Source organism: Ranitomeya variabilis, chromosome 3, assembly GCF_051348905.1.
Source record: "Ranitomeya variabilis isolate aRanVar5 chromosome 3, aRanVar5.hap1, whole genome shotgun sequence".
NCBI lineage: Eukaryota > Metazoa > Chordata > Amphibia > Anura > Dendrobatidae > Ranitomeya > Ranitomeya variabilis.
The window spans coordinates 668,739,561-669,212,934 of record NC_135234.1 but is presented as its reverse complement, the minus strand read 5'-3'; the positions used below and the strand labels follow the sequence as shown (position 1 = coordinate 669,212,934).

Below are 473,374 nucleotides of genomic sequence, written 5' to 3'. Positions count from 1 at the left end.
TATCGCCTTCCCAGGTCCAGGAGTATCTAGGTCTCACCCTAGACTCCATAAAAATGGAATGTCGGCTTCCGGGGGACAAAATACAAAAAGTAAAAAGTCTAGTATCAAAAATTCAATCTCTACCATCCATAACTCTCCGACAGGCCATGTCCCTCTTAGGCTCCATGACTTCATGCATCCCCGCAGTCCAGTGGGCTCAGCTCCATTCAAGAGACCTCCAATGGCAAATCTTATCAGAACAGGTCTCTCTAGGGGGGCATTTAGAAGGGCGGTTAACATTATCTCCTCGCACAAATCACTCACTAATCTGGTGGACATCACAGAAAAATCTTTCCCGGGGAGTCCCGTGGGTGTTCCCAGTTTCATAGGTCCTGACCACGGACGCGAGTCCCACGGGGTGGGGAGCTCATCTCGGCGATCTAGTAGCCCAGGGCACTTGGTCGTCAGCACTAGCAAACAAATCTTCCAATATGAAGGAACTTCTAGCGGTCAAGTTTGCCCTGCGGGAATTCTTGGGGGCCCTTCACTCTCACCATGTCAGGGTGATGTCAGACAACCAGGTGGTGGTATCATACCTAAATCACCAAGGGGGTACTCGTTCCAAAAATCTAATGGAGGTGACCAAGTCAATCCTACAAATAGCCGAGAGCAACCTTCTATCCCTGACAAGCCTACATATAAAGGGAGTGGACAATTACAAAGCAGACTTCCTCAGTCGTTCCAGTCTAAAACAAGGGGAATGGGAGCTAAATCAGGCAGTCTTTACCCAGATCACAGAAAAATGGGGGGTATCCAAGATAGACCTCTTCGCAAACCACCTAAACAAAAAAGTAGACTTTTGCTCCATAGCTCCCCTGGGGAACCCAGTAGTAGTGGACGCATTCCTGATCCCTTGGCGACATCAGCTGGCTTATGCTTTTCCTCCTCTCGCTCTGATTCCGGCAGTGCTGAGGAAGATTCGGGAGGACGGGGGTCTTGTGATCTTAATAGCCCCGTTCTGGCCGAAGAGGCCTTGGTTTTCTTGGATGAGGAAAATGTCAATATCCGACCCATGGGTATTACCAGACCTCCCAAGCCTACTATCCCAGGGCCCGGTTCATCATCCACAAGTCAAGAGCTTACACTTGACAGCATGGCTTTTGAGAGGAAGCTATTAGAAGGCAGAGGGTTCTCTCCGGGGCTAATTTCAACTCTATTACAAAGTAGAAAACCTGTCACAACAAAACAGTATGGGAAGAAATGGAAAAAATTCCTTTCATCATCAGGTGTGAAAATAGGGGAAGAAATCCCCCTTAAATCCATATTAGAATTTTTGCAAAAGGGGTTGGAGATTGGGTTAGCCACGAGCACCCTAAAAGTTCATGTGGCAGCATTGGGAGCCCTATTCAATTTTGATTTAGCTTCAAATAGATGGGTCTCTAGGTTTATCAGAGCAGCTGCGAGATCAAGACCTCTTCCAGTAAGGGTTATCCCCCAATGGGATTTAAATTTGGTCCTTAAAGCCCTGACTAAACCTCCCTTTGAACCATTAGATGAAATCTCATTGAAAAACCTATCTCTCAAAACTTCCCTGTTGGTCGCCCTCACATCTGCCCGTAGGGTTAGTGACATACAGGCACTTTCAGCTAACCCCCCTTACACACAGTTCTTAGAGGATAGGGTCATTTTAAAGATAGACCCAGCATACCTCCCGAAGGTGGCTTCCAGGTATCACAGATCTCAAGAGATATCGCTCCCCTCCTTCTGTCCCAACCCTAAAAATAGGGAGGAACAAATATTACATACATTAGATGTCAGAAGATGCCTCTTGCATCCCAGAGAGGGTAGGGAGGATGCCTCTCTTTTTATGTGTTTCCAGGGTCCCCGAAAGGGGAAAAAAGCCTCCAAAGCCACTCTAGCGAGATGGATCACGGACGCCATCAGCCTGTCATACTCGGCAAGTGGAGTGTCCACTCCAGGGGACGTCAAGGCTCACTCAACGAGAGCAGTGGCAGCCTCTTGAGCGGAGAAGGCCGGAGCTTCAATTGACCAGATATGTAGAGCTGCTACCTGGTCCTCACCATCTACATTCTATAGGCACTATAGATTGGATCTTATCTCCTCTTCAGACCTTACCTTCGGGAAAAGGGTTCTGGAAGCGGTGGTCCCTCCCTGAATGTACAATCTATGCAAATCTCTCCGTGGTGCCGTCATGGGCGACAGAGAAAAATATAGTTCTTACCGATAACGGTATTTCTCTGAGCCCATGACGGCACCCGTACATTCCCTCCCTTCACTCATGGGTGTACACATCAACATAGTGTCATAGATTATTTGATATTAGGTCACGCGGTATCTTGATTATGCTAAATAATGTTAAAACTAACAAGCTTTTTCGTAGTCTCCCATTATTTTCTATGTAAACAAACTGATGTGGGAGAGTGGTACCGCCTTTTTATCTGTAGGTTTCCTGTCCTTGGTGGGCGGATCCCCTCTCTCCGTGGTGCCGTCATGGGCTCAGAGAAATACCGTTATCGGTAAGAACTATATTTTTTCCCCGCAGATTCGCTGCAGAGCCGCAAGTGATTTACAGTACAATGTAAATCAAAGGGGAAAAAAATGCTGTGCTAATGGTGCGGAAAAAAAACGCACGGAAATCACAGCAGATTAAAAAAAGGACCATGTCAATTATTTTTGCGGATCTGCAGCGTTTCTGCACCCATTCCATAATAGAAATCCGCAGGGGTAAAAAATGTATGAAATCCGCACAGAATCCGCAAAAAAAACGCACAAAATCCACCAAAAAAAGCACGGATTTTGACCTGCGTTTTCTGCCAAGAAATGCAGAATCTGCACTGAAAATTCCAAAGTCTAGTCTGCAAAGTGTGCATATAGCCTGAGGGGTGCAGTTGTTAGAATGGTGTCACTTTTGGGTATTTCCTGTCATATAGACCCCTAAGGGTATGTGTCCACTTTCAGGATGGCCGGCGGTTTGGACGGAGCGGCAAACCCGCTCCGCCCTAAGCCCCGCCCCCTTCTGTGACACGATGATGCCAGATGTGTTCATTGCACACATCCGGCATCATCGCACCCCACACATAGGGCCCTGTGATATACCTTGCGGCGGCGCAGCGTCGCCGCAAGGTACACGGACATGCTGCGATCTTAAAAGACGCGCCGCATGTCCGGAATCGCAGGGCCGACGGATGCGTGTTACCACGCATAGTGGAGACGGGATTTCATAAAATCCCCTCCACTATGCTGTAACATCTGGACGCTGCGTGTTTGACGCTGCGGCTCTGCGCAGCGTCAAACACGCAGCGTTTCTTGAACGTGGACACATACCCTAAGGGTATGTGCACACGTCAGGATTTCTTGCAGAAAATTCCTGAAGAAAACGAAATTTTCTGCAAGAAATCCGCATGCGTTTTTAAACGCGTTTTTGACGCGTTTTTTCCCAATGCATTAATAGCGGCAAAAACGCAAAAAATCCGCAAAATTTATGAACATGCTGCGTTTTTTACCGCATGATGTGCACAAAAATTGCAGAATGCATTATAATTGATGGGATGCATATGTATGCGTTTTTGTCGTGTTTTTGTCGCGTTTTTATAGCGAAAACATGCAAAAGAAACGCAACGTGTGCACACAGCCTTAAAGTGACTTTAAATGTGATGTGTGGTCCATCCTACACAACACTGCAGCCAACAACTCCGCTCTTGGGTCTGCCCGAGTAGACCGCTGCAGTGTTGTTGATGTAATCTCAACACTGCAGACAATATCTGCCCCACTCTGTAGCACAAGCGATCAGAGTTTCTAGTTTCCCATGGAGACTATTGAAGCAAGTGTAAAGTACGGTAAATACAAAATGTTTTTAAAAATATAAAAAAAAAAACAACTTCATATCACCCCCAAAAGTACACATATTTGGTATCACTCAATCGCCCAATCAATGTATAAAAAGAATTAAAGGGAACCTGTCACCCCCCCCCCCCCCAGTCGTTTCAAGCTAAAAGAGCCACCTTGTGCATTCTGACAAGGTGGCTCTTTTAGTTCTGGGTGCTGTAACTAGAGAAATAATCCGTTTTTTAATTTGTCAGAAATACCTGGTCTTCAGTCAAGGGCTGCATATGAGGAAAGACGGGCAGCGCTCACTGCGCCTGCACCAGGCAGGGGAAAAGAGCGCAGGCGCCGGCTATTTTGAAAACAGCGGTGAGGAGGAGGCGGCGCCAAGAAGATGTTAGTGACAGCAGTGTGCTGTCTGAAGCAGGGGGGAAACGCCGGCCTCCTTGACTGAAGACCAGGTATTTCTGACAAATTAAAAAATGGATTATTCCTCTAGTTACAGCACCCAGAACTAAAAGAGCCACCTTGTCAGAATGCAGCATTACTGCTGCACAAGGTGGCTCTTTTAGTTTGAAATGACTGGGGGGGGGGTGACAGGTTCCCTTCAATCCGATCGGTAAACTGTGTAACGGGAAAAAAATCAAAACGCCAGAATTATGCTTTTCTATGCTTTAGGGCCCCTTTCCACTTGCGAGGAAAACGGACGAGTGCAATCCGATAAAAAATCGGATTGCACTCGGACCAATGTTATTTAATAGGTGTCTTTTCATTTGCGATTTTTTTCTCAGCCGAAATCGGACTGAGAAAAATCTGGATCGGCTGAGAAAAAATTCGCAGCATGCTGCGTATTGCTGCGATTCTCGGACGAGACTCGCCAATGCAAGTCAATGGGTGCGAGAAAAAAATCGCACAGCACTCGCACCATGCGAGTTCTGTCCGATTTTTACGCACCGGTGTCCTTTGAAAAGCCGGCAATTCAGTGCGGTGTACAGTAAAATCACACTGACAGGTTAGAATAGAGAAGATATATACACATAGAATAGGTATATATACATATATATATGTCAGTGAGACACCTATATATGTATATTTATATTTAATGCAGCGCTAGATAGCTTAAAAGCCGCTAATTCAATTGCCGGCTTTTTCCTTCTTCACAAACCCGACAGGATATGAGACATGGTTTACACACAGTAAACCATCTCATATCCCTTTTTTTATTACATATTCCTCTTCACTAATGTAACAAGTGTCTGTGTGCACAATTTGGGGGCTCTAGCTATTAAATTAAAGGGTTATATGGCGGAAAAAATTGGCGTGGGCTCCCGCGCAATTTTCTCCACCAGAGTGGTAAAGCCAGTGACTGAGGGCAGATATTAATAGCCAGGAGAGGGTCCATGGTTATTGGCCCCCCCTGGCTACAAACATCTGCCCCCAGCCACCCCAGAAAAGGGACATCTGGAAGATGCGCCTTTTCTGGCACTTGGCCACTCTCTTCCCACTCCCTGTAGCGGTGGGATATGGGGTAATGAAGGGTTAATGCCACCTTGCTATTGTAAGGTGACATTAAGCCAGATTAATAATGGTGAGGCGTCAATTATGACACCTATCCATTATTAATCCAATTGTATGAAAGGGTTAAAAAACACACACACATGATTAAAAAGTATTTTAATGAAATAAACACACAGGTTGTTTTAGTATTTTATTGCTCTCTCAATCCATCCGGAACACCCTCGCTTGGCAAAATAATGAACCCACAAGATACATACCCTCGGATGAACCGTCACGTCCCACGAAGTAAATCCATCTGAAGGGGTTAACTCAATTTACAGGCAGGAGCTGTGCTAAAGCACTTGCTCGTGCCTGTAACCCCGTGGAATGAAGGAAAGCTGGGTGATCTGTACTCACATTGAGTTGCGGTGAGGCGCCCTCTGGTGGATGAACTCATATGAACTCGAGCGTGGGAACTTTTCCAAGGCTCCAGTTCATGAGTTCATCCACCAGAGGGCGCCTCACCGCAACTCAATGTGAGTACAGATCACCGCGGGAGCCCATGCCAATTTTTTCCGCGATTTAACCCTTTATTTTAGCAGCTACAGCGCCCAAATTTTGCACATACACACTACTAACATTAGTAGTGTGGAATATGCAAAAAAAAAGGGGATATGAGATGGTTTACTGTATGTAAACCATGTCTCATATCCTGTCGGGTTTGTGAAGGAGAAATAAAAAGCCGGCAATTGAATTAGCGGCTTTTAAGCTATCTAGCGCTGCATTAAATGTAAATATACATATATAGGTGTCTCACTGACATGTATATATGTATATATACCTATTCTATGTGTATATATCTACTCTATTCTAACCTGTCAGTGTGATTTTACTGTACACGGCGCTGAATTGCCGGCTTTTCAAAGGACACTGGTGCGTAAAAATCGGACAGCAATACGGATGTCATGCTGATGTCATACAGATGGTGCGATTAAAAAATCGCATGGCACTCGCATAACACTCGCATGACACTCGCATGACAATCGCATACGTTCCATCCGTTTTTTCGGTCCAGATTACGGACCGTTTTTTATCTCGCAAGTGGAAAGGGGCCCTTAAAAAGATCATATCTACACCAAAACGGTGTCAATAAAGGCGTCAGCTTGGTACGGAAAAACTAAGGTCTCACCCAGCCCCAGATCCTGAAAATTGTAAAAAAAAAATTTCTTAGAATCTTTGGAATTTTTTTCACCGCTTAAATAATAAAGAACCTATACATGTTTGGTATCTACAAACTCGTAATGGCCTGGAGAATCATATTGGCAGGTCAATTTTAGCATTTAGTGAACATGGTAAAAAGGCAAAACAAAAAAGTGTTATGGAATTGCACTTTTTTTCATTGCAATTTCACCGCACTTTGAAATTTTTTCCCGTTTTCCAGTACATCATATGGCAAAACCAATGGTGATGTTCAAAAGTACAATTCGTCCCACAAAAAACAAGCCCTCCCGTATTGACAGAAAAATAAAGTTATGACTCTGGGAAGAAGGGAAGCATAAAAAATAAACTCAAAAATGGAAAAACCCAAAGTTGGGAAGGGGTTAACTGAAACTTTAACCTCCCCACTTATTTTTATGACTGTAATCCTTTAAAACATAAGCCAGTCAATCCCTTTATAAGTTCTGTTTCATTTCCCACCTAGCAGCACCTTCCCCGTGCTGATTGACCGGTCATTGACCAATGTACCAATGAAAAACATCCACCAGCCAGTGTAGGGTGAGACCAAGAGGCTACAAGTGCATCATCACGCCCAGTATACTTACAGACACAAGTTCAAAACAAGTCTTCTCACTCCGGAAGAAACACACTAGGGGGTTCCCTTTAAGTAGTTTCAGGCTGTAGTTTAGCAACAGAAACCCAATGGCCAAATTGAGCAGCCAGGATATCGCAGGTTTTGATTTGCTTGTTCATTTTGCTGGGAAAGCGCTATCTGACCACAAACATCAAATGATTGCCTGCTAAGCAATCACAAAATCACAAGACCTAGGGGACATATTACTGCCTCAACCTGGCTGCTCCACTTGGCCTTCCTCAAAAGGCTGAACTGCACAAATTTGCTGTGGGACCTCACATTAGTACAAGTGTATTCACATATGGCAAATGATGTGCTGCAGCAAAGGGAGATGCTCCTACCACCAAGGAGATGGAAAGCAGGAGCTCAAAGGGGACTAGGATAGCACCGTTTCAGTGATCGGCAGCACCACTACGCTAAAACCGTGCAACAAGTGTAGCTTCTTCACATGGAGTGCCGTTAACTAGTAGCTGATGTCTGCCCCATGAAAGTGGCATGCCAGGGTAAGGAGGTTTATTGTCATGGTTCCCAATGGCAAGGGAACGTAAGAAACATATAAGTAACGAACGAGCTCTCGGGTGATGGAAACTCGAGTTGACCGTGAGCTAAATCTACCACACAACTAACAGTAGCCAGGGAGCATACCTACGGCTTCCTATATGTCACGCGCCAGCCGGAGGACTAACTACGCCTGGTAGAGGAAGAAACAGACCTGGCTTACCTCTAGGGAAATACCCCAAAAGATGATAGCAGCCCCCCACATGTAATAACGGTGAATTAAGAGGAAAAGACATACACAGTATGAAAGTAGATTTAGCAAAGAGAGGTCCACTTACTAGATAGCAGAAGGATACAAAAGAGGACTTCACGGTCAACTGAAAACCCTTTCAAAAACCATCCTGAAATTACTTTAAGACTCCTGTGTCAACTCATGACACAGGAGTGGCAATTTCAGCCCGCAAGAGCTTCCAGCTACAGAGAATTACAAAAACTGCAAACTGGACAAAAGGTACAAAACAAAAGGACAAAGTCCACTTAGCTGATCAGCAGACTAGTAGCAGGAACATGCAACCGAAGGCTCTGGTTACAATGATGACCGGCAAGGAAATGACTGGAGAGCAAGGATAAATAGGAAACTCCCAAACACTGATGGAAGCAGGTGAACAGAAGAAGCAAAGTGCAAACAAGTCACCAGTACCACCAGCAACCACCAGGGGAGCCCAAAAAGCGGATACACAACAGGACCCAGAACGGCTGTGCTGGGTACTGGTCCAGCAGGGTTTACTGAAAGTGTGGCCTAGGGACCGACAGTTGGTGGTACCCTATCCGTTAAGGGCAAAGTTGTTGCAGATTGCACATGGGATTCCGATGGCCAAATATCTATGGATCACTAAGACAAAGGCCAGGCTAGCCCAGCATTTCTACTGGCCCAGGATGGGGGCCAATGTGACTGCCTACTGCTGTTCTTGCGACACCTATCAGATGGTGGGGAAAGCGGGGCAGCGCCTCTAAGCCCCACTGGTAACTCTGCCCATTATTGAAGAGCCCTTCAGAAGGGTGGCAGTAAATTTGGTATGCCTGATGTCCACTCCCAGCAGCTCCAGGAAATGCTACGCACTGAAGGTAGTAGACTATGCCATCAGCCCTAGACAGTCAGTGTGCAAATACTGTAAGGTGTGTGGGTGCATCAGGTTGCAGCTCTGTGTCAGTGAAGATTGCAAGGATGGCAAGTGGCACCAGGGGTAAAACCAGAGAGATAGCCAATGCTACCTACAGTGGGGAGGAGGTGGAAGGCAATGTTGTTCAAGCAAAGGGGGAGTCCAGCCCTGTAGCGTTGTCGTCTATTCGGGCCGACAAGGTGGCCAGTACCATTCTGGAGTGCCTTTCCCAGTTGAGTTCTTCCCGGGAAATGCTCACCAACCAGGGGACCCAGTTCATGTCGCAGTTTATAGAGTCCCTCTGAGAGGAAATACAGGTGCAACATCTGGTGACCAGCCCGTACCACCCACAGACCAATAGCCTGTGCGAATGGTTCAAGGCACCCTGAAGCAGATGCTTAAGATGTCGGTTGACTCCCACGGGTGCGACTGAAAGTGGTACCTCCCACATCTGCTATTTTCCTACTGGGAAGTCCAACAGGTCTCAACGAGGTTCTCCGCCTTTGAACTCCTGTACGGGTGATGTTTGTGGAGGCCTCTGGCTCTGGTGAAAGAGGTCTGGAAAGGAGACTAAACCACTGTTGGAGTGTTAGTCATTGAGTATGTCGTGCGCTTCTGTGACAAGATGCTGGCCTTGAAGCAGCTGGTTTACAATAATATGATGCAAGCCCAGGCTAACCAGAAGCAATTGTACGACCAAAATGCTTGTCAGAGGACCTACCAGGTGGGTCAAAAGGTGTGGTTACTAGTCACTGTACTCCTTGACAAGCTTTAGGCACCCTTGGAGGGCCCGTATCTCGTGCACCAGCAGCTCAATACTGTAATATACCTCGTCACCCTGGATCACGCTCAGGGAAGTCGGAAAGCCTTCCATGTGAACATGATGAGGGCACATCATAAGCGAGGGGCCTGTACTCTACCTATATGCAACCTGCCAGAAGAGGGAGAGGCAGAGAGCATCTCGGATATGCTCGCCCAGCCTAGGGCAACTGGGACGATCGAGGATATGGAAGTTTTTATCACCAGCTCTTGTCAGACCAACAGTTCCAGCGGTGGGCAACACTACACCACTTCCGGAATTTGTTCAGCAACAAGCCCGGAAAGACAGACTCGGCTGTTCATCACATGGACACTGGGGGAGCACCCCCCCAACTTGGTGTTCAGCTTATCAGGTCTCCCTGAAGGTGCAGCAGCAAATTTGCCAAGAAATTGATGAGATGCTGAAGCTCGGGGTCATCCAACAGCGCTTAGGCCCCACCTGTAGTCCTTGTCACCGATACAAACCCAATGCTGCCCATCGATGACCTGCTCAACCAGTTGGCCGTGGCTAAGTACCTGAAGATCATGAATTGGAGCCAGAGATGTTGACAGAGTCCCCTGATGCACGAGGCATGTGAACGCTCTTCCTTTATAATCCCTATTTGGACTGTATGAGTCTACAGTGATGCCATTTGGCATGAAGAATGCTTCTGCCACTTTTCAGTGGATGGTCAACAGGCTGCTCAAGGGACTTGAAGGTTACGCGACAGCATACCTGGACAACATTGCCATCTTCAGTCCTATCTGCGGAGATCACCTAGAGCATGTGGTGCAGGTGCTCAGACAGATCTGCAGGGCAGGTGTGAAGAAACCAGATTGTATCTACATTTCCCAGACAACCATGTTTTTGCAAATCCAAAAGAACTGGCTTTTTATCTCTATATTGGCTTGTGAATTTAAGTGTTTATGTCTGGTGGGTCAAGAAGACAGACTTGCCAACTGATATACTATCTAACATACTGTGTAAGGGTACCGTCACACAGTGGCACTTTTGTCGCTACGACGGTACGATCCGTGACGTTCCAGCGATATCCATACGATATCGCTGTGTCTGACACGCAGCAGCGATCAGGGACCCTGCTGAGAATCGTACGTCGTAGCAGATCGTTTGGAACTTTCTTTCGTCGCTGGATCTCCCGCTGTCATCGCTGGATCGTTGTGTGTGACAGCGATCCAGCGATGCGTTCGCTTGTAACCAGGGTAAACATCGGGTTACTAAGCGCAGGGTCGCGCTTAGTAACCCGATGTTTACCGTGGTTACCAGCGTAAAAGTAAAAAAAAACAAACAGTACATACTTACATTCCGGTGTCTGTCCCCCGGCGTTCTGCTTCTCTGCACTGTGAGCGCCGGCCGGCCGGAAAGCGAGCACAGCGGTGACGTCACCGCTGTGCTTTCCGGCTGGCACAGACACAGTGGAGAGAAGCAGAACGCCGGGGGACAGACACCGGAATGTGAGTATGTACGGATTGTTTTTTTTTACTTTTACGCTGGTAACCACGGTAAACATCGGGTTACTAAGCGCGGCCCTGCGCTTAGTAACCCGATGTTTACCCTGGTTACCCGGGGACTTAGGCATCGTTGGTCGCTGGAGAGCGGTCTGTGTGACAGCTCCCCAGCGACCACACAACCACTTACCAACGATCACGGCCAGGTCATATCGCTGGTCGTGATCGTTGGTAAATCGTTATGTGAGACGGTACCCTAAGTCTGTAATAGTGACTGTACATTGAGTGTGTTAAGCTTTGTTTTTTGATGTGTGCTTATATGCTAATAGTGCTACTTAATCCCATCACCATTGTTTACCTTATCTTGATGTTGAACTGAAAAGGTACCTTCAAACGAAACGACTTTACAACGAGAACGACAACGATCCGTGACGTTGCAGCGTCCTGGATAGCAATATCGTTGTGTTTGACACGCAGCAGCGATCTGGATCCTGCTGTGATATCGCTGGTCGTTGAATAAAGTTCAGAACTTTATTTGGTCGTCAGACCGGCGTGTATCGTCGTGTTTGACACCAAAAGCAACGATACCAGCGATGTTTTACGCTGGTAACCAGGGTAAATATCGGGTTACTAAGCGCAGGGCCGCGCTTAGTAACCCGATGTTTACCCTGGTTACCAGCGTAAAAGTAAAAAAAAACAAACAGTACATACTCACCTGCGCGTCCCCTGCCGTCTGCTTCCTGCTCTGACTGAGCGCCGGCCCTAAAGTGAAAGTAAAAGCACAGCAGTGACGTCACCGCTCTGCTGTTAGGGCCGGCGCTCACACAGTACAGGAAGCGGACGCCGGGGGACGCGCAGGTGAGCATGTACTGTTTGTTATTTTTACTTTTACGCTGGTAACCAGGGTAAACATTGGGTTACTAAGCGCGGCCCTGCGCTTAGCAACCCGATGTTTACCCTGGTTACCCGGGGACCTCGGCATCGTTGGTCGCTGGAGAGCGGCCTGTGTGACAGCTCTCCAGCGACCAAACAGCGACGCTGCAGCGATCGGCATCGTTGTCGCTATCGCTGCAGCGTCGCTTCGTGTGAAGGTACCTAAAGACCCTGGGTAATTCTAAAAATAGCTTACATGCCTTGGGTGTCAAAAGACTCAGTGATCACATCCTGGGAGACTGAAGTAACACAGAGCTATCAGCCAGACATTCTGCAAACCACCTAACAGACAAGAGAAAGGACTGCAGCCAATTCATCATAGCACCATCACGAGGGACACTGATCTATGATTCTATAGGAAACAACCCAGGGGTTTTCGGCTCCAGTTGGAAGGACACAGATCTGATCCAGTGACCATCTCTGAACCATGGATCTGTTTAGAGAAAGCCAGGGTTGGGACCCGCTGGTCGCCTGGTTCCATGGAGATGGTCAGATAAGCCAGGTGGTGACTCTCGTGTCAATTGGCTTTGGACCTTGTATGTACTCTATGGACAGTTCTTGGTCATCTCCCTATGCTTGTCGTTACCCCTTCTCTGTGCGTTCATCCACAGATGGAGTAGCGACCCTGGGAGCTCTGACATCGTGTCAACTGGCTTTGTTCCTTGTATGGACTCTATGGACAGTTCTTGGTCATCTCCCTATGCTTGTCGTCACCCCTTCTCTGTGCGTTCATCCACAGATGGAGTAGCGACCCTGGGAGCTCTGACATCATGTCATACTGGAAATACGTGGAGACGCAGTGACCTTTTATATGTGCCCACTGCCCATGTAACCAAACAATTCCAGCCATGGTGGGATTGTTCTGTTTGCTATTGTGTGTTGTGGTTCAATAAAGTATTGCCACACTGTTTTACCTTAACCCTGTGTTGTCTGTGTAGTGTATTGCCCACGGGGAGATAGAGCGAGTGTTCAGAGGTATGAGCCATGGTCCATGCAGTCTTGCTAAAGACAGCCGGGCCAGCGGACGAGAGCACCCACTGACCCCGTTTCTCCACAGCAGGGTTAACCATTAAGCCAGAAAAGTGCCTACTGGATATGAGCGAGGTCCACTACCCAGGACTCCTGGTTTAAGGGGGGGCTCTAAAGCTGGAGCCCAGGTACCGCAGGGTACTATAGGAAGTTCATCCCTCACTATAGTAGCCTGGCGAGCCCCCTGACGCACCTCACCGATAAGAAGCTGCCCTCTGCAGTCGATTGGACTAACGATTGTGAGATGGCCTTCGAGGCGCTGCAGACTGCCTTTTCTAGCTTCCTGGAACTACAAGCTGTCAACTTTACATGGCCGTTTGTAGTGCAGACCGCCGCCGCCAATGACTTTGGCCTCTGTGCTGTGCTCAGCCAGGTCGACTCTATGGCCAAGAGCACCCCATTTTGTACCTGAGCTGGAAGCTCTTACCGAGGAAAGTGGCCTACTCCACGATGGAAAAGGAATGTCTAGCAATTCTGTGGGCTCGGCAGCATCTGCAGCCATACTTGTACAGACTCCAATTCACCGTGGAAATGGACCACAACCACCCACAGCTGCTTACACTCCATATCCAGAATGAATAGGAGGGTGTTATGCTGGAGCCTTGCGCTCCAGCAGTACCACTTTGCCATCCGCCTCACGAAGGGGCATAAGCATGGTAATGCCCATGGGTTATCCTGATGAGGGGAGGTTGTGGACGGGCACTCAGGGAAACAATGGAAAGTGTTGCCCCCCAGTGCCCTCTAAAGGGGGAGGTGTGAAGAATATTGGAGATATAATTTCATGCCAATCATTTGTACCCTATCTGGCCTGGTATTTTAAAACCCTCTTTTCTTTGTCCAGCAGGGACTCAGCAGGAGGTCCAATATTCTCCCAAGCCTCAAGGAGAAAGTTGGCACCTAGCTCAGCATTGGGGGGGTTAAGCCTCCAAAGGCTGTGAGTGACAGATCTCACACCCTGAGCCCGCTCAGAGCAGGTCAAAGGTTTGTTTGCAATATAGAGAGTCATGCTGAAGCTGCCAAAGAACATTCCAGAAACATGATTCCATAAGAAGTTACAGAGATACTATATGTCCTATCCATACATCATGTCTCTTTCCGAGATCCCTAGAAAATGGCGAATGCTTTCCAGGGGCTTGATCTGTTCTAACACCCCAGGGAGCGAAGATATGTAGAATGGTTAATAGGAACCAGATAGCCAAGATGTGTTTAGTCTCAACGTGTAGCAGGGGTCCGGCCTGATCCGATGGCACCAAAACCGCTGCACTAAGACATCCATTAAAGAGTTATGACATCTTCGGTTTTGGAGTTTTTAATTTCTAGAGGCAAGGGGAGGAGATTTAGGTTCAGCCTAGAGGGCAAAAGGGGAGTAACCCAAAGGGGGATAAAGACTAGTGTAAAGCCATGTAGTTTCTCTCTCTCTGTTATGCATGCGGTCCTCTTCTAAAGGGGATGGGGGGCGTCACGTCGAGTAATGTGCTGTAAAGGATCTGGAAGCCAGCTGGCAGCCCATGCCCTCATGACTCAGCTCACACAGTCTAACATTACACCAGTAATTTACATGACCCATCTGCTTATATCGTTTGTCCTACCACTATTGCATTTGCATATCTGACCATTGTATATGGAGCGCCCCCACTGCCGCAGGGCCGAGGGGTACCTGGTACCGGGCCTCTGAGTCTCTGCTCTGGGGTTGTCACGGTGGCTAGACCCGGTCCGTGACCCTGCTGAGGGGCGTCCAGTGAAAGGTGGTGGTAAATGGTGGTGTTGCGGTGCAGTGTAGGTTGTAGTAAATAACGAGGACACCAGGTTGCACTCTCTTTACCTCTTTACTGAAGATCTCTGGGTCCTCAGTCCGGAATCCGGATAACCAGGCTGCGCAAGTCCGGCCGGTCCAATGGCACCTCCAGAGTTCTCTTAGCAGGTGAAAATCTGTGCCTTCCTTCTAGCGCTAGGTGTTGCGGTCCTTCCCTGCTGTGCTTACGGAAAGTCCCCACAACTGTTGTGTCTGTTTCTAAAGTTCCCTCACAACTCGATTAGATGATGTTCTGCTAATCCTCCGTCCCTCCCTGATGTTACGGTTAGGACGGCACCCGTATGACGGGTAGGCTCGGAGCTCTTCCGGGACCCTAGAGTCGCCCCTCTCCACAAGTTGCCCCCCAAGACTGCATAGGTGATTTAGGTGAGACAGCCCGCCTTAGACTGACTGTCCTGCCGTTGGTTTAGAGTATTGCCTGAAGCTGAATATTGTAATACTCCCTCGGCGTTCCGGCCGCCGGTTGTGCGCCTCAGTAGGATGTTGCCTCGGTCTCACAGCACGACTCCTACTGGTATTCTCCTTCTTGCTTTGATCTCGTTTCTCACTCAGCACAATCTATCTCGCCTCCAATCCCTTCTTGGGCACCGCCGCTATGCTGAGCAGGCACGGTCCCGTTACATTCGCTCAAGTTGCCAGGCCTCTGTCAGGATCCCACCCCTGACAGGGACCCTACCGAATCTTCTCCCGCAACACCCTCTGCCACAAGGTGTTGCCTGGTTCCAACCCAGTCAGCTTTCTGTCCTAACTTCCTGCCTGACCCCCAGTTTTACCAGTATGTGAGGAGTGGTCTGTGATACCTGGTCAGATGAACTCCTTCAGTGCCATCAGATGTACCATAGCTCCCCTTAGTGGCGGAGCCACAGTACTGCAACGACCAGGACTCTGGGGCGCTGCACTCCCCCCCGGTTAAATCCAGTACTCCTGGACTGGGAAGAAAACAACAATACAGGTTAGCAAAAAGACATACAATTTTGAAAATGCAATAACAATAAGTAAGCTTGAACAGAGCTTCCCTTTATGGGAGGTGAGGACACTTGAACGTTACAAACAAGGTTAAACATTATAAATTACAGGCTATAAATAACTCCTGTTACCCAACCGGGTATTCTACTTAGTGCAAACTTTGGAATAACAAGTTGACATTGCCTTTAAGGACGTATACTCCCTATCCACTAAAGACTTTACTTATAAAACATTATAATATTAATTAACTCTTTCTCTTTCATTCTCCTTCGTTAAATCTGCAGGACCGCCTGTCCTAACTGCTCCAGGCCTACTGCCTCTCCTTTCTTTACAGGACTGCCCCTTTCAGCCCGGGCCTTCTGCCTTTTCAACTACTATACATAGTATAGAACATAACATTTACTTTCAGTTTGAAATCACTGAGCCATCCTTACATAGCTCCCAGGAGGACTCACTGACTAACCTGTTGTGAATTTGGATTCTGGGCTCCCCCGGTGGCTACTGGTGGAATTGAACTGGTGTCTTCATCTTCTCTGTTCACCTGTTCCCATCAAGATGTGGGAGTCGCTATATAACCTTGCTGCTTTGTAGTTGCTTGCCGGTCAACAATGTTATCAGAAGCCTCTCTGTGCTTGTTCCTGCTCCTAGACAACTACTAGATAAGTTGGACTCTTGTCCATGTTTGTTTTTGCATTTTTGTTCCAGTTCACAGCTGTAGTTTCGTTGCTGTGTCTGGAAGGCTCTTGTGAACAGGAATTGCCACTCTGGTGTTATGAGTTAATGCCAGAGTTTTGGAGTAATTTCTGGATGGTGTTTTGATAGGGTTTTCAGCTGACCATGAAAGTGTTCTTTCTGTCTTCTGCTATGTAGTAAGTGGACCTCAAATTTGCTAAACCTATTTTCATACTACGTTTTGTTATTTCATCTTTATTCACCGCCAATACATGTGGGGGGCCTCTGTCTCCTTTCGGGGTATTTCTCTAGAGGTGAGCTAGGACTAATATTTTCCTCTGCTAGCATTATTTAGTCCTCCGGCTGGTGCTGGGCATCTAGAATCAACGTAGGCATGCTACCCGGCCACTGCTAGTTGTGTGTTAGGTTTAGTTCATGGTCAGCTCAGTTCCCATCTTCCAAGAGCTAGTTCCTATATATGCTGATGCTATGTTCTCTTGCCATTGAGATCATGACAGTTTGACCGGCCAACAAAGTGTTAATTGTTTGGGCTGAAGCAGGAGATAGAGAAGTGTTTAAGGGAAAATTTATTTTTTTTTTTTCCCTTCAGAGTTTTGCTGCCTAGCCCTTAATTGCTGTCTAGCTGCTTCTTACCTCCTCTTAACCCTTGAATGGCTCTGTGTCCACCTGTTTGTAATGGATCTTCAGAGTGTAACTGCAGGTTTGAATAATCTCGCCACGAAGGTACAAAATTTGCAAGATTTTGTTTGTTATGCACCTGTATCTGAGCCGAGAATTCCTTTGCCGGAATTTTTCTCGGGGAATAGATCTGGGTTTCAGAATTTTCGAAATAATTGCAAATTATTTTTGTCCCTGAAATCTCGCTCTGCCGGAGACCCTGCACAGCAGGTCAGGATTGTGATTTCCTTGCTCCGGGGCGACCCTCAAGACTGGGCTTTTTCATTGACACCAGGGGATCCTGCGTTGCTCAATGTGGATGCGTTTTTTCTGGCCTTGGGGTTGCTTTATGACGAACCTCATTTGGAGCTTCAGGCAGAAAAAACTTTGATGTCCCTATCTCAGGGGCAAGATGAAGCGGAAATTTACTGCCAAAGATTCCGTAAATGGTCCGTGCTTACTCAGTGGAATGAGTGCGCCCTGGCGGCGACTTTCAGAGAGGGTCTCTCTGATGCCATTAAGGATGTTATGGTGGGGTTCCCTGTGCCTGCGGGTCTGAATGAGTCCATGACAATGGCTATTCAGATCGATAGGCGTTTGCGGGAGCGCAAACCAGTGCACCATCTGGCGGTGTCCACTGAGAAGTCGCCAGAGAGTATGCAGTGTGATAGAATTCTGTCCCGAAGCGAGCGGCAGAATTTTAGACGGAAAAATGGGTTGTGTTTCTATTGTGGTGATTCTACTCATGTTATATCAGCATGCTCTAAACGCACTAAAAAGCTTGGTAAATCTGTTTCCATTTGCACCTCACCGTCTAAGTTTATTCTATCTGTGACCCTGATTTGCTCTTTGTCATCTATTACCACGGACGCCTATGTCGACTCTGGCGCCGCTTTGAGTCTTATGGATTGGTCCTTTGCCAAACGCTGTGGGTATGATTTAGAGCCTTTGGAGACTCCTATTCCTCTGAAGGGGATTGACTCCACCCCATTGGCTAATAATAAACCACAATACTGGACACAAGTAACTATGCGTACTAATCCGGATCACCAGGAGATTATTCGCTTTCTGGTGCTGTATAATCTACATGATGATTTGGTGCTAGGATTGCCTTGGCTGCAATCTCACAACCCAGTCCTCGACTGGAGAGCTATGTCTGTGTTGAGCTGGGGATGTAAGGGGGCTCATGGGGATGTACCTGTGGTTTCCATTTCATCATCTATTCCCTCTGAAATTCCTGAGTTCCTGTCTGACTATCGTGACGTCTTTGAAGAATCCAAGCTTGGTTCGTTACCTCCGCACCGAGAGTGCGATTGTGCCATAGATTTAATCCCGGGTAGTAAATACCCAAAGGGTCGTTTATTTAATCTGTCTGTGCCTGAACATGCTGCTATGCGAGAATATATAAAGGAGTCCTTGGAAAAGGGACATATTCGTCCATCGTCATCTCCCTTAGGAGCCGGTTTTTTCTTTGTGTCAAAAAAAGACGGCTCTTTGAGACCATGTATTGATTATCGGCTTTTGAATAAAATCACTGTTAAATATCAATACCCATTGCCGTTGCTGACTGATTTGTTTGCTCGCATAAAGGGGGCCAAGTGGTTCTCTAAGATTGACCTTCGTGGGGCGTATAATTTGGTGCGAATCAGGCAGGGGGATGAGTGGAAAACCGCATTTAATACGCCCGAGGGCCACTTTGAGTATTTAGTGATGCCTTTTGGTCTTTCAAATGCTCCGTCAGTTTTCCAGTCCTTTATGCATGATATTTTTCGCGATTATTTGGATAAATTTATGATTGTGTATCTGGATGATATTCTGATTTTTTCGGATGACTGGGACTCTCATGTCCAGCAAGTCAGGAGGGTTTTTCAGGTTTTGCGGTCTAATTCTTTGTGTGTGAAGGGTTCTAAGTGTGTTTTTGGGGTACAGAGGATTTCCTTTTTGGGATATATTTTTTCCCCCTCTTCCATTGAAATGGATCCTGTCAAGGTTCAAGCTATTTGTGATTGGACGCAGCCCTCTTCTCTTAAGAGTCTTCAGAAATTTTTGGGCTTTGCTAACTTTTATCGTCGATTTATTGCTGGTTTTTCGGATATTGCTAAGCCATTGACCGATTTGACTAAGAAGGGTGCTGATGTTGCTGATTGGTCCCCTGATGCTGTGGAGGCCTTTCGGGAGCTTAAGCGCCGTTTTTCCTCTGCCCCTGTGTTGCGTCAGCCTGATGTTGCTCTACCTTTTCAGGTTGAGGTCGACGCTTCTGAGATCGGAGCTGGGGCAGTGTTGTCGCAGAAAAGTTCTGACTGCTCCGTGATGAGGCCTTGTGCCTTCTTTTCCCGTAAATTTTCGCCCGCTGAGCGGAATTATGATGTTGGGAATCGGGAGCTTTTGGCCATGAAGTGGGCTTTTGAGGAGTGGCGCCATTGGCTTGAGGGGGCCAGACATCAGGTGGTGGTATTGACGGACCACAAAAATTTGATTTATCTTGAGACCGCCAGGCGCCTGAATCCTAGACAGGCGCGCTGGTCATTATTTTTCTCTCGGTTTAATTTTGTGGTGTCATACCTACCGGGTTCTAAGAATGTTAAGGCGGATGCCCTTTCTAGGAGTTTTGAGCCTGACTCGCCTGGTAACTCTGAGCCCACAGGTATCCTTAAGGATGGAGTGGTATTGTCAGCCGTTTCTCCAGACCTGCGGCGGGCCTTGCAGGAGTTTCAGGCGGATAGACCTGATCGTTGCCCACCTGGTAGACTGTTTGTTCCTGATGATTGGACCAGTAGAGTAATCTCTGAGGTTCATTCTTCTGCGTTGGCAGGTCATCCTGGCATTTTTGGTACCAGGGATTTGGTGGCAAGGTCCTTCTGGTGGCCTTCCCTGTCACGAGATGTGCGAGGCTTTGTGCAGTCTTGTGACGTTTGTGCTCGGGCTAAGCCTTGTTGTTCTCGGGCTAGTGGATTATTGTTGCCCTTGCCTATTCCTAAGAGGCAGTGGCGTACACACCATGTATGCGACGGGTGCCGCCGCATCCGGGCCCCACGGCCGGGGGGGCCCGGTGCTGCCCGGCCCCATGGTGTGTACGCCACCTATTTTTTTTTTTTTTTTTTTTTTGTGTTAATTTTTTTTTTTGCTCGGGTCGGGGAGGGCGCGCGCGCGGCGAGGCGACAGGGCTTTGCTGTCGGGCCCTGTCGGAGATGAGCGTGTGGGGAAGCAGGAAGCTTCCCCACGGTGCTGCGCTGCAGTTGGAGGGGGAAGGTCACATAGGGGGCGCGGTGATCTCATTTCCGAGCGACCGGAAGTGACGTCACCGTGCACCCTTTGCGACCGACGGCTGCTCGCTCCTGGAGAGTGTCAGCGGGGCGGCTCTGCGTGTCTGGGTCCACGGCCTGGTGTCCGTGCAGCGGAGCACAGTGGGTGAGTAGCGGCTCCGCTCTCTGCTGATTATCCTCCCCTCTCCCAGCGCATTCTCCTCCCTCTGATCCTGCCTGGACCTCTCTTCCTGGATCCCTCTTCCTCCCTGTGGGATCTGCTGGGATCCCTCCTTGCGCCATCTCTGGCAGTGACCTCTGATCTCTCCGCTGCGCCGGTGGGAACACTTAGGAAGTTGTGACTTGTTGTAAAGATGAGCAAACTATGTCCCAGTATGTAGCAGAGCTGGGAGTGCTGGGATCACTGGGAGCTCGGTGCATCAGGAGAACTGTGCTGCATTACCGGGGGAGAAGTGTGGGAAGCATGAGTCTGCACAACCAGTCTGCTCCAATGGATGATTGTACTACGCCACAGCAGCTGAGAGAGACATTGTACTCTGCATTATCCTAGCTCCTAGTTGGCTGACAAGTAGGTGCTATAAGAGGTTATAAGGGGTCCCCTCTAGGACCCTCGCCCACATGTACATGCCATAAGAGAGAATATAAGGGGTCCTATAAGGCAGGCAGCCCCTCTGGGACCCTCACCTACATGTACATGCCATAAGAGAGAATATAAGGGGTCCTATAAGGCAGACAGCCCCTCTAGGACCCTCACCCACATGTACATGCCATAAGAGAGAATATAAGGGGGTCCTATAAAGCCCCTCTAGGACCCTCACCTACATGTAGATGCCCTAAGAGAGAATATAAGGGGGTCCTATAAGACAGGCAGCCCCTCTGGGACCCTCACCTACATGTAGATGCCCTAAGAGAACATATAAGGGGTCCTATAAAGCCCCTCTAGGACCCTCACCTACATGTACATGCCCTAAGAGAACATATTAGGGGTCCTATAAAGCCCCTCTAGGACCCTCACCTACATGTAGATGCCCTAAGAGAACATATTAGGGGTTCTATAAAGCCCCTCTAGGACCCTCACCTACATGTACATGCCATAAGAGAGAATATAAGGGGGTCCTATAAGGCAGGCAGCCCCTCTGGGACCCTCACCTACATGTAGATGCCCTAAGAGAACATATAAGGGGTCCTATAAAGCCCCTCTAGGACCCTCACCTACATGAGTTGTGCGACCTTACAGTCTCAGCTCAGCTGCATCGTCCGGTCTTCCAGCTCTGCTACATAGGGACATGAATAGTGCACTTTTTACCAATGACATTTTCACTGGAAAACACAAATAACTGAGATGGAAATGGCGGACTGTGATTAACCCCGTGGGTGATCTTAGTCCTGTCACCATGGATGACCACGTCTTCCCATCTCCTGGCTTGTCTGTGGACGCCATTTGTTGCAGATGTGACTCGGAGGCATCAATGATTGACCAGAGGTGCAGCCAATGCTTGCGGGAGCTCAAGGGTGACGGTGGTGTCACTTATTCTACAGGTGTCTACTAATTAACAGCCCCTCGGCCCGCCGCGCAATGAATTGCGACAGGGCAGAGCCTGACACAGGATTTTAATTGACTGCCTCCTGGCAGCTCGGAGAGTGGTGATCCCGGCGATATGGGTAACAGTGCTTCCCAGCCAGCGAGTGGTGCAGGGCAGTATAAAAAAAAGATGTTCAGCTAGGGGTCCTGAATCTACCATCAGACCTAGACCATTCAGTGTATTTATGTTATGCCAGGGAGGAAACGTGAGCAATGCTTTTGCAGTTCAGTAGTGGTTATACTAAGTTGTTCTGCAGCTAGAAGGTCACACTGAGTTACACGGAACTAGAGGTAGTCTGCAAGAACCCCTTGATGGGAGATGTGATGTATTTCCAGGAGACATAGCAATTGATGCCCTACAGTCAGACAGACCAGATCAGGTGTTTAATCTAAAGTTAAGGTTTTACTGAATTTAGCTCTTCAGTTCAAGTGGTTTCCAGGTTATGAAGCTCTGCTGTGGAGGGGGATATAAGGTTGAATGTGCTTTGTTTCTACAGAAAGAAGCTTTACCATTATGTCAAGCTACAAGCATCTGAGCGGTGCTCAGAAGCGTAAAAAAAAGAGAGAGGAAAGCCAGAAACATGCCAAAATGCCCAAAATCAGTAGTTTCTTCAATGCCCCTTCTTCTGCAGAGAGCTCTGTTACTATTTCACATACAGAAGATTTAGAAGCAAGGGCTGAAAGTCTTTGCTCCTCAGAGAATTCAATACAGGAACTGGCGCAATCCAGAGATCATCCTGCAGCAAGTACAGTTGAGCAAATGGCACGTGTTACTGAAGCTAGCACGGAAGATATTTGTGAAAAACAGGCAGACCAGCCAGGCACTTCTGGATTGGCTAGCGAAGAATTCGTTATGCCATTTGATAGCAGTACGAGTCCTATCAACCTTGCTTGTGAAAAATACATAACAGACAGAGCAAATTTCCCAGTTACTATAACAGACTCGTCTGTTAAGATGTTTATAATTACGCATGGCCCTTGCAGACCACCAGGACCATTTCCTAGAGATAATGACGACAATAAAAGATGCTTTTCTGCGAAGTATTATGAGAAAATAACGAAAACAGGTCAAAAATTTCCAGTTTCTTGGCTTTGTTACTCGCCAAAATTAAATGCAGCATACTGTGAGCCATGCTGGCTGTTTGGTGATCGAAGAAAATTAGGATTTTCCCCAGCTTGGGCCAGAGGACTTAAAAACTGGAGAGGCTTATCGCACAAAATACAACGCCATGAATGTTCACAATCTCATCTAGAAGCTTGTGTAGTTTATGATCAGTGGCGAAGAAAGGGATCAATTGACCTGCAAACTGAAAATCAGTTAAGAAATCAACATAATTTCTGGAGGCAAATTTTAAAAAGAATAGTGAATGTTACCCTAACAATGGCCATGGCTAACATGCCATTTCGGGGTCACAGAGAAAAAATTGGCAAAATCAATAGTGGTAATTTCCTGGCAATTATAGAGTTACTAGCACTCTATGATCCCCTGCTTAAGGAACTGCTGGAACTGCCAGAGGGCACAGCAAAATACCTTAGTCCCAGAATTCAAAACGAATTAATAGAAATTTTGTCAACCAAAGTAAAATCTGAGATTTTATCTCAAGTGAATGAAGCTCACTTCTATTCGCTGATCATGGATACAACGCAAGATGTATCAAAAACTGATCAGATGAGCCAAGTAATTAGATACGTGTCTGTTGAAAGGAATGCAAATATGAGAGCCACGAAAGTTCGCATCCATGAAGCCTTTCTTGGATTTCAAGCCATTCATGACCAGCGTGCTGCTGGTATAGAGAAAGAGATCCTGGAATGCATTGACAGCAATGGCCTTTCCATTCATAAGTGCCGTGGTCAGGGCTATGATGGAGCTGCCACAATGAGTGGCATCTATTCTGGTGTGCAGGCCCGAATTTTAGAAAAAGAACACAATGCTATGTATGTTCACTGTGCAGCACATAATTTGAATCTTGTTCTTCAAGATGCTGTTTCAGAAATTACAGAAATTTCAAACTTTTCTGATATATTGCAACATGTCTATACATTTTTTGGGGAAAGCATACGACGTTGGGAGCTTTTGTCATCATTTACAAGCAGTTCATCGGTCACACTAAAAAAATTATGTCCCACACGCTGGTCTTCCCGTCATGAGTCGCTGCTTGCCCTAAGATTTCGTTTTTCTGATGTAATGATGGCATTGTCAAAAATCATCCTTATTTCATCCAAAAAAACTGAAATAAATGAGGCAATGGCTCTTAAAAAGAAAATGGATTCATTTCAGTTTGTTTTTTTGGTTGTCCTTCAGACAAAAGTATTACAGACTGTTAATGCACTGTCAACCATGCTGCAGGCAGAAAGCATGGATTTATCTAAGGCAACTAATTTAATAAAGAATGCAGCTGAAGAACTTTCACAATTCAGAAATCATTTTGATGAAGCGAAAGAGAGCGCTATCTTGTTGGCACGCAGCTGGGGCATCTCCCCAGCTTTTGAAAGTAAGCGATTATCAAAAGTTAAAAAGCATTTTGATGAACTGAGTACGGATGAGAGATTGCACATTCCGGAGGACCGATTTAAAGTCACCGTGTTCTATGAGTATTTAGACATCATTGTAGGTCAGCTGTCAAACCGATTTAATGGAATGAATCGGGTTGTGCAGTATTTTAGGATACTTCAGCCTGCAGATCTGGCATCTTCCTCAGATGAGGAATTATATGAGGCTGCATTACAGCTGCAGAAAAAGTACAACCAAGATCTTTCACCAGCATTTCCAGCCCAGCTTCTGAGTTTTAGATGTGCTCTAAAGAATGACATTCAAAAATTGACATCTGTCAAGGACCTTGCACATTTACTGTTAGTCGAAAATAGCCTGCTATCGTCAAATCTACCGGATGTGTGCATAGTCTTACTTTTATTCCTAACCTTGCCAGTAACGGTAGCATCAGCAGAAAGATCCTTCTCAAAATTAAAACAAATTAAAAACTATCTAAGAAGTACAATGTCTGAACACAGACTCTCTGGTCTTGCCATTCTAAGCATTGAAAATGCAAGAGCCAACCAACTTGACATAGATGGCATTGTTGACCAATTTGCTGAAGCAAAAGCACGTAGGCGCCAGTTCTAACCTTCCTAACGTTTGTTATACTCCGTGAGTATGCAAGTTGAAGTTGAAGTTTTATTTTTTTTTTATAGAGATGGGTGGATTTTCCATACTTATTTCCAGATTCCCCTGGAATGTAATTTTTTTCGTAAATGCCAGTTTTGTTAATGTTTTAATCTAGGATTTTAATTGGCTATCAAAACACCTCTTTTTACAATGAGACTTAATCTTCTCTTAAAAAAAAAATTCACCCATCTCTATTTCAGAGTTCTGGTTTCAAAGTTCCATTTGTTGCATCTGCATGAATGCATCAGTTCTTTATGTTGTTTAAAAACGTTTTCTAAGCCTTTTGCTGACCTGTATACAGCTGTATCATACACCATTCACATGTCTTTGCAGGTGTTGTAAGGGGTTAGAAGCTACTTTGCCCTGTCCATATTTTGCAGAGGGCAAGTGGCAACTATTTCCTTTACAGTAGTTAACTGACAATTTTATTGGCCATTTTAATACTGAAAATATATCTACGTCAGTCACTAAAATGTATTTTGCTATATCTGTTTAAATATATACCATTATGGTATATTCTAGTTTAAAAAACAAGCACGTTATGGTGAATGGCAGCTGTATGCACACATGGTAAAAGGCATTCAAAGTCTCACTCAACTAATTTGTGTTATTTACATTATAGGTTGCCACATCTCAATATTTGCGGAATGTTTGGCCACAGTTTTGGTTTTGAGTTCAAGTTTCAGAAGTTTAGAATGTTTCCAAGTTTTTCTGTTATTTTCAAGTTTGGGAGTTTTTGCTGGGAACACCACCATTCTCTGTTGTTCAAAGTTCCAGGTAATGTTTATCATACTAAAGTGAATAAATGTTTAGGATCACACTGTATTGGGGATGGCAAATAATAATAGTTTCACTTTTTTAGGTTGAATTCATTTTATCTATTACTGCAATGCAATGCTGCTTTCTCCTGCAATGCTGCTTTCTGGTAAGTCTATTTTTTATTGCCTTCGCCATATAAATTAGTAATTGGGGGGTGTGGCTGTGGAGAGGGTGTGGCTGTGGAGGGGGTGTGGCTGTGGAGGGGGCGTGGTTTAACATGCAAATTTTCGGCGCGCTACGCGCGCCACCTATTCCCCTCCCTTCTTCGGGGGGGGGGGCCCTTTGCTCAATTTTGCTATGGGGCCCTGTGAAATCTATGTACGCCCCTGCTAAGAGGCCTTGGACGCACATCTCGATGGATTTTATTTCAGATCTGCCTGTTTCTCAGAAGATGTCTGTCATCTGGGTGGTGTGTGACCGTTTCTCTAAGATGGTCCATTTGGTTCCTCTGCCCAAGTTGCCTTCTTCTTCCGAGTTGGTTCCTCTGTTTTTTCAAAATGTTGTTCGTTTGCATGGTATTCCAGAGAATATCGTTTCTGACAGAGGGACTCAATTCGTGTCTAGATTTTGGCGGGCATTCTGTGCTAGGATGGGCATAGATTTATCTTTTTCGTCCGCTTTCCATCCTCAGACGAATGGCCAGACCGAGCGGATTAATCAGACCCTGGAGACATATCTGAGGTGTTTTGTGTCTGCTGACCAGGATGATTGGGTTGCTTTTTTGCCATTGGCGGAGTTCGCTCTCAATAATCGGGCCAGCTCTGCCACTTTGGTGTCCCCGTTTTTCTGTAATTCGGGGTTTCATCCTCGATTTTCCTCTGGTCAGGTGGAATCTTCGGATTGTCCTGGAGTGGATGCTGTGGTGGAGAGATTGCATCAGATCTGGGGGCAGGTGGTGGACAATTTGAGGTTGTCCCAGGAGAAGACTCAGCTTTTTGCCAACCGCCACCGTCGTGTTGGTCCTCGGCTTTATGTTGGTTGAGGGTGAGTTGGAGTACGTTGTGGAGAAAATCTTAGACTCTCGTGTTTCCAGACGGAGACTCCAGTATCTGGTCAAGTGGAAGGGATACGGCCAGGAGGATAATTCTTGGGTGAATGCATCTGATGTTCATGCCTCTGATCTGGTTCGTGCCTTTCATAGGGCCCATCCTGATCGCCCTGGTGGTTCTGGTGAGGGTTCGGTGCCCCCTCCTTGAGGGGGGGTACTGTTGTGAATTTGGATTCTGGGCTCCCCCGGTGGCTACTGGTGGAATTGAACTGGTGTCTTCATCTTCTCTGTTCACCTGTTCCCATCAAGATGTGGGAGTCGCTATATAACCTTGCTGCTTTGTTAGTTGCTTGCCGGTCAACAATGTTATCAGAAGCCTCTCTGTGCTTGTTCCTGCTCCTAGACAACTACTAGATAAGTTGGACTCTTGTCCATGTTTGTTTTTGCATTTTTGTTCCAGTTCACAGCTGTAGTTTCGTTGCTGTGTCTGGAAGGCTCTTGTGAACAGGAATTGCCACTCTGGTGTTATGAGTTAATGCCAGAGTTTTGGAGTAATTTCTGGATGGTGTTTTGATAGGGTTTTCAGCTGACCATGAAAGTGTTCTTTCTGTCTTCTGCTATGTAGTAAGTGGACCTCAAATTTGCTAAACCTATTTTCATACTACGTTTTGTTATTTCATCTTTATTCACCGCCAATACATGTGGGGGGCCTCTGTCTCCTTTCGGGGTATTTCTCTAGAGGTGAGCTAGGACTAATATTTTCCTCTGCTAGCATTATTTAGTCCTCCGGCTGGTGCTGGGCATCTAGAATCAACGTAGGCATGCTACCCGGCCACTGCTAGTTGTGTGTTAGGTTTAGTTCATGGTCAGCTCAGTTCCCATCTTCCAAGAGCTAGTTCCTATATATGCTGATGCTATGTTCTCTTGCCATTGAGATCATGACACTAACCCCGTACGGGTTCACTCTCTGTCCTCATTTTTCTATCAACATTATCAATTATTTCTTACAATCAACTGGCTGAATACATATAACTTTTACATGTAGACATCATCATCACTTTCTTTTTGTCACGACATTATTGCTATCTATCTGTCTTAAAGCAATACCATTCTTTAAGTGCAACAAGTGAACATCTGTCATGGTTCTCAATGGCAAGAGAACGTAATAAGCATACAAATGGACTAGCTCTTGGAAGATGGGAACTCAAGCTGACCATGAGCTAAACCTACCGCACAACTAACAGTGGCCGGGTAGCGTGCCTACGTTTTATCCCTAGACGCCCAGCGCCAGCCGGAGAACTGACTGACCCTAGCAGAGGAAAATACAGACCTGGCTTACCTCTAGAGAAATTTTCCCCAAAAGGCAGACAGTAGCCCCCACATATATTGGCGGTGATTTTAGAGGAAATAGACATACGAAGTATGAAGATAGGTTTAGCAAATTGAGGTCCGCTTACTAGATAGTAGGAAGACAGAAAAGGGAACTTCACGGTCAGCTGAAAACCCTTTCAAAATACCATCCTGAAATTACTTTAAGACTCTAATATCAACTCATGACACCAGAGTGGCAATTTCAGCTCACAAGAGCTTCCAGCCTCAGAAATATTCAATCACAGAGAACTGGAACAAAAATGCAAAACAAACTTAGGACAACAAGTCCAACTTAGCTGATAGTTGTCTAGGAGCAGGAACATGCAACAGAAAGGCTTCTGGTAACATTGTTGGCCGGCATAGAAATGACTGAGGAGCAAGGCTAAATAGAAAACTCCCACATCCAGATGGAAAACAGGTGAACAGAGGAGATGAAGCACACAAGTGCAGTACCACCAGAAACCACCGGGGGAGCCCAGAAACCAAAATCACAACAGTACCCCCCCCTCAAGGAGGGAGCACCGAACCCTCACCAGAACCACCAGGGCGATCAGGATGAGCCCTATGAAAGGCACGGACCAAATCGGAGGCATGAACATCAGAGGCTGTCACCCAAGAGTTATCCTCCTGACCGTAGCCCTTCCACTTGACCAGATACTGAAGTCTCCGTCTGGAAACACGGGAGTCCAAGATCTTCTCGACAACGTACTCCAACTCACCCTCAACCAACACCGGAGCAGGAGGCTCAACGGAAGGCACAACCGGTACCTCATACCTGCGCAACAATGACCGATGGAAGACATTATGAATAGAAAAAGATGCAGGGAGGTCCAAACGAAAGGACACAGGGTTAAGAATCTCCAATATCTTGTACGGGCCGATGAACCGAGGCTTAAACTTAGGAGAAGAAACCTTCATAGGGACAAAACGAGAAGATAACCACACCAAGTCCCCAACACAAAGACGAGGACCAACACGACGACGGCGGTTGGCAAAATGTTGAGTCTTCTCCTGGGACAACTTCAAATTGTCCACCACATGCCCCCAAATCTGATGCAACCTCTCCACCACAGCATCCACTCCAGGACAATCCGAAGACTCCACCTGACCGGAAGAGAAACGAGGATGAAACCCCGAATTACAGAAGAAAGGAGAAACCAAGGTGGCAGAACTAGCCCGATTATTGAGGGCAAACTCCGCCAAGGGCAAAAAGGCAACCCAATCATCCTGATCCGCAGACACAAAACACCTCAAATAAGTCTCCAAGGTCTGATTAGTTCGCTCGGTCTGGCCATTAGTCTGAGGATGGAAAGCAGACGAAAAAGACAAATCAATGCCCATCCTAGCACAGAACGCTCGCCAAAATCTAGACACGAATTGGGTTCCCCTGTCAGAAACGATATTCTCCGGAATACCATGCAAGCGCACCACATTTTGAAAAAACAGAGGAACCAGCTCGGATGAGGAAGGCAATTTGGGCAAGGGAACCAAATGGACCATCTTAGAGAAACGGTCACACACCACCCAGATGACAGACATCTTCTGAGAAACAGGGAGATCAGAAATAAAATCCATGGAGATGTGAGTCCAAGGCCTCTTCGGAATAGGCAAGGATAACAACAATCCACTAGCCCGAGAACAACAAGGCTTGGCCCGAGCACAAACATCACAAGACTGCACAAAACCTCGCACATCTCGCGACAGGGAAGGCCACCAGAAGGACCTAGCCACCAAATCCCTGGTACCAAAGATTCCAGGATGACCTGCTAACGCAGAAGAATGGACCTCCGAGATGACTCTACTGGTCCAATCATCAGGAACAAACATTCTACCAGGCGGGCAACGATCAGGTCTATTCGCCTGAAACTCCTGCAAGACCCGTCGCAAGTCTGGGGAAACAGCAGATAATATCACTCCATCCTTAAGGATACCTGTAGGTTCAGAATTACCAGGGGAATCAGGCTCAAAACTCCTAGAAAGGGCATCTGCCTTCACATTTTTAGAACCTGGTAGGTAAGAAACCACAAAATTAAACCGAGAGAAAAATAACGACCAGCGCGCCTGTCTAGGATTCAGGCGCCTGGCAGACTCAAGATAAATCAAATTCTTGTGGTCGGTCAATACCACCACCTGATGTCTAGCCCCCTCAAGCCAATGACGCCACTCCTCAAAAGCCCACTTCATGGCCAAGAGCTCCCGATTACCAATATCATAATTTCGCTCAGCGGGCGAAAATTTACGAGAAAAGAACGCACAAGGTCTCATCACGGAGCAGTCGGAACTTTTCTGCGACAAAACCGCCCCAGCTCCGATTTCTGAAGCGTCAACCTCAACCTGAAAAGGAAGAGTAACATCAGGCTGACGCAATACAGGGGCGGAAGAAAAGCGGCGCTTAAGCTCCCGAAAGGCCTCCACAGCAGCAGGGGACCAATCAGCAACATCAGCACCCTTCTTAGTCAAATCAGTCAACGGTTTAGCAACATCAGAAAAACCAGTTATAAATCGACGATAAAAATTAGCAAAGCCCAAAAACTTCTGAAGGCTCTTAAGAGAAGAGGGTTGCGTCCAATCACAAATAGCCTGAACCTTGACAGGGTCCATCTCAATGGAAGAGGGGGAAAAAATGTACCCCAAAAACGAAATCTTTTGAACCCCAAAAACGCACTTAGAACCCTTTACACACAAGGAATTAGAGCGCAAAACCTGAAAAACCCTCCTGACCTGTTGGACATGAGAGGCCCAGTCATCCGAAAAAATCAAAATATCATCAAGATACACAATCAAAAATTTATCCAAATAATCACGGAAAATGTCATGCATAAAGGACTGAAAGACTGAAGGGGCATTTGAAAGACCAAAAGGCATTACTAAATACTCAAAATGGCCCTCAGGCGTATTAAATGCGGTTTTCCACTCATCCCCCTGCTTAATTCGCACCAAATTATACGCCCCACGAAGATCAATCTTAGAGAACCACTTGGCCCCCTTTATTCGAGCAAACAAATCAGTAAGCAGTGGCAAAGGATACTGATATTTAACCGTGATTTTATTCAAAAGCCGATAATCAATACACGGCCTCAAAGAGCCATCTTTTTTAGATACAAAGAAAAAACCGGCTCCTAAGGGAGATGACGAAGGACGAATATGTCCCTTTTCCAAGGACTCCTTAATATATTCCCGCATAGCAGCATGTTCAGGCACAGATAGATTAAATAAACGACCCTTTGGAAACTTACTGCCCGGAATCAGATCTATAGTACAATCGCAATCTCTGTGCGGAGGTAGTGAACCAAGTTTAGGCTCCTCAAAAACGTCACGATAATCAGATAAAAATTCCGGAATCTCAGAGGGAATAGATGACGAAATGGAAACCAAAGGTACGTCCCCATGAGTCCCCTGACATCCCCAGCTTAACACAGACATTGCTTTCCAGTCGAGGACTGGGTTATGAGATTGCAGCCATGGCAATCCAAGCACCAACACATCATGTAGATTATACAACACAAGGAAGCGAATAATCTCCTGGTGATCCGGATTAATACGCATAGTTACTTGTGTCCAGTATTGTGGTTTGTTACTAGCCAATGGCGTGGAGTCAATACCCTTCAGAGGTATAGGAACTTCCAGAGGCTCTAAATCAAACCCACAGCGTTTGGCAAAGGACCAATCCATAAGACTCAAAGCGGCGCCAGAGTCGACATAGGCGTCCGCGGTAATAGACGATAAAGAGCAAATCAGGGTCACAGATAGAATAAACTTAGACTGTAAAGTGCCAATTGAAACAGACTTATCAACCTTCTTAGTACGTTTAGAGCATGCTGATATAACATGAGTTGAATCACCACAATAGAAGCATAACCCATTTTTTCGCCTAAAATTCTGTCGTTCGCTTCTGGACAGAATTCTATCACATTGCATAATCTCTGGCGTCTCCTCAGTAGACACCGCCAAATGGTGCACAGGTTTGCGCTCCCGCAAACGCCGATCAATCTGAATAGCCATTGTCATGGACTCATTCAGACCTGTAGGCACAGGGAACCCCACCATAACATCTTTAATGGCATCAGAGAGACCCTCTCTGAATTTCGCCGCCAGGGCGCACTCATTCCACTGAGTAAGCACAGACCACTTACGAAATTTTTGGCAGTATATTTCAGCCTCATCTTGCCCTTGAGACAGGGCCATTAAGGCTTTTTCAGCCTGAATTTCTAAATGAGGTTCCTCATAAAGCAACCCCAAAGCCAGGAAAAACGCATCCACATTGAGCAACGCAGGATCCCCTGGTGCCAAAGCAAATGCCCAATCCTGAGGGTCGCCCCGGAGCAAGGAAATTACAATCCTGACCTGCTGTGCAGGATCTCCAGCGGAGCGAGATCTCAGAGACAAAAATAATTTACAATTATGTTTGAAATTCTGGAAGCGAGATCTATCCCCAGAGAAAAATTCAGGTAAAGGAATTCTAGGTTCAGATGTAGGAGCATGAATAACGAAATCCTGTAAGCTTTGAACCTTCATAGCGAGATTATTCAAACCTGTAGCTAAACTCTGAGGATCCATATTAATCAGGTGAAATCAGAACCATTCAAGGATTAGAAGGAGAGAGAGACGAAGGCTGCAGTAAGCAGAGATGCTAGTGAATCAACTAATGAGCAAACTCAGGGGAAAAAAAAAAAAAAAAATCTCTGCAGACTTCTTTTCTCTCCTTTCTTCTGCCAATTATTTTAACCCTTGGCCGGCCAAACTGTCATGGTTCTCAATGGCAAGAGAACGTAATAAGCATACAAATGGACTAGCTCTTGGAAGATGGGAACTCAAGCTGACCATGAGCTAAACCTACCGCACAACTAACAGTGGCCGGGTAGCGTGCCTACGTTTTATCCCTAGACGCCCAGCGCCAGCCGGAGAACTGACTGACCCTAGCAGAGGAAAATACAGACCTGGCTTACCTCTAGAGAAATTTTCCCCAAAAGGCAGACAGTAGCCCCCACATATATTGGCGGTGATTTTAGAGGAAATAGACATACGAAGTATGAAGATAGGTTTAGCAAATTGAGGTCCGCTTACTAGATAGTAGGAAGACAGAAAAGGGAACTTCACGGTCAGCTGAAAACCCTTTCAAAATACCATCCTGAAATTACTTTAAGACTCTAATATCAACTCATGACACCAGAGTGGCAATTTCAGCTCACAAGAGCTTCCAGCCTCAGAAATATTCAATCACAGAGAACTGGAACAAAAATGCAAAACAAACTTAGGACAACAAGTCCAACTTAGCTGATAGTTGTCTAGGAGCAGGAACATGCAACAGAAAGGCTTCTGGTAACATTGTTGGCCGGCATAGAAATGACTGAGGAGTAGTGTTGAGCGATACCGTCCGATACTTGAAAGTATCGGTATCGGAAAGTATCGGCCGATACCGGCAAAGTATCGGATCCAATCCGATACCGATACCCGATACCAATACAAGTCAATGGGACTCAAGTATCGGACGGTATCCTGTATGGTTCCCAGGGTCTGAAGGAGAGGAAACTCTCCTTCAGGCCCTGGGAACCATATTAATGTGTAAAATAAAGAATTAAAATAAAAAATATCGCTATACTCACCTGTCCGACGCAGCCGGGACCTCAGCGAGGGAACCGGCAGCGTTGTTTGTTTAAAATTCGCGCTTTTACTTGGTTACGTGAAGTCCCGGCTTGTGATTGGTCAGGGCGGCCATGTTGCCGGGACGCGGACCAATCACAGCAAGCCGTGACGAAATTACGTCACGGCTTGCTGTGATTGGTCCGCGTCCCGGCAACATGGCCGCCATTAACCAATCACAAGCCGTGACGTCACGGGAGGCTGGACATGCGCGTATTTTGAAAAGCGCGCGTGTCCAGCCTCCAGTGACGTCCCGGCTTGTGATTGGTTAATGGCGGCCATGTTGCCGGGACGTCACTGGAGGCTGGACACGTGCGCTTTTCAAAATACGCGCATGTCCAGCCTCCCGTGACGTCCCGGCTTGTGATTGGTTAATGGCGGCCATGTTGCCGGGACGTCACTGGAGGCTGGACACGCGCGCTTTTCAAAATACGCGCATGTCCAGCCTCCCGTGACGTCCCGGCTTGTGATTGGTTAATGGCGGCCATGTTGCCGGGACGTCACTGGAGGCTGGACACGCGCGCTTTTCAAAATACGCGCATGTCCAGCCTCCCGTGACGTCCCGGCTTGTGATTGGTTAATGGCGGCCATGTTGCCGGGACGTCACTGGAGGCTGGACACGCGCGCTTTTCAAAATACGCGCATGTCCAGCCTCCCGTGACGTCCCGGCTTGTGATTGGTTAATGGCGGCCATGTTGCCGGGACGTCACTGGAGGCTGGACATGCGCGCTTTTCAAAATACGCGCATGTCCAGCCTCCCGTGACGTCACGGCTTGTGATTGGTTAATGGCGGCCATGTTGCCGGGACGCGGACCAATCACAGCAAGCCGTGACGTAATTTCGTCACGGCTTGCTGTGATTGGTCCGCGTCCCGGCAACATGGCCGCCCTGACCAATCACAAGCCGGGACTTCACGTAACCAAGTAAAAGCGCGAAATTTAAACAAACAACGCTGCCGGTTCCCTCGCTGAGGTCCCGGCTGCGTCGGACAGGTGAGTATAGCGATATTTTTTATTTTAATTCTCTCTTTTACACATTATTACATTAATGTTGTTGCGATACCCGATACCCGATACCACAAAAGTATCGGATCTCGGTATCGGAAATTCCGATACAGCAAGTATCGGCCGATACCCGATACTTGCAGTATCGGAATGCTCAACACTACTGAGGAGCAAGGCTAAATAGAAAACTCCCACATCCAGATGGAAAACAGGTGAACAGAGGAGATGAAGCACACAAGTGCAGTACCACCAGAAACCACCGGGGGAGCCCAGAAACCAAAATCACAACAAACATCCCCTTTAAGAGGGGACCAAGTCTTTATGAGGTAGCACATCTTCTCAAGCTACCAGTCCATACTCAGCAAAGGCTCCGGTGCGGTATCTTCACAAAGAGTCCTTCTTTAAGTAAAACCAGTAGGGAGCACCTTTAAGAAGGTGCAAACTATTTACAAGCAGTTTGTATCATGCACTGTTCATGATTGCGGCAGTTCTTGATAACAAAGAAGAAAATAGAAAATAGTCAAAAAGCGGTAAGGATCCCGGGTCAACAAAGGGATCCCTTTAAGAGTTAACCCTAGACGGGTTTAGCAGCAAAATCAGGAAACAACAGTTTAACTATTTACATTCTCGTGGTATCGAGGTTTATCCTCATAGTAAGTTGCAAGACATCAGCCGAAAGTGGACACCTTCTGACTGTGCAGGCTTCGATCCTTGGGCGACGGCTGATGCCGCACCAGTGTCACTGGTGGATTTCCCGGGTGCAGTCAGACCACCTGATGTCTGAATCTGAAGGCGGACTCTAGCCGCCAGCTCAGTTGCTGCAATGAGACGTACGGCGGAAATAGTGGTAAGATCTGTCACATCTGGTTCCATCATGGTTGAAGTAACAGATGACGCTTCCCCAAGCTCACAGCGGCGAACGTTCCGAGCGTACCATCCGTATGCATTCCGATGACGGGTGTAGGTCACCTGATCCCCCTTTTGCAATGGATCACCATCTCGGCTGCAGCAGGGAGTCTTCACGTTGCAACTAGTAACGAAGACGTCCGTTGGTAGCCCCGGTTCCTGTATGGAGCCCCATCCCCTCTTCGGGTGGAAGGCCAACACAGTTCCCCGCTTTACCACGTCCTTCTTACCGCACACAAGAGGTGGTGGTTGTACTCTCGGTGGGTCAGTCAGTTCTGCCTCTTTTTGTCTTTTCCAATGTAGGATCAGGCATTGTTTGTATTGTTCCCAGGTAAGCACAGCAAGGGTGAACCCTTCCTCCCGAGCTCCATCTGGCCCGACCCGGGGGGTGTCCCACCGGAGAATCACCCCGTCTGGGCCCACGTCTATGGGTTCTCCCATCCTGGTCGGCAGCGGTGGTACCAGCTTCCCCATTGCGTCGGGGGGTAACACCACTAGCTCTGCCGAGAGGAGGCGGCTTTTACTGGGGTGAGGGCCGGTCGCGGGAGTGGGATCGAGCGGGGGAGCAGGGGCGTCTTCCATACCTGCGCCTGATGTGATTCCACCGATGTCGATCCGGTCCGTTGACGAGGACACTGGAATCGGCTGCAGCCCGGACCGCGGCTCTTCCTCTGCGGCCTCCGGATGTGACTCCGCTCCCCATGGCTCCTCCTCGGCTGGCTCCGATGTCGGGATAGGTGGGTTCAGCTCCCCTGTCGCCGGCTCCAAGGAGTTGAGATTCTCCCGCTGCGGTGGTTGAGGGTAAGTCGGGATTGCCCCTTCCTCTTTCAGGCACTTGCTGTTCATCATCGCTGTCTGATAGTCGGTGGCAATGCATGCACCTGGCTCCGCCATTTCTCCGGGGTTGAGCTTCTCCGTCACCCGATTCCCGCCGTTGCAAATCAAGGGGTGGTCCTCTGCTTTGAGGCAGGTCTTCGCTTTGCAGCAAGAGGCGCAGGGGGCGGTCGCCGCTTTTGGCGCCACTTTGGTAGTCTCCTCCCATGGCACGCCCTCCTTCTTCTTTGGTGTAGCAATGGCAGCGGTTTTTGGCGGGAACTTCTGGCGGCAAGCAGTAGTACACAGTCTCTCAATAAAGCACAGTAAATCACAGTTCTAAGGCACACATGACCTGATTCTTCAGGCTTAAGTAGATCCTGTTCGTGACGCCAAAATGGAGCGCCCCCACTGCCGCAGGGCCGAGGAGTACCCGGTACCGGGCCTCTGAGTCTCTGCTCTGGGGTTGTCACGGTGGCTAGACCCGGTCCGTGACCCTGCTGAGGGGCGTCCAGTGAAAGGTGGTGGTAAATGGTGGTGTTGCGGTGCAGTGTAGGTTGTAGTAAATAACGAGGACACCAGGTTGCACTCTCTTTACCTCTTTACTGAAGATCTCTGGGTCCTCAGTCCGGAATCCGGATAACCAGGCTGCGCAAGTCCGGCCAGTCCAATGGCACCTCCAGAGTTCTCTTAGCAGGTGGAAATCTGTGCCTTCCTTCTAGCGCTAGGTGTTGCGGTCCTTCCCTGCTGTGCTTACGGAAAGTCCCCACAACTGTTGTGTCTGTTTCTAAAGTTCCCTCACAACTCGATTAGATGATGTTCTGCTAATCCTCCGTCCCTCCCTGATGTTACGGTTAGGACGGCACCCGTATGACGGGTAGGCTCGGAGCTCTTCCGGGACCCTAGAGTCGCCCCTCTCCACAAGTTGCCCCCCAAGACTGCATAGGTGATTTAGGTGAGACAGCCCGCCTTAGACTGACTGTCCTGCCGTTGGCTTAGAGTATTGCCTGAAGCTGAATATTGTAATACTCCCTCGGCGTTCCGGCCGCCGGTTGTGCGCCTCAGTAGGATGTTGCCTCGGTCTCACAGCACGACTCCTACTGGTATTCTCCTTCTTGCTTTGATCTCGTTTCTCACTCCGCACAATCTATCTCGCCTCCAATCCCTTCTTGGGCACCGCCGCTATGCTGAGCAGGCACGGTCCCGTTACATTCGCTCAAGTTGCCAGGCCTCTGTCAGGATCCCACCCCTGACAGGGACCCTACCGAATCTTCTCCCGCAACACCCTCTGCCACAAGGTGTTGCCTGGTTCCAACCCAGTCAGCTTTCTGTCCTAACTTCCTGCCTGACCCCCAGTTTTACCAGTATGTGAGGAGTGGCCTAATGAATAGAACCCTTAGCTCCCCCTGGTGGCCCGGCTGTGAAATGTATTGGTGTCTGTGATACCTGGTCAGATGAACTCCTTCAGTGCCATCAGACGTACCATAGCTCCCCTTAGTGGCGGAGCCACAGTACTGCAACGACCAGGACTCTGGGGCGCTGCATATATGTATAACCATCATGTATCTAGTGTATTGTCTAGTGTGCCCTTAAGGCAATTAAAGGGAACCTGTCAGCAGGATTGTGCACAGTAACCTATAGACAATGTCCGGTTAGTGCAGTTATACTGATTATAACGATACCTTGATTGATGACATCAGTCTTGTTTGTTTAACTAAAAACTGAAAAAAAATGATATGCTCGTGCCCCGGGGTGAGCCTGGAGGGAGGTTCTTTATGTGGTGATCTGATTAGGTATTCCTAATGCAGACTGCTGACAGGTATTCATTGTGCAAACTAGGGTGCAGGTCAGTGAGGGATCAGTGACCTGTCAGCAGTCTGCATTATTAATACCTAAGCAAAGCACCAAATGCAGACCCTCACTCCTACAGGCCCACCCTGCAGCACAGGCATATAATTAATCTTTATTTTCAGTTTTTAGTTAAAAAAACAGTCACAAGATGAATTTCTTCAACCAAGGTATCATTTTAATCAGTATAACTGCGCTGACCTGTCTGTTTGTTACTCTGCACAATCCTGCTAACAGGTTCCTTTTAAATATATAATTTAACCTTGTGCTGCTCTTACCTTGATCCACACTTCAGTTTCTCGGTTCAACTTTCCATGCTACCATGGCTAGTTTTTGACCTGATATAATCCGTCCGTTAATGGGATTATATCTACCGAGAAACTAGTGGCAGCCCCAACGGGCTGGCAGCGCTCTGTTTCACTGGTGCTTGTGAAAGGGACATCTCAGCCTGTCAGGGTTGTGAACGAGAGTGGTACCATATCAGTGACTGAGTGGGTCACATCCTCTTGCTCCCTGTGTCTCCTTGAGCCCATATGGACATGTGGCATGTGTACAATTATACCAAGCGGACCTTGTTGTCCCCAGGGGGTGTGGAATGTCATGTTGGTGAAAGTGTGGAGACCACATTGCATGATCCGTCTGATGTAATAGTGGTCACTCAGGGTGGCAAGGTGTGGGTTCATCACACCATCTTTCGAAAAAAAACAACCAAAAACCTAACTTTGAAAAGAGAACGGCTTCAACAAATGGATAGTGGATCCTAAACACAATAGGACTATCTTAAAAGGTGCAAGCTGAAGATTTTACAATGGCTCAGTTCCTTGATCTGAAAATCTTTTAAAATAGGCCTATGCAAAAGTTTGGGCACCCTGCATGGTTAGTACACCCTTTTGAAAGTAACAGCTTCTAAATGCTTTTGCAGCCAGCCAAAAGTCTCACATCTTGTTTCAATTCTTCCAGTTCTGTGAGATTCCTGGGTAGTCTTGCATACACCGTTTTGAGATCTAGCCACAAATTTTCAATGTTCAGATTAGGGGACTGAGGGCCATTGTAAAACCTTCAGCTTGTGCCTTTTGGAGATAATTGTGGCATTTGTTGTTAGGATAATTATCTATTTGTAGAAGCCATCTTTTTTCAACTAAAATATATAAATATATATTTTTTGTTTGGGCAAACCTGTCACCAGGTTTGACCAATATAAGGTACAGCAACCACCTTTCAGGGCTTATCTACAGCATTCTATAATGCTGTAAATAAGAAAAATAAGTTTATCCACCCCCCCCCTCCCAAGGTCCAGTGGGTGTTGCTGGTCCGGAACCTCCCATCTTATGATTGCCACCCTCCTGCTTGCTTCATGGCTCTCTGGCATCACGCTCCTGCACAGGCATACTTATCTATCCTGTTGAGGGCAGAAGTACTGCAGTGCACAGGGAAAGGTCAGGGAGGCCCAGCCATCAACTTTTTGTTGTCATTTTTTTTTCATTTAAATTTATTAAAAAAAAATTTTTTAACCCCTTAAGCCCCGAGGGTGGTTTGCACGTTAATGACCAGTCCAATTTTTACAATTCTGACCACTGCACTGTCCCTTTATGAGGTTATAACTCTGGGACGCTTCAATGGATCCTGGTGATTGACATTTTCTCGAGACATTGTACTTCATGATAGTGGTAAAATTTCTTTGATATTACCTGCGTTTGTAAAAAAAAAAAAAAAAAAAGAAATTTGGCAAAAATTTCACAATTTTCCAACTATGAATTTTTATGCCCTTAAAATCACAGAGACATATCACACAAAATACTTAAGTAACATTTCCCACATGTCTACTTCACATCAGCACAATTTTGGAAACAATTTTTTTGTTAGGGAGTTATAAGGGTTAAAAGTTGACCAGCAATTTCTCATTTTTACAACATCATTTTTTTGGGGACCACATCACATTTGAAGTCATTTTGAGGGGTCTATATGATGGGTATTTTCTAAGTGTGACACCATTCTAAAAACTACACCCCTCAAGGTGCTCAAAACCACATTCAAGAAGTTTATTAACCCTTCAGGTGTTCACAGGAATATTTGGAATGTTTAAATAAAAATGAACATTTAATTTTTTTTTTATCCCCCTTCACAAATTTTTTTTTACTTCAGCTCCAATTTGTTTTATTTTACCAAGGGTAACAGGAGAAATTGGACCCCAAAAGTTGTTGTACAATTTGTCCTGAGTGCCCCGATACCCCATATGTGGGGGTAAACTACTGTTTGGGCACATGGCAGAGCTCGGAAGGCAAGGAGCGCCGTTTGACTTTAATGCAAAATTGGCTGGAATTGAGATGGGACGCCATGTTGCGTTTGGAGAGTCACTAATGTGCCTAAACATTGAAACCCCCCACAAGTGACAATTTTGGAAAGTAGACCACCTAAGGATCTTATCTAGATGTGTTGTGAGCTTTGAACCCCCAAGTGTTTCACTACAGGGCTGTGAAAACAAATGTTTTTTTTTGCCACCCACAAAAAAAAAATTTTTTTAGCCCGCAGTTTTGTATTTTCCCCCAAGGGTAACAGGAGAAATTGCACAACAACTTTTGGGGGTCCAATTTCTCCTGAGTACGCCGATACCCCATACGTGGGGGGAACCACCGTTTGGGCACATGGCAGAGCTCGGAAGCGAAGGAGCACCATTTGGAATGCAGACTTAGATGGATTGGTCTGCAGGCGTCACGTTGCATTTGCAGAGCTCCTGATGTACCCAAACCGTAGAAACCCCCCACAAGTGACCCCATATAGGAACTTAGACCCCCAAGGAACTTATCTAGATGGGGATTGAAAGGTCTCACAACACAAGTATTTCACTACAGTTTGTAACGCAGAACCGTGAAAATAAAAAATCATTTTTCCCCTCAAATGATTTAGCCCCCCAAATTTTTATTTTTCCAAAGGTTACAAGAGAAAATGGACCCCAAAATTTGTTGTCCAATTTGTCCCGAGTAAGCTGATACCCCATATGCTGGGGTAAACCTCTGTTTGGGCGCACGGGAGAGCTTGGAAGGGAAGGAGCACTGTTTTACTTTTTCAACGCAGAATTGACTGGAATTGAGATCGGACGCCATGTCGCGTTTGGAGAGCCCCTGATGTGCCTAAACAATGGAAACCCCCCAATTCTAACTGAAACCCTAACACACCCCTAACCCTAATCGCAATGATAACCCTAACCACACCCCTGACACACCCCTAATCCCAACCGTAAATGTAATCCAAACCCTAACCCTAGCGGGAAATATGGAAATACATTTTATTTTTTATTTTTATTTTTCCCCCCCTTACTAAGGCGGTGATGAAGGGAGGTTTGATTTACTTTTATAGTGGGTTTTAGTGGATTTTTGATTGGCTGCTGTCACACTAAAAACAGTAATTAGACTTACTGGTAATTGTATTTCCAGGAATCCATCCTGACAGCACACTGGAGGACGTCCTTCTTATCCATGATGGGACAGGAAACACGAGAGGTTAAAAGGACCCTCCCCCTACCACCCTTCAGTGTTTTTCCAAAGTAACACATCTGGATGGATGCAAAAACAAGTTTTATTACAACAAAATAATCAATCATACAAATGTTACATCACATAAGTATAAAGATCAAACAATAGGGAGGGAACTAACAGTGCTGTCAGGATGGATTCCTGGAAATACAATTACCAGTAAGTCTAATTACTGTTTTCCAGGTCACCACCTGACAGCACACTGGAGAAATACCAAAGGAGAATGGTATTTAGGGTGGGACCACTGCTTGAAGTACCTTTCTACCAAAGGCCAACTGAGGCGAAACTACATCTAACTTATAGTGTTTAGAAAAGGTACTAAGATTAGACCATGATGCAGCTCTACAGATCTGGTCTGCCGTAGCCCCCCCTTTCTCCGCCCATGATGTGGCCATGGCCCTAGATGAGTGGGCTTTAAGATTAACCGGGGAATTTAGACCTTTAGCTTTGTAGGCTAAATCAATTGTAGATTTTATCCACCGTGCAATAGTCGCTTTAGACGCTTTTTTCCCCTTATTTGAACCCCTGAACTGAACGAACAAGTTATTGTCCTGTCTCCAGGGTCTAGATAAATCAAGGTACCTGAGTACTGACTCTCTTACATCAAGGTTATGAAAAAATCTTTCTTTTTGATTTTTAGGGAATTGGCAAAAAGACGGTAAAATAATCTCCTGATTCATATTAGTATCAGAAACGACCTTAGGGAGAAAGGCCGGATCAAGCCTTAGTACTATTTTATCATCAAAGATCTGTAAATACGGGTTCTGTACCGAAAGAGCCTGTAGTTCCCCCAATCTTTTTGCCGATGTGATCGCAACTAAAAATGCGGTTTTAAGAGAGAGTTTGTTAATGTCTATGTCTCCCGTTATATCCCAGGACTGATCACACAGAAAATTCAGGACCAGATTAAGATCCCACGGCGGGACTGATTTCCTAATGAATGGCCTTAGCCTCTGGACTGCTCTAGAGAATCGACTAATCCAGGGGTGGGTAGATAGAGAAAAATCAAAAAATACACTTAGGGCCGCTATTTGGACTCTTAATGTACTTGGTCTAAGACCTTTTTGAAATCCTGACTGCAAGAAGTCAAGAATTTTTGGGATATCTGGATGGTCAGTATCAACTGTCATCTTCCCACAGAATCCACAGAATGTTTTCCATATTTTTGTGTAGATGGCAGATGTCACCGGCTTTCTGCTGGCTTGAAGGGTAGAAATGACGTCATCTGAAAGACCTTTTGCCCTCAAGACCTTCCGTTCAGGATCCAGGCTGCCAACTGAAGCGCTCCTGGGTTCTGGTGTAGAACTGGACCTTGTAGAAGAAGATCCTCTCTCTCTGGTAACAGGAGGGGTTCTTCCACCGATAGTTTTTTTAACAATGGAAACCAACTTCGTTTCGGCCAGTGAGGAGCTATGAGGATGACTTTAGCTCCGTCCTCGCAGATTTTCCTGAGTGTTCTTGGAATCAATGCCAGAGGTGGAAACGCATACAGAAGACCGTCGTTCCAGGGTTGTGACAGGGCATCGATCGCAGCTGGGCTTTCCCAGGGGTTTAGGGAGTAAAAGGTTTTGACTTTTGCGTTTTGCTTTGTAGCAAATAGATCCACAGTCGGCTTCCCCCAACGATGACAAAGATCTCTGAACACTTCGCTGTTTAGTTCCCACTCTGTAGGGGATACACTTTTCCTGCTCAAGAAATCCGCCAACTGGTTCTTGGATCCCTCCAGATGTACAGCCGAGATTGACCGCACCGACTTCTCTGCCCACTTGAAGATCTGTTCCGCCAGATCCTGTAATGCCAGATGTCTTGGGCCCCCCTGATGTCGAAGGAAGGCTACGGTCGTCGTATTGTCCGAGAAGATTTTTACATGCTTGTTCTTCAGCAAATGTTGTGCCGCCGTTAAGACCTTCCAAACCGCATGCAACTCCCTGTGGTTTGATGACTTCTTGCTGTCCTTTCTTTCCCAACGACCTTGGAAATATCTTCCCAGGACATGACCTCCCCAACCTTCCTGACTTGCATCTGTCGTGACTGACACACTCGGGGTTTGAAGCCATGGTACTCCCAGCCGGAGATTCCTGGAGAGAGTCCACCACACCAGAGATCTCTTGATCTGAAAAGAAAGATTCAGTCTTTGATTTAGAGAGTTTTGTCTTCTGTTCCAGCTCCTCAGAACTCCCTGCTGAAGCTGTCGGGAATGAAACTGGCTCCATCTCACGCAAGGGATGCAAGCCGTCATTAGCCCCAGTATTATCATCCTGTCTCTGATCGTATTTCGGCCCCGGGAGAAATGATGGACCTTTTTTTACTATACCCTTTAGCCTGTCTTCCGGAAGGTAGGACATTCTTGTTTCTGAGTCGAGCATGACTCCTAGGAATTTTATTCTGGATTTCGGTATTAGATCTGATTTCTTCCAATTTATGATCCATCCGAGACTCTCTAGTGTGGAGATGAGGAACTGACAGTTGATCCTGAGCTGGTTTACTGACTCTGCCGCTACCAAAAAGTCGTCTAGATAAGGGATTACCATCAAATCCTGATTTCTCAGATATGCGACTACCTCTACCATAAGTTTTGTAAAAACCCTGGGAGCCGACGCCAGGCCGAAGGGGAGACAGCGAAATTGAAAGTGATAGATCTTCCCTTCCATGTTTACCGCGAACCGCAGGAACTTTTGGTGGTTTAAGTAAATGGGAACATGGTAATATGCACTCTTTAGATCTAGAGTGCACATCACCATACCCCTTCCCAACAGAGGAATGGTCGATCGAATTGACTCCATTTTGAATCTTTTGTATACCACCCAGTTGTTTAGGTGCTTCAGATTTATTATCGTTCTCGACTCTCCCGATGGTTTTGTTATCGAGAAGAGATTCGAGTAATGACCTCTGTACTCTTCTTGAGAGGGGACCGGAACAATTGCCGCCATTTTTAGGAGGTCCTGTATATCCGACCACATGGGGGAAGATGATTTTAGATGTGTGCTGGACACCAGAAATCTTTCGGGCGGAAGGGAGGAAAATTCGATTTTGTACCCCTGGGACACCACCTGTAACACCCAAGGACTCGTTGTTATTTCCCTCCAACCTTCTAGGAATCTGGCTAGATGACCCCCTACTCTGATGGCGTCATTTTCTATGGTAGCTAGACCTCTGACCTGAGTAACTCGAGTCTTTGGTTTTGGGTCTACTGTCTCCCCCTTTCTGGTAGCTCCATCTACCTTGCTTCCCTTTACCCCTGTAATCCTGTTTCTGATTATAGCGGGGTCTCCGAAAGGGCTGGAATCTTTTAGGCTTTTCTTCGGGGAACCCCTTTTTTACATCTGAGGCTTTCTCTAAGATATCGTCGAGGACCGGTCCGAAGACCCTGCCCCCAGAGAAGGGTATGGAACATAGTTTATTTTTGGAGTGCATATCACCCGACCAGCTTTTGAGCCAGATAGCTCTTCGGGCTGCATTAGAGATTGACCTCTAGCCGCAAATCTAACAGTCTCCGCGGACGCGTCTGCCAAAAAGGTGGTTGCCAATTTTAACAGAGGCAGAGATTTCAGGATAGTATCTCTAGGAGTTTTGGCTATTAATTGATCCTGAAGATCATTTAGCCACAGGTCCATGGAGCGAGCCACTGATGTTGCTGCAATATTAGCTCCGATAACCGCCGAAGAACTCTCCCAGGCCCGTTTTAAAAGTCCATCTGCCTTTGTCCATGGGCTCTTTTAAATTGGAAGAGTCCTCAAAAGGGATTGAGGTTCTTTTGGACACTTTAGCCAATGGAATGTCTATTTTAGGAATATCGACCCATTCTTTAACTTCATCCGGGTCAAACGGCAAGCGGAGTCGGAAATCTTTAGGGATAGTCACTCTTCTCCGCCTCTTCCCATTCCTCCAAAATCATGGATCTGATATGGGAATTTACTGGAAACACCTGCTCCTCTCCTATGATTTTGCAGGTGCACGCTTCACATAGGGGTTTCTGCCAGGTATCTTTCAGCTTGGCTGCACAAATAGGACACTTTTTGCTTTTGCCCAGCTTCTTTAGCGATTTTTCTGGCAATGAGGCCGCCTATAGAAAAAAACAAACTCTAGGATAATGCCCCATTTTTTTTTTTTTTTTAGTATCCATGGTACCGGCCCCCTGCCTACTTACTAGCGCCGTGGACTCCTGCCCTTCTCTAGCTGCGTCCTCCATGATGCACCGGAGATCGCTTACTGCACATACCTTATATTTCTGCTCGTCTGTTCATCTGTACAGCGCTCACTACCGCTTCCTGTTTCGGAGACGCCGCCCGCCCCCCTCAGCCGCAAACCGGAAGTGACGTGCGGCCGGAAAGAGAGGATGGTGCAGCGCGGATTTCCTTCCCCATGCCGGCCGCATGGAGACGCCGACATCTGCAGAGGCCACCGGCGGGATCGCATGCACCAGGGGGCGTGACGGAAGGATCGAGAGCCCCCGGCAGGGGGAAGCGATCCTCATACCAGGAGCAGCGCTACACTGGTAGGCAGAGGGACCCTCGGGCGGGTGTCAGCCAGCGGGTGCCTCATGGAGGGAAGGGTGAGGCAAAGCCCCCCCGATCCACAACCCCCCCGCACAGAACGGTAGCTTCCTCTCGCCGTTCCTATCCATAATGGGACAGGAAAAACACTGAAGGGTGGTAGGGGGAGGGTCCTTTTAACCTCTCGTGTTTCCTGTCCCATCATGGATAAGAAGGACGTCCTCCAGTGTGCTGTCAGGTGGTGACCTGGAAAGACGCTTTTTATTGCAAAAAATATTTTTTTGCGTCTCCACATTTTGAGAGCTATAATTTCCATATTTTGGTCCACAGAGTCATGTGAGGTCTTGTTTTTTTTTTTGCGGGATGAGTTGACATTTATTGGTACCATTTTCGGGAACGTCACGTTTTTTGATCACTTCTTATTCTGATTTTTGTGAGGCAGTATGACCAAAAACCAGCTATTCATGAATTTCTTTGGGGGCGTTTATACCGTTCCGCGTTTGGTAAAATGGATAAAAGCAGTTTTATTCTTTGGGTCAGTACGATTACAGTGATACCTCATTTATATCATTTTTTTATGTTATGGCGCTTTTATACGATAAAAGTGTTTTAGAATAAAGATTTGTTTTTGCATCGCTTTACTCTGAGGACTTTATTCTTATTTTTACATTCAGCTACTGATTGACCAGCTGGATCCTGCTCCCTAGGGCCTGGTGAGGAGGGCCCAGACTGATTGCCTTGTTCACAACAGCAGTATCTTTGACCAAGGATGCTCAAAATTTTACATGTCACTGTATGTACTGTTACCAACTTTTGCTTCCAGGGCCCAATATAGACATTTACCCCTGCACTGCCCTAGAACACCAAGGCTGCAGACATTTAGGGCATGTGCACTGCACACGTTGCAGATTTGGCTGCGGATGCGCAGCAGTTTTCCATGTGGTGTACAGTACCAGGTAAACCTATGGAAAACCAAATCCACTGTGCCCATGCTGCGGTTTATTTTCTACAGCATGTCAATTCTTTGTTCGGTGTAAAACTCTGCCGAATCCTATTCCATAATAGGAATCTGCAGAAAATCCACAGGGAATCTGCAGGTAACATGCAGATCATTTTACTTGTGGATTCTGCAGAATCCACATGGAAAAAAAATCTGCAACGTATGCACATACCCTAACTGATACAGCCTTAGACTGCCAGTCCAATGCCCTTTGCCTGCATCTTTATAGCCACTTGGTCACTATCTATTGATTCAGTGCTAAATTACGTGAATTAATCCTAAAACTGGCAAGGAGAATTGATTGATTCCCTACCAGTTGTGTTTGATTTTTTTTTTATCCATTTCAGTTTTTACAATATTGTTAGTTCAGGGAGGGGAATAGGAGTGGTCATGAAAAACATTAGGATGTCAGTACTGTAATTAATAGGCAATTTACAAATTAGATGAGAAATATAAATGGTCTCTGGACAAACAAATTGAAAGTAATGCAGTGTCCAAAGATTTAAAAAACAAAAAAAATACAACCACAAAGCACTGCAACACATCTCATTCATGTGTGAATGAATGATGTGGAGACCGTGCATTTTCCATTGTGTATGCCTGTGTTGAAGATCTACTGCACAAGACTGGAATTTCAGGCTTTGAGAACTAAAACGCCGACATGCTGCGAGTTTGAAATCCACAGCATGTCAATTTGTGCTGCCAATATAAGGAAGAGTTTCCCTTTGCCATGGAGTGCGAGATGTGAGGCTTCCTTGCATCTTGGTACCCCACCACCCCCCAAAAAAAAACAAAAAAAAAAAACCACACCATTTGTTTTAAAAAAATGTGTTTATTAGTTCACAAAATGTATTGATATCAAAATATCATGGTCACTAGTAAAATTGGATTTTAAAAAGTTTAAAACAAGTTAAAAGGCTGGTTAAAAAGTTGCTCATGTCCTCATGTGTCTTAAAACCTAAAAGAAAGAAGAAGAGAATCATCAATACAAAGTAAAATGCCACATCTGATCTCATGCAAGTTTATGGCGAGGGAAAAAAAAAAAAAGTTACAGACTTACAGTATAAGGAAGATGTGACATAACATCCTACTGATGTGGAAGCAGGACCTACAAAGTGCCTCTTTTAAGCCTTAGGCTAGGTTCACATTGCGTTAGGGCAATCTGTTAAGCGCATAGCGCTAGCAGATTGCGCTAACGCAATGTATCTATAGGGATAGTGTTTGCCGATCCCGCTAGCGCAGATCCCCGATCTGCGCTAGCGAGGAATGGACCTCGGGCGCACCTCGAACGCTGCAAGCAGTGTCCAAGGTCCGTCAGAAAATAATGGCACATCGCTAGCGCGTGCCAAAAATGGCATGCGCTAGCGATGCATTGGCAACCCGTTAGCACATTGCTGTCAATGGGTGCGCTAACGGACCCGTTACATGGCATTAATTGCGACAATTTCGCCATGTAACGGAGTCCGCTAGCGGACACCAATTAACGCAATGTGAACCTAGCCTTAGACATCTTGAATTTGTCTCAAGTAGGAAGAGATTCAAGTGTTTGAAAGCTGAATGTCTACAATGGAAGTGCATCTGATGGTTCCAAGTCCATGTTGAATTTTAAGTTGTGCTATTGTCCAATTATCTGAAGGCTGTACCCTTCTGCAGATCCTCCTCATTACCCAAGCCCAACTGGAGTAGGGTTTAGGCAGTCTAGCTACTGTGAGGTTGCCATACAAACCAGATTTTCTTTGAGCTCACACCCTCAAAGTAATTCTATAAAGCAGTTTAGCTCTGGTGAGCTACACGTTTCACTTTGGTGTTTAATCTGTTGCTGCAGTTTTCTTCACCTTCCTAAAGTTTAAGACAGCAGCTGTAATCTGCTCAAATCACTAGTAACATCTACCATGATTGATTAGTGTGAGGGGGGAAGAGAAGAGTCTGATAAGTGGAGAAAGGCCCCCCACAAGAAAACACCTAGCAATGTTGCCAATGGCAGAGTCCAGGCTCCCATTTCATGAAGTGAAAACCCGATTTTACAAGTGTTCTTAAGTATGATTAAAGTGCACCATCACTATATCCTACTTGAAGTGAACCTGTCATCAGGATTGTCAAGTAAAATACAGCCATTTGTCAGGTTGGTGATTCAACCCAGGTATGATTTTAGTCAGATGGTCAGGTTGGTGCTGTTGCACTAGTTTACTTAGCAAAATCCTGATGACAGGTTCGCTATAATCCACACATGTTGCTTGTGTGCACTTGGCTTGTTGTAGGGCATGATCCATTGTAGTGATTAATAGAAAGGTAGTATGTTACTTTGGTGTTCTGCAGTAAGATTACAGATTGATGCTAGTTACAGACTTGCCTTTTAAAGCTTCATAAGGGGAAAGTGGGAGGGGAAAAACCATGCCTTACAAGTCTGAAAAGCTAGCCATGGTATAGAGAAGTAGACTGACCATACACATCATGCAGTTAAATGTAACCTGTCCTCTTAGTCACATGAATCAGACATTGGCTCTATTGCCACCATGTAGACTTTACTCTGAAACTTCAGAGCAAACCCACTTTATAAAGCCAGATGGCACCTATAGGAAGAGATTGGTTAGGCTAGGGGAGCATGTCTGGGCCTAGTGATCTGAAACATTCATTCCCATCCAGTTTTTCAGAGTGCATTTTCTCCGACATGCTGCAGTGTTTCAGTAGAGCAGTCATCCTGTGCCTGCCAGAATGCCAATAACTTATAGGACATTCAACCAACAGATTTAATTAAATTACATTGCCTGATTGGTCAATATTTGGCAGTGTATGACTACAGCCAACACGACTAAACCCTTTAAGGCTGTCGATAATGACTATGGCATCTAGATGGTTAACAACAATTTTGAATATATTGAGAGAATGTTGGTGTTCTGTTTTAAAATGGTATCACTTTGGGTTTTTACAATATAGGTCCCTTAACCCCTTCAAGACGTGACATTACTACATCATGTTAGTCTTCCCTTTAATGCAGGCTCGGCACTGAGCCCATATTTCTGACAGGTGTGTTTCATCAGCTCAGCAGGTTTGATTGATCTGCTGTGTAGCACAATGGATCAGATCGCAGCTTTAGGGCTGTCCCACACGTCCAGATAATTCCGGTTCCGGAATAAATCGGTACCGGAGTTATCCGTGTCCGTGTGCCTGGGAACTCACGTAGGCCATACGTGCAGCACACGTGTGCCGCCTGTATGGCGAGTGGGTACCACACGGAGCGTGTGTTACCCACGCGTGTGGTACCCTGCATCGCGCTGAAGCCGCGATTCATATGTTCCCTGCAGCAGCGTTTGCTGCAGAGAAAATATGAAGAATAGTGTTTAAAATAAAGATCTATTGTGTCTGCCCCCCCCCCCCCGCTGCTCTGAAAATACTTACCCGCCTCCCTCGCTGCTTCCTGCTCTGGCCGCGGCTTCTAGTGTATGCGGTCACGTGGGGCCGATCATTTACAGTCATGAATATGTGGCTCCACCTCCCATAGGGGCGGAGCCGACTATTCATGATTGTAAATGATCGGCCCCACGTGACCGCATACAGTGGAAGCCGCGGCCAGACCAGGAAGGAGCAACAGCCAACGAGGGACCGGGTGAGTATTTTCAGGACAGCGGGGGGGGGGCGCACAGGGGGTGGGGGGGCGGCGGACACATAGATCTTTATTTTAAACACTATTCTTCATATTTTCTCTGCAGCAAATGCTGCTGCAGGGAACATATGAATCGTGGCTTCAGCACCAGTGGGGGGGGGGGGGGGGGGGACAGCGCTTACTGTAGCGCTGTCTCCGGCACGCCACACGGACCCCAGACGGAGAATGTCCGTGTTTTACACGGACCCATTGACTATTGGGTCCGTGTAATCCGTGCGCTCCCACGAACACTGACATGTCTCCGTGTTTGGCACACGGAGACACGGTCCGCAAAAAATCAATGACATCTGAACAGATGCATTGATTTTTATGGGTCTACGTGGGTCAGTGTCTCCGGTACGTGAGGAAACTGTCACCTCACGTACCGGAGCCACTGACGTGTGAAACCGGCCTTAAGGGCATGTTTCCACATTCAGCATTTGCAGCGCTTTGGATGCAGCTCTGTCCAAAGTGCTGCTGGCTTTTGTATGCACTGTGATTCTGCCTGTGTTCATTGAACACATGCTGAACCACCGCATCCTATACATAGGACGGTGCTACTTATCTTGGAGACTGAGCATCTCCACAAGATAAACAGACATGCTGCAGTCTATAGAGATGCACCGCATGTGTGTTCATGCAGGTCTGCCACCTGCATCTTTAGATGCATAGTGGAGATGGGATTTCATAAAATCCCCTTCACTATACTGCAACATCTGGGTGCTGTGGCTGTATGCAGTGTCCAATCCACCGTGTTTACTGATTGTGGAACCATACCCTTAAGGCCCCGTCTCACATAGTGAGATCGCTAGCGAGATCGCTGCTGAGTCACAAGTTTTGTGACGCAACAGCGACCTCAGTAGCGATCTCGCTATGTGTGACACGTACCAGCGATCAGGCCCCTGCTGTGAGATCGCTGGTCGTGTCGGAATGGCCTGGACCGTTTTTTGGTCGTTGAGGTCCCGCTGACATCGCTGAATCGGTGTGTGTGACACCGATCCAGCGATGTCTTCACTGGTAACCAGGGTAAACATCGGGTTACTAAGCGCAGGGCCGAGCTTAGTAACCCGATGTTTACCCTGGTTACCAGCGTAAATGTAAAAAAAAAAAAACCGTACATACTCACCATCTGATGTCCGTCAGGTCCCTTGCCGTCTGCTTCCTGCTCTGACTGTCTGCCGGCTGTACAGTGAGAGCAGAGCACAGCGGTGACGTCACCGCTGCGCTCTGCTCTCACTGTACGGCGGCACTCAGTCAGAGCAGGAAGCAGACGGCAAGGGATCTGACGGACATCAGATGGTGAGTATGTAGTGTTTGTTTTTTGGTAACCAGGGTAAACATCGAGTTACTAAGTGCGGCCCTGTTTGTATGTTTACCCTGGTTACCCGGGTGCTGCAGGGGGACTTCGGCATCGTTGAAAACAGTTTCAACGATGCCGAAGTTGTTCCCCTGATCGTTGGTCGCTGGAGAGAGCTGTCTGTGTGACAGCTCCCCAGCGACCACACAACGCCTTACCAACGATCACGGCCAGGTCGTATCGCTGGTCGTGATCGTTGGTAAATCGCTATGTGAGACGGGGCCTTAAGTCTCCAATGGAAGCTGTTGGGGCAAGTATAAAGTAAAATATTAAAATCTAAAAGTTCAAGTTGGCCTGTTCAAAATAATAACACATTTGATATTGATGTATTCAGAAACAAATGCTTAAAAGTTAATCAGTAAAAGGTGTAATGAGAAAAAAAAATAAAAGATACTGGAAAAACCAAAGTTATGTAAAAAACCTAACGTTGTCATATTGAAAAAAAAAAAAAAAAAAAAATTTACCTTGAAAAGAATTATGCCTACAGTTTTAAAACTTCGAGCATCCCAACAATAAAACATTTTTTCAGCTGGTGCTCCTATAAAGCAGGCATAAGGAAATGTATTTCTAATTATGTAATTTTATTTATTACGTAGATCTGGGGATTTATTCTGACAGAATATAGGCTAAACTGAATGGACAAATGTCTTTTCGGCCTTGCCAAGTATGCTACCCATTGTGTGGTATGACTATCAGGATTAAAGGGATAATTTTCAGAGTTTGAAAACTTCAGAAGAAGTTTTTATATTTTGCATTTTTAAAAATTTTACAAAGTTATAGGTATAAAAAAAAAAAAAAAAGTCAGGGACAGCAAGTGGAAGAATCTTCATAAGCAAGATGGTTGTCTGGCTAACTGCACTTACCTCCTCTCCATGACCACATGTTTTAAGGGACAACTTTATATGGCAAGTGCAACTTGTCAATTTTCTTTCCCCACAGGGGGAACCTTGAGCAGTGCACCCCATTTTTACATGGTTTGTGGGGTGTTCAGCCATCTCCATACATGTACCATGGTTAGTGCCGAGAATTTCTTACTCTGGTCCAACTGGAGTAGTTTCTGGTAGTTTAAGAAGTGCACTTAATGAAGTAAGCACTGGAGTAAGATATGCCTACACTGTGTTCCAAATTATGCAAATTGGATTTAAGTGTCATAAAGATTTAATTGTTTTGTTTTTCAATTAAACTCGTGGATGGTATTGTGTCTCAGGGCTCACTGAAATCAATCTTAAACACATGTGATAATTAGTTTTCCAGGTGATTCTAGTTAAAGGAAAACTACTCAAAAATGATGTGCCACATTATGCAGGTCACTGGTTTCAAGCAATAAAGGAAATAAAAAGGATCTCTCTGCTGCTGAAAAGCGTTAAATAGTGCAATGCCTTGGACAAGGTATGAAAAAATTAGATATTTCACGAAAACTTAAGAGTGATCATCATACTGTGATGAGATTTGTGACTGAAACAGAGCACAAACAGAGTTCATGCAAAGAAAGGCATAATGAGGAAGTTTTCTGGCAGATAAATTCATTGGATTAAGAGCAGCTGCCAAAATACCATTACAAAGCAGCAAACAGTTATTTGAAGTTGCTGGTGCGTCTGGAGTCCATCGAACCTGGATCGAAGTGGATGGTTGGTGGATGGCCACCATGTCCCAACAAGGCTGCGACGTCAGCAAGGAGGTGGAGGAGTCATGTTTTGGGCTGGAATCATAGGGAACAAGCTGGTGGGGCCCTTTAAGGTTCCTGAAGGTGTGAAAATGACCTCTGCAAAGTATATAGAGTTTCTGACTGACAACTTTCTTCCATGGTCTAAAAAGCAGAAACGTGCCTTCAGGAACAAAATCATCTTCATGCATGAGAATGAATACCTCTGAGTAATTGGCTGCTATGAGCATAAAAGGAGATAAACTCATTGTGTGACCACCATCTTCCCCTGACCTCAACCCTATAGAGAACCTTTGGAGTATCAAACAAAAGATCTATGAGGGTGGGAGGCTGTTCACATCAAAACAGCAGCTCTGGGAGGCTATTCTGACTTCATGCAAAGAAATACAAGCAGAAACTCCATAAACTCACAAGTTCAATGGATGCAAGAATTGTGAAGGTGATATCAAAGAAGGGGTCCTATGTTAACATAACTTGGCCTGTTAGGATGTTTTGGAGTTAAATAGCTTTTTTGTTCAGTGAATGTGACCTCCTAATGCTGCAAATTCCACAAATGAGCATTTTCAGTTCTTTAAAACATATCAAATGTTTAGAAATTCTACTGTGCATAATAATTTGGAACAGTGCATTTTGAGTTTTTATTCATTTTGGAGATTATACTGTTATCATTGGGAGGTTTCTTCAATAAAATTCGATGTATAATCTAACAGGTGATTACTTATTTGACTGTCATTTGCACCGACCATTTAGGAAAATCCGAGAAAAATGTCATTTGCATAATAATTTGGAACATATTGTAGTTAATGCTGGCGTATAAAACGCCAATTGTAATTCATCCCTTTGCACGTTAGATACTATGGGTTAAGTGTCATGTTCCTTTTAAAATTTGACCAAGCATATATTACTTTAAAACTTACTTCTTACCAGTGCCCATAACTACTTCTTCCAGTGACGATTAGCCTTCCCATGAGCACCGAGGCTGCAAGATAAAAGGCAATTATGGAATACATGTAGGGCCAGTGTCTAAGAATAAGCCACTTTTGCTGGTCTGATACCAGCAGCCACGCAGGATCTGAAACCGGGGGAAGGCTGCGATAAATATGAGTAGGTAGAGTATAGATAATCCCAATGCTATGCTGCATTGATACAATGGAATAGCATTCTGTGACACCTCATAGTAGAGAGACTATTGTTAGGGTAAGTTCACACAGGGCGTTTTTGCTGCGTTTATGCTAATTTTCATCTTTTTTTTTTTTTTAACAATACCAGCAAAGCCTATGAGATTTCAGAAGTCTCATCCACACATTGGTTTTTTGTTTGATCAGTAGTTTGTGCTTTGCTGTGATTTTTTCTGACATAGGGCATGTCACTTTCAGCGTTTTTGCTGCGTTTTCACCCATTGACTTGAATGGGTGTTGAAAAAAAAAAAAAAATGCAGGTATAATTTTCTGCTGAAAATCCAAGGACATTAGTATGGACAAAAAAAACCCCAAAAAACCACACCCCAAAACTTGTGTTTGCCGCAGCTTCTTTCCTGCCAAGATCAGGTTTTGCTGCAGAAAAAAAAAAAAAAAGCAGCAGAAAATGCCCAGTGTGAAGTTAACCTCACACCTCAATGTTGTGCTGTAATATACAATTGGGCAACACTGAGAAGTTACATATTGTTAGTATGTATTTAAGGGTTAGCATTACCAGATGTTCCTGGAGTTTGTGCCATTTGAGGGCTGAGGTTTAGGCAATGTCTGAAGCTTGAGAAGTTGACCTGTACTATACATTCGGATTTAGTGGGCAGGGGTGATCAGATTAATATTTTAGTTTTACCAAGTGTCCAGCGTTTGTGCGAACTCAAACAGACAGTCCTGATGAGTCACCAAATAAAGGAGCAATGAAATGCACAGGGACTATATGAGCTATAACCACCATGATCAAGTTACATGTTCCATTTTAAGATGTCAATAAATGTTTTAATTTATCATACAGCAAGATGTGCATTCTAGTAGTCCATTTGTGTTTATATTCCCATATACTTGGCTTTTACTAGAAGTTTAGTGAATTTTAGGTCAAACCTGTGATATGAAATGAGGTAGTGTGTATTTTCATGCAAATATAATAAAACGCTTCAGTAGACCAGTGCTTCACAATCCGAGGCTGGCATCTGAGGTGCTAGCTAGTTGTGGTGTAGCAGGAGGTAGTTCTCCTAGTGAAGATGAGAATTGATATTACTGGGTTCAGAAGATTACAATTTTAAAGGGAACCCAACAACAGATGCATACTAACCAATGCATGGGCAGCATGTATCAGACATGGCTACATGATGTCAGCCAGGCATGTTTAACTGAAATGTTGTGGTGTTTTGGATGCAGAGGTGGGGGGGGGGTAAGCAAACCTCTGCCCATATGCACATGTAGGCAGAGACCTGTCAGTCACTCCCAGCGGGAAGAGAAGCTGCCGAGGACCATCTGTCTGATTAGTCTATAGTGCTGCTCGGTCCCCAGCAGCCATCAACTCCTTCACCACTTGATGTACATGTAAGTCAAGAGTAGTGTGAATCTTGACTGATGCGGGCTTGCATCTTTCTATACACATGATTGCTTATTTAATCAGCTATCATGTGCCTTGAAGAGCTATGGGTGTAGCGGAGTTCAGGCTGTGGCTGTTAACCTGTTAAATCCTGTGGGGGGCACATCATTCCATAGACCTATTGGTGTGCCTGTGACTTGATCGTGGGGTGTGGTCTACTGAAGACCCCTGTGCCTGTCATTATGTTCCTCCTGTGATTGTGAGCCCATGGCTGGCATTTATAGGAAATAGTGATTTCCACTATACATAGCAGTACTAATGCACCATGTATAGCACAAGCAATCAGATGATCGTAGGCTCAAGTCCTTTAAGGACAACTATTAAATACAGTTAAAAAGTTTATGATTTAAGATAAGTTCGAATAAACATGTTTGATGTGTCAAAAGAAGGTTTAAGAGTCCCTGCTTTAGAGGGTAGCACAGACTATAGGGGGCATTCTCTGTCTAGACTCCAGGGTAGTTCATAACAGGAGGGCTAGGGAAGTAATGTGGACTGTTGTAGTGCAGCTTCTCTACTGAGCTTTCCCTTCAAAGCGCATTAAAAAGTCAGTACTTTACCTAGGCCATTCTTCCTCGTTTGGATACACACGTTCTTGGTTTTTTACAGCTCCAGATCCACCTTAAAAAAAAAAACAAAAACAAAAAAACAGAAGTAGGTACCTTTAAGAACCCATCTATCTAAAGCCTCCAGACCTCCCTGTCAACATCCTTCCCCCAATCAGTTGCCTCAATTTATACTGACCCACCTAACTATAGACAGCCATTTCATAGCTTCAACACCTCGCTCCCACACCCCCATAACAAGTTTACACCTGGATTAAATAGTATAAAGTACATTTTGATGTGCTGAGAGACTTTGGTTTTGCATTGAGGTCAGAGTTGTAATGCATTATGGTTTCCCCATTGCTGGTCTCATACTATTCTGAAGAGGACAACCTTGTCCCTAGAGGACAATTTTATGGCAAGGTTTCACTGTATAGGTCCAAGTATTTTATGATGTAGGCCCCTATTAAACTAGGAAAGATCTAATACCTGGACACATACCTGCATAGGAGGGTGACACAGGGCTACTTGGCACTGTAGGTTTCCAGGTATTTTGGGGGCTATTGGGACAAAACAGATTAATTAGGGAATGAGAGAAAAGATAGAATTCCACCACCCCATAGACAAGTTCTACTGACCTGGTTGGAGACCGCATAGCTTCCTGTGCCATGTAAGGCTGATAGTTGCCAAATTCATATAAAACAAATGGAGTAGATGACTCTTCTGTTATAGATGCAAAAGAAGATTATCTTATGATAAAGTGCTGCACCCTCTGGACCGCTTGTCCTAGTGCATGCTTACCTTCATCCCAGTTCTCCTCACATGGAGGGCTCTGCCAGTTAGAGATGGGCTCTGCTTTCTGCATCACTGCATCATCTGTCAAGAAAAGACAATTTTGTTTAGAACTGAAGATGCATGGTTACATTAAAACAAGTTTTAAAGAATAGAAAAGGGGAGGGAACAAAAAAAGTGTATCCGATTTTATTTTACAAGATAAACATTGAATCTATCTTTAACATGGATATTAGTGTCTGAGGTCAGTTTCCAAGTAGTACCAATGCTACTGTGTCTCCCCTTGGACAGCAAAAGTTCAATTCACAACTTTTTAGTGGCCTCTTGAGAAATGCAGATACAGGATTATTAATTTTGTACTAGGGGCTCATTAACAGGTAGCTAGCTGCTTACTACCTACCACTGGTGTCATGTTGCCAGCAGTGGAAGTCACAGAAGCGGGCTGACCACTTTGTGCCAGCAGAGATTTGCACTGGCCTGAACAGGTAGCTAGTAAGCAGCTAGTTACCAGTTAGTTAGTGGCCCCTAGTACAAAATTAATAGTCCTATATAACTACTTGTCAATACAGAAGGCCACACTATCAATAAGAATTACTGTATATAATATTGGACAACCCCTTTAAAAATGTATGCAGGACACATACTGGCCAGTGGCCACATTGATTCCAATGAAACTTTTAGCCTCAGTCTGCTGAATGGTTGCCTAAGGAGAACTTGCACTATGCATCTGGGAAAAGCTTCCAGACATACTGTGGCTAGAGGTACAGGCATAGTGGCCACCTAGCCTAAGGAACTAATAAGAAAAGACAACATGAGAAGCAATGGAATGAAAGTGAAAGAAGATAAAGATTAGAAAAAAAACAAACAAAAACTTGACAGTGAGTGGAACAGGCTGCTTCAAGAGATAGCGAGTTCTCCTTCAATGGAAGTCTTGAGACAGAGGCTGGACAGACCTGTCAGATGGGTTAGTGATTCCTTCATTGAGCAGGGGGCTGGACAGAATGACCATGGAGGTCTCTTCTAGCTAGGATTTTATGATAGAGTATTTACCAGGGATAGGTGCCAGATTACATTTACTCTCACAGCTTTCCATGTGCAAGTCAAGCTCTGGCTTGGGCATCCTATGACGAGCATTAAATGGACAGATAGCCAGCACCTTCGCTATGGCTTTGTTATTCTGCAAAGAAATAAAAAGAAAATAAATAAATATGGGATTAAGGCAGGGAAACCCTCCAGGAAGTATCCAAGTACATAGTTATTTGCCAATAATGAACAAAGTTGAAATTAGCCTCCACATATTGTGCAAGGCCAAAGGCATCAGCCATTCTAGTTATGAGGAAGCACTTGTGCATAGCAGTTTAGCTTATTATCTACTCGAATAAAGCTCCAAAAAGAAAACTCATTAAATACAGCCAAACAGACATGGGTACACCCAGAAATAAAAAAAAAAAAAAAAAAAAAAAACCCACACAACACAAACATCCAATAGAACCTCTGTCACAGATCCAAGGGGAGATACCTCAATCATCCCCACCACTCACACCAATTTGTCATTAACTGGGGTTGTTTGGTTGCCCCTGGTTCCTTTCTGAAGGAGATCCATCTATATCCCACTTCTGGTTTGGAACTTGCAGCTCTGGGCCCCCTACCCTCAGGATAGACAGGGTACGGTGCCTAGGATGGCTTAGAATGTGTTTCTCTTGCCAAGATATGCAGACATTTCTACACCAAATACTTAAATGTCTGCACATACCCTTATGCGGCATATAGTGAGGGGGCATCACCTTGAACAGCCTTTTGCTTTTCTGACAGCGACCACTAGGACTAATATCTAGAGATCTTTACTGGTTCTTTCGAGCAAAAGAATGCTGAAAGGATTGACATGCTGCTGATTTGAAGAAGAGAGTGGGCATGAGAGGTTGCAACAAGACAGCAACATATGACCCCAATAGTGATATGATAAGACCATTAGCACGGAACATGAAATATTGGTGACAGCAGGCATCCAGAGTTTTGTTCTTTGTTCTGAAAGTATTAAGAGTTTGCTCACTCTTACATCTAAATATTTGGTCCCATTCTCATCCAGTGGGACAATTTCTCACTGGCCATCTGTTTACACTTTTTTTTTTTTTTTTTACAGTTTATGCTACAGAATTATAATGCATCTATAAGACTTAAATGCCATACTGATGGTCCATATGACGTGTGATTTTCTTTCATGCCAAATAAAGCACAATTTTTCTAACTTTATTATATCTGCACTGCCCCATTGAACAACATTGGTCAGAGTGCAATCAGATTGCATTCATCTGTTGTATTCACAAGTGTGAGTGAGGCCTAACAGCATTACCACTACTGGCCCTTAGGGTACCGTCACACATTGAAATTTTCATCGCTGCGACGGCACGATCCGTGACGTCGCAGCGATCGTATGATCGTCGCTCCAGCGTCGTAGACTGCGGTCACACGTTGCAATCACGGCGCTGGAGCGATGCCGAAGTCCCCGGGTAACCAGGGTAAACATCGGGTAACTAAGCGCAGGGCCGCGCTTAGTAACCCGATGTTTACCCTGGTTACAAGCGTAAACGTAAAACAAACCGTACATACTCACCCGTCGGTGTCCTTCAGGTCCCTTGCAGTCTGCTTCCTGCTCTGAGTGCAGCCGTACAGTGAGAGCAGAGCGCAGCACCGCTGTGATCTGCTCTCTCACTTTCCGGCCGGCACTCAGAGCAGGAAGCAGACTGCAAGGGACCTGAAGGACACCGACGGGTGAGTGTGTACGGTTTGTTTTTTTACGTTTACGCTTGTAACCAGGGTAAACATCGGGTTACTAAGCGCGGCCCTGCGCTTAGTTACCCGATGTTTACCCTGGTTACAAGCGAAGACATCGCTGGATCGCTGTCACACACAACGATCCAGCGATGTCAGCGGGTGATCAAGCGACGAAAGAAAGTTCCAAACGATCTGCTACGACGTACGATTCTCAGCAGGATCCCTGATCGCTGCTGCGTGTCAGACACTGCGATATCGTAACGATATCGCTAGAACGTCACGAATTGTAACGTTGTAGCGATGGAAATTTCAATGTGTGACGGTACCCTTAGAGATTCCTGTGTGAAAATTGAGGCATTGCAGTAGGGATTAGCTACTAGTACACAAGTTACAGCTAGGTGGTTTATTACAGTATATAACACTGGACATCACCCAACATGGGACCTTACAAAGACAGTTAGGGTATGTGCAAACGTCGGGATTTCTTGCAGAAATTTCCTGAAGAAAACTGGAAATTTTCTGCAAGAAATCCGCATTTTTTCGCGGTTTTTTTTTTGCATTTTGCAAGCGAAATCAGCTTGAAGAATGCTAACGTTTTCCAAGCGATCTGTAGCATCGCTTGGAAAACTGACTGACAGGTTGGTCACACTTGTCAGACATAGTGTTTGACAAGTGTGACCAACTTTTTACTATAGATGCAGCATCAATAGTAAAAGATATAATGTTAAAAATAATAATAAAAAAAAGGGTTATACTCACCTTCTGCAGACAGCCGATCTCCTCAGCGGCGTCCGTTCCTATAGATGGTGTGGTGCAGGACCTTCGATGACGTTGCGGTCACGTGACGTCATCGCAGGTCCTACACACACACCATCTATAGGAACGGAAGCATGCACCTGAGAGGCGGGAAGACTGCGGGGGCCATCGAAGGTGAGTATATGACTTTATTTTAATTCTTTTTTTTACCAATTATATGGTGCCCAGTCCGTGGAGGAGAGTCTCCTCTCCTCCACCCTGGGTACCAACCGCACATAATCTGCTTACTTCCCGCATGGTGGGCACAGCCCCATGCGGGAAGTAAGCAGATCAATGCATTCCTAGGTGTGCGGAATCCCCGCAATTTTAATGAACATGTTGCTTTTTTTTTCCCCCGCGATGCGATTTTTTCGCGGAAAAAAAATGCAACACTTGCACAAGAAATGCGGAATACACTGTAAATAATAGGAGGCATATGTAAGTAAGTGTTTTCACGTTTTTATAGCAAAAAAAAAAAAAAGAAAAATACTGAACGTGTGCACATGGCCACACAAGGCCCATTCATACAATAAAAGACACCAGAGACAGTAGGTGGAAGTAAAGGCCGTGTCATTTATTTTAGAGTAACTTTAAGAACCATAAAACACATATCAATTTCTTTAAATTAATAACTCATAAATAACCGTAAGTTTAACCACCATACCACCAATCCACCCAAAGGGCGATTTTCCTCACAAAATAAATGAACACGACAGGGTAGCAATTAAAATAAGGGAGGGTGGGCGGGATCTTCGGTTTCTTCAGAATAACCGTTGACTGAAGAGAATTCAAACTGCGGGGCTTTTTATATCAGCAGAAAAAGCCCGCCAAGACCACATTAACCAATCAAATTCTTTAAATTTAACCGCCAAAAGTAAGGCAAAAACCAGATGAAAACCAGATAAAACCTGCTCTTGGCTAACAGCCAAAGCATTACCTCGACCACAGATTTAGCTAATATATTTCATTCAGGGCCTGTGAGGCCATGAGACCCCCCCTATAATGTGGAATTATGGACGGGGGAGGGCTAACATGGCCACACAAGGCCCATTCATACAATAAAAGACACCAGAGACAGTAGGTGGAAGTAAAGGCCGTGTCATTTATTTTAGAGTAACTTTAAGAACCATAAAACACATATCAATTTCTTTAAATTAATAACTCATAAATAACCGTAAGTTTAACCACCATACCACCAATCCACCCAAAGGGCGATTTTCCAAAAGCCGGGGCTCAGAGAGACCTGGCCCCCCCACTACAACACAGCCATTGCTCCACCATTGTCTGCAGGTCTAAATTGAAAATGTCCAAACCTATGTCTGAAAGATGAACCAAGTCAGTACGGAATAAGCCGGGTAAAAAACCCTCGAGTTCAATGTGTCTAAAAGAAAACCCATTAATCATTGGCAGAAATCTGCACAAACCTCTGTTGACTCGTTTCCGAATTTTCTCAAAAAAAGATAGCTCTTTCGTAAACCAAATTAACCTAGGAATGATCTCGGAGAATGCAAAACAAGTGAAAGGAAAAGATTGTTTAAAAGAAACAAAATCAGATCTTAATCGAGATAAAAGATCTAGGGTTTTGGATCTCCCGAGATCATTCCCACACAGATGGAAAATAACCAAATCGGGAGGAGGAAATTTAACGAAGCATCTATTAACTTCAGGAAATAAATTAAACCAGGATAAGCCTTTAACGCTGTGCCAAAAAATTAAAACTGAATCTTGGCTGAAAGAAAGGTTCTCAGAATAAAAGCGTTGGTTGGCTCTCTTCTGCGCCCAGAACACATAAGAGTGTCCTATGATCCATACAACTCTGGCACCTGAAATGAAATCAAAGTCAGTCATCATAAAGATCGTGCCTAACATACAGCTTAAATCTACCTGACTCCCATCTACCCAGTTGCATTATCTGAGAGTTCTGCAGACCAGCTCTCGCAGCCTCTGTTGCCGCACCTATTCGGAAGGAATGAGAGGTAAATTTTAAATGATCTTTTTTAAAAAAACGCAAACACTTCTTCAAAACCGAGTTGAATTGGAAAATCGTCGCGGGAGAACCATCTGAATGGATAAACAAAGGACCAGGAAGAGAAGGTCTAACACGAAGCCAATTTGAGGTATTAAATAACGGGCAGGAGATTTCATCAAGTTTCGCCTCGATTCTTAGTCTAACACCTCTGCCCAACTGGTCAGTTTTAGAGCGCCTAACAAATAAAATTAAATGTGAGTCCAAAATTGACACATCTGAAACCATCAAACCCGAAGGGTTGCATTTTTTCTCTGAAACCAATTCCCCGATCCGCAAAGCACCAAAATATGCTAACGAAAAAGCAGAAGAAAATAAAGTGGTTTCAAAAGAATCTGTACAAACTTCACGGAGGGATAAACAAAGGTCTTTCAAAAAGGAAAGGGAAATCGGACGTCTATTATCTGGTTTAAAACTAGACCTTTTAAAACCTTTCAAAAATTGTTTAATAGGGAATAAACCCGTCAAAGGAGTTTTGCCGAGCAATTTCAGAAAAAACGAGATCCCAGCTAGGGATTTAGATACCGCCGAAAAAGAAAGACCTTTATTACATAAAAACTCGAGAAATTTCAAACCCGAAATAGGACTGGACATGCTGAAATTAAAATTGTTAAGATTGCAAAAGTTAATCCAATCTTGCCATGCGGCTGAGTAATCAGCCCATGTTCTGGCTGATAATGAATTAGCGATAAAGCGAGGAATCAATTCAGAATTATTTCCCAAATCTGACGAGGGCAAGCCGCGGAATCCAGATCTGCAGAGGGAACCTGTTGGCGAAAGATTTGCCATTGTTGACAGCAAATAGAATCGGTGATTACAGATAATTTACTTGTTCCACTTTTAGCTTTTAGCCAAATATTCAGCTTTAAACAAAGGAGTACCAACTGTCTCAGGATTCTCAAAGCCCAGCGATTCTTGGATGAAAGTGTTAATTCCAAGAATAACACCGGGATCGTTAGACAAAAATAAAATCCTATTATCCTTTAGTAAGTGCCCCCACAGAGACAGGCCAATGAAGATAGAAAAGAGTTCCAGAACCATAGCATTCTCTACTATCCTGTTCCGGACCCAAGAATCTGGCCATTTGTGGAAAAACCAGTGAGGAGAAAAAAGGATACCACAACCTAACTCCCCTTTACAGGAAAAAGCAAAATTGAAATTGTCAGCAAGGGTGAAAGCCGATTGCCAACAGCTTTTACCGTTGTAGGTGGTCAAAAATGTACGCCAAATCACCAAATCCTCCCTCAATTCAGATGATATTCTGATATGAGATTCCGGAGAAGAGACTCCAATCGTCGAGTCATAAAGACGCCTGGAAAAACTCCTACCCATCGGGATAACGCGTAAGGCGAAGTTCAACAGACCCAAAAGAGACTGCATTTCCTTTAGAGTAACCTTCTTACGCTGCAAGAATTTGTCGAGGGTGGAGCATAATTTAGAAATTTTTTCATCCGGAAGTCTACATTCCATATGCATTGAATCCAAGGTAATACCTAAGAATTCAATCACATTGGTGGGTTGGCATGTTTTATCATGCGCTAAAGGAACACCGAATAAGTCACACATTGCTGAAAAGCTGTTCAGTGCTGATAGGCAAGCATCCGAAAAAGGGGGGCCGACAAAAAGGAAATCATCCAAGTAATGTAGGATTCCAGCATCCTGAATGCTTGTTCCCAATACCCAGTGAAGAAAACACGAAAAACTCTCAAAATAAAAACAGGATAACGCAAAACCCATGGGCAAACACTTATCAAAGAAAAATTGATTATCAAAATGAAAACCCAGAGAATTGAAGCCAGAAGGTTTAATAGGAAGTAATCTAAAAGCAGATTTTATGTCTGCTTTAGACATCAAACAGAATCTGCCAAATTTCCGAAGAAGATCAATGGCAGAATCGAATGATGAATAAGAAACGGAACATTTAGACTTGTCCACCTCATCATTCAAGGAGGAGCCAAAAGGGAAGGAGAGATGGTGAATTAAACGATAACTTCCAGTTTCTTTTTTGGGAACAATCCCAAGGGGGGGGGGGGGGGGGGGACACCCGAAAATTCGAAAACGGGGGACGGGAAAATGGGCCAGCAACCCTGCCTAAATCCAGTTCTTCAAAAATCTTCTTCCTTGCCACCTCAGGATGGTGGTTCAGAGTAGGTAAATTCCTAACCACTTTACATCCGGAACCTTTAAACTGGGGAACATCAAATCCAAAACAGAAGCCATTAAACAAAAGCCTACTAGTCTCCTGATTTGGGTAGATGCTTAGCCACCACAGCATTTCTACCAGCTTCACAGGCGTCTGCGCCTTTAGGAATGGATTCTTTCGAAGCTGAGTAGGATGACTGTTTTCTGAAACATTTGAACAAGGGGTGAGGATTAGCGCAGAAGGAGCACTCGTGCCGAAACCTGCACGAATTACCCCATTTGCAAGAAGTTTCATTGAATGCGAAACATACACCTTTTTTTTGAAAGCTGGGAACCGTTTGTTTGGCAGCAAAGTGCCTCTGAGGGAGCATCAAATTAAACCACAGCCCGACATCTTTTACCCCCCAATTAATATCCGGGTGGACAGCCAATTTTTGTCTGAAAGCCTCGTCGTAATGGAGCCAGGCGACACCTCCAAAATTACGATAGGCCTCTAAAATAATATCCAAATGCTGGAATAATTTGGAACAAAGATTGGGAAACTTCCCTCCTAGTACAGCTGAATAGATCGAGAATGCCTGTAACCAATTGTTAAAGGACTTAACTGAACCCCGCTTGGAATCATCACTATCCTGTTTAATATCCTTCTCAGGTCTATTCAGCTGATCCCTACGAGGAAGCAAAGAAAATAGGTCCACATAGCTATTGTTCCAAATGAGATCTTTGACAGATGAGCTCAGGTGAAAACCAAGTGGTGAGAGCTCACAAGTCAAAGCCTCCTTGAAAGTGTTCTGAGGTAACAGGTTACAGACAGGAATAGGGGATGATGGAGGAATAGAGGGTATGCTAAAAACATCCCCTAAGGACTCTGACAAAACACCCCTTATCATTTCTTTCAGTTGGTCAGGATAAACAGACAGGGGTACATTAATTGTCTCACCCCTATTAGAAGCACTTCCTCTGGATAGCTGGTCAGGATGGCAGCCGTCACTCGAGCTTTGTAAGGAAAGCGAGGGCGGCTGAAGGTTTCTTGAGGGAGGAGATGACCGAGGGCCGACCTGGACATCAGGCTGTAATCTGCTGGACGACCCCGGAGTCTGCTGGCTGGAATCCTGAGGTAAGAACTCCGCCTGTGTAAAAGACGCCGCTGCAGCGCTTTTACGGCTGCCAGCGGCGAGGAGGAAGGCGGCGCTCAGCGATGAGGTAACAGGCGCTTCCTGATGCTGGGCAGAAGGCTCCCGAGAGGCACTGCAGGAAACACTTGATGGACGTCGTCGCTTCTTACTTACATCCGGTCTTCGGTCGGCGGGGCTTGTCGGCGGAAGTGACGGGGACTGCGATCTCCGAGGAGTCTTTCTCCGGGAACGACCTGAAGTGCGGGCTGAAGCCGCCGCTGGTAACTCCTGCACCGGGGGGTGAAATTCGGCGTTCGGGTCATGAGAGGAAGGACCGGGAACTTCAGTCGCAGGTAAAGGCTCAGAAGCCAGGCAACTTCTTAACCAGCTTTCACCGTCTTCTTTACCGGCTCTCAGCAACAGTTGTTGCATAAGGTCCTCCATACTTCTATCTTCGGTTTCTTCAGAATAACCGTTGACTGAAGAGAATTCAAACTGCGGGGCTTTTTATATCAGCAGAAAAAGCCCGCCAAGACCACATTAACCAATCAAATTCTTTAAATTTAACCGCCAAAAGTAAGGCAAAAACCAGATGAAAACCAGATAAAACCTGCTCTTGGCTAACAGCCAAAGCATTACCTCGACCACAGATTTAGCTAATATATTTCATTCAGGGCCTGTGAGGCCATGAGACCCCCCCTATAATGTGGAATTATGGACGGGGGAGGGCTAACATTCACAAAACCTTCAGTAGACATGTTTATATGAGTTAGTTAACATTACCTCTCTGCATTTCACAAGATGATATGGAAATCTGCTTTTACGAATCATATGATTCTTGTCGTATGGGCACTGGAGAAGATTTTCTGAAGCCATGAGAACTAAAGGAATATAGAGTCATTAATCTGAATTCAAAATATAATATGTGAGTACAACCACAGCACAATTCAGTTTAATCGGGTATTCCACTCCACCTGTTTAGTGCACTGATGAACATGAGGCCTTAGGGTACGTGCACACGCTGCGGAATGGTGTGCAGATTTTTCCACACCGATTTTCGTAAATCTGCACGGTGGATTTACCACGGTTTTTGTGCGGATTCCGCCTGCAGTTTTACACCTGTGGATTCCTATTGAAGAGCAGGTGTAAACTGCTGCGGAATCAGCACAAAGAATTAACATGCTGTGGAATATTAACGGCTGCGTTTCCGTGAGTTTTTCCCGCAGCATGTGCACTGCAGATTTTGTCTCCCATGGTACTGTAAACTCATGGAAAACTGCTGCAGATCTGCAGCATCAAATCCACTGAGGATCTGCAGCAAAATCCACAGTGTGTGCATATGGCGTTAGCGGTCTCATGACTCCATACACCCTTTGTGTGGCCAAGAGGCTCAGTGCATTGTTCTGCACGTCCGTGCCTCCCTCATTGACAGCACTGGATCATGTACCGTTAGGGTACCGTCACACTCTGCAACTTTCCAACGATCACAACCAGCGATACGACCTGGCCGTGATCGTTGGCAAGTCGTTGTGTGGTCGCTGGGGAGCTGTCACACAGACAGCTCTCCAGCGACCAATGATGCCGAGGTCCCTGGGTAACCATCGGGTTACTAAGCGCAGGGCTGCGCTTAGTAACCCGATATTTACCCTTGTTACAAGCGAACGCATCGCTGGATCGGTGTCACACACGCCGATGCAGCGATGACAGCGGGAGATCCAGCGACCAAATAAAGTTTCAAACGATCTGCTATGACGTACGATTCTCAGTGGGGTCCCTGATCGCAGTAGCGTGTCAGACACAGCGAGATCGTAACTATATCGCTGGAACGTCACGGATCGTGACGTCGTAGCGACCAAAGTGCCACTGTGAGACGGTACCTTAAGGCAAGCCAGCACCGTCAGTCACCAATGAGGACATACAAGACCAGTGAGCACGACTGTGTATGGCCAAAAGGGTTATCAAGGTGTATGGAGCAGCTTTCCCTAAACAAAATGGAGGGATCAACTAGAACACTAAGGCCCTAGCTTAATTAAGGTGAGACTTGTCCATGCCAGTCTTAAGGGGCAGGTTTGAGTCAGAGGTGCCTTATTCATTAGAAGTCTGAATACAGCAAATTGTCTCTTCAGAGGGGAAGAGGACTAGAACTCTAGTGCCACCTATTGGAAGTAGCAATCCTAACAGTCAATGTCAACCCGTTAATAAGTATTGTAACATACAAAAATGCATACACAACACAAACTAGGTAAATAAAAAAAATTCAGTATTCACACCTACTGATGTCCCACGCAGCGATGCTCCCGGCAGCTAGCGTTCCTAGTAATACATTGCGAAATCTCACAAGAAGTCGCAGTCTCATGAGACCACGACTTCTTGCAAGATTTCGCGATGTATTACTAGGAATGCTAGCTGGGGAAGCGTAGCATCGGTGACGCTGCGTGGGAACGCCGGTAGGAGAGAATACTGCGATTTAAAAAAAAAAATTAGTTTTAACATTATGTCTTATTACTGTTGATGCTGCATAGGCAGCATCAATAGTAAAAAGATGAGAGCGAGCATTTCCCTGATGGGAAATTCTCTCGCATGCTCGGTTTGAATAGATGGGACCCGTTGCTGGATTCCTGCTTTTCACAGTCAGCGACCAATTTTCCGACATGCAGAAAAAAACGTTCCTCTGAATTTTCTCTGCCCGGACAGACTTTTTTTTTTTTTTTTTTTTTTTTACACGCAGGATCTAGTGCACGACGGATGAAATGGAAGGCTATCCGTCACTAATACAAGTCTGCATTCTCAAAAAAGAAAAAAAAAAAAAAAAAAAAAAAATGAATATATATATTATATTATATCCCGATTGTGACGGGAGCTGAAGGACGGAAGTGTGAAAGAGGCCTTAGGGTATGTTTCCACGGTCAGGAAACGCTGCTTGTTTGACGCTGCGCAGAGCTGCAGCGTCAAACAAGCAGCGTCCAGATGTTCCAGCATAGTGGAGGGGATTTTATGAAATCCCGTCTCCACCATGCGTGGAAACCCGCACGCGGCGGCCCTGCGACTCCGGACATGCTGCGCGTCTTTTCAGATCGCAGCATGTCCGTACACCTTGCGGGGACGCAGCGTCCCCGCAAGGCATATCACAGGGCACTATGGGAGAGAGCGATCATCCCGGATGTGAAGAGTTAACACATCCGGCATGATCGCGTCCCAGAAAGGGGGCGGGGCTTAGCGCCGAGCGGCTTCGCCGCTGCGGCGATACCGCCGGCCATCCTGAACGTGGAGACATAGCCTTAGGATAAAAGCCAAACCAGAATCTCAATTTGCAGACATTAATTTATTTTTTGTTATATAAACCATTCAGGTTAGTTGTAAACTACTCAACATAAGCCCATCAACTTAAACGTTTTGTTTCAAACTCTCACCATGGTTTATATTTATTTTAGTATAACAAACCAGAGGTATAAACAAAAGACATCCTAAAACCTTGCAGCTAATAAATTAAAACTGATGAGCTTTTCATCAGTTTTTTTTCTCTTCTTTTGAGTTAAGGTGTGGCATCAGACATGTTTATCCCCTAAATTACAATTTGTAGGCTTAAAAATTCATGCGAATCAAGAGCCAATAAGGCCACGTTCATACAGTCAGTACTTGTGCTCTAACATAAGGAGTGGGTGAATACAGAAGTGGTGATATGTTTTTATTATACTTTCTTGGATTCCCAGAGGGGGAACAAATACAGAGGTAAAATACTGACCAAAAAAACGGAACATGTGACTGCAGACTTATGAACACCCACTCCCCTCCCCCAACACATGCACTGTAGGGATTTAACAGTTTCAGACCCAAGAATGGAGCGCATGTGAGTTATACATGGGCTCTGCCTCACTCTCCATACACTGGTACAGAGCGGGGTCGTGCCCCCAATTTGGCCTGGGTCTGAAACCAGCAATTGCCCACAGTGCATGCACTGGGGACGTGGATTCATAAGTCTGCAGTCACAGAGGAAGGGGAATTTCTGTAATGTTAGATCCAAAAGGAGAAAAACCTCGAATTCACATACGGTGAGAAATACACAGGGGTTATAGCCATGTTATACAGCCTAGCTAACCGCTTCAGAAACCTGCCTGTAAGAAGTGAAGAGTCCAACATGCACCTCCCAACATTGCTTCCTATGGCAAGCAGGACAATATATGAGATCAAGAGGGTTTGAAAAGAGAAAATTGCTAAACAGCATCATGGGCTGTACAAATGAATCTTAAACAGTAGAGAACCCATATCATAACCAAATGTCAAACCCAAGGACACCATGTGTGCTTACCTAGAGGGGAGGACACTGAGCACTTAAAAACAGGATAGTGAAAAAGCAGAGGGGCGCTGCTCAGCTATAAACCGCTGCCTTCCTGCTCATTGGCTGCGCTAGAATTACCATAATCTCCAGACTAAACGCTCCAGCCCTAGGCCTCTGTCTATGGGGCTTGCGCCATATTTTGTGTAGTATTGAGTATAGTTTCACAAAGTAGCAAATTAGTATATTTCCAGATAGACATTAAAAAATTTTTAAGAAAGCTTGTATTTTTTATTTTTTTTTGCGTGATGACTTGAGTTGTATTTTTCAGTGGCATCAGGAGTGGACATATCATTGGTGCAACCCGTATGGCTGCACCAGGACCCCAGAGGTAAGGGGGCCCATTTCTACCTCCAAAGCAGGTGCAATTTTGCATGTTTAGCAGCTCTTGGGCTGCAAAGGGCCCATATATTATTCGTGCACAGGGGCCCTTTTCTGTCTGTGTCCGCCAGTGAGGGGCATATAACATATTGGTCACACTTTATTAAAGGGAACCTGTCACATGATTCATACTGTCCAAACCATGGGCAGCATGAATGACACCAATAGAAACAATTGGTGAAGGTACCAAAAAATGTAAGATAAATAAACAGAAAAAATCTGTCAATGATGTAATGTACCACCTAATAATAGAGGCGTATCTAGGGAGGGGCACCCAGACGCAGCTGGGAAGGGGGCGTAGTTGGGCAGCCAAATGCAGTGGTCCGAAGTGTCTCCCCCCAAAGTCTGCATTCTGCCGCCCCTGGACTGGAAGTTGTGAGTTCTCTGACCCTGCTGTCATGTTGACAGCCGGCGCACAGAAGCTGCAGCGTGCCAGCTCCCAGAGATCAATTGTACTCGCATCTAACAGACACGAATACAATTGAAGCTATGCCCGCCGGGTCAGAGCGACGCCAGCAGTGTGATCATACCATGTGATTACGTTGCTGATGTCACTTGCCGGCAGTGCAGATGGGTGGTAAGCACAGAAGTGAGGGGCAATTATTTATTCAGGGGGCTCAGCATAAGGCCTGTCCCACACGTCCAGATAATTCCGGTACCGGAAAAAAATCGGTACCGGAGTTATCCATGTCCGTGTGTCTGTGAGCTCACGTAGGCGGCAGCTGTGTGCCGCCTGGGTACCACACGGACCGTGCAGGAGAGACAGCGCTACAGTAAGCGCTGTCCCCCCAGCATGGTGCTGAAGCCGCCATTCATCCGTTCTCTCCAGCGCTCGCTGGGGAGAAGGGATGAAAAACTCTTTTTTGTTTTTGTTTTTGTTTTTATGTGTTTAAAATAAGCTTTCGGGCATCCTCCCCCCTCCCACCCCCTGTGCGCCTGGCCGCCGGCATTAAAATACTCACCCGCCTCCCTCGACGCTTGCTCTCCGCCCCGCTGCTTCTCCTGCACTGAGCGGTCACGTGGTGCCGCCCATTACAGTTGATGAATATGCAGCTCCACCTCCCATAGGGGTGGAGCCGCATATCCATCACTGTAATGGGCGGCACCACGTGACCGCTCATACAGGAGAAGCAGCGGGGCGGAGAGCAAGCATCGAGGGAGGCGGGTGAGTATTTTAATGCCGGCGGCCGGGCGCACAGGGGGTGGGAGGGGGGAGGATGCCCGAAAGCTTATTTTAAACACATAAAAACAAAAACAAAAAAGATTTTTCATCCCTTCTCCCCAGCGAGCGCTGGAGAGAACGGATGAATGGCGGCTTCAGCACCATGCTGGGGGGACAGCGCTTACTGTAAGCGCTGTCTCCAGCACGGCACACGGACTGCACACGGAAAACATCCGTGTGCGTTACGTGTTTTACACGGACCCATTGACTTTAATGGGTCCGTGTAATACGTGCGCTCCCACGAACACTGACATGTCTCCGTGTTTGGCACACGGAGACACGGTCCGCAAAAAATCAATGACATCTGCACAGATGCATTGATTTCAATGTGTCTACGTGTGTCAGTGGCTCCGGTACGTGAGGAAACTGTCACCTTCACCGTGTGAAACCGGCCTAAGGCAAATATTTTTATTTGACAGCATTATAATTACACTGCTATCTTTAACGGCATCGTGTTGTAAGAAGATGAACCAGACCGGGGTACATCTCTTGCGCCGGTTCCGGAACTGTCGGGACTGTCACTATTGTTGTACCTGGGAGAGCTTTCTGGCCCGGACGGACCTTTACACTTGTCAACAGGGGGCGGGTCAGGGATAAAAAGACAACAGACAAGCGGGGATACCGTGTCTGGACACAAGCACAGCACCTATCAGCGTGAATAAGTCCATTCTGTGTGCCTAAACCTATCTGCGCAAATACCAGACGCAGACCATGCTGTGCCTTATATGACACTACAGTCATTTACTTTTTTCATCATAGTACGTAACTGATGAAGGTCCAGATATAGGACCGAAACGTTTTGGCTACTACGATTAAAATCTCACAAGCATTAAGTTGAGTGCCAGGTTCTTTCTTTTAGGGATAAAAAGGGCTGCGCGTGAGAAAAAGGCAGGAGTTCAGCCCGGAAGACAGAGCACGCAGCAGGGTGAGGTGCAGGCCTTTATAGCGGAGAATCTTGTGAGCGTAGGCCCACCTAGCACAACCCCTGTAATTGTGTCCACTGCTCTCTGACATCAGACGGCTACTTGCCCGATGTTCTCTATTCCGAGAGGTGACTCACACGTGAGACCAGTGACTGCAGTGGGCATGTGGCCTAGCCTAGAACCGGTGACTGAGCCAGAGCATACCGACTCCTCACCCACATACACCGTGGAGCAGAGCCACGCTCCAGTGATACTGCATATAGAACTGAGACCAGTACGAAGAAACCACGGGTACGGGAACCCATCTAGTACAAGAACCCATCTAGTACAGCAAAGACTCTCTATCTGCATTGAGGAACCAGACCTCCATCTATCCAGGACAACTCTAAGACATCATGTGCCGCTGTTGTCGGTGCCATTGTTGGAGACAGAGACGCTGCAATCAAGAAGCCAGCAGACTGATAAGTTTTACTCTTCTTTCCCCTTTTGAACATTCGCCTAGCACCTGTTTATCCCCCCCCCCCCCCCCAGTTTCCATATCTTTATATCCTTTGCCTCCCATACCCATTTTCTCCCTGCTTGGAGTTTGCAGCTGTTAATAAATTTGTTAACTCTTGATCTGCCTCCTGTCCGTTACGACATCCCGATCTCTGCAAGTCTGCAGTGTGGGGATGTGCTGCACAGGATCGGAGAAGATGGAAGTCCACAGAGATGGCTGTGGATGAGAAAATTCATGGAGTCTGGACAAAATGAAGAAGATAAGAAAGAGAATGACTCCAGAGATAACGTCATCTATAAGGTATCTGGAAGTAAACATTTTTTATGATACTAATTCTCATATTTTTATTAATGTTAGGATCATTAAAGGGGTTGTCCAAGTTTGTGATGAGTCTGCAGTCATTCTACGTGCCGACAGACTTCTGAAGTCTCACAGTGCGCTCTGAACACTGTCAGAATTCTCTGGTGCTAGTGATTTGCATACATATGGTAATGTGCTGACTAGACATGAATGGCCTCACTCAATGAAAATGAACTGAGCGAGGCCAGACACGTCCAGTCAGAATGTGGCCAGAAGTATCCAATCACTTGTGCAAGGGAGAATCCTAAGGCTGCGTGTCCACGGTCAGGATGGCTGGTGGTATCGCCGGAGCGGCAAAGCCGCTCGGCGCTAAGCCCCGCCCCCTTCTGGGACGCGATGATGCCGGATGTGTTAACTGTACACATCCGGGATCATCGCCCCCCTCCCATAGGGCCCTGTGTTATGCCTTGCGGGGACGCTGCGTCCCCGCAAGGTGTACGGACATGCTGCGATCTGAAAAGACGCGCAGCATGTCCGGAGTCGCAGGCCCGCCGCGTGCGGGTTTCCACGCATAGTGGACACGGGATTTAAAAAAATCCCCTCCACTATGCTGCAACATCTGGACGCTGCGTGTTTGACGCTGCAGCTCTGCGCAGCGTCAAACAAGCAGCGTTTACTGACCGTGGACACATACCCTAAGGCTATGTGCACACGTATAATGGTCCACTGTGGATTTTTCCGCAGCAGATTTGATAAATTTGCAGGGCAAAAACGCTGCGTTTTTGCTGCAGATTTATCGCGGATTTACCGAGGTTTTTCTGTGGATTTCACTGCGGTTTTCTATAGGAGCAGCTGTAAAACCGCTGCGGAATCCGCAGAAAGAAGTGACATGCTGCGGAATGTAAACCGCTGTGTTTCTGCGCGTTTTTTTCCGCAGCATGTGCACAGCGTTTTTTGTTTCCCATAGGTTTACATTGTAATGTAAACTCATGGGAAACTGCTGTGGACCCGCAGCTGCGGAAACGCTGCGGATCCGCAGCGTTTTCCGCAGCGTGTGCACATACCCTAAAAGTGTTCAGTGCATGCACTTTGAGGCTATGTGCATACGTAGAATGGTCTTCTGCGGATTTTTCTGCAGCGTATTTGATAAATCTGCATGGCAAAAACGCTGCGTTTTTGCCGCAGATTTATCGAGGATTTACCGCAGATTTATCGTGGTTTTTGTGCAGATTTCACTGTGGTTTTCTATTGGAGCAGGTGTAAAATCACAGTGGAATCCGCAGAAAGAAGTGACATGCTGCGGAATGTAAACAGCTGCGTTTCCGCGCATTTTTTTCCGCAGCATGGGCGCAGCGTTTTAGGTTTCCCATAGGTTTACATTGTAATGTAAACTCATGTGAAACTGCTGCGGATCCGCAGCAAAATCCACATCATGTGCACATAGCCTGAGAATTCAGAAGCCTGCACCTATGCCACCTATGGTGACTGCAGATTTTCATCTCAAACCTGGACGCACCCTTTAATTATAAAATGAAGCCCTGCAGCCAATCCTAACAGCGTGTAATATCCTCACTGTCAGGATTCAGCTCTGCTTGCATGTTCCAGAAGTCATCACATGATACTTTCATACTTGCGATGTTACGTGACAGAGAGCTTCTCTTCCTGCTTCTCTCAGTTTTTCACTGATCATTGAATTAGGGAGAGCAGCTAGTTGGCACGTGACTAACTGTGCAAATGACATATGTGCTTGGGAGGGGACTAAATTCCTGCCCCAGGTACCAGAAAAACCTAGATACACATCTGCCAAGTACTATTGCTAAATAGAGTTCTGCATCAAAGATAAGGAAAGCAAAAATAAAAAAAAAATCATATTGAACCGATGTAAAACAAGTAAATATTTATTAAATACAAAAGTTAACCCCTTCACGACTGTCGATACGCCTTTTAACAGCGGTAGTTAAAGGGAATTTGTCACCTACTTTTTCGTATATAAGCTTCGGCCACCACCATCAGGGGCTTATCTACAGCATACTTTAATGCTGTAGATAAGCCCCCGATGTAACCTGAAAGATAAGAAAAAAAAATGATATTGTTTTAACCTGGGGAGGCAGTCCGGTGCGGTCTGGTCCGATGGGTGTCGCCGTCCGGCGCCTCCCATCTTCATGCGATGATGTCATCTTTCTTGCTTTTGTCGCGGCTCCTGTGCAGGCGTACTTTATCTGCCCTGTTGAGGGCAGCGTAAAGTACTGCAGTGCGCAGGCGCTGGGCTTCTCGGACCTTTCTTCCAGCACAGAGGAAATGCAGTACTTCGCTCTGTCCTCAACAGGGCAGATAAAGTACGCCTGCACAGGAGCCGTGACAGAAGCAAGGAAGAGCACGTCATCGCATGAAGATGGGAGGTGCCGGACCACGACGCCCATTGGACCCGGACCGCACCGGACTGCCCCTGGGTGAGTATAATATAACTTGTTTTTTTTATCTTTCAGGTTACATCGGGGGCTTATCTACAGCATTGCAGAATGCTGTAGATAAGCCCCTGATGGCAGTGGCCGAAGCATATATACAAAAAAGTAGGTGACAGATTCCTTTTAATTCCGTTAATTAACGGTGCTGTGGAAAAAGTGTACAGCGCCTCCCAGAGTCAGATTTTCCCCGTGGTCTCGGTTGCCGGGGTAGCTGAGACCCCAGAGAACATGATTCGGGTCGGTTTTTACCGCCCCCCCGGATTGCGATCGCCATTATTAACCATATAAAGGCGACCGCAAAAAAAAAAGCTCGATTTGCCATTTAATTTCTCTGTCCTCTGATGTGATTGCACATCAGAAGACAGAGAAAAATGGTCTACAATCGCCTCCCGATACTTACCAGTGTCTCCTGTGTCCCTGGGTCCTCCTGCTTCCCCCCACGGGTGCACAGTGATCAAAATAAAAAAATAGTAAATAGCCCCCCCTTTATCATCCCACTAGTTAGGGAAAAATAATAAAATAAAGAAAATGTAATTTTTTCCATTTTCCCACTAGGGTTAGAGTTGGGCTAAAGTGAGTTGGGCTAATATTTGGGCTGGGGTTGGGGCTAAAATTAGGGTTATGGTTGGGGCAAACGTTGGGGTTAGAGTTGGGATTAGGGTTAGGGTTGGGATTACGGTTAGAGTTAGGGTTTGGATTAGGGTTAGGGTTTGGACTAGGGTTAGGGTTGAGATTAGGGTTAAGGTTGGGATTAGGGTTAAGGTTGGGATTAGGGTTGGGGTTGGGATTAGGGTTAAGTTTGTGGTTAGGGTTATGGTTAGGGTTGGGATTAAGGTTGGGATTAGGGTTAGGGTTGGGATGTGTGCCCAAACAGTAGTTTTCTCCCACATATGGGGTATCAGCATACTCAGGAAAAATTGGACAATAGCTCCTGGAGTCCAATTTCTCCTGCTACCCTTAAGAAAATAAAAAATTGTGAGCTAAAAAATAATTTTTGTGGAAAAAAAATGATTTTTTTATGCATACAGTAATATTTACTGCATTAGTAAAACACTTGAGGGTTCAAAGTTCACAAAACACGTCTAGATAAGTTACTTGGAGAGGTCTAGTTTCCAAAATGGGGTCACTTTTTGGGGGTTTCTACTGTTTAGGCACATTAGGCGCCCTGCAAATGCAACGTGAAGCCTGCAGACCATTCCATCTGTCTGCATTCCAAAACGGCCCTCCTTCCCTTCCAAGCTCTGCCATGCGCCCAAACAGTGGTCCTCCCCAATATATGGGGTATCAGAGTACTCAGGACAAATTGCACAACAACTTTGGTGGTCCAATTTTTCCTGTTACCCTTGTGAAAAAAAAATTGCAGGCTAAAAAAATCATTTTTTGAGGAAAAAAAGATTTTATTTTTTTCACGGCTCTGCGTTATAAACTTCTGTGAAGCACTTGGGGGTTCAAAGTTCTCACCACATATCTAGATAAGTTCCTTAAGGCTTCTTTCACATTTCCGTCGGTAGTCGGCCGTCACGCGACGTACCGACGGACGTTTGGGAAATAGCGTTAAAATGTAGGCAACGCATCCAGTGTTATGACGGATGCGCTGGCGAGAAAGAGATTTTTTTCTTGCAGAAATTTCCTGAGCAAAACAGGACATTTTCTGCAAGAAATCCGCATGCGTTTTTGGTGCGTTATTTTTGCGGATTTTTCCGGACTTTCCCAATGCAATAATATAGTGGGAAATCTACAAAAAATCCGCAAAATTAATGAACATGCTGCGTTTTTTACTGCAATGTGCACAAAAATTGCGGAATGCATTCTAAATGAAGAGATGCATAATGTATGCATTTTTTTGCGTTTTTATAGCGAAAAAATGCAAAAAAGCATGAAAAATCTGCAACGTGTGCACACAGCCCAAACACTTATAACTTCCTAATAAAAAAAAATTTTGTTTCTAAAATTGTGCTGATGTAAAGTAGACATATGGAAAATGTTATTTATTAACTATTTTGTGTGATATGACTCTCTGATTTAAGGGCATAAAATTAAAAGTTTGAAAATAGTACAATTTTAAAAATTTTAAATTTTTTTGCCGTATTTCCATTTTTTTCATAAATATTGAATAAAAATTCACATTCAGCAGGCAGGCGGCAGCAGCGCATGCTCTGCAGCATGATCACATATATAATTTGCATTAAACTGTTTTATTTAGTCATATAGATTTATTTTGAAAAATTCTCAAAATGGCGCCGGCCATGCCTGCGCAGTATAATCTATTGGTGATCCGCTAGACCAGAGGTCCCCAATGTTCCTGACCTTGAGAGCCACGTCCAGCCTTGAGAGAGGGTTGCGAGCCACATTCAACTCTCGCCCCCCTCACAATAGTGGCAACCATAGCCCCCCCATTACAGGCATAATGGTAACCAAATCTTTTCCACAAAAATCAATCACCCCAAAGCAGTATACAAAGATCCAGGGGTTCCTACAATATCCCCATTCAGTATTCTCCTATAAAGCACTTCCAAGACACTGTCACATCCAGCTTCAAACACCTCCTCTTGTACCAACGTACCATAATTAAATCATCTCAAAACCCCTAAGACCAGTATATGTGCATCCAGATCTGCTCTTCTCTGCAGGGCTGCTCACAAAATTCTCAATTTTCAGATGTGCTCTTCATATCTGTTTGCTAGAACTAGAACTAATGTACCAAGCCGGTGGCACTGTTTTGCTAGAGGGGAAAAAAATTGTATTAACCAATATGGCACCGCCAGCCCCATCCGATCTGATACATGCTACTATGCAGGCGCTGCAGTGGTTGGTGGAGACAATTTTTACTCCCTCTAGTATCTAGCATCTGCACAGTAGCATCTATCGGATCGGATGTGCAGGTGTGGCTGGCGACATTTTTCTGAATTTTTTTCTCTCAAAATAAATAATTTCCCATTATTATATCCCCCTTTTCTGTAGTCAGTTGGCTGATATAAGATGGGTCCTCTTGTGATTTCGCTATGGCTGACAAAAGATGCCTGGCACTCTTTCCCTGTTCAAAAAAATTCTGCTTTATAAAAAAAGTTTGTTGTCTTAAAAAAAAAAGAAGAGCATTAAATAATTTCTGGGCTGCTTCTAATTTTTGTCCAGAATCAACTGATGGATTTAAAATATATTGACCTTCAGCCTGTTGCACATATTTTGGAGAGTTTACGTGAATTCCTTATTTTTAGCTTTATATCAAAATATATATCTTGTAAATATTCCTCTAACATACTCCTTCAATATAGCCCATAATATAAGTTTTGATATTAATCTTTCAATTATTTAAAAAAATTCTGTCAGTTTATCCTGTATAGTATTACCTACTAACATGAGCCAATATGGATTCAAACGCCATGGAGATCTCTTTGCCCCCTCTGCATCCCCCACTCTCATCAGTACATGAATCAGAGAATGGTCTGAGATTCCCCTTGGTAAATATTCCACATCATGGACTAATGGAATTAGAGATTCTGTTCCAATTGCCAGATCAATCCGTGGTAATTTGATGAGTATTCTACATCAGTATTTGTAAGCTAAAGTTAGCAGTGGAGCAATCACAGAAAAGGTATAACAGTACCACGTGCACCACTTAGTCATTTTTGACCCACTCCCGACACTGGCTTACAAATACTATTCTAAAATACTGACCAAAATACATGTGAAAATAGCTTGTCGGTAATGATAATGAGGCTACTGAAAAATAATTTGTAAAGAACAAGGAGTACTGTATGAGTATAATATTAGACCTATTGGCAAGTATGAAAAGTGCGAGATTTATTTTAAATAGTTAGTGATATGGAAAACATAAAAAACAACTTACGGTAATCAAATATTTTTAAAACATCCACTCAATAAAATAACTTAACCAATAGGTCATTCTCTGATGATACATTCCCTGTAAGAACTTTATTGAAAATATTAGTCCATTCAGAATCTATGTTAACTGCAGGGAATAGGACTGACATGCCATACAAAACAGAATTTGTGGACAAGTGTGAAACGTTTCAAATCATGAAAACCACTTTAGGAAAGCACACAAGGTAATATACTTATGGTTAAACATGGAGTCCACCTTCTTAATTATATTGACTGTAATTGGTTCATTTAATAAAAGAGAGAAAAAAGGAATCATTTAACAAAAACAATTTTTTCAACAAGCTGTTTTTGAGTCGCAAATCCTACATTTAGGTTAACAAATGCAAAATATTTTGCTCAGATCAAAATCAGGAAGCTTTAAAAAGTTTTGCAGAACATGCAGCGCTCTAAACTAGACACAAAGAGGAAGTGGGGCTGGCGTAGAAGCACTGCATCTATATTTTGTGTGCTCAAGCTTAAGCATCTGTGGGCGTCTCTTCTGTTATGTCTATATCACAAGTGCAGAACTTAAAGGAAGGAGAAGTTGCCTCACAAATGTGCACTTGCCATTAGCACACAGGCAAGTGTTGTCTGTAGTGGTCACTGAAGTCGTTGTTGGACATTGGATCCAGTAGGAACTCCTATCATCTGACAGTATAAGATGGCTTTGGGTTCAACTTACCAACACAAACTGGCTGAAAAGCTTATGATACTGAATGACAGGGGCAAAGGAGTACTGATCCGCATATACAACATCAAAAAGGTAAGAATTTAATATCAATTGCATAAAGGATATTTCACAAATCCCCAAGATGACCCTGTGAGACAAATTTCAGATGATACATAGAGGCTTACTGAATGTACTGTACATGGGGCCTAGATGGTCATCAAGAAAGGGAAGATGTGTTTTAAAGCAGTGAGACAGACCGTTAGCCATTATAGATGTTACCAGTTTTCTATAATTATTCACTAAATTGTGGCTCTCTGCTACTTATTAGAGTTCACTTAAATTAAGTTCACACAATGTATTTGTGTATCAAGTAGAAAGAATGCTTATAAATGTAATTCTACAAAGCACTGTTCAATCAAAATGATAAATATATGTATTACGGACGCCTCGTAAAAGTGACGTGGGGTCGTTTCTATTAACATATAAGTAGCCTAAAATAGGTTTTCCATCATTACACTAAATGCTCCAAAGTGTAACAGTGAGTGAACTGTGATAAAATATAGAACTGACTACGCCCTTTACTGCTGAGGCTGAAGACAGATGAAGAAGTGAAGGAAAATATGTCCAGCTAACAGAACCTTTATATTTAACTCTAATGTCCCAATTTAGATGAGCTAATAGAGCTAATAATCGGGCAATCACCCGAATATCAAACAAGGCGCTCGTTTTTCTGGTGACATTATTTTTATGTATGCCTGAAAATCATCGTTCTCAGCAGCACGTTGCTGTATTACAGATTGTTCTGTCCCATCACTGCTTTAGTAGCCTGTCTAAGTAGGCCATTAGTTATATGATTGAGATGTTCTAGTTCCACAGGTCTTTGCATTGGGACAAGCCCTGTCCATTTCTCCCACTTTATGAGTGGACAACTACTAGAAAGCACGTAGAGCGAGACGTGCCCAACAAATGACACAGATGCTGTAGTTGAGCAAATAATTTTTGTTTAACTTGTTGCACAATTTCTGAGCAGGCTTTTAACCAGTCAGTGATGTATATCTCGGCCAAAGACTCAATGTAACCAGGTCACATTGCTGGCTGTTTTCTGTGCCACTATGAATCTTTGAAAGGATACCCTCTGTATTGGGGCAGTGACAGTTTGACATTTCCCAAAAAAGAGAAAAAAAAGGTAGTGTGTATAAGGAAGGATCACCAAAATCAGTATAGCAAAAGAGTATATTTAAATTTATTGAAACATATCAACAAAAGGCAAACAACCAAACAGTTAAAAACAATTAAAAAACCATAAGGTTAACAACCATAGGGGGCCTTGTAGGTGCCCCCCCAATGAAAGCACCTACCTCCACTAAATGTAACGGAGGTATATTATCGTAAACTACACTGAACAGCTGAAGTCATTAAATGCTGGACAGGATGATCTTACATATAAATGTTAAAAAGACTCAACAGGATGCAATATGCCCAAATGAGCAAATACAATAAATGCACAAAATATATAGTATCAGAGACAAATAAATTTTTAACAGGATAAAAAATTGCAGGCTGACAAGTAACAAAGAATATGATAGTGCACAAAACCCAAAACTCTCCCTAAAAATAGTTCAATGATGAAGAACAAAGTTAGCCCAAAATCAAAAAAGAGAAAGGAGGAAAGGGGCTGCAGAGAACCTGTTAGATCCTGAAATCAGAAAGTCACCCGGTCATTGTAGTGGAAGAGGGGGAGACACCCCACGCGTATCGCCACACAGCGTGGCTTCCTCAGGGGAAAGTTTGTCATTTCCCCCCGAGCTGTGCCCTACTTATTTCTCCTTCAAATAACATTATGCTTATTCAGCTAAGATGCTCAAATACTCTGTCACAGGCAACAGCTTTATGTCACTTGGTGTCAGGATGTTGTTTACGGTGGCGCCTGGGTGCAAACAAAATTGAAGATATAGCGAAAAGTGAGTATGTGGTGGACCCTAAAGAATTGACTTTCCAGATTTTTTTAGGATTCCAAGAGATCCCCCTATTTCTGGATGTCTGCTGGAGGTGCTTCGAGACCTGGCAATTACAGCATCTCACACAGTCACTAAGTAAAATAGTTCTTTGTCCTCTCACAACAACCCACACCAGGAGTAGGCCTCAAGACATCCTGCCACTATACCCACTTGTTTAGTCTATCTCTAGGCAGGTGCAGCACACACCAACGCTGTATAAGCAAAGCCCCAATGTTCTTCAATGAGCTATTTCAGTTTACTAGCTAATCTCATGGTGGCTAAGATAGGTCTTCTGCTTGGATATGTGCATGTCCCTCTCAGCCATATCTGATATCACAAAGACTGACTTCTTTCCATTTCTTTCCCTTAATAAGTGGCATTAGTGGTAACTCCATAAACAGAAACACTTCAGCCAAGTGTCTGCATCGCAGACCCCTGTGTTTGCGTCAAGTCCTTCATGGGCCAGTACTGAAGCCAGACTCTTCCTTCTGAAAGCCACAAAACCTTATTTCTTGGCACTGGCAGAATTTGACAACAGCACCACTCTTGGTAATGTACTGCCGGCCATTGTTAGAGCAATAGTAGAAGGATTTGACAGACACTGAATCTCAACCTTAATGACTCTTCATCAAGACTGGCATTCAAAATGCCAATCTTGATGAATCGGCCACTTAGTGTTTTTTTTTAATCATTCACCTACCATTGCTAATTTTTACATATTTGCATTATTTTTTTCATTTTGCTTTATTAGGGAGAAAATGTGTCATTAAAAACCATGGTCATTATTTTTACAAGTGGTCTGCCTGTAAGCACACTTTTCTATGTTTTATTTTTTCAGTCAAACCCTTTCTCTTTCAGCATGATCTACCATGGCTGTTATGTGAACGTCATGCTCACCGTTTGGTCCGGCAACATGATGGCCAGACCAGATTTTGCTCATTATTTAATAATAATGATGTCAATTTAAAAATTCAGGTTTTCTAATCCCAATCTCATTAGGATGGAGTTTTTAAATATTTCATTGGACGTGACGATGTCAACAAGATACATTATTCTATTTTCTGCTAGCCTGTCAGTGTTGACTCCACACCACATGCAGATAGTTGTCACCCTGATTATATTATCGAGTCTATCCTTATGGGAAATTCATAACAGCAAAACGTATTAGCTCTGATCAAAAAAAATTAAGTTATGAATTTCTTATTATACAAAATATGCTAAAAATCGGGCTATAAATTTGGAACAATTAATAATAAAAACAGATAATCGCAAAGTTTCACTACAGAAAGTGCATTATTTACAGATATAAATTTTACTAAAAACACAGTGAAACTTTTTTAGATATCTCACATGGGGAGAAAAAAGAAAAATCTGCACAGCTTAAACACCTGTGGTACAGCCGCTTGTAAAACTATAAGAGCCGGCAGATGACCTAAAGCCTTCGTGTGCTCATCCAGAACATCAACAGTCCTCCAATGCGGAGGATTAAATACCTATGCGAAGGTAAGCCCCTCCTCCCAAAACTTTCCTACTAAAACAGGACAAAGTAACATATTTCTCAAATAGATATACAATAACAAACATTAAAAGAATTTATACATATTCTTAAATTAAAAACAATAATCCCAAGTAAGGACTGTTTTTGAAGACTATTTTTAAATAGTCCCTTAGAAGGGAAGCCCGATGGATAATGTGCACACGGGCGCTGGATTCCACCAGTTTAAATTAAAGAGTTGATATGTTCGTCTTTCTTTAAGAATAGTGTACAAAAATAGTCCTTACTTGGGATTATTGTTTTTAATTTAAGAATATGTATAAATTATCTTAACGTTCGTTATTGTATATCTATTTGAGAAATATGTTACTTTGTCCTGTTTTAGCAGGGAAGTTTTGGGTGGAGGGGCTTACCTTTGCATAGGTATTTAATCCTCCGTCAGTTCCCTTTACTTGTGTAACCCGTTGAAGCGCACTTGCGTGAAACGATCGTCGTCATTCCTGCACCCCTGTTCCCATTCTCCCACAGAAAATGCTTCAATAAAGTTTGAAAATCAGCCTGGTGAGTGCCATTTATCTGTCTTTTCTTTTTTAGATATACAGTATATGATGGCAGTACTAACAGTTTTATCTTTTGCGTTATTGAAAGAGTTAATCCTCCTGACAAAGAGGCAGTTGGCGAAACAAAAGGCTTTTTTTTGGAGAAAGGCCTTTTTTTTTATTATCAAACAGGACTCTCACAAAGTTTGAGCCGAGTGTCATTAGCACAATCGTTCCGATTCTCTTGTATGAGAAAATCGATGACCGTGTGACCCCGACCTAAGGAATAAAGTTTGAAGTCTCATTTTATGGGTATGCCGATCCGTTTATTCCTGATATTTTTCCATACAAACAACTCTCGAAAATATCATACAGAATTGGTTTATGAGATGCCGTATGTGTCTTAGTATATGTAAGACTAAGGATATGCAAGAACCTTTTTTCAGACAACAACTGTGATAGCAACACTATAATCCAGAATGGATCTGGCACCAACCCTATTTTGCAGCATTTGTTTGATCATTGGTGTGAATTGCCGTCATGTAATCTCGCATTTTATCTGCATGTTTTCTCTGACAACAGCTCCAAGTTAGAGAAAACAGATTTCATTGATGAAGTTGAACAATTTTACCTAAGCAAGACTGGTGTCATACATCTTGCTACACAGGATAGGTGATAAGTTTGCTTATAACTGGGGAAAACTTAGTGAGGTCTGAGGGAAATAGTCAAACGGAGATAAGGCCCAAATACAGATTAGCCTAATGTTGGACACATTGGACAATATTGACGGGTTCAGCCGACGGGCTAATGTTTATATGGGGGCCGGCCAACTGATGTTGGGAGACATGTCAATTGCGCCTCTCCGATTTTGGACAGCTGATTACTTTGTTCTCCCAAGAGCTAAGCTGCTGAAAGAGATGTCATCTGGCACCTTTCTCATAGAGAACACAAGCTCTTCACAGTTCTTGTGTATGGGAGCGCTCCTCTTTATAGGAGAGTCGGCTGAGATAGCTGTGAGATGAACGACTGGCAGAAGCATCAGTCAGCCGACAGCCATCTAAAATGCGAAGCCAGCTTTAGAGAGAGAGCACTGAGCTCTCTTCTTGGCTATCTCCATCAGTCCAATAGGCTTTGAGTGGAGCAGCAGTGTGCATTCTTGACTGCTGCTCCATTCAAATAGAAAACATTAAACTCCCAATCTGTGATCGGTGGATGTCCCAGGAATGATGTAAAGCGCCATGGAATAAATGGCGCTATAATAATAAATAATAATAATAATAATGATCGGTAGAGGTCCCAGCAAGTGATTGGTGGAGGTTCCAGCAATGATTGATGGAGGTCCGAGAATCGGTGGAGGTTCCAGCAGTGATCGGTGGAGGTCCCAGGAGTGATTTGTTTTTCCACTATGCAGTGACTAAATGACAAGTTGCAGTATTGGTAGAACTTTTAACCTTGGTAGAACCTTAGACACTCCTGGATGCTCACATACAGAATACATTATTAAATATATTTACTAAATTATTTTGGCCAATACACTTTTCTGTGCTACAAATGTTCTTTGCTGTCTCTTTTGTATTCCCTATTTTCCTTCATAGAGAAAATGTCATAGTTAACTATGAGAAGGCTGCATTGCACCACCCTGCAGTGTTTGTTTCACTGTTTCATGTGTGACAGCGATATTGACTTTCACTTCCTGTCAGTTGAAAAATAAACTTTTTTAGAAGGAAGTTCCAAGCCCTGTGTAATTCAGATACTGGTGTCACATATCTGAGTGACAGCGCAAGCAATGGTGCCTGAAAATTAATGATCGAGAGATGTAGGATCAAAGGAAATCTCCAGAAAGAAAATATGAAATTCCCAGATTTAGGGGCAATCTTATCACAATGTAGAAATATATATGTCTGTATAATGATCTTTTTAAACCCATAGTCCAAAAACAAAGACATGGGGACATCTTCTACGTCTAGAGGAAAGCAGGCCTAATCATAATCACAGACCAGGGGTGGATTAAGGGTAGCCAGGGCCCCGGGCTGTTCAGACACTGTGGGCCCCCCCCGGTCATGTGACGGGGGGGGGGGGGGGGGTTGGGTCATGTGACGGGGGGGTCATGTGATGGGGGGGTCATGTTATACCCGAACCAGATTATTCCAGAAAAATGGCAGGGCCCCACTCTACTGTAACCTATTAAATATTTGTTAAAATCTGCAATACAATTTAGGCATATTTTGACCAATAATATCACATACAAGGAACAAATACCACCGCGCCATGACCAGGCCACAAATTACAACCACAGTGATCGAATAATATCACATACAAGGAACAAATACCACCGCACCATGTCAAGACCACATATTACCACCACTTGGTGACCAAATAGCACATACAAGGGACAAATACCACAACACCATTTCCAGACCACATATTACCACCACATAGTGACTGAATACTACAATACTGATCAGTAATAAAAAATAAAAAAAAAACAATACTATCACCATAAGTGCCAGTATTCACAGGAGATCTGTACTTAGTATGCAGTGTCTGCGTAGAGGTAATACAGAGATCACTGGTGGTATTATACACAGGAGCTCTGTATATAATGTATAGGTAATACAGTGATCACTGGTGACTTTGTACACAGGACCTCTGTATATAGTTTACAGTGTATAGTGTCAGTGTATAGGTAACACTGACTCACCAGTGACGTCTCTGGGTGAAGTCCTTCATCTTTCATCCAGCACAGACCGCCATAATTTCTTCCAGCCAGGACTCGTTACTGCAGGAAATAACACAGTTATCTCGAGCTCTGCTTGCAGAACACATTACTTAATTTTTCACAACTTCTACTTTACACCACATGGAGAAAAAAAGGCGATATAGTGTCACTCTGCACAGTAACAGGACCGCCCCCCCCATTTAAAACAGTATACTCAAAAAATAAAATAAATACATCACTGCAGTAATAATATCCCTTAATTAGCCGGGCCCCTATGGTAATAATATTCCCTACCCTGGCCCCGTGTGTCTCATTCCTGGCTCCAGCCATATGTTCTCCCATCCTGCACTCATGAGTATCCATTCTACCCCATATGATCTCCCCATCCTGCCCCATCTGTCTCCATCGTATCCATCCTGCCCCATGATCCAATCCTGCCCCATGTCTTTCATTCTGCCCCATGTCTCCAATCATGCCCCGTGTCTACATTCTGCCCATGCCTCCAGTTCTGCCCCCAGTGTGTCCAGCAATCTGCCCCAGTGTGTCCAGCATATTACCCCCAGTGTGTCCAGCATATTACCCCCAGTGTGTCCAGCAATCTGCCCCAGTATGTCCAGCATATTGCCCCAGTGTCCAGCAATCTGCCCCAGTGTGTCCAGCATTGCCCCCAGACAGTGTCTCCAGCAATCTGCCCCAGTGTCTGACTCCAGCATTGCCCCCAGACAGTGTGTCCAGCAATCTGCCCCAGTGTGTCCAGCAATCTGCCCCAGTGTGTCCAGCATATTACCACCAGTGTGTCCAGCAATCTGCCCTAGTATGTCCAGCATTGCCCCAGTGTGTCCAGCATATTACCACCAGTGTGTCCAGCAATCTGCCCCAGTATGTCCAATTGTCCAGCATTGCCCACAGTGTGTCCAGCATTGCCCCAGTGTCTCCAGCATTTCCCCAGTGTCTCCAGCATTGCCCCCAGACAGTGTGTTCAACAATCTGCCCCAGTATGCCCAGCATATTGCCCCAGAGTATCCAGCATTGCCCCCAGTGTGTCCAGCAATCTGCCCCAGTGTCTCCAGCATATTACCCCCAGTGTGTCCAGCAATCTGCCCCAGTATGTCCAGCATTGCCGTCAGTGTGTCCAGCAATCTGCCCCAGTGTCTCCAGCATTGCCCCAGTGTCTCCAGCATTGCTCCAGTGTCTCCAGCATTGCCCCATTGTCTCCAGCATTGCCCCAGTGTCTCCAGCAATCATCTGCCCCAGTGTGTCCAGTAGTCTGCCCCAGTGTGCCCTCCAGCATTGCCCCAGTGTGTCCAGCATTTCCCCAGTGTCTCCAGCATTGCCCCAGTGTCTCCAGCAATCTGCCCCAGTGTGTCCTCCAGCATTGCCCCAGTGTCTCCAGCATTGCCCGTGTGTCCTACAGCATTGCCCCTGTGTGTCCAGCAATCTTCCCCAGTGTCTCCAGCATTGCCCCAGTGTCTCCAGCAATCTGCCCCAGTGTCTCCAGCATTGCCCCCAGTGTGTCCAGCAATCTGCCCCAGTGTGTCCAGCAATCTGCCCCAGTGTCTCCAGCATTGCCCCAGTGTCTCCAGCATTGCCCCCAGTGTGTCCAGCAATCTGCCCCAGTGTGTCCAGCAATCTGCCCCAGTGTCTCCAGCATTGCCCCAGTGTGTCCTCCAGCATTGCCCCCAGTGTGTCCACCATTAGCTCATCAAAAACAAAACAAAACAAAAAAACAAACAGAGTCTCCTCACCTGACTTTCGCTCCAGGCGGTGAGCTCCCTCCAGCAGCGCACACTCGCCGGCGACTGACAATGACGTCAGACGCTGGCGACGTGTGTGCTGCGGCCGACTTCAGCTGCCAGCCTCCAATTGGCTGGCGGCTGTTGTTAACCATTGACGTGCGGGTGCGCGCCCGCACGTCAATAGGAAACTGCAGCAGCGCTGGAAGGGGCCCGGTGAGCAGATGAGAAGGGGCCCGATGCGGGCCCCCTCTGCCCACCGGGTCCAGGGGCACATAAATACCGGCGGGCATTCACACTTGGGCGGATTATCAGAGGGTCAATCTGTGCGGTAGCCCAGGGCCCCCCCACACCACTGGGCCCTGGGCTACCGCCCATATTGACACTCTGATAATCCGCCCCTGTCACAGACGCAGATTCTTTACTGTTAATTAGAGCAGTGAGATTATAGAACTCTCTGCCGCATGATTTGATATTGGTTGGTTCAAGTGCAAGGATACTTGGAGGCCTGGATGTCTTTCTTAATACATATATTATTACAGGTTATGGGCACTAGATTCTGTGATGAGATGTTGATCCCGGAACTAGTCTGATTGTCATCTGTGAAGTTGAGAAGGGATTTTTCCCCTAATATGAGACATTTAGCTTCTTCCTCTTGGGGTTTCTGCCTCCCAATGGATCAACATGCTAGGTTATAGGTTGAACGTGATGGATTTGTGTCTACGTTCAACTGCTAAGCTATGAAACAGATGTTGGGTCTTATTAAAAAAGTTAACTACGACCCCTTACATTAATTTAAAGTTAAAAAAAAAACTTTAATTATCTTGGTATTATTGCCATGACAGACATCTTGCTCACTCTTTGGTGCTGGATCAGAAGTCTGTCCCCAGTAGGGTTATATGTGCATTATTACATATCACCACCACCAATATTAGGCATTATAGGCATGCTAGCTCTTTTCTGTTCTCTCATGTACTTGTGTAATATGAAGAATGGAGTACAAGCACATAAAATCTGACATCCAGCCAATTATATTGAAAGTGCAAGCAAAGATGGCATCCTCTACAAATGTCATACCTTCATCCTGCCAGAAACTGATCACATGGAGTCTTGGTGCTTGGGTGTAAATGGTAGTCAACTATTGTTTTCAAATGAATGTGAAAACCACACTATTTTTTGCCCCTTTGTACCTAGTAGATGTGTTCTAGGTATTTGCCAAAAGCACTTCTCTATATGTGACTCTCAAATGAAATAAATAAATGAGGTGCGATCATAGCTTAAAGGGAACCTGTCACCCCCAAAATCGATGGTGAGGTAAGCTCACCGTCATCGGGGGCTTATCTACAGCATTCTGGAATGCTGTAGATAAGCCGCCGATGTTACCTGAAAGAGGAGAAAAATACATTAGATAATACTCACCCCGGGGCGGTCCCGCTCCGATGGGCATCTGAGGTCCGGTAAAGCGCCTCCCATCTTCATTCCAGACGTCCTCTTCTGGTCTTCATGCCGCGGCTCCGGCACAAGCGTACTTTGTCTGCCCTGTTGAGGGCAGAGCAAAGTACTGCAGTGCGCAGGCGCTGGAAAGGTCAGAGAGGCCTGGCGCCCGCGCACTGCAGTACTTTGCTCTGCCCTCAACAGGGCAGACAAAGTACGCCTGCGCCAGAGCTGCGGTGTGAAGACCAGAAGAGGACGTCATGGAATGAAGATGGGAGGCACCGGAGCGGACCTGAGACACCCATTTGACCGGACCGCAGCGGGACCGCCCCTGGGTGAGTATAATCTAACCTCTTTCTCATCTTTCAGGTAACATCGGGGGCTTATCTACAGCATTACAGAATGCTGTAGATAAGCCCCTGATGCCGGTGAGCTTACCTCACCATCGATTTTGGGGGTGACAGGTTCCCTTTAAGAAAGGTAATATTTGTAAATGAATGCCTAGACATCGATGGAGCTCAGATGCAAATTAGTAGCAAGGCACCTTGTAGAGCACACAAAAGTTGTACACGATTTTACAGAGGACCTGTCACCTAGTCCAAATTGCCCAGTTCTTGCTGTTTCTATTCCTGCTTTTCTTGTGAGTATTCCATTTTTTTCTAAATCTGCTATACCAGAGCAGGTCAATCTGTGCCCCACAGGCTACATCCAGCCCTTCCGGCTGTTCCAGCACCACACCATGCCCTCGCCTGTCCACCTCCATCCGCTGTCACAACTATCCACATCTTCAGGATGCAAACCACTGTGAATACCAACTGGCTTCTTCTTCCACCAATTAGCATGTGAGACAGCAGACGTAATGACGTCATTACATTGCATCTGCTGTATACTGCATGGACAGTTAGTGCAGAGCATCAGGGGAAGGGGAATGAGGTATGTCAGTTTTTTTCATGTGTATGGGATGTTTACATGTATTTAACAGGCTATGTGGGGGCTCGTACTGTATTTAGGAGGTTATGTGGGGACTCATACTTTATGTAGAATGCTATGTGGAGGCTCATATTGTATGTAGGAGACTTTGTGGGGCTCATACTGTATTTATGAGGCTATGTGGGGGTTCATACTGTATATTGAAGGCTGTGTGGGGGCTCAAATTTTAGTTAGGGGGCTATGTGGGTGCTCATACTGTATTTAGGAGGCTATGTGGGGGGGTTTATACTGTATATAATAGGTTATATGGGGCTTATACTCTACGTAGGAGGCTATTTGGGGGTCCATACGGTATTTAGGAGGCTATGTGGGGGCTCTTACAGTATATAGGAGGCTATGTGGGGGCTCATACTGTATATAGGGGGTTATGTCAGGGTCTCATACTGTATATAAAGAGGCTACGTGAGAGCTCTTCCTTTATATAGGAGGCTGTGCAGGATTTCATATTGTACATAGGAGGCTATGAGATTGCTCATACTGTATCTAGGGGGTTGAGTGGGATCCATACTCTATAAAGGAGGCTGTGCGGTCCCATACAGTATATAGGGAATGTCAACATACTTAATTCGGCTCAATGGTGCAATATTAATATAAAATAATACTTAAATTTGCAATCTTTATGTTAATATTATCATAATTTTAATATTGAGCAGAATTAATTTGAGCTTATTGGTTTGACCCTCCACAATAGTCACTGACTCTCATGTGACCCCTTTGGAAAATTAATTGCCGACCCCTGCGCTATATGGTTCCAGCGCTATGGGCGGGTTTATTTAGTGCTAATTTTTATGCTCTTTACCAAAGGCGCCCAAATCTCTGGAACTGTATTGCGGATTTAATAAAGAACAAAAATGTAAAACTCAGGAGAGCAACAGAAATAAAAGATCAAAAACTTGGTCACTTTTGACCTAGTGAGACGTCCTCTTTAAAAAACATCATTTGGCAATCACAGACATGACAGAGTTGGAAGTGCAAGCTACAGAAAAGCTACTGTAGGTCACCATTTCAACTAAAAATATTTCGATAGGATCTAGATTAATACTTTTTATGTCTTTAGCAGAAATTACCAAGTAATAATGCGATGCTTTCATTATTATTAGTGATGAGCGAATATACTCGTTACTCGAGATTTCCTGAGCATGCTCGGGGCTCCTCCGAGTATTTTTTAGTGCTCGGAGATTTAGTTTTTCTTGCCGCAGCTGAATGATTTACATCTGTTAGCCAGCATAAGTACATGTGGGGGTTGCCTGGTTGCTAGGGAATCCCCACATATACTTATGCTGGCTAACAGATGTAAATCATTCAGCTGCAGCAAGAAAAACTAAATCTCCGAACACTAAAAAATGGTCAGAGGACCCCCGAGCGTGCTCGAGAAATCTCGAGTAACGCTCATCACTAATTATTATGTAGTCTTTCACTTCTGTGGAGCAATAGAGCAACAAGAAAATTGAAAATAGACAGCATATTAGTGTCATTGTCTATTCTTTGATACAACTGTTATATCCAGAAGATATGTACCTGTCACGTCTTCCAAAAGATGTCACAGATTCTTCAAACTCTATGTAAAATGGCAGTGAGTGCCGGGTTCATGGCCGAGAAATGGAGACACATAAACAATAACTGTGGACACGTCACTAGCAGGCAGGTAAATGACAGTTGAAACCGAGGTGTCAGACTCAGGAACATGATGCTAGGGTGGCACTATGGAAATGACTACCCTCATATTACACTGATTGTAGCAGATCTTTTTTTTTTTTTTGATCTGGCAAATAGTTTGATTGGCATTCACTAACTTTACATCAACTTATTACCTTTATTTTACATTAAAATATTAGAACTCTTACTTATTATGTATCCTTACTGTAATGTATGGGGATATTAGAAGTCCCTGAGGAGTTTAGTGACAATATAAAAAGTAATGAAGCCTTAAAACAGCATATTTTGTAAATTAATTAAATCTAAACCATCTATCTATTATCTATCTATCGTTCTACCTACAGTATCTATTATCTATCTATCGATCTATCTATCTATTTATTATCTATCTATTTATTATCTATCTATCATCTATCTATTTATCATCTATCTATTATCTATCTATCTATTATCTATAGTTCTACCTACAGTATCTATTATCTATCTTTCGATCATCTATCGATCTATTATCTATCTATTTATTATCTATCATCTAACTGTCTATCTATCTATATATTATCTATCTATCTATCTATCTATATATTATCTATCTATCTATCTATCTATCTATCTATCTATCTATCTATCTATCTATCTAGCTACCTTCCAAATAAGTAAAAAAATCAGCACTCGTCCACGATAGCAGTTGGTGCACACTCATTAGTGGTTAGCCAACTTTGTTATACAGATCCAAGAAACATAGGCAGTACTCCAATGGTTCAGTTCCAGAACAACAGTACTTTATTTCCCAATTTGCAAAAAAGGCAACATGTCACTTACCACTTGCCGTGCCAGAGAGGCAGAGAGAGTTGAATAAGTAGCTCAGGAATTGGTGAGAGTTTTGAGTTTCTGGAGAACTGGGCAGACTTCTCTGTTGGCTACAGGCTGTACAATAGGGATGATCTGCACCTCATTGGGGAGGATGACTTGTGTTGGGTGTTTGTGATAGAACATCCCCACATGAGCTAATAAAGTCCACACTTTTTGCTTATTAATGAAGTGCTGCCTTTTCTTATCTTTATATATCTGAAGGATTATGGAATTGTTAGTCCAGGAGGCATGCACCATGAGATGTAATCTGCATGAATAGTGATGCTTATTTTGTATAGAACAATGTCAAATACTATGTCAGCTTAATCTAGATGGGAGGCTTGGCTTCATAGGAGATCCACAATGTCACTACTTACTGCAGAACTGTAACATATTTGGTATTGTCTTGTTTGATAAAGTCTCATCTATCAACATGTAAAAGTATTTAAATCATTAGTTAAATGACGAAAAAAATACAAAAATAAGAAATCTGGAATTTCAGTCCTTTAGCTGTTGCACTTTCCCCAAAAAATATAAGTGATCGAAATGTCATATATATCCCAAAATGTCATTTATATCAATAAAAAACATCAGCTCAGCGTGGAACCACAAGCCCTTGCCCAACCCCACAGTAACATAAAAATGTTACGAGTCTCACATAACAGTACAAATTTATTTTTTCATTCCAAGGTTCTGAATTTTTTTTCAACTGCTAAAATATAAAAAGGACCTTTTAAGATTGGTATCGCCGTAATCATACTGACATGAGTAATTGCCAGGACATTTTTTTGCGGTAGATTGTATTGGCATAGCGTTAAATTTAGTCCTAATTATTATTCTACAGTAAGCTCTGAATTCAGAGTGGCAGGCACTCCGCAAAACATTTTTGGGGGTGAATGGCAGAGGATGTGTGCAACTGTTTTTTATTTTCAAAGTTAGGAAAGGGTTGTGGGCTTTCTTTTAACTCTTTTACAGGGGGAATATTTTTGTAGTTTTGCTATACTGCACTGCTGCTAAAACTTTTCCCATGTTTCTATATACAGTAGGTATATATATATATTACTGCTTGAAAGGTCAATTTTTTATTTTCATGAACATGTACCGTATATGTTTTGTACATTTTACAGACATGCTCAGACGTCAAGACAAAGCCTCCCTTTTTCACAGATAAAACCATGGAGTCTTCTATAAAATACATCAGCAAGAAGTTTCCAAACATTGATGTCCGCAGCAGCACGGTAATTACCTATTGATATTGTATGTGTTATTTAGCACCGAAGCTACTGTAGCCAAAATTGGGCAGCAGCAGCAAGCACAGTCACATTATGCCTAAGGACAGAACATCAGGGATATTCCTGGAAACTCACATACATCTCTAATTATTATTATTATTAATAATAATAATAATAATTATAATGAGATCATTTATTTTTTCCCAATTCTGTCAGTGCTCCCATCATGTTGGTAGATATAGTACCCCTCTCAGGGACATAGGAAAATATGGAGACCAAACTAACCCATGGGTTACTTTCTTCTTTCTACCTTCTAATAGTTGAATGAGAGCTTTAAAGTGTCATAAGAATGAAAAAAACAATGATGTGGTAATATCTGTAAAGCCCTGTGGAATTAATGGCGCTGTGTCAGTGAGAAAAAGTGAATAAAAATAAGTAAGAAAATAAGTAAATGTGCCTTTCTTGTTCCCAACATGGTGCCCTTCATTCATTTGACTGTAAATGTGCCAGACAGGCTTTAGTTGTGAAAAATCAAATTATTACTATTCATGTAAAAATTAGTGGTCTGTGTTTCTCAGATGCCTACTGACTATTGTATTAGGGTACAACATGGATGTAATATGGATTTGAGTGGCCCTATTAGTCTGTAAGGATGCAGATATTTTGGATCACAGCCCGGTTGGCAGGTTCTCATTGTGTTTTCTGTTAGGAAGTTCCTACTCATATTGAATAGCGTTCAAGGAAGCAGTACTGTCTGTGCTTAACTCATTTTGTATATGAAACAAAGCAGAGAATTAGCAGTTCCCTAATTATCACAAGGGGAACGAACCCAATATATCTGTCATGACTCCCCCACTCAGTGTGTCTTGGATGCATTAAGTGACAGTTCAGTCATCCAATCTAGTGCTGGGGCGTGCCAAGCTGTCAGTATTTTGAAAAACAGCTCCGTTGTCCAATCTGAGACTGGGAGGTGCTGGGCTTACTTCAGGTGTTCCTTGTATTAAGTGATTACCTAGCTACTTAGCTGATCTCTCTACACCAGATCTCTGCATTTGCTTGGTTGTGCTTTGCCTTGAATTCCTGTGTTCTCTTTGCTGATCTATTGCTGCCTGACCTTGGTCATTCTGACTATCAATTTGCCTAGCCATTTTGCTCTGATCAGCCTTCTTTCTGGTGTTCTGACCTTGGACCGTTACCTGACTATGCCTTTGTCTTTCCCCTTTTCTTTACCATTTGCTCTCTTGGTATCTGATTACAGAACGTTTGACTAACCTGCCTCACGGCTTGTTCATGAGTACTGACAAGCGTCACAATTTAATTATCAAATCACTCTGTAGTTCAAGCTTCACCCACTACATTCATAAAGCAGAATATATACACTCATTGTATATAAATATACATGAATCCAACCACGTTGGTTGTCTGCTAATGAGCTATTGCAGGTCCATATTCTTATAAAAGAAAGTATATTATTATAAAGTCAGTCTACTGTGGAAGACTGTATTGTTGGAAAGGACTCTTTATGGAAAAACAAAAACAAATTCATGCACAATTAAGGGAGAAAAAGATACAGTAGATGGTAGCCAGTAAGTACAATATACCAATTTCATACCGGAGTAATGATAAGCATTATTGCAGCATTATATAATATGAGTGTGAATGAGTGTATTACCATCCAGGTGGTTCTAAATTATGGAATGATTAGAATATTAATTAATAGCCTCTTTTTCTCTTCTGAATCTAGCAACATCTTGGGCCGGTGCACAAAGATAAAACTGAGATTGTGAAATACTTAACTGGTTATTATTTGACATTTTTGGACGTGATGGAATTTAGGGTAAGTATTGATTTTTAAACGTGTACATAGCTTTTTATCAATTAACTTACTTTGAGTGCTCAAAGGATTGAACTTGTCTCATAAATAACATATATTATCTACCCAAAGTATAGATGATAAATATGTGATCACTGGTGTCACACCAAAATTACAAGAATGTGAATTTAAAAGTCCACTCCAATGTTTTTTTTATTTTACTGCGAGAATTGTGGCACTAATATACTGTAAGTTCCCTGCACCTAGAAATGTACTTACCATCCGCTGTCTTCTTCTGATATTGGAGTCGCTCCAGTTGGTCTTCTTCAGTTTGTGACCTGCCAGATCTCACCAGTATTTGCTGGGCAAGCTGGAGATCGCAACTCAATATAAGTCTATGAGAGCTAGAAGGACTTCCGGTCATTCAAAATTGCAGTCATAAAATGGCAGATTGGGACCGCAGTGGCGCAGGGAACAGCTGAAGACAGTGGTTGGTAAGTATAATACTAGGATCAGGGAACTTACATCAGTGGCAACATTCCAGCGCTGAAATAAAGAAAAAACACTGAAGTGGTGCTTTAACGGTGAAGAGCATGTGCAACCACAGCTCCATTCACTGTCTATAAATAGGCGGTCCCACATGTGCGTTACTGCTCTATTCAAAGAGATCTTCGGTCTTCATGTTCTCAGCCTCGGTGGGGGGTCTTAGCAGACAGATCACAACAAGTGATCATACACTTATCATCAATTGCTGTTCTTGGCTAATTTATGCAAGAGCAGAGGGGAGGGTCTGAGACTATGAAAGCACAGTGTAGTCCGAGACCATTTTCTCTGCTCTTTGATGGACCGGCCAAGATCAATGGGAATGTCTTAGACTACTAAAATTATTTACAAATTGCCAAAGTCAAATAACCCTAACTAAAGATTAAAAAAAATATATTGTAACTTTTATTTATTCATGTAATAGATGGGATCAAGGTGCCCTTTTAAAATGACATATATTGTGATGGTCAGTATTCGTAGAAACCTTTCCTTTAGCTCAAGAGATACAAGCCCATTCATGATCTACAGTATGTTTAGTAGTAGTAATTAGATATGGTGTTCAATTACAGAGTCACACAGGTTAAAATTCAGAGGGTAGATAAGGTAGCTAACCCTTTGTGACAAATGTCCATTAGAGATGTGTCTTGAGAAAGTAATTCCTACAGCATAGTGGGGGTGTTTAGAGCATCCTCATATCCAAGCAGGATTTAAATCTCTAAAGGATGAGTGTTTTTTTTTTCAGTATGTAAAATAGGGGGTAGGTCAGTGAGGGATCAGTGACCTGTCAGAAGCCATCAGTATGAATACCTAAGCAGAGCACCACATGAAGACCCCTCCACAGGCCGCACCGGAGCATGAGCAGATCATTAACACAAAACTGAAAATAAATATTAAACAACAACCACAAGATGGATTTCATCAAACCAAGGTATCATTTTAATCAGTATAACAGTGCCGACCTGACACTGTCTGTAGGTTACTGTGCACAATCCTGCTGACAGGTTCCCGTTAAATGAATAAATACGTTTATTTTTTAAGATTTAGAAATTGTTAGAGTTATTAGTCTTTGGCAATTTCTAAATAATGCAATTGATACCTATGCTGATCATCCCTTGGACACTATTTGGTGGTTTTTAGACTACTAAAACACGCAGTCAGTACGGGAGTCTAAGAAGCTGCAAGCTGTTTTGTGAAAATGCAGAAGGGACTATGAATTAGATTAACTGTGTCAAAAAGAAAAAAAAAATGGAGTGCACTAAGTATTTTAACTACGCATTATGGATTTACTATGAATTGATTTATAGTTATCTGAAGGGTCTCTTTAAGTGTACTGTTCTATTACCATAACAAAGGTTGCTTCTTTCTTGGCTGACAACTTAAGGTACCTTCACACGAAATGACTTTGTAACGATATCGCTAGCGATCCGTGACGTTGCAGCGTCCTCGCTAGCGATATCGTTTCGTTTGACACGCAGCAGCGATCAGGATCCTGCTGTGATGTCGCTGGTCGCTGAATAAAGTCCAGAACTTTATTTGGTCGTCCGATCGCCGTGTATCGTTGTGTTTGAAAGCAAAAGCAACGATACCAGCGATATTTTACACTGGTAACCAGGGTAAACATTGGGTTACCAAGCGCAGGGCCGCGCTTAGTAACCCGATGTTTACCCTGGTTACCAGCGTAAAAGTAAAAAAAACAAACAGTACATGCTCACCTGCGCATCCCCCAGCGTCTGCTTCCTGACACTTACTGAGCGCCGGCCCTAAAGTGAAAGTGAAAGCACAGCGGTGACGTCACCGCTCTGCTGTTAGGGCCGGAGCTCAGTCAGTGTCAGGAAGCAGACGCTGGGGGACGCGCAGGTGAGCATGTACTGTTTGTTTTTTTTACTTTTACGCTGGTAACCAGGGTAAACATCGGGTTACTAAGCGCGGCCATGCGCTTAGCAACCCGATGTTTACCCTGGTTACCCGGGGACCTCGGCATCGTTGGTCGCTGGAGAGCGGTCTGTGTGACAGCTCCCCAGCGATCAAACAGCGACGCTGCAGCGATCGGCATCGTTGTCGCTATCGCTGCAGCGTCGCTTCGTGTGAAGGTACCTTCAGTGCCAGATTTCATAATGCAAAAAATATTTCTACTTTGAAGTAGCATTTATTTTTCTTTACAGGACGGTGTTCTGTTTGGCTAGATGATACTTTCGCGGCATGCAGTATAATTTTGTAACATTATTATTATTCAGCAATGAAATGAGGTTTTATTCTCCAAACTCTAATAATATCAGTGAGAAAAATATGTTTATTCTGTTTGCTCATTATTTTTCAGTTTTATTTGGTCATAGACGAAGATTAGAGAAAAGTATCCACTGTTTTATTCTTGATTTTTTTTTATTACCGTCAGTAAAAAACAAGAATAATAATGGTTAACTGAAATAAAAGAAATAAGATGCACAGCAAGCTTTGGAGACAACTTAGGTCTCTTCATCTGGAGAAACACACATACAATATATGTATACATAGGGGGTGAAATAAGCATTCAACACATCACCAATTTTTGAAGTAAATGTATTTCTAAATGTGTTATTGACATGAAATTCTCTCCAGATGTCGATAACAATCCATCTAATCCACAAAGGCAAAGAAATCAAACCAAAGACGTCCATAAATTATGTACAATAATGAGAAATGGCACAGGGAAAAAGTATTGAACACATGAAGAAAGCGGTGCAAAAAGCCATGGAAAGTCATGACACCAGCTGAAATCTATAAGCAACTAGACAGCAATCCTGGTACTTAGTGAAAAATAATATTAAATGGCTCAACTGATGGCCTATAATGTGCATAATACATAACACACTGCGGGGCTGGGATTAACAAGCTGGGCGGCCGCACAGGCGCAGTCTGCGAGACTGCATCTGAGGTCAGACGGGCAGCGCTCACTGCGCCTGCCCCAGGCAGAACAAAACAGTGCAGGTGCCGGATTTGATTTGAAAACAGCGCGGAGGGGGCGGCGCCCGGCGCCGAAGAAGCCTTGAGTGACGGCAGTGTGGCGTGTGCAGCAGGGGGGTTAAGACCTGCCTCCAGGACTAAAGACAGGTATTTTTGCTAAATTATAAAACGCTTTATTTCTGCTTCGACTGCACCAATAACTAAAAGAGCCACCTTGTCAGAATGCAGCATTACTGCTGCACAAGTGGCTCTTTTACGGCTGGAGGGGGTGACAGAGTCCCTTTAAAGATGAGATTCCTCAGTGATAAACCTACTATACTCTAGCAACTCATATCGCCATAATAAAATATTGAAAGTTTGGTTTAGGTTAATAAATTCAGCTATATTTGTAAAATCATATGACTCATCTTACAAAATATTTTCTAAAGATTTGGAAAATAGCAATAATGTATCAACAATGACAATAATGATTATTACATTTGCAGGATAGGAATAAAAAAACAGAACAATCGATTTGTCTGAAATGTATCAGTTATCTTCACTTTGCATAGAATTTACTTTTATTTTATTTTTTTACATTATTTATAAAAATGTATAAAAACCCTTATACTTTTTGTCTGTTCTCCCTGCAGGACCATGTGTATGAGTTATTGAATACAATAGATGCTTGCCAGTGTTATTTTGACATTGTAAGTACAATGAGCAGCACTGTTCTGGATGATTATGTAAGAGCCCCTCATTTGAGATAGTAATCGAAGTTTGTAAATTGGAGTTGATTATATTTATCACTTTCTTGGCTTGCAAGAAAATTGAGTTGTATTTATGGAACTGCAGGGCGCAGGTAAAATTCACAGTATATGAAAATCATCAGATCGTGCTGTTTGATTAGCAGAAACTCCTGGAATGTTCTTAAAGTTATTGACTAAATCCCAACTTTTTCTGCAGCACACAAACTTTTTTATTTTATTTCAACAGCTCTTATTTCCTTTTGCATGCAACTTTTCTCATGTCTGTTTTGATATATTTATAGTACAACAGTTGCTTGAAAACCTCCTGCTTATAATAGAGGTGTGCATTACCAGGCATTGTGTCACCAGGTTTTTTATTACCCCATCTGAGATCTGCATGATGTAGAAGCAGAGACTCTGATTCCAGCAATGTGTCACTTACTGAGCTGCTTGCTGTATTTATTTATACAATTAACTATGTTATTTGCCGAATCTATGAATGCTGAGCTCTGTGTATCCCCACCCATGAGGGGACTTCTTTAATACTTTTCTATGGAAAACTTCAGATTTGCAACTGCCACAAACTAAATTTTCCATGTAGCTCTGACATTAATACACCCTACTGTACATTGCTAGAAATAGTTAACATTTGAACATTTACTATTGATTTATTTTCTCTTTATCTTTCAGAATATTAATTACACCTTTACAAAGAGTTATCTGGACCTAATAGTGACTTACTTCTCTGTAATTCTGCTAATGTCTCGGATTGATGACAGAAAGACACTTATTGCTCTTTACAACTGTGCATCTGAAATGCTCCAAGGTCAGAGGTGGGTGGCACACTTTAAAGAGGTAGTCAAACAATTGCCAAAAAGAATGTGCTGTGATCATAGTGACAGCATGAATTTTTTTTAAATGTATATGGAGCGCCCCCAGACGCAGGGCCAAGGAGTACTCGGTACCGGGCCTCTCTGTCTCAGTTCTGGGGTTGTCACGGTGGCTAGACCTGGTCCGTGACCCTGTTAACCCCTTCACCCCCAAGGGTGGTTTGCACGTTAATGACCGGGCCAATTTTTACAATTCTGACCACTGTCCCTTTATGAGGCTATAACTCTGGAACGCTTTGACGGATCTTGGCGATTCTGACATTGTTTTCTCGTGACATATTGTACTTCATGTTAGTGGTAAAATTTATTCGATATAACTTGCGTTTATTTGTGAAAAAAATGGAAATTTGGCGAAAATTTTGAAAATTTTGCAATTTTCCAACTTTGAATTTTTATGCCCTTAAATCACAGACATATGTCACGCAAAATACTTAATAAGTAACATTTTCCACATGTCTACTTTACATCAGTACAATTTTGGAACCAACATTTTTTTTTGTGACGGAGTTATAAGGGTTAAAAGTTGACCAGCAATTTCTCATTTTTACAACACCATTTTTTTTTAGGGACCACATCTCATTTCAAGTCATTTTGAGGGGTCTATATGATAGAAAATACTCAAGTGTGACACCATTCTAAAAACTGCACCCCTCAAGGTGCTCAAAACCACATTCAATAAGTTTATTAACCCTTCAGGTGTTTCACAGGAATTTTTGGAATGTTTAAATAAAAATGAACATTTAACTTTTTTTCACACACAATTTATTTCAGCTCCAATTTGTTTTATTTTACCAAGGGTAACAGGAGAAAATGGACCCCCAAAGTTGTTGTACAATTTGTCCTGAGTATGCTGATACCCCATATGTGAGGGTAAACCACTGTTTGGGCGTATGGCAGAGCTCGGAAGGAAAGGAGCGCCATTTGACTTTTCAATGCAAAATTGACTGGAATTGAGATGGGACGCCATGTTGCGTTTGGAGAGCCCCTGATGTGCCTAAACACTGAAACCCCCTACAAGTGACACCATTTTGGAAAGTAGACCCCCTAAGGAACTTATCTTGATGTGTGGTGAGCACTTTGACCCACCAAGTGCTTCACAGAAGTTTATAATGCAGAGCCGTAAAAATAAAAAATCATATTTTTTCACAAAAATGATCTTTTCGCCCCCAATTTTTTATTTTCCCAAGGGTAAGAGAAGAAATTGGACCCCAAAAAATGTTGTGCAATTTGTCCTGAGTACGCTGATACCCCATATGTGGGTGTAAACCATTGTTTGGGTGCATGGCAGAGCTTGGAAGGGAAGGAGCGCCATTTGACTTTTCAATGCAAAATTGACTGGAATTGAGATGGGACGCCATGTTGCGTTTGGAGAGCCCCTGATGTGCCTAAACATTGAAACTCCCTACAAGTGACACCATTTTGGAAAGTAGACCCCCTAAGGAACTTATCTAGATGTGTGGTGAGCACTTTGACCCACCAAGTGCTTCACAGAAGTTTATAATGCAGAGCCGTAAAAATAAAAAATCATTTTTTTTCACAAAAATGATCTTTTTGCCCCCAATTTTTTATTTTCCCAAGGGTAAGAGAAGAAATTGGACCCCAAAAAATGTTGTGCAATTTGTCCTGAGTACGATGATACCCCATATGTGGGTGTAAACCATTGTTTGGGCGCATGGCAGAGCTTGGAAGGGAAGGAGCGCCATTTGACTTTTCAATGCAAAATTGACTGGAATTGAGATGGGACGCCATGTTGCGTTTGGAGAGCCCCTGATGTGCCTAAACATTGAAACTCCCTACAAGTGACACCATTTTGGAAAGTAGACCCCCTAAGGAACTTATCTAGATGTGTGGTGAGCACTTTGACCCACCAAGTGCTTCACAGAAGTTTATAATGCAGAGCCGTAAAAATAAAAAATCATATTTTTTCACAAAAATGATCTTTTTGCCCCCAATTTTTTATTTTCCCAAGGGTAAGAGAAGAAATTGGACCCCAAAAAATGTTGTGCAATTTGTCCTGAGTACGCTGATACCCCATATGTGGGTGTAAACCATTGTTTGGGCGCATGGCAGAGCTTGGAAGGGAAGGAGCGCCATTTGACTTTTCAATGCAAAATTGACTGGAATTGAGATGGGACACCATGTTGCGTTTGGAGAGCCCCTGATGTGCCTAAACATTGAAACTCCCTACAAGTGACACCATTTTGGAAAGTAGACCCCCTAAGGAACTTATCTAGATGTGTGGTGAGCACTTTGACCCACCAAGTGCTTCACAGAAGTTTATAATGCAGAGCCGTAAAAATAAAAAATCATATTTTTTCACAAAAATTATTTTTTGCCCCCAATTTTTTATTTTCCCAAGGGTAAGAGAAGAAATTGGACCCCAAAAAATGTTGTGCAATTTGTCCTGAGTACGATGATACCCCATATGTGGGTGTAAACCATTGTTTGGGCGCATGGCAGAGCTTGGAAGGGAAGGAGCGCCATTTGACTTTTCATTGCAAAATTGACTGGAATTGAGATGGGACGCCATGTTGCGTTTGGAGAGCCCCTGATGTGCCTAAACATTGAAACTCCCTACAAGTGACACCATTTTGGAAAGTAGACCCCCTAGGGAACTTATCTAGATGTGTTTTGAGAGCTTTGAACCCCCAAGTGTTTCACTACAGATTATAACGCAGAGCCGTGAAAATAATTTTTATTTTTTTTCTCAAAAATGATTTTTTAGCACCCAGCTTTGTATTTTTACAAGGGTAACAGAATAAATTGGACCCCAAAATTTGTTTTCCAATTTGTCCTGAGTACGCTGATACCCCATATGTGGGGGGGAACCACTGTTTGGGCGCATGACAGAGCTCGGAAGGGAAGGAGCGCCATTTGGAATGCAGACTTAAATGGATTGGTCAGCAGCCGTCACGTTGCATTTGCAGAGCCCCTGATGTACCCAAACAGTACAAACCCCCCACAAGTGACCCCATATTGGAAACTAGACCTCCCAAGGAACTTATCTAGATGTGTTTTGAGAACTTTGAACCCCCAAGTGTTTCACTAAAGTTTATAGCGCAAAGCCGTGAAAATAAAAATTATTTTTTTTTTTCACAAAAATGATTTTTTAGCCCCCAGTTTTGTATTTTCACAAGGGTAATAGGATAAATTAGACCCCAAAAGTTGTTGTCCAATTTGTCCTGAGTACGCTGATACCCCATATGTGGGGGGGAACCACTGTTTGGGTGCATGACAGAGCTCGGAAGGGAAGGAGCGCCATTTGGAATGCAGCCTTAAATGGATTGGTCTGCAGGCGTCATGTTGCATTTGCAGAGCCCCTGATGTACCCAAACAGTACAAACCCCCCACAAGTGACCCCATATTGGAAACTAGACCTCCCAAGGAACTTATCTAGATGTGTTGTGAGAACTTTGAACCCCCAAGTGTTTCACTACAGTTTATAACGCAGAGCCGTGAAAATAAAACATCTTTTTTTTCCCACAAAAATGATTTTTAGCCCCCCAAATTTTTATTTTCCTAAGGATAACAAGAGAACTTGGACCCCAGAAGTTGTTGTTCAATTTGTCCCGAGTACGCTGATAACACATATGTTGGGGTAAACCCCTTTTTGGGCGCACGGGAGAGCTCGGAAGGGAAGGAGCACTGTTTTACTTTTTCAACGCAGAATTGGCTGGAATTGAGATTGGACGCCATGTCGCACTTGGAGAGCCCCTGATGTGCCTGGACAGTGGAAACTCCCCAATTCTACCTGAAACCCTAACCCAAACACACCCCTAACCCTAATCCCAACGGTAACCCTAACCACACCCCTAGCCCTGACACACCCATAATTCTAATCCCAACCTCAATCCAAACGTAAATGTAATCCAAACCCTAACCCTAACTTTAGCCCCAACCCTAACTTTAGCCCCAACCCTAACTTTACCTCCAACCCTAGCCCTAACCCTAACCCTACCCCTAACCCTAACCCTAAACGTGACTGAAATACGTGGCACTGAAATACGTGGCACTGAAATACGTGGCACTGAAATACGTGGCACTGAAATACGTGATACGTGGCACTTAAATACGTGGCACTGAAACACGTGGCACTGAAATACGTGATACGTGGCACTGAAATACGTGGCACTGAAATACGTGGCACTGAAACACGTGGCACTGAAATACGTGATACATGGCACTGAAATACGTGGCACTGAAATACGTGGCACTGAAATACGTGGCACTGAAATACGTGGCACTTAAATACGTGGCACTGAAATATGTGATACGTGGCACTTAAATACGTGGCACTGAAATACGTGGCACCGAAATACGTGGCACTGAAATACGTGGCACTGAAATACGTGGCACTGAAATATGTGATACGTGGCACTTAAATACATGGCACTGAAACACGTGGCACTGAAATACGTGATACGTGGCACTGAAATACGTGGCACTGAAATACGTGGCACTGAAATACATGGCACTGAAATACGTGGCACTGAAATATGTGATACGTGGCACTTAAATACATGGCACTGAAACACGTGGCACTGAAATACGTGATACGTGGCACTGAAATACGTGGCACTGAAATACGTGGCACTGAAATACGTGGCACTGAAATACGTGGCACTGAAATACGTGGCACTGAAATACGTGCAACTGAAATACGTGGTACTAAAATATGTGGCACTGAAATACGTGATACGTGGCACTGAAATACGTGATACGTGGCACTGAAATACGTGATACGTGGCACTGAAATACGTGGCACTGAAACACGTGGCACTGAAATACGTGGCACTGAAATACGTGGCACTGAAATACGTGGCACTGAAATACGTGGCACTGAAATACGTGGCACTGAAATACGTGGCACTATGACTGTCAGAAAATGTTCATTAAACGGTTAGGGGTGAGGTTAGGGGTAGAGTTAGGGTTAGGGTTTGGATCCCTTTATCACCTTGATGGTGGTGGGTGGCTTTTCAGTGTGTTTTCTGTTTTTTTTCGATAAAAATGCATGCGTTTTTAACGCAAACAAACGCATGTGCTTAAAAACGCAAGAAAATACTGCAGGTTGTATTTCTGAAAATGAACGCATGCAGAAAAAAACCGCATGCGTTTGAAAACGCGACCAAACGCGTACAAAAAAAACGCATGCGTTTTCAATGTTAAATATAGGGAAAAAACGCATGCGTTTTTTTGTGCAAAAAACGCTGCAGACAAAAACGCAAGTGTGAAACCAGCGACGCTTTTTATAGCAAAAAAGTTTTTGCGTCTCCACATTTTGAGACCTATAATTTTTCCACATTTTGCTCCACAGAGTCATGTGAGGTCTTGTTTTTTGCGGGACGAGTTGACGTTTTTATTGGTAACATTTTTGGACACGTGACCGTTTTTGATCGCTTTTTATTCCGATTTTTGTGAGGCAGAATGACCAAAAACCAGCTATTCATGAATTTCTTTTGGGGGAGGCGTTTATACCGTTCCGCGTTTGGTAAAATTGATAAAGCAGTTTTATTCTTCGGGTCAGTACGATTACAGCGATATCTCATTTATATCATTTTTTTATGTTTTGGCGCTTTTATATGATAAAAACTAAAATATAGAAAAAATAATTATTTTGGTATCGCTTTATTCTCAGGACTATAACTTTTTTATTTTTTTGCTGATGATGCTGTGTGGCGGCTTGTTTTTTGCGGGACAAGATGACGTTTTCAGTGGTACTATGGATATTTATATCAGTCTTTTTGATCGCGTGTTATTCCACTTTTTGTTCGGCGGTATGGTAATAAAGCGTTGTTTTTTGCCTCGTTTTTTTTTTTTTTTCTTATGGTGTTTACTGAAGGGGTTAACTAGTGGGGCAGTTTTATAGGTTGGGTCGTTACGGACGCGGCGATACGAAATATGTGTACTTTTATTGTTTTGTTTTTTTTATTTAGATAAAGAAATGTATTTATGGGAATAATATATATATTTTTTTTATTTATTTAGGAATTTTTTTTTTTTTTTTTTTACACATGTGGAAAATTTTTTTTTTTACTTTGTCCCAGGGGGGGACATCACAGATCATTGATCTGGCAGTGTGCACAGCACTCTCCCAGATCGACGATCTGCTGTGCAGGGCTGCAGGCTTACCAAGTGTCTGCTCTGAGCAGACACTCGGTAAGCCACCTCCTTCCCTGCAGGACCCGGATGCCGCGGCCATCTTGGATCCGGGACCTGCAGCCAGGAAGGAGGTAGGAGACCCTCGCAGCAACGCGATCACATCGCGTTGCTCCGGGGGTCTCAGGGAAGCCCGCAGGGAGCCCCCTCCCTGCGCGATGCTTCCCTATACCGCCGGTACACTGCGATCATGTTTGATCGCGGTGTGCCGGGGGTTAATGTGCCGGGGGCGGTCCATGACCGCTCCTGGCACATAGTGCCGGATGTCAGCTGCGATAGGCAGCTGACACCCGGCCGCGATCGGCCGCGCTCCCCCCGTGAGCGCCGCTGATCGGTGATGACGTACTATCCCGTCGGCGGTCATACGGGCCCACCCCACCTCGACGGGATAGTACGTCTGATGTATGGAAGGGGTTAAGGGGCGTCCAATGAAAGGTGTAGGTGGTGGTGCGTGGTGCAGGTCGCGGTGAATAACGAGGACACAGGGTTGCAGTCTCTTTACCTCTTTACTGAAGGCTTCAAGGTCCTCAATCCAGAGTATGGTTAACAGGGCTGTCTGAGACTGGCCGGTCCGATGGCACCTCCAGAGTTCCCTTTGCAGGTGGAAATCTGTGCCTACCTTCTAGCGCCTGTGTGTTGTAGTACTTCCCTGCTGAGCACCACAGGATAGTCCTCACAACTGTTGTGTCTGCTTCTGATGTTATTTCCCACAACTTATGTCTGTTCTGATGTTCTTCTCCGTCCCCCAGATGATATGGATAGGACGCACCCGTATGACGGGAAGGCCTGGAGTTCTTCCGGGACCCTAGCATCGCCCCTCTCCCACAGTTGCCCCCTATGTCTTCTTAGGTGATTTTGGTGAGACAGCCAACCTAAAATTAACTGCCCTGCCTCTGTTTGAAGTATTGCTTGGAGCCTAATACTTCCTCGGCGTTCTGGCCACCGGCTACGCGCCTCAGTAGGATGTTGCCTCGATCTTACAGCACGACTCCTACTGGTGTTATCTCCTTTTTGCTTTGATCTTGTTTCTCACTCTCCACAATAAACCTCGCTTCTTGTCCTTTCTCGAGATACCGCCGCGATGTAGTGCAGGTGCGGTTCCTTAACGTTCTTTCCTTTTTCGCTAGGCCTCTGTCAGGATCCCACCCCTGACAGGGACCCTCCTGAATCTTCCCCTGCAACACCCTCTGCCACAAGGTGTTGCCTGGTTCCAACCCAGTCAGCTTCTGTCTAACTTTCTATCTAACCCCCAGTTTTTACCCGATTGTGAGGAGTGGCCTAATACATAGCGCCCTTAGCTCCCTCTGGAGGCCAGACTGTGAAGTGTATTGGTGTCTGTGATACCTGGTCAGGTGAACTCCTTCAGTGCCATCAGACGTACCATCACTCCCCTTAGCGGCGGAGCATCAGTACTGCAACGACCAGGACTCTAGGGCGCTGCACTTATATATTTCAGATTTATATTATGAATGATTAGAACATATCTATAATTAGACTAAAACTACATAATAATACATGGCATATGGTTTTACACATGTTTAATGCTTTCTTTACAGTGACCCATCGTTTGCTCGGCTTGGTCAGATGTTGCTGGAGTATGATAACCCCCTGAAGAAGCTAAGTGAGGAATTTGGACCTCATACTAAGGTACAGAAAGTCAATACTATTTTGTTTTACCTTCTTTTGCTTTTCGTAAAGAAAAATGGTTGCTTTATCGTAAACGTACAGTATATCAGAGATAAAACGCACTGCTTGATCTTGAAGGTAAGGCTTGGCGATCCATAAATTAATGTCATTGTGCATTTAGGTAGCCACAGCAATGATTAACCCCTTAATGACCAGGGGTATTTCAGTTTTTGAATTTCTGTTTTTTTGCTCCACTTCTTCCCAGAGCCATATTTTTTTTTATTTTTTTGTCAAAATGGCCATGCAAGCGCTTGTTTTTTTGTGGGACAAGTTGTACTTTTGAACAACACCATTGGTTTTAACATATTGGTAACTGGAAAACAGGAAAAAAATTCCAAGTGTGGTGAAATTGCAAAAAAGTTAAATTCAACAATTGTTTTTTTGGTTTTCTTTTTTTACCATGTTCATTAAATGCTAAAACTGACCTTCCATTATGATTCTCCAGGTCATTACGAGTTCACAGACACAAAACATGAAAAGGTTCTTTTTTATTTAAGTGGTGAAAAAAATTCCAAAATTTGGTAAAAAATAAAAAAAATGGCGCCATTTTCTGAGACCTGTAGCGTCTCCATTTTTCGTGATCTGGGGATGGGTGAGGGCTTATTTTTTACCCGCTAAGCTGACATTTTTTTTTATACCATTTTGGTGTAGATACAATCTTTTCATCGCCCGTTATTGCACTTTATTACAATGTAGCGGCATCCAAAAAAAGCTTAATTCTGGCATTTTTAATTTTTTTCTCATTATGCCTTTTAGCGATCAGGTTAATTTTTTTTCCTATTGATAGACTGGGCGATTCTGAACACGGCAATTCTAAATATGTGTATATTTGATTTTTTCATTGTTTCATTTTGAAGGTGCGAAAGGGGAGTGATTTGAATTTTTATATATATATATACACTCACCGGCCACTTTATTAGGTACACCATGCTAGTAACGGGTTGGACCCCTTTTGCCTTCAGAACTGCCTCAATTCTTCGTGGCATAGATTCAACAAGGTGCTGGAAGCATTCCTCAGAGATTTTGGTCCATATTGACATGATGGCATCACACAGTTGCCGCAGATTTGTCGGCTGCACATCCCAAAGATGCTCCATACAAGGCAGGATGGATCCATGCTTTCATGTTGTTTACGCCAAATTCTGACCCTACCATTCGAATGTCGCAGCAGAACTCGAGACTCATCAGACCAAGCAACGTTTTTCCAATCTTCTACTGTCCAATTTCGATGAGCTTGTACAAATTGTAGCCTCAGTTTCCTGTTCTTAGCTGAAAGGAGTGGTACCCGGTGTGGTCTTCTGCTGCTGTAGCCCATCTGCCTCAAAGTTCGACGCACTGTGCGTTCAGAGATGCTCTTAGGCCTACCTTGGTTGTAACGGGTGGCGATTTGAGTCACTGTTGCCTTTCTATCAGCTTGAACCAGTCTGGCCATTCTCCTCTGACCTCTGGCATCAACAAGGCATTTCCGCCCACAGAACTGCCGCTCACTGGATTTTTTTTCTTTTTCGGGCCATTCTCTGTAAACCCTAGAGATGGTTGTGCGTGAAAATCCCAGTAGATCAGCAGTTTCTGAAATACTCAGACCAGCCCTTCTGGCACCAACAACCATGCCACGTTCAAAGGCACTCAAATCACCTTTCTTCCCCATACTGATGCTCGGTTTGAACTGCAGGAGATTGTCTTGACCATGTCTACATGCCTAAATGCACTGAGTTGCCACCATGTGATTGGCTGATTAGAAATTAAGTGTTAACAAGAAGTTGGACAGGTGTACCTAATAAAGTGGCCAGTGAGTGTATATATATATATATATATATATATATATATATATATATATATATATATATATATATATATATATATATATATTTTTATATTTTTTAAAACTTTTTTTACTTTTTGCATGCTTCAATAGTCTCCATGGTAGACTAGAAGCTGCAGTGCTTTGATCGCTTTTGCTACACACTGGATATGTTCAGGTCGCCTGTGTAGCAGAAATGCTCACTTGCTTTGAGCACTGGCCACAATCTGCTACAGACATCTGGTTGTCATGCCGGCCCACTGATGACCCGTGATCATGTGACGGGATCACTGATGGGCAGAATTAGCGATGTGCTTTCAGTAAGCATGAGTTAAATGCCCTTGTCAGAGATTGACAGCAGCATTTAACTAGTTAACAGCCGCAGGTGGATGGCTATACCACCTGCGGCTGTTGCAGGCACATGTAAGCTGCATAGATCAGTTGTCATGTGCCCGGAAAGGTGTGGGCTCATTGCCAGAACCCGCACCAAACAGCAGGAGTCCGACATAGGCGTACTATTACTCCCAAAGCCGGACAGGGGTTAAATAATATTTTGAAATCCATTGTCTTCTTCATGTCTTGCTTTATATTTAGAGCTCATGTCTAGTGCAGAATATGAGTTGAGTAAAATACACAAAAGCAAAGAGCAGATCAAAATGCTCCTCAAGATATTATGATTAGCAAAAGTATGACAAGGTTAAAGACAATAGCTGTAACAGCCCTAGTGGTCTGCAAATGAAGGCGGGCAAGAAGAATAAATGCATGCATGTCAACATTCAACTCTCCTAAAGTGCCTCCCATTCTGACATTTCCTCTTAGGCCACATTCACATGTTTGGTATTTGGTCAGTATTTTACATCAGTATTGGTAAAAAAAGATGTTATTTTTTATAACCAGAGCAGGCAAAACTGACAGCTGTGGGCTGTAGCCCCCAGCTGTGAGCTTTATGTTGCCTGATTATCAAAAATAGAGGGGTCCCCACTCCGTTTCCTTAATTATTTATAGTCTGGTATTCTCAGACAGGGAAGGGGCCATGGCTAATGGCCTGCCCCAGCCTAAAAATAGCATCCCATCTATTAGATTTCCAAATTCTGTCGCTTTGACTAGCTATTCCCTTTCCTGGTGCAATGGAAAGTGGGGTAATAGTTGTGGGGTTGATGTCATTTGTTTTATGGCCACTGAAATGAAGCCCACAGGTTAGTAATGAAGAGGCGTCTATCAGATGACCTCATTACTAAGCCCAAAGTCAAATGTAATACAGACAGAGACAGAGTAAAGTCCTTTAATTGAAATAAACACACAGACTCCTTTATTTTCAAATAAAAACTCTCCGACCCTCTTTTACCAATTAATCTCTGATCTGATCATCGCCTGTGTGTAGCAGAGGCAATCGGACAACTGTAGCTTCTAGTCTCCCATGTAGACTATTGAAGCATGAAAAAAGTAAAAAAAAAAGTTTTTAAAAATATAAAAAAAGAAAATAAATATAAAAGTTCAAATCCCCCCAAACGCCCCATTTAAAATAAAACAATTAAAAAAATGAACATATTTGGTATCGCCGTGTTCAGAATTGTCCGATCTATCAAGCTATAAAAAGAATTAATCCAATCAGTAAACGGTGTCGCGAAAGAAAGTCAAAAGGACAGAATTACGTTTTTTTGGTCGTCGCAACATTGCATTAAAATGTTCGTATCCACACCAAAAGATCGTATCCAAACCAAAATAGTATCATTAAAAACATCAGCTCAGCACGCAAAAAATAAACCCTCACCCAGCCCCAGATCACGAAAAATGGAGACGCTACGGGTAGAGTTGAGCGACTTTCATTTTTTTAAGATCGAGTCGGGTTTTGTGAAACCCGATTTTGTCCAGAGTCGAGTCGAGTGCAGTCGGCCGATTATCGCTAAAAGTCGGGGATCGACCGAAACACGAAACCCAATGCAAGTCAATGGGGAAGCATAGTCGGCAGTGAGTGGAGGCCAGGAAAACACCTACAGTGCCCATTTTAATGCCAAAAACATCCATTCTTGTTTCTGAAGCTTGTCAATCTTAATTAACTTTATAATAATAGTTGGGCATAGGGAATTGGGGGTCATTTGGCAAAAGTTGTGGGGGGAGTAGGGCCGGCTCAAGTTTTTCGTGGGCCCAGGAAATGCGGACTACGTCACGGCGGTGTTGCAGGGAGAGGTAAGTATTTCAACGTTGCAAGTGCTGTGATCCTGAGCAAGCAGGGGGGGCCCACTTGTTCGCATTGGCACTGGCACAGGGCCCCTCAAAGTACAGCGGTGTGTTTGCATGGCGGGGGCGCCTCCCACCAGCAGCGACACTTTTGCGTACTCTGAGGGGCCCTGTGCCAGTGACGTCGCCAACGAGTATGCCCCCCACCTGATGAAGGAACCTGCACTTTCATCTGCACCTTCCTCTCTGTCCCTGTGTAAGGTGGTATAACATGCGGGAAGGGGAACCTTACTTTCAGCAGGGTCAGATTCTGGCTGTGTAGAGTATAAGGGGAATGTAGTGGTCTAGGTCAATGTACCAGCAGACTCATCTAGCAGTGGCTGGGCAATGGGCAGGATGAGGAGGAAACAGATATAGGGCCAAAGAATAAAGTAGGCTAAATGCAGTTCAAAATTGGTAACAGGACTAAACAGGCATTGCTTTGTTCAGTGGAGTAGCAAACCCAAGAGCAGCAGACACTGTTTCAAGGGCCTAACCACACTAGTAGGCCAAATGCAGTTTAATATCTGATAGTATAGGGCGAAAGCCAGAATGTGGAAGCTCAGCTTTGTTCAGTTGAGGACAACACCAGGCAGGGGCATACAGACACCTTTAGTAGGCCGGAACAGCCAATTTTTTAAAAAAAACAGCAGTTAGTAAGAGGCAGAAGGTAGAAGCTCAGCTTTATTCAGTTGAGGACAACACCAGGCAGGGGCAGACCCCTTTAGTAGGCCGGAACAGCCAATTGCATTTTTAAAAATGGTAATTTGGAACTGAAGGTTGAAGCTCAGCTTTATTCAGTTGAGGACAACACCAGGCAGGGGCAGACAGACACCTTTAGTAGGCCGGAACAGCCAATTGCATTTTTAAAAATGGTAATTTGGAACTGAAGGTTGAAGCTCAGCTTTATTCAGTTGAGGACAACACCAGGCAGGGGCAGACAGACACCTTTAGTAGGCCGGAACAGCCAATTGCATTTTTAAAAATGGTAATTTGGAACTGAAGGTTGAAGCTCAGCTTTATTCAGTTGAGGACAACACCAGGCAGGGGCAGACAGACACCTTTAGTAGGCCGGAACAGCCAATGGCATTTTTAAAAATGGTAATTTGGAACAGAAGGTAGAAGCTCAGCTTTATTCAGTTGAGGACAACACCAGGCAGGGGCAGACAGACACCTTTAGTAGGCCGGAACAGCCAATTGCATTTTTAAAAATGGTAATTTGGAACTGAAGGTTGAAGCTCAGCTTTATTCAGTTGAGGACAACACCAGGCAGGGGCAGACAGACACCTTTAGTAGGCCGGAACAGCCAATGGCATTTTTAAAAATGGTAATTTGGAACAGAAGGTTGAAGCACAGCTTTATTCAGTTGCAGCTTCTTGGCAATAATATAAAGAAGACGCGACAGGACAACACTCGGTGTATGCCATATCTGTGTTTTCAATGGAAAAAAACCTTTCAGTTAACTACTTGCAGGAGAAAGTTTTTGTAGCTGGTGGCCAATTTTTGTACTGTACCAGTTTTTTGTTGTATGTGTTTTTGTTTTTAATGTTAAAATGTCTGCATTTGATATCTCTCCAGTATTTTCTTTTTTATAAGCAAAATACTGCAGTTTTACATCGGTTACATGGATACACAGGCAGCTTGGTGGTCAGTGGATGAGTATTTAAAGTAGGGACCGCAGACAGGCTATCAAAGGCCTAAAATAACAAACAATAGGCTCATGGCAGTTTTACATCGGTTACATGGATACACAGGCAGCTTGGTGGTCAGTGGAGGAGTATTTAAAGTAGGGACCGCAGACAGGCTATCAAAGGCCTAAAATAACAAACAATAGGCTCATGGCTGTTTTACATCGGTTACATGGATACACGGGCAGGCAGCTTGGTGGTCAGTGGAGGAGTATTTAAAGTAGGGACCGCAGACAGGCTATCAAAGGCCTAAAAATAACAAACAATAGGCTTATGGCAGTTTTACATCGGTTACATGGATACACGGGCAGGCAGCTTGGTGGTCAGTGGAGGAGTATTTAAAGTAGGGACCGCAGACAGGCTATCAAAGGCCTAAAATAACAAACAATAGGCTCATGGCAGTTTTACATCGGTTACATGGATACACAGGCAGCTTGGTGGTCAGTGGAGGAGTATTTAAAGTAGGGACCGCAGACAGGCTATCAAAGGCCTAAAATAACAAACAATAGGCTCATGGCAGTTTTACATCGGTTACATGGATACACGGGCAGGCAGCTTGGTGGTCAGTGGATGAGTATTTAAAGTAGGGACCGCAGACAGGCTATCAAAGGCCTAAAATAACAAACAATAGGCTCATGGCAGTTTTACATCGGTTACATGGATACACGGGCAGGCAGCTTGGTGGTCAGTGGAGGAGTATTTAAAGTAGGGACCGCAGACAGGCTATCAAAGGCCTAAAATAACAAACAATAGGCTCATGGCAGTTTTTCATCGGTTACATGGATACACAGGCAGCTTGGTGGTCAGTGGAGGAGTATTTAAAGTAGGGACCGCAGACAGGCTATCAAAGGCCTAAAATAACAAACAATAGGCTCATGGCTGTTTTACATCGGTTACATGGATACATGGGCAGGCAGCTTGGTGGTCAGTGGAGGAGTATTTAAAGTAGGGACCGCAGACAGGCTATCAAAGGCCTAAAAATAACAAACAATAGGCTTATGGCAGTTTTACATCGGTTACATGGATACACGGGCAGGCAGCTTGGTGGTCAGTGGAGGAGTATTTAAAGTAGGGACCGCAGACAGGCTATCAAAGGCCTAAAATAACAAACAATAGGCTCATGGCAGTTTTACATCGGTTACATGGATACACAGGCAGCTTGGTGGTCAGTGGAGGAGTATTTAAAGTAGGGACCGCAGACAGGCTATCAAAGGCCTAAAATAACAAACAATAGGCTCATGGCAGTTTTACATCGGTTACATGGATACACGGGCAGGCAGCTTGGTGGTCAGTGGATGAGTATTTAAAGTAGGGACCGCAGACAGGCTATCAAAGGCCTAAAATAACAAACAATAGGCTCATAGGCTCATGGCAGTTTTACATCGGTTACATGGATACACGGGCAGGCAGCTTGGTGGTCAGTGGAGGAGTATTTAAAGTAGGGACCGCAGACAGGCTATCAAAGGCCTAAAAATAACAAACAATAGGCTTATGGCAGTTTTACATCGGTTACATGGATACACGGGCAGGCAGCTTGGTGGTCAGTGGAGGAGTATTTAAAGTAGGGACCGCAGACAGGCTATCAAAGGCCTAAAATAACAAACAATAGGCTCATGGCAGTTTTACATCGGTTACATGGATACACAGGCAGCTTGGTGGTCAGTGGAGGAGTATTTAAAGTAGGGACCGCAGACAGGCTATCAAAGGCCTAAAATAACAAACAATAGGCTCATGGCTGTTTTACATCGGTTACATGGATACACGGGCAGGCAGCTTGGTGGTCAGTGGAGGAGTATTTAAAGTAGGGACCGCAGACAGGCTATCAAAGGCCTAAAAATAACAAACAATAGGCTTATGGCAGTTTTACATCGGTTACATGGATACACGGGCAGGCAGCTTGGTGGTCAGTGGAGGAGTATTTAAAGTAGGGACCGCAGACAGGCTATCAAAGGCCTAAAATAACAAACAATAGGCTCATGGCAGTTTTACATCGGTTACATGGATACACGGGCAGGCAGCTTGGTGGTCAGTGGATGAGTATTTAAAGTAGGGACCGCAGACAGGCTATCAAAGGCCTAAAATAACAAACAATAGGCTCATGGCAGTTTTACATCGGTTACATGGATACACGGGCAGGCAGCTTGGTGGTCAGTGGAGGAGTATTTAAAGTAGGGACCGCAGACAGGCTATCAAAGGCCTAAAAATAACAAACAATAGGCTTATGGCAGTTTTACATCGGTTACATGGATACACGGGCAGGCAGCTTGGTGGTCAGTGGAGGAGTATTTAAAGTAGAGACCGCAGACAGGCTATCAAAAGCCTAAAATAACAAACAATAGGCTCATGGCAGTTTTACATCGGTTACATGGATACACAGGCAGCTTGGTGGTCAGTGGAGGAGTATTTAAAGTAGGGACCGCAGACAGGCTATCAAAGGCCTAAAATAACAAACAATAGGCTCATGGCAGTTTTACATCGGTTACATGGATACACGGGCAGGCAGCTTGGTGGTCAGTGGAGGAGTATTTAAAGTAGGGACCGCAGACAGGCTATCAAGGGCCTAAAATAACAAACAATAGGCTCATGGCAGTTTTACATCGGTTACATGGATACACGGGCAGGCAGCTTGGTGGTCAGTGGAGGAGTATTGCAAGGAGTGTCTGTCCCAGTACTCCCAAAATATAAATAGATGTTAATGTCTCGCAAAACAACCAAAAAAAAAAAAAAGTGGCATACTTAGGTACAGGGGTGGGCTCATCTGCTGAGTTTCTGACATAGTAATTTGGCAGTAACTATTTAATGGTGCCAATATAGGACACAGACACAGACTACTTTAAGTTGCATCATAGATGTCTACAAATTTGTATTGTCAGTGCCAGACATTGAATGATGTCAGCGAATAGACTAAAGATTGGTGGAGCTGTGCGACATAATTTTGCACGTGGTAGAGAACAGTTTGAGCTGGGGGAGGGGGGAACTCTCTTGAGGCCGGCGGGACCGCCCCAGGGCCCCTCATGTTACAACGGTGTGTCTGACGTTGGGTGCGCACCACCACCGCCAGAGACACTACATTGTACTATGAGGGACCCAGTAGCAATGCCGTCAACCAAAAGCGGCCACACCCACCTCTTCAGACAAACAGCAGTCTCACGGGTGCTTGCGCCAAGTCGCGATACCACGGCCCCGTGTGGGGAGTTTGGCCATTTAGGGAGGTGTAAACATGTCGTATGCTGTACAATCAGCTGCAGCAAATTAGACATTAGAAAAGTAATTCACAGGCAAGAGCTTTTCATAGGAAAGCTAGGTGTCGGCCGGGCAAGGTGGGGCAAAAGATTTCGAAATCCAGTTGTGGTTCATTTTAATGAATGTTAGATCGTCAACATTTTGGGTAGCCAGACGAGTCCTTTTTTCAGTTAATATTGAACCTGCAGCACTGAATACTCTTTCTGATAGGACACTTGCTGCCGGGCAAGCAAGCTCCTGCAATGCATATTCTGCCAATTCTGGCCAGGTGTCTAATTTTGATGCCCAGTAATCAAATGGGAATGACGGTTGAGGGAGAACATCGATAAGGGATGAAAAATAGTTAGTAACCATACTGGACAAATGTTGTCTCCTGTCACTTTCAATTGATGCAGCAGTACCTGTCCTGTCTGCGGTCATAGCAAAATCACTCCACAACAGAAAACCCCTCTGTCCAACGCCACTTCTGATGTGTGCACCCCTAACACTCCTAGTCTGTTGCCCCCTTGAGCTCGTGTGAGAACGATCACGTGCGCTGTGTGCTGGGAATGCCTGAAGCAAACGGTCAACAAGAGTTGATTGTTTGGTTGCTAATATTAGTTCCAAGTTCTCATGTGGCATAATATTTTGCAATTTGCCTTTATAGCGTGGATCAAGGAGGCAGGCCAACCAGTAATCGTCATCGTTCATCATTTTCGTTATGCGTGTGTCCCTTTTTAGGATACGTAAGGCATAATCCGCCATGTGGGCCAAAGTTCCAGTTGTCAAGTCTCCGGTTGTGATTGGGTGAGGGGCAGTTGCAGGCAAATCTACGTCACTTGTGTCCCTCAAAAAAACAGAACCCGGCCTTGACACGCAACCAATTTCCAGTGCCCCCGGGAAAGGTTCCGCATTAAAAATATACTCATCCCCATCATCCTCCTCGTCCTCCACCTCCTCTTCGCCCGCTACCTCATCCTGTACACTGCCCTGACCAGACAATGGCTGACTGTCATCAAGGCTTTCCTCTTCCTCTGGTGCAGACGCCTGCTCCTTTATGTGCGTCAAACTTTGCATCAGCAGACGCATTAGGGGGATGCTCATGCTTATTATGGCGTTGTCTGCACTAACCAGCCGTGTGCATTCCTCAAAACACTGAAGGACTTGACACATGTCTTGTATCTTCGACCACTGCACACCTGACAACTCCATGTCTGCCATCCTACTGCCTGCCCGTGTATGTGTATCCTCCCACAAAAACATAACAGCCCGCCTCTGTTGGCACAGTCTCTGAAGCATGTGCAGTGTTGAGTTCCACCTTGTTGCAACGTCTATGATTAGGCGATGCTGGGGAAGGTTCAAAGACCGCTGATAGGTCTGCATACGGCTGGCGTGTACAGGCGAACGTCGGATATGTGAGCAAAGTCCACGCACTTTGAGGAGCAGGTCGGAGAACCCAGGATAAGTTTTCAATAAGCACTGCACCACCAGGTTTAAGGTGTGAGCCAGGCAAGGAATGTGTTTCAGTTGGGAAAGGGAGATGGCAGCCATGAAATTCCTTCCGTTATCACTAACTACCTTGCCTGCCTCAAGATCTACTGTGCCCAGCCACGACTGCGTTTCTTGTTGCAAGAACTCGGACAGAACTTCCGCGGTGTGTCTGTTGTCGCCCAAACACTTCATAGCCAATACAGCCTGCTGACGCTTGCCAGTAGCTGGCCCATAATGGGACAACTGGTGTGCAACAGTGTCATCTGCCGATGGAGTGGTTGGCCGACTGCGGTCTGTGGAAGAGCTGTAGCTTCTGCAGGAGGACGAGGAGGAGGAGGAGGAGGGGGTGCGAACGCCTACAGCCAACTGTTTCCTAGACCGTGGGCTAGGCACAACTGTCCCGAAATTGATGTCCCCTGTGGACCCTGCATCCACCACATTCACCCAGTGTGCCGTGATGGAAACATAACGTCCCTGGCCATGCCTACTGGTCCATGCATCTGTAGTCAGGTGCACCTTTGTACTCACAGATTGCCTGAGTGCATGGACGATGCGCTGTTTAACATGCTGGTGCAGGGCTGGGATGGCTTTTCTGGAAAAAAAGTGTCGACTGGGTAGCTCGTATCGGGGTTCAGCGTACTCCATCAGGGCTTTGAAAGCTTCGCTTTCAACTAACCGGTAGGGCATCATCTCTAACGAGATTAGTCTAGCTATGTGGGCGTTAAAACCCTGTGTACACGGATGCGAGGATAAGTACTTCCTTTTTCTAACCAGAGTCTCATGTAGTGTGAGCTGAACTGGAGAGCTGGAGATCGTGGAACTTGCGGGTGTGCCGGTGGACATGGCAGACTGAGAGACGGTTGGAGACGGTATTGTTTCCGCCGGTGCCCTAGATGCAATATTTCCGCCTACAAAACTGGTGATTCCCTGACCCTGACTGCTTTTGGCTGGCAAAGAAACCTGCACAGATACTGCCGGTGGTGCGGAAAATGGTGGCTTTACAGTGACGGAAGGGATGTTGCGTTGATGACTAGCTTCATTGGCCGAGGGTGCTACAACCTTAAGGGATGTTTGGTAGTTAGTCCAGGCTTGAAAATGCATGGTGGTTAAGTGTCTATGCATGCAACTAGTATTGAGACTTTTCAGATTCTGACCTCTGCTTAAGCTAGTAGAACATTTTTGACAGATGACTTTGCGCTGATCAATTGGATGTTGTTTAAAAAAATGCCAGACTGCACTCTTCCTAGCATCGGATCCCTTTTCAGGGATTGCAGACTGAGCTTTAACCGGATGGCAACGCTGTGCTCCAACAGGTTTTGGCTTTGACACGCGTTTTGGGCCAGACAGGGGCCCGGCAGATGGAACCTGTTGCGATGTTGATGCCTGCTGCGGCCCCTCCTCCACCTCTGCTTCTGAACTACTGCTGCCTGCACCCTGTTCCCTCAATGGCTGCCAATCGGGGTCAACAACCGGGTCATCTATTACCTCCTCTTCGAGCTCGTGTGCAACTTCGTCTGTGTCACTGTGTTGGTCTGTGGTATAGCGTTCGTGGCGGGGCAACATAGTCTCATCAGGGTCTGATTGTGGATCTGTACCCTGAGAGGGCAATGTGGTGGTCTGAGTCAAAGGAGCAGCATAGTACTCTGGCTGTGGCTGTGCATCAGTGCACTCCATGTCAGAATCTACTTGTAATGGGCATGGCCTGTTAAGTGTTTCACTTTCTAAGCCAGGGACGGTATGTGTAAAGAGCTCCATGGAGTGACCCGTTGTGTCGCCTGCTGCATCCTTCTCTCTTGTTGTAGTTTTTGCTGAGGAGGACAAGGAAGCGACTTGTCCCTGACCGTGAACATCCACAAGCGACGCGCTGCTTTTACATTTACCAGTTTCAGAAGAGGAGGCAAAAGAGCTAGAGGCTGAGTCTGCAATGTAAGCCAAAACTTGCTGTTGCTGCTCCGGCTTTAATAGTGTTTTTCCTACTCCCAGAAAAGAGAGCGTTCGAGGCCTTGTGTAGCCAGACGACGAAACTGGCTCCACAGCTCCAGACTTAGGTGGAATATTTTTATCCCCACGACCACCTGATGCTCCACTACCACTACCATCATTACCAGCTGACAATGAACGCCCACGGCCCCGACCTCTTGCACCAGACTTCCTCATTGTTTTAAAAAATTAACCAAAGTAACTTTATTTGTTGCTGTCAAACAACTTACACGGTGAGCTATAACTTCAGTATGATTTCTATATCCCTTAACAGGTTGGTGAGACCACAAGGAAAATCAGGCACAATGTTACACACTCTGTTTTCTGTGGCACAAAATCACAGAGATGACACACACGCAGGACTGTCACTCAAGCACTAATGTCAATATTATTCTCCCACCTAATTTTTTTTTTTTTTTCTCAGGGAGACTTTAGAAACCAAATAAGATAAAATGTTTTTTTCAGGGACAATTTAGAAACCAAATACTAATAAAATAAATAAATAAATAAAATAGCCTTTCTATGGCCCACAATTAGAGAGAGAGAGGTGGCACACCCAGGAGTCAAGACTGGCACACAAGCTGAAAGGGCAATATTACTCTCCCACTGTTTTTTTATGTATTTTTTTTTTCAGGGAGACTTTAGAAACCAAATAATATTAAACAAAGCAAAAAAATAAATAGGCTTTCTATGGCCCACAATTAGAGAGAGAGAGGTGGCACACCCAGGAGTCAAGACTGGCACACAAGCTGAAAGGGCAATATTACTCTCCCACTGTTTTTTTATGTATTTTTTTTTTTTCAGGGAGACTTTAGAAACCAAATAATATTAAAAAAAGCAAAAAAATAAATAGGCTTTCTATGGCCCACAATTAGAGAGAGAGAGGTGGCACACCCAGGAGTCAAGACTGGCACACAAGCTGAAAGGGCAATATTACTCTCCCACTGTTTTTTTATGTATTTTTTTTTTTTCAGGGAGACTTTAGAAACCAAATAATATTAAAAAAGCAAAAAAATAAATAGGCTTTCTATGGCCCACAATTAGAGAGAGGTGGCACACCCAGGAGTCAAGACTGGCACACAAGCTGAAAGGGCAATATTACTCTCCCACTGTTTTTTTATGTATTTTTTTTTTCAGGGAGACTTTAGAAACCAAATAATATTAAACAAAGCAAAAAAATAAATAGGCTTTCTATGGCCCACAATTAGAGAGAGAGAGGTGGCACACCCAGGAGTCAAGACTGGCACACAAGCTGAAAGGGCAATATTACTCTCCCACTGTTTTTTTATGTATTTTTTTTTTTCAGGGAGACTTTAGAAACCAAATAATATTAAAAAAAGCAAAAAAATAAATAGGCTTTCTATGGCCCACAATTAGAGAGAGAGAGGTGGCACACCCAGGAGTCAAGACTGGCACACAAGCTGAAAGGGCAATATTACTCTCCCACTGTTTTTTTATCTATTTTTTTTTTTCAGGGAGACTTTAGAAACCAAATAATATTAAACAAAGCAAAAAAATAAATAGGCTTTCTATGGCCCACAATTAGAGAGAGAGAGGTGGCACACCCAGGAGTCAAGACTGGCACACAAGCTGAAAGGGCAATATTACTCTCCCACTGTTTTTTTATGTATTTTTTTTTTCAGGGAGACTTTAGAAACCAAATAATATTAAAAAAAGCAAAAAAATAAATAGGCTTTCTATGGCCCACAATTAGAGAGAGGTGGCACACCCAGGAGTCAAGACTGGCACACAAGCTGAAAGGGCAATATTACTCTCCCACTGTTTTTTTATGTATTTTTTTTTTCAGGGAGACTTTAGAAACCAAATAATATTAAACAAAGCAAAAAAATAAATAGGCTTTCTATGGCCCACAATTAGAGAGAGAGAGGTGGCACACCCAGGAGTCAAGACTGGCACACAAGCTGAAAGGGCAATATTACTCTCCCACTGTTTTTTTATGTTTTTTTTTTTTTCAGGGAGACTTTAGAAACCAAATAATATTAAAAAAAGCAAAAAAATAAATAGTCTTTCTATGGCCCACAATTAGAGAGAGAGAGGTGGCACACCCAGGAGTCAAGACTGGCACACAAGCTGAAAGGGCAATATTACTCTCCCACTGTTTTTTTATGTTTTTTTTTTTTTTCAGGAAGACTTTAGAAACCAAATAATATTAAAAAAAGCAAAAAAATAAATAGGCTTTCTATGGCCCACAATTAGAGAGAGGTGGCACACCCAGGAGTCAAGACTGGCACACAAGCTGAAAGGGCAATATTACTCTCCCACTGTTTTTTTATGTATTTTTTTTTTCAGGGAGACTTTAGAAACCAAATAATATTAAACAAAGCAAAAAAATAAATAGGCTTTCTATGGCCCACAATTAGAGAGAGAGTGGTGGCACACCCAGGAGTCAAGACTGGCACACAAGCTGAAAGGGCAATATTACTCTCCCACTGTTTTTTTATGTATTTTTTTTTTTCAGGGAGACTTTAGAAACCAAATAATATTAAAAAAAGCAAAAAAATAAATAGGCTTTCTATGGCCCACAATTAGAGAGAGAGAGGTGGCACACCCAGGAGTCAAGACTGGCACACAAGCTGAAAGGGCAATATTACTCTCCCACTGTTTTTTTATCTATTTTTTTTTTTCAGGGAGACTTTAGAAACCAAATAATATTAAACAAAGCAAAAAAATAAATAGGCTTTCTATGGCCCACAATTAGAGAGAGAGAGGTGGCACACCCAGGAGTCAAGACTGGCACACAAGCTGAAAGGGCAATATTACTCTCCCACTGTTTTTTTATGTATTTTTTTTTTTCAGGGAGACTTTAGAAACCAAATAATATTAAAAAAAGCAAAAAAAATAAATAGGCTTTCTATGGCCCACAATTAGAGAGAGGTGGCACACCCAGGAGTCAAGACTGGCACACAAGCTGAAAGGGCAATATTACTCTCCCACTGTTTTTTTATGTATTTTTTTTTCAGGGAGACTTTAGAAACCAAATAATATTAAAAAAAGCAAAAAAATAAATAGGCTTTCTATGGCCCACAATTAGAGAGAGAGAGGTGGCACACCCAGGAGTCAAGACTGGCACACAAGCTGAAAGGGCAATATTACTCTCCCACTGTTTTTTTATGTATTTTTTTTTTCAGGGAGACTTTAGAAACCAAATAATATTAAACAAAGCAAAAAAATAAATAGGCTTTCTATGGCCCACAATTAGAGAGAGAGAGGTGGCACACCCAGGAGTCAAGACTGGCACACAAGCTGAAAGGGCAATATTACTCTCGCACTGTTTTTTTATGTATTTTTTTTTTCAGGGAGACTTTAGAAACCAAATAATATTAAAAAAAGCAAAAAAATAAATAGGCTTTCTATGGCCCACAATTAGAGAGAGAGAGGTGGCACACTGTCATGATCTCTGCAGGCAGAGATCATAGCAAGCCTATAGAGGGACAAGCTCTCGGAAGATGGAACTATACTGACCATGAACTAAGCCTGCCGCGCAACTAGAAATAGCCAGGTAGCATTTCCTATTTATCGCTAGATGCCCAGCTCTGGCCTAAGACCTAAATAGCTAGCAGAGGGAAATATAAGACCTGGCTCACCTCTAGAGAAATATTCCAAAGAAGACAGTAGCCCCCCACATATAATGACGGTGAGTTCAGATGAAACAACAAACGCAGCAGGAAAATAGTCTTAGCAAATTTGAGGTCCGCTTACTAGAAAGCAGAAGACAGATAGTATACTTTCATGGTCAGCAGAAAAACACTAACAAAACACCATCCAGAGATTACCTTAAACTCTGGCATTAACTCATAACGCCAGAGTAGCAATCCCTGATCAACGAGAGCTTTCCAGACACAGTAACAAAACTTCAGCTGTGAACTGGAACAAATAGGCAAAACGAAACATGGACAAAAGTCCAACTTATCTAGTAGTTGTCAGAAGCAGGAACAAGCACTGAGAGGCATCAGATAACATTGTTGACCGGCAAGAAACCACCAGAGAAATGAGCTTAAATAGCGACACCCACTACTGATGGAACAGGTGAAACAGGAAAGAGGATGACAAGTCCAATTCCACAAGCGGCCACCGGGGGAGCCCAGAATCCAAATTCACAACAGTACCCCCCCCTCAAGGAGGGGGCACCGAACCCTCACCAGATCCACCAGGGCGACCAGGATGAGCCCTATGGAAGGCACGAACAAGATCAGAAGCATGAACATCAGATGCATTGACCCAAGAATTATCCTCCTGGCCGTAACCCTTCCAGTTGACCAGATACTGGAGTCTCCGTCTGGAAACACGAGAGTCCAAAATTTTCTCCACAACGTACTCCAACTCACCCTCAACCAACACCGGAGCAGGAGGCTCAACTGAAGGTACAACAGGTACCTCATACCTGCGCAATAACGACCGATGAAAAACGTTATGAATGGAAAAGGACGCAGGGAGGTCCAAACGGAAAGAAACAGGATTAAGAATCTCCAATATTCTATAAGGGCCGATGAACCGAGGTTTAAACTTAGGAGAAGAGACCCTCATAGGGACAAAACGAGAAGACAACCACACCAAATCTCCAACACAAAGCCGAGAACCAACACGACGATGACGGTTGGCAAAACGCTGAGTCTTCTCCTGGGACAACTTCAAATTGTCCATAACCTGCCCCCAGATGTGATGCAATCTCTCCACCACCGCATCCACTCCAGGACAATCCGAGGATTCCACCTGACCGGAGGAAAATCGAGGGTGAAACCCCGAATTACAGAAAAACGGGGACACCAAGGTGGAAGAGCTGGCCCGATTATTGAGGGCGAACTCTGCCAATGGCAAAAAAGCAACCCAATCATCCTGGTCAGCAGAGACAAAACACCTCAGATATGTCTCCAGGGTCTGATTAGTCCGCTCGGTCTGGCCATTAGTCTGAGGGTGAAAAGCAGATGAAAAAGACAAATCTATGCCCATCCTAGCACAGAATGCCCGCCAAAATCTAGACACAAATTGGGTACCTCTGTCAGAAACAATATTCTCAGGAATACCGTGCAATCGGACAACATTCTGAAAAAACAGAGGAACCAACTCAGAAGAAGAAGGCAACTTGGGCAGAGGAACCAAATGGACCATTTTAGAGAAACGGTCACAGACCACCCAGATGACAGACATCTTCTGGGAAACAGGCAGATCTGAAATAAAATCCATCGAGATGTGTGTCCAAGGCCTCTTAGGAATAGGCAAGGGCAACAGCAGTCCGCTAGCCCGAGAACTACAAGACTTGGCCCGAGCACAAATGTCACATGACTGCACAAAGACTCGCACATCTCGTGACAGGGAAGGCCACCAGAAGGATCTTGCCACCAAATCCCTGGTACCAAAAATTCCGGGATGACCTGCCAATGCAGAAGAATGTACCTCAGAGATGACTCTACTGGTCCAATCATCCGGAACAAACAGTCTATCAGGCGGACAACGATCCGGTCTATCCGCCTGAAACTCTTGCAAGGACCGCCGCAGATCAGGAGAAACGGCCGACAAAATTACTCCCTCCCTAAGGATACCTGTGGGTTCAGCATTACCAGGAGAGTCCGGGTCAAAACTCCTAGAAAGGGCATCTGCCTTAACATTCTTAGAACCCGGTAGGTATGACACCACAAAATTAAAGCGAGAAAAAAATAAAGACCAGCGCGCCTGTCTAGGATTCAGGCGCCTGGCAGTCTCAAGATAAATCAAATTTTTGTGGTCAGTCAATACCACCACCTGATGCTTAGCCCCCTCTAGCCAATGGCGCCACTCCTCAAACGCCCACTTCATGGCCAAAAGCTCCCTATTCCCAACATCATAATTCCGCTCTGCGGGCGAAAATTTGCGAGAAAAGAAGGCACAAGGCCTAATGACGGAGCAGTCGGAACCTTTCTGCGACAACACTGCCCCAGCTCCGATCTCCGAAGCGTCAACCTCAACCTGAAAAGGCAGATTCACATCAGGCTGACGTAACACAGGGGCAGAGGCAAAACGGTGCTTAAGCTCCTGAAAGGCCTCTACAGCATGAGGGGACCAATTAGCAACATCAGCGCCATGTCTGGTCAAATCAGTCAGTGGTTTAACGACATCCGAAAAACCAGCAATAAATCGGCGGTAAAAATTGGCAAAGCCCAAAAATCTCTGAAGACCCTTAAGAGAGGAGGGCTGAGTCCAGTCACAAATAGCTTGCACCTTGACGGGATCCATCTCAATGGAAGAGGGAGAAAAAATATACCCCAAAAAGGAAATTTTCTGGACCCCAAAAACGCACTTAGACCCCTTCACACATAAAGAATTAGACCGCAGAACCTGAAAAACTCTCCTGACCTGCTGGACATGAGAGTCCCAGTCATCAGAAAAAATCAGAATATCATCCAGATATATTATCATAAATTTATCCAGAAAATCGCGGAAAATATCATGCATAAAAGACTGGAAAACTGAAGGGGCATTAGAAAGACCAAAAGGCATGACCAAATACTCAAAGTGGCCCTCGGGCGTATTAAATGCGGTCTTCCACTCATCCCCCTGCCTGATCCGCACCAAATTATACGCCCCACGAAGATCAATTTTAGAGAACCACTTAGCACCCTCTATACGAGCAAACAAATCAGTAAGCAATGGCAATGGGTATTGGTACTTAACAGTGATCTTATTCAGAAGCCGATAATCAATACATGGTCTCAAAGAGCCGTCCTTTTTTGAGACAAAGAAAAACCCAGCTCCCAAGGGAGAAGAAGATGGACGAATATGTCCCTTTTCCAAAGACTCCTTTATATATTCCCGCATAGCAGCATGTTCCGGCACAGACAGATTAAACAAACGACCCTTTGGATATTTGCAACCCGGTATCAAATCTATGGCACAATCGCACTCACGGTGCGGAGGTAACGACCCAAGCTTGGGTTCGTCAAAGACGTCTTGATAATCAGAGAGGAACTCAGGAACTTCAGAGGGAATGGACGACGAAATAGAAACCAAAGGTAAGTCCCCATGAATACCCTTACATCCCCAGCTCAACACAGACATTGCTCTCCAGTCCAAGACTGGATTGTGAGACTGCAACCATGGCAATCCCAGTACCAAATCGTCATGTAAATTATACAGCACCAGGAAACGAATAATCTCCTGGTGATCCGGATTGATACGCATGGTTACTTGTGTCCAGTATTGTGGTTTATTATTAGCCAATGGGGTGGAGTCAATCCCCTTCAGAGGAATAAGAGTCTCCAAAGGCTCTAAATCAAAACCACAACGATTGGCAAAGGACCAATCCATAAGACTCAGAGCGGCGCCAGAGTCAACATAGGCGTCCGTGGCAATGGATGACAAAGAGCAAATCAGGGTTACAGACAAAATAAACTTAGACTGAATGGTGCCAATGGAAACAGACTTATCAAGCTTCTTTGTACGCCTAGAGCATGCTGATATAACATGAGTAGAATCCCCACAATAGAAGCACAATCCATTCTTCCGTCTAAAATTCTGTCGCTCGCTCCTGGACAGAATTCTATCACACTGCATACTTTCTGGCGTCTTTTCCATAGACACCGCCAGATGGTGCACCGGTTTGCGCTCCCGCAGACGCCTATCAATCTGAATAGCCATTGTCATGGACTCATTCAGACCTGCAGGCACAGGGAACCCCACCATAACATCCTTAACGGCATCAGAGAGACCTTCTCTGAAAGTTGCCGCCAAGGCGCACTCATTCCACTGAGTAAGCACAGACCATTTACGGAATTTTTGGCAGTAAACCTCAGCTTCGTCTTGCCCCTGAGATAGTGCCATCAAAGTTTTTTCTGCCTGAAGTTCCAAATGAGGTTCCTCATAAAGCAAGCCCAAGGCCAGAAAAAACGCATCCACATCGCGTAACGCAGGATCCCCTGCTGGCAATGAGAAGGCCCAATCTTGAGGGTCACCCCTGAGCAAGGAAATCACAATCCTAACCTGCTGAGCAGGGTCTCCAGCTGAACGAGACTTCAGGGACAAATAAAGCTTACAATTATTTCGGAAATTCTGGAAGCTAGCTCTATTCCCTGTGAAGAACTCCGGCAAAGGAATTCTCGGCTCAGATACTGGAGCATGTACCACAAAATCTTGTAAATTTTGTACTTTCGTGATGAGATTATTCAAACCCGCAGTTACACTCTGAAGATCCATTATTGTCAGGTGCACACAGAGCCATACAGAGATTAGGAGGAGAGAGAGAAAAAAGACTGCAGCAAGGCAAACTGGAGGAAAAAAAAAAAAAAAAAAAAAAAAAAATTCCAGCAGACTTCTTATAACTCTCCTTTCTCAACCTGGGTCTTTAACACTTTATTGGCCGGTCAAACTGTCATGATCTCTGCAGGCAGAGATCATAGCAAGCCTATAGAGGGACAAGCTCTCGGAAGATGGAACTATACTGACCATGAACTAAGCCTGCCGCGCAACTAGAAATAGCCAGGTAGCATTTCCTATTTATCGCTAGATGCCCAGCTCTGGCCTAAGACCTAAATAGCTAGCAGAGGGAAATATAAGACCTGGCTCACCTCTAGAGAAATATTCCAAAGAAGACAGTAGCCCCCCACATATAATGACGGTGAGTTCAGATGAAACAACAAACGCAGCAGGAAAATAGTCTTAGCAAATTTGAGGTCCGCTTACTAGAAAGCAGAAGACAGATAGTATACTTTCATGGTCAGCAGAAAAACACTAACAAAACACCATCCAGAGATTACCTTAAACTCTGGCATTAACTCATAACGCCAGAGTAGCAATCCCTGATCAACGAGAGCTTTCCAGACACAGTAACAAAACTTCAGCTGTGAACTGGAACAAATAGGCAAAACGAAACATGGACAAAAGTCCAACTTATCTAGTAGTTGTCAGAAGCAGGAACAAGCACTGAGAGGCATCAGATAACATTGTTGACCGGCAAGAAACCACCAGAGAAATGAGCTTAAATAGCGACACCCACTACTGATGGAACAGGTGAAACAGGAAAGAGGATGACAAGTCCAATTCCACAAGCGGCCACCGGGGGAGCCCAGAATCCAAATTCACAACAGCACACCCAGGAGTCAAGACTGGCACACAAGCTGAAAGGGCAATATTACTCTCCCACTGTTTTTTTATCTATTTTTTTTTTTCAGGGAGACTTTAGAAACCAAATAATATTAAACAAAGCAAAAAAATAAATAGGCTTTCTATGGCCCACAATTAGAGAGAGAGAGGTGGCACACCCAGGAGTCAAGACTGGCACACAAGCTGAAAGGGCAATATTACTCTCCCACTGTTTTTTTATGTATTTTTTTTTTTCAGGGAGACTTTAGAAACCAAATAATATTAAAAAAAGCAAAAAAAATAAATAGGCTTTCTATGGCCCACAATTAGAGAGAGGTGGCACACCCAGGAGTCAAGACTGGCACACAAGCTGAAAGGGCAATATTACTCTCCCACTGTTTTTTTATGTATTTTTTTTTTTCAGGGAGACTTTAGAAACCAAATAATATTAAACAAAGCAAAAAAATAAATAGGCTTTCTATGGCCCACAATTAGAGAGAGAGAGAGGTGGCACACCCAGGAGTCAAGACTGGCACACAAGCTGAAAGGGCAATATTACTCTCCCACTGTTTTTTTATGTATTTTTTTTTTTCAGGGAGACTTTAGAAACCAAATAATATTAAAAAAAGCAAAAAAATAAATAGGCTTTCTATGGCCCACAATTAGAGAGAGAGAGGTGGCACACCCAGGAGTCAAGACTGGCACACAAGCTGAAAGGGCAATATTACTCTCCCACTGTTTTTTTATGTATTTTTTTTTTCAGGGAGACTTTAGAAACCAAATAATATTAAACAAAGCAAAAAAATAAATAGGCTTTCTATGGCCCACAATTAGAGAGAGAGAGGTGGCACACCCAGGAGTCAAGACTGGCACACAAGCTGAAAGGGCAATATTACTCTCCCACTGTTTTTTTATGTATTTTTTTTTTTCAGGGAGACTTTAGAAACCAAATAATATTAAACAAAGCAAAAAAATAAATAGGCTTTCTATGGCCCACAATTAGAGAGAGAGAGGTGGCACACCCAGGAGTCAAGACTGGCACACAAGCTGAAAGGGCAATATTACTCTCCCACTGTTTTTTTATGTATTTTTTTTTCAGGGAGACTTTAGAAACCAAATAATATTAAAAAAAGCAAAAAAATAAATAGTCTTTCTATGGCCCACAATTAGAGAGAGAGAGGTGGCACACCCAGGAGTCAAGACTGGCACACAAGCTGAAAGGGCAATATTACTCTCCCACTGTTTTTTTATGTATTTTTTTTTTTTTTACGGAGACTTTAGAAACCCAATAATATTAAAAAAAATAAATAGGCTTTGTATGGCCCACTGAATGAGAGGTGGCACACAAGCCCTGACTGAGGCCAATATTTTTCTCCCACTGATTGATGTAGTGTTTTTGTGTTGAGGTAGATTTTAGAACACAAATCAAGAAAAAAAATAAATAGGCTTTCTATGGCCCACTCAGTGAGAGATGGCACACACAGGGATGGCACTGTAGCAGAAATGCCAATCTTAATCTTCCACAAAAAAAAAAAAACAGGGACTGTCCTACAATTACTATCTCCCTGCAGTATTGTAAGCCAGGTATGGCAGGCAGCAATAGGAGTGGACTGATGCACAAATTAAATAAAAAGTGTGGACAAACAAAAAAGATAGCTGTGCAGAAAGGAAGGAACAAGAGGATATGTGCTTTGAAAAAAGCAGTTGGTTTGCACAGTGGCGTACACACAGCAATACAGCTATCACGGAGCCTTCTAGGGCAGCCCAATGAGCTACAGCGCTGAGAGAAAAAAAAAAAATGTAGCTTCCAGTGTCCCTGCACACCGAAGGTGGTGTTGGACAGTGGAAATCGCTACAGCACAAGCGGTTTGGTGGTTAGTGGACCCTGCCTAACGCTCTCCCTGCTTCTGACGAAGCGGCAGCAACCTCTCCCTAAGCTCAGATCAGCAGCAGTGAGATGGCGGTCGGCGGGAACGCCCCTTTATAGCCCCTGTGACGCCGCAGACAGCAAGCCAATCACTGCAATGCCCTTCTCTAAGATGGTGGGGACCAGGACCTATGTCATCACGCTGCCCACACTCTGCGTTCACCTTCATTGGCTGAGAAATGGCGCTTTTCGCGTCATTGAAACGCGACTTTGGCGCGAAAGTCGCGTACCGCATGGCCGACAAGCACAGGGGTCGGATCGGGTTTCATGAGACGCCGACTTAGCCAAAAGTCGGCGACTTTTGAAAATGAACGACCCGTTTCGCTCAACCCTAGCTACGGGTATCAGAAAATGGTAACTATTTTAAGAAACTTTGGATTTTTTTTTTCACCATTTAAATAAAAAAGAACCTATAGATGTTTGTATCTACGAACTCATAATGACCTGGAGAATCATAAAGGCAGATCAGTTTTAGCACTTGGTGAACATGGTAAAAAAAAAAAAAAAAAGTTGTGGAATTGCACTTTTTTTGCAATTTCACCACACTTGAATTTTTTCCCCCATTTTACACAATATGGTAAAACCAATGGTGTCATTCAAAAGTACAACTTGTTCCGCCTAAAACAAGCCCCACATGGCCATATTGACAGAAAAATAAAAAAGTTATGGCTCTGGGAAAAAGGGGAGCAAAAAACAGAAACACAAAAATGAAAAAGGGCCCAGGGGTGAAGGGGTTAATAGCCATATCCCATGACAATCTGGATTGATGGAAGAGCAGTCACATCAGTGAACTGACCACTCTCTACAGCAGTCGGAACACACTAAGCAGAGCGTGAGACGTTCTGTCTGCAATTGGCGGTAACCTTAATGACGTCACTGCCTGTCACAGGCACCCGCGTTCTCATGCTCAGCTCAGTGCATCCTAGATGCAGGGCTGAGTGATTGCATCATGCCATTGCTCAGCAATGCATTCATATGTAGCAGAGTTGGACCTTGTTCTGGGACATATGGATTATAATCCAGTTAATTATCTGCAGTTAGGTGATGAAAATTGTGTTTTTTTTATTTTTTGGGGAAAATAAACGGGTAAAAGAGGGTTGGGGAGTTTTTATTTCAAATAAAGGACTTTACTCTGTGTGTGCTTTTTTAACTTAAACATACGGGGTTAGTAATGGGGGCGTCCGATAGACGCCTATCCATTACTAACCCACCCCTGGGCTTGATGTCAGCTGATGTTACAAATCTGACATCAACCCCAATACTATTATGCCACTTGCTACTGCATCAGGGCAAGAGGGAAGAGCTGGGCAAAGCACTAGAACTGGTGCATCTAATAGATGCGCCTTTTTTGGGGCAGCTGCAGGCTGCTATTTTTAGTCTGGCAAGGGCCGATATCCATAGTACCTTCTGAGTCTGAGAATACCATCCCTCAGCTGTCTACTTTAGCTTGGCTGGCTTTCAAAAATGGGGGGGAATCCCACGCTGTTTTTGAAATTATTTATTTAAATAATTATAAAAAAACGAGTGGAGACCCCTCTATTTTTCATAACCAGCCAAAATAAAGTTGACAGCTGAGGGATGCAGCTAGCAGCTGTCTGTTTTAAATTGGCTGGGTGTTAAAGATGAGGGGGAGCCAACACCATTTTTTAAAATTATATATTTAACTAAACTGGAGCTGTGCTCTGTGAGACATGGCTGCTGGGAACTGAGGTGACATCAGTAAGGTTATCTCAGTTCACAGCGCCTAGTTCTCATTAGGGCAGGGCCACTGTGAACTGAAATAACCTTACTGTAAGTTGACCTGAGTTCATAGCAACTGGTTCTCATGCTGCATAGACCAGTGCCGGACTGACGAACGACCATAAGTCTGGCACTTGACACTCCAGCATTAATCAGTCCGGCACTTGAGATACTGCGAAACCCTGTGGCTGTGAACTCAGGTAACCACCAGAGTTCACAGTCACCGGGTCTCCCAGCAGCTGCGAGGCCCATAATCCTCATGGGAAACTTTGAGAGACACTTTAAGATTACTTGTTTCCAGCTGCAGGAACACCTGGACGCTGTAAACTAAAGTTATCTTAGGTGTGTATTTTACTGTACTTGTGAATAAATAAAGAAAAAAAATGGCATTGGGTTCACCGTTATTTTCATAACGTTCATGATGTTAATATTCTGGGAAGGGGCCAATAGCTATAAAGCTTCCCAGAATATTAATATGAGTCCACAGCTGTTTGCTTAGCCTTTACTGGTTATTATATAGGAGACTCCCAAAAAAATGATGTGGAGTCCTCCCTATATTTACTAACCAGCAAATACTATGAAGACAGCTGCAAGCTGATATTAATAGCTTAGGAAGAGGCCATTGGTATTGGCAGTCTCCCAGACTAAGAACATAAGCCCTCAGCCACCCCTGAAATGTCACATCCCTACGATGCACCAATTCTGGTATTTAGCCTTGCTCTTCCCACTTGCCCTGGTGTGGTAGCAAGTGGGGTAATAGTTTTGGATGGATTAGTAAGATACCCCAATTACTAACATCATAGCCACATGTAATAAAGACAGAGACAGAGTAAAGTCCCTTATTTGAAATAAACACACATGCTCCTTTATTTAAAATAAAAAACTTCACAACCCTCTTTTACCCATTTAATCACCCAAAATATTTAAATAAAAAAACAAAGTTATACTCACCTTTCTGCCAATATTCCACTAATGGTCATGTCCAACGACGATCCAGATGGTTTGGAGAGCGGTCACATCAGTAATGTGACTGTTCTAAAGGCCGGCCGACTCACACTGAGCAGAGCATGAGAAGCTTTGCTTGTGATCGGCGGTGATGTCATTAAGGTTACCGCCGGTCTCAGGGAGAGTTTCTCATGCTCTGCTCAGTCAGTAAAAGAGTGTTGGGAGTTTTTATTTCAAATAGAGGAGTCTTTGTTCTTATTTCAATTAAAGGACTTTACTCTGTCTCTGCTTTTATTACATTTGACTAGGGGGTTAGTAATGGGGGCGCCTGGTAGACACTTCTCCTTGTCTAACCCCAGGGATTGATGTCAGCTAATATTACACAGCTGACATCAACCCCAAGTCTATTACCCCACTTGCACCAGGGAAAGTGGGAAGAGCCATTCAAAGAGCCAGAATTGGATCAAAATCTAATAGATACACCTTTTCTGGGATTGTTGTGGGCTGCTATTTTGAGTCTGAGGAGGGCGAATATCCATGGCCCCTTACCAGTCTGAGAATACCAGCCTCCTGCTGTGTTCTTTAGCTTGGCAAGTTGTCAAAAATGGGGGGACACCACGCCATTTTTGTATTTTATTTATTTATTGCACAGGCTCCGGCTTGTGAATACTCTCATCATCGTACATCTGCTCTAGCTTCCATGAGTGAGACCAGGTGTATGATGATGAGACTAGTACTCTTATCAGCCGATTCCTGTGACCAACGGTAACCCTTTTACTGCCAGTTACAGCTGCTGGCTCACATGCAGTCATCTGTGTGACAGCATGGGAACGAACTTACCACCCATCAAAGCTGGGAAACGCCAGATGCTCGGGCCCCTCATTTATTTGAATGGGATCCGAGTTCAAGTACAGTGCTGTGGAAATTAATTGGGACAAAGCATTTTTTAAGTAAAATTGTAAGTTGGTTACCACTCAGTGATTCAAAACAGTTTTAATATATAATAAATTAATCTTGGTCAACTAGCCAGTGGAAAAAGGTAATTTTCAGAATTAATATGTAACAGTGCATTATAACATTTTATTTTTTTGCTTTGTCCCAATTAATTTGCACAGCACTGTACCTTTCCAGTACTCAAACCAAACTTTTTTTTTAAACGTTTGGCCGAACACGATGGACCAGAACATCCATGGGCCCGCCCATCACTAGGCCTAACTCATCTTATTACAGTGCCGACTGCATGCAGCACTGGAGGACGGCCTGGTAGTAACATGCAGGGGGTGTTAATGTGCTTCTGTCATAGTGGGCAGCACAGCAGGAAGGCCACTTGATGTTGTTCAGGGGGCCCCAATTAAAGTTGCGTTGGGTGTCCCAGGCTCTTCTTTTTATACCCCCGGGTAAAAATGAAGTTTTGAACAGCAGAATTTCAAGTTTCAAGCACTGATCCCTTACCAGTCTGTGGTCAAAACTACATTACTGACTACAGGCTGCCATTAAATTGATGATAATTCACATCGGCTCTGTAAGTCTTTATTACGTTGACTGTTGCCATATGATGGAATCTGCAGCTAGTAAACAAAAAGAGAAAACAAAAGTGAAGTCCTGAGCATTTTCCCTAACATATTCATGCTATGTAAATGTTATTCATGTTACATATTTAGAAATTGCTAATATTTTTTAATAGTTGATGGAAAGTACCAGATTTATACTGCAAAAAGTAAAATTTCCAGTGAATTCTAGCAATATATAGTTGTAAGACCCACACTGGACCTTGATTGGCATCATCATATGTACTTTCTCCTTGTGGCTAAACAATATTATATAAAGGTTTTTGAGGAAACGGTTTTGCAATTTGTAATGTTTTCTTACCTATAAAACCATTTATCATGATGCATTAATTATCATGTGATTACTGCAGTATACAACTTTCCAAAATAAAATGCTATATACACTCTGTTTACAAGTATGTTTGTTCTTTTCCTCCTTCTTTTTCTCTTTAGACGGTTACTGATGCCTTGATGTCCCTCCACTTCTTGTTCTGTCTGAGGTCCCATTCAGCAGAGCAATGGAGAGGGGCCCAGTTATTAAGCCTCCTCAGCAATCCTGCAGCAATGATTTCTCCATGCACATCAGACACGGTAAGATAAGGAAGTGATAGGACACCAACCTTAAGGCAAGCAGGATTAACATTCGCCTATCTCATCCATGAACCTTTGCCATTAAAGTGGCGTAAACTTTGAAGAATTTGTCAGGCAAACTTTTCCATGCTAAGTCTCATTCTACCTACTTGTAACATTTCAGGGTTTTCCATGCCAAAAGTTTGGCATAAACCACCTAAATGGACCTCCCTGGAAGGGGCTTGCTGGAATAGAATACATCAAATTCATTAAGTGGCTCTTGTCACTGGCGCATCTATTAAATGGTGTGCACCGCTTTCAGAAATGTGCTCCATGAAAGACTGGAGTACATTTCCGGAGTAAGTTTCTGGCTGTAGCATAGCTGGGAAGGACAGTGTTAAACCCAAGCTCTGCAGTATTTGATTAGAAGCATCTGCATGGTTTCTCTAAAAAGCAGGAAGTAGATTAATTGTAGAACCAGCCAAGATGTGAGCTGTAGATGAGAGAGAAACATGCTGGGGTCACTCTCTGAATGGAGTTACTGAGGAGTCACTCTGCTCGATGTACAGTAGCAGCGACTATTGTGCTAGCTGTGGAGTCAGTTCAGGGAAGCTGATCAGAGTGGATGTGTTTCAGAGCTCAATTTCTCTTTAAGAACAGTCTGCACAGTCCGTGTGCAGAGAACCACAAGTATGAGTGGTTGCTATGAACAATAGTTGTTTTGTTTTCTGTTCTGTTTAGTTAGCACCTGGACAAGGCTAGGGATTTATGTTTATGAGTTTGTTTTGGTGCCATGCAACCGATGAAAACCAATGAAAACTGATGGGAGTTTTATGACCCTGGAAAGGACCACATTTCCACATGTGCTAGTCCACTAGTCCATGGGGTGGGTGTAAGGTGTATCGATGGCAATGCCAAGAACTATCCCATGGCCCAGGTCGACATATGCACAGACTGTGGTTCCATACCCCACAAAGTACGAGTGCTCAAGGACTTGTATGCTATGGGACTTGTGCACTGAAGTGGTAGTGCTCAGTAATCAGATATGCCGCCAGGAGTCTGTTGTGGTGATGTACACATGATCTGCAGAGATGAACACATGATGTGTGTTGACAGGATCACATAATGTGAAGATTTTTTTTGCTCTTGATGAAAGAAGAGGATGTTGTGTACTGAGCTCAGGCTAGTGTAGTGTGTGCAGTGTATAGGACTGTGTGCAATGAGTTTGCATGCTTATTATGTGTATGCATTAGTAGTGCTGTGTGCACTGTGTGTGAGGTTGTGGGTCTGCTGAGCAGTATGTTGATGTGCAGGAGGCAGAGCCTTTGTGAGTGATATAATCTGTAGATTATTATTATTATTATTATTATTAATATTTATTTATATAGCACCATTAATTCCATGGTGCTGTACATAAGAAGGGGTTACATCAAAATACAAATATCAATTACAGTAAACAAAACTAACAATGACTGACTGGTACAGAGGGCCGAGGACCCTGCCCTTGCGGGCTTACATTCTATAGGATTATGGGGAAGGAGACAGTAGGTCGAGGGTTGCAGTAGCTTCAATGGTGTTGAGTTGGCTGTGTGGTCTTTACAGGCTGTAAGCTTCTTTGAAGAGATGGGTTTTCAGGTTTCTTTTGAAGGATCCAAAAGTAGTGGATAACCGGATGTGTTGGGGCACTGAATTCCAGAGGATGGGTGATATTCGGGAAAAGTCTTGGATGCGATTGGGTGAGGAGCGAATAAGCGTGGAGGAGAGGAGGAGGTCTTGGGAGGACCGGAGATTACGTGAGGGAAGATATTGAGAGATTAGTGTGGAAATATACGGAGGAGAAAGATTATGGATGGCTTTGTAGGTCAGTGTTAGTAATTTAAACTGGATACGCTGAGAAATTGGGAGATAGTGAAGGGATTTGCAAAGAGGGGAAGCAGGAGTGTAGCGAGGAGAGAGATTAATTAGTTGGGCAGCAGAGTTAAGGATGGACTGGAGGGGTGTGAGAGTGTTAGAAGGTAGGCCACAGAGGAGTATGTTGCAGTAGTCGAGGCGGGAGATGATTAGGGCATGCACGAGCATTTTGGTAGAGTGTGGGTTGAGGAAAGGACGGATTCTGGAAATATTTTTGAGCTGGAGGTGACAGGAGGTGGAGAGAGCTTGGATGTGCGGTTTGAAGGACAGGGCAGAGTGTAGGGTTACTCCGAGGCAGCGGATTTTGGGGGCAGGGGAAAGTGTGATTTCATTTATTTTGATAGATAGATGAGGTAGGGAAGATATGCGAGATGGAGGAAAGATAATTAGTTCAGATTTGTCCACATTGAGCTTGAGGAAGCGAGAGGAGAAGAAGGAGGATATGGCTGATAGACACTCTGGGATTCTGGAGATCAGAGAGGTGACATCTGGGCCAGAGAGGTAGATCTGAGTGTCATCGGCATATAGATGGTACTGGAAGCCATAGGACCTTATGAGTTGTCCCAGGCCGAGTGTATAGATTGAGAAGAGTAAGGGTCCTAGGACAGAGCCTTGAGGGACACCAACAAAGAGGGGGCGAGATGAAGAGGTAGTATGGGAGTAGGAAACGCTAAATGTGCGGTTGGCAAGGTATGAGGAGATCCAGGATAGGGCGAGGTCTTTGACCCCAAAGGAAGAGAGGATCTGTAGTAGGAGGCAGTGGTCAACTGTGTCAAAGGCAGAGGACAGGTCTAGGAGGAGGAGTATAGAGAATTGTCTGTTAGCTTTGGCTGTAAAAAAGTCATTAGTAATTTTGGTCAGGGCAGTCTCAGTGGAATGGCAGAGCCCTGTGTGAATGGTATTCCCAGGAAGCTGGGAGACAATAATCAATTTTTGATAGAATGACCCCCTGTTGGCACTATGGGTTGGCAGATGGTATACTGCTCTCGGCTTTGGACAGAGGGGGGATATGCAGCATTGCTGGGAAGAACAGGGTTAAATCCCAGCTCTGCAGTGTTTGATTAGAAGCACCTGCATGATTTCTTTAAGAAGCAGAAAGTAGATTCATTGTGGGACCAGCTAAGATATGAACTGTAGCTGAGAGAGAGACATGCCAGAGTCTCTCTCTGAATGGAGTGACTGGGGAGTTACTCTGCTGGATGTAGCAGAGGCAAATATGCTGGCTGGGGAGTCAGCTCAGGGAAGCTGACCAGACTGGACATGTCTTGGAGCTAAATCTCTCTCTGAGAAGAGTTTGCACAGGCCTTGTGCATAGAACAGCATGTATCAATTGTTGCTATGTACTATAGCTGTTTTGTTAGATCAAGCTGGGGCTAGTTAAGCCAAGTATGAGTAGTTAGGGTCTGTTCTGTTTAGTTATGGCCTCGACAAGGCTAAGGATTTATGTTTGTGAACTTGTTTCAGTGCTGTGCAACCTGTGGAAACCAATAAAAACTGCACGTGTTTGGACCAAAACTATATTGCCTGTGTGAACTCTACCTAACACTTTGTACTTAATGAGAACATACCAGAATCAATGAAGTATAAAATACATATTCCTAAGGAAGGTACTCTCAAATAAATAGTATAGAATACATAAAGAACACAGAGAGTTTAAATACCAAAACACAAAATATGGATGCACCACAAAGTGTGCTAAATTAATAGTTAATCAACAAAGACAAATTCCGTAAAATTACAAACTGTCTTTATTATTTATCAAAAATACAACAAACGACATGTACAATAAAAGATTAGATCCATATTGGAAATCAGTTAGTAAAAGAGCAGGCGTGCAGCAATGTTAACCATGAAAGCAATGGAGGGTACAATGTGAACATATTGGGGAACCCCAGACATGCATAACTTAAAGCTATTCATAAATAAAGTGCATAACATATAAATGCATGTATTGAGGCACCACCACATGTCACAAAAAGGCAGGGCAGCAGAACACTGAATATACAGTGCCAGGCATTGTTATACCTAACCAATCATATAACATCATATGACAAAGCTAAGATAGCTCAAGCAAGTAATAATGGCCAGTTAATTGCTACACAAGCACTAAGGACGGTAACACCAGATCATCTTACCCATGCTAATGCCCAACCAATGCGCAGGTGCCCCGACGCACGTTTCACTGTTGCTTCCTTGTGGGGCAATGCCTTTTATTGTACATATGGTTTGTTGTATTTTTGATATATAATAAAGACAGTTTGTAATTTTATGGAATTTGTCTTTGTTGATTAACTATTATTTTAGCTCACTTTGTGGTGCATCCGTATTTTGTGTTTTGGTATTTAAACTCTGTGTTCTTTATGTATTCTACACTTAGTACCTAATACCTACCAGAGTGGGTGAATCTCTAAGGGCATAATGTGTGACTGGTGGGCATAGCCATGCCCTGTTAAACCCATGCTTGTCCCATATTAGAATATATGGACAAAACTAGCATCAAATGTCACAATATGTTTTTTTGTAACTTCTGAGTTGCGCAAAAATATTGCCACTTATTAAGTTGTTTATGCCAGAATTCTTGCATAACCACCTTAATAAATCGGACCTTTAGTGTTTTATTTTAGTTGTCATTATATATCAGGAATATTTAATTGGAACCATATAGCCCTAGTCTTCATTTGCATTCTTTTTAAAATCACTTTTCATCTTGTCTTGGGGTATTCGTTGCTGTTTCTTGTGCCTGATTCTTCAACTTGGTGCACACAATTCATGGATATTGTGCAAAGACAAAAATTGTCTTTATTTTTTACTTTACATTTTTCGTGCCTTTTTAGTACAAAGAGTTGCACATTTTGCAAAATATTGCAAGATTTGTGGAAGGGGTTATAGGAGGTGGGTGTGGGGGGAGGATTTCTGTAATTCATGAAATCACACTGGAGGAAAACTAGAGTACATTTCCAAAAATGTTTACGACTATTCAAAAAGTTGAAAATTATGAATCAGGCAAAATTATTTGGAAACCTTTGTCAAAATAAAAAAAAATCTAGATGAACACATAAAGTGACTTAAAAAGAGGCGCAAATGAAAAAATGAATATACTGTTAACCCCTTCATGACCTTGCCGTTTTTTGCAATTCTGACCAGTGTCCCTTTATGAGGTAATAACTCAGGAACGCTTCAACGGATCCTAGCGATTCTGAGATTGTTTTTTCGTGACATATTGGGCTTCATGTTAGTGGTAAATTTAGGTCGATAATTTCTGAGTTTATTTGTGAAAAAAACGGAAATTTGGCAAAAATTTTGAAAATTTCGCAATTTTCACATTTTGAATTTTTATTCTGTTAAACCAGAGAGTTATGTGACACAAAATAGTTAATAAATAACATTTCCCACATGTATACTTTACATCAGCACAATTTTGGAAACAAATTTTTTTTTTGCTAGGAAGTTATAAGGGTTAAAATTTGACCAGTGATTTCTCATTTTTACAACAAAATTTACAAAACCATTTTTTTTAGGGACCACCTCACATTTGAAGTCAGTTTGAGGGTTCTATATGGCTGAAAATACCCAAAAGTGACACCATTCTAAAAACTGCACCCCTCAAGGTGCTCAAAACCACATTCAAGAAGTTTATTAACCCTTCAGGTGTTTCACAGCAGCAGAAGCAACATGGAAGTAAAAAATGAACATTTAACTTTTTAGTCACAAAAATGATCTTTTAGCAACAATTTTTTATTTTCCCAAGGGTAAAAGGAGAAACTGGATGATGGATGTTGTTGTCCAATTTGTCCTGAGTACGCTGATACCTCATATGTGGGGGTAAACCACTGTTTGGGCGCACGGCAGGGCTCGGAAGGGAAGGAGCGCCATTTGACTTTTTGAATGAAAAATTGGCTCCAATCTTTAGCGGACACCATGTCGCGTTTGGAGAGCCCCCGTGTGCCTAAACATTGGAGCTCCCCCACAAGTGACCCATTTTGGAAACTAGACCCCCCAAGGAACTTATCTAGAAGCATAGTGAGCACTTTAAACCCCCAGGTGCTTCACAAATTGATCCGTAAAAATGAAACAGTACTTTTTTTTCACAAAAAAATTATTTTAGCCTCAATTTTTTCATTTTCACATGGGCAACAGGATAAAATGGATCCTAAATTTTGTTGGGCAATTTCTCCTGAGTACACCAATACCTCACATGTGGGGGTAAACCACTGTTTGGGCACATGGTAAGGCTCGGAAGGGAAGGAGCGCCATTTGACTTTTTGAATGAAAAATTATCTCCATCGTTAGCGGACACCATGTCGCGTTTGGAAAGCCCCTGTGTGCCTAAACATTGGAGCTCCTCCACAAGTGACCCCATTTTGGAAACTAGACCCCCCAAGGAACTTATCTAGAAGCATAGTGAGCACTTTAAACCCCCAGGTGCTTCACAAATTGATCCACAAAAATGAAAAAGTACTTTTTTTTCACACAAAATTTCTTTTAGCCTCAATTCTTTCATTTTCACATGGGCAACAGGATAAAATGGATCCTAAAATTTGTTGGGCAATTTCTCCTGAGTATGCTGATACCTCATATGTGGGGGTAAACCACTGTTTGGGTGCACGGCAAGGCTCGGAAGGGGAGGCGTGCCATTTGACTTTTTGAATGGAAAATTAGCTCCAATCGTTAGCGGACACCATGTCGCGTTTGGAGAGCCCCTGTGTGCCTAAACATTGGAGCTCCCCTACAAGTGACCCCATTTTGGAAACTAGACCCCCCAAGGAACTTATCTAGATGCATAGTGAGCACTTATAACCCCCAGGTGCTTCACAGAATTTTATAACGCAGAGCCGTGAAAATAAAAAAATAATTTTTCTTTCCTCAAAAATGATTTTTAGCCCAGAATTTTTTATTTTCCCAAGGGTAATAGGAGAAATTGGACCCCAAATGTTGTTGTCCAGTTTGTCCTGAGTACGATGATACCCCATATGTGGGGGTAAACCACTGTTTGGGCGCACGGCAGGGCTCGGAAGGGAAGGCACGCCATTTGGCTTTTTGAATGGAAAATTAGCTCCAATCATTAGCGGACACCATGTCGCGTTTGGAGAGCCCCTGTGTGCCTAAACATTGGAGCTCCCACACAAGTGACCCCATTTTGGAAACTAGACCTCCCAAGGAACTAATCTAGATGTGTGGTGAGCACTTTGAACCCCCAAGTGCTTCACAGAAGTTTATAACGCAGAGCCATGAAAATAAAAAATAATTTTTCTTTTCTCAAAAATGATTTTTTAGCCCACAATTTTTTATTTTCCCAAGGGTAACAGGAGAAATTGGACACCAAAAGTTGTTGTCCAGTTTCTCCTGAGTACGCTGATACCCCATATGTGGGGGTAAACCACTGTTTTGGCACACGTCAGGGTTCGGAAGGGAAGTAGTGACGTTTTGAAATGCAGACTTTAATGGAATGCTCTGCGGGCGTCAGGTTGCGTTTGCAGAGCCCCTGATGTGCCTAAACAGTAGGAACTCCCCACAATTGACTCCATTTTGGAAACTAGACCCCCAAGGGAACTTATCTAGATGTGTGGTGAGCACGTTCAACCCCCAAGTGCTTCACGGAAGTTTACAACGCAGAGCCGTGAAAATAAAAAATCATTTTTCTTTCCTCAAAAAAGATGTTTTAGCAAGCAATTTTTTATTTTCACAAGGGTAACAAGAGAATTTGGACCCCAATATTTGTTGCCCAGTTTGTTGTGAGTACGCTGATACCCCATATGTGGGGGTAAACCACTGTTTGGGCACACGTCAGGGCTCGGAAGGGAAGTAGTGACATTTGAAATGCAGACTTTGATGGAATGGTCTGCGGGCGTCACATTGCATTTGCAGAGCCCCTGATGTGCCTAAACAGTAGAAACACCCCACAAGTGACCCCATTTTGGAAACTAGACCCCCGAAGGAACTTATCTAGATGTGTGGTGAGCACTTTCAACCCCCAAGTGCTTCACAGAAGTTTATAACGCAGAGCCGTGAAAATAAAAAATAATTGTTCTTTCCTCAAAAATTATGTTTTAGCAAGTAATTTTCTATTTTTGCAAGGGTAACAGGAGAAATTGGACCCCAACAGTTGTTGCCCAGTTTGTCCTGAGTACGCTGGTACCCCAAATGTGGGGGTAAACCACTGTTTGGGCGCACGTCGGGGCTTGGAAGGGAGGGAGCACCATTTGACTTTTTGAACGCAAGATTGGCTGGAATCAATGGTGGCGCCATGTTGCGTTTGGAGATCCCTGATGTGCCTAAACAGTGGAAACCCCTCAATTCTAACTTCAACACTAACCCCAACACACCCCTAATCCTAATCCCAACTGTAGCCATAACCCTAATCACAACCCTAACCCCAACACACCCCTAACCACAACCCTAACCGCAACACAACCGTAACCCTAATTCCAACCCTAATCCTAACCCTAATCCCAACCGTAACCCTAATCCCAACCCTAACCACAACTGTAACCCCAACACACCCCTAACCCTATCCGTAACCCTAACCACAAGCCTAATCTTAACCCTATTTCAAACCCTAGCCCTAATTCCAACCCTAACCCTAAGGCTATGTGCCCACGTTGCAGATTCGTGTGAGATTTTTCCGCACGATTTTGGAAAAATCTGCAGGTAAAAGGCACTGCGTTTTGCCTGCGGATTTACAGCAGATTTCCAGTGTTTTTTTTGTGCGGATTTCACCTGCGGATTCCTATTGAGGAACAGGTGTAAAACGCTGCGGAATCCGCACAAAGAATTGACATGCTGCGGAAAATACAATGCAGCGTTTCTGCACGGAATTTTCCGCACCATGGGCACAGCGGATTTGGTTTTCCTTAGGTGTACATGGCACTGTAAACCTGATGGAAAACTGCTTCGAATTCGCAGCGGCCAATCCGCTGCGGATCCGCGGACAATCCGCTGCCAATCCGCTGCGGATCCGCGGCCAATCCGCTGCGGATCCGCGGCCGATCCGCTGCGGATCCGCGGCCGATCTGCTGCCGATCCGCTGCCGATCCGCGGCCGATCCGCTGCCGATCCGCGGCCGATCCGCCCAAATACTGTACTAGTGATTTTAGGGGCTGAAACATGCAAATTTCGATTTGCTACCTACTGTTAGTGCCTTCCTTTCTGTTACACAAAAGTGTCTGGCAGATGCTGACAGATGGTATAGATCATTGTGCTGCCTTTTTTTGGCTGTTGTCAAATGCAGCCATTGATATTATTAAAACATTTTTGACAGACTTCAGTCTGGGAGCAATGATCATGCACCGACTATTGTGACTTCATCAATATTCATTGCTTCCACCCCAGCTACAAAACTGATACAGATCTGTACTTTGTCAGTAATTTTTCAGTGTGATCTATGGAGCTGTCTTTCAAAACAACAACTATTACAGATCATCTGTAAGACAACTCATTCTCCACACTGTCATCTAAATCGCTAGTGTGTGGCCAAGCCAGCTAATCATCCGAGAGGACCTGTCGCTTGATGTCACGTTCACACTTCTCAGCACGTGATGTGGGTGCACCTGCAAGGGTTAATTTATCTCCTCTCACTCAATCCAGCACTCTACCTCTGTTAAAGGCTATAAAGTGAGCATAAATCACACACCGACACAGACTACACACATTGGATACACAACATGCTGCCACCACTCATCAAACCCATGGGGCGATGAGTCCGCAAATAATATGTAACTGTCAGACACTCTCTGAAAAGATATTGATTCTTTAGAGCATAGAAAGACCAGACTTATTAAAATTTGTAAGCCTTAATATAAAAATACAATGGTTACAAGAAAATATATAAAAAGATAAAAACAAAACAACACACAAATATGAAAAAACAGTTGTAAAATAAAAAGGGAGAAATAACAGAAAATACCTAGTTGTTCTTCTGCTTCCTTGTAGGTAGGGGAGAAAATGAATCATGGATCACAACCAGCATAGGCAGACCCCCACATGTGAACCACTTTTTTTTGTTTATCCCATCTTTTTTATACCTGACCCTGGGTTTGTGTTTCCAGGATGGCCTAGACTGGTATATTAAAATTGCTGTGTTGTAAATGGACTGTAAACTAATTAAGGGCAAGAACCTTGCATATTAAACCTTGTGCCTCCCCATTGCCTCTCCATATGAGACAGAGAGAGTTCTTTTTTCTATTCTTAGCACTTTGGGTATCAGCCAATCAGAATACTATTTTCCACGGACAAGAGACGATAATCCCAAAATCTGTGTGCATGTGGAGGTGTCTTCCTTTTGGAGACGGCATGAATCAGAGCCTGGCTGCACAGTTGCCACCAGATATGTTTTTCTCTAAAACATTCTGGCTTTTTCAGGCAAAATATAGTTGGACTGAGAACAGGAGGTGATCGAATATTTTGTTGTCCAAATTCGCCAAGTTTGGCAAATTTTTCCCCAAAATTTGTTTGGCAGCAAATAAATTTTCCGAAAGTTGCATTTAGTTTAATTGTGCTGAAATGATGTGACGAACAGTGTGAAGTTTCCCAGTAGAGTATGTTGCTTATTTTAACGTTTTTAAGAGGCACTAGTACATTGGAAATGAGATGCAAAAGAAAGAGAGATGGCAGAGTTTGGCAAAGGACAATGTGTTAGTCATGATGCTTGTTATGGACATATGAGTTCTGTTACTTGTAGAGAGAAAATATCCAGCTCCCCTAGAAAAATGTTTTTTTTTTTAATATAAAAACAATATTTTATTGGTATACTCTTAAAAAGGGTTAAAATATGAAACACGTGGTCCATGCGTTTTGAGCGTTGAACACTCATTTTTCAAATGGGAGCCGGTCCAAGGTTTCTTTCGTGCATCGCACCCATTGTGGATTTCTTGTCTGGATCTGGTGCACTGATGTGAACACTTCTCTCTCTTTGTTTGTGTGAATTCTGTACCTGTTCACAATTTTCATTATGTAAAACAGTAACATTTTCTATAATGTAAAATTAGCTGTAAGTGAAATGATAAGTGGGATATAAGCGCCGACAAAATGGATGAAGTAAATTAACGTTGAATGTGGAACAAAAATCTGGAGTGCAGAGAAAAAATGAGAAGCTATTTCCAGGAATTGTGAGGTACTGTATTTTGGGGAAGCCCATGTAGCATTATTTGACAGTAACAATCTACTGCAATTTGTAAAATTGTGACAAACGTTTATGAGCGATTTGCGCAAATCGAATTACACATTCAACGAGAATTGAATTGTGAGTCACATTGATTCGATCTTCTCTACCTAGTACCATAGGCAAAGACTTGACTAGTCCAGAGCCACCCAAGCTTGGCTTCTTCACCCACTGCTTTATTTGATTCACAGGTCTATACCATGTGTATGCTTAGTAAGAAACCTGTCAATTATCTTGAGCAGGGTTGGGCTTTTCAAATTATATTCCCTCTGAAACACCAGATATACCAGTGTGAGTGCTCACTTGCTGATTAGTCTAATCTGATTTCACTCAATTGAAGACAACTGAAGTGTAGAAGGTTGCGCAGTATGTGACCACCGTACATGCGATCACGTGACCACCCGCTCGCACAAGGCATACAGGGGAATCACATAGCGTGACTGCAGACTTTTCATTTCAGCCTTGATAAGGAATACATTTAAGATAAATGCATCCCTTATAGGGAATCTGTCACCAGGTAATTGCTATGTAATCTGAGAGCAGCACAATGTGTGAGTGTGTGTGTGGGGGAGTTATACACAGCTCAATATTTCAGCTCCTAAACCTGCAACAGAGAAAACTGAATTTATCATAACTTCTGCACTCAGTATACTAAGTGATACATCACTGAATTCACGGTATCTGTCTCTACGTCATACTGCTGTCAGACTACATAACAAAACTTGCTGACAGATTCTCATATAATGCCCCAAGAATTATATACTGTATGCATCATGGAGTGAGTATTGATGTATGGAGCAGGCTCTTGAGATGAATCCGTTTCACACGTGGTTGATTCTGGCTAAATTAAATAGCCGACATCTCTGTCAAACAGCCACAGTGAGAGATAAATTCAGACTGCAGCTGTTAACCGTTGAGATGCCACAGTGCATCTCTGACAACAGCAAGTAAGTGGCATTTTTGCCGTTGCACCAGCTTCCATTGAAGTAATACCATGTTCTGCTGAAAGGCCCTTCATTGCTGCCATCTTGGCACTCCTATACAGCACAGCCATGGTATTGCAGTTTGTAGCATAAGTATGAAAAGGTGGAGAAGTTGGCTAACACCCTCCCTGAAGACTCCCGTGGTTATATTTGTGTGAAATATTGTATATTGTATTACATGTTTTATCCTTAAAGGTTACAGTTTTCCTGTTTAGTCAGGGTTATCTGTAGGATAGCCCACAGTGGGGAAAAATAATTTGGCATGAGGAGTTACTTCCTGTTTTTCAGAGACTAAGTTCTGATAAGAGGAAGGAGGACTCTCAGAGGGAAGTATTTGGGTGTATGCTGAAGAAAGCCAGTAATGCAAAAAAGTAGCAAGCCTTACTGCAGAAAAACAACAGGGGTGGCAGAATCTCCTCTCGGCAGGCTAGTTGAGGAACCTAATAGAGGAGGTTTAGAGTGCAAGTAAAGTGTTAACCAGAGTTGGAGGTTTGCAGTATAGAATACAGGATCAACAAGGCTGGAGCATGTCAGTAAGGTGGTTATTCTGTCCCCGAGGCCTCTGGCTGCAAATATGGCTCTGTGAGATGCTGAATCACTTCACCTTACTTACAATTGGCGACGGTCGCAGATAGCTTACCTCAGCTGCAGGCACACATGTTATGATGAATCCAGAAGAGACTTTGATTTCCTTAAGAATTCTTGTTGAATGCATGCAAACAGCAGCTGGTAAAAAAGACTTTCTTAAGACTAGCTGAAAGCACATGTGCCTCTAATGAAGCCAGGATGGAGACTGAGACACAGGGAGAAGAAGAAGGAAGTGACATGACACCCAGCAGAGGGAGACAGAAGGGACAAACTTCATGGAAAGGGAGGATTTCAGCTATCTAAAACACAGGAACACATAGCAACAATAAACAATATGAGAGACTGCCATACAGCATGTAAAATGTACAGGACAGTCTGTAAAATGTCTCATTCATGGGACATAACAGTGGTAGCTAGTGAGAGCTCCCTTACAGAGTTCATAGATTGCAGCATTGGGAATAGTGGCTATCACATATCACATTGACTCGGGTAGTCATGTACCAAGAAGATCGCGATGCTCAACCAGCTGTACCATAGAAATGTCCTCCACAAGAATTGTCCCATCGTATAAAACTACCATGCAGGTGCCTCTGTCATGTGTCACAGAAGAAACTGTATCCAAGAACTGTACCTGCTACCATTTGTATATACAGTAGTTCCAACACCTAGTAAAGAAGAGTTTATTTTTCTAAAGGTGTTTTCTTTGTTCTTCAATAATGCGAAGAGTCCCCAGCTTCATCGTGACACGGTGGAGTCCATCTTGAGAATGACGTTTATTGTAAAGAACTCTGGTGCACACACTTTTTGACTCATCAGTAAGGTGGTCAGGGCCACATTCCCCCCTTACAAGCAATCAGTTCCCTGAGAGGACTAAAAAATAAGATTAAAGAAGACAAAAAGGTATTAAAAGTAAAAAAAATATATAAAAATTTAAATCACCCACTTTTTCCTCATGAAAAAATTAAGAAATTTAAAACAAACAAAGAAAAATCTGGTATCTTTGCATTCGTTAAAGTTCTGTCTATCAATATATAAAAATAATTAACCCATGTAGTATACCGGTACATTGTAAAGAGAAAAACAAAATCAAAATACCAGAATTACAGCTTTTTAGACATCACACTTGGATTTTTTTACATTGTTCATTAAAACAATACGTCCCATAAAAAATAAGCCTTCATATTGCTATGTAAGGATACAGAGGGGAGAACCCCAAATTTAATCGATCTCTAAGAAGCCATAAAAACTAACCTTTATAAGTATTATTGTTATTATTATTATATTAAGCAGGGTAATAATATGAAATTATTGTTATAAAATATCTAATCATAATTAGATATTTTATAACAATAATTTCATATTATTACCCTGCTTAATATAATAATAATAATAATAATAATAATACTTATAACGGTTAGGTTTTATGGCTTCTTAGAGATCGATTAAATTTGGGGTTCTCCCCTCTGTATCCTTACATAGCAATATGAAGGATAATCTGTTTTTAATACATTTTGAATTGAAAGGACCAACCTGGATTGTCATAACTATCTATCAGAACAGGACATATATTTAGCACACACGTTCCCCCAACATGTTTCACCGCAGTTGCGGCGTCATCAGGGTATAGGACAATAATATCGCTATGTCGACAGAAAATAAAAAAGTTATGGCTCTTGGAAGAAAAGGAGGAAAAAAAATATAGCTTATCGTTAAGGGGATAATACACACAATCACTTTTATTTTTTGTCTTAAACAAATATCACATAGCTCTCCATATAACGTATATTTGACTTTATTTTTCCTTGTATTATTTGTGCAAAAAAATAGAATATATTTTTAGTTAGAAGCTTCTGGCAATTTCCAAGCAAGCCTAGATTGTCGTGTCTAAACACCGGTATGTCTATTTCAGATGCCTTGTGAATATTTATCTGTTGAGATAATGGAACGATGGATCCTGAGTAAGTGTCATGTCTGTTCATTCAAAGAATGTCATTCAATCTCTGGTCCTGTAGAGTCAGAGTGATGTCTGGAAACCTGCGAATATGATCAGAGACAGATTCTTCAGTAATTGATATCAGGGTGATCTTTTGGATGTTTATTATTTCCCATGACACAAAAACATTCCACTACTCTGCACTATCTATATCAGGGGTGCACAACCTTCCTTGGTCCAGTGGCCACGTTGTCATACTGAACCAATCCCAAGGGCTGCAGTTGAAATTAAAGGGGGTATTACCTTCTGTAACATTGATGGTGAATCGAAAGTTTTCACCATAGATGTTTGATAGGTGGAAATTCTCTATACAGGAGTCCTAACTCCACCAATCAGCACTCTAATAGAACATTCACACTGAGCTTTTTTTTTTTTTTACAAGGATTTAGAAATAGATTCTACACTGAAATTGACATGAAACACACCTTTAAAAATCTATAAATAAGCTTCTGATTGACTTTAATATGAAAAAGCTCCTGTGGTGCACAAAATGCTGTTTTTCTCTCCTTATTTTGACCATTTACCATTAAAATCAATAGGAAGCAATTTTTTACATATATTTTGTAGGAAAATCCACTTCTAAATCCTCATAATAAACTATGTGAATATACCCTAATGAGGAAAAAGTCTTGAACACACAAGGATTTTGTTACGAGTTTTGTGCTTACTGCCTAACATTTTATATGTACAACTAGATGGTGGCCCAATTCTAACGCATTGGGTATTCTAGAATATGTATGTATGTAGCAGCCACATAGTATATAGCACAGCCCACGTAACACAGACAGCCATATAGTATATTGCAAAGCCACGTAGTATATAAGAGCCACGTAGTATATAGCATCCACGTAGTATATAACACAGCCACGTAGTATATAGCACAGCTCCATAGTATATAACACAGCCCACGTAGTATATATCAGCCACGTAGTATATAGCACAGCCACATAGTATATAGCACAGCAACGTAGTATATAGCACAGCCACGTAGTATATAGCAGCCATGTAGTATATAGCAGCCACGTAGTATATAACACAGCCCACGTAGTATATAACACAGCCCATGCAGTATATAGCACAGCCCACGCAGTATATAACACAGCCCATGTAACACAGACAGCCACGTAGCATATAGCACAGCCACGTAGTATATAGCAGCCCACGTAATATATAGCACAGCCCACGTAATTTATAGCACAGCCCACGTAATATATAGCACAGCCCACACAGTATATAACACAGCCCACGTAGTATATAGCAGTGTGGGCACCATATCCCTGTTAAAAAAACATTAAAATAAAAAATAGTTATATACTCACCCTCCGGCGTCCAGCGAAGCTGTGCCGATGCGCGCGATGCTGCCGCCAGCTTCCGCTCCCAGAGACCGCTATGTCATCAGGGTAATTTCGCAATGCATCTCTGGGAACGGAAGCTGGCCGCAGCATCGCGCGCGTTGGTGGATGTCTGAAGGTGAGAATAATGATTTTTTTTAATTATTATTTTTAACATTAGATCTTTTACTATTGATGCTACATAGGCAGCATCAATAGTAAAAAGTTGGTCACACAGGGTTAATAGCAGCGTTAACGGAATGCGTTACACCGCGGCATAACGCGGTCTCTTAACGCTGTCGTTAACCCTGTGTGAGCGCTGACTGGAGTATGGAGCGGGCACTGACTGGACAGAAGTAGGGAGGGGTGACTTCATGGCTGGACTGTGCTTCCTACAGTGGAGCGAGCCACAGACACGGAAGGCCACTTTTCTAATTGACAACTTACTGAAGCACATTTCTTCTTGGTTTCTACTACCTCCTTAGACAGAACAACATCAGTGAAGTAGCAGTTTGAATATTGAAAGCGTCACCCTTCATGTAGACACTTTTCCATGTCAGAAGACCTGTATCTGCAGCACCCAGGCTTGGTGTATGCACCCATAGTCCAAGGCTGGGGGCTCACATATAGTCCTTCTGACATGGGGACATCCATTTATCTGTATATCATCAGCTCCTATCAGATACTTCCATCTACCTTCTCCACAACACATTGGTCTATCTTGTCAAGTATATGAACACACATGGGAACATTCTCACATATATGATCTATATTATACAAAATACAGTTAAATTGAACCTACGAGGAGATTCATGACTAGTTCAAGGCAGGTTCCCAATAGCTTCTCCCCCCACCCCGCTCCTCTAGACTGGCAGATCTCTTGCTATTTATCTGTATAAGAAGAGACCTGTCAGTCTAGGGGAGCAAGGTAGGGAAAAGCTCCTGAGAACCTGCCTCTTGGACTAGTCACCTGAAATGTTTTTTTCCCAGGCCAGCTTTCCAAAGCTTGTTTCTCTGAAATATCTCAATATTTCAGAGTAAAGCATGCATATAATGCAGCCAGAATCTGATTCATGCTGGTGGTTCAGGCAGCATGAATTAGATGACATATATAAATACAGCTCTGTCAAAAATGAAGAGACCTCTGTCATGGCCAGCCCAATCTCCAGATCTCAACCCCATTGAAAACCTTTGGAAATTCGGAGACATGTTGTCAGAAGTTTATAGAATAAATGAACAATTTACATTTTACTCAAAAATATACCTATAAAGAGAAAAATCGGACAAACTGAACATTTTGCTGTGGTCCCTTAATTTTTGCCAGAGCTGTATATAAATCTCTACATTTGTAGTCTGTACTTTTGCGACTTAATTCCTGAATATATTTACACATCCTATGGGATTTATTGGATTAGCTTCCCTGATGAACCAAACAACATCTGTCATCATTTCCTAATGACAAATATTACAATGTGTAATGTCATTCTATAGTATTGTCATATCTTCTATGTCATCGGCACACATTCTGATTGTATATGTATGTATACAGCTTTAAGATTTAACCGTATACAGTACATATTTCTATAAGTGGATGACTATTATGCAATTTATTTCTGGAATGTACTTACCACAGATCAGGTGATAATTTCCTGATCACTAAGGATCCCATCGTCAGCTCTGGGTGTCAGACTAGTTGGATCACCAGATATCAGAAATCTCCCACCTTTGTGCATTAATAAAACATCTACAACGTTTAAGGATATTCTTTATTAATTTGATCTAGTTAACCATATTTTAAAAAAACAAGATATGGCCAGCCACGTTATTTTCATAAGCTAGGAAAACCCAGACCCTATAACATATCTATCTCCTTCTTATCACCATCTAGTCCAAAATATACTGTGTGATTGTGACAATTTATTTTTGGCAAGAGAATAAATCTTCTTACGAATGAATCTTTTTAAAAGATGGAGGTCCTATATGAAGTCCCCTCCTCTGTTAACACAGTATGTACTAGTAGGGTATTTTCGAATCGATCCTAGGAAGCCTAATACGATAAATGAAAAGTAGGCTTACGAGATGTTAGGGACATTTGTTTGTTTCAGTGGGGACTTTTAAGGTATAGAAAAACTTTTGAATGATAATGCAAAATTAGTATTAAACAAAAAACTAAACCAAAAAACTAATTTATATTAACTTTATTTCAAATATAGGAATAACAAACCAACACAACCCCTAAAAAAACCTTTTCTATATAAGAATAGGTTAAAATTGGCCTATTTGTTCATGGGCAAAAACAGAAGGTTAGGGGGTACCCGACTATACTCTGATCACTACGCGTCCCTACGGTACTCCCTGCCTATCTGCGGAGGTTGGCACCCTCTTGGACGCAATGTGGCGCCCCCGCTCCTCGGCGGCTGTCCCTGGATGCCCTGCGGGTCCCTAGTAATTGGATATTAAGGACACATCACAGTTGCCCACACCTAGGGCAGACCTATACATGAACAAATAAAAAATGCCAAATGATCTTCCACTATGGTGCCTCAACAATGAAGTTAAACAAAGTGCCTCAAAGGACTTGATGAAGCAACCTGTGGCACCCCTACCCGTGTGCTCTAAGCCTCCTTCACTGGCTATTAGGCCCTTACACCTCCCTACCAGGACTGCCCTGCCTGACAGCGGAGGTTGGCACCCTCTTGAGCGCAAAATGGCGCCCCCGCTCCTCGGCGGCTGTCCCTTGTAGCCCTAGGCCAACCCCTACACCAAAGGATGATTCTGTAGGGAAATGCCTATGGAGCTGTACTAGTGGGCTACCATGGAAATATAAATATGTAGTGACCTCAACAGAAATTACACAGATGAACCAGCCACAGTATCTATATATCATACAATGGCTCCATTGGTGGCTATAAGGACGCACACAAAAAAATAAAAAATAAATGAGATCATTTCTTATACACTAATACAACTCATTTTCACCGATATGGATTTTTGCAGAGTGCACACATAGTGAAAGATCAAAAATACAAATAAAAAACCTGATACACTTATCTGTGTTCAGGTCTCGCCTCTACGCGTTTCCCCCCCATGATGTGGTTCCTCAGGAGGCATATGGGAAAAAGAGCCGTGTGATGCAATCACATCGGAGATATGCTGTGCCTGGTTGTAGGTGCCCATGAACAAATAGGCCAATTTTAACCTATTCTTATATAGAAAAGGTTTTTTTAGGGGTTGTGTTGGTTTGTTATTCCTATATTTGAAATAAAGTTAATATAAATTAGTTTTTTGGTTTAGTTTTTTGACTTTTAAGGTATCCCTGTTATTATTTTTATGCCTCTGCTTCTAGTTGGATTTCTGCTGTCACACAGTGCCCTGAACTTACACCAGGGAAGCTTGGAGCTTTGGAAATCGGCTCTTCAGGGTTCCCAATGTATCACACTGATCCGGGATGACGTTCTGCTAATTCACCGTGTTACCGAGGATTTCTTTGGCAGCTTAAAAGGGTATGTTACAAATAATACACAAAGTTAGGTTATAGAGTTGTAATTGCTAAGGGAAGCTATTCTTTCTTCTTTCTTTAAAGTGACCTTACACAATCTGAGAACTATTTGGGGACAACTACTTCTAATATTACATAGACTTTGTCAGTATTTTGTTGTCGTGTCACATTCACGGAAATGTAAACTATTTTGTTCCAATGACTACATTCTCAGATGGTACTTCTCAAAATATGCAAACCATAAATAACATTTTTCACATACTTTGACCACCACAGGCTCTCAGTTATACAAGCTTGATGTACAGGAAAGATATATATCTTGGTACCGTGTTAGCCAGTAGATAGAAAAATATTTAGAATTGAGAGTCCTCAGTGGTTGATACCTTTTAATGGCTAACTGTAACACTGTAACACTGAAAGCTTGATGTAGACATTTTAAATGCTTGAAATGTTTTTTCCCAAAAAAACAAGTAACTTGTTAATCATTTGGGGTCCAACCACTGGGACTCTAGCAATCCTGCGAACTGGGCTATGGGAGTGTCAGAGAAAGCCGAGCATTGTTCTCAAGCAGTCCCATTAACAATGAATGAAGCAGAAGTCAAGCAGGACCGCTTTCACTCCTTTCTAACTGGGGTTGCAGAGACCCGTTCTGGGGGCTTCTGAGAACGTTTTCGAGGCTCCTGAGCCCAGTTCTTGAGATCAGCAAGTTATATCCAATTCTTTTCATAGGATATTTTTTTTTAACCCCTTATATAGTGGAGGGAAACTTTTTCATTGCCTTCTGGATTACATATAAGTGCAAGTGCACACTGCATCTTTTACAATCCAGCAAACCCGCTGGATTTTTGCAGCAGAGTTTTTGAAGACACTAAAGGAAAACACTGGCTATGTTTTCACTGAAGCCTCTTCTTTGGCATCTTTCTCATCACTTTTGTGGCGCTTTCGCCATCCATGTCCTTCTTTTTTTTTTAACTGCATATATCAACATGTGAGCAACTTACAAACGGAAGCCGCCCGAGAAATGGACTGGTCACTTCTTTTTAGCTTCATAAGCTTGTAGATCCCGGTAAGGGTGATATGTCCTGTAATGCACTCACAGCAAGTAGCAATACCGAAAAAGAAATGTGCCAGGACCAAAATTCTGAAGTTTACAAATACATATATTCATTTTATTAAATACAAATATACACAAAAAAGAAAAAGGTGAGAAATCCCAATTGAATTGTGGGTAACTATTGGATTAGTTATTTTGGAGATTTTTCTTTATACTTAAAATATCACATTCCTGTGTCACCTGTTAATACCGCATCTCTGAATCATCAGGGTACTAGAAGGGTGAATTAAAACGCATCAAGGAGTATAAAATACATCCCACAATTATGCAAGTATATATATATATCATATTACTGAGTACATAAAATATATAGGAATCATTATTTAAAAGGGTATAGAACCCCCAATATAATGAATAGCAAAGTACATCAGGTATGTAGTGTGAACAAAGATAGGGATACTCACCCACCAGGCGCTGCAAACCGTCTACCCTGCTATTTATAATGCCCAAGGTCATCACCCTGGACACAACAGAGCTGTGTATATATCCAATGTACAATGCTTATGTACTTCACTATCTTTTGTGTCATCTTTTGTGATAAGGTATGGAAAACGAGTAGCGGATGTGAAGGAATGCAAAGAAAACTTCATGACACACAGGTCAGTCCAACTAGTGCAATATTATTGGAATACATTTCAGTAGATTTTTTACAGTCATAAATGCATTGAGTAAAAAGGGTTATTTTGTTTAAATCTCTGTAACGTAGACATAATGACTACTTCACCCTTCAGTAGACATCACTAACTACTTAGTGATTAGTAAAAGTATTAAAGTTACTACTAACCAGCTAAATGCTGAAAACACTAGTGTAGTTGGAGACTTTACCTCCTAAATCCACAAGAGGTAGAAAGGTGCATAGAAATGGGCACAACACTATCGTTACTACTCATCGTTATTATGTGTAGTATATAAGGGTTTATGTGACTAGTAATGAATTTCTTATCTACAAAGTGGCCAATTTCACCGTGCAAGACGTATGTTCCTCAGAGTGACAGTGAAGGAACTGCAGACGATTTTAGCTGATGAGCCAGGTCTTCTGGGTCCTAAGGTAATAAATCCAGCACATCATGTCAGGAATTTACACTATTTATTATGCTTTGCTTATATAGCGCTACCTTATTCCACAGTACTTTACATACATTATCATCACTGTCCCCAATGGGGCTCACAATCTAAATTGCCTATCAGTATGTCTTTGGAGTGCGGGAGGAAAACGGAAAACCCGAAGGAAACACATGCAAACACGGGGAGAACATACAAACTCCTTGCAGATGTTATCTTTGGTGGGATTTGAACCCAGGACCCCAGCGCTGTAAGGCTGCATGGCTAACCACTAAACCACTGTGCTGTCATATTATCATCTATATATATAAAGCTGAGTGTAGATATGTGTGTGTGTGTGTGTGTGTGTGTGTGTGTGTGTGTGTGTGTGTGTGTGTGTGTGTGTGTGTGTGTGTGTGTGTGTGTGTGTGTATCAAGCCATGCCCACTTCACATAGCCCCACTTGCAGACATGAGAACAAAAGCTGCTTCCTCAAAGGGCACTGAAACGTCTCAGCAGAGAGAAGCAAGACTTACAGACATGAGAATCGCAACTGCTTCCACCAGGACACAGGAAAAAGTTGGAAATTTGAAATACTTTGCATTTTGCTACCACTCAGACATCAGCTATCATTATAATTACAGTACAGTTAGTTACTATGCCTGGGCAACGCCGGGCTCTTCAGCTAGTAAACAATAAACACTATAATAAATATCATTTATAACTTCTGATAAAATTAGATTATGTCTTTCAGGCTTTGTTCGCATTTATGGCTTTATCCTTGTGTCGTGATGAGATTAACTGGCTAGTACGTCATGCTGAGAACGTCACCAAAACCAAGACACCAGAAGACTACGTAGATGTGTAAGATAAGCACAAACCTCTCATTTTATGGTATTTATCAGATGATTCATTTTCTGTCAAAGAGGTTCTGATAAGAAGCAGGGTCATGAGTAATGTTGAGCGATACCGTCCGATAGTTGAAAGTATCGGTATCGGATAGTATCGGCCGATACCCGAAAAGTATCGGATATCGCCGATACCGATACCCGATACCAATACAAGTCAATGGGACACCAAGTATCGGAAGGTATCCTGTATGGTTCCCAGGGTCTGAAGGAGAGGAAACTCTCCTTCAGGCCCTGGGATCCATATTAATGTGTAAAATAAAGAATAAAAATAAAAAATATTGATATACTCACCTCTCCGACGCAGCCTGGACCTTACCGATGTAACCGGCAGCTTCCGTTCCTAAGAATGAGCGCTTGAAAGACCTTAGATGACGTCGCAGCTTGTGATTGGTCGCGTGAGCGGTCACGCGACCGCCACGCGACCAATCACAAGCCGCAACGTCATCTAAGGTCTTTCAAGCGCTCATTCTTAGGAACGGAAGCTGCCGGTTACATCGGTAAGGTCCAGGCTGCGCCGGAGGGGTGAGTATATCAATATTTTTTATTTTTATTCTTTATTTTACACATTAATATCGATCCCGATACCGATTCCCGATATCACAAAAGTATCGGATCTCGGTATCGGAATTCCGATACCGCAAATATCGGCCGATACCCGATACTTGCGGTATCGGAATGCTCAACACTAGTCATGAGCAATTGCCAAGTACACCATATCCGAAATGAAGTGTAAAAGCACGAATATGTGCTTACAATGGGTATGTGTGAGATTCATAAAAAAATTGGATACCACGCGTACAAGAATCATGGATATGTGACGGAGCCCCAATGGGAATAGTAATGCACAAAAATTTGTCACCTTAATTATAATCTTTTTTGCATGTTTTCCCACCAGACACATAGCTGAGTTGATGTTTTTAATTGAAGAGGTCCGGGCGCTTGTGAGGAATAACCTTCCTATAATTCAGCGTTATTATCTACAGTATCTGGCAAAATTTGATGCTTTGATTCTCAGTGACATTATACAGGTAAGTGACACAGTATATATTCGTATATAAAATGGTTGACGTGCATGAATGTACTATTTTTTGCATACCCTCTCATGCAATGTATTTACCAGACCTAATCCAGGCCTAATTCTAAGATGCCAATCTGGCTGGGTTCACATTGCGCTGGTGCAGTCCGTTCAATGCATGCGTTAAATGGACTGCACCAACGCTAGTGCCTTTTAAGGATCGCGTTATGTGATCGCAATAGCGCAGATGCTCCACCTACGCTATCGGTGACGGACCCGGAAACCGTCCGAGGGTCCGTCACAGAATGACGGCACATCGCTAACACATGCCGATAATGACATGCGATAGCGATGCGCTACATAATGGCAGTCAATGGGTGCGCTAATGCATCTGTTACATAGCGTTAGTGCTGCTGTGTAACGGATGTCGTCAGCGTATTGCCATTGACGCAATGTGAACATCGCCTTAGTGATGAGTGAACATGCTGGGATAAGGTGTTATCTGAGCATGCTCGGGTGCTAGCCGAGTGTCTTCGGCGTGCTCGAATAATATGTTCCATTCCCCGTGCCTACATTCCTCGCGGCTGTTTAACAGCTGCAACACATGCAGGGATTACCTACCAAACATGCAATCTTCACATATGTTGCGCTGTTGAACAGCCATGTGACATGCAGTTGCATTGACTCAACCATATTTTTCAAGCACGCCGAAGGCACTTGGTTAGCACCTGAGCATGCTCAGATAACACCTTATCTCAGCACGTTCGCTCATCACTAATGCCAATGACTCACTACGATTCTGAATAGATCATAATAATCCCTGAAAATATACTTCTAGAATTTGACTGTTTGTCCAGAAGAGGAATCCGTGATCATGTCATCATTCGTCAGCACATTGTCTGCTCTCAACGTAAAGCAAGGTAATACACTTCTTACACAAAACTGTTCGAAATTTGGTTACCCTTTCATGCATTAAAGGTAATGAAGAAGAAGCAGGTATAAAGAGGGTCCCATGGAAATGGAAAAAATAAAACTGTCCCCTTTTCTTGCTTGAATATGCCATTACAGTCCTCCGTTCCGCAACAGTGGCAATACTTTTTGCCTGTCCCGCTCCTCTTATAGACCCTATAATGACTGCAAGGGTTACCTGTGAGAAATCCTGTCTCATTACTACATGCTTAAAACCACACATAGTAGAATTTTTTCCATGAAATGCAAAATCTGTGGTTGAGATCTGAGACATTTCCACCTCCAGATGCCGATCCTCACATTTTTGAACCCCCATCAAGATTTATCATATTGTAAACTTTTGTACATTTTCAGTCCAGAGTCCAAACCAAAAAATTGTGACAATTAATCAGTGCTTGACCTCACCCTAATAATTCCCAGAAAATCGACAAGCACATAGTCTTAACCTGACCAGAGGGGTTCTGATTAGGATTGTACTGAAAAAAATGCATGCATTAAATAAGCCTCACTAGATTCAGTTAAGGCGTCTGGCGTATGATTATATTTAATAAAACAACTGTATGCTATCTCAAGTTTAGATGAGCATTATATTATGTCCTGTAAGTATATCTACCGTAGTACCACTTACAAGAGGCTGTAAAGCACGAGAGTCTTTAAAGCATGTAGATTTTACAATAGGTTGTCATTAAAATGCTCTACTCCTTGGCTTCTACTGCCTCTATGTATCATTGTACATAAGATTGCAGAATGAGCTATCAGCTAAGCTAATTCTGAAAATGAGGGTTTGCCCTTTTTTTTTTTCCTCCTGAACTATGTTTTAAGTTAATTTCTACAATTTAGGAGATGACAGATAGGGCTTACAAACTGATGGGACAAGCTCACTGATGGATTCAGTCATTCCTCATTCTGCAGTTTGCTATGTACCGTGATACACAGAGGCTGTAGTAGAGAAAGTTTAAAATTCAAAATGAAAACCAGGGGCCTAACTACAATAAGTGCAGAGGTTGCAATTGCACCTGGGCCCTGGAGCCTAAAGGGCCCAAAAAGTTTCTTTGGGCGATATGAAAAGACCAATACTATTAAAGACTTGTAATAATTGGGAGCCCGTTGGAGCTCTTGCATTGGGGCCCACGAGCTTCGAGTTTTGCCACTGATGAAAAACTAAGTCAAAAGTACATTTTTTTAAAGACAAAAATACATATATTTAAATAAAAATGTCCCAGAGGTATGCGGGATATGTTCCTTGTTGAATAGCAGAATTTACTATTCAGTAAGAACAATGTCCTTACAAGTAACTGTGACTGATACTGGTGAAATAAGTACTGAACATGTCACCAATTTTCTAAGTAAGGCTAGGTCCACATTGCTTTAGGGCAATCCGTTTAATGGATCTGTTAAACGGATGTGCTAAAAATGAGCCCAAATTGTCTTATATTTTTGTCATCGTGTTAACGCATGTGGCTGCGCGTCTGCCTGCGTTTGCAATAGCGTTCAATGCAGAACGAACGCTTCCGTTCACTGTGTGTCACGAACTAACGGACCGTTGCAAACGCATGCCGATTTTGACATGTGTTAGGATCGGTTACAATAATGCAAGTCTATGGGTGCATTAACGTGTCCGTTGCATTGCGTTGGTGATGCTTACAAACGGATCCGTTAAACGGGTTGCCCAAACGCAATGCTGACCTAGCCTAAGCATATTTCTAAAGGTGCTGTTGACATGAAATTCACATCAGTTGTCGGTAACTATCTGTCCAATCGATACAGGCAGAGAAATCAAACCATATTTGTCCATAAATTAAGTTATGTGTAATAATGAGAAATAACACTGTGAAAAAACATTGTACGCCCTTCCTGAAATGTATTTAAAGGGAACCTGTCACCAGGTTTGGCCGATAAGAGATACGGCCATCACATTTCAGAGCTGATATACAGCATTCTATAATGATGTATATCTGCCCCCAAGCCGACCTGCAAGTGAAGAAAAATAACTTTTATTACACTCACCTGCGGGGCGGTCTGGTCCAATGGGTGTTGCTCTTCTTGGTCCGGCGCCTCCCTTCTTCTTGCAATGCTGCCCTCCTGCTTGCTTCGTGTGGATGACTTGTCTCCTCGGCATCGCAGTCCGGCGCAGGCGTACTTTTCTGCCCTGTTGTGGGCAGAGCAAAGCACTGCAGTGCGCAGGTGCCGGGAGAGGTCAAAGAGCCCCGGTGCATGCACATTGCAGTACTTTGCTCTGCCCTCGATAGGGCAAAGAGGTACGCCTGCGCAGGAGCACTGTGCAGAGGAGACTGTGTGGATGATGAAGGGATGCGTCATCCGCACGAAGCAAGCAGGAGGATGGGGATCATAAGAGGATGGGAGGCGCTGCACAAAGACCAGTGACACCCCTCGGACCGGACCGCCCTGCAGGTGACTATAAGAATGCTGTATATCAACCTTGAAAGGTGATGGCTGTATCTCTTATCGGCCAAACCTGGTGAAAGGTTCACTTTATTGCTTTGTGAAAAAGCAGCTTTATTTTCTTTCTCTGAAACCAATTGAGAGTTTCCTTTATTTTGTGTTTGGGATCATTGTCTTGCTGAAATGTCCACCCTTGTTTAATATTTATTATCCTGGTAGATGGCAGCAGATTTTTATCAAGAATGTTTCAGTACATTTGTTCATTCATCCTTCCTTCAATCACATGAAGTTTGTTAGTGACGTATGCTGAAAAACAGCCCCAACCATGATGTTCCCACCTTCAATTTTCACTGTTAGTGTGGTGTTTTTGGGTGATATGCAGTGCCGTTTGGCTTTCAAACATGGTGTGTATTATGGCATCCAAAGAGTTCATTTTTTGTCCTATCTGACCAGACTATATTCTCCCAGTATTTCACAGGCTTGCCTAAATGTTGTTGAGCAAATTTTGAATGCACTTAAACATGCTGTTTGTTCAGCAATACAGTCTTGCATGGTGTCCATGCATACAGACCATATAAGTTGAGTGCTTTATGTCTAGTTATGTGCCTGCTGATTCAATGTCTTTCTGGAGCTCTCCTCAGGTGGTCCTTGGACAACTCTTCTGATAATTATTTTTGCTCCTATATCTGAAATCTTGAGGGCAGCACCTGGTCACTGCTGGTTTATGGTGAAATGATGCTATTTCCACTTCTGGATTGTGGCCCCAACAGTGCTCACTGGAACCTTCAGTAGTTTAGCAATTCTTCTATAACCAATGCCATCAGCATGTTCTGCAACAATAAGGTTGCAAAGGTCCTGAGACAGCTCTCTGTTTTTACCCATCATGAGATGTTTCTTGTACGGCACCTTGGTAATAAGGTACCTTTTTATAGGCCATCAGTTGAACTATCTGATATCATTTTTCACTAAGTGGCAGGATTGCTTTCTAATTACTGATAGATTTCAGTTGCTGTTTTGACTTATTGTGGCTGTTTACACCTCTCTTCACATGTTCAATACTTTTTCCCTATGTCATTTCTCATTATTGCACAACTTAATTTATGGACATCTATGAATTGATTTGCTTGCCTGTGTGGATTGGATGGGTTGTTGCCGACAACTGGTGAGAATTTCATGTCAATAGCACCTTTAGAAATATATTTACTTAGTAAATTGGTGAAGTGTTCAATACTTATTTCACGCGCTGTATATAAACTAAAGTCATTAGAGCCAGGTTCTCCTAAGACCTTAAAGACACCATTTAAAGTTTTGTAATTTTTCTTTTCTGCAGTTGAAAGCAAGGAGCAATTTGATTTTCGAGCTTTAAGGCTTGACTGGTTTCGGCTACAGGTAATGAAGCTGAGAAACGTACCTGACCACTCCAATATCACTGATTTATTTTACTCTAAGGCCTCATTCAGTTGTCAGAGATTTTTCCGGTACTCAAAAAAACGATACAAGTTTCATCAGTGTTTTGTCAGGGTGTCATTTTAATCAGTGATTTTCTCGTATGAGTAAACAGATAATTTAGTTACAAAACTTTTCCGATGTGTTAATAATAGACAACACACAGATTGTACATTGAAGGCATCCTTGGGCTGTCTGTTATTTTCACAGATCCATAGAATTGTATGGGTGATTCTTAACCATGACTCAGATTAATATCGGTTACATACGCTATCATGTGTTCTATCCATGGATAACATGGATATAACACTTACGTGATTTACGAACATCTGAATGAGGCCTAAAATGCAGAAAAAAAACTATATAATTCAGTGTAAAACATAAAACTGCAATCAACTTGTTACAAAAATTACTGGGGTAAACGGTATACTGGGTTATTTTCATTTCAATGTGCAATAATAATGCCCAACACTAGATGTCACTGCAATAGAACAGATGATATTTTTAGTGACTTGCGACCACATGGTTCCTTGTGTTTTGCAATGATGCTTCATCTGATTTTAATATTCTGCTTTGTAATAGGAAATATAAATAAATAATGTGCAATATTTCAATTAAACAGCTCTGCCGCAGTCTTGGGCGTCATCACCACAACTGTCATTAAGATTGAAAACGTGCTGTGCTCCCATAATGGAAATAGATGAAACATATATTAATGCATTTGGCTTATCAATTCCAGTCCCCAAAGTATAGAGACAGATTGTGACAAGTCAGGTCTGGAATAAGGCTGGAAACTACTGTTGTGAGAGGAGTCCGGCTGCTGCTTAGGATGAAGCGGCCACTTAGTTCTGATGGATCCTGTTCTGCTATCTGCCTTTATTACCTACAGAACACAATAAAATTCTTCTTCTGCATCCAGGAGTCCAGACCTGGAAACCCAGAAAGCAAAACAGACATAACTAATTATATGCGAATCCAATAAGCTGGAATATTTGGCCATTTACCGTAGTTATTAATGATCAGATCTTGTTAATGCTGAAATGTACCGTAGTTTTTCGAATATATTAACGAGAAAAAAAAGGTTACTGCTTACTTGTCTTGTATGTTGCCCCCTAAGGCCTCCTTATATGTTAGATTAACGGTCGAACCCGCCAAAATGAACAGTTTCAGCCGACAGCGTAATATGTATAAGGGCCCCCACAGATGATTGTCTGCGGAGATAAGGATCTGGCATGTCTGATTTCAGACCCACATTCCTTTTGATCTTTAAAGTTAATCTGTCCTGTGAAAAAATGCTACTAACCTGCAGATATGGGGTTAATCTGCAGGTAAAGGGTATGTGCACACAGATTGGCCGCTGCAGATTCGCAGCAGTTTTCCATGCGTTTTCAGTACCATGTAAACCTATGGAAAGCAAAATCCGCAATGCACATGCTGCGGAAAAAAACGCGCGGAAATGCTGCGATGTTTATTCCGCAGCATGTCAATTCTTTGTGCGGATTCCGCAGTGGTTTACACCTGCTCCATAATAGGAATCCGCAGGTGTAAAACTGCAGGTGGAATCCGCACAACATCTGCAAAAAAAAACGCGCAGTGCGGATTTCCTGCAGATTTACCAAAATCAGTCCAGAAAAATCCGCAAGACTTTCCACAACGTGTGCACGTAGCCTAATAGCATTCTGAATCTCCCCAGCGCCGGCACTGAGAGCCCCACTGCTTGGAGGAAATGACCCTTATACCTCCTGGCAGCCACAGGGGGCGTGATTGTAGTCGCTGCTCGCTGTACACTGACTTTTCTGCTGCACATACTGACTGTGTGCACACGCCCATACACATACGTGCCTTATGGGAACTCCTGTCTGCACGTTAGGGTACAGGGTGTAACCTTCAGATGTACGTTGCAGGTAGGATAGTAGTAGTTTTCTTTAGCACTTGGATTCTAGGCTTTTATGTAATTTTCAAGTAACTGTTATTTTTTTTTCATTCATTTCGGTGTTTTCCAATCCAGTCCCCCAGGAAACCTGAAATAAGTAATGTCTTGCAATTTCCCATAGAGAAATAATGTGCTTCTGCTGATTTAGCGATGCTAATTAAAACACCCATGCATTATTAATGAGACTGTGTCACCTATCATTTTAAATACTCATTAAAACCAGAGAGTGACACATACATTTTGGTATTTTTCTCATTTTCGTTCTCGTTGCAGATTCCTTTCTTTCGTTTTTCATACCTGATTATGTGGGTAGTCGTCTTCCCTGAGTTGTTGCTCTGCTCTGTCATCAGTTCGGAGCTTTGCTTTACAGCAGCCACATGAACCTTTACAAACCTCAGTCAGAAAAAGGCCCATCGACCTCTATGGGAGAACTTTCACACTATGTGACCTGTGCAGAGGTGTTTGTGCAGGGCGAAGTAGGAGGTGACCACTGCCAATTGTGAACGGTGGGATCTTGTGTTATCTTTACGTGGGTGTTACCTTAGATTGTAATCCTCCCTGTGATAATGATAACTGAGTGATCATTACAGAACTGGAAGTGTCAGCTCTTTTTAAGGCTTAGCTCCCAGAGTGAAAACTATAAAAATAATAACATGGACCCTCCAATTGTTGATTATGAATGCGATATCCTAAGTAATCGATATAATTTACAGTTAATGGCATCCAATGCCACCAGAATTCTTTTACTTTTTTTGTTACAGAGGCTCTCCAAAAAGTAAAAAAAAAAATCTAAACAGCAGTGTATGCATTAGGCCGGGGTCACGAGTCTCTCGTATCAATACCCGGCACTGCCGCCGGCACTCGGGACCGGAGCGTGCGGCTGGATGTATTTCTATGCAGCTGAATGCTCCGGTCCAAGTGCCAGCGGCAGTGCCGGGTATTGATGCAAGAGACTTGTGCGAATTTCTCGCATTGCACTCACAAGTGTGCTCCCGGCCTTAGCGTGACAAAATAACACATTCTTAAAGGGGTTGTCCCACAAGCAAAGTACATTTTAATTAATAGATCTTATTAAAAAAATTAGTTACACAATTGGATGTGTTGAAAATTTTATTTTCCTGTCCCGAGGTCATCTTATAAATGTACCCCTGAGTAATGGATGTTCTTGACCATGCAGGAATATGGTCAGATATACCACAGCTCCTAGGCCGGGGAGGAGGCAAAAGAGAGTATACAGACAGGACAGCATGGGAAAGCTGTGATGTTTTCTCTGATATAGCACGTTTTTAAACAGGCAGGGAAATATTTTTCTTTACAGAAAGCAGCAGCTGTGATCCCATGATGTCCTGTCTGTATCCTCTCTTTTGTGTCTTCCCCTGCCCATGAGATGTGGTATGATCAGACCATGTCCCTGTACAGTCAGACACATCCATTACACAGTACACAGCAGGATACATTTATAAGATTACTAGATGGTGGCCCGATTCTAATGCAGCGGGTATTCTACAATATTTATGTATGTATATAGCAGCCACATAGTATATAGCACAGGCCACGTAGTATATAGGAGCCATGTAGTATGTAGCAAATACTATGTGGCCTGTGCTATATACTATGTGGCTGCTATATACATACATACATAAATATTGTAGAATACCTGCTGCGTTAATACAGGCCACGCAGTGTATAACAGTGGCCACGCAGTATATAACACAGCCCACATACTATATAACACAGCCCACGCAGTATATAGCAGCCATGCAGTATATAACACAGGCGACGTAGTATATAACACTGGCCACGTAATATATAGCACAGCCCACGCAGTATATAGCAGCCACGCAGTATATAGCACAGCCCCCGCAGTATATCACACTGGCCACGTAATATAGATCACAGCCCACGCAGTACATAGCAGCCACGCAGCATATAGCACAGCCCCCACAGTATATAACACTGGCCACGTAATATATAACACAGCCCACGCACAGCCCACGCAGTACATAGCAACCACGCAGTATATAGCATAGCTCCCGCAGTATATAACACTGGCCACGTAATATATAACACAGCCCGCGCACAGCCCACGCAGTACATAGCAGCCACGCAGTAACTAGCACAGCCCACGCAGTACATAGCAGCCACGCAGTATATAGCACAGCCCCCGCAGTATGTAACACTGGCCACGTAACATATAACACAGCCCACACAGTATATAACATAGCCACGTTAGTATACAGCACAGAGATGTAGTATATAGCAGAGCCCACGCAGTATGTAACACAGCCCACGTAGTATATAGCAATGTGGGCACTATATGCGTGGTTAGAAAAAACTTAAAATAAAAGATAAACATATACTCACCTTCCGAAGGCCCCTTGAAGTTCTGGCCCTGTGTGCGGTGCACGCGGCAGCTTCTGGTCCCAGGGTCGGTAAGAGCGCAGGACCTGTGATGATGTCGCGGTCACATGACTGTGACGTCATGTCCTCGCATAGCATCCTTGGCACCGGAACCTGCCGCTTGCACTGCCGAGGACAGCCGCGACGGAAGGTGAGAATAACCATTTTTTTAAATTATTCTTATTTGTAACATTAGATCTTTTTACTATTGATGCTGCATATGCAGCATCAATAGTAAAAATTTGGTCACACAGGGTTAATAGCTGCGTAACCGGAGTGCGTTACACCGCGCTCTGGTAACACTGGCATTAACCCTGTGTGAGGGCTGACTGGATGACTGGAGGGGATTATGGAGCGGGCACTGACTGCGGGGAGGAAAGAGCGACCATTTTGCCGCCGGACTGTGGCCATTGCTGATTGGTCGTGGCAATGGTCGTGGGCGTTTTGCCTTGACCAATCAGTGACTTGGATTCCATGACAGACAGAGGCCTCGACCAATGAATATTCGTGACAGACAGAAGGACAGACAGACGGAAGTGACCCTTAGACAATTATATAGTAGATCTCAGCACATGACATTTTTTTTCAACACATCCAATTGTGGAACTTACTTTTATTCTAGGATCTATTGATTAAACTGTACTTTGTTCCTGGTAAAACCTCTTTAATGTGTTTATTCAAGACAATTTTTTTTACTATGAGCATAAAAACTTACATGCAAGTAGGTTAAACCTACCTGCCTGTTGTGCCTGGCACCGGTCTCTGCCGAAACAGAGAAATTGCGGACTGCTCTTGTTGGCAGTTCAGCAGCTTCCGCTGATGTCAACAGAGCAGCTTTTTTCCACTCTGCTCTCTTCACAGTGCCTGACTGCCATTGTCATGCTGATTGACTGCCATTGTCATGCTGATTGACTGCCGTTGTCATGCTGATTGACTGCCTAACTGCAAGGAGTCCGCTGTCAACCAGCATGATGTCTGCAGTCACTCCCTGTTAAGAGAGCAGCCCACAAGAAGAAGAGCTGCTCTGTTGATGTGGAGCAGCTGAACCGTCACCAGGAGCTGTCTGTGACCACTCTGGGTCAGTGCTGGGTTGAACATGCAGATAGTTAACACCTACTATACTTGCTCTATAAATCTACAGCTTTTGTGATCTGTACAGTCTTTCAGTGTTGTCCTGTAATAGGGAATATACTGGGTGTTATAAATTATGTTGTTATTGTTATGCATCACCTGTGTTTTGGTTATTTTTCAAACCTTTTATAGACAGTTACAAATGCTATTGTGTTTTCAAAATATTTTAGTTTCAAGAAACTCTACATAGATGAGCACAATACAAGCAAAGATAATAAACTTTGTAATATATTTTTCGATACAAAAAAAAAACTTCTTTCTCCACATCAGGCGTCTTTTTATCCTTTGGTCTTTTTCACATTCGCTCATAAATCACTGCTGAAAATTATGTAAATCAAAAATGAGAGATTTTTACTGGGGTTACAGTTATTCGCCATTGAAGTTTATTGAGAGGGGAGAGAAATGAGGAAGAGAGAGCGGCTGGACAACGAGAGAGACACAGACAGATAACAATGCTACAGCTACACTGCTCAGTACTGTGCATAAGGCGTGAATATGCTGCTGCTTTTGTGTGATAGATACATAGATAGATAGACCCCATTGATAACCTCTGGAATGTAATCGAGAAGATGATGGATAGTCACAAACCATCAAACAAAGAAGAACTACTTACATTTTAGAACCAGAAGCAGTGTGAAAGACTGGTGGAAAGCATGTCAAGACCCATGAAAGCTGTGATTAAAAATCATGGTTATTCCACAAAATATTGATTTCTGAACTCTTCCTGAGTTAAAACATTAGTATTGTTGTTTCTAAATGATTATGAACTTGTTTTCTTTGAATTATTTGAGGTCTGAAAACACTGTTTTTTTTTATTTTGACCATTTCTCCTTTTCAGAAAAAAAAATACAAAATTTATTGCTTGGAAATTTGGAGACATCTTGTCAGAAGTTTATAGAATAAATGAAAAATTTACATTTTACTCAAAAATATACCTGTAAAGAGAAAAATCAGACAAACTGAACATTTTGCAGTGGTCTCTTAATTTTTGCCAGAGCTGTAGATATATAGATAGATTATAGATAGACGATAGATAGATAGATAGATAGATAGATAGATAGATAGATAGATAGATAGATAGATAGATAGATAGATAGATAGGGGAGCAGGAGCTCCTCGTTTCTATGTGTTTTGGAGACATCATATCAACTAGTATCCACCCACTGTAAAGCTGAGTTCAGACAAAATTGATAATTATCAATAAAGGGAAAGTTGCTGATACAAGCCATATACTGGTCAGAAATAGTGCTTCTCATATACACACAAAGGTTTATTCTGAAGATTTATTATTTCTTATGTTTTGCTTGTATAGCGTCATCATATTCCACAGCGCTTTACAGACATTACCATCACTGTCCCCCATTGGGGCTCAAAATTGGAAAACAACAGATTTAAACCTTAGGAAATGTGCAATACGCGATCCGCTAGGGTTCCTTGAGCACTGAATTGAGAAATACTGCTCATTCTGGACTGCTTTGTCTCCTGCTTCAGGCTTATACCAGCGTAGCAAAGGCCTCACTGTCTCTACGTGAAAACCAAGACCTGGGCAAAGTAATGAATCTGATAATGTTTCACACCTGGATGCTGGATTCCGTAGAGGAGCTGATCACGGAGACCTCTGACCTTTCCATCTTCTGGTTAGTGCCATGGTATTTTTATCATGAATTTATCTTGATAGAGTTCAGGAGTCGTAAGAAAATAAACCCATAATTTCATAATGGAACACTATATGGGAATATCCTACAAAGAACGATGAGTGGGGATAGCAGTTTTGGATCAAAATTCTCAATACTGTTACACTATTTTATGATTTGTTCATCTGGAGTAGAGTAGTTGTAGATATTGCTGGAACTGTAAAACAATGCTTTACAACTAAATTAAGTTGTTTCTGCAGCATGAATCTCTGCACACCTAATTAAAGGGGTTTTCCAGGCAGCTGATACATTTTTGCAGTCACTCTGTGGCTGCAGATTGCTGAATTGTGAGTGTGCAATGCATGCACTGTCAGGATTCCTCTGTATTCCCAGTGTGAGTGGACAGTCTTGTGACACATTTATGCAATTTACACATTTGCGTTCACGTGCCGATTAGGGTCTCTGCAGCTCCTATTGAGGAAAAAAGGCTAAAAAAAATGGTCTTGGGCCGGCAAACCCCTTTTAATGTTAAATCGGGTAGATTACTTTGAGGTCCAGAAATTTTTGCAACAAATCTGCAGCATGTTAGTTCACCCTGCCCAGGCATAGCCATCCATTGGGCCATGTGCCCATGATCCGGAACAAGCAGCGCATCAAGAGAGATTGACATGCTGCGGTCTTGACGCACTGCATGTCAGTGTCCGCGGGTGATCCGCAGGCAACTATGTACGTATAGTGGACATGGGATTTCTAGAAATCCCATCCACTACGCTGTCACAGCTGGCTGCTGCGTCGAACCCGGAGTAATTATTGATTGTGGGCACATACCCTTGTAGTATCTATCCAGTGAGGGCCTCATGCATCTATCTCCGGGTGCCTATGATTTAATAAAGAACCATACATATTCTGTGAGAAACATACATGCTGTATAAAGGGTCAGTATGATGCTACACCATACTTTCTAGTTCCTCAAGAACATCCTCAAGCACCTAGAAAAAAAGGCAGACCTCCTGGATGCCTGAAAACTCTAAAATCCAAAGAACATAAGGGTTATAGAAATATAAATGTTGTGGCATTTGTTGCTTCATAATTAGTGTTGAGCGATACCTTCCGATATCGGAAAGTATCGGTATCGGAAAGTATCGGCCGATACCGTCAAAATATCGGATCTAATCCGATACCGATACCCAATCCCAATGCAAGTCAATGGGACGAAAATATTGGAATTAAAATAAACCCTTTCTTTCCTTGTAGGTTAATTCTACATGAAGGAAAACAACTAAGAATAATGTAGGATGTATTGGGGGAGGTGGCGGAGACATTAAAGGCACAGAGGTTTAGCCCAAACAAATAGAATAGCAGGTTTTTTTGTTTTTTTTTATGACGTTCGGCGTTAGAAAGATTTTGACTATTTTTTTTTTTATTTTGTCAGATATTGATGTTTCACTTCTTCCACGTCCTTCACCTTCTTTTTTACTTCTCCCACACTTTCTTCTTCATTATCCTCATCATCAGCTTCTTTGACATCAACTATCTTCACCTTATTCATCTTATTCTACCTCTAATTTTTTTTTTTTACATTGTTCATATTTTTATTTAACTATTATCTTTTTCATATTCAACTTCTTCATCATATTCTTATTTGTGACAGGCATTCCCGTAGTTGTTATCTATAAAAGTTTGAAGATTACACCTTCCGTTCTGCCTGTCACAAAAGAGTTACATTTGTCCGCGTTCAGTTTGGCCTGCAGCATCAGGCTTTATCCAGGGGCACCACGAGGAGGAACGGACTCACCCCCATACACTGCTTAGTCTTCTTCTGCTTATAATTTAGATAATATCTTTTGCTCTGATATTTAGTCTTATGCTTAATGTTCTTCTGCTCTTTGTTCTGCAGCCTCTTGTTCTTCTGCTTCTCGGTCTCCCATGTCGTCGTCGTCTCCAGGGTCGTCGTCTCCGGGGTCGTCGTCATCGGGGTCGTCGTCATCGGGGTCGTCTTCAGGGTCATCGTCTCCAGGGTCGTCGTCATCTCGGTGGTTGTCGTCTCTGGTGTCGTCATCATCTTAGGGGTGGTCTTCCGGGTCATCGTCTTTAGGGTCTTGAACTTGGAAATGTAGCAGAAGGTACAAGAAGGCTGAGAAAATGCAGAGAAACAGCTGATGGAACTGGAACTCGGATGGCTACCCGAAGGTCCAAGAGCCGATGGAACTACCGTGGACCAGCTGACGTTACTGGAACCCGGTTACTAAGCAGGAGGTACCCGTGCCTGAAAGCACTACCAAGGACCACCTGACGTTGGTGGAACTCGGATACCCAGAGGGAGGCACCTAAGCCAAAGGCTCTGCCCGGAACCAGCTGACGGTACTGGAACCAGGATGGGGAGCAGAAGGTACAAGAGAAAAAGACACTGCCGAGAACCAGCTGACGGTACTGGAACCCGGATGGGTAGCCGAAGGTCCAAGAGCCAATGGAACTACCGAGGACCAGCTGACGTTACTGGAACCCGGTTACTAAGCAGGAGGTACCCGTGCCTGAAAGCACTACCAAGGACCACCTGACGTTGGTGGAACTCGGATACCCAGAGGGAGGCACCTAAGCCAAAGGCTCTGCCCGGAACCAGCTGACGGTACTGGAACCAGGATGGGGAGCAGAAGGTACAAGAGCAAAAGACACTGCCGAGAACCAGCTGACGGTACTGGAACCCGGATGGGTAGCCGAAGGTCCAAGAGCCAATGGAACTACCGAGGACCAGCTGACGTTACTGGAACCCGGTTACTAAGCAGGAGGTACCCGTGCCTGAAAGCACTACCAAGGACCACCTGACGTTGGTGGAACTCGGATACCCAGAGGGAGGCACCTAAGCCAAAGGCTCTGCCCGGAACCAGCTGACGGTACTGGAACCAGGATGGGGACCTATTCAAGCTTGTCTTCCTAGAGCCCCAACTGGCGGTGTTAGAGCCCAGGGTCAGCAGAAGGAGGAGCAGGGGGAGGGGAGTGCAGGCCGAAGCCTGCACTGGCGGCAGCTTTGGGTCTGTTGTGCCTGCGTGGCGGTCGCAGGACACGTTGCTGGCTACACAGCAGGGGAACAGCTGGAGGTGCTGAACCCCACTGACACATTGGCGAGGTGTTTGGCTCTGTGCAGCCAGCACTTCCGGACAGCAACTAGCGGTGTTGGAGCCCGGGCTCTGCCGGTGGAGCAGAGTGTAGGCCGAAGCCTAATTGAACCGATTTCAAAGGCAACCTTTAACCCCCCCTCAGGGGTTACAAACTAGAAGAGCCACAGCTTATGCAGCAGTAGTGCCACACAAGTCAAAGGTTGCTCTTTTAATTTTTCTCCTTGCACACGCCGAATGAAACACGTATAACATTTAGCCCTTTATACAGTCAAACTGTGTTGGAGGCGTGAGTTCCCTTCGTAATGAGACGCAGCACAGCTGACAAAAATGCCACCTTGGTGCTTTGCGCGGCCTCCTGAGCTTCGTTATTTGTTGCACAGGAGTCTGCGCTGTCGTGTTATCCCTTGGCCTTGCGCTGTTAGCGCTGCCCATCTTCTAACATCATTTCATGTCGGCTGTTGCGGTTTGCGATGACCATGAATCCGACCCACGCAGTGTCTTTACATAGTTAAAACACTGCGGGGCTGGGATTCATGGCCTGGCGCAGTACATATGTTCGCCTCTCGCACTCGGGTCCTTACACCCGCTTCAGACTGTGCGGCGTCAGCTGATCCCTTATCGCATGCCACGGCCATGAAGCCGCACAGTCCGAAGAAGGCGGAAGGAGATGAGGGATAGGCGAAGAAATGCAGCGTTCATGCCCGTCAATCACACCCTCGCAGTCAAAATAAATAAGACACCGAGGGGCGTTGTGTGGGGCAAGGCGGCGGCATAGGCGCAGCCAGCCAAACAATGAGGCCAGAAGACGGGCAGCGCTACCAAGGAGCTTGTTGCGTGTCAATACAAAGGAAAATCACACCTGAGGGACGTTTTAATGGTCTCAGAGGACTCATTTTAGACGTTTTCAGTTCCCCATGGGCAAGGAGAATAAGTTTCCGAGCCACCTTGCACACATGCAGCATTACTGCTGTACAAGGTGGCTGTAAAACATAGAAACACCTGGGGGAGGGGGGACAGGTTCCCTTCAATTTCAGTTCTTGTGTCTGCGTGGCTGTCGCAGGACACGTTGCCGGCTACACAGCAGGGGAACAGCTGGCGGTGCTGGACCCCACTGACACATTGGCTGGTGTTTTTCTCTGTGCAGCTAGCAGTACCGGGCCCCAACTGGCGGTGTTAGAGCCCAGGGTCAGCAGGAGGAGGAGCAGGAGGAGGAGCAGGGGGAGGGGAGTGTAGGCCGAAGCCTGCACTGGCGGCAGCTTTGGGTCTGTTGTGCCTGCGTGGCGGTCGCAGGACACGTTGCCGGCTACACAGCAGGGGAACAGCTGGCGGTGCTGAACCCCACTGACACATTGGCGAGGTGTTTGGCTCTGTGCAGCCAGCACTTCCGGACAGCAACTAGCGGTGTTGGAGCCCGGGCTCTGCCGGTGGAGCAGAGTGTAGGCCGAAGCCTAATTGAACCGATTTCAAAGGTAACCTTTAACCCCCCCTCAGGGGTTACAAACTAGAAGAGCCACAGCTTATGCAGCAGTAGTGCCGCACAAGTCAAAGGTTGCTCTTTTAATTTTTCTCCTTGCACACGCCGAATGAAACACGTATAACATTTAGCCCTTTATACAGTCAAACTGTGTTGGAGGCGTGAGTTCCCTTCGTAATGAGACGCAGCACAGCTGACAAAAATGCCACCTTGGTGCTTTGCGCGGCCTCCTGAGCTTCGTTATTTGTTGCACAGGAGTCTGCGCTGTCGTGTTATCCCTTGGCCTTGCGCTGTTAGCGCTGCCCATCTTCTGACATCATTTCATGTCGGCTATTGCGGTTTGCGATGACCATGAATCCGACCCACGCAGTGTCTTTACATAGTTAATACACTGCGGGGCTGGGATTCATGGCCTGGCGCAGTACATATGTTCGCCTCTCGCACTCGGGTCCTTACACCCGCTTCAGACTGTGCGGCGTCAGATGATCCCTTATCGCATGCCACGGCCATGAAGCCGCACAGTCCGAAGAAGGCGGAAGGAGATGAGGGATAGGCGAAGAAATGCAGCGTTCATGCCCGTCAATCACACCCTCGCAGTCAAAATAAATAAGACACCGAGGGGCGTTGTGTGGGGCAAGGCGGCGGTATAGGCGCAGCCAGCCAAACAATGAGGCCAGAAGACGGGCAGCGCTACCAAGGAGCTTGTTGCGTGTCAATACAAAGGAAAATCACACCTGAGGGACGTTTTAATGGTCTCAGAGGACTCATTTTAGACGTGTTCAGTTCCCCATGGGCAAGGAGAATAAGTTTCCGAGCCACCTTGCACACATGCAGCATTACTGCTGTACAAGGTGGCTGTAAAACATAGAAACACCTGGGGGAGGGGGGACAGGTTCCCTTCAATTTCAGTTCTTGTGTCTGCGTGGCGGTCGCAGGACACGTTGCCGGCTACACAGCAGGGGAACAGCTGGCGGTGCTGGACCCCACTGACACATTGGCTGGTGTTTTTCTCTGTGCAGCTAGCAGTACCGGGCCCCAACTGGCGGTGTTAGAGCCCAGGGTCAGCAGGAGGAGGAGCAGGAGGAGGAGCAGGGGGAGGGGAGTGTAGGCGAAGCCTGCACTGGCGGCAGCTTTGGGTCTGTTGTGCCTGCGTGGCGGTCGCAGGACACGTTGCCGGCTACACAGCAGGGGAACAGCTGGCGGTGCTGAACCCCACTGACACATTGGCGAGGTGTTTGGCTCTGTGCAGCCAGCACTTCCGGACAGCAACTAGCGGTGTTGGAGCCCGGGCTCTGCCGGTGGAGCAGAGTGTAGGCCGAAGCCTAATTGAACCGATTTCAAAGGTAACCTTTAACCCCCCCTCAGGGGTTACAAACTAGAAGAGCCACAGCTTATGCAGCAGTAGTGCCGCACAAGTCAAAGGTTGCTCTTTTAATTTTTCTCCTTGCACACGCCGAATGAAACACGTATAACATTTAGCCCTTTATACAGTCAAACTGTGTTGGAGGCGTGAGTTCCCTTCGTAATGAGACGCAGCACAGCTGACAAAAATGCCACCTTGGTGCTTTGCGCGGCCTCCTGACCTTCGTTATTTGTTGCACAGGAGTCTGCGCTGTCGTGTTATCCCTTGGCCTTGCGCTGTTAGCGCTGCCCATCTTCTGACATCATTTCATGTCGGCTGTTGCGGTTTGCGATGACCATGAATCCGACCCACGCAGTGTCTTTACATAGTTAAAACACTGCGGGGCTGGGATTCATGGCCTGGCGCAGTACATATGTTCGCCTCTCGCACTCGGGTCCTTACACCCGCTTCAGACTGTGCGGCGTCAGCTGATCCCTTATCGCATGCCACGGCCATGAAGCCGCACAGTCCGAAGAAGGCGGAAGGAGATGAGGGATAGGCGAAGAAATGCACCGTTCATGCCCATCAATCACACCCTCGCAGTACAAATAAATAAGACACCGAGGGGCGTTGTGTGGGGCAAGGCGGCCGCAGAGGCGCAGGCAGCCAAACAATGATGCCAGAAGACGGGCAGCGCTACCAAGGAGCTTGTTGCGTGTCAATACAAAGGAAAATCACACCTGAGGGACGTTTTAATGGTCGCAGAGGACTCATTTTAGACGTGTTCAGTTCAACATGGGCAAGGAGAATAAGTTTCTGAGCCACCTTGCACACATGCAGCATTACTGTCGTACAAGGTGGCTGTAAAACGTAGAAACACCTGGGGGAGGGGGGACAGGTTTCCTTCAATTCCAGTTCTTGTGTCTGCGTGGCTGTTGCAGGACACGTTGCTGGCTGCACAGCAGGGGAACAGCTGGCGGTGCTGAACCCCACTGACACATTGGCTGGTGTTTTTCTCTGTGCAGCTAGCACATCTGGGCCCCAACTGGCGGTGTTAGAGCCCAGGGTCAGCAGGAGGAGGAGAGGGAGCAGAGTGTAGGCCGAAGCCTGCACTGGAGCAAGTTGAAAGGGAAACTTTAACCCCCCCCCCCAGGCGTTTGTAGCTGAAAGAGCCATCTTGTACAGCACTAATGCTGGAAAAGGTAAACTTAGCTCTTTTAATTATGGTCTTTGCACATGCTGAACCTAACACTTATGAAAAGTGTCTCCTCCTACCGTGATACCGTCCGGTAGGTGGAACTTTCCTTTGTGATGTGACGCAGCACAGCCGTCATTCTTACCCCCTTGGCGCCGTGCGCCGCCTCCTCAGCGTTGTTTGAATCAGTCCCGGAGCCTGCGCTGTTAGGTTAGCCCTTGGCCATGCACACATTTTGCGCTGCCCGTCTTCTGACATCATTTGGTGTCAGGCTGGCTGCGCCTGTGCGGCCGCGCTGGCCGAGATCCCGCCTCGTACTGTCTTCTGATTTAATCCCACTGGGGGCCTGAGATCCGTGGCCATGCGCAGTGCATATCCTCGCCTCTCACTCCCCTCCCTACGGCTTCTTCAGACTGTGCGGTGTCACGGCCGTGGCATGCTATTAGGGACCAGCTGACACCGCACAGTTTGAAGAAGCCGTAGGGAGATGAGTGAGAGGTGGAGGTTCAGATATGCACTGCGCATGTCCATGGATCTCAGGCCCCCAGTGGGATGAAATCAGAAGACAGTACGAGGCGGGATCTCGGCCAGCGCGGCCGCACAGGCGCAGCCAGCCTGACACCAAATGATGTCAGAAGACGGGCAGCGCAAAATGTGTGCATGGCCAAGGGCTAACCTAACAGCGCAGGCTCCGGGACTGATTCAAACAACGCTGAGGAGGCGGCGCACGGCGCCAAGGGGATAAGAATGACGGCTGTGCTGCGTCACATCACAAAGGAAAGTTCCACCTACCGGACGGTATCACGGTAGGAGGGGACACTTTTCATAAGTGTTAGGTTCAGCATGTGCAAGGAGCACCATGAAAAGAGGCACTTTTTCCCTTTGCATCATTACTGCTGCACAAGGTGGCTCCTTCAGTAACAAACGCCTGGGGGGGGGACAGGTTCCCTTAAATTTAACTTGTTGTGCCTGCGTGGCGGTCGCAGTACACGTTGCCGTATACACAGCAGGGGAACAGCTGACGTTACTGAACCCCACTAACACATTGGCGAGGTGTTTGGCTCTGTGCGGACAGCACTTCTGGACGGCAACTAGCGGTGTTGGAGCCCAGGGACAGGTGGAGGAGGAGGAGGTGGAGGAGGTAGGAGGAGGTAGGAGGGATTGCCACACACACAGCAGGGGAACAGCTGACGTTACTGAACCCCAATAACAGAGGAGGGACTGTTGACTGTGCGTACAGCACTACCAGGCAACAACTAGCGGTGTTGGAGCCCAGGGACAGGTGGAGGAGGTGGAGGAGGTAGGAGGAGGTAGGAGGGATTGCCACACACACAGCAGGGGAACAGCTGACGTTATTGAACCCCAATAACAGAGGAGGGACTGTTGACTGTGCGTACAGCACTACCAGGCAACAACTAGCGGTGTTGGAGCCCAGGGACAGGTGGAGGAGGTGGAGGTGGAGGAGGTAGGAGGAGGTAGGAGGGATTGCCACACACACAGCAGGGGAACAGCTGACGTTACTGAACCCCAATAACAGAGGAGGGACTGTTGACTGTGCGTACAGCACTACCAGGCAACAACTAGCGGTGTTGGAGCCCAGGGACAGGTGGAGGAGGTGGAGGAGGTAGGAGGGATTGCCACACACACAGCAGGGGAACAGCTGACGTTACTGAACCCCAATAACAGAGGAGGGACTGTTGACTGTGCGTACAGCACTACCAGGCAACAACTAGCGGTGTTGGAGCCCAGGGACAGGTGGAGGAGGAGGAGGTGGAGGAGGTAGGAGGAGGTAGGAGGGATTTCCACACACACAGCAGGGGAACAGCTGACGTGACTGAACCCCAATAACAGAGGAGGGACTGTTGACTGTGCGTACAGCACTACCAGGCAACAACCAGCGGTGTTGGAGCCCAGGGACAGGTGGAGGAGGTGGAGGAGGTAGGAGGAGGTAGGAGAGATTGCCACACACACAGCAGGGGAACAGCTGACGTTACTGAACCCCAATAACAGAGGAGGGACTGTTGACTGTGCGTACAGCACTACCAGGCAACAACTAGCGGTGTTGGAGCCCAGGGACAGGTGGAGGAGGAGGAGGTGGAGGAGGTAGGAGGAGGTAGGAGGGATTGCCACACACACAGCAGGGGAACAGCTGACGTTACTGAACCCCAATAACAGAGGAGGGACTGTTGACTGTGCGTACAGCACTACCAGGCAACAACTAGCGGTGTTGGAGCCCAGGGACAGGTGGAGGAGGTAGGAGGAGGTAGGAGGGATTGCCACACACACACAGCAGGGGAACAGCTGACGTTACTGAACCCCAATAACAGAGGAGGGACTGTTGACTGTGCGTACAGCACTACCAGGCAACAACTAGCGGTGTTGGAGCCCAGGGACAGGTGGAGGAGGAGGAGGTGGAGGAGGTAGGAGGAGGTAGGAGGGATTGCCACACACACAGCAGGGGAACAGCTGACGTTACTGAACCCCAATAACAGAGGAGGGACTGTTGACTGTGCGTACAGCACTACCAGGCAACAACTAGCGGTGTTGGAGCCCAGGGACAGGTGGAGGAGGTGGAGGAGGTAGGAGGAGGTAGGAGGGATTGCCACACACACAGCAGGGGAACAGCTGACGTTACTGAACCCCAATAACAGAGGAGGGACTGTTGACTGTGCGTACAGCACTACCAGGCAACAACTAGCGGTGTTGGAGCCCAGGGACAGGTGGAGGAGGAGGAGGTGGAGGAGGTAGGAGGAGGTAGGAGGGATTGCCACACACACAGCAGGGGAACAGCTGACGTTACTGAACCCCAATAACAGAGGAGGGACTGTTGACTGTGCGTACAGCACTACCAGGCAACAACTAGCGGTGTTGGAGCCCAGGGACAGGTGGAGAAGGTGGAGGAGGTAGGAGGAGGTAGGAGGGATTGCCACACACACAGCAGGGGAACAGCTGACGTTACTGAACCCCAATAACAGAGGAGGGACTGTTGACTGTGCGTACAGCACTACCAGGCAACAACTAGCGGTGTTGGAGCCCAGGGACAGGTGGAGGAGGAGGAGGTGGAGGAGGTAGGAGGAGGTAGGAGGGATTGCCACACACACAGCAGGGGAACAGCTGACGTTACTGAACCCCAATAACAGAGGAGGGACTGTTGACTGTGCGTACAGCACTACCAGGCAACAACTAGCGGTGTTGGAGCCCAGGGAAAGGTGGAGGAGGTGGAGGAGGTAGGAGGAGGTAGGAGGGATTGCCACACACACAGCAGGGGAACAGCTGACGTTACTGAACCCCAATAACAGAGGAGGGACTGTTGACTGTGCGTACAGCACTACCAGGCAACAACTAGCTGTGCTGGAGCCCAGGGACAGGAGGAGAAGCAGAGGAACACAATGTAGGCCGAAGCCTGATTGGAGAAAATCGAAAGGGAACCTTTAACCCCCCCCCCAAGGCATTTGTAGCTGAAAGAGCCAGCTTGTGCAGCAAAAAAGATGCAAAAGGAAAAGGTGGCTCTTTTCATGATGCTCCTTGCAAACACAGAACTAAACACTTATAAAATGTGTCCCCTGATACCGTGTGACCGTCCCGGTGGTGGGACTTAACTTCGTAATATGACGCAGCACAGCCGTCATTCCTACCTCCTTGGCGCTGTTCCCCGGCTCCTCAGCGTTGTTTGATTCCGTCCCGGAGCCTGCGCTGTTATGTTATCCCTTGGCCAGGCACACTTAGCGCTGCCCATCTTCTGACATCATTTGGTGTCAGGCTGGCTGCGCCTGTGTGGCCGCGCTGGCCAAGAGCCCGCCTCGCAGTGTCGTCTAATGTAATCCCACCGCGGGCCTGGGATCCGTGGCCATGCGCAGTGCATATCCTCGCCTCTCACTCCCCTCCCTACGGCTTCTTAAGACTGTGCGGTGTCACGGCCGTAGCATGCTATTAGGGACCAGCTGACACCGCACAGTCTGAAGAAGCCGTAGGGAGATGAGTGAGAGGTGGAGGTTCAGATATGCACTGCGCATGTCCATGGATCTCAGGCCCCCAGTGGGATTAAATCAGAAGACACTGCGAGGCGGGCTCTCGGCCAGCGCGGCCGCACAGGCGCAGCCATCCTGACACCAAATGATGTCAGAAGACGGGCAGCGCTAAGTGTGCCTGGCCAAGGGATAACATAACAGCGCAGGCTCCGGGACGGAATCAAACAACGCTGAGGAGCCGGGGCACGGCGCCAAGGGGGTAGGAATGACGGCTGTGCTGCGTCATATTACGAAGGAAAGTCCCACCTCCGGGACGGTTTTACGGTATCAGTGGACACATTTTATAAGTGTTAAGTTCTGCGTGTGCAAGGAGCTAAACAAAAATAGCTACCTTTTCCTTGTGCAGCATTACTGCTGCACAAGGTGGCTCTTTCAGTAACAAACGCCTTGGGGGGGGGGGACAGGTTCCCTTACATTTCAGTTGTTGTGTCAGCGTGGCGGTCGCAGGACACATTGCCGGCTACACAGCTGGGGATCAGCTGACGTTACTGAAACCCAATAACACTGAGTCGTATGTTTTGACTGTGCAGACGGCACTTCTGAGCCTCAACTGGCGGTGTTGGAGCCCAGGAATTTAAGTTCGGGTGGTAGAAAGATGAACACAACAGGAGACCTGGATACTGTAGACAGTCACCTAATTATTTAATCAGGAAGAGGAGTGGCAAATTCCTGCGAGATCCAGGCCTTGTTCATTTTCAGGAAAGTAAGCCGGTCAACGTTATCGGAGGATAGTCGCATGCGACGGTCAGTTAGTACACCACCTGCAGCACTAAAGACACGTTCCGATAATACACTGGCCGCAGGGCAAGACAGCACCTCCAATGCATACTGGCTTAGCTCTGGCCATGTATCCAGCTTTGAGACCCAAAACTTGAAAGGGGAAGAGCCGTCTGGGAGTACAGCAAGAGAGCAAGACATGTAGTCTGTCACCATCTGACGGAACCGTTGCCTCCTGCTGACTGGAGCCGTCTGTGATGGTGTAGACTTTTGTGGCGGGCACAGAAAACTGTGCCACAGTTGGGCCATACTGCTCTTGCCTTGGGCAGAGGCACGGCTTCTGCTCCCTCTTTGTGCAGAGCCTCCACCACTGCCTGGACGCACTGAGCTGCTTTGGAATGCACTAGCAGCACTTCTCTCACTTGGAATGGAGAAGATGATGGAATTCACCAGTGTGTCTTGGTACTCCCGCATTTTTCGCTCCCGGTTCAACGGTGTGATGAGGCTTTCTACGTTGTCCCGGTAGCGAGGATCGAGGAGGGTGAACACCCAATAATCAGACATGTTGAGAATGTGGGCGATGCGGCGGTCGTTTCTCAGGCACTGCAGCATGTAATCCACCATGTGCTGCAGACTGCCAACTGCCCAAGAAACGCTGTCCCCTGCTGGAGGCGTGATCTCTGCCCGCTCGTCATCACCCCACCCTCGCTGTACACACTGACTACTGGACAATTGTGTAACTCCCTCCTCTGGACGGATGTCTTCCTCCTCCATTGACTCCTCCTCATCCTCCTCACAAACTGTCCCCTGCCTACGCGTTTGTGAGGAACCACGTGGCGCTGACTGTCCAGAAGATGATGGAAATGCTGAATCCTCATCCTCCACCTCTTCCACAACATCATCCCTTAGCGCTTGCAGTGATTTTTCAAGCAGGCAGATAAGGGGGACAGTCATGCTGACTAGTGCATCATCTGCTCTCGCCATCCGCGTGGAATAATCAAAGGGACGCAAAACCTGGTAGACGTCATTCATAGTGGCCCACTCTGTGGTTGTGAAGTTTGTACGGCGCTGACTGCGACTTCTTTGCGCCTGAAGCAGCTGGTACTCCATTACAGCTTGCTGCTGCTCACACAACCGCTCCAACATATGTAACGTGGAATTCCACCTGGTAGGTAGGTCACATATGATGCGATGTTCCGGCAGGCGGTGTCGGCGCTGCAGAGCCGCAATGCGCGCTTTTGCCGTGCTGGAACGCCGCAAGTGAGCACACTCTAGGCGGACCTTGTGCAGCAGTGCATCAAGATCCGGATAGTCCCTCAGAAAACTCTGCACGACCAAATTGAGCACATGTGCCAGACATGGGATGTGAGTGAGGTTGCCGAGGCCCAGAGCTGCCACCAGATTTCGGCCATTATCACACACTACCATGCCTGGCTGGAGATTCGCTGGCACAAACCACACATCGCTCTCCTGCTTGATGGCATTCCAGAGCTCCTGCGCTGTGTGGCTTCGATTCCCCAAAGAAATTAATTTCAAGACGGCCTGTTGACGTTTGGCCACGGCTGTGCTCATGTCGGTCGTAACAGGTACACGTTCATCACGGGTCCATGTGGAGGTGGACTGTGACGGCTCCTGCAGCGATGATTCTGAGGAACTGGTGTAGGAGGAGGAGTCAATGCGTACAGAATGGATTCCTGCAATCCTTGGAGTGGGCAGGACACGTCCTGCGCCACTCGCACGGTCTGTACCCGGCTCAACGACATTAACCCAATGGGCAGTGAGGGAAAGGTATCGCCCCTGTCCATGTTGACTGGTCCACGCATCGGTGGTGAGGTGGACCTTGCTACTGACGGCGTTCCGTAGCGCGTGTTTTATGTGTCCCTCCACATGCTTGTGCAGGGCAGGGACGGCTTGCCTGCTGAAGTAAAAGCGGCTGGGCACATTGTACTGTGGGACTGCCAATGACATCAAGTCACGGAAGCTGTCAGTCTCCACCAGCCTGAATGACAGCATTTCCAGTGACAGAAGTTTGGCAATGCCTGCAGTCAGAGCCTGTGCTCGTGGGTGGTTTGACGAGAAAGGCCGCCTTTTCTCCCATGCCTGTACTACCGATGGCTGTAGACTGGGCTGGGAGTGTGTGGATGACTGGGAAAGTGGTGCTGCGGGTGGAATTACAGCGGGTCTCTGGACAACAGGGCCAGAGGTTCTTCCACGGCGATCCTGGGAGGAAGCCGAACCAGCTGCGTGTGAGCTGGAGGAAGAGGCAACATGAGCTGAAGAGGTGGTAGCTGCCGCTGTTGGTTGGCCTAGCTCTTCAGTGTGTCTTTCTAACAACGCCGCGTGCCTGGTCCGCACATGTTTCCACATGTTGGAGGTATTGAGGCTGCTGACATTTCGACCTCTTTTGACTTTGTGATGACACACCTTGCATTTGACATAGCAAATGTCATCTGCAACTGTGTCAAAAAAGGCCCAGGCACTGCAAGTCTTGGGAGCGCCCTTTTTGGCTTTTGGAAGAGACATGCTCCTAACGGGTGCCAAAGCGGAGGCTGCAGGATCCGCAGTCTTCCCCCTCCCTCTCCCTCTTTGGGCCGTACAGGGAATCTCTTCCTCAGAGCTGCTCCCACCACCTTCCTGTCCCTCACGCCAAGATGGGTCAAGGACCTCATCATCTACACTACCCTCTGCCCCCAACTGCTCCTCCTGGGTAGTCTCAGCAGCAGAGCACGCACCAGTAAGTGGCACCTGAGTGTCATCATCAGCGGATGCGGCCTGCGATGTGGTGACCGGAGGCACTGGCCCACCCGCCTCTTCAAACTCAGAGAGAAAAAGCTGTTGGGCATCACTGCACCCTGCCTCTTCTTCCATTTCTCCAATGCTGCTTGGCTGGCCCCCTGTTTCCAAGCCAAGAGATTCAGAGAACAGAAGTAGAGATGGCTCCTGTCCTGGGCTCTCTGTCTGCCTGGGCAATTTGGCAGGTGGTGAAGAGACAGATGGCTGCTCTCCAGTGCTCTGTGTCTGAGAGGATGTGGCACTAATTGAAGTTGATGCATTAGCTGCCATCCATCCGACAACGGCTTCAATTTGGTCTTCACGCAGCAGCGGTGTACGGCGCTCTGCGACAAAGCTGCGCATGAATGACTGTTCCCTTGTGAAAGTGGGTGCTGATGAGTCACCGGTGCCCGCAGCGGGCACAGAATCCCCACGTCCCCTCCCTGCTCCGCGCCCACGCCCACGCCCACGTGCCTTACTCACTGCCTTCTTCATCTTGGGTGACTGATAAAGATAAGCAGAAAAGTACTAACGGCTTTGTGTGCTTATTCCTGAACAACTCCTCCTAACAGGTATAAGAAACACTAATTTTCTAAAGTGTGGACTAGACTTTAATATGAGCTAATGTGGCCTACAGAAATGTAAAGTGGTGTCACCGGTGTGTTTGGTGAACTTTATTATTTATTTATTTTTTGGGGGCTGAACTGACAACAGAGAGAGCTGCAGTCACACGGAGACCATGCAGACAGCCGTAAACGGCGCTGCAAGGCCCAAAAACCCTCCTCTACGTTATCCTATGTAGTGTTTTTCCACAAGTTAGCTGGAGACGGGTGGAAAGACACTAATAGGAATTTTTTGAAAAAATGTGCAGCAGCCTGCACTACTTAAAACAAAATGAAAATTGATTTTGCGGTATGACGCAGTGAAGAACCCTGAGCTGGAGACAACCAGGCTATGGCTGCTCACAGACTACAGGGCGAGCTGCAGTCACACGGAGACTGTGCAGACAGCCGTAAACAGCGCTGCAAGGCCCAAAAACCCTCCTCTACGTTATCCTATGTAGTGTTTTTCCACAAATTAGCTGGAGACGGGTGGAAAGACACTAATAGGAATTTTTTGAAAAAATGTGCAGCAGCCTGCACTACTTAAAACAAAATGAAAATTGATTTTGCGGTATGACGCAGTGAACAACCCTGAGCTGGAGACAACCAGGCTATGGCTGCTCACAGACTACAGGGCGAGCTGCAGTCACACGGAGACCGTGCAGACAGCCGTAAACAGCGCTGCAAGGCCCAAAAACCCTCCTCTACGTTATCCTATGTAGTGTTTTTCCACAAATTAGCTGGAGACGGGTGGAAAGACACTAATAGGAATTTTTTGAAAAAATGTGCAGCAGCCTGCACTACTTAAAACAAAATGAAAATTGATTTTGCGGTATGACGCAGTGAACAATCCTGAGCTGGAGACAACCAGGCTATGGCTGCTCACAGACTACAGGGCGAGCTGCAGTCACACGGAGACCGTGCAGACAGCCGTAAACGGCGCTGCAAGGCCCAAAAACCCTCCTCTACGTTATCCTATGTAGTGTTTTTCCACAAATTAGCTGGAGACGGGTGGAAAGACACTAATAGGATTTTTTGTTAAAAATTAGCAGCAGACTACACTACTTGGAAAAAAAAAAAAAAAAAAAAGAACAGTATGAGGCAATGAACCACCCTCTCTGAACTGAATACAACCAGCTATGGATGGCCTATGTGGCTGCACTCAGACTAGAGAGTGGGCTGCACTCACACACACACACAGACCTTGCAGATCGCTGTGAAAACAGCGCTACAAGGCAAAAGCAAGGTGAATAGTAGGTGAACACAGCGGTTGCTAAATTAGCCTTTGGAAAGCACAAAGAAGCAAATCGCTATCTCTAAACTGGCCCTCAGTCAGCAAACAGCGTCCTGTCACTAACTGAATTCACAGCAGAGTGATCGCAAAATGGCGCCAGCGACTTTTAAACTGCATCATGACATCATTTCAGCAGCCAATCACAGCCTTGCCAGTAGTTTCATGCCCTCCATGCTGAACAGGATGTGCCCACACTTGAAATCATTCTCATTGGCTGAATTTGTGCATTTTGAATCTGGGAACTTCCGATTCCGGTATCCGATACGCGGCAAGTATCGGAATCCCGGTATCGGAATTCCGATACTGCAAGTATCGGCCGATACCCGATACTTGCGGTATCGGAATGCTCAACACTATTCATAATCCCTCATCTCTGAGAAACTAAACTGAAAATTTGGCAATTATGTGCTACACAGAGGCACCCAATAGCTGCCCTTAGAGATCCTTCAGCTGTATGCTGCCATAGAGAGGAATACATCAAGTATAAATGGATTCTACAGTGTGATAGACAGTAGTTGCTTTGCAAAATCACAACATTTTTGCACAACGGAAGGCTGCGAAAATATTTTTCAACTTTTGCCATTTTCTGCCAGTTTTGGACAGCTCCACCAAAAAAGGCAGAGCTGGGGTGGAACTGGGGTGCAACGGAGCGTGACAACGCCCAATCGTTTAATTAGTGACAAACTGCGGCGTACCCTACGCCATATATCCTACTCCAGTCCCCAGTGGTGTAAGATTTATTGCAAAGAGCACCAAGTCCACTTTTTAGATGCTCCAACTCCAGTCTTGATGAATCAGGGCCTATATCTATATTTCAGTTAATTTCCACATTATTATACAGACACATATATACCTGCCATGGGTATTTTGCTATAGTATATTATATACATAGTATATTGTTATTATGCCATTCATGCATCTATTCTTTACATATTATCTTGCTTTTGTTGTAGTTTTCATGTTCGCACTTTTGAGAAGATGTTCCTGCTAACATTGGATGAGCACTCAGCCATGCGCTACTCCATTTCCTTTCCATTGGCCTGTGCACACTTCTTAAATAGCACTCATGAAATGTGCCCAGAGGAGGTAAGAAAGAACATAACACTGAAAGTAACAAAATAGCCCTATTGAACTCTGCATTGTCTTCTGTTATTTAGAGACCACACTGTGTTCAGCCCCACATGTTCTTGTTCAAGCCCACTTATCTTATTAATTATAGATAAACCCCTTTGGTTTCTGACGGCTGTGGACTGAATTGGATTTCAGTTCTTTTAAAAGAGCCTGTTCAGTTCTCTGATAACCCGTAACAATGCTGCTTGTGGTCCTATGATGAAAACATTAGCTGTTGATTTGTTTTATTTAATAATGAAGTTCACTAGGGAGTAATAAGGACCCAAGAAAGGGAAGGAACATTACTTTGCTGTGCAATTGAATTCACCCATGTGAAATAGCAAATGTTAAAATTATAAACTCTGCATGTTTATTGAGCCAATAATTGTCTTGTACAATGACATGTTATATATAAAGAGGGCCTTTCCTTACATTTTTCATGTTGATCTGGACAAACAATGTGATAGTGACTGCAGAGTGGAATAAAACTTTTTTTTCATTCCTCTCTTTGCAGACGTATTAGCAATCAACTCACATAATGAGTTAATCTTTGTTAAGCCTGTTTGATGGTTTTCACTGGGGAAATGTACTTCTTCCTCTTGATTGACACTGCCCACTCATAAACAGGCAGCAACACACTGCAGAAAAAGAACAAACCTCCAACATAAGTTACAGCTGGTTTCACAATGTGTGAGGATGTAATGACACATAGCCCTGATCTCCTGGTATATCCTTGCCCCTTATTAGAAAGTAGAGCACAGATGACCAATACCTCCCAGTGTGGGAAGGATGGCTAGTGCAGCTGAGATTAGCTGTGCCACATTACAAACCCTTCTATCAGCTTTCCTCTTCTCATAGCACTGCCACCTCTGCTGTAATGCACCACCCTCCACACTGTCTGGTTTGGCTTATTATCCTAAATCTTACACTGCAATTTAGGACTGCTATTTCCAATATGTGACAATAGAGTTCCAGTCCTCTTTTTCTTATGAAGAGGCCTCTTTCATAAAGATATATATATATATATATATATATATATATATATATATATATATATATAGCTTCAAAAAAAGTTGAGACAGCACACCATGTCCAAAGTTACAAAGTGCTCTTTAATAGCCCATGTGGCTATTAACCTCTTTACCCCCAAGGGTGGTTTGCACATTAATGACCGGGCCAATTTTTACAATTCTGACCAATGTCCCTTTATGAGGTTATAACTCTGGAACGCTTCAACAGATCAAGGTGATTCTGACATTGTTTTCTCGTGACATATTGTACTTCATGACAGTGGTAACATTTCTTTGATATTACCTGCGTTTATTTGTGAAAAAAAATGGAAATTTGGCGAAAATTTTGAAAATTTCGCAATTTTCCAAATTTGAATTTTTATACAATTAAATCACAGAGATATATCACACAAAATACTTAATAAGTAACATTTCCCACATGTCTACTTTACATCAGCACAATTTTGGAACCAAAATTTTTTTTGTTAGGGAGTTATAAGGGTTAAAAGTTGACCAGCAATTTCTCATTTTTACAACACCATTTTTTTTTAGGGACCACATCTCATTTGAAGTCATTTTGAGGGGTCTATATGATGAAAAATACCCAAGTGTGACACCATTCTAAAAACTGCACCCCTCAAGGTGCTCAAAACCACATTCAAGAAGTTTATTAACCCTTCAGGTGTTTCACAGGAATTTTTGGAATGTTTAAATAAAAATTAACATTTAACTTTTTTACACAAAAAATTTACTTCAGCTCCAATTTGTTTTATTTTACCAAGGGTAACAGGAGAAAATGGACCCCAAAAGTTGTTGTACAATTTGTACTGAGTACGCCGATACCCCATATGTGGGGGTAAACCACTGTTTGGGCGCATGGCAGAGCTCGGAAGGGAAGGAGCGCCATTTGACTTTTCAATGCAAAATTGACTGGAATTGAGATGGGACGCCATGTTGCGTTTGGAGAGCCCCTGATGTGCCTAAACATTGAAACCCCCCACAAGTGACACCATTTTGGAAAGTGGACCCCCTAAGGAACTTATCTAGATGTGTGGTGAGCACTTTGAACCATTAAGTGATTCACAGAAGTTTATAATGCAGAGCCGTAAAAATAAAACAATCATATTTTTTCACAAAAATGATCTTTTTGCCCCCAATTTTTTATTTTCCCAAGGGTCAGAGAAGAAATTGGACTCCAAAAGTTGTTGTCCAATTTGTTCTGAGTACGCTGATACCCAATATGTTGGGGTAAACCCCTGTTTGTGCGCACGGGAGAGCTTGGAAGGGAAGGAGCACTGTTTTACTTTTTCAACGCAGAATTGGCTGGAATTGAGATTGGACGCAATGTCGCATTTGGAGAGCCCCTGATGTGCCTAAACAGTGGAAACCCCCAATTCTAACTGAAACCCTAATTCAAACACACCCCTAACCCTAATCTCAACTGTAACCCTAACCACACCCCGAACCCTGACACACCCCTAACCCTAATCCCAACCCTATTCCCAACCGTAAATGTAATCCAAACCCCAACCCTAACTTTAGCCCTAACCCTAACTTTAGCCCCAACCCTAATTTTAGCCCCAACCCTAACCCTAACTGTAGCCCTAAACCTAGCCCCAACCCTAACCCTAAACCTAGCCCTAGTCCTAGCCCTAACCCTAGCCCTAACCCTAACCCTAGCCCTAACCCTAGCCCTAACCCTAGCCCAAACCCTAACCCTAGTCCAAACCTTAACCCTAGCCCTAACCCTAATGGGAAAATGGAAATAAATACATTTTTTTAATTTTTTAATTTTTCGTAACTAAGGGGGTGATGAAGGGGGGTTTGATTTACTATTTATAGCACATTTTCTAGCGGATTTTTGATTGGCAGCCGTCACACACTAAAAGATGCTTTTTATTGCAAAAAATGTTTTTTGCGTTACCACATTTTGAGTGCTATAATTTTTCCATATTTTGGTCCACAGAGTCATGTGAGGTCTTGTTTTTTGCGGGACGAGTTGAAATTTTTATTGGTAACATTTTCGGGAACGTGACATTTTTTGAGCGCTTTTTATTCCGATTTTTGTGAGGCAGAATGACCAAAAACCAGCTATTCATGAATTTCTTTTGGAGCGGGGGGGGCGTTTATACCGTTCCGCGTTTGGTAAAATGGATAAAGCAGTTTTATTCTTCGGGTCAGTTTGATTACAGCGATACCTCATTTATATCATTTTTTATGTTTTGGCGCTTTTATGCGATAACAACTATTTTATAGAAAAAATAATTATTTTTGCATCGCTTTATTCTGAGGACTATAACTTTTTTATTTTTTTGCTGATGATGCTGTATGGTGGCTCGTTTTTTGTGGGACAAGATGACGTTTTCAGTGGTACCATGATTATTTATATCCGTCTTTTTGATCGCGTGTTATTCCACTTTTTGTTTGGCGGTATGATAATAAAGTTGTTTTTTGCCTCGTTTTGTTTTTTGTTTTTTTACGGTGTTCACTGAAGGGGTTGACTTGTGGGACAGTTTTATAGGTCGGGTTGTTACGGGCGCAGCGATACTAAATATGTGTACTTTTATTGTTTTTTTTTATTTAGCTAAAGGAATGTATTTATTAGAACAATATTCTTTTTTTTTAATTATTTATTTAGGAATTATTTTTTTTTGCACATGTAATTTTTTTTTATTTACATTTTTACTTTGCCCCAGGGGGGGGGGCATCACAGTAAAGTGACAGATCGCCGATCTGACATTTTGCTGTGCACTGTATCAGATCGGCGATCTGACGTGCACAGTAGGGAGAATTCCCGGCGCCTGCTCTGAGCAGGCGCAGTGAAGCCACCTCCCTGCAGGACCCGGATGCAGCCCCGCAGCCATTTTGGATCCGGGGCTTGCAGGGAGGAGACGCTAAGTACAAGGTGAGCACATCGCCTTGTACCGATCGTCTCAGGGAAGCACGCAGGGAGCCCCCTCCCTGCGCGATGCTTCCCTGTACCGCCGGAACACTGCGATCATGTTTGATCGCAGTGTGCCGGGGGTTAATGTGCCGGGGGCAGTCCTTGACCGCTCCTGGCACATAGTGCCGGATGTCAGCTGCGTTAGTCAGCTGACACCCGGCCGCGATCGGCCACGCTCCCCCCGTGAGCGCGGCTGATCGCGCTGGACGTACTATTCCGTCCTTGGGAAGTAGGGCCCACCCCACATGGACGGAATAGTACGTCCAATGACAGAAAGGGGTTAAGGAGCACTTTGTAACTTTGGACATGGTGTGCTGTCTCAACCTTTTTTTGAAACTATTCACAAGGACTGGTATGTACCTGTGTGGCGTTTGCACCCTATTTCTAACTGTGCTGTTTTTTCTACTCTTATATATATATATACATAAATATATATATATATATATATATATATATATATATATATATATATATATATATATATATACACAGTGCCTTGTGAAAGTATTCGGCTCCCTGGAACTTTTTCAACCTTTTCCCACATATCATGCTTCAAACATAAAGATACCAAACATAAATTTTTGGTGAAAAATCACAACAAGTGGAACACAATTGTGAAGTTGAATGAAATTTATTGGTTATTTAAAATTTTTGTGGAAATTCAAAAACTGAAAAGTGGGGCGTGCAATATTATTCGGCCCCTTTACTTTCAGTGCAGCAATCTCACTCCAGAAGTTCATTGTGGATCTCTGAATGATCCAATGTCATCCTAAATGCCTAATGATGATAAATATAATCCACCTGTGTGTAATCAAGTCTCTGTATAAATACACCTGCTCTGTGATATTCTCAGGGTTCTGTTTGAAGCACAGAGAGCATCATGAAGACCAAGGAACACAACAGGCAGGTCCGTGATACTGTTGTGGAGAAGTTTAAAGCTAGATTTGGATACAAAATGATTTCCAAAACTTTAAACATCCCAAGGAGCACTGTGCAAGCGATCATATTGAAATGGAAGGAGTATCATACCACTGCAAATCCACCAAGACACGGCCGTCCCTCTAAACTTTCATCTCAAACAAGGAGAAGACTGATCAGAGATGCAGCCAAGAGGCCCATGATCACTCTGGATGAACTGCAGAGATCTACAGCTGAGGTGGGACAGTCTGTCCATAGGACAACAATCAGTCGTACGCTGCACAAATCTGGCCTTTATAGAAGAGTGGCAAGAAGAATGCCATTTCTCAATGATATCCATAAAAAGTGTAATTTAAAGTTTGCAACAAGCCACCTGGGAGACACACCAAACATGTGGAAGAAGGTGCTCTGGTCAGATGAAACCAAAATCGAACTTTTTGGCAACAATGCCAAACGATATATTTAGCGTAAAGGCAACACAGCTCATCACCCTGAACACACCATCCCCACTGTCAAATATGGTCATGGCAGCATCATGGTTTGGGCCTGCTTTTCTCCAGCAGGGACAGGGAAGATGGTTAAAATTGATGGGAAGATGGATGGAGTCAAATACAGGACCATTCTTGAAGAAAACCTGTTGGAGTCTGCAAAGGACCTGAGACTGGGACGGAGATTTGTCTTCCAACAAGACAGTGATCCCAAACATAAAGCAAAATCTACAATGGAATAGTTCACAAATAAATGTATCCAGGTGTTAGAATGGCCAAGTCAAATTCCAGACCTCAATCCAATCAAGAATCTGTGGAAAGAGCTGAAAACTGCTGTTCACAAACGATCTCCATCAAACCTCAATGAGCTCGAGCTGTTTGCCAAGGAAGAATGGGCAAGAATTTCAGTCTCTCGATGTACAAAACTGATGGAGACATACCCCAAGCGACTTGCAGCTGTAATCGCACCAAAAGGTGGCATAGCAAAGTATTAAGTTAAAGGGGCGGAATGATATTGCACGCCCCACTTTTCAGTTTTTGAATTTCCACAAAACTTTTAAATAACCAATAAATTTCGCTCAACTTCACAATTGTGTTCCACTTGTTGTTGATTCTTCACCAAAAATTTACATGTGGTATCTTTATGTTTGAAGCATGATATGTGGGAAAAGGTTCAAAATTTCCAGGGAGCCGAATACTTTCGTAAGGCACCATATATATATATATATATATATATATATATATATATATATATATACAGTACAGACCAAAAGTTTGGACACGCCTTCTCATTTAAAGATTTTTCTGTATTTTCATGACTATCAAAATTGTAAATTCACACTGAAGGCATCAAAACTATGAGTTAACACATGTGGAATTATATACTTAACAAAAAAGTGTGAAACAACTGAAAATATATTCTAGGTTCTTCAAAGTAGCCACCTTTTGCTTTGATGACTGCATTGCACACTCTTGGCATTCTCTTGATGAGCTTCAAGAGGTAGTCACCAGAAATGGTTTTCACTTCACAGGTGTGCCCTGTCAGGTTTAATAAGTGGTATTTTTTGCCTTATAAATGGGGTTGGGACCATCAGTTGTGTTGTGCAGAAGTCTGGTGGATACACAGCTGATAGTCCTACTGAATAGACTGTTAGAATTTGTATTATGGCAAGAAAAAAGCAGCTAAGAAAAACAAGTGGCCATCATTACTTTAAGAAATGAAGGTCAGTCAGTCTGAAAAATTGGGAAAACTTTGAAAGTGTCCCCAAGTGCAGTTGCAAAAACCATCAAGCGCTACAAAGAAACTGGCTGACATGAGGACCGCCCCAGCAAAGGAAGACCAAGAGTCACCTCTGCTTCTGAGGATAAGTTTATCCGAGTCACCAGCCTCAGAAGTCGCAGGTTAACAGCAGCTCAGATTAGAGACCAGGTCAATGCCGCACAGAGTTCTAGAAGCAGACACATCTCTACAACAACTGTTAAGAGGAGACTTTGTGCAGCAGGCCTTCATGGTAAAATAGCTGCTAGGAAACCACTGCTAAGGACAGGCAACAAGCAGAAGAGACTTGTTTGGGCTAAAGAACACATGGAATGGACATTAGACGAGTGGAAATCTGTACTTTGGTCTGATGAGTCCAAATTTGAGATATTTGGTTCCAACCACCATGTCTTTATGCGACGCAGAAAAGGTGAACGGATGGACCCTACATGCCTGGTTCCCACCATGAAGCATGGAGGAGGAGGTGTGATGGTGTGGGGGTGCTTTGCTGGTGACACTGTTGGGGATTTATTCAAAATTGAAGGCATACTGAACCAGCATGGCTACCACAGCATCTAGCAGAGGCATGCTATTCCATCTGGTTTGCGTTTAGTTGGACCATCCTTTATTTTTCAACAGGACAATGACACCAAACACACCTCCAGGCTGTGTAAGGGTATTTGACCAAGAAGGAGAGTGATGGGGTGCTACGCCAGATGACCTGGCCTCCACAGTCACCAGATCTGAACCCAATCGAGATAGTTTGGGGTGAGCTGGACCGTAGTGTGAAGGCAAAAGGGCCAACAAGTGCTAAGCATCTCTGGGAACTCCTTCAAGATGGTTGGAAGACCATTTGCGGTGACTATCTCTTGAAGCTCATCAAGAGAATGCCAAGAGTGTGCAAATCAGTCATCAAAGCAAAAGGTGGCTACTTTGAAGAACCTAGAATATAAGACATATTTTCAGTTGTTTCACACTTTTTTGTTAAGTATATAATTCCTCATCTGTTAATTCATAGTTTTGACGCCATCAGTGTGAATGTACAATTTTCATTGTCATGAAAATACAGAAAAATCTTTAAATGAGAAGGTGTGTCCAAACTTTTGGTCTGTACTGTATATATATATTTTTTTTTTCATTCTGCCTGAGGTGCATATCATGTGCAAGTTTAGTAAATTTTATGTGAAGTTGGGAGCCTCGGATTTTGTCCAGGGGTCAAGAACTTCAAGTTATACTGTAAATAATCTCAGTTATGTGTTATGTTATAAATTAATGTATTTTATTAATTAATTGCAGGTTCCTCATCTGCTGAATTGCAGCCTAGGGCTGTGTAACAACTTTCTGGATGAAATCAGCAAGCAGGCCAGTAGCTATATTATGGACATCTGTGCTGAGCAGTCTAACCTCAGTGAAAAGGTATCTCATTTGAAAATATATTTCAACCCTTCAGATCCATGTCTTTACATTCAGTTAGTTGCCTTTTATTGTTAGAAAAAAAACCTTATTAAATTGCTTTAGTTAGTTAGACAGCATGAAAACAAGCAAGTTAGCTTTTGCTATCTGCTGTCACCCTCTTACAATGAGAGCTTTTAATTTGCATAATGTGCAGGTTGTTTTCCATGGCGCTCACACATTAGTGCCTGCTCAGACTCCATTCCAGTATGCGCAATAGTTACATTCCAGGAGAGGGGTTGACTCCTAACATCCCAGCCAGCTTTCTCTAGTCCATTGATTTCTATACAGCACATGCAAGTACAATGCAATTTTTCTCACCTAGCATCTTTATGAAATCCGTAAGACATCTGTATGCAATTAGTTTTTAAATTTTACATACAGTAATTCTCCATGTCATTTAATGGTAGTTTACAAAATAATAAAGCAATTTTATAAACAGAGATAGATAGACAGATAAATAGAATAGGATAGATGTCCTGTAGATATTTAATATATCAAAAACTAGGCACGCAGTGGAATTTTGGAACAAATTTCTTGATTTTAATTGCCGTCCATAAATAAACGCAGACGTTTCTGTGTCAAACGACCTTCATCAGTGTACTACAAAATAAATAAATAAATGGATATTTTTTAATAAACATATCAGATAAATAACACAGGTCAATAATTTCATATGGAAATATGCGTATACATCCCCCCCCCCAAAAAAAAAAAAATACAATATCATCTGTGGAATAATAAAATACAGCATATAGCATATGAAAGACAAAAGGACTGCATAGGTAAAGGAAAAGAAAAAGTGGGCACAGTGTCCCACAGAGTAGGTATTCTATAAGATGAATGGGTAGGAATTAGAATATAGTTCACTGGAGGTGTATATAGCTAGACAAAGCAAAGCCCAGATCATGGTGAAACAACATACCTAGCTTACTGGAAAAGGTCAGAATTGAAGGCAGCGTGGTGAATACGGTATCCATCACTTGTTCTGTGCACGTCATAAGGAGATCTAAAGTGCCCACTTTTTCTTTCCCTTTACTTATGCAGTCGAGTAGGTTCATTGTGTTTCATATGATATATGTTGTTTTATTCTACAGATGATATTGTAATTTTTCTTTTGGAGGGGAGGTATAAGCTTATTTCCATATGATATTGTTGACATACTGAATGTTATTTATCTGATATGATTATTGAAAAATATCCTTTTATTTATTTCGTAGTACACACTGCCTAGTTTTTGACATATTTAATTGGTTTTGGTTCCTACTTGAGCACCAATTCAGGAGTGCCATGATTTTTCTTCAGTGTAGATATTTAATACTAGATGGTGGCCCGATTCTAACGCATCGGGTATTCTAGGATATGTATGTAGTATATAGGACAGCCCATGTACTATATTGCACAGCCATGTAGTATACAGCACAGCCCACGCAGTATATAACACAGCCCACCTAGTATTTTGCACAGCCACGTAGTATATTACACAGCCCATGCAGTATATAACACAGCCCACGCAGTATATAACACAGCCCACATAGTATATAACACAGCCCACGTAGTATATAGCAATGTGGGCACCATATCTGTTATGACCTGGTGGTTAAGAGGCCACACCGATATGACCTGGTGGCTAAAACGCAACATGGGACGAGCTCTGAGGAGGTGGTATCTCTACTGACCGCAGTCCCTAATCCTAACAACAACACTAGTAATAGCCGTGGGATGTTCCTGACTCTCCCTAGACACCTCTTCACAGCCTAAGAATTAACTACCCCTAAAGAAGGAAATAGAAAGCTATCTTGCCTCAGAGAAAACCCCAAAAGGAAAGATAGCCCCCCACGAATATTGACTGTGAGTGGAGAGGGAAATGACATACGCAGAAATGAAATCAGTTTTCAGCAAAGGAGGCCAATACTAAACTTGATAGACAGAGAGAAAAGGATACTGTGCGGTCAGTATTAAAAACTACAAAAATCCACGCAGAGTTTACAAAAATGAACTCCACACCGACTCACGGTGTGGAGGGGCAAATCTGCTTCCCAGAGCTTCCAGCTAGCCTGAATATGACATAGTGACAAGCTGGACAAAAAGAGACATATTTGCAAAGCAATAATGTCCAAAGCAAATGGACAAACAAGAACTAGCAGAACTTATCTTTTGCTGACAAGGACAGGCCATATGAGAAATCCAAGGAGAGAACCAAATCCAACCTAAGACATTGACAACTGGCATGAACTAAAGCCCAGAGCAGGTTTAAATAACAAACCCAGGCAAGGCGATCAGTGATGGCAGCTGCTGCAGCTACTGTTATGATCCTTAGTGGTTGAGGATCACAAATTACTCCAGCTAAGTAACAAACATAGGACAAGCTCTAGGAAGGTGGTAAACTGGACTGGCCGCAAATCTGAACCTATCCAACACACTAGAGGTAGCCGGTGAACGTGACTAAAATCCTAGACGTCTCGAGCCAGCCTGAGGAACTAACTACCCCTAGAGAGAAAGAAAGACCTCTCTTGCCTCCAGAGAAATAATCCCCAAAGATATAGAAGCCCCCAACAAATAATAACGGTGAGGTAAGAGGAAGGCACATACACAGGGGTGAAAACAGATTCAGCAAATGAGGCCCACTAATACTAGATAGCAGAAAATAGAAAAGGGAATCTATGCGGTCAGTAAAAAACCCTTACAAAATATCCACTCTGAGATTTCAAGAACCCCCGCACCAACTAACGGTGTGGGGGGAGAAACTCAGTCCCCTAGAGCAACCAGCAAGCGAGGAAATCACATTTTAGCAAGCTGGACAAGAAACATGATGAATGCTGATAATCAAAAATGAACAAACAAAAACTTAGCTTGTCTTGGAGAGACTGGGAGCAAGGCAGTCACAAGGAATCTGAAGAGCACTGAATACATTGATAGCAGGCAAGGAACTGAGTATCCAGGTGAGCTAAATAGGAAACCAACCAAGGATAACGAACCAGCTGATGCTGCCAACCTGCAGAAAGACAAAACTACACAGTACCGCTTGTGACCACTAGAGGGAGCCCAAAAATAGAGTTCACAACAGTACCCCCCCCTTGAGGAGGGGTCACTGAACCCTCATCAAGACTCCCAGGGCAATCAGGATGAGCCGCGTGGAAGGCACGAACCAAAATCGGCCGCATGAACATCAGAGGCGACAACCCAGGAATTATCCTCCTGACCATAGCCCTTCCACTTAACCAAATACTGAAGCCTCCGTCTAGAGATACGAGAATCCAAAATCTTCTCCACCACATACTCCAATTCGCCCTCGACCAGCACCGGAGCAGGAGGCTCAACAGAAGGAACCACAGGTACCACATACCTCCGCAACAAAGACCTTTGGAACACATTATGAATGGCAAACGATGCTGGGAGATCCAAACGAAAAGACACCGGGTTAAGGATTTCCAAGATCTTATAAGGACCGATGAAGCGAGGCTTGAATTTAGGAGAGGAGACCTTCATAGGAACATACCGAGAAGACAGCCACACCAAATCCCCAACACGAAGTCGGGGACCCACACCGCAGCGGCGGTTGGCAAAGCGCTGAGCCTTCTCCTGTGACAACCTCAAATTGTCCACCACATGGTTCCAAATCTGCTGCAACCTATCCACCACAGAATCCACCCCAGGACAGTCAGAAGGCTCAACCTGACCCGAGGAAAAACGAGGATGGAAACCAGAATTGCAGAAAAAAGGCGAAACCAAAGTAGCAGAACTAGCCCGATTATTAAGGGCAAACTCGGCCAATGGCAAAAAAGTCACCCAATCATCCTAATCAGCGGACACGAAGCATCTCAAATAGGTTTCCAAGGTCTGATTGGTTCGCTCTGTTTGGCCATTTGTCTGAGGATGGAATGCTGAAGAAAAAGACAAATCAATGCCCATTCTAGCACAAAAGGACTGCCAAAACCTAGAAACGAACTGGGAACCTCTGTCGGACACAATATTCTCCGGAATACCATGCAAACGAACCACATGCTGAAAAAATAGAGGAACCAAATCAGAGGAGGAAGGCAACTTAGGCAACGGTACCAAATGGACCATCTTAGAAAACCGGTCACAAACCACCCAGATGACAGACATCTTCTGAGAAACAGGAAGATCAGAAATAAAATCCATGGAAATATGCATCCAGGGCCTCTCAGGAATAGGCAAAGGCAAAAGCAACCCACTGGCACGGGAACAGCAAGGCTTAGCCCGAGCACAGGTCCCACAGGACTGCACAAACGAACGCACATCCCGCGACAAGGAAGGCCACCAAAAGGACCTAGCCACCAAATCTCTGGTACTGAAAATCCCAGGGTGACCAGCCAACACTGAACAATGAACCTCAGAAATTACCCTGCTAGTCCATCTATCAGGAACAAACAGTTTCCCCACTGGATAGCGGTCAGGTTTATCAGCCTGAAACTCCTGAAGTACCCGCCGCAAATCAGGGGAGATGGCAGAAAGAATCACCCCCTCCTTGAGAATCCCAGCCGGCTCAAGAACTCCCGGAGAATCAGGCAAAAAACTCCTAGAAAGGGCATCAGCCTTCACATTCTTAGATCCCGGAATATACGAGACCACAAAATCAAAACGGGGGAAAAACAGAGACCACCGAGCTTGTCTAGGATTCAACCACTTAGCAGACTCGAGGTAAATCAAATTTTTATGATCAGTCAAGACCACCACGCGATGCTTGGCTCCCTCAAGCCAATGTCGCCACTCTTCAAATGCCCACTTCATAGCCAACAACTCCCGATTGCCGACATCATAATTACGCTCAGCAGGCGAAAACTTTCTGGAGAAGAAAGCACATGGCTTCATCAAAGAGCCATCAGAATTTCTCTGAGACAAAACGGCCCCTGCCCCAATCTCAGAAGCATCAACCTCAACCTGAAAAGGGAGAGAAACATCTGGCTGACGCAACACAGGGGCAGAAGTAAAACGACGTTTAAGCTCCTGAAAGGCCTCAACAGCCGCAGAGGACCAATTCATCACATCAGCGCCTTTCTTCGTTAAATCGGTCAAAGGCTTCACCACACTAGAAAAATTAGCAATAAAGCGGCGATAAAAATTAGCAAAGCCCAAAAATTTTTGAAAGCTCTTTACAGATGTGGGTTGAGTCCAATCATGAATGGCCTGGACTTTAACAGGGTCCATTTCAATAGCCGAGGGAGAAAAAATGAAACCCAAAAAAGAAATTTTCTGAACTCCAAAGAGGCACTTAGACCCTTTCACAAACAACGCATTAGCACGAAGGACCTGAAATACCATCCTAACCTGCTTCACATGAGACTCCCAATCATCGGAAAAAACCAAAATATCATCCAAATACACAATCATGAATTTATCCAGATAATTCCAGAAGATATCATGCATAAAGGACTGAAATACCGATGGAGCATTAGAGAGCCCGAATGGCATCACAAGATATTCAAAATGGCCTTCGGGCGTATTAAATGCTGTTTTCCATTCATCACCTTGTTTAATACGCACGAGATTATACGCCCCTCGAAGGTCGATTTTAGTAAACCAACTGGCACCCTTAATCCGAGCAAACAAATCAGAAAGCAAAGGTAAAGGGTACTGGAATTTGACCGTGATCTTATTGAGAAGGCGATAATCTATACAGGGTCTCAAGGAACCATCCTTCTTGGCAACAAAAAAAAATCCCGCTCCCAATGGTGACGAAGACGGGCGAATATGCCCCTTCTCCAAGGACTCCTTTACATAACTCCGCATAGCGGCATCTCTGGCACAGACACATTGAAAAGTCGGCCTTTAGGGAACTTACAGCCAGGAATCAAATTAATGGCACAATCGCAGTCCCTATGAGGAGGCAGGGAACTGGACTTGGGCTCATCAAATATATCCTGGAAATCCGACAAAAACTCAGGAACATCAGAAGAAGGGGACGAGGAAATGGACATCAATGGAATATCACTATGTATCCCCTGACAACCCCAACCAGTTACAGACATAGATCTCCAATCCAGCACTGGATTATGTACCTGTAACCATGGAAAACCCAGCACAACAACATCATCCAAATTATGCAACACCAAAAAGCGAATTTTTTCCTGATGTGCTGGAGCCATGTACATGGTCAACTGTGTCCAGTACTGGGGTTTATTCTTGGCCAATGGCGTAGCATCAATCCCCCTTAAGGGAATAGGACTCCGCAAAGGCTCCAAGGAAAAACCACAGCGCTTGGCAAATTCTAAGTCCATTAAGTTCAGGGCAGCGCCAGAATCCACAAATGCCATAACAGAAAAGGACGACAATGAGCAAATCAGGGTAACAGACAAAAGAAATTTAGGCTGTACAGTACTAATGGTAACAGACCTAGGGACCCTCTTAGTACGCTTAGGGCAATAACATGAGCAGAATCACCACAGTAAAAACACAGGCCATTCTGACGTCTGAATTTCTGCCTTTCTGCTCTAGTCAAAATCCTATCACATTGCATAGGCTCAGGACTCTGCTCAGAGGACACTGCCATATGGTGCACAACCTTGCGCTCGCGCAGGCGCCGATCAATCTGAATGGCCAAAGACATTGACTCATTCAGACCAGCAGGCGTGGGAAACCCCACCATAACATCTTTAAGGGCTTCAGAAAGACCATTTCTGAAAATCGCTGCCAGGGCATACTCATTCCATTTTGTGAGCACAGACCACTTTCTAAATTTCTGACAGTATACTTCTGCTGCTTCCTGGCCCTGACAGAGCCAGCAAAGTTTTTTCTGCCTGATCCACAGAATTAGGCTCGTCATACAGCAATCCGAGCTCTTGAAAAAATGCATCAATATTGAGCAATGCAGGATTTCCTCGCTCAAGGGAGAATGCCCAGTCCTGCGGGTCGCCACGCAGCAAAGAAATAACAATCTTCACCTGCTGAATGGGGTCACCAGAGGAACGGGGTCTCAGAGCAAAAAACAATCTGCAATTATTTTTAAAGTTCAAAAATTTCGATCTATCCCCAGAAAATAAATCAGGAATAGGAATTCTAGGCTCTAATACCGGAGTCTGGACAACATAATCTTGGATACTCTGTACCCTTGCAGCGAGTTGATCCACGCGCAAGGACAGACCCTGAACCTCCATATCAGCACCAAAATCCTGAACCACCCAGAGATTAAGGGGAAAAAAAAGACAAAACAAGCTACAAAGGAAAAAAAAATGACTCAGAACTTTCTTTTCCCTCTTTTGAGATGCATTTAACACATTGTGGGCCAGCTGTACTGTTATGACCTGGTGGTTAAGAGGCCACACCAATATGACCTGGTGGCTAAAACGCAACATGGGACGAGCTCTGAGGAGGTGGTATCTCTACTGACCGCAGTCCCTAATCCTAACAACAACACTAGTAATAGCCGTGGGATGTTCCTGACTCTCCCTAGACACCTCTTCACAGCCTAAGAATTAACTACCCCTAAAAAAGGAAATAGAAAGCTATCTTGCCTCAGAGAAAACCCCAAAAGGAAAGATAGCCCCCCACAAATATTGACTGTGAGTGGAGAGGGAAATGACATACACAGAAATGAAATCAGTTTTCAGCAAAGGAGGCCAATACTAAACTTGATATACAGAGAGAAAAGGATACTGTGCGGTCAGTATTAAAAACTACAAAAATCCACGCAGAGTTTACAAAAATGAACTCCACACCGACTCACGGTGTGGAGGGGCAAATCTGCTTCCCAGAGCTTCCAGCTAGCCTGAATATGACATAGTGACAAGCTGGACAAAAAGAGACATATTTGCAAAGCAATAATGTCCAAAGCAAATGGACAAACAAGAACTAGCAGAACTTATCTTTTGCTGACAAGGACAGGCCATATGAGAAATCCAAGGAGAGAACCAAATCCAACCTAAGACATTGACAGCTGGCATGAACTAAAGCCCAGAGCAGGTTTAAATAACAAACCCAGGCAAGGCGATCAGTGATGGCAGCTGCTGCAGCTACCTAACGGAGCAGCAGTTCCACTCGAAACCACCAGAGGGAGCCCAAGGGCAGAACTCACAAAAATACCATTAGCAACCACAGGAGGGAGCTCCAGTACGGAATTCACAACACATATCCCTGTTAAAAAAAAAAGAATTAAAGTAAAAAATAGTTATATACTCACCTTCCGGCGGCCCCCAGATCCAGCCCAGGCCTTTACCGATGCTCGTCGTGACACGCCGTTCCCTGTAATGTCTGGCCATTGCCGCAATGCATTCTTGGAACCGGAGCGTCGCAAGGATCGGGAAAGGCTGGCGCGGAAGGTGAGAATATAATTTTTTTTAATTATTATTATTATTTTTAACATTATGTTTTTACTATTGGTGCTGCATAGGCAGCATCAATAGTAAAAAGTTGGACACACTTACACGGTTAATGGCAGCGTTAACGGACTGCGTTACACCACGTTATGCCACGGTGTAATGCAGTCCTAAAACACTATGTGGGCGCTGACTGGAGGGGAGTATGGAGGGGGCACTGACTGGATGGAAGTAGGGAGGGGCCAATTCGTGGCCGGACTGTGCCTCTTGCTGATTGGTTGTGGCCAGCCGGCCGTGACCAATCAGCGACCCGGGATTTCCGTTACAGACAAACAGACGGAAGTACCCCTTAGACAATTATATATATAGATCACCATCCCCCTACATATAATAACCTATCACCCTTTAGTGTCTTTCACGTGGCACTAAGGGGTGCTTAGCTTTATTAAACCTATTAAAAAAATAAGTTGGAATAAATGGTGTGGAATCACCCCTATTTTTAACAACCAGCTAAGGGAAAGCAGACAGTTGGGGACTGTTGTTATTATTCTGGGAGGGGGCAACTATCCATAGATCTTCCCAGCCTATTAATATCAGCTCATAGCTGTCAGCGTAGCCCTTACTAGTTATTAAAAATGGGGACCCTACCCAAAAAAAATTATGTGGGTTTTTGTCCTATTTTTAATAACTAGCAAAGGCTAAGCAGACAGCTGAGGGTTGATATTAATAGGCTGGTAAGGGGCTAACAACAATAGCCATCAGCCACCCCAGAAATGGCACATCTATTAGATGCTCCAATTCTGGCGCTTACTCTCGGCTCTTCCCAATTGTTCTGTTGCATTGGCAAGCAGGGTTTTGGGGTTGATGTCCGCTGACATCAAGCCCAGAAGTTGGTATTGGAGAGGCGTCTATAAGACACCCCCATTACTAACCACATAAAATGGACTCCCCAACTCTTTTACCCAAATAAAATCTTTAAAAATAAAATAATCCAAAGGGGTCCACCGTAAATCCATAAAAAGGAGGTCCCATGACGATCCCCGACTCTATTAGATCTGCAGGATATGCTGAGCGGTGACATCAGTAATGCGACCACTCGGCATGGCCACCTGAACACACTGAGAGTAGCGTGTGATGAGTGCTGATGTCAGTAAGGTTATCGCAGTTAAAGGGCCACTGTCACCCCCTCCAGCCATTATAAACTAAAAGAGCCACCTTGTGCAGCAGTAATGCTGCATTCAAACAAGGTGGCTCTTTTAGTTTTAGGTTCAAGTATACCCCAAATAAAGCGTTTTTGTACTTAGCCACAATTCCTGTCTCTAGCCAGGGAGGCGGGTCCTCACTCCCCAGCTTGGCCAGCTCCTCTGCCGTCACTCCAATCTTCAGGTGATTTCGGCGTCGCCCCCTCAGCGCTGTTATCGTTTCAAAACCGGCACCTGCGCTGTGTACTGGTGTCCTGCGCAGACGCAGTAAGCGCCGTCTGATGTCCCAGCCAGGCTTGCACACTGCGCCTGCGCGGGCATTGCGGCCAGCCACCTAAAACTAAAAGAGCCACCTTGTTAGAATGCAGCATTACTGCTGCACAAGGTGGCTTTTAGTTTATAACGGCTGGAGGGGGTTGACAGTGGCCCTTTAACAACCGCTGAACTGTGTAACCTTACTGACGTTATTGCTCGTAGCTTGTGAACTTACTGTCGGTGTTCACACTGCAAGCATTGATATCAGTAAAGGGAGTGCTTTTTAGAATTAAAGTGCTTTTTACAATTAAAGGACTTTTCTCTGTATGTGTGTTTATTTCTTTTGACTATGGGATTAGTTATGAGGGTGTCTTATAGGTGCCTCTTCATTACTAACCCCTGGGCTTGATGTCAGCGGACATTACACAAGTGACATTAACCCCAAACAAATTACCCTGATTGCCAACACACCAGGGCAATTAGAAAGAGCTGAGGCTAAGTGCCAGAATTGGTGCATCTAATGGAGACGCCATTTCTGGGGTGGCTGAGGGCTGGTGTTATTAGTCTGGGAGAGGGCCAATATCCATGGCCCCTTTCCAGCCTTTTAATATCAGCTGTCAGCTGTCTGCTTAGCCTTTGCTGGTCATTAAAAATGCGGGACCTCATGTCATTTTTTGGGGTTCCCCTTTTTAATAACCAGTAAAGGCAAAGCAGACAGCTGTGAGATTAACTTAATAGCCTGGGAAGCTACATGTTTATTGCCTCCTTCCCAGAATTATAACACCAGCCCCCAGCTGTCTGTTTTCCCTCAGCTGGTTATTAAAAATAAGGGGAAACCCATGTAATGTTTTTAATTTATTTTTATATTTATTAGCAAAATACATTTACAGTAAACTACACATGCACTGCACTTTTGATATATCTCACTGACATATTTCTATCTATTCTATCTATATATCTATTCCATCTATTATTTTCTGATGTTTCAGGCTGTGAATTTACTGTACTTGGCTGATGAAATGTCGGGTTACCCTTGAGATGGGTGCTGTATAATTTCTTCTTGCATTCATTGACTTGCATTGGCGAGTGTGATCTGATTCTTACAGACAATCGCATCATGCTGAGATTTTATTCTCAGGCTAATCCGAGCTGAGAAAAAACTCACAGATGAACACTGACTCATTTACTAAGATTGGTCAAAGTGCAATTTGATATTTTCTCGCATTGCACTCGTCCAATTTATGTGCACGTGGTGATGTGGGAGTGAGCCCATAGTTCAATGAAACTTCTCACCAGAACTGTCACTTAAAAAGGAGCATCCACCTCCCAAACAATCAGGAAGTAAGTAGACTGCATAGCTTTGAGCTGCTTAAGGCTTCTTTCACACTAGCGTCGGGCTCGGTCCGTCGCAGTGCGTCGGGCCGAGGTCCCAGACGCTAGCGCTGTCTCCGCCGCACAACGGGGGCAGCGGATGCATTTTTCCAGCGCATCCGCTGCCCCATTGTGAGGTGCGGGGAAGTGCGGGGAGGTGGGGGCGGAGTTCCGGCCGCGCATGCGCAGTCGGAAAAAGCGGTCGGAAAAACCATCGCACGACGGTTGCGACGTGTGGCAATGCGTCGCAAATGCGTCGCTAATGTAAGTCAATGCAAAAAAAAACGCATCCTGCAAGCACTTTTGCAGGATGCGTTTTTTCGGCAAAACGACGCATTGCGACGTATTGCAGTAAACGCCAGTGTGAAAGTAGCCTAAGAGACAGCTTGAGAATGCCTCTTTAAGTTATTTGAGTTTAAACCGTTAGCAATACTGAGATCGGTGCACAAGTAGGTTCCCAAACTGTAATATAGTATTGAATACACTTTGCACACAACGGATGATGATGAAACGTCTGTATTATATGTAACTACCTTAAAGTGGACTGCATTAAAATGCCTCTTTAAGTTAGACCTTATTAGTCCTATAAGCCAACAAATCCAATTCTTCTGAATTTTTTAAGACTGAGAAAATTCTAGGGATTGCCACATATTGTAGTTAAATGGGTTGTCCCTGTGGTTGAAAAAAAGGTTTGATTTTTTTTTTAGAAACAGTGACACTTCTGTTCAAAGGCTAAGTCAGGTTTTAAAGTACAGCTATACCCAGATGATTGGGGCCGAACTTCGATAAGAGATGAAGCTCACAGACAGATGTACTGTTATATTTAGAAAGGAACAAGTCCTTATTTCTAATTTATGGAAACTCCTTTAAAATTCTATCTTTATAAATGTAATTAGTTGTTTTTTTTTATTATCGATGCGTCAAGGGTCTAAGGTAATATCTTGTAACTATTAGTGAAATGATGCGGAATAATACCAGATGTTTTATTTTCCAGTTGCTACCAAAACATAGTGCAGCAACAATCACCAAAGCCAGAAACAAGAGACTGAAAAAAGCACATCCTAAGAAAACAGAACCCGAAAGAGAAAAGCCAGGAGCCGAAAGTCAACGTAAAGACCGCAGTGTAACCACAAAGTGTGTATTCATTATCTTTACCGAGCAATCTACTTACATCACTTTATATACCAATTTAATGAGGGAGCTTCATTTTATGTCAATAACTTTTATTTATTGCATAATGCAAAGTTTAGCGACTATGGCCCCAATTCATCAGTTTTTGCCCTAATCATGACATAAAACTTATTGAAATGTCACAATGTGCAACTTGTAGTTGCACAAAAATTTGGCAACTTTTGACGGTTTTTATGCAAGTCACAGCCAGTTCTGCAGACTTTTATCAAAGTAGGTAAGCTTCTCTGGAAGGAAGCATGGCCGAGCACAGCCAGTAAATCCATCTTAATTTACATTAAAAAAATTCCAACAGAAATGTACTCTAGTCCCTGACTGGTGCACCGCTGCTGAAAAATGTGCCAAATTCAACTAGCCATAGCCATCCTGCTTTGCTGTGCTCACATTGGGTTTTACAAGTGGTCCAGCAATCTACAGTGACTCCCGCTCCGAAAGCCTTTTAACTCTTTCACCTCGCAGCCAATTTCCATTTTTGCGTTTCTTTTTGTGCGATCTAGCTCTGTGATAGCTTAGTTTTTGTGGGGCGAGACAGCTTTTTTATTAGTTCTATTTTGAGATAGATGTTCCTTTTTGATCGCTTGTAAGGCTATGTGCCCATTTTGCATTTTTTAAGCCTTTTTTGCCGCGATTTTCCGCAGTGGAAATGCTTAAAAAACGCTTACAAACAGCATCCCATTAATTTCTAATGCATTCCGCAAATGTTGTGCCCATGATGAATTTTTTCTGCGGCGGAAACGCATCGCTGTAAAAAACACAGCATTTCCATTATTTTTGCGGAATCGCGGCAATTCCGCACACATAGACATGCATTAGAAATCCACTTACAAAATGCTTGAAAAAAGTATGGAAAACACGGTAAATACACAGTAAAAACGTGTATAAACCGCGTCTAAATCCGCATGCGTTTTTCCTGCCAAGGGTATGCAGAATTGAAAAATTCTGCTTCTATTCTGCAACGTGGGCACATAGCCTTACAGAATTTTTTGGGGAATTGCTGTGACAAAAAAAAACACCTTAATTTGTGCGATCTTGAATATTTTCCATTAACAGCTTAATTGTTTTTATAATTTGATAGGTTGAACTTCTTGAACATGGTAATACCACATGTGTATTTTTTTATCTTTTTAATATCTTTATTTTCAATAGGGGAAAATAGGGGTTGATTTGCACTTTTAGTTTTTTTATTTTTTTAATACTTTTTTCTTTTTCTTTTTACTGATCTTGGTGCTTGAAGATGCGATCTGACCAAATGCTGACCGTGTGAATGCAGCCTAAGGCTAGGTTCACAAGAGCTTATATTCTCTCATTCGAGAGAATCTGGTCAGTTTGGAAATCAAACTCTGATCAAACTCTGATCAGAGTTTGATCAGAGTATGATCATAGTGTCATCCAATTTTCTTGGATGAGGAGAAAAAGAAAAAAAATTCTCCATCTTCTCCATTCTCAGTCCCTGAAAATTCGACTGCATTCAGATGTCATCCGTGTACAGTCCAATTTTTGTCTATGGACTCATTGACTTGAATAGCGAGTGGATCCGATAATTGATTCCAACTTGGGCACACTGCAACTTTTTTCTGGGACCAGCTTGGTCCGAGGAAACAATTGGGCACGAGTGCGATCTGATGTTTTCTCAGATTGCACTCGGACTGAAAATGTGGTCATGTGCACGAGCCCTAAGGTAGTTGAAAATCTGCTTCAATGAACATGAGTTGCAGCTGTTGACATGTTTAACTGAAAAACTATGGAAAAAATTGCAACTGTAATTGATTAACCTGTGAAGAAACCCTCAGGCTGGGCTCACACCTTACAGCCACATAGCATCCAAGATGTGACTGTATCTGTGCCAACTAGTGTTGAGCGAACGTGCTTGAATAATGTGTTATCTGAGCATGCATGTGCTAACCGAGTGTCTTCTACGGCTAAAAATCACGCAATCCATGCGTTTGTTGCAGCGAGACATGCAGGCACGGGGACTCGAACATATTTTTCGAGCACGCCAAAGACTCTCGGTTAGCACCTTAGCATGAGTCAGATAACACCTTATCCAAGCACATTCGCTCATTACTTGTGCCAATCCAAAAAGCAGATGTAAGAACTTTTTTTTTACATCGACTACTAGCTAAAAGTATAATAGGAAGTTGCAGAAATTTTCATTACACATTATTCATTTTAATTTTCCAAAATACTTTCATAGGCACACTATATAAGATGTGGTCAGGAACAATAGCGACCATTTTAGGGTTTTACAGGAATATGGGGTTAGGATGCACCATTCATCATTACAGATAGGGATAGAAATCAGAATGTGGTGTACTACTGAAGTGCTAAAGAGCATAGGAAATAATAATACACAAATTCAAATAACAGGGCATTGCAATATCAATTATACAATAGCTTTCTGAGAGCACAGTCATTTATTGTGACTTGTAGTGTGGTTGTATCCTGCTCTCATCGTTAGTGAGAATACAGGCGTTTATACAGTACTATATTCAGTGATTGTGATCGCAGTCCACATAAGTGCAAAGAGAACGGATTGAAACCTTATATCAGCATCCAACAGGAGTGTGTGGGGATATTATCGATCTACTATTCAGGGAGCCCCCTCATCTGCCTGAACCTCCAATTCTACTTCATTGTGTGCGCTCCAGATAATCTAGATTGACTTTCTCTTGTTAGTGCACCTTTCCTCACAAACTGACCAGACGTTATGTCCACAAAATGGCTACTGATGGAGGAGCATGTGACCAGATCTGTCAATTAAACCTACTCCAACAGAAAAGCAGCTTTCACATGTGGGATGACAATTGGAGGAGGCTGATGGACAGGTCTGGTCACAACCTTCTCCACCAGCAGCCATTGTTTGGTCAGTTTGTGAGGAAAGTTGCACTAACAAGAGAAAGTGGACAACTCCTTTAAATACAGCAGTTTAAGAAGTAAAAGCTGAGCTCTAATTGGTTGCTATTGGTAACAAATTCCGTTTGTTTTGTTTCAGTCAGCTTTGATAAGAGTACCTCGGTGTATCCCCCATAGCTTTCAAAATCTCTGGTTGCTGTAATAACTACTGACCGTCATCATTTACATCAAGTGGATATAAATCTGTCCAGGTCATGTGGGTGACACACAGAGAGGAAACAATTGCGTTAGTGTCACCTTTTGGTCAGTAGCTACCCTATAAGCTGATATTCAGCCTTTAAATGAACCTTGCAACACAACTAGGTATTCATGCCAAACCAGACACCCATCGACAGACAGCTGGGTAACTGACCTACCATCAGTGTCAAGCCGAGTTTGGCTGACTGAATAAGACTCCACTGATGTAATTTAAAGGGGAAAACTGGATATCCTCTAAAAGCACTAAAGATAGTTTAATCTCTTAGTGAGAGATCTAATTTACATACTTGAAACATTGCAGAAAAGATCCCATACACAGCTGCTATGTTTGGGTTCAAAAGGCATTTGATATTGGTATCAGATCAGTGGTCGTTCGACACCCAGCACCCCAACTGATCAGCTGTATTAGCTCTACTAAATAGGAACTGTTGGGCAGTGCTCAACATTGACCGCTGCACAATGAATAGTGCCACGCAGTGCTGCTTCCTTCCATGCTTACATCTGGCTTCTGCTGGAGCTAATTGGTGCAATTCCTGGCTGTCAGACCCCCGGCGATCTCAGATTGATGACCCATCCCAGTTATAAGTTATCAATATTATATGACCAGACCCCTAAAAGGAAAGTCAGCCCTCCTTCAAAGCTAAAAAAAGGACATAATGGTTGCTGCCAGGCCTGCTTTTTTCTTAGCTTTCTGTAACTACGTGTCTCTTTAGGTGAATACCTTTAAAATCCATTTATAATGCAAGATCATCATAAGTTCCTGGGCTGGTTTCATAATAATCTTGTAGTGTAAACAGGCTGCCGATCACCTGAAAAATGAGAAAAATGCTTGTGCGTTGGGTGAAATGATCGTTTGGGCCGTACAACAAAATCATCATTCTTGGCAGCGCATCGTCCTGTGTAAACAAGGCTCACATTGCCAAGAACAATGGCGGCCTATGTGCACTGAAAGATCTATTGCACATAATCAGTGTGCCTCTGACGCCGGGTCAGCTTGTGTTAACAGGCTATTAAATAACCGTTAATGAGCAAACATGTAGCTGATCAGCGTTCATTTTTATGCCGGCAGTCAACCATTATACATGAACCCTTAGTCATGAAACAATGATCATTAAAAAACTAGGCAGTGACTTATAGGATAGCTACCATTACTGGAAGGCACTAGTGATTTAGCTTTTTTTTTTTTTTATAGAATAGAGCTAATTTGCAAAGCCCCTAAAAATAAGCAAAGTAGGCTACTTAACTGCAAATAATGAGACTGCGTCTGTGACTGAGACAGGAGATAACATCTGTTAGTGCCTGGTTAATATTCCTAGCGAAGTTGCAAAGCTTAGATCAGATTCTGCTCTTTGGGTCCATTGCGGGAAAAGCCCCCAACAAATATTGTTGCGTTAACTTTTCATTGTACAGAGAATAACATTGAATTTGGTATAATCACAATGCTCGTTTAACTGCTTGACAACCTTATTACAGTGGCACTTCAGAATAAGATAGCGGAGCATGGATGAAAGATGTGATAAGCTTATCACCGCTAAAAGTTCAAAGTGAAGGACAGCATCCAATCCAGGTGAAGATCATAAACACTTTATTGTGCCATAAGTGCAACGTTTCAACCTCAAAGGGTCTTTGTCAAGCATACATAACAGTCAAAATGGCGGCCTTAAATAGGAAGTGGACAACCACCGCCTAATAGGTCCGCCCATAAAATTTACATACAAATCATCAGGTGATCTTAATTACAAGAAAAACATATAAACAGTGAAACACATATACATATACAATTAAAAACACATCATAATGTCAGTAGGAAACCCAAATATTGATAATTCCATTCATGATCATATTAATGGACACATGTATCAAATCAAAACATAAACAAACAAAGCTGGCTGTCAGATCTAAACCTATCAGAATATACATAAGTCCAAACGAACCGCCAATCACTGCGCTTGTATCTTAACCCCTAATAACCTCACCAATCAGCACCTATAATGCAGGAAGACCAATCATGTGCCTCAATACATGCCCAAGGTTTATGCAGTAGAGCCAATCCAGGCTCAATATCTATGTCTATCATGCCGCCCACAAAGCCTGCTATCCGTGACAGCCAGTACAAACATGACTCACCGGATAGGGTAGAAGACCCCATGTCTCGTGCGCATGCCCGCCGGCTCCATAGCAACGCTGCACGTAAACAACATGCAGCGCCGCCACGGCCAGCCGAAGGACACGCCCACCGGCAACAACAGATTGGCTATTCCCAGCAGCAGAGCCAATCCAGGCTCTATGCTTACTCGTAATGAATCGCCGGCCACAGTACTCACATGACCTGCTGCCCGTGATATCAGACGCCCATCCGGCTCACCGGGCAGAGTAAGGGTTCCAGACCTAGTGCGCATGCCCGCCGGCTACATGGCAACGAAACACACAAAACCAGCATGCAACGTCACCCCGGACTGCCGAAGGACACGCCCATCGGCGGAGCCAATCCAGGCTCCATACACAACAAGCCACCCCCATCAATAGTCATGTGTTTAATCATCAGTGACAACAGAGGTTCATCCAGGATGCCACATAGGGAAAAGTCCCAGGCACAGTGTGCATGTACGTCGGCTCCATGACAAAGCGCCACAGAAACAGTACCGCGCTGCCACGGACCACCGCACAGCACAACCAACGGCTCATAGAAGTGCCCCTATGTCCAAATAATACAGAACTCATGTATGGAAGCATCATCCTTACAGATCTCACGTGCTATCATCCCCATAATTGTCAGAAAGGGATGCCCTATATCTAACAAAGCACCCATTCTGAAGAATGAAAAAAAAGGGGGGGGGGAAAGGGGTGAAGGAGGAGAAGGGGGAGGGGAAAAAACAACATGGTCAATTAACTATATAGCAACTAACATTGCCCGTAAGAATCATCACAGGGGACAAGAAATATAACCAACCACCATTTAAAAACATATCCCCATGAATACGAACCACACGAACCATATATGCTGATCGGGTTTTGTCTCCCGGTTTTGGCCCCGGGTCCGGGCCTGGTGGCGCTACATTGATGATGTGTTTGTTGTTTGGGAGGGACAACTTAAGGAACTCTTGGATTTTCACAATGAGTTAAATGACATATTTCCAGAACTCAGCTTCACAATTACATATTCTCAGGAACAGGTTCAATTTCTAGACACATTGGTGTACAAGGATGGGTCCTTTTTAAAGACAGATCTACACGTGAAGAAGACTGATAGGAATAGCCTATTACAGTTTAATAGTCATCATCCGAAGAATATGTTAGAGTCGTTACCTTGGAGCCAGATGCTCAGAGTGAGGAAAATAGTCTCTGACGACTCACGCCTGGACAGTAGATTGGACGAGATGTGTAACAAATTTTTAAATAGATGCTACCCTGTGAGCGATGTTAGAAAATTTTTGGATAGGGCTGAGGAGACACCGAGAACTTTTGTGAGGGAAAAGAGAGTTAGGGTCAGGGAAAAGCGGATTCCCTTTGTATCTACCTTTAGCACAGCCAGCGGGCATGTGAAAAACATGATTTTGAAGCATTGGCATACTCTACACCAAGGTTTACTTGAAATCGATGAATTTACCCTGCCACCGATTTTATCCTACAAGAGAGGTCGTAATCTAAAAGACAAATTGGTCAAATCGGATATTGGACCAACGACAGGTAGCCTGCAGAGGTTTTTGGGTGCTCCGAAGTTTGGTAATTTTCCCTGTTTGGGATGCGCGTGCTGTGGGAATATGATTAAGGGGGATTTTTTCAGCCATCCTCGCACAGGTCAGAAATTTTCAATCAGGGAGAGATACAGGTGTACTTCAAGTTTTGTTGTCTACTTAATTGTTTGTCCTTGTGGACTCACTTATGTGGGTGAGACCACTATAGAGATAAAGTCTCGTATCAGCAAGCATAAAAGTACTATTAGAACTAAAAAAGTGGATTTACCGGTACCCAAACATTTTGTAGAGTGTGGACATTCAGTTAGCCAGCTACGATTTAGAGTAATTGATAGTGTACCTCCTCTTCGTAGGGGTGGGGATAGGGTAAAACTATTAAAAAAGAAAGAGCTCAGATGGGTTTATAGGTTGGGCTCTCGTCAGCCCGGTGGGTTTAATGTTGACTATAATCTCTTATTATGTATATCTTGGTCAGCATATATGGTTCGTGTGGTTCACATTCGTGGGGATATGTTTTTAAATGGTGGTTGGTTATATTTCTTGTCCCCTGTGATGATTCTTACGGGCAATGTTAGTTGCTATATAGTTAATTGACCATGTTGTTTTTTCCCCTCCCCCTTCTCCTCCTTCACCCCTTTCCCCCCCCCCTTTTTTTTCATTCTTCAGAATGGGTGCTTTGTTAGATATAGGGTATCCCTTTCTGACAATTATGGGGATGATAGCACGTGAGATCTGTAAGGATGATGCTTCCATACATGAGTTCTGTATTATTTGGACATAGGGGCACTTCTATGAGCCGTTGGTTGTGCTGTGCGGCGGTCCGTGGCAGCGCGGTACTGTTTCTGTGGCGCGTTGTCATGGAGCCGACGTACATGCACACTGTGCCTGGGACTTTTCCCTATGTGGCATCCTGGATGAACCTCTGTTGTCACTGATGATTAAACACATGACTATTGATGGGGGTGGCTTGTTGTGTATGGAGCCTGGATTGGCTCCGCCGATGGGCGTGTCCTTCGGCAGTCCGGGGTGACGTTGCATGCTGGTTTTGTGTGTTTCATTGCCATGTAGCCGGCGGGCATGCGCACTAGGTCTGGAACCCTTACTCTGCCCGGTGAGCCGGATGGGCGTCTGATATCACGGGCAGCAGGTCATGTGAGTACTGTGGCCGGCGATTCATTACGAGTAAGCATAGAGCCTGGATTGGCTCTGCTGTTGGGAATAGCCAATCTGTTGTTGCCGGTGGGCGTGTCCTTCGGCTGGCCGTGGCGGCGCTGCATGTTGTTTACATGCAGCGTTGCTATGGAGCCGGCGGGCATGCGCACGAGACATGGGGTCTTCTACCCTATCCGGTGAGTCATGTTTGTACTGGCTGTCACGGATAGCAGGCTTTGTGGGCGGCATGATAGACATAGATATTGAGCCTGGATTGGCTCTACTGCATAAACCTTGGGCATGTATTGAGGCACATGATTGGTCTTCCTGCATTATAGGTGCTGATTGGTGAGGTTATTAGGGGTTAAGATACAAGCGCAGTGATTGGCGGTTCGTTTGGACTTATGTATATTCTGATAGGTTTAGATCTGACAGCCAGCTTTGTTTGTTTATGTTTTGATTTGATACATGTGTCCATTAATATGATCATGAATGGAATTATCAATATTTGGGTTTCCTACTGACATTATGATGTGTTTTTAATTGTATATGTTTCACTGTTTATATGTTTTTCTTGTAATTAAGATCACCTGATGATTTGTATGTAAATTTTATGGGCGGACCTATTAGGCGGTGGTTGTCCACTTCCTATTTAAGGCCGCCATTTTGATTGTTATGTATGCTTGACAAAGACCCTTTGAGGTTGAAACGTTGCACTTATGGCACAATAAAGTGTTTATGATCTTCACCTGGATTGGATGCTGTCCTTCACTTTGAACTTTTGGTATGTACTTCTCCATTTGGATCCTGTGGAGCTAGGACAGGCAACCATTTTCTGCAGTAGTGCTGTCAGCCGCCATTTTGTTATTGAAGCTTATCACCGCTGTCATCACCGTCATAGCCCTATCACAGTGTTCACAGCCTGGCTGACAGTAATAGGCTGCGTTTACACCCACATAATCTGAAAGAGTGGTCTGATTTGTCAGAGATCTACCGTTTGTCTGAGTTAAAGTGCATTTACACTGCACGATTATTGGGAGGGAGTGTTCCTTGGGGAGCTCGTTCACTGCCGATCACTCGATGAACAAGCCAAATGCAAATGAGACAGATTTCAATCAGATGAAATAGGCATTTATGTACCCCAATTTGGTTCTGACTGGACAGAAATTGGTCAGATATCTGTATATATTAAAGCATTCTATGAAGCCTGGTTACTCTAACTTGGAATTTTGTTACAGGAGATATTATTATTATTATTATTATTATTATACATTTCTAAAGCGCCATTTATTCCATGGTGCTTTACATGTGAAAAGGGGCAAATATAGACATACAATAAATATGAGCGAAAAAGAAGGCACTAACAGGTACAGAAAGAGGGAGGACCCTGCCCACGAGGGCTCACAGTCTGCAGGGGATGGGTTAGGATTCACTCAGAGAGGGTAGAGCTGGTTGTGTGGCGGTTCAGTAGGTTGAGGATCACTGCAGGCTGTAGGCTTGTCAGAAGATGTGAGTCTTCAGGTTCTTTTTGAAGGTTTCTATGGTAGGCGAGAGTCTGATGTGTTGGGGTAGAGAGTTCCAGAGTATGGGGGAAGCACAGGAGAAGTCTTGGATGCGGTTGTGGGGAGAAGAGATAAGAGGGGAGTAGAGAAGGAGATTTGGTGAGGATCGAAGGTTGCGTGTAGATAAGTACTGGGAGACCATGTCACAGATGTATGGAGGAGATTGGTTGTGGATGGCTTTGTAAGTCATAGTACGGGTTTTGAACTGGAGTCTCTGGATGATAGGAAGCCAGTGAAGGGCTTGGCATAGGGGAGAGGCTGGAGAGTAGCGGGGAGACAGGTAGATTAGTTGGGCAGCAGAGTGTAGGATGGATTGGAATGGTGCCAGAGTGCTAGAGGGGAGGTCAGAGAGTAGGAAGTTGCAGTAGTCATGGCGGGAGATGATAAGGGCATGCACTAGTGTTTTTGTGGTTTCATGGTCAAGGAGAGTGCGGATCTGGGAAATATTTTTGAGTTTGAGATGGCAGGAGGAGGCAAGGGCTTGGATATGTGGCTTGACCGAGAGAGGGCAGAGTCAAGGATCACCCTGAGGCACCGAGCATGCAGGACTGGGGAAAGTGAGCTGCCATTGACCTTCATAGATAGGTCTGGTGGAGGGGTAGAGTGAGATGGAGAAAGATGATGAATTCTGTTTTGTCCATGTTCAGTTTTAGAAAGCGAGCAGAAAAGAAGGCTGAGATAGCAGACACAGTGTGGGATTTTGGTGAGTAAGGAGGTGAGGTCAGGTCCGGATAGGTAGATCTGCGTGTCATCGGCGTAGAAATGATACTGCAAATTGTGGGATTCTATGAGCTGCCCCAGGCCGAAGGTGTAGATAGAGAAGTGTAGGTCCTAGAACTGAGCCTTGAGAGACACCGACAGACAAGGGGCGAGGTGAGGAGGTGGTGTAGGAGAGGGAGACTGTTATGAGCTGGTGGTTACGGAGAAGCACTGATATGACCTGGTGGGTAAAATGAGTCATGGGACAAGCTCTGAGGAGGTGGTAACTTTACTGACCGCATACCCTACTCCTAACACCAACACTAGAAATAGCCGTGGGACGTTCCTAACTCTCCCTAGACGCCTCGTCACGGCCTAAGAACTAACTACCCCTTAAGATGGAAACAGAAAACTATCTTGCCTCAGAGAAATTCCCAAAAGGAAAGATAGCCCCCCACATGTATTGACTGTCAGTAGAGAGGGAAATGACATACACAGAAATGAAATCAGATTTTAGCAAAGGAGGCCAATTCTAATCTAGATAGACAGAAAATAGGAAAGGATACTGTGCGGTCAGTATTAAAAACTAAAAATCCACGCAGAGTTTACAAAAATGATCTCCACACCGACTCACGGTGTGGAGGGGCAAATCTGTTTCCCCAGAGCTTCCAGCTAGCCTGAATATTTCATAATGACAAGCTGGACAAAAGAAACATAACTTAACTGAGCAGTAAGGTCCAAAGCAAATGGACAACCAAAGAACTAGCAAGAACTTATCTTATGCTGAAATGGACAGGCCATCAGAGAAATCCAAGTAGAGATCTGAATCCAACCCAGAGAACATTGACAGCTGACATGGACTACAGACCAGAGCCAAGTTAAATAGCAAGGCCAGTGGAGCCGATTAGTGAAAGCAGCTGCTGCAGAACCTCAAGGAGCAGCAGTTCCACTCGAAACCACCAGAGGGAGCCCAAGGGCAGAACTCACAAAAGTACCATTCATAACCACAGGAGGGAGCCCAAGAACGGAATTCACAACAGGAGACACTGAAAGTTCGGTCTGTTAGACATGAGGAGATCCAGAATAGGGCCAAGTCTGTGATGCCAAGAGATGATAGAATCTGCAGCAGGAGGGAATGGTCCACAGTGTCAAAGGCAGAAGACAGGACCAGGAGGACAGAGTAGTGTCGCTTGCTCTTGGCAGTTAGTTGGTCATTGGTGACTTTAGTAAGGGCAGTTTCAGTTGAGTGATGGGGTCGGAAGCCAGATTATAACTGTTCCAAAAGGAGCAGGAGGAGAGGTGGGATGACAGTTCAAGATGGACATGCTGTTCCAGTAGTTTTGAGGCATAAGGGAGAAGAGATATTGGGCAATAGCTAGACACAGAGGATGGGTCGAGGGAGGGCTTTTTTAGGATGGGTGTGCTCTTGGCATGTATAAGGATGAGGGAAGACACCAGTTGTGAGTGAGAGGTTGAGGAGGTTTGTTAGGGTTGGGATGAAGACTGTGGTGAGGTTAGGGATGAGGTGGGACGGGATCGGATCAAGCGTGCAAGTGGTGAGATGTGATCTTGACAGGAGGGTGGAGAGCTGATCTTCTGTCATGTTGGAGAAGCTGGTTTTGGAGGAACAGGGTTAAACAGCTAAGAGTGGCATTGGGTGCTGCGGGCCAAAGCTTTCTCTGATCGTATCGATCTTCTGTTTAAAGAAAGAGGCTAAGTCTTCAGCAGAAATGAGAGGGAAGGGAGGAGGTTCTGGGGGACAGAGTAGAGAATTGAAAGTGTTGAAAAGCTGTTTAGGGTTGTGAGACAGGGAGGATATGAGAGATGAGAAATAAGTTTGTTTTGCGGCAGTGAGCATGGACTTGAAGCTGGCAAGGGACTGCTTTTATGCGATGAAGTGCTCGGCAGAATGGGATCTCTTCTATCTCCGCTCAGTGACCCTGGAAGCCCGTCTCAGTTCTTTGCTCAGCCAGGGCTGTCTGTTGATTGTACGAGTTTTGCACTGCATGAGGGGGGTGGCCGAAATGAGTGTTGCTGTTATTATGGTGTTATAAAAAGTGGCAGCAGAATCTATGTCATGAAGGGAAGCTATGTCTGTAAGATGGAGAAGGGACTCAGAGAGTGAATGTAAATTGAGGTGTTTGAGGTTTCTGAGAGGGTGAGTGAGTTTGTGGAGTGGGGGTTGCGCACTAGGAGAGGAGAGTGAAGAGAATGTCAGTAGGTTGTGGTCAGACAGGGGAAGGGGTGAGTTAATGAGATTAGTAAGGGAACAGAAGTGGGTAAAGATAAGGTCTAGCGTGTCACCATCTTTGTGAGTGGCTGCAGAAGACCACTGAGTGAGGCCGAAGGAGGCAGTAAGCGATAAAAGTTTAGAGGCAGCTGAGGTGGGAGTGTCAATGGGGATATTGAAGTCACCCATGATGATAGTGGGGATGTCAGCAGAGAGGAAATGAAGTAGCCAGGTGGTGAAGTGGTCAAGAAAGGTGGAGATGGCTAGTTCTGGGGGGGCGGTAGATGGCAGCCAGCTGGAGGAGGAATAGATGTAGACGGAGTGCACCTCAAGCGAAGGAAGAGTAGCGGAGGGTGGTAGTGGGAATGGAGTAAAGGAGAAGGTGGTGGACAGGAGCAAGCCAGCTCCTCCACCATGTTTTGTGGTGGGGCAAGGGGTGTGAGAGAGGTGGAATCCACCATAGGAAAGTGCAGCCGGAGAGGCTGAGTCAGAGGGGGTGAGCCAGGTTTCAGTAATGCCGAGGAAGGAGAGTTAGTTGGTGATGAAGAGGTCATGGATAAATGGCAGGTTGTTGCAGACGGAGCGTGCGTTCCATAGGGCTCCAGGTAGAGGGACAGGGGGAGTGGGGGATGGATGAATGAGTATGAGTTTATCATGGTTGGGAAAACGTGTAGAGGATCGTGGCAGGGGGTTAGAAATGAGTGTGGGGATGTGTTGAGGAGGGCCAGGATTAGGGGATATGTCGCCAGCAATGAGGAGTAGCGGACAGAGCGTTAGAAGGTGGGAGCAGGATAGGACATGATGCGGCCGTGTGTGTCTGGAGAAAGAGGATTGTATGTGGATGAACAGCTGTGAGGAGAAGGTGAGATGGCTGGGGAGGATGGAGGGTGAAATTACTAGTTCCTTACTAGGTGAGGGGATTACAGGAGGTAGGGAAAAATAGAGTAGTATAGGTGTGAAAGAGAAAAGAAATCGAAACATTGTAGTGGTTTGATATTCCATTACCTTAGAGTCAAATTCAAGTCTAATTCAAAGTATAGTAAAGTATAGTAATTAGAAATCTGTAATTTGAACTCTGTAATTTGAAAGATACATGAATCAGACTAAAGTCTTAATCAGACTCCTGGGTCTGAATGTATCCGCAGCTAAGGGCAATCAGGTGTGAATGAGGAGGTGGGTGGGTATGGCGAGACCAGATGTAGAGAGTTAAGCAAAGGTCATAAAGAGAGGGAGAGGTTGGAGTGACTGCTCAAAGATATGCCAGAATAACATAATGAGAGACATGAAACCGGTCATGGAAGCAAGATGATAGGTAAGAAGCATAGCAGAAAATGATTATATGCACCGCACATAGAGACTCAGATGGCAGGGAAAGCATAGAAAATCAATGCAATATACAGAGACATTCAGGATCCAGGGAGAGTTGGGGAAAGTCAGTGCATACCTTAGAAAATCAATGCAATATACAGATACATTCAGGATCCAGGGAGAGTTCGGGAAAGTCAGTGCCTACCATAGAAAATCAATGCAATATACAGAGACATTCAGGATCCAGGGAGAGTTGGGGAAAGTCAGTGCATACCATAGAAAATCAATGCAATATACAGAGACATTCAGGATCCAGGGAAAGTTGGGGAAAGTCAGTGCATACCATAGAAAATCAATGCAATATACAGAGACATTCAGGATCCAGGGAGAATTGGGGAAAGTCAGTGCATACCATAGAAAATCAATGCAATATACAGATACATTCAGGATCCAGGGAGAGTTCGGGAAAGTCAGTGCCTACCATAGAAAATCAATGCAATATACAAAGACATTCAGGATCCAGGGAGAGTTGGGGAAAGTCAGTGAATACCATAGAAAATCAATGCAATATACAGAGACATTCAGGATCCAGGGAAAGTTGGGGAAAGTCAGTGCATACCATAGAAAATCAATGCAATATACAGAGACATTCAGGATCCAGGGAAAGTTGGGGAAAGTCAGTGCATACTAGAGCGCCCCCACACCGCCGCAGGGCCTAGGGGTACCCGGAGCCGGGCCTCTGGGTCTCAGTCCTGGAGTTGTCTCGGTGGCTAGACCCGGTCCGTGGCCCTGTCTGTCAGTGGGGGACGTCCGGTGCAGTAAGTGGTGTTGTAACGGTGCAGTTGTGGGGTGCAGGTCGCGGTAAATAACGAGGACACCAGGTTGCAGTCTCTTTACCTCTTTACTGGAGATCTCTGAGTCCTCAGTCCAGAATACGGTTCACCAAGCTGCGCAAGTCCGGCCGGTCCTATGGCACCTCCAGAGTTCTCTTCACAGGTGGAAATCGGTGCCTTCCTTCTTAGCGCTATGTGTTGTAGTCCTTCCCTGCTGTGCTTACGGAAAGTACCCCACAACTGTTGTGTCTGTTTCTTAAGTTCCCTCACAACTCGATTAAATGATGTTCTTCTAATCGTCCGTCCCTTCCTGATGTTACAGTTAGAACGGCACCCGTTTGTCGGGTAGGCCTGGAGTTCTTCCGGGACCCTAGAGACGCCCCTCTCCCGCAATTGCCTCCCAAGACTTCATAGGTGATATGTGTTAGACAGCCCGCCTTAAACTGACTGTCCTGCCGCTGTTTAGAGTATTGCTTGAAGCTGAATGTTATAATACTCCCTCGGCGTTCCGGCCACCGGTAGTGCGCCTCAGTAGGGTGTTGCTCCGGTCTTACAGCACGACCCCTACTGGAATTCTCCTATCGCTTGATCTCGTTTCTCACTCAGCACAATCTATCTCGCTTCTAGTCCTTTCTTGGGGCCCCGCCGCTTCCCGGAGTTGGCGCGGACCCGTTACGTTCTTTCCAATGCCAAGCCTCTGTCAGGATCCCACCCCTGACAGAGACCCTACTGTCTCTTCCTCCACAACACCCTCTGCCACTAGGTGTTGCTTCGTCCAATCCAGTCAGCTTTCTGATCTAACTTCCTGCCTGACCCCCAGTTTACCCACTATGGTGGGGAGTGGCCTAATGAATAGCACCCTTAGCTCCCCCCGGAGGCCCAGCTGTGAAATGTATTGGTGTCTGTGATACCTGATCAGATGAACTCCTTCAGTGCCATCGGACGCACCGTAGCTCCCCATAGTGGCGGAGCCACAGTACTGCAACGACCAGGACTCTGGGGCGCTGCACTCCCCCCTGGTTAAACACAGTACTCCGGGACTGGGAAGAAAACAACAATACAAGTTAGCAAAAAGACATACAATTTTGTTGAGTGCAATAACAATAAGCATATTTGAACAGAGCTTCCCTTTATGGGAGGTGAGGACACTTGAACGTTACAAACATAGTTAACATTATAAATTACAGGTTATAAATAACTCCCGTTACCCAACCGGGTATTCTACTAAGTGCAAGATTGTTGAACAATAATTTAACTTTGCCTTTAAGGACATACACTCTTAATCCACTAAAGACCTTCCTATAATCACATTATAAGGCATTTTAACTTTCTCATTCTCCTTCTTTAAATCTGCAGGACCGCCTGTCCTATCGGCACCAGACCTACTGCCTCTCCTTTCAGTTACAGGACCGCCCCGTTCAGCCAGGGCCTACTGCCTTTTCAACTACTATACACAGTATAGAACATAACATTACTTTCAGTTTTAGAGCACTGAGCCATCTCTTCTTGACTCCTATGAGAACTCAGGGTTTACCTTCTATCCCCATTAATTATCCATCAGCATTATCAAAAACATTTTCTATCGAACATTAGCCTTCTCATTATCTTTCTGTCTACTATGCATGCTGGACACCACGTCTATCTCTACGGGTCCACTGCATCCTTCTTCTATCTTTTACTTCTCAAAGCACATTATCAATATTTCTTCACATTTAACCAGTTAAACACATATAACTTTTCTCATATAAACATTATCATCATTTCCTTTGGTCAAGACATTATTGCTACTCATCTTAAGCAATATTACTATCGAAGCGTGACAAATGAACATCCCCTTTAAGAGAGGACCAAGTCTCTATGAGGTAGCGTATCTTCTCAAGCTACCAGTCCATACTCAACAAAGGTTCCAGTGCGGTATCTTCGCAAAGAGTCTTTCTTTAAGTAAAACCAGTAGGGAGCGCCTTTAATAAGGTGCAAACTATATACAAAAAGTTCGGATCATGCACTGTTCATGATTTCAGCAGTTCTGTAAACTTTTGTGCAAAAACTTGAAAGACAAACAAGAAAACAAAACAATAGGGATCCCAGGTCCATAGAAGGATCCCCTTTAGAGTTAACCCTGAACGGGTTTAGCAGCAACATAAAAGCAATAAAACAGTAACTATTTACAAGTAAGAAAGTACAGTAAAATCTTACTGTGGTGGTCTCCGATCTGGCCTCACCAGGCCAACGGGTCGCACTGGCGAGCCAGGACGCGGCTCCGGTCCCAGCAGCGATAAAATCCCTCGCCGGGAGGCCCTTCTTACTGGCAGGCGCACACGTCCCTCCAGGGCACGGCGAGGCCGGGCTTCTCGTGGTTCCGCGGGGCCGGGCTCCGCTGCTTTCCCCACGGGGTCACCCTCTTCCGGTGTTCCGGCAGCAGCTTGGAAGGCAGTACACCGCTGTACGCCTCGCGCCATCCAGCCAGCTTCTCCCGTAGCCCTCCTCCATCGGGTGTACGTCACCGCATCACCTGGCTCCAGGTCGCGGGGGAATCTTCCGCTGCAGGGCTCCACTTCTTCCCGTTCCACGTGGATTTGCAGTGGCTCCCCAATTTCCTGGATAACCCCGCGTCCATATCGGGGGTTGAATGAGATTACCACACCCCAGTGTGATGGCGGGATCTCCGGGGCTCTGACCAGATCAATCTGCGTTGCAGGCTGGGTTCGGCTCCGCCATGCTGCCATCAGACGCCGTAAATGCTCGGCGTCCGGCATGATCTTGAGGCCCGGCATCGGTAGCGTATTTCCAGCCGCGGCCAAGTGGGAGGGAACAGGGGACACTGGGGCCAGACGGATCTCCGTGGGCTGGCCTAGCCGAGTGAGCGCGCGGGCATCGGCCTCCAGCCGGCGGGCTAGCTGTCGGGCCTCGGCTGCAGCCACACATTCCTCCGACAGCGGCAAAGGGGGTCGGCCCATTGGTGGCCCTGTGAGGGTCAGACCCCGCAGCGTTGGCGCTTCTGGGGCTATGTCAGGTTGCACAGCCTCCGGCCGGGCTGGGTCGGCCCCACGTGGTGCTCCTGGTGTCGCCATCTTTGCCTTTCTTCCAATGTCTTCTTCCCGCGGTCTCTTTCATGGGCGGCCCCGTCCCCATGGTCTCCACCCTCCAACCAAGATCAGGAGGCGGACCTCGGCTGTTAACGGGCACGTCCTCAGGACACAGAAATACTTAGACTGGGCGGCCATCGCTGTTCGCGCTCTCCAGCTCGTCTACGCCCACTTCACGCCCCTCTTCTCTTCTTACGCTCTCTTCAGCGCTGTAATGGCGGCGGATTTTTGGCGGGAACTTTTGGCGGTAAATGGCGCAACACAGTCTTTGCAACAAAGTACAGTCCAAGCACAGTAAATCACAGTTCCTAGGCACACATGACCTGATTCTTCAGGCTTAAGTAGATCCTGTTCGTGACGCCAAGTTAGAGCGCCCCCACACCGCCGCAGGGCCTAGGGGTACCCGGAGCCGGGCCTCTGGGTCTCAGTCCTGGAGTTGTCACGGTGGCTAGACCCGGTCCGTGGCCCTGTCTGTCAGTGGGGGACGTCCGGTGCAGTAAGTGGTGTTGTAACGGTGCAGTTGTGGGGTGCAGGTCGCGGTAAATAACGAGGACACCAGGTTGCAGTCTCTTTACCTCTTTACTGGAGATCTCTGAGTCCTCAGTCCAGAATACGGTTCACCAAGCTGCGCAAGTCCGGCCGGTCCAATGGCACCTCCAGAGTTCTCTTCACAGGTGGAAATCAGTGCCTTCCTTCTTAGCGCTATGTGTTGTAGTCCTTCCCTGCTGTGCTTACGGAAAGTACCCCACAACTGTTGTGTCTGTTTCTTAAGTTCCCTCACAACTCGATTAAATGATGTTCTTCTAATCGTCCGTCCCTTCCTGATGTTACAGTTAGAACGGCACCCGTTTGTCGGGTAGGCCTGGAGTTCTTCCGGGACCCTAGAGACGCCCCTCTCCCGCAATTGCCTCCCAAGACTTCATAGGTGATATGTGTTAGACAGCCCGCCTTAAACTGACTGTCCTGCCGCTGTTTAGAGTATTGCTTGAAGCTGAATGTTATAATACTCCCTCGGTGTTCCGGCCACTGGTAGTGCGCCTCAGTAGGGTGTTGCTCCGGTCTTACAGCACGACCCCTACTGGAATTCTCCTATCGCTTGATCTCGTTTCTCACTCAGCACAATCTATCTCACTTCTAGTCCTTTCTTGGGGCCCCGCCGCTTCCCGGAGCTGGCGCGGACCCGTTACGTTCTTTCCAATGCCAAGCCTCTGTCAGGATCCCACCCCTGACAGAGACCCTACTGTCTCTTCCTCCACAACACCCTCTGCCACTAGGTGTTGCTTCGTCCAATCCAGTCAGCTTTCTGATCTAACTTCCTGCCTGACCCCCAGTTTACCCACTATGGTGGGGAGTGGCCTAATGAATAGCACCCTTAGCTCCCCCCGGAGGCCCAGCTGTGAAATGTATTGGTGTCTGTGATACCTGATCAGATGAACTCCTTCAGTGCCATCGGACGCACCGTAGCTCCCCATAGTGGCGGAGCCACAGTACTGCAACGACCAGGACTCTGGGGCGCTGCACTACCATAGAAAATCAATGCAATATACAGAGACATTCAGGATCCAGGGAGAATTGGGGAAAGTCAGTGCATACCATAGAAAATCAATGCAATATACAGAGACATTCAGGATTCAGGGATAGTTGGGGAAAGTCAGTGCATACCATAGAAAATCAATGCAATATACAGAGACATTCAGGATCCAGGGAGAGTTGGGGAAAGTCAGTGCATACCATAGAAAATCAATGCAATATACAGAGACATTCAGGATCCAGCAAGAGTTGGGGAAAGTCAGTGCATACCATAGAAAATCAATGCAATATACAGAGACATTCAGGATCCAGGGAGAGTTGGGGATAGTCATTGCTTCCCTGTGGGAAGAGGAGAACAGCTCGATTAGATGGTACAGATGATGATGATGATAATATTATAGCAGTGATGAGTGACTAAATGCATTCTAGAATTCAAGTCTAATTCAAAGTATAGTAATTAGAGATATGTAATTTGAAAGATGTAATTTAAAAGATACATGGATCAGACTAAAGTCTTGATCAGACTCCTGGGTCTGAATATATCCCCAGCTAAGGGCAATCAGGTGTGAATGAGGAATGAGATATAGGGAACTCCTGAGAGATGTCCCAAGTATAAGAAACTGTCCCCTGTAAAAAGAAAATACACATTATAATAAATTTCACATTTCTATACTTTTTCTGACTCTAACTAAAGGTTTAAAGGGGACCTGTCACCAGAAATAATACTATTAACCTGCAGATGTGGGTTAACAGCGTTATTATGCAGCCTGATGCATGCACATAGCCAAATGTAATGGTGAGAAAATAAACTTCATTCACCCCGTTAGCATTTGGTTCCGTCATGGGGGCATCGGCGGCACTGGTTTGATGGCTGTAACCGTGCTCCTTGCCCTGACTGACAGTGGCCCTAATGCAGAACCAGTGTCAGTCAGTGCCGGAGGTGCAGTTACAGCTGCCGCTCTGTATACTCCGCCGTGATAGAACCAATGCTGGTGCCGCCCCCATGACTGAAACTAAATACTGCCGGGTAGAATAAACGTAATTTTCTCCCTGCTGCATTTGGCTAAGTGCAAGCGCTGGGCAGGTTAATAATGCTATTAGCCTGCAGATTAACCCTATATCTGCAGGTAAATAGCGTTATTTCTGGTGACAGATTCCCTTTAAGGTTCGGGTTAGAGGCAGGGTATAGAGTAGAGATAAATAAAGGCATAGAAAATGTTCTGATTAACAAATGTATGCAGAAGGAAGGGGTTAATTTTCATTTACAAAAACGGGAACATTTTTGTATGTGAAATCTGGAAACTTAATAGATATGTGTCCTTTTTTCAACCCTATTAAAGGGAATCTGTCAACACATTTGACCTATCTAGGAAAACTTCCCTTCATCTACATATATAATCACCAGTTGGACTTCCAGCCGCTGTCCCCGAATCCTATAAGGCACCGCGGCAGTATCACTTATGCAAGGCCACGAACTGCGCCTGCGCAAGTGACATACACGTCTCTGCTATTCCCACTCAGGCGCAGTAACAGCCAAAATTGCACGCTCTAATATACAGATATTAATTTTACCGCATTCCCGATTCGATAGCATCTGGCCTATTTCTAGTGTAGAATAATCTCTGGAGGCAGAGTTATCTCCAGGCATCCTCCACCCCAGAGCCTGGAAGAGGTCATTTATATAAAGTGATAAAAGATGGTTTCTCAGCAACGAGGCATCTGATATGAGGCACACAGGGAGGACTGTTTTCAGCAGTTTATAACCTGAGCGCCCATATTAATAGTTTAGATTGCTCAAATGTGGTGACAGATTCCCTGTAACTCTGTAACTATATAATGCACACGTGTCTTATTATTGATTCTCCGTTCAGGATGGAGCTTCGTTACTTCATTTATAAATAAGTTTGGTTTATCAGTGTAATTTTTTTCTTCTTTCTTCAGCATGGACAAACTTCACCTATCACTTTGTGAACTCTGCATGTCTTTAAATCATATGCAGAAAATCATAATATTTGACCATGTGGTGACTCCAGCGGAGTACCTGAGCTCCAACATAGAGAAGAAATTTAGCCGGTATGTATTAGTGATTATGACATTGCTACATTAAGACATTTGCTTGAGGGTAAATTCACACCTTGCTTTTCACAGTACCAGCACAAGCTTCAGTAATCCCTGGGCCATGACAGTTCTTGCTTTTTTTGACTGAATTGGAAAATTAGTACTCTTTTGAAAAATGCAGCATGTCACTTCTTTAAGTGTTTTTTCAGAATTTTTTCACCATAGTAAGCAATGAGAGTGCAAAAAAAACATGTATTTTTGCTGCTTTTTTTGTGAATTAAACTACGGTAACTTTTTAAAAACATGTACTGTAGACAAATGACACATATTGGCCGGGGTCACAGGAGCCTTGATTCTCTCTTGTGAGAAAACTGGTCAGATTATGTAAATGATCAGAGTTTATTCAGAGTGTCAGCTTAGTGTGATCCCATTCTCTCCAATGAGCGAATCTTAGCACAAATGAGGAGAAGGTGGAGAACAACATTTCTCCATTTTTCATCAGATCTGAGTGCAGCCCGATGTTTTCCTTTCACCATAGCCCTGAATGGTTGCGTACGGTCCAATTTGAGTAGCAACTCGCAGCATTCTGCTATTCATTTCTCATTCCAAATTGGCATGAAAAAAAAAACTCTGATCAGCACTGCCCCATAAAATAACATTAGTCCAAGTGCTGTCCGCTAAACATCGGGTAGTACTCATATGATTTATAAGGTTGTGCGAGTGAGCCTATAATCGGTACTGTTTGGATGCTGCGCCGACTGCAGCAAAATGCAACATGTTGCGTTCGGGGCAGGGTCCAAATGGCGCATGCAGAGGCATCTGCATACAGCGTACATCCCTGCGTACCCAATGTTAAAGATAGGTACGCAGAGCACCGCAGGACGCAAGAAGTAGGCGGAAAGTAGGCATGGTTTCATGGAGGAAGAAGGGAGGAAGTACACTGCCATCCGCAGCCCTCCCGTACGCATGTATGAAACCAGCCTAAAAGAAACACAACGCTAGTGAACCTAACACCTGGTGCGTGCTGCACAATTCAGCAATGGGCAGCAAGTGTCAGACACTGACAAAACCATAGAAAATCAAAACCAAAAAAAACTCAAAATTAACATATACCCTATAGCAAGTAAATAAATAAATAGTGATAGTACATGTACATGTAAATAACAGGGTACCTAGTGTACACTATTTTGCTAAACAAAAAAGCATAAAAGCCATCCCACCACCACAAAGTGTACCCATTGAGACAATCCTAATCTTTGATTGGGCAGCATGTATCACCTGACAAATTCACTTATGAACACATAGTGGCCAGTAGCAATTCGATGTGTTGCCAACCATATTCTGCCATTTCCAATGCTGGTGACGTTCTGGTGACACTGCCACCAGGTCTCCCTCTAACTTCCTTCAAATGAAACTGAGATCTGGAGGAAGTGACAGAACTGCAGCTGTTCTGACTTACTATGGACGTCAACGGAAGGAAATGAGAGTGAAGCAGCCCACTAGCAGCCGCTGATTGGCCACAGGATGCACGTCACATAACAGTGTCATGCAAATCCCGACAGATCCGGTGTTAACGTCGCTGGAAAGGCTCCGGCATCGGAGGTGAGGGTAGACTGTTTTTATTTATCATGGCGGAATATAGAAATTAAGAAAGAGTTGTCTGAGAAATGGACAAACCTTTTAAGCAGGTTTCTGAATATTTCTAAGCAGGCTACAGGCAAGAAAAAATGAAACGGAAAACTGCCAATATCTTAGGAAATGCCACTTTTCCTTAATAAATTATACTGCAAAGCTTCAGATACTCGCTCGTGTTACTGATTTATGCCTGAAACATTACAACAGAAGTATACATTAAAACATTTAACTAATGTATGTTTTAGAGCCTTAGTTTCATTGGTGAATTGGAAACCAAATACTCGGGAGATCCAGCGTCCTTCCGAAGTTCTGAGTGCGATGCGATCTTTTCTCAGCACCTTACAGTCCATTGCCCACGTCGTAAATATTGATATCACCCGGGCTATCCGGAATACCCTCCTGCAACAAACACAGGCAGTGGACGCAAGTGGAGAGCAAACCATTACTGCACTTTATACCAACTGGTAAGTGGCATTTTATCGGACACTCAAGATTTACAAGAGCTGTACAGTAATGTTCTCTTCTTCAGCTGTGATAAATGAAGCCAGATTGTTTAGTGCAGTTCCCTAAACTAAATGTGTCCATCTTAGACATTTTCATCTAATTATCGTACATGCTTTGCTTGGTCACGCATATTTTTTTAGTTTGGAAAGGGGACTAGCCTCCTCAGGGGTGGACACAGACAGCTTGGGGCACCTGTGCAGGAAATGTGTCTGGGCCCCCCTCTTTTTAAGGCACGACAAAGCTACATATATATATATATATATATATATATATATATATATATATATATATTTATCACCACACGAATATACATGTATAAATTACAGTCTCCTTTATTATGTATATTGCCATCCCTTATTATACAGTGCCCTCTCTTGTTATGTACAGCACCGTCCCTTACATATTGGATTTTATAGAGCCCTGTTTTTATTACATACCGTCCTGTCTTCTTAGCTGTATAATGTAATGATGGCTGATGGAGCATGGGAAAGCTTCTTTTCTAAAGGAGGAGCTGATGGACTGATAGTCTGGTCACCGGCTCCTCTATCAGTAGTCATTTTATATCTAACAAGAGAGGGGACTATGCAATAAAAAAGGCGCTGTGAATAACAAAAATAACAAGAATACACTATGTAAGAGACAGCACTGTACATAACAGCAGAGGAAGCTATATAATAAGGGAGGGCATCACATATAACTAGAGAGGATGGTACGTAATAAGGGACAATGTTATACATAACAAAAGAGGAAACTATGTAACTAATGATGGTGTTATATATAATAAGTGAGTACACTATACACTAAGGGACTGTGCTATATATAAGTGAGTACACTATATACTAAGGGACTATGCTATACATAATAAGTGAGCACACTTTATACTAAGGGACTATGTTAGACATAATAATAGATAATAACGTCTTCCTCCACCTATCCCTGTTCCTAAATCCATTATAAATCCCCCTTCCTCCCATCCCAATCCCACACCCCTCATTGTCCTCCTCCCCCACATCCCATTATTGCCCTCTCCCCACCCCCATGATTGCCCTGTTCACCACCTCCATCATTGTTTTCTCCCCACCACCCCATTATTGCTCATTCCACCACCACCACCAATGCCTCCTCCCCACCACCCCATCATTACCCATTCCACGACCTCAATCATTTCCTCCTCCCCACCACCCCCATCATTACCCATTCCACCACCTCCATCATTACCTCCTCCCCACCACCCCATCATTGTCCTTTCCACTGCCATCATCATTGTCTTCTCCCCATCATTACCCATTCCACCACCTCCATCATTTCCTCCTCCCCCACCACCCCCACCATTGTCCTTTCTTCGGTATCATCATTGTCTTCTCCCCCACCACCCCATCATTACCTATTCCACGACCTCCATCATTTCATCCTCCCCACCACCCCCATCATTACCCATTCCACCACCTCCATCATTGCCTCCTCCCCACCACCCCATCATTGTCCTTTCCACTGCCATCTAGCATCATCATTGTCTTCTCATCCTTCATTATCCATTCCACAACCTCCATCATTTCCTCCTCCCCCACCACCCTCATCATTGCCCATTACATCGCCTCCATCATTTCCTCCTCCCCCACCACCCTCATTATTGCCCTTTCCACCACCCCATCATTGCTTTCTCCCCCACCACCCCTATCATTGCCCTCTCCATCAACCCAATCATTGCCTTCAGCCCCATCACCCCCATCAATGCCTTCTCCTCTACCTACACACACACAGACACACACTGCACCATTCACTTCTCTGCATACACACATACACACACACACCTCACCTCTGCGCACGGTATCCTGAAGCCGCACCATCGCCGGCAACTTCCTGTTTCACACAGCCGCGGCACTGAATGATGATGTCATTCAGCCGCTTCCGTGTGAGACAGGAAGCGTGGGCAGAAAATAGGATGGATACATTCCCTGCAGCTCTGCTCCACTGCCATTTTCTCTTCCTGCTGCACATAAGGGCAATCTGGCCAAGGGCCCACCGGGCCCTGGTGCATGAGGCATATGCCCCCTGTTGAGGAAGCCACATGGCGAAACGGCGCTGTCGGGGTGTCCGTGGTAGTACATACGAGGTTTAAAGGTTTAAAAGTCACATGTAAGTAGCATGCCTTAATATTGTGTATCTGATATAGGCTGCTGTATGTCGGTATTTTTTGCAATCAGCATGGCCATCCTATAACTAGGATTCTGACATTGAGCAGTTTCTATTGAGAGTTATTTGGCACACAGACATACAGCTTTGCTTTTGTTCTTTATATGTTTTTTGCCATTTTTAACTAGGACTCTGACATTGAGCAGCTTCTATTGAGAGTTATTTGGCACATAGACACACAGCTCTATTTTTGCCCGTTATATGTCTTTTGCACGGTCACTTTAGGTATAGCATTCTGCTATTTAGTAGTTTTCTACCCTGGTTTATAGGCAACCATTTATCAGGCTAATCGGGCATTTTAGCATTGCTTTATTACATTAGGTGAGTCCTTTTTTCCTCAATACATATAATTTTTGTACTATCCTCGGAACTTCTGGTGATGTTCTCTTGTCAATTTTAATTTTTGTGTATGAAATAAATTAATAAATTTTATAATATACCCGTAATTTTGGCTGTTGCCTCTAATTTTCCCTTCATTAATGATGAGGGGTGTTGTTCAGTGATTTAGGTGTGGGGGTGTTGCCTCATGGTTTGGATTTTGTAATGTATACTATTCCACGACCTCCATCATTTCATCCTCCCCACCACCCCCATCATTACCCATTCCACCACCTCCATCATTGCCTCCTCCCCACCACCCCATCATTGTCCTTTCCACTGCCATCTAGCATCATCATTGTCTTCTCATCCTTCATTATCCATTCCACAACCTCCATCATTTCCTCCTCCCCCACCACCCTCATCATTGCCCATTACATCGCCTCCATCATTTCCTCCTCCCCCACCACCCTCATTATTGCCCTTTCCACCACCCCATCATTGCTTTCTCCCCCACCACCCCTATCATTGCCCTCTCCATCAACCCAATCATTGCCTTCAGCCCCATCACCCCCATCAATGCCTTCTCCTCTACCTACACACACACAGACACACACTGCACCATTCACTTCTCTGCATACACACATACACACACACACCTCACCTCTGCGCACGGTATCCTGAAGCCACACCATCGCCGGCAACTTCCTGTTTCGCACAGCCACGGCACTGAATGATGATGTCATTCAGCCGCTTCCGTGTGAGACAGGAAGCGTGGGCAGAAAATAGGATGGATACATTCCCTGCAGCTCTGCTCCACTGCCATTTTCTCTTCCCGCTGCACATAAGGGCAATCTGGCCAAGGGCCCACCGGGCCCTGGTGCATGAGGCTACTGTCAGGCCCATCAGGCAGAAACTTATTTCTCACTGAAACAAAGGATCAAGCATGCTGAAATACTGACAGTAAGAACACATATTAGATATTTGGCTGGTCCTGACATAGTCAGTGGGTTTGTTGACTAAGACTTGGGTCCCGATTCATCAAGTCCGACACTCCTGACTGATTAAGAGTCGAATGCTCCTTTATGCGCCTTGCCAAAAATCTACCTCCAGTCAGGTACTGAAGTAAGATTTCTGGGTCAAGGAACACAGTAGCTTATCATGAATTAGACGAGCTGTGGCTCCAGGCCCCCATCCCTTCTCAGCTCAGCCCATTGTGGTGGAGAGAAGCCAAACTGGCAAGAAAATGGCAAACATTTTCTGAACAATTTATCCAAAAATCATAGATGAAATATGTTTTACAGATACATTGTAGAACTATAATAAATAGTGCTATGAACAGACTAACAGTTTTCAGTGTAAATTCTAATGTAATGATAATTATAGTCATATAAAGCCATAGAGGCTTATCCAGCTTAAAAAAAATCAAAATCACAGACTCATCATTTTATTTTTTTATAGACAAATTGAGAAACTGTCTTATTTTTACAGACTGTCCCAAAATTTGTAGGTGGTTAGAAACCCTGACAATGATCTCGACAATCACTAACCTGCCGAGATCAGTGAGTTTTGGTTGACTGAAAACGCATGTGTGTGGGCGCAGATTATTTTCTTCCTCTCCTACATACACGCTACACTGTCAGATTGAAGCCATAATTGCTGTTAGGTCGGGGTTACACTTGCGAGTGTGATGCGAGAAACTCGCGCATCAATACCCGGCACTGCCGTCGGCACTTGGGACCGGAGTGTGCGGCTACACATATTTCTATGCATCTGTACACTCCGGCCCCAAGTGCCTGCGGCAGTACCGGGTATTGATGCGAGAGATTAACGCGAGTTTCTCGCATCACACTCGCAAATGTAACTCCTGTCTTAAAGTAAAGATTCAATTGAAAAACACATATCTGCTGATCAGCGCCGTTCAAGGAAATGTATCAGATTGAATGAAGCCTTCATATGTACTTATATTTATATATTTTTTATCTTGTGTCAAGGTACTTGGAATGTCTGCTTCGTCAGGCGAGTGCGGGGTTAGTATTGTATTCTCCATCAATGAAATGCTTCATCGATATACCCACAGAGATGAGTGGAGAACAAGGGCTCAATGCTGATGAATACACGGATTCCTTAGGTGCGTGGATGTAGAATCCATCTAATGGCCGTGTTCTCTATGTGTTTTAGTAATTTCATGCCATATTGCTCACTTGTCAGGTTTATGAAGATTTATAAGTATTTACCTTGATGGTCTCTCCTTAGGATAAATCGCAGAATATTTCACTTATCTTAGCTCATATTTCTACATGACAGATTTGTCACAAATATTCAGTGCAAATTCTGTGACAGTTTACGATACAATACACGCCTTGTGTATGCAAAAATCCATGCAACAAAAAAATAATAATTAAATCTGTACTTTTTGAACGAGGCTGCTGACCAGCCACATACTGTAATCAACTGGTGATGACCATTTTATGTCTATATCAAATCCACACTGTTTTTCGAAACTTAAAATTTACCTCTAACATAACAGACTGTTAGGTGTTTTGCCTTGCGCTCTCCACGGTCTTAGAATATGCCACATGCCTCGTATATGCAGGTCTCACTTCTGGGACACAAAACTATATTGAGAAAAGGATTCTATCATCCTGCAGATTGCAGATAGAATGGTTGTGATGCACGATCTACCTCAGTTCAACTTGAGTATACAAAATTGCTGAGCAAGCATGATGGCCAAGTTTTGGAATAAAAAAAAAATCATAGTGTCAACATTTTTATGGACATGTTGGAAAATGATAATTAAATATTGAAGGGGATCTGTCAATAGGGTTAACCCTTCTAAACCGTCTATATGGGCATGTAGGTCATAGTTAGCTTAATAAAATTATACCTTGATATCTTAGTCTTATTCCAGAGACATCCACGTTTTTCTTATATTTTAATGAGCTGTTAAACACTATGGAATTGACACTGATCTGCATGAGAATCTGCCACCAGTGCTTATTTTTAATAAAAGTAAAATGTCTCACACTGGTAATGCCCCCTAACACAGAACAGTAGAACTGAACTTTATCTCCTTACAAACACACTTGCTGCAGCTCTCACAACTCTTCTGTATTGTAACCCTGACTGCCTGTGAGATGGAAGCTGAGAGGAACCTGCAGAAGTGTCAGGTATAATCACACACAGCTCTGCAGTGAAATCAGGAGAGCAGAGAGCGGCCATCACACATCACACTGGTAACTCGCCCTTTATTTAAAATAATCTCAGGAGGCAGATTCTCATGCAGATCAGTGTCCGGCCCATAGGCCTGAACATCCCATTTACATATAATAAAAACTTGGATTTCTCTAAAATAAGACATCAGATGGCAGATATCAAGGTATCATTCTATTCAGCTTCTTATGACCATATCTATGGCTAAGGAGGGTTGATCCCACTGACAGATTCCCTTTAAGATTTGATGTTCAGAGATATTTGCCTCCATCCAATAATACTGATGCAAATACATTAATAGCATTCACTGAGAATTGCAAAATGATGATAATTAAAACCATTATAATCTGCAGAAGTTTCTTGGGTTTCTAAAAATCATGAACACATCAAATTTTATTTACGGATAGTGGAAACAAAAGCCTTACTTTTATGGCAATTCTGGATGGTTGGCAACCGTGGTTGGAATTCCCATACAAATGAATGGAGAGAAACACGAAAACATGGCCATCCTTCTTAAAACTGACTTTTTATATTTCTTCAGTGATACTTCTGGTAAACAATAGGTCAATCAATGTCAACGGCACAAAATTGCCAGTGAAATCATTAAGATAGAAAATTAAGTGTTGTCTTAAGACTTTGTTAACCCATTAGCATCTGGGACAGTGTGTAACACAGTACTGCAGAACGTAACGCTCTCAGACATCTCCCTACCCCCACTTTTGATAAACAACCGTAGAAGGCAAAACTTGGGATGCTGCAGTCGTGTATGTGAGCAACTTCCCCCGAAGCTTGTTGCCATGGCAATGTCTTGGCCATCCCATCTTTTTCTGAGTTTTAATTCTTGTCAAATGCTATTAGACTCTTACATGTGATGGAGGAGCAGTAATTCCTGCTAATCTATTACAGAGCTGGGAATTGCGTTTCAGGGATCGCCAACCACTGAGTTCCCCCAACACTCATTTTAATTATTGATTTATGGATGCCTTTATATGAAATTATTAAACTATAGTAGAAGTTTATGTTTCCTTAATACTGTCAGCTTATCAGCAGTAACCATGTGTGTTTTTTTTTTTTTCAAATAATATAGCTAAATGGGTTTTCCAAAATCAATTTACAATTTCAAAGCTTTTAAAATGAAGAAAAATAATAATTGCCAACCCATTCAGAAACTCAGAACTTGAGTTTACATTAAGCACAAAAGACTCTCTTCCCCTTTTGGAGTCGCTAAAGCATCAATATTCATCAGTGTGAAGTTTCTCCTACCAGTGAATTGTGAGGTCCACTGGTCCTGGTGTGGCCAGTCTGCTGAACCTCAACTCCTGGTCTGTGCACGGCCAATATTCTGAACCTGCTCCCCTGGCTCATGTGTGGCCATTGCCTGAAACCTCGTCTCCGAATCCAAGTCTGACCATAGCCCGAGTCTGTGTCAGTAACCATTCTGTAGAGGTGCTAGAACTTACTATTCTGAACGGAGCCCTAGTCCTTAATCAGTGTCTGCAAACCTGACCCCTGGGGTTCGCAGCTGCAGTACTGGGATCTGCCTAGGAGTGGTACCTGGTGGCTACCTGCAGACTCATCACAAACTTGGACAACCCCTTTAATGCTCCTAACATAAATAAAAATATGAGAATCAGTCAGTATCACAAAAAAATTTGCATCCAGGTACCTGATAGATGACACTGTCTGATTGTAGTCATTCTATTTCTTTTCTTCATCTTGTCCTGACTCCATGATGACTTTTCTCATCAACAGCCCATCTCTGCAGACTTCCATCTTCTCCAGTCTTCTGCAGCACATCTGTAAGACGGCCATTCGGTAATTGTGGCAACGAGCTGTATTGTTCCCACACCATGGTGCCCCACAGATGAAAGACAATGTCCTTTCTGCTGCATATGCAGCGTGCACAACAGTACACTCACATTCACTGTTAGAGTCCCCTTGGCTTCTGCCGCTCCGGCTCCGCATCCCCGAGCTCCACAAACCCTTTCAGAGACAATGTCTTTTTCCAACAGTTCAACTTTACTGAACAGTAAGGCATCAATCATATATGCAGTACAGTGTACACAGAGTGGCATCTCTCCAGCTTTCCCTGCCTTCCCGCCAACCTTTGTTCCTTCTGGCTGTCCCTGCCTCGCGTCTGGCAATCCCTGCCTCGCTTCTGGACCATCTCTGTCCTGTTCATGCTTTTAGGCCCTCCAGCTTCCTACCATTCCCTTGTCTGGCTTCAAAAAGAAAAGGTGCCAGGCTCACAGTTTCGGCTTCACCTGGCTCGGTCATAGATCCCGGATCCTCTTCAAGTTGGTTTACATTCAAACTGGTGACCACCTGCACGCCACTCAGCCTGGGGCCCCTTCCTGCCATAGGAGCCTTATCCCCACGGCTGTCAGACTGTCTCTCTTCACTGCTGCATCCTGACTGACTCCCAACCAGGAAGTGCCACTGCTTTGTGCTTCACTACCCTGTAGCTCCTCCCAACTGGCAAACCCTTAATGCTCACTATACCTACTCTAAACTCTGATTCTCTATCACTAATGTACCCCCACTAATCTAATCCCACTATGGTTCTATGTTATCTTCTATTCTATCCCTTCTTCTATGCAAAACACATATATACGTATTACGTTACGAAAACAATACAGCAACATTACACGAATACAAAAACATTAATAAACGACATCAGTGTTTCAGTTTCCAAGCTGCAGAGCAACATCTGGCTTGTGTGAAGTGAACACAGAGCCAAGGAAAGCAAAACGCCTGGCGCCCATCGGCATGACGTGGTGGGCAACCGGTCTCGGATACAAACTGACTTGACGCCCAGGCTGCGATCTGGAGGATACCGTTTGTTTTTCATTTGTGAGGGTTTTTTTACATTAAAGACATTTGCTTTGAACTTTACTTGGTCTCTGCCTCATTACCGCACAGTGTGAACACCGCCGTACTACAGTGCTCATGAAAAAAATATCTCCCTACGCTGAGCTCCTGAATAAACAATTGCCCCTCACTATTTGCCCTGCACAAAATATGACCCCCACACTGTCCCTCTTATAGTACATGCTCTCCTCATAGCTCTCTCCTTTCCATACTGGACCCCCTCTACACACTGTACTTTCACTCTGTGTCCACCCTATAGGGCCCAGTCTCTATATTATGCCCTCCCAAACTGTGTCCTCAAATCCTATTTCTTGTTCTCCCTCCACCCCCATTACAATAAATCTTCTGTGTCTTCAGCTCCACAGGTGCACTTACCACTGGAGCACTTCGCCCGGGGCAGATGCCCCACTCCCCCCCCCCCAGATACGCCTCTGACCTGGCGTAAGTAGAGTCAAACATAAGCATGTGAGCACTATGCCTGACCATCACAGTCAATATGGAAGTGGAAAATATGGAGAGCAATAAAAGCGCAAATAGGGTCTTAAAACATGGGGTGCAGGTTTTGTCCTGAGGAAGAGTTGCTGCATGACTTCGAAACGCGTTGACTATATAACCTGTTTGAAATATAGCTCTGCCTCTGAATACCTCATTTGGAGGTTTGAAATATACATGTTCAGCCAAAGCGACATCATAATGTCTTTCTTATTTTGGGAACAGACCGGTGGAATTAATGTGCAAAAGTGAAAACTCCACAGCTTCCATTTGCACCAGTTATACAAAGCATTGGTTTTGTCCATTAATTCCACTTGTCTGTTCCTAAAAAAGAAAAAACAAATGGAATTCCCCAAGGCCTCATTTACACGTCCCTGTGTAAACCCATATGTGAAAATATGGTACCGGTGTCAGCAATGTTTTGCATAAGTGTACAATCTGTGTCCCTTTTTACCATGAGTCATCAGTGTTTTGGATCAGTGTGTCATCAGTTTGTGGTCCTTGTGTACGTTTTTTTTTACCTTCAGTGGGTCATCAGGGTTTTTCATCTATGGATAAATTACAAAGCATCTCCTATTCTTTAGAATGTTAAATACGTGCAGCTCATGGACTGTACACTGCTGCCATCCATGTGCTGTGTGTTTTTCAAGGATCCATAGATTTGTATTAGCACTTTTGATCTGAGAAGTATAAACATGTCTCCATGAGATTTGAATGGACAATGGTGTGTGGAAAAAAACGGACATGTGAATAGCAACATAAATGATTATGGGTACGTGTTGTATTCGTGAAAAAAATAGGGATTTTTGTGTACTCACCGTAAAATCCTTTTCTCCGAGCCATTCATTGGGGGACACAGACCGTGGGTGTATGCTGCTGCCACTAGGAGGCTGACACTAAGTGATACAAAAAAGTTAGCTCCTCCCCTGCAGTATACACCCTCCTGCTGGCTCTCAGTCAACCAGTTTGGTGCAAAAGCAGTAGGAGATCAATAACAACATATGAGCGTATAGTATGTCAGATTATATATGAGGTAACTATTGCAAAACAATGCCATCCACCGTTTGGTAAACATAATCTGATCGAGTTCACGTAGGATATTCATTCCCAGTACTACAGGCACATCTTTCTTGACAGGCTCAGGGACTAGTAGGATCCCTTTTCTTCCAACTACTTGTCCACAGATTCGAATATTCATCCACACGACCCCTGTGACCGGAATCGGTTGTTGGTTGGCAGCAAACAAGCGAATCAATGTCTCCTTTTCTGGCTTGGCCAGGTTCTGGAAATGCTGCTTGAAGCACGCTTCTGACATCATTGTCACTTGTGACCCGGTATCTACCAGGCAATCCACCAGAACTCCTTCAAATTTAGCACGTAGGATGGGGCTCCCAGCGATCAAGTGTTCATTATGATATGGAGCGGCCTCTCTTCTCGCCTCCCCCGCAGAGTGCCGCACTACTGCGGGGGTTGGTAGTTTAACGGCGGCTTCCACTGGCCTTGAGTATAGTTCCGACAGTCTCTGGCAAGGTGCCCCAGTCCTCCACACTCCCAGCATTGCATGCCTCCTCCTCGCCGAGGGGTACTTCGAGCCTGTCCTCGTGCCGCCGATGCCTGACGGGAGGGGGCCTGTTCCCACTGATCCTTTGTCGATCGGGCCGAAGAATGGTTGTATGAGTATGGTGGGTCAGTTCCTTGTAGTTCCCCCACTCTCCGCTCCATCTGGGTCAGTTTCTCTTGCACGTTAACAAGGGACCGCTGCAAATCTTGCACTACCTGAACCAGCACTTCTTGATGGTTTGGGTCCCCTCTGAAATTGGCGCCCTGGACACGTATCACTCCAGACGCATAGCTTTCTTCTTTACTTCGGGCCACTGTTTCCGCCATGACTTGTCGAAACGTAAGGGCTGGATCTGCCCGGACCCGTTCTGACAGTGCTTGCCTCAAGGATGTGCTGTGTAGTCCCAGAATGAATTGCTCCCGGAGTATCCGGTCCTTAGAGCCCATGCCGCCAAGTCCATCTGCCTCCTTTCTTTGCACCTCTTCGAACACTTCTTGCAGTGCTGTTGCATACTGAGAAATTCCTTCTTCTTCCCGCTGCAGCTTAGAGAAAAATTTGGCGCGAAGATGTCCCGCGCTAGCAGTCTCGCCGTAGATCTCTTCCAGGAACTTCACTAGCTCCTTCAGGGTACTGCGGGTGAGTTCTGGTTGTAGGCAGACGTTTCTGTGGGCTTCCCCCTCTAGGGCAGTTAAAGCAATGTCCACTTCAAGGTCTGGGCTTATGTTATAAATCTTCAGGGTGCATTGCAGCCGGGACACCCAGTCGGACAGTGGCATATTCTTGCCGTCAAATTTTGGGAGCACACTAAATATGGTGCCCATAGGGAGTGTCCTTGCAGGGGTTCCACCAATGCCAACAGCATCCCCATTAATGTTAGCATTCCCGCCATTGCTGTCTGCTGCCTCCATCTTGATGACAGTACCCTGCTCGCAGCGCCACTTGAAGCGATGGCCCGAGGGACCACCACGGTGCAGGAGACTACTGTACACAAGACGAGGTGCAAACAACAAAGGATAGATTTATTGGGAGACAGGGAATGGAAGGGACATGGAACGTGTAAACAGGGATTTACAATAGCAAAAGATAATGCACATGAATCAACTTGTCTGTAAAACAGCACGGTACTTCAACAATTACAAACTCAAAATCTATCTCACCAGCCACTGTACACAATGAAACATATATCGATGCTACTCTGTACATAGCCTCCCTGGCCTTTACTACTCAGGCCTCACGGCTACCGTGCTCTAGCTACTGAAGCCTGCACTAGACCCTAACTGGTGCACCAGGCAGGAACAGACTCACGGTGATGTTGGGGACACAGGTCCAGTCCCAGGGGGCCCCCAAAAGTCCACAACGGTGGTGCGCACGGATTCCTATCAGCTCTGCTAAGCGTGGTCTTCTCCTTGCTCCTGGAGACCGTAAGTCCCCTTCCAAGTATCTTCGTGGCTTCACAAACCAGCGCAGAACAGCCACCCTTTGCTGTATCCGGGAAAGTCTCTTTACCAAACGCAGTTCGTCTCAAGCTGTGAAATCTTCCTTGCAGACAGACCAGCACACAGTTCACACAGTTCCCTCTGGAAACTTCTCTCTCTCTACGCAGTCCAGGCTCAACTCCTCCCCTCAAGCTAGGGCAGTTCAACTTCACAGCCTAAAGCAGGGGGAAAAGCAGAACATTCCATCTCACACCAGACAAGGGGGTGCAGTCTCTTAAAGTGACAGCGTGTTCCTTACTGTGCATAACAGCACCACCCTCTTACAGTTACACGCACACAGACGCACAGCTACAAACACATACAGTATGGAAACAATTCAGGGTCAGACTGGGACTAAGAAGCTGCCCTAGCATACAAACCCATAACAGCCCACATACATTATCACCCCTGCATGATGCACAGTGCAAAAAAAAAGTTTTAGTTGGTCATTTACCCAGAAACAAAGATAATAAAAAAATAGATAATTTAGAAAAAGTGCGTTGCTACCCTTGGCACTCGGATTCAGAATGAATGGAGTGAAAGTGCGCATGCTAGACCTCTGCTCCACTCAGATGGGGCTCTTTACAGCACAGTTCTCAGGATTGGTGGGGGTCCAGTGGTCATTCTCCCAGACATCAGGAAGCTATCCCCTATCCGATTATTAGGGGATAAATACAAAACTTGGCACAACTGTTTTAAAAGGGGCGGCCGCTGCTTCATGGGAGAAGAGTGACGCTGGGCCTCTCAGATTAATCTTTGCGTGCTGTTAGGGATTTTCCTGGACTAATTTATATTCTTACTATGGGCCTAACTAACAGGTAGATAATTGCTAACTGCCTATATGTTCTACCAAGTCCTTTATTATTATTGATGCTTGGATCAGCCTTATAGTATGGGTGCCGAATCCTGCTGATGAAGATCAGCAGTCTTGAAGAAAAGTGAGAAAAATTTAAAGGGAATCTGTCACCCCAATTTTCGCCTATAAGATGCGGCCACCGCCATCAGGGGCTTATTTACAGCATTCTGTAATGCTGTAGATAAGCCCCTGATGAAACCTGCAAGATAAGAAAAACAGGTTATATTATACTCACCCAGGGGTGGTCCGGTGCAGTCCTGTCCGATGGGCGTCGCGGTCCGGGTCCGGCGCCTCCCATGTTCATGCAATGTCGTCCTCTTCTTTGCTTCCTGCCACGGCTCCTGCACAGGCGTACTTTATCTGAGCTGTTGAGGGCAGAGCAAAGTACTGCAGAGCACAGGCGCTGCGAAAGGTCAGAGAGGCCCAGCGCCTGGTACTGCAGTATTTCGCTCTGCCCTCAACAGCTCAGATAAAGTACGCCTGTGCAGGAGCCGTGGCAGGAAGCAAAGAAGAGGACATCATCGTATGAAGATGGGAGGCGCCGGACCTGGACCTGCAACGCCCATGGGACCGGACCGAATTGGGACCGCCCCTGGGTGAGTATAATATAACCTGTTTTTCTTATCTTGCAGGTTACATCGGGGGGCTTATCTGCAGCATTACAGAATGCTGTAGATAAGCCCCTGATGGTGGTGGCCGCATCTTATAAGCGAAAATTGGGGTGACAGATTCCCTTTAAAGACGTGTGTAACATCACATTAGAACACAATAATAAATATGTAAAAACTGTTGCAATATCATCATGATACAGACCAGTCTGTAAATACACACATCATATCATATGACATCATCACAACAGAACACAGCCTATAAGTAGAAATCACTATACACTATAATGAAGGCCATCAAATATGTGCAGAAGGATTATTGTGGCATCTTCACAATAATTCAGTCTTTCCATCTTTCGATATACAGTATGTATTCAGTTACCCTTGAATATGACAACTCTGCTCTGTCATCTCTGCATGTGTTGTTCATAAAATAACGTCCAATAATTTTTGGTTCATCAAACCCATATTTTGTGTGGCTATTGCCGTCATGTATGCCATTAAATTGTGAAGAAGCATCTCAGCTTTCTGATCGTACAAAGTCAGACAGAACCTTCCAGCGATGCCCTTTAATGTCTTTGCTGCTGAAATACCGTGGCCTCCTCCTTTTACTGAGAATGGTGCGGCTCAATATTGACCTCGCGTACAAATACTCATTACAGCTGTCACATTGTAACCACATGTATACACCCAGTCCTGACGGGAAATGCATTTGCTTTGATTTAATTGTCTTTTGTGCTGTGTCCCTCTGTTCTAATCTAAATCCTCTGTATAAGCCATTATTCAGAGCACAGGACCAGAATAAACTATTTGGCCTTGCGCTGGGAATAGCAGAACCTAGTGCTGATTTAGTGCAGACAGATAGATCTGATCGGCTGCAATTTTTCTAAACCTTACAAATATACTGTAACAATCCACGGACGTCATAAAGTATAATATATTGTAACGAGTCCAGACAAAGAAAAATGTTGACAAAATATTGTTCTTGGATCAAGGCCACTATTATCATGCAATGGTAGCAATATGTAAAACTAGGTTTAAAAATGTCTGCTTTACAACTACCGGAGCTATATTAAAAATATAAAGGGATACAGCATTTTTTGTATTGCCACTGTCATATGGCAAGCATAACAAGGTTCAGGGCAAGATGACAATAGTGGGGAAGAATGGGTTAATCTTGCTCTGCCTGGACAAAGGAGTCATTGAAGCCTGAGACTAAAATGTAGATCCATGCGGGTTTATTTGTCAACACGTTTCAAAGTTTCACACTTCTTCTTCAGGCAAACCATAGTGACAAGTAATTACAAGTAGATTACATGTTTAAACCTGCACCTGTAATCCACTTGTCACTCTGATGTGTCCTGAAGAAGAAGTGTAAGTGTAAATTTGTGTGTACAAGTCATGGATATCACTAAAAGGGGTATTCTGGAGTTCAGAAATTATCACCTACCCACTAGATATGTGCAATTTGTTAGATTGGTTTGGGTCCTGATAATCTCCAGGGCGGGGACTTACATAGTAACATCTGCTATATAATTGTCTAAGGGGTACTTCCGTCTTTCTTTCTGTCTGTCTGTCATGGATATTCATTGGTCGCGGCCTCTGTCTGTCACGGAAATCCAACTCTCTGATTGGTCGCGGCAAAACAGCCACGACCAATCAGCGACGGGCACAGTCCGGCAGAAAAATGGCCGCTCCTTCCTCCCCGCAGTCAGTGCCCACTCCATACTCCCCTCCAGTCAGCGCTCACACAGGGTTAATGGCTGTGTTACACCGCGTTATGCCGCGGTGTAATGCACTCCCTTAACGCTGCTATTAACCCTGTGTTTCCAACTTTTTACTATTGAGGCTGCCTATGCAGCCTCAATAGTAAAAAGATCTAATGTTAAAAATAATTAAAAAAAATAAAAAATCGTTATATACTCACCGTCCGTCGGCCCCCGCATCCAGAACCGGCATTTACCGCTCCTCGCGATGCTCCGGTGACCGGTCCATGCATTGCGGTCTCGCGAGATGATGACGTGGCGGTCTTGCGAGACCACTACGTCATCATCTCGTGAGACTGAAATACACAGCGCGACCAATCAGCGACATTGCCGTGGGATTTAAATCCCGCTTCGCTGATTGGTAGCGCCCAGCCGGCACGCGCGACCAATCAGCGACATTGGTGTGGGATTTAAATCCCGCTTCGTTGATTGGTCGCGCCCAATCAGCGACATTGCAGCGGGATTTAAATCCCACTTCCCTGATTGGTCGCGCCCAGCCGGCGTGACCAATCAGCGACATTGCCGCGGGACTTTTTACTATTGAGGCTGCCTATGCAGCCTTAATAGTAAACAGATGTAATGTTAAAAATAATAAAAAAACAAAAAACCTGCTATTCTCACCTTCCATAGTCCAATGGATGCGCTCACGCCGGCCGCCATCTGCCGTTCCCAGAGAAGACATCTGGGTAATTTCGTAATGCATCCTGGGAACGGAAGATGGCGGCAGCCGCGCTTCGCTGGATCTCAGGGGGTGAGTATAGAACTATTTGTTATTTTAATTATTTTTTTTAACAAGGATATGGTGCCCACACTGCTATATACTGCGTGGGCTGTGTTATACACCGCGTGACTGCTATATACTACATGGGCAGTGTTATATACTCCGTGGGATGTGTGATATACTGCGTGGGCTGTGCTATATACTACGTGCCCTGTGTTATATACTGCGTGGCCTGTGTTATATACTGCGTGGCTGCTATATACTGCATGGGCTGTGTTATATACTGCGTGGGCAGTGTTATATACTGCGTGGGCTGTGCTATATACTACGTGGGCTGTGTTATATACTGCGTGGGCTGTGTTATATACTACGTTGCCTGTGTTATATACTGCATGGCTGCTATATACTGCGTGGTGTCACGGGAAGACTAGGTGGGCAAGAGCTAATAACCCGGGCCCCTGCAATTTCCCTCAGACTAGGGAAATCCTGACTGACCCTCTACCTAGAGTTTACACTGATGGTGTGCATGTCTAGGCCTCGACCCTCACCCTGTCTCCTGTTTCAACCCTAGGCTGAAACCACCACCCACCACCCAGTGAAGTGATAATACACCAATACCCACAGTTAGCACAGACAAGGATAACGGAAAATATACACCACGCCGCAGTCACTCAGGAATACACTATAAATGCGCAGGGCAAAATAAATACAAATATAGGAAGGAGTAAATAAGACAAAGGGAAATACACCACCAGATACGATACTCCATCTCCTAGCTCACCACTCCAGACCGAGATAACCAAGCACTAGACAGAAGCTATAATCGGTGACGCCCAATGTTCAGAAGAACTATTTAAAGGCAGTGGGCGTGGCCCAGCTTCCAATCCGAGCACCAGCTAAATTAACCCCGAATCAGCTAGATAAAATCTAGCCGACGCCACTGAGCACATAGTGGACAAAAGCGGAATTACCGCTGTCTGTCGAACGCCCTGGTATGAACAGCGTCCGACATGACACGTGGGCTGTGTTATATAGTATGTGGGCTGTGTTATATAGTACGTGGGCTGGGTTATATACTCCGTGGACTGTGTGATATACTGCGTGGGCTGTGTTATATACTACATGGCCTGTGTTATATACTGCTTGGCTGCTATATACTGCGTGGGCTGTGTTATATAGTACGTGGGCTGTGTTATATACTCCGTGGGCTGTGTGATATACTGCGTGGCCTGTTATATACTGCGTGGCTGCTATATACTGCGTGGGCTGTGTTATATAGTACGTGGGCTGTGTTATATACTTCGTGGGCTGTGTGATATACTGCGTAGCCTGTGTTATATACTACGTGACCTGTGTTATATACTGCGTGGCTGCTATATACCGCGTGGCCTGTGTTATATTCTGTTTGGGCTGTGTTATATACTGCGTGGCCACTGTTATATACTGCGTGGCCTGTATTAACGCATTGGGTATTCTACAATATGTATGTATGTATATAGCAGCCACATAGTATATAGCACAGCCCACATAATATTTGCTATATACTATGTGGCCTGTGCTATACAGGTCCTTCTCAAAAAATTAGCATATAGTGTTAAATTTCATTATTTACCATAATGCAATGATTACAATTAAACTTTCATATATTATAGATTCATTATCCACCAACTGAAATTTGGCAGGTCTTTTATTGTTTTAATACTGATGATTTTGGCCTACAACTCCTGATAACCCAAAAAACCTGTCTCAATAAATTAGCATATTTCACCCGTCCAATCAAATAAAAGTGTTTTTTAATAACAAACAAAAAAACCATCAAATAATAATGTTCAGTTATGCACTCAATACTTTGTCGGGAATCCTTTGGCAGAAATGACTGCTTCAATGCGGCGTGGCATGGAGGCAATCAGCCTGTGACACTGCTGAGATGTTATAGAGGCCCAGGATGCTTCAATAGCGGCCTTAAGCTCATCCAGAGTGTTGGGTCTTGCGTCTCTTAACTTTCTCTTCACAATATCCCACAGATTCTCTATGGGGTTCAGGTCAGGAGAGTTGGCTGGCCAATTGAGCACAGTAATACCATGGTCAGTAAACCATTTACCAGTGGTTTTGGCACTGTGAGCAGGTGCCAGGTCGTGCTGAAAAATGAAATCTTCATCTCCATAAAGCATTTCAGCCGATGGAAGCATGAAGTGCTCCAAAATCTCCTGATAGCTAGCTGCATTGACCCTGCCCTTGATGAAACACAGTGGACCAACACCAGCAGCTGACATGGCACCCCACACCATCACTGACTGTGGGTACTTGACACTGGACTTCAGGCATTTTGGCATTTCCTTCTCCCCAGTCTTCCTCCAGAATCTGGCACCTTGATTTCCGAATGACATGCAAAATTTGCTTTCATCAGAAAAAAGTACTTGGGACCACTTAGCAACAGTCCAGTGCTGCTTCTCTGTAGCCCAGGTCAGGCGCTTCTGCCACTGTTTATGGTTCAAAAGTGGCTTTACCTGGGGAATGCGGCACCTGTAGCCCATTTCCTGCACACGCCTTTCCACACCAGACTCAGTCCACTGCTTCCTCAGGTTCCCCAAGGTCTGGAATCGGTCCTTCTCCACAATCTTCCTCAGGGTCCGGTCACCTCTTCTCGTTGTACAGCGTTTTCTGCCACATTGTTTCCTTCCAACAGACTTACCATTGAGGTGCCTTGATACAGCACTCTGGGAACAGCCTATTTGTTGAGAAATTTCTTTCTGGGTCTTACCCTCTTGCTTGAGGGTGTCAATGATGGCCTTCTTGACATCTGTCAGGTCGCTAGTCTTACCCATGATGGGGGTTTTGAGTAATGAACCAGGCAGGGAGTTTTTAAAAGCCTCAGGTATCTTTTGCATGTGTTTAGAGTTAATTAGTTGATTCAGAAGATTAGGGTAATAGGTCATTTAGAGAACCTTTTCTTGATATGCTAATTTATTGAGACAGGTTTTTTGGGTTATCAGGAGTTGTAGGCCAAAATCATCAGTATTAAAACAATAAAAGACCTGACAAATTTCAGTTGGTGGATAATGAATCTATAATATATGAAAGTTTAATTGTAATCATTACATTATGGTAAATAATGAAATTTAACACTATATGCTAATTTTTTGAGAAGGACCTGTATACTATGTGGCTGCTATATACATACATACATACATATATATTCTAGAATACCCGATGCGTTAGAATCGGGCCACCATCTAGTAGTAACATAGTTAGCAAGGCCAAAAAAAGACAGTTGTCCATCCAGTTCAGCCTATATTCCATCAGAATAAATCCCCAGATCTACGTCCTTCTAAAGATCCTAATAACTGTAAGATACAATATTGTTATGCTGCAGGAAGACATCCAGGCCTCTCTTGAACCCCTCGACTGAGTTCGCCATCACCACCTCCTCAGGCAAGGAATTCCAGATTCTCACTGCCCTAACAGTAAAGAATCCTCTTCTATGTTGGTGGAAAAACCTTCTCTCCTCCAGATGCAGAGAATGCCCCCTTGTGACCATAACCTTCCTTGATATAAACAGGTTTTTTTGGGAGATATTTGCATTGTCCCCTTATATACTTATGCATGGTTATTAAATCGCCCCTCAGTCGTCTTTTTTTGTAGACTAAATAATCCTAATTTTGCTAATCTCTCTGGGTATTGTAGTTCCCCCATCACCTTTATTAATTTTGTTGCCCTCCTTTGAACTCGCTCTAGTCCCAGTATATCCTTCCTGAGCACCGGTGCCCAAAGCTGTACACAGTACTCCATGTGTGGTCTAACCAGTGATTTGTACAGAGGCAGTATAATGCTCTCATCATGTGTATCCAGACCTCTTTTAATGCACCCCATGATCCTGTTTGCTTTGGCAGCTACTGCCTGGCACTGGCTACACCAGGTAAGTTTATCATTAACTAGGATCCCCAAGTCCTTCTCCATGTCAGATTTACCCAGTGGTTTCCCGTTCAGTGTGTAATGGTGATATTGATTCCTTCTTCTCATGTGTACATTTATCATTGTTAAACCACTTCTGCCACCTCTCGGCCCAAGTTTCCAACTGATCCAGATCCATCTGTAGCAGAATACTATCTTCTCTTGTATTGACTGCTTTACATAGTTTTGTATCATCTGCAAATGTTGATATTTTACTGTGTAAACCTTCTACTAGATCGTTAATAAATATGTTGAAGGGAATAGGTTCCAACACCGACCCCTGCGGTACCCCACTGGTCACAGCAACCCAGTTAGAGAATATACCATTTATAACCACTCTCTACTTTCTAACACTAAGCCAGTTACTTACCCATGTACACACATTTTCCCCCAGACCCAGCATTCTCATTTTGTGTACCAACCTCTTGTGTGGCACAGTATCAAACGCTTTGGAAAAATCAAGATATACCACATCCAATGACTCGCCGTGGTCCAGTCTATAAACCCATGCTGATATGGAGTTAAGCAGTTATTCTCATTGAGATAATCCAGAGTAACATCCCTCAGAAACCCTTCAAATATTTTACCAACAATAGAGGTTAGACTTACTGGCCTATAATTTCCAGGTTCACTTTTAGAGCCCTTTTTGAATATTGGTACCACATTTGCTATGCACCAGTCCTGTGGAACAGACCCCGTCGCTATAGAGTCCCTAAATATAAGAAATAATGGTTTGACTTACATTACTTAGTTCTCTTAGTACTCGTGGGTGTATGCCACCAGGACCTGGAGATTTATCTATTTAAATCTTATTTAGTTGGTTTCGCACCTCCTCTTGGGTTAGATTGGTGACCCTTAATATAGGGTTTTCTTTGTCTCTCGGCATTAGGACTTGTGTCCACCATTCTCTAGCAATTTTTCTTTAGCAGCAGAACTGTTGCCAGGATTAGTTGAAAGCAGAGGCCGATCACACATTCGCTCTGCCTATGGCACTAAAAAAGCAAAGCACAGTGCTACTCTCAGCTATCATTTTCAGTGTCATAGACATAGAGTGGAGCTTCAGGGCACCTAAGCGACCAACTGCACCATTCAACTCCTCTTAGTGTCAGTATTCTGGCAAAAGATGGGGATCCTGAACCACATCAGTTTAACCATTATCACATATCCAGGTGTCAGTAGACAGACCTCTCCTCTAGACAGAAAGAACAGCGTAGATGCTGCATCCTTAGTTGGATCATAGGAGCCAGATCCCACCTATGTGTTATGACCCCAATGGCGAGGGTCTCAGAGGAACGTGGAAGTCTGCAGAATACAAAAATCCAGCTCATAGGGCAGTGGTAACTGGGTTGACCATATATCTACTCCTAACGCCAACACTAGAAGTAGCCGGGGATCATTCCTACGTTGATTCTAGATGACACGCGCCAGCCGGAGAATCTAGCTACCCCTAGTAGAGGAAAACAAAGACCTTTCTTGCCTCCAGAGAAGGGGACCCCAAAGCTGGATAGAAGCCCCCCACAAATAATGACGGTGAGGTAAGAGGAAATGACAAACACAGAAATGAACCAGGTTTAGCACAGAGAGGCCCGCTTACTGATAGCAGAATAAAGAAAGGTAACTTATATGGTCAACAAAAACCCTATCAAAATCCACACTGGAAATTCAAGAACCCCCGAACCGTCTAACGGTCCGGGGGGAGAACACCAGCCCCCTAGAGCTTCCAGCAAAGGTCAGGATATAGATTTGCAACAAGCTGGACAAAATTACAAAACCAAAACAAATAGCAAAAAGCAAAAGGCAGACTTAGCTGATATAACTGGAACCAGGATCAGTAGACAAGAGCACAGCAGACTAGCTCTGATAACTACGTTGCCAGGCATAGAACTGAAGGTCCAGGGAGCTTATATAGCAACACCCCTAACTAACGACCCAGGTGCGGATAAAAGGAATGACAGAAAAACCAGAGTCAAAAAACTAGTAACCACTAGAGGGAGCAAAAAGCAAATTCACAACAGTACCCCCCCCTTAGTGAGGGGTCACCGAACCCTCACCACGATCACCAGGGCGATCAGGATGAGCGGCATGAAAGGCACGAACTAAATCGGCCGCATGAACATCAGAGGCGACCACCCAGGAATTATCCTCCTGACCATAGCCCTTCCACTTGACCAGGTACTGAAGCCTCCGCCTGGAGAGGCGAGAATCCAAGATCTTCTCCACCACGTACTCCAACTCGCCCTCAACCAACACCGGAGCAGGAGGCTCAGCAGAAGGAACTACAGGCACAATGTACCGCCGCAACAAGGACCTATGAAATACATTGTGAATAGCAAACGACACAGGAAGATCCAGACGAAAAGATACAGGATTAAGGATTTCCAATATCTTGTAAGGCCCAATAAAACGAGGTTTAAATTTGGGAGAGGAGACCTTCATAGGAACAAAGCGGGAAGAAAGCCACACCAAATCCCCAACGCGTAGTCGGGGACCCACACCGCGGCGGCGGTTGGCAAAGCGCTGAGCCTTCTCCTGTGACAACTTCAAGTTGTCCACCACATGATTCCAGATCTGCTGCAACCTATCCACCACAGAATCCACCCCAGGACAGTCAGAAGGCTCCACATGACCCGAAGAAAAGCGAGGATGGAAACCAGAGTTGCAGAAAAAAGGCGAAACCAAGGTGGCGGAACTAGCCCGATTATTAAGGGCAAACTCAGCCAACGGCAAGAATGTCACCCAATCGTCCTGATCAGCAGAGACAAAACACCTCAAATAAGCCTCCAAAGTCTGATTGGTTCGCTCCGTCTGTCCATTAGTCTGAGGATGGAAAGCAGACGAAAACGACAAATCAATGCCCATCCTACTACAAAAGGATCGCCAGAACCTGGAAACGAACTGGGATCCTCTGTCTGACACAATATTCTCAGGGATGCCGTGCAAACGAACCACGTTCTGGAAAAACACAGGAACCAGATCGGAAGAGGAAGGCAGCTTAGGCAAAGGAACCAAATGGACCATCTTGGAGAAGCGATCACATATCACCCAGATAACGGACATGCCCTGAGATAGCGGAAGATCAGAAATGAAATCCATGGAGATATGTGTCCAAGGTCTCTTCGGGACAGGCAAGGGCAAGAGCAAACCGCTGGCACGAGAACAGCAAGGCTTAGCTCGAGCACAAGTCCCACAGGACTGCACAAATGACCGCACATCCCTTGACAAGGAAGGCCACCAAAAGGACCTGGCCACCAGATCTCTGGTGCCAAAAATTCCCGGGTGACCTGCCAATACCGAGGAATGAACCTCGGAAATGACTCTGCTGGTCCACTTATCCGGGACAAACAGTCTGTCAGGTGGACAAGACTCAGGCCTATCAGCCTGAAATCTCTGCAACACACGTCGCAGATCCGGAGAAATAGCTGACAAGATAACTCCATCTTTAAGAATACCAACAGGATCAGCGACTCCAGGAGCATCAGGCACAAAGCTCCTAGAAAGAGCATCGGCCTTCACATTCTTTGAACCTGGTAAATACGAGACAACAAAATCAAAGCGGGAGAAAAACAATGACCAGCGGGCCTGTCTCGGATTAAGGCGTTTAGCAGACTCGAGATACATCAGATTTTTGTGATCAGTCAAGACCACCACACGATGCTTAGCACCCTCGAGCCAATGACGCCAATGCTCAAATGCCCATTTCATGGCCAACAACTCCCGATTGCCCACATCATAATTTCGCTCGGCAGGCGAAAACTTCCTAGAGAAAAAGGCACAAGGTTTCATAACAGAGCAACCAGGGCCTCTCTGCGACAAAACGGCCCCTGCCCCAATCTCCGAAGCATCCACCTCAACCTGAAAGGGAAGTGAGACGTCAGGCTGGCACAAAACAGGCGCCGAAGTAAACCGGCGTTTCAACTCCTGGAAAGCCTCCACGGCAGCAGGAGCCCAGTTAGCTACATCGGAGCCCTTCTTGGTCATATCCGTCAAAGGTTTCACAATGCTAGAAAAATTAGCGATAAAACGACGGTAGAAGTTAGCGAAGCCCAAGAACTTCTGAAGACTCTTAACTGACGAGGGCTGAGTCCAATCAAGAATAGCTCGGACCTTGACTGGGTCCATCTCCACAGCAGAAGGGGAAAAAATGAACCCCAAAAAGGGAACCTTCTGTACACCAAAGAGACACTTTGAGCCCTTGACAAACAAAGAATTTTCACGCAAAATTTTAAAGACCAACCTGACCTGCTCCACATGCGAATCCCAATTATCAGAAAAAACCAAAATATCATCCAGATAAACAATCAAAAATTTATCCAGATACTTCCGGAAAATGTCATGCATAAAGGACTGAAAAACTGAAGGCGCATTGGAGAGCCCAAAAGGCATCACCAAGTACTCAAAATGACCTTCGGGCGTATTGAATGCGGTTTTCCATTCATCACCTTGCTTAATGCGCACAAGGTTGTACGCACCACGAAGGTCTATCTTGGTGAACCACTTGGCACCCTTAATCCGGGCAAACAAGTCAGACAACAGCGGTAAAGGATACTGAAATTTGACAGTGATCTTATTTAAAAGCCGATAATCAATACAAGGTCTCAAAGATCCGTCCTTTTTTGCCACAAAAAAGAATCCCGCACCAAGAGGGGAAGAAGACGGACGAATATGTCCTTTTTCCAGAGACTCCTTGATATATGAACGCATAGCGGTATGTTCAGGTACCGACAGATTAAACAGTCTTCCCTTAGGAAATTTACTGCCTGGGATCAAATCTATAGCACAGTCACAGTCCCTATGAGGAGGCAGTGCACTGGACTCAGACTCACTGAAGACATCCTGATAATCAGACAAATACTCCGGAACTTCCGAAGGCGTAGAAGAAGCAATAGACACAGGCAGGGAATCCTCATGAATACCACGACAGCCCCAACTTGAGACTGACATAGCCTTCCAGTCCAGGACTGGATTATGGGTCTGTAACCATGGCAGCCCTAAAACGACCAAATCATGCATTTTATGTAAAACCAGGAAACGTATCACCTCGCGGTGTTCAGGAGTCATGCACATGGTAACCTGAGTCCAATACTGCGGTTTATTTGCTGCCAATGGTGTAGCATCAATACCCCTAAGAGGAATAGGATTTTCTAATGGTTCAAGAGTAAATCCACAGCGCTTAGCAAATGAGAGATCCATGAGACTCAGGGCAGCACCTGAATCTACAAACGCCATGACAGGATAAGATGACAGTGAGCAAATCAAAGTTACAGACAGAATAAATTTAGGTTGCAAATTACCAACGGTGACAGGACTAACAACCTTAGCTATACGTTTAGAGCATGCTGAGATAACATGTGTAGAATCACCACAGTAGTAGCACAAGCCATTCCGGCGTCTATGAATTTTCCGCTCATTTCTAGTCAGGATTCTATCACATTGCATTAAATCAGGTGTCTGTTCAGACAACACCATGAGGGAATTTGCGGTTTTTCTATCACATTGCACCGAATTAGGTGTCTGTTCAGACAACACCATGAGGGAATTTGCGGTTTTGCGCTCCCGCAACCGCCGGTCAATTTGAATAGCCAGTGCCATAGTATCATTCAGACCTGTGGGAATGGGAAAACCCACCATAACATTCTTAATGGCTTCAGAAAGGCCATTTCTAAAATTAGCGGCCAGTGCACACTCGTTCCAATGTGTCAGCACGGACCATTTCCGAAATTTTTGGCAATACACTTCAGCCTCGTCCTGCCCCTGAGACATAGACAGCAAGGCCTTTTCTGCCTGAATCTCAAGATTGGGTTCCTCATAAAGTAAACCGAGCGCCAGAAAAAACGCATCAAGATCAGCCAATGCCGGATCTCCTGGCGCCAGCGAAAAAGCCCAATCCTGAGGGTCGCCCCGTAAGAACGAAATAACAATTTTTACTTGCTGAGCAGAATCTCCTGATGAACAGGGTCTCAGGGACAAAAACAATTTACAATTATTCACGAAATTCCTAAACTTAAACCTGTCTCCGGAAAACAGTTCAGGAATCGGTATTTTAGGTTCTGACCTAGGATTTCTGATAACATAGTCTTGTATGCCCTGCACACGAGTAGCCAGCTGGTCAACACTTGTAATCAAGGTCTGGACATTCATGTCTGCAGCAAGCATAGCCACTCTGAGGTAAAGGGGAAGAAGAAAAAAAAAAAAAAAAAAAACTCAGAATCTTCTTTCTTATAATCCCTCTTCTGCAATGCATTAAACATTTAATACTGGCCTGGCAAACTGTTATGACCCCAATGGCGAGGGTCTCAGAGGAACGTGGAAGTCTGCAGAATACAAAAATCCAGCTCATAGGGCAGTGGTAACTGGGTTGACCATATATCTACTCCTAACGCCAACACTAGAAGTAGCCGGGGATCATTCCTACGTTGATTCTAGATGACACGCGCCAGCCGGAGAATCTAGCTACCCCTAGTAGAGGAAAACAAAGACCTTTCTTGCCTCCAGAGAAGGGGACCCCAAAGCTGGATAGAAGCCCCCCACAAATAATGACGGTGAGGTAAGAGGAAATGACAAACACAGAAATGAACCAGGTTTAGCACAGAGAGGCCCGCTTACTGATAGCAGAATAAAGAAAGGTAACTTATATGGTCAACAAAAACCCTATCAAAATCCACACTGGAAATTCAAGAACCCCCGAACCGTCTAACGGTCCGGGGGGAGAACACCAGCCCCCTAGAGCTTCCAGCAAAGGTCAGGATATAGATTTGCAACAAGCTGGACAAAATTACAAAACCAAAACAAATAGCAAAAAGCAAAAGGCAGACTTAGCTGATATAACTGGAACCAGGATCAGTAGACAAGAGCACAGCAGACTAGCTCTGATAACTACGTTGCCAGGCATAGAACTGAAGGTCCAGGGAGCTTATATAGCAACACCCCTAACTAACGACCCAGGTGCGGATAAAAGGAATGACAGAAAAACCAGAGTCAAAAAACTAGTAACCACTAGAGGGAGCAAAAAGCAAATTCACAACACCTATGTCCACCAATATTCCATCAATCCCCTTTACATACACCAGTCAGCATGGCCTATGTGAGTGGTACAATGTCATTCATACCTTTCAGAATTTTATAATATATATTTCCTACCATTGATTTTATTTCATTCTTTTGTAGAGATAAAGGCTTTAGCTGAAATGATTGGTCCATATGGGATGAAGTTTCTGAGTGAAAATCTTATGTGGCATGTGACATCTCAGATTTCAGAGTTAAAGGTAAAATATAATGTTTCTGAATGTGTCTAATTTTTGGAATTAGGCATTAAGAGTAAAGATGAGCAGATCGATCTGCGGAGGATCGAGTTTGAGTTGAAATTCTTGAAATTCATGGTTTTATACGAATTTGAACACTTTGAAATACAATTTGCGGTGATCGCCAAAAAAACAAAACTTGCCCAGCCAGCACCATTCCCCACAATGTTGGAGCATCTCTCCTTCCATACAAAAGTTGATAGTGTAATTTACAAGCAAATTGAAGCTTTCCAGCACTGTGATTGGTGGCAAATTTCTCCATTGTGAATCTGATCTTTATGGAAAATTTGGAGAGCCGACGAATTCAAATTTCACATGATCCGCTCATCTCTAACTATGAGTACACTGTATGTGACATTGAAGGAATGCTACAACAGATTATATACGGCACTCATAAAGTCATGAGGGTAGGCGCTCAAGTAGGGTATCCGGCCCAATCTCAGTATGATCAAAATAACTTGGAACTCAATGGAATAGTGTTGAAAAGAAAAAGTTCCATTTTATTTTGCATAGGACACTTTGCTAGGACACATGCTTCCTGTCACTATCGCATGCAGCTTCTGATGAAGGTCTAAATTCAGACCAAAAACGTTCAAACCCCTGTATGCAAAATACAATGGAACTTTTTCTTTTCAACACTATTCCATAGAGTGCCAAGTTTTTTTGATCATATTGTAGGAATGCTGCTAGAATAGTCACAGCAATAGTCACCTACAGTATTTATTCGTAAGCAGCAGCTAACTAGATTTTTTATTTTGACCAAATGCAATGTAAGCTTATTGCTCTAGGGGTTGGGTTATTGTTGCAATTATTGTATCTTAAAGGAATTGTCCAACAATTACAACTCTCCTATCCTACAGAATAGGTGATAGGAGCTTGAATCATAGGGGTCCCAATACATATGTTTAGCACTGCAGGATATGGTCCCTGATGAAGACAGGCCGTGACCAAAGTCCACAGATGACCAAAACGTTGGCCTTTATACATTTTGGAGCTTTATGCTGACATTACAATAAAGCCTAAATTTGATTTTCTGATTTCATGTCCTGAAGTGCCGTTGTAATTTTCTTCTAAATTTGGGTAGATTCTCAATACCACTGTAGCACGCTCACTCAACTGGTAATGTCCAAATATTATACTTGGTCATTTATAGTGGTCCCACCACTGGAACTTCCACTGATAACAAGAACGGGAATCCAAGATACCCAATTAAAAGAAGCGACAGCTGCACATCCATGCTGCGGCTCCATTCATTGTCTATAAGACTGACATAGTGCTGACAAGTAGAGGACTTGGCTTTCTGCGTCAGTCCCATAGATACTCAATGCAGCAGAGTAAACACATGGCTTCTTTGATTTATGCAACATTGAAGACACAAAGGACTGCATGTGGGGTATATACTTGGACTTAGAAAAGAACATTTGGAAAGTTGCATCTTTTGTATACTAGATGAGTTAGAGCAAGATCAATGTTTGTAAAATGTACGTAATCTCTAATATTGCACATTGTACATTTTTTAGTGCTCGGAGATTTAGTTTTCTTCGCCGCAGCTGAATGATTTACATCTGTTAGCCAGCAAAAGTACATCTGGGGGTTCCCTGGTTGCTAGGGGATCCTCACATGTAATCAAGCTGGCTAAGAGATGTAAATCATTCAGCTGAGGTGAGGAAAACTAAATCTCCGAGCACTAAAAAATACTCGGAGGTCACCCGAGCATGCTTGGGAAATCTCGAGTAACGAGTATATTCGCTCATCACTAAACCTGATTAAACCTCTAGTTATTTGGTACATTTTACAACCCCCATAACCACACTCTTATTTTCTGGACGCTATACAGTTGTGCTCAAAAGTTTACATACCCCGGCAAAATTTTTGCTTTCTTGGCCTTTTTTCAGAGAATATGAATGATAACACCAAAACTTTTTTTCCACTCATGGTTAGTAGTTGGGTGAAGCCATTTATTGTCAAACTACTGTGTTTTCTCTTTTTAAATCATAATGAGAACCCAAAACATCCAAATGACCCCGATCAAAAGTTCACATACCCCATTTCTTAATAGTGTGTATTGCCCCCTCTTACATCAATGACAGCTTGAAGTCTTTTGTGGTAGTTGTGGATGAGGTTCTGTATTTTCTCAAATTGTAAAGCTGCCCACTCTTCTTGGCAAAAAGCCTCCAGTTCTTGTAAATTCCTGGGCTGTCTAGCATGAACTGCACGCATGAGATCACCTCAAAGTGACTCAATGATATTGAGGTCAGGAGACTGAGATGGCTGTTATGACCCCAATGGCGAGGGTCTCAGAGGAACAAGTAAGTCTGCGAAGTACAAAAATCCAGCTCATAGGGCAGTGGTAACTGGGTTGACCATATATCTACTCCTAACGCCAACACTAGAAGTAGCCGGGGAACATGCCTACGTTGGTCGCTAGATGTCTCGCGCCAGCCGGAGGACTAACTACCCCTAGAAGAGGAAAACAAAGACCTCTCTTGCCTCCAGAGAATAGACCCCAAAAGTTGGATACAAGCCCCCCACAAATAATAACGGTGAGGTAAGAGGAAATGACAAACACAGAGATGAACTAGGTTTAGCAAAGAGAGGCCCACTTACTAATAGCAGAATGTAGTAAGATAACTTATACGGTCAACAAAAACCCTATCAAAAATCCACACTGGAAATTCAAGAACCCCCGAACCGTCTAACGGCCCGGGGGGAGAACTCCAGCCTCCCTAGAGCTTCCAGCAAGGTTAGGATGCAGATAATGTACAAGCTGGACAAAAATGCAAACAAAAACAAATAGCAAAAAGCAAGAAAGCAGACTTAGCTTAATCTAGCAGGAACCAGGATCAGTAGACAAGAGCACAACAGATTAGCTCTGATTACAACGTTGCCAGGCATTGAACTGAAGGTCCAGGGAGCTTATATAGCAACACCCCTGAACTAACGGCCCAGGTGAGCATACAAGGGATGACTGACATACCCAGAGTCAAATCACTAGTAACCACTAGAGGGAGCCAAAAAGCAAATTCACAACAGATGGCCACTCCAGAACCTTCACTTTGTTCTGCTGTAGCCAATGACAGGTCGACTTGGCCTTGTGTTTTGGATCGTTGTCATGTTGGAATGTCCAAGTACGTACCATGCACAGCTTTCAGGCTGATGAATGCAAATTTGCCTCCAGAATTTGCTGATAATATTCTGCATTCATCTTTCCTTCAACTTTGACCAAGCTTCCTGTGCCTTTGTAGCTCACTCATCCCCAAAACATCTGCGATCCACCTCCTTGCTCTCTCCAAATGTAATGTTTATGGTTGTGGCCAAAAAGTTTAATTTTGGTCTCATCACTCCAAATTACCTTATTCTAGAAGTTTTGAGGCTTGTCTCTCTGCTGTTTTGCGTATTGTAGGCGAGATAGTTTGTGGCATTTGCGCATTAATAGCGTTCTTCTGGTGACTCGACAATGCAGCCCATTTTTCTTCAAGTGCTTCCTTATTGTGCATCTTGAAACAGTCACACCGCTAGTTTTCAGAGAATCCTGTATTTCAGCTGATGTTATTTGTAGGTTTTTCTTTCCATTCTGAGCAATTTTCCTGGCAGTTGTGGACGACATTGTTGTTGGTCTACCTGTCCATGGTTTTGTTTTTACAGAGCCCCTGATTTTCATTTTTGTTAGTTTGAATGCTGCTGACTGGCATTATCAATTCCTTGGGTATCTTTTTGTATCCCTTTCTTGTTTTTTACAGTTCAACTACCTTTTCCCATAGATCTGTTGACAATTCTTTGCTTTTCCCATGACTCACAAACCAGAAATGTCAATGGCTGGATGAAAGATACAAGAGTCTGTCTGGATCCCAGAAACTCACTCAGCTTTTAACTTCTGTGCATATTATCAGGCCAAAATCACCAGGGTATGTGAACCTTTGATCAGGGTCATTTGGATGTTTTCGGTTGTCATTATGATTTATAAAGAGAAAACCCAGTAGTTTGACAATAAATGGCTTCACCCAAACACTGACCATGAGTGGAGAAAAAATTTTGGTGTTATCATTCATATTCTCTGAAAAAAGGCCAAGAAAGCAAAAATTCTGCCGGGTATGTAAACGTTTGAGCACAACTGTAAGTGTCTAAGTAAGTACAAAGGGGGCTTTAAAAATATTGCACATGGCATTTGCACCTGAAGTTTTGCTTAATTTTAGACAGAATTCTGGCACATTTAATTAAGTAATTTTCCCCAATATGCCAAGTTGACTTGTGGGTTGACACTACCCAACCCCCCCCCAAAAAAAATCAATTCTAAGTGCTGGTTACTAGATATTTCCCTTTGGTCTAATTTTCTGTCAATTGCCTGTTGCTGAGTGCAATCTGCATCTAAATGTTGATACCACGAGTTGGATTATATAGGAACTGGTCTTTGCTTATGCTCCTGCTTTCAGTCTGCCAAACTGCATGCAGGCAGTAGAAGTAGGGGGATAAAATAAGTAAAACCTCTGAGCTTTCACAGCTCTTCTATGTTACTATAGTACCCAGAGGTTATTTTGTACTAAACTGTATTTTGAAATAAAAAGTTATTGAAAAAAGAAATATGTATCGCTTTTATATTTGAGCATAGGATTTAATATAACATCAGGCAACATAAAAAAACACAACTAAAAATCATAAAGCTTTGGAGGTGTAATTTTTTATAAATGCCATGAAGATTGGCACAAAAAGTGTGAAAATGTGTAACATCAGTGGCTGATGCTTTCTCTACTGATCACTAATGACAGATGAATAAACTGCTTCAATATACGAAGAGTAGAAAAGGAAAATTTATAGATGTGCCTGCAATTTTGGAAAAGCTTATCCATTTGATACTTTCTGAGAGAAATTGTAGTATTTTTTGCAATTGCATTTTTAACTCCATAACCCGCGGAGCTTTTTTCAGTTTTCGTTTTACACTCCCCTTCTTCCCAGAGCCATTACTTTTTTATTTTCCCATCAATATGGCCATGTGAGGGCTTGTTTTTTGTGAGACGAGTTGTACTTTTGAACAAAATCATTGGTTTCACCATGTTGTGTACTAGAAAACGGGAAAAAAAATCCAAGTGCCGTGAAATTGCAAAAAAGTGCAATCCCACACTTGTTTTTTGTTTGGCTTTCTTACTAGGTTCACTAAATGCTAAAACTGACCTGCCATTATGATTCTCCAGGTTATTACGAGTTCATAGACACCAAATATATCTAGGTTCTTTTTTATCTAAGTGGTAAAAAATAATTCCAAACTTTGTTAAAAGAAAAAAAAATGTGCCATTTTCCGATACCCTTAGCGTCTCCATTTTCCGTGATCTGGGGTTGGGTTAGGGCTAATTTTTTGCGTGCCGAGCTGTTGTTTTTAAAGATACCATTTTGGTGCAGATACAATTTTTTGATCGCCCGTTATTGCATTATAATGCAATGTTGCGGCAACCAAAAAAACCTTAATTTTGGGCTTTGACTTTTTTCTCGCTATGCCGTTTAGCGATCAGGTTACTCTTGTTTATCTTGATAGATCAGGCGATTCTGAACGCGGTGATACCAAATATGTTTATGTTTGATTTTATTTGTATTGCTTTATTTTGAATGGGGCGAAAGTGGGTGATTTGAACTTTTATATATTTTTAATATTTTTAAAAACATTTTTTTTTACTTTTGGCATGCTTCAATAGTCTCCATAGGAGACTAGAAGCTGCCACAACCCGATCGGCTGTGCTACATAGAGGCGTTGTTCAGATCGCCTCCATATAGCACATATACTGACTGGGTGGCGCTCACAGCAAGCCGGCACTGACAACCATAGAGGTCTCCAAGGGACCTCAGGTAGTCATGCCAACACACTGGTTACCCACGATCATGTGATGCGGGTCACCGGTGTACATATTTCTGGCCCGATGGCCAGAAGCGCGATGTAAATGCCGCTGTCAGAGTTTGACAGCGCTTTTTAACTGATTAATAGCCGCGGGTGGATCACGATTCCACCCACGGCTATTGCGGGCACATGTTAGCTGTTCAAAACAGCTGACATGTCCCCAGAAAGATGTGGGCTCACCGCCGGAGCCCACATCAAAAGGAGGGATACCGACATTGGCGTACTGTTACTCCCGATATTGGTAAGAGGTTAAAATGATTCCCCGCCATTGGCATTTTTTGTGTTTTGCTACTAAATCACAACCTGGAATTTCAATTTTTTAGGGTATTACAGAAGTTCATGTAAGGAACATGCCTGCAATTTTGTATATTTGGTTTTCTTTTCTTATTGTGAAGCAGACAACAGATAGGACAAAATAACTGAAATCTTCGGTGTGCATAACGATTCAACCCCCCTAAAGTCAGTACTTTGTAGACTTCTTTTGCAGCAATTACAGTTACAAGTGCATTTGGATGAGTCTCTAAGAGCTTTCCATGTCTTGCTACTGGGATTTTTGCCCTTTTCTTGAGGTCTCCTTCAAGTTAGAAGGTTTCCTCTGGTGAACAGCAATCTGCAAGTCTGACCACAGATTCTCAATTAGATTAAGGTCTAGGCTTTCACTTGGCCCCTCTGAAACATTTACACATTTTGCCTTAAAGGGAACCTGTCACCCCCCCAGGGGCTATTAAAGAAAAAGAGCCGCCTACAGCAGAACTAAGGCTACATTCTGTGAAGGTGGCTCTTATGTTTATTATCCCTAGGAACGCTGAAATAATGAGTTTTAGAAATTTCACGCCATACCTCTATTGAGTCAGGGAGGTATGTTTTCTCCCCCTGACACAATCGCCTCGCAGTCATCCATCATCCCCCTCTGGTCTCCGGGCGCCGCCTCCTCTCTTCCTCGTGATGTCACTGGCGCCTGCGATCTGCAATCAATTCTCGGGCATGAAACATGCGCGCTGCCGGGGAACTTACATCAGGTGAAGTAAGGATATTGTGTCTGCATGTAGCGGAGGCCCGCAATCCCATCCCGCAGTGTGTTATGATGTATTCACACTGCAGGGCTGGGAATCTGGTGCCTGGGCAGTGGCGTGAGTCACTGTGCTCTATTGAATATAGTGCCAATGTCTTGCGATATTTGTGAAGTCTCGCGAGGCTTAGGCACTTCTATCGAGGAGCACAGTAACCCGCTCTACTGCGTAGGCACCAAATTCCCAGCCCCGCAGTGTGAATACATCATCAGGTGATCCTTACATCACCTGATGCAAGTTCCCAGGCAGCGCGCATGGCGCATGCCCGAGAACTCATTGCATAGCGCAGGTGCCGGTGACGTCATGAGAAAGAGAGGAGGCGGCGCCCTGAGGCCAGAGGGGGATGATGGACAGCTGCGAGGCGGTTGAGTCAGGGGGAGAAAACATACCTCCATGACTCAATAGACAGGCTTCCTTTAAACCAATTGAGTGTTGCGTTAGCAGTATGCTTTGGCTCATTGTCCCATTGAAAGGTGAACCTATATCCCAGTGTCAAATCACTGACAGACTGAAACAGGGTTTGCACAAAAATATCCCTGCATTATGCACCATCCATATTCCCCTCAACTTGGACCATTTTCTCTGTCCCAGCTTCCAGAAAATATCGACACAGCATGATGCTGCCACCACAGTTTCACTGTGGGGATGGTGTTCTTGGAATGATGAGATGTTTTGGTTTGGCACCAGACATAGCATTTCCTTTAGTGGCCAAAATGTTCAATTTTGGTCTTATCTGACCACAGCATCTTCCTCCATACATTTGGGGAGTCTACCACATGTCTTTTGGCAAATTCAAAACAAGCCTTACAATTTTTGTGTGTAATTAAAGACTTTTTTCTTCCCACTCTTCCATCAATGCCACTTTTATAGAGTGTACAGCTTATTGTGGTCGTATGGACAGATATTCCAGTCTCTGGGAACTATGCAGCTCCTTCAGGGCTACCTTTTGTCTCTGCGCTGCCTCTTTGATTAGTGTCCTCCTTGCCCAGGCTAAGAGTTTTGGTGGACAGCCCTCTCTTGGCAGGTTTGTTTTGGAACCATGTCCTTTCTACTTGATAATGGATTACATGGTGCTCCAGGGGATCATCAGAGATTGGGATATTTTTTTATAACCCAACTCAGACTTGTATTTCTCAACAACATTGTCCCTGACATGTTTATAGATCTGTTTTGTCTTCTTAGATTGCATGCAGGTGGACTTCCTTTTGCTAAGCATGTGACTTATGATGGTAATTGCTTGCACCTGAAATTTTTAGGGGTTTCATATCAAATGGGGTGAATACATATGCACATACCAATTTTTAGTTACTTGATCCCATAAATTTAATTTATGCCCATATTTTTCTCACTTCACTTCAGCAACTTAGACTATTTAGTGCTGATGCATCACACACAAAACAGATTCTAAAAATATTTAAACACAGGTTGTAATGTATAAAAATTATAATTTAAAAAGCCAAGTGGTTGAACGGGGTAAATACTTTTGTAAGCCCTTGTACTATTGCTAATAATTTATTTAATTACTGGGTATTTGCTCATTTTGTTTTTATCCTAGGGTCTGCTTTTTAAATAGTAAGTTTTAATTTTTAATTTTACAATTTTTTATGTTATTATTAATACAGCATGGACAATCCAAAATCAAGTTAAAACATTATACATTATTGTTATAAATAACAAGGAAACATATACAATACCACTCTACAAAGCCCTTCCCCTTTGAACTCTGTTAAGTATGACCATAATGTTTTCATTTTTCTTTCTACTCAGCGTAGGAAGGCTTATTTTTTGTAGGACGAGTTGTAGTTTTAATTGTGACCATTCTTTTTATTATTCAATATACTGGAGAGAGAGAAAATAAATCCAAGTTTGGTGAAATAAAAGTAAAGCCCTCACAATTTTGCATTTGTTGTTTTGTTTATACGGTTTTCAATGTTTGTTAAAAATAACTTGTGAACATACATGATCCTCCAGTTCAGTACGATTACAACACGAATACCAAATTTGTATAAGTTTTTTTTTTTTTAAGTAATGAAAACAAATTCCGAAATTATATACATTTTTTTGCTTGTGTCACCATTTTCTGACACCCGTAACTTTTTCATTTTTTGTTGAAATAAGTTGTGTGAGGAACTAAAGATATTCCTGGGGACCTCAGTTAGTTAGTTATTAATGCTTTTAAGACTGGAAAAGGTTACAAAAAGATCTCTAGAGAGTTTGGACTTTAGGAATCCAAAACCATTATTACCCTTCCAAGTAGTGTCCAACTAACAAAGGTTCCTCCAAGAGCAAGGCATATATTGGACTCCAAGGTCACAAAACAGCCCAAGGTAACCTTCAAGCAACTAAAGGCATCTTTCACATTAGTTAATGTTAATATTCATGATCAGAATAGCATAGGACAACACTAGTGTGCATGCAAGATTGTATCCAAAAAGAACATTGTAATCCATTTCCAGCTTGCTAAAGGTCAACTGGGCAAGCCAAAAAGTATTGGAGTAAGGTTTTGTGAACTGATGAGATCGAAATGGAGATTTTTTGTAAAAATGATTAGTAATATACCAGCAGTGGTCCTTGGGCAAAACTACTAACATTATAGTGCCTACCTCAATAAACAGGAGAGTGTCACAGACAAAGGGAGTCATGCTGGCTCAGATGTTGTCCAGATTAACAAGATCCGCATCAGATGTCGCGGAACCAGGACATTCTGATGATAAATGGGCTACTGGAACAAACTATATATGGACAAGGCAAGAGAACCTGGATCTGATGAAATGCTACTATAACAGCATACCAAATGAGAGAGGATATATGAAGCGTATACAGAAACTCTGGATGGATACAAGACCTGCATGTCCACTGACTGAGAAACAGCTAGTTACCCAACGTTTCAATGTCATAAAGAGAAAGCTATTGTCACAACTTGAGATGGATCAACTGCACTGCAGATCCACCCCACATGAAGACCTGGAAGAACATGTGCAACCCCCTGAAAATCCTGATCCAATCCTGCAACTAGAGGGCACTGCAGCTGATATGAAACAGAAATTCTTAGATAAACTAAATACCTTCAATGATTATATATACACAAAGATGTGTATGGGTATGCGCTGGCACAGATAACGGGACTGCTGGTAAAGTCTTAAATGGTGTTGTAAAGAAATTAAAAGAACCTTTTTCTAAAATAACTAAAAATACCACATATCCCTGAAATAGGTCTCACATTCAAATAGGTCCTAATGGAGGCACGATGTATACGCTTCAATAAGCGAAATGGACGTTATTTAAAAAAGTACCTTATTGCCTCCGTTGCTGGATGTCAGTTTTCAAAATTAGTTCCGCCAGAAGTTTTTCGGCAAGCAGGATCTAGAATAGGTGGGTGGCTGCCCCGGCCGGTTGGTAGTGCAGCAGGCACGGGGAATAACGGTGACAATTTGCGCCACCATTTTAATTCTTGTAAATACCTTCAATGCCTGAGATTGACTGCCAAGGCTCAGCAAAGAAACACCACCAGACAGTATGCCAAAAGATGCCAATAGAGCACTTACATCAATGCCTACCAATACCATAATGCAAACTGATCTATGCTACTGCCTCAGCAACCATGGAAATGCTTGATGATACAACCAGCAAGAACAACAGAAGTACGTGCCCCCCTTGGAAAGAAGACTGGAGAAAAAAATAAAGGTGACACAAAAGGAAGTCAGCCAACTAACAGAAATAGAGAAGGGTGTAAAGATCAAGAATAAGACCAAGCTGGACAAGTACAAAGGCCTGACTCCCCACTGAAGCCCTAGAGACTGCTAAAAAAAGGCTCACAGCACTCGCTGCAAGACTAGGGAGATACACTAGAGAAGCTGAGGCCAAGAAGATAAATTCCCTGTTCACCAAAGAACCATCCAAGGTGTACTCCAAACTACAGTCACAACACAAAGGCAGCAACTCCACCAATAACAGAGACTGAACAATACTGGAGAAACATATAGCAGAAGGAAAAAACACACAACACCAGTGCAATGTGGCTGCAAGATCTGAGAATGAAACACAGCAACCACCTAGAGCAAGAACCAGTCACCATTACAGAAGCAGACATCCAACAGCGAGTCAAAAACATGAAGAGCTGGACAGCATCTGGTCCCAGATATGATCCACATCTACTGGCTAAAGAAAGTAACAGATGTACATGAACGCATGGCAAAGCAGATGAAACAACTGCTAAAAGCAGGCCACCACCCAGCTTGGGTAACACAAGGAAGAACAGTGCTGATCATGAAGGATCCTCACAAAGGAACAGGTCCATCCAACTATGCCCAATAACCTGCATTACAACCACATGGAAATGCCTGTCAGGCATCATAGCCACCAAGCTACAGAAACATATGAACCAATACATGAATCCAGCTCAGAAAGGCATTGGGACCAACCCCAGAGGCTCTAATCAGCAGCTCCTAGTAGATAGAGCAGACGCTCAAGACACAAGATCTAGACAGCCCAATCTCAGCACAGCCTGGATTGACTACAGGAAAGCCTATGATTCAATGCCACACACCTGGATCTGTGAATATTTGGCTCTCTACAATGTAAACAGGTAATTAAGAACCTTCCTCAGAAGCTTAATGGGGCTATAGAGAACAACATTGGAAGTCAACTCAAGACAACTAGCACAAGTGACCATCAACTGCGGCATATACCAAGGTGATGCACTGTCCCCATTGCTGTTCTGCATAGGCTTGAACCTCCTCAGTCGGATAATTACAGAGTCTGGCTATGGATACAAGTTCAAGAGTGGAAGCACCATCAGCAACCTCCTCTACATGAATGACATCAAGCTGTATGCGAAAAACAAACAAGACATCAATTCACTGATCCACCTGACAAGGATCTACAGCGAAGACATCGGGATGTCCTTCAGACTGGAGAAGTGCTGCCAGTTAGTAATAAAGATAGGCAAGGTATCTGGAGTGGAATTACCAGCAGGACACATAGCAGATGTACAGACATGCTACAAGTACCTCGGCATCCCACAGGGATACAGTAATTATGATGAGGAGGCAAGAAAAGCAACATCCAAATACCATCAAAGGGTAAGACAGGTCCTGAAGAGCCAGCTTAATGGGAAGAATAATATCTGCGCCATCAATACATATGCTCTGCCTGTTATCAGATACCGTGCAGGCATAGTGCGCTGGCCAAAAGAAGAGATGGAAGCTGCAGATGTGAAAACACGAAAGCTTCTCACAATGCATGGAGGTCTTCACCCTAATTCGAGCACCAAAAGATTGTATACCAACAGAAAGGAGGGTGGTCGAGGCTTGATAAGCAATCAAGCTACCATCACAGATGAAAGAAGGAGTATCCAGGAATACATCAGAAAAATGGCACCAAAAGATGAGATGCTGAGAGAAAGCCTAAGTTAGCAACAACAACAGATCTGGAAGGAAGAACAGGAACACGAAACACCGTGGCAAGACAAGCCGCTGCATGGGATGTACCATTAACAGATAATGGATGTGGCTGACATGGAGAAATCCTACCAATGGCTGGAGAAAGCTGGACTCCGAAACAGTACAGAGGCACTAATCATAGCAGCACAAGAGCAAGCACTAAGTACCAGATCCATAGAAGCAGGAATATACCACACAAGACAAGACCCAAGGTGCAGACTATGCAAAGAAACCTCAGAAACAGTCCAACACATAGTGGCAGGTTTCAAAATGCAAGCAGGAACAGTGTATACCGAATGCCACAACCAAGTAGCGGGAATTGTATACAGGAACATCTACACGGCACATAGGCTAAGTCCACCTAAGTCCAGGTGGGAGACCCCAGAGAAAGAGGTGGAGAAAGGAAGGGCTAAAATCTTGTGGGACTTCAAGATCCAGACTGATAAGCAGGTGTTGGCTAACTAACCAGTCATTGTGATAGTAGAAAAGGATCAGAAGACAGCAATTATAATAGATGTGGCAGTGCCAAGTAACAGCAACATCAGAAAAAAGGAATATGAGAAGCTGGAGAAATACCATGGCCTCAAAGGAGAACTGGAGAAGATGGGTAAGGTGAAGGCAACAGTGATTCCAGTGGTGATAGGAGCACTTGGAGCAGTGACCCCTGAGTTGGAAAAATGGCTACAACAGATCCCAGGAGCAGCATCTGAACTCTCTGTCCAGGAAAGCACAATGCTAGGATCAATTAAGATGCTGTGCAGAACCCTCAAACTCCCAGGCCTCTGATAGAGGGCCCGAGAATGAGAAATTACAAAAAAATAAAGACCACCTCCATTGGGGGAGAGAAGGAAGTTTTTTTATATATAAAATTCTAGAGAGTTCACAAACTTTCAAGCACCGCTCTAGATTGTCGAGCCCATTGTAGATCCTACCTACACATAGACTTTATGGCTTGTATGACAGATTTCCAGTAGTTTGTCATTGCATCACATGTCCAGATGCCGAGGTACATATCTTCCTTCATTAGGTTACATTAAGGACAATCGGTCAAGTGCTCAGTCTGTAATTATACTTCTTTTCTCCTGCCTCCTGCTTGCTGACACACATTTAGTAGTTGAGTAAGAAGTAGGGGACAAGTTGATAATGACCAAAGTGGCAGACTGCATAGGATTTATTTGTAGTCTGTAACTATGGAGACACATATGTCTACATCGAGTGATGTGTAGACAATAAGAGATTTAATTAAGGCAAGAAAGAATTGCTGAAAGATGATTTTTTTTCCTTTATGACCACTTGGCTAGTACTTTTTTAAATAATTTAAAAAAGAAATGTGGATTTTATTGACCTTATTTCGCATACAGCTGGGTGCATCAATTCCTAGTAGTGATGATTGTATCTTGCCATGTATTTCTGTGATGTGCAGATCTGTTGTTTATATATTGTTTTCTACAAAATGCCATTTCTTACCAGGCAGTAAGCAGTTACCTGATAATCTACAGAGTGAAGTTTCATCTTCATAATACAGAGTTGGAGACAACTGGATGTTTAGAATGTGTAGGTTTGGATAAATATGCAGAAGTAATTGCAGCTTCATGAAAGACTTCCCACTCAGTTTTAATCAGTGTGAAGCTTCAATTCAACCACATAAAAGTACAAACACATTGGTGAATTGAGCTTGTTACACACTTTGCTGAACATAAAATTTCAGCTCTGCAGGTAAATGTTCCTCCAGTTTGTTTAGAAGTATTACTTAAAGAACAGCGTCGGCTTGTAAAGCCTAGCCAGTAGCTATTCAAAGCATTAAAGACAATTTTGCTAGGTTACCCGGTATTAGTATGCGTATTGATTGAACAAAACAACCCTTTTTAGGTACAAGATTTTGTGTAAAGATTAGAAGATTTTGCTGAAAAAACCCTGTGACAATAAAAATGTCAGTGCTAGAAGGTGGTGGACATATTGCTGGGATCACCGAATGCCAGGATCCCCACGTACAAAACTACCGTATTTTTTGGACTTTAATGTGCAGCGGACCATAAGCTGCACCTAGGTTTTAGAGGAGGAAATAAAGAAAAAAAAATTGAAGTAAAAAATGTGGTCAATTCTGTACTTAATATCCCCTATCCTTTTATATATGGTCTCCTCATCCCCATCCTTATACACATGGCCCCCTCATTCCTATCCTCGTATGCATGGCAAGCTCATCCCTAGCCTGGTATGCATGGCTCCCTTATCCCTAACATGGTATGCATGGCCCCCTTATGCCTATCCTGGTATGCATGGTTCCTCATCCCTATCGTGGTATGCATGGCTCCCCATCCCTATCCTTGTATGCATGGCCACCTCATCCCTAGCCTGGTATGCATGCCCCCTTATCCCTATCCTAGAATGCATGGCTCCCTCATTCCTAGCCCTGTATGTATGCCCCCTTATCTCTAGCCTGGTGGGCAGGTCCCCCTCATCCCTATCCTGGTAGGAATGGTCCCCCCTCATCCCCATCCTGGTATACATGCCTCATCATCCCTATCCTGGTATGCATGGCCCCATCTTGTCCTAGTATGCATGGCTCCATCCCTATCCTAGTATGCAGGGCCTCATCCTTAACCTAGTATGATTGGCCCCCATTTCGTTCCTGATATGCATGTCCCCATCCTTATCCTGGTATGATTTTCTCTCACCCCCATCCTGGTATGCATGGCCCCATCAGAAAACATTAAAAAAAACATTACACTTACCTTCCTGACGCTCCCTCACAGCGTCCTGCTCCGTTGTCAGCAGCTGCTTTATGCTTGTAAGCAGTACATAGCATGGACGTCATGCGCTGCTTGCAAGCTGAAGTGCAGCTATTGGAATACTGACTGCCCTGCATGCCGGGACTCTGTGCGCAGAGAGCAGTGAGTATTCATTGCTTTTTGGTAGCATGCACAGTGTCAGCTGTAGCCTTCCTGCAGCTGCCGGTGGTCATGTGAGCCACTGCTTAAGAGAAATGAATATTCACTTCGCTCCACTGCCATGGGCATGGAGCGAGGTGAATATTCATTTCTCTTTAGCAGCGGGGACACCTGACCGCCAGCAGCTGCAGGAAGGCTCCGGCTGACACTGTGTGTGCTACTGAAGAGCAATGAATACTCATTGTTCTCTGTGCACACAGTCCTGGTGTGCAGAGCAGTGAGTATTCTAGCAGCTGCTCTTCGGCTTGCAAGCAGCGCATGACGTCCCTGCCATGCACTGCTTACAAGCATAAAGCAGCTGCTGGCAATGAAGCAGGATGCTGCGAAGGAGGGCCGGCAAGGTAAGTTTAATGGTTTTTGTAATATTTTCTGATGGGGCCATGCATACCAGGATGGGGGTGGGGGCCAATCATACCAGGATACGGATGGGGCCATGCATACCAGGACGGGGATGGGGGCTAATCATACCAGGATGCTAAATATAAATTAATATTTATTGCCCTCCATGGGTGTGGAATGCAGTGAACATTCATTTCTCTTTGCCAGCGGGCACAGGAGTTAGACTCAGCAGCCAGCTACTGTCTCTGTGACCCGCTACTCCGCCGATGCCGCTCCTCCACCTCCCTACCACAGCCAGAGCCAGTACATCTGGACTTTAAGATGCACCACCCATTTCCTCCACATTTTTGGAGGAAAAAAAGTGCGTCTTATAGTCCAAAAATATGGCAATGATATGTGAAAAAAAAAATTAACATTTAACTTTTTTCACAAAACTTTACTTTAGGCCCCTTTTTTTTCTTATTTTCACAAGGGTAGCAGGAGAAAATGGACCCCAAAATTAAATTTGTTGTGCGATTTCTCCTGAGCACACTGATACCCCAAATGTGGGGGGAAAGCCACTGTTTAGGCACATGGCAGGGCTCAGAATGGAAGTAGTGCCATTTGACTTTCTAAATGTAAAATTTGCGGAAATAATTAGCGGACGCCATGCCGCATTTGGAGAGCCCCTGATGTACCTAAACAGTCAAAACTTCCCACACCTGACACCATTTTGGAAACTTGACCCCCTCAGGGAACTTATCTAGATGTGTTGTGAAAACCTTGAATCCCTAGGTGATTCACAGAAGTTTATAAAGTTGAGCCATGAAAATAAAGAAATCACATTTTTCCCAACAAAAAATGTTTTTTTAGCTCCAGATTTTGCATTTTCACAAGGGTAACAGGAGAAATTGCACCATACAATTTGTTGTGCAATTTCTCTTGAGTACGCCAATACCCAATATGTGGAGTAAAATTACTGTTTGTGCGCACAGCAAGGCTTGGAAGGAGCGCCATTTGACTTTTTGAATAAAAAAAATTGCTGGAATAATTAAGGGACGCCATGTCGAGTGTGCAGAGCCCATGATGTGCCTAAACAGTGGAAATCCCCCACAAATTACACCATTTCGGAAGCTAGAATATATTTTTTTCCCACAAAAATGCTTTAGCCTGAAATTTCATCATTTTCACAAATATAAGAGAAAATGGACCCCAAAATATGTTGTGCAATGTCTCGTGAGTATGCCGATACCCCACTTGTGATCGAAGAAGACTTTCCTAGAATAGTTTGCGGATTCCGTATACAGAGGCCCTAAGTGCTAGCATAGCAGAATCCCCTCTCAAGTGACCACATTTTGCAAATTATACCCCCTTTTGGAATTTATCTACAGGTGTAGTGACAATTTTATCTCCATCGATTTTTTTCCAGAAACAAGCAGCAGTGGATGTTGACGAGTGAAAATTGCAAACTGCCATTGTAGTGACCATTGCGTTGTAGTGCCCATACATTATGCCCAGCTCATGCACCTGTTAATCAGCCGGTCTTTCTTGGCTACAAAATGCCAAACATGTGGATGTTAACTGCTGTTTAGGCACACTGTGATGCTCAGAAGGGAGGGGGGCATTTGGACTTTAGAGCACAGAATTTGTTTTGTGGTGGTGAGGAGCCATTTCTCTTTTCCAAAGTCTTTGTACTACAAGTATCTTGGAAGCCCCCTATATGTAACTAAACAGATGACGGACCTGAGAGCGGACTTGCTTTTTTTGTGGACTGAATTGAAGCCTTTATTGGGAACATTCTGGATCACATTTATCTGACACTCTACGCTGACCACTTATATTGGGGTTTCCATCTAAATCTCCGAGTGATGTGATTCTAATGAAACCACCAAGGTAGCCACTCATTATAGTGAGGCATCAGAGTTACTCTGGACTCCGTCTGGCTTATGTTCAGTCTTGTCCTTTTTTTAGAAGTGCACAGAACTGTGGCAAACCGCACTTTTATGCACGCTTAAAAAGATGCACACCACCAGATCTTAGGCCAGACAGCATCTACAGCGCCTCCTTCTGCCTCATAATAGGGAATCTTCCGCTGGGGTTTCTGTCTGAATTATGTATTTCAGAGATTTACATTAAAATCACGGTGTAAGCGCTTTGCGTAGAATGCAGGTTAAATGTGAGTAAAGCCTTACTGTGATATTTGGGAGGGAGAATGAACAAACTAGTAACAGGTGAAGAATTGGTTTTATTTTTTACACTGTTTCTCCTGCTGTATAAGTGATTAGATGATTGTATTCTTTGGGTCGGTGCGATTATAGCAATATCAGATTAATATTATTTTTTTCTGTTTGGCTGCTGTCACACACTAAAAAATGCTTTGTTTTGGCAAAAGCTAGGCATCGCCATATATTGAGAGCTATAAGTTTTCCATATTTCAGCCAACGATTTTTGAGAGGCATTTGAACAAAAACCAGCAATTCAGGAATTGTTAAATGAAATTTTTTTAAGCTGTTCCGCATATAGTAAAATTGATCAGGCAGCTTTATTCTTCTGGGCAGTACGATTACAGCGATACCTGTTATGACCCCAATGGCAGAGGGTCTCAGGAATAATTGCTCAGTCTGCAAACACAGATAACCAGCTCATAGGGCAGTGGTAACTGGGCTGACCATATATCTAATCCTAGCACCACAAATACCAGCAGCCAGGGAACGTGCCTACGTTGATTCTAGACGTCTCGCGCCAGCCGGAGAACTAACTAACCCTAGAAGGGAAAAGAAAGACCTTTCTTGCCTCCAGAGAATAGACCCCAAAAGTTGGATACAAGCCCCCAACAAATAATAACGGTGAGGTAAGAGGAAAAGACAAACATAAGAATGAGCTAGGTATTTAGCAAAGAGAGGCCCACTAGCTAATAGCAGAATATAGTAAGATAACTTATATGGTCAGCAAAAACCCTATCAAAAATATCCACGCTGGAAATTCAAGAACCCCCGAACCGTCTAACGGCCCGGGGGGAGAACACCAGCCCCCTAGAGCTTCCAGCAAGGTCAGGAATCACATTTAGTACAAGCTGGACAAAAATGAGAGCAAGCAAATAACCCAAAAAACAAAGAAGCAGGACTTAGCTTAATTTTGCACGAACCAGGACCAGCAGATAGGAGCAAACAGAATGTGTCTGATTACAACGATGCCAGGCACTGGACTAAGGATCCAGGAGGTTTATATAGCAACACCCCTGAACTAACGACCCAGCTGGGTGCAAACTGAGGGAAGAAAATCCCAGAGTCATATCACTAGTAACCACAAGAGGGAGCCAAAAAGTCGAATTCACAACAGTACCCCCCCCTTAAGGAGGGGTCACCGAACCCTCACCAAGACCACCAGGGCGATCAGGATGAGCAGCATGAAAGGCACGAACTAAATCGGCCGCATGCACATCAGAGGCAACCACCCAGGAATTATCCTCCTGACCATAGCCCTTCCACTTGACCAAATACTGAAGCCTCCGTCTGGAGAGACGAGAATCCAAGATCTTCTCAACCACGTACTCCAACTCGCCCTCAACCAACACCGGAGCAGGAGGCTCAGCAGAAGGAACCACAGGCACAACGTAGCGTTGCAATAAAGACCTATGGAACACGTTGTGAATGGCAAACGAAACCGGAAGATCCAAGCGAAAGGACACTGGATTAAGGATTTCCAATATCTTGTAAGGACCGATGAAGCGAGGCTTAAATTTAGGAGAGGAGACCTTCATAGGAACAAATCGAGAAGACAGCCACACCAAATCCCCAACACGAAGTCGGGGACCCACACCGCGGCGGCGGTTGGCAAAACGCTGAGCCTTCTCCTGTGACAATTTTAAGTTGTCCACCACATGATTCCAGATCTGCTGCAACCTATCCACCACAGAATCTACCCCAGGACAGTCAGAAGGCTCCACATGTCCCGAGGAAAAACGAGGATGGAAACCAGAGTTTCAGAAAAATGGCGAAACCAAAGTAGCGGAACTAGCCCGATTATTAAGGGCAAACTCAGCCAACGGCAAGAAGGTCACCCAATCATCCTGATCTGCCGAAACAAAACACCTCAAATAAGCCTCCAGAGTCTGATTAGTTCGCTCCGTTTGTCCATTAGTCTGAGGATGAAAGGCAGACGAGAACGACAAATCAATGCCCATCCTAGCACAAAAGGATCGCCAGAACCTGGAAACAAACTGGGATCCTCTGTCAGACACAATATTCTCAGGAATGCCGTGTAAACGAACCACATTCTGAAGGAACACAGGAACCAGATCGGAAGAGGAAGGCAGCTTAGGCAAAGGCACCAAATGGACCATTTTCGAGAAGCGATCACATACCACCCAGATGACAGACATACCCTGAGACACCGGGAGATCAGAAATGAAATCCATGGAAATGTGTGTCCAAGGCCTCTTCGGGACAGGCAAGGGCAAGAGCAACCCGCTGGCACGAGAACAGCAAGGCTTAGCTCGAGCACAAGTCCCACAGGACTGCACAAATGACCGCACATCCCGTGACAAGGAAGGCCACCAAAAGGACCTAGCCACCAGATCTCTGGTGCCAAAAATTCCCGGATGACCTGCCAACACCGAGGAATGAACCTCGGAAATGACTCTGCTGGTCCACTTATCAGGAACAAACAGTCTGTCAGGTGGATAAGAGTCAGGTTTACCAGCCTGAAATCTCTGCAACACGCGTCGCAAATCAGGAGAAATGGCTGACAAAATAACTCCCTCTATAAGAATACCAACAGGTTCTGCGACTCCAGGAGAGTCAGGCACAAAGCTCCTTGAAAGAGCATCAGCCTTCACATTCTTTGAACCTGGTAAATACGAGACCACAAAGTCAAAACGGGAGAAAAACAATGACCAGTGGGCCTGTCCAGGATTCAGGCGTTTAGCAGACTCGAGATACATCAAATTTTTGTGATCAGTCAAGACCACCACACGATGCTTAGCACCCTCGAGCCAATGACGCCACTCCTCAAATGCCCACTTCATGGCCAGTAACTCCCGATTGCCAACATCATAATTCCGCTCAGCAGGCGAAAACTTCCTAGAGAAGAAAGCACATGGTCTCATTACCGAGCAACCAGGGCCTCTCTGTGACAAAACGGCCCCTGCCCCAATCTCAGAAGCATCCACTTTGACCTGAAAGGGAAGTGAGACATCAGGCTGGCACAAAACAGGCGCCGAAGTAAACCGGCGCTTCAACTCTTGGAACGCCTCCACGGCTGCAGGAGCCCAGTTAGCAACATCAGAACCTTTCTTGGTCATATCCGTCAAAGGTTTAACAACGCTAGAAAAATTAGCGATAAAACGACGGTAGAAGTTAGCAAAACCCAAGAACTTCTGAAGACTCTTAACTGACGTGGGTTGAGTCCACTCATGAATAGCTCGGACCTTGACTGGGTCCATCTCCACAGCAGAAGGGGAAAAAATAAACCCCAAAAAGGGAACCTTCTGTACTCCAAAGAGACACTTTGAGCCTTTAACAAACAAAGCATTCTCACGCAAAACCTGAAACATTATCCTGACCTGCTCCACATGTGAGTCCCAATCTTCAGAGAAAACCAGAATATCATCCAGATAAACAATCATAAATTTATCCAGATACTTCCGGAAAATATCATGCATAAAGGACTGAAACACTGAGGGAGCATTAGAGAGCCCAAAAGGCATCACCAAGTACTCAAAATGACCTTCGGGCGTATTAAATGCAGTCTTCCATTCATCTCCTTGCTTAATGCGCACAAGGTTGTACGCACCACGAAGATCTATCTTGGTGAACCACTTGGCACCTTTAATCCGGGCAAACAAGTCCGACAACAGAGGCAAAGGATACTGAAATTTAACAGTGATTTTATTCAGAAGCCGATAGTCAATACAAGGTCTCAAAGATCCGTCCTTCTTGGCCACAAAAAAGAATCCCGCACCAAGAGGGGAAGAGGAAGGACGGATATGCCCCTTCTCCAGAGACTCCTTGATATACGAACGCATTGCGGCATGCTCAGGTACAGACAGATTAAATAATCTTCCCTTGGGAAATTTACTACCTGGAATCAAATCTATGGCACAGTCACAGTCCCTATGAGGAGGCAGAGCACTGGATCTGGACTCGCTGAATACATCCTGATAATCAGACAAATACTCAGGAACTTCCGAAGGAGTAGAGGAAGCAATAGACACCGGCGGGGAATCAGCATGAATTCCCTGACAGCCCCAACTTGACACAGACATTGCCTTCCAATCCAAGACTGGATTGTGGGTCTGTAACCATGGCAGACCCAAAACGACCAAATCATGCATTTTATGCAGAACAAGAAAACGAATCACCTCCCGATGTTCAGGAGTCATGCACATGGTCACCTGCGTCCAAAACTGCGGTTTATTTTCCGCCAATGGCGTAGCATCAATACCTCTAAGAGGAATAGGATTTACCAACGGTTCAAGAACAAAACCACAGCGCTTGGCAAATGACAGATCCATAAGACTCAGGGCAGCACCTGAATCCACAAACGCCATAACAGGGTAAGAAGACAAAGAGCAAATCAAAGTCACAGACAAAATAAATTTAGGTTGCAAATTACCAATGGCGACAGGACTAACAACCCTTGTTAGACGTCTAGAGCATGCTGATATAACATGTGTAGAATCACCACAGTAAAAACACAACCCATTCTGACGTCTATGATTTTTCCGCTCATTTCTAGTCTGAATTCTATCACATTGCATTAAATCAGGTGTTTGTTCAGACAACACCTCCAGAGGATTAGCGGTTTTGCGCTCCCGCAAACGCCGGTCAATTTGAATAGCCAGCGCCATAGAATCATTCAGATTTGTAGGAATGGGGAAACCCACCATCACATTCTTAATGGCCTCAGAAAGGCCATTTCTGAAATTTGCGGCCAGAGCACACTCATTCCACTGAGTAAGCACGGACCATTTCCGAAATTTTTGGCAATACACTTCAGCTTCATCCTGGCCCTGCGAAATAGCCAGCAAGGCTTTTTCTGCCTGAATTTCAAGATTGGGTTCCTCGTAAAGCAATCCGAGCGCCAGAAAAAATGCATCAATATTTGCCAATGCCGGATCTCCTGGCGCTAGGGAGAAAGCCCAATCCTGAGGGTCGCCCCGTAAAAAAGAAATAACAATTTTAACTTGCTGAGCTGAATCTCCAGATGAACGGGGTCTCAGAGAAAGAAACAATTTACAATTATTCATGAAATTCCTAAACCTAAATCGGTCTCCAGAAAATAATTCCGGAATAGGTATTTTAGGTTCAGACATAGGACTACTGGTAACAAAATCTTGTATGCCCTGCACACGAGCTGCCAGCTGGTTTACACTTGTAATCAAGGTCTGGACATTCATGTCTGCAGCAAGCACAAGCCACTCAAAGGTAAAGGGGAGGAAGAGAGGAAAGAAAAAAAAAAAACTCAGAATTTCCTTTCTTATTATCCCACTTCTGCAATGCATTAAACATTCAATGTTGGCCTGGCATACTGTTATGACCCCAATGGCAGAGGGTCTCAGGAATAATTGCTAAGTCTGCAAACACAGATAACCAGCTCATAGGGCAGTGGTAACTGGGCTGACCATATATCTAATCCTAGCACCACAAATACCAGCAGCCGGGGAACGTGCCTACGTTGATTCTAGACGTCTCGCGCCAGCCGGAGAACTAACTAACCCTAGAAGGAAAAAGAAAGACCTTTCTTGCCTCCAGAGAATAGACCCCAAAAGTTGGATACAAGCCCCCAACAAATAATAACGGTGAGGTAAGAGGAAAAGACAAACATAAGAATGAGCTAGGTATTTAGCAAAGAGAGGCCCACTAGCTAATAGCAGAATAAAGAAAGATAACTTATATGGTCAGCAAAAACCCTATCAAAAATATCCACACTGGAAATTCAAGAACCCCCGAACCGTCTAACGGCCCGGGGGGAGAACACCAGCCCCCTAGAGCTTCCAGCAAGGTCAGGAATCACATTTAGTACAAGCTGGACAAAAATGAGAGCAAGCAAATAACCCAAAAAACAAAGAAGCAGAACTTAGCTTAATTTTGCACGAACCAGGACCAGCAGATAGGAGCAAACAGAATGTGTCTGATTACAACGATGCCAGGCACTGGACTAAGGATCCAGGAGGTTTATATAGCAACACCCCTGAACTAACGACCCAGCTGGGTGCAAACTGAGGGAAGAAAATCCCAGAGTCATATCACTAGTAACCACAAGAGGGAGCCAAAAAGTCGAATTCACAACAGATACCACATTTATGCAATTTTTTTATGTTTTGGACCATTTACACAATAAAAACTATTTTATAGAAAAAATAATTATTTTTGCATAAATTTATTCTGAGAGCTATAACTTTTTTATTCTTCCGCTAATGGAACTTTATGATGGCTTGTTTTTTGCGAGACAAGATGTTTTCCAGATACCATATTTATTTACATGCTAACAGTACACCAAAGGTGAAGCTTGTCTCATTTACAATCACATTTGCAGTTGCAGTTGTCCTCTCATAGTGCTTCAGCTTCAATCTCACATGCAGCCAATATGAGGTGGAGGGGCAGTACAACAGAGCTGACAGCACTGTGAAAGGACAACTGCAAATGTGTTTATAATGAGACAAGGTTCTACTCTTCTGCATTGTGTTAGTTATAATCGGGCACAGCTCTGGAGTAGAGCTGACAGCACTATAAGAGGGCAATAAAATAAAAATAAAAAATAAAATAAAGTATTACTGCAAATGTTTGTAATGAGACAATGTTTAATTCTGCTGTACTGTTAACTCTGCTGCACTGTGTTGGTTGTAATCACACACAGATCTGGAGGGAGATCAGGAGAACAGACTGTCAGTCATTATATGTGTCACATTGGTAACACCTTCTTTCATTTAAAATAAGCTATGCATGCAGATTTTCATGCAGATCATAAACCAACTCATAGCCTGGAACAGCCCAATTACATATTAAGAAAAACATGCATTTTTCTGAAATAAGACATAGGATCACACATATCAAGGTATCATTTTATTCCTATGACTTACCTATCCATATAGATGGCTTAGGAAAGTTAATCCAAGTGACAGATTGCCTTCAACAAAAAAATAAATCCAAAGGTTTTAAAGGAGTTGTCTGGGACTATCTGTAGGATAAGTGCCAGTTGTTGCCCCCCCCTCCATGATCAGCTGATATTGGCTCCTACAAGTAAATGGAAAATAAACTGCATCGACCACTACTCAATGTACAGAGCTATGTTTTTTTGGTTTCTTGCATTGCCTACAACCATACGATATGTGATTTCTCAATTATGTAGTAGTTGGCTTCTCAAAAAAAAAATCTGTGCATCTAATGAGTGTAAGAACCTGCATAACAACGGTAAATTCTGAGATCTGATGGCTCCTGGCTTTGACATAATAATGAACCATAACCATAAAAAGGCCTATGAGGTCTAGCAGTGTAAATGCTGGAATTAAAAAGGTTCAAATTAGTCTAGTCCAACCGTGTACAGATACATTCAAAATATAAAGGCAAAACTGGTCCAAGGAAAAAATTAAACAGTACAAAGAAATCCATTGATCCTTAATGTCCAAAACAAGTAGGTTTATTTCAAATGTACATACTAATGAAAATGTGTGAAGTATGATTTTTGTTGTTTTACCTCATATTTATCATTCTGCAAATTTTCATTTTTCTATACATTTGTAGTAAATCTACCGTATTTATTTTCCACATTAAGAAAAAATACCGGTACATTAATTTGTGCTGTTCTACTTTTTCCTTTTTGTGTTTTTTCATTCCCTTCGGTTTTACCTTTATATTTTGGATCCACATATCCCAGGCTATATTGACTACCAATACCTAAGACTCCGGAAAAATCAGCTGTATTTTCCATATTAATCCTATATTTGTTACATCCTAGGAAAGCACCATTTTTCCTTTGACATCCATTAATGACTCCCTCTATGTAGTGCTATTTTCTCTCTTTCTTTAGCTTTTTTTTACTGTTTCTTTCTACCTGTAAACATAGGCTTTTTTCTCAACCCATGGGCATTCACATGTTGCAGATTAATTGTGAAAGTTTCTGTGAAAGAAAATAAAATCCATATATCTGTAAATCACATTCGGATAAATGGAGCAGTCAAAGGCGTTTCGGCAACAAATGAGCAACATATGAATATATAACAATTCCATTTCTACCTGGCAAATGAAGACACTCTTGTTGTGTTGTCTTGTGCTTAGAATTGTGTGCAGCCTTACTTCTCTGATTGGTAAGAAATGTATTAAGAAAGTCTCCAGAGTAAATCTCTTATTTCACTTCCAGAAACTTGTTTTAGAGAACATGGACACATTGGTACAAATCCGATCCAACTTCAGCAATGCCGACTTGATGCCATCTCTCCAAGCCAAGCTGAGCTGTAAGTCACTATTGTACTTGGATGTTCTTGGTGAAACGGGACTTATCTCAACAGATGGCGCTATATATTGCAACCCTGTCCTGGCATAACCTTTTTTTTTTATCAGTAAAACCTTGTAATCTGTTGACACTTAACAGAGATGTGCTGCAGTAGATGTTGTTTTAGTTTAGTGATGCAATGATGAAAGTACATATTGTAACCCAGGGAAGAGCAGGCCATGATAGATTCTCAGTAATCAATAGGTAATTATCACATATGTCTCCTGCAGAATGCACAACAAACAAGCTCCCATCGGCTTAGTTGTTTTAGTTACAGCTAGTGCACAATCAATTCCTCAGTCGGTATTATTTGACTATCCAATTTCTAGACTGTTAAAGGGGTAATCGACCCATTCATAGTGCAGGGAGTTAAAAGGGTTTTCCAGGCTAAACATACATTTCTCCAGCCACTCTATGTGACTGCAGATTGAAGAATCTTGACAATGTGCAATATGCTCACTGTCAGAATCCCCTCTATTACCAGCTACAACCTTCTGGACATGACTGCCAGCAGATAATTTGCATAGTGTCAGTCACTTGCCGACTAGCAACTTTTCCTGTGTCATATTCTATTGAAAGCTGTAGATGAGAAGCTAGTCAGCACAGGACCGCATACTTGTGGCCACAATTTCTCTCCATTGCAGAGATATTAAAGAGAACCTGTCACCCCCAAAATCGATGGTGAGGTAAGCTCACTGGCATCAGGGGCTTATCTATAGCATTCTGTAATGCTGTAGATCAGCCGCCGATGTTACCTGAAAGAGGAGAAAAAGACGTTAGATTATACTCACCCAGGGGCGGTCCTGCACCGATGGGCGTCTCAGGTCCAGTCCGGGGCCTCCCATCTTCATTCCATGACGTCCTCTTCTGGTCTTCGCGCCGCTACTCCGGCGCAGGCATACTTTGTCTGCCCTGTTGAGGGCAGAGCAAAGTACTGCAGTGCGCAGGTGCCGGTAAGGTCAGAGAGGCCTGGCGCCTGTGCACTGCAGTACTTTGCTCTGCCCTCAACAGGGCAGACAAAGTACGCCTGCGCCGAAGCCGCGGAGACCAGAAGAGGACCTCATGGAATGAAGATAGGAGGCGCCGGAGCGGACCTGAGACGCCCATTTGACCGCGGACCAGCAGCGGGACCGCCCAGGTAAGTATATTATAACCTATTTTTCTCCTCTTTCAGGTAACGTCGGGGGCTTATCTACAGCATTACAGAATGCTGTAGATAAGCCCCTGATGACGGTGAGCTTACCTCACCATCGATTTTGGGGGTGACAGGTTCCCTTTAAATTGTTAAATTTATGTAATAATATATACATATATGTATTCTATGAATACAGTGAGGAAAATAAAATATAAGAAATAAGCTCACCCTTGAATTGTCCACAGCAGGTGCAGCTATCTATGAAGGTTCATGGAATAGTGTTCAAGCCCGAATGCAAAGTTAATTCATAGTGATCCAGCACATCTTAATGATTAAGACCCACACATGGGTCGAAACGCGTAAAGTTTTATTATCATGTGGAACTAGCTATCCCATTCTGTCTTGATCTCCAAAAATGTTTTTAAGAGGATTTGAATAAAGTAAAAGTTTTTTTTATTATCAAGAAGATGTGCTGGATCATTATGGATTAAGTGAGGAAAGTAAGTTTTTGGTACGCTGCCAATTTTGCAAGTTTTCCCACCTACAAAGAATGGAGAGGTCTGTAATTTTTTAACGTAGGTACACTTCAGCTGTGAGACACAGAATCTAAAAATAAAAAACAGAAAATCACATTGTATTATTTTTAAATAATTAAATTGCATTTTATTGCATGAAATAGGTATTTGGTCACCTACCAACCAACAAGAATTCTGACAATCACAGACCTCTTAGTTTTTCTTTAAAAATCCCTCCTCCTCTGCACTCATTACCTGTATTAAGTTCACCTGTTTAAACACTTTACCTGTATAAAAGACACCTGTCCACACACTGAATCAATCACACTCCAACCTCTCCACCACGGCCAAGACCAAAGAGCTGTCTAGGGACACCAGGGACAGAATTGTAGACCTGCGCAAGGCTGGGATGGGCTATAGGACAATAGGCAAGCAGCTTGGTGAGAAGGGAACAATTGTTGGCGCAATAATTAGAAAATGGAAGAAACACAAGATGATTGTCCATCTTCCTCGGTTTGGGGCTCCATGCAGTATAACACCTCGTGGGGTAACGATGATTCTGAGAAAGGTCAGGAATCAGCCCAGAACTACACAGGAGGACCTGGTCAATGACCTGAAGAGAGTTGAGACCTCTGTCTTAAACATTACTGTTAGTAACACACTACGCCATCATGGATTAAACTCCTGCAGGGCACGCAAGGTCCTCCAGCTGGAGAAGATCTGTATGGAGCAGTGGGCAAAAATCTCCGCTGCAGTGTGTGCAAACTTGGTCAAGAACTACAGGAAAAGTCTGACCTTTGTAATTGCAAACACAGGTTTCTGTACCAAATATTAAGTTCTGTTTTCTATTATATCAAATACTTATTTCATGCAATAAAATGCAAACTAATTACTTAAAAATCATACAATGTGAGCTGAAGTGTACCTACGATACAAATTATATTTAATACGTTTTTGTATATACTTTGTCAATAATAGTTTAAATTATGATGCAATGCTTAGAACTGTACTTCAGTAACCATAGAAACATTTCACTAAAAGATCTAAAAACATTGAAGCAGCAAACTTTGTGAAAACCAAAATTTATGTCAGCCTCAGCCTGTCAGACTTGCCTATGTTTAAAATGCTATTTACGTGGAGATAATCACTATGGCTACAGGTATACATTATTTTTATAATGTGTGGTACCCTTTAAAGGGATATTCTCATCTTGTACAGGATATGGCATTAATATATAGCAGATATGAGTCCCACCTCTAGGATTCATATCTTTATTGAGAATTGGCCCCAACTAAAATAAAAACGTATTACGGCTAAGAATGTGGGCGTCACTAGCAGCAGAATCATCACTACTACCACAGACACAGCCATCTGGGCAGTAGTACTATCAAACACAGGTCACAATTGGCCTTCTTTGTCTCTGGCAACATATTAGTGTGGAGAGCGTTATAGAATACATGGGATATTGCTTGTTCAATCACAGCAAGATGATGTTAACTCTGATAGCGACACTACCAGTTTAGGAGAGCGTTCTGCACAGAACGTTCTGTCTGATCATAGATGAATGAAAGGGATCATTTTTGAATGATTAAATTGGTCGTTGCTTATTACTGGATTACTATCCGTTTCTATGGTGAGGTCACTTTGATATTACCAAGGCCGTTTTGGTTTTAAAGGACTTGCAAGGGGTTGTTGTTACATTCATTTTTTTCAGGTCAATTGGAGACTTTGCAGTATTACAATCCTCAACAAATTGATTTACTATATATCTGTTTTATTTTTTTATCATAAAACCTGGAGAATACAAATTTCAAAAGATTAGATCATCTCTATTATAAACGTTTTTTTGCACTATTTTCACAAAAAAAATAATTTTTCAAATGACCATACATGTGGTGTTTAAGCGTAACTCATAATTTTTATAGCAAACATACAGATTCACAGAGTCTGTAATCCAGAATCAAGAAATGCTGGGACTTCCTCCAATTTATAAGATAGATTACTGAGCAATCCTTCTTACTACAAGCAGACCAGCCCCATTGATCGAAGGCTGTGCTGCTCAATTTTGTGACATATAGTAAGAGAGAGATCACAGGACTTTATGGAAAAGTGTCACTTTACAGAAACTCAACGTCATGGTCCCACTTCTGTTGTTTTCTCACAAGAAACCCACAACTCAAAAATGTATACATGTGCATTTGAATAGTTGAAAACAAAATGGGTTCTAAATTAGTATTATTTAAGTGTGCAACCAATGACACAGGATAAGTCCATTCTCTGATTTTCACTAGCATGAAAATTGTTGTTTTCCAAAGTTAAAAGGAGGCTGTCAGCCCAAACCCACCTCATAAATTTTGTAGTAGCATCTATAAAAATCGTCTCTCTGGTGTCCTAATTGCTGCATCCGTTCTGTAGAAAATTAAGTTAAAACAAATTAGGCTGATTGGTTCACTCATGCCAAAAGGGAACAACTCAGTGCACCATTTTGAGTGCCCCACTTCCTTAACTGGTGATTGACAGCGCTGACTTGTCTGGATTGAGCGTTGTCTGCAGGGAAGGCTCAGGCAACCCGGCACTGTCAATCATCAAAGATGTAGGTGGGGCATGCAAAACTAGTGGAGTGTGAAGAACCCTAGTTATTATATTTAGTGATGAGCGAGTGTACTCGTTGCTCGGGTGACCTCCGAGTATTTGTTATTGCTCAGAGATATAGTTTTCATCGCTTCAGTTGTATGATTTACGGCTTCCAGATACGCTGAATACGTGTGGGAATTCCCTAACAAACAGGCATTCCTCACATGTATTCAGAGTATCTGGAAGCCGTAAATCATGCAACTGAGGCAATGAAAACTAAATCTCCGAGCAATAACAAATACTCCGGAGGTCACTCGAGCGTGCTCAGGAAAACCCAAGCAACGAGTATACTCTCTCATCACTAATTATGTTTGATTAATCTTCAGTTTTTCCAGAATTAAGGCAGTGATTGGAACAGTAGAGGTGGGATTTTGATAGGGGCTAATTTTTATGGTCTTTACTAAGGGTGGCGTTGCTAACAAACTAATAATGCAGAACATTCTAAAGACACGTCCCAGAAAATCCTGTGAGCTAGGAGTAAAGATTTTAAAAATTACCACTCATTGAAATGGCCCATATCTCTGGAACCAAATGGCGGATATGAAAAACTAACATAAGAGCACTAACTGGCCATTTTTGACCAGATTATAAGTCGACTTTACGATGTGCACAACCTGCTGAGCATTGCATGCTGTTATCCCATGGTGTAACCATTCTGCTTCCTATTTGCCTCCTTACGTGTTTAGCTCCAGAAAGTTTGCTGAAAAGAATGACCATTGTTGGAGTGATCTTGTCCTTCCGTTCTCTGGCTTTGGAAGGCCTCAGAGAGGTGAGCATAAAACCCCCCACAGAAAACCAAGTGTTCAGTCTGCAGAATATAGGCAAAATTAACCCCTTATTTTCCTTTGCATTCTTTTTTTACTAAATGACTACTTCCTCCGCAGTGCTATGCATCTGGTCATAAGAATCAACTGCCTGTTAGATTTATACACTCTATTGTACCTGTACATCTGCATTTCTCCACATTGGCATTCTTTAGCAACACTGCAAGTGAATATCACATGATAAAACAGCACATAAATAAGAGCATGTGCAAAATACATGAAGTGCAGGCAGAATAATACTGTATCACTTGAACAAGGATACACGCAATATAATACTGGAACGCAGATGTAGGTAATCTAATAAAATGAAGGCAGTATATCTGCTGCAGTCATAAGAGGACACATTCATGTTGTATAATACTGCGGCTCAGGTGTAGAATGAATATTAGTGAACAGAAATTCCAGTGGTATAAATGCAGAGTAGTAATTGGACATATGAATATTCAGAATACTAATTAAATACTATCAATTCTTAAATAAAAAATAGCAGCATTTCAATAATATTGCTTTTAACTATAAAGTCGTGTCTTGTTTCAACACAATATTAAATAATTGCCTCTGCCTAGAAAATGCACAGACATCTGTAAGAGCGTACTGAGGCCTTATTACTGGAAAGCCATAATAGGTCCCATATTTGAGATGTGTAGTCACGTCAAACTGCAAATTCATGTCATGAATCTGAAGGTTAGCCTCAGATTTCCTCCACTAAATCTCTTTTAAATTTAGCATGAAGAATGCTATATGTGAACATCTTTTTAACCCCTGTGATGACAATACTCGGGCTGGCAGGGGTTTTCCTGAAATAAGTTTCTTCACCGCTTGGTTAAAATAATAAAAAGAGCTGGCGATCACTGTCCCCGGGTCTAGTGATGTCTCTCTGCTGATGCCCTGATCTTTGCTTACAGGCTGCACATGTGACCGCTGCAGCTGATTACAGAGCTCAGCAGCTCTGCCAAGGTAGGCAGTAGGAGCCACTAAGCTAAGTGCGTCATGATGTTGTTGTTGCAGCAGCCTATAAACAAAGACCAATGGGCTGAAGAAACTTATATGATGCATATTACTTTCCCATGGAATGTATTTTGCCTTGTACAACGATTAGTACTGATTGTAATGCAGAGAGGGTGTGATGAATAGGTTCCAGGTATGCTCCAATGCTGGGGTTTGATGCAGGATTGTGGTTGTCCTTCTTGGTCAAATATCAGCTGGTGAAGGCAACACTGACATACATTTTTCAAGATTTTAGAAATGAAAGCACATCCAGAAGAGAAATATGCCTCATTATACAAAAAATATCATATTTATTCATTCATAAGTTCACAAAAAATACTTAAAATGATTCTGTCACTCCAAATGTACACATCATAATAACCACCATCACTTTACAGGAAATGGGGAAATAATGAAAATGTTTATTTTAGTTTTTAAATCTGATCTTCTGTTTAACCCCCCAAAAAATGTATTGTAATATGCAATTCAATGTGCTCAGTGCACTCTTGGTGTGGCTAAGTGCCTTGCTGCTCGATTGTACCTTATAATTGTGTCTTATTTAGATTACGGCTTCTATGTTATGTGGTAGAGCGGCTCACTCAGTTGTACATGGAGGTAGACACGGGAACACCATGGCTTTAGAAATGTACATGGTTTATTCAGGGGTGGCATAAACCAAACTGTAGCAAAAAGTAAACACAGCCCTCTGGGCAAAAACAGCAAAAAAAACCCAAAATGGTAGCACTAAGCACAGTTCTTTTATTAGCGGGGTTCAGCCCTCTCAGGGTTAGCAAAACCCACAGTTCAGGCATAAACAAAACACTTCTCTAGAGTGTTCCTCTCCAGACACTGAACACTGCTGCCTTTGAAGGCCAGCTAGTTAAGCCCCAGACCACACCCTGGGGTGGAGATAAGGTGCACAACCTCCCATCTATGGATGTCCACATAAAAGCCAACCCATTATGAAAATTAGCTTAACCCCTCACAACTAGTGTTGAGCGATACCGTCCGATACTTGAAAGTATCGGTATCGGAAAGTATCGGCCGATACCGGCAAAGTATCGGATCTAATCCGATACCGATACCCGATACCAATACAAGTCAATGGGACTCAAGTATCGGACGGTATCCCTGATGGTTCCCAGGGTCTGAAGGAGAGGAAACTCTCCTTCAGGCCCTGGGATCCATATTAATGTGTAAAATAAAGAATTAAAATAAAAAATATTGCTATACTCACCTCTCCGACGCAGCCTGGACCTCACCGAGGGAACCGGCAGCGTTCTTTGCTTAAAATGCGCGCGTTTACTTCCTTCCGTGACGTCACGGCTTGTGATTAGTCGCGTGCCGCCCATGTGGCCGCGACGTGACCAATCACAGCAAGCCGTGACGTAATTTTCAGGTCCTGAATTCAGAATTAGGCATTCAGGACCTGAAATTACGTCACGGCTTGCTGTGATTGGTCGCGTCGCGGTCACATGGGCGGCACGCAACCAATCACAAGCCGTGACGTAATTTTAAAATGTGCGCGTTTCCTGCCTCCCGTGACGTCACGGCTTGTGATTGGTCGCGTCGCCCATGTGACCGCGACGCGACCAATCACAAGCCGGAACGTAATTTTAAAATCCTCAATGCCTAGAATTAGGCATTGAGGACCTGAAAATTACGTCACGGCTTGCTGTGATTGGTCGCGTCGCGGCCACATGGGCGGCACGCGACCAATCGCAAGCCGTGATGTCACGGAAGGCAGTAAACGCGCGCATTTTAAGCAAAGAACGCTGCCGGTTCCCTCGGTGAGGTCCAGGCTGCGTCGGAGAGGTGAGTATAGCAATATTTTTTATTTTAATTCTTTATTTTACACATTAATGTTGTTTCGATACCGATACCCGATACCACAAAAGTATCGGATCTCGGTATCGGAATTCCGATACCCGCAAGTATCGGCCGATACCCGATACTTGCGGTATCGGAATGCTCAACACTACTCACAACACTTAGTGTGCTGGACGAAAAACTCTGGGTTTTATATCACTGACGCCATTAGGCATAGTGTAACATATCTCCCCTCCAGCACTTTACCAGTAACTTTGTCACAGTTAATTGACAGCGTTGACTTGCCTTAAGCCGGCACTGTCTGAATATCTAAATATACACCTCCATGCAGGAGTGAGAAGACACATCGTGTTCCTTACTTCTGATATTGGTCGCCTATTCCGCTATCACTTCAGTGCAGGAGAGAGCACAGAAATCACTCTCTACTTGTAGCTGACATCACTACACAGCCTGAGACAGCAGTGAGGAGAAGTGTTGTGAACTCTATTTTTGGGCTCCCTCTAGTGGTCACAAGCGGTACTGTGTAGTGTTGTCTTTTTGCAGGTTGGCAGCATCAGCTGGTTCGTTATCCTTGGTTGGTTTCCTATTTAGCTCACCTGGATACTCAGTTCCTTGCCTGCTCTCAATGTATTCAGTGCTCTTCAGATTCCTTGTGACTACCTTGCTCCCAGTCTCTCCAAGACAAGCTAAGTTTTTGTTTGTTTATTTTTTGATTATCAGCATTCATCATGTTTCTTGTCCAGCTTGCTAAAATGTGATTTCCTCGCTTGCTGGTTGCTCTAGGGGACTGAGTTTCTCCCCCCACACTGTTAGTTGGTGCGGGGGTTCTTGAAATCTCAGTGTGGATATTTTGTAAGGGTTTTTTACTGACCGCACAGACCCCTTTTCTATTTTCTGCTATCTAGTATTAGTGGGCCTCATTTGCTGAATCTGCTTTCACCCCTGTGTATGTGCCTTCCTCTTACCTCACCGTTATTATTTGTTGGGGGCTTCTATATCTTTGGGGATTATTTCTCTGGAGGCAAGTGAGGTCTTTCTTTCTCTCTAGGGGTAGTTAGTTCCTCAGGCTGGCTCGAGACGTCTAGGATTTTAGTCACGTTCACCGGCTACCTCTAGTGTGTTGGATAGGTTCAGATTTGCGGTCAGTCCAGTTTACCACCTCCCTAGAGCTTGTCCTATGTTTTGTTACTTAGCCGGAGTATTTTGTGATCCTCAACCACTAAGGATCATAACAGTAGAGCAGGCCCAAAAGTGTTTAATGCATCGCAGAAGTGGGATAAAAAGAAGACCTGAGTACATTTTTTTTTTTTTTCCTCCCGCTTTTCCTTTGCTGCAGTCTGTTTAGCTTCTTTCATCCCCTTGAACTCTGGGTGGTTTTGAGCTCAGCTGCAGACATGAATGTTCAGACTCTGGCTTCTAGTGTGGATCATCTTGCTGCACGGGTGCAAAGTATTCAGGATTTTGTTATTCATAGCCCTATGTCAGAACCAAAGATACCCATTCCTGAGTTGTTTTCTGGAGATAGATCTAGGTTTCTAAATTTTAAGAATAATTGTAAGTTATTTCTATCTCTGAGACCTCGTTCCTCTGGTGATTCCGCTCAGCAAGTTAAAATTGTTATCTCCTTATTGCGTGGCGACCCTCAAGATTGGGCTTTCTCTCTGGCGCCAGGAGATCCTGCATTGCTTAATGTAGATGCATTTTTTCTGGCTCTTGGACTGCTTTATGAGGAGCCTAATCTTGAGAATCAGGCAGAAAAAGCGTTGCTGGCTATCTCTCAAGGTCAGGATGAAGCAGAGGTGTATTGTCAAAAATTTCGGAAATGGTTGGTGCTTACTCAATGGAATGAGTGTGCCCTGGCTGCAAATTTCAGAGAGGGTCTTTCTGAGGCTGTTAAGAATGTTAAGGTGGGGTTTCCCACCCCTACAAGTCTGAGTGATTCTATGGCTTTAGCCATTTAGGTTGATCGGCGTTTGCGGGAGCGCAAATCTGCTCATCCTTTGGCGGTATTTTCTGAACAGAGACCTGAGTCTATGCAATGTGACCGAACTCTGACCAGAATTGAGCGACAAAGTCATAGACGTCAAAATGGGTTGTGCTTTTACTGTGGTGATTCTACTCATGTTATCTCAGCATGCTCTAAACGCTTAAAAAAAATCGCTAAACCTGTCACCATTGGTACTATGCAGCCTAAATTTATTTTGTCTGTTACTTTGATTTGTTCTTTGTCGTCCTACCCGGTTATGGCTTATGTGGATTCGGGTGCTGCCCTGAATCTGATGGATTTTTTTGTTTGCCAGGCACTGTGGTTTTGTCCTGGAGCCTTTGGAATTTCCTATTCCTCTGAGGGGAATTGATGCTACGCCATTGGCTGAGAATAAGCCTCAGTATTGGACGCAAATGACCATGTGCATGACTCCCGTACATCAGGAGGTGATTCGCTTTCTTGTTCTGCATAATTTGCATGATGTTGTCGTTTTGGGTCTGCCATGGCTGCAGGCTCATAATCCAGTTTTAGATTGGAAAGCTATGTCTGTGTCAAGTTGGGGTTGTCAGGGAATTCATGGCGATGCTCCGTTGGTGTCTATTGCTTCTTCCACTCCTTCTGAGGTCCCTGAGTTTTTGTCTGACTACCAGGATGTATTTGATGAGCCCAGGTCCAGTGCCCTGCCCCCTCATAGGGATTGTGACTGTGCTATAAATTTAATTCCTGGTAGTAAATTCCCTAAGGGACGACTTTTTAATCTGTCTATACCAGAGCATGCCGCGATGCGGAGTTATATAAAGGAGTCTTTGGAGACGGGACATATTCGCCCATCCTCTTCCCCTCTTGGTGCAGGATTTTTTTTTTGTGGCCAAGAAGGACGGTTCTTTGAGACCTTGTATAGATTATCGTCTTCTGAATAAAATCACAGTCAAATTTCAGTATCCTTTACCACTATTGTCTGATTTGTTTGCTCGGATTAAGGGTGCCAGTTAGTTCACCAAAATAGATCTCCGTGGTGCGTATAACCTTGTGCGCATTAAGCAGGGAGATGAATGGAAAACAGCATTTAATACGCCTGAAGGCCATTTTGAGTACTTGGTGATGCCTTTTGGACTCTCTAATGCTCCTTCTGTGTTTCAGTCCTTCATGCATGACATCTTCCGAGAATATCTGGATAAATTTATGATTGTTTATCTGGATGACATTTTGGTCTTTTCTGATGATTGGGAGTCCCATGTGAAGCAGGTCAGGATGGTGTTTCAGGTCCTGCGTGCTAATGCTTTATTTGTGAAGGGCTCAAAATGCCTCTTCGGAGTACAGAAGGTCTCCTTTTTGGGTTTTATTTTTTCTCCTTCTACTGTGGAGATGGACCCAGTCAAGGTCCAGGCTATTCATGACTGGACTCAGCCCACGTCTGTTAAGAGTCTTCAGAAGTTCTTGGGTTTTGCTAATTTTTACCATCTGTGCCTCGGCCGATGGCGCCGCTGCCAGGCTTCCGCTGAGCTGCGGCGACGAGTTTTTCACAGGGGATCTGCATCCTTGGGGAGGACGCTCCCTCCAGTGGAGACCACCGGACGGTGGAGAAGTTTTCGGTGCACAAGTGGCAATACTTAGGACTCTGCATGAACCAGTAAGTGCCTTGCAGCGCGGCAACCTTTTTTTCATTTCTGATTTATTTTCGGGCAGTTTCTCACACCTACTGGCTTGTTTGCCTGCTGCTGCTTGATTCAGGCACGCGTGTCTAGCGCCCCTGTGATCCACTATTATAATATTTTCATTTTTACCATCGTTTCATCGCTAATTTTTCTAGCGTGGTTAAACCTTTGACGGATTTGACCAAGAAGGGTTCTGATGTGACTAATTGGTCTCCTGCGGCCGTGGAGGCCTTTCGGGAGCTGAAGCACCGGTTTTCTTCAGCTCCAGTCTTATGTCAGCCAGATGTGTCTCTCCCCTTCCAGGTCGAGGTTGATGCTTCTGAGATTGGAGCAGGGGCTGTTTTGTCACAGAGAAGCTCTGATGGCTCTGTGATGAAGCCATGTGCTTTCTTTTCAAGAAAGTTTTCGCCTGCCGAGCGGCATTATGATGTTGGTAATCGGGAGTTGTTGGCTATGAAGTGGGCATTTGAGGAGTGGCGACATTGGCTCGAAGGAGCTAAACATCGTGTGGTGGTCTTGACTGATCACAAAAATCTAATTTACCTTGAATCTGCCAAGCGCCTGAATCCTAGACAGGCTCGTTGGTCGTTGTTTTTCTCCCGTTTCAACTTCGTGGTCTCATACCTGCCTGGTTCGAAGAACGTGAAAGCTGATGCACTTTCTAGGAGTTTTGTGCCTGACTCTCCGGGAGTTTCTGAGCCGGCTGGTATTCTCAGAGAGGGAGTGATTTTGTCTGCCATTTCCCCAGATTTGCGACAAGTGCTGCAGAAATTTCAGGCGGATAGACCTGACCGTTGTCCACCAGAGAGACTGTTTGTCCCGGATAGATGGACCAGCAGAGTTATTTCCGAGGTTCATTCTTCGGTGTTGGCGGGTCATCCTGGGATTTTTGGTACCAGAGATTTGGTGGCTAGGTCCTTCTGGTGGCCTTCCTTGTCGCGGGATGTGCGTTCCTTTGTGCAGTCTTGTGGGATTTGTGCTCGGGCTAAGCCTTGCTGTTCTCGTGCTAGCGGTTTGCTTTTGCCTTTGCCTATTCCGAAAAGGCCTTGGACGCACATTTCCATTTATTTTATTTCGGATCTTCCAGTATCTCAGAAAATGTCTGTCATCTGGGTGGTGTGTGATCGTTTTTCCAAGATGGTCCATTTGGTGCCCTTGCCTAAGTTGCCTTCTTCCTCCGATTTGGTTCCTCTATTTTTTCAGAATGTGGTTCGCTTGCACGGCATTCCTGAAAATATTGTGTCTGATAGAGGATCCCAGTTTGTGTCCAGGTTTTGGTGGACTTTTTGTGCTAAGATGGGCATTGATTTGTCTTTTTCGTTGGCCTTCCATCCTCAGACTAATGGCCAAACCGAGCGAACTAATCAGACGTTGGAAACTTATTTGAGATGTTTTGTTTCTGCTGATCAGGATGATTGGGTGACTTTTTTGCCATTGGCCGAGTTTGCCCTTAATAATCGGGCTAGTTCTGCTACTTTGGTTTCGCCTTTTTTCTGCAATTCTGGTTTCCATCCTCATTTTTCCTCGGGTCAGGTTGAGTCTTCTGACTGTCCTGGGGTGGATTCTGTGGTGGATAGGTTGCAGCAGATTTGGAACCATGTGGTGGACAATTTGAGGTTGTCACAGGAGAAGGCTCAGCGCTTTGCCAACCGCCGCCGCGGTGTGGGTCCCCGACTTCGTGTTGGGGATTTGGTGTGGCTGTCTTCTCGGTATGTTCCTATGAAGGTCTCCTCTCCTAAATTCAAGCCTCGCTTCATCGGTCCTTATAAGATCTTGGAAATCCTTAACCCGGTGTCTTTTCGTTTGGATCTCCCAGCATCGTTTGCCATTCATAATGTGTTCCATAGGTCTTTGTTGCGGAGGTATGTGGTACCTGTGGTTCCTTCTGTTGAGCCTCCTGCTCCGGTGCTGGTCGAGGGCGAATTGGAGTACGTGATGGAGAAGATTTTGGATTCTCGTATCTCTAGACGGAGGCTTCAGTATTTGGTTAAGTGGAAGGGCTATGGTCAGGAGGATAATTCCTGGGTTGTCGCCTCTGATGTTCATGCGGCCGATTTGGTTCGTGCCTTCCACGCGGCTCATCCTGATCGCCCTGGGGGTCTTGATGAGGGTTCGGTGACCCCTCCTCAAGGGGGGGGTACTGTTGTGAACTCTATTTTTGGGCTCCCTCTAGTGGTCACAAGCGGTACTGTGTAGTGTTGTCTTTTTGCAGGTTGGCAGCATCAGCTGGTTCGTTATCCTTGGTTGGTTTCCTATTTAGCTCACCTGGATACTCAGTTCCTTGCCTGCTCTCAATGTATTCAGTGCTATTCAGATTCCTTGTGACTACCTTGCTCCCAGTCTCTCCAAGACAAGCTAAGTTTTTGTTTGTTTATTTTTTGATTATCAGCATTCATCATGTTTCTTGTCCAGCTTGCTAAAATGTGATTTCCTCGCTTGCTGGTTGCTCTAGGGGACTGAGTTTCTCCCCCCACACCGTTAGTTGGTGCGGGGGTTCTTGAAATCTCAGTGTGGATATTACTGACCGCACAGACCCCGTTTCTATTTTCTGCTATCTAGTATTAGTGGGCCTCATTTGCTGAATCTGCTTTCACCCCTGTGTATGTGCCTTCCTCTTACCTCACCGTTATTATTTGTTGGGGGCTTCTATATCTTTGGGGATTATTTCTCTGGAGGCAAGTGAGGTCTTTCTTTCTCTCTAGGGGTAGTTAGTTCCTCAGGCTGGCTCGAGACGTCTAGGATTTTAGTCACGTTCACCGGCTACCTCTAGTGTGTTGGATAGGTTCAGATTTGCGGCCAGTCCAGTTTACCACCTTCCTAGAGCTTGTCCTATGTTTTGTTACTTAGCTGGAGTATTTTGTGATCCTCAACCACTAAGGATCATAACAGAGAAGGTAATGTGTGCGCTCACTAGAGCACTAAAGTGACAGTAGAGGAGTCAAGCAATGTCAGCAGTGAGGAAGAAGTGATGTCTCTTCTGCATAGAGACATTGCACACATAATACAGGTTTAACTTCAGACAGCTCTGGCTCTGAACAAGCCAGCACTGTAAGTCAACATAGGAGTGGAATCTAAAAATGTGAGTGGAACCGTTCACCAAGGCATTTAGCCACACTAAGGGTGCACTGAGCACCTTTATTTGCATAGTACAATAAAGTTGTTTTTTGGGGTAGCAGATTAACAAATTTACAAATGAATAGAACAAAGGCCTATACAGGTGAAAATCAAACCCAGGAGTAAAACGCTAAGAACATATGTGATATGTCATGGCAGGTATTTCACATAGACACATCATTTTATTCAACCATTAGGTAATCTAATAAATGGTATAGGTGCCTGTTCTTTTCCCCAACCATTTTTTATTCTGCAGCGTTTCCTAGCCAAGAAACTGCACCAATTATCCCATTTGATTTGTAGCAAAGAAACCACCAGAGACTAGACGGAAGTGGACATGACTTGGGGATGGGTGGACCTTGAACTCCTGCAGCTTTTGTTTGTATTTCGGTGTAGATTTTAAACAAGAGTGATGTTGCTTTAAGAGGAAGGAGCTTAATATGTTTGTGCCTGGTGTATTACTGTGAGGAGAGTGGGGCTTATATAGGGGAGGTAATTCTGGCTATCCCTCTTTCTCTCACAGGATGGACAGGAGGAAACATTACCCGCCCTTCCGCCCTGTTTATAATCTCTGTCCTAAAACCTTTTAATTATTGCTTGTATAATGATAAATGCTTTATTGTATTTTTGAATTTGCCATTGTATATCTTGAACCAGGTTAAATTTTATATTGGCTATAAAGAGTTGTCATTTGCATTAACCTTCGAAGCCCAAGGGAAGGGCAGTCCTTCAGCCATGGTTCCCTAGAGGTTTCCTCCACAGGGGTTTTTTCCTCTCCTGAGTACTGTAGAATGACTCTTCGTGAGTCGGAGGTTTGCCAAGTTAAGTCCCATTAATGCTTTTGCAGGGACTTCTAATTTTTAAGTTTACAAAAGTGATTTAATAAAAAAAAAAGTGTCAAATGTGACTTGGAATTTATAACTCGTCACGGCTTTGCGGTTTAGGAGTCAGGTGGAAGTTGCAGACAAGTTAAGGTGGACTCATTTTAACTAATGGAGGATGTAAAACCTCATGGTGGTGAGCAGGCTCGGCTTTGGTGGCCTACCTCAAGGACGTTGTAATGGTAGCGTTAATCTGGGCGGGCACAGTGGTTAAGCACAGGAGTGAGGATAATAGAGTCAGTGGTGCCCTGAAAGTTTACTGGCTCTGCTTGAATGGCAAGGCAGTACATGCTGCCCCTTTATGGCTGTCTGTCCTGGTGCTATATGTCAGACAGCTGGGGGTGTCACAGTACTTGTGAATCCCAATGTACTAGCACTCCACCTGACTCCTACTGTGATTATTTAATCCTGTGATTTGAATAAAAGCTGTGGCCATTTTGATAACCAAAATAACGTGTTTTGTGTATTTATTTTATTGCCTAGGTTTACAGTAGTTATGGTAGTTTTAAGAGTTAGTGGGGTCCATCCCATATCCAAAAGTCGTGATAAAAGGTGATAACGAGCTGCTGACATTAAATATAATCAGACCCTTATTGCAGAACTGCAAATTAAAGATTGATGAAATGTAAATGTTTTTGACATTTTTCATGTTACAGGCATGTTGTAGTTGACAAAAAGTTATGGATGTACAATTCCTGTAGTATTTGTCTTTTTGTAAGTGCCCTACTTAACTGTTTTGTACACAATTTAATATGACTTTTTTGTTGTGTGCTATTATGGCAGGTCTTTACAAACCACTGCCCCTATATGATGGGTCCAATTGAATTCCTCAAGGATTGTGTTACTCCTGATCTTGACATTCAGGTATGCTGAATTTACTCTGGTCATTTATTTTAACAATGAAGAACAAATGGTGCCTTTAAATTATGCTCTGAGATACTGCTCTTCAATTCAGGTATTCGAGAGCTGTCCAGAACATGCTGGTGCTGAAACGAACAGCAATAAACCGGCATTACAGCCATCCACCTGCTCATAGATATTGAAAACCTAGTACTATAATTGGATGAATGGCTAGACTCGACTATAGGCAACCTAACCCACTTGTGGGCCACAGGCATATTAGGCACATGCCACCCAACCTTATTAACAGCCCCAATGTGGTTCTTACTTACTTAGTAACAGAAGATATCTTGATAAATGGCATGTAAATATGTTACCACAACTTAGAACATTTCCTTGTTTTTTTATGTAAATATGCTAAATTATGCAATAATCAACAGATCCTGGAATAACACTAACTTCCACAATTGGATGTGTTTTTAATAAAATGTTCCTGTGCTGAGATAATCTTATAAATGTGTCCCTGCTGTGTAATGGCCGTGTCTGACCGTACAGGAACATGGTCTGATCATACCACAGCTCCTGGCCTGAGGAAGACGCCCAAGAGAGTACACAGATAGGATAGCATGGGATCCCAGCAAATTTTTTTCTCTGAGGAAAGCATTTGCTACTTGTTTTTAAACATGTTTTACCTCACAGAAAAAATTGCGGTGATCCCCTACTGTCCTGTCTGTATACGCTCTTGTGCATTCTCCCCCTGACCAAAAGATGTGGTGTGATTATCTCAGCACAGGAATATTTTTAACACATCCAATTGTGGAAATGATTATCATTCCAAGATCTATTCGTTAAAATGTACTTTGTGAGAAAACCACATTTAAGGCCCTGGATGAGAGCTCCAACCGCTATAAGAATATGTTAAGAAATGAATCATCACAGAATTTTGGAACTAAAGAACAACATTCCACAAAAAATGCAATACCCCCATTCATATAATGGCTGTATCATTATGTTGTGGTGAGGAAAATATTAGATTGCAAATTTAAGTTAACCCATACTTGCCAACTCTCCACGAACATCCAGGGGGCTCCAGGATAAAAGGCAAGCCTCCTAGAAGAATAGTCAAATCTTCCAGTTGCTGACCAAACCTTTCTTAAAGAGCTGTCCACTACTTAGACAACCCTTTCTTAAACAAATTCATTATTAATGTATAGTGTAAAAAAAGTTTTGTGTAGTGGAAAACCCCTTTAAAACAGAGTATCTAGAAGGTTTCTTCAGTTAGGGTAAATGGAAAAGGAATTATCAAAGTGCAAAAAGGCTTAAAAGTGATATAGAAGAGATTCAAAGAGGCATCATCTGAAAAGTGTGTGTTGCTGTATTGAAGCTTCTACCAAAAAGTTGGGAGGCATGAGTTAAGGTGACCTGCTCCACCCCTGACATTAAATAAATGTCACCCTTTCTTCTTATTATAAATTACATTAGTTATTGTGACTATTCATTAGACTTGTATAGTCACTAGTAATGAGCGAACATGCTCAGATAAGTTATTATCCGAGCACGCTTGTGCGCTAACCAAGTGTCTTTGGCGTAGGTGAATAATATGTTCGGGTCCCTGCGCTTGCATGTCTCGCAGCTGTACGACAGATGCAACAAATGCAGGGATTGCCTAACAAGCAATCCCTGCATGTGTTGCGGCTGTTGAACAGCCGAGAGACATGCAAGCGCGGGGACTCGAACATATTAGTCATGCTTGCCAAAGACACTCGGTTAGCTCACAACTTATCCGAGCACGTTCGCTCATCACTAGTGTTGAGCATTCCGATACCGCAAGTATCGGGTATTGGCCAATATTTGCTGTATCGGAATTCCGATACCGTGTTCCGATATTTTTGTGATATCGGAAATCGGAATCGGAAGTTCCCAGTGTATGGTTCCCAGGGTCTGGAGGAGAGGAGACTCTCCTTCAGGCCCTGGGATCCATATTCATGCAAAAAATAAAGAATTAAAATAAAAAATGGATATATGGATATACTCACCCCTCCGGCAGCCCCTGGACCTTAGCGATGTAACCAGCAGCCTCCGTTCCTAAGAATGCAGTGAGTTTAGGACCTGCGATGACATCGCGGCTTGTGATTGGTCGCGTGAGCGGTCACATGAGCGGTCATGCAACCAATCACAAGCTGCGACGTCATCGAAGGTCCTTCACTCCTCATTCTTAGGAACGGAGGCTGCCGGTTACATCGCTAAGGTCCAGGGGCCGCCGGAGGCTGAGTATATCCATATTTTTTATTTTAATTCTTTATTTTTTACATGAATATAGATCCCAGGGCCTGAAGGAGAGTTTCCTTCATCCACCCAGGATAACTTCCGATACTTGTGTCCCATTGACTTGCATTGGTATCGGGTATCGGTATCGGCGATATCCGATATTTTTTGGATATCGGCCGATCCCATCCGATACCGATACCTTTGAGTATCGGAAGGTATCGCTCAACACTACTCATCACTAATAGTCGCATATAAAGTTGAGTTTTTGCATTAACCCCAAAATTACTATGTTGACAGACAACCTTCAGTCATATTTATCACATACTTCAGAGCATTTAGTTTCTATAGTTACATATTCTGTAGTTTAACAAGCAATTTAGCAAATACATTTTCCTGTTTCATTGCCGATCTCCCACACCTCACCTCTCATTTAACCTACTACAATTTAATTCATACATAATAATAGTAATGTACTGGTATATACTGTAGATATGTGTTAGGGGTCGGGTTCCCACCTGTGCACAGGGGGAATCTCGGGGCATCTCCGCTGCGGTCTCCCATTCTTCTCCAGCCGCAGTGGAGCCTGCTCAGCGAAGACGTCGGTCCCAGCGTCTCGCTCAGTCTGACTCTGTGCAAAGGGTTACTGCTGCCTTTCCAGCTTCTGCCATTGTAGCCAGTACTGGGCAGCGGCGAGCAGAGGTTTTTGGGACTAAGTCCTGCTTTTCCCCTTCTGAGCATGCCCAGGGTAAGATCTCTCGTTGGAGATCAAGGGTCACATGCTTAGATACTGCATATAATCTCATTGGTCATCTAGGAAGGTCCTGAAGGTGCTCAACTTCTGTGGCAGCCTCTCATTGGTCCTTCTGGGAAGGTCCTGTACTTGCTGCAGCTATAAAAGGTTCGCATGACCGCACGGCCATGCGCTAGTATCAATCCAAGTTATGTGCTTTGCGCCAGTGTGGTTATGTGTGCTTGTATTCAGGGACCTGGCTGAAATAAGCCCCTAGAATACTGGCTCCTCCGGTGAGGAGATTGTGTGCATGCATGACCACTGACTGCTATCAGTTCGGCAGTTAGCTTGTGCTCCTGTGAGTCTAACAAGGCGCAGTGCTTTCCTCTCACGGCTACTCTGTGAAGTAACAGAGCTAGTCTATACCGCCAAATAGTGCCACCATTCACTAGCAGCAGGTTCCTCCTGCACGGTGGACCCCGGGCTGCGAACGCACCAATAATAATAAACATCTATATTTACTCGGTGCATTCCGCTAGCCCTAACAATATGTCTAAAGTAGAAAGGGGGAGTGATGTTTAGTCAAAAAGAAATCTGACAGTTGCCCGGCCCCCTATCAAATTGATATCAAATTGATATCAAAGTGTATCAAATTGATATTAAAGTGTATTAAATAGATATCATCTGGATATTGTAGTGTATCAAAGTGTATTAAATTGATTACTGACACGATTCCCAGTAATCAAAGTGAAACAAAGTGCGATATCTCTTTTATAAGTCAATTGATACGTTAATCAGAATTTTTCATTGTGCCTATTATTTATAGGGAAAATAATTATTCTCTTTTACAGACTTTTTGATACACCTATTATTACACCCGCAGAATAATATTAGTTCTTGTGCGAACTGATGTTTTGTCGGTTTGAACTCAGACCGAAAATATGGCCGTCTGCATGAGCACAGCACTAGGACACAGCACAGGTGAAATCCAAACTGGTAAAAAACAAATGCCTTCACCATACCTAACATATTTTTAGCTTACCTGACCTAGTCACTAAGTGATATTTAATACTCACCCTGTCACTCTGTGGAGGGAGCACTGATAGTGAAAAATTAGCCATGATCAAGTTGGATGAAGCTGATAGAAGCCGTTACGCTTACCCCCCTCATAACTGTCTTTTATTCACTACTAAGCTGCCATTCAACAAGTCACAGCACGCAGTGGGAGGTAGAAGGGTAAGTATATTTTATAGTCTAATCTGAAGTATGGAATACTGTAGTTTAGGAGAGTGGTTTGGGGTTCAGTATTACTATCAGGCAACAGGGATCTAAGTATAATTAAGAGGCCTAGGCTCTGATATTAATAGTGGTGTCTGCTCTATAGTTTCATAGTTTTATGGGATGTTTAAATTTATTACAGGATCTGCTTTCAGGTTCTAAAGCTTGAAATCATTTTAGGGGTTTGTTATCAATAGAGACACTGAATATATTTATTGGGTCTTGGGCTGGGTTTTCATTATAATACTGGGGTCTAATATTATTATAAGTGATATGAAAAGATATTTAAACATGCCCTTTATATAATATAAGCCCTGTCCCCTTTTGCTGCCAGCTGCCGCTCACTGTCATGATCTCTGCAGGCAGAGATCATAGCAAGCCTATAGAGGGACAAGCTCTCGGAAGATGGAACTATACTGACCATGAACTAAGCCTGCCGCGCAACTAGAAATAGCCAGGTAGCATTTCCTATTTATCGCTAGATGCCCAGCTCTGGCCTAAGACCTAAATAGCTAGCAGAGGGAAATATAAGACCTGGCTCACCTCTAGAGAAATATTCCAAAGAAGACAGTAGCCCCCCACATATAATGACGGTGAGTTCAGATGAAACTACAAACGCAGCAGGAAAACAGTCTTAGCAAATTTGAGGTCCGCTTACTAGATAGCAGAAGACAGATAGTATACTTTCATGGTCAGCAGAAAAACACTAACAAAACACCATCCAGAGATTACCTTAAACTCTGGCATTAACTCATAACGCCAGAGTAGCAATCCCTGATCAACGAGAGCTTTCCAGACACAGTAACAAAACTTCAGCTGTGAACTGGAACAAATAGGCAAAACAAAACATGGACAAAAGTCCAACTTATCTAGTAGTTGTCTAGAAGCAGGAACAAGCACTGAGAGGCATCAGATAACATTGTTGACCGGCAAGAAACCACCAGAGAAATGAGCTTAAATAGCGACACCCACTACTGATGGAACCAGGTGAAACAGGAAAGAGGATGACAAGTCCAATTCCACAAGCGGCCACCGGGGGAGCCCAGAATCCAAATTCACAACAGTACCCCCCCCTCAAGGAGGGGGCACCGAACCCTCACCAGATCCACCAGGGCGACCAGGATGAGCCCTATGGAAGGCACGAACAAGATCAGAAGCATGAACATCAGATGCATTGACCCAAGAATTATCCTCCTGGCCGTAACCCTTCCAGTTGACCAGATACTGGAGTTTCCGTCTGGAAACACGAGAGTCCAAAATCTTCTCCACAACGTACTCCAACTCACCCTCAACCAACACCGGAGCAGGAGGCTCAACTGAAGGTACAACAGGTACCTCATACCTGCGCAATAACGACCGATGAAAAACGTTATGAATGGAAAAGGACGCAGGGAGGTCCAAACGGAAAGAAACAGGATTAAGAATCTCCAATATTCTATAAGGGCCGATGAACCGAGGTTTAAACTTAGGAGAAGAGACCCTCATAGGGACAAAACGAGAAGACAACCACACTAAATCTCCAACACAAAGCCGAGAACCAACACGACGATGATGGTTGGCAAAACGCTGAGTCTTCTCCTGGGACAACTTCAAATTGTCCATAACCTGCCCCCAGATGTGATGCAATCTCTCCACCACCGCATCCACTCCAGGACAATCCGAGGATTCCACCTGACCGGAGGAAAATCGAGGGTGAAACCCCGAATTACAGAAAAACGGGGACACCAAGGTGGAAGAACTGGCCCGATTATTGAGGGCGAACTCTGCCAATGGCAAAAAAGCAACCCAATCATCCTGGTCAGCAGAGACAAAACACCTCAGATATGTCTCAAGGGTCTGATTAGTCCGCTCGGTCTGGCCATTAGTCTGAGGGTGAAAAGCAGATGAAAAAGACAAATCTATGCCCATCCTAGCACAGAATGCCCGCCAAAATCTAGACACAAATTGAGTACCTCTGTCAGAAACAATATTCTCAGGAATACCGTGCAATCGGACAACATTCTGAAAAAACAGAGGAACCAACTCAGAAGAAGAAGGCAACTTGGGCAGAGGAACCAAATGGACCATTTTAGAGAAACGGTCACAGACCACCCAGATGACAGACATCTTCTGGGAAACAGGCAGATCTGAAATAAAATCCATCGAGATGTGTGTCCAAGGCCTCTTAGGAATAGGCAAGGGCAACAGCAGTCCGCTAGCCCGAGAACTACAAGACTTGGCCCGAGCACAAACGTCACACGACTGCACAAAGACTCGCACATCTCGTGACAAGGAAGGCCACCAGAAGGATCTTGCCACCAAATCCCTGGTACCAAAAATTCCGGGATGACCTGCCAATGCAGAAGAATGTACCTCAGAGATGACTCTGCTGGTCCAATCATCCGGAACAAACAGTCTATCAGGCGGACAACGATCCGGTCTATCCGCCTGAAACTCTTGCAAGGACCGCCGCAGATCAGGAGAAACGGCCGACAAAATTACTCCCTCCCTAAGGATACCTGTGGGTTCAGAATTACCAGGAGAGTCCGGGTCAAAACTCCTAGAAAGGGCATCTGCCTTAACATTCTTAGAACCCGGTAGGTATGACACCACAAAATTAAAGCGAGAAAAAAATAAAGACCAGCGCGCCTGTCTAGGATTCAGGCGTCTGGCAGTCTCAAGATAAATCAAATTTTTGTGGTCAGTCAATACCACCACCTGATGCCTAGCCCCCTCGAGCCAATGGCGCCACTCCTCAAACGCCCACTTCATGGCCAAAAGCTCCCGATTCCCAACATCATAATTCCGCTCTGCGGGCGAAAATTTGCGAGAAAAGAAGGCACAAGGCCTAATGACGGAGCAGTCGGAACCTTTCTGCGACAACACTGCCCCAGCTCCGATCTCCGAAGCGTCAACCTCAACCTGAAAAGGCAGATTCACATCAGGCTGACGCAACACAGGGGCAGAGGCAAAACGGCGCTTAAGCTCCTGAAAGGCCTCTACAGCATGAGGGGACCAATTAGCAACATCAGCGCCTTGTCTGGTCAAATCAGTCAGTGGTTTAACGACATCCGAAAAACCAGCAATAAATCGGCGGTAAAAGTTGGCAAAGCCCAAAAATCTCTGAAGACCCTTAAGAGAGGAGGGCTGAGTCCAGTCACAAATAGCTTGCACCTTGACGGGATCCATCTCAATGGAAGAGGGAGAAAAAATATACCCCAAAAAGGAAATTTTCTGGACCCCAAAAACGCACTTAGACCCCTTCACACATAAAGAATTAGACCGCAGAACCTGAAAAACTCTCCTGACCTGCTGGACATGAGAGTCCCAGTCATCAGAAAAAATCAGAATATCATCCAGATATATTATCATAAATTTATCCAGAAAATCGCGGAAAATATCATGCATAAAAGACTGGAAAACTGAAGGGGCATTAGAAAGACCAAAAGGCATGACCAAATACTCAAAGTGGCCCTCAATACGAGCAAACAAATCAGTAAGCAATGGCAATGGGTATTGATACTTAACAGTGATCTTATTCAGAAGCCGATAATCAATACATGGTCTCAAAGAGCCGTCTTTTTTTGAGACAAAGAAAAACCCAGCTCCCAAGGGAGAAGAAGATGGACGAATATGTCCCTTTTCCAAAGACTCCTTTATATATTCCCGCATAGCAGCATGTTCCGGCACAGACAAATTAAACAAACGACCCTTTGGATATTTACAACCCGGTATCAAATCTATGGCACAATCGCACTCACGGTGCGGAGGTAACGACCCAAGCTTGGGTTCGTCAAAGACGTCTTGATAATCAGAGAGGAACTCAGGGACTTCAGAGGGAATGGACGACGAAATAGAAACCAAAGGTACGTCCCCATGAATACCCTTACATCCCCAGCTCAACACAGACATTGCTCTCCAGTCCAAGACTGGGTTGTGAGACTGCAACCATGGCAATCCCAGTACCAAATCGTCATGTAAATTATACAGCACCAGGAAACGAATAATCTCCTGGTGATCCGGATTGATACGCATGGTTACTTGTGTCCAGTATTGTGGTTTATTATTAGCCAATGGGGTGGAGTCAATCCCCTTCAGAGGAATAAGAGTCTCCAAAGGCTCTAAATTAAAACCACAACGATTGGCAAAGGACCAATCCATAAGACTCAGAGCGGCGCCAGAGTCAACATAGGCGTCCGTGGCAATGGATGACAAAGAGCAAATCAGGGTTACAGACAAAATAAACTTAGACTGAATGGTGCCAATGGAAACAGACTTATCAGGCTTCTTTGTACGCCTAGAGCATGCTGATATAACATGAGTAGAATCCCCACAATAGAAACACAATCCATTCTTCCGTCTAAAATTCTGTCGCTCGCTCCTGGACAGAATTCTATCACACTGCATACTCTCTGGCGTCTTTTCCATAGACACCGCCAGATGGTGCACCGGTTTGCGCTCCCGCAGACGCCTATCAATCTGAATAGCCATTGTCATGGACTCATTCAGACCTGCAGGCAAAGGGAACCCCACCATAACATCCTTAACGGCATCAGAGAGACCTTCTCTGAAAGTTGCCGCCAAAGCGCACTCATTCCACTGAGTAAGCACAGACCATTTACGGAATTTTTGGCAGAAAACTTCAGCTTCGTCTTGCCCCTGAGATAGTGCCATCAAAGTTTTTTCTGCCTGAAGTTCCAAATGAGGTTCCTCATAAAGCAAGCCCAAGGCCAGAAAAAACGCATCCACATCGCGTAACGCAGGATCCCCTGCTGGCAATGAGAAGGCCCAATCTTGAGGGTCACCCCTGAGCAAGGAAATCACAATCCTAACCTGCTGAGCAGGGTCTCCAGCTGAACGAGACTTCAGGGACAAATAAAGCTTACAATTATTTCGGAAATTCTGGAAGCTAGCTCTATTCCCTGTGAAGAACTCCGGCAAAGGAATTTTCGGCTCAGATACCGGAGCATGTACCACAAAATCTTGTAAATTTTGTACTTTCGTGATGAGATTATTCAAACCCGCAGTTACACTCTGGAGATCCATTATTGTCAGGTGCACACAGAGCATACAGAGATTAGGAGGAGAGAGAGAAAAAAGACTGCAGCAAGGCAGACTGGAGGAAAAAAAAAAAAAAATTCCAGCAGACTTCTTATAACTCTCCTTTCTCAACCTGGGTCTTTAACACTTTAGGGGCCGGTCAAACTGTCATGATCTCTGCAGGCAGAGATCATAGCAAGCCTATAGAGGGACAAGCTCTCGGAAGATGGAACTATACTGACCATGAACTAAGCCTGCCGCGCAACTAGAAATAGCCAGGTAGCATTTCCTATTTATCGCTAGATGCCCAGCTCTGGCCTAAGACCTAAATAGCTAGCAGAGGGAAATATAAGACCTGGCTCACCTCTAGAGAAATATTCCAAAGAAGACAGTAGCCCCCCACATATAATGACGGTGAGTTCAGATGAAACTACAAACGCAGCAGGAAAACAGTCTTAGCAAATTTGAGGTCCGCTTACTAGATAGCAGAAGACAGATAGTATACTTTCATGGTCAGCAGAAAAACACTAACAAAACACCATCCAGAGATTACCTTAAACTCTGGCATTAACTCATAACGCCAGAGTAGCAATCCCTGATCAACGAGAGCTTTCCAGACACAGTAACAAAACTTCAGCTGTGAACTGGAACAAATAGGCAAAACAAAACATGGACAAAAGTCCAACTTATCTAGTAGTTGTCTAGAAGCAGGAACAAGCACTGAGAGGCATCAGATAACATTGTTGACCGGCAAGAAACCACCAGAGAAATGAGCTTAAATAGCGACACCCACTACTGATGGAACCAGGTGAAACAGGAAAGAGGATGACAAGTCCAATTCCACAAGCGGCCACCGGGGGAGCCCAGAATCCAAATTCACAACAGCTCACCCATTGAAGGGCTGACCCCGTGAAGTAAACTTCTTAACAAGTATGATCCAAAACTTCTTTTTGCTTAGGCAAGGTGTAGTCTCAACAGGTCTAAATAATTGCCAAAGGCTTAGCACCAGGAGCATACATAGACCGAAAAGGGCCCCTGTGGAGGAGCAATTTATGGGCCCTTTGCAAGTGAAAGCCTTCTTCTGTCACGCCCCGGCACGCTACATGAAACAGTGGGTCATGGCTGGGTGTTGGTGTTATTGTTGTGTGGGCCTTACGCCCGTGCAGGCTGCCTTTAGCTGATAATGTTGGCCGGCCAGGACCACGAATTCCACAGGTTAATAAAGGAGACTTCTATCCAAACATGGAGACTTTACTGAACTTGATAAGGGTTATGTACAAGGGATAGCAGGTACACAGTCTTTGGGGGGATGTCCACTACTAGGACAACCCCTTCTTGATCAAAATGTTTGTCCCCCTTAAAATAATAAAGCCTATACTCCTATCCTGTGCCAGCACCGTTCCCACGTTGTAGGCGCTTGCTTTCCCCATTCTACCATGCAGTGTTGTGACACATGACACCAGCGCTCAGTTATTGCTAGCATCACTGTCTCCGCCTTCGGACAAATCGAATATGAAGAGAAAACCAGGGATCAGCTGCAGCTCGGACTAGCTCTTCATGTTTGATTTGTCCAAAGGAGGGGACAGTGACACCAGCGCTGATTGGGCACCGGCGTCACATATCACTACAACAGCACGGAAGCCCAGAGAGTACTAGTGCCAACACCGCAGGGAACGACACCAGCACAGGAGGTGAGTATAAGCTTTATAAGCTTTATTATTTTATCATGGCCAAGTGAGAGGAATGAGAACAAGTTGTCCAAGTTTAACAACTCCTTTAAGCATGTTTCCTTCACAGTAAGAAGCCTTTTCATTCCCACTCTAGCCTTCCTCTGTAGGTTACTCCAGGGCTCTGCATCTTATCTGTTTCGTCTTTACATGGCCACAACCCAGCTTGTAGGCCACAGTCTTATCAGTGCGTTTTTCTCCACTCGCTCAGCAGTTCCACTATGGATGCCCTGGATTTACTGCTCTCAGTTCTCTTTAGGTCCGTTACCTAAAGCAAGCTCTCGGGTTTCTCGTGACTCGCCGTCTTATTTGATATTGCCTTTTGGAAGGTCCATCAGTTTCGTCAGTAACTCTCGTTAGGATCTCGCTATTCCTCGCTCCAGTCTCTTCTAGCTGTGGATCAACCCTTGGCAGCACTGCACACTTGTCACTTTAACTCTATTCATGAAGCACAGTCCTGTCCCTATCACTAAGCCCTCCCCCTGTGGGCTAGTCTCAAAACGTAACTACTTCTGACCTTGCTGTCTATTGCTGGGCAGAACTTCCCTACACTATATGTTATGCATAATATACTAACAATACTTATCACACTTTATACAATACACAAGCAAACACCAAAATGCAGTACAATTCACATGATACAATATATAGAAAGATGCATGACACAATACACATGATGCAATTGGTGTCTTCAGGGGCAGGAACGTGACAGTACAGTCCATCACCCTTACAGTTGCACAGGTTCCACTAATGACATATCCACCCCTGCTTTTGTACTGGCTAGCTGACCCTTTAGGATGTAGCAGAGAGGCTGGCGATGGCGGCTTTTAGACATGATTGTATGCCACACTGTTATTTCCAGCAGCCTGTATTCTATCATAATGAGCATGATATCTCTGAATATGCTGTTGAAAAAATAATAATAATGGGACGTAGGTACATCAAGAATCAATGTGTCCTATGATATACAACTATGGGAAACATTCATTAAAATTCTGCTTGAAAATTTCAGCTGTTGTGAAGAATTGGGCTGGTGATGACCAATTAACCAATAAATACTGACTTTCTCATTATTCATTGTTCACTATCGATTGCCTGGTAATAAAATGAGAATATTTATACCATGAATCAAAGGCATGTACTCTAGTGTCAGGCTTAATAGAACATTTGCAATAAAACTGCTGTACTTTGATGCGTGTAACAATCTGGTCAGCGCATAAATGCATATTAGACTATCATACAATGCCGCTCTCCTCTTCTAGGCTATTTATTCATAATAAGGGTTTGTAGTTTAGTTTTGTGCACTGAGCCACCTGCTGTTGTCATAATCAGTACTTCCAAATGGGCTGCATAAATGTGTTTTCCATACTGAGCTCTGTGCCCGCAGCCAGCAGTGACATATCGGAGCCATAAACATGTGCACTTGGTCTCTAATGTTTGCTGAATGCCCGTTAGTTATTGGAACATGCCATATGTGCAGAAGGAACGTCGACTCTTACAGTAGGATAGTAGGGAGATTAGCACATTGTCTGTGTCGCTGAGCCCTGGTGAACGGCTTTAATATATTTATGTCACAGGGAGCAGTGAAAAGACAAGGAGAAAAATGATGAGATCTGAAGGAGCAGTAGGAGGCTGAGTACCTGAAAATTGGATGTGGAGTTATATGACGGACGGCGAAAGCCATTCTAGACTCAAAGCTTGTGCTTTAATGGACTATAGCAATAAACAGAGCAGAGTAAAAGCGAGACTGACCAAGCCATCTTTAGAAGCATACTCCAAGCAATGGGTACATCCCAACTGTAGTAGAACAACCATAGTGGTTTTGTAAGGTGGTGAAGGAATCCCCTAGCTATATAGTATTGAAAAGTGTGTAACATTGCATTTTTATGTTATAAAATGTACCGGTAGGTGTGTTGTATAATAAATGGGTCAATATGTTAAAGACTGAATGGGCATTGTAGATTGGACTGGTGTAATGATGACCCTGAGTGACATAGGGAGCACTGACTCCACATGTTTTACTGATATATGCACAGTAAAAACCAAAAGTTTGGACACACCTTCTCATTTAAAGATTTTTCTGTATTTTCATGACTATGAAAATTGTACATTCACACTGAAGGCATCAAAACTATGAATTAACACATGTGGAATTATATACTTAACAAAAAAGTGTGAAACAACTGAAATTATGTCTTATATTCTAGGTTCTTCAAAGTAGCCACCTTTTGCTTTGATGACTGCTTTGCACACTCTTGGCATTCTCTTGATGAGCTTCAAAAGGTAGTCACCGGGAATGGTTTTCACTTCACAGGTGTGTCCTGTCAGGTTTAATACGTGGGACTTCTTGCCTTATAAATGGGGTTGAGACCATCAGTTGTGTTGTTCAGAAGTCTGATGGATACACAGCTGATAGTTCTACTGAATAGACTGTTAGCTGCTTTTTTCTTGCCATAATACAAATTCTAAGTAATGAAAAATGAGTGGCCATCATTACTTTAAGAAATGAAGTTGTCAGTCTGAAAAATTGGGCAAACTTTGAAAGTGTCCCTAAGTGCAGTGGCAAAAACCATCAAGCGCTACAAAGAAACTGGCTCACATGAGGACCGCCCCAGGAAAGGAAGACCAAGAGTCCCCTCTGCGTCTGAGGATAAGTTTATCCGAGTCACCAGTCTCAGAAATCTCAGGTTAACATCAGCTCAGATTAGAGACCAGGTCAATGCCACACAGAGTTCTAGCAGCAGACACATCTCTACAACTGTTAAGAGGAGACTTTGTGCAGCAGGCCTTCATGGTAAAATAGCTGCTAGGAAACCACTACTAAGGACAGGTAACAAGCAGAAGAGACTTGTTTGGGCTAAAGAACACAAGGAATGGACATTAGACCAGTGGAAATCTGTGCTTTGGTCTGATGAGTCCAAATTTGAGATCTTTGGCTCCAACCACCGTGTCTTTGTGCGACGCAGAAAAGGTGAACTGATGGACTCTACATGCCTGGTTCCTACCGTGAAGCATGGAGGAGGAGTTGTGATGTTGTGGGGGTGCTTTGCTGGTGACACTGTTGGGGATTTATTCAAAATTGAAGGTATACTGAACCAGCATGGCTACCTGATGTGAATTCCATTTCTCGGACTCCCTCCTGTGGTCATGAATGGTACTTTGGTTAGTTCTGCTCTTGGACTCCCTCTGGTGGCTTTGAGCGGAACTGCTGGTCTCTGAGGTTTGCTTTCTCAGCTGCCTTCGTTTATTGTTATGCTTGTTTCCCTATTTAACTCTACTCAGATCGTTACTTCATGCCAGCTGTCAATGTTTCAGTATTGGTTCAGATCTCTCTTGGACTTCTCTGAGGACCTGTCTACTCCAGCAGAAGCTAAGTCCCTGCTAGTTCATTTGTTATTACTGCTGCCTGAATATATTTCTTAGTACTGCTAAATTCTAGTCCAGCTTGCTATCATGATATTTCCTTGCTAGCTGGAAGCTCTGGGGGTGCAGTGTTGCACCTCCACACCGTGAGTCGGTGTGGGGGTCTTTTTGCATACTCTGTGTGTTTTTTTTGTAGTTTTTTGTGCTGACCGTATAGTTCCCTTTTCTTTCCTCTGACTATTTAGTGAAGTCTGGCCTCCTTTGCTAAAACCTGTTTCATTCCTGTGTTTGTGACTTTCCTCTTAACTCACAGTCAATATATGTGGGGGGCTGCCTTTACCTTTGGGGAATTTCTCTGAGGCAAGGTTAGGCTTCTATTTCTATCTTTAGGGGTAGTTAGCTCTTAGGCTGTGAAGAGGCGTCTAGGGAGAGTTAGGTACGCTCCACGGCTATTTCTAGTGTGTGTGATAGGAGTAGGGTTTGCGGTCAGCAGAGTTCCCACTTCCCCAGAGCTTGTTCCGATTACTAGTTTACTCATCAGGTCATTCCGGGTGCTCCTAACCACCAGGTCCATAACAGTACAGCTGGCCCACAAAGTGTTAATGCATCTCAAAAGAGGGATAAGAGAAGTTCTGAACCCATTTTTTTTTCTTTGCAGTGTGTTTTGTCTCTCTTTTCCCCTTAATCTCTGGGTGGTTCAGGACTCAGGTGTAGATATGGATATTCAAGGTCTGTCCTCTTGTGTGGATCAACTCGCTGCAAGGGTCCAAAGCATTCAAGATTATGTAGTTCAGAATCCGATGTTAGAGCCTAGAATTCCAATTCCTGATTTGTTTTCTGGGGATAGATCTAAGTTTCTGAATTTCAAAAATAATTGTAGACTGTTTCTTGCTTTGAAACCCCGCTCCTCTGGTGACCCCATTCAGCAAGTAAAAATTATTATTTCTTTGTTACGTGGTGACCCTCAAGACTGGGCATTCTCCCTTGCGCCAGGAGATCCTGCATTGCTTAATGTAGATGCGTTTTTTCTGGCGCTTGGATTGCTTTATGACGAACCGAATTCAGTGGATCAGGCAGAGAAAACCTTGCTGGCTTTGTGTCAGGGTCAGGATGAAGCGGAGGTATATTGTCAGAAGTTTAGAAAGTGGTCTGTGCTTACTCAATGGAATGAGTGTGCCCTGGCAGCAATTTTTAGAAAGGGTCTCTCTGAGGCCCTTAAGGATGTTATGGTGGGCTTCACCACGCCTGCTGGTCTGAATGAATCAATGTCCTTGGCCATTCAAATTGATCGGCGTTTGCGCGAGCGCAAAGTTGTGCACCATTTGGCGGTGTCCTCTGAGCAGAGGCCTGAGCTTATGCAATGTGATAGAACTTTGACCAGAACTGAACGGCAAGAACACAGACGTCAGAATCGGCTGTGTTTTTACTGTGGTGACCCTACTCATGCTATCTCTGATTGTCCTAAGCGGTTCGCTAGGTCTGTCACCATTGCTACTGTACAGCCTAAATTTCTTTTGTCTGTTACTTTGATTTGCTCTCTGGCGTCCTACTCGGTTATGGCATTTGTGGATTCGGGCGCTGCCCTGAATTTGATGGACTTGGAGTTTGCCAGGCGTTGTGGTTTTTTCCTGGAGCCTTTGCAGTATCCTATTCCATTAAGGGGAATTGATGCTACGCCTTTGGCCAGGAATAAACCTCAGTACTGGACTCAGTTGACCATGTGCATGGCTCCTGCACATCAGGAAGATATTCGCTTTTTGGTGTTGCATAATTTGCATGATGTGGTCGTGTTGGGTTTGCCATGGCTACAGGTTCATAATCCAGTATTGGATTGGAAATCAATGTCTGTGTCTAGTTGGGGTTGTCAAGGGGTACATGGCGATGTTCCGATGATGTCAATTTCTTCATCCATTCCTTCTGATGTTTCTGTCGGATTACCGGGATGTATTTGATGAGCCCAAATCCAGTATCCTACCCCCTCATAGGGATTGTGATTGTGCTATAAATTTGATCCCTGGTAGTAAGTTTCCTAAGGGCCGACTTTTCAATTTATCCGTGCCAGAACACACCGCTATGCGGAGTTATATAAAGGAGTCCTTGGAGAAAGGGCATATTCGCCCGTCTTCATCACCGTTGGGAGCAGGGTTCTTTTTTGTGGCCAAGAAGGATGGTTCTCTGAGACCCTGTATAGACTACCGCCTTCTCAATAAAATCACGGTCAAATTTCAGTACCCTTTGCCTCTGCTGTCTGATTTGTTTGCTCGGATTAAGGGGGCTAGTTGGTTCACCAAGAGAGATCTTCGAGGGGCATATAACCTTGTGCGAATTAAACATGGCGATGAATGGAAAACAGCATTTAATATGCCCGAGGGCCATTTTGAGTACCTGGTGATGCCATTCGGGCTTTCTAACGCTCCATCTGTGTTTCAGTCCTTTATGCATGACATCTTCCGAAAGTATCTGGATAGATTCATGATTGTATATTTGGATGATATTTTGGTCTTTTCAGATGATTGGGAGTCTCATGTGAAGCAGGTCAGAATGGTATTCCAGGTCCTTCGTGCTAATTCCTTGTTTGTGAAGGGGTCTAAATGTCTCTTTGGAGTTCAGAAGGTTTCCTTTTTGGGCTTCATTTTTTCCCCTTCTACTATCGAGCTGGATCCTGTTAAAGTTCAGGCCATTTATGATTGGACTCAACCTACATCTGTGAAGAGTCTTCAGAAATTCCTGGGCTTTGCTAATTTTTACCGTCGCTTCATCGCTAATTTTTCTAGTGTGGTTAAACCTTTGACTGATTTGACAAAGAAAGGTGCTGATGTGGTGAATTGGTCCTCTGCGGCCATGGAGGCTTTTCAGGAGCTGAAACGTCGTTTTTCTTCGGCCCCTGTGTTGCGTCAGCCAGATGTTTCGCTCCCTTTTCAGGTTGAGGTTGATGCTTCTGAGATTGGAGCAGGGGCTGTTTTGTCTCAAAGAAGTTCTGATGGCTCTGTGATGAAGCCATGTGCCTTCTTTTCTAGAAACTTTTCGCCTGCTGAGCGTAATTATGATGTTGGCAATCGGGAGCTGCTGGCTATGAAGTGGGCATTCGAGGAGTGGCGACATTGGCTTGAGGGAGCCAAGCACCGCGTGGTGGTCTTGACGGATCACAAGAATTTGACTTATCTCGAGTCTGCCAAGCGGTTGAATCCTAGACAGGCTCGATGGTCACTGTTTTTCTCCCGTTTCGATTTTGTGGTTTCATACCTTCCGGGTTCTATGAATGTGAAGGCTGATGCCCTTTCTAGGAGTTTTGTGCCTGATTCTCCGGGAGTCCCTGAGCCGGCTGGTATTCTCAAAGAGGGGGTAATTCTGTCTGCCATCTCCCCTGATTTGCGGCGGGTGCTGCAGGAGTTTCAGGCTGATAGACCTGACCGTTGTCCAGCGGAGAAACTGTTTGTCCCTGATAGATGGACTAGCAGAGTTATTTCTGAGGTTCATTGCTCGGTGTTGGCTGGTCATCCTGGGATTTTTGGTACCAGGGATTTGGTGGCTAGGTCCTTTTGGTGGCCTTCCTTGTCACGGGATGTGCGTTCTTTTGTGCAGTCTTGTGGGACTTGTGCTCGGGCCAAGCCCTGCTATTCTCGTGCCAGTGGGTTGCTTTTGCCCTTGCCGGTCCCGAAAAGGCCTTGGACGCATTTTTCCATGGATTTCATTTCAGATCTTCCTGTCTCTCAAAGGATGTCTGTCATCTGGGTGGTTTGTGATCGCTTTTCTAAGATGGTCCATTTGGTACCCTTGCCTAAATTACCTTCCTCCTCTGATTTGGTGCCATTATTCTTTCAGCATGTGGTTCGTTTGCATGGCATTCCGGAGAACATTGTGTCGGACAGAGGGTCCCAGTTTGTCTCTAGGTTTTGGCGGTCCTTTTGTGCTAAGATGGGCATTGATTTGTCTTTTTCTTCGGCTTTCCATCCTTAGACAAATGGCCAAACCGAACGAACCAACCAGACTTTGGAGGCCTATCTGAGATGCTTTGTTTCTGCTGATCAGGATGATTGGGTGACCTTTTTGCAATTGGCTGAGTTCGCCCTTAATAATCGGGCTAGTTCGGCTACTTTGGTTTCGCCTTTTTTTTGCAATTCTGGTTTTCACCCTCGTTTTTCTTCAGGGCAGGTTGAGCCTTCTGACTGTCCTGGTGTGGATTCTGTGGTGGACAGTTTGCAGCAAATTTGGACTCACGTAGTGGACAATCTGACGTTGTCCCAGGAGAAGGCTCAACGTTTCACTAACCGCCGTCGTTGTGTTGGTCCTCGACTTCGTGTTGGGGATTTGGTTTGGTTATCTTCTCGTTATGTTCCTATGAAGGTTTCTTCTCCTAAGTTTAAGCCTCGTTTCATTGGTCCTTATAAGATTTCTGAAATTCACAACCCTGTGTCATTTCGTTTGGTCCTTCCAGCTTCCTTTGCCATCCATAATGTGTTCCATAGGTCGTTGTTGCGGAGGTATGTGGCGCCTATGGTTCCCTCCGTTGATCCTCCTGCTCCGGTGTTGGTTGAGGGGGAGTTGGAGTATGTGGTGAAAAAATTTTGGATTCTCGTATTTCGAGACGGAAGCTCCAGTACCTGGTTAAGTGGAAGGGCTATGGTCAGGAGGATAATTCCTGGGTTGTTGCCCCAGATGTCCATGCTGCCGATTTAGTTCGTGCCTTTCATTTGGCTCATCCTGATCGGCCTGGGGGCCCTGGTGAGGGTTCGGTGACCCCTCCTCAAGGGGGGGGTACTGTTGTGAATTCCATTTCTCGGACTCCCTCCTGTGGTCATGAACGGTACTTTGGTTAGTTCTGCTCTTGGACTCCCTCTGGTGGCTTTGAGCGGAACTGCTGGTCTCTGAGGTTTGCTTTCTCAGCTGCCTTCGTTTATTGTTATGCTTGCTTCCCTATTTAACTCTACTCAGATCGTTACTTCATGCCAGCTGTCAATGTTTCAGTATTGGTTCAGATCTCTTGGACTTCTCTGAGGACCTGTCTACTCCAGCAGAAACTAAGTCCCTGCTAGTTCATTTGTTGTTACTGCTGCCTGAATATATTTCTTAGTACTGCTAAATTCTAGTCCAGCTTGCTATCATGATATTTCTTTGCTAGCTGGAAGCTCTGGGGGTGCAGTGTTGCACCTCCACACCGTGAGTCGGTGTGGGGGTCTTTTTGCATACTCTGTGTGGTTTTTTGTAGTTTTTTGTGCTGACCGCATAGTTTCCTTTTCTTTCCTCTGACTATTTAGTGAAGTCTGGCCTCCTTTGCTAAAACCTGTTTCATTCCTGTGTTTGTGACTTTCCTCTTAACTCACAGTCAACATATGTGGGGGGCTGCCTTTACCTTTGGGGAATTTCTCTGAGGCAAGGTTATGCTTCTATTTCTATCTTTAGGGGTAGTTAGCTCTTAGGCTGTGAAGAGGCGTCTAGGGAGAGTTAGGTACGCTCCACGGCTATTTCTAGTGTGTGTGATAGGAGTAGGGTTTGCGGTCAGCAGAGTTCCCACTTCCCCAGAGCTTGTTCCGATTACTAGTTTACTCACCAGGTCATTCCGGGTGCTCCTAACCACCAGGTCCATAACAGCTACCACAGCATCTTGCAGCGGCATGCTATTCCATCGGGTTTGCGTTTAGTTGGACCATCATTTCTTTTTTAACAGGACAATGACCCCAAACACACCTCTAGGCTGTGTAAGGGCTATTTGACCAAGAAGGAGAGTGATGGGGTGCTACGCCAGATGACCTGGCCTCCACAGTCACCAGACCTGAACCCAATTGAGATGGTTTGGGGTGAGCTGGACTGCAGAGTGAAGGCAAAAGGGCCAACAAGTGCTAAGCATCTCTGGGAACTCCTTCAAGATTGTTGGAAGACCATTCCCGGTGACCACCTCTTGAAGCTCATCAAGAGAATGCCAAGAGTGTGCAAAGCAGTCATCAAAGCAAAAGGTGGCTACTTTGAAGAACCTAGAATATAAGACATAATTTCAGTTGTTTCACACTTTTTTGTTAAATATATAATTCCACATGTGTTAATTCATAGTTTTGATGCCTTCAGTGTGAATGTACAATTTTCATAGTCATGAAAATACAGAAAAATCTTTAAATGAGAAGGTGTGTCCAAACTTTTGGTCTGTACTGTATATACAGCAGTATTGCTGATCCTTATTCCTCCAGTGCTCAGTGTTGATGAAGGAGCGCAGGCGAGCAGCTAGCAGACATCTACAGACTGTGGTCTTGATTCATTAAGGAATAGATTAAAGAAACTGTAGAAATTGTGTTGGGTAAAATGGCTACTTTATTCAGGTATCACATGAGAAACAGATTAATGAACAAATGAACAAACAAGCAACATCTGTTTCACGTGAATATATGCTTCTCCCAGCTCTTCCAGAAGAAGCGTGCATTCATGCGAAACAGCTGTTGCTCTTTTGTTCATGTCTCTGCTCCTGTGATGACCAAATAAAGTTGCCTTTTCACCCATATGACAGTGGTGAGTGCCGCTTTCTACAGTTTCTTTCATCTATTCAACCAATATCAAGAAGTATTTCAATCAGAGAACTGCAAGACCTGGTTTATCTCAAATTTTATTGTTTGATTCCACGTCCCAAGTTTTTCTGTGATGTGGCTGTGCCAGCATTTTTGCCTTCATATTTTCCTGATTCATTGAGACTAGCATTTGATATACAAGTCTTGAAGAAGCAGTCCTCCCATGAACCTTTTTATCCTCTTAATATATTGCAGTCAACATATTATATAGCACTGTGTGCTTACAGTTGCTCATTTTGCCTTTCCACCCAGCTAATTCTTCTCTTTTCTCTGCTCTATGTATAAACAAGAAGTTTTTTCCATGCATGAATCATTCCCCTCTTCAAATTCTGACCTAGCTGTACCCGCCTCACCAATGTCAAGAACGCTTGCAGTGATTCATGACTCATTAAGGGAATAGAGACTTCCTGTTTCTACTTAAAGCTAAGAAGGATTCAGTTAGACTTTTTTAATCACCTGATGTCAAAGACCTAATGGAAAAGAGAAAAATCATCTCGGTAGAAAAGCAAAATGAGCAATTGTAAGTACACAGTGCTATATAATATGATGAGGACAATATGTTAAGAGAATACAAATATTGATGGGAGAAGTGCTTCTTTAATGATTGGAGCACTGGAGTAAGATTCGCCTAATTGATTAAGGGGTGTGCACCTATTTAATGATTTTAGTGCATCTTTCAACTCTCATGCCCCACCACCAGAAATGTATGACAGCCTGGCTGGTGTACATTATGATGACTTTTTTGGCTATGCTTAATCATGCTCATTGCACGCTATTTCTGCTCACTTATATAGAGTTGGTGAAGCTGGCCAGGACTGGCGAAAAACTGGTTCAAATGTCGCAACATGTTTGTGCAACTCTGATTTTTTACCAACATTTTGCAGCATTTCAAGCAGTTTAACACCAGAATTCAAGGCCTAAGTCTGTGCTGATGGCACATATCCTGAAACAGTGAGATCCCACAGACAGCTGCATAGAGGAGCTGATGCCCTATTTTATCTGCTTGATTCGAGAAGATAGTGACAGCATCATCCATACTACATGGGCCTTACTCTTACTCTGCCGACTGTTGGAAATGTTTAAGCTTACCATTCCTCTCCTTGGGAATGAATGCAACATTTTGCAAAGTTCTCCAATGCCTTCTTGAGGTGCATAAGTCGTTCTGCCTTACAGCAGAACATCAGTTCTTGTAAATATGCAATGATGTCTCATCTTAAGAGTATACTAATATTTGACATGACAGTCAACCATCACATTACAGGAATAATGGCTTTATTCATATACAGTAGATCTCACAGTGAAGTCGTTCTGCAACTTAGTCATTTTATAACTTGGCATGTCAGTGCACTGGGATGAGATGAGCTGCCCAGTGCAATATATTGAGTAGGACCCAGGAGTTTAAAAGGACAACTCTGCGTGTAAGTAAATCTCATGACTGTGGTATCTGACTGATGAGCTGTACACTGCAACAGGAAAAAAACTCAAGCTAGATAAGCAGCTAAAACAAATATCAACACTTAAGGCCGGTGCTAGATGGCAACCTTAGCTGCGACTCAGTCTTAAATTGTTCTATGCCATTGCTACATTGCAGCACAATGTAGGTGAGTGTATTTGACTCCTAAAGTACCACGACCACAGCAAGCAAGTTGCAAAAAGTTCAACTGGTTCCCACTTTTTGCAACTTCCTTGTCACGATTGGGTAGCAATGCGACTCCTTTCACCTGCATTGTACGGCAATGTACCCTCTCCAATATCAATCTATGCCTTGGCCAAAGTTGCCGTCTAGCTTCGGCCTTAGTTTCACATTAAGGACCAGATTCATCAAACATTTTCTGTCAGAACACTAGTGTAAATGTGTTTGAAATGTTGCAATTTGTGGTGTTTTTATGCCAGTTCCAAACAACTTGAGCAACTAAGTTTTTAAAAAATGGGTAAAGCTTAACCGAGAGGGGGCATGGCCAACCATAGCCAACAAATTCATCATAATTTACACCACAAAAATGGTGTAAATTATGGCAGAAATGCTCCCCAGTCCCATTTCTTTAGTGATAGATGGAAATTAAACTAAATTCGCTAAGATGTTGATGCCTCTCAATGAATGTGGTGCATTTTATTCCAGCACGTTCTTCATTAAGATTGGCTTACAGAATGTCAGTGTTGAAGAATCAGGGCCATAATGTTTGCCAGGAAAATACTGAGGTTTTTTTTCTAGTAGCATTGTCCTGTTTTTTTTAATTTTTTTTTGCTAGTGATAGATGTAAAATGAGAATGAAACACAAGCTGTGTTTCTTTTCTGCTGTTTTTACTCAAGTTTTAGGAGTCAATGATGGTTCTACGAGCACAGCATGAACTAGGAATAATTTTTATTGTATGCTTTTCCCAGAAGCTTCTCTATAGAAAAAATATACCTAAAATATATTTATCAAGAATACATAAATAAGAACCTCTGTCCAAACCAAGCCACAAAATCTGAGTGTGAAGGACAGCATAGTTTCTTCAAAAGCTTTTTCTGAACAGACCTTGGATACAGATTTGTCACTTTTCCATTACAATATTCGGCCCCTTCCTTTTATACTTTTTTTTATCCACTGTGTAATCTCTTGTACATCCACAAGAGAGCATTGCGTTCTTATATATCCACTGACATGGAGTAGAGAGCACCTCAGCCCACTTAGTGCCCAGATTCATCAAGCTCAATTAAAGCCACTAATGTAATGTAAAGCCAGGATGATCATTATGTTCTCTCTGTATTCACTTAAGTAATTACATGCAAAAATAACAACCATAATTGAGCAGATCAGCGTGGTCTAGATGTCAGGTTTCTTAGATAAAATAATATATTATCTCATTGGAAATAAGGAACAGTTATAGGTAATTGTATTCTGTGCCAAACTCAAGCATATGGCCAAATCAAGCTCAATGTCCAACTTACGGTACTTAGGATGTCTAAACTCAGTCTCCCACTGTACTACCACTAGTAAGTGGATTTACTTGCACTTAGACATTTATAGTGTATCCATAGTGTATTTTGATAGGTTGGCATGCCACCAAAAATGAGAATGGGGATTTCCAGACCACCGTCATTACCGTCATCACTGACGAAGCCCTGTCTGCCACGTCCAATTGGAGAAGAAAATGAAAGTGTCTTTCCACTAAAGTCTGTAAACGTTACAGAAACTGATGTAGATATCTAATATATATACTGTGTGTATATATATATATATATATATATATATATATATATATATATATATATATATATATATATATATATACTTTAAAAGGGTCTTCTAGCCACATGAAATCTTTTGCAAACATCTGACAATGGCATAAGATCAGCAAACCAGTAATCCTCCCCTGAACAATCTCATGCCAACACTTCTCTGGTACCCTAAGGTCTCTGATTTATCAGCCCCACTGCAAATCTAGAGCAGTCAACACCACTGCAATCAATAATTAGCATGGGTCTATATGGCCACATGGCAACATGTTGAATTCGATGGCCTCAAAGAGGTATTAAAATCTCCAAGATCCTATCCGAACATGTAGTAGGTGTGATATTAATAATATTAGCAAATACCTCCAATTAGAAATGTAGTATAGTTCTTCTGATTCACTATGTCACTTACCTCATGTGCAGGGCATAGCTGTAGCTTAGGTATCCATGATTATGACCACTCATATAGTGACAGTTATTTAACTGTCAGTGGTCATCACCATGGATACCTAATCTGCTGCAATGCCCTGCACATGGGGTAATCGACATAGCAAATCTGAAGAACTATGCTATATTTCTAATTGGAGGTATTTACTAATATTATTATTATTATTACCACACCTACTACATATTGAGATAAGATCTTGGAGATGGGAATACCCCTTTAAGTCTACCTGCAGCCTTGAAAACTATGAAACTGTATGACATAGTTTGCTAAAGGGTTTTCTAGGACTTTATTATTATTGAAAGCTGATTCATAGGTCTTCTGACTCTGCACAGCATAACCAATAAGAATATTGAAGGTGCCACAGGTCACAGGAAATGGCACCCTCACTTGTATGGTAGAGTGGTAGAGAGCTTGCAGTACCATTCACAGCCACTGCTCAATGTACTGTGCTGTGACAGGTCATCAGCTGATCAGAGGAGATGGTGGGAGTCAGAACCCACCAATCTGATAATGAGGCCTTATACTAAAGTTAGATCATTAATATTAAAGTCCCAGAATATTCCTGTAGCTAAAGTCCATGATGAGCAGCCAGATTTTACTCACAGTTTTATATGACCCTATTAGACTTAAAGGAGTTGTCCCCGTTCAAAAAACCTCTGGTTTTCTTACAGATAATAGAGATGGTGCACAAACTGAGCTTCACTTACCCCCTCCTGGTTCCATCACTGTGTCTCCACTGCCGCCCCTGTCTCTACTTGGACATTACGTTGACAGAGGCTTTGTCGATGTGGATGAAGGATAAGTAAAGCTTACACTGACTGCAGGCAGAAGTTTTTTGAAAGGGGACAACCAATGTCCAATATGGGACAAACCATACCTCTAAAAATCCATATTTAAGACTATATATGTCTGTCTGGCACTACAGTACATGAGGACCTTTGTCAGCATGGTAGATAATCAGAATGTATGGTGATAAGTCCAGATGATTCAGCAATATTTCTAATACTGAGGACCTACAATAATTTTGGTATCAGATGCAGTACCCCTCACCTTATCCTCAGTTACAACTTACAGTTACGTCCATATATATTTGGACAGAGACAACATTTTTCTAATTTTGGTTATAGACATTACCACAATGAATTTTAAACAAAACAATTCAGATGTAGTTGAAGTTCAGACTTTCAGCTTTCATTTGAGGGTATCCACATAAAAATTGGATGAAGGGTTTAGGAGTTTCAGCTCCTTAACATGTGCCACCCTATTTTTAAAGGGACCAAAAGTAATTGGACAATTGACTCCAAGGCTATTTCATGGACAGGTGTGGGCAATCCCTTCGTTATGTCATTCTCAATTAAGCAGATAAAAGGCCTGGAGTTGATTTGAGGTGTGGTGCTTGCATTTGGAAGGTTTTGCTGTGAAGTAAACATGCCGTCAAAGGAGCTCTCCATGCAGGTGAAACAAGCCATCCTTAAGCTGCGAAAACAGAAAAAACCCATCCGAGAAATTGCTACAATATTAAGAGTGGCAAAATCTACAGTTTGGTACATCCTGAGAAAGAAAGAAAGCACTGGTGAACTCATCAATGCAAAAAGACCTGGGCGCCTACGGAAGACAACAATGGTGGATGATCGCAGAATAATCTCCATGGTGAAGAGAAACCCCTTCACAACAGCCAACCAAGTGACCAACACTCTCCAGGAGGTCGGCGTATCAATATCCAAATCTACCATAAAGAGAAGACTGCATGAAAGTAAATACAGAGGGTTCACTGCACAGTGCAAGCCACTCATAAGCATCAAGAGTAAAAAGGCTAGACTGGACTTTGCTAAAAAACATCTAAAAAAGCCAGCACAGTTCTGGAAGAACATTCTTTGGACAGATGAAACCAAGATCAACCTCTACCAGAATGATGGAAAGAGAAAAGTATGGCGAAGGCGTGGTACAGCTCATGATCCAAAGCATACCATATCATCTGTAAAACACGGTGGAGGCAGTGTGATGGCTTGGGCATGCATGGCTGCCAGTGGCACTGGGTCACTAGTGTTTATTGATGATGTGACACAGGACAGAAGCAGCCGAATAAATTCTGAGGTATTCAGAGACATAATGTGTGCTCAGATCCAGCCAAATGCAGCCAAACTGATTGGTCGTCGTTTCATACTACAGATGGACAATGACCCAAAACATAAAGCCAAAGCAACCCAGGAGTTTATTAAAGCAAAGAAGTGGAATATTCTTGAATGGCCAAGTCAGTCACCTGATCTCAACCCAATTGAGCATGCATTTCACTTGTTTAAGACTAAACTTCGGACAGAAAGGCCCACAAACAAACAGCAACTGAAAACCACCGAAGTGAAGGCCTGGCAGAGCATCAAAAAGGATGAAACACAGCGTCTGGTGATGTCCATGAGTTCAAGACTTCAGGCAGTCATTGCCAACAAAGGGTTTTCAACCAAGTACTAAAAATGAACATTTTATTTAAAATTATTTAATCTGCCCAATTACTTTTGGTCCCTTTAAAAAGAGGGTGGCACATGTTAAGGAGCTGAAACTCCTAAACCCTTCATCCAATTTTAATGTGGATACCCTGAAATGAAAGCTGAAAGTCTGAACTTCAACTACATCTGAATTGTTTTGTTTAAAATTCATTGTGGTAATGTCTATAACCAATATTAGAAAAATGTTGTCTCTGTCCAAATATATATGGACGTAGCTGTAAGTGAGGTCATGTTAGGAATCCCATAACAATGTATTTGCTTGAATTGGGAACAGATCTGTGGTTAATGTTTTCTTCAATTTATGAGCAAATTTTGCTATCCAGTGTTATAATCTACATAGATCGCTCAATGTCTCCTCAGTAGTTAATAAGGAAATATTATAGGAAGACCTGTAAATTAACAGTGAAATTGACAAGGGATTACTCAGGCTTTGAATTATTAACTGTTACTAATCAAGTAGACTCATGGATTAGCGAGGTCTAGGAAGGATTCACAGAATGAATATGTGATAGTCACGTTAGGTATCGGAGAAGTAGATTTCCTAATTCACATAGTAACGTAAGTCATTAGGAGCACATCAGTTATTCTAGGACCCTGAAGACCTACCTCTTCCGACAAGCCTACAACCTGCAGTAACACCATACCGCTGTACGACCAGCTCTCCTCTCACCTACCGTATCCTCATCCACCTTGACTGTGAGCCCTTGTGGGCAGGGTCCCTTCTCCTGCTGTACCAGTCGGGGACTTGTTTTGTTCCAGATTATTGTACTGTTTTTTGTTATGTATACCCCTTTTCACATGTAAAGCGCCATGAAACAAATGGCGCCATAATAATAAATAATAATAACCTAATAACATTGACTGAGTGCTGACATAATAGAGTAGGAATACACTGCTATTACTCCTTACAGCTTTATAAACATATTCCACCTTCTATTTTGTTGGTAGTTGAATCACAATTTGCATGTTACTTCTGCCATATTTAGAACCTTATTAAGTTATTACTAAAATAATTTGGAGACTTGGCAGTCTTGGTGGTTTAGCACAACATAGTTAAGTGACAGTTCAGGACACCAAGGACCTTGCTAAGTTGTTTTGCCAAGTTGTGTTGATTTTCCTATAATGGATGTTCACCCTTTAACACCAAAACTGCGTGTGCTGAGTCAATTTTTAATACATATATATATATAGTAGCTTTAGGAGCTCTATTTTTCTGCAGATCCATAAAGTGAGCGTAAACTTAATTTATTTCTTAAAAATAAAAAAAATTTTTTACTCATTGTGAAGAAACCAGATTTTATCTTAATTTCCTAGACAACCATGTTTTTGCAAAAACCAAAAGAACTGGCTTTTTATCTGTATATTGGCTTGTGAATTTAAGTGTTTATGTCTGGTGGGTAGTGTTGAGCGATACTTTCCGATATCGGAAAGTATCGGTATCGGAAAGTATCGGCCGATACCGTCAAAATATCGGATCCAATCCGATACCGATACCCGATCCCAATGCAAGTCAATGGGACGAAAATATCGGAATTAAAATAAACCCTTAATAAACTTGTAGGTTCATTCTACATGAAGGAAAACAACTAAGAATAATGTAGGATGTATTGGGGGACGTGGCGGAGATATTAAAGGGACAGAGGTTTAGCCCAATGTAATAGAATAGCATGATTTTTAATTTTTTTTTATGAAGTTCGGCGTTAGAAAGAATTTGACTATGTTATTTTTTTTTTTTTTTATGTCAGATATTGATGTTTCACTACTTCCACGCCCTTCACCTTCTTTTTTACTTCTCCCACGCTTTCTTCTTAATTATCCTCATCATCAGCTTCTTTGACATCAACTTCTTCACCTTATTCATCTTCTTCTTCATCTTCTACCTATTATTTTTTGGGTTACATTGTTCATATTCTTTTTATTTTACTATTATCTTCATCATATTCAACTTCTTCATCATATTCTTATTTGTGACAGGCATTCCCGTAGTTGTTATCTATAAAAGTTTGAAGATTACACCTTCCGTTCTGCCTGTCACAAACCAGTTACATTTGTCCGCGTTCAGTTTGGCCTGCAGCATCAGGCTTTATCCAGGGGCACCACGAGGAGGAACGGACTCACCCCCATACACTGCTTAGTCTTCTTCTGCTTATAATTTACATAATATTTTTTTGCTCTGATATTTTGTGTTATGCTTAATGTCCTTCTGCTCTTTGTTCTGCAGCCTCTTGTTCTTCTGCTTCTCGGTCTTCCAGGTCGTCGTCGTCTCCAGGGTCGTCGTCTCCGGGGTCGTCGTCATCGGGGTGGTCTCCGGGGTCGTCGTCATCGGGGTGGTCTTCAGGGTCATCGTCTCCAGGGTCGTCGTCATCACGGTGGTTGTCGTCTCTGGTGTCGTCGTCATCTTAGGGGTGTTCTTCCGGGTCATCGTGTTTAGTCTCTTGAACTTGGAAATGTAGCAGAAGGTACAAGAAGGCTGAGAAAATGCCGAGAACCAGCTGATGGAACTGGAACTCGGATGGCTACCCGAAGGTCCAAGAGCCAATGGAACTACCGAGGACCAGCTGACGTTACTGGAACCCGGTTACTAAGCAGGAGGTACCCGTGCCTGAAAGCACTACCAAGGACCACCTGACGTTGGTGGAACTCGGATACCCAGAGGGAGGCACCTAAGCCAAAGGCTCTGCCCGGAACCAGCTGACGGTACTGGAACCAGGATGGGGAGCAGAAGGTACAAGAGCAAAAGACACTGCCGAGAACCAGCTGACGGTGCTGGAACCCGGATGGGTAGCCGAAGGTCCAAGAGCCAATGGAACTACCGAGGACCAGCTGACGTTACTGGAACCCGGTTACTAAGCAGGAGGTACCCGTGCCTGAAAGCACTACCAAGGACCACCTGACGTTGGTGGAACTCGGATACCCAGAGGGAGGCACCTAAGCCAAAGGCTCTGCCCGGAACCAGCTGACGGTACTGGAACCAGGATGTGGAGCAGAAGGTACAAGAGCAAGTGTCTGCGTGGCTTTTGCAGGACACGTTGCCGGCTGCACAGCAGGGGAACAGCTGGCGGTGCTGGACCCCACTGACACATTGGCGAGGTGTTTGGCTCTGTGCAGCCAGCACTTCCGGACAGCAACGAGCGGTGTTGTAGCCCGGGCTCTGCAGGGGGAGCAGAGTGTAGGCCGAAGCCTACTTGAACCAATTTCAAAGGTAACCTTTAACCCCCCCTCAGGGGTTAGAAAGTAGAAGAGCCACAGCTTATGCAGCAGTAGTGCTGCACAAGTCAAAGGTTGCTCTTTTAATTTCGCTCCTTGCACACGCTGAATGAAACACGTATAACATTTAGCCCTTTATACAGTCAAACTGTGTTGGAGGCGCGAGTTCCCTTTGTAATGAGACGCAGCACAGGTGTCAAGAATCCCACCTTGGTGCTGGGTGCAGCCTCCTGAGCGTTGTTATTTGCTGTACAGGAGTCTGCGCTGTCGTGTTATCCCCTGGCCTAGCGCCGTTAGCGCTGCCCATCTTCTGGCATCATGTAATGTCGGCCGGTGCGGTTCGCGATGCCCATGAATCCCAGCCCCGCAGTGTCTTAACATTGTTAAAACACTGCGGGGCTGGGATTCAGGGCCTGGCGCAGCACATATGTTCGCCTCTCACACTCGGGTCCTTACACCCGCTTCAGACTGTGCGGCGTCATCTGATCCCTTATCGCATGCCACGGCCATGAAGCCGCACAGTCCGAAGAAGGCGGAAGGAGAGGAGGGACAGGCGAACTGATGCACTGATCCTGCCCATCAATCACACCCTCGCAGTCCCAATAAATAAGACACCGAGGGGCGTTGTGTGGGTCAGGGCGGCCGCAGAGGCGCAGGCAGCCAAACCATGATGCCAGAAGACGGGCAGCGCTACCAAGGGGGTTGCAGCGTGTCATTACAAAGGAAAGTCACACCACCGGGACGGTTAAATGGTCACACAGAGGACACATTGCAGACGTGTTTTCAGTTCCACATGTGCGAGGAGAATACGTTTCTGAGCCACCTTGCACACATGCAGCATTACCGCTGTACAAGGTGGCTGGATAACGTAAAAACGCCTGGGGGAGGGGGGACAGGTTCCCTTCAATTTCAGTTCTTGTGTCTGCGTGGCTTTTGCAGGACACGTTGCCGGCTGCACAGCAGGGGAACAGCTGGCGGTGCTGGACCCCACTGACACATTGGCTGGTGTTTTTCTCTGTGCAGCTAGCACATCTGGGCAAAAACTGGCGGTGTGTTAGAGCCCAGGGACAGCAGGAGGAGGAGCAGGAGGAGGAGGAGCAGGGGGAGGGGAGTGTAGGCCGAAGCCTGCACAGGCGGCAGCTTTGGGTGTGTTGTGTCTGCGTGACTTTTGCAGGACACGTTGCCGGCTACACAGCAGGGGAACAGCTGGCGGTGCTGGACCCCACTGACACATTGGCGAGGTGTTTGGCTCTGTGCAGCCAGCACTTCCGGACAGCAACTAGCGTTGTTGGAGCCCGGGCTCTGCAGGTGGAGCAGAGTGTAGGCCGAAGCCTAATTGAACCGATTTCAAAAGTCACCTTTAACCCCCCCTCAGGGGTTACAAAGTAGAAGAGCCACAGCTTATGCAGCAGCAGTGCTGCGCAAGTCAAAGGTTGCTCTTGTAATTTTTCTCCTTGCACACGCTGAATGGAACACGTATAACATTCAGCCCTTTAGACAGTCAAACTGTGTAATGGAGGCGAGAGTTCCCTTTGTAATGAGACGCAGCACAGGTGTCAAGAATCCCACCTTGGTGCTGGGTGCAGCCTCCCGAGCGTTGTTATTTGCTGTACAGGAGTCTGCGCTGTCGTGTTATCCCCTGGCCTAGCGCCGTTAGCGCTGCCCATCTTCTGGCATCATGTAATGTCGGCCGGTGCGGTTCGCGATGCCCATGAATCCCAGCCCCGCAGTGTCTTAACATTGTTAAAACACTGCGGGGCTGGGATTCAGGGCCTGGCGCAGCACATATGTTCGCCTCTCACACTCGGGTCCTTACACCCGCTTCAGACTGTGCGGCGTCATCTGATCCCTTATCGCATGCCACGGCCATGAAGCCGCACAGTCCGAAGAAGGCGGAAGGAGAGGAGGGACAGGCGAACTGATGCACTGATCCTGCCCATCAATCACACCCTCGCAGTCCCAATAAATAAGACACCGAGGGGCGTTGTGTGGGTCAGGGCGGCCGCAGAGGCGCAGGCAGCCAAACCATGATGCCAGAAGACGGGCAGCGCTACCAAGGGGGTTGCAGCGTGTCATTACAAAGGAAAGTCACACCACCGGGACGGTTAAATGGTCACACAGAGGACACATTGCAGACGTGTTTTCAGTTCCACATGTGCGAGGAGAATACGTTTCTGAGCCACCTTGCACACATGCAGCATTACCGCTGTACAAGGTGGCTGGATAACGTAAAAATGCCTGGGGGAGGGGGGACAGGTTCCCTTCAATTTCAGTTCTTGTGTCTGCGTGGCTTTTGCAGGACACGTTGCCGGCTGCACAGCAGGGGAACAGCTGGCGGTGCTGGACCCCACTGACACATTGGCTGGTGTTTTTCTCTGTGCAGCTAGCACATCTGGGCAAAAACTGGCGGTGTGTTAGAGCCCAGGGACAGCAGGAGGAGGAGCAGGAGGAGGAGGAGCAGGGGGAGGGGAGTGTAGGCCGAAGCCTGCACAGGCGGCAGCTTTGGGTGTGTTGTGTCTGCGTGACTTTTGCAGGACACGTTGCCGGCTACACAGCAGGGGAACAGCTGGCGGTGCTGGACCCCACTGACACATTGGCGAGGTGTTTGGCTCTGTGCAGCCAGCACTTCCGGACAGCAACTAGCGTTGTTGGAGCCCGGGCTCTGCAGGTGGAGCAGAGTGTAGGCCGAAGCCTAATTGAACCGATTTCAAAAGTCACCTTTAACCCCCCCTCAGGGGTTACAAAGTAGAAGAGCCACAGCTTATGCAGCAGCAGTGCTGCGCAAGTCAAAGGTTGCTCTTGTAATTTTTCTCCTTGCACACGCTGAATGGAACACGTATAACATTCAGCCCTTTAGACAGTCAAACTGTGTAATGGAGGCGAGAGTTCCCTTTGTAATGAGACGCAGCACAGGTGTCAAGAATCCCACCTTGGTGCTGGGTGCAGCCTCCCGAGCGTTGTTATTTGCTGTACAGGAGTCTGCGCTGTCGTGTTATCCCCTGGCCTAGCGCCGTTAGCGCTGCCCATCTTCTGGCATCATGTAATGTCGGCCGGTGCGGTTCGCGATGCCCATGAATCCCAGCCCCGCAGTGTCTTAACATTGTTAAAACACTGCGGGGCTGGGATTCAGGGCCTGGCGCAGCACATATGTTCGCCTCTCACACTCGGGTCCTTACACCCGCTTCAGACTGTGCGGCGTCATCTGATCCCTTATCGCATGCCACGGCCATGAAGCCGCACAGTCCGAAGAAGGCGGAAGGAGAGGAGGGACAGGCGAACTGATGCACTGATCCTGCCCATCAATCACACCCTCGCAGTCCCAATAAATAAGACACCGAGGGGCGTTGTGTGGGTCAGGGCGGCCGCAGAGGCGCAGGCAGCCAAACCATGATGCCAGAAGACGGGCAGCGCTACCAAGGGGGTTGCAGCGTGTCATTACAAAGGAAAGTCACACCACCGGGACGGTTAAATGGTCACACAGAGGACACATTGCAGACGTGTTTTCAGTTCCACATGTGCGAGGAGAATACGTTTCTGAGCCACCTTGCACACATGCAGCATTACCGCTGTACAAGGTGGCTGGATAACGTAAAAACGCCTGGGGGAGGGGGGACAGGTTCCCTTCAATTTCAGTTCTTGTGTCTGCGTGGCTTTTGCAGGACACGTTGCCGGCTGCACAGCAGGGGAACAGCTGGCGGTGCTGGACCCCACTGACACATTGGCTGGTGTTTTTCTCTGTGCAGCTAGCACATCTGGGCAAAAACTGGCGGTGTGTTAGAGCCCAGGGACAGCAGGAGGAGGAGCAGGAGGAGGAGGAGCAGGGGGAGGGGAGTGTAGGCCGAAGCCTGCACAGGCGGCAGCTTTGGGTGTGTTGTGTCTGCGTGACTTTTGCAGGACACGTTGCCGGCTACACAGCAGGGGAACAGCTGGCGGTGCTGGACCCCACTGACACATTGGCGAGGTGTTTGGCTCTGTGCAGCCAGCACTTCCGGACAGCAACTAGCGTTGTTGGAGCCCGGGCTCTGCAGGTGGAGCAGAGTGTAGGCCGAAGCCTAATTGAACCGATTTCAAAAGTCACCTTTAACCCCCCCTCAGGGGTTACAAAGTAGAAGAGCCACAGCTTATGCAGCAGCAGTGCTGCGCAAGTCAAAGGTTGCTCTTGTAATTTTTCTCCTTGCACACGCTGAATGGAACACGTATAACATTCAGCCCTTTAGACAGTCAAACTGTGTAATGGAGGCGAGAGTTCCCTTTGTAATGAGACGCAGCACAGGTGTCAAGAATCCCACCTTGGTGCTGGGTGCAGCCTCCCGAGCGTTGTTATTTGCTGTACAGGAGTCTGCGCTGTCGTGTTATCCCCTGGCCTAGCGCCGTTAGCGCTGCCCATCTTCTGGCATCATGTAATGTCGGCCGGTGCGGTTCGCGATGCCCATGAATCCCAGCCCCGCAGTGTCTTAACATTGTTAAAACACTGCGGGGCTGGGATTCAGGGCCTGGCGCAGCACATATGTTCGCCTCTCACACTCGGGTCCTTACACCCGCTTCAGACTGTGCGGCGTCATCTGATCCCTTATCGCATGCCACGGCCATGAAGCCGCACAGTCCGAAGAAGGCGGAAGGAGAGGAGGGACAGGCGAACTGATGCACTGATCCTGCCCATCAATCACACCCTCGCAGTCCCAATAAATAAGACACCGAGGGGCGTTGTGTGGGTCAGGGCGGCCGCAGAGGCGCAGGCAGCCAAACCATGATGCCAGAAGACGGGCAGCGCTACCAAGGGGGTTGCAGCGTGTCATTACAAAGGAAAGTCACACCACCGGGACGGTTAAATGGTCACACAGAGGACACATTGCAGACGTGTTTTCAGTTCCACATGTGCGAGGAGAATACGTTTCTGAGCCACCTTGCACACATGCAGCATTACCGCTGTACAAGGTGGCTGGATAACGTAAAAACGCCTGGGGGAGGGGGGACAGGTTCCCTTCAATTTCAGTTCTTGTGTCTGCGTGGCTTTTGCAGGACACGTTGCCGGCTGCACAGCAGGGGAACAGCTGGCGGTGCTGGACCCCACTGACACATTGGCTGGTGTTTTTCTCTGTGCAGCTAGCACATCTGGGCAAAAACTGGCGGTGTGTTAGAGCCCAGGGACAGCAGGAGGAGGAGCAGGAGGAGGAGGAGCAGGGGGAGGGGAGTGTAGGCCGAAGCCTGCACAGGCGGCAGCTTTGGGTGTGTTGTGTCTGCGTGACTTTTGCAGGACACGTTGCCGGCTACACAGCAGGGGAACAGCTGGCGGTGCTGGACCCCACTGACACATTGGCGAGGTGTTTGGCTCTGTGCAGCCAGCACTTCCGGACAGCAACTAGCGTTGTTGGAGCCCGGGCTCTGCAGGTGGAGCAGAGTGTAGGCCGAAGCCTAATTGAACCGATTTCAAAAGTCACCTTTAACCCCCCCTCAGGGGTTACAAAGTAGAAGAGCCACAGCTTATGCAGCAGCAGTGCTGCGCAAGTCAAAGGTTGCTCTTGTAATTTTTCTCCTTGCACACGCTGAATGGAACACGTATAACATTCAGCCCTTTAGACAGTCAAACTGTGTAATGGAGGCGAGAGTTCCCTTTGTAATGAGACGCAGCACAGGTGTCAAGAATCCCACCTTGGTGCTGGGTGCAGCCTCCCGAGCGTTGTTATTTGCTGTACAGGAGTCTGCGCTGTCGTGTTATCCCCTGGCCTAGCGCCGTTAGCGCTGCCCATCTTCTGGCATCATGTAATGTCGGCCGGTGCGGTTCGCGATGCCCATGAATCCCAGCCCCGCAGTGTCTTAACATTGTTAAAACACTGCGGGGCTGGGATTCAGGGCCTGGCGCAGCACATATGTTCGCCTCTCACACTCGGGTCCTTACACCCGCTTCAGACTGTGCGGCGTCATCTGATCCCTTATCGCATGCCACGGCCATGAAGCCGCACAGTCCGAAGAAGGCGGAAGGAGAGGAGGGACAGGCGAACTGATGCACTGATCCTGCCCATCAATCACACCCTCGCAGTCCCAATAAATAAGACACCGAGGGGCGTTGTGTGGGTCAGGGCGGCCGCAGAGGCGCAGGCAGCCAAACCATGATGCCAGAAGACGGGCAGCGCTACCAAGGGGGTTGCAGCGTGTCATTACAAAGGAAAGTCACACCACCGGGACGGTTAAATGGTCACACAGAGGACACATTGCAGACGTGTTTTCAGTTCCACATGTGCGAGGAGAATACGTTTCTGAGCCACCTTGCACACATGCAGCATTACCGCTGTACAAGGTGGCTGGATAACGTAAAAACGCCTGGGGGAGGGGGGACAGGTTCCCTTCAATTTCAGTTCTTGTGTCTGCGTGGCTTTTGCAGGACACGTTGCCGGCTGCACAGCAGGGGAACAGCTGGCGGTGCTGGACCCCACTGACACATTGGCTGGTGTTTTTCTCTGTGCAGCTAGCACATCTGGGCAAAAACTGGCGGTGTGTTAGAGCCCAGGGACAGCAGGAGGAGGAGCAGGAGGAGGAGGAGCAGGGGGAGGGGAGTGTAGGCCGAAGCCTGCACAGGCGGCAGCTTTGGGTGTGTTGTGTCTGCGTGACTTTTGCAGGACACGTTGCCGGCTACACAGCAGGGGAACAGCTGGCGGTGCTGGACCCCACTGACACATTGGCGAGGTGTTTGGCTCTGTGCAGCCAGCACTTCCGGACAGCAACTAGCGTTGTTGGAGCCCGGGCTCTGCAGGTGGAGCAGAGTGTAGGCCGAAGCCTAATTGAACCGATTTCAAAAGTCACCTTTAACCCCCCCTCAGGGGTTACAAAGTAGAAGAGCCACAGCTTATGCAGCAGCAGTGCTGCGCAAGTCAAAGGTTGCTCTTGTAATTTTTCTCCTTGCACACGCTGAATGGAACACGTATAACATTCAGCCCTTTAGACAGTCAAACTGTGTAATGGAGGCGAGAGTTCCCTTTGTAATGAGACGCAGCACAGGTGTCAAGAATCCCACCTTGGTGCTGGGTGCAGCCTCCCGAGCGTTGTTATTTGCTGTACAGGAGTCTGCGCTGTCGTGTTATCCCCTGGCCTAGCGCCGTTAGCGCTGCCCATCTTCTGGCATCATGTAATGTCGGCCGGTGCGGTTCGCGATGCCCATGAATCCCAGCCCCGCAGTGTCTTAACATTGTTAAAACACTGCGGGGCTGGGATTCAGGGCCTGGCGCAGCACATATGTTCGCCTCTCACACTCGGGTCCTTACACCCGCTTCAGACTGTGCGGCGTCATCTGATCCCTTATCGCATGCCACGGCCATGAAGCCGCACAGTCCGAAGAAGGCGGAAGGAGAGGAGGGACAGGCGAACTGATGCACTGATCCTGCCCATCAATCACACCCTCGCAGTCCCAATAAATAAGACACCGAGGGGCGTTGTGTGGGTCAGGGCGGCCGCAGAGGCGCAGGCAGCCAAACCATGATGCCAGAAGACGGGCAGCGCTACCAAGGGGGTTGCAGCGTGTCATTACAAAGGAAAGTCACACCACCGGGACGGTTAAATGGTCACACAGAGGACACATTGCAGACGTGTTTTCAGTTCCACATGTGCGAGGAGAATACGTTTCTGAGCCACCTTGCACACATGCAGCATTACCGCTGTACAAGGTGGCTGGATAACGTAAAAACGCCTGGGGGAGGGGGGACAGGTTCCCTTCAATTTCAGTTCTTGTGTCTGCGTGGCTTTTGCAGGACACGTTGCCGGCTGCACAGCAGGGGAACAGCTGGCGGTGCTGGACCCCACTGACACATTGGCTGGTGTTTTTCTCTGTGCAGCTAGCACATCTGGGCAAAAACTGGCGGTGTGTTAGAGCCCAGGGACAGCAGGAGGAGGAGCAGGAGGAGGAGGAGCAGGGGGAGGGGAGTGTAGGCCGAAGCCTGCACAGGCGGCAGCTTTGGGTGTGTTGTGTCTGCGTGACTTTTGCAGGACACGTTGCCGGCTACACAGCAGGGGAACAGCTGGCGGTGCTGGACCCCACTGACACATTGGCGAGGTGTTTTTCTCTGTGCAGCTAGCAGTACCGGGCCCCAACTGGCGGTGTTGGAGCCCAGGGTCAGCAGGAGGAGCAGGGGGAGCGGAGTGTAGGCCGAAGCCTGCACTCGAGCAAGTTGAAAGGAAACCTTTAACCCCCCCCCCCCCAGGCGTTTGTAGCTGAAAGAGCCATTGTGTACAGCACTAATGCTGGAAAAGGTAAACTTAGCTCTTTTAATTATGGTCCTTGCACATGCGGAACCTAACAGTTATGAAATGTGTCCCCTCACAGCGTTAAACCGTCCGGTAGGTGGAACTTTCCTTTGTCGTGTGACGCAGCACAGCCATCATTTTTACCCCCTTGGCGCCGTGCGCCGCCTCCTCAGCGTTGTTTTAATCTGTCCCGGAGCCTGGGCTGTTAGGTTAGCCCTTGGCCATGCACACATTTTGCGCTGCCCGTCTTCTGACATCATTTGGTGTCAGGCTGGCTGCGCCTGTGCGGGTGCGCTGGCCGAGATCCCGCCTCGCAGTGTCGTCTAATGTAATCCCACCGCGGGCCTGTGATCCGTGCCCGTGCGCAGTGCATATCCTCTCCTCTCACTCCCCTCCCTACGGCTTTTTCAGACTGTGCGGTGTCACGGCCGTGGCATGCTATTAGGGACCAGCTGACATCGCACAGTCTGAAGAAGCCGTAGGGAGGGGAGTGAGAGGAGAGGATATGCACTGCGCACGGGCACGGATCACAGGCCCGCGGTGGGATTACATTAGACGACACTGCGAGGCGGGATCTCGACCAGCGCACCCGCACAGGCGCAGCCAGCCTGACACCAAATGAGGTCAGAAGACGGGCAGCGCAACATGTGTGCATGGCCAAGGGCTAACCTAACAGCGCAGGCTCCGGGACAGATTAAAACAACGCTGAGGAGGCGGCGCACGGCGCCAAGGGGGTAAAAATGATGGCTGTGCTGCGTCACACGACAAAGGAAAGTTCCACCTACCGGACGGTTTAACGCTGTGTGGGGACACATTTCATAAGTGTTTGGTTCAGCATGTGCAAGGAGCATCACGAAAAGAGGCACTTTTTCCCTTTGCATCATTACTGCTGCACAAGGTGGCTCCTTCAGTAACAAACGCCTGGGGGGGGGGGGGGTCAGGTTCCCTTACATTTAACTTGTTGTGCCTGCGTGGCGGTCGCAGTACACGTTGCCGTATACACAGCAGGGGAACAGCTGGCGGTGCTGAACCCCACTAACACATTGGCGAGGTGTTTGGCTCTGTGCGTACAGCACTTCTGGACGGCAACTGGCGGTGTTGGAGCCCAGGGGCAGGTGGAGGAGGAGGAGGTTGGAGGAGGTTGGAGGAGGTAGGAGGGATTGCCACACACACAGCAGGGGAACAGCTGACGTTACTGAACCCCAATAACAGAGGAGGGACTGTTGACTGTGCGTACAGCACTTCTGGACGGCAACTGGCGGTGTTGGAGCCCAGGGGCAGGTGGAGGAGGAGGAGGTTGGAGGAGGTAGGAGGAGGTAGGAGGGATTGCCACACACACAGCAGGGGAACAGCTGACGTTACTGAACCCCAATAACAGAGGAGGGACTGTTGACTGTGCGTACAGCACTTCTGGACGGCAACTGGCGGTGTTGGAGCCCAGGGACGGGTGGAGGAGGAGGAGGTTGGAGGAGGTAGGAGGGATTGCCACACACACAGCAGGGGAACAGCTGACGTTACTGAACCCCAATAACAGAGGAGGGACTGTTGACTGTGCGTACAGCACTTCTGGACGGCAACTGGCGGTGTTGGAGCCCAGGGACGGGTGGAGGAGGAGGAGGTTGGAGGAGGTAGGAGGGATTGCCACACACACAGCAGGGGAACAGCTGACGTTACTGAACCCCAATAACAGAGGAGGGACTGTTGACTGTGCGTACAGCACTTCTGGACGGCAACTGGCGGTGTTGGAGCCCAGGGGCAGGTGGAGGAGGAGGAGGTTGGAGGAGGTAGGAGGAGGTAGGAGGGATTGCCACACACACAGCAGGGGAACAGCTGACGTTACTGAACCCCAATAACAGAGGAGGGACTGTTGACTGTGCGTACAGCACTTCTGGACGGCAACTGGCGGTGTTGGAGCCCAGGGACGGGTGGAGGAGGAGGAGGTTGGAGGAGGTAGGAGGGATTGCCACACACACAGCAGGGGAACAGCTGACGTTACTGAACCCCAATAACAGAGGAGGGACTGTTGACTGTGCGTACAGCACTTCTGGACGGCAACTGGCGGTGTTGGAGCCCAGGGACGGGTGGAGGAGGAGGAGGTTGGAGGAGGTAGGAGGGATTGCCACACACACAGCAGGGGAACAGCTGACGTTACTGAACCCCAATAACAGAGGAGGGACTGTTGACTGTGCGTACAGCACTTCTGGACGGCAACTGGCGGTGTTGGAGCCCAGGGACGGTTGGAGGAGGAGGAGGTTGGAGGAGGTAGGAGGGATTGCCACACACACAGCAGGGGAACAGCTGACGTTACTGAACCCCAATAACAGAGGAGGGACTGTTGACTGTGCGTACAGCACTTCTGGACGGCAACTGGCGGTGTTGGAGCCCAGGGGCAGGTGGAGGAGGAGGAGGTTGGAGGAGGTAGGAGGAGGTAGGAGGGATTGCCACACACACAGCAGGGGAACAGCTGACGTTACTGAACCCCAATAACAGAGGAGGGACTGTTGACTGTGCGTACAGCACTTCTGGACGGCAACTGGCGGTGTTGGAGCCCAGGGACGGGTGGAGGAGGAGGAGGTTGGAGGAGGTAGGAGGGATTGCCACACACACAGCAGGGGAACAGCTGACGTTACTGAACCCCAATAACAGAGGAGGGACTGTTGACTGTGCGTACAGCACTTCTGGACGGCAACTGGCGGTGTTGGAGCCCAGGGACGGTTGGAGGAGGAGGAGGTTGGAGGAGGTAGGAGGGATTGCCACACACACAGCAGGGGAACAGCTGACGTTACTGAACCCCAATAACAGAGGAGGGACTGTTGACTGTGCGTACAGCACTTCTGGACGGCAACTGGCGGTGTTGGAGCCCAGGGGCAGGTGGAGGAGGAGGAGGTTGGAGGAGGTAGGAGGAGGTAGGAGGGATTGCCACACACACAGCAGGGGAACAGCTGACGTTACTGAACCCCAATAACAGAGGAGGGACTGTTGACTGTGCGTACAGCACTTCTGGACGGCAACTGGCGGTGTTGGAGCCCAGGGACGGGTGGAGGAGGAGGAGGTTGGAGGAGGTAGGAGGGATTGCCACACACACAGCAGGGGAACAGCTGACGTTACTGAACCCCAATAACAGAGGAGGGACTGTTGACTGTGCGTACAGCACTTCTGGACGGCAACTGGCGGTGTTGGAGCCCAGGGACAGGTGGAAAAGCAGAGGAACACAATGTAGGCCGAAGCCTGAGAAAGTCGAAAGGGAACCTTTAACCCCCCCCCAAGGCGTTTGTAGCTGAAAGAGCCAGCTTGTGCAGCACAAAAGATGCAAAAGGAAAAGGTGGCTCTTTTCATCATGCTCCTTGCAAACACAGAACTAAACACTTATAAAATGTGTCCCCTGCAACCGTAAAACCGTCCCGGAGGTGGGACTTTCCTTCGTAATGTGACGCAGCCCAGCCGTCATTCCTACCCCCCCGGCGCCGCGCACCGGCTCCTCAGCGTTGTTTTATTCCGTCAAGGAGCCTGCGCTGTTATGTTATCCCGTGGCCAGGCACACTTAGCGCTGCCCGTCTTCTGGCATCATTTGGTGTCTGGATGGCTGCGCCTGTGCGGCCGCGCTGGCAGAGAGCCCGCCTCGCAGTGTCTTCTGATTTAATCCCACTGGGGGCCTGGGATCCATGGACATGCGCACTGCATATCTGAACCTCCACCTCTCACTCATCTCCCTATGGCTTCTTCAGACTGTGCGGTGTCACGGCCGTGGCATGCTGTTAGGGACCAGCTGACACCGAACAGTCTGAAGAAGCCATAGGGAAATGAGTGAGAGGTGGAGGTTCAGATATGCACTGCGCATGTCCATGGATCCCAGGCCCCCAGTGGGATTAAATCAGAAGACACTGCGAGGCGGGCTCTCTGCCAGCGCGGCCGCACAGGCGCAGCCATCCAGACACCAAATGATGCCAGAAGACGGGCAGCGCTAAGTGTGCCTGGCCACGGGATAACATAACAGCGCAGGCTCCTGGACGGAATAAAACAACGCTGAGGAGCCGGTGCGCGGCGCCGGGGGGGTAGGAATGACGGCTGGGCTGCGTCACATTACGAAGGAAAGTCCCACCTCCGGGACGGTTTTACGGTATCAGTGGACACATTTTATAAGTGTTAAGTTCTGCGTGTGCAAGGAGCTAAACAAAAATAGCTACCTTTTCCTTGGGCAGCATTACTGCTGCACAAGGTGGCTCTTTCAGTAACAAACGCCTTGGGGGGGGGGGGACAGATTCCCTTACATTTCAGTTGTTGTGTCAGCGTGGCGGTCGCATGACACATTGCCGGCTACACAGCTGGGGATCAGCTGACGTTACTGAAACCCAATAACACTGGGTCGTATGTTTTGACTGTGCAGACGGCACGTCTGAGCCTCAACTGGCGGTGTTGGAGCCCAGGAATTTAAGTTCAGGTGGTAGAAAGATGAACACAACAGGAGACCTGGATAACGTATACAGTGACCTAATTATTCAATCAGGAGGAGGAGTGGCAAATTCCGGCGAGATCCAGGCCTTGTTCATTTTCAGGAAAGTAAGCCGGTCAACGTTATCGGAGGATAGTCGCATGCGACGGTCAGTTAGTACACCACCTGCAGCACTAAAGACACGTTCCGATAATACACTGGCCGCAGGGCAAGACAGCACCTCCAATGCATACTGGCTTAGCTCTGGCCATGTATCCAGCTTTGAGACCCAAAACTTGAAAGGGGAAGAGCCGTCTGGGAGTACAGCAAGAGGGCAAGACATGTAGTCTGTCACCATCTGACGGAACCGTTGCCTCCTGCTGACTGGAGCCGTCTGTGATGGTGTAGACTTTTGTGGCGGGCACAGAAAACTGTGCCACAGTTCGGCCATACTGGTCTTGCCTTGGGCAGAGGCACTGCTTCTGCTCCCTCTTTGTGCAGAGCCTCCACCACGGCCTGGACGCACTGAGCTGCTTTGGAATGCACTAGCAGCACTTCTCTCAGTTGGAATGGAGAAGATGATGGAATTGACCAGTGTGTCTTGGTACTCCCGCATTTTTCGCTCCCGGTTCAACGGTGTGATGAGGCTTTCTACGTTGTCCCGGTAGCGAGGATCGAGGAGGGTGAACACCCAATAATCAGACATGTTGAGAATGTGGGCGATGCGGCGGTCGTTTCTCAGGCACTGCAGCATGTAATCCACCATGTGCTGCAGACTGCCAACTGCCCAAGAAACGCTGTCCCCTGCTGGAGGCGTGATCTCTGCCCGCTCGTCATCACCCCACCCTCGCTGTACACACTGAGTACTGGACAATTGTGTAACTCCCTCCTCTGGACGGATGTCTTCCTCCTCCATTGACTCCTCCTCATCCTCCTCACAAACGGTCCCCTGCCTACGCGTTTGTGAGGAACCACGTGGCGCTGACTGTCCAGAAGATGATGGAAATGGTGAATCCTCATCCTCCACCTCTTCCACAACATCATCCCTTAGCGCTTGCAGTGATTTTTCAAGCAGGCAGATAAGGGGGACAGTCATGCTGACTAGTGCATCATCTGCACTCGCCATCCGCGTGGAATAATCAAAGGGACGCAAAACCTGGCAGACGTCATTCATAGTGGCCCACTCTGTGGTTGTGAAGTCTGTACGGCGCTGACTGCGACTTTTTTGCGCCTGAAGCAGCTGGTACTCCATTACAGCTTGCTGCTGCTCACACAACCGCTCCAACATATGTAACGTGGAATTCCACCTGGTAGGTAGGTCACATATGATGCGATGTTCCGGCAGGCGGTGTCGGCGCTGCAGAGCCGCAATGCGCGCTTTTGCCGTGCTGGAACGCCGCAAGTGAGCACACTCTAGGCGGACCTTGTGCAGCAGTGCATCAAGATCCGGATAGTCCCTCAAAAAGCTCTGCACGACCAAATTGAGCACATGTGCCAGACATGGGATGTGAGTGAGGTTGCCGAGGCCCAGAGCTGCCACCAGATTTCGGCCATTATCACACACTACCATGCCTGGCTGGAGATTCGCTGGCACAAACCACACATCGCTCTCCTGCTTGATGGCATTCCAGAGCTCCTGCGCTGTGTGGCTACGATTCCCCAAGAAAATTAATTTCAAGACGGCCTGTTGACGTTTGGCCACGGCTGTGCTCATGTCGGTCGTAACAGGTACACGTTCATCACGGGTCCATGTGGAGGTGGACTGTGACGGCTCCTGCAGCGATGATTCTGAGGAACTGGTGTAAGAGGAGGAGTCAATGCGTACAGAATGGATTCCTGCAATCCTTGGAGTGGGCAGGACACGTCCTGCGCCACTCGCACGGTCTGTACCCGGCTCAACGACATTAACCCAATGGGCAGTGAGGGAAAGGTATCGCCCCTGTCCATGTTGACTGGTCCACGCATCGGTGGTGAGGTGGACCTTGCTACTGACGGCGTTCAGTAGCGCGTGTTTTATGTGTCCCTCCACATGCTTCTGCAGGGCAGGGACGGCTTGCCTGCTGAAGTAAAAGCGGCTGGGCACTTTGTACTGTGGGACTGCCAATGACATGAAGTCACGGAAGCTGTCAGTCTCCACCAGCCTGAATGACAGCATTTCCAGTGACAGAAGTTTGGCAATGCCTGCAGTCAGAGCCTGTGCTCGTGGGTGGTTTGACGAGAAAGGCCGCCTTTTCTCCCATGCCTGTACTACCGATGGCTGTAGACTGGGCTGGGAGTGTGTGGATGACTGGGAAAGTGGCGCTGCGGGTGGAATTACAGCGGGTCTCTGGACAACAGGGGCAGAGGTTCTTCCACGGCGATCCTGGGAGGACGCCGAACCAGCTGCGTGTGAGGTAGAGGAAGAGGCAACACGAGCTGAAGAGGTGGTAGCTGCCGCTGTTGGTTGGCCTACCTCTTCAGTGTGTTTTTCTAACTCCGCCGGGTGCCTGTTGCGCACATGTTTCCACATGTTGGAGGTATTGAGGTTGCTGACATTTCGACCTCTTTTGACTTTTTGATGACACACGTTGCATCTGACATAGCAAATGTCATCTGCAACTGTGTCAAAAAAGGACCAGGCACTGCAAGTCTTGGGAGCGCCCTTTTTGGCTTTTGGAAGAGACATGCTCCTAACGGGTGCCAAAGCGGAGGCTGCAGGATCCGCAGTCTTCCCCCTCCCTCTCCCTCTTTGGGCCGTACGGGGAATCTCTTCCTCAGAGCTGCTCCCACCACCTTCCTGTCCCTCACGCCAAGATGGGTCGAGGACCTCATCATCTACACTACCCTCTGCCCCCAACTGCTCCTCCTGGGTAGTCTCAGCAGCAGAGCACGCACCAGTAAGTGGCACCTGAGTGTCATCATCAGCTGATGCGGCCTGCGATGTGGTGACCGGAGCCACTGGCCCACCCGCCTCTTCAGAGGAAGACAGAAAAAGCTGTTGGGCATCACTGCACCCTGCCTCTTCTTCCATTTCTCCAATGCTGCTTGGCTGGCCCCCTGTTTCCAAGCCAAGAGATTCAGAGAACAGAAGTAGAGACGGCTCCTGTCCTGGGCTCTCTGTCTGCCTGGGCAATTTGGCAGGTGGTGAAGAGACAGATGGCTGCTCTCCAGTGCTCTGTGTCTGAGAGGATGTGGCACTAATGGAAGTTGATGCATTAGCTGCCATCCATCCGACAACAGCTTCAATTTGTTCTTCACGCAGCAGCGGTGTACGGCGCTCGGACACAAAGCTTCGCATGAACGACTGTTGCCTGGTGAAAGTGGGTGCTGATGAGTCACCGGTGCCCGCAGCAGGCACAGAATCCCCACGTCCCCTCCCTGCTCCGCGACGGCTCCCACGCCCCCGTGCCTTACTCACTGCCTTCTTCATCTTGGTTGACTGATAAAGATAAGCAGAAAAGTACTAACGGATTTGTGTGCTTATTCCTGAGCAACTCCTCCTAACAGGTATAAGAAGCACTAATTATCTAAAGTGTGGACTAGACACAAATATGAGCTAATGTGGCCTACAGAAATGTAAAGTGGTGTAACTGGTGTGTTTGGTGAACTTTATTATTTATTTATTTTTTGGGGGCTGAACTGACAACAGATAGAGCTGCAGTCACACGGAGACCGTGCAGACAGACGTAAACGGCGCTACAAGGCCCAAAAACCCTCCTCTACTTTATCCTATGTAGTGTTTTTCCACAAATTAGCTGGAGACGGGTGGAAAGACACTAATAGGATTTTTTTGAATAAATTAGCAGCAGACTACACTATTTTGAAAAAAAAGAAAATTGATTTGGCGGTATGACGCAGTGAAAAACCCTGAGCTGGAGACAACCAGGCTATAGCTGCTCACAGATTACAGGGCGAGCTGCAGTCACACGGAGACCGTGCAGACAGCCGTAAACGGCGCTGCAAGGCCCAAAAACCCTCCTCTACTTTATCCTATGTAGTGTTTTTCCACAAATTAGCTGGAGACGGGTGGAAAGACACTAATAGGATTTTTTTAAATTAATTAGCAGCAGACTACACTACTTTGAAAAAAAAGAAAATTGATTTGGCGGTATGACGCAGTGAAAAACCCTGAGCTGGAGACAACCAGGCTATAGCTGCTCACAGATTACAGGGCGAGCTGCAGTCACACGGAGACCGTGCAGACAGCCGTAAACGGCGCTGCAAGGCCCAAAAACCCTCCTCTACTTTATCCTATGTAGTGTTTTTCCACAAATTAGCTGGAGACGGGTGGAAAGACACTAATAGGATTTTTTAAAATTAATTAGCAGCAGACTACACTACTTTGAAAAAAAAGAAAATTGATTTGGCGGTATGACGCAGTGAAAAACCCTGAGCTGGAGACAACCAGGCTACAGCTGCTCACAGATTACAGGGCGAGCTGCAGTCACACGGAGACCGTGCAGACAGCCGTAAACGGCGCTGCAAGGCCCAAAAACCCTCCTCTACTTTATCCTATGTAGTGTTTTTCCACAAATTAGCTGGAGACGGGTGGAAAGACACTAATAGGATTTTTTTAAATTAATTAGCAGCAGACTACACTACTTTGAAAAAAAAGAAAATTGATTTGGCGGTATGACGCAGTGAAAAACCCTGAGCTGGAGACAACCAGGCTACAGCTGCTCACAGATTACAGGGCGAGCTGCAGTCACACGGAGACCGTGCAGACAGCCGTAAACGGCGCTGCAAGGCCCAAAAACCCTCCTCTACTTTATCCTATGTAGTGTTTTTCCACAAATTAGCTGGAGACGGGTGGAAAGACACTAATAGGATTTTTTTGAATAAATTAGCAGCAGACTACACTACTTGGGAAAAAAAAAAAAAAAAGGAACAGTATGAGGCAATGAACCACCCTCCCTGAACTGAATACAACCAACTATGGATGGCCTATGTGGCTGCACTCAGACTGGAGACTGGGCTGCACTCACACACACACACACACAGACCCTGCAGATCGCTGTGAAAACAGCGCTACAAGGCAAAAGCAAGGTGAATAGTAGGTGAACACAGCGGTTGCTAAATTAGCCTTTGGAAAGCACAAAGAAGCAAATCGCTATCTCTAAACTGTCCCTCAGTCAGCAAACAGCGTCCTGTCACTAACTGAATTCACAGCAGAGTGATCGCAAAATGGCGCCAGCGACTTTTAAACTGCATCATGACATCATTACACCAGCCAATCACAGCCTTGCCAGTAGTTTCATGCCCTCCATGCTAAACAGGATGTGCCCACACTTGGAATCAATCTCATTGGCTGAATTTCTGCTTTTTGAATCTTAGAACTTCCGATTCCGGTATCCGATACGCGGCAAGTATCGGAATCCCGGTATCGGAATTCCGATACCGCAAGTATCGGCCGATACCCGATACTTGCGGTATCGGAATGCTCAACACTACTGGTGGGTCAAGAAGACAGACTTGTCAACTGATATACTATCTAACATACTGTGTAAAGGTACCTTCACACATAACGATTTCGTTAACGATATTGTTGCAACGTCACGCTTTTTTGTGACGTAGCAACGATCCCGCTAACGGTTTCGTTATGTGTGACAGCGACCAACGATCAGGCCCCTGCTGGGAGATTGTTGGTCGTAGGGAATGATCAGGACCTTTTTTTGGTCGCTGATCACCCGCTGTCATCGCTGGATCGGCGTGTGTGACGCCGATCCAGCGATGTGTTCACTTGTAACCAGGGTAAATATCGGGTTACTAAGCGCAGGGCCACGCTTAGTAACCCGATATTTACCCTGGTTACCATTGTAAAAGTTAAAAAAAAAAAAACACTACATACTCACATTCCGATGTCTGTCACGTCCCCCGCCGTCAGCTTCCCGCACTGACTGTCATTGCCGGCCGTAAAGAAGAGCACAGCGGTGACGTCACCGCTGTGCTCTGCTTTACGGCCGGCGCTGACACAGTCAGTGCGGGAAGCTGATGGCGGGGGACGTGACAGACATCGGAATGTGAGTATGTAGTGTTTTTTTTTTTTACTTTTACAATGGTAACCAGGGTAAATATCGGGTTACTAAGCGCGGCCCTGCACTTAGTAACCCGATGTTTACCCTGGTTACCCGGGTGCTGCAGGGGGACTTTGGCATCGTTGAAGACAGTTTCAACGATGCCGAAGTCGTTCCCCTGATCGTTGGTCGCTGGAGAGAGCTGTCTGTGTGACAGCTGCCCAGTGACCACACAAAGACTTACCAACGATCACGGCCAGGTCGTATTGCTGGTCGTGATCGTTGGTAAGTCGTTTAGTGTAACGGTACCTTAAGTCTGTAATAGTGACTGTACATTGAGTGTGTTAAGCTTTGTTTATTGATGTGTGCTTATATGCTAATAGTGCTACTTAATCCCATCACCATTGATTACCTTATCTTGATGTTGGACTGAAAGACCCTGGGTAATTCTAAAAATAGCTTACATGCCTTGGGTATAAAAAGACTCCAAGATCACATCCTGGAGACTGAAGTAAAACAAAGCTACCAGCCAGACAGTCTGCAAACCACCCAAGAGACAAGAGAAAGGACTGCAGCCAATTCATCATGGCACCATCACGAGGGACACTGATCTATGATTCTATAGGATACAACCTAGGGGTTTTCGGCTCCAGTTGAAAGGACACAGATCGGATCCAGCGACCATCTCTGCACCATGGATATATTTGGAGAAAGCCAGGTTTGGGACCCGCTGGTCGCCTGGTTCCATGGAGATGGTCAGATAAGCCAGGTGTAATAAGCATAGGGGATAACTCAGGAGACTCTTTGCGTGGAACAAGACAACTACAGGACACAGTTTTATAAGTGGTAAAGTCTATATTATCACACGGTGATTCAAACAGGTGCAGAGAGAAACTCAAGTCCACAACACTTGGAGTAAATATTAAATGCAGCTTAGCAGTCTATAGGAAACTTCAGAGGAAAATGCAATCACGCAGAAAGTCTATGAAGCACAATTATTCTTGAGGATACTTGACACGAATAAGTCCTTGCTTAGTCCAAAACACAGATAGATATGCTTATAAGGCAGTTCAAATAATATCTTAGCTCAACCAGGGAGGCCTGGGTAATAGTCTCAGGTTCTTGCAGAGCTGCAACAGCTTACATGTCCAGCAAATGCAGATGGAAGTAAACACAAACAGCAGATGAAAGAGGATTACTGGAACTGGTGTATGCAGCTGGAACTCAGAGCAGAGTAGCAGGATAACCCCACAGGTTCACAGGAGCAGATATATAGCCAGGGAGTCACCAGAGGTCAGGACTCAGGAGCTGGATGCAAGGCAGAATACTCTAGCACAGACTGAAGGCTGGGGTGGAGTTTTACAGCAGGAAGACACAGTGCACATGAGACCAAAGATGCCATCTTGGAAAAGGGCAGTAATACACAAAAGGTAATAAAAAATGTTCAGAGTCCTGACACCAGGTGGTGACTCTAGTGCCAACTGGCTTTGGACTTTGTATGGACTCTATAGACAGTTCTTGGTCATCTCCCCATGCTTGTCATTACCTCTTCTCTGTGCGTGCATCCACAGATGGAGTAGCAACCCTTTGAGCTCTGACATCATGTCAACTGGCTTTGGACCTTGTATGGACTCTATGGACAGTTCTTGGTCATCTCCCTATGCTTGTCATTACCTCTTCTCTGAGCGTGCATCCATAGGCGGAATAGCGACCCTGGGAGCTCTGACATCATGTCATACTGGAAATACGTGGAGACGCAGTGATCTTTCATATGCGCCCATGTAACGAAGCCATTCCAGCCAGGGTGGGATTGTTCTGTTTGTTATTGTGTGTTGTGGTTCAATAAAGTATTGCCACACTGTTTTACCTTAGCCCTGTGTTGTCTGTGTAGTGTATTGCCCACTGGGAGATAGAGCGGGCGTTCAATGGTATGAGGCGTGGTCCATGCAGTCTTGCTAAAGACAGCCAGGCCAGCGGACGAGAGCACCCACTGAACCCGTTTCTCCACACTCATAAAAATGTGACTTAAATAATAAGTTATTTTCTGATGACTCATTAATTTTAAGGTCGTGTTCACACATAGTGTAAATGCTGTTTTTTTGTGATGCAAAATACGCAATAGCAATCTTTTTGACTTTTGTGTTTTTGCTGTGTTTTTTATGTGTTTCGCCTATTTCATAAATTTTTTGTGCAGATTTGAAGCAGCATTTTATTAATTCTCAGGCTAATCATAGAAGCGTAGAAAAGAAAACACACACCAAAAACAGTTCAATACCGTATTTACGTTCACAGTGTCCAATTCCTTGTATAATATTGATGTCATACAGGGAAATACTGTTTAACTCAGTTAGTTCACCGCAGATCACAGTGAGAATTTCTTTATTTCAAATAAAGAACTTTATTCTGGCTGTCTTTATTTACCATTAGTGTTGAGCGATACCGTCCGATACTTGAAAGTATCGGTATCGGAAAGTATCGGCCGATACCGGCAAAGTATCGGATCTAATCCGATACCGATACCCGATACCAATACAAGTCAATGGGACTCAAGTATCGGACGGTATCCCTGATGGTTCCCAGGGTCTGAAGGAGAGGAAACTCTCCTTCAGGCCCTGGGATCCATATTAATGTGTAAAAGAAAGAATTAAAATAAAAAATATTGCTATACTCACCTCTCCGACGCAGCCTGGACCTCACCGAGGGAACCGGCAGCGTTGTTTGCTTAAAATTCGCGTGTTTACTTCCTTACGTGAAGTCCCGGCTTGTGATTGGTCGCGTGCCGCCCATGTGGCCGCGACGTGACCAATCACAGCAAGCCGTGACGTAATTTTAGGTCCTTCAGGATTTTAAAATTACGTTCTGGCTTGTGATTGGTCGCGTCGCGGTCACATGGGCGACGCGACCAATCACAAGCCGTGACGTCACGGGAGGCTGGACACGCGCGCATTTTAAAATGCGCGCGTGTCCAGCCTCCCGTGACGTCACGGCTTGTGATTGGTCGCGTCGCGTCGCGACCAATCATAAGCCAGAACGTAATTTTAAAATCCTGAAGGACCTAAAATTACGTCACGGCTTGCTGTGATTGGTCGCGTCGCGGCCACATGGGCGACGCGACCAATCACAAGCCGGGACGTCACGGGAGGCAGGACACGCGCGCATTTTAAAATGCGCGCGTGTCCAGCCTCCCGTGACGTCACGGCTTGTGATTGGTCGCGTCGCCCATGTGACCGCGACGCGACCAATCATAAGCCAGAATGTAATTTTAAAATCCTGAAGGACCTGAAATTACGTCACGGCTTGCTGTGATTGGTTGCGTCGCGGCCACATGGGCGACGCGACCAATCACAAGCCGTGACGTAATTTTAAAAATGCGCGCGTTTCCTGCCTCCTGTGACGTCACGGCTTGTGATTGGTCGCGTCGCCCATGTGAACGCGACGCGACCAATCACAAAGCCGGAACGTAATTTTAAAATACTGAATGCCTAGAAGGACCTGAAAATTACGTCACGGCTTGCTGTGATTGGTCGCGTCGCGGCCACATGGGCGGCACGTGACCAATCACAAGCCGTGACGTCACGGAAGGAAGGAAACGCGCGCATTTTAAGCAAAGAACGCTGCCGGTTCCCTCGGTGAGGTCCAGGCTGCGTCGGAGAGGTGAGTATAGCAATATTTTTTATTTTAATTCTTTCTTTTACACATTAATGTTGTTTCGATACCGATACCCGATACCACAAAAGTATCGGATCTCGGTATCGGAATTCCGATACAGCAAATATCGGCCGATACCCGATACTTGCGGTATCGGAATGCTCAACACTATTTACCATATAACTATAGGATTAGTAATGGATGGGTGTCTTATAGACACCTCTCCGTTACTAAGCCATGGGCTTGATGTCACCAGAATACAAAGGTGACATCAACCCCACAAATATGAACCTCACTTGCTACCGCTACAGGGCAAGTGGGAAGAGCCTGGAAAAGTGCCAGAATTGATGCTTCTAATAGATATGTCTTTTCTGTGTGGCTGCAGGCTGCTATTTTTAGGCTGAGGGGGGTCAATATCCATGGCCCCTAACCAGCTTGAGAATACCAGCCCCAGCTGTCACCTTTAGCTTGGCTGGTTGTCACAAATGGGAGGACCCCATGCCATTTCTTTAAATTATTGATTTTAATAATTAAAAAAACAGCGTGGGGACCCCTCTATTCTTGTAACCGGCCTTGCTGAAGCTGACAGCTGAGGGTTGCTGCCTGCAGCTGTCAGTTTTGCCTGGCTGGTTATCAAAAATATAAAGGAATGAACGTCGTTTTTTAAATTTATTTATTTATGGCGCAGGCGCTGGCTGATGAATGCTCCCATCAGCGGCTGGCTGCTCTCACTGTTATTAGCTGCAGCAGGTGTAGGCTGATGGAGTAATAGTCCCATTATCCGCCACCTGCTCTCACTGTTGTTGCTTGAATATAATTCTCATTCTCTCCTGCTCACGCTGCTCACCGGCAAAGCAGGGGAGAATGATGTGAGCAGTCTTCAGCATCTGGCACAGTAAAACAGTGCTTACTGTACCACTGCTTCCCATGTGCCAGTGTGTGGTACTGATGCGGCACACGTGTGCCTCAAGTATTACACACACACACGGATATCTCCGATACTGTTTTTACGGTAGCGGAAATATCAGGACATGTGAAACAGGTCTAATATGGTGTTGTGCATGATCCATCATGTAAAGGGGATCTGGTGGACATTCACTTTAACTGCTACAAACAATTAAATGCCTTTTTGTTTAATGAAATTAGATGTTAGGCAACTCGTCCAAGGTCAAATTGTTATACAACATGATCACAAGCATTATGTGGATTACGCACAGTATCTGACTATAAAATATCAGCAAATACATAGAAGATGACACTGAAATGTCTTAAAAATAATGTGATGCAAAATTATTCCAATGAGTAATGTGAAGATGTAAAGAGATAATGAAAAAACAGCGAGACACTGCGAGAATATAGATTTGGGGAAATTATCCTTGACTCCCTCCAAAGCTATACAACGTTTTCATTTTTTTGCATAGACATTTAGCTAATTAAAAAGCTAAACAGAACTTATTGTATAAAGACAGTTGTAACAAAGGCCCCGAATAGAAGTTAGCATTTGAACTTAAATCATTGCACATTAATTAGAGAAAACATGTAGTGACGCTTACCAAATTTGTAACTATAAAAGTACATTTTACACTGTCCGCAGTTGTAGTGTCCAGACCTCTATCTTTTGGCAGCAAAATCATACAGATTATTTCAGTGGAGTCTGCATTGTGTGATACCATGCTGCGTGATGCCTGGCGATGCGTTGCACTGAGAGAAAACTTGACGTAACTAAGAGATAGCAGACATGTCTTGTCAATGGCTAGAACTTGGAGGAATACTAAACAGCTTGTCTTGTCTTATGCTGAGCTTCTTTGAGGAGAGGTTCCCTAGTAAAGATGTGCACTGGCAGCCTTTTTTCTCAAGTTTATAGGGAGAGTATTAAGTAATAACTGACAGGACCCATCAACAAGCTTCCTCCTGGAGCTGAGTGAAGTCTCTTTTAAAATGGAGTAGTAACTACTGGAGAAATCAATGGAAGTATATAGTACATCCGTCACATAGTGTTAAACCTATGGTAAAGCCCAGCATGACAAATGTTACTTCTGTATATCATAGTGGGAGGATTGATTAGTCGAATCCATATGTACACTTTTCGATGTTTTAACTGCGCACCTTAGGTTTAGAGGGGTGTTCTCATGTTCTGAAATTGATATAGTTAGTTAAAAAGCACAAAATTAAGCAAGTGTCATGGGTTACCACTACAGAGAGGAGTCATAATACCACAGTGTCTGATTTCTCCTGCTCCTGCACTGGAAGGGATACGGTCCTGAAGAGAGGATGTGGGTACCAACATCTGACATCCATGCAGCCAGGCTGATCCAGTCTTTTCACGTGGCACACCCTGATAAAGACGATTCTGAGGTTCTGGGTTCTGGAGGTCCCTCGTAGAAGGGGGGTACTGTCACATGTTTACCGCATCTGAGAGGAGCCAAAAGACTTCAGCATCTGATTTCTTCTACTCCTGCACTGATTAGAAGCTCTTCACCTTCATATTAAACGGTATAAATTTCTTTAAGCTAATCCCATCTCCTATATAATCTGGGCCCTGGCTAGCACTCTTTGTCATAACTAGCTTATCCTGCACGGGTGGAGGTTGTTGTTGGTTATTATTGGAGAAAGGTATTTGGTGGATTTATCTGTGACTGTTGCTTGGTTTTGATTTATTAATAATTCCCTTTCTTCTCCTTCTTTGGTTTAATCCCATCCTCCACTCCCTGGTGCATTCCTCTGTTGTATGTGTGAGTATATTTGTATGTTTGGTATTTTCCATTAGACCTGTTCATATTACCTTGTTCACTGTATTATGGCACACTACTACTCCCCTCTTCCCTGGGTGGGGGAAGGGTACAGACTGAGGGTGGATTCAGGAACTAAGGCAAGGTACATGGTCCTGGTGTCTTCACTATTAGAAGTAATCCTTGAACAGATTGAGCTAGGGCACCCCTAGAGGTAGGGAAAGGGAAGGATCCCCTGATCCCGAGACCCCCAACAACAGAGTCATGATAGCAAGCTTGAAATTGCCTTGCTTTTTCTATCTGCTGTCATTCTCCTGCAATGAGAAATTTTATCTTACATAGTGTACAGCTGGAAACTAAGGAACTTGACCACCAGAGCCTGAAGTACGAGTAGTAGCTACATTCCAGGCTGTGAAGTTAACTCCTGACATCCCAGCCACCTTTCTTTAGCCTATTAATTTCTATAGAGCTTTTAGCTGCTCACTTCCCTCCCACTTCCCCATACCTGTCAGCTCTTGTCCTGTTATCAGTCCTACAAAATTACAAGCCATTGGGCACCACCATGGCAGTTTTCACTTGAGTCATGCTTGTTCAAAATTCCTGTTATCTTTATATGAAAACATAGTGATTAGTGATGAGTGAGTGTGCTTGTTACTCGAGTTTTCCGAGCATGCTTGGGTGTCCTCCAAGTATCTTGGGCATCCTCATAGATTATGTTTGTGTCCCCGTAGCTGCATGATTTGTGGCTGTTAGACAACCTCTACACATGCAGGGATTGGCTGTTTGTTAGCGAATCCCCACATGTATTCAGGCTGTCTAGCAGCCGCAAATCATGCAGCTGCGGGGACTCAAACATAATCTACGAGCATGCCCAAGATACTCGGAGAACACCTGAGCATGCTTGGAAAACTCGAGTAACGAGCACATTCGCTCATCACTAATAGTGATAGCAATGTTGTCTTGGTATCAAGTAGATAGATATAGATAGATAGATAGATAGAATAGATCATGTGAAAAAATTTATAACAGGGCCCAACTACAAGATAACCACTGTCATCAAAGAGGGATGTCACTGTGCAAATTCCTACCTAGCTAAGGGTATGGTTAGATGTGTATTGTAGGTGTAACACCCCAGGTAACCGGCTGTTACAGTGGTATTGCCTTCCTCACGGGAAGGGTGATGCCATGCTTGGAAGCGAGGAAGGATCCCTTTAACATGTATTCAGCACATGCAACACTGTTCTGACTCCAGGCCAGAAGGGGGAGCTCTGAATACGGTTTCAGGGGAGCTTCCCTATATATATATTCTGGCTTGGAGGAGGAATAAGGCAGTCTGTCAGAGGGACAGAAGAGAGAGAGAGGAAGCAGACAGAGAGAGTCTGAGAAAGGAAAGCTGGGGCTGTGCAGACAAGTGTGCTGCAGCTCCTGAGAGGAAAGAGAAACAGAGCAGTATGTAGGAGACTGATAGGGGAAGAGAAGCAAAGGAGAGTGAAGAGCTGGAAGGGAGCTGCAACTGAGCCTCCTCCACGCTGAAACGCAGGAACCGGTGGCCAGAAGACCGAGGCTGTGTGGGACTGTATGCCCCACAGCAGAAATCGGCGGACAGGAGACTGCTGGTCGCCTGTCCACCATTAACACCCGAAGGCACAGTAACAGAGCTCTGAGTCATCTGAGAGATACCTGTAAAAAGGCTTGAGTTACCTGCCATGCGGGTAGTGTCCTACCAACAAGGGGGACAGAGAGAACGTGAGGACCTTGTGTGAGGCCTAAGGCAGCAAGGGACTACAACACAGCGCAGAAGGGAGGTCTTCCAACCCCACCTGTTTAGGGGGATGTCTGAACCGCTTCTAAGCTGGACGTACCATACCAGCACCTGTGATCTGGTACCCTGGACTGTGGCGGCCTTTCACCAGTAAAGAGGTAAAGAGACTGCAACCTTGTGTCCTCTGTTTCTTTCTGAACCATCCTTATCTACCACACCGGGAGCCCTGGGGACCCAGCTTCACCTGTGGGAAGCCATACCATCCCTGCTGCCATAACATCACCCCAGTGGACCCCTTTAAGCAGCATCAGTTATCCCTGACCGAATACCACAGGTGGCGTCACAAACAAACTTTATTCTTTATTCAGCATCTCCTTTAAACACCTTCCCTTTACTTGGATGCCCAGGGCCAAGGACTGTGTCACTGTGACACATCCCTTTAAGTATCGGACCTAGTACCAAGTACCCCACGGCCCTGGCGGGCGCTCCACAGGGGGGTTTGGAATGCATATTGCCATAGAGCAGGTTGTTTGTTTTTCTTACATTGTCAGAGTCACAGGCAACCTTGCAGTCGGCATCTCACCATCTCAAGTAGAAAGGCATGATGCTCTGTTCTACTGCTCCAATCTTAAGTAGATCGGATCAGAGCTCCGCACCTCTCCAGACAGTGGGTGCAGTGCTTCCTGTAGGGATACTTACTACTGCAGAGCAGCTGCAGGACTTTTTTGCTTTTGCTGTTGTCCTGGAACTCCCCTGCAATCCGGTGCCCCATATCAGATGCTATAGTCTGGAGCAGGAGCGGACTCAGACGTTTTGGACATGGCAGTGGACCCTCTTTACTCTTTGGGCTCCTGTGCAGCTGCACAGGTTACACTAATGGGATGTCTGTCACTAGCTACGCTCCTGACTGTATGTAAATCTTGTAAAATGAACAGAAGCAGTCCTATTGCAAAAATCAAAATGTTACCTTGCAGTGTGGGTTTTTCTAAGGCTACTTTCACACTAGCATCGGGCTCGGCCCGTCGCTGTGCGTCGGGCCGACGTTCCCGACGCTAGCGTTGTCTCCGCCGCACAACGGGGGCAGCGGATGCATTTTTCCAGCGCATCCGCTGCCCCATTGTGAGGTGCGGGGAGGTGGGGGCGGAGTTCCGGCCGCGCATGCGCGGTTGGAAAAAGCGGACCGTCGTGAGCAAAAAACGTTACATGTAGCGTTTTTTTCTCCCGACGGTCCGCCACTGCACGACGCATCCGTCGCACGACGGGTGCGACGTGTGGCAATCCGTCACAATGCATCGCTTCATGTTAATCAATGGTGAAAAAATGCATCCTGCAAACACTTTTGCAGGATGCGTTTTTTCGGGAAAACGATGCATTGTGACGGATTGCAGTTAACGCTAGTGTGAAAGTAGCCTAAAATGTTTTTTTCTTAAATAAAGAAGACAAAGAGCAAGTAGATTTACAGTCAAACTTTACTGGATTCATCTGTAGATACATCATGTAGGTACACAATATATTTTGATTATGAAAGGATGAATCAAACAGAATAAAAACAATGTTTATACAATCCTACTGGTCAGGTCTCTGCTCTCTTCACAGGGGCCACAACAACACCATGTTATCTCACACAGTCTCATACCGCTATTAGGGTATGTGCACACGTCAGGATTTCTTGCAGAAATTTTCCTGACAAAAAACGGACATTTCTGCCAGAAAACCGCATGCGTTTTTTCATGCGTTTTTGACGCGTTTTTTTGTGCGTTTTTTTCCAAATGCATAGAATTGCAGGAAAAACGCGGGAAATCTGCAAAAATTAATGAAACTGCTGCTATTTTTACCGCGATGCGTTTTTTTTGTGGAAAAAAACGCACCATGTGCACAAAACATGCAGAATGCATTCTAAATGATAGGATGCATAATGTATGTGTTTTTAATGAGTTTTTATAGCGTTTTTATCACGAAAAATGCGAAAAAACCTGAACGTGTGCACATACTCTTATAGTTTCTCTCTCCAAAAGGACAATCTCTTAATCACAGTTCTCTCAGTTGTGAGGGTATGTGCAGACTATCAGGAATTAGCAGCACTTTGGACACAGCACATGTCTGCTGCGTCCAAAGCGCTGATGGCTATTGAACGCATATGAATCCACGTGTTCATTGAACCATGCGGAATCACCGCATCCAATACATTGTACGGGTGACATTTATCTTGCGGAGACTGAGCGTCTCCGCAAGATAAGTAAACATAATGCAGTCTGGAGAGACGCACCGCATGTCTGTCTCCGCAGGGAAGCCGCAGGCATCTGTGCACGCATAGTGGGCATTGGTACCATCTGGCCACTGCAGGTTGAATGCTGCGGAAGTATACGCAGCGCTAACCTGCAGCGTTTACTGACCGTGTGCACATATCTTTAAAGTTTCAGGCTCTTTTCATCTTTTCATGTGTCTTAAAGGGGTATAATAATAATAATAATCTTTATTTATATAGTGCCAACATTTTCTGCAGCGCTTTTCATAAGTAACAACGTTATCAATAATATACGATTAAAGCAAAATAAAACAACCCTGCTCGTGAGAGCTTACAATCTACAATGAGGTGGGGGAGATACAAAGTACAGGTGTGTATTTACAATGATGTATTTACAGTGAAGGCCCAGCCATCTTCAGGGGGTGGAGATAGTGAATGGGCCACACACAAACATAAAATGACTTTGATTAGGGAACGTGGTAGGCCGCTCTGAACAAAAGTGTTTTGAGGGAGCGCATAAAACTGAGCACATTGTGAATGGTCCTAATATCTTGGGGTAGAGCATTCCAGAGGATTGGCGCAGCGCGAAGAATTCTTGGAGTCGGGAGTGGGAGATATGGAATAGTGCAGAGGTTAGTCGCCAGTCGATTACAGAGCGCAGCGGTCGGTTAGGCCGATAGACAGAAATGAGGGAGGAGATGTAAGAGGGTGCCACACTGTGGAGAGCTTTGTGGGTGAGAACAAGTACTATGAATTGTATCCTGTATAATGAATTGGCAGCCAGTGTAACAACTGGCGAAGAGCGGATGCATCTGAGTAACGATTAGCCAGATGGACAACCCTGGCTGCTGCATTAAGGATAGACTGGAGAAGGGAAAGTTGAGTAAGGGGGAGGCCAATTAATAGAGTGTTACAGTAGTCCAGGTGGGAGAGGATCAGGGTGACAGTGAGGGTTTTTGTTGTTTCCATGGTGAGAAAAGGGCGGGTTCTAGAGATGTTCTTTAGGTGTAAGCAGCAAGTGCGGGCAAGAGATTGTAGATGGGAGGTGAAGGAGAAATTGGTGTCAAACATAACACCCAGACAGCGCGCCTGCTGCCGAGGTGTTATTATGGTGCCACCCATGGTGACACAAGAACCTGATTTAGGCAATAGGTCATTTTATGATGACATTCCTTTAAACTCTTTCAAGGTGACAGCTTTTCTTATATTTTCTTATTCAGTGTGCCTTTCTGCTCAATGTATTGTTTTGTTGCAGCAGTGCAAGTAGCTTTGTTTTAGATCCCATGTACTTGTAAAACAACACAAAATACTATTATACTATTACTAGATATAGAACAGAAAATAACTATTTGCTTGGAAAAACGCACTTATTTTTCATTATTTGTCCATTATGCCATTGCTCTGCAGCATCACTGCTTTAGGGACAAAGAAACAAATACGCAGTCATAAGGAATTAATGGGTAATTAAATGTGGGCTGGCGGTTACTAGTAATGAACTCATTTTCCACTAGGCAGTAGGAAAAAAATAACCCCATGTGGCACATTACGACTGACCTGTTTTACTGACTCTCATGTCATTCCAGCCTATTATATGTTTGAGCATAAACAATAGCACAGTAGGATTTTCCATCCCCAGCTGTCTACAGCAGTTACCACTAGGCAATTAGTTCGCAGCCCCCTGGGGCAAAGCATTTTTTCAATTTGCATTTTATTTATTTGTTTTCAACCTTGGAAATATGAATGCTGCTTTATTAACTAGTGAGTCATCGGAACATGTCAGTATATGTCAGTAAAATGGTGCCTTCCATCTCCCAGGTCACCCTCAGTATATTTGAGTTGGCAACGTCGGCGGGTATCCCATGTGATGTTGATCCCAGCCTGGTGGCAGCCTTGTCAAAGATGAAAACAGGTAACCGTAAAACTGTCTGTATAAACATTTAGGCCCCAATTCATTAAGAAGGGAGCTTTGCACACCAGTGTTAAAGAAGCTGGCCACTACTTTTTTATTGATGGCCTATCAATAGCTGATCGGTGGGTGTGTGACACCAGGTACTCCCACCGATCAGCAGTTACCAGTGCCAGTTCTCGGATATTGCCAGAACTAATACACCAGCTCCACCACTCTATAGTGGGCGCAGCCGGGTACTGCAGATCCACCCCCTAGTTATTTGTATAGGGCATAGATCTGCAGTACCCCACCGCGGCCCCTATAGAAATGACCGAGCTTCTGTGTTCTGCAGCATCTGAGAACTTCCAGCCACTTCCATCATTGGCTTAGCTGATCATCAGAGGTTGTTGCACCCCCACCGATCAGCTATTGATAGGCCATCAATAAAAAGGTAGTGGCCAACCCCTTTAAAGAAAGATACATTTGGCATAATATGTACCAAATTCATAACAAGTTCACCCCTTTTTATGAAGCTGGCACATCTTATAACTTGCATGCTCCTCTCCAGAAATATTATGAGTCAGGGGCTACCGTACATTTCTGGTGTAATAATTCTGATGAATTTGACGGTGGACTTTACCACGCTCTGTCTCGCTCCAGTTTTCTCTACCTACTTTAATAAAGCTGGCTGGGTGTAAAAAACAAAAAAAGTTGCAAAATTTTTGTGCAATTTGGAGCTTCACCAAAAGTTAGCAACATTACAGTGAGGTTTGCGTCACAAAACTGCAGTTAACTCCTCGACAAATTGGTCTGGGCCTTAGTATATCATTAAATTATTGTGTGTAAATTACCGTATTTTCCGGCATATAAGATGACTGGGCGTATAAGACGACCCCCCCAACTTTTCCAGTTAAAATATAAAATCTTCTTAAAAGTCGGGGGTCTTCTTATACGCCGTATGTCGTCTTATAGGGCCGGTGACTAATGTGCCTTTTGGGGGGGAGTGGTCCTGATGACGAAGAGGGGGCATATCACAGGAAAGTGTGAGTGGAGTATCCCCCATTACCTCATTGTAGCTGCAGTGTGGGGTGCTGGGGAGCGGCGGCGGCCACCGCCCCACAGCACAGCACCCATGCGGCACAAAGAGGAGCAGCAGCTGCCGCCTCTCCCCAGCACAGAGACCCCATGCTGCAGCTACAATGAGGTAATGGGGGATACTCCACTCACACTTTCCTGTGAGACGCCCCCTCTTCGTCATCGGGACCACTCCCCCCCACCCACCATATACACATTGGTGTCTGCACTCGGCGTACAAGACGGCACCCGGCGTATAAGACGACCCCCGAATTTTAAGAAGATTTTCAGGGGTTAAAAAGTAGTCTTATACGCCAGAAAATACAGTATATGCAAAAATCTGGGTTTTAAATAGATACCTTTACCTGAGTGGCAATTATTTTTATCACTTATGTTTTTCCATAACTGTTTCTGAAGGACAGTGTTTTTTTTTTTTTTGTTTTTTTTTATCTTTCAGAAGACATATCTGTGTGATGTCTTGATTTTTGAGACTTAAAGGGGTATTCCCATTGCCAAGATCCTATCCCAATATCTAGTAGGTGTAATAATAATAATAATAATAGCAAATAGCTGTAATTAGAAATGTAGTCTAGTTTTCCTGATGTCTCTTTCCTCGTGTACAGTCAATGCAGGACCTTAGGTATCCATGGTTACGACCACTAGCAGCTAGCTAACTAACTGCCACTATATAAGTGGCCGTAACCATGGATACATAAGGTCCTGCAGTGCCTGCACATGAGGAAAGCGACATAGTGAATCAGAATCACTATACATTTCTAATTGAAGCTATTTGCTAATATTACTATTAACCATTACACTTGCTACATATTGGGATAGGATTTTGGAGATGGGAATACCCCTTAAAGTTTTTGATTGGCATTAATTGGGGTTGCAAATACTTTTTGGGGAAAGAGGTTTTCTGGCTGTATTTACACATTGCACCCAGTGCTAGTTTTTTGTGGTCAAACTGCAATGTTTTTTGCTGCGATTTTGTAACATCACAGCACGTGGTCTGATTTTTTTTTTCACAGTTGAGGCAAAAAAATGCACTGTGGTCGCAACGTGGAAGCGCCGACTCCAACAAAAAGGCTTGTTCTTATAAATTCAGTAGTTTTATTAACACATGCTGTTTTTTTTTTTATTTCTTTCTACGTGTTCTGCAGTTTCCTTGATGCTATATTGTATGTACCTTCTTTTTTTGGCAGAAAGCTCATCCCTGGAGGAAGAATACAAGTTGGCTTGTCTTCTGCAAGTGTTTGTCGCCGTCTCCCTCCCACTCCTAGCTTCTGATTCCCTTTCTATTTACAACATTCAGAACGATGGTGAGAATAATTCTCCTAACATGCTTACGTTGCCCCTTGTAATGTGTCTGCACGTGTCCATTGTCAATGCTACATTTACATATACTGTATGCTATAGTAGTCATTGTCAAAGCAAACACTCATGGAGCTGTGATTCCTTTTGTAGGTTATAATAACAATATCCATTGTCTGGCCAAGGCCATCATTCAGGTATCTGCTGCCTCTTTTACCATCTACCACAAGAACATTGAGATCCACCTCAAGGAATTCCTGCTGGTAAGCAGATACTAAAGTTTCTCAAGGCATATTAAGAATAGTGTAGTATAGTTTGTCATAGTAGTTAGAGGGGAATCTGTCAGCAAGTTTTTTTCTATTTAATCTGAGAGCAGCATAATGTAGAGACAGAGACCCTGATTCCAGTGATGTGTCACTAACTGGGCTGCTTTTTGTAGTTTCATTAAAATCACTGTTTTATCAAGATATTGTCACTAGAGGACTAGTTGTCTCATGCCATGTAGTCATCCTAGTCTGTTTACCTTTCATCATTGATTAACAGCTTTCTGCCTATGCACAGTGTATACAGAAAGCTGCCAATCAGGCATTAGGGCGGGGTTATACAGAGCTCATTATTCAGAGAACTGGTATATCTGCAGCAGAGAAAACGTTGATTATATCCAAACTACGCCAAGGAACCCAGTTAATGACACATCACTGGAATCAGGGTCTCGGTCTCCAGATTGAGCTGCACTCGGATTACATAACACAAACCCAGTGACAGATTCCCTTTCAGTATAACATAAATATGAACTTTTTGGTCTATTACATGAACGTGTTCTCAGGATGCCTTTTATTGTTTTTTTTGGTTAAAGTATTAGGCAGTTTTGACCTAATGTTGGATGACTGAGGTGCAGGTTGCAATGGGTTATCACATGAATGCTTCACCTGCTGATTAGTATCCATCCAATGATGTGGTTGGTAGTATTGAAATAAGACGACTCTACAAATGTGCATTGTAACAGATGGGGAAACGTTGTAGATGATCAATAGGGCTCACATTGGATTGTGCTAAGCGAAGTAAGAGCTGCTTAGTCCAAGTCCCAGTGTTTACTGACAATCCATTGGCAGTTGTTTGTTTCAGGAAACCCATAAAGAATAGCCTATTAGGGTTTTCTGAGTAAACATGGATCTTACATTTATGACTCTTAGTATTTAGCTAGAATTTATAGGTCTCTTGAGAAGGTTGCAAAGATTGAGCAGCACTTAAAAGTTTCTGCTCATGATTAAAGGGGATTTATGTAACAGCATACTGCCAGTTGCGCACACTGTCACGAATCCCCAGTACTCCCGATGCGTGCAGGCAGCCAAGTGACCACATGCATGGGATTTGCATACTTGTGGCTACATGCCCACTCAACGCTTTTGGCTTCTCTCAATTTAAGCAAATTGAGCAAAGCCAAATGAATCTAGTCGGCGCGTGACCGGAAGTCTGCAAACCTTCAGCTTGCATCAATAATACTGAGAAATCGTGACAGTGAGCACATTGATTTCTATACAGCAGTGATCTGCTCATCTCCCTCACCATCACTTTCAGCTTCCGAGAAGCTTCTGTTATAAATCTTGCAAGATCACCAGCCTGCAGCTTCCAGAGCAGTTCTTCTAATCATGGCTCTGTGGCTCGCTCTGCTTAGACCTGTGTGCTTGTATAAATTCAGATTCAGAATGAGCACTGATAGCTGATTGTGTTATAGCAGAACTTGTGCTGAGCTTTATAGTTCTATTACTACTGGAGCTATGCTACTCACCAGAACTGTCACTCATGGAGGAGAGCCCGCCCTGCCAGGAACCAGGAAGTGAGGAGACTGTAAGGAGCCAGAATTGCTCTGAGCTGCTCAAGAGATAATTTGAGAATAACTGTTTAAGCAATAAACAACAAAAAAAGAGAAAAGCAGGGATAGAAGAACAGATTTAGATATAAATAGGAAGTAAATTGGAAACTTGCTTAATTTCTATTATTCTCTACCTATGTTTTAACAACAGAATAACCCTTTAAAGAGAGTCTTTAGGTACCTTCACACTGAACAACTTAACAACGATATCGCTAGTGATTGCAGCGTCCTGGATAGCGATATCGTTGTGTTTGACACGCAGCAGCGATCAGGATCCTGCTGTGACATCGTTGGTCGGAGCTAGAAGGTCAGCACCTTATTTCGTCGCTGGATCACCCGCTGACATCGCTGAGTTGGCGTGTGTGACGCGGATTCAGTGATGTCTTCACTGGTAACCAGGGTAAACATCGGGTTACTAAGCGCAGGGCCGCGCTTAGTAACCCGATATTTACCCTGGTTACCAGTGTAAATGTAAAAAAAAACAAACACTACATACTTACATTCCGATGTCTGTCGCGTCCCCCGGCGTTCTGCTTCCCTGCACTGTGTCAGCGCCGGCTGGCCGTAAAGCAGGGCACAGCGGTGACGTCACCGCTCTGCTTTACGGCCGGCGCTTACAGTGCAGGGAAGCAGAACGCCGGGGGATCCGTCAGACACCGGAATGTAAGTATGTAGTGTTTGGGTTTTTTTACATTTACACTGGTAACCAGGGTAAACATCGGGTTACTAAGCGCGGCCCTGCGCTTAGTAACCCGATGTTTACCCTAGTTACCCGGGGACTTCGGCATCGTTGGTCGCTGGAGAGCTGTCTGTGTGACAGCTCTCCAGCGACCACACAGCGACAAAGCAGCGATCGGCATCGTTGTCTAGATCACTGCAGCGTCGCTAAATGTGACGGTACCTTTTCACTAGAGAAAATTAAGATAGGTGTTAAATGTCTGTGTGCTGGAGGCTCCACCTTTGGGGGTCCTCAGCCCCCTATTTCACCTTGATTGCACTCCACAGTGAGGAGAAGCTTGAATGACACACCGGTCAATCATGCACCGTGCCGTATCATTCAGAGTCTATAGGGCATACAGAAACAAACCGAGTGCTGTACTCTATTATTGTCCCTGCCCTGAATGGAGTGATACCCTGCACGATTTACAGACTCTCCATTCAAAGTTGCCTACACTGCAGTTCAGGACTCCCATTTTAGTGAATGGTGGGGTCACACCAGAGGGAACACTGGTCATCAATCATTTACCTAGGTTCAAATCCCACCAAGGACAACATCTGAAATGAGTTTGTAAAAAGAGAATTAGGCATAAGCAATGTTCACTGATTCACACCTCAATATGCCTCCTTAGGATCTCTGTAGGGTGGTGCCTTCACGTAGGTAACATCAAGGGAAATAATAAGAAATTGAAAGAATTGGAGCACTCACCCAGATCTTTCTTGATGTTCAATTTTATTCCATGGAAAAACATGACATCAAATCAATCATTAAAGTGCGGAGTGCATGTAGCAGGGGAGCTATGCAGATGAGAGAGCCTGATGGACTACGGCCATTTTGCGCTTGCTTAGCGGTTCTACAGGTCCCGTATATTCTCCCCGTGTTTGTGTGTGTTTCTTCCGGATTCTTTGGTTTCATACCACGACTCGTTAGAGGGTTGATTGTGACTTGTAGGATCGCTACTTCCAACAGGTGGCGCTATAGAGTTAAGTCCTCTTTTTCTCAGAAGAGGCAATTTGCATATTTAATTTCCCAGAGGAGCATTGTACGGCGAATAAGCCTCCTTACCTTGACAAGCCAGAGCTGGTATATCACTCTCCACAAGGAGAAACGTTACCCCTTAGACCCCACTCCAGAGCATCTCACCTAGCCAAATCAGTTCTCATGCTTCGCACTGACGAGGGCCAACAGCCCGAAACACCGTGTCTGCGAATTGAGATACTGATTTGGCTTTTATCCTAAGTCATATTGCACGACTCGTTAGAGGGTTGATTGTGACTTGTAGGATCGCTACTTCCAACAGGTGGCGCTATAAAGTTAAGTCCTCTTTTTCTCAGAAGAGACAATTTGCATATTTGGTTTCATACCAACATTCCAAACACATACTGATAGGGAATCTAGATTGTAAGCCCCATTGGGGACAGTGATGATGTATGTAAAGTGCTGCGGAATATGATGGTGCTCTATAATTAAGCACAATAAATAATAAGTAAATGTATCCCTAACCAGTCAAGAGGTAATAAATGTCCACTGTGGGAAAAACCCATTTAAATTAGTCTCATATTGAAATGGAGAGAAACAAGACAGGTCATATATAATGAATTAGGGTGTATTCCCATTACAGGATACTTGGGGATAATGGTTCATTTCCCATAAATCCTGCCAATATAGCACTTGTAATAATTAATTCCAGTGATATGGTAAAACAGGAGCCAATTGATGAATTTGAAAATGCTGCATTAGGAATTAAACAAGAGATCCTCACTGCAGGCATCCTGTGTATATGGACACGGTGTTATCAGAGGACTATTTAAGAGCCGAGACTCTTGTAAAACGTCAGTAGAAACCATTGCACACAAGCAGACTAAATGAGCTGGAAATATGCAGCCCTGAAAATGAAGGCAACATTACACAGCTCACATCACACTCGATTTCTTAAGTCGAATCGCTTCCCATGAAAAACGTCGACAGTGGCTCCGTGCATTAAGTTCTCTGCATGTTCAAGAAATGCAAAGGTATAGATTAGCCTTCATGGTGGTTACAGGACTGATGGAAGTGAATATAGAAATGTCACCTGGAAGTGCTAGGTCTGTAATACCAGGTTCCGGCCTTCAGGATGGAACACACTGTTCATGATGGTGTCAGAATTTTTGTCATATTTTAATGCCATTGTCAGACTCAGAGATGCACAATAACGTAAACTTAATAGGGGATAGTGCATTAATAGTGAATGGGGTCTTGTTGTACTGACCTTAAAGGGGTTTTCTGGGCTCTAACCATATTTGCAGTCTCGCTATGTGATTGTAGATTGCCGACTGTCTTGATATCTCTGTATTCCGAGTGTGAGTGGGCAGTCGTGTGACCGCAAGTACGCTATGTGCATAGTTGCAATCATGTGCCACCTAAATTTTCATGTGCTTCTCTCAATAGACCTGCACACTGTCATGATTTGGCCACCTGCAGCCACGAAGAGTGACCGACAAAATACACAGGCCCCAATTCATTATTTCCAGTTATTTTTGTCACTTTCATTTTTTTGTATTAATTGTTGTTTTTGGCAACAAATGCATTAAAATGTTGAACACGATTCATAAATTTGGTGCAAAGTCAAAAAAGGACTTTTTTCCTGTCTTGAACTGCTTTTGCGACCTTTTGGCCCCAAGAGTCGCAGAATTGTGGCAAATTGATGGTGTACTCAAAAATACACCAGGGAAGACTGGAGTGAAATCGCATCAAATTTAGTGACTTTTTAAAAAGTCTCAATTGAATGAATCGCTAAAATCTGTGCACAAAGTGGAAAACAAATTAAAAATGGGTGAACACATATAAAATAGAATGCAGAAAAGGTGCATGTAGTATAATGAAGTGATTTCAAACAACCAAAGGTACAAAACTAGACAAAAAAACAGGTGCAAAGGCATTGATGAATCCGGGACATAATGTGTATGGAGCGCCCGCTACGGCCGTGGGGTACTCGGAACCGGAATGATTCTTAAAGGGGTAGTCACGGTGGCAGTCACCCGGTCCATGGCTCCGGGCTTCCAATAAAAGGGGTTAGAGTAAATGGGAAATAAAGTTTATAAAGTTTGTTCGTGACGCCACCTGTGGTATTCAGTCAGGGATGACCGACGCTGCTTACAGGGGTCCACTGGGGTGATGATACTGCAGCAGGGATGGTATGGCTTCCCACAGGTGAAGCTTAGCCCCCAAGGCTTCGGGTGTAGTAAGACAGGTGTAGATGGTGTAAAAAGAATCAGAGGACACAAAGTTGGAGTCTCTTTACCTTTTTACTGGTGTAAGGCAGCCACAGTCCAGGGTACAGATCACAGGTGCTGGGGTTGTCCGGCCAGCTTGGAAGTGATTCAGGAATCCCCCTAGCCAGGTAGGGTTCGAAGCCTTCCTTTCTGCACTGTGTTGCAGTCCCTTGCTGCCTTAGGCCTCACACAAGGTCCTCACTTCCTCTCTGTCCCTTGAGGTAGGACACTACCTGCATGGCAGTCAACTCGAGCCTTTTTACAGGTGTCTCTATGATGACTCTGGGCTCTATGTGCTGCTGTGCCTTCGGGTATTAATGGTGGACAGGCGACCTGCAATCTCCTGTCCGCTGGTTTCTGCTGTGGGGTATACAGTTACCCCCACAACCTTGGTCTTCCGGCTACCGGTTTCTTGCGCTTCAGCGTAGAGAAGGCTCAGTCGCAACTTCCCTCCAGCTCTTTACTTCTCCTGTGCTTCTCCTCCCCTTTCAGTCTCCTACAGACTGCTCTGTTTCTCTCTCCTTCCAGGAGCTGCAGAACCACTCGTCTGCACGGCCCCAGCTTTCCTCTCTCAGACTCTCTCTGTCTGCTTCCTCTCTCCTCACTCTCCTCTCACAATCTGACTAACTCCTCCTCCAGCCAGAATATATAGGGAAGTTCCCCTGAATCCGGGTCTCGAGCTTCCCCTTCTGGCCTGGAGTCAGAATAGTGTTGCATGTACTGGTTACCTGTTAAAGGGATCCTTCCTCGCTTCCAAGCATGGCATCACGCTCCCTGAGAGGAAAGCAGTGCCACTGTAACAACCCGTTACCTGGGGTGTTGCATTTAGAGTCTAAAAACCCCTGTGATAAGAAACGAACAGGGCACAAATTGTAGAGTAAAATCCTGAGGCTGATTTATCCATAAAGTTATTTTTCATTTATTGCATTTAAGAGTGTAAATTTATTAAATATTAATGCCCTGAAAAGCAATTATATGAACGTAAGGGAAGGGACACCTGATTATTAATTATAGGAGGGACATCACGTCATTTTTTGGGGGGTCTCCCCTATAATAACCAGTAAAAGCTAAGCAAACAGATGTGAGCTGGTTATGAAAATTACGGGGGACCCCATGCCATTTTTTTAAATACTATCAACATTTTTGCCTGGTCGTGCTGATTGAAGGGAGAACAGGTGACGATGAGTGATGGTTCCATCACCAGGCGCTAACTGTACTGATTTTCCCACGCTCCTGTACATGTCACACTGATGCGGCACACGGACGGCACATGGATGGCACTTGTATGCCACACATATGTAACGCACGGACACACAGACACAGATAGCACCGGTACTGGTTTTTCAAGAACTGGTAATATCAGAATGTGTGAAGAGGGCCTAAGTCGCACTCCTGGCTTTAGCATACAAACACTGATGCAAAAATAATGACATGTTAGTGAGGCCTTACTGTGAGATTTGGAAGACCTGAAGACATTAACCCATTCTTTACTCTAGCACCATGCAATTGAGCTAACTTAAAATTGGAAATGCCAGTCTTTGCAGGTGTAAATTACCAACATGGATTTAATTGGCAGAATGTTTCTGAATAATAAAAATGAAAAAATAATGAAACAAAATATCATAAGCAATTAAGTAACGCTGCAATATGATTTTTTTGTCAGTGACTAGGGTTTCTTTGTCTTCCTTTTTCTGTACTTAGAATCTGACATAAGCCTCGTGGAGCCGTCTTTATACCAGTAGAGCAGCCTTTGTTGTATTCCCTGGTTGTTTCATTTGAAGAATTTTTAAAGCAATCCCCTAAAGTCATAAAGAGCAGTAGATATACACATTAAATATCTTTCAGAAGATAAGAGCACACTTGCCAATCATGGGTCATTCGCCAATAAGAAAAGCTAGTGCTACTTATGGCTACATAACAAAGGTTTGATTATTAAACTATAATGACAATTTAATTATTGGTTATTTATTGGTTAATTATTGGTCCACACAAAATCACAGAGCCATGTCCAGTTTTGATGAGAATCTCAGATCAAACTTGCCAATGCAATTCTATGGATCTATGAAAAAATTGGACATCACTCGGATGTAATTTAAATGATGTCCATCTTTCCCAGTCTTTTTGGGTGGAATCACACTAGCGTATGGCATCTGATGTGATATCCTAATGACTCTCGGCTCCAGCTCTGCTGTGAGCATGAGCCGAGTGTCAGTGCCCTGTACTCCGATCCTCTTGCATGAGAGAATCGCAGCACAGGTGCGGAGGAGACGGAGATAGTATTTTCTCCATTCCCTCCATTGCCGGCATCTGCGGGAATAGACTTGTATGGGTACGTGTGATTCGATTCTCACTGCAACTCACAGAATGCTGCAATTGTTCTCTCATGCTGAATCAGCATGAAAAAATAATTGCAGATGTCCACTGTCCATAGAGTAACACTGGTCTGAAATCAATCAGATTTTTTATCAGATTTATACACTCGTGATATTAGAATCTTGAAAAACCTCAATCATTTTGTCTTCATCCAAGGAAAACTGCTGACACTGGCTAAAGTCTGATGGTAAAATCTGACACTCTAACCAAACTTTGAGGGTAAAAGCTGACATAACTCTGATGGTAAAATCTGACACTCTAACCAAACTTTGAGGGTAAAAGCTGACACTCCTAAACTCTCATGGTAAAAACTGACACTATAACCAAACTCTGATGGTAAAAACTGACACTCTGACCCAAACCCTCAGGGTAAAAACTGACACTCTTAAACTCTGATTGCAAAAGCTGACCCTCAGACTAAACTTTGGCAAGCCACTGATCAAAACCGCTGATGGAAATCTGACCTTTTTTTTGCATACGAGACAGATCCCTAACGTTTGAATGAGCCTTTATCTGGGTAGATATTGCTTTTCCCAGACATTTTGGAGACTTCTATGAATCTTACCTGATTGTCTAGTGCAGCAATAAGTATGAAGTATAGAGGTGCTTAGAATTGCTGTGTCTGTCATAGTTGTAGGGACAGAGTAAGTGGGTGTACTATGGAGTACTATGGATGTTCTCTGGTTGCCACTGTTTAGGAGGAACGAGGGCTGGTTCTGCTATTGGTGTATTATGGTTGTCACTTTTATAAGTGCACTATGACTGCCATTAATATTTTAGAGTTAGAAGACAAGCAAAACTCTTAAATGTGGCCACCATACTGTATTTAGAAGATCCTTAAGAAAAAGATCCTGTAGGCAGCTTTAGTTACTCTTTAGAAGTTAAGTTCAATAGCCAGTAGGCCAATATGAGGAGCACTTTTGTATACAACACAGGATAAAACTATTCTACATAATTGTGCACAATACAGGATTAATGTATTTTAGAGAGACAAAAACTGAAGCAAATTGATCATAATGACATCAGTCTGGTATTTTATGCCACCTTATGGCTAGTGTACCTAACACCAAGAGTTTGCTTGACATTGGTGCCTGCTGTTAATAAGTCTCAAGCATTTTACTTGTGTATATAGGCCAATAAACGTCCAAATAAGCATTCATCATAATTGCTTGTTGGCATTACAGCAAGGGATATCCAGAGAGTGAACATTCATATTAATGACACAGTATGGATCAGTCCACATAAAAAGGTCTTAAAGTGAACCTGTCACCAGGTTTGGCCAATAAGAGATATGGCCATCACCTTTCAGGGCTGATATACAGCATTCTATAATGCTGTATATCAGCCCCAACCCGACTTGCAAGAGAAGAAAAATAACTTTTTATTATACTCACCTGCGGGGCGGTCCGGTCCGAGGGGTGTCGCTAGTCTTAGTCCAGTGCCTCCCATCTTCTTATGATCCCCATTCTCCTGCTTGCTTCACATGGATCACGCATCCCTTTGTCATCCACACAGTCTCCTGCGCAGGCGTACTTCTCTGCCCTGTCGAGGGCAGAGCAAAGTACTGCAGTGCATATGCGCCGGGTTTTTTTGACTTTTCCCGGCACCTGCGCACTGCAGTACTTTGCTCTGCCCTCAACAGGGCAGAGAAGTACGCCTGCGCAGGAGCATGGTGCCAAGGAGACGCATCATCCACACAAAGCAAGCAGGAGGGCAGCATCGCAAGAAGAAGGGAATTGCCGGACAAGACCTGCGACACCTATCGGACCGGAGCGCCCCGCAGATGAGTATAATAAAAGTTAGTTTTCTTCTCTTGCAGGTCAGGTTGGGGACTTATATACAGCATTATAGAATGCTGTGTATCAGCCCTGAAAGGTGACGGCCGTATCTCTTATCGGCCAACCGGGTGACAGGTTCCCTTTAAATGAGCACTGACCGACTTGTTATAGTGTTGATCGGCTCTCGCCAGAAGCATGTCATGGATTTTCCACATTTTCTTGGCACAATTTTCAACTGAATTCTATTGCAATTTTCTTAGTAAATCTATTGTAAACTTTATTATCAAAGAAGATAATATTTTGTCTAAAAATCTAATGGGTCAAGTTGTCTCCGTTTTTTACATTGAAAATGCTGTCCAACCACTTACAATGAAATTAGATAATTGGGATTAATCTTGTTTAGACTGACAGAAGGTATTTGGGAGAACACTGAGCACAAATCTTTCCTATAATTAATAGCCATTGATCGTTACTGGGATTCATTTACAGCTAATCTTTTAAATCTACTTAATTCTGATAAATTCCTTTCAACATATTACAAAAAAGTGTATTTTTTGTATAAAATATTGTGCTGACAAGTTTTGATGAAACAATAAGCTCACAGCTGAGAATCAATTACAGCACTTTCTAATCTGCGGCTAGAATTTTTGATTACAATGGCAGAACAGTAATAGCGGTATTACATTTCCTGGCAATAGTTTGTGCCTAAAATCTGGCTTTTTTTTTGCATGATGAACCTTGTGTTGGGGAAATAATACCATTTTAATTCACCCATTACTGTGTTTGAATGAATTATTCTCTAACATTTGTAACAAGTGAAGATTATTTTTCAGCTACAAAAAATTCCGAAAATACTTTTAATGTCCCTATGATAAGAGAGTGCAGAAGCTATTTTACTTTTGCGGATGACTACTCTTATTTGTATTATATTGGATATGGTGGAAGTCATAAAGACAATGCAGTTTCTAAGCATGAAAAAGCTGAAGGCTGGGGCTACACGGTGACTTTGGCTGCAACGCAGGTGTTGCTGCTACATAGCAGAGCAATAGAAATGAATCTGGTCGCATTGTGACCCTGACGGTTCTGTGACTGCAACAAGCAAGTTGCAACATACTACGATTGTCACAGTCACAGTTCCCTCAGGGCTGCAATGTGACCCCATTCACTTTGTTTTGCACTGCATTGTAGCATTTTAGGAGCATATTTAGCTTAGTAAATGTCTCATAATGTGTCTACCCCAGCAAGCACCCTTAGGGTAGGTTCACAAAGGCGCTCTGAGTGCTGTCCATGAAAAAATGGACAGTACATAGAGTGCAGCTGATGTCATTCAACTGTGCCATTCAGATCAGCGTTGTTATTTTTTTTAACCAAGGATCAGGGTCTATAACACACTAGATCAGGGGTCTCAAACTGCATTCCTCGAGGGCTGCAAACCATATGTGTTTTCAAGATTTCCTTAGCATTGCACAAGGTGCTGTAATCATTATGTGTGTAGGTGATTAAATTATCACCTGTGCAGTACAAGGAAATCCTGAAAACATGTCCTGTTTGCAGCCCTTGAGGAATGCAGTTTTGAGACCTCTGCACTAGATGCTAGAAACTATTTTTCAAGTCAGGTCCCTTACTGTATGACGTTAATAACAGAAGAATTTCTTTGTGGCTTATGTATCAGCGTCTATAGCACGGAGTTACCGCAATAGAGCAGTGCCAGAAGACCGCAGCATCTGATGGCTCCTGTTTCGCCGCTGAGAAGAAGCACTTCTCCGGTGTATTAAATGTGTTTGCTTTCTTTCAGCAGGACAGGGGTTAATCAGCCATGCGGAAATCCCTACTGTCATGGTTCTGTCTGTCCCACAACTGTGGTACCTATGGGGTTAATCTTTGTAGCCTCCTTTTGGCACCAGTGAGGCTTTTTATAACCTCTCTGTAGATTCAGGCCTTGTTGGTTATACTCTTGCCCTCGGCTGAGGTGGTCAACCCTGTTGTGCCTGTACCTTTGTGCCTGTGTTTTAGTGTGATTGTTTGGTTCTGACCCGGTCTGTTTTCCTGTTGCTGATTCTGCCTGCTGATTGTGTACTGTGTTTACTTTCTCGGTTCTGACCTTGGATTTTCCTCTGGTAACTCTTTTGCCTGCCCCTTTTAGTACTGCCCGTCCCGTCTGGTATCCCTGATCTCGGCTTTGGTTGAATTCCCTTTGTTCGTACCAACCCCGGTGCGCTTAACCCCCTGTGGTGTTCAGACGCCGTCAACGCCGCGTTCTCCTGTTTGTTGCTGCAGACCTGCGGGAGGCTCCGCCCCTGTACCCTGTGACCGGCAGTCACGTGCCGCATGTCCTGTTGCAGCGTCTATCCGATGGTCACACCTCTCGGCCCGGGTGCTCTGACACGCTACCCGCTTCCAGCTACCCGGACCCCTTAGCTCCCTGGTGAGTCTGCTTGATTATCCTGACACCTGCATTCAGCTGTGCTCGGTTAGCCACTCCTCTCTCCTATAAAAGCTAGGCCTTCTGGCCAGATCCTTGTCTGAGCTAGCACTTGCTATATAGAAAAAAAAAAGGAAAGCTCAGTCTAAGGCGCGCAGAAAGAAGACTCTGACACCAGGATAGGGTTAAGCCACAACGCGTTTCAACGGAAATACCGTCTTCATCAGGTGGACATTTTTTTATATAGCACTTGCTACATAGACCTACATTTCTGTGTTTTTTTAATTCAAGATGGGGTGCAGAGTGTACATTAATGTGAAAAAAATGAACTTTTTTAATTTACCAAATGGCTGCAATGAAACAAAGAGTGAAAAATTTAAAGGGGTCTGAATACTTTCCGTACCCACTGTATGAGATTGCCATGCAGGTATAGATAGTGACTTTACCATTGACGTTCTTATTGATGGAATCGTTCACTTTTCCTGCCTTTTCCATCTGGCGCAGACGACATGACACGACTCATCTATAGAGAATACAACAAACACACATTTATTTGACTCACAATTCTAGCGCTGTCCCCATCTATCCCCAACCTCCACAAACTCCTCATCTTATTGATGCCCCCAAACTGAATCACTGCTGCCGTATGTGTCCATATTACTATTTGCTCTGTGGCACAAGAATACCCAATACTGTGCCCCTTACAAAGTAAAATGCCTCTTTTCTGCCCTCTAGATGGTTAAATTACTACCTAAAAAAATATAAATGACCTGGGCAAATGCCCTAGAAAAGTGTCCACATTTTCCTCCTTAAAAATAATAATAATAATGCCTCCTGTGTGCACCTTTGACAGTCACAATATTCTGACATTTAAAGGGAAACTGTCAGCAGGATCAACCGCCTATATGGGCATGTAAGTCATAGGAGATTGAATAAACTGATACCTTCATATCTACGATCCAATGTCTTATTCCAGAGAAATCTATGTTTTTCTTATATATAAATGAATAAATGAGCTGTTCAGGATTATGGGATGGACATTGATCTGTATGAGAATCTCCTCCAAAGCTTATTATGCCGGAAAGGGAGTGTTACCAGTGTGAGACATGTTATTGTTACCTGTCTTACCAGTGTGATGTGTGATGGCCGCTCTCTGCTCTCCTGATCTCACTGCAGCGCTGTGTGATTATACCTGACACATCTGCAGGTTTCTCTCAGCTTCAGCTTCCATCTCACAGGCAGACAGGGTTGTAATGTTGTTGCAATACAGCAGAGCTACAGAGCTGCAAGAATTTATTTGCAAGAAGACAAAGTTCAGTTCTACTGTTCTGTGTTAGTTACATGTTTCACACTGGTAATGCCCCTTGACATAAGCCCAGGAGGCAGATTCTGATGCACATCAGTGTTCGACCCATAGCCTGAAACAGCTCATTTACATATAAGAAAAACGTGGCGTTCTCTGGAGTAGCCCCCACACTGTATGATGCTCCTACAAATATTATTAGAAATAAAAAAAAAATTTACTTACCCAACACCAATTCCTGGCGATTCTGCCAGCAAGGCGCGGACCCACTAACGTGGTGATGTCATTGTACCAGGGCTCGCACAGGATGTCAGAGTCCCGTTTTGTGGGAAAAAAACAGGACTCTGAAAAAAAATCACCCGAGTTTTCTGAATGAAACCCTGATAATTTTGTTATATGCTTGTGAACCTGGTCTTAGGGTTCTTTCAAAAGAGTGTATTATATGGACAGTAAAAATAGGACAGCACACGGATCAATGTATTTCAATAGAGCTGTTCAGAGGATGTGACAAAAAGCACAGCTTGCTATAGTCTCTACCAATGAGGATTAGCCATGCAAGACTATGAGCAAAAAAATTCAGAACCCAAACGGGACATCTGTGAGGCATCCAATTTTTACAGTTAAATTTCCATTAATAACCCAGAAGCTGTATTTGATCATCCACCTTTCAAGCTGTTTATGTATAGAAATGGATGCCACTTGGATATCCCACGGATGTAAAAAACGGATACACAGATGCCATATGGATGTCAATATAGATGATGATCCTCCAAGTTTTCTGGATAAAACTCAGATGCATTTTCATATGCTTGTTTGACCCAGGCCTTACACTAACCGTACACATTAGAATCAATGTGGTCAAAATTGACGGGATTTGTATGGGAGGTACAAACAACCTTAGACAGAAGATAGACAGAAGATAATTTGGAAAAAATATAATCAGGCAGGCATGTTTGATGTCAACATGACGATCCTTTGACCGTGTGAGGTAGATGAGCAGTGTACATCTTTATATCTTCCTCTTTGCTCAGCACTGGACCAGCTCATGTCTCTCATATATACAGAATATATAGGGAACATCTTATTCTAACCCCCATGTTCCTTCAGAACATACGTAGAACTGTGAACATTATCCAAAATGACTGTAAATCTATGCACACATTGATATGAAGTCCACAAGGATGTGTGTATAACCTGAAAAAGAAATAATACTCATAAATGGCTGTTATGACTGATCAGCGGAGTCCAATCTTCCCTTATTCTTCTTGTGTGATCTCTTTTCCAGATGGCATCAGGGAGCTTGCTGCACCTCGGGGAAGAAACAGACAAGCTGAAAACCAGGAACCGAGAGTCTATTTTACTTCTCCTTCATCTTGTAAGTATACTGCTGCTTGCCTGCTCTCTATTGGAGAGCGTAAAGATGCTTCATGAGGCTGTCACAGCAACAAGGCACTCCAGAAGATTGTAGCCAATGGAGAATGGATTAGGTTAATTTACCTTAACTTTCACAGGATCACAGGGGGAAAACACCATCTTAGTCATAATAGGATTAGCTGAGACAAAGGGTAAAGATGCCTTTGCTCATTGTATGAATTATTTTACAGACAAAAATACAGTAATGCCTAACTTTGTACAATAACAACCTACCTGTATTACTCTATTACTTAAGATTTTAATGAATTCATTATTCTTTTCTTGTATTTAAAGCGTTATTATTAGTGTTGATCGAATAGCTTCGGATAAGAGCTTATCTGAATATCTATAGCGCTTACCTAATAGCTTCCTCGGGAACCTGGATACCTGGAGCGCTCCCGATAATCAGTTGTCCGGTGCCGCAGCTGCATGTTTCACGGCTGTGTGACAGTCACAACACATGCATGGGCAGCCTGTTTGTTGGGCTCCCCATGCACTTGTTTTGACAGTCACACAGCCACGACACAAGCAGCTGCGACGCCGAACAGTAGATTATCGGGAGCGCTCCGGGTTCCCGATGCAGCTATTCGGTAAGCGCTGTAGCTACTCGGATAAGCACTTATCTGAAGCTATTCGATCAACACTAGTTATTATTATTATTATTGTTATTATTATTAATAATAATAATAATAATAATAATTTTTAGAGCACCTTTGATTCCATGGTGCAGTACAAATGTAAATTACGGTGAACAAACTAACAATGACAGACTGATACAGAAACGAGAGGGTCCTGCCCTTGCAGACTTACAGTCTACAGGGCAATGGGGAAGAAGACAGTAGGTTGAGGGTTTGCAGCAGCTCCTGTGGCGATGAGGTCACAGCGGTGTTATTGCAGGCTGTAAGCTTCTTAAAGATGGGCTTTCAAGATATGTCTGAAGGTTCTAGATGTGGTGGGCATGTAAGACATGTAGAGTAATAGATCTAAGGCAACATTCAAGTCACATTCATACATTGCATTTGGAGGCACCATTTAAAACTTTGTGTTGATTGTCCACAGAAGAAACATGTATATTAACGAATGTAAAAACTTGATTCCCGCTCACCCAGTTGCTCTATGCTTATCCACCTGAGGTGCAGACACCGGTCTCGCCCTGGCCTCACATCAAGGAAATTTTTTTAAAAATTAGAGTCCGGCTCAACAGGACTGGATTTTCCTTTTCTTTTTCAAAAGAAAATATGATGCATACAAACAAAAAATTTACATGGTTGACATGACCCAGTCGACGCGTTTCGGCTGCACTAGTACTCAATGACTACGTTGTTAGTCTGTGGCTGCTGGACCCGAGCTCAGTAAACCAACTCCTACCGCTTGGCATCCACGGTGTCTCTTCCAATCAGAAGATATGACACAATGATGTTACTCTATAAATAAGAGGAGGTTCACAGGGCTCTGGACCAGTGGCCATGGACTAACGACATGGCCACTACACCAGGGTTCTGCAAATTTCTCTGCTCAACTCTAGCCAGTAGTGACATAGACATGCAGGATATTACCTGTTGATCTGAGATATGTTGGGACTGGAGATCAGCCTATCTTAGATGAGCAAATTGCTGTGGAATTTTCTGTATTTCCACTATGCGAGGTCCTCAGCAGAAATGCCACATAGTAACATACCTATAACCTTGGGAAGATGCAGAAAAGCTCAAATTGACTAAACATGTGCTCGCTTATTATCAGGAGGACTTGTCTGGCTGATGGTCTAGTATATTTTTAAGGTTGTGGCAAATTTTCACTTTTTTTACTGAGTATTTAATGCATTGTGAGAGATATTTGAAGTCAATGGGAACCTGTTTCCTTCCCCTTATTAAAATGGTTTAGGGTACCTTTGGCAGTCAAGGTTTTCTATAGCTGTTTGTGGGATGATTTAAGTTTACTTGTAGGTGTCTGTTCTTATTGGTGTTACATAATAAGACTTGATCCCACCCACAAGGACTTGGTCCTCAAATAATAAATACTAGAGATACAATCAATGCACAATGAAAATGGTCAGTGAATATTGATTTAATTATAACGTGGAATTGCTGATATTTAATTTAACATTGGTATATGCTACAAATGAACGTTATGTGGTAGCACTGATTTACTCACTTCTCTCGTGATTTATGGCCTCTCTCCATGCAAAATTCCTTTTTCCTGTATCATTTTTTGCTTTCTAGATTTATATTCAGAAAGTGCATAGAGATTTAGAGGCAAAAAGCAATTTAAATGCAAATGTCTGCAGATGGCCGCTGCCATTAATGAGAGTGGACAGTGCTGATAGTGTAGGAGGTGGCACAAGTTAAGAGCTAATATGCTAGCCCCTACAACCATGCTTAGGAAAGTGGTAAGAAGCAAAAGGTCGCTAATCTTTCCTGCCAGAGGTCTTAAAACCTAGTGTGGTGGTGGTGGAATGGGCCACCAGTAAGTACATTGTGTTGTTAAAGGCAGGGATTAACAGAAAATGCCAAACATGAATGCAAGATGGATTAACAGTAATACTCCACAGATAAGATGTGAGTGAGCACAGAAACAATATTATAGCCGGTGGCTGTGGGAATTGCTGCATCTTGTATATACATGAGCAGCCATACCATTACTGACAGGTAGAGTTAATATAATTTTTATTACAATGGTACCTGGCAAGGTGTTGCATATATCAGGCAGCTAGAGAATAGTCAGTTCTTGACATCGGTTTGGTGAAAGCAGAAAAAAAACAAGTACGCCTCTTTGTGGCAATGTTAGTCTTTAAAGCTCGTGGGCTATAGTGGGAGAAAGGAATCCAAGGAGACTACAAAATAAAACACCGGAATCACAAACCACACACATAAGAACACATGAGCAAACCGAGAAAGGGAGACGTTTGTATAAAATAGTAAAAATCACCAAAAAATACAAGAACAAGATACACAGCTACAATTAAAAAAACGTTAAAAAGCCAAGAGGCTAAAGTGCAACATCTGGAAGTCCGTATAAGGACTAACCATCCTCCTCCACTCTGTTTTACATGCATGGTAAACAGCCTGCACTGTGATAGCTGATTTTATAAGAAATAGTATGTATAGATAACAGCAGAAAACAGCAATATGTCTAAGTATATATAAGCAGAAAACTTTATAAAAAGAAAACTTGTAAAGAGACCCAAAGAATAAATGCCTTGGATAAAGAGTGAAAAAATAGCTAATATGAAGCAATGAAAGCCAAAAAGAGCAAGGCTGTATAAAACCTGTTGGTAGACATATTAGTGCCACCCAGTCACAGCATGGTGCACGGAGGAAAAGACCCCACGTATATCGCTACAAAGCGTGGCTTCCTCAGAGGAAAATTCTAAATGGTGACATTGAAGGAGACTTGTACATGACTCAACCAGAGGGTAATATCAAAGCAGGTGAAGAGAATCTTATTTGCAAACTACAAAAATCTCTCTATGGGTTTAAGCTATTGGCAAGAACAAAATGAACAAAGTCTTATTGGAAGGAGGAATTAAAAGAGGTCAAGCAGTTCCATGTTTATACACAAAATGCACAGATGGAGAGTGTATGTATATTCTCTTAGATGTGGATAATGTGACTATGGTTCATCAAAAGGGAACAGAAATTGCAAAGATGATTAAAATTCTGAATCACAATTTTGAAATGAAAGAACTTGGAAAGGTGACATATTATCTAGGAATCCAGGTCCAAAGAGAAAAAAGATGGAATCTTTCTCCTAAACCGAAGAACAAAAATGATGTCAATTCTGAAACAATTTGGAATGTCAAAAGCCAAAGGTATATTAACCGCAACTGGAACCATCCTACTTAAAGTTGGAAAGAGAAGATGATCTGTTACCTAACAATGAAAAATACAGTCAGTGGGGGCACTGCTATATATAGCAACTATGACTTGACTGTGAGTCGCCCACCAGGGCCATGGGGTACTTGGTACCAGGTCCGGAACTTAAAGGGGATGTCATGGTGGCTGCAACCCGGTCCGTGGTCCTGGGAGCCCAATTAAAAGGGGAAAGTCTTTAAAGGATGTAATAAGGTCTATTCGTGATGCCACCTTTGGTATTCGGTCAGTAGGGACCGATGCTGCTTAAAGGGGTCCTCTGGGGTGATGTTATGGCAGCTAGATGGTATAACTTCCCACAGGTGAAGTAGGTCCCCAGGGCTCCCGGTGTATAGGTGAAGATGGTGAGAAGTGCAGTGAAGAACGAGGACACAGGTTTGCACTCTCTTTACCTGGTTTACAGTAGCTTCAGGCAACCGCAGCCCAGGGCACCAGACAACAGGTATAGGCAGGGTCCGGCCAGCTTGGAAGCGAATCCAGAGTCCTCTGACCAGGTGGAGGTAAAAGCCCTTCCCAAAGTGTGGTGGTGTTGTAGTCCCTTACTGCCTATGGCTTCTGATAAGGTCCTCACAGTTTCTCTCTGTCCTCCATACAGGTTAGGTCACTACCCGTATGACAAGTGAAGCAGGCCTTTTTACAGGGTCTCTATCACAACCCTATATTAATCACTGTGTCTCCTGGGTATAAAGGTGGACAGGTGATTTGCAATCCAGCTGTCCTGCTGGTTTCAGCTATGCCACATTAGAGTTCAACACGGCCTTGGTCTTCCGGCTACCGGAATCTGTGCTAGCCAGGGAGGTAGCCAAATCACTGCTCTGCTCCACTGGTATTATTCTCCTGTGCTTTCTCTCTCCTGCTCTCTTTCTACAAACTGTTTGTTCCTTCTGTTGTCTTCCTCCAGGAGCTGTAGTACCTCGGACTACACGGCCCCTTCAGACCTTCCGACACTCTGTCTGTCTGCTCTCTTCTCTGTCCTCTGACAGAATGCTCTCTAACTTCCTCTCCAGCCAGAATATATAAGGGAAGTTCCCCTTAATCCGGGTTCAGAGCTCCCCCTTCTGGCCTGGAGTATGAACGTGTTGTATGTAAGTGATTACCTGGTGAAAGGTATCCTTAATTGCTTCCAAGAGTGACATCACTCTCCCCAAGGGGAAAGCAATGCCACTGTGACAACCAGGACCCTGGGGCGTCACAACCGGATACTGCAGCAACAATTGGAATTCTCTGCAGATATGTGGAAAAACCACGCCAAAAGGACTGGAATGCTGTTAAGAGAGTTCTTCGATTTTTGAAGGAGACTCAAGACATTGGGCCGATGATTTAAGTGATGATAAATCAACAAGTAACTATTTGTTTAAGCTGAGAGAAAGTTCATTTTCTTGGCCTAGCAGAAAACTGATGTCTGTAGCCTTGTCATCTACAGAAGCAGAGTATGTGTCTGCAGCCCATGCAGGTCAAGAGGTCATTTGGTTAAACCAATTATTAGACAATTTTGGTAAGCCAACAACTCAACCAATGATGATTTACAAAGACAACCAAGGATGCATTAAACTTGCATGCAGTGAGAAGATCAATGTGAAACCAAACACATTGATTTTAAACTTGATCTGCTGCATGATTTGATAGAACGTGACATAAATGAATTTGTTTATTGTGAGATTAAAATAACAGGCACAATAATATAAGCCAGTAATGAGAAATCAGTAATGGGATTCCCCAATAAATAAGGAAGAACAGCTAAATCCTCCTCTGAGTTTTCAGAAAAAAATCTATTTAAATTGTTAAGAATTAATAGCATTGACCAAAGAATAATACATGCCTCTGGTCTTTACTGTAAGTGAATATTAGGAGAGTAGATTAAAGTAGATGCAGTTAGAGGTTCAGAGCGGCTCATGTAGAAATATGCCAAGGATGTTTCCTGGACAAGACAGTGTTGCAGAAACTGGAAGAAAGAGACAAAGAAGGAAGGAAAAGACCGGGTTTCTCAATGTATCCGCGCTGACCACACACGATGGAAATGTTCTCGAAAGCTTTATTGTGCCGACGTGTTTCGTGGCAATCTGCCACTTCCTCGGGGCCAAAGATTTTACAGTGTCTGTTTACAGCAGGGGTTTTATACAGAATCTTCATGGCATCACAATTACAAACAAACCGACCTCACTTCATGTGGGGATGCCCCCTCCAGTGTCAGAATGTCATACACCAGTTACAATGACTTTATTTCAAAATCTAAACTCTGATGAAACACACTATCCACCTAAAACTTCAGTCTTTAATTAAAAAAATATATATAAAAAAGCAATGATTGCTGCATTTTTTAACCCCTTCATGACCTTGGGATTTTTTGTTTTTCCGTGTTCGTTTTTCACTCCCCTCCTCCCAGAACCATAACTTTTTTATTTTTCTGTCAATATGGCCATGTGAGGGACGAGTTGTACTTTTGAACGACATCATTGGTTTTACCATGACGTGTATTAGAAAATGGGAAAAAAATTCCAAGTGCAGTGAAATTGCAAAAAACGTGCAATCCCATGCGTGTTTTTTGTTTGGCTTTTTTGCTATGTTCCATAAATGCTAAAACTGACCACCCATCATGATTCTCCAGGTCAGTACGAGTTCATAGACACTAAACATGTCTAGGTTATTTTTTATCTAAGTGGTGAAAAAAAATTCCAAACTTTGCTAGAAAAAAAAAAATTGCGACATTTTCCGATACCCATAGCGTCTCCATTTTCGTGATCTGGGGTTAGGTGAGGGCTTATTTTTTGCGTGCCAAGCTGACGTTTTTTAGTGATACCATTTTGGTGCACATACGTTCTTTTGATCGCCCGTTATTGCATTTTAATGCAATGTTGCAGCAACCGAAAAAACGTAATTTTGGCATTTCAAATTTTTTTCTCGCTATGCCATTTAGCGATCAGGTTAATACTTTTTTTTTATTGATAGATCGGGCGATTCTGAACTCAGCGATACCTAATATGTGTATATTTTATTTTATTTTTATTGTTTTATTTTGAATGGGGCAAAAGGGGAGTGATTTAAACTTTTATATTTTTATTTATTTCATATTTTTTTAAACTTTTTTTTTACTTTTGCCATGCTTCAATAGCCTCCATGGGAGGCTAGAAGCTGGCACAACTGGATCGGCTCTGCTACATAGGAGCGATCATCAGATCGCTCCTATGCAGCTGAATTACAGGCTTGCTTTGAGCGCCGACCACAGGGTAGCGCTCACAGCAAGCTGGCATCAGTAACCATAGAGGTCTCAAGGACCTCTATGTTTACTATCCTGACACATTGCTGACCCCCGATCATGTGACGGGGGTTGGCGATGAGCGCATTTCTCGCCGTGAGGCCGGAAGCGGTAGTTAAATGCCACTGTCAGCGTTTGACAGTGGCATTTAACTAGTTAATAGCGGCGGGTGGATCGCGATTCCACTCGCCGCTATTGGGCGCACATGTCAGCTGTTCAAAACAGCTGACATGTCGTGGCTTTGATGTGGACTCACCACCGGAGCCCGCATCAAAGCGGGGGTTCTGACCTCGGACGTACTATCCCGTCCGAGGTCATAAAGGGGTTAAAAAAGGAGTTGGCTGGAATCAAACTCACAAGTTTTGGGCAAGCCAGAACACTTAGGGTTCCCCATTACCATCATACTATCTCTACACTTGTTGGGAATGGTTGAGGCTTTAGACAAAACCTTCATGACGTCCCAAACAAACAAACATCACTTCCTGAGAAAATGCCCCTCCAATATCATGATGTCACACGACAGTCACAATATCTTTATATCAATATATAACCTCTGATAAAACACATTAAACCTTTGGACAGTCAATTTTTGATTTAAAACCATATATAAAACCTATAATCAAAAATGTGTTAAGATTTTGTAAAAATGGCTAGACTTGAACCCATAGGTTTTGGGCAAGGCTGAACACCAAATACTTCCCATTGTCATTATACTAAATCTCCATTTCTGGGGAATGGATATGTGATTAGGAGATCCGTCGGGCCACTAGGGACAAGAAACCATAAAGGATGGCTTATCAAAAAAGATCTACCAGCTCATTAAGACCTTTTGGATGAATAGTATGTAATTTGTATATCCAATACACTTCTCTCTTATTTATTTATTTATTTAATTTCAGAAACTGGAAGAAGTCTGATTTGGTCTGTTTTGCATTTTGGAAAATAGCTCAAGATAAAATTGGTCTCTCTATTTCCTTCCTTATGTGGCAACCCTGTAAAGACATCTACAGAAGGTGTTGGGAATACTGCTTCTTTATTCTGAAGGAGAAAATCTTTGCATACGTCTCCTCAAAGCAATGCCTTAAAGGGACTCTGTAAACCCAAAATGACTCTTCAAACAAGTCCAAACACTCAGCATACCCTTGGTGTGGCCAGACAAGTGCTCTTTCTGATTTATTTTTTTCCCTCTATCTCCATCCCTTTCCTCTTCTTTGATTGACAACTCTGCTGACTTTATAAAGCCAGAGAAATTCAGACCTCGATGGAAAACAGGAAAACAAGTAGTTTTGTAAGGTGCACATAAATGTTTGATCACGCCACCGAGCACCTGTACTTGCTTTGAACTGTCATTCTGTGCTGACAGCTTCCCTTTAACCCCTTCACCCCCGGAGCTTTTTCCGTTTTTCCGTTTTCGTTTTTCGCTCCCCTCCTTCCCAGAGCCATAACTTTTTTATTTTTCCGTCAATTTGGCCATGTGAGGGCTTATTTTTTGCGGGACGAGTTGTACTTTTGAACGACATCATTGGTTTTAGCATGTCGTGTACTAGAAAACGGGGAAAAAATTCCAAGTGCAGTGAAATTGCAAAAAAAGTGCAATCCCACACTTGTTTTTTGCTTGCCTATTTTGCTAGGTTCACTAAATGCTAAAACTGACCTGCCATTATGATTCTCCAGGTCACTACGAGTTCATAGACACCTCACATGACTAGGTTATTTTTCACCTAAGTGGTGAAAAAAAATTCCAAACTTTGCAAAAAACAAAACAAAATTGCGCCATTTTCCGATACTCGTAGCGTCTCCATTTTTCGTGATCTGGGGTCAGGTGAGGGCTTATTTTTTGCGTGCCGAGCTGGCGTTTTTAATGATAGCATTTTGGTGTAGATACGTTCTTTTGATCGCCCGTTATTGCATTTTAATGCAATGTCGTGGCGACCAAAAAAACCTAAATCTGGCGTTTCGAATTTTTTTCTCATTACGCCATTTAGCGATCAGGTTAATGCTTTTTTTTATTGATAGATCGGGCGATTCTGAACGCGGCGATACCAAATATGTGTAGGTTGGGTTTTTTTTTTATTGATTTATTTTGATTGGGGCGAAAGGGGGGTGATTTAAACTTTTATATTTTTTTTATTTTCTTCACATTTTTAAAAACTTTTTTTTTTTACTTTTGCCATGCTTCTATAGCCTCCATGGGAGGCTAGAAGCAGGCACATCCCGATCGGCTCTGCTACATAACAGCGATCATCAGATCGCTGTTATGTAGCTAAAATGCAGGTGTGCTGTGAGCGCCGACCACAGGGGGGCGCTCACAGCCACCGGCAATCAGTAACCATAGAGGTCTCAAGGACCTCTATGGTTACAATGGAGGAGCATCGCCGACCCCCGATCATGTGACGGGGGTCGGCGATGCGCTCATATCCGGCCGCACGGCCGGATGCGGTAGTTAAATGCCGCTGTCTGCGTTTGACAGCGGCATTTAACTAGTTAATAGCGGCGGGTGATCGCGATTTCACCCGCCGCTATTGCGCGCACATGTCAGCTGTAAAAAACAGCTGACATGTCGCGACTTTGATGTGCGCTCACCGCCGGAGCGCACATCAAAGCGGGGGTCCCGACATGTGACGTACTATTCCGTCACATGTCGGGAAGGGGTTTAAAGACCCCGACTAGCTGGATCTTCATAAATAGAATTATGCTCTGTTTTATCTTATCTTGTCAGGCCATTTTCAAACTAAAGTCTTACGGATGCATTTGTGATCCCGTAGAACAGATGTAAGTTCCATCTCAACCGTGGATCTAAGGGCCCGTAATGACCATTTCATTGATTCCAATGAAGTGGTCAGTTTGGGTCATCTCCTCATTTTTGAATGTCAAACCTCTCGTCTCGTGGTAGATCATACTAGAAAATGTCTTAATTGTAATTAGAATATGCCCTGTTTGTGATTTTAGTGACAAAAAGTTTTCTATTTGGATAAATATTACAGCATAGCAGAAACATTTTGCACAATGTCTGCATTGTTTTGGTAATTTTTCAAAATGTTCCTGCTGTTCACAGATTTATGTCTGTCAACCTTTAAATGGGATAAATAACTATTAATGCCCCAGCCCTGCAGATGTCCTGTCCTTCTGCCATAGTTTGGAAATGTAATCAGACAAGAGAAGGTTAAAATCTTCATGGCATTGAACGTGAATCAGATATATGAAAATACATTGACATTTCTTCCTGAATATCCAGGATGCTGCTAGGAGACAGAAGGAAAATGTGCTGCGCTGAAGAAAATAACACGCACATTTCATTAGGAGCAGAGTATTATATACTATAATTAGGAACATTGAACGCTTGCATTGCATAAGAACCTGTGGAGACACTGCAAAGACAGAATTGTCAGAGCACACACAGACCTATGTACATCCTTCTTCTGAGCTATAGGTAACACTACAATGACATTAATTTACCTGTGTATATCTATGGCTTTTATGTAACATTAAAGGAATGTCTCATCTCAGCAATCCCTTTCTGAATGCCGGATTATTGGTTACACTAGAACTAGCTTCTATTCATCGGTAAGAAGTGCTTCAGATATTGTTATGTCCAGTACCTGCAGTACACAAGCGGTCTATGTAATGTCCCCTCACTTTCTGTAGGTTCCCCCACATCTCCTGGCCTACAAGCAATTCAGTTTATGCTGTCACACATCGCCATCACACATTCCCTTTGCTCGGTGGCTCTTACTCCTTATGACCAGTCAGTCATCAAAGCCTAAGCACCTTATACTTTCAGTGTGTTCGTCCCTAGGCAGCTAGTTACAGGCTATAACAGAGTAGCTTCCACCTGTGTATCCGCCTCCTGTGCCTCACAGTGTGAAAACCTGGCTATTATGAGATCACCTGGTGAGGTGAAGTTTGACGTAGACATGCAGATACTCGAGGTCGGTTGATAAATTGAACAGAACAAGAATTAAAGTGAATAAGACCGTTGCCTGTTTTGTCACCAGAAATTGGTGTCCATCTCAACGCTTGATTTGTGGATGCTGGGTCTGAGGGATGGTATTGAACAAGCCTTGGAGTTATGGCGGGTACAGGACGTATAAGGTGTTACATGGCCAGGTCTTTCGTGTGGTGATAAGTCTGGTTTAGAGGCTAGTTAATTGGTAATGTCCTTTGTAGCATGTGGGGTTTGCCTCTAGACTAGACCTATTAGCTTTTTATAGCCATTTAGTATTTACATTGTTTATATTGTTGTGGGGTCGCCATTGTTGTAGGCGCTCTGAGTTTTGTGTGTAAATTTTTAACAAAAACCCTCTACCACAACACATCAGACTCTCGCATACCATCGAAACCTTCAAAAAGAGCCTGAAGACCCACCTCTTCCGACAAGCCTACAACCTGCAGTAACCATCGATCGACTAAACCGCTGCATGACCAGCTCTACCCTCACCTACTGTATTCTCACCCATCCCTTGTAGATTGTGAGCCTTCACGGGCAGGGTCCTCTCTCCTCCAGTTATGACTTGTATTGTTTAAGATTATTGTTTTTATTATGTATACCCCTCCTCACATGTAAAGCGCCATGGAATAAATGGAGCTATAACAATAAATAATAATAATAATAACAAAAGGCTGCTGTGGCCATTTTACCCATCACTAGCAGCAATGTCTTTATTTTACATACACCCGGTGTGCCAGGAACCATATTGGTATGAAAAGTGTGGAAACCACCTCTTGAATTGTCATGTAAAATAAGAAGTGAAGCAACCATATTTTCAAGTCGGTAAACTTGACCCTACATTTAGCCAAGAACAGGCAAGCCAGGAATAAGCAACCATCTTAGCCAAATCCATTATTACTATGACATATTCATCTGATGGAATCTACTTTATCAGATTTCAAACAATAAAACAGATAATTAATTCAAGTGAAGTTAAATAATTTAGATTTTTTTCTGTTTGCACGGCGAGATTTCCTCTGCAGAGCCAATTATGTAGCTAATTCCATGAGGGTTTTTTCCCTGCGCTGAGTGCTGATGTGCACTCGCTGTGACAGACGTAATGAAGTTTGGGCTTGTTCCTGAGCAGCTCTATATTATCACAGTGGGGATGAGAGTGACTAAAGCTGTCTAAATCAATACATGTATTTACGAAACCTTGCTTCATTTGTCTATCTATGTAGACACATGATAATTCTTATTACCCATTTACTGAAGACTATGCATGGTCTAGAGGGAAATATAGCAAGCAGCTTCTCATCAGTGCACAGCAGGGGTTATTTATTAGCCACATTCCCATCCATGTAGCAATGATCATCGTTCCATTACTCAGTATTCCCAGCACATGTCAAACTCCAGTAATGTTTTTCAATCTCTTTTTTACTTCTCTTTTTACTTTTAATACATTTTCTATTATAACCTTGTTGTATAGATCAAAGAAACCATATTATTTGCAGAATATTACACCGTCAACTTATTGGTGTGTAACTCACTAAAGTGTCAAGTGCTTTGCAATGACAAGAATGATTTTAATCAATAGTAAAAAAAAAGATTGCCTGCAGCACTCATCCTGGATAAGTAGGAGGAATCCAAGTACTTTTAGCCATAAAATCCCAAGGAGCTCACTTGGAAAAATATACAATTAGATAAAGACCTGTATTAGCTTGAAACGTTGCATCCTGTCTGGCAGAAAAAAAGAAGTTATTTTTTATACCACTCAAGCCTGGAGGCTGCCTACTATTTTCTAACCATGGTTTTAATGGCTGAGTACATCTATAAACTAAATTTTTTACAGATGTGGAAGTGTTTAAAGGGTTGTCCAGGACTTTAATATTGATGGCCTATCCTTAGTATAGAAATTCTAGAAAATTAAGAGACTTTTCATTCAATACCTGAATTTCATCAGTCATCTGGATAGAGTAGATCTGTGTGAAGGTGTGCTGTGTGAGAGTCTGCAGTGTCCACTGCTAAGACAGGAAGCGCTGACCCTCACACAGCGCATCTTCACACAGATCTCCTCTATCCAGATGACTGATGAAGGTCAGGTTTTGACCGAAGAGTCTCTTAATTTTCTGGAATTTCTTCACTCAATAAATAAGTTCTTGAATACACCTATATGAGTGGCAAGTATTTCTGTTGTGAATTCTGTTGTGGGTTCTGCTCTTGGGCTCCCTCCGGTGGTTATAAGTGGTAGTGCTGCTGTTTGTCCTTCACAGCAGTCATCAGGTGCTTCCACTTTGGACGGGGCTATTTAGTCTGGCTTCACCCTTTAGTGAGTGCCAGTTGTCCATTGTTTTTCTGGAGGATTCACATCTCTGCTTGGTTTCTCCTGCTGGATTGTCCAAATCATCAAAGATAAGTCCTGGCTTGGTTTTTGCAGTCCACATGCGGTGGACTTTATAGTTCAGTGAATTGCTATGTTTTTTCTTGTCCAGCTTTGTCTGTGTAAGGATTTATTACCCTCCATGCCTTTAGTTAGGTGTGGAGATTTTTGTATTCTCTGTGGTGGATTTTTGTAGTATTTAAATACTGACCGCACAGTACTCTGTCCTGTCTTTTCTTTCTAGGTAGCGTGGCCTCCTTTGCTAAATTCTGTTTTCAGTCTGCGTTTGTAATTTCCCTCTCCTCTCACAGTCAATATTTGTGGGGGGCTGTCTTTCCTTTGGGGATTTTCTCTGAGGCAAGATAGTTTTCCTGTTTCTTTCTTTAGGGGTAATTAGTCCTCCGGCTGTGACGAGGTGTCGAGGGAGTGACAGGAACATCCCACGGCTACTTATAGTTGCGTGTCATGATTCCCAATGGCAGGGAAACATCAAAACACAAAGATAACGGATGAGCTCTGGGTGATGGAATCTCGAGCTGACCGTGAGCTAAATCTACCACACAACTAATAGTAGCCAGGGAGCATACCTGATTAACCCTAGATGCCACGCGCCAGCCGGAGGACTAACTACCCCGGGTAGAGGAAGGAACAGACCTGGCTTACCTCTAGGGAAATACCCCAAAAGATGATAGCAGCCCCCCACATGTAATGACGGTGAGTTTAGAGGAAAAGACATACACAGTATGAAGGTAGATTTAGCAAAGAGAGGTCCACTTACTAGATAGAAGAAGGATACAAAAGAGGACGTCACGGTCAACTGAAAACCCTATCAAAAAACCATCCTGAAATTACTTTAAGACTCCTGTGTCAACTCATGACACAGGAGTGGCAATTTCAGCCCACAAGAGCTTCCAGCTACAGAGAATAACAAAACTGCAAACTGGACAAAAGATACAAAACAAAAGGACAAAGACCACTTAGCTGATCAGCAGACTAGTAGCAGGAACATGCAACCGAAGGCTCTGGTTACAATGATGACCGGCAAGGAAATGACTGGAGAGCAAGGCTAAATAGGAAACTCCCAAACACTGATGGGAGCAGGTGAACTGAGACAGCAAAGACACACAAGTCACCAGTACCACCAGCAACCACCAGGGGAGCCCAAAAGCGGATTCACAACAGTACCCCCCCTTAAGGAGGGGGCACCGAACCCTCACGAGAACCACCAGGACGATCTGGATGAGCCCTATGAAAGGCACGAACCAAATCCGAGGCATGAACATCAGAGGCAGTTACCCAAGAATTATCTTCTTGACCATAGCCCTTCCATTTAACCAGATACTGAAGTCTCCGTCTGGAAATACGGGAGTCCAGGATCTTCTCCACAACGTACTCCAATTCACCCCCTACCAGCACAGGAGCAGGAGGTTCAGTAGAAGGAACCACCGGTACCTCATACCTCCGCAACAACGACCGATGGAATACATTATGGATAGCGAAAGATGCCGGGAGGTCCAAACGAAAGGACACAGGGTTAAGAATCTCCAAAATCCTATAAGGACCGATGAACCGGGGCTTAAACTTAGGAGAAGAAACCCTCATAGGGACAAAACGGGAAGACAACCACACCAAGTCCCCATCAACTCCCGGACAATCCGAAGATTCCACCTGACCAGATGAAAAACGAGGGTGAAACCCTGAATTGCAAAAGAAAGGGGAAACCAAAGTGGCAGAACTAGCCCGATTATTAAGAGCAAACTCTGCCAACGGCAAAAAGGCAACCCAGTCATCCTGATCCGCAGACACAAAACACCTCAAATAAGTCTCCAAAGTTTGATTAGCTCGCTCCGTCTGGCCATTAGTCTGAGGATGGAATGCAGACGAAAAAGACAAATCAATTCCCAACCTGGAACAGAATGTCCGCCAAAATCTAGACACGAACTGGGTTCCCCTGTCAGAAACGATGTTTTCCGGAATCCCATGCAGGCGAACCACATTTTGAAAAAACAGAGGGACCAATTCAGATGAGGAAGGCAACTTAGGCAATGGCACCAAATGGACCATTTTAGAAAAACGGTCACACACCACCCAGATGACAGACATCTTCTGAGAAACAGGGAGATCAGAAATAAAGTCCATAGAGATGTGCGTCCAAGGCCTCTTCGGAATAGGCAAGGGCAACAATAACCCACTAGCCCTAGAACAACAAGGCTTGGCCCGAGCACAAACATCACAAGACTGCACAAAAACACGCACATCTCGAGACAGGGAAGGCCACCAGAAGGACCTAGCCACCAAATCTCTAGTACCAAAAATTCCAGGATGACCTGCCAGAGTAGAAGAATGAACTTCCGAGATGACTCTACTGGTCCAATCATCAGGAACAAACAGTCTACCAGGTGGACAATGATCAGGTCTATCTGCCTGAAATTCTTGCAAAGCACGTCGCAAGTCTGGGGAGACAGCAGACAAAACCACCCCATCCTTAAGGATACCAGCAGGTTCAGAATCCCCAGGAGAGTCAGGCTCAAAACTCCTAGAAAGAGCATCTGCCTTCACATTTCCAGAACCCGGTAAGTATGAGACCACAAAATTAAACCGAGAAAAAAACAACGACCAGCGTGCCTGTCTAGGATTCAGGCGCCTGGCAGACTCCAGATAAATCAGATTCTTGTGATCAGTCAAAACCACCACCTGATGTCTGGCACCCTCAAGCCAATGACGCCACTCCTCAAACGCCCACTTCATGGCCAAAAGCTCCCGATTACCAACATCATAGTTTCGCTCGGCGGCCGAAAATTTACGAGAAAAGAACGCACAAGGTCTCATCACTGAGCAATCGGAACTTTTCTGCGACAAAACCGCCCCTGCTCCGATCTCGGAAGCATCGACCTCAACCTGAAAGGGAAGAGAAACATCAGGCTGGCGCAACACAGGAGCAGACGAAAAGCGGTGCTTAAGCTCCCGAAAGGCCTCCACAGCAGCAGGGGACTAATCGGCAACATCAGCACCCTTTCTAGTCAAATCAGTCAAAGGTTTAGCAACGCCAGAAAACCCAGTTATAAATCGACGATAGAAATTAGCAAAGCCCAAGAATTTCTGAAGACTCTTAAGAGAAGTAGGCTGCGTCCAGTCACAAATAGCCCGAACCTTAACAGGGTCCATCTCAACAGAAGAAGGGGAAAAAATGTACCCCAAAAAAGAAATCTTTTGAACCCCAAAAACACACTTTGAACCCTTTACACACAAAGAACTAGTCCGCAAAACCTGAAAAACCCTCCTGACCTGTTGAACATGAGACTCCCAGTCATCAGAAAAAATCAAAATATCGTCCAAATACACAATCATAAATTTATCCAAATATTCACGGAAAATATCATGCATAAAGGACTGAAAGACCGAAGGTGCATTTGAAAGGCCGAAAGGCATTACTAAATACTCAAAATGGCCCTCAGGCGTATTAAATGCGGTTTTCCACTCATCCCCCTGCTTAATTCACACCAAATTATACTCCCCACGAAGATCAATCTTAGAGAACCACTTAGCCCCTCTTATGCGAGCAAACAAATCAGTCAACAAAGGCAACGGATACTGATATTTGACTGTAATTTTATTCAGGAGTCGATAATCAATACAAGGCCTCAGAGAGCCATCCTTCTTAGACACAAAGAAAAAACCAGCTCCTAAAGGAGATGAAGAAGGACGAATATGTCCCTTTTCCAGGGACTCCTTAATATACTCTCGCATAGCAGCATGTTCAGGCACAGATAAATTAAACAAACGACCCTTTGGAAATTTACTGCCAGGAATCAGATCTATGGCGCAATCACAATCTCTGTGGGGAGGGAGAGAACCAATCTTAGGCTCTTCAAAAACATCACGATAATCAGACAAAAATGCTGGAATCTCAGAGGGAGTAGATGACAAAATGGAAACCAAAGGTACATCCCCATGAGCCCCCAGACATCCCCAGCTTATCACAGACATTGTTTTCCAGTCAAGGACTGGGTTATGAGATTGTAACCATGGTAATCCAAGCACTAAAACATCATGTAAATTGTACAACACAAGGAAGCGAATCACCTCCTGATGGTCTGGAGTCATACGCATAGTCACTTGCGTCCAGAATTGTGGTTTATTACTAGCCAAAGGGGTAGAATCAATACCCTTCAGAGGTATAGGGACTTCCAGTGGCTCTAAATCAAACCCACAGCGCCTGGCAAAGGACCAATCCATAAGACTCAGGGCGGCGCCAGAGTCCACATAGGCATCCACAGTAATAACTGATAATGAACAAATCAAGGTTACAGACAGAATAAATTTAGACTGTAAAGTGCAAATAGACTTGTCAGCCTTCTTTGTGCGTTTAGAGCATGCTGATATAACATGAGCAGAATCACCACAATAGAAACATAACCCATTTTTACGCCTGTAATTCTGCCGCTCGCTTCTGGACAGAGTTCTGTCACATTGCATATTCTCTGGCGACTTTTCAGAAGATACCGCCAAATGGTGCACAGGCTTGCGCTCCCGCAAACGCCGATCAATCTGAATAGCCATTGTCATGGACTCATTCAGACCTGTAGGCGCAGGGAACCCGACCATAACATCCTTAACGGCATCAGAGAGGCCCTCTCTGAAATTTGCCGCTAGGGCGCACTCATTCCACTGAGTAAGCACAGACCATTTACGAAATTTTTGGCAGTATATCTTAGCTTCATCTTGCCCTTGAGATAGGGCTATCAAAGCTTTTTCAGCTTGAATCTCCAAATTAGGTTCCTCATAAAGCAAGTCTAAAGCCAGAAAAAAGGCATCCACATTGAGCAACGCAGGATCCCCTGGTGTCAATGAAAATGCCCAGTTTTGAGGGTCACCTCGCAGAAAAGAAATCACAATCTTAACCTGCTGGACAGGATCTCCAGAGGAGTGAGGTCTGAGAGAAAGGAATAATTTACAATTATATTTGAAATTCAGAAACCGAGATCTATCTCCGGAAAACACCTCTGGTGTAGGAATCTTAGGTTCAGACATCGGAGTATGTATAACAAATTCTTGTAAATTTTGAACCTTAGTAGCAAGATTATTTAAACCTGCAGCCAAGCTCTGAGGATCCATCTTTAAACAGGTGAGATCAGAGCCATTCAAGGATTAGAAGGAGAGAAAGGCAAAGGCTGTAATTAGAGCTGAAATACAACTGATCCAACTATGGAGCAAACATAGGAAAAAAAAAAAAAAAACTCTACAGACTTCTTTTTCTCTCCTTTCTTCTGCCAGTAACTTTAACACGGGCCGGTCATACTGTCATGATTCCCAATGGCAGGGAAACATCAAAACACAAAGATAACGGACGAGCTCTGGGTGATGGAATCTCGAGCTGACCGTGAGCTAAATCTACCACACAACTAATAGTAGCCAGGGAGCATACCTGATTAACCCTAGATGCCACGCGCCAGCCGGAGGACTAACTACCCCTGGTAGAGGAAGGAACAGACCTGGCTTACCTCTAGGGAAATACCCCAAAAGATGATAGCAGCCCCCCACCTGTAATGACGGTGAGTTTAGAGGAAAAGACATACACAGTATGAAGGTAGATTTAGCAAAGAGAGGTCCACTTACTAGACAGCAGAAGGATACAAAAGAGGACTTCACGGTCAACTGAAAACCCTATCAAAAAACCATCCTGAAATTACTTTAAGACTCCTGTGTCAACTCATGACACAGGAGTGGCAATTTCAGCCCACAAGAGCTTCCAGCTACAGAGAATAATAAAACTGCAAACTGGACAAAAGATACAAAACAAAAGGACAAAGTCCACTTAGCTGATCAGCAGACTAGTAGCAGGAACATGCAACCGAAGGCTCTGGTTACAATGATGACCGGCAAGGAAATGACTGGAGAGCAAGGCTAAATAGGAAACTCCCAAACACTGATGGGAGCAGGTGAACTGAGACAGCAAAGACACACAAGTCACCAGTACCACCAGCAACCACCAGGGGAGCCCAAAAGCGGATTCACAACAGTTGCGGTGTTAAGTTCAGGGTCTGCGGTCAGTATAGAGGCCACCTACTCCAGAGCTCGTCCATGCTGCTCCTAGGCCACCAGATCATAACATATTTCTACATCGCAGCTGACGGATTTGGTTATCCTACTTGTACACCACCAGAATTTCAGAAGTGCCATGTTTTCCTATTTACTTCCTTATTCTTAGTATAGATCATTCCTATGTAATCGGTGGGGGTGCAACACCCAGCACTTCCACCAGATAGCTGTCCCCAGTGCCAGTGGTGACCAGATGTGCTCAGTTACAGAGCCCCACAGCTCAGTCCACTGTATAGTGGCTGCAGCCGGTACTGCACATCTGCTCCCCTTTTAGTCAAATAGGAGGCGAATGTACAGTATCTGGTCACGGCCACTTTACAATTGACAGAGCTGTCCTGTGAGCTGAGCAGACCCGGACACCTCTGGCACTGGGAATAGCTGATCAGTGGGGGGTGCTTAGTGTTGCACTCACACTGAATAGATATTGATGACCTATCCTGAGGATTGGTCATCAATATAGAAGTGCCGTAAAACCCCTTAAGTGCTGAGTTTGTCAGGACTCGAGAGTATAGATGTGTTATTGGTAGCTCTAATGATTGTAGTTTGGACCACAAGTCTCCATTACAAGTAATGCAGGAATGCTATTGGGTGCGGGTTCTAGGCTGAGGCTTAGGCCATGGTGATCACCACACAGCGTTGCACCGGAGAAAGTGTAACAGTGGATTTAATACATTTGTTCAAAATATTGCCAACGTCATGTTCATATTTGTAAATTTTACTTAGCCATCAATCAACAAGATGCGAATCTTGAGCACTCCAGGTCTGGATTTTCTTGTTTATTGCTGTCCTTCTAAAAAAAGTTTCCAAGTCCTCAGGTCAAGGCTGGTTCATAGTTAGGTATTTGGAGATGGTGCAGTAAAATCCATTGAAATCAAATCTATAAGCAATGTACTTCTAACCATTAACAGCTGATGCTGATACATACTGCCTCAGGTATTTTGAGTAATAGTTGATGTGTGTGATTTTTCCTGTACATATAAACAAGAACCTTTGTTCATCGATGTTTTTGGATCTGATCTTCGTCAGTGTTTGGTCAGTGTCCGCTTTTAATATTAGTGTTATTAGTGTCTCACCAATGATTTTTCTCTGATGAAAAAATAAAACTTCAAAGTTTCTCCTATTTATTGCAATGTTAATGCCAATCAACACACAGATTGCACACTGATGCCATCTTTGTTCTGTCTGTGATTTTTACTGACCTGTAGACAAATGGACATGTGTCCGTGATAATTTACAAACCACTTGGTTCTCAAAAAAAACTCCGAACACATTAAAAGCCAATTAAAATATAATGGGTATGCGCTCTATCCGTGAAAAACATGGACAGAACAAGTAAGTGACTTACAGACGTCTGAAAGAGGCCTAACACTGGGTGATTACAAACATACAGGCAAGTCGCCACCCGTATATATATTAAAATATTAAATCTTTATCAGTAAGTTATTAAAAATAGTCCACTGTAAACATAAAAAAATTTGTATGAGAAAATTAATAATCCAAATAGGGAAGATATATGGTCAAAGGAGGCGTGTAATATATCCGTATCATGATATGAAAGAGTTAATTAAAATGAACAAGTGCATAAAGGCTTTTCACCCATATCAGTCATCAGGAGACAATTGACCATAGTGGGTGAGATGGCCCATATCACAAAAGTGAGGCGCAACCGTATCCAGACTAAGCAGCCCAGTAAAGGCCGCATCACTGGAATCAAGGTCTCTTCTACACAATGCTGCTTTCAGATGAGGTAGCAAAAGCTAGGTGACAAATGTAATACTAATTGGATTTTGTACAAAAATTTGTTGGCAGCTAAGGTTGGATAGATCAGTCCAGTAGCTAAAACTAATACAATTGCTGCCTTTACAATTTTTTAACTCAAGGATATGATGCCTATTTTATTGTTATATCTAACTGTGTGTTTTCTTGTATTTCAGATTGTGGAGGAGTCTTCATTCCTCACAGTCGACATGCTGGAATCCTGTTTTCCTTATGTGCTCCTCCGGAATGCCTACCATGAAGTCCACCGAACCTTTCCCGCTATGTCTTCCTGATTGACTTCCATGTGTGCATATTATTTTACTCACATATCTTCATGAAGTGACCACCACACAGGGTCCTACTGCTTGCACAACCTTCTGTCTTCGTCAATGATCAATAAGGCTTCAAGCTCACATTTTTTCCCAGTACAATATTCAGAATAATGTTATCATTTCCAAATAACTCCCGTGGTGAGATCCTTTCTATATCACTTTTAATAACAAAGTAACCAAACCAGCGTTTTCTGGGAGAGCAAAGGCAATATAATAACAACAGAACAAACACAAAGGATTTTGCTGCCAATTATAGTTGCCTGCAGCCAGAGGAAATCACACGCTGCATTGCTTTTAAAATGCTAAAGTTGTCATTGTTTTTCTCTCTTCTCATTTGTTTTTCTGGACACGTCACCGAAATCTAATAGACAGGGTTACATGTACTAAATGATATATATTGCAGTAGCTGAGAAACTACTACTGAGATCAATGAATTGATGAGCTGTAAAGAGTCAGGTTTATTTGTTTTTGATGGCGTGAAATCTGCTTGTATATAGCGGCTTGGTAGATAAGCTTGAAGAGGTGGTCCACTACAATGTATATTGTGCACATCGATTTAAACCTTTCACATAAGTCTTTTTCCAAATACCTTATGTTGAAATATTTGTCTGTGAGCGACGCTATCGCTTCTCGCTCGATCCCTGGCTGCAGCAGCTGCTAACATCTGGGGATGTCACGTCAACTTCCAGACTCAGGAAGTTGACCTTGCATCACCACGGTGCGACCCAGGATCATGCACTCTCACTGATTGACTGGGCTATGGGCTGTATTTCCCTGTACGTCACAGCGCAGTATCCAGCGCGTTGAAGCTTTCCCTCTCTTCTCTGCTTTTAGTGTTAGAGCCCCACAAGCGCTCTGGATACTGGGCTGTGACGTGCAGTGAAACACCACACATAGCCCAGTCAATCAGGAGGAGTGCATGACACTGGGTCACATCTCGGTGATGCAAGGTCAACTGACAGAGTCTAGAAGTTGTCGTGACATCATCAGATGTCACCAGTAGCTGTAGCCGGGAATCACATGATCGATACCGCCACTCAGAGGGAAATATGTCAATATAAGGTATTTGGAAAAAGACTTACGGTATGTGAAATACAACATACATTGTAGTAGACCACCTCTTTAAGTGAACTGCACCATGAACATGCAGCACAGTATATGCTCTATGTGCAGCGCTCAGCAGGAGATGCTGAGATGATAGATAAATAGGTTTGTGGGAATCAGTTTAGGATAACTTGCATTTTATTGATTTATATCCTTTTTTATTCTTGGATAAATGTTACAATGGGTGGTCCTACTGAGTGATTCCCAGCTCATGTCTGTATGCACAAGTCATATTGTGAAGGTTGTGATTCCTTGAGAAGGACCACCCACTGGACCTACAAGCTCAGACTAGGGATTTAAACTTATAAAATGTATAAAAACTTTATATTAAAATGTGTTGCTCATCCTGCTATATAACTTTCTACCTGCATATAGGACAATACAACCAATGGCACAGGCTTTCTTGAATGATTTATCCTCATTCCTAAATCTCTGTGAAATCAGCTTTGCATAATAATCTAATAACATTTTTCCCAGTCATCATATAAAGTCAATTAATAAAGACAATATAAATGTTCATGTGTCTTCTTCACATTTCAGGTTGTGTTTGTGTGGCTGACTTCACCTCCATGGATCTGAATTGTTTCTTCAGCACATCCTACATGTACATAGTTATTAAGGTTGAAGGAAGACTTTAAGTCCATCTAGTTCAACCCATAGCCTAACATGCCCTAACATGTTGATCCAGGGGAAGGCAAAAACCCCCCATGTGCACGATTGGATAGAGATCTGTCAAATTTAGGGGTGAAATCATCATCTTCACTTTAATGTCACTTTCTTCAAACTATTCCTGTTGGCTGGGGATTTTGCATCTCGGAAGACTAGTTGGAGATAGATCTTCATAAGCTTTTCCCCACCCCACTTCCCTAGACTAATGGGTTCCTTTTTATACACACATAGGGAGAGACCTATCAGTCAAGGGGATCAGGTCGGAGACCTGTCTTGGACTAGTCATCTGAGACTCATAGTCCCTGGACAGCTTTTCAAAGTATGTTTTTGATATATCACAGAGTAGTAAAGGCAATAAGCAAGTAAAAACAAAGTGCTTTAAGGGCAAATAATTATTATGGGGCAATGAAGCATAATGGAAAAAATAATATATTCATTGAATGACCACTTTATTAATGAGAGTGTGGGGAAAACGTACTGTTTTGGTGCACGGCAGGGCTCAGAAGGGAAAAACCACTGTTTGATTTTTTGAACATTGTCTGGAATCATTAGTTGAAACCATGTTGCGTTTGGAGAGCCCCTGATGTGCCTAAACAGTGGAACCCCCCAAGTGACCCCATTTTGGAAGCTAAACCTTTTAAGTAATGTATTTAGATGTGTGATGAGCTCCTTGAATCCCTGGGTGCTTCACAGAAGTTTATAATGTTGAGCCGTGACAATAAAAAAAAAAAAATCACATTTACATTACAAAAATTTTATTTTAGCCCCAATTTTTTATTTTCAGAAGGGTAACAGGAGAAAATGGAACCCAAAATTTGTTGTGCAATTTCTCCTGAGTACGCAAACTATTGTTTAAATGCACGGCAGGGCTCAGAAAGGAAGGAGCCACGTTTTGGAACGCAGACCTTGATTAAATGGTCTAGTTTCGCATTTGGAGCCTATGTTTCCACTGCTTATGTGCCTAAGCAGTGGAAACCTCCACAGGTGACCCCATTTTGGAAACTAGCCCCCTCAAGAAATTTATCTAGACATATGGTGAACAACTTGAAACCACAAATGCTTCACAGCAATTTACAACGTTGATCCGTGAAAGTGAAAAAAACAATATTTTTCCACAAAAATGTTGTTTTAGCCCCAAATGTTTTCATTTTCACTAGAATAGCAGTAGAATATGAACACCAAAATGTATTGTCCAATTTCTTCTGAATACACCAATACCCCATATGTGGAGGGAAACTACTTTTGAGCTCAGAGGGGAAGAAGCACTATATTAGATTTCAGATTTTGCTGGAATGGTTTGAGAGAGCCATGTCACATTTGCAACATTACATGGTTGTGACAAGCCGTCTGGCTTTCTATTTCTAACTATCATCTTATAGGGCATAATCAGGAGATTAGGGATAGCCATCGCACGAGCGGGGGCGCCATTCTCGTATTTCTTAGGGTGCCAACCTCCGCATCTAGGTAGGCAGATTTATAGGTGTTTTTTGTAGTGTCTAGGGAAATATCACCTATATCTGCACATCTATTGAATGAGTAAACGGCAGCACTGTTTTGTCACTGGTACTACTACATGTTATCTGAAGGTGGGCTTATCTCTTTATCTTTTTTAGTGGCTGGGGAAATATCATCCTAGTCTTAAGGTACCGTCACACTAAGCGACGCTGCAGCGATACAGACAACGATGCCGATCGCTGCAGCGTCGCTGTTTGGTCGCTGGAGAGCTGTCACACAGACCGCTCTCCAGCGACCAACGATGCCGAGGTCCCTGGGTAACCAGGGTAAACATCGGGTTGCTAAGCGCAGGGCCGCGCTTAGTAACCCGATGTTTACCCTGGTTACCAGTGTAAAATGTAAAAAAACAAACAGTACATACTCACCTTCGTGTCCCCCGGCGTCCGCTTCCTGCACTGACTGAGTGCCGGCCCTAACAGCAGAGCGGTGACATCACCGCTGTGCTTTCACTTTACGGCCGGCTCTCAGTCAGTGCAGGAAGCGGACGCCGGGGGACGCGAAGGTGAGTATGTACTGTTTGTTTTTTTACATTTACACTGGTAACCAGGGTATACATCGGGTTACTAAGCGCCACCCTACGCTTAGTAACACGATATTTACCCTGGTTACCATTGTAAAACATCGCTGGTATCGTTGCTTTTGCTGTCAAACACAATGATACACGGCGATCTGACGACCAAATAAAGTTCTGAACTTTAATCAACGACCAGCGATATCACAGCAGGATCCTGATCGCTGCTGCGTGTCAAACACAACGATATCGCTATCCAGGATGCTGCAATGTCACGGATCGCTAGCGATATCGTTTAGTGTGACGGTACCTTAAGAGAGGCTGGCCTTACCAGGGGAGGATATCTCCCTGCTATTTTCTATAGCCCTAACCATGTAGGCTATTCTACTTTAGGGTATTTTTACCTACTTGTTCTTAAATGATATTCAATAAAGGTTATATATATATATATTTTACTGGGGTTTTTTCTGTAAACCGGCTCTTTTCCCTTGTTGGTTAATTAGTTTGTGAGAAGATTTTTTTATATTCACCACATATACCTCACAGAATTTTACACCATTGAGCGGTGAAGAAAGAATAATACATTTTTACCAGTGAAATGTTTTAGCCCTAAGTTTTTAATTTTTACAAGGGCTACTTGGGAAAAATAGACATTAGTTTGTTGGAGAAATTTCTCCCTAAGTACGCCAATTCCCTACATGTAATCAGGAGCTACCGTACTTTTGAAAGACAGCGCAAAGCTCAGAAGGGAAGAAGCACCATATTATAGTGCAGATTTTACTGTTATGGTTTGTGTGGGCCATGACCCACTGGGAGAGCCCCTGAGGTGCCAGAACAGCAGAACCCCCAAAAAATTACTCCATTTTACAAACTACACCTCTCATTGAATTTATTTAGGGGTGCAGTGATCATATTGACACCAAGAGTATGTCACAGAATTTTGTACCATTTGGCAGTGAAGAAAAACTAATTACATTTTTGCCACAAAAAGTTTGTTTTAGCCCCAGATATTACATTTCCATGAGGAGAAATAGGTAAAAATGTCCCACAATTTCTACTAAATATAGAAACACCCCATATGTGGCTGTACAGCACTGTTTAGCCACATGGCGAGACTCGGGAAGGATGGAGGGTTATTTGCCTCATGTAGCGCAAATTTTCCTAGAAAAGTTTGTGGACTTCATATACCGGAACCCTAAGTGCTAGATGTGCAGAATTTCCCATCAAGTGACCCCATTTTGGAAATTATACCCCATTACAAATTTATCTACAGGTGTAGTGACAACTTTGAGTCCATATTTGTTTTCCAAAGACAACGAGCAGTGGATGTGAGTAAATTGCAGACTGCTGTTGTAGTCCCCAGTACATTGGAGTGCCCAGTACATTATGCCCAGCTTGTGTTTCTGAAGAAATGCGCCCATAAGTTAGATGAGATCTTATCGCTACAGAAATGCCAAACATGTGGTCGCTCCAGAAGCAGCGATACCAAACTTGTAGAATTTGTCCCACAATGGGGCTTTGACTTTCAGCACCATGATCATAGTTATAAACCATTGCAATGTTTTATAACTTTCAGTGCTGCACTGACACAAGCCTCTTAGACCATGCTCTGCACATGGTCTGAGAGGCTTGCCGTAGCCTGGTGACCCGGATATCGTCATGATGACATCGCATCACCATGGCAATGATCGGCTCTCATAACGACTTTGTGGGGATGGCAGTCGGAGGGCAGAAAGGGCTCCCTCCCTCTGTCTGCTTTCAAAATGCTGCGATTGATATCAATCTCAGCATTTAGGGAGTTAAACTGTTGGGCACTGAGAGCCTAGTGTCAGCCATGATATCAGCTCATCACCTAGTGGTGAGCGCACGCACAGCATCTGTGAGCGCAAAATTGCCATGACGTACTCAGTACATCCAAGATCGGGAAGCACTTCCCAACCATGACATACAGGGTATGTCCATGGTCGGGAACGGGTTAAAGGACAATTGTGCTTTCATGCAACTTTTCAGAATACAGTGCTCTTTGTGTGTACATGAGGAAAGACACAATTTCTGGCCATTGGGTGACTTCTATCCTGCATTCTCTCCAGTTTCCCCCTCTCCATGATCTATCTGTATTTTGCAGTCCACTGTTTGCTAGAGGGAGGCGATGAGTTGCTGTGATTTTTCCCATAGACCGCTCAGCACAGACAGGGGAATTCTACTCTTCATTCGCTTTTAATATCACAGAGACAAGCTGCAGTGGCATGCGGGACATTATACAGCAGAGCTCAGCCACGTTGATCTGAATCACCTCTTATGTGTGTTAAAGGGGGTGTTGACTACTATGATAACCCCTTCTCAAACTCAATGCTTGGTGCTGATAAAATAGAAACACTGATACTCACCTCCTGTGCTGCCATAGTTCCAGCAGTGCCGGCACTTGCTCTCCTGGGGATTATGTGCAGTTGTTATGACATGTGAGCCAGCCCCCAATCAGCACTGGTGTCACTGTCCCCGCCTTCAAACATCAAAAGGTATCCAAGGCTGTGACTGCTGACTTACTCTTGATGTTTTGGGAAAGCCAGGATTGGGACCCAATGGTCACCTGGCTCCATGGAGATATTTGGAGAAGCCAAGTTGTAACCCTCAGGTCACCTAGCCTGGTACCTCAATGGACTGTTAGCTTCTTAAGCTTGTCGTTGCCTCCTCTCTGTGGGTGCCATGAATGGGGGCACTCAGGTCTGTAAGTCGCATAGAGTCAATGGAAGAGTGAGACTCTGTAATTTTGAACCATCTTGGGTATTTTGCTGGGACTGTTCTATGTGATATTGTCTGTTCGTGATTCATTAAAGTATTGCCACACTGTTTTACCCTCACCCTGTGTTGTCTGAGTAATATTATGCCCACGGTAAAAGGATAGTGGGCATTCAGTGGGATGATTCCTGGTCCATACGGTCTTGGGCCAGCTGACTAGAGCACCTACTGACCCCCATTTCTCCACATTTTGATTACAGTGGTGGGATTCTACTCAGCCCAGAGGATCGGGAGAAGCTGTTGAAAAATGGTGTTCCTAGATACTGTCCAGACACCACAACCAGGGAAGCATACAGAGAAATCCAGCAGACCATTGATGAGGCATACACAGCAGGTTTCAGATGTCACTATGTCCAACCCCACCAGCTCTGCCTTGGGAAGAGGACCAGAGTGGATGTATAACTGAAACAAGAAACGGCATCTACAGGAGCTGTGCTAGCTTCAACGGATTGAATACCAGGCCACCAATACTCAAGCAGATTTAATCCAGGCACCACAGGGTGCGGAGGACGCCATGTGTAGATGCAATGGATACTAGTCATTTCTCATCAATTACATATGGAGTTTAATCTCAAGGATTTAGGAAGACATGGAATATGCTTTGAGGAAACTTGATCCAAAGTTTTCTTTTCATGAAGGTGAGACATTCTTACATTTGTGTCTATGCTTAAAGACATGCTGATGGGCTGCCCTGATAAATTGAGAAGGATGATTGAAAGCCTATCACGTCTGGCTAATTAAGATGGGGGAGCAATGTGATGACATGGCATTTAATCTTAATTATTCAGATGTAAATTCAGTAGGCCAGAAGACATATATTATTATTATTTATGTTGACTTTTGAATTTATGTGCCTTTGGTTGGTCAAGAAACATACACTATTGTTCATAATAGCCTGAATGTGACTCTGGAGTTGCTATTTTCTGCAAGCTCATTGTCTGCTATCTTTGAGGGATAGAGACACAGGGTAATTGAACAATATTTGTTTGATAATAAGTTAATTGAGCATTGTGTGGGACCCTGTGGCTTGCTGACTTGAAAAACAGGAGTAAAAACGATGTAAATTGATTAAATACTCAAGCAATGCAAGTTAATCTCATCACACCTTCCTCTTGATCTTTGTATGATGTCTTGAAGGAGAACAGTTGTGAAGTATATAAAGGGGATATGTCTCTTTAACAAGAGATCCAAAGAACCAGAGACTTTTTAGAAAACCACAGCCAGGAACAATCTAAAGAACAGCAGCCAGGACATCATGGCTCCATCACAAGGGACACAGATATAACATTCTACAGGATACCAGCTTAGGGGACCACGGCCCTGGCTGAAACAATACAGATCTTCTCCATTGACCATCACTAAACCAACCCATGCATACTTTTGAGAAAGCCAGGATTGGGACCCACCGGTCAGCTAGCTCCATGGAAGTCACAGCTGCTTTAATCCCGGATGATCAGTGGAAGGGTGAGACTCTAATTTTGCACCATCTTAGGTATTTTCCTGGGACTGTTCTACAGTGCCTTGCGAAAGTATTCGGCCCCCTGGAACTTTTCAACCTTTTCCCACATATCATGCTTCAAACATAAAGATACCAAATGTAAATTTTTGGTGAAGAATCAACAACAAGTGGAACACAATTGTAAAGTTGAACGAAATGCATTGGTTATTTAAAATTTTTGTGGAAATTCAAAAACTGAAAAGTGGGGCGTGCAATGTTATTCGACCCCTTTAACTCAATACTCTGTTGTGCTACCTTTTGCTTAACCCCTTAGTGACAGAGCCAATTTGGTACTTAATGACCGAGCCAATTTTTACAATTCTGACCAGTGTCACTTTATGAGGTTATAACTCTGGAACGCTTTATCGGATCCCGCTGATTCTGAGATTGTTTTTTCGTGACATGTTGTACTTCAAGTTAGTGGTAACATTTCTTCGATATTACTTGCGATTATTTATGAAAAAAATGGAAATATGGCGAAAATTTTTAAAATTTTGCAATTTTCAAACTTTGTATTTTTATGCCCTTAAATCAGAGAGATATGTCACAAAAAATAGTTAATAAATAACATTTCTCACATGTCTACTTTACATCAGCACAATTTTGGAAACAATTTTTTTTTTTGTTAGGGAGTTATAAGGGTTAAAAGTTGACCAGCAATTTCTCATTTTTACAACACCATGTTTTTTTTAGGGACCACATCACCTTTGAAGTGATTTTGAGGGGTCTATATGATAGAAAATAACCAAGTGTGACACCATTCTAAAAACTGCACCCCTCAAGCTGCTCAAAACCACATTCAAGAAGTTTATTAACCCTTTACGTACTTCACAGGAACTAAAACAATGTGGAAGAAAAAAATGAACATTTAACTTTTTTTTGCAAACATTTTACTTCAGAACCATTTTTTTTAATTTTCACAAGTTTAAAAACAGAAATTTAACCACAAATTTTGTTGTGCAATTTTTCCTGAGTACGCCGATACCCCATATGTGCTCACCCCCCAAGGAACTTATCTAGATGTGTGGTGAGCACTTTGAACCCCCAAGTGCTTCACAGAAGTTTATAACGTAGAGCCGTGAAAATAAAAAATCGCATTTGTTTTCACAAAAATGATTTTTTCGCCCACAAATTCTTATTTTCACAAGGGTAAAAGGAGAAATTAGACCACAAAAGTTGTTGTGCAATTTCTCCTGAGTACGTCGATACCCCATATGTGGAGGTAAACCACTGTTTGGGCGCACCGCAGAGCTTGGAAGTGAAGGAGCACCGTTTGACTTTTTCAATGCAGAATTGGCTGGAATTGAGATCGGATGCCATGTCGCGTTTGGAGAGTCCCTGATGTGCCTAAACAGTGGAAACCCCCCACAAGTGATACCATTTTGGAAACTAGACCCCTTAAGGAACTTATCTAGATGTGTGGTGAGCACTTTGAACCCCCAAGTGCTTCACAGAAGTTTATGACGTAGAGCCGTGAAAATAAAAAATCTCATTTTTTCTACAAAAATGATCTTTTTGCCCCCAAATTTTTATTTTCACAAGGGTAACAGGAGAAATTAGACCACAAAAGTTGTTGTGCAATTTCTGCTGAGTACGTCGATACCCCATATATGGGGGTAAACCACTGTTTGGGCGCACCGCAGAGCTTGGAAGAGAAGGAGTGTCGTTTTACTTTTTCAATGTAGAATTGGCTGGAATTGAGATCGGACGCCATGTCACGTTTGGAGAGCCGCTGATGTGCCTAAACAGTAGAGACCCCCCACATATGACACCATTTTGGAAACTAGACCCCTTAAGGAACTTATCTAGATGTGTGGTGAGCACTTTAAACCCCCAGGTGCTTCACAGAAGTTTATAACGTAGAGCCGTGAAAATAAAAAAATCGCATTTTTTCTACAAAAATGATCTTTTTGCCTCCAAATTTTTATTTTACCAAGGGTAACAGGAGAAAATGGACCCTAGAAGCTGTTGTACAATTTGTCTTGAGTACGCCGACACCCCATATGTGGGGGTAAACCACTGTTTGGGCGCATGGCTGAGCTCGGAAGCAAAGGAGCGCCATTTGACTTTTCAATGCAAAATTGACTGGAATTGAGATCGGACGCCATGTCGCGTTTGGAGAGCCCCTGATGTGCCTAAACAGTAGAAACCCCCCAAAAGTGACCCCATTTTGGAAACTAGACCCCCCATGGAACTTATCTAGATGTGTAGTGAGAACTTTGAATGCCCAAGTGCATCACAGAAGTTTATAATGCAGAGTCGTGAAAATAAAAAATATATATTTTTTAACAATAAAGATTTTTTAGCCCCCAAGTTTTTATTTTCACAAGTGTAACAAGAGAAATTGGACCCCAAAAGTTGTTGTCCAATTTGTCCTGAGTATGCTGGTACCCCATATGTGGGGGTAAACCACTGTTTGGGCGCACGGCAGAGCTCGGAAGGGAAGGAGCGCCATTTTGGAATGCAGACTTTGATAGAATTGTCTGCGGGCGTTATGTTGCGTTTGCAGACCCCTAATGTACCTAAACAGTAGAAACCCCCAACAAGTGACCCCATTTTGGAAAATAGACCCTCCAAGGAACTTATCTCGATATGTGGTGAGAACTTTGAATGCCCAAGTGCTTCACAGAAGTTTATAATGCAGAGTAGTGAAAATAAAAAATATTTTTTTTCCCACAAAAAAGATTTTTTTAGCCCCCAAATTTTTATTTTCACAAGGGTAACAAGAGAAATTGGACCCCAAAAGTTGTTGTCCAATTTGTCCTGAGTATGCTGGTACCCCATATGTGGGGGTAAACCACTGTTTGGGCACACGGCAGAGCTCGGAAGGGAAGGAGCGCCATTTTGGAATGCAGACTTTGATAGAATTGTCTGCGGGCGTTATGTTGCGTTTGCAGACCCCTAATGTACCTAAACAGTAGAAACCCCCAACAAGTGACCCCATTTTGGAAAATAGACCCCCCAAGGAACTTATCTAGATATGTGGTGAGAACTTTGAATGCCCAAGTGCTTCACAGAAGTTTATAATGCAGAGTAGTGAAAATAAAAAATATTTTTTTTCCCACAAAAAAGATTTTTTTAGCCCCCAAATTTTTATTTTCACAAGGGTAACAAGAGAAATTGGACCCCAAAAGTTGTTGTCCAATTTGTCCTGAGTATGCTGGTACCCCATATGTGGGGGTAAACCACTGTTTGGGCGCACGGCAGAGCTCGGAAGGGAAGGAGCGCCATTTTGGAATGCAGACTTTGATATAATTGTCTGCGGGCGTTATGTTGCGTTTGCAGACCCCTAATGTACCTAAACAGTAGAAACCCCCACAAGTGACCAAATTTTGGAAACTAGACCCCCTAAGGAACTTATCTAGATATGTGGTGAGAACTTTGAAAGCTCAAGTGCTTCACAGAAGTTTATAATGCAGAGTAGTGAAAATAAAAAAATATTTTTTTTTCCAACAAAAAAGATTTTTAGCCCCCAAGTTTTTATTTTCACAAGGGTAACAGGAGAAATTGGACCCCAAAAGTTGTTGTCCAATTTATCCCGAGTACGCTGATGCCCCATATGTGGGGGTAAACCACTGTTTGGGCGCACGGCAGAGCTCAGAAGGGAGGGAGTACCATTTGACTTTTTTAGCGCAAAATTGGCTGTCGTGTTTGGAGACCCCCTGATGTACCTAAACAGTGGAAACCCCCCAATTCTAACTCCAACCCTAACCCCAACACACCCCTAACCCTAATCTCAACCCGATCCATAATCCTAATCACAACCCTAACGATAATCACAACCCTAACCCCAAAACAGCCCTAATCTCAACCCTAACCATAACCCTAATCAAAACCCTAAATCCAACACACCCCTAACCCTAATCCCAACCCTAACCCTAATCCCAACCCTAATCCCAAACGTAACACTAATCCCAACCCTAATCCAAACCATAACCCTAATCCCAACTCTAACCCTAACTTTAGCCCCAACCCTAACTTTAGCCCCAACCCTAACCATAACTTTAGCCCCCGTCGTCACAAAAAAAGTTCAATGTAACATTTTTTTTGTACGTCGCGTCCGCCATTTCCGCGCATGCGTGGCCGTAACTCTGCCCCCTCCTCCCCAGGACATAGACTGGGCAGCGGATGCGTTGAAAAACTGCATCCGCTGCCCACGTTGTGCACAATTTTCACAACGTGCGTCGGTACATCGAACCGACGCATTGCGACCGCCCCGTACCGACGCAAGTGTGAAAGAAGCCTAAGGCTACTTTCACACTAGCATCGTACTCGGCCCATCGCAGTGTGTCGGGCCGACGTACCGACGCTAGCGTTGTAAGCGCCGCACAACGGGTGCAGCGGATGCTGTTTTTTCAACGCATCCGCTGCCCCATTGTGAGGTGCGGGGAGGCGGGGGCGGAGTTCCGGCCACGCATGCGCGGTTGGAAATGGCGGACACGTCGCACAAAAAAGTTACATGTAGTTTTTTTTGTGTCGACGGTCCGCCAAAGCACATGTGGCAATCCGTCGCAATGCGTCGCTAATGCAAGCCAATGGAGAAAAAACGCATCCTGCAAGCACTTTTGCAGGATGCGTTTTTTCTCCAACGACGCATTGCGACGGAAGCCAAAAAACGCTAGTGTGAAAGTAGCCTAACCCTAACCCTAGCCCTAACCCTAACCCTAAATTTAGCCCCAACCCTAACCCTAACCCTAACCCTAACTCTAACCCTAACCCTAATTTTAGCCCCAACTTGTCTTCTCCTGCCGGCCGGCAGATGGCAGCAGATGGCGGGCGCACTGCGCATGCGCCCGCCATGATGAAAAAGCCGGCTGGCAGGAGAAGACAGAAGAGGACCCAGGGACCCCGGGTGAGTATGATAGGGTCCCCGAATCCCCCTATTTCTCTGTCCTCTGATGTGCGATCACATCAGAGGACAGAGAAATAACTGATCGCTTTTTTTTTTTTTTTTGCGGTCGCCGGTAAACTGTTAATTACCGGCGATCGCAAAGCAGGGGTCGGTGCAAACCGACCCCGATCATGTTCTTTGGGGTCTCGGCTACCCCCGGCAGCCGAGACCCCAAAGATCTTCCGGGTGCCGGGCGGCGGGCGCGCTGCGCGTGCGCCCGCCATTTTTTCCCGGAAAAAAGATGGCGGCGCCCATGGGGAGACACGAGGAGCACCGGGGGAGGTAGGTGACTATTGGGGGGCTATTGGGGGCCATCGGGGACCACATTTCTCTGTCCTCCGATGTGCGATCACATCGGAGGACAGAGAAATTAAACGGCAAATCGCGTTTGTTTTTTTTTGTTGCGACCGCCGGTAAACGGTTAATTAATAAACAGAGAAAATCCGACTCTGGGGGGCGCTATTCACTTTTTCCACAGCGCCGTTAATTAACGGTCGTTAAGGGGTTAAAAAAATAAACAAATAAACAATATACTGATATTAATATATTGTTTATTTGTTTATTTTTTATTAACCTATACTTATTGTTCTCCTCGGTTTGTTTTTTATTTTATTTTTTTATTTTTTTCTTTAGAGTTAATGACTAGTGATGAGCGAGTGTACTCATTGCTCGGGTTTTCCCGAGCACACTTGGGTGATCTCCGAGTATTTGTTAGTGTTCGGAGATTAAGTTTTCATCACCGCAGCTGAATGATTTACAGCTACTAGACAGCTTGATTACATGTGAGGATTCCCTAGCAACCAAGCAACCCCCACATGTACTCAGGCTGGCTAGTAGCTGTAAATCATTCAGCTGAGGCGATGAAAACTTAATCTCCAAACACTAACAAATACTCGGAGATCACCCGAGTACACTCACTCATCACTAGTAATGACTAAAAAATTTTGAATATATGTCACAACCTGGCCGGCAGGGGTCTTTAAACTTACATTTCAATAATATCCAAACAATTTGTTTATAAGAAATGTTGGTTAAGTATGGAAATACCCACATACAATTCTGCATCCAGTGCTGGTTTATCTGCGCATGACCAGGGTTATACGATGCGTTCCTGCATGAAGCGCACGAATCTGCGCATGACCGGCGGTACGTCGATGAAAGTATCTTTACTTCCTTGCGTTACACCGTGAAACACAATACGGCGTGTCTCGCCGCTAACTTCCGGTAATGTTTATTGTGAGCGCACATCAGCTGCTATGGCAGCATACTAATGGACGAACCTATGGAGAGACCCAATTCTTCCCACAGGTGCTTACTGGATCTGCAATCTTGATTGCCCCTCCTTCTGTGTGGCCGGATATATAAACCCGCCTTTCATAGATTAGTTAGGTATGCTTCCTCTATCTGGGCACCTCTTTTTTGTGGCATAACACAGACCACCCCAGGCCTCCTGATGAACCACACGGACGGGAAAACGCGTCAAGGTGAATCCTTCTGGATGGGATAAGTCTCCTTGTTTTTTGGCAAACCATTCTTTATTTATACAGTTACGTCCATATATATTTGGACAGAGACAACATTTTTCTAATTTTGGTTATAGACATTACCACAATGAGTTTTAATCAAAACAATTCAGATGCAGTTGAAGTTCAAACTTTCAGCTTTCATTTGAGGGTATCCACAGTAAAATTGGATGAAGGGTTTAGGAGTTTCAGCTCCTTAACATGTGCCACCCTGTTTTTAAAGGGACCAAAAGTAATTGGACAGATTAAATAATCTTAAATAAAATGTTCATTTTTAGTACTTGGTTGAAAACCCTTGAAAAGTCTTGAACTCATGGACATCACCAGACGCTGTGTTTCCTCCTTTTTGATGCTCTGCCAGGCCTTCACTGCGGTGGTTTTCAGTTGCTGTTTGTTTGTGGGCCTTTCTGTCCGAAGTTTAGTCTTAAACAAGTGAAATGCATGCTCAATTGGGTTGAGATCAGGTGACTGACTTGGCCATTCAAGAATATTCCACTTCTTTGCTTTAATAAACTCCTGGGTTGCTTTGGCTTTATGTTTTGGGTCATTGGTCATCGTTTCATACTACAGATGGACAATCAGTTTGGCTGCATTTGGCTGGATCTGAGCACACAGTATGTCTCTGAATACCTCAGAATTCATTCGGCTGCTTCTGTCCTGTGTCACATCATCAATAAATACTAGTGACCCAGTGCCATTGGCAACCATGCATGCCCAAGCCATCACACTGCCTCCGCCGTGTTTTACAGATGATGTGGTATGCTTTGTATCATGAGCTGTACCACGCCTTCGCCATATATTTCTCTTTCCATCATTCTGGTAGAGGTTGATCTTGGTTTCATCTGTCCAAAGAATGTTCTTCCTGAACTGTGCTGGCTGTTTTTTAGCAAAGTCCAGTCTAGCCTTTTTAACCCCATAATCCCATATGACGTACTATCCCATCAAGGTGATCTGGGACTTAATTCCCAGGGATGGGATAGTATATCATAGCGATCGGCCGCGCTCACGGGGGAATCCGCCGAGTGTCAGTTGACTATCGCAGCTGACATCTGGCACTATGTGCCAGGAACAGTCACGGACCGCCCCCGGCACATTAACCCCTGGAATACTGTGATCAAACATGATCGCAGTGTTCCGGCAGCATAGGGAAGCTTTGCACAGGGAGGGGGCTCCCTGTGTGCTTCCCCGAGACCCTCGGTACAAGGTGATGTGCTCACCTTGTACCGAGCGTCTCCTCCCTGCTGGCCCCGGATCCAAAATGGCTGCGGGGCTGCATCCAGATCCTGCAGGGAGGTGGCTTACCAAGCGCCTGCTCAGAGCAGGTGCTGGTAAGCCTGCAGCAGTGCATGCCAGATCGCTGATCTGACACAGTGCTGTGCAAAGTGTCAAATCAGTGATCTGACCTTATAACATGATGGCCCCCGGGGCAATGTTATAAGGTTAAAAAAAATATATTTAGATGTGTAAAAAAAAATAATTCCTAAATAAAGAAAAAAAAATATATTGTTCCCATAAATACATTCCTTTATCTAAATTAAAAAAACAATAAAAGTACACATATTCAGTATCGCCGCGTCCGTAACAACCCGACCTATAAAACTGTCCCACTAGTTAACCCCTTCAGTGAACACCGTAAAAAAAAAAAGAGGTAAGAAACAACTCTTTATTATCACACCGCCGAACAAAAAGTGGAATAGCATGTGATAAAAAAAACAGATATAAATAACCATGGTACCGCTGAAAACTTCATCTTGTCCCTCAAAAAACGAGCTGCCATACAGCATCATCAGTGAAAAAATAAAAAAGTTATAGTCCTCAGAATAAAGCGATGCAAAAATAATTATTTTTTCTATAAAACAGTTTTTATCGTATAAACACGCCAAAACATAAATAAATGATATAAATGGGGTATCACTGTAATCGTACTGACCCGAACAATAAAACTACCATTTTACCAAACGGTATAAACGCCTCCCCCAAAAGAAATTCATGAATAGCTGGTTTTTGGTCATACTGCCTCACAAATATCGGAATAAAAAGCGATCAAAAAATGTCATTTGCCCGAAAATGTTACCAATAAAAATGTCAACTCGTCCCGCAAAAAACAAGATCTCATATGACTCTGTGGACCAAAATTTGGAAAAATTATAGCTCTCAAAATGTGGTAACGCAAAAAAATATTTTTTGCAATAAAAAGCATCTTTTAGTGTGTGACAGCTGCCAATCATAAAAATCAGCTAAAAATCTCTCTATAAAAGTAAATCAAGCCCCTCTTCATCACCCCCTTAGCTAGGGAAAAATAAAAAATTTAAAAAATGTATTTATTTCCATTTTCCCATTAGGGTTAGGGCTAGGGTTAGGGCTAGGGTTAGGGTTAGAGTTGGGGCTAGGGTTGGGACTAGGGTTAGGGTTAGGGTTGGGGTTAGGGTTGGGGCTAGGGTTGGGGTTGGGGTTAGGGTTGGGGCTAGGGTTAGGGTTGGGGCTAGGGTTAGGGTTAGGATTTGGATTACATTTATGGTTGGGATTAGGGTTAGGGGTGTGTTTAGGGTTATGGTTGGGATTAGGGTTAGGGGTGTGTTGGAGTTAGGGGTGTGGTTGGGGTTAGGGGTGTGGTTGGGATTAGGGGTATGTTTGGGTTAGGGTTTCAGTTAGAATTGGAGGTTTCCACTGTTTAGGCACATCAGGGCTCTCCAAACGCGACATGGTGTCGCATCTCAATTCCAGCCAATTCTGCATTGAAAAAATAAAACAGTGCTCCTTCCCTTCCGAGCTCTCCCGTGCGCTCAAACAAGGGTTTACCCCAACATATGGGGTAACAGCGTACTTAGCACAAGTTGAACAACAACTTCTGAGGTCCAATTTTTCTTGTTACCCTTGGGAAAATAAAAATTTGAGGGGCTAAAAAACCATTTTTGTGGGAAAAAAATGATTTTTTATTTTCACGGCTCTACGTTATAAACTGTAGTGAAATACTTGGGGGCTCAAAGCTCTAAAACACATCTAGATAAGTTCCTTGGTGAGTCTAGGTTCCAATATGGGGTCACTTGTGTGGGGCTTCTGCTGTTTAGGTACATCAGGGGCTCTGTAAATGCAATGTGACGCCTGCAGACCAATCCATCTAAGTCTGCATTCCAAATGGCGCTCCTTCCCTTCCGAGCTCTGCCATGTTCCCAAACGGTGGTTCCCCCCCACATATGGGGTATCAGCGTACTCAGGACAAATTGGAAAACAACTTTTGGGGACCAATTTCCCCTGTTACCCTTGGAAAAATACAAAACTGGGTGTTAAAGATAATTTTTGTGGAAAAAAATGATTTTTTATTTTCACGGCTCTGCGTTATAAACTGTAGTGAAACACTTGGGGGTTCAAAGTTCTCACAACACATCTAGATAAGTTCCTTGGGGGGTCTAGTTTCCAATATGGGGTCACTTGTGGGGGGTTTCTACTGTTTAGGTACATTAATGGCTCTGCAAATGCAATGTGACGCCTGCAGAACATTCCATCTAAGTCTGCATTCCAAATGGCGCTCCTTCCCTTCCGAGCTCTGCCATGCGCCCAAACGGTGGTCCCACCCATATATGGGGTATCAGCGTACTCAGGACAAATTGTACAACAAGTTTTTGTGACCAATTTCTCCTGTTACCCTTGGGAAAATACAAAACTGGGGGCTAAATATAATTTTTGTGTAAAAAAAAAGAATTTTTATTTTCACGGCTCTGCGTTATAAACTGTAGTGAAACACTTGGGGGTTCAGAGCTCTGACACACATCTAGATAAGATCCTTAGGGGGTCTACTTTCCAAAATGGTGTCACTTGTGGGGGGTTTCAATGTTTAGGCACATCAGAGGCTCTCCAAACACGACATGGCGTCCCATCTCAATTCCCGCCAATTTTGCATTGAAAAGTCTCTGCTCTGCCATGCACCCAAACAGTGGTTTAACCCCACATATGGGGTATCAGCATACTCAGGACAAATTGTACAACAACTTTTTTGGTACAATTTCTTCTGGTACCCTTGGGAAAATAAAAAATTGGGGGCAAAACTTTCATTTTTGTGAAAAAATATTATTTTTTATTTTTACGGCTCTACATATGCTAAATGACTTTTTTTCATCAGTATTTACAAAAGAAAATCCCATGGCAGCCAATATGACTAGTGATAAAAATTCCCAATTAAATGTTACCTGCTTAACCCAGCAGGAAGTACGGCGGCGTCTAAAAATCACTAAAATTGACAAATCTCCGGGCCTGGATGGGATACACCCCCGAGTACTGCAGGAATTAAGTACAGTCATTGATAGACCATTATTTTTAATCTTTAAAGTGTCCATAATAACAGGGTCTGTACCAAAGGACTGGCGTATAGCAAATGTGGTGCCAATATTCATAAAGGGGACAAAAACTGAGCTCGGAAATTATAGGCCAGTAAGCTTAACCTCTACTGTGAGTAAAATCCTGGAGGGCATTCTAAGGGATGCTATACTGGAGTATCTGAAGAGGAATAACCTCATGACCCAGTATCAGCACGGGTTTACTAGGGACCGATCATGTCAGACTAATTTGATCAGCTTCTATGAAGAGGTAAGTTCTGGACTGGACCAAGGGAACCCAGTAGATGTAGTGTATATGGACTTTTCAAAAGCTTTTTATACGGTGCCACACAAAAGGTTGATACATAAAATGAGAATAATGGGGATAGGGGAAAATATGTGCAAGTGGGTTGAGAGCTGGCTCAGGGATAGGAAACAAAGGGTGGTTATTAATGGAGCACACTCGGACTGGGTCGCGGTTAGCAGTGGGGTACCACAGGGGTCAGTATTGGGCCCTCTTCTTTTTAACATATTTATTAATGACCTTGTAGGGGGCATTCAGAGTAGAATTTAAATATTTGCAGATGACACTAAACTCTGCAGGGTAATCAATACAGAGGAGGACAATTTTATATTACAGGATGATTTATGTAAACTAGAAGCTTGGGCTGATAAATGGCAAATGAGCTTTAATGGGGATAAATGTAAGGTCATGCACTTGGGTAGAAGTAATAAGATGTATAACTATGTGCTTAATTCTAAAACTCTGGGCAAAACCGTCAATGAAAAAGACCTGGGTGTATGGGTGGATGACAAACTCATATTCAGTGGCCAGTGTCAGGCAGCTGCTACAAAGGCAAATAAAATAATGGGATGCATTAAAAGAGGCATAGATGCTCATGAGGAGAACATAATTTTACCTCTATACAAGTCACTAGTGCGACCACACTTAGAATACTGTGCACAGTTCTGGTCTCCGGTGTATAAGAAAGACCTAGCTGAACTAGAGTGGGTGCAGAGAAGAGCGACCAAGGTTATTAGAGGACTGGGGGGTCTGCAATACCAAGATAGGTTATTACACTTGGGGCTATTTAGTTTGGAAAAACGAAGGCTAAGGGGTGATCTTATGTTAATGTATAAATATATGAGGGGACAGTACAAAGACCTTTCTGATGATCTTTTTAATCATAGATCGGTGACAGGGACAAGGGGGCATCCTCTACGTCTGGAGGAAAAAAGTTTTAAGCATAATAACAGACGCGGATTCTTTACTGTAAGAGCAGTGAGACTATGGAACTCTCTGCCGTATGATGTTGTAATGAGTGATTCATTACTTAAATTTAAGAGGGGACTGGATGCCTTTCTGGAAAAGTATAATGTTACAGGGTATATATATTAGATTCTTTGATAAGGCGTTGATCCAGGGAACTAGTCTGATTGCCGTATGTGGGGTCGGGAAGGAATTTTTTCCCCCATGGTGGAGCTTACTCTTACCACATGGGTTTTTTTTGCCTTCCCCTGTATCAACATGTTAGGGCATGTTAGGCTATGGGTTGAACTAGATGGACTTAAAGTCTTCCTTCAACCTTAATAACTATGTAACTATGTAACTATGTAACATTATAAACTTCTGTGAAGCACTTGGTGGGTCAAAGTGTTCACCACACATCTAGATAAGTTCCTTAGGGGGTCTAATTTCCAAAATGGTGTCACTTGTGGGGGGTTTCAATGTTTAGGCACATTAGTGTCTCTCCAAAGGCAACATGGTGCCCCATCTCAATTCCAGCCAGTTTTGCATTGAAAAGTCAAATGGCACTCCTTCCCTTCCGAGCTCTGCCATGCGCCCAAATAGTGGTTTACCCTCACATATGGGGGTACTCAGGACAAATTGTACAACAACTTTTGGGGTCCATTTTCTCCTGTTACCCTTGGTAAAATAAAACAAACTGGAGCTGAAGAAAATTTTGTGTGAAAAAAAATTAAATGTTCATTTTTTTTTTAAACATTCCAAAAATTCCTGTGAAACACTTGAAGGGTTAATAAACTTCTTGAATGTGGTTTAGAACCCCTTTGGGGTATGCAGTTTCTAGAATGGTGTCACACTTGGTTATTTTCTATCATCTAGACCCCTCAAAATGACTTCAAATGTGATGTCGTCCCTAAAAAAAATGGTGTTGTAAAAATGAGGAATTGCTGGTCAACTTTTAACCCTTATAACTCCCTAATAGTGTTGAGCGATACCTTCCGATACTTGAAAGTATCGGTATCGGATAGTATCGGCCGATACCCGATACCAATACAAGTCAATGGGACTCAAGTATCGGAAGGTATCCTGGATGGTTCCCAGGGTCTGAAGGAGAGGAAAATAAAAAATATGGATATACTCACCCGTCCGGCGGCCCCTGGACCTTACCGCTGTTAACCGGCAGCCTCCGTTCCTAAGAATGAGGAGTTTAGGACCTTAGGTGACGTCGCGGCTGACGTCGCGGCTTGTGATTGGTCGCGTGACCGCTCATGTGACCGCTCACACAACCAATCACAAGCCGCGACGTAATCGCAGGTCCTAAACTCCTCATTCTTAGGAACGGAGGCTGCCGGTTAACAGCGGTAAGGTCCAGGGGCCGCCGGACGGGTGAGTATATCCATATTTTTTATTTTAATTCTTTATTTTTTAAAAGAATATGGATCCCAGGGCCTGAAGTAGAGTCTCATCTCCTCCAGACCCTGGGAACCATACACTGGGAACTTCTGATTCCGATTTCCGATATCACAAAAATATCGGAACTCGGTATCAGAATTCCGATACCGCAAGTATCGGCCGATACCCGATACTTGCGGTATTGGAATGCTCAACACTACTCCCTAACAAAAAAAAATTTGTTTCCAAAATTGTGCTGATGTAAAGTAGACATGTGGGAAATGTTACTTATTAAGTATTTTGTGTGATATATCTCTGTGATTTAAGGGCATAAAAATTCAAAGTTGGAAAATTGCGAAATTTTCTAAATTTTTTGCCAAATTTCCATTTTTTTTCACAAATAAACGCAGGTAATATCAAAGAACTTTTACCACTATCATGAAACACAATATGTCTCGAGAAAACAATGTCAGAATCACCGGGATCCATTGTAGCGTTCCAGAGTTATAACCTCATAAATGGACAGTGGTCAGAATTGTAAAAATTGGTTCGGTCATTAATGTGCAAACCACCCTCGGGACTTAAAGGGAACCTGTCACCTGAATTTGGCGGGACCAGTTTTTGGTCATATGGGCGGGGTTTTCGGGTGTTTGATTCACCCTTTCCTTACCCGCTGGCTGCATGCTGGCCGCAATATTGGATTGAAGTTCATTCTATGTCCTCCGGAGTACACGCCTGCGCAAGGCAATATTGCCTTGCGCTTGAGAAAGAGGGTCGGTACCCTCGAAACTTGTCGGGATTGGCCCTTGTGAGTGTCCGTCATACGGACTGGTGACGTCACCTATTAGCCACGCCCCCCACTCACCACGCTACTGCTCGGCGGCGTTATCGGCCGTAGCTGCCTGCCGGGAACTACAGCGGCGAGATTAGTGGGGTTCTAGCACTACGGGAGGACGCTCCCTGGCTGGTAGTGCATTGCCAGCGCTGCTGCACTGTGTGGATCATAGATCTTTCAAGACTACAGAGAGGACGGTTTGCAGCAGCCTAGTGTCCCGAGTGGACACGTTAGTTCATAACAGCGAGGTAGGTGACTGAGATTCATCCATAGTCACAGTTCCTCCTGTCAGCGCGGCACCTATATTTGGATTTAGATATTATTTCTTGTTCTAACACAGGGTTATACCATATGATTATCAAAAGCTATGCTTTCTAGTATACCCTGAAGTTTGTTATGCATATACCTTAGTTTTTTTGGTCTAATATTTCCCTGCACTTTTTTCATTTCTTTCTTAAAGGGAATCTGTCATCCCAAAATTTGCCTATAAGCTAAGGCCATCGGCATCAGGGGCTTATCTACAGCATTCCGTAATGTAATGATTGACAGTAAGATTATTACCACCGGTCAGAGCACCAGCAGCAGTAGCTGTCAGTAAAAAGTTACAGAAAAAGAGAAAAGACCGGACCAGAAAGGGCCTGCACAACCGCATAAGAGTAAAAAAATTTGCTAACCCCATAGACATATTGTAAATAAACACACAGCCAGAATAAAGATCTTTATTTAAAATAAACATACACACATGTTTTTTATTTTTAAATAAAAAAGTAAAATGGTGTGTTTGTTTGTTTCAAATAAAGGACTTTATTTATGCTGTGTGTTTATGTACAATATGACTATGAGGTTAGTAATGGAGAGGCATCTTTCTGGGTTGGCTGTGGACTGCTATTTATAGGCTGGGGGAACCAATATCCATGGCTCCTTACCAGCCTGAGAATACCAGCTCTCAGCTGTCTGCTTTAGCTTGGCTGGTTGTCAAAGTTTAGATTTTTAAACTATTTACTTAAATAATTTACAAAAAAACGTCGTGAGGACCTCTTTATTCTTGATAACCAGCCATGATAAAGCTGACAGCTTATGGTTGCAGCCCACAGCTGTCAGATTTGCCATTTTTAAAATGTATTTATTTGTAGCGCAGTCACCGACAGATGAGTACTCCTATCTGCCGCCTGCTCTCACTGCTATCAGCGACAGCAGACGTAGGCTGATGGGAGTAGTACTTCCATCAGCCGACGTCTGTGAACGGACTTTTTTTTAACTGTTCAGCCTTATCTTCCAGACCTGAACATCCAGGGGTTCATCCATCACTACTCACAAGCAACAAGGTATGTAAATGTATGCTACATATTGCCAATGATAGAGCCTCTTATTGATAGATTATTATACAGGTCTTCTAAACACTGATTGTTTCCAGTTGATAAAATGATTAGTTTTTCATTTGATTTGAATTATTGCAATATTTATAGGATTGAGCAAAACAACAAAAAACTAAAGGTATAATCCTAATCCTAACTTGACAATAGCCCTGCCATTCATTCTCTATGTATACCATCTCATGTAAAAGGAATTAATGCAAGCACTTGGCAGCAGCAAGAAGGGTTAGTCTTTACAGACATATCCCCATAGAAAACCTGCTTCAAGTTTAAAGTTAACAGTGCATGGAAAATCTTTTTTTCTTTCCTATTACACCTGAGAAAAATGTCTGACAGTGCTTTCTCCCCAAGAATAGAAATTACCTACTATATCCCTGGAGAGAACCTCTGATTTCCATTATTGTCATAGGTACACGAAGCATGTCTATGGGAATCTTTTACTTTCTGTATTTCACAGTTTTTCAGGATAGAATTTGAATTGTTCACATTTTCATATTCTAAATGCTCTGTAATAAGATAATGATTACAATCAGTATTATTATTAAAAGTTAAATCCTCACTGGTACAGACATCATCTGAATAAAGAAATTAGTATAAGTCATTTATGAGGCTTGTAGTATAATCTCGAATGGCACACTATCCAAATGTGAAAGCAAATGTCAAATTTAGACAAGATTATTAATGAAGATTATGTAATAGTTCACTACTGTAGGTTATAACTAAATTCTGCACTCATGAAGAGAGGGTAATTCAAGAGGCAAAATACAAAGGCATGAGAAAGGAAAAAGCCTTAATGACCAAGTCTGGATGAAGACAATGGATCAATATATACCCTATAAGCTTCTGTATGATGATTTCATACTGCAATATCAGTTATGAAATCAGAGGCATACAAATATACATAAAACTTTAAGGAAAATATAAATGTTAAAAAAGAAGTAGAGAAGATCTTTTGAAATTTAAATTTTCCAGATTCAACAAATTCTTGTAAACATTTTTTGATTTGCAGCGAATTGATTAGCCGTGAATCTCCAGTACTGTTAAACCCTTAATTGCTCAGAAAAGATGTTTAATATTGGAGTATAAGGCTGCCCTCACACTAGCAGTATTTGGTCAGTATTTTCCATCAGTATTTGTAAGCCAAAACCAGGAGTGGGTGATAAATGCAGAAGTGGTGCATATGTTTCTGTTATACTTTTCCTCTATTTGTTCCACTCCTGGTTTTGGCTTACAAATACTGAGATAAAATACTGACCAAATACTGCTAGTGTGACGGCAGCCTTACAAAAAAAGTGTACAAAAGATAAAGCTTTTTGAAAACATACACTTTGTTAGGTAAGAATTGCATTTTAACTCCTTTACCCCCAAGGGTTGTTTGCACGTTAATGACCGGGCCAATTTTTACAATTCTGACCACTGTCCCTTTATGAGGTTATAACTCTGGAACGCTTCAACGGATCTTGGCGATTCTGACAGTGTTTTCTCATGACATATTGTACTTCATTATAGCAGTAACATTTCTTTGATATTACCTGCGATTATTTGTGAAAAAAATGGAAATTTGGCGAAAATTTTGAAAATTTAGCAATTTTCAAACTTTGAATTTTTATACAATTAAATCACAGAGATATGTCACACAAAATACTTAATAAGTAAAATTTCCCACATATCTACTTTACATCAGCACAATTTTGGAACCAAAATTTTTTTTTGTTAGGGAGTCATAAGGGTTAAAAGTTGACTAGCAATTTCTCATTTTTACAACACCATTTTTTTTAGGGACCACATCTCATTTGAAGTCATTTTGAGGGGTCTATATCATGAAAAATACCCAAGTGTGACACCATTCTAAAAACTGCACCCCTCATGGTACTCAAAACCACTTTCAAGAAGTTTATTAACCCTTCAGGTGTTTCACAGGAATTTTTGGAATGTTTAAATAAAAATGAACATTTAACTTTTTTACACAAAAAATTTACTTCAGCTCCAATTTGTTCTATTTTACAAAGGGTAACAGGAAAAAATGGACCCCAAAAGTTGTTGTACAATTTGTTCTAAGTACGCCGATACCCCATATGTGGGGGTAAACCACTGTTTGGGCGCATGGCAGAGCTCGGAAGCGAAGGAGCGCCATTTGACTTTTCAATGCAAATTTGACTGGAATTCAGATGGGACACCATGTTGCGTTTGGAGAGCTCCTGAATCCTGATGTGACTAAACATTGAAACCCCCCACAAGTGACACCATTTTGGAAAGTAGACCCCCTAAGGAACTTATCTAGATGTGTGGTGAGCACTTTGACCAATTAAGTGATTCACAGAAGTTTATAATGCAGAGCCGTAAAAATAAAAATTCATATTTTTTCACAAAAATGATCTTTTCGCTCCCAATTTTTTATTTTCCCAAGGGTAAGAGAAGAAATTGGACACCAATATGTTGTACAATATTGTACAATTTGTCCTGAGTACGTTGATACCTCATATGTTGGGGTAAACCACTGTTTGGGCGCATGGCAGAGCTCGGAAGGGAAGGAGCGCCATTTGACTTTTCAATGCAAAATTGACTGGAATTGAGATGGGACGCTGTAACGCCCACAGGGCGTGGGGAAATATAGTGGACTCACTAGACCACTGATGGAGCAGTGGTAGCTGTATACCCGATACACAAGAGACAGGAGAATGTGCTTCCAAAAAGCAAAGGTATTTATTTAAATGAAAAACAAACAGAAAGAGGTGCCTGAGAGAAGAACCCTCTGGACCACAACACTGAACCATGTAGTGGAGCACCGGGCAAGGTGTACCCCTATACAGGGATTCCTCCGTCACAACACCAGATGGCCTAAATGCCGCAGTACCTGGACCAGAGGGACGACCCATACAGACCGTATAAACAAGATGGTGGAACTCAGGCTCTATCAATGAAGAGAATCCTGGAAGCTCTGTGAAGTTTCGGAAAGGCTGACCCAGCCGGCAGCCAAATCTGGATGGTGCAGTGAGGAGCAGCTTAGCCAGCCTGGAGTGGAAACCGGAGAGTCCAGGAGGATCCAGAATAGAGAACTGCCAGCGGAGGATACTGAGGAGACAGAGGGATTAGCAAACCAAAAGTAATAAACTACACTTTGCAGAGCAGAGCCGAGTGTGGCCTGAGCAGAAGGCCACAAACAATGGAATGAACACATTGCCCAGGCACCTCCCTTAAGGGGAGGGTGCTTTTTATGCACAGAGCATCACAACACAGACAGCCCTAATAGCAAACAGGTGTCCTGCTGTTTCAAGTATGTGCAGGAAGCGGGGCGCGGCTCCTAAGAGCATTTCCAGGAGACCTGCCAAGAGGATGCAGGTTCTTAGCAGAGAAAGAAGCCGCTGATCGTCTGGAGCCACTGACAGGGTGAGTAAGGCTGTGTGATAGACGCCGGTCTCCCTGCACAGCGGAGACTGGACCTGCGGCTGAGGGCATGACAGACGCCATGTTGCGTTTGGAGAGCCACTGATGTGCCTAAACATTGAAACCCCCCACAAGTGACACCATTTTGGAAAGTAGACCCCCTAAGGAACTCATCTAGATGTGTTGTGAGAGCTTTGAACCCCCAAGTGTTTCACTACAGTTTATAACGCAGAGCCGTGAAAATAAAAATTATTTGTTTTCCCCACAAAAATTAATTTTTAGCCCCCAGTTTTGTATTTTCCCAAGGGTAACAGGAGAAATTGGACCCCAAAAGTTGTTGTCCAATTTGTCCTGAGTACGCTGATACCAAATATGTGGGGGGAACCACCGTTTGGGCACATGGGAGAGCTCGGAAGGGAAGGAGCGCCATTTGGAATGCAGACTTAGATGGAATGGTCTGCAGGCGTCACGTTGCATTTGCAGAGCCCCTAATGTACCTAAACCGTAGAAACCCCCCACAAGTGACCCCATATTGGAAACTAGACCCCCCAAGGAACTTATCTAGATGTTTTGTGAGAACTTTGAACCCCCAAGTGTTTCAGTACAGTTTATAACGCAGAACCATGAAAATAAAAAATCCTTTTTTTTCCACAAAAATTATTTTTTAGCCCCCAGTTTTGTATTTTTCCAAGGGAAACAGTGTAAATTGAACCCCAAAAGTTGTTGTCCAATTTGTCCTGAGTACGCTGATACCCAATTTGAGGGGGGTAACCACCGTTTGGGCGCATGGCAGAGCTCGGATAGGAAGGAGCGTAATTTGGAAGGCAGACTTAGATGGAGTGGTCTGCAGGCGTCACGTTGCATTTGCAGGGCCCCTAATGTACCTAAACCGTAGAAACCCCCCACAAGTGATGCCATATTGGAAATTAGACCCCCAAGGAACTTATCTAGATGTGTTGTGAGAACTTTGAACCCCCAACTGTTTCACTACAGTTTATAACGCAGAGCCATGAAAACAAATAATCCTTTTTTTTCCCACAAAAATTATTTTTTAGCCCCCAGTTTTGTATTTTTCCAAGGGAAACAGTTTAAATTGAACCCCAAAAGTTGTTGTCCAATTTGTCCTGAGTACGCTGATATCCAATATGTGGGGGAACCACCGTTTGGGCGCATGGCAGAGCTCGGAAGGGAAGGAGCGTCATTTGGAATGCAGACTTAGATGGATTGGTCTGCAGGCGTCACGTTGCATTTGCTGACCCCTGATGTAACTAAACAGTAGAAACCCCCCATAAGTGACCCCATATTGGAAACTAGACCCCCCCAAGGAACTTATCTAGATGTGTTGTGAGAACTTTGAACCCCCAAGTGTTTCACTACAGTTTATAACGCAGAGCCGTGAAAATAAAAAATATTTTTTTTACCCAAAAATTATTTTTTAGCCCCCAGTTTTGTATTTTCCCAAGAGTAACAGGAGAAATTGGACCCCAAAAGTTGTTGTCCAATGTGTCCTGAGTGCGCTGATGCCCCATATGTTGGGGTAAACCCCTGTTTGTGTGCACGGGAGAGCTCGGAAGGGAAGGAGCACTGTTTTACTTTTTCAACGCAGAATTGGCTGGAATTGAGATCGGACGCAATGTCGCATTTGGAGAACCCCTGATGCGCCTAAACAGTGGAAACCCCCCAATTATAACTGAAATCCTATTCCAAACTCATCCCTAACCCTAATCTCAACTGTAACCCTAACCATACCCCTAACCCTGACACACCCCTAACCCTAATCCCAACCCTATTCCCAACTGTAAATGTAATCCAAACCCTAACCCTAACTTTAGCCCCAACCCTAACTTTAGCCCCAACCCTAACTTTAGCCCCAACCCTAACCCTAACTGTAGCCCTAACCCTACCCCTAACCCTAACCCTAGCCCTAACACTAACACTAGCCCTAGCCCTAGCCCTAACCCTAACCCTAGCCCTAACCCTAGCCCTAACCCTAACCCTAATGGGAAAATGGAAATAAATACATTTTTTTTATTTTTCGTAACTAAGGGGGTGATGAAGGGGGGTTTGATTTACTACTTATAGCGGGTTTTCTAGTGGATTTTTATGATTGGCAGCCGTCACACACTAAAAGACGCTTTTTATTGCAAAAAATGTTTTTTGCGTTACCACATTTTGAGTGCTATAATTTTTCCATATTTTGGTCCACAGAGTCATGTGAGGTCTTGTTTTTTGCGGGACGAGTTGATGTTTTTATTGGTAACACTTTTGGGCACGTGACATTTTTTGATCGCTTTTTATTCCGATTTTTGTGAGGCAGAATGACCAAAAACCAGCTATTCATGAATTTCTTTGGGGGGGGGCGCTTATACCGTTCCGCGTTTGGTAAAATGGATAAAGCAGTTTCATTCTTCGGGTCAGTACGATTACAGCGATACCTCATTTATATCTTTTTCTATGTTTTGGGGTTTTTATACGATAAAAACTATTTTATAGAAAAAATAATTATTTTTGCATCGCTTTATTCTGAGGACTATAACTTTTTTATTTTTTTGCTGATGATGCTGTATGGTGGCTCGTTTTTTGCAGGACAAGATTAAGTTTTTAGCGGTACCATAGTTATTTATTTCTGTCTTTTTGATCGCATGTTATTCCACTTTTTGTTTGGCGGTATGATAATAAAGCGTTTTTTGCCTCGTTTTTTTTTTTTTTACGGTGTTCACTGAAGGGGTTAACTAGTGGGACAGTTTTATAGGTCGGGTCGTTATGGACGCGGAGATACTAAATATGTGTAGTTTTACTGTTTTTTTATTTTTATTTAGCTAAAGGAATGTATTTATTGGAACAATATTTTTTTATTATTATTATTTATTTAGGAATTTTTTTTTTTTTTACACATGTAATTTTTTTTTTTTAACATTTTTACTTTGCTCCGGGGGGGACATCACAGAAAAGTGACAGATCGCCGATCTGACACTTTGCTGTGCACTGTGTCAGATCGGCGATCACATCACAGCAGGGAGGCTTCCCAGCGCCTGCTCTGAGCAGGTGCTGTGAAGCCACCTCCCTGCAGGACCCGGATGCAGCCCCGCGGCCATTTTGGATCCGGGGACTACAGGGAGGAGACGCTCGGTACAAGGTGAGCACATCGCGTTGCTCCGATCATCTCAGGGAAGCACGCAGGGAGCCCCCTCCCTGCGCGATTCTTCCCTATACCGCCGGCACACTGCGATCATGTTTGATCGCAGTGTGCCGGGGGTTAGTGTGCCGGGGGCGGTTCATGACCACTCCTGGCACATAGTGCCGGATGTCAGCAGCGATAGTCAGCTGAGACCCGGCCGATCGCGATTCTGAAATGTTGAGAATTTTATTTTGTCTTTTAAAATAAACAAATTGCTTATCAAAATGAAATGAAAAATAAGTACAGAAAGATGTTGATTATGGTTTGCCAGTCTCACAAGCAAAGAACCACACTTTCCCAGACAGACAAACCTTATGTTCAGTATTTTTCTTCAATATGAAAATTAGGACTGAGTGGACTTAAGTAGTCCTCCCTGTAATATGTCAAGAAGTCTAAAAAAATTATTATTGTTATTCAGGTGCATTAAACATATCATAGATCAATCAATTCACAGTTACGCAGACTCTGCAAGTTTTGAACCACATTATCCCTTGAAGCTATGCATAATTCAATTACAGACAGAGACCACTATTCTCATTTTCTATGTTTTTCACTACTGCAGTCAGGGACATACATAGAAATCATAGGTTCTAAACAGTTCTAATTGCCCCACCCCTCCCCTCTAAACAAAAAAGAAAATTGTCGAGGTGCCTTTACAAAGCAATTTTACTCCTCCTGAAGTCCTAGATTCCTCTTTCATTGTCCCCATAAAGTGTCATGCCAACAAAAGTGCCCCCTAAACACAGTATGATACCTCCATGGTGAGTTCCTCCACATTAGCCAACACATGCATAGTATAATGACCCAACTGTACCCCACCTCAACTCCCAAGGCAAAGTATATTGAACACAACAAAGTATGATACCTCAACTGTGACCCCCACAACACTCCATGCAGTATCATGGGCCTACATACAGTGTAATTTCAAAAAACTGACTGTCACATCCAAACATAGGCGAAGTGTAAACAGGTGCTGAACCTAGAGTCACCAACTGATATACTCTCAAACAAAAAAGGCAGCACTCTGTAGCACCAAAACTTGCAAACATGAAATATGAAAATTGAATTGCATTACTGCACTAGAAATATGAAAAATTGAGAATGTTTAGTGCATAAATTGGTCAATTCATGTATACCTGGAAGCTACGTTAAGGCATTTCTCATTTCCAGGACCTATGAATGCCTTTCCTAGCTTAGAATAAAGTCTTCATCTGTATGGGAACATAAATCCTCTGTTAGACTAAAATCTATATCTCTCTGGAGGGGTAGTGGTCAGCGTTGGACTGGAGCACCTTGGGCCCACCAGAGAAAATCATTCTTGGGGCCCACTATGTAGCTACATAGAAATAAATACAAGACCACCAATTGTGTGGTAAAACACGCTAATATCAGGGTATAATATAAAGTAGCACACATCTTAATTATGTAGCAGGGGTTGGGGTAGAATCATAGAGGGGAAGGTAGCCCCCTCATAGAATATAATGTCGCCCCCTCATAGAATATAATGTAGCCTCTCTCATAGAATATAATGTAGCCCCGATCATAGAATATAATGTAGCCCCCCTCATAAAATAATGCAGCACCCCACAAAATATAATGCAACCCCCTCAAGTATAACATAGTCCCCACCATAGAATATAATGTAGCACCCTCATAGGGTATAATGCAGCCCCCTCATAGAGTATAATGCAGCCCACCACAGAATATAATGCATCCCCCCATAGAGTATACTGTAGCCCCCTCATAGGGCATAATGCTGCCCCCTCATATAGAATGATGTAGCCCCAGAATATAATGTAGTCCCTGAGAGAATAAAGCAGCCCCACCACAGAATATAATGCAGCCCCCATAGAGTATACTGTAGCCCCCTCATATAGTATGATGTAGCCCCCCAGAATATAATGTAGTCCCCTGAGAACAATGCAGTCCCCCCACAGAACATAATGTAGCCCCCTCATAAAGTATAATGCAGCCACTCTCCACCCCCATCATTGTCCTCATCACCACCTCCATCATTGCCTTCTCCCCCACCACCCCATCACTGCCCATTCCACCACCTCCATCATTGCCTCCTCCCTCACCACCGTTGTCCATTTCATCACCTCCATCATTGCCTCCCACCACCACTGTCATTGCCCATTTCATCACCTCCATTATTGCCTCCCCCACCACCATCATTGCCCATCACCTCCATCATTTCCTCCCCCCACCGCCATCATTGCCCATAACCTCCGTCATTGCCTCCCCCACCATCATTGCCTAATCACCTCCATCATTGCCTCCCCCACCATCATTGCCTCCCCCACTCTCCACCTCCATCATTGTCCTCATCACCACCTCCATCATTGCCTTCTCCCCCACCACCTCATCACTGCCCATTCCACCACCTCCATCATTGCCTCCTCCCTCACCACCGTTGTCCATTTCATCACCTCCACCATTGCCTCCCCCACCACCATCATTGCCCATGTCATCACCTCCATCATTGCCTCCCCCACCACCATCATTGCCCATCACCTCCATCATTGCCTCCCCCCACCACCATCATTGCCCATAACCTCCATTATTGCCTCCCCCACCATCTTTGCCTAATCACCTCAATCATTGCCTCCCCATCATTGCCCATCACCTCCATCATTGCCTCCCCCACCATCATTGCCTATCACCTCCATCATTGCCTAACCCACCATCATTGCCCATCACCTCCATCATTGCCTATGACTTCCATCATAACCTCCCCTCAGCATCATTGCCCATCACCTCCATCATTGTCTCCCCCACCACCATCATTGCCCATCACCTCCATCATTGCCTCCCCACCATCATTGCCTAATCACCTCCATCATTGCCTCCCCCACCATCATTGCCTCCCCCACCATCATTGCCTATCACCTCCATCATTGCCTCCCCCACCATCATTGCCTATCACCTCCATCACTGCCTTCCCCACCATCATTGCCCATCACCTCCATCATTGCCTCACCCACCATCATTGACCATCACTTCCATCATTGCCTCCCCTCACCATCATTGCCCATCACCTCCATCATTGTCTCCCCCACCACCATCATTGCCCATCACCTCCATCATTGCCTCCCCACCTCATTGCCTAATCACCTCCATCAATGTCTCCCCCCTGCCATCATTGCCCATCACCTGCATCTGCATCATTGCCTCCCCCCACCAATATCACTGTCCTTGCCCACCACACACACAGCACCGCATCACTCTCGCACTCACACACAAAGCACTGCACCACATACACACGCAGGCACACAGACACAAGGCACAGCTCACCTCCCCGCAGCAGCGGCACATCCCGGCAGCCTTTTCCTCGCCAGCAGTTTTCTGTCTGAGACAGCTCGCTGGATGATGATGTCATCCAGCTGTGCTGTCTCAGACAGGAAGCAGGACACCGGGATGTGCTGCCCTGTGTGTCTGTGTGCCTGCGTGTCTGTGTGCCTGCGTGTGTGTGTATGTGGTGCGTTGCTTTGTGTGTGTGTGGTGCAGTGGTGGGGCTTTACATGTCGTCAGTGTTAGCTGCAGCCTGCAGCTAACGCTGCCCGCTTTTAAACAGAAATGGTATTCAAGCATCTCCATGCCCATAGAGGAGTGGGGAAGCATGAATATTCATTTTGCTTTAGCAGGGACAGGATCCTGTCTCCAGGTGCTGCTAGGCTGGCCTAGGGCAGGCCCCCTTGACTCAGGGGCAGCACTCTGTAGCACCAAAACTTGCAAACATGAAATATGAAAATTGATTTGCATTACTGCACTGGAAATATGAAAAATAGAGAAAGTTTAGCTCATAAATTGGCCAATTCATGTGTACCTGGAAGCCACATTAAGGCATTTCTCATTTCCAGGACCTATCAATGCCTTTCCTCGCTTAGAATAAAGTCTTCATCTGTATGGGAACATAAATCCTCTGATAGACTAAAATCTATATCTCTGTGGAGGGGTAGTGGTCCTGTTGGGATTAAAAACACCTGTGGCTAAAAGGCAGAGTGCTCAGTCAGAAGGCTAATGAATACAAATTTCTAAAAAATGACCGTCATATCCAAACATAGACTAAGTGTGAACAGGTGCTGAACCTAGAGTCACCAACTCATATAATCTCAAACAAAAAAGGCAGCACTCTGTAGCGCCAAAACTTGCAAACATGAAATCTAAAAATTTAATTGCATTATTGCACTAGAAATATGAAAAATTGAGAAAGCTTACCACATAAATTGGCCAATTCATGTGTACCTGTGGCTTCCAGGTTTATTCAAACCATTAAAACATCATGGCTAGGAGAGTTGATCTAGGAGTGTAGGAGCCAGTGCTGACAACAGCCATTTCGCGCTGAACAGCGCTTCCACGGAATTGATCTGGGATCGATGAGTGCTAGGGTTGAGCGAAACGGATCGGACAAATTAAAAAATCACTGACTATTGGCAAAGTCGGGTTTCATGAAACCCGACCCGATCCTAGTGTGGGATCGGCCATGCGGTCGGCGATCAGCGCGCCAAAGTCGCGTTTCGTCTTCGTCTTTCAGCCAATGAAGGAGGACGCAGAGAGTGGACAACGTGATGACATAGGTCTCGGTCCCCACCATCTTAGAGAAGGGCATAGCAGTGATTGGCTTGCTGTCTGCGGCGTCACAGGGGCTATAAAGGGGCGTGCATGCTGACCGCCATCTTACTTCTGCCGATCTTAGCATAGGGAGAGATTGCTGCAGCTTCATCAGAAGAAGGGATATAGTTAGGGAGGGAAGATTAACCCCCAAACTGCTTGTGCTGTAGTGATTTCCACTGTCCAACACCACCTTTTTTTTGCAGGGACAGTGGAGGCTATATTTTTGTGCATCAGCTCTGTAGCTTATTAGGCTGCCTTATAAGGCTCCCTGACAGCTGCATTGCTGTTTGCACGCTGCTGTGCAAACCAACTGCTTTTTTAAAAGCAAAAATTCTGTTGCTCCTTTCTGCACAGTTATCTTGTTTATTTGTCCACACTTTTGTGTTCAGCAGTCCTTTTTATTGCTGCCATACTTGTCCTGAGATCATTGTAGGGAGATTGAAATTGTACTACAATCCTTGTATTTTTTCATATATCTTCCAGCCACTTTCTGCCACTTACATTGCGTTGTTTTATACACTGGGCCTGATTTTTTAGTTCAGTCTCCAAAAAAAAAGTGAGATTCAAATTCTCACAAAGTGGATACATTTCAGTCCTGTTAGTTTGTCGTATATCATCCAGCCACTTTCTGCCACTTACATTGCGTTGTTTTATATACTGGGCCTGAGTTTGGTTCAGTCTCCCCCCAAAAAAGGGAGATTCAAATTCTCACAAAGTGGATATACTTCAGTCCTGTTAGTTTGTCGAATATCAGCCAGCCACTTTCTGTCACTTAAATTGCGTTGTTTTATACACTGGGCCTGAGTTTTGGTTCAGTCTCCAAAAAAAAGGGAGATTTAAATTCTCAACAAGTTTATATACACCTTCTACCTTGTTTTACAGTACCATATAACGGTTGTTATTTTGGTTAGATTTTCCAAAAAATGAGGAAGTCTGGTGGAAGAGCCCGTGGGCGTAGGGTGCCAGCTGGTACTGATGGTGGTGGTGGTGCATCTGGTGGTAGTGGCAAAAGCACAATAGCACCTAAGGCTGGAGGTGTTGAGCCAGCGTCATCGTCTGGCTACACAAGGCCTCGAAGGCTCCCTTATCTTGGAGTAGGAAAACCGCTTTTAAAGCTGGAGCAGCAGGAAAAAGTTTTGGCTTTCCTTGCTGACTTAGCCTCTAGCTCTTTTGCCTCCTCTTCAGAAAGTTCCAAATATAAAAGCAGCGAGTCGTCAGTGGATGCTCCCGGTCAGGAACAAGACGTTTCCTTGTGTCCTTCACCCAAACCAAAAGTGAAGGATGCGTCAGGTGACACTACAGGTTACTCCATGGAGCTCTTTACACATACCGTGCCTGGGTTAGAAAGGGAAATTGTTAACTGCCCATTACAAGATGAATCGGACATGGAGTGCACTGATGCACAGCCACAGCTAGATTATTATGCTGTTCCATTGACTCAGATCACTACATTGCCCTCGCAGTGTACTGAGCCAGAATCTGACCCTGATGAGACTATGGTGCCCCGTCCCGAACGCTATAGCACCTTACACGGTGACACAGAGGAAGGTGCACATGACATTGAAGAGGAGGTGATAGATGACCCGGTTGTTGACCTAGATTGGCAGCCATTGGGGGAAGAGCATACCGCTGCCAGTAGCTCAGAAGCGGAGGAGGATGATCCGCAGCAGCCATCTACATCGCAACAGCTGTCATATGGCAGGCCCGTATCAGGCCAAAAACGTTTGTCAAAAACAAAAACAGTTTTAGGACAGCGTGGCCATCCGGTGAAAGTAGCACAGCATGCAATGCCTGAAAAGGCATTCCATAGTAGGAAGAGAGTAGTGTGGCAGTTTTTTTAACCAAGATCCGAATGATCAGTGCAAAGTTATCTGTAAGAAATGCTCAAAGACCTTTAGCAGAGGGAAGAATCTTCAAAATTTAAATACAACGTGCATGCTTAGACATTTAACCAGCATGCACTTGCAAGCCTGGAATAACTACCAAACGTCCCGTACTGTTGGTGCACCTGCTCAGAATGAAGGTAGTCAGCAACGCTACATTGCTTCCCTCACTGTAAGCCCACCGGTTAGGACACCACCAGCAGCAAATGTGGAGGTATAGTCGCAAGGCCAAAGCAGTCAGGGAATCACAAGGTTCTTGGTAGGAAACACTGTATGTAGGCCAACATCAAGAATACCATCACCAACCCTCTCTCAATCCGCCATGTCCACCACCCTCACCGCTAGTTCCACCATATGCAGCTCTCCAGTCCAGCTCACCCTACAAGAGACTCTTGTTAGGAAAAGAAAGTACTCATCCTCTCATCTGCGTACACAGGGTTTGAATGCCCACATTGCTAGACTAATCTCGCTAGAGATGATGCCCTACCAGCTGGTTGAAAGTGAAGCTTTCAAAGACCTGATGGCCTACGCAGTACCACACTATGACCTACCCAGTCGGCACTTCTTTGCGAGAAAAGCCATACCAGCCCTCCACTAGCATGTCAAAGACTGCATTGTCCATGCACTGAGGCAATCAGTCAGTGGAAAGGTGCACCTCACAACAGATGCATGGACCAGTAGGCAATAGGCATGGCCAGGGACGTTACGTGTCCATCACGGCGCACTGGGTTAATGTGGTGGATGCAGGGTCCACAGGGGACAGCCATAGTGGGACAGTTCTGCCTAGCCCACAGTCTAGGAAACAATTGGCTGTAGGCGTTCGCCACCCCTCCTCCTCCAGAAGCAAAAGCTTGTAGCTTGTCCACAGAGTGCAGTAGCATGACCACTCCATCTGCAGCTGCCAGTGTTGCACACGAGGTGTCCCATTATCGAACAGCTAGTGGTAAGTGTCAGCAGGCTGTGTTACAAATGAAGTGTTTGGGCGACAACAGACACACTGCGGAAGTACTGGCCGAGTACTTGCAGCAACAAACGCATTCATGGCTGGGCAGTGTACATCTTGAGGCAGGCAAGGTAGTCAGAGATAACGGAAGAGAATTTTATGGCTGCCATAGCCCTTTCAGAACTGAAACACACACCTTGCCTGGCTCACACCTTGAACCTGGTGGTGCAGTGCTTCCTCAAAAATTATCCGAAGTTACCAGCCCTGCTCCTGAAGGTGCGAAGACTTTGCTCGCACATCCGCTGGTCGCCCGTACACTCCAGCTGTATGCAGAACCATCAGCGATCGCTGAATCTTCCCCAGCACCGCCTAATAATCGAAGTTGCAACAAGGTGGAACTCCACACTGCACATGGTTCAGAGGCTGTGCGAACAGAGGCGTGCTGTAATTAATTTGTGGGAGGATACACATACACGGGCAGGGACTTGGATGGCAGACATGTAGTTGTCTGGTGTGCAGTGGTCGAAGCTACAAGACCTCTGTCAAGTCCTTCAGTGTTTTGAGGAATGCACACAGCTGGTAAGTGCAGACGATGCCATCATAAGCATGAGCATCCCACTAATGCGTCTGCTGATGCAAAGTTTGACAGACATTAAGGAGCAGGCATCTGCAGCCGAGGAGGAGGGAAGCCTTGATGACAGTCAGCCATTATCTGCTCAGGGAACTCTCCTGGACGAGGTGGCGGATGAAGAGGAGGAGGATGATGGGGATGAATATTTATGGGAGGAGGATGCTTCTCAGGGGGCAATAGAAACTGGTGGCGTTGCAAGGTCAGGTACAGAGTTTTTGCTGGACACAAGTGATGTTGATTTGCAAGAAAGTGCTCCTCAACCCAGCACAAGCAGTGAATTGACACCTGGAACATTGGCCCACATGGCTGAGTATGCTTTGCGTATCCTAAAAAGGGACCCCTGCATTATCAAAATGATGACCGATGATGATTACTGGTTGGCCTGCCTCCTGGATCCACGATATAAAGGAAAATTAGAAAATATCATGCCACATGAGAACCTTGAGCAAATATTGGCTACCAAACAAGCAACTCTTGTAGACCGTTTGGTTCAGGCATTCCCAGCACACAGCGGCGGTGATGGTTCTCACACGAGCCGTAGGGGGCAACATGGCAGAGGTGTTAGAGGTGCACAAATCTGAAGTGGCGTTGGACAGAGGGGTTTTATGACCAGGTTGTGGAGTGATTTCGCATTGACTGCAGTGTCATGTCGGACATTGTTCATACTAGGGCGTTCGACAGACAGCGGTAATTCCGCTTTTGTCCACTATGCGCTCAGTGGCGTCGGCTAGATTTTATCTAGCTGGTCCGGGGTTAATTTAGCTGGTGCTCGGATTGGAAGCTGGGTCACGCCCACTGCCTTTAAATTGTTCTTCTGAACATTGGGCGTCGCCGATTATAGCTTCTGTCTTGCGCTTGGTTATCTCGGTCTGGAGTGGTGGTCTAGGAGAAGGAGTATCGTATCTGGTGGTGTATATTTCCCTTTGTCATATTTTCCTCCTTCCTATATTTGTATTTGTTTTGCCCTGTGCACTTATTGTGTATTCCTGAGTGACTGCGGCGTGGTGTATATTTTCCGTTATCCTTGTCTGTGCTAACTGTGGGTATTTGTTAGTGGTCTCTTCACTGGGTGGTGGGTGCTGGTTTCAGCCAGTGGTTGTAACAGGAGACAGGGTGAGGATGGAGGCCCAGACATGCACATCATCAGTGTAAACTCTGGGACAGGGTCAGTCAGGGTTTCCCAGAGTTGAGGGAAATCGCAGGGGCCCGGGTTATTAGCTCTTGCCTACCTAGGAGACAGCATTTGTCCAGTATGGTTACGAACTATTTTTCCTCCCTTATCGATGTTCTCCCTCACACGTCATTCCCCTTTGATTACTGGGCATCTAAAATAGACACCTGGCTTGAATTGGCAGAATATGCATTACAGGAGCTCGCTTGCCCAGCTGCTAGTGTGCTATCAGAAAGAGTCTTCAGTGCTGCTGGTTCAATACTGAGCGAAAAAAGGACTCGTCTGGCTACCCGAAATGTTGATGATCTAACATTCATTAAAATTAACCAATCATAGATTTCAAATTATTTTGCCCCACCTTCCCCTGCTGACACGTAGCTTGCTTGAAAAATGTCTTGCTTTTGGCCTCCTGTTACTGACTGCTCCAATTCCTCCATTTGCAGCTGCTGAATGTCCACCATAGGCCATTTTTTTACCTCCCTAAATGGGCTGACTCCCCCCACAGGGCCGTGGTCACCACCTAGTGCAAGCACCCGTGCAAGTGCCATTTGCCTGGACAGGTGGGTGTGCCCACTCTTGGGCGACGGCACTGGCACAGGGTCCCTCATAGTACAATGAAGTGTCTCTGACGCTGGTGGTGCACAACCAACGTCAGACACACCATCGTAATATGAGGGGCCCTGTGCCAGTACCGCCACCCACGAGAGAGTGTTCCTCCCCAGCTCGAACAGTGCTCTACCACTTGCAATACTTCCCTCTCCTTGCTCCACTGTGTAGTCTGTGCTGTTAAGTCCTTCAATGGCACTGCCAATACAAATTTGTTGAAATGATAGATGATAGTTAAAATATACAGGGGCCCTGGCCTCCATTTAGACCAGTTAATACTTTGTGCCTACTACCACTGTCTGCTACTCAGCAGAGGAGCCCACCCCTGTACCTAGCTATGCCACCTGTTTATTTATGAACAATTTTTTGGCAGACATTTAGCCCACTTTATTATTTGGGCCTACTAACTGTGTCTGCCACTCATTACAGTTGTCCTCCACTGAACAAAGCAATGCCGCTTGTTTAGTCCTGTTACCAATTTTGAACTGCATTTAGGCTACTTTATTATTTGGGCCTACTAACTGTGTCTGCCACTCATTACAGTTGTCCTCCACTGAACAAAGCAATGCCGCCTGTTTAGTCCTATTACCAATTTTGAACTGCATTTAGACTACTTTATTATTTGGGCCTACTGACTGTGTCTGCCACTCATTACAGTTGTCCTCCACTGAACAAAGCAATGCTGCCTGTTTAGTCCTGTTACCAATTTTGAACTGTATTTAGGTTACTTTATTATTTGGGCCTACTACCTGTGTCTGCCACTCATTACAGTTGTCCTCCGCTGAACAAAGCAATGCCGCCTATTTAGTCCTGTTACCAATTTTGAACTGCATTTAGCCTCCTTTATTATTTTAGCCTAATAACTGTGTCTGCCACTCATTACAGTTGTCCTCCACTGAACAAAGCAATGCCGCCTGTTTAGTCCTGTTACCACATTTGAACTGCATTTAGCCCACTTTATTATTTGGGCCTATATCTGTGTTTCCTCCTCATCCTGCCCATTGCCCAGCCACTGCTAGATGAGTCTGCTGGTACATTGACCCAGACCACTACATTCCCCTTGCACTCTACACAGCCAGAATCTGACCCTGCTGAAAGTCAAGTTCCCCTTCCCACATACTATACCACCTTACACGGGGACAAAGAGGAAGATGCGGATGAAAGTGCAGGTTCCTTCATCAGGTGGGGGGGCATACTCGTTGGCAACGTCACTGGCACAGGGCCCCTCATAGTACGCAAAAGTGTCTCTGCCGGTGGGAGGCGCCACCAGCCGTCAAACACACCGCCGTACTATGAGGGGCCCTGTGCCAGTGCCAATGCCAACGAGTGGGCCCCCCCTGCTTGCTCAGTATCACAGCACTTGCAAAGTTGAAATACTTACCTCTCCCTGCTCCACCGCCGTGATGTATTCCGCATTTCCTGGGCCCACGAAAATCTTGAGCCAGCCCTACCCCCCCCCACAACTTTAGCCAAATGACCCCCAGTTTTCAATGCCTAACAATTATTATAAAGTAAATTAAGATTGACAAGCTTCAGTAATAAGAATTGATGTTTTTGGCATTAAAATGGGCACTGTAGGTGTTTTCCTGTCCTCCACTCACTGCCGACTTTGATTCCCCATTGACTTGCATTGGGTTTCGTGTTTCAGTCGGCCCCCAACTTTTCGCAATAATCAGCCGATTTCACCCCACCCGACTTTTGACAAAGTCGAGTTTCGCAACACCCGACTCGATCCGAAAAAAAGTAAAAGTCGCTCAACTCTAGTGAGTGCTATCCATCTTCTTATTCTTATGACGCATAATGATGTTTTTCCTGGACAAGCACCTGGACAAGCACCCGGGATCCTGAGGTTTAGCCTGCATTTGCTAATCACACCTGTGACACAAAGGCTTTGCCGCAGAGCGATTCTGTCAACTTATTTTCTTCCAACTGTGGATATATATATATATATATATATATACAGTGGGGCAAAAAAGTATTTAGTCATTCAGCAATAGTGCAAGTTCCACCACTTTAAAAGATGAGAGGCGTCTGTAATTTACATCATAGGTAGACCTCAACTATGGGAGACAAACTGAGAAAAAAAAATCCAGAAAATCACATTGTCTGTTTTTTATCATTTTATTTGCATATTATGGTGGAAAATAAGTATTTGGTCAGAAACAAAATTTCATCTCAATACTTTGTAATATATCCTTTGTTGACAATGACAGAGGTCAAACGTTTTCTGTAAGTCTTCACAAGGTTGCCACACACTGTTGTTGGTATGTTGGCCCATTCCTCCATGCAGATCTCCTCTACAGCAGTGATGTTTTTGGCTTTTCGCTTGGCAACACAGACTTTCAACTCCCTCCAAAGGTTATCTATAGGGTTGAGATCTGGAGACTGGCTAGGCCACTCCAGGACCTTGAAATGCTTCTTACGAAGCCACTCCTTCGTTGCCCTGGCGGTGTGCTTTGGATCATTGTCACGTTGAAAGACCCAACCACGTTTCATCTTCAATGCCCTTGCTGATGGAAGGAGGTTTGCACTCAAAATCTCACGATACATGGCCCCATTCATTCTTTCATGTACCCGGATCAGTCGTCCTGGCCCCTTTGCAGAGAAACAGCCCCAAAGCATGATGTTTCCACCACCATGCTTTACAGTAGGTATGGTGTTTGATGGATGCAACTCAGTATTCTTTTTCCTCCAAACACGACAAGTTGTGTTTCTACCAAACAGTTCCAGTTTGGTTTCATCAGACCATAGGACATTCTCCCAAAACTCCTCTGGATCATCCAAATGCTCTCTAGCAAACTTCAGACGGGCCCGGACATGTACTGGCTTAAGCAGTGGAACACGTCTGGCACTGCAGGATCTGAGTCCATGGTGGCGTAGTGTGTTACTTATGGTAGGCCTTGTTACATTGGTCCCAGCTCTCTGCAGTTCATTCACTAGGTCCCCCCGCGTGGTTCTGGGATTTTTGCTCACCGTTCTTGTGATAATTCTGACCCCACGGGGTGGGATTTTGCGTGGAGCCCCAGATCGAGGGAGATTATCAGTGGTCTTGAATGTCTTCCATTTTCTAATTATTGCTCCCACTGTTGATTTCTTCACTCCAAGCTGGATGGCTACTGCAGATTCAGTCTTCCCAGCCTGGTGCAGGGCTACAATTTTGTTTCTGGTGTCCTTTGACAGCTCTTTGGTCTTCACCATAGTGGAGTTTGGAGTCAGACTGTTTGAGGGTGTGCACAGGTGTCTTTTTATACTGATAACAAGTTTAAACAGGTGCCATTACTACAGGTAATGAGTGGAGGAAAGAGGAGACTCTTAACCCCTTAGTGACAGAGCCAATTTGGTACTTAATGACCGAGCCAATTTTTACAATTCTGACCAGTGTCACTTTATGAGGTTATAACTCTGGAACGCTTTATCGGATCCCGCTGATTCTGAGATTGTTTTTTCGTGACATGTTGTACTTCAAGTTAGTGGTAACATTTCTTCGATATTACTTGCGATTATTTATGAAAAAAATGGAAATATGGCGAAAATTTTTAAAATTTTGCAATTTTCAAAATTTGTATTTTTATGCCCTTAAATCAGAGAGATATGTCACAAAAAATAGTTAATAAATAACATTTCTCACATGTCTACTTTACATCAGCACAATTTTGGAAACAATTTTTTTTTTGTTAGGGAGTTATAAGGGTTAAAAGTTGACCAGCAATTTCTCATTTTTACAACACCATGTTTTTTTTAGGGACCACATCACCTTTGAAGTGATTTTGAGGGGTCTATATGATAGAAAATAACCAAGTGTGACACCATTCTAAAAACTGCACCCCTCAAGCTGCTCAAAACCACATTCAAGAAGTTTATTAACCCTTTACGTACTTCACAGGAACTAAAACAATGTGGAAGAAAAAAATGAACATTTTACTTTTTTTTTGCAAACATTTTACTTCAGAACCATTTTTTTTAATTTTCACAAGTGTAAAAACAGAAATTTAACCACAAATTTTGTTGTGCAATTTTTCCTGAGTACGCAGATACCCCATATGTGGAGGTAAACCACTGTTTGGGCGCACAGCAGAGCTTGGAAGTGAAGGAGCACCGTTTGAGCCCCTAATGTGCCTAAACAGTGGAAACCCCCCACAAGTGACACCATTTTGGAAACTAGACCCCCCAAGGAACTTATCTAGATGTGTGGTGAGCACTTTGAACCCCCAAGTGCTTCACAGAAGTTTATAACGTAGAGCCGTGAAAATAAAAAATCGCATTTGTTTTCACAAAAATGATTTTTTTGCCCACAAATTCTTATTTTCACAAGGGTAACAGGAGAAATTAGACCACAAAAGTTGTTGTGCAATTTCTCCTGAGTACGTCGATACCCCATATGTGGAGGTAAACCACTGTTTGGGCGCACCGCAGAGCTTGGAAGTGAAGGAGCACCATTTGACTTTTTCAATGCAGAATTGGCTGGAATTGAGATCGGATGCCATGTCGCGTTTGGAGAGTCCCTGATGTGCCTAAACAGTGGAAACCCCCCACAAGTGATACCATTTTGGAAACTAGACCCCTTAAGGAACTTATCTAGATGTGTGGTGAGCACTTTGAACCCCCAAGTGCTTCACAGAAGTTTATAACGTAGAGCCGTGAAAATAAAAAATCTCATTTTTTCTACAAAAATGATCTTTTTGCCCCCAAATTTTTATTTTCACAAGGGTAACAGGAGCAATTAGACCACAAAAGTTGTTGTGCAATTTCTCCTGAGTACGTCGATACCCCATATATGGGGGTAAACCACTGTTTGGGCGCACCGCAGAGCTTGGAAGAGAAGGAGTGTCGTTTTACTTTTTCAATGTAGAATTGGCTGGAATTGAGATCGGACGCCATGTCACGTTTGGAGAGCCGCTGATGTGCCTAAACAGTAGAGACCCCCCACATATGACACCATTTTGGAAACTAGACCCCTTAAGGAACTTATCTAGATGTGTGGTGAGCACTTTAAACCCCCAGGTGCTTCACAGAAGTTTATAACGTAGAGCCGTGAAAATAAAAAAATCGCATTTTTTCTACAAAAATGATCTTTTTGCCTCCAAATTTTTATTTTACCAAGGGTAACAGGAGAAAATGGACCCCAGAAGCTGTTGTACAATTTGTCTTGAGTACGCCGACACCCCATATGTGGGGGTAAACCACTGTTTGGGCGCATGGCTGAGCTCGGAAGCAAAGGAGCGCCATTTGACTTTTCAATGCAAAATTGACTGGAATTGAGATCGGACGCCATGTCGCGTTTGGAGAGCCCCTGATGTGCCTAAACAGCAGAAACCCCCCAAAAGTGACCCCATTTTGGAAACTAGACCCCCCATGGAACTTATCTAGATGTGTAGTGAGAACTTTGAATGCCCAAGTGCATCACAGAAGTTTATAATGCAGAGTCGTGAAAATAAAAAATATATATTTTTTAACAATAAAGATTTTTTAGCCCCCAAGTTTTTATTTTCACAAGGGTAACAAGAGAAATTGGACCCCAAAAGTTGTTGTCCAATTTGTCCTGAGTATGCTGGTACCCCATATGTGGGGGTAAACCACTGTTTGGGCGCACGGCAGAGCTCGGAAGGGAAGGAGCGCCATTTTGGAATGCAGACTTTGATAGAATTGTCTGCGGGCGTTATGTTGCGTTTGCAGACCCCTAATGTACCTAAACAGTAGAAACCCCCACAAGTGACCAAATTTTGGAAACTAGACCCCCTAAGGAACTTATCTAGATATGTGGTGAGAACTTTGAAAGCTCAAGTGCTTCACAGAAATTTATAATGCAGAGTAGTGAAAATAAAAAAATATATTTTTTTCCAACAAAAAAGATTTTTAGCCCCCAAGTTTTTATTTTCACAAGGGTAACAGGAGAAATTGGACCCCAAAAGTTGTTGTCCAATTTATCCCGAGTACGCTGATGCCCCATATGTGGGGGTAAACCACTGTTTGGGCGCACGGCAGAGCTCAGAAGGGAGGGAGTACCATTTGACTTTTTTAGCGCAAAATTGGCTGTCGTGTTTGGAGACCCCCTGATGTACCTAAACAGTGGAAACCCCCCAATTCTAACTCCAACCCTAACCCCAACACACCCCTAACCCTAATCTCAACCCGATCCATAATCCTAATCACAACCCTAACGATAATCACAACCCTAACCCCAAAACAGCCCTAATCTCAACCCTAACCATAACCCTAATCAAAACCCTAAATCCAACACACCCCTAACCCTAATCCCAACCCTAACCCTAATCCCAACCCTAATCCCAAACGTAACACTAATCCCAACCCTAATCCAAACCCTAACCCTAATCCCAACTCTAACCCTAACTTTAGCCCCAACCCTAACTTTAGCCCCAACCCTAACCATAACTTTAGCCCCCGTCGTCACAAAAAAGTTCAATGTAACCTTTTTTTTGTACGTCGCGTCCGCCATTTCCGCGGATGCGTGGCTGTAACTCTGCCCCCTCCTCCCCAGGACATAGACTGGGCAGCGGATGCGTTGAAAAACTGCATCCGCTGCCCACGTTGTGCACAATTTTCACAACGTGCGTCGGTACATCGGGCCGACGCATTGCGACCGCCCCGTACCGACGCAAGTGTGAAAGAAGCCTAAGGCTACTTTCACACTAGCGTCGTACTCGGCCCATCGCAGTGTGTCGGGCCGACGTACCGACGCTAGCGTTGTAAGCGCCGCACAACGAGTGCAGCGGATGCTGTTTTTTCAACGCATCCGCTGCCCCATTGTGAGGTGCGGGGAGGCGGGGGTGGAGTTCCGGCCACGCATGCGCGGTCGGAAATGGCGGACACGTCGCACAAAAAAGTTACATGTAGTTTTTTTTGTGTCGACGGTCCGCCGAAGCACGACGCATCCGTCGCACGACGGATGCGACATGTGGCAATCCGTCGCAATGCGTCGCTAATGCAAGCCAATGGAGAAAAAACGCATCCTGCAAGCACTTTTGCAGGATGCGTTTTTTCTCCAACGACGCATTGCGACGGAAGCCAAAAAACGCTAGTGTGAAAGTAGCCTAACCCTAACCCTAGCCCTAACCCTAACCCTAAATTTAGCCCCAACCCTAACCCTAACTCTAACCCTAACTCTAACCCTAACCCTAACCCTAACTCTAACCCTAACCCTAACCCTAACCCTAACTCTAACCCTAACCCTAACCCTAACTCTAACCCTAACCCTAACCCTAACTCTAACCCTAACCCTAACCCTAACTCTAACCCTAACCCTAACTCTAACCCTAACCCTAACCCTAATTTTAGCCCCAACTTGTCTTCTCCTGCCGGCCGGCAGATGGCAGCAGATGGCGGGCGCACTGCGCATGCGCCCGCCATGATGAAAAAGCCGGCTGGCAGGAGAAGACAGAAGAGGACCCAGGGACCCCGGGTGAGTATGATAGGGTCCCCGAATCCCCCTATTTCTCTGTCCTCTGATGTGCGATCACATCAGAGGACAGAGAAATAACTGATCGCTTTTTTTTTTTTTTTTTTTGCGGTCGCCGGTAAACTGTTAATTACCGGCGATCGCAAAGCAGGGGTCGGTGCAAACCGACCCCGATCATGTTCTTTGGGGTCTCGGCTACCCCCGGCAGCCAAGACCCCAAAGAACATCCGGGTGCCGGGCAGCGGGCGCACTGCGCGTGCGCCCGCCATTTTTTCCCGGAAAAAAGATGGCGGCGCCCATGGGGAGACACGAGGAGCACCGGGGGAGGTAGGTAATTATTGGGGGGCTATTGGGGGCCATCGGGGACCACATTTCTCTGTCCTCCGATGTGCGATCACATCGGAGGACAGAGAAATTAAACGGCAAATCGCGTTTTTTTTTGCGACCGCCGGTAAACGGTTAATTACCGGCGATCGCAACTCGGGGGTCGGTAAAAACCCCCCGAATCATGTTCTCTGGGGTCTCGGCTACCCTCGGCAACCGAGACCCCAGAGAAAATCCGACTCTGGGGGGCGCTATTCACTTTTTCCACAGCGCCGTTAATTAACGGCGCTGTGGATTAAGTACCCTTAGCGGCCGCCGTTAAAAGGCGTATCGGCGGTCGTTAAGGGGCTAAAGAAGAAGTTACAGGTCTGTGAGAGCCAGAAATCTTGATTGTTTGTTTCTGACCAAATACTTATTTTCCACCATAATATGCAAATAAAATGATAAAAAAAACAGACAATGTGATTTTCTGGATTTTTATTTCTCAGTTTGTCTCCCATAGTTGAGATCTACCTATGATGTAAATTACAGATGCCTCTCATCTTTTTAAGTGGTGGAACTTGCACTATTGCTGAATGACTAAATACTTTTTTGCCCCACTGTATATATATTTATTTACAGCTCTGGCAAAAATGCACAATTTAATTGAAAAAGTTTTATAGAAAGTAACGTTATGTTTCATATTACCGGTATTTATATGTCTTGTTATTGTTATCCAACGTTAAAGTGACAAGTGCCTCCCATAAAGGGAAGAAAAAGTTATATGTTTTACTCGTTGCAATGCATTGCAGAAAAATTAATTTGCATCTTTTAACTTATGTTTTTACTCTGTTCCAGCCCGAGGATGTGCTGTGTTTAACAGGGGGGTATGTGGTGCCCCTGAGGTCCAGTACAGAGGTACTGCATTTCATCCAGAGGTGTGGGACTCCACTCTCGGGTAAGGAGGGGGCACCACCCAGGACCCACACACTTGCATCCAACATCATATCACTTTAGCCTGGAAAGATGGGCAGACCCTATAGAAAGGGGCGGGATCTCACTCAGGCAGGAAGAGTAGTGACAGTTGGAGGGAAAGTAATGAGTCAGTGAGAGGAAGTGGATGGAGTGAGATGTGCTGAGAGGAACTCCCAGGGAGAGGGAGCTAAAGAAAGGTGAAGCTACAGAAGGGAGGAGAGAGAAAGAGACTTCAAGAGAAAGAAGGGGTCCTGGGGGCATGGGTAGTGAGGAATCCACCCGTGGGGCCCGCATCCACGCCAACCATAGTCGGGTGATGGGACCAGGTCTCAGAGGGGGAACTATCCCCCCAAGACTAGTGGAGGAGTACAAGGCTCAGCTAGCAAGCCATGGTATCTATATGTGCCACAGCTGCAACCACACACATTCAGTGAAAAGGCAGCCACATAGGACCAAGGTGACTAGACAGAGATCGCCCGACAAGATCTGAGGCTGCTCGCTTGGGACACTGTGTGTGAAGGTGCAGGGCAGGAGAGGAGCCATCCAGCACAGCGAGATGGCCAGAAAAGGAACATAAGAAGGGGGTTCTGGCAAAGTGTACCCTGGATTACCCGAGAGCTGGTTGGACCACTGACCCGGAGGACACAGCTCCCCAGCTGGGGACAGCATCTAAAAACTATGAGTAAAGGTGTGGAAACCTCACCCTGCTGTGAATTATTTGCTGCGCCACCTGCCCTACACCACAATATCCATCATCACATTTAACTCCATCACTGCCCTGGCATCTAGCTCTTCTCGTGGAGAGCTGAAACATCTCTGCTGCATCACCATCTGCCCCAGTGGACCTGAACCGTAGCGTTGGCCATTCCCCTATTGCCTGGCACCACTGGTGGCATCACGAACAATCTCCCCATAAACTTTATTCCCGTTAAATTGACTCTTTTATTGGACGCCTAGGGCCACGGACCAGGTAACTGCTGCCGTGACCACCCCCTTAAGAACCATCAGACCTGACCTGAGTACCCCACGGCCCTGGTGGGTGCTCCATTTTCCCTTAGAAAAATTAAATACTTGGGTAGTAAAAATGTAATTTATTCTTTCTTCAACGCTCAATGGTATAAAATTCTATGAGGCACATGTGATGTCAATATGATTACTGCACCCCTAGATTAATTCATTGGGGGGTGTAGTTTGTAAAAGTGAGTTCACATATAGAGAGGTTTCTGTTGTTCTGGCACCTCAGGGGCTCTGTCAATGTGACATGGCACCCTCAAACCATTCCAGCAAAATCTGAGCTTCTTCCCTTCTGAGCTTTTCATTGTGCCACATATGGGGTATCAGCGTACTCAGGAGAAATTGTACAAAATATTGTATGTTAGAGTTTTTCCTGTTACCCTTGCAAAAATAAAAAAATGGGGCTAAAATAAAATTTTTGTGGGGAAAATGTCATTTTTTTATTTTCTCGGCTCAACGTTATAAACTTCTGTGAAGCACCTGGGGGTTCAATGTGCTCATTATACAAAAAGATAAGTTCCCTAAGGGGTCTAATTTCTAAGATGGTGTCACTTGTGGGTGATTTTCACTGTTTAGGCACATCAGGGGCTCTCCAACACAACGTGATATTCACTAATTGTTCCAGCAAATTTTGCATTCAAAAAGTCAAGTGGCGCTCCTTCTCTTCCTAGCTCTGCCGTGCACCCAAATGGTGGATTTCCTCCACATATCAGTTATCGACGTGCTCAAGAGAAACTGCACAACAAAATTTGGAGTTTATTTTTCCTGTTACCCTTTCGAAAATACAAAAATTTGGGTCTAAAATACTATTTTTGTGAAAAAAAGTTAAATGTTCATTTTTTTCCACATTAGAAGAATTCATGTAAAGCACTTGAAGGGATTAAAACTTTTTGAATGTGGTTTTGATCACTTTGAGGGGTGCAATTTTTAGACTGGTGTCACTTTTGGGTATTTTCTATCATATAGGCCCCTCAAAGTCACTTCAAATGTGATGCAGTCCCTAAAAAACGGTTTTGTAAATTTTGTAGGAAAAATGAGAAATCACTGGTGAACTTTTAACCCTTATAATTTCATAACAAAAAAAGTTTTGTTTAAAAAATTGTGTTGATATAAAGTAGACATGTGGGAAATGTTATTTATTAACTATTTTGTGTAGCATATCTCTCTGATTTAAGAGCATTAGAATAAGATGTTTGAAAATTGCTAAATTTTTGCCAAATTTCATTTTTTTCACAAATAAAGGCAAGTCATATCAAAGAAATGTTACAACTATCATGAAGTACAATATGTCACGGAAACAACAATCTCAGAATCAGTGGTATCTGTTGAAACGTTCCAGAGTTATTACCTCATAAATGGACAGTGGTTAGAACTGTAAAAATTGGCCTGGTCATTAACGTGCAAACTACCTTGCGGGGTAAAGGGGTTAAAGAGTAACTATTGTTTTAATGCTTATTTAATAAATCTATAGTACACATGAAAATAAGCAACTTTCTAATATATATTGTCAGAGAAATATGCTTCTTTCTCTTTCAGAACTGATCAATAAAGGGAAAGTTAATCTGAAGGCTAGTTTCACACTAGCGTTTATCCGGGCTGCGGAGGGATGCGGACTTCCTCCGTGAAGCCCCGCCCACTGCCGCACCTCTTCATTCAGCTCCGACTACGGCTGCATGCGGCGTGCGCACCCTATGTTTAACATTGGGTACACAGGCCAAGGCGCTGTATGCGGATGCCGCCGCATGCGTCGTTTTGACAGTGCAGAATCTGCACGAAAATGCAACATGTTGCGTTCAGCGCAGGTCGTCGCACCGTCAAAACGACGCATGCGGTGGCATCCGCATACAGCGACATGGCCTGCGTACCCAATGTTAAAGATAGGGTGCGTACGCAGCATGCAGCCGTAGTCGGAGCTGAACAAAGAGGCATGGCTTCACGGAGGAAGTCTGCATCCCTCCTCAGCCCGGATAAACGCTAGTGTGAAACTAGCCTAAGATGGGAAAAACATGATTACACAGCCTTTTAAAGTAGGGCTAGCACCTATACTCCCTCATTCACAGCATTCTGGCATGCCCTTTGCATTGCACAAAAAAGTTATTATTATTTCTATTCTATATTTACATGAAATATTATATTTTTATTATGTTCACCTACAGTGTGTTACGTTTTGATGGGTGTGACTGGACTTGATCCAGAGCATCCTCTCTTCTTGCGACTGCCAACCTCCTTCCCTGCTCTGTGTGGATCACTTGTCTTACTTCATCTACCCACACATTGTCCTCCATTGTGCTCCTGCACTGGCATATTTCTCTGTGCCCGCTGAGAACAGGGCAAAGTACTGTAATGCACATGCGCGGGGAAGGCCAAAAAGCGATGGCGCATAGGCTCCACATGGCTGGGCAAAGAGCGATGCGGAGAACATTGACATCATCCTTTTCTACACTGGAAATCTTGCTCATGCGCCAACTACTTTGATGTAGAACATATGCAATTAAACCACTTTTAATGTCCCTGGCTTCATCAGCACAATGTACATGCCAAACAAGAACATTGACTTCATGTGGAAGATTATCAGTGGAGAAGAGATGACGTGGCCAGTCAGGAGGGTGTCAAGCACGCTCAGGGGAAAAATTACAGCATCTAAGACTGGACTGCTCTGGGGAAGAGAAACCCAGTTGGACATTTTAGTGTACTTTGTATATGTCAAGAATGGTAAAAAGTTGTTTTGGGCCCACAGGAATCATTATCTGGACTTTCAGGGACTTCATTGGGATGCGGGATTAGTATTCTACATGGTAATGGCTGGTTTGAAAAGTTTTTGAACTTGACAGATGCTCTTTCAGATGTTTTGTCCTATAATAAAGCACACAATTTAAACAATTATCAGATGGTCTTTGGTATACATATTGAAAAAGCATCATCGGGGAATGAAATTTGTCTTGGTACAGATACCAAAATAACATACACTAGAATTTTAAATAACTTTTGCAACTCAACAAGAGCACTTGCTGAGTTTGCAATTTGCTTCATGCCAGTTGTAGGGTGAAGGCTGTAAATCAACTATATATATATATATATATATATATATATATATATATATATATATATATATATATATGCTATAAATTTTAGGAAACATTTCAGGTGTTGCAAATCTTCATAAAGCTTAAAATTGTTTTAATGGTGAACAGTGAGGTGTGCTAATTACAGATAATCCGGGATTAGTTTCATAGTGTGAAAGCAAGGGTAAAAAAGAAGGATTAGCCAGTGAAGAGTCAAACATCCTATATAGTAAGAATGCGCCATAGCTAATACACCTCATCCTCAGAGTGACAGGCGAATATGTAATCAGACAGGGGCCAGGAGGTGACCACCCATACATTACATCAGAGCTCTTATTAGTGCATTATAGAGTCTGAAGGGCAGTAAATATGAAGAATAATGAGATTTTCTGAATGTGACACGGTGTTATTAGACCTCAAAACGAAGAGACAAAGACAAGCAAGCAGAGATAAACCTATTTATTTCAGATATCCATATCAGCCTAGTCTGATACATGTACGGAAGGACCACGCTTCCAAATGTGATTAGAAAAAGTATAAATTAAGGGGAAATATCATCTCAGAAATATCAACAAAACTAGAATTATAAAGATATTGCTTTATATGTCGGTGCTTTACTTTGACTTTGCAGTTTTTCTCACCTGAAAAAATTAATTAGGCAAAGGGCAGCTGCCGGAATACTCTCTGTTCTCCACGCCTGGACTATAGGAGTGGGGAGCAGTGAATGTTCATTCTCTTTAATAGCAGGCACACTGTTAGCCGCAGCCGCCGTCTTCCTGCAGTTGCTGGGCGATCACGTGTGAACACTATTAAAGAGAATGAATGTTCACTACTCTCCACTTCCATGGGCGCCGGCTTCAGTACAAAGAGGTGGGAGGGACTATATGTGTGGGTAGCAATGAATATTCATTTTCTTTAAAGTGAAACTGTCAGCAGTTTTGACCGATATAAGATACGGCCACTGCCTTTCAGGGCTTATCTACAGCATTCTATAATGCTGTAGATAAACCCCCGATCCGACCTGCAAGAGAAGAAAAATACATTTTATTATACTCACCTGGGCGGCAGTCCAGTCCGATGGGTGTCACAGGTCCGGGCCTGGCGCCTCCCATCTTTTTGCGATGCCACCCTCCTGGCATAAAAGAAGAAACATTTTTTTTTTTTGCTTAAAATACAAAGGAAATGTGTCATCTCTAACTTTAGGCCTTTTAGAAATAATTTTTTCTTCAAGTTGCTTAACTGTTTACAATACCAGTAATTTTAACCATGGGTGCCTAAACTTTTACATGCCACTGCAACTACCATATCTAAAAGGATGTAGATGAGAACTTGTGCAACACAACATCATGGACATAGGTGAGGGCAATGGAAATGGTGAACTCACAGCGTTCTGTATAGCTATAAACTGTATATATGTATATATTTATCTCACAGTACATAGGGATAGATGCCATATATGGTGGGTCTACCAAACACTATCTCTAAATTTACCATTAGCACATACAATCAATCTAATGGTATACACATAGACCAATTCTATAATGTAGGCAAAAAATACTTTGATAGGTTAAATCAGATAGTGTGACGTCCACCCTTGAAAAAATTAATGTATTCCACTAAATTTGCCATCTACTGCATTTATCAATCCCTGTCCTTGCTCCGCACACATTGACCTGGACTACCGCTCTGAGAAAATCTTGTGAAAAGAGATGGTAAAGAGCAAGCCATTGTCTTCTCCTAACTGCCCTTACCTGTTAGTTCAATTCTTCCAAACTGCTTTTTTCCCTGACCCAAAATAAATGATCGGTGGTAGAAACTTGTGGACCTTTAAACTAATGCTATGTTAATACCAACTTGATAATTGCCAGGATCATTCAGCTTAAGCTGTATTCCCACATTTGTTATACAATTATTGATCCATATACAGTACATATCCATTATAGAAATGGACCATTGTTTCAAGTGTAAGAGACTGCATTTTTTGCAGGTCTAATTTGGCCATTAAGGTTTATGGGTAAACATGAAAAATGGAAGACATCCTTTCTTCTTCAGTCTTCCATTTACCATATATACTCGTGTATAAGCACGTTTTTCAGCACCTATTTTGCGCTGAAAATGCCCCCTTGGCATATACAGGAGTCACGGTCCCAGAAAGCCTGCGGGGAAGGGGGAGCGGCGGAGCAATGGGTCACAGAGTGGCTAAAGCCTGTGCCACTGCTGTAATAGTGCACAGTGCCAGCTGCAGCCGCCGGCTTTCAGCACACATCATACTCACCTACCGGCCGCCCCTCGGTGCTGGCACTGCATCTCCTTCAGGCTGCCGGCGCCTGCAGCTCTTACAGCCGAGCGATCACGTGGCACCGCTCATTAAGGTAATGAATATGAACCCCTCTCCACTCACATAGGTGTGGCCCGCATATTTATTACCTTAATGAGTGGGGCCGTGTGATCCCTCGGTAGGAAGAGCTGTTGGAAGCCAGAAAAAGATGCAGTGCCACCGAGGGAGCACAGGCAGGTAAATAGGATGTTTTTTTTATTTATTTATTTTTTTAATAACAGGAATCACACATAGGGATAAGGAGCCATGCACACCAGGACAGGGACTGGGGGGCCATGCACACCAGGACAGGGACTGGGGAGCCATGCACACCAGGGCAGGTACTGGGGAGCCATGCACACCGGGACAGGGACTGGGGAGCCATGCACACCAGGACAGGGACTGGGGAGCCATGCACACCAGGACAGGGATTTGGGAGCCATGCACACCAGGACAGGGACTGGGGAGCCATGCAAACAATGACAGGGACTGGGGAGCCATGTATACAATGACAGGGATGGGGAGCCATGCATACAATGACAGGGACTGGGGAGCCATGCATACAATGACAGGGACTGGGGAGCCATGCATACAATGACAGGGATGGGGAGCCATGCATACAATGACAGGGACTGGGGAGCCATGCATACAATGACAGGGATGGGGGAGCCATGCATACAATGACAGGGACGGGGGAGCCATGCATACAATGACAGGGACAGGGGAGCCATGCATACAATGACAGGGACAGGGGGGCCATGCATACAATGATAGGGACTGGGGGGCCATGCACACCAGGACAGGGACTGAGGAGCCATGCACACCAGGACAGGGACGGGGGAGCCATGCATACAATGACAGGGACAGGGAGCCATGCATACCACAATAGGGATGAGGGGACAATGCATACCCGGCTTATACTCGAGTCAATAAGCTTACCCAGTTTTTCATGGCAAAAGTAGGTGTCTCGGCATATATTTGGGTCAGCTTATACTCGAGTATATACGGTATGTTTGATTTGTTGCTAAGAGTCTATATACATATTTATATTCCAACAGGCATCCTCCGGTCCTTCCAAAGCCTCTTTTTCTCCTCCACACTCATACCTTCCTCACCAAATAGCCTCTCAGACTTCTCCCGAGTATCCCCCATCCTCTGGAATTCTGTGCCCCAACATGACTGATTATCCACCACACTCGGAACTTTCAGACGCAACTTGAAAACCCGTCACTTCAAGAAATCTTACAGCCTGCACTGACCACCACCGAAGCTGCTGCAACCCCCAACCTACTGCCTTCTTCCCCATTATCCTGTTGACAGTAAGCAGCAAGGGCAGTGTCCTCACCCCTCTGTACCAGTCTGTCATTGTTAGTTTGTTCACCATAATTTATATTTGTATTTTGTCTGAAACTCCTTCTCACGGACAGCACAATGGAATCAATGGTGCTATATAAACAAATAATAATGTATAAAAGTTGAGATAGTTTACCTCTTTCCATTTATAAAATAAATGGGAAAATAAAATGTATGCCAAATGGATTTGAAAAAAGAAATACAATCCATTTTTGATAGATATAAAAATGGAAACGGATGTTTGACTGTAGGGTTATTCTTGTTTTACAGAAACTTTATTTGCCGATTTGAGACATTTTTTTAAATTTGAACCTTTAAAGTACAGTACAGAGCAAAAGTTTGGACACACCTTCTCATTTAAAGATTTTTCTGTATTTTCATGACTATGAAAATTGTAAATTCACACTGAAGGCATCAAAACTATGAATTAACACATGTGGAATTATATACTTGGCAAAAAAGTGGGAAACAACTGAAATTATGTCTTATATTCTAGGTTCTTCAAAGTAGCCACCTTTTGCTTTGATGACTGCTTTGCACACTCTTGGCATTCTCTTGATGAGCTTCAAGAGGTAGTCACCGGGAATGGTTTTCACTTCACAGGTGTGCCCTGTCAGGTTTAATAAGTGGGATTTCTTGCCTTATAAATGGGGTTGGGACCATCAGTTGTGTTGTGCAGAAGTCTGGTGGATACACAGCTGATAGTCCTACTGAATAGACTGTTAGAATTTGTATTATGGCTTGTACTGTATATGTCATCTTCTGTGACATGTTAATTTAAATAAAATGTTATGTTTAATTTCCCCCCAAAAAAAAACAATGCAGGAGCATCATCTTTGAAATTTGTTTTGTGCTGATCTTTGTTATTTGTCCTGGAAATGTTTGAGTGAATTGTTACCATTCGCTTACACTGGTATATTGATAAAGTGAGCAGTGTGAAATTAAGCATGTCCGGGATTTCTCAAATCCTACACAGAACATCCGAGTGGTATCTGATGTTTACTGATACATGTTAATTAGGAGACTGTATTTAATTATGTACATGTTTTATTGTAGATGTATGAAAACGGATCACACACGGACGTTACGCATGGATGAAAATTATAAACCAAAAGTTTTCGGATGAAACCAAGAGTTTTTGGCCGAAACAATTTCTTATACAATTAAACTGACGCAGTGAATAAAAAAAGGAAAGCCACCCTTTAGCCTTTCTTAAAGGCAAATAGTAACCTGTATGTAATGTATGTCTAAGAACACTTAATTTTTGCTATATTAAACAGGACAAAGTAAAAAAAAAATTACCTTTTTTAGTACTAAGGATTAATTGTGATTTGTTTCTCTTCGAGATCATAAAGACATATTAAATCTACTGCATTAGGCTACTTTCACACTAGCGTTAACTGCATTACGTTTCAAAACGTCTTTTTTCAGAAAAAACGCATCCAGCAAAACTTTTTGCTGGATGCGTTTTTTTCCCATAGACTTGTATTGGCGACGTATGGCGACGGATTGGCATACGTCGTGTACGTTTTACGACGGATGCGTCGAAATTTGGCGACACGTCGTCTCAAAAAAACGTAGATTGTAACGTTTTTTGTCTCCGCCTAAAAAACGTGTCGCGACGCATCCTGCGGCATACGTCGTTGGCTGCAATGGAAGCCTATGAGCGACGGATGCGTCGGGACACGTCGTACGACGCAATGCAGCGCTGCAATACGTTTTTTTTACACTGAGCATGCTCAGAAGAAGTATTTTGTTGCCAATTGGTCAGACACCCCCAAATCTATATAAACCTGGCCTGGGCCTTGAACCCCACATATGCCAGCAAGACACAGAGAAGCAAAGAAGCCTGCCAGCAAGAGCCAGCCTGCCACAAGACCCCAGCCAAGCACAAGACCCCAGCCAGCCTGTCACAAGACTGCAGCCAGCCTGCCACAAGACTCCAGCCATCCTGCCACAAGACTCCAGCCATCCTGCCACAAGACTCCAGACATCCTGCTACAAGACTCCAGCCACCATAGCCAGTGTGAGTATTGCAATTTTAGTGTGCATCTGTGTGCCTGTGCATTTCTGTGTGTATGAGGTACTACTGACTACAACAAGAGCTTAAAACCTGAAGAGAACCTGAGGCCTGCCATCGTCCTGCACCAGCCAGTGCCATGCTAGAGTCCAGATCCACCATGATGCCAGCCACTGTGAAGACCTGCTGCTTCAGCCAAAGGATTGTCAGCCTTTTGTATGTGTGTGTGTGTATGCGTCTTCTGATTGGTTTCACCTTTCTGCCTTTGTTGTACATATGTGTATTTGCATAAAGCTATGTGCGTGCATGTGTATGTGTGCATTTTTGGACGGCTGTGTGCTTTTGTACCATGTGCCTGCACCATATTATGCCTTTGCCAATTTTATGCCTGTTCATGTGGGAGGGTATGTGTCCATGTGCAGGATTGCATCAGGATGTGGTCAGGATTTTCCATCAGTATTTGTACGCCAAAACCAGGAGTGGGTGATAAAAGCAAAAGTGTGCCTGTTTTCGTATTATACTTTACCTAATTTTTACACTCCTGGTTTTGGCTTACAAATACTGATGGGAAATCCTGCCCAAATTCTGATGCGATCCTGAATGTGGACACATACCATGCATGTTTTTTGGGTACGTCTTGTTGATGGCATGTGCATTTGTCCATGCTGTATAATTGGTTATTTGCCTTTTTCTGATGTATTGACTGTATAGTGGTCTGTGCAGCATGTGGTTTAAATTTTTTTTTTTTTTTTTTTTTTTTTTTTTAAATCTGATGTGTTTTTTAAAAAAGTCTAGCAGTGTGCAGCTTGTGGTTTGAATGTGTGAGTGTGGGGTTTTTCTATTTAATAAAAGTGTTGAATTTTTTTTTATTACAGTTATAACCATTTGCAGTTGAAGTACTTGTATTTAAAATAAAGAGCATGTCAGCTCCTTGTGATTTTTAAAAAAATAAGTGCAAAAAAAAAATTATAATAAAATGTTTATTAAAAAAATGTCCGTAGTATTATTTCATAAAGGTAAATTTAAAACTGGTGTATGTACCAATGGTTACACATGCAATACAGGGTTGGTTGAGGGCTCATTTTTTTTAATAAAGGTTAACCTGTAAAGTATTTTTTTTTTTTTTTGGGGGGGGGAGAGGTTATTTATTTTAAATAAAATGTGTCAAATATATTTTTTCATGGTGTTAACATTAAAAAATTTTGTTTTTTGGGACATGGAAATGAATGGTATAACGTGCAACTTTTTGGGGGGGTTTTGGTGTTCACCTGTATGAACATTTCTGACATCATTTTAGTAGGGTGTTTATCATTGAACATTACCTAGTTCAGGGGGTGGTCTAACTATAGATCCATTATACATATAACAGATAAACCAGGACCGCAGCCGCTGCCCACCAGGACACAGCCGCTGCCCACCAGGACCACAGCTAAAGAGCTAGAAGTAAGTTTTGAAGACCCCAATCTGCTACTTCAATGTGTCGAGCAGATTGCAAGTGTGTCTTTAACTTACAGAACCACCAGGACACAGCCGCTGCCCACCAGGACACAGCCGCTGCCCACCAGGACACAGCCACTGCCCACCAGGACACAGCCGCTGCCCACCAGGACCACAGCTAAAGAGCTAGAAGTAAGTTTTGAAGACCCCAATCTGCTACTTCAATGTGTCGAGCAGATTGCAAGTGTGTCTTTAACTTACAGAACCACCAGGACACAGCCGCTGCCCACCAGGACACAGCCGCTGCCCACCAGGACACAGCCACTGCCCACCAGGACACAGCCGCTGCCCACCAGGACCACAGCTAAAGAGCTAGAAGTAAGTTTTGAAGACCCCAATCTGCTACTTCAATGTGTCGAGCAGATTGCAAGTGTGTCTTTAACTTACAGAACCACCAGGACACAGCCGCTGCCCACCAGGACACAGCCGCTGCCCACCAGGACACAGCCGCTGCCCACCAGGACACAGCCTCTGCCCACCAGGACCACAGCTAAAGAGCTAGAAGTAAGTTTTGAAGACCCCAATCTGCTACTTCAATGTGTCGAGCAGATTGCAAGTGTGTCTTTAACTTACAGAACCACCAGGACACAGCCGCTGCCCACCAGGACACAGCCGCTGCCCACCAGGACACAGCCACTGCCCACCAGGACACAGCCGCTGCCCACCAGGACCACAGCTAAAGAGCTAGAAGTAAGTTTTGAAGACCCCAATCTGCTACTTCAATGTGTCGAGCAGATTGCAAGTGTGTCTTTAACTTACAGAACCACCAGGACACAGCCGCTGCCCACCAGGACACAGCCGCTGCCCACCAGGACACAGCCACTGCCCACCAGGACCACAAAACGATGTCCTCTTCTGACAGCCCTCCTCCACAGCAACAGCGTGTATCGGTAAGTTAACACAAAATTTTTTTTTTTTTTTAAATTTCTTTAAATTAAATTTTTATGGATAACTACATGCATACATTATGTTTCAACAGGAAGCTGAATCAGATGAGGAGCTGTCAGAAGGGGGCGAGACGGGTGGAGAGATGCAAGTGGAGGAGGAACCAAGTGTAAGTAGTGGTGAAACAGTTGCTTTGCACATCACACTGCACCATACACAAAACAGATTACTAAACACCTGCCTACCTTAACTGAGAATTTGTTTCCTTCATTTCAGGCTGCTGCTGCTGCTCCTGCTGCTGCCGCTGAAGGCTCTCCCAGACAGTCCCAGAGTCGGCGGACTCGTCGCCACGGTCGGCCATCAGTGAGTTTTTTTTTTGGGGGGGAGGGGGATTCTATTGGTACTTTAGTATTTCAGTGTACTAATTTGTTTGTTTTCCTTTTTTTTTTTTTTTTTGACACAGGCTTCACAGCGTGCTCCCGCAGAAGAGGAGGATGATGATGATGACATTGACATCGATTGTCTCATCGAGGAGGTTCGCGAGCGGGAGCCGCTGTGGAACATGGCTGACCGCAGGCATGCTGATACCGGTGTCACCCGTCGGCTCTGGGACGAAGTGTGTCGCAACCTGTTTCCAAGGCGGGAGAGCCTTCATCCTCAGCAGCAGAGCAAACTAGGTAAGTATTCACTTTCCAGTGATGTTTTGAGCTGACTGTAATGTATTGCATTTACCAATTTTTGGTTTTTTCTTTTGATTCTTGTCTTCACAGTTGGAAAGATTAGGAAGCGGTGGCGGTCACTGAGGGATCGCTTTAAGAGGGAATTCAATGATGAGATGAAGGCCCCGAGTGGCTCTGCAGGAAGGAAGAGGAGCAAATATAAATATGGCCAGGCCCTCTCCTTCCTGAGGCGAACAATGCTAAGCAGAGTGTAAGTATTCTACAGCCCACTAATAACCATGTTAACCTGTCTACTTAGTTTGCTTTCAGTCAGGGCTTTTTCATTCCAATGTATTAATTTCATTTGTTTTTTCTTTCACAGCACCTTCTCCAGCCACCGGGCGCCTGCATCTTCCTCTGCGCCCTCTGGAGCGATCCCTCCTGAGTCCGCCACTGAGGGCCACGTCGGTAGGCCCCACACCTCTGTCCCCTCCTCTGACCCCTCTGTCCTCTCCTCTGACCCCTCTGTCCCCTCCACTTCATCCGCCCCAAGCAGTGGAGCATTATTGCAGGCTTCATTGCTCGCATCTGATGCTGAACAGTTAGCGTTCCCTTTACCCCACCCCTCTGATCCTGCCACCTCGACACCACCATTAGGTTCGTGGCGGCAGCGCCAGAGGGGTCAGGAAAGGAGCTATGCTCCTGAGTTCTTACACCTGAATGCATCCTTCCAAGGCTCTTTCAAAATTTTGGGAGAGCAAGTGACTGCTGGTTTCAACATGGTGCAATCACGCATCAGTGAAACAAGCCAGGAAACCAGCAGTCGCTTGGATAGGCTGCATTCAGCTGTAAGTCCCGATCCGGCCAACCTTTTTTTCCAATCCATGCTCATGAGCATGGAGAAGCTTTCTTTTGAGCAACAGATGCGGGTAATGAATACCTGCCATAATGCTGCACTGCAGGCCATTAATGAATCGACCCACACACCTCACCGCACCTCCACTCCAATTCCACACCAGGCCCCATTTCCACACCATACCCCCCATTACCAAACCCAGCCCCAATACCCACACCAGCAGCATTACCAAACCCAGCTCCAATCCCCACACCAGCACCATTACCAAACCCCACGCCACTCCCACTACCCTACCCAGTCACAATACCCGACCCAGTCCCCACAACAATCCCGGCCCCTAGACCAAATTACTTCCCCAATGTTTTCCTTACTGAACTTTTCTCTTCCACCTACCCCAACACCACCCCCCTCTGGTCAGCCTCTTGGTTTAACCCCCACTTCCACTGCACCCCAAACAAGTAGGGTTTCCCCACCTATCGACGTGGTCCAACCTTCCGGCACATCCTCCTCTCATATCTCCACCCAACACTTTGAAAATTTGTAAAGTGTGTAAATAAGATTCTAAAAAATGTTCTAATTTTTCTATAAAAATGTTGGAAAATATATATATTTTTTTTGCAAAACAAAAAAAAAAAAAAAAAAAAAGAGTTAAAATAAAATTCGGATTACAATTCTACTCTTTGTGTGTGTGTGGATTTATTAAGGTAATATAATAAAAAAAGGTTTAATAAAAACAAACACCAGACATGTAAAGGGTATAACATAATGGTTTTACTAGCAAGAAAACCACGCTTTTGGGCCTTTTTTTTTGGGGGGGGGGCAGAAACACTTTTTTTACATAACCAAAACACATGGGAAACAGGTTACACATGGGAAACAGGTTACACAATCATGTCTTGCCACGGGATCCGCCCGACAGGTGAGACAAAATAATCGGCAAACTGGTCCCTCATCCTTGTAACTGAACTTGTAGAGCGAACCGAGCTGCTGCGGTAGTCCCACAAGGTGGTCTCCAACTCTTCATCATCCAAAGAAACGGGCTCCTTTGACAGGACAAAGTTGTGGAGCACCACACAGGCTTTAACTACCTCGTCTATAGTTGTTGTTTTCAGCTTGATAGCCGTCAGCAGAACTCGCCACTTCGCCGTCAATATGCCAAAGGAACACTCCACTACTCTTCGTGCTCTAGTAAGCCGGTAATTAAAGACCCGCTTGGTATGGTTTAAGTTCCGGCTACTGTACGGTTTCAGTAGGTGCAGCGACAGTTGAAAGGCTTCATCACCTACAAAGACATATTCCAGGGCTGGGTCATTTGTTCCTGGCAGTGGTCTGGCTGGCGGGAAATCGTAGCTCTCTCCATAAAGGCAACGACCCATCGGAGAGTTTTTAAACACTTGCGAATCATTGGACCGTCCATACGCTCCAATGTCCACGGCAAGGAACCTGCAGTTGGCGTCTGCAATAGCCATAAGGACGATGGAGAAATACTTCTTATAATTATAATACTCCGATCCTGTTCCTGCCGGTTTCGCAATCCTTATGTGTTTCCCGTCAACTGCACCCACACAATTAGGGAAATTGCAAATTTGCTGAAACTCTTCAGCACTTCGCAACCAGATTTCCGTGGATGGTTGGGGGATATACTCTGGTTGCAAAGTGGTCCAAACAGCCCGACATGTATCCTTCACTATTCCAGAGATAGTTGAAATGCCCAGCCTGAACTGATAATGGAGCGAAGTCATAGATTCACCCGTAGCTAGGAAACTTTATAAAAAAAAAAAAAAAAAAAATGTTAAAAATTGTTTGTCTGTGCAATTTTTTATAATATGGCACTGTTAATTTTTTTTAAAATGACAGGAGACCCAATAAAACCAGCATGAATCCGGTGTAAAAAAACAGTGGAATGTCCGCCAAGAAAACCCAAATTACATGCTGCAGAAAATAGTGCGCAATATGTCAGCGCAGTATTGTCTGCAGCATGTAATATAACATTCAAAATGACCAATGACAGGAAAAAAGCAGTTGCATGTCATCAAACCCAAAAAACCCAAAAAAAAAAAAACTGCAGAAAATGCAACGCAATATTTCAGCGCAGTATTTTCTGCAGTCTGTTATCTAACATTCAATATGAGCAATGACATTTAAATAAAGCAGTTGAATGTCCGCCAAGAAAACACAAACTACATGCTGCAGAAAATAGTGCGCAATATGTCAGCGCAGTATTGTCTGCAGCATGTAATATAACATTCAAAATGACCAATGACAGGAAAAAAGCAGTTGCATGTCATCAAACCCAAAAAAACCAAAAAAAAAAAAAACTGCAGAAAATGCAACGCAATATTTCAGCACAGTATTTTCTGCAGTCTGTTAACATTCAATATCAGCAATGACATTTAAATAAAGCAGTTGAATGTCCGCCAAGAAAACCAAAACTACATGCTGCAGAAAATAGTGCGCAATATGCCAGCGCAGTATTTTCTGCAGCATGTAATATAACATTCAATATCAGCAATGAAATAAAAAAAAGAGGCTTACCGCAGGGTCACCATCAGCCGCTCCGCCGGTGTGATGGCAAGCCTCATCCTTGTATCCTGTCTTCGGATGACATCCTCCAGTTTTGCAAGCAAAAAATCAAAATGTTCAATCCTCATCCGCACGTAGTTGTGGAATTTGTGTGGATTGTGCCGCAACTCCAGGTACAGAGTGGACTGGACACCCCGGGTCATCCGTAGTTGATTAATCGGATGAATCCACATTCGTCTTCGTCTCCGTTGCTGCAGAAGCATCCTACGCCTTTCCGCTGCCGCCTCCTTCTCCCGCACTATGATATCCAGGCGATTTGTCTCAAAGATAACGTCGGTAACCAAACTAGCAATCCTCCCAAGAACACCTTCCATCGCTGCCACAAAACTAAAACCCACAAAGATGGGCTGTAAATACAGTACTATATAGTTTTTCAAATTTTCCAGTAGCCAATCAAATTTTGGGAGCCTCCCCTTTTAAAAACGGATCCGTCGGAAAAACGGATACAACGGATGGTAAAACGGATACAACGTATGCAACGCATCCAGTATTTTCGACGGAAACGTTTAGCGGATTTGCGACGGATCCGTCGAAATGCTGGATGCGTGGCATACGTTTGTCACCGTTTTTCAATTTTTTGACGCATCCGTTTTTTCGGCAAAAAAACGGATTTGCGACGTAATGCAGTAAACGCTAGTGTGAAACTAGCCTTAGAGAGATAGGAGTCTTAGAGCAGGAACTTAGGACACCGAATCATTACACAGTGCCTGTGAATGCACTCTAGCTGCCTTGCAGCAGGTTCTATCCAGGGAAACCATGGATGGACAAATTCTTAATCTTTTAGCTTCAAGGTGACTTCCAAGACCTAAGAAACCCATACACAGCAATTCAGCTGATCAACTCGGTTATTTCACGCTAAAGTGGGTAAAAAATGTGGCTGGACCTAAAATGATAAGCAATCATAGTAATTACCATTTCAATGAGTTCAGAAATTTGTCTAGAATACAGGAAAATCTGGCTAGCTGATGACTTCCTTTGGCCAACCACTTGTGAGGTTCAATTTTTAGAGCCAACTTTTTTGCAAAAATAACTAAAAATTGCATTGATGAAAGAAGCTATTCACATATAATAATAGAGCAGCTTTGAAAGAGATCAATTAGGAAGTTCAGTATCCTTCAAAAATGTATCCATCATTGGTGAAATGTGATCAAGATGAGATCCAACTTAGTTCTTATGCTGCTCAGGCAATGTACGGTAGCTAGAAATATTAAAAACATTGAAACATCCCACAAAACCGCGTATGGGTCATACCAGTGTGGGCAAATATCAACCTGTTCAATGGGTGAAAAGTGTAACAAGTACATTTACTAGACATTAGACACTTCATGAATTAGAAAATGTGAAGCTTTGTATGATTGAGGTACATTTAATATTCACAGGGCAGATATGGGCAAAATATATATATACGGTATATATTTATATATAAAAAACTATTTTTTTGAAGCTTGTCCAATTTTTTTCTCTGTAATCCACATCAGATGTAACCAACCCCTCCCATCTTCCTCAGTTAGTATTAAAGGGGTACTCTGGGCAATAAAAAAAAATTTACTGTCCCTGCCCTAAAACTGTAATCATCTATACCAAGTGCACTTCTATTATCTTTAGAGCACTTGTAATTCAATCTGACAGGAGCTGCTCCTCACTGCCCAACCCTCCCATCTAGGACATTAAAGGCCCCGTCTCACATAGCGAGATCGCTAGCGAGATCGCTGCTGAGTCACAAGTTTTGTGACGCAACAGCGACCTCAGTAGCGATCTCGCTATGTGTGACACGTACCAGCGACCCGGCCCCTGCTGTGAGATCGCTGGTCGTGTCGGAATGGCCTGGACCTTTTTTTGGTCGTTGAGGTCCCGCTGACATCGCTGAATCGGTGTGTGTGACACGGATTCAGCGATGTCTTCGCTGGTAAGCAGGGTAAACATCGGGTTACTAAGCGC

General features: G+C 44.3%; 3 protein-coding genes and 1 long non-coding RNA gene across 7 annotated transcripts; 3 read left to right on the top strand and 1 right to left on the bottom strand.

The window, feature by feature from the left end:
* Positions 1-20,487: 20,487 nt before the first annotated feature.
* Positions 20,488-26,208, top strand: LOC143818491 (uncharacterized). The gene is made up of 3 exons (XR_013224571.1): positions 20,488-20,593; positions 25,816-25,970; positions 26,056-26,208. It is a non-coding gene; the product is annotated as an uncharacterized LOC143818491 (long non-coding RNA).
* A 22,213-nt stretch (positions 26,209-48,421) lies between these two features.
* Positions 48,422-94,272, bottom strand: LOC143816924 (protein D7-like). 4 transcript variants are annotated; one of them, XM_077297914.1, is made up of 9 exons: positions 94,130-94,272; positions 67,813-67,910; positions 59,230-59,356; positions 58,189-58,263; positions 58,026-58,110; positions 57,889-57,947; positions 57,403-57,463; positions 55,183-55,244; positions 48,422-48,563 (listed from the first exon to the last, which is right to left on the bottom strand). In XM_077297914.1, the coding sequence occupies exons 2-8, from the start codon at positions 67,903-67,905 to the stop codon at positions 55,202-55,204; spliced, it is 543 nt and encodes a 180-aa protein (XP_077154029.1). In that variant the 5' UTR covers positions 67,906-67,910; positions 94,130-94,272; the 3' UTR covers positions 48,422-48,563; positions 55,183-55,201. The 4 variants fall into 4 exon arrangements, with proteins under 4 accessions (XP_077154029.1, XP_077154027.1, XP_077154028.1 ...); XM_077297912.1 differs by lacking the exon at positions 94,130-94,272 and adding an exon at positions 71,336-71,605; XM_077297913.1 differs by lacking the exon at positions 94,130-94,272 and adding an exon at positions 71,336-71,462 and having other exon boundaries at positions 55,190-55,244.
* Positions 81,552-407,307, top strand: NCKAP1L (NCK associated protein 1 like). The gene is made up of 31 exons (XM_077297911.1): positions 81,552-81,797; positions 96,244-96,354; positions 98,093-98,185; positions 102,277-102,333; positions 103,063-103,205; positions 110,975-111,065; positions 139,185-139,322; positions 153,850-153,898; positions 158,611-158,767; positions 160,420-160,476; positions 160,829-160,925; positions 161,673-161,782; positions 162,725-162,857; positions 163,683-163,764; positions 167,547-167,605; positions 174,618-174,763; positions 192,254-192,386; positions 200,325-200,444; positions 212,579-212,718; positions 233,920-234,051; positions 235,917-236,135; positions 240,681-240,817; positions 263,365-263,462; positions 289,516-289,609; positions 294,618-294,700; positions 305,993-306,073; positions 367,212-367,305; positions 369,564-369,680; positions 369,826-369,935; positions 384,676-384,765; positions 406,267-407,307. The coding sequence occupies exons 1-31, from the start codon at positions 81,696-81,698 to the stop codon at positions 406,381-406,383; spliced, it is 3,390 nt and encodes a 1,129-aa protein (XP_077154026.1). The 5' UTR covers positions 81,552-81,695; the 3' UTR covers positions 406,384-407,307.
* A 59,721-nt stretch (positions 407,308-467,028) lies between these two features.
* Positions 467,029-470,116, top strand: LOC143816922 (uncharacterized). The gene is made up of 6 exons (XM_077297910.1): positions 467,029-467,343; positions 467,433-467,507; positions 467,615-467,701; positions 467,802-468,015; positions 468,109-468,268; positions 468,380-470,116. Exons 1-6 carry the CDS (start codon positions 467,176-467,178, stop codon positions 469,395-469,397), a joined length of 1,722 nt encoding a protein of 573 aa, XP_077154025.1. The 5' UTR covers positions 467,029-467,175; the 3' UTR covers positions 469,398-470,116.
* The last annotated feature ends 3,258 nt before the right edge of the window (positions 470,117-473,374 follow it).

What these genes read in the sequence shown, in the direction of transcription:
- LOC143816924 (XM_077297914.1), bottom strand. Translation starts at nt 67,905, where the DNA reads ATGGCTTCAGAAAATCTTCTCCAGTGCCCATACGACAAGAATCATATG. An exon ending in TGAGGAGAACTGGGATGAAG is followed by an intron (nt 58,111 to 58,188) that starts GTAAGCATGCAC and finishes CATCTATAACAG; the next exon opens with AAGAGTCATCTACTCCATTT. An exon ending in TGTGTCACCCTCCTATGCAG is followed by an intron (nt 57,464 to 57,888) that starts GTATGTGTCCAG and finishes TTTTTTTTTAAG; the next exon opens with GTGGATCTGGAGCTGTAAAA.
- NCKAP1L (XM_077297911.1), top strand. Translation starts at nt 81,696, where the DNA reads ATGGCTTTGGGTTCAACTTACCAACACAAACTGGCTGAAAAGCTTATG. An exon ending in TCTGACCTTTCCATCTTCTG is followed by an intron (nt 174,764 to 192,253) that starts GTTAGTGCCATG and finishes CTTTTGTTGTAG; the next exon opens with TTTTCATGTTCGCACTTTTG. An exon ending in ATAGAGAAGAAATTTAGCCG is followed by an intron (nt 234,052 to 235,916) that starts GTATGTATTAGT and finishes TGTATGTTTTAG; the next exon opens with AGCCTTAGTTTCATTGGTGA.
- LOC143816922 (XM_077297910.1), top strand. Translation starts at nt 467,176, where the DNA reads ATGTGTCGAGCAGATTGCAAGTGTGTCTTTAACTTACAGAACCACCAG. An exon ending in GTCGCCACGGTCGGCCATCA is followed by an intron (nt 467,702 to 467,801) that starts GTGAGTTTTTTT and finishes TTTTTGACACAG; the next exon opens with GCTTCACAGCGTGCTCCCGC. An exon ending in CGAACAATGCTAAGCAGAGT is followed by an intron (nt 468,269 to 468,379) that starts GTAAGTATTCTA and finishes TTTCTTTCACAG; the next exon opens with CACCTTCTCCAGCCACCGGG.